The sequence below is a fragment of the Bombus fervidus genome, chromosome 4 (assembly GCF_041682495.2).
Source record: "Bombus fervidus isolate BK054 chromosome 4, iyBomFerv1, whole genome shotgun sequence".
NCBI classification, from domain to species: Eukaryota; Metazoa; Arthropoda; class Insecta; order Hymenoptera; family Apidae; genus Bombus; species Bombus fervidus.
Genome location: NC_091520.1, coordinates 13,378,621 through 13,955,336, shown reverse-complemented (window position 1 = coordinate 13,955,336; position 576,716 = coordinate 13,378,621). Strand labels below are relative to the sequence as shown.

The 576,716-nt window shown below is 37.5% G+C and overlaps 15 protein-coding genes and 1 long non-coding RNA gene across 40 annotated transcripts in view; 8 read left to right on the top strand and 8 right to left on the bottom strand.

Annotated features, from left to right (window-relative positions):
* Window positions 1–35,609: 35,609 nt before the first annotated feature.
* Window positions 35,610–84,453, bottom strand: Cph (BCL11 transcription factor chronophage). Its single transcript, XM_072001313.1, has 3 exons — window positions 82,490–84,453; window positions 56,649–57,101; window positions 35,610–41,925 (listed from the first exon to the last, which is right to left on the bottom strand). The coding sequence occupies exons 1-3, from the start codon at window positions 82,524–82,526 to the stop codon at window positions 39,782–39,784; spliced, it is 2,634 nt and encodes an 877-aa protein (XP_071857414.1). The 5' UTR covers window positions 82,527–84,453; the 3' UTR covers window positions 35,610–39,781.
* Window positions 84,454–240,141: 155,688 nt separating this feature from the next.
* Tip60 (Histone acetyltransferase Tip60) lies at window positions 240,142–243,314 on the top strand. Its single transcript, XM_072002030.1, has 5 exons — window positions 240,142–240,260; window positions 240,365–240,422; window positions 240,834–240,902; window positions 240,984–242,064; window positions 242,209–243,314. The coding sequence occupies exons 1-5, from the start codon at window positions 240,216–240,218 to the stop codon at window positions 242,315–242,317; spliced, it is 1,362 nt and encodes a 453-aa protein (XP_071858131.1). The 5' UTR covers window positions 240,142–240,215; the 3' UTR covers window positions 242,318–243,314.
* A 242-nt stretch (window positions 243,315–243,556) lies between these two features.
* Rsh (Rap GTPase activating protein radish) lies at window positions 243,557–400,447 on the bottom strand. Of its 11 annotated transcripts, none has more exons than XM_072002013.1 (23): window positions 400,376–400,429; window positions 297,094–297,151; window positions 293,852–293,988; window positions 293,068–293,505; window positions 291,379–291,601; window positions 290,223–290,625; window positions 289,347–289,488; window positions 288,220–288,397; window positions 287,575–287,779; window positions 287,331–287,442; window positions 267,992–268,094; window positions 266,081–266,253; window positions 260,971–261,403; window positions 259,151–259,547; window positions 257,851–258,085; window positions 257,286–257,457; window positions 256,912–257,151; window positions 256,522–256,677; window positions 254,498–254,655; window positions 253,721–253,830; window positions 251,617–252,141; window positions 251,313–251,429; window positions 243,557–244,569 (listed from the first exon to the last, which is right to left on the bottom strand). In XM_072002013.1, exons 2-23 carry the CDS (start codon window positions 297,126–297,128, stop codon window positions 244,561–244,563), a joined length of 4,701 nt encoding a protein of 1,566 aa, XP_071858114.1. In that variant the 5' UTR covers window positions 297,129–297,151; window positions 400,376–400,429; the 3' UTR covers window positions 243,557–244,560. The 11 variants fall into 11 exon arrangements, with proteins under 11 accessions (XP_071858114.1, XP_071858113.1, XP_071858117.1 ...); XM_072002012.1 differs by lacking the exon at window positions 243,557–244,569 and adding an exon at window positions 246,633–250,790; XM_072002016.1 differs by lacking the exons at window positions 243,557–244,569; window positions 297,094–297,151 and adding an exon at window positions 350,842–350,926 and having other exon boundaries at window positions 246,633–251,429; window positions 400,376–400,439.
* Window positions 397,071–448,576, top strand: LOC139986586 (uncharacterized). 3 transcript variants are annotated; one of them, XM_072002023.1, is made up of 11 exons: window positions 397,071–397,218; window positions 397,293–397,848; window positions 442,203–442,407; window positions 442,494–442,640; window positions 442,714–443,034; window positions 443,114–443,237; window positions 443,319–443,533; window positions 443,649–443,794; window positions 444,357–444,901; window positions 444,979–445,397; window positions 446,254–448,576. In XM_072002023.1, the coding sequence occupies exons 3-11, from the start codon at window positions 442,282–442,284 to the stop codon at window positions 446,386–446,388; spliced, it is 2,178 nt and encodes a 725-aa protein (XP_071858124.1). In that variant the 5' UTR covers window positions 397,071–397,218; window positions 397,293–397,848; window positions 442,203–442,281; the 3' UTR covers window positions 446,389–448,576. The 3 variants fall into 3 exon arrangements, with proteins under 3 accessions (XP_071858124.1, XP_071858125.1, XP_071858123.1); XM_072002024.1 differs by lacking the exons at window positions 397,071–397,218; window positions 397,293–397,848 and adding an exon at window positions 440,550–440,811 and having other exon boundaries at window positions 446,269–448,576; XM_072002022.1 differs by lacking the exons at window positions 397,071–397,218; window positions 397,293–397,848 and adding an exon at window positions 440,550–440,811.
* A 168-nt stretch (window positions 448,577–448,744) lies between these two features.
* Mrpl41 (mitochondrial ribosomal protein L41) lies at window positions 448,745–450,098 on the bottom strand. The gene is made up of 3 exons (XM_072002031.1): window positions 449,680–450,098; window positions 449,275–449,546; window positions 448,745–449,159 (listed from the first exon to the last, which is right to left on the bottom strand). The coding sequence occupies exons 2-3, from the start codon at window positions 449,432–449,434 to the stop codon at window positions 448,810–448,812; spliced, it is 510 nt and encodes a 169-aa protein (XP_071858132.1). The 5' UTR covers window positions 449,435–449,546; window positions 449,680–450,098; the 3' UTR covers window positions 448,745–448,809.
* Window positions 450,099–451,462: 1,364 nt separating this feature from the next.
* Snx17 (sorting nexin 17) lies at window positions 451,463–454,457 on the top strand. The gene is made up of 9 exons (XM_072002027.1): window positions 451,463–451,841; window positions 452,082–452,444; window positions 452,533–452,898; window positions 452,995–453,085; window positions 453,160–453,410; window positions 453,504–453,710; window positions 453,776–453,964; window positions 454,030–454,125; window positions 454,194–454,457. Exons 2-9 carry the CDS (start codon window positions 452,385–452,387, stop codon window positions 454,383–454,385), a joined length of 1,452 nt encoding a protein of 483 aa, XP_071858128.1. The 5' UTR covers window positions 451,463–451,841; window positions 452,082–452,384; the 3' UTR covers window positions 454,386–454,457.
* A 2,320-nt stretch (window positions 454,458–456,777) lies between these two features.
* On the bottom strand, window positions 456,778–459,851 carry Hpo (serine/threonine-protein kinase hippo). 2 transcript variants are annotated; one of them, XM_072002025.1, is made up of 10 exons: window positions 459,645–459,851; window positions 459,054–459,134; window positions 458,780–458,960; window positions 458,476–458,703; window positions 458,069–458,387; window positions 457,860–457,993; window positions 457,605–457,767; window positions 457,445–457,536; window positions 457,169–457,363; window positions 456,778–457,025 (listed from the first exon to the last, which is right to left on the bottom strand). In XM_072002025.1, exons 1-10 carry the CDS (start codon window positions 459,656–459,658, stop codon window positions 456,846–456,848), a joined length of 1,587 nt encoding a protein of 528 aa, XP_071858126.1. In that variant the 5' UTR covers window positions 459,659–459,851; the 3' UTR covers window positions 456,778–456,845. The 2 variants fall into 2 exon arrangements, with proteins under 2 accessions (XP_071858126.1, XP_071858127.1); XM_072002026.1 differs by having other exon boundaries at window positions 456,778–457,004.
* Window positions 459,852–460,693: 842 nt separating this feature from the next.
* On the top strand, window positions 460,694–475,578 carry Yki (Transcriptional coactivator yki). The gene is made up of 6 exons (XM_072002029.1): window positions 460,694–462,008; window positions 470,488–470,711; window positions 470,876–471,066; window positions 471,140–471,326; window positions 471,668–471,753; window positions 471,839–475,578. The coding sequence occupies exons 1-6, from the start codon at window positions 461,365–461,367 to the stop codon at window positions 471,932–471,934; spliced, it is 1,428 nt and encodes a 475-aa protein (XP_071858130.1). The 5' UTR covers window positions 460,694–461,364; the 3' UTR covers window positions 471,935–475,578.
* Window positions 475,579–486,643: 11,065 nt separating this feature from the next.
* Window positions 486,644–495,509, top strand: Hb (hunchback). 2 transcript variants are annotated; one of them, XM_072001276.1, is made up of 4 exons: window positions 486,644–487,152; window positions 489,798–489,971; window positions 490,535–490,716; window positions 490,796–495,509. In XM_072001276.1, the coding sequence occupies exons 1-4, from the start codon at window positions 487,117–487,119 to the stop codon at window positions 493,716–493,718; spliced, it is 3,315 nt and encodes a 1,104-aa protein (XP_071857377.1). In that variant the 5' UTR covers window positions 486,644–487,116; the 3' UTR covers window positions 493,719–495,509. The 2 variants fall into 2 exon arrangements, with proteins under 2 accessions (XP_071857377.1, XP_071857376.1); XM_072001275.1 differs by having other exon boundaries at window positions 490,349–490,716.
* Window positions 495,510–497,412: 1,903 nt separating this feature from the next.
* Window positions 497,413–503,948, top strand: LOC139986175 (adenylate cyclase type 10). The gene is given in 22 exon segments (XM_072001300.1): window positions 497,413–497,962; window positions 498,049–498,275; window positions 498,343–498,449; window positions 498,522–498,649; window positions 498,721–499,075; window positions 499,156–499,362; window positions 499,438–499,712; window positions 499,779–500,059; window positions 500,152–500,301; window positions 500,304–500,504; window positions 500,593–500,816; window positions 500,899–501,073; window positions 501,156–501,365; window positions 501,446–501,637; window positions 501,722–501,963; window positions 502,044–502,300; window positions 502,377–502,497; window positions 502,563–502,746; window positions 502,800–502,884; window positions 502,948–503,044; window positions 503,115–503,396; window positions 503,454–503,948. Coding segments are annotated over 22 exon segments (4,227 nt in total). The 5' UTR covers window positions 497,413–497,891; the 3' UTR covers window positions 503,610–503,948.
* Cda5 (Chitin deacetylase-like 5) lies at window positions 503,678–544,662 on the bottom strand. 3 transcript variants are annotated; one of them, XM_072001282.1, is made up of 16 exons: window positions 543,841–544,659; window positions 516,292–516,469; window positions 514,728–514,823; window positions 512,947–513,376; window positions 512,413–512,468; window positions 511,974–512,128; window positions 511,656–511,828; window positions 511,500–511,549; window positions 510,692–510,823; window positions 509,804–509,845; window positions 509,060–509,253; window positions 507,970–508,195; window positions 505,804–505,933; window positions 505,417–505,724; window positions 505,144–505,342; window positions 503,678–505,005 (listed from the first exon to the last, which is right to left on the bottom strand). In XM_072001282.1, the coding sequence occupies exons 1-16, from the start codon at window positions 543,911–543,913 to the stop codon at window positions 504,841–504,843; spliced, it is 2,607 nt and encodes an 868-aa protein (XP_071857383.1). In that variant the 5' UTR covers window positions 543,914–544,659; the 3' UTR covers window positions 503,678–504,840. The 3 variants fall into 3 exon arrangements, with proteins under 3 accessions (XP_071857383.1, XP_071857382.1, XP_071857384.1); XM_072001281.1 differs by lacking the exon at window positions 507,970–508,195 and adding an exon at window positions 506,654–506,879 and having other exon boundaries at window positions 543,841–544,657; XM_072001283.1 differs by lacking the exons at window positions 507,970–508,195; window positions 510,692–510,823 and adding an exon at window positions 506,654–506,879 and having other exon boundaries at window positions 543,841–544,662.
* Window positions 533,945–536,026, top strand: LOC139986421 (uncharacterized). Its single transcript, XR_011799641.1, has 2 exons — window positions 533,945–535,187; window positions 535,631–536,026. It is a non-coding gene; the product is annotated as an uncharacterized lncRNA (long non-coding RNA).
* Window positions 544,663–544,971: 309 nt separating the features above from the next.
* On the bottom strand, window positions 544,972–551,723 carry Ttv (exostosin glycosyltransferase 1 ttv). Of its 2 annotated transcripts, none has more exons than XM_072001289.1 (8): window positions 551,472–551,723; window positions 549,239–550,301; window positions 548,958–549,159; window positions 548,763–548,882; window positions 548,448–548,678; window positions 548,103–548,369; window positions 547,781–548,031; window positions 544,972–546,992 (listed from the first exon to the last, which is right to left on the bottom strand). In XM_072001289.1, exons 2-8 carry the CDS (start codon window positions 550,120–550,122, stop codon window positions 546,812–546,814), a joined length of 2,136 nt encoding a protein of 711 aa, XP_071857390.1. In that variant the 5' UTR covers window positions 550,123–550,301; window positions 551,472–551,723; the 3' UTR covers window positions 544,972–546,811. The 2 variants fall into 2 exon arrangements, with proteins under 2 accessions (XP_071857390.1, XP_071857389.1); XM_072001288.1 differs by lacking the exon at window positions 551,472–551,723 and adding an exon at window positions 550,538–551,407.
* A 486-nt stretch (window positions 551,724–552,209) lies between these two features.
* LOC139986173 (uncharacterized) lies at window positions 552,210–553,287 on the bottom strand. Its single transcript, XM_072001299.1, has 3 exons — window positions 552,742–553,287; window positions 552,563–552,670; window positions 552,210–552,484 (listed from the first exon to the last, which is right to left on the bottom strand). The coding sequence occupies exons 1-3, from the start codon at window positions 553,077–553,079 to the stop codon at window positions 552,310–552,312; spliced, it is 621 nt and encodes a 206-aa protein (XP_071857400.1). The 5' UTR covers window positions 553,080–553,287; the 3' UTR covers window positions 552,210–552,309.
* A 228-nt stretch (window positions 553,288–553,515) lies between these two features.
* The window catches only part of LOC139986170 (protein FAM76A), a 45,557-nt gene continuing 22,356 nt past the window's right edge, over window positions 553,516–576,716 (top strand). Inside the window, exons 1-7 of one of the 5 annotated variants that reach the window (XM_072001293.1) lie at window positions 553,516–553,639; window positions 553,717–553,919; window positions 554,407–554,471; window positions 554,555–554,768; window positions 554,840–554,976; window positions 555,134–555,377; window positions 555,457–556,972. In XM_072001293.1, the coding sequence (XP_071857394.1) occupies window positions 553,824–553,919; window positions 554,407–554,471; window positions 554,555–554,768; window positions 554,840–554,976; window positions 555,134–555,377; window positions 555,457–555,690 (990 nt within the window). In that variant the 5' untranslated portion in view covers window positions 553,516–553,639; window positions 553,717–553,823 and the 3' untranslated portion in view covers window positions 555,691–556,972. Of the gene's footprint in view, window positions 553,920–554,406; window positions 554,472–554,554; window positions 554,769–554,839; window positions 554,977–555,133; window positions 555,378–555,434; window positions 556,973–576,716 lie in introns of those variants that run through there. The other 4 variants (XM_072001292.1, XM_072001291.1, XR_011799588.1 and 1 more) reach the window with 4 other exon arrangements.
* The window catches only part of Blimp-1 (PR domain zinc finger protein 1), a 25,546-nt gene continuing 6,010 nt past the window's right edge, over window positions 557,181–576,716 (bottom strand). Inside the window, exons 1-8 of one of the 4 annotated variants that reach the window (XM_072001279.1) lie at window positions 572,769–572,876; window positions 566,144–566,356; window positions 565,316–565,435; window positions 564,728–564,853; window positions 564,499–564,625; window positions 562,570–564,420; window positions 562,125–562,466; window positions 557,181–562,043 (exon numbers count right to left, since the gene is read on the bottom strand). In XM_072001279.1, the coding sequence (XP_071857380.1) occupies window positions 561,883–562,043; window positions 562,125–562,466; window positions 562,570–564,420; window positions 564,499–564,625; window positions 564,728–564,853; window positions 565,316–565,435; window positions 566,144–566,350 (2,934 nt within the window). In that variant the 5' untranslated portion in view covers window positions 566,351–566,356; window positions 572,769–572,876 and the 3' untranslated portion in view covers window positions 557,181–561,882. Of the gene's footprint in view, window positions 562,044–562,124; window positions 562,467–562,569; window positions 564,421–564,498; window positions 564,626–564,727; window positions 564,854–565,315; window positions 565,436–566,143; window positions 566,357–568,006; window positions 569,367–572,768; window positions 572,877–576,716 lie in introns of those variants that run through there. The other 3 variants (XM_072001278.1, XM_072001277.1, XM_072001280.1) reach the window with 3 other exon arrangements.

The following is a 576,716-nucleotide window of genomic DNA, read 5'->3' as shown; positions in this document are numbered from 1 at the left end:
CGATTGACGTGAAATAACCGTGAAGATATCAAGTAAACTGTGAAATGCAGCTGGAATTAGAGAGCGTAAAAGCGTCTCGCCTGGATAGAATGTTTTTCTTGCCTCTTGACTGCCAGGGTCTTATCGTTGGTCTCGTCCATCGAAATTTTATTATCCGTCCGTTTATAAGCATCCGGACAGTTTGGTTTATTTGTAGCAACAGTAATTAATAATTAGCGGCACTGCTTGCTATAGTTTTATGAAATTAGCAGACTATACATTTAAAGACGCAGCAATTATATTTATATTTCTACTGTTTGTTAATATAATTAGTATATCTGTCGATGAAAATCAATATCAAATCAATATCTGCCAGAACTTCTACTACTTTGGGATATCCATTTTAATTTGATTTAGAAATCAAAGAAGGTAAAAACTTGTAGCGGCACATGAGTCCACGGAAGATTCGAATTGGGAAAGACTCATATTGTTGTGCCTTGGAGAGTCAACATTGTTTTAGTTTGCTAGGTTCAAAAGTAAACAAACTCCGGACAAAATATTATCGCCGTTATTTGTAATCGTCAACCGGAGTCACATTCAAGCTTTTTATAATACCACCGGTCGATACAAATAGACGATCGTGCTCTCTAGGATACTCAGCATAACCGATCAGTATAGCAAGCAGTATAGCCAATAAGTATAGCCAATCATTATAGCGAATCATTATAGGGGGTCATACAATCGAATGGCGAGCGTAGAGTTAAACAGTAGTATTGAACGAGAGACGATAACGACCGACATACACTATGTCTGTACTTATACTTAAAGTGATTTTAATATACACTGACTATTACAATTTTATCACTCGTCTCTTTAATAAACCACCACGTATAATAAACCACCTCAAGCTCATCAAAATATAAAGTTTAACGATTACATACGTCAGTTTTATAACTGCATACTGATCTTTGAAAATCAATTTAATCGCTACATAAGGTTCTATCCTAGTTGACGATCATAAAGAATAAAATAATTACAGTATGTCAATTCTTCCGTTATTAGTCTCTATTGATATTCTCCTATCCATCCGCTCAGTACAGAATCAAGGAACGGACAAGATAAAATTCTCACGTTTTCTCCGCGGGTCGATCGTATCGTTTTTCTCCTCATTTAACAGATCCTCGTCGTCGTTGGACGCGCCTAACCCCTCGCGGAACTGAGTGGATCGCGTCTCTTCATTTCCTCCAGCTCCTCGAGTGGATACCTCGTAAATCTCGATGACTGCCTGTAACTCTTCCGCTATGCCACTTGCCTTCTATCCTTTTTCTACTTTTGTATCAGGAATTCCAAAAGGATCAAGCGAAAGAAGCCTTTCCCAAGAATCATTCCCTTTTCTTCTGCAAAAAAAAAAGTGTAACGATCCCTTCGCGAACGAGAAGAGATCGAGCGAAACGACAGGGTGCCACACGGTGGATGAAGAAAAAATCATAGGAGAAGAGAAACGTCACCCCAAATATCGCGACTGACACTAAATCATTAATTTGGCCGGTCACCTTTTTTTTCTGCAGGTAGTCGAACACCCCTTTCGTTCGTGCAGGTATACTTCCACCCTTTTGTGTAACTTTCTACCGAGTTACGAAGTAAGGAAAAAAAAATAACGACTAGTATCACCGTCCCTCTCTTTCTTTTCTTTTTTTCACCCTGTATAGGCCCATTTCGACCCTCCGCTTCGTCCCCGAAAAGGAAAACACTCCGCACTGTCATATCGGGGACTAATATATTTTTGATCGATACGGGAATCACGAGGCCCCGTTTCCCACGAGATGAACGCCAGCCGGAGAGGAAGAATCGTTGTCCAAACAAACACACCCAGACACCTGGTATACGTGACTTACGGATCGCGCTTGAGTTTTGCGTAATCATGGTGAGAATAGGTTGTGCTTTCAAAGAGAATGAAGAGTGTCTGGAATGATGAGGTGGCTGCTCGTTGGTACAAACTGTTTTCGATATTTCGTTTCGTTTTGACGTTTTAGCTTGATGAAAATGCTTGTAATGTACTGGAATTGATAGAAGTCTTCAAATCTTGTTAATATTTAGAAAAGTAACAGGGGAAAACATTCTTTTCGTTTATAAGATAATAACATTTATGTATCGGACAATGTTGTTATACAATATGTGGAACTCTTTTCTATTTGTTTGAATATTTTTATTATCGTTAGATTTTTACCGAATGTTTGTCGGTTTTATTATATCTGTATGTATATTAAAATTGAAAAGGGGCTTAGAATTCTAATTATTACTAAATTCAGGAAAATATTAGAGAGATAACTTAATTTAATATTTATAAAGAAAGAATTTGTAAATTTTTTAATAATTTCAACGTATCAATTCAATAAAAGGTTCACTGCTGATGCAACAAATTTTCTGAAGTACTTGAAAGTGGTCTGTAAAATTTGTTTGTGATACAAATAATTAATTTTTAAATTTCATCGCAAGATGACAATTTTCAACTACTCTATGCGGTTCGTGTACGCGCATAAATCGTATTCTGGCGCATCAGGAACGACTATTCTCTGCGAGTTTCATAGTCGTTTTATCGAATTCCAAAATGACAGCGGCGCAGGTATTATCGAGCATATTAGGAGGAGAATCTTTCATACTCCTGGTCACAGAAGAGACTCCATTAAAGGGTCGAACGCGACTTAATATGCGACGTCACGAAGTCGGGGCGGAGGATGAGTCTCGTCTCGTTTCATCGCTCGTACAATGGACATCTAATTCGAGTGGCGGTTCTTGCTGGCGGAAAGACGGAAAATCGGGAAATCGGCTTTGGTCCAGATGAAACGCGAAAACCAAAATCCCCGATGTAATCCTTCCTTTCAGCCTGCGATTTTTTTTTCTCCTCTCTCTTGTTCGCTCCGCACTTGCGACCTCTCTCCCCTTTCTGCCCCTCTCTCACTCTCTCTCTTTCTATCTTTTCGATCCTCTGCGTCATCGAACCCTCTATACGATCGACTTCTGTGCCCCCGTCTGTCTCCAAAAGCTTCGTGGTACCCTTGCACGAAATTTTAAGGGTTAAAAACTTGCTCTCGACTCGACAATGAGTTACACGCAGAGTAAAAAAGAGAAAGTAAAGTTACACAAGGGGGTAAAAGTGAGAGAGAACAACGAGGAAGGGTAACGTCATGATCCCCAGAAACATCACGATTCTCGTCTGTCTCTTTTGTACGAATTTTCTTTCTTTTTCCAGACAACTTTCCGCTGTCGCGAATGCAACGAAAATAAATAACGAAATAAATGACAGTCGTTCTGGAAACTGTTTTGGGTTTTGTAGCGCGACCGTGCTTTTATGCAGCCACCCTGGCATCCTTTTTTTTTTCTTGTCATTGTTGTCGCTTCTCATCCTTTCGCTCCCTAGCAAAAACGTGATTCCCGCGACCAACCGGTTAGAAATTTATTAGATATTTATTGCGTATCGGTTTTGTAGCGGAATGGAAAGATCATATCTCCGTTCAATGTATCTTTTGCCTTATCTTTTACTCAGTACTGGCCATATTACCCATACTTATTCGATTGCTATAGAATTAGATTGATTGGTATTATTCCAAGAAGATGCATTAGTGATTAGAGAAAAAGATGCGCCCCAAAATGCATTAACATTGAAAATTGACGAGACCTCGTAATTTCCATATGTTTTAATATTTCTCACTATTATTAATAATTATGTCTTTCTTTCTTACTTTAAATTGCTTCCTCGAGGATCTGAAATTTCTTGAGTTTTTCAAGTGGAGTTTATGTTAAGTTGAAGTAGTCTGGTGAATATGAGTGGAGAGAAAAAATGAATCGGCGATATAAAAAAAGGTAGATATTTTTCACGTTAGGGAATGCTTAAGCTGAAGTACAAACAAACTTCAACTAAACCGGAAACGCTTTCAGTTTTTATACCAGACTACCCTGTGTGATACACTTCAGGGCACCCTTATGTTTGGTCAAACAAGATATGATTCTCTAAAAATTATTTGTTCATGATACAATTATACGACAAAAACTTACGATTGAATCGATGTATCATATTTTTAGTACCCATATTTGTTCCTTATTTTTCTTAGGACTTACATAATTCACTACGATAAATTTATATTAATCCAATCTAAAGTATTAAATTATGAAATTCATAAAGAATTCGTTCCACAACTCTGGTAAAATCGAAAGCGAAAAGTAAATAGTAAATGTATCTAAAGGAACATGGAATTAATTTCAATCGATTCACCAAACGAATTCGAACGCATTTTCAACGCAATTGTCTGCTCACGAAATAAAAATTAACATTCGTTCGACTGTTCCCACCCTCCGTGTTTCCGTCTTCATCCGCCTCTATCCCGACCGTTCTCCCTGGCGTTCGACGTTGAGGGCGACGTCGGGGTAAAAAGAAGTCAAAAGGTCGGAAAGAATTTAATATTAAAAAACTGTCATTCTGTGTCGATATGAAAATTCCACGGATATCACCTTTTTTCCGACGTCTGTTTCCCTCTTCACCCCTTCGTTCGTCGGCTTCTTATATCGCGCCACCCCTTACCACCCCACGTGTATCTTCTCTATTGGGTGTCTCGATTGTTTAGCGAGCGTTTCGAGCTCACGTGACGAAACTTTCAACGGAACAAGGTTGTTTTCAAGGCGAATTTACCGCGAGTCAAGCGGCGAATTTATAATTTCCAAGTACACGATGGGGGTTGGTGGTGGGACGGTGTAACCATAGCCATCAGCCACTACTACTAATCGATGAGAGGCCGTCGTTACTTAGTCGCGACTTCCAGGAAACTGAATTTCCTTACCACGTTTCGTGGCGCGCGAAATTCAATAATCCTTCGTTGTGAGGGGGCGGAGGGGTGCGCTTGTGTTTTGTGGAAGCTGAAGACGCAGTCGATAGATTTTTTCAGATATTATTACAGTGAACGCACTGAATAATCAGAAAGGGGGAAATTCGTATGTGACGTCAAAGTAACACTCATCGCCGATGTATGATAATTTTGTAGGTATACATGAATGGACACCATAAATATCAAGAAGCTTCGGTGGATTTACGGCAAAGCATTTGAATTTTATAAAAGTGCGTAAATTGACGATAAATTAATAATTATTAGATGCGTCACTGGTTAGCTTTTTATGGAATTAGTAGGTTACAAGTATAAATTATTTTACTAAACGACATACTAATAGTAGATTTTGTTATCTTCTGTACTACTATATGTTTATAATTAAAGAATCTGCAGATAAGAACTTACCAACTAAACAAGATAATTGTACAGCTACTTACAGTCATTAATTCACCATTAGTTTGAAAATTTGATAAAATTCATGTAGAATTATCAATAATCTACCAAAGTATCTATATAAGTAGCGTAATGGATTACGGAAACACGCTATAAGACATTCGTGCAGTAAAACTTATCTACATCAGGTCTTACAGTACGCGAGTTTTTCTTTAGACCACCGCGAAACGAGACACAGCGATATCGATTTCGGGGCAAGAGGTCGAGCTTGTAACACACGGAGAAAGGGCAACTGGTCTCACCCTTTTTTTTCTGTCGAATTAAGGAATTTTAAAGTCCACAGAGGGGAAATGCCCACTGGACCGAGCTAACGCGACGATTTATTGGCAATTTTTCTAAAAAGCCTTTGGATTTATGCTTGTCGTGCGTCTATCCTCGAAGGGAGTTGTTTTGTTAGTTTTGTGTCTGTATGTGCAAGAAAGTAGGCAGTAACATCCAGCACGCTTGATAATTACATGGGAAAGCATCGTAAGATTTTCCAAAAATTTCGTGCAAGTTGAGCACGGTCGATGAGGGAGATGAGTTACGCCGCCATTGACCTTGCAGTATTTTAAAGTGGTTATAATTGAAAATCGATGGACGTCGATTTTCGACCGCGAATTTCATTTTAAAGCGATAGTGCGATTCAATTTTCTATCGTTAACGGGACTTTATTCCTATAATTATTTTGTTTTCTCTTTTCAATTAAAATATGCTGTTACGTTTCTTATCTTCATGGATGTCGAAGATTCGTCTTTTAATTTTTCATATGTTTCCTGAATTATTTTGAAGTTTCGTTTTAATCACCATAGTGGTACAAGTCACGATAATTATGGAATGAATTCATTATAAAACACATTTTCTTCTAACAATAATGTCATATTTTTCATATTTCATATATTGCAAATAAATCTCAAATCTCTACAAGACATAGTTTGATAAAAGATAATATCATATAGTAATATTCATTCATTGGACTCAAAATTTGTTTACGCATTCGCGTGATATAATTAATCAATCTGATTAAAATAGGCCATATTTTCGCAAATTTTCTCGTATGATTTAATTTAATGAAAACTTTATCACGTATGAAAATCAAAATAACGAGAAAAAATGTCAATAATAGTAAGTCAGTATTCACTGACATGAATATCGTTTGTCGCAAGACAATATCAAACAATGGCGTTGAACGCAAGAACCGGCTGCTTCGTATGATTAAAAATCTGTCGCGAAGTTTCGGTAGAGCGGGAAAATTGAATGAAAAACGGTGTGGCCCGGGCGTGTTGTACGCCGGAAAACAGGGTGTTAGCAGTTACGACAATTTAGAACTCGCCAGGCGCGATACGCGCGAGTGTGACTCGGCCGCGGAAGTACAACGACGATCTCGGAGAAGTTTCAGCGAGCAAGGACGCTGGAACTTAACCTAAGTAGTTGGAGATCGTTCCTTATTGTTAGCCTTTCGTTGGACAACGACTATTGCGACAGTAAACCCGTTAACTCGCGGATATTTCGCGTTCTGGTAAACTCAACCCTTAAACTTCCTCCTATTCTTCTATACTTTATAGCTGCGAATACAAACAGTCGATAAATCTAGTACATACACCATAGTTTACATGTGGATACATTGGCCCATTTATGTCGATTGTTATTAAAATATGTGAATTAGTGACAAAAAATGATGAAAAGCTATATTAGTTTAACACACACACTGCCGATCATGAATGCTATATAAGGATTTTAACAGACAATATATAAATGTTATTAAATATTTGGATTAATAGTAAACCAGTGATCATATAAGCAATAGCTTGTATCTTCTCGTGGAATCAAGTTCTAAAATTGAATTTTTACGTGCAACGTTCTAAAATTGTTACAAGTTTTTGTATTTGCAATCGTCTAACTTATGTCCTGTTAAAAACAACTAATACTAATACAGATCAGTATTCATTAGACTCATATAGGCTTCTCTAAACATCTTCTAGATAACAGACAGTGCGATGCTATGAAAGCCATTCAATTTCCTCGCACAATTCAATAGAAAATTCCAAACCTAAAGTTGCTCTTCCTAAGAATCGACTTAAGTAAACAAATTTCCAGCTCGCTAAATTTCTCTCATAAACTTTCATGAGTCGTTGCAGCCTCGTCTTTAGCCATAGAAAAGCGAAAGTGTGCACACAGACAGCGTGGAAAAGTAAGAGTGGAGGAATAATCGCGTAAGTTGGAAGGATTAAGGGTTGACGCGGGGATCGCCGTGTATTTTTAAACCTGGGGGATCGTTAGCCGGTCGTGTTGCGAATCAGAATATGGGCAAAAGCTTCGTGGAGGATAGCGTGAGGGAGAGTGAGCGCTGTGGATGGGATGCAAGGGGGTTTGGGGTGGGCAAAGGGGATAGATGGGTAGGTGGGTGGGTAGCCCTCTAATCGATCGTGGCTGTCCACCCTTATCAGGGGGTTGGGAGAGCCAGTATATAGCCGAGGTCGGTCGTCGGGGGTTGCTACTGCTGCTGCTCTGTGCTTCTGCTTTGCATGGCCGGCAAAGCTCCCCGGTCGACCCTCCCCTGATGCCTCGACCACCACCACCCCCTAACCCCATCTCTTTCTATCTGTCTCTTTCACTCTCTCGATCCTTCTGTACGCTTTCGCGATTCCCTTTTACCCTCCTCCATCCCGTATCCACCTTCTCGAGCCTCGACCAAAAAACCAACCCTTAAAATAGGGGCCACAGACCACGGCCATTGTTGCCAGATGCCCCGCGCATTTGCATTTTCCCGCAGATTCCTTGAAAAATGAAGCGGCCGTCCCTTGCGAGGCTGTTCGTGGTATTAGGACAAGCTTTTGAACTTTTCCTTCCTTCGCTTCACTTCGCTGTGTCAGCGTTATTTTTCTCCTTTTTAGTCGGGCACCCTCTCTGTGTATCTCAATTTCTTGATCAATATCGAGTTATGTCGTTATGAGCGATCGCTGGAGAATTTGCAACTTGCACGTATTCAGTTTGTTGGATCGGTGTGTTTTCGGTGTGCGGTTGATAGAAACGTTGTGTGGAAATTGGAAGCTGTAAAGCTATGAATACTCTTGTTTTGAACATTTTATGTTGAGTTACAGCGTGTTTTTATAGAAGAGTTACATAAGGAAGATTTAATGTCAGTAATTTATAGAAAATTCACTGGACAATTTGTAATTCAACCGATAATGTTTCTTTGCCATCCGGTCAGATAAAATAATTGGGTTTAACCTTAATTAATGAAATATTTAATGGATTTCTAGAATATCTAATTATATCCACCACAAATAATATCATTATGGTCAGGATACAAAAACGTCTCGTAGTATTTATAGAATTGTGCTTGCATATTTTGCCTTCATATTCCATATTCCTTACAATTTCATTCTTCTTGCGCGTCCTATTTTATTACAATTTACTTCTCGTAATTTTTATATTATTACTTTATTTTACATTATTCACGACTTTCATAGAGAAATCAAAATACTTGGTTCTCTGAAAATTCAATCATCATTGGTGTGTGGTATAAAAACATTGTATACTTGTAGCGACACATGAGTCAACGGAAGATTTGAATCGGAAGAGACTCGTATTATTGTGCCTTGAAATACCAACGTTGTTTTGGTTTGCTAGGTCTAGAAGTAAACGAACTCCGGACAAAATATTATCGTCGTTATTTGAAATCGTCAACCAGAGTTACATTTGAATTTTTTGTAATAACATCAGTCGATATAAACAGACGAACGTGCTCTCTAGGACAGGCATTATAGGCAATCGGTATAGCGAGCAGTATAGCGAATCATTATAGCGAGTCATACAGTCGAATAGCGAACGTATAATTGGACAGTAGCATTAAGCGAGAGACGATTGCGACCGACATACACTATGTCTGTACTTGTACTTAAAATGATTTTAATATAATCGACTATTACAATTTCATCACTCGTCTCTTTAATAAGCCAACACGTATAATAAATCACCTCATACCAAAAGAATTGATGTTCGAATCTTGAGAGGTATCGTTTTTTACAAGAAAATAGAAAGACTACCTCGAGGTCCTTATTGATAAATTAGTCGATCTTATTCTCCGTGCAAATACTCGACGGTGGACTCCATCTGTATTTGAGCGGCCGTTGTTTGAACGAGGCGCGCGAAATCCGTATTTACGCAAAGCCGACGCCACCCTATTGGTCTAGGACTTATATACGAGCCACGATACAAAGGGCTAAGAAGTTGGATACACTGGCGATATCAGGTCAATCTGTTTTACTCTTGTTTAGTATTTATGTTTTCTCGTAAAATTACTCTTTGCACACGCTTTCCCTGTTTAGCCCGTTTCTGCCTATGAACCAGATATGTACTTTGAATTTTCATAAGAAAAAAGACATATGTAAGACACGTTCAGAGATTCGTGTAAAAATCAGTTCGAGAAATACTTTGTTTATGAATGCAAAAATAAATGTGGAACACGTTACGGCTTTAGAAACAAATTTTGTCAGTATTGTACCAATATAATAATACGAGTTATAAAATAAAATTTTTAAACACTGAAGATTTATAATACTTGTAAAATGAAGTACTTAAAATACAAAAATTTCAATATTTGGAAAATATAAATATTTTTCCATATTTTACAAATATTAGAGGAAAAAACGTGAAATATGACGTTCAAAAGAACACGAACAAATATCACGTCGTAGACGAAAGAGTCCACTTTTCATATCAAGTTGATAATAGGTATCTATATACATACAACTTCTACTATCAAAACATTTTTCCAAGCATAACAATATTATCCGTAATATCATAATGTTATTTATCTACCTTAATCTACCAGAAATTTCTACGAGCCAATTCATCCTCCGCCACTTAATTCCACGCTCAATCACCTATGTTCACCGCAAATTTCCTTAATTCAAGGAGCATTCAAAGAAACTTCTTTTGAGGGGAGGGCAGCTCGAATAGAGGGCTCGATACGTTCGCTTGAATCCCGCGGCGCGCGATCGTAATGGGAATCGCGTTACAGAGTCGAAGCAGGTTTTTCCGGAACTGTGACCGGTGATAGATTCCCGCGTCGAGAAAATTTAATGGAAAAATCCGAGGTGTCAGGCACAGACACGCCGACGATACGTCAGACCATTCACGGCTCGCAGACGTCTCTCGTTCCTCCTGCGGAGTAACAGGGAAAGAGAAAAGATTCCAGTTGAAAATACGACGTTCCAAGTATACACATTCGTTCGCGAAGTAGAGTGGGAATAGGGGAACAATCGCTGCCACCGACGGTACGTCGGTAGAAGTTTCATCGGTTTCGCGGGATTTTCGCGGGCCTCCCGTTGATTTTTGCTCGACCGAACAACCGTCGCCTATTCACTCGACTTCTGCTTTTTCGACTCCGGTACATTCGAATCGCGGGCGAATCGTTGAATGGATTCGCCCTGGTTGAATTTCTTCCAATGGCCGTCGACGTCGATGACACCGAATGCAACGCCTATTTACGTAGTCGGTGGTTACATCGTCGACGATGTTTCCGGGCAAATTGTAATTGGGTCAATAGGGAGCGTTTCTGAATTATCTCGCACAGGTCACTAATTATATGCCCAGGCTGTCGCGTAATTAGAGTGCCACTGCTTCTGGTCGATAAGTGTTGTCGTTCCGTGTTTTAGAAACATGCTTTTCGTACCAAAAATAAACTTTATATTTCCTATTGAGTAAAAACTTGGACGATGCGTGTGTACGTTGGAAGAGAAGCACCTCGTCGAGCCGTTTCCTCCGCGAGTCTCGAATTATCGAGTGCAATGTGGCCTGTTAGGAGGGACATCGTGCCACAGGGGTCGGTAAACCGGTAGTACCGACATCTGTGGATGGTTCACAGTCGGATGATCAGTATTTTGCGCTAGGTAGTCGGTAAAGTAGATGAATCTAATTCCTAGCTCTAGTTTCTAGCTCTAAGGCCCCCTCTATTGCTGTCTGCTAGGGTTGTCCAACATGAAATTCCCCACTCCACTAAGAAGGGGATGTTCGGTGAAGGGGTGCAAAAGGGGCGCTATGGGACAGCACCGACTTGATTGGGGGAGGGCAGCAATGGCACGGGAGCCATTGACAGGATGTTGAGTAGAATGAAAGTTTCGAATGAATTTGATCGAACATGGATATTGCTAATTCGTCTCCCGTTTGTGAATTTTCGGTGAATAGGTAAAATATCATATAGCTTCCTGTGTGCAATAACCTAGTAATCGGTAGAAGTAGTGAACTGACAAGTGAACTTTGTTAATAATCGTAACTAACGTAAGTAGGTGTCCTAGTATTTATAACTAACGATGTGCATACCTGTATCCTTAGATTACAACAGATATTAAGAAAAAAAGTTACTGTTTAATCATATCTCATCTATTATTATATCTCTTAATAAGACATTAGATAAAAGTTTTATATGAAACTATATATGTATACTTCAAATTATAAAAATTATACCAAGTATACCTATTAATTATAAAAAATAATAAGAATAAATAAAAACCCTATCTGCAATAGTATCTTAAATAGCGTCTACCCCATTGCCATGTTTTTAAATGAATTACCTACAATCACTGTATATATATTTTTAAAATTCAATATCTAAATATGCTTATTTGAAACCTTAAAACTCTATACCTAATATCGCAATGTATCTTTCACAATTTCCGAGTCCTTTTATCGGACAGTACAACAGAGCATCGTTCACGAAACTCGCGAGATCGTAGACGTTTTGCATCGAAAACTCCGACGGTTGTGGTTTGCCCAGTTGGTTTGCAAGGAGGCACCGAATTAATTTGGCAAATTGAACCGGTTCTTCCATCGAGTCCGATAATTCGGTGACTACCTCTGCTCCAGAGCCTGTACCCTCTGCTGTCGCTCGCCCTCGTTCCACGTGTTCCGCGCGAACGAGGGTCTCGGTACCTACACCCTTCGCTGGTTCAAGGAAATTCCAGGTTTCTACTCCTGGTCTACGTAGCTTAGTTCCCTAATCGAATTAGAGGAGTCAGGATATTGCGTGTCGCTATGCACCCACACTCCCAGCAATTGTTTTAAGTTGACATCTCCGTCGAATCGCTTCGTCGCCGCCATACTCCGGACATCGAATTTGAACTAAACTATCTTCGGTTCTGGAATATCGGATTATCGTTGGACGGCTAGAAAAAGACGCCCAGTCGAAACATTTCCGCTTTGCTATGGGACAATCGGCGCAGGAAATCGAATTCATCGTAAACAAATATTCTTCAAGATACATGTACCTCCAGCTGCTGTGATTTGGTACATGCTGTGTCGTTTCGGTATTCTCGTTACTGGATGGTTTCTTAATATTAGAGTTACCAGAGTATTTATTAGTCAGGAAAGATAATTCATTATTTTTCGTAGAAATTTCGTAGATTTGCGAAGGTGGGTTTTTGGGAATTTAGATGCTTTTAGGCAAAGCATATGGATGAATGTTTGTCTAGAGAGACTTTCGATAGTGCTTTTGACAGGGTTAAACAGTTATCTTATCTATTTATCGTCTACTCGAGTGGAAATAAGCAAGAGAGATCGGATACCCTCTTGATTATTTGAAACCCTTATGGAACCCTTAGGGAGTTACCATTGTAACAGTTTAATTTCTCTGAAGAAAACACTGCTTAAACGAGGGTCCTGACTAATAAAGTTTCTTTTTTTGTTTGACTTGGTCGTACTTTTGATAAATATATTTGATGAAAAAAACAATGCACCATGGCAATGTCAAGATCAGTATCTGGAAGATCTATATAGAAATTCTTTTAAATATTTAATTTCAAAACGTTTCATAGACAATGTAATCGTCAACGATCAGCGATAGTAAAAGATACTCAATCATCGACTTATTTACTTATCTTCGAAAAATCTTATCATCTACGTAAGAAAACATATCCCCCAAATGAAACTCTTCAAAGAAAAAAAATTACATTCCCTATATGTTTAATTGATATCAATATTTCATTAAATTCAACATTAACAAATGAAAGGATCGCCAACTCTTACACCACATCCTTCCATGCTACACATCTAACAAGAAATTACTCCTCTCAAAAGAGTCTCGATCCTCCAACCCTCCAACCTTTTCCAAACATCCCCCTCCTTTCACGATCTTACAATCGTCGTTACCAACAAAAAATCCAATACCCCATCCGAGATCTAACTACATCGTACCGAAAGATGTTCCAAAGGCTCGCAGTTGATCGAAGAGGGCGCGTGTCATTAAGCGCGCGTCCATCACACGCGTGTCCACGTGCTATTACAGAAAATGACTGCGCACGGTCTGGCGCGACCGCTGAGGGTAGGCACTTAACTTTCACTAACGACCGAAGTTTTTCGGTGTCCGAGCCCCAGAGTGGCTGAGTATCATAAATTCAAAATGGCGGACCCTTTGGGGACGAAAACAAAAGCCACTCGGGTCGAGCGCGAGTAAAAGGACCGTGCTCCTTCTATGGTGGTGGTGATGGTGTCGGTGGGCAACCCTTCTGAAGTCCTTTGCAGCGGGGAGGAGAAAACGCTGAGGATTTTCGAGGGGTCGCGCCACCGAAAATGGCGGACCCAATTAAGCAAGTCTAGGCTACCAACCGTTATTCCATGACGTAGGCTCGCGTCATGGAAACCATAGAGACGAAGAGAAGGGAAAGAAGAAGGCCAAGAGGAGAGTCCTCTGTAAAGGACGCGTGCGTTTCTGCGCTTTCAGCATCCTCGTACTCTCTCTTTTTCTCTATGTTTGTTCATGCAGACCCTCGGATTTACGTCTTGTTGACCTTTTTCAAGCTGATGCGTGAACGATGCGAGAATGGAACGGCGGTACACGATCCTTGCCTACATGAGTAGCTAGTTATTCGTCTCCTTTGACAGCAGGATTTTCCTATGTTTTCGCTTGATAGCGTGCCGGTCTTATTCGCGCGAATGGCTTACCGAATGCCTTCGATGGAAATAAAATCTCGTTAGTCTCTTGTTGGTGTTGATTAACTGGAATATTCAATTTAGTTTCGATGAACAGGTGGAAAAAGATTTTATTTTCTTCATATTACAAATTACTAGGTCGATCTGGTCGAATTACAAGATCAGGTCTATCTGGTTTCATCCTTATAAGTAGTTAAGTATGTACGAAAATTAATATGCTATGATGGAATAGCTAAAGTTCTTTTCTAATATACATTTTTAAAGCATTTTGTAAACTTTGACTAGACTTCTGTTTTATTTTATGCATTATTATTGACTTGCAGTATTCTTGTCATAAAAATTATTGAATTTGACGAGAACACCAGTATTTAATTAAAAAACTAATTTATTAAATAGAAACCCCGAGTTTTATTTGGTATAAATTGCAACTTCTTTCTATTTATTCTTTATATACCCTCCGTATTATATATGTAGATATATTTATCCAAGATTACATTTGACCACAGTTTTTAAGAAATATTTAATAATATTTTCTCGTTTATTTAGTCATATACGAATAGTGATCATTAGCATGATGATGATATATTCTACAGTATCAGTTCATATTCAGTGAAGCAAAGAAAAGGGATTTGACATAGTAATTTTAGAAACATGATCTAGCAATATTATTTAGCCGATATCTGTTTTTGTCCAACTCTATTTACTTGAATTAATAATAAAGCACACAAAAAAGCAACCAGTGCATTTTTTACAGCTATCGATTATATCAAAGCCATCGACGGTACAAAAAATAAAAGAAAAAGAGGTACGATAGAGTTCTTTACACAAAAATTCAAGTATTTAATTTCTTCAGATTTAGTACGCTAAAAGATTAATGAGACCTACCTTTTAAAAACACGCAAAAATTCAAATATTCAAATATCAAACAACAAATAACAATACATACAACAAATTGACAAATAATAATTTCGTCCACGTAGTAATAAAATCAGGAAGAAGTATAATACCTTCTAACAAAAAAAAAAAAAAAAAAAAAACGTAGAACTAGTATCCACTTCCTGCTCAGGTTTCAAAGTTAAGTCAGATTATTGAAAACTGGGATTACCAAGAATGGGAAACTTTTCTGAAAAAGTTGCGGATGCGATTTTCCTTGGAAATAATGTAGAAATCGTTGACTATATTCGGCGCACTTTGTCGAGAAACTAGGATGCTTGGAAGCGTAATCTGCGTAGTATGCCTCGGGGTTCAAGCGAGGAATGAATTGTGATTCGAATTACAATCTTGTTTAGGACCTCGACTGGAATATCTGAAGGGAGCATCCCTCTAAACAGGATTCTCATGGTCCAGAACTGGATGGACAGGCTCTGCGCAAAAGACTAATTCGTGATCTCTGATCTCGCTTGACCAGATGCTGGACCTCTGTTGTACCTGTTTCACTGGACAGGTGTACAATATTTATCTCTGCCGGTCGTGTATCTTTTTCATGCACTGACTTTCAATTCATAGTTTCTATTCATAAATCTTACGTATTTTATGATTAGTTTCTCAGTAATTCTAAAATAGCGAGAGTAACTTTGTAGAAGATATTTATATACCTTGTTGTAACTTTTCGCGAACAAATTAACAGTCCTCTTTCCTATTATTAAATTAAGATTTCTTTTTAATGACATCTAAGGCTCAGTTTCGATGTATCGAATCAAGTTGATGGTATAATTATAGTGGCATATGAGTCAATGAAAGATTTGAATCGGGAGAGACCCGTATTATTGTCCTTTGGAATACCAACGTTGTTTTGGTTTGCTAGGTCTAAAGGTAAACGAATTCCGAACAAAATATTATTGCTGTTATTTGTAATCGTCAACCGGAGTTACATTTGAACTTTTTATAACATCTGCCGATACAGATAGACGAACGTGCTCTTTAGGATAGGCATTATAGCCAATCAGTATAGCGAGCAGTGTAGCCAATCAGTATAGCGAGCAGTATGGCCAATCAGTATAGCGAGTCATACAGTCGAATAGCGAGCGTAGAGTTGAACAGTAGCATTGAGCGAGCGACGATTACGACCGGCATACAGTATGTATGTACTTGTACTTACAGTAATTTTAATACACATTGACTATTACAATTTTATCACTCGACTCTTTAATAAAGCAACCAGTACGTTTAATATTAATATCCACTTCGCAATTTTTACTAGAAAACATTAATACGTTCTATATGTACAATATTTATTACTGTATTAATCAAATCATTAGTTACCCCATAACTAATGAAAGTTAGACTAACGAACATTATGTGTCATTTATTAAACACTAGACCACACAATAAGACGAAATTAATAAAAAGAAATAAATCTTGAATTAATGTTTTCGACATGATTATTAGTATCAGAAGATTGTTAATTACTAAGGTTCCCTCTATTCCTGCTATTTTTCTGGCTCAGTAGAATATATTATTATCACATCACAGAACAATTGAGCAATTTTAGACTGGCCTCCTATATTTTAATATTAACAAAGAATCGATCATTCGGTAATTTCGAAATACCTTAATGATTACACATATACGTATCATAGTACACAATATTATAATTACTTGCGAATCTTATAAACGCGAAAGCATCTACCAAAGGGACTAAAACCGAGATGTTGCAATCATTTACTCTACAACTATACCAAAGAATCCCACCTCTATAAATACTACCATAATCACCGAAAAATGACCAGCCATTGCACCTTCTCCTATCGCTACTTACATTCATACACACTCATAATGCATGATTTATCCAACTACCTCAATATCCTCATCCTTATCCACGTCTCTTCCTTCATCTCGCCTCAAGTTCCGAGATTCCGCTAGGAAGGACAATAAGGAGGAGCGTCGCTCCTACGCTCGATTCTTCGCTCGTTTCTCCGCGATCTTTCACATTATTTTCTACTCGAGACACGTAGGTCGAACAAAAGACGAAGAGAGCGTGCGGCGAGGGTGGCGCTCGAGAGAAACACCATATAGAGAAAGACGAAGAGTAAGGAGAGGCGGAGAATCGTAGGCAAGATCTCGCTGCTGTGTGAAAAGAGTGAAAGTCGGCGGGCGCGTTTCTTTGAAGCGGGTATTAACGGGCCGATTCTATCGAATTTACCGCGTGGCGCGGTGCGCTCTCTCTCTCTCTCTCTCTCTCTCTCTCTCTCTTTCTTGCGAGTTCGATCATGGAATGTGATAGCTTGTATATTTGTAGAAGTAATAACGGGCGCAGAGAAGCGGAGAGTGGTCGTAGGAAGAGACCGTGGCTACGAAGCACGCGGGGCTGGGTTGTCGCGAGGAGGTAAAGGAGGTGGAGGGTAGCTTGGCGACACTCAAGACCTCTCTCTGCAAGCCGGTCCCACTTCCTCCTACGCTCATTCCATCTTGCTCGCTTGCTCTCGTGCTTGCCGAGCTGTACAAGGGTCCATCTCATAGCAACGCCCACGGAAACCCGAATCGATACGACGCACTGTTCTGGAAATTCGCCGGATTTTCGTGCTCGTTTTCGAATTTTCCCCGCGAAAAAATCTCGAATCACTTCGATGGCACTCTGCGCGTACAGAAAGACGTGGCTTCGAGGTTGGTTGTGTCGCGCCGACTCGCTACGCCGCACTGTGCGTTAAAATAGTTGTCCGACCCAGAAAAAGTCACCCGTCTCTACTACCTAATTTTCAGTTTTGTTTTCTTGACTTTCTAAATGCGTAAGGAGCCTTTAAACGGAATAGAGTAAGGTACGGTTATTTGAGCCAGAAGGACGTTTGTGATTTGCCCTGTGATTCGTTAAAATTGGTGTTATTCAGTGTACCGACATCGACAGTTCGACAACCAAAGTTCTTCACGAAGATGTAACTTTCATCAGAAGGAAAGGCTAATGGTGTCTCGTGATATACAAGTTTGATTAAATTTAAAAATATTGAAGCTTAGATGATTTAAACGATACTATTTTGGTCGAATTGTCGACGTATGTACGTGCTATGTTTCACTAATAATCCGTTTTCAAATGTAGATTAAAAATTATTCGTAACTGAATTTGTCGAATAGCAAGGCAAATTACTTAACTTGATTCGAATATTTTTCTGACTCAAATAATCCTTGCTCTATTCGCAACAACCTATCGTAGTAGGGCCAGCCGACTATAAATTCGAGAATCACGCTGCTGAAGGGGCAGGACTTGGACCGAAAATTCCAGCCCTGCTTTGACTACCTTGCAGCAAGGAAAACAGCGGTTGGAAGGAAGGGATTTTTGATAAAGGTATCCCTTATCAGCGGCGGACACACGGTACTCTCTCTGGTCTCTCTGGTTCTTGAAAAACTGCACGGAGAGATTGCCTGCCCTCCTAATGCGCGCGAATCCGCCACCACAAGTTTGCATCCCTCTGCGCCTTCGATTACCACCTCTCTTTACGAGAGTAGCTCCTATGGATCGTTTTTCCTTCTTAAAGTTCGTAGGTGGTAGGAGCAAGAGGTTCCAGCGAGTGGAAAACAGAATTGAGATAAGAATCGTGATATGTCACGCGATATTTATTTCCAAAGAAGGAGGTTTTCTTCACGAGAGGAAGTTTTTATTTGGCTTTGGTGATTCTTGAATTGTTGTGGTTATACATATTTAAGGAGAATTGTCTTAATTATTATTAATCGAATATTTTAATATGTATACTAATTGTATAATTAATCTACCAAATATTTGGTACATTGTCTTTATATTGCTAACGAAGCTAATAATAGCAAAATGTACGAATGTGTTAAAAAACTCGATTAAATCAGTTGCTATAATGAGATAAATTTTATCGTCAAGCAAAGTGTAACATTATACAGACAACTTTGTAACAAACGATGTAACTTTGTTTACAAAATTATTTGGTAACTCTTCAAATACTATAGGCAAATATATGAGGCCAGTTGAATGCAAATTAAACTAAAGAAACTGAATGCAAATTCTAATAAGCGAAAAGTATACCATTCATGAAGATGAAGAATCAAGTAACAAGTACTCGAGTAATAATTTGAATATACGTACGAGACCTATTGGTGAAAAATTATCCATAAGAAACATTGAAAATATATTCAGATTGTTTAATACACAAACATTTAAAGGTTCCAAGAGTTATCTATTTCTCTAGCTCTCAAGAATCGAGTCTTTCAAAGTCCTTCGAATTCAGAATTATCTTGACATCGCGTTAAATCTTTTCCGTCTCTTACTCTTCTCCTTTAACTGGAACCTTCTTTCTCTCCCTCCCCCCTAGAAACTTTTCACGCGGCTATCAAGGATATTGCGCTTTTCATAACAATGGCCGACGTAGATTCTTCAACATCCAACCTTTTTCCATAAAAAAAAAAAAAAAGAAACGAAGGAGGAAAAGAAAGAAGATGAAGATCCAAGAGGAAGTCGACGGGGAAGAGAGTCTTGAAATGGCGCGAAAGGAACGAGGCGAGTTTGTATTCTCCGCGTTTTCCTCGTTTTTACTGGCGTGGCCAGTCAGGCGTCTTGTCATGCATGACCGATGTCGATATGTGTACAGCGTGGGATGTACACGCTCAGGAGCAAAGCATCGTTGGAAGAGTCCTCTTGCTTCCCTTCGATCCCCCCTTCCTCCTTCCTATATATCCCTCTTATATCAAGAGGATGGGAGCTAGGCTTCGTTTCACATTCGTTTCCAGATCTGTAGAGGTTCGTGCACGAGAAATCCAGAAAATTGGACAGAGCGATCGGTTCCCGAACCATCGCCAACGAACGTTCTTCAAATGAACGATCAGCTGGAATCCCACACGACATTTTTCTCCGTGAGAAATCCATAGGACAAACGGTATCAAAATTTGAAAACCGAGCCAACCAGCGAGCCACGTTTCCGCTGATCTACAGAATTTTCTTCTCTTAATTCAGATTTAAATCTTGCCACTTCGATCCAACAAATGATGTTCAGCACGTACGGGGTTTAAATTTACGAAGAAAATATCCGGATATGTGATTTCAATTTTGGCTTCGAATGATCGACAAATCTTTTCAATCGCACAGCTATGTACAATAGAGTTGAAATTTTAATCAGTGCTTCGATCGATTCTTTGACAAAATTCCGAATTTCACGACTTCTGATATACTGTATTTAAATGATCCTTCTATACACGGGATGACGCAAAATCGATGTAAAATTAGTTTTATTTAGGGCGGTTTAAAATTATCGTCCAATTGAAATTGCCATTAATCAAATAAACTTCCGCGGATTGCTCATCCGTGCTAAAATAATTTCACATATCTTATATTTTATGAGTTACGCTTTTTCTTTGCTCAAACTGAACTACGATTTCTTTAAGATAACCACGAGAAACTTTCCTCCTAATTGTAACTCGTCGTTCATGCAGTTTTACGAGTTTACGTATTAACTTTTAGATTTAAGCTATCGCGATGATTGGGTGTCGTGTTTTTGATTTTCAGAGAATAATCATGCGATGAGTTATACTTTTTGCACCGACGTTTTGTAAACGTTACAGTTCACTTTTTCACGGCAAGTTTGAATTAATATAACAAATAATTGTATTCAAATTAAATAGCCAAACGTATACAAACGAAAATCGAATTAAATAATTCAGTTAACCATTTGAGAAGTAGATGGGAAAGACTCGTAGAATTTAACGCACGATATTTTGAGTATAAACATATAGAAAATAAATGATACTAAATTAGGTATTGAAAATACTTGTTATATTTTCATTAATATCTAATAAAATCCATAAATTGAATACGTTGTTAAATAAAACTGACAGAACTTTGCATGTGCTTGATATAAACGCGTGAAGAGCATTTTCCACCCTCGAGTCGTTTCCCGATACTCGACAGAGCCGGCTGCTAAATATTAAAGCGACGCTATTGAATTAGGATGTAACGTCGACGAAACACGGGGGGTTGATCACCACTGATACGAATTTGTCTACACGGGCGATTGTGGTCAGTCGATGCAGGATTGACAAGACTCGGTTACTCGTTTAGCCAGTTCCTGGTCCGGTTTCCACGGTGAACTTCGACCCCGAAACGGGGCCAGCCCTGTCAACACAGAGGCGCGCGTACAGAATGACAAATGTCGCTGCGACCGCTAATGTTGCTGCACAACAAATTATATTCGAGGTGATAAAATCTACCAGGAAGCTAGATAAACACGGTGCTCGAAAACGAGAGGCCACTCTCGCGAGTCCAATTCAATTTCTTCTTTGATCTTTATCTCCGTGTTTTTGAAAGCGTCTTGAAAATTTTATACGAAAGAATGATGTTTGGCTTGGAGGATTAAAGCCTGGTTTTAAGAATTTTTGCGTCGCGCTTTCAACATTTTTTAGACGCTTTATTAATGGATGGTATTGTATGAGCTTCTTATTGTTTGTTGCAGGTGCCTCGTGGAAGATGAATCTGTGAATACAGCTACGTGGTGATCTTGGATTTATTTGGAGAATATTCTACAGTGTACTTATTATGGTGTTATGGTGTTTTAAATGAAGAGTGTGTAATGTTGTGAAAATGAGTGAATTTAAACTTCAGACGCATTGATTCTGATACACGTTGATAATTATGTGTGATAAATAGGCTGTGGATGGTTATGCAAATTCATATTCTTGAGAATCAAATTAAACAAAAACAATTTAACTGTTAACAAGTAGTATACTTTAGATGTCTTATATATTTCTTCATATTATGTGCATATTTGCACTTTGAAATTTCCCATAAGTACATACTTAACCATCCACAGTATAGTAGTAAAATTTTATAAAATATATTTCTATATCTGGGGACCACTAATTACTATTACATTAAATTGTTATGTAAAAAAAGAGGAAAATTAAAAATTAGCAAAGGCAGAATCTAAGATATTCTTTATTGGATTTTTATTCTATAAAATAGTGCTCGGTTTGGTTACAAATAAGAAGGCTTTTAATATCGTAAAATTATCTTAGAACAGTATCTTCAAATGACTATAAAACAATGCCCCGTAACTTCATATTTACGGTTCACGGAATTAAAATACACTACGTTCCTCGTACAGCACAAATTTACTTACACCGTTCAAAATTTTAAAACCACCATGCTCCTGTTTATTTTTACGTAAAAAAGTAAGTCGAAAATGTAGACTGATATTTTTTTATACGAAGCTTAACTTATATTTTCATTTAGCGAACTATTGATGCATCAATTATGTCAAAATTAGATAGTAAAGGATGTATAGTAGTAAAATACAAACATTTTTCTTAAAAAACTTTTTCTATTACTGTGAAGGTTGTTAGAAAAACAACTACAATTTTATTCGCTAAAGTATTTTTGTTCTGGGTATTAGACTCTTACTGTTTTATGTCACACTGTATATGAACGTTTTCATGTTCCATATTCCATATGCCATTGCCAAACGATATTCGAATGTGAAGATTTAATTGCAATTTTCAGAGACCCTGAATCTTGTATTTTACATTTTTAACAATTACGAAAAAATATGTTTCTACTTTTTTAAAAATACTTACGTACATTTGGCTGTACTGTTGGCTGCCCAGTTGTTCGTTGGTCAACAATTGTGAAACAGAAATAGTACAAAAATTGTATTCGAAGAGGCTAATAAAATTGAACATTAATGGTCCCAGATAATAACAATCAATGCGTCGAAATCGATATGTGTAATTATCGAAGTGTTTGGAAAGTGTGTGCGAAGAGAAATCGAGAAGACGAAATAAACGCAACATGGAAATGTCCTGACCCACGGTTCATCACGCTCCTGTCCTGCATTCCTGTCGCGCGTCCACCTTTTCCTCGTGTTCGACCATTAATTTTCTTTATCGGAGTCTCGAGGATACGGCGCATTGTAAGTACGTGCTACGTTATTGGCCAATATCGGCAGGCACGAGGTTCGAATGGTTCTCGGCTACGCACGACCCCCATTAACCGCGCCATAAACAGATAATCGCGAATTTCCCGGCGATACCGCTCACCCAATCAGATAAATCCGAAGCAGCCGAGATATAGAATTATTGTCTACGTGTTTCTCAGTTCATTCGCGTACGAGACTACGTAGCTGCGAATTAGCAACAGATTTCACGTCATTGACGGTAGGTTTGAAATTATCCAGGGAAAATCACGGTGCTGTTCGAAATTTCAAATGTTCCTGGTCACTTTAGTTTTACTGGTGTTAAAGAAAAGTATAAAAAAGATAATGTATAAAGTGATAAATCAGGATTAGATTGCAATCTAACAGTTAATTCAATGATATTTTCACTTTACTTTACCTCCTATTTTTACAACATTAAAGTGTCAGGATATACAATATATCATTTCTTAAAACATTCACACTAGTTTCACATTGAACTTTTAGATTCACATTGAAACAAAAATCATTTATCCTGCAAATAGTTACGTACAATACCGTATAAGAATACAGAGCAACCCGATCGCCAAACCAAATCTTTCTTCTTCCTCGTACTATAAATTCAAAGAAAGTATACAAATCCATCTTCTGGTCGCGTCGAAAGTTAACGCGTTACTTTCTCTACAACACGCGTCCTCGTATCAGAAAAAAAAGTTCTTATCAATCGCATCGAAAGACAAAACACATTGTCCGAAACACGCGTTAACTCCTCGTAAGCGAAATCTTTGACCAAGAAACGTCTGTTCCTTCGTAAATCTGAAAAGCAGCTCAGCTCGTTCGGTATAACACGCGTCTGGGCGATATCAAACGACCGGACTTCGCGTGCAGCGGAATAAAATTTCCGCGATGCCTCGCGTACTTATTACCAAGCGGAGTCGGCCGTGATCCGTGCTCTTTGTTTGTGTTGGCGAGGTGCGCGGAGGGCGAAGGAAACGCGGCTAAGGGTGAGAAAGAGGAGCACTCCGTTAATCATTATCCAAGGGTAAGTCGAGAGGCGAAGGAAGCCTCCTTTGAGGCCGGACCACGGTTGCTCTGCCCGGAATTCCAGGGCCTCGGATTACAATTTGGCGAGTCCAGGGTGAAGGGAGAGTAAAATGGCCGCCGGCGGTAGGGTAGTTTTGCCGGTCGTGGGGTGGCTACGAGGGTGGCTAACTGGGTGGTCGACAAGGACCAGTGGAAGGAGTAGGAAGAGAAGCAGCAGCGTGGAGGTCGGTAAAGGGGATAGCGGTGGTTGAGGACTGGGGCAAAGGGGGGCTGATGCTAGCCACAACCCCTTAAGGGTCGAACGAACCCTTGCACTACCACACGGAGTCCAAGAATTCTCTCTCTGCTCCTCGCTTCCCTTCCTCTCGGGTTTCTCTCTCTTTCAGTTTCTCCACATCTGTGTCCTCCTCTCTTTCCGTTTTGCCCGCAGTTCGCGATGCTTCTCTGTTGCTACCAGCGTCCCTCTTCCGCGTATTATCCGTCTCGTTCCTTTTCCACCGTCTCATCCCCCGCTCACCCCCCCTCGTTGAACAACCTTTATATCTACAGCCACTATACCTACCACCACCACAACCACGTACTACCTAGCTACCTATACCTTGGTTACTCGTGTGTTCGAGGGGTAGAGAAGCTGCGGAAGAGCGAGAGAGAACGATCGAGACTAGAGGGTGAGTTCGAGAGTCGAAGAAGGATGGACGAACGTGCTGGTTACCGATAAAGAGAGACAGAATGGGAAAGGGACAAACGGAAACTGGCCATAGAGATGGAGAGAGACGAGGTGAGGGAGGTGGAATAGGGGTGGGAGTACATAGGAGAGAAACACGAAGCAGTATGGACGAGAGACGAGGAGAGTCGGCGCTGAATGAAGGACGGGGCGCAAAGAGGATGGGCGCACACGGGCAAGGGTGGAATTTTAGAGCCGGGGCTAGCCTTAAAATACACGCCACGCGAAATACCAGCCGTGAATTAGAGTCCGCGCGTATACACGCTTGCTGCGGCGAGCGGCCAACGAACGGACGAACCTTTGGAATTTTCGTCAGCCGCAAACCGAGCGAAACCATCTTCCGACGTTTCTCTCGTTCCGCTCGCGTCCCAGCTCGCCTTTCGATGGACCTTGCATTTGCGCGTGACTAACAGAATTCCAACGACACGAGTACCGTTGATTGTGAGACATTCCACGATTCGTCGTTGAGCGACGATTATTATGAGGTGGGTTGAATCGTTGCTGGACCGTGAACGTTTCTTTACCAAAGTAATAAACGTAATTTTTATACGATTTGGTTAGGAATCTATTGAACGAACGAGAAAAAATTGAAACTTGAAGTTCTTTTTAAGAAATAAAAAGTATTAAGAACTGGAGTTTAGTTGGAATTAGTAGAATTAGTAATTGAAGTATAGTTAGGAATAAATGAAATACGATTACAAGGATTCGCTTGTGTCTATTATTTTATTTAGGTATATGTTATTTAAAAGGTTTAATTAGAGTGTTGCTGCTTTGAATGGATCCTTAGATTGCCTTGATTCTCCAGGATAATCTCCAGCATGCTTCGAGCAGTGAATTAAAGATATCACGTTTTCCAGGAAATGAATTCATACACTTTTACCAGCATGCTTGTTACCTTTTTATCGCGATATATAAGGAAGCCATTGTTAAATAGCTATTTTATCACGAGATAGTTTGTGATCTTGATGAGGCTGTAGAAATCGTAGACGCTATTAAGAGGCAATAAACACGGTTCATGGAAATGTATTAAACATCGGAAAATGTCAGGGTAGGTTCAAATAGTTCGAGGAACACGTGTTTAAATTTTTAGCGAAAGGTCCGTCGGACGTTGAATGGTGAACCCGCGCTAACTATAGAAACAGTAAAAATCGAAAATAGACTTAGAAAAATGGAAATATTGTAAAATATTGCAGCAAGGATGCACGTGATTTTTTCTTCGCGTTAATTATAAGAATTGTTAGATTTATTTCGTCGTTAGTCACGTCTAAAATAGCCATGAATAAGTGAGCATAACTGAAAGTGGAAAGTAAAACAACTTCAGAGACAAATGCAAATGCGTGCCTTGAAATGGTCAAACTCTGAGAAAAAGTTAAGAGTAACTGTGCCGCGATGCTAAAAACATTGACTAAACGAGTTTTTAAATGACATTTTTTTTATTCGAATGAAATTCCATTTATTACTGTCCACCTTTATATTAGTTTATATCCAAATTTCATAATAACAAGACAGTCACCATAAATTTCCAAATCGCCTTTCACAATATTTATCCTATTTTCTTTTTTTTTTCACCCATTTCCATTTCACGTTCCATTCTCCAATCAATTTGGGCAGTTACCATTCATCGTTCCAACATAAAGATCTAAAAATCCCCTATCTTCTACATAAAACGTAGTTACTCAAACTTCATGTACTAGTTACGAAACTTCAAAAAATTCTCTACATATATTTGGATATTTTATAAAATTCGAGCGTTATTTAACTTATTTCTCGTCGAGAGAAATTATGTGCATTAAATAAATGAGATACATGCTTCGACGATATTTATATCAATACACTAAAAATAGTCAACTAATGAGCTGCTTTAAACAAATGTAGGTACAACTGTATACAACAATAATACCACCTACATACCACGGTGCCTGAATATTAATGCGCGAGTCACTGGAACTATTTACATAGACCTCTCATTTTCTTTCGTACGGTCAAGTCATGCACGCGGTTGACGCAATTCTAATTACTTAAAATTAAACGCTAAAAGATCCCCCAAAATTTCGTATACTACGTACATATGTAACTATTTCCTCAATTTCCTTATTTTGCTCGACAGAGTCGAGTCGTGCAGGCGATCTCGACGGAAGCGGGGGATTTTTTCCTCGTGGCGCGACACGATATAAGTTGGCGACGATACCGCACGGATTTAACTAATAAGAGCAATTAGCGCCGGGGGTAGTAACTAGAGGTGGTTTGCCCGCCATGGCATGTCTCTCGCCTGGCGGTCGCCTCGGTCAATACCCACCGGACAAGATGGCCGACGCCCACTCCAACACAAACTCAAAGTTACATACATTTATGTACTCAAATGTATAACCCACCCCCTCCGGACTGAGTTGCCTTTCTCCTTCCGCCGACTACAACCCTCCCGGTCTCGCCATCCACTCCGGCTACACGGACACCGAACTTCATCATTATTATCTCGCTAGCCCGGTATCCAGCTTTCCGGCTGGTGCGTGAATTTTGCAAAAGCAAAGCGCCACTCGGACCCTGTCACGAGACGCTGATACACGCTGAGGGCTGAAGGTTTGATTCTGGAAAATTAAGCGATCGATCGATCGAACCAGAGAACCGGAGGCTCGATCGTCGGGGGAGAACAGAGACGAGATTGAAACGTCGTGCTGTGCCGGTCGTAGATAAATGTTTAAACGTTTTATTCTCGCTCTTAGCGAATCTCCTCAATTTGGAAATCTAATCGATCGAATCGAGAGAAAATGGTGTAAGAAGGCGCGTGGTGCGAGAAACTCGTGAAATCGGTCAGTAGTTGAAGAATTCGTAATAATTTGAAGTAGGTAATCGGGAAAATAGTACAAGCATAGTCTTTAATAAGGATTATTATGATAAGTATCAGAATAATAAATACAAGTAAAACAGGTGTAATAAAAGTACAAATATTCATTACGTTTTGACGATTTTAGTTTGAATTTTTTACTGTCTTCCTTTAGATTTTTCTGGGCAAGTATAAAATTTTCAAAAATGAGGCAAATATGAGGTATATATATATATAATATTCGTGTCTATTATATATAGGGGATTTTATTTTGGATTTCCAAGTTCTTTTGAGAAATTATAATAATATGTTTCAATATTTATAAGCAGAAAGGTTTGTTTATTTTCTCAATGTGACACTCGAGCTTTTTTTAAATAATAATTAATAAATATTCTTAATTATATATAAAATATTTTTTATTGTTTGCGACTATAAAAGGGAATGCAATGTACGTCTCTAAGTAAGTTTACATTTTTAAAACGTTAGTCAGAGGGAGAGAGAGAGAGAGAAAGTATCCTCGAGAGTATCTTGGGCTACTTTATGACCTCTATATCTTGGCTTCATAAGATATAGCTTGATATTTAACGTTAGATAGATGGGTTAAGTTTTAGAGAAGGTAATCAATTTTTAATTGTGAATTTCTAATAGCTTATAAATAAATGTTTCGGTCGTGATAGGTAAAAGAAAAATCCTCCTGAGAAGTGAAATATTTTTCATTTTAGAATTTAGATTGATTTATTAATAAAAGATTGAATTGGGAATTTCGGACACAGTGGGGATCGATTTACCTCAAATTAGAAAAAGGTATTGTGACCAAGACACGAAAGTTACGAATTTAAAAACCTCTTTCAAATAGATAGAAATCCATTATTTATATTATATATCGTACATATATTGAGCCAGTTATAAGTAGTTAAATTGGAGAAAAATTATCCAATGAATATTTCATTATAAAATCACCTCCTATTTTAATGATTGCGTAAACTGCGACTTGGTATGCATTTATTGGAAATCTGTAAAACTTATAGAATATCCAAATTATAACACTTGCCATAATATTCAATAAATAAAAGAATTGTCTGTCATAGTTTCTGTAATTATATTCATAAAAATATGAATTTGCATAAATATTCGCGGTTTGCTGATTACAAAATTACAGCCTGTTACATCCAATCTTAACCTTTATATGTACATGTCATATATCTAGAAATTTTGTTTTTAACAACTTCCACCAAGTAGTCGCTAAAATTTTCGTGTCATCGCTAAAAAATTCACGTGTCAAGTGCCAGAAGAAGTATAAATTCGAGCGTATCCCAGGAAATTGCGACAAGTTAGCGGCGTAAAATTTTAACGAACAGCCAGCCGCACTAACCGGGTTCGTTAGGCTTCGACATATCCCTAAAGGGACCAGTTTAGCCAGGACACGTCAAAACGGTCCTCGATTGGTCAGCAGAAAGGGGTGGCAAGCCCACGCATACGATTGGTCAAAGCTACCCTTGTAGTAAGCGAATACTGACCCTTCGGGGGAGGATTTCTCTCCCTTGAAAAATATCGCTGATCTTTCGCGCCCCTGGCAAACGAGCGGAAAGAAAACGTACAGGGAACTCGATGAAACGTATGCGAATAGTTTAGCGGCTTGCGGTGATTCGTTTCATGTCTTACGATTTCTTTTTCCCCTCCTTTTTTTCCTGTATCTTTTTCATATCGTTTTCTGTAGATTTAAGTAGAGATGGAGAAATATTGAAGACTATATTGATTATTATTGACAATCCTTGATAAGGAAGACTGTCAACAAAATATTTTGCAAGTATTTCTAAACAGGCATATTGTTGATCTTGTTAAAAAATATTATAATTATATAATACATTAAATCTGTACAACTTCTTCGCGAGATATAAATGTAAATCCTGTAGATCACATACCTGCAAGCATCATGTTACAACAGCATTATAGGTATTTATCACTTGAATTCAAACGGCTTCAAATACGAGCAAAGCATTGGCAAGGCGCTACTTGAATTTAACCCTGTCGCGATTCTCGAATTTTTATATTACGACCTTGCTCTTATCTCTACAAATAAGAAGATTTTTAATGTCTTAAGAAGCGCATCAACTACGATTCTCTCTCAACGTGCTCAAACTTGAGATAATTTTCAATTTTAACAAAATGCAATGAGCCAAAAATTACTAAAAGAATACAGCAAGGTTACGAAAGTTAAAAGTTGATTTGATTCGGAAGTGGCTTCATCCATCGACAGCTAAGGAAAGAAAAAGCGCGATAAGAGCAGCCGGTCTCGCAGTATCGGCCGCAAATTGGAAAATCGAAAAGCAAAGCGTGACATGGTGGCCCCTGCAAAGAAACGTTCCAGTAATTGATTTAGGAGTATCCATTTAATTAGGCGGACGTTGTAAAGGCCGAGAAGAGATCGAAATCTGACAATACTTTCGCAGTTCTTTATCGGGAAACGGAGAAGGACAGCCGCGAGAACGACGAAGTATCGGCAATAATGAGATTGAAATTAATTCGACGTCGTGCCGATCGACGAGATATTCGATGATAAGATAATTCAACAAATTTGCCCAACTAAGTCTCGGATTTTCGTTCCATACCAATGTTACTATTATTCGAGAGTATTACCCTCTTGGTCGCTATTTCTATTTTTTTCTTCTTCATCCTCTCGTTCCTTTTCTTTCTACTTTTTGTTGGCGATCCTTAACGCTTCTTCACCGTGAAACGATTCTCGAACGAAGGAGAAGCGAGACCTCTTGCCGCGAAGACAAACGAGCACCGTTTAATCTTTTAACCGGGAACGAGACAGTGGCGCGAACGCAGCCGAACTAATCCAGCGCAATTGTTTTCGTCCGTGTTGACTGCTTATCTGGCTTAACAGCCGACTAATTCCGCGATCTAACAAACTTCGAGGCCCCGGTGCCTCCTTCGCTAGTAGTTAACCTCCGGTTCCCGTAGTTTTTCACGGCGCTCCCTGTAACGCTGCAACTGAATACCGGACATTAAGATATACACGGCGAACAACGTAATCGCTTAAACGGCCGCGAGATCATACGTGTCTCTGACGAGATAGCGAAATGGCGGCCATTTAAAGGGAAATAAACGCGTTCTCGGGAGCAATCGCGAGGAATGAGAGAACGATGCTTGAGTGGTGTGATCGTTTGGTTTAGAAAATTAATTGTGCAATTGATCTTATATATACAGAAGGAAGGTCTAAGGTTTTAGGGTTAACTGTTATAAGCTTTAAAGGTTCATAGCGTGTAAAGAGAGGAATAAGAGGATGATTAATAATAAAATGTAATCGTGTATTATGTTGACGAGATTAATTTATTTGTTCGTCGTAGATAATTTAGTTAAATTATAATAATGAAGAATGTATATTGAATAAGATGAACATGTAATACGTTCGAAATTTATATTTGAAGAGAAAAGTTTTACAAAAATTAGACTTTCAATTCTAGTTCTTGTTAGAATTAGTTTTATTGGAATAATAGTTTCTATTAAAATTAGAGTCTTATTAAGATTTTATTTTTTTGTCAAACACGTGCCAAAGAACGACACGGCTCTATTGGCATTCTTTAAACACAGCGATCCCTTCCTATGCAGGGTCTCTAACTTACCCTCGGATCGGTTCTGTGAGGGGTTGAAATTTTGTAGGGAAGTGTACCACCTATTAGTAGGCAACCGTGTATTACGTTGCTGCTGTACTTCAGGTAACTCAGGTGTATGGAACGAAATAGGAAAACACTGCGAATCGATACTCGAATCTTAATTTCGAAAGTATCCTTGATATTATTTGCAAATTATGTGCACAGAAATTTGTGTTAACAATGTAGCTCAAATTTTCGGGAGCGTTGAGATTATTCGTAGGTGAAAATCGATAGTTTAATTTTAACAGAGATTCGGCTGGGCTAAGTTTAGCACGCGCAATTAATGGTTACATTCGTTGGAGAATGCGCGAGTCAATATAATTCACGTAATAATCGCAAGACATTGTTACGTAGAATTTGAGAAAATTTCTATTTTGAATCGTATTTACTATTATTTTATTATTCTTGGATATTATTTCTGTCTTTAAAGAGTAATTTTGAATACAAGTTGTTATTAATTTGACCGAAACCATCGATATATTTTTTGTAATTATAAACAGAGGAAATTTGAAATGTATTATTTTTATGAGCTTCGCATTTCTACTTAGACATAAAAAAAATCCCAATCAGCTGACATGAACCAATTGAATAAGTCATTTACAAATCTTTTCTCCAAATTCGTATAAAATTCCTGAAAGACAGAATAAAAATTGGTTGAAGGTATACGTTGCTATCGACTCTGTTACCTGTCAAATGAATGAACGAAAGTATACAAATATATCTCGATAAATCAGCAAGAATACAACTCGTTAACGACAACGGAGAATTCTAAAATTTAGAAAAAAGGGAAACACAAATGCAAACGAAAAAGACAATTTCTGTTCTTCGTGCTCGGTTGTCGAAACATCGCGATAAAGAAGACCTCGACTCTGTTTCCTAAAACGCATGTGCACCCGAAATCCCTAAAAATTCGGCAAAACTAAACGTCAATTCGGAATAGTTAACGAAACGTCACGATAAAAGGCTAAAATTATATGCGTCCTTCTCCATTAATTTGCCTTCCTCTCCACTCTCCTTTTTTTTTCCTTTTTTTTTTTTTTTATCATAGTGACTGCTGGTGAGCTGTTTTCTACGCTCGCGACGAACGGATGCGGACGAAACGGCGACGCGACGCCGGAAACGCGGATGGGGTGGGAGTTGAGCGTTTGACATATTTTGTCCGGAAAACCGACAGATCAGGGACGATAGCGGCGTACGAGAAAGGGTTGGTGGTTGGGGTGAGCACAGGGGCACCTCTGCTTCTGACGTGGAGATTAGTGTCCGCCATTGTGGTGACGTCACCATAGTTAACACGCATTCAAACGACCGTGCAAACGGCTGGTGAAATTATTGACCAACGCCTCGCGAGTTTCGTCACCTCGTCCTCATTCGTTCTCTTGTCTTCTTCCTCTCTTCTCGTTTTCTTCTTTTCTTTTTTTCAAAAACTCGTCACAAGTCATTTTACGTGAAAATAATCGAATAATAGAGGAGATAGGGTAAAAACTGATTTCATGGTGGACAGTAGGATAGAGGAAGGAGATGATCTATCGTTGAATCGTGTAACGTCGAGTCTGCAGGCAGAAGTCGGTACCGGTTGACAGATGAATTGTGCCCCGAGGAACAATGGGACCGACCAAAAATTAACGGCATTGTCTTAACTTTGAATTCGCATGGCGGCTGGTGTTTGCCTCATGCCGTAGTCGATTACCACGAAACAGGGAGGCGCGGCTGGGCGCGAACGCATTCAGAAGAGAGCTTTCCGGGCTTTCGATTACGCGCCCGACGACGGATTGTCCCTGGCGTTACTGCCGCATTTCGAACTTTATGACGTGTAATTTTGGCTTTGACATCTTCGGGAGATGTACGAGCGAGGAGGAAGGGGAAGTGTGCGTTTATAGCTATCCCCTGTTCTATTGCGTAAAAAATCCGTCGAGTTAGCAAAGTAGATGTAAATATGAAATGTCGATCCACGTTGGATAGGATTTACCGTGATTTCCATTTTGAATCCTTTTATTTTTTCAGAATGTGAATGCGACTATTGAATATAGGAAAAAATTCGGTGATTTCATATATATTATGACGAAAACATAGACGTTGATGGATGTATACGATAATTAAGTAAAAAGTTTAGAAAATATTAACCGTGAAATTGCAATATAAAATTCTCCCTATTTCCATTTCTAACTTGACTTTCTTCGAATATTTAATAATTGGTTGAGACAATCGCGATAAGGAAAAGGAAAAATAGTATATATCAGTTTATATCTTCCCCAAAAATAAACTAAGGACAGTAGAAACGATACATAAAATTCAGATTAATATGTTTATATAGAACGTTTTATTGTAAATGTCTAAACTTTTATGAGTATGCATAATTTCTTTTTACATTTGGTAATATACAAATTTTATGTGAGAATTTATTATTATTCTGTTCATATATTAAATGCCAAAACGTAACGCGATTTCATTAACTTTACTGCTACTTTACTATTTACGAATTTTATTTTGTAATTTAACTAATCAATTTATTAATACTTAATTATCAGAAATCTACAACATAACACAATTTTATCTATTTTTACCTGATATTAAAACTGTGCTCAACCCCCGTGGTACTGCAACCAGATACGCGCTACAGTAGTACCCATGGCTTGACGTGCAGGCGAACTATTCTTACCTGAGCCTCGTCCATCGATACCTCTTTCAAACGTGAGATGGCGTACAGCTCATTTCCAACAAGCGTTCTCCCTCGTACTATGAATTTAACGATCGCTCAAAGAAATCGATTAAAAAGAAAAATAAGAAATAATAGCTCGATTATCTGATTCCGGACAGAGTAGAGGCGATGGGTTCACGCGACGCGGCGGTTTCGCACACGCGAGACACGTTGCGAAATGCATTATGCAATAAACGTAATAAGCGTCCAATAGTAATGGCTCGAGAGGAGTTAAACAATTTATGTAACGAGCTTTCTATAGCCAGCGGAGGTGTATCGAGATCTGGCGTGAGATCGATCAATTATTCTCGCATAAATTCGCTCTTGTAATCGAGGAAGACGATCGTTCGTCAAGATCGTATGAATTGAAATTTATCCTCCACTGATACTTTTGGGTCGTGGATGACCGAAACAGTTTGATTTAACAGATTTAAGATTGATTACTCAATCTTAACTTTTAAGATTTTTTTTCTAAATTCTATTTAAAGTTTTTGTTATATAAAATAATGTTAAATAATTTAATAGATCATTTAACGATTATGAATTGAGAATCTTCAGAAATATTTCTTGAATTGTATTGATATCCATTTATATGAATTATATTTGTGACTGCATTTTTGAGTTAAAGATTCTACTTAATTAAAAAAAATTATTTAAATAAATCTTGTACATTGATATATACTTATCTTCCTCCCTTATCCATTTCAATCGAACATAGGATTAATCTGGTACAATATCTTTTATCTAACGTTCACGTGATGTAAATTTAATCGTGAAAATAATTTACGTGAAATTATTTTATTATTTAAAATAACATTTTTTTGGAATTGCTATAAATCAATTAGTGAGTCAATACCTTTTACTGTTATTGAAATCTTTTTTTTCTCAGGAACAATATGCTCTTTTTATAAGAAATATTATTATACCTAGCTTCGTTAACAATCATTATTTGAGCGAGTTACTGTCAAAAATCAATCGATAAAAATACTAAATAATTGTTATTACCCAATATACATTTCAATGTTGAAAAACAAAAATCTAACCGAAACCAATATGTCATTGTGGTGGACAGTATAGAGGATTATAGTATAGAATAACGAGAACGAGAAATTGCTGTTGCGACCCGTCAAATATATTTGGAATAAATTAAATAAATATAAGTATAAATACTGTCGAGATAAAGATAGAGAGATAGAGAGAGAGAGAGAAAGAGAGAGAGAGAGAGTAAATACTAGTCGGGGGAGAGTCGGAAAATTCACATTCGTTTTTATTCGACGGTTGCGTGTAGCGGCGACATTGTTTTACCCGAAGTTTATTTATCATTACGTTTCATGCGTCAAAGCTGTGTCAATGTCCCGAGGCAAAACAACACGAGTTGTTCTCGATTCGCATCGTCCTTTGACTCCTGTGCCGCTACATCAGTATGTATTATTGAAACAATTGATAAGACGCAACGTGTACGTCAGTAACAGTGGAAGTCTTAGTGAATATAATTACTTCAAAAACCAATCTGAGAAACATTAATTTATAAGAGAATTAATAGAGATAGTGTTTAATACAGAAACCAGAATGGGAGTATATTAACATAACACGAATTATTTAAAAACAATGTGGTTTATTTGAATCGCACAAGACATACACCGTATCTGCTATGTTTATAATTACGGACCTCCCCGTGGAAAATCTGGTCAAAGGATGTGTCGCGAACTTTGGCCAGTCTTTGCCCGAAGACGCCTTGTTTTCTCGTATTGCCTTAATGTCGATCCTCGGTTTTTTCTGATTTTTCGTTTTTCTTTATTTTTGTTTAAAGTGTTCGAAAGTGTTGCCAGGTCTTGAAAACCCAGTCGTACCGTGTCTAGAAACCGAGCTTCGGATTATTTTTACCCTGGATCAAAAGATTTCATGCTAAAAATCCAATTTCCCTGCTACCGACTGTTTTTGTTCGTCTCCGTTTCCGCGCATCCTGCCGCGTTCATCTTGCGTGTGGCTCATTTCCCATCCTGTCGCTTACTATATTATAGGAAATACTTCTTCATATTTTTCTTCTTGTTTATTTATTTTATTTAACTGTCTAGATACTTCAATTCGCTATACTTCTGACGTTTTGCTCTTCGCTTTATTTATTTATTTATTTAATTTTTTTTTTTATTTCGTCTGGGATTATCTTTTACCATTTTACGTGGTTTACCCTGTGTAGAAACGTTAGAAATCGATCGACAGGACACGGCGAGGCGAAATAACACGATTTATTTCACCCACGTGAAAGAAACTTGAGGTTTCGTCGTCTGGAATTCGTTCTGGAAGATTCCACTTTCGCGGCGAATTTACTCATCGTCTCCTGTCGATCGAATCGCCCGCCGCGAGATTTGCGTGTGTGATTGTGTTCTTTTCCTTTTTTTTTTTTTTTTTTTCCTATGTTCGCTTCGTGAGGCAGGGAACTTGGTCCTATGTGGGATGAATTCGAATAAGAAAGACGAGAGAAACTTTTGGAAATGAAGCGCGCGTTTCGTCGCATCGTCTCGCGGATTAAGGTCATTCTGTGAACTCATAATTCTTTTTCTTTCTTTTTACCGTTCCTTTGATTTAATTCTATCTTGTTTTACAGAATTAAACTTTTCGAAAGCACTCAAGAAGGACGAAACATCCATCTTTTAGATAATTGCCCCATTTGTTTCTCTTTTATTATTCGTATTCTTATAATGTTCACGTGCCAATAAAATGGCCAACAAACATCCTCGAAGATAATGATGAACGAAACGACGCGTTCTCGTGTGCACGAAAAAGATTGATGCAATTAATATTATGATGATTTTTATTTATTTCTCACGTTTGAACGCCGACGATCATGTTCGTCTGCCTTATTCTCCGCCCGGTTCTCCACCTCCCTGTATTCGTTTCCCATTTTTGCTACGGGCAGTGCCATATATTTACAATATATCGTATAAACGGAGCCTGGCATGTACGTATTTCAGAATCAATCTAACAAACGCTTTTTTTTTCTTTAACTAGATAACGAGATTTTCATTTTTTTATCATTTTGCCTTTTACCTAGGGCCGTACACGTCTAACACCGAGACAACTATCTTGATATGAGTTTTTTTCTCCTTTTATCCCTTTATTACTCATTCGTTATTGACACTCATACAATACACAACGCACGGAAAAATTGAAGAAACTAACGTTCGATCCTTTTTCCTTTAACGCGCAGGCGCACAGTTTCAACGAACTCATACATACACAAAAATCGAGAAACGCACATACATACTATACTCCAGTTACTCTTTATCTTATTGCCTAGATCATCTTTTTTTTTTATTTAGGAACAGTCCCCTTCGAAAACGTTTACAACGAGGCGTTTTTCGGGAAAACGAAATGAACGAAGGAAAAAAAAAAACAAAAGGGGAAGAAACAGAACTATACGGTACGCAGTATAATGGAACGTAAGAGAAAAGGAAAGATAATTAAACGCTGGATGCATCGATCGTGCGAATACAATATGTAAGTACCTCAGTCTTCGGTTTCTTCCAACGAAAAAAAAAAAAAAAAAACGGAGAAAGTAAAAGGATAATCAGTTAACCAACCGTCGCATCGTTTGGACGCGCCACTTGGTGGACACGACGATTTTCGCAGGATCAACGATCCGCGTTCTCGATCCTGCGAAAGCCGCGCGATATCCGATCAGCCGCGACGGCAATAAATATAACCAACGAACAAACGCGCTATAATAATAGCGCCAGCGTGTTTTGCGACCGCAAAATGACCGTCGAAGATTTCTCGAACGCCCTTCACACGAGCCAACCACAAAACTGTCTTTTCAACGTCTACAGATCGTATTTTTTTCCAAATCATCGCTATTATTTTTCCCGAATTTAGTTTTATTGCCTTTTTGTCATTTTTATATTCTTCGTTATAATTCTTTTATTATCTACATTAATTTCTTTTAATTTTTATTCGATTTTTTTTCTGTGAACGTGAATAGACAAATTTTTATGACTAGCTATTGAACGTTAATTAGACGCGTTTTTTTAAAAATCCGTTTAACATAGCGCCATCGCGAAAACAACAAAGAGAAGTTTCGGTAGAGAGCCTTCGACGAACATCTTCGGCCGACGATCATCGCGCCGATAAACCTAAACAACTTTGGCATCTTCTTAACCATGTAAAACATCATCTTCGATAATAATTTAATAATAGCGGAGATAAAATAATGAAGACAGCGCTTACAGTCGCTTGTAACCGCGTTAATAATAGTGGCAATGAATAATAATAATAATAATAATAATAATCAGTATGACAATAATAATAATATAATAGTAATAATAATAAAGTCAATAATTAATGTTAATAATGACAATAATAATATTAATAATAAGCAATAATAGAAACATATATAATAATATTAGATAATATTAATAGACAATAAAAGTACTATGATATATTTTACATAGGATCGGGGGTGGAGCTTAAAATCTAGAAAAAACGCAGCGCACACTTCCGGTTCACGCTGTATACGATTAATCGTACATCAAATATTCTCTGTATTCCTAATCATCGATAGCTAAACGCTGTTGTGGTATTATTTAAGGGTGGATTTGAGGTTTTTCGAATATCGATGTTTCGCGCTTATATACATACACAAAGGATAACTTCGAAATCGCTCACGCGATTATCCTTCTTCTCGATGGAGAAGAATAATCTGCCACTTTTATTTTCTGGCTTTTTTCGCGTTTTCTTCTTTTTCTTCTTCTTCTTCTTCTTCTTAGAAAACAAAGAGAGACGCTCGATATATCGAAGCGACGTCGTCGGTGCAATGTACAAAAAGATTATTTTTCCCCCTCCTAAACCTCTAAATCACTCCTCTCTCGCCCCATCTTTTCGACCTTTCACCCTAAACGCTATACGTACGAACTGGTTGCAGGTTTTTTCATATTATATAACGTAATGTACATACATATACACGCGAACACGGGCCTCCATTACACATATATACATATATTACGTTATACAGTATTAGTATGCGATAATATTCTCTATCATTATTAAATAAATAATCTTCAAATGCGATAATAAAGTTACTATGTTCATTATCCTATGTATAATATTTATATTTTGTATAATTCATCCTCTCGCGATTTTATATTTATTTATACATTTACATATATTTTTATACTCTTTATGTATATAATATGTATATTTATATATATTCATATTTATAGTTTCTTTATTTATAACTATTTACTCTTTTTTAAATAGTTCTGCTGAGACTCGCAAAGTGGTAACCATTCGTTCGTTTCTCTAGTTCAATGTTTAAAATCCTCTTTATTCATCGAACTAGTTTGAATTGTTCTTTATATTCGATTTCCTCCAATTCGGAAACCTTTCTTTTTCATCTTGAAGTCCTCAAACGTGGCTTTTTAACTTTCGAGGCTGACATTTGTCGTTCTTCTTCGTTTATACAATGATATACATTCCTTGTGTTGCCGGGACCGTTTCCAGGTCATATCGATCGGCTGTTTCCTCGTTCACCGACCTACCGCCTCCCCCAACACTGAGAGGCGATCCTGGACATTTGACCAGAGAAGATCATTCGGAGTATACTGCAACCGTGTCTTCGTCTCAACATTTTAAGGTTCATTGCCTTCGTCCAGGATTCGCCTTTCTGCCCTCTGTTTCACTTCCAAGGAAGAAGATCCCCTCTTCAGTACACCGGGTAAGGTGGTCTGTGTGGCCACAGTGGCGGGATCGGCGGTAGGCTTCCGTTCCAAGATCAAGTGTCCTTGGTACTCAACGAGGAGTCCTCGTCCTGGCTACCAGGATATGGCATGCCTAGTTTTGGACCTTGCTGCACCACAACCACGCATTTCCTCATGTGCTTCTCCAACGTGCTTGGCACTGAGAATGGCATCTCGCAGAAGCGACATTTGTACGTGTCTTTCCCGTGTCTACCGTGTGTCTTCATGTGCCTGGTCAATTTCGAGCTTTGTGCGCATGCGTACGAGCACAACTCGCACTTGTACGGTTTCTCTCCTGTGTGAGATCGCCTGTGTACCGTCAGGTTCGAGCAATTTTTGAATACTTTGCCGCAATACTCGCACGTATCGTTCCTGCCACTTCGTTCCTTTTTCAATAAGGGACTTGGTAAACCTTGAAGGGCTAAACTGGACGTGGTAGCCTTCGTTGCTTTACGAAATTCATTGTTTTCTAGATAATGAGGACTCGGTAGCCAGAGACCACCGAAGTCCGGCCCCGAAGATCTGGGAAAACCCTGACCCGAGAATATATTAGGTGTGGTTGAGGAATTGAAGTTCGTGGGTGATAACGCGCTGTCTTTCTCCTTGTTGTTGTTCAGAGAGTTGGTCATGTTAGACGGCGATTCCGTTTTAATGAAACCGCCCCGATGGTTCTCCTGCAGAGCCTGCCTATAAGCCTCCGAGTACTGTGCGATGTTACTTAATCCAAACTTTTCCATCAAATCACCGACTAAACTGGCTGGTTTCTGTTCTATTCTACCACCGCTTTCTTCTCCGCTTTGACCTTGAGTAGTACTCAGATCCTCCGGTGTATTCTCTTCGGTATCTTCCCTTTCTCCTTTCTGTTCGTTCTCGTCCGCTTCATCGAGATCCATATTCTCATCGCAACTGGAACCATCGTCCGGAACAGTTTCGACGCTCCCTTGAGGACTAGCCGCGTTCAGATTCTCCTGGTGTTCTTTTCTCATGTGTTTCCTCAACTCGGCGAAGCTTGGAATCTCCATTTCGCAAACTTCGCACCTCGTCGGCGTCGTTTGTCCATCCTGCGTTCCATCCTGTCCATACTGTCTCTCCTTGTCCCTGTGACTTCTTCGATGCACGATGAGATTCGACTGGAAACGGAACTTCTTGTCACAGACCTCGCACGAGTAAATCGTTTCTGATACGGAGTCTGCGATGATGGGTGTCGAGGCGACAGGTGGACTGGTCTTCTCGCTATCGGTCGAATTATTATTGTTATGATGACCAACCGGGCTCTGACTGTAGCAGGGCGGCGAATTCTCCTTTTGGTGATTGTTATGTGTCAGTATTGTAGCGTTGTTCGACGCCGGACTGGGAGGTTCGACAGGTTGACTGTGATTTTGTACTGCCGGCTGTTGTTGCTGCTGCTGTTGGACGGTGCTCGGTACAGGTACAGGCGGTACCGGGGCAGGTGGGTTCGAATTCGTCGTCGAATTACCGCTACTAGGTGGAGCCGCGCCTAAGGACGGATTAGCGAGGCTCCTTAGGCGCGCCGAGTAAAAATCCAGATTGGCCTCGAGTGGAGGAGGATGCGCCTGACCGGCGAGGCCACGGCCGTGCGACAGTTCGGCCAGGTTCGCCAGATTCCGGGCATTGTTCAAGGAGTCCAATGAACTACGGACCAAGGGATCTCCCAAATTTAAACCGTCCATACCTCGAAGCGGATCGCCAAGATTTTGGAGGTTTCTCGTGGCAGTCTGTAACTCCTGAAGGCCTCTATACCCGGCCAGGGGATTCAAGGCCAAGAAGTCCGGCCTAAACATGGGTGGGAAGCTTCGTTCGAGGTGCTGAGGTAACCTTAGAAAACTGTGAAGCGGATCGCCAACAAGGGACGCTGAGGATTGAAGTTGTTGTCGTCCACTGCTGTTACCGCTGGAACTCGTGCCGCCGGATGAGTTTCCCGTGGATGAGCTTCCGGTGGATTTACTGCTTAGGTTCAGGTGGTTGGGTGGGCTCAGGTGATGCGTGTGAGTGGGTGTGGGCGTTGGTGGACTTGGCGCGGGTGTGTTCGACGAGGAGTTCGTCGATGACGACGAGGAAGTGTAAAGACGGGCGCCGTGGACGCTTTGTACGTGCTGGAGCATCTCCCACGCTGAGGATAGTCTTCTGGAACACTGTGAGCACTGCAGCCATCGTGGTTCTGAAACAGGATAATGCAGATGGTCTCGATTAAATACTTGAAAGTATAGATTTTTGGAAAAGAACTCATCGAAGGAAGATATATCGTTAATTTATAGTAAATTGTCAAATCGAGTATTTTACGAATATGTGGGACTATGTTGATACGAACAGCTACAAGGTACAAAGGTTTTTTAATTTTAAAGAATTAATTTTCTCGTCACAAATAGTGCAACGGTACACGAATCTCCGAAAATTTCTGGACTTCGAAGCTTGTGGATTGCTCTTCTTTCATAAAACGAGAATATTTAATATTTAATGCGAAGGGTAAAAATTTAGATAAAATTAAAATATAACAAGTCCACAGAATCGTTGATGATCAGTCTGCATGAATTTACTTGCCCATATAAAGATACAGAAATGCATCGGCGATCGTCTATGTACAAGAAAAACACTGATTATTACCGCGACGTAAAAGACATGATATTTACATTCCGAATAACGAAAAATGGTATTAAATAGGAAACTGTTCAAAAAGCCTCGATCACGCCTAAGATAAGAAAGGATCGAAAATCGCATAAAATATTACACCCCGGAGCAACACTCCTATGGGTGATCACGCGTGCGATAAGTTGCAACCGCGTCAAACAGTCCAGGAGATTACCGTGAACCACGATGATATATGGAAACACGGGGAAAAAAACTCTCGTCAAAATTGTAGAGGGGCAAGGCGACACCACCGCGAGAACATGTGTGCCTAACGTGTGTCCGACCCACGTATATAGTAAGTTCAACTGGCTATCAATTTTCGAGGCACCCTTAATTTCGCGGAATCGGGATAGAAATCGGGTCCGCCGATTGAATTCGGAATTCAAACGGCGCGGCTGTGTCAAATTGCGGCCACGCCGGGGCTTAAAAATAATATCCCCGACAACGATGCTCCATAGTCGGGGGGGTTGAAAAGGCAGGCTCGAGGCGAATGGGGATCGGTTCAGACTGAAACTGACCCTTAACGACTTCTCGACCCTGCCTCTCGCTTCGTCGACGACCGCGGGAGGAACTGGTTTTGAATTTCAATGTTTTTAATCCGGAATATCAGATTTTCGGCCATTTTTCACGCTCCGGAGACGACGCTCTACGCGATGCTAGGGTGTCCGTAGGATTTTATTAATTCGTGGCCACCCTCTCGTAAAAGAGGATGAAAGAAGACGAGAAAAAAATGGAAGGAAAGCGGAACAGACGTTGCGATGGTCCCTTGTTTCGTACCGCGGAAATGCCATTGAACGGAGGATCAGGGACATATTCGGAGAACTCGTGATTCCGGACGTTAGGGTGTTTGCGAATTAAATTTGTTTGGAAGAAACGTGGAGAGACGATGTGGAGCTTGTAAGCAGAGGGATTTTTCGTTTGAGGTGTAACGATAGTTGAGATTACGAGCGAGAAAAAAATGCAATTTAAGCTATATGAGTGAGCATTGTAAACAATTCATAATGTGTCTCAAAGTACATGAAATTGAAGTTTATATTTGTGTTCCGTGAATTTGAATATTTGACGATTCTTTTAAACAATGACATGTGTTTTTAGCAAATTGTATTCGTTTCAAAGCATACTTTATCTCTTCAATATGCCACTTGCTTTCGTCTCATATGTTATAGAATCGTGAACTCATACTTATCAGGAGTTAATATATTTATCAATTTTAATAAAATATTGGGAGAAAAGTTCTGTGATTAGTATAAACGAGTTACTGTTAGGATACAATATAAGCAAAAAATTACACAGTTAGATCGAACGTGGGAGAGGAGCGTGTTAGAAAATTAAAAAGTTGGGGATCGCTTCACCTATTATACCGTTTCAGACTGATTTAACATCGGGAAGAAAAGTCAACCGGAGAGACAAAAGATCTGGGAAAAATAAAAGCGGTCCTAATTAAATGGCTGTTCGAGATAGGGGAAGATCTTTGTCGTTGAAGGAAGTCTGGAAGCGAGAGTCTTAAAGCCGAACCTCCTCTAAATAAGACCTTACATTTTACTTAAGTTTCTTATTCCATTCGAATTGAGTCGTTTGTTACACCAAACGGAACGTTCTCGTCGATCGTTTACTCTTCTGAATTCTCTTTAAATCGTATAAAAGCAGTACGGCTTGCGAGTAAAATGATCAGGTTCTATAGTTCATGTAGATTCTTCTATTTCCAGTGCTAGTTATACTTTGCGATGTTTCACATTGCTTTATCGTAAATATCTTTTAAATTAACTGTGAATTAATGAAAAAGAAAGTCATGGATTGTTTATAAAAAGCAATAAGGAAACTAACTACTAGCAAGCATTTAGTGCCAAATACATATGAGCTTTTTCGAACTTACATCGACCAACTCCGCTTTTTATAAAGTTATGAATGTCGCTTATCCAGATACCTAATTAATACTCAACATCTCAACAAAGAAACCACATTTTCATAAATTTATTGATCATAGGAGAATAGCGCAAATAACTGTAAATTTCAAAAATAGTTCTCACCAAGTTATGTTTGTAATTATCCTGTTTGCACGCAGTTTAATTTATAAAGCCAATCCGCATAACTTCTGAACGATTCACATAGCCCGTATTCAATCCATCAAAAAGTGTTGAAACCGCGACGAATGCATAGAATATTCAAAAAAAAAAAAAAAAAAAAAAAAGAAAAAGAGATAAAAATTCCGAATACCAATGGAACAGGAAAACAACGAATTATTAACGATTTTTGGTCACACCTCGGTCTCGTTACTGAAATTATTCAAGAGAAACTGCTTGAGAGCCGCGTGGAACACACAGAAGCGTGTATGAACGATGTCCAATAAATGAATCACGCTGGCGCGGATCCTGGCGACAATGGGACACGTAAACAATGAATCCTAAATTAAATTAGAAACAACTCGAGGGACGTCAGCTTCATAAGCGATAGGATATACCCCGCGACAATACACAATAGAACACATATCGCCGCGTGTAACAAGGTGCTAAGTAGAATAACGAGGCTGCCGGGTGGGCGACAGATTTTTCTTCCCCGCCTCGCTGACCTTTCACCACGATTACGTTTGCATTTACGCGTCGTGGTAAGAAACGCTCGCGGAATGAAAGAGGGAAAATACCGTGATTCCTCGCAGATAACCTCGTTCCAACGTCTACCAACGTTGCGTCGGCTTCGAGGCTGAAGTCTGAAGTCTGAAGTTCAAACGTGATCGTATATGCAGTCTACAGGGGAAGATGACGATAGATAGATTCGAGATTTTTATACAAATTTATATTAAATTTATATTATTATATCTATTACAAATTATTATAGTTACCTGTTATACATTTTTACCTGCAATACATTAAGAAACGCTTAAAAATGCACTTGTTAACAATTACAACAAGTTCGTTACCTTGGACATTTTAAATATTTTTTGCATATTATGTACATGTTCTCATAAGTACATAAACATTAACGTTCCATTTATCGTAGAACGTATTTATCGATCACATTCTCAACGACGAATGAATATTTTTCCAATATTACTTATATTTCGCACAGCTTAGTTTATTTGATGATGCAACTTATATCTTCGATTTGTAGAAATCATCAAACGAACTCGTAATATACGATCCTGACAAATAGAACATCTCGACGAACATAATAAAACTTTTCTAATTTGCGTTGACCGCTTCTACTATTCAACAGAATTTCCAAACAAAACTGAAACGGCTACACGGTTATCTCGACAAGCGGTAAAACAAAGGAGCGCGATACCGTAGAAACAGGAAGAAAAACCACTTAATTTTCACCGCGTCATCGATTCGACGAACCTTTTCGAGTGCGAACTTGGCTGACCCCGGCGAGGAGAAAATTAGAAAGCGAAGAAAGGGACGAGTCACGTCACGAATGAGGGGTCATCGAGTGGCAAACCGTGAAAATTTGGCATATTGTTTCACGCGTCTGGCCCTCGGGCGAGCTTTCGTCGACCGGAAGTCGATGATATTACCGAGTTCCCTCGAACTCGTTGAAGAGGGGACCCGACACCGAGGAAGATAAGCAAGTGCTCGAGCATAATAAAGGTGTATCGATTCACAGGCGGACGCTTTTCATATGCAAACGTCGCGGCCGGTCATCCGTTAGGATTATTTCTTTAGATTTTCCACCATCTTCTCTCTCTATGGATGCTTCTGCCCTTACTGAAGATGCGGCCGATAGAGAAGCGCATCGATCACGATTTATAGAGTTCCACTTTATAACGTGAATGGTGTTGCGAAAAAAGTACTGCGGCAATGGAAATCATTGGAAATTTGAAAGTTCTGTATGGAGCTGGCGTATAAAAATTATTAACAAAAAGAAGATGAGAAAATTATCTATATATTAAAATTATAGTTAGCGCATCTTGGGTATTATTAAGTTTGCAAGAATTACATTTTCACATTATTACATAGAATGGATGATATATAACATACTAGAAAACTTTAAATACGTGTGCGATCACCTATAAGTCGACAACCTCAATCGAAGATTAATTTTAAGAAGAATTTAATACAATTTAATTATTCAATTTACATATCGTATTGTGAGAACGTAAATGACCGAATCATCAAGTTCTAGACTACTCTCTTTCTATTGTTAGTATGTATGTGTATGTGCGTGTATGCCGAGTCAATACACGTGACTTTGTCGAGCCGCCGAGCCGCCGCGGCTTTTCCGAAAGGGCCCGGCTTTTCCTTTTGTCTTTTAACCGTCGATGTCGATCACGAGCCCGATCAGAGTGTGACGAGCAGTTCATAACGAGCCGGTCGGTGAAGATCCGCGCTAATAACGAGCCTCTACATTCTACGCTATTGAGAAACAATTCTCCGTAACTTCAAAATTACAATGAATTAATATAAAAATTTAGTACAATATGTACATTTTAAGCTTTTTATTAAATTTTCTACACGAATAAGCATAAAGAACCGTTTTACAAAAAAAAGCAGATAAACTAATTTATTATTATATTTGTCTGTCTATCATACAATAATCGTATCTTCGAACGAGAGCTTAATCAAGCAATATGCAACTAAATTTCTATTAAGGAATTTTGTTAATATATTAAATACTAAATATACGTGACATACGATTTGATGGCAAAAGCTAAATTCGTCAGGGGTATCGTAGGATCAAATAACGAACAATGTGGTCGCATACGAATACATGGTCTTCCAGTGTTCGCGATAGTGACCGAACGATTTTCCTCAGAAATTGCCCGACAAATTGGCCCACGCGACGTTTACGGGCAAATCGTTCGGAATGCCATTGTTTAACGACCATCCAAACCCTGGTCATCCTACGAATACTTCCTTTCAACCCTTTCACGGAAGATTTCACACGAAACCTAGCTACCCTCAATCGGTGGGTATAGTTCGCGAAATAATTTTCCAAATATTCTTCGTCTCTTCAATACGCTTCTTTTCAAACGCATTTCTCATAGACTTTTAACGTGTTCATTTTACAAACTTTTGGAAAAATTATGAAATTGGAAGTTATTCTTTCGTAATATAATATTTTATATATTTTGCTGTATGCGCTACATACTATATGAAGATAATAAGACGGAAATATAATAAGTTCATTTTTATTGATTTCGTAATTTCAGTAGTTTTAATTAATATCCCATAGCTGAAAAATAGATTCATAAATCCAGAAACTTTTTTAAAGGAAAATATTCACTGCATAACGAATGATATTCAATATTCACAAATGTTACGTTTATCGTAAGTCAGAGTCTATCGTAAATAGAGATTTATCTGTTGAAATGTTTCATATATTTTTACAGATGACACGAATTCTGCATATTCTCGGCTCTTTAAATTTTGCATAAGTGTATAAAAATTCGCAACCTGTTTACGATTAAAGGTCAACTACAACGTCAAAGAGTATGTTCAATTTGGCACTTTGCACAAACCTTGCACGAAAGAAAGAAGCAAGTCAAATTCTAAAAAAATATCTGAATGAGCCTCCAGGAGCCAAATTAGACAATTCTACTTTTTATTAATTTCTTAATTTCATTGCGTAAGTTCACGAGGAATATTGAATTCTCAAGAAACGAATGACTTACTTCTGGAAGATCATTTATCGCAAAAAGATAACGCGAATTTAAAAACCACTGTTTGTAACGTCATTATGTTCTTATGCTTTGTGTATGCGAAAGATTCTCACAAGAAGAATGTTACGAATGAAGAAAGCTGCACGTGGAAAGTGGAAAATACGAAACTATTAAATAAATTCATTTGATGTTCATATGAAACACCGCGAGGCAAAGTTTCAATCGGTCAATCTCTGTCGAACAAGCATAATCTGATCCCTGATTGCGATGCGGCGTGCGTTGTCCCTTTTAAGTGCAACCCTTGTACGTAGGACAAAGTGCATACGCCGCATACGTTGGCTAATCGATATTTTAATATTGTCACACGCCATTCTGGATTAAAGGGCTTTCGGCGTATGCGTGTACACACACGTATCCACGTGTGTGTACCCGTGGTGACGTGACGAACAGCAGATGTGCCTGGTTTGAAAAGCGAGAAGATTTCCTCCGACGAAACTGTATCGTTTTAATAAATTTTCGTGCCGTCCACGGGACGTTCGTCGACCGAAAATTCCGAAAACAATCGCCTCTGGACGATCAATAGCCGTTGCCAGTAATTATCGTTTCATAATTAATAAATCCTGGAAATAGTTATCGCTCGGTGATCACGACTGTTGTTAACGTACCTCTATTTGAGAGTAACTTTGGTAGAATTCGAAACGAACTGCTTTTTGGATCTGTAGAGATCAGACTGAGATGTAAAGAAACCTGATTTTTGGAGACACGTAAAATTGAATGGGTCCTGCCGAGTCTTGCGTCTCGCCTGTCACGGTCAAATTCTGCCAGATTTAATTTACGTGAGCGTAATATTATTTGAAATATAGCGTTTGATCTGCGATTCTTCGTTTAGCATTCTGTTAATTGAGAGACCGATAGTTCTGCCTTTTTTCTTTTTTTGTTTATTTAAAGTTTCAGAAGTGTATTAACATTTTGGTACTTGTACGCGTTTGGTTATTTTATTTGCTGAACTGGATTGTAATTTTATGGAAATATTTGCTGAATTAAACGTTCGATCAAATTTGCATGTCTTATTTTCATATTTCTTGGATTAATCTCTTTTGCGAAATAAATTTCTGTTAGAGGATCTAATATATATAGGTCATAAGAGGAAAAATTGATAATTGAGTCTTTGGATAAAATTCGCTACTGTATCCTACGGCTAAATATAATGCGAAAATGTTGCTCAAATAAAAAACTTTAAAACCTTTATCAAAAAGTTACAACAGAAATATGGAAATAACGATGAACCGATTTTTTCTTTTTTTTTTTTTAATGTAACATATTCCAAGCATAATTTTATTAAAACATTAAATTCAATCTATTGTCAAATGCGCTATATGTTATAAACATTGCTGAAACTTTCGTGAATCGAAGCTCTCTCTTTAAATAAACCCACATACTGTTCGAAGCTTCCCGCGATTGTATTTCTCGTGGTCACTACAATGTTGCAACGCGACTGGCTAGCGTTTTCTCCGAGACTTTATGTCCCTTGTTCCCCTGTCCAACCGCAAACGTCAAGAATGGACCACGATGCCCATTAACTCTCTCGTCTGGCAAACAAACGAAAGAAAAGAATCTCGAAGCGAGAACGTTGTGTTCTTCTGTTTGAAATAACAACATTTCCAAAGAGCGCGCGTGCCAAAAATATTGCTCTTCTTCGAATGTTTGCGCGTTATTGCGTGCAGCTTCATCTGCCAAACATGGTGCAGTTCAAGAAAGAAACGAAAAGAAAAGGCAAAGTGAAGACGCGTTTATCTTGGCAGTCTGAAACGCTGCTGCTGTTACTTTCTCGTCTTCGACTGTGACACTTTAATTGTCTTCGTTGAACCTTCGCCGCCAGGAAGAAGACAAATGAAGTTTGTAGTGAGCTTTTTAACGTGTCTTTGTTCAAAAAGATTGGCAAGGGTATGAGGATAAAGGGTTGAGGAAAAATTGAAAACCGAAAGAAGGTCGTGTAAAATGGAAACTAAACCTTTATACTTTGATAACTCGCGTGACAAGACCAACGATTTAAATAGATTCTTCCAATAAAATTGTTTGCGACCAAGGATTTGTTTCAAAACGAGAAAGACTACAAGTTAGTAGCCTTTTTCATTTTTCTGCTTCATATGGGTTGAAGCAATACGATACAGTATAGTAGATTACCAAACTGCCCTGTTTTCACGACCAGGTTTTCAGGACAGAGATAGGAAGAAAAAATAATATCGTATATAAGCACCGCTCTACAGCGACTTAAATCCAATTTATAAATTGTAACGCTAAAAAAATGTAATTCCGATACACAAAATATTGTATGTCTATGTCGTACCGTTACGTATCGGTACATTTGCCTAAACCACCTCACAACCGAAATTCACTGTTTATTATGAATAACATACACATGTAATACTCATCTTCTTGGACAATAAACGGTATAATTAAAAAAACAGTGTAGTGCGAAGGATTAAACAAGTATGACTTTGTAAAAATTTTCAAGGAGGTTTCTTCGAAAAATTGATGACCTTTTTACTGCAAGGAATAAAGACAATGTCTATAAGATTCACATGGTATATAGAATATTAATTAACAACTTAATAACAACGACTACGATAACTTGATTAGATACGAGATAATTTAATTTCGATCAACCAGTTGAAATTGTCATCTAATTAAAATTCAATCGAAAACCATCGCGCTATATCGATTGTTACCATCAAAAAGATTCGAACACTTCGAAACTAAACGTTTGAGAAAGAAGTCGTCGCGAGTAACGATGACGAAAAGTAGAGGATAGATCCTTAAAAAATCTGGTAGAAAAACACGAAGAGAGGGTAAAAAGTGAAGACTGTCGCGCGTATTGGCACTGCCGCTACAGTGTATCACTTTTATGTCGTCTTCGTTGACTTCCTTCCTTGCGGGGGTGAGAAAGCAGGGAAGAAAGAAGGGAACGGAAGGGCTGCAGGAGCTCGAAACCCTGAGATACAACCAATTCGCAAGCAATTCTCGTCGCGCCTCGGGCGGTCCACGAAGACGAGCTAGCACGTGGATGACAGAGAAAGAGAAACGAGTATAAAACGAAATAGAAAGAGATGGAAGAGGTTCAAAAAGGGGACGAGCGAAGGAAGCATAAAGAACCACCGTTGGAAAAAGCTCGGCCACGAACGAGAATTAATATTCCAGACAAACGTGACAGATAGATCAAATCTGCATCTCACCGGGAACACCAGTGTCAATTTCGACGGATTATCGCTGCTTGTCTCGGTTCCTCCTTTTCATCCCCCATGCCAAACTTTCGTTTTTCCCTGTAACGTCAATTTCGATCTCCTTACGTCTCTGTTCCTCGAGAGACAACCGCGAGAAGATTTTTTTTTCATTCTCTGTATTGGTTTCAGGGTCGCTGATCTTCTTCGTCGGTAGAAAGTTTGTATTTATGAACATAATTTTATAATGTATTTTTGTCAATTTCGTGTAAACGAATGGAAGACCTTTAAAAGAAGTAGCTTTTGGTAGCTTCTATCGTGAAGTTTGAACGATAAACGACGTAAATGCCACAAATGATGACAAATATTATGTGTTTGTTAGATTTTGTTATATTTCTTGTGTATTGCCAGTTATCAGCATGAAATTGACCATTTTTTAATTTTTTTTTTCGTTAGAAGATCAGCGATTAAGCGAAAGGCTACAAGTCTTAAAACTCTCCGAGTTTATAAAACATGTTTCCAAGATCATGCAGAGCTTCGATAAACGTTCCATTTACGAAAAATTCAAAAATTCCTGATCTATATAATATTCTGTAACACTATTATATCATCAAACCTACTTATACCAAGTTAACCAACCTCAACATCTTACTCCTTGGAGAACCAAACTACGTTAAACCCTTTCACCGCAAAGGGTTCAACACATCTTCCACTTATTCCAGCTAAAATATTATGTCAAAAGACACAGTTGCCATTTTCACCCATGAACGAACTTCATCAAAAAACTAAATAAAAGGCAGATGATCCAGAGTCTGAAGTCTAGAGGGCTCCATTTCCGCTTCACTTCGTTTCTGTCAATCGTCTCCGATTCAGGTTACTTTACCTAGAGACAAACTACAAACTAGATACACCGTGATGTCGCAGATCAACCGGTTCGCTCACATTCACGCATATTATCCCACGAATTCACACATACGTATTCGCGTGCGTGCTCGTGCAGCATTGGCTCGTGCGGACCACGTGGCCAAACAATAGGACGATTCTAATTGGGCTTTTGGACGTGGCCGGTCGATGACAAAAAAACTGGGCAAAAAAGGCGACGAAAGGGGCTTATCCAGGAGAACAAGTCCAACGTGGACGCGGTGTTGGGGGATGAGCACCAGGATGGGGTTAACGCTCTTTCTCCGCGTACCTAGCAGAAAAGGGGGACCGGGGATGCTTCAGCGAGTTTCACGGACCGTGATGAAATTTTAAAGAGACACACCGGTGCGCTCGCGCCGGATCAACAAGCTGTTGCGTAATTATTATCGTTTGCATTAATCAAGCGGTGGCCGCGGTTTGCCCGCGATGCAGATCGACCCTTCGAGTGTGAAAAATCTTCGAACACGGAGGGATGACAGGGAAAGGGGGGTAAACACATACTTGGACGGTTGGGTTGAGATCTTCCAATGAAGTTTCATGATGTTCGGACGAGTTTGATGATGTTTCATGATGTTTAATCGCGTATTATTGCCGTTTGTATCAATTGGTTTAACGTGTAGCGAATGTTTAACTTTAGAAGAGCTAGTCGAGTCACTTTGGATTGCTAGCAAATATAATTATTTCTAAATGTTTAATTTTTGAGAAAAGATAAGAGCGCTTCTATGTTTCGTTAGAAATTATAGCAGGTTATTATTATTTGTGATTATAGCGATTAGTTTTGAAGTATAGCGAAATATATTCAAGATAAATATTGGGATAAAGAAACTGGTATTTCTATTTAAATATGTATACAGGTAGGATGAAAGTAATTTAATGTGGAATAGTGTTTGCATGAGTTAATTAGAATTATGTATCACTGGAATCTGAGTCTGAGGTAATAACGTATAATGTATTATACATCTGATTGTGAGTAGCTAATAACTGTTATATATTAATGATAATTAATAACGTTTTGCATTTTAACAAGCATAGATATGAAGGTATATAAAGGATTCCTGAATGCAGTTAGCATTATTTGTTATTAGCTTTTTCGAACAAGTGAACTATTATAGGGTTACATTATTGATAATGGACATTGCTATTCATTTATTCTGTTATTCATATTATGAAAAAATAATCATTCGTTTTTAATTGGTATCGTTGGGTCATAGGTTACGATAATAATTTATGCTAGGTTCGTGTTAAATTACTTAAGTTATCTTACAGTATAAAGATTACTAATGATATTTATCGTGTAAAATATGAAATTATGTAAAGTAACCTATAAAATCTAAACCTACCATAAATTAAATTATTTTAATTATTTGTAATAATTACTAATTTATAATTCAACGATGCTACTTCAAAACTAACGCAGAAGATCTAATTGCGATTCTTTCTATTAAATACAATACAGTCTATTGCACGAAACAGCAATCACACGAAAGCTTATCTCATTTTAAATAACTCGACTTCAGCCGTTTATATTGAATTAATTCCTTGTTTAATGATATCTTAATTGTTATAGAAACATGTCAGACGACAAATTAGTCATTACTAATTAGCAATTCTCAATTTGAAGAATGGAAACATTGTTAGCGTTCGAATTAAATTGCACAATTTATAGCAGAAGTGACATTTGATCTTATTAGATCAGGGGTCAAATATTTCAATAAAGTACTTGGTTCGAAAAAGTGTAATAAGATCAAAGATTATATTATACAGATCTGTTTCTGCAACTTTTCGTAACTTCAATGGAACGCCTAGTGATCTCAAACTTTTAATCAGTAGTGTACATATAAATCAACGTTGTTTCATCGATGGTAATCGTTCCAACGAACGATTATTCCGCCAATATCCTCTCATCCAGGACTTTCCTATAATCGTCGCTTTTCGAACGGGACACAATTAAGATGGAACGATTCTTAAGTCTTAAGGAATGGCCGGATCATTCCGGAGCGAGCGTGATAATATTTGCAAAAGCGAAAACACGCTAATTGTAAGAAAGAGAGCAGAGGAACGACCAGCGATTCTCATTGAATACCATTACCGAGATCCGTCTTTTCTCTCTTTCGTTTCCACCCTCTCTGTCTTTATTTCTGCGATGCAAAACAGCCGGCCGCGGCAATTTGCACAGGTAAGCACCGAGTTAAGAATCTCAAAGGCTGTGCTTTCAATTCATCAGGGGCGTCGGGCCGCATGAATTTCGTTCGAGGTCGTCGCCGTGTCTTTGAAGTTAATCGGAGTAAACCGTCGCGATTCTGGTGTCGATTCGTCCCTACGAGTGGGTGCGAAATTGAAACCCTCCCTTTCATATCGTTGTCATTCAGTCATCGAACGTGCCTAGTTTTGAAACAAATCTCGAAAAAACTAACGAATCAGGATATTATGAATAGAAACTTGAAAATTGGCGAGGTTGACTGATAGCGAGCTAAAAAGTTTATTTTTCGCGTTTTAAGTGTATACCTTAGACTAGTAAAAGATGCGAATCGAACGCACTACTTTTGTGGTTCGATTTTTCAGGTGCAAGAAAATTCTTGAGAATTATTAAATTACATAACATAATGACGATATTGTGGTAATAATAATCCTACGAAATGCTATGTAAGATGACGTTGAACTTTATGAAAATTGAACACAGTGGGGATATTTTTTTTATTCATCTTGTGAATATTTCAACTTTTACTTTCATGATTAATACAAAGTTTCACGAGAAATATTTATGTTCCGTCTTTCAGACAAAATTATAGTTCCTAACTGTCCGTTAATATTTCTATCCTAAATACCAGTAATTCTGAATCGAATAAAAAATGAGATGAATTTACAAAGACTGTATCTATATATGGAAACATGCTAGGAAATTTTATTTCTTTGTGTTTTAACTACAATTTTTACAGCCACGACTGCCATTTGCATCGATTCGATAAAAGTCGCGTGGACTGTCGACCATCGAACGGTCGGATCTGTCATCTGCGCAGTAAAATTCTGGTTTTGGATTCGCTGGTCGAGGGGGCGAGAAAGAAAGAAAGAGAAAAAGGGAGTTTTAAAGTACAGTTACGGGCTGCCATGTGATGTCGATCGTGGTTCAACAAGCATGGACAATACCGCGGTAGATTCGATTTTTGAATTTAAAGAGCCCGCTCGGGGATTGGGGTGAACCTGCCCCCATAGCCTCTCCCCTGCCCCTCATGGCCTTCTTTTTTATCGGTGGCCGCATTGTCGAAAAATTCAACGTGCGAATGTCCACGCTGGTTTTCAATCATGGTTCACGATGAAAAGTCGTAATTAATTTTATTTTCGAAACTTGCCGCTAGTCTGACTTCGGTTTCGAGTGCCGCCGAGGGAATCATAGAACCGTCACGCTACAGGGTAGGGGAAAGTTTGTAGACATCCATCTGGATGATCGAAAAATCTCAATGGTTTATTAGATATTAAAGAATAATGGACAGGAATCCTACGTAGTATCTTAGGATAGTTTCAAAAATTGATGACTATTCATTTTTTTTTTTTTTTTTTAAGGACGAGCAGTTATGGTAATAGGTTTGTAATTGAAAACATGATAGAGAAGAGTCAGTAGCTTATTGTTATCGAGTTAACTATTGAATTGTTTGCAAATTAGATCATTAAAATTGCTAATTCGAGAAATAAAATTTCCAAGAATATCGATATCGTTTTTTAAATCGGAAAATAAGTAATACATCGGTAAAGAAAATAAGTAATTTTATTGTGTTGTTATATTAAACAGATTTCTGAATCGAATTTAACGTAATTTGTTACTTATTCTATCGGAAATGTCGGCTCGGGAACTGTATAGAGTACGGAGAGCATTTGTTGCCGGAACACTCGCGTTTTATTTATAGAGGCTACCTTGACTCGGAAGACCCAACGCAGAACTGAAAGCGGAATATGTGAAAACATCGTGAGGCATCTTTAGCAACGCGTATATCGTTGAGATCTACTTGATACCGCGAGTCCAATGTCAGCTCTACTTTTGTTCGAAGAATATTCCTGATAACTTTTATCAAGATAGCATAAAGGTTTAAGATCGTAAAAACGTCAGTATACCTACTTATGATTAAAGCACTATTTAAAAATAACATGCTTTATGTGCACAAGCTTAAAACTCTTAAAATCGACCAATATATTCTTTCAATCCTACATTGCTCCAGGATACTATCTCGAATAAAATTTTTCATTTTATCTTTTTTCATCCCCATTTCTTGGAACCTGCCTGGAACCTGCTTGAAACCTGGAACCTGTATTTCATTTTTCTGAGCGAAATAATCAATCAAAAACCACTTTCTAATCATAACTTAACAATTTTCCGACGAATACTCCCTTTTTAATCTTCAATACTTTCCAATACGCCTTATTCTTACGTATTTTAAATTAGTATTTCAACTTTCTGTGTTAAAAGCATCCGATTCTCCTCATAATTCGCTTAATACCGAACAAATGAACAAATCCCAGGGACGTACTCACCAGAATTGACCGTATTGGTGTCCGCGTCCACAGATTCCGTCTTCGGTTTCTTCGGTAGATCCTCCTTGTCTTCGTCGGAAGCTTCTGTCCGTCTTTTAGGTGTCGAGCTAGCGCTTGCCTTCAGCTCGATCGGACTTCCAGCGTCCGGACCGGGCCCTTGAAGCGTCGGAGGACTCTCCAACCTTCCTCCGCCTCTTTTGTTGATGGGTGCCGAAATGCTGGGCACCGAGTTCAACTTCGAGTCCTGGTCGACCGTCTTCAAGGCGAGCGCATCCTCCGGATCGGAGTCTTCCGGCGCCGCAGTCGCCGGTGGACTGTGACAACCTTGAAGAGTGCTGCGACAGTGATTTACCTTGTGTTCGATGAACCGCACGATCTCGCCAAGGGGGTAGGACACCCTGCATGCCCCACATTGGACGGTGTCTGGGGATGTGGTGCCTTGCGAGGTTTCCGCTGGAAAATTAAAAAATTAAACTTTCTTAATTTGTTTATCGTCGGTTTCCAAAGCATATAGAACAGTTAAAAATAGCGGTATAAGGTGTTAAGGGTTCGTAGATTTTTACTCTTCTTTATGAATAGTATAGAAGCGTAAAAATTTTAGAAAGTTATTTTTAAACCTGCAATGTTAGAGACAATAAAATGTCGAAGATTAGATATAGAATTTTTGTTGGATTTTGAAAATTTCGTTAAAGTATTTTAACTCGAAGTGTAATGATGAATGTATCGCCAGTTATTTTCATAATAAATGTCTTTGTATGGTATTATTTATATGAATATGTAAAACAAAATTGTGATAAAATTGTCGAATAGAAAGCTTACGTATTACGTAATGCGCGAAATAATTCTTCAAGATCTCAGTATTTTATTATAAGTTGATTTTTCAAAGTTCGTGATCCGTGTTTGACAACATTCTGTCCAGTTTTACGCGTCTTACATAAAGTCGCTCACATGTTCCTATGAAACTAAACAGAAGACCCTCTTAAGAATTCGCCCAAAGCTGCAGACACTTTAGATAAAAGGATGCTTCAAGTCCTTTCTCTTGAACCTGTGTTTTAGACCACCAAAGAAAATTTCACCATCTTGCAATATTTTATCGTGACGCTTTCACCGTCCCCGTTCTGGATGAAAAGTTCATTAAATTTGTTCCGTTACGTTTCCCTTAAAATACGGCTTCTAATCTCTCTCGAACGTATTAAACTGTGCAAAGATATTCTGATTGCGTTTTAGAATTAGAACTACGGAGTGAGGTATCATCGATTACCAATCAAGTTAAAAAATCAATGAAACACTGCTTTCCATATTTTATGACAATAATTGGATTGTAGGAAATATTCTCGTTTTTTCTACTTTATTACCTACAATTAGTTACTTCTTTATCAAATTATATCGCAATGACAAATAGTCTACGATCAAAGTACAAACTTTTCCAACCGTTTTGAAAAATTGCTCTTTTTAGCATAGAATATATTAATTCTGCGACAACGAAAATTAATTTTACGATAATAAAAATAGCCTTATTACAGTGTGCATCAAAATTTTTACGACTCCTGCAAAAATGATAAAGAAGAAAAAAGATTTCCTACACGATAGTTCAACCAATCGTTACCAGAAAATCTCACAAAATTCCCACAATTACCACATGCTTATGCATATAATTGAAGCGCGTTCAATTATAGCGCCAGCGGCGCAGGCATCGCGAGCTCAATTTTCATGTAAGGGGTTGAGGGTTGAAATTTGGTTAGCTGAAGGAAAACGCGCGCCGCTGATATAGAGATCTAATTTCCTTCTGTGCGAGTCTTATAATTCACTGTGGTTCGAGGGGCTAAGGTCCCGGGGTCAGCCGCAGACGTAACAATTCACTTTTAAGTGTCCTCCAGCAGACCTCCTGGCAGCATTCCTCGCGGCTCTTCCCCTTGCCCACTGCTTATGCCGCGCTCCATTAACATAGAGATTGGCAGGAGTTTCATGCATCGATCTCTCCCTCGTCGGAGTCAAGTATCCATATCCATCCGAATGGGGCTGCCAGTGCCGCGTAAAAATAAGAAAACCCTGTATCATTGTCTTTCTGACCATTTGTTCTTCTACTCTTTCTTCAGATTTAATAGGTGTTTTAATACAGAAAACATTATAACATATAGTTTGATTTGGCTGTGTTGTACAAATATTTCGGATGAGCTTCCTAGCGGACTTCTTTTTATGGTAGGGACGAAAGTCCATATTTGGATAGCCTGTGGCTATTCCTTTTCCGTTTTCGTAGGTGCGCGGACACCGTTCGATTCTTTCGGGGCGGAGCTCTGATTGACCACTGGCCAGCGCGCAAACGCAGTTCGGATGACCCTGCGTATGTAACATCACCTTTCGTTTGAGTGGGATTGTTAGGTAGTTGCATGGAAAGGTTTCAGCGATAGATTTGTATCACCTTTGCAATATTTTGATCAAAATTTATCACACGGCGCTCATTAATCATTTAGACATCATGTAACTTAGTAGCATTATTGGTCCTGATGGAAGTACTCGTATATCGATCTGTGTTTTAAAATTGAAATACTTACAGTGGGGGAATTTCTCAAATTGCACTTGTTCAGATCGTTTTTTATAATTTTTATTTCACGATTTCATTACTCTTGCCTGGCTTTAATCAATTCATCCTTGAAAACACTAATTTCTACTTACTTACTGTAAAAGATAAAGGATATAAACAGATGAATTATTACTCACGAAAAGCACAAGGGAAAACAACGTCAGAATTCGAACAAGTATATTTACTTCTAGTTCTTATCATATCTTGTACAGTAACACTATCGAGCCTTTTCTCTGAAGAGAAACGTTTTCAACACCCCTATAACCGGAAGAATCCATATCTGTTGCCAACAACTATATCCAAATCTTAACCAACATAACCGAATCTATACTCACACACTTCCTGCGAGGATACAGTATTTTAACCATTCCTTAAACATCCCCAGCAAAAAGACGCGACCTTAGAACCAACAAAACTGAACCATCCACTCAAAAAGATACACCATATACACTTCGACGCAGCAATTATTATGTTTCGGGATGAAAAAAAAGTTCAACGGTGAACAGGCCGAGGCAGCAAACACGATTCAACGAAGAGAGACAGAGAGAGAATCTTAAAAGAAACTTCGCGAGCAGGACGAGGAGGGCTGAGAGAGGTCTAGGATCGAAGGCAGAGAACACAGAGACAGAAGAAGAGAAACGGGACATAGAGAAAACGGGGCCTTGAATGGACTCGGTTCTGGGTCCGTTATTCGCCTACGATTGAAAAGCGCTCGCTTAGAAACAAGAGACGCGCGACCGGTCGTTAACGACAATGGGCTTTTGTTTTTTCGGGGGCAGATGTTGGACCGAAGCTCGGGAGCTGCGGCCGACGGGTAAACTCATGGTTGAAGAGGAAAAGAGAGGAAGAGACTCGTGGTTATGTTACCTACCCCTCTGTGGCGTTCCGACGAAGGTGATCGCGAAGGAGGACTTGGACGACACGTGTCCGCTCCGTCATTCTCTGGTGAATCTCCCTTCGTGCATACACGCACGCGTCACCCTTCTAACCTGTCCGCTAAACCGGTCCAAGAGATACAGCGTACGATACGTATGACGTACCATACGCTGTCGTTGTGTATTTATTCATTTGATGGTACGACCCAGGGAAATAAAAAGTGAGAAATTACGCGAATGGGTGAAGTACTTGAGATTTTGAAGAGTTTGTGGAGGAGATAAAGAAGAGTCCTGTTGAGGATATATAAACACTAGAGATACCGCAGTTTCCTATTTCTAGAACTTCTTTCTAGTAAACTTTCCTTTTTAAAAGTATCGATGAATAGTAATTATTGTTTTAAACAAAACACGGAGCAGTACTTATTTTTAATTAAAAGCGAGGAGATTGGCGAGTAATTGTTCTTGTTAGTGGAGATGATAATTTTTACCGATTCATTGCTCAATGGCTGAAAATGACCAGGCTGATCTTTCTCTTAAAGAATAATATTAAGTATAAATTAACATGAAATCTTCCAAGTACTGAACTAGTGTGATCATTTAAACAAATTTTGGGAGTAAAGTGTACATATACATACGTATATTATTAACATAAGGGATGTTTGGAGAATATGGTGTGAAAAGATGGAGTCAGAATGGTTGACGCGTCGTCCTTCAATTCATATATATGCAAAGTACAACTCGACGTGTATATGTATATTTTATCGCTAATATAAAGAGATATCATAGTAAGGAACAGGACTCTATTTCATCTCTTGTAAAAATTTCGATTCTTCTTTCAATTTGTATACGTTTCGTATGTATGAATCATTGAACCAACATAGGCATATTTCGTTACATTATTTAATATATATATAGTAAGACGAAATTTACTGTATCGTGGGAGTTATCAAGTATTTCCATAAAAAAGATACAAAATCACATTTAGATTTTTAAAAAATTGTTCAGAGCTTGATAAGCGTAAAATTAGGTTTCGAGATGGTAAGATTGGCGGATGGGAGATGAAAGTTTGGTTAGCGGATGGAAGTAGGTGATTTCTCTTTTCCGTAAGATTGTAAGGGGAGGAAAAGAGTTTAAATTGATTTTGTGGGTAGCTTAATAAAAATATAGTCTGAATGTTTCCTGATCTTCAGCGGAATTTATTAAAACGGATAACGTTTAAAGTTACCGTAAACGATAAAAGCAATGTAAACGTTGAATTAACTTTGTTTGCTACATTTAATAGGAATCTCGGTCGAGTAATCCTCGATGTTATATAGAATTTATTAAAAGATCGTGTTTCCTGTATTTCATTTCTCTTAATTATGACAAAATCTTTATACAATATCTTTCGTATAAATTGTTGGCGTAAAAATATTTCGATCGTCTTGTTAACAAATAACATTTATTTGTCAACTCGGATATACGATTTAATTCATCGTTCAATTTGCCAACTTTTTAAAATTTGATAACTTTCTATTGCAGACATACCAAATTAAATGCGTTTTTAAATAAAACTTTAACTACACACAGGTTTTTCAAAATATAATATGTTTCGTTATGTAAAACTAATTCTCACGTCGATAATTAGCTAGATTGATTATTCCAAATCTATTGCAGTTATCAATTCTAAATTTTAAAAATTCTTGGAACGAAGTTTTTACACTTTCTTTTGAAATATGTATAAATTCTCGAATTAAAAAGATGTCCAGATGGAATAGATTTATTTCAGTTCCTATTGATTCGAAAGTTATTTTGTCTCGAATATAGAGAAGAGCTTTTGTTTAAGTTCTTGATTCTCGATTCGATTCGATTCTTCCCGATGGCTGACATAAATACGCTAAGAGAAAGCAAGCTTACTGGCCACAAGAGTAAAAGTAACATCCACCAATAAAAGGATGCCGCGAATAGCTAGGAAAAGATAACATAAAAATGCAATATTGCCCCGCGAATGTAAGTTGGATTGCTTACAAATTGGTCCATACATCCGTAATGCCTCGATCACTGTACCGCGTGTCTCCCTTATTGCGAAGAGACTTCGTAATTTCCATCGACGAATGGAGGGACAAATGCGTATGGGAATCGCTGCAGGAAACGTCCTGGAGCTTATTAGTCCTTCACATTAATTTTCTTTCGTTTGCTGTTCGAGTTAGATGAAACGCTCAACTAAGGGAATCGACTCTACGCGTCGATTAGTCACGACGATCTCTGATATTAAATTCTGAGTCGTTTCCTTCGAATAATCTTTTTCCTTCTCGAAAAGTTAATCGTTCGATCAAATCTCTACCTTTTACGATCGCTGATAGTTGAATTTTAAGTGAATTTCAGATAAATAATAATGCTATTGTGCAACTATTTTTTGAACTGTTAATTGTTTGGCATTGAAAAATTAACATTAATGTTAGTTTTAATTATCAGGTTGATTCAAACATTTATTTCTCGATTCTTGGAACTGATAATATTATAAGTTCTCTTCATTCGCATTTTTCAAAATCGATCTCGATAAATGAAACAAGATGTGGAAAAAATTTAATAGACATTTTAATTAGAACACTTGATCTCTTTTCCTTCTACAAAAAAAATAAAAAAAAGGGAGAAACGACAGCATTTTCCAATGAGCTTCATAAATAGACGGAGAAAATTTTAGGAACTTTAAGTTCTTTCCAGATGTGGAAGTATTGCTCGTATTAGTAGTCATATAATCAAGTAGATACGAGATCGTTCTTCATAAAACATTAAGAAACTTTTAATTCAAAACTCAATCACAGGTCCCAACGCACTCAAAACTACCCTTAACTATCTTCGAACATATCTATTCGTAACTATCGAGCGACGTTCCTTTATGAGCAATTTCCTGCAGGTTTAATTTCATAAAGAATTACTACACCAGTTCAATTATCTCCGTATTACACTTTCAAGAAACCAAAAACGGACGACGTCCCACGTAAGAACATAAACTATTGATTCAATCTTCAATTAGTAAAACAGATGTTGATATAAGTACGATAATAAGTACATACAAGAGATAACACTCATGGAACTTACAAACCTATTCGCATACAACTAACATTTAATTGAACATCCTCAAAGCTAACACGATAACTATAAAAATGTGATTAAACGCGACCAACTATAAATTTAATAAAAATGTTCAAAATCTTAATATCAACACTACCAAACTTGTCGGCAAAACAAAACGTTCAAAAAATTGTTCTTGCAATTCTTCTGATTCCAATAGTAAAAATCAATTTCTGATGTAGTAGTATTCTAAATGAATCTAATCCAAAATCCTCCAAATCTTCAAAACCACTCGTTTCAACGTCAGTAATACATAAATAATACTTACACCCAAGTTATTCCCAATGTATACACATTAGACATACACTTGACTAAATACTAATCCAAAAATCCACAACTCATTCAAATATCAACAGAACCTTCAAAAAAACACCACGTGCCCAATTAAAAATCAGCAGTCATCGCGACTGACCTCCACTCCACCAATCGCGTATCAGAAATACTACACGACATGTATTCTCATCGAGACTTTCCAAAACTAACTCCGTCGTCACCGAATTTCAAGAACCAGACGGCTGCAGGTTGGAGCATCTCGGAACGACGTCGATTTCATCGGGACGCGGTTCCATTATCAGCTATGCCTCGCGTCGTTCCGTGCGTGGCTCGATATTCCTGGCGACGTGTGCCAGGAATCCATCGGTTTCTTGATCCGTCTGTATATTTCGCGTTTCCCGATGGATCCTAGCTGCACACGTACGCGCGTCCGTTACCTCGGTCGTCGAAGGAAATTGCCGCGACCCAATACTAATGGATAATGGAATTATTGGTTACGGTCGGAGCTCGCCCTGGGGATGATCGTAATTCAATTGCTTCGATGTGTCCTGTGGACGTTTTGACAGGACGGATGTCCTAACAAGGAAACCGCCTCGGGATATCCTCGCGTATATATCTCTATTTCTTCATGTGTTGTGTCGACGTCGTTTGTATCTCGACATAACGTGGTGGAAAACCATGGCTGGGGAAAAAGTCGAACAACCGTGTTTCGAATTGGCCGTGGATAATGAGAAACTACAGTTCACCAGATTAAAAATAGAGAATTTTGAACGAGAGGTTGGGAAAGTATTCGAATTTGTAGATACCTTTTACGAATATATTATGCGTGTTATGTGAAACATTCTGAATTCGATCTACATTTTTAGATTCCTTAGAAATTTTACCGATACAATCATGATTATCTATCAGTCATGTCTTATTACAGAGTCTAATTAACCACTCGAGTTTACGTACAATATCCTACACATCAAAATACCTGTACAATTTATTCAACAAGATCCTCTTTACTTTCATTATCAACGTTGTTACCTAAATCACAAGCCCATAATTTCATGGTTAACAATCTGTATCGAAACACTTGTAAATCAACCAAACGATACTAAGCCTTCGCTCATCAAACATACAACGCGTATTCAATTTTAATGCAAGTTATATTCATCCTTCAATTTTAAACCAACCTTCGCAATAAGGACGCTTGCAAATAAAATTCAATCTCAAATTGCATCCCTCCAAGTAACAAAATTCTCCCTCAGAAAACCAGAACAATTTCTCCTTGCAAGTTAAGGTTTGTTTACCTTTATGCGCCATTACGCGTCGGTCCATGGCGATAGTTTCCATGGTGCATCGTACCAATTCCCGAATCATCGTCCACTTAATCAGTAACTCACTCGTAAACTCGGTAACGATCAATGAACCAACTCATCCTCAATTTTACTGCGACCAATTAAATAATTAAGAAACGAATCGCGTTCGATTAAGGCGGTGAAAGATCTGGTTTCTCACATGCTCGGATGCTGACTGGAGAATTTGGCAGGGCACAGGGCTGGCCAAGGGCCCCGACGACAGGATATCAAAAGAATAGAAAGGACCTACCAGCGCGTTCTACGATGGTGGGGGCAATTTTTATACGGAACCCCCACTTTTTCTCTTTCTCTCTCTCTCTCTATCTCTCTCTCTGTTGTCTCCCTTTTTCCTTTCTCCACACCCGGAAACCCCTTCGTCCTTTCGACTTTCTTCCAGGGGTGAAGAGTTTTTAACCCTGGACCTGGCATCGAAACGAACTTACCCCACAAAGGACTCAAAATGGCGGTGCCATACGTGTTTTTTTCGTTCTTCCATGTGGAAGACCCTTTCCCTTACGTATGTGGACCAGATGATGATGGGAAAAAAACGCTGGCCCATGGAGATAGAAGAAAAAATCGGACCTGGTTTGCGGATCATGCGCGTCGAAGACTATATTCGAAATCTCGTTTTGTGTACCTTCGACCCGCCTATTTTTATGGAAGGAGGCTTTTCTTTTTATATCTTACTCGATGATCGTTTTCCCTTTTAAGGCTCCGGTTTTTCTTTGGGATAATCGAAATCGTTGGAAACGGGAGCGAACCTAACGGCCACTTGTTTTCGAATGGAAACGGGGTCATAGGTGTAGCAGAGGATCTATCGTATCACGGGACACAGGAAGTGGGAGGAATTCAGTGTTATGATGTAGGTTCGTGCTTGCAGCGATTTTCGAGTGTTCGTATGTTTGAATATCATGAAATTGGGATTTAAGGAAAACAGTCTGTTTTTTGTGAAGTAGATCAAGTTGTCTAGTCACATCGTATCATGTTTTCTTCAGCTTTAAAAATATCCAATTTTCATGTTATATATATATTCATGTTAGAAATATTCAAAAATATCGAACTTTCAATATTAACATAACATTTGGAGAATGTACATCTTCTTCAAATATGAAATACATTGATGAGAGGATAAGATGACCTTACATTTCATATGCATAATACCCGCATAATATGATCGCGTAATAGTCGTACCTATGATAGTTTTGTAATACGACTCGCTAAACGATGCATATCTCCTTCCGTGTTTAAATAATCAGTATCCAAAAAATCGGCGTTACCCTCAAACAAGTTTCAATTAATCAACATTCTATTCTATATTCGAAATTTCAAAACGGCATACGCATTATCTCTGAATCAGGAATCCAAAGTGCACAGTATCCTGGCGAAACTTTCCATCTCGGTCCACCCACGCAGGTTCACCGTCTCTTATCGTCAACGTCTGCATTGTCCTCTGCTTGGCACGCTATCTAATCTCAGGGCATCGGCTCGAAAGCTCGAACGAGTCCTCCGGAAACGCGGCGTTTCTCACGTGTCACGGAACCGCTTTTCCTTCTGGCCGACGATCAGATATACGCACAAACGGGAGGTAGGGTTCTTATTCTTCTCACGACTGAGGAATCGCGTTCTAAGCAAGGTGGACCCGACCAAGGACGCGCGCATAAGCGAGAGGAGAAAAGACACGTCGTGTTTCAGAAATTTTAGACGGAACGAAATCCGTGAAAACGGGTTGACCAGTTTGGGAACAACATACGCTAGATTCACAGAAAATATACAGAGAAACAGCTAGAAAACTGCGAGCCACTCTCTGTCCCGCGGTCGGCCAGGCGGTTATGAGAAATATGAAATCTGGTTCTCACGGACTGTGAATGGGTACACCGCGGCGTATCTTTCTCTTTCTCGCCCGGTTTCCCACTCACGCACCGGGTTAGATCCTTCTCTCTGTATCGTCGCTCCACATGCGTATCGTGGGAGGATCTCCAGGTCCCGGGGGTCCTTTGTACGCCTGGCCAGCAGGACATTGTCCATTGAGAAACGGCCAAACAGGTCCTAGAGAGCTGACCTGTACACCCGTCCCCTTTTCAATCGGCCTCCTGCTTTCAAGAAAAACCCCTTTCCTCGTTTTTTCGTCAAAATAAATCATGTGAGTACAGTTATCCATGGTCCAGCTGGTCTTTCGAGTAGGGCGAACTGAAGCCATCGGATTAAGACCATATGCAGAAGTTCCATTTTTGTAACTGTCATGTGTTATATTCACTGACACAGTGTGTCAGATATTTTTCTTTTTCTTAAAGCAAATTGTACTTGGTTTTTTTAGATTATTACGACGTGCGCGGAGAATCATATATTCTTCTTAACTCTTCGCTAGCTCTTCTTTATGAATATTAGGACATTTAGAGAAAAAGAGTGAACCTGGGAAATTATTAGGAAATTATTAAACATCAAACTATAAAGAACGTATGTGTTCAACGTTTCAATCGTCTTAGTCAATTTTAATATTTGTATTACTAAGTTCTGTATGATATTTATATATTAGATATTTTACGATGATATTCATACCAGCTGTATGATTTAATACGCTTACTGTAAATCATTCCATAAGTCAGATTTAAGTTTTTAAATGTTTAAGTCATGCTAAATGTTTGTAATTAATTTTAGATGGAATATTTATGTAAGAATCGACATATAATAGCTCGTTCGTTATTTTGTTGTTGAAAAATGAATAATATTGAGTTTCGAATAACTTTAATTCGACGTATTTTCTATCGTCGTATAGAAATCAGAATACACTGGACATATTTCTAAACATGGAATATATCCCAGCATTCTGTCACGTTTCTTCTCTCCCATGGAATCTCTGAATTCGCCCATGCGTGCCCTTTACCGCCAAGTTTTCACCTTTCGTGTGAGAATCGATGGCTTCTCGTCTCGTTTCGACACGGTGGCTCGAGAGTGCAATTACCAGGCTAGAAACAAGGGAAAAACGTGCTATGCAAGAAACAGCTTTCAGAGGAACGAGCTTTGTGCAACGTTTGCATAAAAAGCGTTTACAGTCGTTACCACCCCTTTGTATCGTATTTTTACAGGCAACCGAAGAACAAAAACGAATCGCGTTATTACAGGTGGAAAAAGGGAAACGATACCGAACAGTCGAAACGTGATGTACGATTGTCAGCTCTTTTTAGTGAATAGAAGTAACGAGCTCAGAAATTTTCTAACATTTTTATTACACCCGAAGTCTTTTACGTAATAATTAATCGACATATATATTGTAGCATTGTTCAGTTGAAATATTACAGATTATAACTTATAAACTTCTCTTTTACAATTTTAGAATTTTAAGTGGTATTGGATACTCAACCTGAAAACAGCATTTCTTTTTTAATATCATTTTCTTTGTTTACTATTTTCTAATAGGTAGATAACAGGACAAAAGTCTTGATTATCTTTTTTATTTTATATTTAATTTATAGTAAAACAATTTAAATTTTTCTTACCTGTCTTATATATTTACATATGTATCCTACATTCTCATTTACAAAACGCGAACACAGACTGTAAATAAAAAGAGTGTCGTTTTTTAACAAACCAAAGATAATTTAAAAATTAGTTTTCAATTAAAATGCTTTATCGCGTCTATTCTGTACACCAAGATATAGCATCACTCGTATTAGTATGGTGTATTAACACCAGAAATCGCTCGAATTAACGAAAAGGCGATTACAAGATTACTCAATGAACAGTAAAACGAAATTTCTGTCCAATCTTTTCTTCGCTTAAGAATCACTATTTAAAATTTATTATTAAAAATTACTATTTCTTCCGTTTAAAATTACTACGTAAACTATATGCTACGTACAGCACATTACATTTGGCTGAAGACTTATTGCCAGGGGTAGTAGCAACTGGTTTGCCCGACGTGACGATCAGTTGGGAACAAACGGTGAGAAACGCGGAACGAGGAGATCGCCAACGCGACGAAATACCACGGATAGGTCTTTTGTATTGTCCGGTATCGTGACTGATTTCGCTGTCCCTTTCTTTCCTGGGCTCTGGTCGGTTCTCTTTCTTCGTTCTCCGGTGTTTCCCCAGGTTTCTCCGGCTCTCTCGACGCTCCGCGGGGCCAGCGTCGGTTAATTAGAAAGTTCTGTGGTAAAGAGAGGAAAGAGGAGGCGGTCCGGGCGCCGCGGAGGTTTCGTTGTTACATTATTCAAAACGTCCCTCCCACGAAACTCGCCGGGCGTGTGCCGCAAAACATCCGAATGCAAACTTTTGACAACGCGCGGACGCGGCAAGTGCCGAAGCATGTCACGCGAAATAATTAACGATCGCGCGAGGCGAATTTTCTCGAGCGAGAATTAACCAACGAAGCTGGATCGTTGGTTTTGGTGAGCGTGCGAAACGTTACGTTTCCGGGCCTCGTTGTCCTGTTGTTCGCCGAATTCGAACTGGTGGCAACCCGAGTTTCCCAAAATGTTGTCAGGTACTACATTTCTAACGTACGTATATGTGCATGTAACGCTTTCTGTTTGTTAACTGTTTACGAATCCCCTGGTGCTTTTGGGCATTGTAAATGAGATTCTTGTAAGGATTTTTCGAAATCAAGTTATACAATGACGTAGAAAAGTACAGATCAAACTTTGAACACGAGATTCTTTAATCAATTTGTAATTTGTAAATTATAACTTTGAATATATACGTATATACAAACAAGGGTGGAGAATTGTTTGTTGTTTTTAGATTTTTACAGGGAGTCAAGTAATTTTCTCTATAAATTTTGTATTTAACCCTTGTGTAGACAGCCAAGATATAGCTCTTCCATAGTATTTCAAATTTTTCCATAAATTTTGTAAGAATAATCGAGGAATGGTTATCCACAATGGTTTTTCTGATATGTTTAAAAAATACAGTAGAAAAGTAAATAAAGGAATTAGTAAAAGAAATGCAAAAGAACACATAGCAAAATATTACAGAAAATATCAGAAATGGTTGCTCGCATAACGATCAAGGTATAACAAAAGTATACTGAAGAGAAACGTTAGGATAGAGAAATTCTGATACTTTAGAATTAGAAATACGCTTGCCAGTCAGAACAGCGCGCAACAGCGAGGCCAGAGTTGAACTCGCCAGTGGTACAAAAAACCTGACCCCAGATTTCTTTTTTTTTCTCTTCATCATCAGATCCAGTCTCTAACCCCCTGCGGATCGACCACGCAATTGGTCCAACCCAGCGGCGGTCGATGAATTATCTCGAACCCGATCCCACTCTACTGGTTCGAACAACGGGTTCGATTTTTTCGCGAGAAAAAAACCATCCCGCTGAGCAATTTTGTCGTGGCCGGCCAATTGGAAAGCAGCACGCGAAAACGGCCACGCCACTGGCGGATACCGACCGACCGTTCCTCGTCTTCTTATTCGACTTCCGGATCGGCCGATGCAATGGCCGGACATGACTTCCAATGTCTGGTTCTTTCGCTCGTGTTGTTCCATTGTAAAGGGACGTTTCGTTTTGTCGTTTTCTAACTCTGCTACGGAACATTGAGTTTTTATGTTTGAGTTTTATTCTTCTTTCGAAATTCTTTAACTTGGAGTCAATTGTTACAATAAGACTTTCAATGTTTTGTAAAAAAAAGTTTGTTGCAAAGTTGAAACGAGAAATTATCTACAGCGACGCAAGGATATTTTTATAATTTTTCTTCAGCTTAAGAATGTTTTTAGCGTAGAGAAATACGGTCATGATCATGATGACGAGAATATGATCTGGACGAAGATAATTCAAAGAACGTAATAGGATTAATGCTCTGTGCTTCGTAATAAAATTGATCGCAGAGATCTTTCAGCGCCTTCCAGGGCGTTCTTGACCTTTAAAATCGAAGTTTTCGTTTCTGGTCTGTGAACTATTTGCAAACAGTTCAATCAGATAAAATACTTTCTTCGTAAATACCACGTATCTACTCCGTTTACTATTCCCGTAGTATTTTTTCTTTCACTTTCTATAAATACCAAAAATATTGAATATTAAAAATCCACTTTATCCTTAAAATATTATAAATTCCAGGAAAATTAACTAATTATGATGCAACTTTTTCCAAAAGTTACGTAAAAATTTGATTTTCTGAAATATTTATGTATCTATATTGTGTTCAAACTATAATTTTTTAAACTCTATTACATGCAAAATGTAACTTTCCAAACCGTATTATATACAAAATATATGCTTTCAAGATATCCGCATCAACATTCTCAATAATATAATGAATTCCAAGAAACAAAAGGCGTATGACTCATTCTACGAATATAAGAACGTCCAGTTCTTATAGAAAATTCCTTTACGGTCAGTCGTGTTTCGTTGAAGCAAATATCCTGCTATCCGGCCGAAAACCGCGTCTCGAATCGCCGTTTCCTCTTCCGGTGGACGCGCGACGAAGGTCGTGAAATCGGGAGGTAAGATTTGCGTAAGCGGATGGACGATCGTTAAGTGTTTCATCAGAATTCAGTTTAGACGTTTTTTTTTGTACGGTTAATGGGTTGAATAGACGAGTTTACGTGTTTCAATACGGTCCATTTTTGGAGAAAAACATAATGAAGAAGAAAAGATTTGTATAGTAAAGCTATAATAGCCAAATTAGAGTATTGTTAAATTTTGAATAATTTTATTTTCTCTAATATTTACTTTGTTCAAGAATATAGAAATGAATATCTTTATTCGATGACTCTTTTATTTTAGCAGACTATTATAGTTCTCTGCATATCACTAACTTATGAAGTATGCAACATGTTAAATTCACGATAAATTGTCAGTGAAGAATATAATTACTATTTTTAACAACTAAATTAGTTTCCAAATTATTTTAAATTGAAAGAAACCGAATTATAATAAATATATTTCGAGGGAAATTTGTGTATTATAAAGATATCAAATAATGATCATAGAGTCGCATAATAGGTATATAATAGCCGGGATGTTTACAGGCATTACATATCAATAGCTAACAATAAACGTTTAAATCGGAAACCGTTAGTTCCCGGAGTAAAATATTTATTAGTCACTCGGTAAGGGTTGAAACGTGTATCAATCTTGATCTTCAACATCCACGTTGAACCTTCGAAATATATTGATATCCTAGAGTAATCTAAAGTCCCCCCGAAATAGGAAAGCTTATTACCTCGACGAGCCTATCTATAACAATAGACTTATTTTGGAAACAAAGCATTAATCGATTTATTTTCAATCCACTTGAAATAACTGCTCTACACCGCGGTGATATTCGCACTCTCATTAGCGTTTCAACAAATGTTTCTATACGTAAAGTATAAAATATAAAATAGAATCAAATATTCGAACATTAAATATCCTAGCTCGAACCGTTCCACTCATTAATAAAACAATAATTTACAAATGAACTTTATCTTATGCTTTATGAAGACTATTAATTATTTCTATCAGTAATATATAGAATTTAAAAATAATATCAATAATTGATCAAAAACTTTTAAAAGAATTCATTTTATCGTCTACCTGTCGAATCAAAATATATATTGCACTGTATGTACATCGTAACGATTTCATATATACCCATTAAATGATACCGTATGATTCAATGACTTTATATCTCTAATGACGCAATGCATCTGATCGTACGATCCAGCTGTTAGAAATATTACATAAACCTACTTTGTAAATTGTCACGTGAGATCGATCCCTCGTCTGCACCAGGCCTAACACAGCTCTCATTGTTGTCTATTTAATCACACGCTGTCAGGCTCTCAGTAAAGTGGCAGTCAGGTTATGTCCAAGTCTCGAAACGAGTAACTGACTCGCGACGTTCCAACCTTCTGACGATTCGAGTCATAACCGGAGGAAAATCTAAAAACGAGACTCCACTCTGTTCCCCTGAACTTGGCGTTCCTATTTATAGAAAGGCCCAGTCAGCGTGTGTACGCGCCACGTGGTTTACATACGCGTACGTTCTTCTGGGATATTGGACTATAACGGGTGACCGACACTGGGGAAAACAGAAAATCGCCGCGGAAATGACTGGACTTTAACGCCGCCTGATTAGGTGATCCAAATCCTGATCAAAAACCTGGCTCTTTATTTCTCTCGCTTCAAAGCATTCGATTCGCATAATGCATGGACATCATCGTGATTGTCGGTTACAAGCTGGTGGACAGTTGATTCACTGACGAGAAAATTCCTGGAGGAAAGCTGATCCCGAGAAACACTTTCTAAACATGAAAGTAATTATCTCGAGGACACGCGTGATTAGTCAATCAAGCCCATCACCGCTCAATCTTCTCTTCCACAAGGTCAAGTATAGGAAAAAACAAAACTACTTGATCTTTGATATCTGTCGACGTTGTACCTTTAAATTGGAAGGTTGCGTTTTGACCGCAAGAGACAGACTGACCTTCGTTGCTCCCTGACAATTAAGATGACACGGTCTAGGATGGTCCACGAGGGGTGAAACGCACCTTGCTAGGAAAGGCGCTTCGAAGTGACCCTTGGTCAGGTAGGCGATCTTTCCCCCTTTTGGACAAGTGAACTAGCCGACAAAGCATGTAATAATACGAGCAGATTATCGCCCTGAAGGGTGTTCGCACCTTGGAAGGAGGGACTCGGACAATGCCGGACAATGGAGCAGGAAACCGACACTGCAAACAACATAAATTTTCTTTGGGCACCTCGCCATTATGCTCCACTCGGACATCTCCGTATTCCATGGGTCAGACTGTCTTATTCTTCCCTGGATTCTCCCTTCTCTTTTTTTACTGATGTGTACCAAGGGGACAAATAACAGGGTGATTTCTTCGAGAAGTAAGCAGGTTTTGAAAAAGCCTATTTCCAAGTGCTTGTAAGTCCATTATTGGTTGAAAGTCGAGCTGGATACCTCGGTATCCGTTATTCCGGTGTATAGGATGTTTAGGTACAGTGTAATGTATTGTGATTTGTTGTTGTGAGACGTACGTTTTCTTTCAAAAGGAAATGAGATTGGCTTAGGAAGTTACTGGTACAAATAAATACACTTAGATAATGATAAATTCCTTAACAAAGAAATGTCAAATTTTACAAGTCAGTTTCGCAAGCAAAATGTTATTTCATTATCCTACTTGACAAAAGTTTATATTACAAAAGGATAACTTATATAACATATAAATTAAGAAATTTGTAAATTAATAAGTTGTTAGTTATATCATTAGCTAGTAACTTATCATGCAAGGGAACCCCGGCTATTTAACTTTACTTTTGTTACTACTAACTCTATAACCGTACTTTACTACTTACTAACTGTACTTTTCACCTCTTTTAAACAACATCTGTATTCTTTATTATTGCATGAAAGCAATTTGACAACACATCAAATATCCATGTACATACAACGCCACCGACTCTCCAAAGTGCCATTCTACTTCGTGTCAAAAGAAAACGAAGACACACGTTGCTCGAAACTCATCAAATAAAAATCATACATCCAATAAACTTTCCAATCTACACGACCGACCCAGTCATCTATCAATATTTCCTCAAACACTTCTTTCTCGAAACTCTACTCTGAAAAATCGATCGATAATTCAGACTCGATCAGAGCGACGAGGACGCGAGGCGATCTGTACACGGCTTCGCGGTCTTAACCCCGTTTTGAGGGATCCAGAGGCGGGGAGGCCAATAACCCAGGTCGTCGAGCTTCGCGAACGAACCCGACGACATCGTATTTCAGCCGAAATTGCCGAACGGCAGATTGGACGGACGATATACAGCCACGTTTCGGGAAAGATAGCGAGAAGCGGTATCGGCGTCGTTCTGTCCTGCTCCAGGAGGACAAGGATTTAAGGAAAGGATGGTTAATTAATTTCTTACTTCTTTTACTGGCCATTTCTTTCTCGTAGTCAATCTGATTAAAAATTACGCGAGAAAAACATAGTAAGTGACATTCTTCAAGTTTAATGAGAGACAATTTCTTCATCGATACGTTATCGATACAATTTCGTACTATCATTTCTGTCTTCTTTGTTCGATTTTACAATTAAATATATGTACATATATATCTCTTTCCCATTTTCCTCAATATGAAAAGTAACATTGTGTTATTGGTTTGTTACGTTCGTGGATTTATCAGATATTTCTAAATGGCTTGTATTTTGGGATTTAACAAGTCTTCGTACCAACTATGTAAATGCATTAAAACACTTCTTTTTAGCCATTAAGCTGGCTATCAAAATATGAAAATCAACATGGATAGACTTGTCACGTCTTTTCGTTGCGTTCTTCAATTACATACTCTTCGAAGTAGTTTCACAGGATTGTCTTCAGGATGTACAAAAACCGTGAGCAGTGGTTAAACAATCGTGCGATCTGCAGTAACTGTTAAATCTATTTAGAAGTAAGAGCAACCGCGAGACGTTAATGTTCTGAGCTGTTATCTTATCAGTTGAACGCTTTCAGAAGACATCAGATACCTACTGGAAGTTTTTGATCGCTTAAATGGCTGTGACGTTGTCCCATTCTTTCACGTTTCTTTCTGTTAGATTATGTGAAATAATTTTATCGTGACAGACTTGTACGACAAAGTTTTCCCTTCACGAACTTTAAATATGCCTCGAATAAATTATTATAGATAAAATTTAGGAAGAATATCGTTGAAGTATTTCTGCAGTCTTCGTGCCTAAAGAGTAAAGAATCCGGTATTCGCAAGTCATAAAGGGTTAATAATTCAGAGATAACAAAGCAAAGATACATAACCATCCCATTCACGTCCTCGATTCCAATTCGAGGATCTTTCCTCGAGGAACCAAGTTAACAGTTAACCAGACCATAGTCCCTCTCGACGATTACCCTAGGATTAAAACTTTCCGTGTAACGACGAGAACTCATTGACAACGAGAACCTTTGCTATCTAGTAGCGGACGTCAATGCGACATCGGACAGCGTCAGGTGGCGCCATCTATTCCACCCGCGTCTCTGATCGATTCCTCCATAAATATTCCACCAATTAGAACATATGAAAAAATCCCTCCACAATTAGCAAAAAGCAACTATACTACGTTTATCCGTAGAAGAATGTAAAAACTTTGATTTACTGTCAACCGCCGCTTTTTGTTATTCGCATTTGTTATGGCATTTATGTACTAATTAATTAAGTTGAAAAATATTAAATTTGTCGATTACTTTCGTACGAAGAGAAAAATTTGACACTGTGGAAACGAAACGTGGAAGCTAAGAGAAGAACTCTTCATTGGAAAAAAGACTATGTGCAAATACTTCTTGTAGCTGGTGTATAATAAAAATTGAAAATTCTTGTGACAAGTTAACTTATCCTCTCCACTTAACAGATTTAAAATTCTCGTCTGAAACTTGCACGAGAAACGAACTCTCCTCTCGCAGCTGGAGCGGGATAGCGCGCGACAACTTTTCCTCACGGTCCATAAAAGATATCGCCATTAGCGAGACTCGTGTTACGGAGACTTTTTGCGTAGCTCGCGTGCTTCTGGGATCAAAAGTCGGGTTCCGCGTGGTCCCTGGCTGCACGACCGCGCGAGAGACTTCTTACCTGGCCACGTGCTGGGGCCCGGTGAGTAGATAGCGGTTCGTAGAACGACAAAGAGGGAACGTGAAGAGGAGAAACGGTAGGAGAGTCTCGATGAGGGAAAGGGTTCGCCACGCGCCCAAAGCACGAAAGGTTAATCTGAGAAATCAAATCAAAGTAGTTTTTTGTCGAGGCTCGAGGAGGTTGTTAGAAGAAGAAAGAAGGAGAAAGCAGGAGATTAGATTGGTTGATTTCTCGTGTTGGAGAAGGATAGGTGGAAGAAGCGATGTTGAAGGAAGAAGATCGAAGAAAGAGAAGGAGAAGGGCTTCCGACGGGCTGCATCAAAGACAATATTTAACGCGCTCCGCATAGAAAACGCCGCATATGCCGTGCACGTGCCGACAGGGGCGCGTAAAACTCACTTTGTTTGCTAAATAACATCCTCGAGAGTGCTTCGGACCCGATATCAAACTGAAACGACGCCCCAGCTTCGCAGGACGCCGCGCACCGAGGAGGTGTCCTGCTATGCGGGCGTAATTGCGTCAATTAGCGAGTCACGCTTTCCAACTACTGATAAAATTGCTTTCGCCGAGCGAAACGTCATTTCCTACCTGCGTCGTGATCAGTTTTTGCTCGCCGTGCCGAACGAATTACTTTCGTATACTCATGACGATAAGATATGAATGTATTTTATGAGCATATACGTGTGTGCCAATGGTCAGAAATTTAGTATCATTTTTGTATCTAACTAATTAGTCTATGCTTTCATATTCTCAATAATGTTAAGAACGTAGCGGTAAAAAGTCATTGAGCATAAAAGTCTGAAAACTAAAAGTGCAAAATGGCGACAAGAAAGTAAGCAAATTGTAAAAGTGACCACATCCATGATCTTAGTTTCAATGCTGATACGGCCTTCGAATTGTTTACAATCTCGTTGCGCCTGCCGTTCGTTAAAACATTTCTCAACTTTGAGAAAAATACGGGAAGACTGTCGCACACTTTTTGCTCCTTTTAATTTCATACGAGAAATATTAATTTTCCTCATAGTCAGGATTTTGTCTAAACTTCAATGTGATTGGATTTAATAGGATTGATGAATTAATGATCGAATACGAGATTGAATTAAAAGAGTTTCAAAAATTGTTGCAAGGTTAAATCATAAATTTGCTTATTAGTCGACTATTCTATTAACTTCTTTTTTTATTTGCAACTTCATTGTTCGTTGATCGGTTTGTGAAGAAAATATAATATTCCTATAATATAATACTAATATCACAGGTTTTAAGATGAGCGAGCTAGAGAGGCATTTAATATTGCCATCTAAGAACGCTAGATTCATTAAGCGTTATGTGTTAGAGCGTAGCTCGTTACTGTTTGTGCAGGTTTGTTAACAAGCAAGTTGCGTTGTAAGTACATACGGGATTATTGAATATATTTGTTGAGATCATAACTTAGAGATGATTAGAAGATTAGTTGGAACAATTTCAACTTCCATTCGTTTAGCTTCTACATAGGAAACTTTATTCAAAAATTTAACTTGCGAATATAATTATTTATTTGACCTGTATCAAGAAACCAAATTCAAGCAAAATAGAACCGAAAGTTTTCCTACTAAATTATGGTATTAATTTTCCTATTAAATGCATTGACCCTACAAAATCTACTTCCAATTCTACGTGTAAAGTTATATTCTCAAAAATGAATTCCTCTTAACATCTCTGCTCTCGCATCGATTATTTTTAAATTTCTGTCTAATATATTCCTTATCAAAGAAACCATTTACCCCGTCATGTACGAACTAAGAAGTTACGTTATCAGAAAATAATAAAACGAATATCTAAAACATTGACATCCTTTTCCTTTCTTTTTTTTTATCGACTACCTGCACACGTAAGGCGATACAGTCCACAGGGAAGTGATAATTTACTGGCAATGCTGGCGATTCGTTTGTTACACGATTTTCCCCTGACTGTCGCCGATATTTCGCTCGATTCGACGTTGTTTTGTATTCAAACAACAGCTGCCTGTGCTCCTGTTCCTCGAACAGAAGCGTCACGGTCCCGTACAACGCTCGATATACGATTCCTATCTTAATTGGGAATTTGCTTATTCCGATAACGGGTCGCGCCATCGCGTTCACTTTAATCGTTGATCGCCGACCTGTGAAGAAATTTGTTCGAGGAAAGAAGAAAGAGAGAAAACGACCAGCGATTTCGAAAAACGATTTCCGTTCTCGTGATCGCAGCTGACAATTCCGTACGGTCGCTCCTGTTCGAAAATTTCCACTCGTCGCGTCGGGTACCGATAGTTGCGCAATTATTCATTTCAAGCATAAATCATACTGCATAAGCATAAATCATGTTGACGCTTGAGAAAGAAACTTTTTAAGGAATCATAGTTTTAATTACCTGCGGCTATAGCTGGGCCGCAAATGAGTAACTGTGAAGATTCTTTTATTTAAAAAAAGGGAAGAGAAAAAAGATCAGTTCGAATTTGAAGTTAGAATGTATTTTCGTAATGTTAACAAGTATCTGAAGATTTAGCAAAGCATAAAAGAATTGTCAGTCGATGAAAGATCACTTTTTCCTTGTTAAAATATTAAGAGGCTTCTTACTTATCGAAATAAAAATAGAACCGAGGCATAAAATTGGAAGAATTACAGCAGAGTTAAGACATAAAATTCTCAACATTTTTCTCTTCTTCGCGTCAAGAAAAATACGCGTACTTTAATCTCGCTACGTTCTTCCTTAATAATATTTTCCTACTAATAAATTTCCTTCAAGGAAAATATGACGGAATCGTTCTTCGGACGTGTGATTTCTTTAATGCTTTCTTAAAGCAAGAAAACATTCGTGAAAACCTGTAGCAGAGTAAAAATAACCGAAAATTTATTTGTCAAGATTCGTAAAATACAAAGCCGCTTATCAAAGCCGCTGTGGTAAATTGTAAAATAATTGTACAAGATGTTTGCTGATCGAGGGCTGGGCGATCGTGTGATCTATTTACTTGATTACTCGTATGTAGGACAAGTTGGAAGGCGGATAATCGCGATGTAAACAGGAGTCGTAGATTCGAGCGTCGACAGGATAATCCGCATTTGCAAACAGAAATTTAAAGGTTGACCTCGCGATCGTCAAATCGAGCCCTCTCGAATCATCAGTTTCTAAGCTCTAAGACCGTTCGATCCTAAATTTCAATAACGCGAATTCACAAAGCCAAGGTAGAAATTAAAAGAAACGTCGAGTGACGCGTTGAGACGATATAGAACGGAAATTATCGCAATGAAAAGCGATCGGAGAAATTTTGACATTTCGACCAAGCAAACTGTCACGAAAGAAAATTATTTCGAGGTCTAATCGATCGGACTCACCTCTTGGAACGCACGCGATGCCGAAATCGTGTCGGCCAATTCGCGAATTTCCTCGGAATCGGCATCACGCGACGCGTGCGTGTCCACGATCGACCACACACGTTATCGTCACCTTCGACAAACTCGTATCTCGCATAAAAGATACAGCGGATTCATTTCTCGAATAAAAACATGGTCGAGAACTGATCGAAAGCTTGTTATCCTCGTGCAGCTATTTCACAATTCCGATTCCATACATTCCAGACATGCGTACGTAGCTGACTTGCGAGCCATCCTCGCTCCACCTCTCACGCGCATATGTATACGTAGCGACCACTTTTCGACACTGACAGAAGCCCAGGTCACCGACGAAGGCACCAATCACGCTGACATTCTTCCTCCCCTCGAGAACTTAACATTTTCAACAGTATCGAACTAAACCACGATTCTACCTATAATACAAATGAATAAAACACACGGCGGCAGGTGTCCATGTCCAGCCATCCGTCGTCCATCGTGACGATCCTGATTGACCGATCGAATTAGATACTCGATCGATCGATACTTTATAAGGTGGAACGAACGATTTCATAAGATGGATCCGCGGGGTTAATCAGTGGAGAAATATTCCGGTATCTTTTCGCGGCGGCGTCATCGCGCGAACTAAAGAATATCGCAGTTGTAATTAAGAAAACGGAGCCGCCGCCGCCGCCACCGCCGCCGCTGCTGCTGCTCTCTCCGTGGGGGCGAGGGGGTGCAGAGAGCCGGTTCGAGGCGACGCGGGGTAGGGTGCGTTACCAACGGGGGTGCCGGCAGTGACGGGGGTGGAAAAGTCTGTGAAAAACGCGCGCATGACAATGCCGCCCCTCCTTATCCATCCCACCCCCTCGACTTGTTCTTTCTCCACCTCCGCCTTGGCCGACTCCTTCTTCTCCTCTCTTTCTCTGCAGCTCTTCTTTTTCCACCCTTGAAACTTACGAAGGTGGGGGTGTCGGGGACTAATTAAAAATTCAACCGGCGACGAGTTCTCCGAAGACGTTGGCCTGCTACCCCGCTTTTCCCGCCACCACCCCCGCCCGCTCTTCTCTCCATTCATTCATTCCTTCCCTTCCCTTTCTCCTTCTTTCGTCACGTTTCTTCGTAACGTCTCTCTCTCTCTCTCTCTCTTACTCTCTCTTACTCTCTTGCGTCTTTCTAGACGTCCACGCCGCGCGTCTTTTATTTTTCTTAACCGTGGCCACGCGACCGCCACCGATTCTTCTTCCTTTTTCATCCCCCCGTTGCTTCTTTTTTCTCTCCTCTTCTCGCAGCTGCTTTTAGTTTGCCCTTGCTACGAGAGGCGACAGGTTGCCCTTCCACCAGAGAAACGAGGAAGCAAATTCGAATAATTTCATGACTTTGAGTTTAGGAAATATTTGTAAAGATCGTTTCTCTGACAGAAAGATGAAATTAGAATTATTTGGTGAATTCAAGATTGGAGAAGTGTGGATCGATTTAAGTGTTTGGGTTAAGGTTATCGCTAAGAATTAGGACAGCGGATTCGAGTTACACGATCGAGAACGATTTATGACCTCTCGGTCGGCAGGATTTCGAACACGTTTGGTTACATTGAGTCCTACAAACCGAGGATTTGTCGGCAAGCGGTTGTGACGGTGACAAGATCGCTTTTAAATTTCTTTTTCAATTTACTGTAAGGTGGAATGAACAGCCGAGCGATCTTTCAATAGTTCTATGAATCAGTTCAGAAATTGTTCGACTGTTTCGTCAATATTATCATTTAAAATTGATAATGAGCTTAATAGGAACCTTAAGATAGATTTCATAATACTTAGCTTTGAATGTAATTCTATAATAAGAGAAAAGACAGAATGTAAAAGCAAACTTAAACGCTACGGTTTATTCTAAATTACTTTACGCTTAAAGATTTGCAAAATCGTATAATAACGAACAATGTTAGAGAACATAAACTTTCATACACTGTATTACCATTTTCTACTTGCCAAATATAAAATACTAAGAATAAAGTAAAATACGTCAAAGACAAAATAACTAAAGTTTTGATTTACTTTTACCGAATAGATACATTTTGCATATTTCGGAGCACGTTTTCGCCAAATTAAAGAAATGTCAATTTCTTGTAATTCACAAAGACAAGTTATATTCACAAATTTTTCAGAAGGGGATCAAATATACCCGTATCGAACGCTAAACAGATGACAAATAGAGCATCTCCGGTTTATAAGATAACGAGATCGACACCAAAAATCGCCAGAAAACTCAAACATTCTGCAATTAGAAATTAGAACGAATCTCACAAATGAAACTATTTAAAACTCTTAATTAGAGGAATCACGAATCATTGGAAAACCAATCATTCTTCTATTATTACAAATTAAAGGAAATTTCATATACGCGACACGGACAAATCGCAAATTATCGGGAACTCCAAATATTCTCCTGCGATCGAAGATTAAAACGAATCTCACGAATCAAACCATATTGAATTCTCCGTTAACAAAACTACAAATCTTTTTTAAACGAAACTTCCAAATAAAACTGGAAACGAAGCTTCGAGGAGCGAAGAAGGTTCGTGGCAACGAGGAAAATTTCAGTCCAGGATTTCAAGTTCAGGCGCGCGTCTTCGTCGCGCCGCGCAAAATCCAAAAATAATAACACGCTCGAAACGGAAACAATTACGGTTTCTGATCAAGCGACGGACGCTGATGAGTCTCGAATTTCTAAATACGAATTGAATTTTGTCATTTTATTTCAAATCTACTCACCTTGCGCGATCCTGACCGCGGGCATTTTGATCCTCATGGTGACGTTCGTCGATTTTCGTGGCGCGTCGCACGATTTATGCCTCCGATCAACGGGTTTCCTTCGAACGTCCAGGACGGAAGGTAGTTCCGCGATCGAAATGCTCGTCCTTCGATCGTCTTGGCCGATATTCTACGCGATTCCAACGAATCTTCGACACACTTCTTATTTTCAAATTTGCTTGGTATTTTTTTTTTTTTTTTTTTGACGGTGAGTTGTTGAAGAAAAGGGGGAGGTGAGGACTACGCTGGAAGGAAGACGGTTCCTTCGAGCAGAATCAAAGTAAATTCGTCAACACCTTCTGTCCTCCTCCCCCTCACCTCCGCCCCGCGGTGTTGCTTCGTTGAAACGAGTCCATCCGACGTTTCACCTGTTTCCACCTTGAACAACTTTTCACTTCCTTCCTCTGTTCCTCGAGTCTTTCGATCCTCGTCGATCGACCCTCGCGATAAACCCCCCTTTTGAATCACTCTCTCTTTTTTTTTCTCTTTTCCTCTCTGTTGAATTTATTCTCGATTATCTCGAATATATTCTCGTTGAAGATTTTCTGTTCTATTTACCGTCCGATCGTCTGGTGCACCTGGCCGCGACGACGACGGAACTGACAGTCGGCCGGGACGCACTTCTTCGTCAACTAATGTTCGTCCTCATCGTGTTCCTCGGCTGGCGTTCAGCGCGGCGCGTTCGCGAGAAACGACACACGTCGCGGCGCACATATATGCGATCACACAGACGTGGAACGAACAGAGCACGAACCAAGGTGTTTAATCGCGATCGACACTTCGGGGAAAACAGAAGCAAAAACCTGCAGACTTTCTGTCGCGCACAGGTGCTTCGCCGGCACCGTCGCGATTCACTGTGGATTCTAGTCAGCCGAATTTTTCCCAGAAAACCGACACCGTCGCAGGAATTTCACCTCGTGGAAATATATATCTCTGGTAAACAGAGTCACCGCAACAGTGTCGCGGCCAGCTGTGGCCCGTCGCGCGTTGTCCAATAGTCACACGCTATCACTAATTATACCAACAATCCCATCCTTCTTCTGTTGTCATTCACCTCCCTTTTCCTCTTCACCTTTCCTCTCACCGAAATATTATAAGAGTATCAGAACAATCAGAAGCAAAACCGATATGAAACAAACAAAACAAGTGCGCCTTAAGATCAACGTAACTGTCGCTCCTTCGACTGACGTAACACGCTTCACACACATTGGTCCTCCTCCTTCTCGGTCTCTTCTTTCTTATTCTTACAATGGGCTCTAAAAAGCGCGCCAGACGACACACGCGTATTTCAACTGAATTTTCATCGGCTTCGGTAACATCTTCCTGTAACTATCACGAAGATCGCAATACAAAACACTCTGCTGTTGCTGGTCTCACGTCCTTCCGGTTTGAAACACGTACAAGACGAACAACAACGTGCTATTCCTTTCTGGACGGTTCGTCAAACGCGTGTCTTTCTGGTCGGCGTACTTTTGGACGTTCTCGACGAGGTTCTTGCCGACGAGATTGTCTCGGCGTGTGGGCTGACGCGCGGATGTCGGATGCCTGATGCCGGCGTGGACCAGAGCGACGATGGTCCAGCATGGGTCGTATCTCTGAGTGGACTGTGCCGGACGGTGCGCCTAGTCGTGCCGTGCGGGACCTGATGTCTCGGGCACTGTGCTCACTTCGGACGCGCTCGGTTCGCCTCGGCGCCGAGACCGGACACCCCACGCGCTCTCGGGGTAGTTTTCACCCCCGTGGTGGGGGTAACACGGCTCCCCCTCTTTGTCGTTCCTCACTGGCCGTGCACGAGGCTCTCGCTCGCCCGATCACTCTCTCTGTCTGGCGACCGGCATCTGTTCTCTCTCCACTCTGTACACTCTCTCTCGTGTGCTCTCCCTTCTCTCGCAAGCGTGCAAGTTACACGCGCGCGGACTAGACTGGTGTGTATACTCGTGCGCGTACCATAGCCTCGTCTCTGTCCGCTACGCGCCGCTCCTTCTTCAAGCTGCCGTTCCCCGTGTCCGCCTCGAAATCGTTCGTCTCTGTCCCGATCGAGACGACTGACTCGCGGGCGACCCGACTCGACAGTCTCGCGACGGAACGCGGGATCGCGCGGATACGCATCGTTTCGCAGGGTTGACTTTCTTTCTTTGTTTTTTTGCCCATTGGAACGTTGATTCTTAAAATACATTATCGACGGAAGATGTGTATCGATGTTTTCAATTTTTTAAACGTTGACGACAGAACACGTGGACCGACGTTCTCCAGTTTATTTGATTTGACATACGTATTTGCCAAAAATGTACGGGAACCGGGTTAACATTTATGTTACGATATACCGTCAACAATATGTTAGCAGCGAAGATTCCTTTGCTTTCATTGGCCCTTTCTATTGGAAGTTTTGGTTTGAGGTGAAAATTGCAAAAGCAAGTTGGAGGGTTTGCAGCAATAAGGACGTGCTTTTAATATGACGAAGATCATGGACAATAAACGTGATTAGCTCGTTTTCCGATTTTCATTATTTTAGTATCGTTTAATTTTAATCGACCTCGAATTGGCTTTTAGTCATTAACACGATTTACTGTCACATGCAGCTGCTTCGTCATTGCAATCTGCCTCTTCAACTGATTTCAGACGTTTCTTCACTAGCCGCTAAACTATGGTTACCGTTGATGTGTGAACACTGTCGTACTGTCATTTTGAGGGATTGAGAACATTTGAACATGCAATGTAACAATCCTCGTAGAAATCTACATGAACACAAAAATAACTTACAGAGAAGCAGTTCGAAGATTCAGTACATTGGCAACAAATCCCATATTAAATTGTCTTTTATTTGGTTTTGAAGCTAAACGCGCGCTTCTTTCATATTCCTCAAAATTCTCAGTATATCTGCCATAATGAAATTTTAAAATTTACAAAATTGTAGTTGATCGATTTGGCCTCTGAGAAACTCGTGTTTCAGAAATTGGTCAACTCCATAAATTAAAAAATACAAAAAAGGTAGAGATGTTGCAAATACTATTTTTTATATTTATCTTAGAATCGTTCACCATCATTATACCATGATTTATGTCGTCCTGTTGCGACAAACGAACTTGTGCAACTAAGTCGTCTTTTCCTTCGGAATTAAATATTAATTATGTATGTACTTCTAATGAAATTAAGTAATTGATAAAAATGTAGTTGATAAGAGTCTGGCTTCTGAAAGACTCGTTTGACTGTTGCGACATATTCATTAGAATTTTAGTTCGTCAGACGCGTGCACAGTGACCAAAGATTTAGTCGGTAAGAAACGATGCGATTAACACTGGCCAGGCGTTTAAATTACCAGAGTAATTTCCACGCGTGTTAATGCCGGCCTGGAGAGGTGCCAGGCTTTTGTTGACGGTTGGTGTCACATTTGTTATGCTCGCGTTACCTGCGCTAAATTTTACGGTCACATTTTCACAGTAGGTATCCTTCTAACAGCAACCTTACCGTTAAGTTGTATCTTTTTATACAAGTTCCTCATTTTTCTTCCTTTCGTCTCTTTTTTTTTTTTAAGATGGATGAAACGACTCGTTGACACGATTCAATCGCCGGCTTTGTGCAACAGTGAGAGTTTGTAAGTTCGATACGACCGGGATACCAAACTGATTTCCACGCATGCATTATAAAGTGGGTAATAAAAGTTTCGAGGCGCGATTGGTTTCGTTGGTTCGTTCGCAACTAGACGTTAAATACGAACGCGGTAACATGATTCTTCATATTTGATCGTTTCGACAAATAAGGTACTAACATCGATGGAAATTATCGAATAACAAATATATGTATGTTGTTCAATTTGTAGAATATGATCTTGTATTCTGGGATATTTACATTTGTTTATTATGTGATCAAATTAGTCGATGTGGTTATGGAAGTCCTAGAAGAGAATTTTAAAAGAAACCTAATGGTTAAAACTGTATATAAAGACAATATGACGAGGAAAAACGCAATAGGTCCATTTTTATTGCATTTCTGATTTCGAGATTATTTGCCACTTGTTATCATCAATGATTTAAAAAATGAATTTCATAAGGAGCAAGTAATAAATATATGATGCTTTATAAAAACGCTAAGACACAAGACGTAACTGACATATAACGGTTATGCCAATTAACATATTTAAGTAGGAGAATGGAATAACTATATACATCATTTCAAACCTAAACAGACAGAGGATATTTATAATATGAATGTAGGAAAATATAACGCTAATAGATTTGGTAACGGTACGATTTGTTTCAATATCGCTCGCGTCAACACAAAATCAAATGCTCCTTCATTTGAGGATGCTCCTTCAGTCTATATGCATACAGTCATCATTCGTCATTCGCTACTCTCGTCATAACGGTATGCTCTTTTTCACGCTGACCACGCTCCTTGACAATGCTGACAATACTCACCCCTCAATCCCTCACTAGCGGCTACCACTCATATCATGGCTCCGGTATACCTGGCACGCCCATGTTCCACAGATCTGGATGACCCATGGTCGCACATATTCCAAACACGTGGATGGTCCATGGTCAAGTAGATCTTCTTAATTACCCAGGGTTAGCCACTTACCTCAGCAAATAAGATGTTTTTACAAATATATTTGAGACATTTCAATGATCTTCCATCGTTGCCAAAATACCAACACTTTTATTTTGGTTATTTGAAATCCATAAAGTTATACCATGTTCCGTTTGAATTGTAAAAATTCTTCCAGAATCCTGGAAGAAATTTAACGATCGGGCAATCGTTTCTACAAGCAATCGCGGGAACAATGTTCGAGTCGTATCCATCAGTCAGCCGCGAACGTTACAGATCCGCGTCGCGATTACCGATGCACGTTGGTCCCCTTCGAACTTCCCGTAAACACGTATACACAGCTTCAAGTCGCAGGGGGGAGCATGAGGCGGGCATGGGTTTTCGGGCCGTAGGACCACGTCCCGGGAAACCCCGATAGATCTGATGCTCTCTTACAGTCGGGTGGCAGCTGGTCGGTGCCTCTGGCGCCCGTCAATTTTGCCGATCCGATGCGGAGAGTTTCGGAGAAGTTGGTGGGCCCATGCCTGTCAAGACCACTCACCTCACCTTCTTGCGGGGCCCCCCGACACCCTGCACCGGCTTTGACCGGGACAGGGTGCGAAAGAGTGAGTGGCACCAGGACGGACTTTGTTGATGACCGCGGCGACAACAATGACAAACATGGACTGCGACCAAAAAGCGAAAATGGTTTACGGTGCAGGGGAGGGATACCCCAGTACCGGCGCAGCGGTGGGTAGTCAAGTGGGCTCACCTGCGTCGTCATCTCACGACCACGGCTGTTCGGGGGTGGACCGCCAGGCCCCCGGATGTGTTTTCACGTCTGGTGAGGCGGGAGGCAATAGTACGGAGATTCATAAGGAACCTCCGAGAAGAATAACAAGAGCATCGCGGAGAACCACGGGCGGGGCGGACGGCGTCTTCCTCGCACCGGCCGCGGTAACGGGCCTCGCGCCGGTAAGGGAGCGAAGAGCGCGGACGAGGTCCGATGACGGGGATTCGGTCGCCTCTTCCGCGTCTCGGTCATCCCTGGGATCGATCGTCTCCGGGGGGAAGAGAAGGCGCATGACGACGCTGACCCCGGAGATTTCTGTGGATTTGGCGCTGGACATACGGATGAGCTCGGCGGCCGACATGAGCGCCGAGTTCACCAGGCAGGTGTCTAAGATCTTGCGGGTGGCGACGACAGCGCCGAACCTGAAGGGAACAAGTGTCAAGGACCTAAAAAACGCGGCGGCCTACGTCGCCGCCGCATGGAGGGAGCTTAACCTACAGAGGGCTGAGGCGGTCCACAGCGGTAGCTCCACGGCCGCCAAGCTCGCGGAAGCAAGGCTGACCGCGTTGGAGGAGGAAAACGCGGCCTTGCGTAAAGAGAAAACGAGGCTGGCCGCTCGCACCCACGAGTGCCCGCGGTGCAACGGTCGGGCTATTGAGCCCGGCCACCCTCCGCGGGAGGGGAAGCAAGAAGGCGCGCGTCTGGACGCCCTAGAGAAAAAGATGGGCGAACTCGGTCCCTCCATCATGAGGGCCATCGAGGAACGGTTCGGGGGCCGAAGACCGCGCAGCCCCGAACCTCGGCGCAAGGCGGACCAACCCGCTGTCCCACGCGTCACCCAAGCCACAATGCTCCCGAGGGAGCAGGAGGGTGGCGAATGGAGGGTGGTGGAAAGACGGCAGCGGAAGAAAAGGGCCGCAAGGAAGGAGGAGGAAAAAGAGAGAATGCCCGCTGCTCCTTCGTCGCGAGTAACGGGCGTACGGAAGACGGGCGACGCACTGGTGGCTAAAAAAGGAACGGCGCAGGCGACAAAAACGGCCGGGCTCCCCCGCGCACCGCGTACGTCCGCGGTGACGTTGACTATCAACGAGGGGGCTAAGACTTCATACGCCGATGTTCTCGCGACGGCGCGACAGAAGGTCCCGCTTGCGGAGATCGGCGTCGAATCCCTCGGAATGAGGAAGTCGATGACCGGGGGTATAATTATCCGGCTCCCAGGCGACAGAGACAGAGGAAAGGCGTCGCGATTGGCGACGCGTCTGGCCGAGGTGCTGGATCCGGCCGCGGTGAGAGTAGCGGCCCCGAACAGGACGGCGGAGCTGAGGGTAGCCGGGATAGACATCTCGATCGCTAAGGAGGAGCTGCGGCAGGCGCTGGCCTCAGCGGCGGGATGCGGCAGTGCGGAAGTGCGGGTCGGAGAGATCCGCACCACCAGATACGGCCTTGGGACTGCATGGGTAAGGTGCCCAGTGGCTGGAGCCCGGAAATTAGCCCGGGACGGGAAAGTAGCTCTGGGATGGTCCACGGCGAAGGTCACGGCTATCCCGAAGAGACCCTTGCAGTGCTTTAAATGCCTGGAGCTGGGGCACATGCGGGCAACCTGCACGTCCAACGTGGATCGCGGGCATCTGTGCTACAGGTGTGGCGGTAGCGGGCATCGTGCCAGGGGGTGTCCCGCCTCCGCGCCCAAGTGCCCGTTATGCGAGTCGCTGGGGGCGCCAGCCAACCACAGGATGTGCGGGGCGGCATGCGCTCCGCCGAAAACTAAGAGGAAGCCACCGATCCGTGAACCGACCGCGGAGGTAACGCAAGAGGGGAGCACCGTCGAACATTCAGCGGCAGATGGCCGGGAGGAGGCCATGGAGGTGATTGAGGGATTTTAACCGTCTCCTCCAATGCAACCTGGGCAGATCGAGAAGGGCGCATGACCTGCTCCTCCAGACTATCCGGGAGGGAGAGGTCGCCCTCGCGACAGTGGCCGAGCCGTATCGCGTCCCTGACGCTCCCAACTGGATCGGGGATTTGGACGGACTGACGGCCATAACTTGGACGCCGACCCTGGGCGCCTTTGGCGCCCTGCTTGACCGTGGCAGCGGCTACGTCGCGGTCGAATGGGCAGGAATAGCGGTGGTGGCGGTCTACGTCTCCCCCAACAGCGGCCTGGCCGCGTTCGGGGATTTTCTGGACGATGTCGGGGAATGCGTCAAAAGGTGCTTTCCCCGTCAGGTGCTGGTCCTCGGGGACTTCAACGCTCACTCGACGCAGTGGGGGAACTCCGCGACGAACGCCAGAGGAAGATGGCTGACAGACTGGGCTGCGGGACTCGGACTCCTGCTGGTAAACAAGGGTACGGCGAGCACCTGCGTGGCGTGGAGGGGGTCCTCCGTGGTCGACATCACGTGGGCCACCTCGAAGCTGTACCCGAGGATCCGTGACTGGAGAGTGGCCGAGGGAGTCGAGACCTTGTCCGATCACCTCTACATACTTATGGAGGTGGTCTCGGAGGACGTGGACGAAAATAACAACCAAGTCGCCCGAGGTGGTGCGAGCCGCTCCGGCCCGCAACCACCCAGATGGCGCCTGAAGGAGCGGGACAGGGAGATGCTGCGGGCGGCAGCCATCGTCTCGGCGTGGAGCTGGGACGCCCAAGGGACGACCAGTCTGGGAAGCGTCGACGAAGAGGCGGAGATCCTCCAAGAATACATGAACGCGGCGTGCGACGCCTCGATGCCGCGCTCCGTCCCGGGCGGTGGACGCAACCGCAGCGTTCACTGGTGGACGCCGGAGATAGCGGAATTGCGGGCGAGCTGCGTACGGGCACGCAGAAGATTCCTGAGGGCCCGTCGCCGTAGAAGGACGCGCGACGAGGAGGAGATCTCCCGCTGCTACGGGGTCTACAGAGAGGCGAGACGAACTCTGCAGCGGGAGATCAAGATCGCGAAGGCTCGGTCTTGGAAGGAGCTGATCGAGGCGGTTGAGTCAGACCCGTGGGGGCGGCCGTACAAGGTGGTAACGAAGAAGTTGCGACCCGCGGCCCCCTCGCTGACCGCCAACATGGATCCGGTACTGCTGGCCAGGGTCATCGGGACGCTGTTTCCGCGGCAGGACAGCGACGCGGGGCGGTCGGGATCGTCCCTCTCCTCCGGCGGGGGCGAGACGTCGTCAACAGCAGCGGTGGCGACGACGTCGACGGAGCGGAGCGAGGAGCTGCAGGTCACTCAGGAGGAGCTTCTCGCGGCGACTAAGAAGATGGCGTCCCGGGATGTGGCACCGGGTCCGGACGGAGTTCCGGGCCGAGTCTGGGCGGAGACGATGGAGGTGGTGGCCCCTCGCGTGCGGCACCTGTTTACCCGATGCCTGAGGGAGGGCATCTACCCGCGGATATGGCGGATGGCGAGATTGGTCCTGCTGCGAAAGGAGGGTCGTCCGCCGGAGTCGCCGTCAGCGTACAGGCCGATATGCCTGCTGGACGAGATCGGGAAGCTCCTCGAGAGGGTGATCGCCGCCCGTCTGGAGGCCCATATCTCGGGGCGGGTTCCCGGATGGCACGACAGTCAGTACGGCTTTCGACGGGGCCGCTCCACGGTGGATGCTGTGAAGCGGGTTAGGAGCATGGCGGAGGACATGGTTTCCCGCTACGGAACGGCGGTAGCGGTCTCCCTGGACGTCAGCAATGCCTTCAACTCTATCCCCTGGGCGAGGATAATGGAGGCTCTGCGACATTTCGAGGTGCCGGCGTACCTGGTTGAGGTCATCGGAGCCTACCTAAACGATAGGTGGATCACCTTCACTGGGAAGAACGGGGAAGAGAGAAGGCGCGTGGAGCGCGGCGTCCCGCAGGGTTCGGTGTTGGGACCAATCTTGTGGATCACGGCCTACGACTCCGTCCTTCGATGCCCGATGCCCCCGGGCACGGGCTTGGTCTGTTACGCCGACGATACCTTGGTACTAGCCGGGGGACGGTGGTGGAGTGAGACCGTGATTCTCGCGGAAGACGCTGTGGCATGCGCGGTGCACGCTATTCAGCGACTGGGATTGAACGTGTCGCCGGCCAAGTCGGAGGCCCTATGGTTCTTCGACCGCCGCCGCAGGGGATCCCCTCCCGATGGTTTGTCCGTGGCCATAAATGGCGAAGCGGTGCCGGTGAAGTGTCGTATGAGGTACCTGGGCCTCACCATCGACAGTCGGTGGACGTTCGGACCACATTTCGAGCTCCTGGTCCCGAGGGTGACGGCTGCAGCCAACGCCTTGTGCGGCCTTCTTCCGAATATAGGCGGAGCAGGGTCGGGAGTCCGCCGACTCTACGAGGGAGTGATCCGGTCCCGGGTCCTCTATGGGGCACCGGTGTGGGCCCAAGACCTGATGGCCAACCGCCGCAGTCGTACCCTGGTGAGGAGACTGCAAAGGACGATCGCTATCCGAATAGCCAGAGGATATCGAACAATATCCTACGAGTCGGCGACAGTGCTGGCGGCGTCCCCCCCGTTCGAGCTGCGGGCCCTCGAGCTCTGTCGGGTGCATGAACACCTGAGGGCACCGCCTTCGACGGTGGCGCTGTCGCTGGGCGGCCTCTCGGCCTCGAACGTCCGGGAAGAGGCAAAGCTGGAGATCTGGGAGCGGTGGCGCTCCCAGCTGATGGAGGAGGACGCCAGGCGGCCACACCGAGCCGTCCGCGCCGTGCTTCCCAATTGGGAGGCTTGGAGAGATCAAGGCGGGGTTCCGCTCACCTTCAGGACGACACAGATGCTCGCCGGACACGGGGTCTTCGGTGAGTACCTGCTGAAGATCGGGCGGGAGGTGACGTCCACCTGTCACCACTGCGGGGAAGAGGAGGACACGGCACAGCACACGCTGGAGTTCTGTCCAGCGTGGGCGGAACCGCGGCGCGTCCTGCAGCTCGACATCGGCGAGAGGTTGGCTCCGGAAGCGGTCGTTGAGGCCATGCTCCGAGGGCCCCGGGAGTTTAACGCTGTCCGCGCCTACTGCGAGGAGGTTATGCAGAGAAAGGAGCGGGCAGAGAGGGACCGGAAGAGAAGAGCCGATCCCAGTAGATCATCGCATCAACGTCGCAGGGGCTCCGTACGACGCAGGGGCGCGGCGCCGCCGTCGCTGCCCCGGGTGCGCCAGATTAGGGGACGTGGCGCTAGGAGGAGTGGTTCCCCCTAGCTTCCCAACTCAAGCCGGGATGCCTCCCTAGACAACTACAACGGCAGGGAGATAGACGACGAGGCTGCACTCGGTAGTGATTCGCAAGAGACCCCGGGTGCTCCTCCGAACGTCGGGATGACCACCGTGGGGTTTTAGTCGGTAGGAGTCCGACACTACACGGTCGTTGCTACGCAGCGCCGAGTGTCCATGAGGATTTCCCCACGATAAAAAAAAAAAAAAAAAAAAAAAAAAAAGCTTCAAGTCGCAGAGAAAGTGGAGTAGACGAGTGTACGCAAGGAGGTACCTGCTCTCTCACATTAATTATTCCGTGACTAAACCCTTCATCCGCGGTGGGATCGATACCAGCGACGCGGATCTTTCGACGGGATTATTCGTCCAAGGATCGAGATCCTTGCGATGGAAAGACAGTCTGGAAAAGGATAGAGTAACGGAACGATATCAAAGATAGAAGCAGATAGAACGAGATTGTCTGGATTTTAATGCTGAATTGATAATTGAAATGGGAAGATGTCCGATGAAATTGCGATTAACGTTATGATTTTATAGTTGCTCGCATATTAATATTAGAGGGGTACGCTGTTATTATGAGTATGAAAGATTTGATCGAATGGGCTTTTTCTTCTTTTTAATTACGTTTAATTACAAAAATCTGAAACATCCATTTGCAAAAGGATACGTTCATCGCTTCGAACCAATACCTGTGGGTTATACTTTGGTCGCGCCCTTTAATTTGAAGCGGACGCTTTTTCTGCTTTCCTTCGGGTTAGAAACGAGGAAAGGGCAAGGAAATGTGCGTCGAAAATATTTCCCAGGCTTAGGGGCTGTCCTGGTCGGCGGAGGATCTGAAGTGACTTTTAACTAACCCGAGAAATTATCTGTTGCGGGCTTCTGCGACACAGACTCCCGGGGTCCTGGACAGTGTCCCGGGACATAGATATCTGTCCGAGATACCTCTAGTGATCTGTATTCGGGTGTACTGTCTGAATCGTGGGCTGTATATTCGTGTTCAGAATGTTTGGAACATTTTATGAATATGATGGATTTTTAGATGTAGTATTTGATTTTCTTAGTGGTGATTAATTTCTTTATTAGTCGTTCGAGCTTAATTTAGTTGACTTGAACTCTGAGGTATTATAAATTCGACGTTTTATGATGATTCGTTCGATTTATAAATTTTCAATAATTCGCAAATTAAAAATCCACCTCCTATCGACCGATACCGATCGCATCTGGCAGCCAATCCACGATCGCTCGATCTTAATACGCAGAAGATCCCGGAGACCGCGATACTATCATAAATTTCCAGCATATTGCACCACTTCCTGCTCCGAGACAGCGTTTTCTCACCCAACAAATCCCAAAAGTCATCCTCCTACATCGTTCAGCCATTAAACGCGAACCTGCTCGAAACATCGACTTTCACAAGAAGAAGAAGAAGATGTAAAACCACGTGCCCAGCTAATTTTTTTGTTTATGCCTTCGCGTAATAATTTCATCGATCATTTACGTTGTCGATAGCGATTGCGTCCGAAGAATTTCGATTCTATATACGAGTTTCTCACCATTTCGAAACCACATTGATCAATTTCATAAACTACAAAATAGAAGAGAAACATGGTGATGTTACAAAGGCCATTTCTGTTTATTTTAAAATTTACTGTTCTTTATATCATCTTTCTGCAATAAATGAACCGTTTATTTCTTAAGAACTAAAAATTAATCGTGCAGGTACCTCTAATATGTAATGAAACTGGGAAATTATGGAAAGTCGATTGGTTTGCACCTTCTAAGAGGCTTTTATTTATCGGTTTGGGTCCTCTTAGTTGGAACTCGGTTAAAATGTCGGCGAATTTACAAGCGCGCGGCTATCCGGCTCGCCTCGTATTTATTGCAGTGCCAGATAGATCGTATCGTCTATTCGGAATGCATAAGTTATCAAGCCTGTTTATTACGGACGTGCACGCTATATAGCGCGGGCCAGGTCTGCGCCAGGAGAAATTCCAAGTGCATCATCCTCGCGTGTGTTATCCCTAGAAAACGCAGCGATCCGTTGACCCGTGTGAAACTCCCACATTCATTACCAGCGAAGGGGCACTGTGTTTCAAACGTCCGCAGGTACAGACAATTTTTCCGCCGCCGTCTAACTCGTGGGTTTCTATGATTCCCCGCCACAGGAAGAGGTCTTATACGGTCACTTTGCCTCTGTCGTTCCTCGCCGCTGCGACACATTACATTGTATGTATGGCAGACAGTATTTTGTGTTAGATCGTCTTTATAGATTCTGTTCTTCTTTCTGTTACCTATATTCAATTAAATATCGTTCCCCGTTCGATAAAATTACATTGTTTCTTATTGAAAAAGAGAGATCCTTTAAATTAAAAGTCTCGAATCTAATAAATAAGAATGTGATATTTAGTTCTATTTTCAAGCGAAGAAAGCGGTTTACTTCGGAAGAGGATTACGGAAATTCTCTGCACTACGTATGATTTTTCATTGATATAATAGAAGATAAAATTATTGGAATAGATTTTGCTTGTGTATTACTTGAGTTTGAAGCGCGTGAGTAGCTAAACAGGTAAGAAATGGATGTACACTGTAATTAAAGCTGGGGAAACCGGGGAATCGTTCGGTCTTTGACCCGTAGAAAGAGTTTAGTTTTCAGAAGGAGTGGAGGTAAAAGTATAATCTTGCTACCGATGGATAAGTAGCTTGGAAATGAATTGAATAAAATACTGTTTTTATATTATAGAATTTCATTATCTACGACTGTTGTATAATTGTTTAAGAGTACCATATTTACTACAGCTGTAGCTTATTATTAGTATTTTACTAATTTGGTTCAATTTAACCAATTATTAAGATATAAAATGCCGTAAGCTGTCGTTATAGAACTATCTATAGCGTGAATGATGGATATTAAATTATGTACAAGTAAAATTGTTGAAATTATTTATTCAACTTTTTCATTCAGTCGTACAAAATATTTAGTATTAATTTACGAATAACATAAGAAAGTTAGAATTGAATTTTAGATCTCTACGTACGATACAGAGGATTAGTCTACTTAAGATATACACGCACAATATTAGATTTTACATAAAGAAATAAGATAACTGATCGTAAATGTGTTAACACTAATTGACATTCCCCTACAAAATAAGAAACGTTCAGCAGTATAGTTTTCTATGTAGAAGCTAATTGAGTTGCCTCCGCTCGATTACCCGGCAAAGCAATTTCAACAATGCACAAAATTCATGACAGTCATGTAAGAACTTATCCGCTCGATTTCTTTATTTCATACGTTATACGAGGCTCGAGAGCAGTGCCGCTTGCGCCATGTGTGGACACGTGTGCCATTTAGCAGCACGGCCGCCTAGTTAAGTCAAACAGCAGGCCGCGATAACGTGGAATCAAGAATACGTCTCATGATCGCCGTACAATTTACAACGTGCAGTAACCCACTTGCAGCGCACTCCGATTCTCTTCTAATAAAAAATATAGTGACCGAACGATTCAAAACGAAACGAGAGGATTTAGCTTGATCGTGATGATATTGATGTTGATATATATACAAATATAAATAAATAAATCTGTGGGAAAATGGTAACAACGAATATTTGTCAAAAGACGATATAAGTATATGAAACGATACGTAAGCGTTCTATTTGATTAGAAGATTTTGTTATCAATTTCCAAATAGCATTTATTCAGAAATAGTATTATACTTCACTTTTATCTTTGTCGACCTGACGTTAGGGTTCACTCATATTTTGTTTTCTCTCGCACGAAGTTCCAAATTTCCATTACGAGTCATTGATTCTGCAAATCATTAATGCACAAGTGATAATTCGCTTCTAGAAGGAGAAACGATGATTTCTATTATTTGTTGAGCACCGTAAGATTCTGTTAATTGTATCTGGAATCACTGGATTCACGATTGGTCATCTACGATTGATCATCAAAGCGCATACACGAGCCTCTCAGAAACTATAGACTATTGAACTCAACGTTATATAAATTTCTCCATTCCATCATTTGAGTATATGTTTGGCATTCAACTTTCCTAAAAATAAATGATTTATTTCCATAATTTCGTTTCAACAGGCTATCAAAAAATAAAATTTGTAATGTCATCAATTTCTTCCATTCTTCAATCGATGCATTTGATCGATGCGTCTTTTAAACAACTCTTATCGTGCTTTATAATATCCTCGCATCATTACCACGGCAAAAGAGTTATGTGTCATTATTCTTTACCCTTCTGGCTGCTGAAAAATACGAAACGTCTCATCGTGAGCGTCAAATCTTCACTTCCGACAGATGCGTTCAAGCATCCGTAGGCAAACTTTTCATAGGCAGGGAGGATTAAAGCAGGAGGGTCCTCTGGTTCTCGCGTTAATTTCGGACACCCGTTACAGGGCGTCGAGCGTCCAAAGGGTGAAAAAACGCCGCGTGGACCATCTTGGTGACGATGCCCGGCACATCTTTCTCCTTCTATCTTTTTTCTCCTTCTCTCTCCTTTCCCCTGGCCTAACAACGCATCCTGTTCGGGGTTTTAAAGATTATTTTTACTTCGGGACAAAAAAGATCTGTCTGGCGACTCGGCGACGTGCACATGTGCCTCGCCACGACGACCAAGACGACGACGAAGGAGGACGAATGTTTCGGTGAAGCTTTTCGTTCGTCCAGCTCTTCGTGGGAGTTTATCGTTTCCTCTCTGTCTTTCTTCGTCGTCGTACGTCCTCCAGCGTCCGTCGTAAAACGTGGACGGGCAAAGAGGGACGCGTGGAGGAGCACGAGATAAAAGCAAACGCGTCCCCAAAGCGTCTGCGCGTCGCGTTGGTATATCGGTGACCAGAGATGGTCAAGAGGTCGCTTGAAACCGCACTGCAGGCTTCCTGTTTGCCGCTTGCCATGTAGAGGAAAACCGTAAATCAAAATGAAATCGTCGCGTATCATGCTTATCTTCGCAACTAATTCAAAATTTCCCGGCCACTTGGTAAGTGATTTTCATTATGTCAAACCGTTTGTCGATAGATTGTACAATATACAACGCTATAGTAAATTGTTAAATTTCTTGTATTGTCAAGCGTCTCAATTTTATTCTCGACGCTTCTCAATTATCTATTATAGCGTTTTAGTAAATACTAGTTAAATTTTACAAAAATTAAATGTTATGGTATAGTGTTACCTTAATCAGTCGTGGTTCCTAGAGCGAAATATATACAATTCGCGTGGCAGTCAATGTGTTAATTTAATAAACTTTTAACAAATTTTAACAAACTTTCGAATTCTATATTTGTTGCTCCGTGTTTATTGCGAAGACATTTAATGAATGCATCTTGATAACGTAATTTGTATCGTAATTCAACAAGTTGCAAACCTACGACCTTACCTATACATATGATTTCGTATGAGTTTCTCATATGTTAGATATCAATGGCCTCTGATTGATAAGAAAATCGTTTGAACCATGTTTTGGTCCGAGTACCTAATCTCACGCAGGTGCAAAGGGAGTTCGTTATACGGTCAAAGAGGTTCGCTTTCCGGCGCGCTTACCTTTGATATCGCAGCGGTAAGTTTACTCGGACATCTTCGTCGACACTGCTCTTATTGTGGTATGTAGTTCCGCTTCTGATAAGGGTTTCTTGAAAGCTACAGGCGCGCCTGTTGGTATTATAGTGAAATTAGTGGAGCGAGTGTTAAGGATTTCTCAGAAGAGAAGTTTTCAGGGATAGAAGTTGGTAGATATTTTACACGATAAAGAATCTATAATAGCAAGAACAGGAAATATTGAATTATTGTCTGTTCTGATTTAATTTCTAATATATCACATTTAGATGTTGCTCGTATAAATAGCTGATATAATTTTCGAAGAGAAATGTGTAAGTTAACACGATTTTAGACGATTTGGCAGAGATATTCGGAGGATTTTATATTTGTAATAATACGAATACGTCTGAAGATATTAATATAGAGTATTTAATAAATTTTTCAAACATTCCAAAACCTCTACCACAAACAGTAGGAGTTTAATTAAATATTTAACGTGAAATAAAGAAACTCGAAGATACTGGCACAGTCTAAAAATTAAAATCGTGCGCAAGCCATTCTGCAGGCTAAAAAGGTTTACACGGCAGAGTAAAGAAATTTTACATACGTTTCAAATCTTCGCAGCTACTAATGTATTAACCGTCTCGTGTTATTAATTAATGATGTAAGAAACGTAAATTAGAGAAGACATTGACCGCTACATTCGACCTTCGGCTACGCCAATGCGGCATATGTGCCCAAGATGAGCGGAGATAGATACCAAATATAACTAGAGAGACGGACCCCTTGCCAAGGGTGTTTGGATCATCCTCCTCACAAGGGTTAACCGTAGTCCTGTGTCCGGGGAAGTAGCGTTCCTCTTCAGAAACTCCGTTTCGGACGACTTTCGTAGGCCAAGGAAAATCGTGGCGTGACTCGAACCAACTGATCGTCTCCCCTCGTGTGTTCGTTCCGAAGATATTTTCGTCGTGATTTTCGTAACCGGCTATTTAAAGTCTTAGTTTCTTTAAAATTTGCAGCAGGACCGATCACTTATTTACAGGAGAATGTTGCAGCTGGCACGATCCTGCTTCAATGTCCTCCATATTCTTACATTGGCTTCCGGTAGGGTCGTTGAACCATTTGAAATCAGAGAAACGTCTGATTCGACCAGGCACAGTTTCCATTTGACCGAGAACAGAAAAAGAGAGAAAAAGAGAGAGAAAGAACGAAAAAAGAAGAAAGGCCGGTTTCCGTGTTTTCCTTGGCACTGGAAGCCGGCGAAAAATTTCGAAGCCGAGGTCCATGCAAATCCTCTTTCGCTTCGATGATTAACGTCCCTGTCTTCCGGGCTTCTCGTTTCGCGAATTACCGACGACGGTCACGCTCTATCGGTGATTCATCGGTTCTTTAAATCACCAGGACGAAGCCAGTTATCGAGCCACAGGTCCTTTTGGCGTTTCCTTCGAACGCGAATATTTACCTTCTTCCATTCTCTTCGTCTATATCTCTGCTCAGACAACATACGACGTCCATGTTGTGTCCATTTTTTAACACCGCGCTCCTCGAATTTGGATTCCTCGATGTCACTTCCGTTTCGGTGAATAGAAAACCTTTCAATAGAAAGAGTGTAGTAGTTTTAGTTAATTGCGATTACTGTCACGATTCATTTGGACATTTTAAAAATATTTGGTAGAAAGTGTTCGAACAACATCATCACTTTTAAAGATGTTTTAGTAGACTATTACTTTTCAATATAATTATTATTAAATATATTACTATGAATGCCTTCTTGTACAATAATTTATTATTTAACGATATAAGTAAGTCGAGAAACTAAATTTGTTTCTTTCTCTATAAAAAGACGTTATTATCTGAAGTGTCTATATCAAAGCTCTCGAGAACATAGTGTCATAAGAATATACTTGCAAGTTTCGAGAACTGTCCCTCAGTTTATTTCAACCCATGGTTACCAGAGAAAATCAAAATGTTCACCAACATATTTAATGCTGAGTATGCACCTTAAGATATCCTTGTACTATCTGTTTATCCAATCTCTCACCCTTCCGGTCCATTCGACGTAATCCATAGTCACCGTCGCGTGTTTTTCCCATGTCCAGCTTTGCATAAAAAAGTTCTCAGCTTGACTGGTTCACAGAGCAGTCACACCTAGAAGGACGCTACATTACGCTCGGTGAAATAGGGTGAGCAGCAGGGGTAAAAAACAGTATTTTGTGGGGTTGGAATCGACTAGCTAGGTGGATTCCTTCGATTGGAATCCGAAGAGCGAACGAACGTGCGACTTCCGATGGGGGGCCCCCTTGTCTGTTCTTTTTTAATTCCTCGTGAAGCTATGAAGCTATGGGGATGAAGGAAGAACGGAATGAAGGGCGACGGAACTTCGACGCGAGGACGGAAACACCTTGTGCAATGTAAAAAAACAAGTTAGGGAGAGGGGGGAGGGTGCAGGTTTCGAGAGTGAAAAAGAGGGGAGTGGTTTACGGTACCCGGAGTGGCACAGATTCTCCGACAACGGAATACGCGAGAGGGCAAGGTAAGGGAGAAAAAAAAAAAAAAAATGAACGTGGTGGTTGGGAGGGGTAGAGAAAAAAATTAAAATACCGACGTGGACCTATAGAGGAAGCCTGGCCGGATGAGGTGTTTTCCCTCTGTTTTTTGGGAAAATCTATACTCGCAACTCCGTGAGAACCTACAAGTTCCACGATACCGTTTGTTTATAGAACGCGCACCTTTTGGGAACCTAACGGTGTCATGATTCCGGATTACCGGTAAATTTTATGGCGATTCACGTGCCTGAAATTGGAATTATTACTAGAATGTTATTTATGATATCTGAAACATATTTTTAACAAAGTTACAGTGAAACATTTTATTTTACCTTCAGTTGTTTATTTTATATGGTTTTAGATAAATTCAAATATTTGACTTACGAAAAGATTATGTATTACATCACGGTATATTGCGGTAGAGACATGAACAAGTGTCATAAAATGTTCGAAATTTCTCAGTAGCCTAAACCGACAAGGAAATTAGGCATTGCCATAGGTATTTTAATTTATCTCTAGAGGGTTAAAACCAATCCACATATACATACTAATTAGTCTATTTTCTAATTCAAATCCATGTATATTTAGTAAATTTTCTAATTTATTTTTTAATTTCAATCACTCTGCATATACTTAACAAAATCTCTTTATTCATCTCCTTTCATTATGAACGACAACTGACAATCTTATAAAGAACCGCTCTTATCATACTACGTTATTGAACGGCGCTATATTACGTGACTTTCCAGCAACGTCCCACGACACATTCTTTCCGTGGAAGCCGCTGGAAGCCACAGATCGGTTCTCTGTGAGGCGAAACTGGGACTTAAGCCATTACCCAAGCTCCTCTCGGACTCGTCTCATCCATTCTATGATAGTACCGTTTGCGTCGCTCCCTTTTCTTGATGCAGCCCGATGCCGCGCATCCTTCTTCCTTTCCCCCCTTAACCTCTCTTTTGCGGATCCTGCATCTTGGCCGCCCCTTCCGTAGCGGCAGATGGCCGGCCAAGGGGTAAGAAAAAAATCCTAGGGCCCCATGAGTGAAAAAAAAAGAAGAAAAAAAACGAACGTAGAGAGAAAGAGAAGGAAAAAGATTTATAAAAAGCGATCTGAAGAGGAAAAAAGGCAGGGGTACGCGGCCGGGGGCGATGGACCACGTGTGTTCTTGAAAATTTCTCGTGAGAGAGAACCGATCCTAGACATAGACCGAACAGATTCGTCCTTTGATCGAATTTCGGCCATTCATTCGTTCGATCAATTTTTACGATCGGCTCACTGTTCTGTCCGACTCGAGCCTTTTCTCTTCTGGGTGCTCGGTGTCGTTGCACTCAGGCCATAGATGCAGCATCTCGTGTGACGATTCTGTTCGATCATTGATCTTAAGGAAATTGACTCCGTTCAGCTGCGACATACATACGCAGTACAATATTTCTCTTCTCATATTTTTGATATTTTCTGTTCTCATAGCTTTTGGGAAATTTTAATATTGTACGAGTTGAATAAAATTTGAAATTATCTAATTTAATGCGAGATCGATGAAATTTGGAATTTTTCAAGCTTGCTATTTTCCTTATCCGGTAGTCTTTTCCCTTTCGTTAAACTGTATTGCAAAAGATTATGTTGCAAATGTTGATTAAATCGAGAAGATTCGAATGAAACTGAAAAGATGGAATATCAGAAGTTCAGTTGGGAATTTTACCAAAAGAGTTAACAACGGTGGAAATATAAATTATCTTCTTCTCATATTGGTATCATCGTGTTGATACAAAATTTATAAAATTCATTTCGATAAAACATGGTGTAATATATTTTAATACAGAACTTGATATAGAGCATAAAAATGTATAAAGATGGTAAAAGTCGCATAATTGTTTAGATGTTCCATAATTTTAAAAGATAATAGCAATGTGAACAATATATTACGTTAAAAATATTCTGTTTGCTCCTCTGTAGAATTTCTCGAAATCAACATTAGTATGCACGCCCATGTGGAACAGTTGGCACGACGATTTGGCTCTTGATATCAATTTCTCAGCAGAGTTTCTTTCAATTACGTACCCTTTTCGATCTCGAAAAATTAGAATTTAGTAGATTTTTCACTCTTCCTCTGTTTACTGTGATATCTACGACTAATACGAAGATGATATCACCTTTGAAAGCTAATTGATATTTGTTTTGCAAGGAGATGTGGTAATAGAGTGTTTCTCGAAAGCTGCTAGGCTTAAGTTATGGGAATTGATGAATTTCAACCAGCCGTAGAACATTATGTTAAGCGTTTTACGATGTGTGCGTGTTTCGAGATCAATATTTGTACGAAAATTTTTTTACTGCTTTTTACCTGCTAATAACGATACCTGTGCGTAGTTCTTTTAAAAGGTTCGTGTTATTTTTCACGAATCTAAATGATTATTTAAAAACCACAACTTTCCACAACATCAGCGTAGTTTCAAAGTTAACATACACGTGCCTCGTGAAGAGAATAATAAAGCTTTCTTCGTTTTATCTGTCTGACAAATCTTTTTGACTGTAAAGGGCCCAGTCTCGAATGATCCGACGAATAGATCTTCAGGTATAAAAATCGAAATTCGTAAAAAAACACAGATGAGGAAAAGGAGAAATGATAAAGGAAGATGAACGAAACGAAGATCGTCGCTTCTGGACGCAGGCCAGCTGACCAACCGTGGGAAGAGCTACCTTTTCTTCGAGGGATTCGAGAAAATTACTTCTAAATTGGCGAGCCACCGATGCTGCGTAGATGCATCCGAACAGGTAGATCGGTCAGTTTTGGTCGATATTTCCGGAAATCGAGGTAGTGGAACAGGTCACTAATCTCTTTAACTTCGACTTTGCCTTGGCCCCTATTAATACGCGAAATGGATTCTACGAAGGGTCATTTCTGATGATATTTTGAAACTTGTTTCTGGGTTCTATTTTGTTAGAAATTTGTGTCCTTGCAGTAGTTAAAGAAGTGGTTAAAAATAATTCATTAGTGTCTTTTGAAAGCAGTATTATTCTTGATTGACACAGTTCACAATCTCGTCCATGAAATTATTGTTACAATGAAAATTTGAAAAAATTACGAAATTATTCGTGTTCTTCCTTGTTCGAATTTCCTAGAAATAATAAGCGGGATGGTCGATTATTGTTACAAGCTGTTTTCTCTAGAAGCAGGAGTGTCAATTAACATAACAAATAAAAAATAATATGAGAAATATTAAATTATTAATTGAAAAGTATACATTAAAATGAAGATAGTAGATCGAAAACTAATTTATTAAATATCTAAAGTTACCTACTGATCCAAAATAACCTACGGTAATCACTAACCTTATATTTATATAATTATATTCATCTAGAAACACATGTAAGTGGAAGTAAAAATGTAATTTCCTCTGCTTTTAATAAATAATTACCCAAAAATTACCTATACATCTTTTGTAATCCAAAAGGATTAACGCGATAAATTATTTGCTTCCAATCATTTGTCCGTCTCCTTTAACAAATTAATTCCATTCGTTCCACGACAAATTCCTCCAGCAAACCAAAAAATTCGTCACTTCGTTTTTCCCCCCATCTCATCGTATCTTCAGATATCCATACACTGAACGTCCTGCAGACGGCGAGGAACGCGGTCGAAAATAGATCGATGCCACCCCGGTGGTGATAATCAGACATCTCCGAGTCGTTTGTTAACACCGGCGAATCGGCTAGAAAATTTGTTCTTTGCCCGGTGAAATCCGCGTCTCCGTCGTCGTCTCGTCGTCGTTGCCTCAAACTGCATGATATATTTCACAGAGAATAAATAAACGTTTTCTGGGTAGTGTTAAAGAAGTTAGGAAAAAAGGAGACGCTTTTCTTGACCGTGACATGTGGCCGCTTCGAAATAAATTTTTCCTCGAGCATCGACGACGCCTCTGGCGACGACGACGTCGACGACGGACGGTCTCCACTCTCCTGTTTCGCTCCGCTGTCCCATCCTTCTCTCCCTCTTCTCACCCCTCCGTCCCAGAGTTTCTTCGTCGCGTTTCTTTCGAAAGGGAGACTATGCATTTTTCGGCGTGCTTAAAAATAGGCGATCGCCGCCGTGCCACCGCGAACTGGCCAGAGGTCAGTCACTCCACGGGCGCAACAACTTGCGCGCAAAAATAGCCGACAAAACGGAAAAAAATAATTTCTTCCTCGGTGAATCCGCCTGAAATCTTGGATACGCCCTGTGCTTCTCGCCGGACCCTGGTGATTCGTTTTAATTCGATTTTCGTGGATTATTTTTAATTAGCAGATTGGAGAAATTGAAGATTTATCCCTTTTGGGAGAAAATTTAAGAAAAGACTCTATGCAAAATGGTGATTTTATTGTACAGTGGAATTTCATCCTCGACTGAATCTTATTTATTGGGGCAATATTTTAGTTAATATTCGATCAGGTACTAAATCAATTAACCAACTGAATGAGATGAGTGAAAATTTATAGATAGTGGGGAGAGTCAGAACTGTCGAAGTTCTACATTTTAATACCAATATGTGTAATTAATATTTAACTTTTGAGTAGTCTAACGATTTATTTTAATACGACACATCGATCGGAAATTACGTTTCTGTTGGTGCATGTATGTACAAGAAATATTCACTGAGAAAAATATTCAGTCTGTAGCAAATATCATATTTGGTGTAAATGTAGTTTTAATACTTATTGACAGCAGTGTATTTATCGAAGTAAAATTGTTCAACATGTCGAAGTTTACGAGGTATCAAGCACTTGAACAAATTACAAAGTCAATTAAGTGAAACGAAGCTAGAATCACGCGATAGCAAACCATCAATCACCTACAAGTATTAGAAATTTCATTTATACGTCCATTAATCTCTTGTCAGTGCAATACGATAAATACCGCATTTCAATAATCAACTAGAAACTATTGGAAACTTTATTTACAAACATCTGAAAACTCAACTCTCTCTTTCATGTACATTTTATTTTTATTTCCACATTTTGTATGCCGCTGCTACTTGTTATTTAATTTAATTTGTTATAATCAATCCATTATATCTAACTATATAATTATAGCAAATATAAATCTAAAAATATGACTTCTACCTATTCATATGCTTGAAGTTAATTTTTACTACAATATCGTACGAATGACATATCAGTAAGATTCCCTACTTCCTGTTTGCTCGATTCATGCGATAGAACCCTCCGTAATAACGATCCCCCAATTATTTCCAGCAGCGTATAACCATTAGAAGTATCAAATTATCAACGTTACGAAATTCTTTATTCGTCAAATACCTCGAAGTATACACGAAAGTATCATACTATCCACAAACCACGTCCAAATCCATGCCAAACTCGCCACAAGCATGAACGATCATCTAGCGATCCAAACAGCAAGAAAATCACACAGATCGAGCGTAACTTCCATCGATTCCCATAGAGATCACATCCGCCACTTCCATAGCATTGCTGACGACCAACATCTTGTCCATTGAGCAACGTTCTCTTCTTTAGCGTTGCATCAAGGTTCAGACGATTGCGAGGTCCGAATCTGCAACGTCAGTTCAGCCAGATTTTTCACGCTGCCGATCTCCTTTGTAGGGGGCGCTGCCCGGTTGTCATATTTGCCTATGATGGACGATTTATCGTAAAAAGAACCTTAGGACACGGATCGGCAAACGGATTCCTAGGATGACGAACGCGTTTCTTATTCAGAGAGAAAGAAAGAGAAAGGTCGCACCACATTTCGGCAATTCGAGTAAGAATCGACGAGTCCAATTTTCCAGGGGTGTCGCGTTGGATTTGGTTTTTTTTTTTCTTTCTATAAGCACGGAACGAAGACCCTCCTGCCCCTGTAGATAGAACGTAGAAGAATAAATCGTGTCGCGTTTAGTCCGTGGCATTTCTCGACCGATCGAGCAAAACGAGGCTCAGCATCTGGACAATTCTATCTTTGAACTGGAATTTTCGTCTGGCGAGTGGGCCGACTCGCGTGTTCGTTATTTTCATGAGGAATCGTTATCAACGGTGTCAGGGGTTGAATTAATCCGGATCCTCAAATTTTTATAATTCAATCTTGTTCTCATTTTTGCGAACAAATAGAATTTGTAATGCTTTAGAAAGATGTTTATTACAAATTTCATACGAGAAATCATGCATACCGATAAGAGTTCTCTTATATTTTATTCAAATTGTATGACGATACTTTTTAACGCTGAAAAAATATAATTGGAAAAATATAGATTGACCGAAAGAACGTAATGATATTATCAAAGTGATCATTTTTTAAATAATTGTTAACTCGTTTTAATACGCTAGAGTTTCACTAGGTGTTGTGTAAATTTAACAGTTTGTCCATCGAAGTAGATACAAGTGTAGATACATAGCTACAAAGCACAGCTTCCATTCCATTTCTATAGAAATAATCTGACCATTGGATATTTTTTCACAGTCTTTCAAACCTGGATAATTCTAGACAATTTGGGAAAATGAAAGGAAGGATGATAAACCATATAATTTTATTTTTTTTAACAGAAACTGAAGGCCTTTGTTGAAGATCCTCAAGTTAAACCATTCTAAGTTTTGAATACATCTGTATTTCAAATGAGTTGTTTCTTCTTCCAATTCTAACATTATTTCATTGACGCGTTATATACAAGTTCAATCATAGCTCTTCGAGTCCAACCAATAAATCTTATTCCAAAAATTTTCTCTAAAACCCAATAAATATTTCAAATTCCCTGAAGCATCCTTGAAAAATTCTATATAAACCTATCTCTCGTAAATCACGATTAATACATCTTTGTCCTCGTATTAAGCTTAGAAATCAGGCTTAGCTAAGAAGAAATAACGTGGACTGGCAAAAAACAGGAAGGAAGGACTCCTGTACGTTGCTTCGATATCCGGCCAGTTAGAATCCTCGTCGCCCTAGGCGCCCTGGCAAATCGTCCGAAATAAATATCCAGATTTCCCGGCGGCGCGGCACGTCGTCTAGCATCAACCCAGACTTGGCTTTCTCTTCGTTCTTCCTTCTTCGTGAATGTGACCACCCTCCTGTGTTATACATACTCGTACACTATCGAACAAAAATATAGAATCACTTTTCACTCAGTTATACTTATAGTAAGGTTGTCAGAGGTTGTCTGGGATTGATTTATTGATAGAAAATTTCCAATTGTGATTTATAATAATTATATTGTTGTTCATAAATATTAGAACACTTATCAATTAACTAACTAGAAAGATAAAACTTCCTAGAAACCCTGGTTTCTTTTATCTTTAGTTATACTGCGAAACAATACTGCACTCGCATCAATCGGAGATATCGAAACCTACCATAAACTCGAGAGCAAAGGCTTGATACTTTTGTCTATTTAAAAAAAAAAAAAATTTTTTTCACAGAAAAGTATTCTAAGGTAATTTTAAAGTAACCTTTTTTGAAAAATTCTGAACTTTTCTACAATATAAACGTGTTGTAGGTTAATCGTTTTACGGGACCAAAGGAACAGTATATGTTTGTGCAATCCAGTTATATTCTGGAAGTCTAAGGAAAGTATCTGAAGCCTGCGAAATTTTCGTTTACACAGCCGTGTCATGGCTGCCCGTATATCAAAAGTTTAATTGAATTTTCGGCCGAGGCCTTGGAGAGGAGATTAGGATCGTAGCCGATCTCTTTCTCGGGCCCAACTTCCTTTTGCCTCTTACCTATTATCCTGACCATCTTGTCTATACCTCTTGTCCTCTTTATCTTTGTTGTGTATTCGCCTTTATTATTCTGGTTGCCCCCTCATCTTTGATTTTCGTCCACCGTAGTAAAAGCGTCGTAAATTTGATCCTTGACGAGATCTCGATGTTCTGTTTTATAGATTAGAATTTGCTAATTACGCGGTTGTTTGGTAAATAGGGATTGGATCAATTTCAATTAAGAATTTTCGATCGACTTTCTGTATCTTTTATATTAATAAATATAAATTATATATAATTATGGTAGTAAATCTTAAAATCTTTTATAATAAGTCTTTAAAGATATAATTATCTTACAATTCATGAACGAATAAATTATCTATTTCTGAACGCCCTTATCGTCAGATACTTGTATCATCGAACAATTTCCGAGAATCAACCAGTTCGTGCCACGCGTCCCGATATCGTACGACCTTCTTCTTGTCAGAACACGCCTGGGAATTTGCATAATTGCACGTTTTAATGTGCCCTCTGGTCATGAGGGTCAGGTCGAATTTATCTCATTGGCCCTCACCTGTCCTGCACGATGCGGGTCACGCTGGGACAACTGACCACCTGTACAGTCTTGTCAGCAAAAAGAGAACGATCCGGAATGCCCGTTGCTGATGAATCTTTGTATAACAGCTACATAACTATTACGCCACTGATCGCAATATACTCAATGTCTTGATAGAATTGATAAATCATGATCAAAGTACGTAAACTTTATTCAAATTCAGATCTTTGATTTAGAAAAGAATTTTATGTTTGATGTTACAAATTTCCAAATTTTTAATCCCCAAATTTTAGTATTTCCGAATTTTCAAACATTCCATCTTTTTCTCCATTTTTTTTTTTTTTTCTCAATTTTCCAGTACTCAAATCCTTAAATTTCCAATTTTGACATTCGAAAGTTACGACACTCTGAATTTCCAATTTCATCTTCTTCAGCAAAAGTTGGAGCTTAAAAGAAACTTTATTTTTGCGAAAATAATGTAAAATCTCGTAATGCTTATTACGCTTCTCGTAACTGAACATTTTGCAACTTGTCACTCAGACCAAACCAATCGAAATTAAATTAAATCTTCGTTCGTCCATCTACAAATTTCACGAAACGTGTTACACTCTGTATCAGTCAACCGATCTAGAGGAATAAGGAATTTAACGGAACTCTGAAAACGGATTTTGGACAGGTTAAACAAAGATCTGAGACATTGTTGAGAGAAAGATCTACAGGTCGTAACATTATTGCGACCAAGTTGTGGCCAGTGCGAGTCGCATCTTGAGGATCGAGGCTGCGTCTCGGCGCGCTGCCCCATTCAAAAACGACGATCCCGCAGGTCGTGGCAGCCGCGCGAAACAATAGAAAAGCCATAACTTTCTCCGCACGGTCGTAGTCGTTACATCCTGTGTCAGAGCGGCCGCGAGGCGCACCCAAAAAATTGCCTGCATCTCTGTCAGTCCTGTTGTCTTCTTCACAAAAACGAGAATTAACCCTGTGCAATTGGAATTTTATTTGATTACGAATATCAAATGAAGAAACAAAATGATCGCCTATTACAATTTTTCATTTTAATATACTATGGAAGATTAATGAAACTTCGATATGAATTAATGAAACTTGTTTGCAATGAATTTATGTTATTGAATTTTGATTTTTTATGTAGTACGTATTTATAGAAAAAAGAATTTAAAGGGTTCGTTCGATGCTTTTTCCATCATTATCTTTCTTCTTTGCTGAAATCTTGTAACTTTACAGAAATAGAAGAATTTATGGCAAATTTATACAATTGATACGAGCTATAGATACGTATGTTTGATTTGTACCACCTCCAACTCAAACCACTTTGTACTGAAATAAAAAATTCAGAAACAAGATCAGAACACAGAATGAAAAATATATGTACAGTCGAAAACACTGTTGAGTCTTGACGTACAGTTTCAAGAGTGAGGAGTTAAATTCGGTGGCAAACCGTTACGTCGTCTAATCAGAAAATTGAATCGTCTTCTGTCGTTTCGGCTCGTTTCTCTTTTTGCTCTCTTTTCCAACCACCACCGATTCTATCGTTTCTCTTCTCGTCTGCTTGTTGTACATATTCTTTTTTTGTGTTCCATTCTTCGATGTTGGACTGTACGACCCGCATATCGTTACCAGAGACGACGAGAGGCCGAATAGGTGGCCCGAACGCGTGTGTCCGTTCCCCTCCTCTCGTGCGTTGGTTGAAGAGGCCGCAATGGGGACACATGTCAAAACAATTGGCACACAGGTGTATCGAATTTACCGAAGAAAACGACGGAGGACGCGGTCGAAAGAATCGTGGAGTTGCGTCATCGGGCCCCTCCTCGTCGACCGGCCGATCGTCGTCGAGCTATCGACACGGACAATTGTTGCAGCCAAGCTTTTTGTTCGTCACGTTGCGTAGAACTTCTGTTGATGGATGGTTTTGTGGTTAATACTAAAGCTGAGAGCTTTGTTATTCCTAAGTGCCCACGCTCCTTTTTATTAAGAAAACGATATTAGACGTTCGATCTCGGTCCATTTTCCTCCAAACAATACAATATTTTTGCTTATTAACAAATTGAAAATGAGAAAAGTGAAATTAAGCAATGCATGAGTATCCTAACTGTACTCTATATTTCAAGGTTTTTTTTCTAAAAAAAAAAATCCTATTACCAAGAGAAAAAGAACGATTTTCAACTTTCATATCGTGACACGCATGAATTTTATTAATTGATAAAAAGAAAAATTTGTTATAAATATATTATAATATTGGTTCAAGAGATTGGGTGTTCATGCTGGATGTCCGTATTTCTATTTTACTATTTTAAGGGGAAAAAGTCAGTGCCCCTAATAATTAGTTCTTGCTTCAGTTGTGATTCATGGTTCTAGATGATCGCTCCATGAAATACAATTTTATCTCAGGCGAAAACCATCTTCTGAAATCTTCTGGAACAACCAAGCAACAAGAACGTTCTTCAACATTTTCAGGTTCACGCGATTCATCGATTCACATTGTACGGAGGCGATTGAATGGCGGTGGATTCGCGTGTCCCTGCTGGTAGCGTACAACGGTTCGGCCGGCTCGTTTCGAGCATCATCGACGTCGAAAGTTACGATTATCGTTTTTGCGCGGTGCCGCGTATCGACGCGTGTACTTGCGCGCACGTAGGAAGACGTTACCATTGCGATCGCCGTGTCGAAGACACGAGTTGGCTTCTCTTGTTGAAAGGCGGCGCGACAAGGACGCGCGATTCGAAGCAGACGTAAAGTGCCATTTGGAGAAACAAGGAAGAGCGCAACCGTCACGGAAAGCGGCAAAGAGCGAAGGAGGAGTAGCAATAGGGACGTAGGAGTGAATGTGGCGGAGAAAACGTAGGGAAGGAGTAAAAATAAGAGGCAGAAGACGAGGAAGAGGGTAAACGGGACAAGAAGGAATTCCCAAGTATTTGACGTGCGTGTATATTAAATGGCAAAGCTAAATTGTAGCTTCTGTTACAGCTTCTGAAACGGCTGCGTATGTTTGAGTGATTGAAAAAGTAGAGGAAATATATGTAGGTTATAATGAAACTGCGGATGCTGATGCAAATTGAAATTTGTTTATGCAAAATCGACTCAAAGGTGAATTTTTGTTTATTAAAAAGAAATAGAAAATTCCTAAATAGAGATTAAATTCAGACGTTAAATCCTACAATAAGTATTCTACTACTATGGTTCAGAGCCTCATTTAGATTAATTAATAACTTGTAGTTCAGGTTCGAGTTTGTCTTCACCAAAGTCAAGTTGTTTGAAATCGTTTAAATTCAAGTAACGCGACTACGGCAGGATAATTAATAGAAATAATTGGCTACCTAATGACGTTGAAGAAGATGGTGCGCACAGTACATTACGTTACTTAACAGCTGCTGTTTCTTTCAAGTCAATGAATGGCTGAAAGATGCACAATTTCGCTTGGACATTTGAAGCCAAATAAATAGCAGATTTAGTATTGTGTATGTATCTATTACAAAATATGCCAGTTATTCAATAATGAACTTGAGTTAATAGTATCTTATTTAATTTCACATTAGATAAATTTTAATACAAATCTACTACAAAATCTTTGATAGAATCTTTCCTAAACTTCTCCTAATTATAAACTCTATTGACTCAAGATTTTTTAAATTTATAAAAAAGAAGAATATTTTGTAATTAAATTAAGTAGAATGTAGCTTCAACGTGTCTCAAACGAAACGGATTTAGGCTTCAAGTTCTTAATTATTTTTCTTGATACAAAATATCCCAACTTCGTAATTAAATTTGTCTAAAATTCCATCTCAATAAGAATACATTTTCGCGATCGAGTATTTGAAACATTTTTTCCTGATTTACGCAAAACTCCTGATCACACTTAACAAACCGATCGATCAATTATTTCACGCGTGTTTTCACGACGTTACGAATGCTTAGCTTATTGAAACACCGACGACATTTTCCATTCCAACAGTTATTTTGACTCCTCGACGGATCCCCGCTAGTCCCCGAAGACATTATCGGTGACATTTGTCCGCGCTGGACAAAACATGTTCCGGTCCGGCGGGATGACCCTAACGCCGCGCCTTTTGTCGAGCGAAAGGTACCCAGCCGACCCGGCGTGTCTTTGTCATTATATAACGCCATTGTGGCCACACTTGCCCGGCGTGGAAGTCGACTATACCTTTGCATATTATTAAAATGACGATGATTGTCATTTTTCTCCCCTTGTCCCTCCGCGACCTCCCATTCCATCACCACCACCTCCTCCACCTTCTCCTTCTCCTCTTCGAGTCTTTTCTTCCACCTTGGTCCCGGTCTTGTCTCGTCCTTTCCCCGCTGACTCGACCACCAACACTCGTACCACGGAACGCCCGTTCGTTCTCCACGTTTTCTAGTCGAAAACAGAGACCAACAGACGCATCCGTACTTTGCTTACTTCCTCTGGTCAATTCTCTTGCAAAGTATAATAAGTATGTAACATGTATAGTAGATAAATTTGACGACAAGTCAGATAAATTTAAGTGGTTTGAATGGATATAAGTTAAGGTCTCTCTCAACTTGAGGATCTCAAAATGACGTCTCAGGGGGGATTTAATTTTGATTTTATAGCAGAGCTATTAATGGAATCTAATTAATCGACGGGAAATTAATTTTTTAAATATTATGTTCAGAGATATTTGTGTTTATATGTTCCATTTGCGATTAGGTATTTTATTTTAGGTATTTGCGATTGCAGAATCATTTGGTACGCAGTTCTGTTCATTCCAGCTATGTTTATCAATTTTTTGTAAAAAGAATAATCGGAAGGTTATTTTATCACGTTTTGTAATTATGATTGTCTCTACTCAAATAATAGGATCATTTTATACAATGTTTATAATCACAGTTATCAATTCAGACGTAGCTTAACGTCCAAAAATCTCTATAATACGAAGTTTCCCAAGAAGCTCTCCATTTGCCCGCACTTAATTCCCTTCAAATTAGAACCACGATCGTAACACCATATCGAAGTGATCCTAGCTACGTGCCACAGATTCACACCCACCAAGCGGAATGCCAGGCAAAAGGCGGTAGAATCGAGCGTCTCGTATGTCAAGTTTATCGCGTTTGGAAAATCGTACTACGATATTTCCCGTACGGAATTTTCCTGCGTGATCCTGCTCACGTGTTACGCATCGATAGTCTCCTAAGAACTCTGTGTCTCCTCTCTACATCCTAGTTTCGTGAAAATCATGCGTCTTGAGGATCGTTTTAAAATTCGCCATCACCCTTTTCCAACGGCGAGCCCAGGATATTATTGGGATCTGGACTGTGGTTCGTGGCACGATCGAAACCGCGAGAAGAGGCTCTACGTTCCGGGTAACGTACGAGGTGATCTTTCACGATCGATCTTCACGAACACACACGTATGTGTAGCGGGGCACACGGTGTGCCCCGGTCGACACGGTGCTCCCTCTTTCTCTCTTTCTTTTTCCATCCCTTTCTCTCTATCTCGCCTTATGTACGCTCTGATATTCAAATCGCAGCAGAGCGCGCTAAGCCTGCTCTCAACCATACGAGATCCGGAGACGTGGCTCTTCCAAAATCGTATAGGGAGATAAAAATTTGTCATCGTCGCGATTCGTTGGCTACTACGTCTGGGAATGGTAAGCAAAGTCTCTGGACAGAAGATAGACTTTTTATTTTATATTTTGAAAGTAATAGCTTAAAGAATCTGTGAAGAATGTGTCTTGCAGGATTTGATTGCTTCACACTCGGACAAAACAATTTTTTATAGTTGATTTGAGTTGAATTTTGCACAAACGTATAAAGATTCTCAGTTTCATAATGGTTCAAAATCTGTAATCTTCCGGAAAATCCTAAAGTAATTCCAAGATTAGCGATTTAAATTATGTACTCGGAAGTACAGAAAACGTTAGTATTGCCTTTAGATAAACGATTGAAATTTCCTGCAAGTATCCATTTGCGACTATCAGCGCTTCAGAGATTGCATTAAAATGAGCCAGGTTTAAAGTACGTGGTTGAAACGTTTCGAACTGACCTATTGCAGAAGCTGGCCATTAAGCTGTGTCTATTGCAAAAGCTATATACTGATCGATATAAAACTATCGAGAAAGCCATATGCCATCATCTTTTTTATAATACGAGATTAAGATTCCCGAGTGAGCCGATCGTCAGCTTTCTAAAGATTGTATTAAAACGAGACAGATTTAAAGATTTCAAGCCGAACCAGCTCCACATTGTCATCCTGTCGCAACGTGTGATTAAAATTTCTGTGACACACTTATTCTGTTAATGATTTGGACATTGTATTAAAATGAGACGAATTTTAAATTCGTCGCACGTTTCTGACTGGTCCAGTCCAAAAGTCGAATATTATTATCTCTTTTATAACGTGTAATTAATGTTCTATTTATATAATTCTCATGGAAGGAAAATCGTAGTTCGCTCTAACCAATTGTTTTTTTTAGTACAAAGCTAATTTAGTAGCTCACTTGATATAAAATCATCTATGTAGTTTCCTTAGTTGAAATTTAACTCTTTCAATATCCTTACGCTTCAAATTAAAATTTTTCCTACATATAGATCTCATCTCATTTTCCTTGTTATCAATTCCTTCTCAATAAAACATTAAATCACTCCGCCTTATTTAAAAGACCATCGTCAAACAGCTGTCGGCATCGATATTAGATTTCTACCTGCCTAACACGTCGAGATTTCCCTTGCTCGGTGAAAACCACGTACAAACACCCTCGTGCACCTCGAGAACTAAATCGTCCTCGAGACGAAGGGGGCGGTTTTCTTCTCGTACGCGCGCATAAATTTGCATCTTTCACGAAACAGGTAAAAACTTCGTGTCTAACCTACGAACAGGCAAGGGTGTTTTGAAATAAGAAAAAAAAAAAAAAAAAAGAAGAGAAAGAAAGGTAGTTAGTCCAGGCGAGAAATGTCGGTCAACCGGGGCGCGACGTTTCGTCGTCGTCGAGAGAAGCTGCTTAAAAATTCGGACAATACTTCCCCGGGCTGTGGGCTCCATTTAAATGTATGTATTCATACGCTCTCGTGTATTGCTTTGACGAGAGGTGTGGTCAAAATTATTCAAACTGACCCGGACTCTTTTTTCCTTTCGGTCTGGGACACTTTCTAGCGGAGCGGTGTGCTCGCTGCACCCACGTATACTCCTCCCCCCTCCGCCCTCTGTTCCCTTCTCTATCGGGTGGTTTCACCGTCCCCGTCTCGATCGTTTCGTTCTTTCGTCGTCGATTCTCTTCCTCTTCTCTTTTACTTTTGTCCCTGCCTTGTCGCTTTTGCTTCGCGTTGCCTCGATTCTCTCTTCTAGCCATTGTCCCATCACGCGGTGTCGAATTTAAGATAGCGATTGCTCTTCGATTATTTTCCCGGCCGATGATCTCATCGCTTTGCGATCCACGTGGTGGAATAGCGATTTTGAGGACACCGTGTGTGGTATTTAGTCGATTATTAGATTAGACAGATAAGCGGAGCAGAGAAGGTAACGCGTTGATTAAGCTTTCGACCAGGTTGCTTTTTCAAGAGCAGTTTTCATAATCACTAGAATATTAGGATTTATATAATATAGCTTTAAACAATTTGGTTATGTATCATTTTTTTCTTACGTATACTCAGAATATACAGACAAAACACGATTCGGATAATTTGAGACACCTTATACATTCTATATATTTTTTCACATTTACATTTCCTGAAGATGCATACACACCCACGGTGTACGCTTTAATATTACAATTATATTACACCCTACCACGAATTAAAGATTGTCTAAATACTACTGAACAGTCTATTGTACAAAGTTTTAGCAAAATTCAATATCTATATAAAATTGTAGCGTACTAAACATAGATTCAAAAGATTCTAGTATATTAAATATAAAAATTGTAATATTACTTTAATTTGCCATAAAAATAACGTTTAATTAAGTATATGTATCTTTCGCTAATTGCCAGCCATCTATAATTATTTATATCAAAATTTCAAACAAAATCCATGTTATTCTCGGTCATAGATGGTCAACTTCGAAACTTTTGTTCCAAGATCCCAAGAGACTTCCACTACGGACTCCCTATCGGTTACCTAAAAAATTCAGTGTCAGAGGTTCCTGGCGGCGTTTAAGAAGGAAACTTCGCGGTAAACATCGGCGTGTTTGTCCTGGCCAACGGAGAAAGGTAGAGAGGGGATCTTGAATACGATGGAAAAAGAGGGAAACGTCGGGGTGGTTGGTTAGCGTGGCCAATCGATCAGCATTGGTGGTTTTTGCGCTACCCATATGTCATAGTCGTCCGGGTCAGGAACATGCCGCAGCATCGTGAGGCCAGCTTGGTTCGTGTCCATTCATGATATGTGGCTGGAAATTTCGTTCAGTGGCCGAAAATCACATTCATCGTGGCTTTCCAGCTTCCACCCTCCGTTGAGACTCGTTTAAGATTCAAATCAGGAGAGGTATCTCTTCCACCGTCATCCAGAGTAATTGAATTCTGAGAAAACGTTGCGATTCTTTGAGAAAGTATCGTTTACGAGGTCTGTTAAAATACGGATCAATAAAAAGTGTTTATTTTTTAATTTATTTTTGATACAATGGTCTATAGATTGATTAATAATCATTAGAATAAAGCTTTTCAATGAACACTATCAAACTTTGTTCCAGTGATAATGTATCTATTACAAGTACAGCAGTCTTTACTTACTTAAAACAAATTCAAAATAAATACATATTAATATCGTGTTGCTATATATTATGCCAGATCAGATAATTAATAATACACCAACTCTTTAACGTTGTCAATGTATAAATATCAATATAAACATCAATAATCTTACTCCTCGTAAATCAAACGCAATGAAATAAAGCAAAAAAGCCGCTCTCACAAAACAATCCCTGTAGAAACTACATAAAATCATCATACAATCGTTTAAAACAATTCCAAAACAAATTTCACAATCATCTCATCAGCATACACCTCCCACCGCCTCCAAACTCGCCTCACCGACTCTCCAACCGTTACGCCGATCCCCGTCGCGTCGTTATATCGTGAGATTGCCAACGCTTAGAAGGCGCGTACCCAGAAATTTACAGCCGATCGTCGGCGTCGTTCCACCGATTAACGCCGATTTCCAGTTACCAAGTGAGAAATTCAGGTAGTATATAATGTAAGTGCCAGAAGAATAGAAACGCAACTATTTTTTTATCAGCATTTTTTTACAGGAACGAAATAGTGTAAGGGATTTTGTCCGTGACATTTCAGATCTTTAGTTATCATATTCGTTACCACTTGTAAAGCTGATTTTAGTTTAATACCATTATTTACATAGCGATTATTTTTAACGGCAAAACCTTTTGTCTGAATTACTTTATTATACGCGAATTTTCATCAAGATTCGTACTTTTGTAGAAATAATTAAGAAAATAGGACCTAGAACAAAGGTGTGTTTCACCTATTAAATATTATAACAGGTATTGTATTTTGGATATTTTGTACATTTTCGAATATCGTGTACAATCTATGAATTTTTGCATCTATAATTCTCCATAAATTCATAAAAATTTAATAAATAAGGAATATTGACGAGCTTCTATTCTGCAAACTGCAATTATATAAACTGCTTGTACCTCGTCAAGTTCAGATCAATCTGATGTACATAACATTACTTAAAATTACAAGGTTATCAAAAGGAATATCAAGATGGAGAACAAAGTCAAATGAAACAGAAGTTCGACTGGTCCAGACCGAAAGTTCCTCGCTTCCCTCGAAAGCAACTCCGTGGCCGATCGATCGGCAATCGTGTCCGATATATCGAGTCCTACAAACGACGTCTATAAAAGGTCCCCCCTTTTCCATCCGTCACGGCCCCTCGTTCCTTCTCTTCTCCTCTGTAACTCTTTCTCTGGATCTGTTCACCGTTCCGCGGGCCTCTTAGGCCGCATTCGCACGATCCTCGATGCCGGGCCACCTTCGGCACGACCTCTCTCTCTCTCGATGCACCTACGGTGAAGGTTTTTCGCTTGTGTCGTAGGTGGTCGGGCACGACGTTGGTGCCGAGCTGCCTTCGTCGGGAATCGTCGGTGCATTAGAGCTATCGTTGGATATGTATACGCGCGAGAGAGACCTAACATATACGCGGCCGATCGCTGGACGACGGTCACTACTCATCGCCGTGCGCCGGGAGCCGAAAGTTCATCGGAACGGTTAACCGGCACAGCACGGTACGGCTATGCACTAGGCACGCTTTAGACCTGCGATTTTCAACCAGTGTGCGACGCAGCGGCACACTAGCGTGTCGTAAGTATTTTTCAGATATACATTACCTGAATATTTACTAAGGAACACCTACCTTTTCTCCCCTAAATTTTCAAATAAAGATGATTGTCCGGTGTAAGTGTCCTGTCTGAGATGAACCAAATACAATAGATTTTCTAGCGTGTGGCAGAATCTTAGTAATTAATTTATGTGTGTTAATTTCGCGCGCCACAGAATTTTTGTAATCAGTTTATGATACAGAAAAGATTAAAAGTCGCTGCTCCGATTCCATCTTACTCTTCTTTGCGATATTCTTGTCCCTCTTCCTCCATCCTTTCGGTTTCTGTACTCATGCTACGTGTCACAGTATCCTGTTTCCTAGTTAGAGGAAGATTAAGACGGAACTAAAATTAGAATAGCTATTCACTGGTCACAACAGTATGTAACACTAATATTTCTGGAAAACACAAATCGCATGAAAAAGATAAGCAATGGGTAGAATCAAGAATAGCCGATTAAAATGATCCTTAACGGGTGTTTAAATGGGATTGAATTCTCAGAGTTTATGGACAAAGTTTGTCATCGATTCAATTAGATACATTCCATTTGGGTATATTGCGTGTGCAATTTCAAACATTGTAATCTCTTCGCTTAATCTTTCGATAAACATTCCTCGACGTAGCCACTTCAGTTACATTTTTATCATACAGGTAGGAACAAGAAATCGTGACAGTAGTTACACCACATCGCGCAAACTGATTCAGATATCCGCATAAATACATGCATTCAATGGCAACAGCTTGCTGTAATTATGGTTCGCCTTGAGAACCTGTTTTAACTAATCTTCTCCAACCTGTTAAATTCTTCAAACGCATAAATTCCAGATCAAATCACCAACGTCTTGTTCAACATCTGAATAATTGGAGTATCCCAAAGTTCAAAGTCTTTGTAATAAAATCTACAGAAGAATTTTATCCAGAATTGTATATTTGGCTAATATAGAGAAACTATTATTAATAAATTATTATTTCTCTGACTGTCAAACAAAGCTTCAATTCTAACACAACCTTACATATAACGCGTAAAACATGCTTGAAGATAACGTTATTCAGAAATTCGAGAATCTGAAGATCTGGAGGAATCAAGAAATCTAGAGATTAGAAAATGTGAAAATCTGAATCTTCTTGCGCAATTAATATCACTAATGAAACTTTGCAAGTCATAAATTACCAGCGCTAATAAATACTCTTCGAAAATGGTAACAAATTCGGCAATAAATAAAAAAAATTTTACAAAGAAACGGAGCTATTTCATTGTCATATGTGACGTTGAATTATAAAATTATACAAAAGAACTCTATCTCTGTATGACTTATAACTTATCCACTCAATAATATTAAAGTAATTGATAAATTACTGTAAAGGAGGATCCTGCAAATCCAAAAATTTGAGAATTTGATAACTTTCACATCTCCAGATCTATAAATGCAAAAATTGAAAAAACGAAGAACTTAGAAGCCGAAGAATCCAAAAATTTGACAACTGGATGTCGCGTAAACGCAACATTGTATCTGATTATGTTAAATTTCGCCACAAATCTAACGATCTACCATTACCACAATATAATCTCAGTCTCCTCGAACTATAACTCTCTCTCGTTCTTCTTCTCGATCTCTTGCGGCACTGCTCTCTTCTTATCCTCGTTCTTAGAGGAACCGACCAGCTCAGCTGGGTGACTCTTTGACTCCTGAACGACCAACTGTATAGGTCGGCCGAGTTCTAGTTTTAAAGGACATGCACGTAAGTACATACATCTATACATACATAATACATGTATATAGATATCTGAGCCCTGTGAACTAAGTGGCACGAGGATATTTGTAGGTGAAAACACGTTTCTGGTTCAGAGACGTTTTAACCCTTCGTCGTGAGCGCGTTCTGCTCGTCCCTCTCGATGTCAGCTCGAGCGAGATCAAGCGTGCGTGGGACGACCATGGAAGCTGATCCGAAATGCTCGTAGTACGCGAGTCTCGGAAATGACTTACGACTGACTGACGTGCCCCTTGTTCCGATGCGTTCGATGGTAGGTGTCAATGGGCGAATTGTAACGCGACTTCGCATCAACGATACATGGCCTTCTATCTTCGCCTTAAGCGCTTTTTCAACTTGCGAGTTATTGCTCCTGTCTTTGATTCTGTGTACTTCTTGGATTTCTTGCGCACTTTTAAGATACGTCGAGATATTTATCTGTTAGGATTGTTCTTGATATTATACGATATGTTCACTTTATTTTAGATTTTTCACTTGGATCGTGTACAGGTTGTATGAGATGCGCGAAATTGTTGAAAATGTTGATTCATACTCTAGTTTTGTGTATTTTCTGTTTGAAATAATGTTACACTTCTGTGATATTGTCTTTATAATTGTCGATATTTATGGAATTAGAATCGTTTAATAAATTTGTTTAAAATATTTGCGGTACGAAAATCATGTTCAGTTAGAATGTTTGAACATTGTGGTAAACAGGATACAATTTGCTAACTTGATTGGAGCAATCTAATTAGATGTGATCGTAATATGTGGTTAATTACTTTTCGTTTGTCTAAACTGTATACTCGTTATGGAGTGCTCAAATTATACAGACGTATAATATATAATTTACCACACATAATATGATATTATAGTATCACGAGAATTAGTTCAAAAACAAAATAAAGATATAAATTTATTAATTGATGGAATCCTATTTGAATATCCGGATAATTATCTAACAAATGATTTATTCTTAAACTACGAAGCCTTAAAATAAATCTCCAAAGAATTTCTGATTATTGAAAACATTTCTAAGTATATAGTAACAAAATTAATCAAGTACTCTAAATAGTATCAAAATAACACGAAAAATATTTTCATTGATGTCTATATAATGTTACAATAATACATGGAAAAACCACATTCTGAAGAAATCACAAATATTCGAAATTCCATTCAAGGAAATAGCGGTTCATATGCTAACCAAATACTACTTCGCCATACAGTATCCATAGCATCGAAGCAGGTCAATTAAACCCGCCGCGATACGGCAACAGGCTCGTCAATTAGTCACGTGTGACCACGAGTCGAATCGAGCAAATTTCCCATTCGACGGATCGCCGTTCGAACAACATTTAATAAGGAAGCATCCCGTGAAAGCAACGGGTGCTAGTTCACGAGGCATTAGTCAATTAAATCTACCGATGGACTGATTAGCCGGCGTGCACGCGGAATAGACCAGAGGGTCATTACAGCCGCACGGTGTCCCGATGCCAGAAGCCAAAAGTTCATGACACGGCGCTTCCATGGACGATCTATGCGACAGTATGTATATACATATACAGGGTGTCCCGTAACTGATAATATAATACGGAAATATATGATTGGCGAAATATGGAAAAATAAATCAGAGACATGAAATAAAATTATTGCGTACGAGTCTCTATTTTTGAGGAAGTCGATTTTGTATATCTGAACTTAACCAACATCTCTGCATACGTGTGTATATTGACGAATTGAAGATAGACAATTAGAAAGAAATTAGCAAGGATAAATTTATACATGATATGCACATAGACGATCGTATTCATTACGCGTTTACATACTAATTAATTAGGTTCAAGTATATCAAATCTCGTATCATTGTAGTATCTTCATACGACTATAAAAAGTTGCTATTATAAAAATGAAATATGGAACCTGACAGAAAAAACGTTGCATAGCAAAAGAATGTGACGTAAGTATGAATACTTTCTGTAGTCGCTTTAGAGTGTCAAAATGCCGGGAAAACGTTCAAATTTAAAACGAATGTACAATCCAGCGCAAAGATGCCAAATTAACTCTACGCCTAACGGAATCACCCTTGCCCTGATTGTGTCACCACTTGCAAGACACCTTGTATAGCGCAAGCGAGTCAACACAGCCACATAGTGTATCTTTCTACCGTTCTCCAGGCCGGATCGTTTCTTCAACGTCCGTGGTCTTTCGCGCGCGCATCCAGGGAGCCGGTGGCTCTTCGCCTCTCGGCGACGTCGTCGTACAGACCGACCGAGTTCGAGTTTTAAAAGACGGGCGACACAACACACGAGAGTCGTGAGTCGAGCACAAACGCTCTGGCACCGCGCGAGTTCTCCACGAGCTCCCCGATATATAGGGCAACCGTAGAGTCTCACGGTTTCTGCGAGCTATTCATCTGCATACTCTCCTCCGCTGCCACCGTTGCCGCTCCCTTCGTCCTCCACCTCCGCGCCCGGCACATGCTTTTTCTTCCTTCTCCGCTCTCCTTCCTATCGCCAAGCGCCTACCCTATCTCCACGCGAAATTTATCGGATTAATTGTTACCGCGACATGCGTCACGTTCCATGGTCCTTCTTTTTCCTTCTCTTACCTCATTCGCGGTTCTAGCGTGCCCTCTTGGCAAGCGTCGAGAGTAACACGGCTGCTGGAAGTGGTGACGAGAGGAATTTCGCTGATTGGTTGATTGGTTGGTTTTCTGTGGTTATTTTTTTGTATATGTCAGGGGTGTGGTATTTGTGGATGGTTCGAGAAAGGATAGAGATTCATAGGTGCTTCATATTGGGGTAGGTGAGCATTTCAATCGAATATCGAATATAAAGATTTTTTCAAGTTATCTATTTGCTTTTTAAGAGTTTGGCGAATTAGAATGTCGAGAGGTTGCTTCGGTTGTTTCGGGGAAGAATTTTTCTTGTACATAGTCTGGAAGAAGAGTCGAGGTTATGGTTTGGTAATGGGAGGAGGTTTTTAAAAGGGTGAATGATTTTTCAAATTGTTCAATAAGTGTGTCATAGTATATGACACGATGAGAAGACTGTTGAAAATTTATCTGTCACCAATATGCATCTCAACCACCATCACTTTCCATCCCCATATAAAACAGCATACTCCTTTAAAAATCAAAATCCAAACCCAAAACCAATCTCGAAGACCACAAACAGAAATCATCAAAATATCAAAAGATTCTCTCTTTCTCATCTTTTCTTCTAATTCGCAATCGTTGGCAATCGGCGTTATCCCAACGAAAGAGAGAGCCGCGAGGCAGAATTCGTTGTCGGCGAGGCGTGCAGAGAGGAAGAGGAGAGGATCGGTGGCGGTGTAGAAGGCTTAACCGACGGAATAATAGAAGTAGGAAGCGAAACGTAAAGGCGGCGGCGGCGGCGGTGACGGCAGTACCGGAAAAAATCGGCAAAGCACATTACACGAAATCACAATGTTTAATGAAAATTGCGGGGGACGCGTTACACGAGGTCGATTCATTGTCCTGGCCGATGGCCGTGCGACGATCGAGAAGAGTCGCCGCCTCGTGTAGCCACGGCTGTCGGTCGAATCGTGACGCGGCGCAGCGGTATTCAGATTGCGCTCTTAGCGGTTTTGCCGATTTTTTTCGCCGCGACAAAAGAGGGATTTCTGTAACCACTGGTCAGACGACCACCGCTTCTGAGACGACAACCAGTGGATCTTTGTAAAAATTCGTGCAATTGTCTTTCTGGACTATATTCAGAGACGACTACTCGTGGTCCTCTGTTCGTGTTCTCATCTTCTCTGCCTCGTTGCTTTGAAATTGTGGCTCTTTACTGTTTGTTTAAAATATATAAAAATTCCAAAACATTTAATCATATAATAATAATCGATATATCGAAAATGAAAACGAAACGAATGATATCTAAATCTAAGATTTCACTTCTTAATTTACTTCACTAACCAATCTATGATTAAATCATAAAACAATTAACATCTTTATCTTCCGGAATCTGTTGAATCCTCCTCAATTTACAATAGGATTGTTCCTCGAACTAAATCATAAAATAATAAACATCTTCATCTTCTTCACATAAAATAATCATAATCTTAAACAATGTTACCCATTCCTAGCTCTTAGGAATACGATACATAACAACGACGTAATAATATCAATGAAAAATAATGCAAGAAAACGAAAAGGAAGAGGAGACAAGGATGGAGGTGACAAGTGCAGGTTAAGATTCAGGAATCGCGAGTGAGTCACGCATTCCGCACGATCGACAATGGCCGTTCGGTTTCGGAATGTCTATCTCGCATTCTCTCCATCAATTCTCGAAGCACATCTCTAACCCAAGCATTCGAGTATCGACAATTGGTGTAATGTCGGTCATTTGTAAACCATCACCCAAACACGCTACCGATACTCTCTATCGTTCTCTCCCCTCTTACAAATATTCACTGAAAAGTTAATAGAAAATCGTCGAACTGTTCTGTTCTTCGTTGAAAGAACCGTTTCATTTCGTCCGGCTTCTGTTCTACTTGGCCATAAAAGATTCTACAGCCAAGTTACTGTGGCTCTCACATGTGAGAAGCCGCGATGCCTATCGAAGACGGTGCACTGTATCCTCGCAGCGAGTTTCGATCGTTACCGAAACGAGATCGTTATCGCGACACGGATGCGCGATACATCAACGCGGAGTCGGTGATTTCTGCGCCACGTTCAAGGATGCGACTCGTAGCAAATTCTACGCCGAATAGACCGGCTGCTGGCCGCTTATCGCCGCTGATATCGTTGCGATTTTTCACGCCTTTATCGCGGCCTGATTAGTCCCTGTGACCGCCCCACAAGCGAGATACATGGTGACTCGAAAACTTGCTTTCGCACGTTGAAAATCATCTTCTTCCCATTTCTTTTAGCATTCAATCACTTTCCACCATTTCTTTAAAAGTATAGTCTTCGATATTTAAAACCTTCTATTGCCAGACAGAATCATAAACTCTTGTATTCTCTATAATAATTCTCAAACATCATCGAACGACGTTTAATCAAAGGTTCGAATCTGTACTTTTTCAAATACTTCCCGTTTGACGAAATACCCATCGTCGCCTGAAACATTTCTTAAGAAATTAGAATAATTCTCCAACATCATCGACCAACACCCAACGTGAGCTTCGTGTCTTTACATCTTCAAAATTCCTTCATCTTAGGAAATTCTTATCGACGCTTAAAAAATTCATCGAATATCATCGACTAACGATCAATCGAAGCTCCCCTGAATCTCGCACCTTCTTCTACCTCGCGAAATTTCTATCGTTGGCAAAAAAGTTCTACGAAAGCGACGTCAGTTCCTTGGTCGGACGTCGGACGAGGCACAGCCGGTTCGGTTACAGCGGTCGGACATATCTCGCGGAATTGCGACGGCGGATCGAGGCAGCGGCGCGCGGACTGGCTGCTGCCCGATCCCTAAGCGAAGTGAAAGTTAGATGTGTGGGCACGGGATGCGCACGAATTCATTTTTTCGGCCTCACCGTGTGCACTTTTTTCCAGCGTCGCGGCATCAGTTCCCATGTATACCGACCTAGCCTATATGGCCGGCGCGCGATATCTTCCCGCACAAACACATACATATTAAGACACACGGACGATCGTGTTGGCCACTCTCTCTTTCTTTCTCTTTCTCTATCCTCCGGTACCGATCCTCTCGCGTCTTCTCTTCCTCTTCTTCTTCGCGCTTATACACGTATATATGTTGAGCGTATCGACGCGTCTCTCCTCTCTCGCATACCGCCTTCCATTTCTAGCCGGCGACGTAGAAGAGCAACTTGTACAGCTAGTACTCCCGTGGCCTGGCTCTAGCCGTGACTTATCGGCTCTGTGCACCTTAGACGTGTCCCTAGGCCGGAGTATCGATTCCGCGTCGTCCGGAATCGACCGGCGCTACCTAGCTCTCGTGGGATCCGCGGATGCGATCTTGGGCGGCACGCGGCTTCTTTGACTTTCTCGATGAGAATTATCGTTTCAATTTGGATCACATCTTTTATTTTCGATACTTTTCTTTGAATACTTTACTTGGAATTAGTAAAGAGAGATCTCGGAAACTTCGAGTATACCAAATTTGCTACAAATCCGACGATTTCTTTAAGTATAGGTCAACTGTATTGGATTCGTCATTCCGTTTTCAGTAGTTTTAATGTTTCTTAAGGAGTTTGAGGTATAATTACTGTGGTATTACGACTGAAACAAATTTAATTTATATATCGTAAGTAAATAAATTAAAATGAATTATGAACAATTTTACGTTTCTAAATGTAAATCTTTCAAATTCTTTTACGAATTATTGTGTACTGACACGTACATTTTATTATCAGAAAAATAAAAAACAATGATCTTCGTTCTGCTTCCATAAATTCATCTCTAAGAACGTTTATTGAAAGATGTTTCCTGTGGTCAGTATATCGCACATCGAGTTTGCATCGAAATGGATCATAGTAGCAGTCGTATTCCATCGAACTATTGTTCGATCGTGTCGTTCCAGTGTATTCTGGGTGACGCGAAATCGTGGCTCGTTATCGAGCGTGCGATCGAGATCGCTCGTTGGAAATCTTTGGGACCGAAATTTCTTGCTCCAGATCGCAGCGTCTAGCGTACGATGTATACCAGCGAATCCTGGTCAGAAGAATGCACGACCTTTCTAATCGATGTAGGCAATCCGTCTTTTCCCCTTTCGTGTATGCCTAGTATATCTTCTCTCAGTGTTTTTTCGGTTGCTTCTCTCCCGGTTCGCACAGAGATCTCAGCCGATTCCTGCGCGATTAAAATCTTCTAATACCATCGTTTCGTTGTTGCCTTGAATCGCGCTTGCTTTCTTTTTCCGTTAATATGATCAAGGAACGGTTAACCGAGATCTATGGGGTCAGCTGGCTTCTTAAGATGGAAAGTTCTGCTTTATATGTAATATATTTCTGTTCGCCGATTATTGGTGACTCTATGAAAAGACTTGATTTCCTAATTTGTCATATTTTGTGATAAATAAGAGCATGTACCCCGTTGTACGTTCCTTATAATTAACTATTTTCGTTATTTCAGATTAATAAGAATTCAGAAGATTGAGAAGAAAATGAAGAATTAAAGAATTCGTCAAATAGAACTGTTATAGAACCTTTTTAACATGCATTTTAAGTTTTTAAAATCGTCTAGACTGAATGAATGATGTTTTCAACCTTTTCTGAATGTTTCATTTGTGTTTCCAGAAACTTTTATAACGCTTTTTCCAAAATTGAACTCATATAAGAAGTCACACGAATATTACAATTATTTACGATGGATATTTTTGTTATTAATCTTCTCGATATTGAATATATATAATTTATAAGAAATTTCTCTTCTTCAATGTGATTGACATTTAACAATTTTGTGTGCACCTAACCAAATACAACAGAGAATACCTACCACTACAAAATGTTAGAAAATAGATGCAAAGTTGACTTAAAGTCAGATTGAGGTCCTGTTGAGTTAGACTCGACACCATTTTCATGGTGAGACAGCATACTTGGTACGATATGGTTATTCAAAAATGTAAGAGGAAACTAGTTTTCAAACACGAATCTGTCGTCCGTAATCAACATTGTGATACAGCCGAGCAAATTACGCGATCACCGTATCCAATACTGCGTTTCTAACTCACAGTTATCAGTTGCTTGCACTTAAAGGCTGTAACAACACGGTCGTTGAAACTGACTGGTGGCGACGCGAAATCGATGAACGTCGACAGCCTCGTGGGATCGAGATCGCGTGAATCGAAATTTTCTACGGTGCCTTCGACGAACGAACTGACTTTTAGTTCACATTTCACACATTCATCGCTAAGATAAATCTAGACATGCTTGCTTAAGTGTACGATATACGTTGAACCTTTTTTAAGGAAATATTACGAAACAGATTGATTACAATGATAATAAGTATACCTGGACACTTGTAAAAGTTTTTATAGATTATAGATTTATATTAATATCGTGAAATTTTATTAACACCTGTTTCTTATAAAACATTGCGTACTTCTATAAACAATTACAATTTTCAAGTTCATGTAACTACGTGAGGAAAAATAGGAAGGAATCGTGTGTAGATATAATAAAGGTCGAAATATAAAAATGGACAAGTGTTAGTTCGTCAAAAATAGTGCCAAAATAGCAATTTTTGTGGATGGAAGCTGACCATGACAATGTTCATCCTTCCTCAGATAAGAAGACGATCATTTGTTACGTTTCAGGCGAGGCCATTGTTTCGGTTCGCGGATCGATAGGTTTCTCATCCCCTTGTACATTATTGTTTTCGTCAATCCCAGCCGTGTGAAAGAACGCCGCGACACATCTCGATTTCTCGGCATATAACCTCTTTTCACGGCGCGTTGTTGCGTCCCAAAACTGCTTATCTATCCTGATACTCCGCGCAGCAACCTCGGGGTGAATGACATGTGTTGGTTAAAGAAGAAAGATGTCGTAAAAAGTGCAATTTCTGGAAGTAGACGTCAAATACATCGAACTGACAACTCGAGATCTCGTAAAGTACATGGAAAATTACCAATGAAGATATGATTACACTAGAATTTCATTTATCTGATTTTATTGAAGGAAATTTTATTTAATGTTTAACGATTAACTTCATTTTTTAGTTGAATTCAGTTATCTGAATATAAGCGTCTGTTACATGAACGAAAAATAATTTGTAGTAAGAAAAATTGGTCAGTTCTTACTATATAAACTATTTGTCTCCCGACAATATATATGTACATACGTATATTTATAGTCTAATGAAATGAAAGGGCATAGTATAAAAGGAAAATACTAGAGATCAGTAACATCTTTATATTTTCACATTATATTTGCTACAGCATTTACATAACAATGAATTAGACTCGAGTACATTAAATTTCGCATCGTTTGATAGTACTTTCATATGGTTTTCTTGGAAAATTTGTCACTTTAAAAATGAAATGCACAGAACCTGACAAAAATACGCTTGGAAATTAACAGTAGTGCAAATATTTTTTGCAGCTACTGTATTTAATAAAAAAGTAATTTTTTAATAATTTTAAAAGTTTTTCTAAACTAAACTAAAAAGTAATTCCAAAAGTTTGTAATAATTACTGTAATTATTAAAAGTAATTATTACTGTGTAAATATTACTGTGCCTCATGCCGCATTGTCCTCGATTTTAACATCCACTTTCGTGTGTTCCTCTACTCAACTCTCCTCCTGATATCAAGACAAACTACATCAAAAAAAGAAAAGAAAAAGAGTCATTGTTCCTAGCCTGTTACCATTCTTCTCTTCTACTCCCTTCTACTCCCTTCTACTATCAGTCTCCACATTTACCTTATTATCCGGCGATCGCGAACCTTTCTGTTGCTCGTTATCACGGGCCTATTAAATTTTTCTACCTGCTCGTCGAGGACGGTTTCGCCGAATAATAAAGTACTTATTCGTTTCGATCCGTGTATCGAGAGGGCTGTAATACGTTATCATAGGACGACGAAGAGGATCCTCTTGGTGAAGGCGCGCGTGCACACGCGTATACGCCGTCGAATAAGCGGCTCGACTCGAAGCCAATCAGTCCGCGTAATGGAGATCGATAGCCGTAAGTCGTTTCCTCGCGATATACGCGGCTGGTCTGTCGAATAATGCTCGACACGAGTACGAACTCACAAGACGTGCCTTCGTCTTCCGTTGCTTTCGCTCTTTTTCTTCTTTTTCCTTTTTTTGTTTCAAGGCTTTTTTCGTATGTTGTTTCTCGTATATAGATGATTGGTGAAATGATATTCCAGAGAAATATCAGGATGTTAGATTGTGGATATGGGTTACGAGGCGAGAATCATGGTGTTCTATTGTGGTAGTTTGGGGTTTGGGAAAGTGTAAGCGATGTTATTTTTTGGTTTGGTATTTTCATGGGCAGTTTAGTTGGTAGAGGGTTGAGAGAAATTTTGTGGTTTGTTGGAGATGGGAAGATTCGCGTATGAGGGGTGTAGGCTTTTTTTTAGTCCTGATTCGATTCGATTGATTGTGTTCCCCTTTTGTTAGGATAAAAATCTTTTGAGATGAGAAAAATATAAGGAATTAAGTGATAGAATTAATTATGTATGAATTACAATTAATATTTCCATATTATATAAACAAATATATTAGAGAATCTTGTTTCGTTTTTCTCTAATTACAAGTTATTTTGTAATGAAATAAAAGTATTAGAAAACAATATTCTAAACAAATAGAGCATAAATAATTCCCAAAATTTTACGAATCAAAGAAGAACTAGTTAATATTTATAATTTCAAATAAAATTTCAAATTTCTGTGGAAAAGTCTCACGGTGCACGTGCAAGGATGTGGTGACGGTATCACAAGGACAGAGATCACGTTCCCCTGGCCGTTGTCCCGTTGACGTCCACGTTATCGTTGGGTAAACTGAAACTAAAAGACGGACGAACGAACGGACGTTGTGGAGATGAAATGCTGGCACTGTCCACTGTGCCCCACCTGTGTCCTTATCTGTACAAACAGCTCGTATCCCGTCGGCTCTAAAGAGACACACGGGTCACTCGACTGTTTCTCTCCTTTTTTCCGGTGTTGTCATGTAACCGGGACACACTCAACTGAAAAATCAAGCAGATATGAAAAAGGCCAAGTCCTTTTTTAACCTCTTTACAAAGCGAGATTAAATTGTTTTAATTGTGTTTGAAAGGACGTTGTAGGTAGATATGAATTTTATTTGTGGTAGTCAAATAGCTAGTGGAGATAAAAAATAGAAATGATTTTTAGAGCAGTGAATGAACGTTTGTAAAAAGGAATTGCGTGAAATTTAGAAAATTATAAAACTTAGAACACGCACACATTCACACACCCATACACATGAGATACAGAAAATTGTATTATTTAAGAATTTTACTATTATTTGTAAATAGATATTATTAGATATATATTTTTTATTTTTTTTATTTTACTACGTTTATATTTGTTATACATATGTATGTTATTGTCTTTTATTGGCTGTATATTTCACCTGTTTCTCTTAATTATTATCTTACACTATTTTATTCTATCATTTAATTTATTTTTTGACAATTATGTTTCGTGCATTCTCTATTGTAATATAACAAAAATTAATTTAAATAAGCAAAATCAAATTTCTATTAAACTATCAGTATCGAATCTGCAAGACTGATGATAGTGATATTTAAATATTGATTTTACGAAGGCTAAGTTGCTGAAAAGAAATGACACTGCGAAGTAAACTAGTGGCTTAATTTAAAAGGCAACGTGTTGGTTTGTTTGAAATATTCTTCAAACATGTCATTCGTGATATTACCAAGCATTACATAGTTGCTTTGAATAGAAAATAGAGTCGGACGGGGATGTACCGAGGTTGTAACATGTTACATGTTTGATTTAAGATAGTTTTGCAATGTCTACATGTATGGTTGGAGCTCGTGTTTGCTTACGATATTCTCTTTGCGTCAGACGGTAAGGTCAGCTCTGTGGAAAATGTTGGGGCAGTTTGTCCATACACGATGTATGTAAACTGTGGAAAAATCGAAATTAATTATGCAGCCTCTCAATAGTTTCCAAGCATCCAAGATTATTTGTTATGTTTGACATGTAGCAATTCACGAAGAAATTATTTGCATAGACCAGCAGATGTAATAGAATTAGACATAGATTTAATTGCTCGTTAGAAAACGATTATTGAAATTACTCTTACGCTTATTTTAATCGACCACCTATTGCAATGCAATATTTTATGCGTCCACTCGATAAAATATAAAATTTCTAACACTATTTTTATTAACACTTTACATAACGTTTCATGACAAATTCAATAGATTTAACAATTTCTAAATATACCACATACGTAGCTAAAATATGCGGTATGCCTCTTTCTATATTTTAAAAAATAGATATACAAAATATATACGTTAGCCGAAAATGCATAATAAAGAACGCATTGTCCTAATCAAACGGAACAAACAAACCACTCGAAGGACAAACTTCCACGTATCTAAGTTTCATTTCGCTACTTGCATTTTGAAAAAACATGCATTTGCATGAACATGCGTGTTACAAGCTATAACATTAAATGTATTCAGAGCTATTAAACTCGCCTAAAAAAAATGCGTCATTTTGAGATTCTTCGTTTGTCTGTGTCGCGAAGGATCGCATGTGCGGATGATTAGAAATCGTTTTCACAGATGCGTTTTCGTGTCGTGACGCTTGAGTTCACGTTACGTGTAAAAGCGAGCCGAGCTGCATAATAGAATGACGGACTCATAATGTGCCTCGTCTACGATTTACAAGGGCTGGCGAGGAGAGTGTTAAGTGAAAGTCAAGTAAAATCGCTGACCACGATGCTCTCCGACCCTCCATTTGTCTCGACGCAACGCTGAAAGCCCCGTGTATCGCGCAACGAAATTTACGAAATGTATTATGCCTGTGCACGCGGGTAACGCCCGACATCAATGTTACGTACCTACATATTTCTCACTGAGTTTTTAGTCGATTTATGAAAATGGCAACAACGAACAGTATCTTTGATACAGCCATGAAATTTTGTTTACGATTTACACGAGTTTGATAAATTAGATAAGGGCGAATGGGTGGAATAAACAAATGTTAGGGATTTCTTGATATTCAGGTTATGCTTTAGAGATGGAAAAATATTTTTTGATTGGTACATCGAATGTTAGTTTGCTTTAATATGAAATTTCACTTGTAATACTTTTGAGCAATTTATAGTATCATTTTTTGTTTTTCAACATTGTTCATGGATTTGGTTGATACTTTCTTTGTCATTGTCCTATCCACGTACATTTTACGATTTTATGGAATTTGAAGAAATTGAAATACTTATAATATTATAATGAAACATTGCGCTTGATCTTTAATAGATTAATTTTATTCTCTTGAGTTATATTTAGTTATACATTAAAAATTTGCATATAACACTAACATTAATACAAACAAAATTTATAACTTAAACTATACTGTATGTACTAAAAAGACAGTAAGAAAGAATTATCAAGAATGAAAGGAGATAATAACGATTTACAGAATAATTATAACAAAATCGAATTCTAAATCCAAATATTTATTTCAAGTTATCTACTATTTATCAAATTAATGTAATAAAAAGAAATGATATGTCAAAATATCGTTTTATCTAACTATCAAACATTTCTTAAATTTTACGAAGTAGGTATCGTAAACTAAATTTTACTTCCTCAAACGTAACACTTCATCCCGAAAGCTTATTCTCTTTCATCCTCTTACTATTACCACTAAAACTCCATATAAAAATAATTAGAAAGTCAAAGAGACAAAATGACCAGGTCCACCAAATCCACAATCTCACGTATCCTCGACGAACATTGTACTGGCTTCAGCCAGTTTCTCACGTGGACGTGCAAGAAATCGTTTTTCTCGTTCATCCCTCTGAGGAAAGAAACTAATCCGCGGGATCGCACGCGCGATTTCCCACTTCCTTCATCGTCTGCCTTGATTTCTTTCTTCCGTTGGGTGGTCCACTCTTTTACGATTCTAATCCCGAAAGGCATTATCCGCGCCACGACTGTCCCCGGGACTTAAAGGTCCGTATTGTCCTGGACCCAATGTAAAAATCCACCCTCGGACGCCTCTTCTTACTATGGCCTAAACCCGAGGTTTTCCGGCGCGTGAGCAGGCACGTTACAACCGTGAAACGATCCGTGATTTGTCATGGATAGCCTTGTCCACGACTGTCTTGTCACGTGTCCTAGGAAATTGTTAAAATGTGTTTCTAGGATCAATGGATCGTTTCGTAGATACGTATGGACACCGTATTACCGCTTCTTTTCGACGTACAATTGGAAATCTCCGCGCGTCTGATGGATTTGTTTGAGTGTCTTTGTTGAAGTTGTATGAGTGCAATTGACAAATACGTTCATCGTCGATTGGGTCCTCTGGATTTATATATGCAGAATTAAAAAATTGTCTAAGGATCATTATCACATAAATATTCTATTAGAAATTACATTATTACTAGAATAATGTTAGAAAATCATATCCATGAAGAATATAGAGGATCAACGATATTATATAGCCAATAGTAATTTTCATAAAACAAACGCACAGAATACTTAATCAATTTCAATTTTATTCGTTAGTAAAAATATGCTAAAATATAATACTTTCAAGAAAAGATACACTTGAAGAATATATTAAACATGGCAATTTTATGAACCATTTTCACTACATCATATCAACTGCTTCACCTAATCATAAATCGATCACGAGGAAATCCATTATCAGAATCGATATCGATTCAGCAATTTCCGGTAGCTTGTTTCATATTCTCTCTGGTTAATCGACTGTGGACACGTTGGCCTATCAAAAAAGAAAAGAAAAAAAAAAAAAAAATCGGCCGAAGCCAGAAGAATCGTGGAGTTCCCATGAACCTAACTGTTCCATAGCCCTAATATTTGAGCAGATCTCTGGTTTCAATCGAAAATCAACAACGCTAGCAGCAACAAGAGAACCGAAGAAAAAAGGAGACAGAGAAGTCTCGTTTCGATCGACGATTTTCAGTTTCACCCTGAAAAGAGACGACAAGAAAAGAAAGGGAGAAAGAAGATGAAGAAAAAAAATCATGCGCCCTAACGGATTCCAGTGTGAAAGACGATCGAACAACGGAGGGGCGAAGGTAAAATGGCCGATCTGGTCCATACAGAGAGAACGAACACCGGTTAATAACGGAATTATTGACGAATGAAAAATAATTAAATTAAAATTAGAAATATACGTATAGAAGAATATAGAGATTCATGAAAACGTTCGGGCACTTACACGTGATAGAAATTCTTAAAAATATTTATGTTGTGTGTATTTTGCAAGACATTTTGAAATTTCAATAGTACTGATGCAACTATCATGATCGTCGGATTGTGGATTTCTATGTATTTATGGAAAATTGGAAGATGCAAAATTGCACAAAATACGTATGTATTAACATTCAAAAAGATATAAAATATTCAAGGCGGATTACTCGTTATAATATTGAATAGAGAACAGGCATCTCTATCTGAATTCTATTTCTTTAGGTGTGTTCCAAATGAGTATAAAAATATAAGTTTACGTAAAATTCCGCAGTTTAATGATAAATATACAATACTTTTACAAACCATTATACACATTATTACAGCAAAGAAAGTCTTTATCTACGTATTTAATAAAAAATTGTTCGAATCCTTGAAAATTCATCATTTTAAATTCGTAAAATCTTCATGTGCAAAATTACGAATTGATTACTTCGACTACTGTTGCAGTCCTAACATTGGAGAAAAAACTCTTTCATTTTTTCTTGTTTCGATACATCTTCTGATGCCCATTCTCTTTCCTCTTGTACTTATTTCCGCTTATCTTTACGATATTTGCGTGCATTATCTGGCGGCGTGTACACACGACCCGGGATTCCAGTCTGCTTAGAGGGCGAAGCCGCGGTTTCGTTTGCCAACGACGAGAGAAGTTCGTTAGGGGCCTCTTTTTCTTTCTGTTTATCCATGTCAGAGGAATTAGTTCGGTCAGCAAAGAAATTGCCTCCTCTGCATAGCGAAGCTCCTCTTCGAACCAGGAACAGTCTTTGACCCCCTTCTTCGTTCTTCTTCCGGTAAAGAGAGAAGAGCAGAGGGTGTCGAGGTGAAAAATAACGTCTTCTTCACCCTCCTGCTTCAACCACCCCTCGACTCGCGCCGATTCCTCGCTGTTACGAGGACGTTACGTCGGTAATTAGCATAGTCATCCACAGGTGGTTGATCGTGAAATATATCGTCGAGGTGTATCTATGTATACAGACAGGAAGAGAAAGAAGCTGGTTACGATGAAACGAAAGTTGAAAGAGAGAGAAAAAGTTCGACGCGCAGGGTGAATCTGCCGTGGAATAATAAGGACTAAGGGGATCCCGTGGTGGATAATCGACGCTAAGGACGCTGGCTTAAAGACGTCTTCGCCGAATAATTCGCTGTCTAGTTCACTTTTATGAATATTCCGCTGGATTTTATTCCGTTTCATCTGTTTCTTTTTTGTCCTTTTAGAAGTAATACGATGAGTTACAGAAAATTTTGCGAATGACTTATTCGTGTTTTCTACTTCATAAAAATTTCATCTTTTTAATTTTATGAACCAGTGAAGCTTCGATAAATTTATTTCTTATGATGATTCTTCTTTTCATTTCGTCGATATGAACGAAAGATCCGTATCAAATATTTTTAAAAGAACTACGTTGTAACAAAATTGTATTAAAGTCAGCAATCGACATATTGATATAATGCCTTACAAATTCTTTCGAATGATACTGCGCCCAGGAGTGCTGGAGTCAAAAAATTCGCGCACGTTGACCTCACGTTGACTCGTCCTGATAAGATAAACGGTGAACCGTCGGTTCGGAAGGAGTACACCGTACGTAATCAGAAAAGGAGAGAGTAACGGGTGTAGGGTACGAGGGAAAAACGCTGTTTTTTTCGGGAATAAAGAACGGGAATAAAGTCTGGACGATGCGCGCACTTCGTTTGAAGTTAATCGGGACGTGGGATCAGTCTGCACTGGACAGCCCTCATGCGTCTCTCTCGCTCTCTTCCTATTGAAAAACCGTTATCTGATAGGATGCTTTGTTTTAAAGTGGACCCGTTCATTGTCGAAGGCACGGACTTGCCTCCGCTTCGACGAACGGAGACGCGTTTCCCTCTATAAAATTTCCTTTATATATATTTTTTTTTTTGCCTTTAATTTCACCGGATATCGGAGTTGAATATGCGGCTGTTACGTCGAGTACTTTCAGAATGGAGCGACAAATGTAATTTATTGAACGAGGCTTAATGATAAGTGGGTTTACTTTGTTTGTGGCGTGAATATTTTCGGCTCGCAATTTTATTCACTTCTGAGATTATGGTTTTTCGTTTGTGGAGGTTGGAGCCAGGTATTTTGAGTTTTTAAGTATATGCTGTAATATTAATATTATATTTTATATTGTTAATTATATGTTGTAGTATGTTGAAAGAGATAAATCAGATGATAGTGATGATCATTATATAGATGAAACAAAATTCACGTAATAATTTGATCTACATCGAGTACTAGATTTTATGTCCATTTTTGGTAGTTTTCGCGTTCATTCGCTATGTAACAAAGAGTACAAAACATTAAACAACATCATCAAATATCGAGAACAAAGTCTCACTTTTTATCAACATCTTCCAAAAAACAACGAAGTCTTCAAACGCAATAAAAGCAATTTTCGCAAGGCAAGAACTTCTTGAGCTCATTCCCATTCGCTACAACCATTCCCCTACATTCCTGTGTACGTCTAAACTTTGTGACCCTAATTTCCCATACTACCAACAAACATCCTACGTAACTATCAATCTACACGACTGAATCTACACAAATAAAGGGAAAAGAGATGAAACTCCTTCACAAAATTCATCGTTTACTAAAAATCCAAATCTAAGTACCCTGGAAACATGACTAACCGTAATTAAAAAAATAATTAACAGTAAAAACACATGCTGCGAAAACACTAACTAATAGTTATAAAACTAGGAAAATATAAATCAGAAGAAAAGGACAAAAGTTTACAAAATTCACTATTCGTTCAACCATCCTCGAGAAGTGACTTAATTAAGCGTTAAACATAAGTAATTAATAGCAAAAACACATTCCGCAATCAAGAACGCAAAAACGTCAACTACGGTAGAAAATGGCTTACGCACAACGAATCGAACAGCGATACGCGGGATCCATGGCGTGTAAATCAACGAAAATCCCTGGTCTGGGCTGTTGGACGGACGTTTTTGCGTGCAACGGTAACGAGGCGGTGTCAGGAGGAGGCACGCGGCGGCCAAGCCGGGCCAGTTTCTCACAGACCCATCGGGGACTTTCTCTGTATAGACGAGAGCTGGATTTTTCTGCCGAGTATTCGTATAGGTCGTGGCACGGGGTCAGGAATGCCCTTAATAAAGTAATCACACCGCGAGTATCCGCGAGACGAGGCGCTCGTTACGCGGAATAATACCACTTTCCACGAAGGTGGGAGCTCGGACCTTTGCTTGCGCGTTTGCTAATCTACGCGCGTCCTTCTTCCGTTTTAATTTTCTTTCTTTGTAACTTTTTGCAGAGAAAGGGCATGCTTACAGGATAATGTTGTTTGGTAATAATATTTTACGAGTTTTGTATTTTTTATCGTAAATCTTTTATTATCTTTTACGAACGTTTAGAAAAGTCGTAATGTATGCAGCGGTCGTAAACGAGGATTATATCGGTATTGTGGGACTCTGGTGTTCGTGGAGCTTGTGTTCCATTGGAATTGCTTTTGATAATGGTACATTACATATTATTGGTTCATTTTTATCTTGAAAAAAGGACTTTCTTGTATTAGGAAAATAATAAGGAACTGAGAAGAAATTACTATTCGTAAATTTCAGATCAAAGTTTTATGTATTTATATATTTACAAAAAAGACGATATTGTATCTTCAGAAGAAAATGGTTCAGTTTCTTATTTAACACTCAAAGATCATTGTATCATCCATCTGCAAAGCTTAATAAAGCCATCGTCTATTGGAAATACGTCGCGTGTGACCACGTGTCACCCGTCTCCATTACGTACAGCAGTAACCAGCATCTTCATAAAATGATCACGAACGTTACGCCCTAAAGAAGAGAAAAGAACAAAATGATACACGTTGTTCACAAGCAGTTGGTTGATCAAGGAAATAAAGAATATAGCGGGTACACCTTGATAGGTGTCATTGAAAGCGCGTGACGTCCAAGTCTGTTGACTATTAACATTAATGAAACGAAGTGTATATAGCCTTATACCTTCTTGGTGGCTGAAGACGGAACGAGCGAAGATCTACGATAAGAGACGCGCTAAAGCGGCACACGTTGTTGCTACCTGTGCGCGCGATGGTAAAGAAGGAGAATCGTGTTCCGGTCACTCACGGCCTTTTCGAAACTGTTAGGTTTCCCAGCTGCTTTCTCGCTTATAATACGCTCGCCGATTGGATAACTCGCGCGCTCCATCAGCCGGCCTCCGTTCTTTTTTCGTCGCGCATCGGGCTAGAAAATGTCAATGTTGTCGCACACAATCAAACAGCTCGACGTTGCGTTGTGAACGCGACGATCACGCGATTCTGATAATAGCGCTTGTTAGCGGGTAATTAAATCGATATCCTATCTGTTCTCTGTCGTGGCTGGCGATTCAACACGTAAATTGGTTTGGGATTCTAAGAAAAATTTCATTGGAAATTAGCCATTTTTGGTATTGCAGTGAATAAGGTGCTTTTATTGTAGTAATTTTTTGTAGTTTTATGATAGTATAGGATTTAATAAACGAGCGAGCTATTTTTTATATTATCTCTTTACTAGTAATTATTCTGCTTGAAGGTATTTAAAATTTGGAAGATACGTGAGTTATTTGGCAGAGGCAGTTTTGAGAAAAAAGAGTAAATTAAGTAGTTTTTGATAGCTCGATACCTGGAGATCGATACCGAGGAAGATAACTATGTGATTAACATTTGTCATTAAGAATTAATTTCTGTTTTTAAATAAAGCGAAGTTTTCATAAAAAATATTTAGAGTAATCCCTTTTATCTGATCTTGATAAAATTTTTTCGTGAAAAAGTAATATTCTTACTGAATGTTTTTCAACATTTGTTATAGATAAAAGCAGTAATAAGAATAAAACGAGAATCGTAATCATAAAGAGATATTTTTAAAAACTGTAAAATATTAGTTTAGAGTTGTTGAAAGTTTATCTTAAAATTTTATTTAGTAGCCTTATTATTTGCCATGTGGGAAAGAATTATTTGGACGTTCAGTATGTTAACAGAAAGACTAGATTTACTACTTAACTAATTTGACATGATTTCCTCCTTTTCACCACTGGTTGATTTCAATACAATTTTTTAACGAAGCATTCCTGATCACCGACATATGGGAACATCTCTGCTTCCATTGATTCAAACAACACGCTCTTCAGACATTGCCCCATTAAAATTCATACGGCCCGAGTAATTACATAATTATATCTTAAGGTTACATTATATTTCCTTCAGACATGTGAATCTTTGAAAGCTGCAATAATCAGGCAAAACATCTCTCTATCTCGAGAACATCAAAACACAAACGCTGTAAGTTATATTTTACAGCAGTATTGTTAAGAAAATGAAAAGAAGAACCATTGAATACAACAAAATACATATTTCTTTTTCAAATCATTTTCTTTTCCTCTATTTCAAATTTGTTGCACAATTTACCGTTAGTATTTAATTGAAACTCATAATTATACTCTAATGCAGTGCTTTATTCAAGTTTGAAAAACTTATACGATACTAGATCGGAGGTAGCGTATAAGATTTAAATTTGATCATTCCCAAAATGTGTGTTCTGCGTTCTATCTTCTCCTATTTTTTTAAATTATTCGTGTCATTACTTCCTTAATTCGAAACACTAGAAATTTTCCAAATCCAAATTCATAAAAAATCTATACCTAAATTACGAAACATTTTGTGCAAGTACATATCTCGCAGAAATCATAGAAGTATTTAAATAGCCAATTATATATTAATAAGCCACAATATTCAGTGGGATCATAGTTAACGCTTATTATATTTTCAAGATATTTATTTATACTGTACAATAGTATTTTTCCAAATATATGTTCGCAGGAAAAATTTTCAACTTCCATATACATTTTTAAATTGATTTCGAACTTTATCAATATAATCGCGACAACCGTGTCACATTACTTAAAAGCAGGTTATATCCCGTATCAGGTCAAAAATACACGTCGTCAATTTTCCTTAGACTCTTGGTGGATTAATTGCGCTCGTTTCATCCTCTCTAGAAACTATGATTAAAATATTCAAATTATCGTATCCCAGCCACCGTACATTGTCTTTTATCCTTTATCATACGAACATAAAGGAGGCCAATGTAGCTTTGTTTCGTAACAAAGTCGCAGGATCTCGCGCGGGCAGCTCGCGACGTCTTCGCTGGTGCCCGGGGCTCTCTCGTCGATCGGAAAGGTTTTCACGGTGGTCCCCGCGCGGTTGTTCGCGTGGAATCGGTCGGTGGCGCGCTCAGAGGTCGCCTGGTGAAATGGCCGCGGACGGTTGGTCTCCTCCGCACTCTTCGGGTCCTCCTCGGTCGCGGAGGCACACAGGAGGCGGCAGGAGGATGTGAGGGCGTGAGACTCCTTGAGTGTGGGAGAGTACAAGGCGCATTGTGGAAGTCGGAACGCCGACACCGCCGTCTAGCTGCCGTATAACGCGAGTCCTCGTTGCAAAGAAGACCCCCCCTCCCCTCCACTCTCTCTCTCTATCACTCTCTCTCTCTTACTCTTTTACTCTAACTAAACTCTACATCAACATGAGAGGCCGTGTGTACCGGGATATACCTGTGTTCGAGGAGCACAGAGTCTTCGTTTCTCGTGTGAACTGACCACCATGGGTCACGTACCTATTATCATTTCCCGCTGCCTAAGCGGAGGAAAGAATGAAATCTAGATCGCCGGAAGCCGCTCATAATTAACGCGCCGCGAACGAGACGAAAGAGGTAACGTGGAACTATGGCGTGCACAGTCCACGCTGGTTGCACGTCCACGAGGAGTACAGGTCGCGGAGATAGGAGGAAATAGAGTAAGAGCTATGGTTGTTTTGATAGAGTAAGAAAGCTAGAGGAGGGAGGAAAGGTTGGGAAGGAGGCAAGAGGAAGAAGATATTCGCACGTGGACCCTGGCTGGCTTCCTCCTCGTCGTTTCAGGCAGCCCGTTAACGCCGCTCTTAATGAACGCTCAATAACCAGAATCTTCTCTTAGGTCGCGTTCGAAGTTCGACTACAAAGCCGTTTAATTATAGCCTGGATAATCAGCAGGATTTTTATTTCCGGCTATGCGGGTAAAATACTTGGGAAAAGGATTTTGGAATTTTTGGTGGGGAAGTGGTAATACGGAAGGGAATTTTTGCTTGAAGAATTTTGACTTGTGTTTCTTCTATGCGACAAACAGGAACTTTCTTTTGCACGATATACATGTTGCGAGAATTGAAAGTTTTAGCGTAGGTTTCAGTCTATTTATGAATACATTTTATGTGTTATTGAGAAGATCGTTGGTATTTCTATTATATTATAGTAACACCAAAAGATGCATGATATGTTGAAATACAATCAACAGTGTGTTGGAACATTTAACATATACTAAAGAAATTTTTTATTCAAAAATATATAATCCTACAAATAAGATACTCTTTCAAATCCTATTCACAATTTCATATCCATACAAGTCTCAATCGTCCTAAAACCGAGTCCAAAGCACCTCAGATCGCAAATCCATTGGCAAATCAAGAATGAATCCCAAAATGTGATCGTTCATTGTATGTAAAGGGTTACGTGGTCATAGATTCGACGGGTATTTTGACGAATTCGGTGTCGTCGAGTCGTGCAGCTGTTGTTTTGTTGCGCAAGTAAGCGAACGGACAGAGCTGCCTGCAGGGGATTGTCATGGGGGTGTCGGACGGCGCGTCGTCGGTCCGTCTGTCCGTCTCCTCCGTTTGCTGAAAGGGTTCCTGTTATGCTTCGGGTTCACGCATGTGGAACTGAAAGCCGTCCATGCTGCATTCCCATTATATCACCTACCACCTTGGTCCACCCCCTCGAATACATATGGCCTTTCGGGCTGCATGGGGCACGTCATCTTGCAGCTTGCGCAATGATTGGGAGGATACTCCCTTCTTTCGCCTGTTTCTCTCTGTTTTGCTCGTTTAGGACACACGTTCACGCGTTTGAAATCCATTAAGTCATGGAACGAGAGTCGTCGCTCTTTCTGGTTATGGAAATTTAAGGGTGGATTAAGAATGACGATACAGTTTTGGAGATTCTGAACTACATACGTGATGAGAATGTTGGTTAGAAGATAGTGAAGATTCGTTTGTTTCTTTGGTTTTTAATACCTTGTGCAAAGGAGAAATGATTGTTGGTGTTGGTTTAGAAGGAAAAGGGGCGGATTGTGTAATTGGATAAGTAGTATAATTGAATTTTGTGCGTGTGTGTTATATGTTTGATTTATAGTTAAGTGTGATTCGAATGTGTAAATGACTGGAAAGAAACTAAAGTTCATACGTATATTGGTTGTGACTTATCAGAATTATTTAAATATCGTAATTTCAGATAAAAATAAAGTCAAAAGTAAAAGACTTTGCTACCAACAAAAAGTTCAAATTGCCAATAAATTCTTAAAAATTGTAACTTCTATATACAGAAAACTATGCTTTCACCCGACAAAGCTGCTCGTACCCGATAAAATAATTCTCGTAAGAAATCAATGTCCGACCATCCCCGAAAATACGATCGCATCACTAATCGATCAGTGTACGGTATTGAGCGCGTGGTTTTTCGCGATTCAGCGGAAAAAATACATTTGTCAGAGCGTTCACAGAAGCCGGAGGATCTTTATCTCCCGTGAGATTAATTACTCCGCGAGTCGTGGGCGAATAATTAATTAATGTCGGGAATAATGAAATGGACCGTCTTTGTTTTTCCGCTGACCCGGCGTCGGACGACGAGTAACCAAAGGGCTTATGTTGACCCTCGAGCTGACCGTCGAGCTGCGAGGATTAAAGCGAATTTACATTTTCACGTTGTAAATATGCATCTCAAATGATTCATCCGTAACGAATGCAAAAGTTTCAACTATTTGAACTTTCTAGATTTCTTTCTTCTGGATTTTAAATCTGTATAAGAATTTTTTAATTTGAACTATCGAAATTTTGAACTTTAAAAGCTTTGTAAATTATTAGAATCTTTGAAGCTTATATTCATAGCTAAATATTATATATTTAGCAGATATATTCAGTATCAATATATATCAATATATTATCAATAATTCTTATTTATTTATTAAATATTAGGTTTGAAATCATTCACAGCGAGTGGGAAAATGAAAGCTGCAATATAATATTTATACCAATTCAGTAGTTGAATTCATTTCCGTTTAGGTTTCAAAACGTCAGTGATTGAGTTAGTAAGTTTTAGGTCTAAACGATTTTATTTTACATGAAAGATGATTTAGTTTCTTTACTTGAATTTCAAATTGTATACCTATCTCTGCTGAACTTACAGACTAGAAAACTTCAAGAAATTTTAACTTGACAAAAGTAATCAAACGATCAGTACAACTTTCACTGTGAATGAACACAAATATTTCTATCGAGTGTCAAGAGTCACTTCCATAAATTTACTTTTACACTTAAAGTACTACGACATCCACCTGTTCTTCTCGACACCCTGCAACATCGTTACTATTTCTTTTTTTCACCATTGTCGTTATTTTTTTTTACTCTCCGCACGAACATCATACGGCACGTTGATTCTATTGTCGCGTTCGTTCGAACGAGGAATTCTCGGTATCGAATTCGACAAAAACGTTGCACCGTGAGAGACACGAGGTCTTTCATCCCGTAGGAGCATCCTGTGCCTATCGTAGTCGGTTACCAAAGTCGGCCGTTTTTTTCTCATGCTGTTTGCAAAGGGTTACGTTACGTTAGTGGGGCATCTCGGGTCCTATGCTAAACAGGGGTGAGAAAAAAATATTAATAGCCATCCAGCCTCCGGGTTTTTTCCCTGCGCCCATCCATGGCACCCATGGTTCTTTCTCCGTACTGCTGGCCTAGAGTTACCCCTATAAGCGGCCCTTGTGCGGTAAGATATAGCCGTGATAGCGAGCCAGAGGCTTTTCGCCCCGAGGGATAACGAATTTCTACTGTCTGTCTGTGGGACTGACTTACAAATGAACAACCACGCGAAATATTGTAATTTTGCGTGGTTACGGATGAAAGAATTTTAATTTGAATGATGGAGGTTGGAAGATTGGGAAAGGGTTTGTCTTGTTAAATTGTTTCACGTTTTTGAAGAAACGTATAGACATATTTATTGATTTGGAATGAAATGGAAATTTGTCTTATTTTTGTCGAGCTGTGGATCCATCGAGAGCTAATCGATGTAGCTTTATTTTATTAAATGGCATTATATTATTTATTTAAATGGATCGAAATTAAATTACGTTATTATAATATAATTTACGTAGAGTATCGTATAATTTGATTTGATCCAGAAAGAGAGAAGCCTTGTTATGGACATTATTATCCATCGTTTATGGTTATTGCTCGTTGTTATAATCTAAACGTAGATTGTTTTATTCTCAAATTACTTATTTTATAAAGAGTTCTATTACTCATACTTCGCATAAAATGTAATTTCTGAACGTTAAATTGAATAACGAACCACTGTGTCCACATCCTGAAATCTGCATGGACCACAGATTTTCCGTTCTTTCATAGACCCGCAGGGTGAGCTTAACGTATCATTACAACGAAGGTCAACGCCATCACCGCGTGGTAATTTGACTAAGCCAAACGAGCCGGGCATTCACGATCGCACACGTTTTCACGAGGGTTTTCCTGTCTCTTTTATTGCGTAAAATCAATCGATCGCCAGGACTAGAATCGTCCTAGCTTTCACATATGGTCAAACGGTCAAAAAAGAGGGTGGCCCGGAAAAATGACCAAATAGACGTGACTGTTCTGCGTGAAAAAGTCACCACTCTCAATGGGATATTTGCGCCCATTGCGTGCACTCTGTTGTCAAAATCGTGAGTTTTTTCTGTGGAAATTGTATATCCTCTGATTAGATAAAAAAAAAAGAGGAGGAATAGAAAGTGGGGAAAAAGCTGAATTAGAAATGGGGTTGGAGATATTGATGAAAATGTTCTTTGACGCTTTGGTATTAATTTATGCTAATAAAAGTGTTTTTTGTGAAATAAATTATTGAAAATAAACGTTACTAATACGATAGATCACAAATTTCAATTTTTATGAATATAATTAAAGCAACGAAACCTAAATACAGATTTTTATCGTAACAAAGATATTTTAAAATTTCTCGAGTATCTATACCGAGTTAGTTTGTGAATTTTTGATTGAAATGAGACAAAAGAACGTACGTAATATGCAAAGATATGCGTGTAAAATATTGAAAGTAGAGTATTCGTCATAATATTTGATAAATTAAACAAATCTTTGCTTATGTTCCATTTATTTCTTCGTAGTTATAAAAATACGAATTTGGACGAATATACACGATCTAATAATCAATTATATGTACATCAGATTATTTTCGATCAGCCCACAAATTTTGATACGAAATCAAGCCCTTAATTTCAACGTAACTGCCACTTTAAAAAAGACGGTGCAAAAATTAAAAATTTGGACTATCGACAATCTTTGTCCATCTAATCCATTTCAACGAATAAAGAAAATTTCAGAAAAGATTTCATGAAAATTTCAGAGTTCAAGAAAATTCCAGTACGGCGAACGATCTGGCACGAGCAACTCGGTCGTAACGAGAACTCTTTGCTTCGATTCTGCAAGCTTCATTCTTCCAGGGCGTCTCTTTGAGAAGGGCGCGTATAAATCTTGCCTGCAAACACAGCTACAGCCACGGTCTCGAATTTCACGTGAGTAATTTTATAACCGTAAATCGACCTTTCAACGATCTTTCGCGAAGCGAGACAACGAGGCAAGAAGCATGAAAGCTGCGAGCTTAGAAAAACGAAAAAAATCCTCCAGGAGAAAAGGAAGAACTAAAACTAAGAAAACACTTCCTCTTTCTGTCTCATCTCTCTTATATCTTCTCCTTTTTACGCATACAAAACTGGTGTAAAAACTCGTGTGTATAAATCGTGCGCAAAAACGAGGTTAGAAGCGGTCGGGCCCTTAATTTAGTTAATTTAGATTTTATCCGTTAGACGATAGAAGAAAAAAGAACACCGTACGATTCTTTATTCCGAAAGAAGAAAAAAAAAAAATAGAAAGGAAAAGAAGAGAATAAGAGAAGAGCTGGTTGCGTCGTATGAAACTCACGAAGGGGTTAAAAACACCCCAATGGACCAGTATTATTATATACTTATTTAAGACTCTGCCTCTACGGTCCCCGAACGGGACGCTTTTTTCCACGATGGCCCGCATTATTTTTTTCTCTCCTCCAGTTGTCTCTATCTTCATCCCTCGTGTACTACCTCTTTGCCCTGTTTCGTATCTCTCCACCCTTCTTCTCTATCGCAGCCAGGTTTTCTAATCTTTTTTATATACCACCGCTTTATTATAATCAGTGTGAAATGATAACCGATCGAGATACATCACGGCTATGGTGTCTTCTGCGTTGTTTTTCTTATTGCAAAAACTAAGTTTTCATTGTATATATGTATGCGTAGATACGTAAGGTTGTATATGTGTATGCATTAGTTTGGTGTAAGAAAAAAAGTCGCAGAGGCTGACGGTGGTTAAAGGGTAAAAAATTTACGGTTTTAAAATCACGCGAGAAATTATTATGCCCGGCACCACTATCCCCCTTTTTCACGCAAGATTCGTTAACTTTTTACCACCACTCACCCTTATCGTTAATCGTACCTTCTTCATTTTTTATTTTCAAACATTACATTCGTCTCCGCTCTTCTTAATCTTCCTTCATTTTTCAAAATTTTCCCTCTTCTGCCAAACCGTTTCAGCTTCCTGAACAGAGAGAATAATCCCTCTCTTTAAGCCGTCCCACAAATTCTCACGTCGAAAAAACTTAACCCAAACTGAAAAGGAGGAGATAGAAAAATAAAAAAAAAAGAAAAAAACAAGAAAGTATGACGCGACAGAATCTGCAGAAAATCCTCTTCCTCGTATCTTTTCTACAAAACCTTGGTATATACGTGACTTAACGCAACAAGAGAGGGATAGCGTGCCAGGGGGTGACTTTCGGTGGACATGTGCAATTTGACCTGTTGACCTCCGTGGCGCGGCGCTAGGGGCGAAATGTATTTGGGGTAAAAATAATACAATTTACACATAATAGGGGAGAAACGGGGCAGCGTATTCAAATGACGCGCGCACGTGGACCAGTGGGAGAAGATGCACCGTTAAGAAGAGCGGGGATCACCAGGGGGTTGATGAACAATGGACATCGTTCGATCGATCGATACCAGTTCGACTTCGATCGCTCATGAATACGAAACAAACGCAATTTCGTCTCGTCCACTGTGTTTTCCCTCTCGTAGTTGTTTTTTCTGTGGTTTCTACGTCGTCGAAGTGCTCCTCTAGTTAAAGGTGAAAAAAAGAAGAAAAAAGAAGAGACGTCGACGGATTTCTCACGATATCCTCTCAGCTGGCCCCGCGTAAAAAATCGCCGACTGAAATCTGTGGATTCTCGGGGAATTTTTCAGCGGGAAAAAATGCCCGAGTCCGCGATTTCCCACGGGCAAGCAGTTTTTTCTCCGCAAAATTCCTTGACACTCTGCTTCGCGATCAACGGAGCAGGATGACGGATGACGTCGATACCTCGATGATCGAGAGGTTCGTTTTTTTCTTTCTCTTGGAGATAATTGGGCAATTGGTATGGTGAATTTTTCTTATTGAAGCAATTGGAATTTCCATACAGATATTATTTTGCGGCACGTCGAACATTATACAATGGAAAACAAATTGCAATTGTAAAACATTTTCATTTTTGTTGATTTCGTGACTCTTATATCGCTTGGTGGCTGAAATGAAGTATTTTAATACGTCAAAAAAGCGTATAACTTGATAAATTACGAAATAGAAGCTTTTTGAAAATAAGTATAGGCAAACCCTCAATGTCTTTCTTAAGAACGAATAATAATATTAAATAATAATAATAAATTGTTTAGATGATTAGTTTTATTTTATTAATAATAGCCCACGTGTTAATAATGTAAACATAACAGTACCATAACGATATCGTAATAATTTAAACATATTTCAATAATGGATTTAATTATATAAAAAACTGAAATTTAAACATAAGAAGCGTTTTATTTTCTAAATACAACGATAACATTTTTAATCAAATCATGACAAATTTTAATCATTGTCAACAGAAAGCTTGAAAGGGACGATTGACCTAACTAACCTAGTAATAAAATAGGTAATTGTAAAAAGAATAGAACGTAATGTTTTGATCCCTGGAGCAGAGAGTTAAGGTTAATTAGCATAATCAGATATTGCGCTAGATCGAAGATAAAAGTGCGTAGCACGAGCTGCGACCTGACATCGTAATTTCTGGCTACAGGGAAAAGGTTGTACGATCGCCACTTGCCATATCGAAAGACCTGTAATTTCCAACGCGAAATATTCGTGCACGTACGTCTGCGTGAGGTTCCATGAAATAATTGGCCGTAAGCAGGGTTAAAAATCATAGTTTTTGATGTACTTGTGAAAACGGGCACACGATGAGTTTGACTGACTGGTGTATATAATTTTAAGTCACTTCGTATCCAAATGATTGTTCTGAAAGAAATTGTTTAGAATATTAATTTATAACGGTTAATCGAACTTTCTAGTGATAATTATTAGTAAAACTTGTGTACAATTTTCTACGAAAATAAACAACATAATTAATAAGATACAGATATTACATGATAACAAAAAGTGATATAAAGTAAAGGGTATAGTCAAATGATCGTTATACTACTTACATACATTTAAAAGATTTTGACATAAGTAAAAGACGTTTGAAATCCTCAAAAAACCACAAACGTTAAAAATTACCAAGGAACGAGATTACGTTACAATTGAAAAACGACAAAAAGTTTTTGGAAACTCCTGCATAGTCTACATCTACTTCATCATAAAATACACGGATATTATACAGAAAATATATTTCCTACAGTACAGATTCATTTATTTGTACCTCGTTTATTTGATTGAACTTCTATTACATAAAGTGATAATTAAGTATAAGCAAAAACCTTATGAATGAACGTAGTTCCACTCTTTATTCGCTACGTAGATAATCGTTGAACAAAGCAAATTTTCGATGAACTTCCTGAAACATCTACACACGTTCAAACTACGTTATGTAACAAGTAAAATTGTACAAAATAACTCTCTATTCGGCACTATTCTTGAAGCGAGGATAAATCGGTTCTCCAAAGGCCAAGAATCTCGAAAAGCAGCCGTTCTTCGCGCCATAGATCCACCGTGTAATGGCTCGTGCTGCCGAGTACGTTGCTATTTCTGTCCCCCTAGGTCCTAGGGCCTAGAGAAAGGGGGGTATCCGCGTCTAACGTTGGAAAATCCTAACATCCCTCAAGACTTACCCCTCTTTCCCCTTTTGCTCGCTCCTTATCGAGTGCTTACCCCCGGCGTCGTGTTGCTCACAAGGCGAATCCGCCCATTCGTTCTGACTCATCTGCTGTGTTCGTGGGCGTGAAAGAGACAGCAAAACACATCCGTGCCGCTAAATCCTAGCGGCGACGAAGATGTTACGTCGAACCGTTAGCCTTCTCCGGTGAAATTGTCGCGCCTACGCTGCCTTCCGTTTCCTTCGACGGCTGCATCGTGTTTGAGGAATCGGCCGGCTCTTCCTATTGTTCCACTCGCGTCAACCACAAGCTACGTAGTTACTGGGTTTTGGATCTTTTAACCCATTATTTACATGCTTCCCATTTGGAAGGTTTACAAGGAGTTTGTATTTTTGGTAACATTGTGTTTGGTAAGGTGAACCGCGATTTGTAAATGGAGATTGTTTTATATGTATATTAAATAAATATATTTATTTATAATAATATATTCGTTTAACTGGAAACGGTGGGGTGTCTCGAGGAGGATTTAAGTTATCAAAACATTGTTCTTATTCGATTGTTTCCTAGAGCATATCTTTATATATCATTGTTTTATTTTATTAGTAAGAAGCAAAAACGACAATCTTAGATCCAGAGTTTTAATGGAATAGAGAAGTTAGGATCAAAGAAAGGTAACCGCTAAAGAAGGAGATTACAAGAAAGGAGGAAAAAAGAAAGAATATTTAATTTTTAAACGAGAAAATCATGATTATGTTAACAGCAACGAGCTAATATAGTTAATTCGATATCGTGAAGAACGAAGAAATAACGGAATATATTAATTAGAAGGAGAAAAATGGCTAATTGAAGAAGAGGAAGTAAAAGTGATCGTGGTAAAATAAAAGGAAGAAAGGAAGAAGAGTTGCTAATTAATTGCAGATCAGAGAAATGGAAAATAAAAGAAACGATGGACTGTGGAGAATAAGCGAAGACAAGAGAGGAGTAATTGTGGTGAAGATAGACTAAAAGGAAAATAATTAACTGACAGCGTGGAAGGAGGACATATCGATTAAAGAAAAACGGAAAAGAAAAAAGTGAGAGTTAAACGTGGAACGAAAGAAACAACGATCGATGAATATTGATAATGTAGATTATTTCATACAACCACTGTGTTATTAAAGTAAACTCATATAAATATTATTTTACTTATATTATATTTACAAATTAATTTAATTCTTCTAAATTTTCATTTCTCTATTGTCTTCGAACAATTTCTATTTTACATCTAATGATAAAACGTTTCTTAAGATATTAATAAAATTAATAAGGATTAATTAATTCAAGATTTGTTTATGTTCAAAGATTCTTAATTTTCTTGATATTGTTGGAAATAACAGACAATCCAAATATTGATTATGACAGATTTTATATAAATGATTCTCAAATCTATCTATAATTTTAGCGATTTAATCAGACAAGTAAGTGATGTAAAAAATTCAAATTACGTTATTAAAACAATTCGTCTGCACAGATTTAACTATCCTTAATGAATAATGGTTACATTAACTATCTAAATAATTAACAAAAATGTGTCAATATTTAAAAGAATTCAATTTCATAGACCGATCGATCAAACCTGTTCCACTTCTACTTTAGATGAAATAAAATGGGATTCATATTTGATATTTAATATTTAAATTAATTTTTAATATTTAACAATTCTAGCAGTCACATATACGTATATCAGTTCTATAATACCTAGACCACTAAGTGAACTACTAACTGAACCAGCTTTATTTCTATCCTAAATGAAATGCCAATCTTCTGCGTTCTCTAGCTATTTAAAGGATATACCATAGCATTATTCGATTACTTTGCTTGCTTAAATAATTCTGTTAGTGATTGGATATCTATTGATCACTAACAAGTAAAACTTTGTTTCATAATTTTATCCGTTATCTGTTATTAGAATAAAATTTTGCTCAAGACTGCCCCCAAGCAACAGACAACTACGTCTAAATAAATCAAGAAATTTACCATGCACTAAACAACCCCCTTTCATCTATAACAATCAACTTGATCGTCTAACATCGGCGGTTGCATCGGGACACCCGTTATCACGGTTACGTGCGCACACGTGCTTAGGTGTATCGCACGCGAATCCGATCTTCGATAATAAGCGAACCGTTTGCCAACGATAGAAAGCTGCATCGTTACGTGTATCGGCCCCCATGCATGCATGACTCTAAATACACACGAGAACCAGGGATGTAGCGCGTACGTAGCATCGTCGTCGCGCACGTAGGAACGATATTTATTGCCTCAGGCCTGGAAACAATTCATTATTCCCCGGTCGATGGTAATTAGTATAGTCGAAAGGGCGCTCGAAAGTCACGTCTGTCTACGTTTTCGACTGTCTTGCGTTCCGGGGGTAATTTCCAAAGAGAGAGAGAGCTACTAAAGGTTGGGGAAAAAGGGATTTCCCTCAAATCTGGCGAAGAAACACAGGCACATAGTTCTGATTTCAAGTATGGTTTAGCACTTTCACATTTGTTTCGAGTGAATTATTATTGAAAGGAACCTCTGTTCGAATGAATTTTTATTCCGATAAGGGATTATTCGAATGAATCTTTGTTACGATAAAATATTGTTCAAACGTATCTTTATTCGAATAAAGCAGCGATTCGTGTTTGCCGAATAATTCCATTTATTTGAAATTTTATTCCAATAATACATTTAATTCTAGTTGCATGACATAGATGATCTAGTAAATAATAATACGTGATGCGATGAAACGATATGGATGGATGATAGACGCTCAATTGAGGTTTTGCGGCCAATATATTATTATTATTACGGTCGTACGTAATTAGAATAAATCCTTGTCGAAAGCTTGCTTGATGGTATATCATCGGTTTAGTGGAGAATGAATACCTTTACACGAGCTTGAGGAGCTGTTGCAGCGATAAAATAGTTGTGCATTTATTATATTAAAATATAATCTACTAAAGAAATAATGTACTAGGGATTAAAGACTAAACCTAAACCGTACTTTAAAAAAAAAAAAAAAAAGAATACCTAATTACAAAAGTTAGGAAATACCGTAAAAAAGCTTTGGTATTTCCACTGTTAAACAAACGTCCCGATCCATTAAATCTCACTCATCCATTTATCCACGAATCTTCGTCGTTGTCAAACGAAGTATCATCGAAGTTCCTCGTGATCCGTGATCGCATGCTATTTAGTCCACGGTTCGGTACCATGCACGAGGCTCGATTTCGACCAAAGACCAAGCTTAGCTGGCATTCTCTGCTTACGTTTTTCGCGTTGTTCCGAAGGTCTGGAGGTATTGACCGGTGGCCCTCTTGGTACAGCTCGGTACCAAGGCCCCTGTAAGGCGTACCAGGTATATGGCCATCCGTGCTGGCTGGCACCAACTATCGAACAAACTGACCAGTAGTCACGATATCCTGACGAAAGTTAAGCCCTTACACCACCTGTTCTCGATTGTCTTTCAGTCGTCGGGATTTTTAATACCCGCTACTGGACAATAATCGTTTGTCAGCATTTAGCTTGTCAAGCCGATTTCGAATAAAATTTTCAATTCTTTCAACTTTGACACTTTCATTGTGAAATGGAATAACTGTGAAATACGCATCGATGTCGATTTAGTTTTGCATTTTAGTATGTTCGTAGTTGTAATTGTTCAACTTTTTAATGCTATAATTATGCGAGATAAATAGATAAAAGAACAAGATAGTAATGTGGTTTGTGATGTTAAGAGAGTTTCTGTACACCCTATAAAATGGCAATTTTTACTGTAAAATTAACGTGATCTGTTTCAAGCAAAGAAAGAAAGGTTTCGTTATTTCTGTACATCTTAAAAAATAAATACGTATGTACGTCATTCTATTTGGTTTATATTTATGGTTGATCGTATTTGCAGTGAACCGATAATTATTGACGACAAGATATAGAATCTTAATGTTTCAAATTTCTTTATTTCTGTCCCTAAAACATTAATCGTTAAACAGATAACGTCTCGCAAAAATATATATATTTCTTTATACTCTTAAAACATTAAAACATACGTTCATCGCAGTAACGAATTGAAACAAAACATTTATCGTAGATTGTATTCTATTTCTCGTTCTTCTGTGTAACATATTTAATAATACTACAATAATATTTCTAATATATAACATAACTGTCTAAGGTTCTAACAAAATCGATTAAAAACCACGAGAAATCCAAAGAGAAACAAACCAACGTCTAAACATCTTCCATCCTCAAAGAACAATTTTTCCATTCTCAAAATCACAGCACAATTCACGCATACGTGTTGCGCGTGATCTGACCCACGAGAGATCTTCCTGACCCATTCATCCTGAACGAACCTTAACAGAGATAGAAACCATTAAAGAAAGGAGAGAGCGTAGAGACAAGAAGGCGACAGTTGCGCGAGAAGGGGCGCAACGTTCCTTCTCCGATGGCATCGTTGGTAAAAGGGTTCGTAAAAAAATGATCGGTCAGGATCTAAGATATAAAAAAAGATTTGTCCCCCCATAGAGAGACGGTATCCTTTCCTGAGGGTAAGAGAACGCACGGTGATCATCGACGACGGGGGACGACGGTTTTTGCAGCTGGGCCCCGTCCTGAATTACCAACGAAAAGGATTCGGGGGTCCATTCTTACGACCTGGACGAATAAACTCGAAAGGACCTGCGTCCATGCAGGAGATGCATCTGACCTGCTTTTGCTTCTTCTTCCTGCGCCACTCTTGCCCTCGATTCACGCGACCCAGACCCTTTTTCGTTCCTCCACTTATCGCTTCTTCCACCCATCGAATCCGCTGCCCTTTACGAACAGATTCTCTTCGTCCTTCTTTCGCTTTCTCGACATGTATCCCTTTGTATATGTGAATCTTTTTTCTTCCGGGGACGTTATTGGGCCTATGATGTACTTCTGATCTGGTATACGCTTCTTCTTTATTGGGACCATAGTTGATGATACTTACGTGATTGATGGATGGTCAGGTTTTGGAATTAATTTCTGGGATTTTTTTTATTGTTGATTTTTAACATGTGGTTAGGGCACAGGTTATACCGTTTATCGTGTAGCGAAATGTTTGATGCTTGCTATAAAAGTGTGTTTCTTAGGGTGTTAGGTTGTAATATATGAAATGAAATAGTTTTAATAGTTGGTTCTTGATTGAAAAGGTGCTGTCAGTTTTCCTCTATTAAAAAATGAAAATACAAAGTCAGATTTTTTTCTTCCTTACATCTGATGCATTGTTTTATGAAGTTTATAATAACAGATACGTAATCGTAAATGACGTAATATATTTTAAAGTATCTTTCTTCAACCGAGGCATAGTTTCCTCTGGCTTGCTTCGAGTATCTAGTTATTCAAGAAGACTTTGAAAATTCTGCAGCTAATTGCAATATTAAATCACAATATTAAAACATTCATCCATTAAATTAAAATATTAAATTGCATAGACGATAAATAATATGACTATTATATATTCATCTACCTAACGCATATGACTACTAAATCAAAACATGTCCATTCGACTAATGCATATATCTATTACACCAAAATTGGCAACAATTGAGATCTCTATCAAAAACAAGTACATAAATCTATATTAACAACGCTTGTGCCTAACAAAACCTAAGCAAAGATATTTCTTGCAAAAAGCCAGCAGCTCGACAATACTATCGTCCCATGCAAAATTTACCTCGTCGAAAATCCTTCATTTCCAAACAATCTCTCAAGCATTATCACACGCTACCCCATTCATTGCCACGGCAAAATCAGCGGCAAACAAGCAGCCTCGCTTTATCACGCACCACTTTACGTTCCTCCGAGCTCTCGTTTCTGCCCGCTTCGAACGACGAATGTTTAACCGCCTTATCAGCTAGGCACCGTGAAGCTCCTGGAACCAGATCAATCCAGTAACCAGAGAAAATCGTAAGTTCCTTTCCAACAAGCTATCGAGAGGCTGACAAGAATCTTTTAATCAAATGCGGATAAAAGGCACGGATACTCGTTCAAATCGACAAGCAAGGGGAATACGAACGTGCCGGATCATAAATATTCGGCTACTTTCGTATATTCATAGTAGCTACGTATATGGGAATTTTTGTCGAATTGTGAACTTTAATGAAATTAATGGCAAATTGATAACTGAAAGTAGTACTTGCTGTGTTCTTGTGAAATTATCGCTATAAATTTACATTACTTGTTATAAAATATAAATGTTTTATTTACATTTGTTTCTTCACGTCGATTCGTCGTATCAAATATTTTTTTAATAATTTTTTATACACGAGAATCATCGTGGTGCTTACGCATAGGCTTCTTGTTAGATTACAATATTAAATTATTACGAAAAATAAATAAATGCTTAGGTACTTCTGAATAGCTTCGTACTTTCTTATTGCATACTTTGTATCATTGTTATATCATATACACATTAAAGATCAATTTTACTGTATCAAATATTTTTTGTTATTTCTTTATAGTACTTTACACATACGCGATGATTTTATATTGATGCATAATAAGAGATATTTGATAGGATAAAATTCTATTTTTTAAGACGGTTCAGATATTTTTTTAACAACAATAATACGTAAATACAAATTTCTAGCACATCCCTAGTTTTTCTTTTCTCGTATAGGTTTACTTTTTGGTATTTATGGGAACGGTTAACGTCCTCCCTCGGGATCCGTGTCCTAACGCGCGCGATCAGCCGGCGGGACAAAGCGTCCGACAGGATTATGTCACACGGTCTGGCACGTTGGTCTATGTCTGGAAACAGGATTCGTTTTTCGTGCCTCGACGAGGATCGTGAATGATCGCAAATTGCTCGGACAATTTTCTACGGAGGATGATCGATCTCCCGTTCGAAGGCATACGCGGCCACATCGGATGGGATTACGCGAAAGGAACACAGATTTCGTGGGTCCCTTTCAGCACGTTGCCACGGAAAACGTGGCTTTTACGTCTCGTCATACTCTTTGAAATATATGATACTCTTTACAAAATTCCGCCAAGTATGAAAAAGGTAGATTAAACGTTGGGCATTTCACGTTACAACGTAATAATTTAAAATAAATAATCAATAATTCAAAATAAGTGGCTTATTAAACAAAGTACAGTTGTTTACAGTAGAATTGCGTTTAGAAGTAGAATTCACATATCTGAACGTGAGCTGCTATTACGCGAACGAATTAATTCTGTGGACAAATTTAAATGGAGATCTACTGTATCGTAGTATCACGTATCATAGTATGGTAGTGTAGTATCACGAGGATTTTAAATTCTATTTAAAATTAGACCATCGTGAAGCATAGAATCTCTCAAAACCGAATGAGAAGTCTGAGTTGGAAGCCAAACCGAAGCAAGCTAATTGCACACCGTCGTTACGATTACGCCGACGAGTCTAATCAGCCGTCTTAGCGTCGAAGATCCTATTCTTATCTTCGTCTCGAGGTTGTCACGGCGATTCGGGTCTCGTCACAGCGACACCGAACTGTCAGCTTGCAAACACCTGGCTCAAACACGTGAATCACACATCTCTTTACGCCTTACATTGTCGTCATCGACTATAATCGACTCGTAACACGAGTATCATACGAAATTCGTTCGAACGATTCGGCGAATTCTAAACCTTGGTCCGGAATTTTTTCGTCCGTGGTCATGCAGAAGGTGGCGTCGCCGCGGCGAGAGGGAGCAAACAATTGTACAAATACCGCCGTATTTCATGATAACACATGTACAAACAGCCTTACGTAAAGCTGGCAATTACGATAAAACTGGACGGACGAGAAAAAACACGGAGCGAGCGCACTTTTCGTGTACACAAGACCGCGGATCGCTGTTCTTAAGTCGGTGGCGGCGGGACAAGGGCGAACTGCGGCGACGCACGTGCGTCTCCGCTTTTGGGTCATCGCTGGCTGGATAACGAGAATTTTGGTCTGTTAACCGGTTTTTATTGAGGAAAAAAGGATTTTATCCCAGTTGCGTTTTCTCGGTCATTTTTGACTCGACTTGTCTGAAATATCTTCAGCTTGGGTGACGTACTAGAAACGGTTATGCATTAGTATGTCATAATTTCTTGTATGAATTTTATGTTGAGTTCATCTTCTGAAAACATTGCAGATACTTTCTGTTTGCTAACTCTGATGCAAGATCAAAATATAAAAATTCAAGAATTTCAGCAGCATTAAATGGGATTAAATAGATTGCGGATGTTTATGCATTTATGGGAAACTAAAAAATTATAGATTTGTCAAATGCGCATGATGTGCAAGAATACATCGAATATCTAGTAAAGGACTCATAATTCTAATATTTAGTGGGTGGAGGAAATTTTTATTTGCGTTTTATTCGTTTAATTACGTTCGTAAATATATGACAAACATCCGCAATCTAATAATGAAAAAATTAGAAGAAAAGGAATAATAAATGAGAAATATATAGATAAAGAGGATCCCTGTTAGACTACCTGTTTCGGTAGTGTAGAAGAGTTCATACACGAGGTTGCCTACGTGCAGGTGCTGACGGAAGCTTCCAAATAAATCGAATAAATTCGATCGACATAAAGTAACTATGAACTCATTCCTTTAGTATCACATTCGAATCTATTAAATCGATCAATTCTGTCATAGCTATTATTCGAATATTTTAATAAAAATTCATTGTTTCGCTAAATTTTGATTCTCCGTTTCTCCAGAAAATCGACATTACATTCTTAAAGATGAAATCATTGGAAAACATACATAATACAGCTACCATTAAATAGTAAAATTCTTCTTCCCAAGATCGGGTAAAGTACTTAGTAATTTCCCGAAAATTCACCTACCTGGCTTAAGTCGCCCATAAAATTAAAAAACTAAAATCATTATTACACCAAATTGCCAGATATAATTGTCGTTGCTCATCTAAAACCTTTTCTAAGACCGTCAGGCAATTATATCATAAAACCAGCCACTACGATCTTCCCTCAACAGAACAAAACGAACAAATCGTTGTTCTCACCCCACTCACTCATCCTTATAAAATTCTTTAGCCCAGCAAGACTCCGGAAACGTAGCCGTGCGCGCTCTGGCGGTGGCCGCGGTAAGCTCGACTACGGTACGGCCGAAGGGCATGCGCCGCAGCCGTACGTCAGGGAACTGCCGTATCGATCGTGGCGAAGGGCGGCGAAGGGCGAAGGAAACTAAAACGGGCGTGCGTGTCCCGGGATTGCACATGTGTGAACGGGCCCCGGGAGCCAAGGATCCTGTGGCTAGGCAACCCAACTTACACGAGATTACGCGGAGCCAATAGCGTCGCAGGAGCGGCCGTCAAAGGCATATCGCAATGCGTGGTATGAGCCGAGTCTCTAAAAGGGGATTAGAGCTCCTCGTATTCCAGGATATGCGCGTATACACACACACACATGTATTAGAGGTTGGTTGCTTCTCTTCCCACACACAGTTATACGTGATCCCCGGTTGCACGCATATGTACGCGGCTGGATATCGTGGCCCAGGTACATATGCGGACGAGGAGTATATATAAAACGTGGGTGTGGAGGTAACATCCGCGTAAGCGGTGCAGGAAGTCTTTGCCGCTACGGGGAATGGATTCTCGAAGACGCGATCGCGGTGCAAGAAGGACGGACGCCCCCGACGAAAGATACGTTTTTCCGAGGACATAAAGCGGGGATCTGTAATGTCGCTCCAGCTACACGATACGACTATTAAGATCCCGGCGTGCTTTCCTTTGGGAGAGGTATTAATGCCATGTCGACGGATCTTTCAACGTATTTGGTGCACCTAAACTAGGGTGCAAGGATGAGCCGCTTTCTTTACGGAGCTGCTATTTAGACGAATCGTAACTCTGATTTTGACGATATCGAAAGATCTTGTTGAGGGAAAAACTGTAGGATCAAGTGAAAGGCGAATTTTATCGGATTTTGTAGCTTTATTAACTTCGCTTTCGATATATAATAAAAATATGTATCGTCTCTTACGATGACCGTCATCATTTATACCTTGACAAGTACTTTATTGAAATATTTTTCATTTCTTTTTTGAAATAATGAACTGTTTCAAATAATTTATTTAGTAGAATATAGTGTAGAATATATGAATTGTTCAAACACTACGAATTTTTTCAACAATAAATCCAACCTAATATTGAACGAGACTAAATAACAACAAGACTAAAAACGGCAACAAATTCTTTTAAAGAAGTCATCCAAAAATTGTCATACTTTTCATCCTTTCAGTAAAACATATTTATATGATATATTCCGAATTACAAAAGTGAATATTCTATATATGATATCAATTCGTTAGCCAAGAATTATACATGCTTCCTTCATAACAAGCTTCCTTCAAACAATCTCCTATCTTACATCCCAAGAACTCATCTCTGTCAGTAAAAACGATAAAACCGATTACTCTGCTACCGATTATCGGAAAACTGGCGGTATGCTGATGAGGTGGGGCGGTACGAACGTCAGCTGGGAATTTATCGTGGGGCTACGGGGGCTGAGTTTCTTTAAATAAGCATCCGGTGTCGGTGGGCGATCGCGGGAAAACTTGGACGGCGAAGTTCGGCCGCGCGAAAGTTCGCTCGTCGAACGAAACTCCGCGGCGTGAAATAGGGGCGGTTTTCAAAGTCGTCGACTTTCACCGTCGCCAATTATCCCGGCACTTTCGATTTTTCCGTCGGTTCGTAAACTCCCCGGGCCGCTTAATTTGAATAAATTTCTAAGCGAACAAGCTGGTGCCCCTACCCTCTCGTCTTCCTCGTCCTACTTCCGCTTGCCGCTACCTCTTACCCCCTCTACACAGTCCGCCTGTACCCCTTTCTCACCCCTTAGCCCTCCTTCTTTCTCTTTCTTCATCCTACGAAGCATTTCTCTCTCGGCGTGCCGCCGTAAATCGCGAGTTCACTTTCCACACTTTTCACCTAGTTGGCGCGACGCCAGCTCGCTGAAAGAGGACGCGAAAAAAAGAGGGAGAAGGAGGAACAGGAAGAAGCTGGCCCGAGGAACTTTGCTTTCGCGAAACTTCCCCTTTAAGACGGTGACGAGATTTCGCTCGCGGAGACTGGCTTACCCTCCAATTATTCCTGATTTCTCCTTTATTCTTAGCCCGGAACCGCGAAGACAAATTCCACAGGAATACGATAAATAAACGTCGCCCGATGGAAAATTAATTTTCGCGGGACACGGAGGTGAGTAGTTTGCTAGTTTTGTTTGAAGCGCAGTTGGAAGAATAAATATGACTGTAGAATGATCGTGAATGATATTGGCGACTGTTATTTAAAACATTCTGAAGCAAGATTGATCAACTTCATTTTTTTTTTTTTTTTTTACTTTGTTTCCTCTTTTATTTTAAATTTCTCAATATTAGCATCAAATTAATTTGATTTCCTTTCTTAATTTTGATATCACAGCACATGATTAATATTTATTATTTTGAATCCTTCGGAAATTAAAGAATTAAGCTGGGTGGAATCGATTTAACAATGTTTGGTTGTTGTATTTCATCGATAGCTAATTTTCAAATGTTTAAAACGATACAAATAGCAATTACCTCGGCAATCCTCGTTCTCATAATTCTATTCCTAATTTCTATAATCGCCCAGTAATTCATCTAGGTATTTGCGTTTAACGACTTGAAGATAATACGAGATATAAGGAAGAATATTCTTCGAAACAGTTTCATCAGAAGTTAGGCCCCTTGCTAAAACTTTCCGAAACAAGATACAGTCGTTAGTTCGTTGAAGAAAGAGAAGTAAGCTACCTACTAGCTACCTGGACATCAGAATTATCGAGGACACGTGCGGACAAGGGCGAAAGGGGGTAGGTCAGCGTGATGTCCAGTTCGTCGAGTGCAGGACCTGCGCGTTTGCTTCGTACTCGGATCATATGGCAGAGAGTGGAAGCCGATTGGAGCAGCCAGTTTCGTCGGGGCGGGTTCTAAGCCGGTTTAGGGGCAGTTTACGCGCGGAACCACCCTCCTTCTTCTGACCATGGAGGTCTGACCCAGGGTCAGGTGTCTTCTTCGAATCCGATTTCGTCGTAACGCGTTTGACGCGTGGCATACGCGTGCTGTCTCAGGTGACGGCGGTTGTCTTCTTCATGAAGATGGTCGTGATTTGGTTTGAATTTTAGGCGAAGTTCCGTGGAGTAGGTTTGGGTTACTATATTAGTAAAAAATAAGAACTCGTTGAAGATCAGATTCTCGTTTAGAAATAGGATCGTTTGTTAGAATTTTACAATTATTTATTGTGACTTAAAAAATTGTCGAGTAGATTTAGGTAGAATAATAAGGTAAGTTGAAACTTGTTGAGGAATACGCTTTGATTTCGAAATAGATTCGTCTGTTCTAATTTTAGTTCCTGTGGGGTAGCTTGAGGGTAAAATAGCAAGATATTAAAATGCGGGAACGTGTGTGTGGCTGCGGAATCGATTTCCATTTAGAAGTAGAATGAAGAAACAGTTGAATCTTGTTAAGCAGATATATTCTTTTCTCTTTCAATTAAGAGCTTAATGTTGCATCGGCTCCTCGATCATTAGTTTCATTACGTACCTTTTTTTCTTTTTTGCTTCTACTTTCAGCAGTTTTATTTTACGAGTTAAGTAGAAAAGTTAATGTAGAAGAAATGAAAGAACTACTTATCAGTTCAACATCGTAGAAGATGATATGTATCGTTACGAGTAATCCTTCTTGCAGTTAGAAGCACGCAATAAACATACTTCGACTTGGGAATCGAGCTAATATGTTTCTCATTTCCGAGCGCGAGAATTAAGAGAATTAGTTTCCTTACCTGAGCAGAACTTTAAACAAAAGTCTAAAGCGTAAGAGTAGACTGATCTATTATGCAGCTTAGTTTCCAGAACACAGCTTTAAAAGACTAACTACCCTTCGTCATAAACTTTCACCCCGTTTCTTCTTTCACTGTGTTTTACTCTGCTAGAAACAGTCTCTATAATTTATTGACCCCTTCACCTAGACGTATTCTTACCTCTTTTATCTCCTTCTATACCCTCGTTCATAAGTATCAGGGTACTTATAAAGAATTAGTTAAACTTCAGTAGATGATCATTTCAGAGAATCATTAAGAAGTTATTAAGATCACATAAGGATTATTATTTCATTTGAAATATTCTTTCTACTATACGAACTCAGACAATCGAGAATTTATTAAAATTTGAAATGAACTAGCCAAATTAAGTACAATTAAATAAAATTTCTTTTTCGTCTACAACGTTCGCCACGTTTGTCCATAACAGGCTAATCCAATCTCAACATTGATGTTATTCAGTTTTCTATTGTACTTGTTTATTGTGCTTTCGAAGTAATTAATAGCTAACAATGCCTGTATATAGGACTATATTAGTAATTATCGATATTTCTTCACTTTTGTAAATTAAACAGTACTTGAAGTTAAACATGGTCACTTCTTTCAATCCAAAATTCAAAATTTGCAAACGAACCGCAAGATACATGAAAAATATCGATGTAGAACGGGGAAATGAGTAGAATTGTTTCGTCGTAGCGTGGAGGCAGATGATGAAGGCTCACGCATCCCGGAAAAACGACAACGATTTTCCCAGGCGGAGAGCAGGGCAGGCCGGGCGAAGAGGGTGGTCGTGTGACACACGAGCCACCCCTGCGAATGGCCGAGCGGAGCCCGGCCGCCAAACAATCGATATATGCGTTCAAAATGGCCGCCAGAAACGCCACCCACCCTACTATATCCCTCTACATCCCAACCCACGTAACCACCACGTCCTCACCCCACCACCTTACCCACACCCTCGTGCTCTTTCTACATCCCTCTCACGTATGCCCCCGAAGCTCTTTAACTTCAGGACCCAGCCACTGACTGCCAACCAGGCAATACCACTCTTGCTCACCCTCTTTGTCTTTCCACCCTCTTTTACCTCCTCCTCGATTTTACCACTTTTCCTCTTCTTCTCCTTCTCCTTTTCTTTATTTCATTGTCCTCTGTCGTTTAGTCTTTGGTCATCGCATTAGGATCGTACAAAATTCCCAGGCTTTCTTTCGTTTTTAGCAAAATTGAGAGGCGTAATGGAATTTTATATACGTATTACCATTCCTCAGTCTCTTTGGCTTTCGCCCTCTTCTATCTCCTTCTCGTTCGACCACTCTTTCCTCTCTGTTTCTTTTCTGTTTTTATGTTTCTTTTGTGTTTAGTCTTTGGACATCGAATTAAAACTTTCAAGCTTTCTTAAGTCTTTAGCAAATTATGCGTATATATATATATAGATACTTAATAGAAAACTGTAGCAACTATCAGGCTATTACTCGCCTATTATTTTGTTAATTTTCTATCTACGTTCCTCTTGTTTAGTTTATATAGTTCGTACTATTTTTGGCATAGATCGTATGATGAGTAGGTTACAGGGATAAAAGGTGATAAGTAGATCGCGAATTTGAATACATTTGTGGAAAATTTGAAAGTATCAAAGTGCATGCACGTACTGTATAAAACTACATAAAATATCTGAATTAAGTTATACAAAATTGTTGAATACTTCAAAAACTTCTGAAACAACGTTTCTATAGAAACTTCAAGGAAACTGTAGATAATACCTTCGTCGAAAAATAACGCCAACTTTCTACCATCTATCCCGTCGAAACCGCGAAATTTATTGGCACGCTGTGTGCACCGTGTTCGCGAGGGATGCAATGCCAAGGGTAAACACGCGCGAGCGATAATTTTCTTTTCGCGCTGAGAGTCGAGAATGGTGGTCGTAGAGTGGCGGCGTGTGCACGCGGGTCTGAAATCGAGGGTGCGTTTCGTATATGGGGGAACGTATGGGGAATCCCCGCGCGCGAAAATTCACCGGAAATCGGGCTAAAGTGCATCCCACCCGAACGTTGCCGGATCGAGAGATTACCGGCGCGAGGTGATCACGAGAACTGCTGCGGAATGCCAATCTGAATGGGTATGTTTTTCGAGTACAAGAAGAGATGCGGCATTTTAAAAAAATCCATGTGTAGGTGGTATTATAAATGACCTTCGCGTTTTATATTGTTGCGATCTTTAAAATAACAAATACGAAGGCTATGAGGCGGAGAATGTGTAGATGAATTACATTTCTCGTGTTTTATAGAATACTAGAATTTTTTAATTAAATACGCTGTTCAGCGATTTAATATGGAATATTAAAATTGTCTTTTTATTAGTTACCCCATTGAACATTTCAAAAATATTGATTGGCATAACGTCACGTATATATCTGACGTATTAGTTGCGTTCTAGAAACACAGTAATTTCTATGAGATCTACCGATTGACACGTAACATGGATAAGAGACACTGAATATGTTAATCACCTATAAATCAATCCCAAACGACCTAAATCTCACTAAAGCACTTCAAACCTTCCACCAAAAGAAACCATCAGAATTTCACCCCCTCCCCTTCTAAATAGAACCTAGTCCAAAAATAACTCGAACCAATCATCCTAATGGATTTTTCGGGGTTCATGACCGCGAGGGGAAGAAATTATAAAAAGCTGAATCCCGTTTCCCGGTTACCAGCGCGAAAAGTGTTCTTTTAGAATCTTACTCATCCACGCTCGCGATTCTCTAGAGCGGAAAAAGAAGAAGAAGAAGAAGAAGACGAAGAAGAAGAAGACGAAACGATGAACCATTACACAGGAGCAAAAGAGAACGAACACCACGACAAACAGACGAGAAACGAGTTGGTATAGGATCGAGGAAGACGGCACGCGACGGGTTTATTAAAATATAATGGCGTTATCAGGCAGGAGAACGAAGGGAGAGGCGTCAGCTTTAAGAGGGAAGTTTTCTTAAGTGTTCTTAATTAGAAGGGACCTGTTGCTTCGGAAAAAACCGGGTCACGGCCGTAGACACGCTGACGACGCCCCTCCACCCCCTTTTCTGTTCCTCCTACGCGACGCCCCCTCAGACGCTCGCAGACTCGGCCGCCGCTCCAGACTCGTAAGAGTCATTATTTTCTTCTTATTCTCCTTCCTGTTCGCGCCTCAACTCACCCCCTTACTCGTTTCCGTAGCCCCGTTTTCTTCGCGGTTTCACTAGGTTCAATCTCTAGTCGGTCGCTTCTACTCTTTCTTTTTCCTCTTTCTCTTCTTCTACCGCTGCTGCTGACTTTATTCCGGTGCTCGTCTACTTGTTATCCCTCAGGTACTACGATACGTCGTGGAATATTTAGCAAGTTACACTTCTTTGTGTCACGGTTCAGCGTCGTTGTTTCAAGGAATGCAATCGGTGGTAAGGACGCTTTTGGTATACGACGAAGATATCGAATTAAATTAATGTCAAGAATTAATGTGGTCTTAAAATTAATGTAACTTCGTAAAAAATAAAACCAGGGCTATGTACAGTCAGCCACAGAAATCTTCTTATGCAGTCAGACGTAACAATAATCACTGAACCATCTCGCGTCTTATTGTATTAATACCTTTCATCATAAATCTTTTATCAAGATACAAAGCGAAACATCGAGACGTTAAATCATTCTAACTCCTCGTCCCTCAATTTTTCACCCGGAGACTATCCGTCGAAGAAGCTTTTCTCAAGATCAAGGGGGACGTATCGCAGTGAATACACAGTAAAATCTATCAGAGGGGGCGAAAACGCGGATCGAAGGTTTCCGTGCATCTGCCAGTGTCGTTTCCGCTCCAGTTTCGCGAGTATCGACGACGAAACGATATCACACATATACACGCACACACAAAATAAAAGGAAGAAAAAAAAAAAGAAAACAGAATGCAAATTCCTTACCATTCTTTCGTTTTCCTCTTGTCGACCCCAATGGCAACGCGGCGACGGTTATTCGTCGCTGAGAGGGCGCGAAACGTGTCCTCGACCGGCTGAGAAGAAGGGTGGGAAGAACGTGAACCTTCCGTCGAATATAAATTTGAATATCGATGCCCATTGAATCCGATCGAAGGGTTCGGCAGAAGTCTCCTTTCACGGTCGAAAGGGTTGCGATTTGAATATTCTTCGTAAGGGGTAACTAGATGGGGTTTATGTCCTTCGAAGGGTTGACAGCAGCTCTCACTCTCCCCTCCTTCCTTCCTCCTCTTTTTTTTCTTTTCTCTTCCATTTTTTTCTATTTGTATACTTCGCGAGCTGCATTGTGCACGCGAGTAAAAACCCAACACCCAGCCACCAGCCCCGGGGCCATTCCGTTCCATTATTAAAGTAATCAGCGGCATTGTGACGGGTGTTCGGTTTTGACTAATACATTAGTGAGGCGGGACACGATCGACACAGGTAACCGTTTCCAAGCAAAATCGAACGTCGAACGAACGGTTTTTACGTTCCATAGGGGATTCAGCTCCTACCTGACCCAATTTTTACTGTTGGATTTTTTCAGCATGCAAAAGCGGATTTGATGCTGTTGGTATCGCTATTTAAACATTGTCTTCGTTGATTTTTCTTCTTTCCAGAGATTCCTCTTCGGTATTTTTACCGTGGAGTATTGCGATTGTTTGAGGATTTTCTGAATAAGGCAGCTTCGAGAGATTGGAAATGGTGAGCATTTGTTTTGAGCATTGGTTGATTGAAGTGGTTGAGAAAAATAAGAATTTTTAGGAAACTATAGGAAGTAAATACAGATACAAGTAGAAAATAAATTTGTATAACATCAGCATTTACAATTTGTCAACGAAATTACATTAAATGAACGTAGAATATTAACAAACATTTCACTCAAACAAACACAAACACACAGATAAATATAAAATAGGAACTGAAGTAAGCCAAAAATTGTAAATATACAATTTTAACATTTACAGTAATACGTACAATCCGTGAACGATAAAAATCCCAAACTCAAAACCACTCCATCACATTCCATTCTAGCGTCAAATCGAGTCAGACTTGCACGCAACCCCAAGCAGCAAAAGCGCAACCACGGAATCCCTCCATCACCATCATCAACTACACTTCACCACTCGAACATAGACTCCGAAAAATTCCAACCATTGAACGAAACTACCCAACTCTCTCTCTCTCTCTCTCTCTCTCGATGAGATCACCACCAGGGTCCGTGACGTGATTCGAATCACTCGATTCCAGGTTCGTCGCGCATGCAAATGAAACGACCTCTACTTGGCTTATCTGTCAATAAGATCGCAGCTCGAGGTACCCCGTTCAAGAGGACTTTAAACCATGGCAATCGTATTAACTCGTTTCGAGGGACACTTCTTTTGATTCTCGCCGTCCATCCTCGCGACAGATGTGGAAAATCGCGACCTCCTGACCGGTGGAACCCGGAACACCTATTGGAAACCAGGTCGACCCTTGTTCCTGTCTTTTTTCATCAAACGTCCATCGTTTTTCTATGCTTTTTTCAGACTATTCTATACATGTGTAGGACTTAGTTAAGACGTCAGAGGAACGAACAATACGGTCAGCCATGCGTGGCTGGGCTTCGCACCTTTGGCTCCGCGCGTACAATTTGATTTTTATCTTGGAGGGCACTCGATGGGTGCCGCGATTTCGAGATAGCCTGCATCGTTTCGAGAGCTCTTCGGGACACTCGTTCCTTTTCAATTTGGGCCCCGACGATGTTCGTCACACTCCACGAATGCGCAGTTCGCTGAAACTTGTAATATCGGGACTGTATCCGCGGGTTTTAGGCGCTCAGGTAGAGCTCGGTTGGGTCACGTTGGGAAACATTTGGTTAGCACGAGCTTGGCGAGACTACGGTTTAATAAAGTTACTCGGTCAAATATTTTTTTGGGCTATCGTTGTCCGTATCTGCTGGTTGAGGAAGATTTTGTTTAATGTTGGAATTATCGAGCTCGAAGAAAGTTTTGTTTAAAATTAGGACTGTCAATCAGACTTGACAAAATGGTGGCTCTTGCAATTTTCTTGTTGAATTAGTCAAGATATACAGGCGCCTTCGGTAAACTTAAAGTTGATTTTTGTTAAGATAAAATTATGATTACTTGCAATCAGCAACCGAAAACATTATACATATTGTAAAAAGAATTATTTTATTATTTATTTATTTTTTAATATAAAATACTAGAAAATTTCCCTGTAAAATTAGCACGTGAGTGTATATATTCTATCGCTAAATTCTAGTGTAAAATGCATAGTAAATAATAAAATACATTATTGCCATGTGTCTTTTAATATATGTTGATGGTCTGTTGATTGCACAAAGCTGTAGCAATTACTGTTTCTAATTACTAATTCATTAATTTCAACACCGTGATCAAATAAATAAATCCATCAAAGTATCCTGATACATACTACTATAATAATTACTAATTGCTAATTTATCGTTAATTTCAACACCGTGATCAAATAAATAAATCCATCAATCCTGATACATACTACTATAATAATCGATGTTAAATAATAGAATATAATAAGTACGATAGAAATACAAGATACTCTCGTTTTTCAACTCCAAACACGAATACAATCGAAATATCAAAAAATCAATTCCCAAACGTTAATTCTAATCACCTATTCCTGATTGTTTCAAGCCTGTCTCAAGCCAATCGACGAGTCAATCTGCCGTCCCGATCTAACGTCGTGAAAAGCCGATTCGATCCGCGCTATTACAAAAACCTATCGAACGCATCAGCTCCAGCCGTGTCCTCGAAACCTTGAAATCCTCCAAACCCAATTCTATTCGTCACCGTGTTCGCAAACCCTGCCCCCTCTCTATAACATTCTCTCGTTAATCCTCGATAATTACCCATCGATCGAACCATCTCGATTCCACCTCCCATTCACGATTTTCTTCAGGGCGGTTTCATTGCATGAAAGCAACGTAAGAGCAGAGAGTCGAATCCGATATTTTGCGCTGGGTAACTAGAGAATTCTCTTTTGGCTTTCGTTCGATCATTAATAATCGTCGAACGATCCGTCAGCTTCGCCGTATGAAAATCACATCACGATAAGCAATAGTTGTCACACGGAGACTGCTTGAAGGTATTTTAACCTTTTGCCCATTCATAATGACGCGATCGTGAAATCGAGGATTCAGGTAGCCACGATGCTTCGTGCGTACACGTTCTCCATGCGTTTATTGGAGGGCCCCACCTGGGCCCTGTACGTGTGCACGCATACAACGATACGCTAGTATCAGGGTAGGAGACGCACATGGGACCCCATAGAATATGCATGTGTTTTGTATTCAGGAATATGTTAACCCTTTCGCTTAGTCTTTCGATTGGCACCACCGAGGCAACACCTCGCTGCCAACCAAGATGCTTCTTATTTCATTTTGAGTTCTGCTTCTTCGTCGGTTTCGTAATTTTCTTCTCGTTTCTTGGAGATTTTTGTGACGATTATTTTTGTGGCGATGGCAGTAGTGCAGGTGGATGGTTGTTCTGCAGCTTCTTCTACGAAGGGTTGTTCGAGGTAGGTGAATTATTGATTGTTTTTAACGTGTTCTATGTTAATTATCGTTTCGTGTGATTTATGTCGTGATTGATCGATCAGTTGATTTTCGGATGATGTGGCAATTCTTGGGAACGAATAGTGTAATAAAGTATTGTGATTTGAGAGTTGCAGAGATTTAGCAACGAATATTATTAAAAATAGATGGTGCATTAATTGGCATAATGATATGTTAATAAGATATAATTTCACAGAATAAATGTGGGATTATTGTTAAAATTACCGAAGATTAAAATTGACTCTGGAAATTAATTAACTGAAGGATTAATTAATTATCATGAGAAATGTATAAACTTTAAGGTGAATGTTAAGAACGATATTTAAATTCAAGAGAAATTGTTGATAAACTTACAATAGCAAGAGTTTGGTACACATTTTAACAAATATTTTACAGAATTAATTTTAAACGATATCACAACTATTTTTATCAGTATATTATAGAAAAATCATCGAATTTTATAGATGTATCCAATCTTGCAAGAAACTTCATTTTGTTATACGAGGTATTTACGTGCTTCAAGTAGAAATCAGGAAAATTACAGTCTCGTTTCTGAACAAAGTAAAAAGGTGAATTTAAAAACATTCTTGAGAAAACTTCAAACTAAACAAAAAGGGAGAGATTAAAGTTTTCTGACAGGATGAACTTTCCTGTTTTCGAAGTAAACTTTAAACCCTACCGCCGAATCTGACGATGCACAAAATAGATCAGTTTTCCAACTACAAAATACAACTGTTCGCAGACATCTGCACAGAACTTGTCGTTAATAATAATTAAGCTCGTATCGTACACAGATAATAATTTGTATCATTTTATCTATTTAATTTATCTATTCGAGTTGTTGAAGGGAGCAATGTATATGATAATTTAAAACAATAGTTCATATCTAAGCTTCTAAATTTAAATTACTGTATCTATAAAAAGTAATATCTACACGCCCTTATTTTACAACGAAGGTTTTCATAGGTTCTATATTTCATTTTCACTGTATCAAATCTTTATAGTCATATGAGAGTATCATTATGTACTTGAACTTAATTAATTAGTACCTACATAAACGTTATAATAAATACAACAATGGGAAAATACTTTTTGTAGACATTGCAAGTTTAACACTAAAAAGAATGGAAAAGAAAACGAACGTTGAATCCAACTCATTAAACATTAACAACATATAAGACCACAAAGGATTAATGAAATATTTTCCCATTTGCTATGTAATCTACTGTTTCATAAAATCCAATCGTTGTGTCCAATTCTGATTTTTATTATAATCACAGTACCATAAAAAAAAAGCTTCTTCCTTTTTTCCTCCTTCTTCTTTGTGGTTTTTTTCTTTCCATTTTAACACGATATATTTCCGACGGGAAACATTTCCACGGCGGACATTCGGATCGCTTTTATACGCGTCGAAGAATCGGAATAATGCAAAAGTAATATCAGGCTCGAAGCATCATGTAATGGCTGCCTTAAAATATGATCGACAGGAAAAATGGAGCGATAAACTTCTCATTGAGTCATCCGTCGTTAAGGAATGCTCGAATGCTCTCGTTTCGCCTGTTTTATCCCGTCATGCAGGCGACAGGAATAAAACTATTTGTCGCCCATTCGCCGTCATGTAAGATCCACCATCGGAAGATGAAGTTTATCGCTGTTCGAATATCGGCTCAGTCTATCTTTTTATCAAATTGTTTATCATACGTGGAAAAATATTTTCGTGGTTCGTCCCATAAATCAAAGCGCATCCCGTAACTTAAATTCTGTTTTTTGACACGTTGTGTAAGGAGATAGGTGTTCGACCGTGTCACGAGGAGACACGTTCGCGGTATAACGCGTTAATATAGTTCATGGTAGAGTCACAGGATGTAACAATAGGATATATAGTCAATTGTTCGTTCTATTACTCGCGAGTAATTTTTATTTTTAATAAAATTAGTAAATTTAGGTATTGATTTAATCTTTACATCGATCTTTTTACCATTGTAGCAATTTGATACCGAAGGATGAATTAAATTGGGAAAATGTGAGACGGATGAAGGTTAATTCGCGGTAATTGAAGTAATGAGATTGTCGAGTATTTAAATAATTGTGAGATAGGTATAAAAATATGAAGAAAGTTTTATGATACATTGAATTTTCGTCTTAAAATTCGTAAAAATTACATTTATATTTATGCCAAAGTAAAAAAAGAAAAAATATAAAACAACCGTTAATAAACGTAAGCTTATTCTAGATTGAGAAAGTTTTTAATTTTACAATGATAAAAGAAATATGATGCAGAATAAACTAGCAAAGGAAATATTTGACAAATAAATCCCAAAATGGAAAACAATGAATGCTAGGTTCATTTTGCTGATCTTTCATCAAAACACATAAAGTGAAAAAATATAATTGGAAACGAACTTTATACGCTATAGTTACAAATAAATATATAAAATACTGGTATAAAAATCTTTTACAAACGTCGTTTCTTCTGAGAGAATAAATTTTTCTCAACAAAAGAGGAACGAAAAAGGGAAACGCCGTTCAAAAAAGAACGGAATATTGTTTCACCCTCGACATTCAGGAATATGTAAGGTTAGTCGTTTTCTGCGATGTGAAAATGGCTCGCAGCCATTTTGTAAAGGTCACCCTTCGATACCACCCCTGCAGCAGGCCAGCCACCAACCCCTGAACTGGAATCGGTTCAATTACCCTGAAATGGCGTGGTTCACTGACTTCTTCGACGACTTCCCGCTGCGAAACGGTTGACCGCTGGTCACTCCTTGCTTGACCGTAAATAATTCGATTCTACACCGGACGTAGTGGCCATTGAAGAGGAATGGAGCGTGTGCGATATTGAATTTGACGTTAAACACGCGCCTCCCTTGAAAACTTACTTTCACCTGTCACATTTTTTTTTTTGGTAAAAGTCAAGAATTTTTATGCAGGACAGTTGTAGATTTTTTTAAAAATCTGTTTCTATACTTTGTTCAATTGCTTCGTTTTGATTAGTTTTATTTGAAAATTGGTAAATTAACAGTTTAATAATTTATTTATATTTTTATATGATAACGAGGAATTGTAATTGTAATTTAATTGTTTGATAGAGAAGTGTACCTTTTTGTAGGCACGAAGATGAAACGAGGATGATCTTAATTATCAAAATATTTTACAAATTCCCAATCATTATAAACGTAATTAGAGAAACAGAATCTAAACAGAAACCCTTTATTTACTTTTTACTCATTAAATATTATAGCAAGTACTGCATTTTTGTATACCTGAATATTTCTATATTTCATGTATCTTTATCGACTGCGTACATTCTGTCCAATTATGCACATACTAAATTTTCAAAAAACCTCTGAACATCGATCTTTGTCGATAAAGATCCAAGAAACTCATAGACACCTCATCGTTAAATAACCTTCGTCATATTGAAATTACGTAATAGTACAAACTCAAACAAGCTTCTAAAAAATTCCAAGCAATTGCAACCCTCCCGAAAAGGGTAGGCCAGTGCACGCAATATTTACTAATACCTGCGGCAATGAAGAGGGTAGGAAAGTGGAAAATAAACGATTAAAAATCGACAGTGAAGCAATCGTGGTCCTGTGCGACCCGTCGATAAATCACCGCCTAATACTCTCTCCAGGGCGCGTGCCGTAGAAAAGGAGTGACCGGACATTATCGTTCAGGTCAATTCGCCGAGAAAGACGGAGGAGAAGTGGAATTTCCGGTTTTGCGTCTGGTGGCCAATCCGGCGGAGGTCAGCGGGTCCCCTGACCCAGGTCGAGGGTCAGCCCAAACAATCTTTCCTCGGGGTCAGCCCACCGCGTTTACGCCACTGATTTATGGCCTGCCTTCACTCTACATATTTTTCTGGCGGTTTTCGCGGTCGAAGAACGACCGTATTCCATCGACTTTCGCGACAGAGACTAATTGTCAGTGACTGATTTGTTAGGAGTGTGTTTCTTCCCGTATATTTTTTGGTTGAAAGAGTTTTCTAGTGATTTTTCTGCACAGGAATTGTAGTGCAGTTTTAATTGGAAACAAAGTGTGGTGAAGCGTAGAAGGAAGTGCTGTAGTTGATAATATTGAAATGTTAGGATTTTTCTTCCCTTGACGTTTCACAAATTGGTGGAGTGTTTTTAGAAGTTTTGTATTTTCACTGATACTATAAGATATTTAAAGGGGCTATTTCTAAAATATGTTTCTCAGAACTTATAAAACAGGAATATTAGTTTGTTGCTGCGATTTCAAAATCAGAAATCAATAATTATTATAAATAAATTACTTATTGAAATAATAATATATTTGTAGCAATATCGATAATAATACAATTACAAAATACAGTAATATTGTGATTCGCGAGTGAAACAAAATTCAAGGGACATCCATATTTAAACAAAAAGATAAAGAACACAAATTTCTAATAACTTTCAAACATCATCTTCTAGAATACATAAGTAATAACGATATGAAAAATCATTGAAATACATACAAAATATATACAAAAATCATCTGAAAGTAGCATAACGAATAAATCACTCTATGATTAATATTCCTTCGCCTTTTCTTGCTACTAAACAACTCGACATCTCCAACACTCTCATCTTAATAAAAACCAAACGAAATCAAACAATCTTCATACACCTGAACCGAAAGGAAACCTAAAAAAAGCAGAAAATCCAGCGTTTCTACGTGTCTCTGAAACTCTTGTCCCGGAAAGCCGCGAGAGTATTCGCCAGTGGCAAAGAAGAGAGCGGAAAACAGCGGCGGGCAGAGAGTGCCAGCGGCGGTGGGAAAGAGAGATAGAGATTTCCAAGGAGCGGCGATGGTAAACGCAAATTGGCGCAAATTGGCGCAGGACGTAAAGCTGCATAAGACGGTAAGCCAGTGGCAAGCAATCGTGAGGACGAGTCAGCCAGGATCCAAGAGAACCGGAAGAAGACCGAGAGAAGAGATACATTCAGAAAGAGAAAGAGAAAGGCAAATAGGTAGAACAGCGTGTTAGAGCAAAGAGAAAGGAGAATAGAGAAGCGAAGGGATGGAGAATTGTGGAGAAAGCGGGCTAGAGAGGCAGGATTCGACAAAAGGGTACGGTGCTGAGGAGGCAAGAGGAAACTGGAGGATAGGAAGAGGTGGTATAGAGGAGAGGGAAGAGATCGTTAGGCATGTTACGTCTTGCATCCTGCCAGGACGATGGAACAGCCGGCAGACTCTATCGTGTACCGTTGCACGTACACCGTGCCCCTTCTGTTCGTTTCGTTGCATGTACGCGCGAGGACGCGCGAGCACGCCGGGACTGCTTTTGGCAAGCCCATCCCACGAACCCGTCTTTCGAAAACCACCCCCTCGTGGATAGCGAGGGCGACGAACTGACGCTACGCCCGTGCAACATGGCTCGCCATCGTCCGTGAAATGGCGCTTCCTACGTAAACGTCAACTTTATTTGGATTAAAACCAGCTGGTTTTAACCTGTTGACTAGCTAATTTGATAATTAAGAAGTTCTATCATCGAAGAATTTGTCCGGAATGAAAAGGTGCAGGCTTCATATTTCATTTTAAAGTTTCGCATCAAGTAACGCAGGTTACGATTGTAAATATTATAGCTGATCACGAATTTATAGCACTTTCGAAAAAATACTTGATTTTTAGTAGGTTTTCGTAATTTATATTTCAGTTATTCGAGGGACAGAGGTGTTTCTTTATCGCGATCCCTGAGATTATAGAATGAAAAGTTGATAGAGGTAAATCAATTCCACCTAGGTCGATTCTAGTCCTTGAGAATATGAATATGCCATAATTCATTTCTAATGGAAATGATACGATTCATTAAAAAATAGGAGATGCGTAGAGGAGGAAATGGTTATATCTGAAATATTAGAAACTTGATCCTACTATGGTTCTTGAATTTTTATCTCTCAGTTTCAAATGTCAAATCAGTATCACTGTCAAAAGTTATACGTATCTTAATTTATTGGAATTTTGAAACTACAAATTCTTCAGGTCGTGAATAACGTAATTTAATTTTCGACCAATTTTCTATCGAATTTTTAATAAAACCACATAGCTTTAATTAATTACTTAACATGGACATATCTCGCAGAAGTCAGCAAAAGTAGAACCGACGTATAGGTCGATCCCTTTGCTAGATATTCTCGGGAAGGTAAGTTCGAAACTGCTTCGTCGGGTAGTCCTTATTGACTGGCAAGGAACAGGAGGAAGGGGATTCTTGGGAGCGCGATGGGGTTGCTTAGGCAACTTCAAATTAATTTCAAACATAGGGAGAAACAATACTTAATGCCGTAGAGGGCGGTCGGGTCTCGAGTAGCGGAGCATCCCATAATAATTATTTTCCAATGAAAACTCAAATTGTCGGTGGGATTGGGGCTCAGTAGCTACCCCCATCGCGTCAGGGGAAAACTTTGCTTTGGGATGTCTGCTAGGGATGTCAAGATGACATCGAGACCATTGGATGCGACTCCGGAATGAATAAACGCTTCTGATACATATAATAAGAGACAAAATGTCTGGAAGTTTGACAACCTGAAGATTCTTCGAAACTATTCTCCATTAATTCAATTTGCTTTTAGTAAGATGACAGGATAAGATTATTCTTCTCGACAGTTTTGCTCTGAGATATTATTTTAGGAGTTTGTTTTTTAACAAAATGATTGTTGTATAGAAGAATTGGTCTAATTTATACAATGTTCTCTCTTTCGTAATAGAAACGACTAAAGAAACGAATTAGAACACTAAAAACTTCCATATCAGCTTTACGCGTAATTTGAAGAAAATTCTATTACATACTTTCAATATAATATTTTTATCTTACCAATCTCTGGAGAAATTTCTCTGTTTGAAGATGAACCTGCCATTCGAAGATACATTTCCACAATAAATCTCATATTACTAAAATTTTCTATAGCAGTTATAGCAAGTAGCTTGAAAAAGATTCCTCCACACATTTCTGATATAATATTCTCATCTTACCAAACCCTGAAGACATCTTTCTTTTTTGACAATAGGAAGAGCTTGACACATATATTCGCTATGCAGTAATTTCATCTTAAATTGTATATCCTACTGAAGAATTAATTTACATAACAAACTTTATCCGAAAATTAATTGACACGATAAATCATTTTTTGTAATAATTCGTTTTCGATAAATAATAAATAATTTTTATGATAAATCTAATTTATAAACTCCAAAAAAGAGAATCTCCACCCTCAAAACTCTGCAACCGATCCATAGCCTCCTCGTTCTGAAAGTGAACAAGAAAGTCCCGAGCACTATCTATAGATGCGCGAATTAAAAGCAACCTTGTCGCAAGATCCACTTAACGCCGAATTGTTCTCTCTTTCCGGTAACTTCCTCTACGAATCAGCGACCAAATCGTACAAACGTGTCCCAAAGAACGCGTCGGTCGTCGCGCGGCAAAATGCGGAAATGTTGTCGACGGTTTTCGAAGGCGGAGACGAGCGATACGTTTCGCTCGCTCGCTCGCTCGCCGGAGCTAGGAGACACGGGCGGCGTTAATGGAATTCGATCCGGACCAGGCGGTTTTCGGGACCTCGTCTTACCACCCTGAATACGGAGAAACGCGAAACGCCTCGCGGAGAGATCGTGTAATTACGAGGAGAAGGCTCAAAGATGCTGCCGTTGCAGTCTGCCGCTCCGCCTCGCTGGTTGAAGCCGTTCTCGCGCCCTGAGGACACGTTACGTGCACGCTTAATCGCGCCGCTTTATTCGACGATGTACTCACGAGAAATAAGAGCGGAGAGATCGCGCTCTCAAGTTCATGAAGACACATTGAAACACTTGCCAGCCGCAGAATTTACGTCACTAAGGCTTGTTGATGCACCATATTTCGTGGCTACCTGAGAATTTAAAATATATTTCGAACTGATTGATTACTCATCTAATTCAATTAATCTCTATCGACTTTTCTCTAACGGGAACGTAATAATCTTTGGTTAAGAACTTCCTTCTGTTTTCACCCCCCTTTGTAGACCAAACCCTATCTGCTCATCAATCTTCAACAATTACAGAAATTTTATCTTCACCTACTAGCGCGTCTTCCATCCATAGCTTCTCTATGGATTCTCTAAAAAAAAAAAAAAAAAAAAAAAACACGTGCTTTTCGAACTTTAGACTCCCCGAACCTTCATCACATAGGCAATGCGTAACGCTACGCAACGAAGCGCAGCAAAAGAAATCTCAGATGTAAAGTTCGTTAACATTTGGTAAAATAGGCGACATCCTATCTATTGTGAAAATATTCTCAAGTATATACATAACCTAAGAATATCCTCTGTACAATTTGAGTAATTATCGTAAAGAACTCTGTGTCAAATGGGCAGACACCTTGCCGCTTATTTGAGAGCAAAGATCTTCGAATCTATGCTGAAGCGGCTACGCGACCTGAAAATATTCTCGAGGATAACTGTCGTACAAAACTCTGAAATGGATATCTACCTGCAGCATTCGGTGCTCGCGAGTTGCAGTGTGGACGCAGCATTACGTATGCGTGAGGAGATCCCGTAGCCGTAGGATATCAGGATCCCTGGTCGTCTGGAGCGGTAACACGCCGCCGATCCCCTCTTGGCAAGCCCAGAAGGTTACCATGACGACGAAATGCGTGACGTAACCACCCACCAGCGGGCCCGCTGAAACAAATGAAGGCACGTCCTCCTTCGTATACCACCCCCTTTCCACCTGACTCCCTCCCTTCCAGAGCCTGTCCCGCTCTTTGCCTTCGCGATTCCCAGCCTCCACTTGCGGCATCACACCGCGAGCAAGTGGTCCAGAACGTGGGACGTAGTAGTATATAGAGGTAAAAGAGAGGAGGTGAAAGAGGAGGAGGTGGAGGAAAGAGGATGCGCGCTAAAGGAGAGGATGCTGGCAGGCAAAATTACAAGGACCCAGCCAGGTTCTCCGGGAAACTTGCCTATGAAGTCCTCGTTGCGGGGAATATGCAGCCAGTACCGGCGTCTGAGCAAGTTTCTATTTTACGAGATCTGTTTCTCCGGGGCACAAAGAGGATCCGTGGAATTTCGTTGTGCCACGAGGATCGAGGCTTTCTCGCAGCTCGATGCTGAGATGAGAGAAACGAGCAAATGTTAGATGCAAAAGATAGATTTGTAATTATATGCATGTATGTTGATTCTTCTATTATCCGAGATTTGGATGTTTTTTTTTTTTTTTGGTAAATTACGATGGTCGTGGTTAATGATTAATGATCCAGGTTGTGCATTTGTTGCATTTAATTGTTCGCTAAGAAACACTTCTTTTTCACGACGATAGAAACGAAATAGAAAGAAAAATACGTACTGCACGAAGAATTGGTGTGTATGAGACAACTATAATCGAAATAACACGTTAAACACGAACCAAAAACATCTTGCAAAGAACACCTGTATTCTTTATTTGTCTTTAGTAATTCCAAATACGAGGAGTTCGATGTTTCTCAATTTTAGATCACGATTTTAGAATTATAAAATGTTTCACAGAATCTGATGATTCTACGTGTAGTACTACGAATTATCATCTCAATGCACTTGTTCGCGTGACAGCTGCGCAGCTACTATAAGGATATTACTCTCATTTGAATCATTCCATAATTAGAAAATTTGTTTGTTATTCTATAATTAAACAAACAAATTCTATATTATTTGTACATATCTTTGACTTATTTGCCATGTAACAAGCACAAAGAATTACAGACAGTGTTTGTAACCATTTAACAAATAAGAATAAAATCGTACTGTTGCACCCATGTTACACAAAACCATTTTACCACCCACGTAACAATCACAATTAAACTCTCATCAGCATCAGCTTCTCATAGCCAAATTCCATCTCGACACATTCCAATGTGCCTACAATCCCAAGCACATTTATATGGAAAAAACGTTAAGAAGAAGAGAGGTTCGTCTTCATGCATGAACAGACCCCCTCGATAAATACGGTACAGTGTCCTATAAAACCAAGAACTTTCCAAAGCTAAGTCGAATCATAGAAGACGAGGGTGGTTCATAGATACAACGTTCGAGTTTCTTTGATAGAAGCCATCCCTTCGATAGCCAGGTTGTTCATCCCCGCGACGAGAAATTCAATTCGATGCTCGCAACACGCCTCGATTCTCACGGCTTCTTTTTATGATTCCCGGCATTCTCTTTGCCGCTCGGCTTTTCCCACTTTCCTTCCGGCGGACTTCCATCCCGGTTCGCCGGGGAATACGTAACGAAAGGGCGCGTGGTCGAAATTCGAATCAGCGAGCCCCGGGCCACGGAAATGGCTGTCGCGATGGAAAGGTTTCTCTGGTTTCCATGGGTCGAAACTCTTGCTTAAATCTTTTTCCCTTTTCGTCGAAGCGTGGTTGCTCTTAGAACCAGCCGCCTCTAATGTTTCTACCCCTCTATTTTTCAAAAGCTTTAAGACACTTTCCTTATAAATTTCCACTCTTCCTTATGAATTTTAAATTGTATGCATTGTTTAACGAAATTATTTTTATACTCGTAGTGTATGTTTTTTCTATACAAGTAAGGTTTTCACGTTAATAAATAAGCTCCAAGACTTTTACGGCAGGAGGGGTGTGGAGGAGGGTGCGAATCTCGTTCTGCAGATGAAGTTTAAGGGGAAAGATATATTTTACGATGAACTTATCTTAGATAAATTATAGACGTTGCTTAAGATGGTTATACAAATTGCTACGAGCAAATTTTAATTATCCGATACATATTGATGTGAACTTTTATTAGAAGTAGAGAATATACACGAGCAGAAGTACTTGTAAAGAAATTGTTAAATTCTTCAACACAAATGGAATCATTTTTGGATAATTTCACCTCATTATCTAAAAGTGAGGTGTAAATTAAGCTAAAAAATTACAGGTTATGGTTCTTACATGATTCCTCTACATGAATTCGTTACATTTTCTAAATGGTTTTTCTTTCTTGTTAAAGATTTAGTATTCCAAATATCTTCCAAATTTGCACGATTTCATTCTACAAATTGTCGATTTTCTTCACATATAAAGGAACATAAAGGAGAATTGAAGTTTTGTGGATGTATGGGGCTCAGTCAAGACTAATCTTAATCCTTCGTCGAGCTTATACTGCTGGGAAGATTGAATAGAAACAGTGGGGGGTGGCACGCTCGTAAAGCATATTGAGAAACTTTTTTATCGTTGCCTGTATCACAAAACACTGGTTTTATTAAATTGTATATGGGAAGGGAAGGAATGTTAGGAAGGAGTGTTACATCACGGTGTCGCGAGTTGCCTTTTGACGTTGTAATTAGCGATGATTAATGAAGGCTAAAGATATTAAGGGTGGTTCGAAACAGATTCTGAGAAACTGGAAATGACATGACACTTCTATTTCTACTATAAAAAATGTTATTTCAGTTTTGTGAATCGAGAAGAATTTGTTTAACAGTAGAGATAATTTTAAGTGTTATCCGGTAATTATTTAAATTATGCTTCAGTTATAATTGTAATTATTATACGAAAGAAAATCGTAATAAATTTTCGAAAATTCTCTGTATCGTATCCTTACTATACGTGCGTGTCACGCTCGAAACTGAGATCCGAAGTCAACGAAGTCGTGGCCACCGTCATCGTCGAGTGTCAAAAAGGGTCGGGGGAAGAACAGGTTCGTGGTCGATAGGTAGAATCGGATTACGTATCGAATCGAACCCTTTCAATTCCAATTAATTGAGAAATAATTAGCAGAGTCGAGCGTGCACGATGTGACACGATGGCAAAGGAAGAGAAAGAGAGAGAGTCGATGCACCGGAGGGTAGGAGCAACGAGAAGGGTGGAACAAAGGGTGACACGGAACGTTTGTCCCGGACGTCACCGGTTCGCCGGTATTATCCTCTCAAATTGGTTATTTTCGGTAAATACCGTTTTGAAAAGCCAATAACGCTGTTTCCCCATTGTGAGATCTCACCCCGCTAGCCTCGATATATTTACGATTTTACCCCCCTCGCGACTCTTCACAGGGGTGTTCCCAAAGGTGAAACCGACAAAAGTAATCCTGAAAACGGCACAGGTGATGCCGTTGCTTTTCACTGGGAAAAAAAATATCGACGACTCCCTGTGGAACGTAAGGTAGCAGGGAAAAATCGCGCCAGGTAGAAAACTACCCTTTTCGTGATTGATGGTGGTTTCGTAGATAAAGTAGATTTTTGCTGATATAGTAAAGTACGGTTATTTGTTTCAAGTCTTAAACTTCAACGTCTCAAAATTCGATCTTGAATTTTGCAGAATAATTAAATTTGTTGCGTATTCTAACGAGATATCAATTAGTTTTTAATATAATAACCAATGAACGAGAAAATATCTCCCATAAAACATTGCTTCTCTAAGAATATACGAAAAATGTTAAACGAATCTTTGGAATTTTCTTTCATAGATACGATGTTAAAAAACAGAATTTGATAATATAAGTTGATTGAAAAGAATTGCAAGTAGAATGTTGTGTTAACGCAACTTTGGATCCTAAACAACCCTCGATTTTTTCGTAGCGATCGAATGAGTTCGCCTTGCCAAATTCGATGTGTATTGAGAAGAGAGAGAGAGAGTGGGAGATGCTGAAGAGCAGGTCGAAAGTGCGGAAGCCAATTTTTCGAGTGGAGGGTGCCGACGAGAACGAGACTGGGTACAGATAAAGGGATGCTCTTGCTGCGTTGACGAGCAGCGAAGTCAGGTTCTGTCGCTGACGGCGACTTTCTCATTGGGTGTTCACAAGTGGTTATAGCGTGTTTCAGGAACTGTTTTTGTATTCAGGGAAATTGGAATTGGGGTTGGAGAGGTGGGAAGTTGAAAATGTTTGCAGTTTCCGAGGGTTGGAGGTTGGAGATATGTGCTTAATTGTGAGATAATGGCTGTTGTCAAATGGGGAGGAATGGTTAATTTTGAAATTAAAAAGTAAAAAGAATTATTTGAAGGAAAGATAGGTTTGTAATTTGATAATTTATTAAAGCTGATTAAAATTATTTTATGAATTGCTAGGGGTGAGTTTTGCTTATCTGACAGAAATTCGTACAAATTTTGTATAAGTATACGAAGTATACAAAATTAAATTTTTAAATTCATTGTGTTTTATTTTACTTTAAAATATCCTATCCAAATAATTTACGAATAAGGAAGATGCATTCTTCGAACAACCCTTTAAATTCTATGAATCACACAATCAGTTAAAGACTTCATCCATATGATCACCCTCTTTCAACAGCCAAACTTGCAAACACTGACAAGATTAAATCCAGTGCAATCTTAATCCGCGTCCCACTAAACTCATTAAAATCTCACGACTCTCCCGCGAGACGTGGTCGGAAAGGAAGTCGACGGCCGTGGAAGAAAATGCAAGAAACGTCTAAAAGCGAGAAAGAGAAAGAAACAGTGAGAACGAAAGAGTGGCACGTGAAATTGTGCACGCCGACGCGGCACGAAACGCGCGACGACGACGACGCCGAGATGGAAGAGGAGGCGACGCGGGGTGATGTGAAAGCAAACAGACGATAGACGTAGAAAGAGAGGAAGCGAGATGGCGCGAGAAAAGTGAGAACGAAGAGAAAGAGGGCTCAAGGTAAACCTCCCCCGGGGCGTCGGCCTTGAACTACATTTTTAATTGCGACTTCCTCGCGCTCTTCGCCCTGCTGTTCCTCCAGACGATAAAAACAAAGGAGAAACAGTTTTCTGTCGGCGGTGCCGCGCCGCCAACCACCGGCCCACCCCCTTATTCCTTTCGCCCCGTTAACCCCCTCCAGAGGCAGCGTTACCAACGGGGGCCAACTTCCAACCACCCCCCCCCCTCTTTTCTCTCTTCCGCATCCGCCAGCACCCGCTCCACCTCTTCTCTAACTCCTACTCCTACAACTTCCTCTCCTCCGACTGCAACCTCCACCCCTTTTCTCCGTGCAACAAGTAGCGCGTTCATTTAAGACGTGTCGGCGTTCTTTTGTTCGTTTTAAAAAGGCAAAGCACCGACGAAGTTCCTCTTTAAGGGGGTTGGAACTGTCTCCAACCACCACGTTCGCGAAATCTGTTCGTGAGATGAAATTGCGAGGCAGAGACACGTTACGAGTTGTTCTGTCGCCTTCGCAAGATGGTTAGTTAGATAGGATGTGAACGAGGGATTGACGGAAGTTTTCTGGATTTCCATTGAATTTTCCATTCGGTGGATTTGGGTAATTGGTGCTCTGCAGCTGGTAAGGATAATTCGTTGTTGATATTGCTAGTTTGGAGTGTGGAGTGTTGCGGTCGTTGAGATTCGAGGGGTGGTTTGTTGGTTTCGTTCGAAACGATAGTATACAACAGTGGAACTAAGAGTGGATGATTGATTGTAAATGTTCGATTGGAGAAACGTCAAATGGGATAGTATGGTGGATAATAGATTGCAGTACGGTTAAGAAGCTGATTCTTGTAAAATAAAAAAATGTAAACAGATTATATAATCTTAAATTACGATGTATACAAGATATGTATGTATAGACGATTGGATACATTTCTTTAACTATTTAATAAAATTTTGTTTGAACGAATTGTTATCCTTTGTTCGTTCATTCGTTCATTAGTCAATTGCAATTCTTTTTTCTTTGATATTACTTACATATGGCATTCGTGAGTCGTTATTTGCATGAAATCCGTAATTCTTCTAATTCCCCAATATCCCCATCCTCTCCCCCTGCCAATACACCAAACCTCTAATATACTATCTCTTCTCAAATTTCATTCACGAATGTATCAAAATTCACGGACTACCCTACCTATCCTAGAACTTTAATTTTACAATATCTAAGCATTCAAGTCTTCCAAAAGGAATCTTTCACGCTCCAAAATAGGAAGCTTGGAAGACAGCAGCAGGCAACCTGACCTTTCTCATCGGATGACATATGGTTGCCTCGCTTGCTATATCCGCCTAGTTAGCGCACACACGGTGTTACGGAGACGCATATACAAACTTCGCGTGGAAAAGGATGCGAGGAAGGTCCCAGCATCCCATTCAACCCCATTCAATGGACCATCTCGCTTCGTTAACCAGTCTGTCGCATTTTTTATCCATCACCTATACGCATATATATGTATACATAGATACGGAGCCAACCCTTTTTCTCGCAATTTGAATACATTGTACCCCCGGCCGACATACATATGTATATCCGACCGATACTTTCGGTTCCTCTTATTCACCCTCTCTCCCCTTTGCAGGGTGCCCCGGTAATCATTGTACAGAATATATGAAACAAGTTGAAAATATAGAATAAAATTTTTTCGTACTACGCATGGTTTTCGAAGAAATCGAGTTTGAACATTTTTTAAGTATATTTAAACTTTTGTCGAATTCCAGAATTCGAGAAGAGTGAATAATTAATTGGACGTTATTCTACGCGCGAAAATGAGTCGACATTGTGGAATAAATTTTTTTCATAGGACATTTTGTTTACGGGAAAATAAAATTTGAAAATTTATCATGCGCGGATTCTTTAGGTTCTTTAGTTCTTAATTAACGCATTCGCTACGAGACGTAATTGGTGAAATGGACAACTATTACAATTAAATATAATTGCAGAGAATGTGTTAGGCACGTTCAAACTCTATTTTCTTAAAAGTCCTCAAGTGGACAAATTTTGCCCTACATTTTTCACTTATTTTCGCATGTAAAATTATAATATTTCTTCAGAAGGAAAGAAAGTAGATTTAGATTTCAAGTATACTTGGACTTTTACCTCGATTTTCTCGGAAACGAAACGTTATATAAAAAAATTATATTTTATGTAAATTTTCAACTTCCTTTTTTACAGAGAAAGTATTACAGAATTGCCTTTTTGCCGATTGCACCATGATTGCTGGGACACCCTGTATATTCCTAGGTACCCCTAGTTTCATCTCAGTCTGTTTCATTCGTTCTTCCACGTCGATTCCCTCGCACGCGTATCGCAGTTTCTACCTGGCTAACCCGACGGGGGGTTTTGTGTCGTAGCTTGACCGAGTTTCTCGTCTCTGCTTCCTCTGCTCCTTTCTTTCTACCTTCCTCCCCTACACACAACCTTCAATAAACGTGGTCCCCACGTACGGGCCGATTCTTCGACAATGCTTCTGATTTTGATTTATATGACACGAACGACAGCTTCGAATCACCGAAGGGTGCATTGCCACGGAAATTATAAATTCATGTCCCCCACCCCTTAAACGCGAGCTGGCGTTTCGCTTCGGGTGATTTGCGTTCCGCGATCCAACGCGTGTCTTCTTCATCCCCCTAACGTGATTCTGTACGTGAACTAGGTTCAACGTTCATTCACTCTGTTTTGCCTTTTACGAGCCTTTGTCCCATCTGTTGATCGATCGTGACGCTACGTGGATTCGCAAAATGCGTGTATATGGCCCTTGAAATACGTGAATGGGAAATGCGAGGGTTCGATGCGCTGCTTTGGTTTGCTGGAAGAACGAACAAAACCGATACGAGAGAACGTACAGTTAGAGGATTTGGATTAGCTCGTTTTTGATTACGGTGACTTGTTGATGATTCGACTGTAGCTTTCATTTTTAAATCAAAAAACTCCCTCATTTTCTCAAGTGTTCTGAAAAAGCTCACATTTGTCGACCTAGTAGATTCTTGATTTTCGACTCTATCGTAATCTATAAATCCTAATCAATACAGGAAACTTCTTTATTAATCCCTATTACAAAGAAAAGAAATTCTTAATCCTCTCGCTCTCAATTCGAAAAATTCAGAAGCGCTTCTCCTTAACGATTCTCCAGCTCCAATTTATATTAATTAATAAATAATTCACCCGAAGGATAAAATTTTCTTCTTAGTTTGCATGTAATAGCTTCATCGTTGATGATTCGATGGTTAGTGGTGCAACATTCTGGGAGCTGGTTTGCGCCAAAGGGAGGCGACCCGACGGGGGCGTAAACGGAGGTGGGTTTCGCATGATCGGGAAACGGAACGCAGAAACGCGCTTCGAAATTAACCGCGTGCATAATTCTACACGTCGACTCGACGTCACCAGATCCGATTTGGCCTGATTTGTCCCTATAGACAGGGAACTTACGTGGATGTAATCCCAACTCGAAAGCCTGTCCTTCGTCTCATCTCGATACTTCGTGGGTCGCTGTCTCTCCGCGCGGATGCTACTCCATCAATAACTGATACTCGTCTCGTAGCTAAGGATCCTGAGTGCTTCATAGTACCCTCCTGACACACATAAGCGGAAACAGCCTCACCTAACCGTTCCAACGCGAGATTCTGCGCCCCGGATGCACTTTGTGCCGTTACTCTACTCTACTACGTGGGCTAATTTTCATGATAGTCGCTCTGGATAAAGAGGATTTGCGACGAGATCGAGATAGAGCGATTTTCGTGTCGCGGTACAGAACTTTGCAATGCTACTGATGTTTTCGTTGCTCAAGTAATTAGTAGGTATTGTGTAATTTGTATTTTTTTTGAGGGGGGAGAGGATTTTAATTTCGGAGTTTTGTATTATGATTTCGTGGTATTTTTTCTTTTTCAGTTGCATCTTTTACTGATATATGTTTTGAAACTTTTTGGGCTGGATCCGTTTAGTTCTTGTAGATTAATGGAATAATTGAGGATTCGAAAGCAAACGTAATTAAAAAAAAAGCAAGGTAAAAGATAGCTTTGATATTACAAAATATAGTACGACTTACGAATAACCAATGATTGTAATATCATATAATGTCATACATATAATGTAAACGTATAATACTATGTATTGTAGTATAATAGTAATTATACGTAGCTATAAAATCATACAATGTATATTAGATAAGACAAGTAAAATGTGCAGTTCGATTTATTCTACACATCCGACTTATTCAACCGCTGGCTCCTTCCAATCGTACGTTTAAAGATTTCACACACAAGACAACACACAATCCTGCCACGTGTCACCACGCATTTCAGTCTCCATGTGCATTCTTAGAATCCCTCCTCTCTTGCAACCGATATTCTGACATAGATATTCCATCTTTTCCACTCTGTGCTCAAGCACTCGTCAGCCTTGCTACATGCACAAGTTACACAATTACATATCACAGTATTTGTTTCTTGCGAAAAGATCTGACATGACGAAATCACGATTATTTGTACTCAAATTGCACATTTGTTATTTATCGATAAGAGTGTAGAAATACAATTTAAATTATAATTTGTAAGCTTTTAATTTCCATCCAAAGGACGCTTCGTGTAAAGAAACTCATCACAGATTACATTTAACCTCACACAGACAATTCAAGAATCATTTCACAATATATATTCTAATACACAGAACTGTAAACCATCTAAAAAGGTTTCAATCTTTTTCAATCCTTCTTCAATTCAATAATTCACGGAATCAATCGTGCCGATCGATCGTATTCTTCCACTCGAAAAGAAATTTACTTCGAATGGTAATAATTAAAGTCTCGTTGAGGAACCGCGGCAGGTTCGATATTATACAAATATTTAATACACTTTCGAAAGCTGTATTAAGGAATTTCAGAAGCTTGTTCTCAAGAAGAACCATCCTGATTTTCAGACTGGTAACGTCACGTAACGAATCTCGAAATGGGAAAAGGGCCAGAGGATTCGTGGTTGAAGGGTGTCGCAGCTCTCACGGCTTTCCGACGGCTGTCGTAGCGAAAGGGTTACATGAAAACTCCTCGTCTCGACGACAAAGGGGGTCTTATCTCGAATTTCTAAAGTCCTACCTTCCTGTCTCTCGCAACGCTCGACGTTCCTTCACCCCTTAGCTACCTCGGCCCTTTTCATCCCCGCGCAAACCTTTCACGGGAGGATTCCTCGCTTGAGATATCGTTCGTTATTAGCGGTGTTTCATACGGTGCAGCGGTGTATCCTGATATTTTTTTCCCTCCTTTCTCACAGAGGTATGTGTCTTTTAAAGGATCGCAACGTGAAGAAGAACGGTACCGACGAGTGCGAAACGCCAAGGGAGTTCGCGATGCAAGAAAAATTCGCTTGGGGTGAAGATGCTGGTTAATGAGTTCGAATGTAAGTAATTTCAACATAATCTGTTCCTTTGTGAAGAAGGATATTAATTTTAAAGATTGAGTTGAGCAGAGCTGAGTGAATTATCTTATAATGATTTGAGTTATTTAATTAATTTATTATGGTCACATCTCGGGTGTAAATAGTTACGTAGAATACACAGTGGCTAGAAAAAGCCACATACTTCTCTTTCGCAATAAAACACTTTTTATCATATTCTACATTTCATTTTCACAGTATCAAAGTTTTATAGTTATCTGAAGCTATATGATTTATAAAAGAATTATTTGATAAAAAAATCACTTGTACTTTGAATTGTATAGATAAATTGAATCTATTAGCTTCTACCATCGTCTAACAAAAGATACAGCATACAATACAGTGCCAAATGTATACCGAGGTACATCAATTTTTATGTAAATTAATATAGTATGCATCTTATAAGGTCTGATATCATTCAGCGTTTCTGAATGCAATCTTGAAATCGTTTAACATACCTATAATTTATACAAGGTTTCTTGGAAACGAAAAAGTATTAAGTTTAGAAATTATTCTCTGTCATGCAAAGTATCTAAAATAATTGAAATCAGGTTTTCTCTTCATTCTCTATTTTACTCAAAGTATTTCATGATCCACCGCTAATACATCGCAGCATTCGATACAATCATTTCTAAACAACATCTACATATACAAACATCTCTATAACAGCGATGCTTACCTATCATTTGCACGAAGTATACGATAAACATTCCCTTTCCACCAAGAATTTAAAGACAGCCGCAAGATGGAAATAGGGGAAAAGGAGAATCACGTCTCGCGTGAAATTCAGTGCACGTAATAAATTCACGGAGAAAGTTGTCGCAGTAAAAGTAAAAGAGTGGAATGGGGTAGGAGGGGTTTGGAAGGAGTAACCACGTGCTAAGAGTCGCTGAACGAACGAACGGGTCCGCTTAAATAACGCGTCGTGGCGCGCTGGATCCTGGTGAATAGCGCGAAGTAGTTAGAAAAATGTCTTACTTAAGAGAGAAAGTTCGTCGACCGGGGATCGTTGCGACGACGACGACGACGACGACCCTGGCCCAGAAACAAAGGCGGGAAGAAGAAGCTTGTGAATAATTCAAGTGCGCGCGAAATGAGGAAAGAGTTCGCCGTTGAAAAGTTTTCTCGAGGAATTTTACGCGGCCTGCTTTTCTTTGATCGCCGTGCGCGCCCTTGAAAACTCTTCGCAGGAAGCCGTCTCTTAATTGAACTGCCGCCCCCTCGAAGGCCTTTAAAGACGTTCCCTCGTTACCTATCTCGAATCGATTCTCATCGACGTCGCACAAGTAATTTGTACCTTTGAAACGCGATAAAAAACGTTTTAATTTTCTTCGCCGTATAATTTGATACGCACAGTGAACCTTGAGATTCGAATACCACTGTTCAAGAGATTATTATTGCTTTATACATTCGTTTATAATAACGTGACTCGATCGATTGTTTTTTAATTCTATTCTAGTTGGTATATGTACTCTAGTTAGTAAAAACATGAACTTTATTCATACGATGTTGCATAAGCGATAAACTACATAATAGCAAAATATGTTTATTAAATTAAAAGGAATTAAAAATAGTAAAAAGATACCACTTCTTTCGTTGTATTCATAAAAACACCAATTTCCATGAATAGTCTCAGTCTGGTAATAAACACTTATAATCTATAAGCCGAAAATTGATACATGTAAACCAAAATACTGGACATTAAATACGAATAATATTTAATACTTACAAACATTTCTGTGTTCCATTTTCTTAGTCATGTGTCGTCTACAAAAATATAAAACTGCGTAAAAATCCGCGATCTACTTATCATCACCAAGCCATTCCACTTCATCTAAATCAACACCCAACTTCTCTCTTTCTTACGCGACACTACATCAAACACGAGAAGCAGAGCGTTCGCCAGGACCTACCTCAAGAACTCGCTCGAAAGGGAGGAAAGGGTTTAGAGCTCGACGACGTCGGCGTAACCGTAAAATTCACGGTTCACAGGGGGGAGGGGATTCGTGTCTGGTTATGTTAGTCGAAGGGAAAGGTAACGGCCGAGAAAAGGCCCGGTGAAGAGGAGAGGGACAGCACGGGGTCCCTAAAAACAAAAGGCAACGCGGGGGCAAATTATGGATTCAAACGGCCGTCTTTTGTCTTTTCATGTTTATTTCTTTGTTTTACCGTCGTCAGTATTGTTTCAGCGGAGCGACAGAAAGCCAAAGGGGTTGCGTTGGGGGGGGGGGGGTGGAAGGTCAGGCTTTGCCTTTGTGGGAACTACGGTAGCTTTGTTATTCCTCGAGCTTTTTTCTCTGTCCGCGAGCCTGTCCTCTCTTTCTTCCTCTTGTTTCACCGGCTGACCCGTGCCGCTGTTTTTCCTTTCCCTTCTTTCTTTTCTCATGTTTCTCCATTTTTCTTCACCCTTTTGTATTCTTGAAACGCGCGTCGTGCGTCGTGGCAACTGACAGCAGCGGCGGAGTTCGATCGCTCGTTCATGGACCTCGGGAGGTCGTACCGGCTGCTCTCCGTGAAACGTTTCGCTATTATTCGCTGCAATTGCGATCGCTTCTCGTTAGTCCAATGAGACCGTTTTTCGGAACCGCTGCAAGCCCGTTCTGTTCGATGTCTTCTTTGCTTTTGTACGAGTCATGATGGGTTGCTACCTATTGGTTTATTACGTTCAATACACATTGAATTTGTGTCACGTATGCTGCATGATGGTTTCACATAATCTCTGTAGAAGATCTTGTTATTTCTATAGTGGAAATATTTCTATATCGGTTCTTGGTATTAATACCGACGGGAATATAAAAGATTTGGTTTTGATTTTATCGAACATGTGCACTTTAGAGACATATAGGCCTTTTATCATATAAAATGATACAATTTTTGTCCCTGTTAGTTTCACGTCAAAGCGCAAGTATAATAATGCGATGAATGATAAATTAGGCAACTATAAAATTATTTAATACAATTATTTAGTCCTATAATGTAGCATCAAGTACGAACGACGGAGTCTTGCAAAACTAGTGGTACCATTTATTGAGCGTGTATATGATATATTATACTAATACATAATTTAAGTACAATGTATCTTTAAGATTGCAAGTTACCGAGATCAATTAGAGATCTCTCATTCTCTTTTACAATTTGCTACACACTTAAAATATACTCTTACTTGAAAGAATACATTTTCACATACGAATTTCTCTACTTCCCTTACAGTTTGCCATACGCTTGAAAACTGATTTAAAACCCATGACTCTTTTCATTTCTGTTATATTCAATCTCTCCGAATCCCGTCATATATTCCAAACTACTACGAGAAATTCCTCAATGTACACACAATATGCTCATCCTCTCGATCAAGTCGCAAGTAGGCCAACTAAAATTCCACGTAAATCGAGACGATCGAAACCGAATGAATTTTGCATGGATTCTCGACTACTTCGAGCATGCTGAACGATCGTCCGCAAAAACGATAGCTGGACGGTTATTTCGAGTCGATTAAATGACTCGATTACTCGGCGGACTGTCGTCCTCTATGCCCTTAGGTTGCAGGCATGAATCTTTTACTGGAACAGAACGTGGAACGTCGAAACGAAAGGGATGGAAAGGAAACACCTTACTGTGGACGAAATTTGCACGCGCAAACGACCCAGGTCATAGTGGTAAACTGACAACGAACGTGACGTCGTTTAAAGATTCACGAGAATCGACGAACCTTTGAACCGGAAGAATCGGGAAAATTCTCGGGATTTTCGACAGGGAAGAAATGTCATTTTTGGCCACCGCCAGGACGAAGACCTTTATCGAGACGAAGATTAATTTTCGATCGTCCAAAGATCCTCAGATAGCCACGTAAAATTTGTTAGACGTTATAAAGGAGTCATTAGTTTGTGAAATTTATGGACAGTTTTAAAAAGGTCACAAATTTGTCAAATTTGTGGGTAGTCATAAGTTATTAAGGAGTCAGCGATTTATGAAATTTCTCAAATTTATTGGAGAGTAATGTGAAATTGACGAAGTGGTTGGGAATTTGTGAAATATATGAGAAGATTACGAAGATATCATAAAACTTATCAACAATTGTTATAAATTTCATGCTCCTTATATCGAAAATAACTGACATAATAAGTCCAGTACGTCATTACAATGCACAAGGGAATCATCAAAGTTTTGAAGCTATTTCTTTTTTTTTAATTTTCGGGTAAAATTACTCTCACCCAAGTCACATAATAATTTAACAAGAACGATCATTAAAACAGCTTTAAAGTTTCGTCCGGAGGAGATTCCCTAATTCACTTTAAACTTCAAAAATATCGACAGCAACTCGTTCCCTGTTCGACAAGAATTCTGAAGAAGAGAAAGCAGCTTTCCAGTGAAATTACATCGATTAATCTCTCAGAAAATCTCACTCCTTATTTACCAAGGCGAGCGCGACATAATAGACAGCAGGAGCGAAGAATGCGGAACGAGCTGGTTACTTGATCCAAGAACCTTTGAATTAATCGAGGGAGGCTCAAATAGAGCAATAATTGAATGTTCATAGCACTATTAAGCCGCCAACTAGAATCTCAATTACCATATATCCCCCCCCTCCCAATCCCACAAAAAAACACATTATACATCAACCAAATAATCATACGCTACTATAAAATAATAACTATACATCATATCTATAAAACTACCCAAAATTGATCGATTTCTATGTGTAATAGTTCATCTGGCATGGCATATTATTAAGGAACAATGTTTTTCTCCAAACAATATATATTCATTGCAGAAAAAAAAAAAACAGTAGGAACTTAGTATACTCTTGTTTTATAAATATAGAGTCAGCATATATAATATGTAAAGAATGTAAAGAATATTTGATCATTAGAAACTTCGCTTCTCTAATTGCAAGTGAAATGTGTCATACGTTGTCAGACAAATAGCAAATTGTCTTTGGTTGTCCAAACCATAGGCGTTCGAGCATGTATAGCAATTGTTTAATTAATTTAATTTATTACTACACCGTATCATAGAATAATCTTGTATTTTCATACACAAGTAATTCACTCGATTAGAATATCATCGAAAACGATATTGAAATGACATCGACGATAATGATTTATGAGCTTGATTACCTATGTATTCATTCTAAATTTTGGAGTACTATATCATCCAATTTGCGGACAAACATTTAAAACGTTTATCGAAATAACGAAGACGCAAAGACAGAATATCGAGGCTTACTAATATAATAAATAATCGATTGTTTGATTACTTTTATGATCGCTGCGGAATATATACTTGCACCAAATATTTTGTAGCTCCTATGTACATTTACGGAATTGTCTTAAACTTTACTTATATAATCACTACGGTGCTAGTGAAATTTGAAAATGTTTCGTGAATAGATTATCTTCATAAAAAATTTCTACTGATATTCGAATACTTTGTTAAGCAACTCTATTTTTCACTGATAGCGTACATCAAACAATTAATCAGCCCCATTCCTCTTCCCTCAACTTCGCCAAACAGCTACCTTGTGTCTCGACCGGAGTCGTTCCATCGCTCGAACAATCTCTATTCCGCGCGACTCAACGCGGTAACGCCGTCGGAAACGAGACGTCTCTGTGTTCCTCGTTCTACCGCCTCTCGCCAACCCACCCCCCGTTGGTGAAACGAGGTCCGTGAAAAACCAGACGCCGCCGCTTACTTTCGAAATTTCCTTGCACGCTGGTCAGGCACACGACCTTCTCTCTCTCGGTCGTCGAGGGATCGTCGACGAGGGTTGAAGGGATACGTTCGGGGGTAGGGACGCGGTATATAGAAAAGGACACTCTCAGTTGAACGAACATTGGATAAAAAGAGATATACTGAGAGGTAGAACAGGAATGGGTGATGCGAAGGGTGGCAGAGCGGGTTGGCGCGGCGCGGCGGTCGGCAAGGACCACGAGATCAATATGTATGTTGGGGGATGTGGACCACGTGGGTCGGGGGTGGCCAGCAACTGGCGGCTGCTGATTGGCCAACGGCCACCCCATGGCCACGCCCACTCCCACACACGCTGTCTTAAAGCCTCGACGAAGCGGCAGCCACCCTATATACCTTGGTGAACAGCCACCGCAAAAGCAGAGGGACGCTGGGGGTGGCTGGATGCACGATGCCAACACTCTCTACCCCGCTAACACTGTTACCGAATTCGGTGGAATCATCGAAAATTGAAAACCGGCTTGGCTTGTCCTTCCCTTTTCTCTTTCTAGTTATCGACGAATTTTCTGGGAAACTACCCTCCCCGCGCGCCACCCCTTTTGAGTTTATAGCGGTGTAATCTGATTAAACGGATACTGGAGTATCGGTAGAATGGTTGGAATTTTGGAGAATAATAGGGAACAGGTTTCTGGAGGATAACAGGTGAACGAGAGACCAATGGATAGTATGGAATACTGGTTTCGCGAGCGGCCAAGCTTGTTTCATCGTGGCAGCTTTCTCGTCTGATTTACATTCGCGCTGACTCGGGCGTCATGATCGAGTCGAGGGGTGCACGGAAGAACAGGTTACGGAATGATGGATAACTTTATATGTGTACGTGATGATGAGGAGAGAGTTTGTAGAGATCTGTGGGTGCGTTTTGAAGTTTTACTTGTCGTGATTTTTTGTGTCTCCTATGTAAAATTCTTTTAAATAATACTGACAGAACAAATGGAAGTTTAAAAGTCAGTTTTATAAAGCACAAGTTATTTAACCGTTCTACTTATTGTCAAATTGTGATAATTATATTTTTCAAATTGTAACCTTTACCTTCATTAATATCATTAGATGGTAAATTATTGCGTAACAAAATGGGCATCTATATTTTATCTATCTTTTTGGATTATATTTATCTTGTCTATACGCCATACGATACATAAAGATTCCTCTTATCACACAGCTCATGAAACCGCTGGGAAACAGTAACTATATATAAGAATGTTAGTCGTGAAATATATATAAGTGATAGCTACAAGTATAATACACACGATACAATACATAATGATAAGTACGATACATGAGTCACAAGTTTTAAAAATTATGGGATGAGACACTCATTGAAACTTAGAATCTCCTATAACAAATTATCAAATACGACAAAAATTTGAAATCGACAACGAAATATTTAAATGAAAGAAAATTAACTCTAAGGTTATATATTCATCTTTCAATCGAATCGAAGTCGTACAATAATGGATAAAATTATTTCATGAAATCGTTTAAACATGAGATAAGTCGTTCTCTCGCTTTGGAGAAGTCGAGAAAATTGAATATCATTTCCCATGGTGTAACCGCGAGCTTAAAGAAGCGAAGTCTCATTACACCAATTAACATTCGATAAAACGATTTCATCGATCGATCGATCGATCGAGGTTCGTCAAGCGTGCACGACTCACCAATGGATTTAATTAGCCGTATAGATCTGGAAACGAAAGCGGGACGAGAATGGCTAACGACGTTATCCGACCCTTCTGACGATCGTCGATAAACGGGAATCACCTCTGACTAATTCTCTCCTCGACCCCTCGTTCGCGTAGATTCGAAAAGAAATCGGAAATTGCGTGTTTGACGGTCACGAAAAATCCCTTTAAAAGTCAGATTCATCGAATGATCATTTTAAGTGAATTTTAATCGATGGAACAATTTTTTAAGACAGACTTTATATTCGTCTTAGCTACATCGACACGTACAGAAATAAAAAATTTAAAACAACATGAAAGTTAAACGCGACGACTTCAAATAATTTGATGTAATAATTCCTTCCTTCAAAAGTACATAGAAAATAATTTAATTCATTGGAAAATCTCGATCTTCCTCAATTTTGAAATGCCAGTAAATGTTCCACATATATTTACACAAGATGTCACAACGTTTTTATTTGATACATAATTATAAATAACTATTTATTATCAAAATTAACACACATCCAGAAAAACTGAAATGAAACTCATTCCTCAACCTTAACATTTTTGAATCTTAAAACTGGGAAAAACATTGTAGATAAAACATTACAATTACACTTTGATTTTATAAACAATTATAAACTACCATTTATCATCAAACTCGCCAATTCCTATACTCTCTACACTTACTGATTCTTCAAATCCGAATAATATGACAAAATCGGAGAAAATTCCCAATTAATTCACCCCAGTGTCGCGTGTTCCTCCATCTGCTACAACCCCTCCGTCAATTAATCCCCAAAATACTTCCATCTCGTCGATCCTCGACGTTCAACCACCTCAAAATACCATTACGAGGACACCAAGAGTTCTGCTACCCTGCTGAAATTTTGAAAATTCTATGTTCCTTCTCGCGACAGGAAACAGAAACGGACCAATTAAATCCGCAGGTACCGAGTTGGTGAGCAACAAGACGGCTGAAAGTTTCATCCGTTGTTTCCGCCCAATTCTGTCTCCGATTCGTTCTCCCTCTTGTTCCAGCGGCCGACGCTCGTAAAATATTCAAGCCCCATGGACGTCGCGCGAGATTTCAGCGCGGTGCGACGCGGTTCACGCCGCAATAACAGCCCAGGGATCACGGTCTGCTGCGAACGGTTGTCCGTGTTCTATTAAAATGGCACCGATAGCTTCGCTAATTAGTCGATGAGGTGCCACTTAAACACGGCGTAGTAATTACAGCGAGTCGCGGGGCGATGTCGACGCGGATGCGGCGGATAAATCGTTCATCCGGCGCGGCGGATAAATTGTTCATCCGTCGCGGCGTCCCGACGCCGATCGCTTCTTTACCCCCTCGAACGCTAGCCGTTTTGTCCAATATTCGTTGTATTCTGATCGAACATTTTGATCAAAGATTCGTTAATTGGATTGTACTATGAAATTGAATTTGTCTTTATCTTCTATTTACGTATTTACATATTGACCTATTCAAACTTTATTCTCTTATTTTTGTTTTCTTCTTTTTTTATTAAGTCCTTCTTCATACATGTAATTTTCTTAAGTGATTGCTCTCTGTATCGTCATTGAACGTTTTGATCGAGGATTGGTTGATATATCGGGCTGTGAAATTAATTTTTTTATTTATGTATCCATCTCGTATGCTCTTCTTTCTTTTCTGTTTCCTATTAATTTCTTCTTTTATCTGTATGATTTCTTCAAATAGTCGTCGAAGCATTTTTATCAGGGATTCGTTGATGGCTTGGTTGTGAAGTTACTCTCTTTTCTTTTTCCTTTGTTTTTATTCACACACAAACACACCAACATATATGTGTATATCGATCCATTTCTTTTCTACTTGTACTATTTCTTCGGACGAATATTTGTTCCACTCTGATTAAACGTCTTGGCCTCGTGTTCCGTAGTTAGCAGGTTAACGGATGAGATGAAAACAAACCCCATAGGTATGCCTCGGCTTATGCCCTTATAATGGGAAATGGGGCCCTGGCGATTCTCGATTATCGTGGGTACTTGCGGCAATGATAGCCGTTTCATAATTAAACGTACTATTCCCATGAATATACAATGCGTGTGTCGTGTCCCATGAAACATATTAATGGATAGAATCACGTTGAAATTGAAGCGATGCGCTTGCTTCTAATAAGCCGCTTACGAGCTTGCGTTTGATTCGTGTCTTGTAACTTGCTTCAGTATTTCTCTGGAAGAATAATCTATTAATTGCAGCCTTTCTCGGACGAAGAATGTGTTTGGAACAAGAAAGAAGATTTAGAATTTGGTAGTTTCTATTTTCTCGTTTGCTTAAAGAAGAAACTTTTATATTACTGCTTGTTCAATTTTTAAAGATTGCGGATGTCGTAATTTAATTGATGTAATAGTTGTCTAACAATGAGATTAGTAGAAGAGAATTATTAGATTGTTGTGATAAAACAGCTGAGAGAAAATATGAATAATATGATAATAAATGTAATGTACTTCATATGTAAATGTGATTGATATCATTGTAAAGTCTCCCGCTCTCTAGTTTACATATAGCTCAAAAAATATTTGATCCGATCCGAAAAAGATATCAAGAGACTGTACCATAATCATACTATTACCAGAATATTAATGCATATCGATTAATACACGCTTCTCATACATATACTAAAACATTTTGAAGTTGTCAATATTTATTATACATGTAAACATATGTATTTAGCAATATATTGTTTGCGATTAACGTTCTTACTAGAATAAAATAAAACAAATGTGTAAAAAAATGAAGGAATGCCAAACTTAAACTTCTTCGAGTCCCAATTTCTTGCAAGAATCATCCTCCCAGAATCGGATGAATAAATTTGCTATGAGACATTTTTCGCGGCGTGTGCGCTTTTGTTTTAAGTCCGTGGGCGCTTTATCCTGCGGAATAAAACGAGTACAAACTGTCAGCGGCAAAACGGCGCGCGACAGGGAACGTCAAACTTTACGATAATGCGGTTTTCCCGTGGAAAGCGAGTTTTCCGGACGTGAGAGTAGGAGAAAGAGGAGAAGGGGCGGGTGGAAAGGTTAGGGAGGAAAACTAAAAGTACCCACTAGCCGAGTCGGCGCGACGAAAGAAGAGTTCGCGTGTTTCCCTCTCCACTTCTTCCACTCACCCCCTCCCACTTTTTTACTCCTCCAACCCCTCTGCGCGACACTTGCCGAAGTTTTCATTCATAATTAGAGGGAAAAAAGGGGTAAAAGTGGGTCAGCTGGCGCGCGACAACGGAACCACCACTTGTAGCGACGATAAGAAAACAAAGCCATCCGCGAAATCGTTCGCTCAACTTCCCCTGTTACGATTAAGCACCCATTTCATTCGTATTTCTTATTATTTTTTCTTTCCTTCCACGATTATTATTCGTAATTTTTACTCATTTCTTTAAATGTTTCGTATTATTTTATTAAGATCTCTTCTATTTTGCGTTCGTTTATTTTATTACGATTTCGTTTTCTGATTATTTCCTTTGGGTTTATCGTCGATTTAATTGCGGGAAAATCAACCTCGTCACATCTACAAGATTAATTAATGTTTATAGTAGTTTCTTTTCTTTCGTAGCTTTTTATCTTCGTTCTTTGCTCTCTTCCTCCCTTTGCCATTTTTACGTTACTCTTCCGCACCCTTTTCCCCTCCCTTATCGTTTCTTTTCTTCCTTCAATGTGTTAAATGTGCACCATCAATGCAAAGTAATCGCTGATTTACTACTCTGTTATTAAGTAGATCGCAGTCTTTAACTTGACACTGACTACAATTACGTTCCAATAGATAATTAATATTATGAATAACTTCGTACAGCGGAAACCATTTGATCCATTTGTAACGCAAGAAAATGATAAAACGCTGCAAACAAATAACACGACATCTCACGAAGAAGAAACTCTGACGCGTCCTTTGCCGCTCGAAAACCGACTGTTTCATCCACTTATCCCTCAAAGCATCCAAAACACACAATTCCAAAGAAGCAATCGCTTCAAAAACATCGCGCGAGCAATCCAAAAACAACAGCAGCTATTAAACAAGGCGCCTAACACAGGAGAACAAGTCAATCCAGTAAAAGGCACTCTGGCAAAAACGTTCCAAGACGACCCAGAAAACAATGCAATTTAGCATCTGGTAACGGGGCCAGCGAGGCTGAAGAGTTGGCCGTGGAGAAGCCGTCCCAAGGATGGTAGGAAAAAGGCGGTCGCGGAGGAAGTCGTTCCGTGAACTTAAAGCATCGTGGAAAGAGCAAGAGCTTGCTCGAAGGAGGGCCAAGATGGTTGAAGAGATGTTCAGCGGAGCGGCGGCGTTTTCATTCATAATTAGAGAAAAAACAGAGGTGGCAGGCGTGCAAAAGGGAAGGCACGCCTCGAAATAAGACGGTGAAACAAGGGAGAGAGACAAAGGTTGAACGAAGAAGGAGAACCAACTCTCGTAGTACGCTCTCTCGTAGTAGAAAGAAAGAGTCAATGAAGAAAGTGGCGAGCCACCGTTACTGGTAGTGGGGGTGCTCAATGAATAAGAGGGTAAGAGAGGAAGAATGGTGGCGAAGACGATGGTGGAACGAGGAAAAACGACAGAAGCTGAAGGAAGTTGGGGATGGAACGGGGTGAGTGGAGGCGCGCGCCGGAAGCTGGAACGGGGAAACCGAGTTGCGGGGAATCTTAAAGACTTTCGCCATTCTGTTAATTTTCTTCTTAAAGTGGGTTAAATTATTTTATGACTTCCGCCGTTCTCCGTCTCCTTTATGCTCCTTTTCTCTCTTCGGATGGGAGGGAAAGGGGTGCTGCGAGTCACCCCTGAATCTAATCCAGCGCGCCTCTCCGGCGCGTTCGCGGCATCGTGAAAAGCGTAATTCTCTCTTTGTCTCGTTTTCTCCTCCAACCATCTACGCCTTTTCCTTCAACTTTGGTCCCGCTCTTTCTTCAGCGAACGACTCCAGCCACCCTTTTCTTTCCAGACTTCCCTATGCAACTGGAAGTATCAGCCACGTCTTTTCTTACGCTTTCCTAGCACCCTTTCTCGCTCGATTCTTCGCCAACTGTACAGAAAGTTTCCACGTCTTCCGTGCCCTGACCCGAACCTCTCGACCTCGACACTCTTACCGTCAGCTGATCATTTCATTTTCCACAACCGCCTTCGATAACGGCCCGCTTGTTAATTTCATTCAACCCAGCATTTTATCTCTGCTCTCAGACAATTGTGTAGTTCTCTTCGTTGGTTCTTTAGGGGAGATTTTGTGGATGCTGGATGATGTTAACCCGAGACGTGTGAGAATGTCTCGGGAATTTTTAAGAGCTACAATTCTCTTAGCAGATTTTATTTTTCGTTTGAGATTATTTGTGACTTGTTCGCTCTGAGAATGAAAAGAGATGAGATCCGCCAGATGTATATTTGACTTTTCTAATTCTTAGATGACTTTATCGAAATTTTAAGAATTTTGTTGTCATCTGACGATAAGTGTTTAAAAATACGACGAATGTAAAAATTCAGGTTCCAAACTATATAAAAAATGACTTTATTTCAAAATGTATAAGGCCAATGTAATAGATCACCTCATAAATTTTAAAAGAAATTTCTATTATGTACAGTAGAAATTCAGAAATCTGTACAAAAATCAAATGTTAGTTACTTTTAATACAACTTTACTAACATCGCATGAATAAAAATAACACAGCGAAACATCAAAATTAATTACTTTCTTAAAATTTCACTAATTATTTACCTATTAATTCTTAGATATATCAATATTGTCATATTGTTGAATACAATTCTACTAATATTGCATCAGCCTATATAATAACATTATAGCACAAATAAATAGCATCAAAATATTTGAATTACTTACTCTCTTTAAAACACCTGAAAAACACATCAATTTTATATGTATTTTAATTGGAAGCGTAACGCGAAGATCCCTCGTTTCCGTTCTAAACGGGACGATCGTCGAAGGAGAGCTTCTGGTATTTCCGCCGCCGAGAAACTTACCCGATGTTGCAAACTTTATAAAGTTTCGCCATTTACTCGAGCAAAAACGAGGAAACTGGTGCGAGCAAACAAAATCATGGTTCGAAAAGTACTCTCCGACCTTCGACATCTTTCCAGAGTTTAACGGACGCGATTATTACTTTACACCGCAGCTCTTACTTTTCACTCTCAACGTTGTTCGTTTCCAAACAATTTTACACGGACGTCTCTACCTTAAATTCAACGTTTCGCACTGGAACAACCTCTTTCTTCTCAATTTTCCTGAATCTCTACGTTTCCAGCACATTTAAGCTTCTTTTATAATTGTTTATTTAGTAAAATATTAGCTCAAACAAAAAATTCTTTTAAATCTGGCTATATTTTATAATTTAACATAGTTTCTTTCCTGTTACACATTATCATCGTATTTAAATTAATAATTTATATTTCTATTTATTGTTCTAGACGTTTAAATTTCTGTCATAGCTGTCTATTTAGTAAAATATGAAGTGAAACACAAACTGAAGTCAAAATAAAAACTTCTGCATAAAATTTTACATAAAATTTCATTACGATTCCTTTCTGATATTTCGCTCATAATTGCGTATTTAATAAAATGTAAAATTTAATAAAAAATTCAAAAAATGTGAACTATTGTGAATTATATGGATCAACAGTCGTATAAAGTTTTCCAATACTGATTCAATTTAACAATCCAGTTATGGTTATGACATTTTCAATGATCATCACACGAATTCAATATTACGAAATAAGCAGAATCTAGAACTTTTTAATCATCGATTTATTTCGACAAAACATAAAAAGACAATGCTTTCCTGCAACCGTTGCCAAAATATATCAAGACATTCTTCCGTAGCTTCGACCGACGACAATCTTGACGGGAATAAAATTTACGGTCAAAGAACAGAGCCATGGAAACCTGCTGGAACCCTGAAATCGCGGTACTCCTACTTCCGGCAAGTAATTATTCTTTCTCGACGCGTCGCCGGTGATAAACAAGCCACCTGTAAGTCGCGTCTCCGGATGCAGACGGGCGAACGCATCGGGGACGAGAATAAAACAAGACATTGGCCAAGAGAAGATTGTCGAGGAAGAATTATCGACCCTATCTCTCCATCTAAAAGTCGAATAGAAATCCAGAAAAACCGAAATCAATCAACAAAGTTTTTATTTCTCTCCTATTTACGTAAATTCGTTCAGTTTAAGCGTTCTTTCGGTCGTTTTAAACCAGATCGTGTTTTTTTTATTATTAGAAGATTCATTAATCCTTTTGAGGTAAAAGTAAATTATAGAAAAACTGTCAGATCGTCGTAATTTTTCTGGTATTATTCATTTTCATATTATATTACAGATATATACCATGTTATACTCTACTTTGAAAATTATGCTTAACCTTCTTTTTCAAATTTACGATAGAATAGTTTTATCCTCGTTGTTTCGACAATGTGAAGAATAACAAAGAATACAGAGTTGCGTCGACGCACGCTGGCTAGAGAAAGTGAACGCTAGTTCACATTTTCCATTAAGAGAACCGTCAAACAGCTATTAACCCCAATCCCTCTTTTCAAAAGTCAAACAAAACACCACAAAAATCGCGAATAATCAACGAACTTCTCAAGCGAATCTGCATTTACGTAAATTCATGCAGCTTAACAATAACCATTAAAGTCTCCGTCAAAGAACAATCTCATCCCCATTGTCTGAATGTGAAGGGCAAACAAGAACAAAAAAAGAAGAAAAAACTAGAAAGCTCCATCGATGGACACTGGCTAGAGAAAGTGAGTGCTGGTTCACCCTTTTCTGTACGAGAAGAGGTCTACACGGCATACGTAGACGCCGATACAAAGACAGACACAGGGGTGGGCCACGATCGGTCGAGACCCTGCGCCGGCCAATGGCGTTTCACCCCCGTGGTGAGGGTGGGTTGCCATGGTAACCCCTCGCCATACACGTACGTGTACGTAAAGGCACACCGTATACGTGTACGCGTGACGCTCAACTCTCGGGCTTCGCCAGGCCGAGGGGGATGACTACAGGGGAGGGAGAGGGTGAGAGGCGAAACCAGGGGAGGCTGGGCCGGTTAGAGGAGGGTGGCGGTGTGGTGTGGTGGCGAAGGTGAGGTTGAGTGAACGGCGCGGGGGAAGCGAAGAAGAGGAAGAGGAGGAGGAGGAGGAGGAGGAGGAGAGACGGGATACCTCTTCCACCCTTGGACAAGCCCAATCGATCGAGGTGTGCTTCGGCCGGACGAAACTCACCCTCTGTCAGCCCGCCCTCCGATCTAGCTTGCCTCGTACCACCGTTACCATCGGCACCACCGCCACCATCGCCACCACACCACCATCTACCTCTCTCCTCTACCCTCGAAAGCAACGGTGCCTGTTATTTGAATGGGGAGAGAGCGAAGAGAGAGGCGAAGAGGGGTGGCGGACTGGCGACGGTGGTCGGGGGTTGAATGTGACAGAGTGCCACCCCCGAGGGCCTCTCCCGTTGAAAGTGCGGCGAGCAGAGTCTTCTCTCTGTCTCTCCGTGTCTCTCTAGTTATCTCTCTTCCACATTCTGTCCTTTGCTCTCTATTCTGCACGGCATTCTGTTCCTTCCCTTCCGTTCCTATCTCTCGCACACTGTCTCTCCTGTGTCCAACCCCCACACCTGCTCCGCTTGGCGCTGCCTCCTGGCTCGACTGCGTAGGGTGGCTCGCAGGGGTTGCGGAGGCACGGCGGGGGTGGCGTGGACAGAAATCAATATAAGACGGGCCTCCACGTATTCCTGCCCTCTCGCTCATACCCTCCCAGTCTCCCTTATGTTTGTCTCCCCAGCTGTACACCCGTCCTTTTCGCACCCTCCTCGAACTTCAACTGCGTTCCTCGTTCGTCGAACCGAGGGGACCCCTCGGTCTCGTCTCTGTCCCGCTCTCTATCTGGGTTTCACCGGCCGCCCTCACCCCTCCCCCTGCCCTCCATCCCTCATCCACTCTGCCACACCACCGTTCCCTCGAGGGTGGACTAACACACACACACACACGAGCAGAAACATACATACGTGCACGTGCAAACACGTAGCTAGGAACGCGAGCGCACGCTCTGGCAAACCAAGCATTTCTGTACAGGGTGTGTTTCGACATGTAACGGGTGACTCTACAATGCAGGAAGAATTCTTGAAAATTCACTTACCATTAAGGAATAAATGCGCGTGAAAAATGAAATCTTCTAGTTGAGAAACAGAAAGACTGTAAGAAGAAATGGATAAACGAATTTGAAAGAGGACGAGAATAAGTTCGTTAGTTGGATACTTTTCAGATTGATCTATAAGACGTAAGAGTTGACCAATTACGTAGCGTGGCGTGCGACTTTCACCGGTTGCCGAGATACGCGGCAAATTGTGGATGAAAAGTTCCCGCGTCGATGAAACTCTCTCCATAAATTCAGGAAAGAAAAAGGAGCAGCGAAGCCTCGGTAGAAAACGAAGAAGCGTAAGAATAAGGACAAGAATAAGACAGAAAGAGAGAGAGAGAGAGAGAGAGAGAGAGAGAGCGAGAGAGAGAGAGAGAGAGAGTTACGTGAAAGTAGGGGCAAAGGAGAAAGCGATCTGAAAAATCTGAATTACAAATCTCCCGTCTCGCTTCCGCTGCTGAATTAACTTTCGCTTTCCTTAACCTCGCAGAAAAGTGCTTAAGGATCTGTAGAATCGTGAGGACACGCGAACTTTCTGGACACCCGTTTCGTCGCGGTATATAGGATCGATAGAAGGACAGCAAACGTGTGGGGAGAGTGGAGTTCGTATCCTGCGGATAAGGGAACGGCATCCATAAATTACGACGCAACTCTGCAGGGTAAAAGTCCTGTACAAGAGACCTCCTATGTACGGCTGAGGTCTCTTCCAGCCTCCCTTTTCGTTTCTTCGTTCTCTTCTCCCTCTCCTCTTCTGATCTCCTTTACGACCAAAGCCCCACGAGGGTAGGCGTGCTGTGGAACTATAAATTTTATCGTTAAGTTGTTTAGAATCGCGGTCCCGTGAACCATTCCACTATCCATGGAATACCATCCCCATTCTCCACGTGGCCACGTCCCTTGACGGCCCTGAACCGGGGGTTCTTGATTTCCAGCATTCACTTTCTACCAATTTCTCGGCACCGGATACGGGGCGCGTGACTGTAACGACAGGGAAATCGTATCTCTGCGAACGCCATTCAAACACCGCAGTGATCTAGCGATCGGAGAATTGGTACGGAGTTTCTTTGATGGAGCAGCGGAGAACGTGTGTGACAGGGTTCAGGTGTGTAGAGGTCTCGGTTAGGTTTATATAGTGGATATTTAGGGTTTGTTGGAGAAGATTGATGTTTGGTGGCTTTACGAGGGAAGAAGATGGAAATGGTAGAGGTTTTTGGATATTATTAGTGAGAAAGGAAAAAGAGGAGTATTTTTTGTATCATGATTAAAGTTAAAATTTAGTAATTTTGAAATAGGGGGAAGATGGAGATGGTTATTATCGGGAAGAAACAGAGTCGGGTGTTATTTATATGATTAAAAGTAAAGTTTGACGATTTTATGGATTTTCAAAATATTCTGTGTACTTCTACGTCTTTAAATTCCGCATAAAAATTCTAATCGCAGGGAATTACAACTTAAAAAAAGTCCTACAAATCATCTGGTTTTCTATACAGCTTTTAAAACGATCGACTCGTCGCATTAAAAATTTTCTGAAAACAACATCAGCAGCAATAACGCACAATCCTATTTTCACCGTCAACTTCCAACGCATGTCCATTTACTTCGGATTTCCAATCACTCACAGTCTCACCTTGAATCAATTTTTATCCTCAAATCTTGGAAACCAATCCATCGAACCAATAAAAAAAAAAGAAGAAAAAAAAAGAAAGAATGTTTCACGTGGCAAAAAGAAACAAAGAAGCTTCCGTCGTCATCGTCCTCGGAGGGTGGCACGTAAACCTAAGTAGGATTGGGAGGGGGGATGGTCTGACAGGGTGGTATCGAGGGGACTGGTGAGGGTTTGGTCGAAAACGTGGGTGGTGGCCGGGCTTCGGCCCGTCAGGGGGGAAAATAGGAGCGGGTGAAAGGGTGACTAAAGGGGGTGGAAGGGGTGGATTCGATTCCTCGAAAAACTGTACGTTTTTCTCGCCGATAGAATGGCCGGGACGTCACCTGAATACATTATGTGTTTTCCACCCCTGGGGCTAGGATATTGAAATTTTTAATATCGAAGGGTGGCGGCCGAGGGGGTTGGTCGGGCGACGGACGAGGGCGGATGGATGGAGAGCAGTCGAACGTCTATGGCTTCACGAAGCATCCCTCATGTAGCCACCCTCCCACGGCGATCCCTTATTTTGCCGTCGATATAGCCGCTGCGTATGCACGTGTGTGTGTGTGTATGTATATTTACACGGCTACTGTACAGCACGCGTATCTGTAGATTCGTGTTTGTGTTTATGTTCGCGTGTGAGTAAACGGCGACCGGGTATATGCACGAGGAACTCCGCGGAAGTTGTTGCATTATCGTTAGCCGTTACTTCTTCCAGAAGACGAGATCGATAGCTGGTTGCTTTTAATTACGGTAGAGTTTTGCTTAGGTTTAGGTGTTTCATGGTTAGTTGATTGGAAATTTGTAAATCTTAGGATAGAGTATTTTCGTGTTTCAGTTAAATCTTTGTATGGAGATCGGAGCTCAAATTGAAGGGATGAAATGAAAATTCTTCCATTTTTCAGGAATTTTATATAGGCTTGTAGAAGGAGAAGATTTACTATTTTTCTGCATTTATGATTAGTTATTAAATATTTGCTATCTTGTCTTATCACATATAATCATAGACACATAAATATTTATATTATCCTGTTGTATTTACAATTATTATACGACAAGCTCTTTAATATCAATCATTTCCTACATAGGTAAATAAGATACGTAGATTATATTGATATTATTATTTCAATAAATTTAGACTTTATAAGTACATGAAAAAATTTGTCTTCCTTAAATAAAGTTTATTGTATCCTATTAAAATTTTGCACGATGTAAGGTATTTATATTTCTCACTCGATAATTAGAAAGGATTAGACTCCTGGACAACGAATACTTCGTCGACGTTCATCGGTAGAATGGTTGACAACAGGAAAATGTGGAGAAAACGAAAACAAAGGATGTCTGTGTCTTTTCCTGTTCAATGGTTTTCGACTCGTTCGATGGTTAAAGAGGGTCTAAAGAATCCTCCGCTTTGAGATCTGTGCCATTCAGTCTTTGATCAGCTTTCTTTGCAACTTGAAAAGCTCATTTCGTACTTGTTGCTGCTTTTGAATTGCATTTCTTAATGGCGACATGGGAATAAGTTCAAAGTAGGAAGGTCCATGTAATTTCAAAGACGAGATAAAGAAAAACCAAGCCAAGTAAACGAAAGGAACAATGCGATGAATAGTTTCTTTGATCATTCTTTATCGTGTCCGCTGTCTTTGCTTTGAGAAAACATTTATATGATACGATAGAAAATAAGAGATCGATTTGATAAATAATTGTTTACTGATTAACTCGTCTAAGCAAATTTATCAATTGAAATATATTTTAAAATGAAAGATATATAATCACCACTTAATGCATAAAATATTTGCAAAATTCTCAAACGTGCCGGTGATAATAATCGAGATATTTAAAGTTTTGCATTTGATACATAAACTGAATTCTGTTTAACGACGCAACGATTCGATCCTAAAGTTCAATTTCTACTATTTTGCAAAAATGGTTTCAGATTATTGTAGTGTAAATGGACGTAATGCAAAATCATTACTCTGGCCACTTTTATAATTACAGGGACGAATATTTATATGATTTCAAAATGTTGAACAGATTCAGAACACATAACTTCAACCACTGCTATAATTTCATTTCTGTCCCAAATAGAGTTGAGATTGAGACATTCGTGAATTAAAATTTCTGCTTTCAGACTCAGAATAGCATGGTATTCGTGGTAACTGACATTTGACTGATATCGCAATTACAAAAATGACGAGTTCAAAACAGTTAGATGGTGAAGAATAGGGACGATAAAACGCTGATCTCAATTCGAAGTTCGATAATACGAGCATAATCAAGGGAATTTTTCGCATAATGGAACGTAATATGATCAATTATCACTGATTGCCACGTAATTAATGTAACCAGCGCAAGAGTTATAACTGGTTTCGAATAGCGGGACCCATACTGAGAGAGAAAGTTCAAAGAGAAAGGTTTTATGCTGTAATTTCAATTAATTGTTTCATTTATATAGCTTATGCCAAAATTTTCTGTATCTAACAGAATATTTCAAACGAAATTTATGAACTCAAAATAAAAATAAGAAATAAGGTATAATAATGTGATTCACTAACACATATGTAATATATCCTACAATTCACTGTAATTGTCTTTTCCAAGAGTTCCAAAGTTTTCTAAATGTCTATTACAATTTGAAAAAATGTTGAAGTTCTTTCTAATCAATAAATAGATATTGTTATCATTCATTAGACATTCAATAGATATTATTATCAAATTTAATTAGAAAAAATGTCCACGTAAAGCACATAGAAATGAGGAATATATACTCGAAAGCTTCCAATAAAAGCAATAGTAGCCATAATTGTGTGACAAACCATTCTTAGTATGGCGCTATACAAAAGAAAGTAAGTACATGCAATTAACGATAAAGTCATGGATGCTCCGGCGTCTCTCTTTCTGCGAGAAGAGCAGTGGCTTTTCACGATGATTTACCAACATGAAAACAAGAATCAAAGGAAAAGAAGAACGATGCCCTCCGCTTCAATAAGGCCATCCACTTTTATTCGTCCGAGAGTTCCATTACAAGCCTGTAAAGTGGCGTGCGTACTTGCCGGTGAGATTACATCGGCCCTTTGTTGAACTGGATCCGTCATTTAATTCAATTTTCCTGTTCCGGCTTTGCACATATATTAAAGCATCTGTTTCCATCAGTGAAGAACGTAACGAAGAAAGTAGCGATTGAGAGGGAAACGACATTTTGACGCTTGCCACTTCAGAATCGGTGCCAGTTGGATCAAACGCCGACTCGCCCTACTCGCTCTAAAATTATTTCCGCAGATGGAATAGTTGAATTATACCATCTATAATCCTCGACGATGGTTAGCGGATTTTATGGTTAATAAAGTCTCTCAGCATTCTCTGCTTTAAAACATTTATTATGCAACAAATATAGAAAAATCAAGTACGAAACGCAGTTTCGGAATACCGATGAAAAGATACGATTGTTATTTTTCAAATATTTGTTTCAAGTACCTCGAAACATTATTCTCTCAAGTTGTTCGCAGAACACTTTCAATTGTTTTTATGTAAAGCGAAGAAAGAAGAAGATTAACGTTACATTCTTAGCTGCATATAAGGAATTTTATTGAAACGTAGTACAAAGTTGAACAAAGATATCGAAGAGCTTGTAGAATTTCTATATTCATACTTTATATATGAGAAATTTTCATTGACGTAAACTGTACAATTTTCTTTTTCGTTTAATCTTTATCGGAATTTTATCTTATATTTATTTCATATTACTATAAGCACATTTTATTATCCCTTAATTTCATCGCTATTATATAGTATACATTTCACTTTCCAAAATAGAACCCTAATAATGTACATAATCCACAAATCACAAGAAAAACCTCGATATCCCCCAAAAGGCCAAAGGATACGTATATATATCGAAAGTAGGTCATGCGGCAGAATCGCTTCGCGGTCAAACGACACCGATCTTCGAAAGCTGTCCGATCCTGAAAATCGTGGATCCAGTTTCGACTAGAAACCGTGGGCAGGTGATGAAGCACGACAATACCGCGGTACAAAATAGCAGGCCTACAAGATCGTTGAAACGTACTTTCGACCACGACCCATATATTTCAGCCTCCATTTCATCCTCATACCTGAGTCGCCATATATAGCAGACACTCTGATAATTTGGACTTTTCTGACCGGTATACAGCGCGACCCTATGGCCTCGAAGGACCCTTTTGCTCCGACCAGGGCAAAGGACTTATGGGCGCGTGCTATGGGTGCCCCTCTCAAGGTCTCTGGGCGCGACCAGCATGGTCTGAAAGGGTCATCCCTTGACCCTGGGCGTGCTGCCCAGCCCTAACCCCCCTCGGCGGTCAAAACAGGCGGAAACATGGCCTGACCCTCGTATATCACCGTTCTGGTTCTGCTGACCACGCGTACTGGACGCGCCACCACGGTCACGCGTCCGCCAATTAAAAGTAAATTCGTTTCGTCTCGTGGACCAGACTCGCTCGCGCGAATTATTGGATGGGGAAGGGTGGTTGGGTTCGACGGCCATCGAGGAAGGGATGAAATATCATGGGACACGATTAAGGCGTGAATTATTTATTGCGGGATGAGTCGCGTCTGTGTTGGACTTGCTTGTCTATTGGTGGACACAGGAGGTAAAAGCAAAGGTGGGGTGATTTTTTCTAATAAATTGGGGGTGGTGTGTTTGAGGATATTAATATTTGAGATACCGCAGGTCAGAATGGTATTATGTGGAATTAGATTTGGGGGTCTGTGGAAAGTGTGGTAAGATGGTTTCTTCTGGATGACAGACTTTTTGGATCGATTTGTGTTTGAGAAGTTGATAATGATAGATAAGAGATTAATTTTATATTTATAGTTACGATGTTATATTTCTTATTTGAAACTTCATCCTCATTTTATGCAATTATTAATAATGTGATTAATAATAGATAATAAATAATATGAAAGTTAATATAAACACGTTATTAAAAATATTATTAATACAGTATAGAAGTAATGTTGAAGGTAATGGTAATATGTATTAAATATAAATAATATGTAATAGATATAAAATACTGTGCGTCTTACGCTACACGAACTAAAAATACGGATAATAATAAAAATGCATTAAAACGCATATACTATTTCAACCATGATCATCCCAACATATTCAAAAGAAACATCGTACCTGTAGAACAAAGACTGTAACAAATATCAATTCCTCTAATACTCTCTCCTCCTTTCTATTATTTCCAATGAAACTAATATCGTGGCAGCGAGTTAGTTCGACGCATTCTTTTTACTATTCGGCGCATTTTCATCCGGAAATCAACAAAAAACATTTCGCGGTGGAGGTTTTATATGCTTCCACGGTATCGTACAAAGTAATCGATGTTATACTCACCGAGTGGAAAGTGCGTTTCGCATTCGGCCGCATTGACGAGGCATAAAACCGCGGTAGAAAATTCCGACCGTGCTCGTATAACGGCGTCGACATACATACACGCGTGCTTCAACGTTGTTCTTTCCTTTCTCTCTTTTTCTCGCCGTTTCCACGTCGTGCAATCCCCGAAAAACCGGAGGAATTTTTATTCGCGAACCGACACGACGTTGACCTAACTTCGGTCGAGCTACTTATCGCGCCAGCTCCACTTTGTCTTGAGTGAAATCCAAGGTAATTCGAGATCAAGCTGCATAATTCATGGCCTCTACGAACGTTCTTTAGAGGTAAGAACCGAAAAAAAATTTGATTCTGGTAAACGGTCCCGTTTGCGGTTATTTTTTGGACGTTGGCGAGAAATGTTTTCATACCGTATTGCTCGTACTGGTGAAATTCAAACGACTATATCTTTCTTATTTTCTCTCTTTTTTTCTATTTGTTTTGTAAATTGATTTTAGTTGTTTGATACTTAATAAAAAAATTCTGTAGTTCAGAATATAGATACTCTTTAATTATTTTGAGTGGTTTTATTGAAATCGGCGATGAAAATGGAATTTTATTTACGATATAAGTGATTATTGTATGCTCATATAATATTGATATGGTTATATATATATTCTTCTATTTTATTCGTAAACATTTTTTGTTGTAATTGTAAATAATCAAGTTATATCCTAAAGAAATGTATCAGAGTATATAACTATTATCACATAGATTAGACAATCTTTGATTCATAAAATATTCTTGCAGAAATGCTGAATAGAATGTTATATTTACGTACAATTTACTAACAAATTAGTCATATACGTATAATCAGAATAACTCTCTCCGTGCTAAATCTGTTTGAATCATAATCACGATTGTACTTGATATTCACCCTCAAACGGGAGGGAAATATTTAATTAGCTTGATGAAAACGACTCAAAGCGTTTATATATTATGTATTTAAGTACATTTAACAATGTTTATACTTTTCATCCTAAGCAACAATGATATTAATTCATGTTATTTCGTATAAGCAACATTTTACAACAACAATGAAATTCACTATAAATCACTTAGAAGTCAAGATATTAAATGTCTTACGATATTAATAATAATATCGAAGCAATCCATGTTCAAAAATATATACTTGCTATAGATCACATTTCGTTCTCAAAGAATATCGCAAGTTCAGGATATACATACCTCGCATGCAATTAACTTATATTTATTCAACCAATATTTACTCGATATACCTACGCGCCATATTTACCTAACTAAAATCACAAAATTAAACTTCCTAACGTGATATATTGAGAATGTATTAATATACGTATTTATATTACTAATATTAATTATACGTCAAAATTCTAATACCAATACTATTCTCTTGTACTATCGCTTTCTCAAAAACTCCAAAACCCATCATATCCATAGAAAAGTACTCTGCTTCCACATCATTCGACAAACTAACTTCCAATCAATTTCCTGTAACCTCAAAACCTCTTTAACAAGAAAAACTGAAAATCCCAACAGCAAAGCCAACCCAACCTAACTCTTGCAGGTCTCACGTTCCCCGTCTTTCACCTGGTGGCTTCGTGCGTCGCGATTATTTGGTTCGCGAACGCGACCTGTCCCGGGGGTTGAGCGTCGTCGTCGTCTTCTTGGGGTACGACGTTCGCCGGCTCTGCTCAGTGTGCTCGTTACAGCGCCTCCACTCTGCAAGATTCAATATTCTAACCAAAATCCCCGGGGCTAAGGGTGGGCGGTGCAGGGCAAAAGTTTCCAGGCGTGGAGCCGCGTGAACCGCACACGGAGCATCCGGACGGGTCTAAAGTTTCCCGCTTCGTCGACGTGTGCCTCCCGTCGTCCTCGTCCTCTCATCGTTTCGCCGACGGTAAACTCGCAGTCCACACACGAGGTACGCGGAGGCAGCAGAAGGGGACGAGGGGAGAGACGAGCGAGCGAGCGAGTTACTTGACGGACTCGACGTTTCTGACGTCGTACAGTTACCGCCAAGAATCCGGAGCCTGGTGAATTTCCCGGCTCGAGAGCAAGGAATTCGAAGGGCTGAGAAACGACGACGACGACGCCGACCACCACCACGCGATCCTACGATATCGAGAATTTTATTTGCCCAAGGAAAGAGATTCCAAGGGGTGGGAAGCGAGGTACGACGCGGTGAAAACGTGCAATTGGATTTGTTTTTGACTAACGACGCGTAACGCTGTGTTTGCGGTAAAAAGGTCGTTTTTAGTATATTTGAGTTATTATTGTTGGATCGAAGGGCTCAGTAATTTTTATTGGGTTGGTTCGGTTTCACATATTTTTGTTTTAAATTATTTTCCGAGGCTTATTATTGGAAATTGAATATTTCTATAAGACGAAATTTTGAATCATAATGAGAAAGTACTTGTGTTGCGCACATCCAAGTAAAATAGTGTATACCAACTAGGTAAAATATTATACGTGAATATTATCAACCCGATAATCATCTTGGATACTCCATTATAATTTACACATCTAATATTATTTCTTCAACTTAACCTTCCGTATTGAACATGACGATTCTACATTAATAAGTCACGACATCGACTTCCAAATACTCCCACGTGAGACTAATAAGTCTACCTAGTACAACAAACACCTGTGTATTTAAATACATCAAATAAACCAACACTGTGTATTTAAATATACAATATATAAACAACTATAATTGAACATTAAGACTATATACATACGTACGTATGTGTATATTCCTAAACGTTCCGTACATCAAAATAGCCATTATTTCTCTTCGAAAATCTACAAATATCCTATACGATTTTCTCAATTTTGAAACTGCTGTCTCTAATTTTTCTGCATATAACATATTTTTTCAGTTATTTTTCAATTGTATCCAAAAAGCTCGTATCTCAACGATCGCAAGAAAATCTCGAGGTACACAGGCATGCAGAGTCGTAATAAAATTTTCTCCTACCATCCTCTCTCTAAAGCGCACATGCTCACATCTATTTTACCCAAGTTGGCCAACCTGCCCCATCCCCAGGACCAATCGAAGTCTGCCGCTTTATCGGGAAAACCGAGGGTGTTCTTCGGGCAGACGGAACTGCCCCTGCGTTCCGGTGGCTTTATCGCCGAAAATAGGGGTGGTTTTTGAAGGGGGTGGCCGTCGATTTTGCGCGGACTGTACCCTCCACAGAGCATACAGAGCGGCCTCCATACAGAAGAAAAGGCCTCCGGCTATGGCCTTCCATCTTATCCCTCTTCCAACCCCCTTCTTCTGCCTTCAACCACCCTCTCCTCGTGTCTACATCGTTTCCATGCTTCGACGATGTTCGTCCGTCTATCTTCGCGTGTTTGCGCGTGCACGCCACGCGATACGGATAATGGAATGTATCGATGATGCAAGTTGTGCATTCTATGGTGGAACGAGGCGAAGTTTCGACGAGGTTGGCTGGAAGGGGAGGTTTACGGAGAATGGGGTGAAACGATTTATAGGCGTGTTAGTTTGATATTTGGATTCCCTTTGATGTAAGTTTGTAGTTCGTTTGATTGTAGGAATGAAATTGGGTGGTTAGAATATGGAAGATTGGGGAAAAGCGAATTGGAGATACTTGGGGCTGAAGAAATTTGTGTCATGACTTGTAATTATGTAATTATAGATTACGGGTTTATGCTTGGGATAAATAAAACATTGATGTTGCAATAAAAAAAAAATGTCGTTAAAAATTATATATTACGAAGAAATATAATATAGAATTGCTATACAAGCGTTAATGATAAAATTCAGTTGAATGGTTGGTGTTAAGTAAAGATAAATCTGGCTAAATCATACGAATTTAACTCTGTCAATTAATAACCAAACTCATTATAAAATATTATAGTAAATAGTTGATGAGTTCTTGGTGCAGAATAGCACGAGAAATTTCATCTTCCACATCGATGATCAAAGGCATATTTCCAACGATATACTGCAGAATATACTGTAGAATTTCATTTTGAAACATGGTACACACCCCACAAAGAACTTCAAATTTTAATAAAACAGAATTTTCAACTTCTACTACGCAATTCTAATCGATAATAATACGTTCTAGAACAATCAGTACTTCCAAATCTCTCTCTCTCTCTATAAACCATAAAAATTACGATTCCTCCCTTACCCTCTACCTCGTTAAACGAAATTCCATCGTTCAACCGTCACACGTAGCGCGATAAGCCTATTCGTAATTCAACATCGACACCATCGCATTATTCTCAGCACGGTGACACCTTTCCTCCATCCTGGGCGCTATAGCCGCGAAGGGTGGCGATAGACAGAGAGAAAACTACCCTCGGCGCATCGGATTTAACGTTGAACGCGGCTCTAATGAGGTGCGCCGCGTTCACGATCCTTTTCTCCCCAAGTTGTTCGTCGTTCCTTTCGCCAGGTAGGCACAGCGGATTTTTAATGGGGCACCGCGGCGTGCTCTCCTTTTTTTCTCCCTCTCCCTCTCCTCGTCCGTGTTCCAGTGGCGTTCGACAGCAACCCCTTCGACCGATGGTTACCTGAGAATCCGTGGTGCAGGCAGAACCAGGCAGATACATACCATAGGTAACGGCCCCCGGGGGTAAAAAGCAACGAGAGGAAAACTGTCCGCGTAGCGAGATTGAAATTCAAATGAGACCGCGAGGATATTCTAATTCCGTGCGGCAACCCCTTTTTTGCATATCGGGACCCACGCAGCTGCCATCCCGGGGACCCAAATTATATACATCTTTTTTCCTCCTTTCTCTTTCCCTTTTTAGGTTCCCTCCCGAAAGAACGTTTCTCTTATATTTTCTTTCTTTTTTTTTTATTTTCATTTCGGTATACTCACCTTTGTCGCTCACGTTGCACGCGGCGGTGTTCAGAGCGTTTTTCCCGCTTGCGCTGCCGCGCGTGATCCGCAACAATTGAGAATCGACAGTATTCAAATCCGAAGGCGACGGTAGCTAGCTACCTAAGCCCCCAGGCTTACCGGCTGCCTTCCGCGGATCCGATCGATTTTATGTTGCGGAAAGACGGAACGGGAAAAGAGGGAACACGCCTGGCCCGATACTCGCCGATTATCGCCAGGATATACACCCACGTTCAGAAGTAACAGGACACTTATGAAAATTTAAGTAAGCCTGAAAGACTGGGAAATTAGCGAAACGCTTAAGAGTGATTATTTCGTCTGGAATTTTAGGCTGTAAATCATAAGTTCAATATCATAATAATAATTCTCTTCTCTATCTATGTATATCGGTTACGTGTTTCGTGATTGTCATTTTCATCAATTCCAATACATGTCTACATTATTACCGTATTTCTTCCTATTTGGTTTTTCTTCGTACACGCTTCGTATATTTTACAATATACATTCAAATCTTGAATAGACTTCATGGAGTATGCTATCAAACTTAGATTTAGATTAGAAAACTTTATTTTTGAAAGTGGATCTTTAAATTTCCGTGCGTTACGAAATGTTTGAAAATCGATTGTAGCGCGAATCTGATATTTGCTTCGTGAAAATCCGTAAAATTTCTAGTACATCGTTCGCAGCGTTTAATGCTTCTATGAGAACGCGTCAAATACGACGCAAGTACGTACATCGATCACAAAATCTATCAGAATAGATCAGTTTCGAATAAAAGAATATCAAATTTTTCATAATTCGTAATTTCACAATTTTGTTTTAATTTTCCACGTACTAAAAATAAAGCGACGTGAATGTTGATCGAAGATCCACGTTTGGTTGCCTTGAAAAGTCGCTCGTTACAGCTAAATGAAATGATGGCGTGGCAACACATTGTTCAGTGGCTCGTTGCAACTCAAGCGGACGAGAAGATTTATACCGCTGAAGAAAATTTGCCCCGATAAAGTGTTTCCGTGTGCTGTGCTCATGGCGAACGCTTATCGTCTCGTTATTCCGGATTTTGCAGCGAAAGTTAGGCAAGTGAAAGGGAACCGTTTTCATTCATAAATATAACGTTCTTTGACAGATTGATTATATCTACTTCTCTCGATTCTTATCGATTCGTAATTCTCTTCCGTTATTTGATCTTGTACTTGAAAATTATACTGTACTCATGTTGGAGAAAAACTTAAATAGCTCAAGTATTCGTATTTAATTCAAAGTACTAAATGCACAGTTTGAAAAAGATATTATTCGCTGGGTTATTAATTGGAAAAAGTAGAAAGAAAATTTAATAATTTTTTGATAAAGCATATAGAGTAAACGATTCTTCAATGTTTGAATAAATCAACGTCTCATGTGGATACAGAGTAAAATATATTATCTGAACATTCATAATTATTCACTAAAGTATCAATAAAATATTCATGTACGTGTTGAACAGGTTTTCAACTGCATAGTAAATTGATAATAATGAAAATAAATTATCTGTTTTTGTGAAATTATCATAACATACACCGAGATGTTATGTCTGCATAGTAAATGATAATAAACACAGTAGAACTGAGTACGAGACATTTTACCGTGTAAAATACTTGAGGTATGATATGATAATATGCATATAATACGCAAACACCATATGATAAAAAATTCTATTTTATATACACAATACGCACAAATAAAATAAATAATACATTTTTATTTCACACTTATGTTATATTACTTATACGATTTAATATTTACTTCATAATGTTACGTAGATCCATCCTAATTATCTACTGCTTAATATATTGTTTATCCACTCTTAAAGTAAATGAAAGAACAAAAACAAACCGCCTTCCTTTCATCTTCATATTATAAACACTGTACTTCCTATATAACTTCCTCAAAAAAGAAAAAAGAAAAAAAGAGAGAACAGAAAGATACAAGAAGATAAATCAAAAAAATTACGAAAAGAGACGTGTAAACACGACGCTACATAATCGCGGCGAGTATCCCGCGGCAGCGAGCGTTTTCAATTTTCATAAACGGCTGGAATAATCCCGATAAAAATCCTGTGCAGGTGAAATTCCACGGGACGGTTCGGAGAAAGTCAGTGTGACTTGATGGGCCGCCTACGTGTCCGGGGAGAGAAAAGAACCTTAGATCCAGGACTCAGCGGTAGGAGGCCAGGAGAACGAAGAAAAAGAGAGAAGAAGGAAAGTGCAAACGGCCTAAGGGGGCCGCCGCTTTGCATAATCAAATCCTGCGATGATGTAGCAGAATGCGAAGTACCCCGTCGTCACGGGTGCGCCGAAAAAGGGGCTGAGAATCCCGCGGGCACGCGAGTACTTCGAAAAATGCAGCCTCGTGTTCCCTTCGCAGCCTTCGTTGCCTTTCGGCTCGGTCATAAGGCCGCAGCACCCCTTACCAGACATCCAACCCTTGCAGAATTCCCGGAGTAACCCGGAAACATCTACTCGTTTTGCGACAGAGACACCACGAATTCTTGTTCCGCAGGGCTGACGTGAAAAGAATGGTGAGTCTTCGTTGGTGGCTGATCGAACGCGAAGAGTCGACTGGTAGACATTTTTTTTTCGAGCGTCTTTTTGGAACATTGTCCATTATATATATATGAAGGTGATTAGATTTCGACGATCGTCTATTGCAAATGGGTATTTTTGGGTAATTGTTTGTTGCAAATGATCTAATCTTGGGGGTTTGATATCTCTAGTGTATTATTAGGGTTCATAAGCACGTAAATACTTGGTTTAATTTGGGGTGGTATTTGATTTGGTTATAGAATTATCGACAGGAAGATTTAGAATGATTTTATATTTTATTAGAACTTGGAAATATCAGGGAATTGTAAGGATACTGTGGTAGAATTTATTTTTGTATTTTTAAAAGTTAGTATGCGATAAGAGAATTGGTGTCTATGGATTAATTTTGCTATTTAACGAGTATATATTTATATACGATACTATAAAATACATACTATATAAAATATAATAGAAATTCCTACAATCTTTAGAGAGAAATTTTTGGAGAGTTTAAAGGCTTGATTTTGTTACAGAAACTGATGGTGGAGGAAGCATGGCGAAGTTGAGGAACTAAGTCTGGGTTTAACGAAGAGTGATGTTAGGTGTCTTGTAAGTTGTGCGATGGGGTATGTCGGTGAATTTTATGCTTTATATTTCCTTTGAAATTGGTGTACCATGCAAAATAGTTGTAGCTACCAAATTTTGAATTTGAGATATATTGTTAAAATATATTGTCATTTTGAAATAATTACGTATTTTATCCAGAAATTTGAAGCGGAATCTTTAATTTAGAATTGTGTAATTTTAATACTTCAGATCTTCATTTCTAAAAAAAAAAGTAATGTTCAATTTGAGGAAAATTAATTTAAGGAAGAATTTTATATTTCATAAAAGCGAATCACAATATACATATATAAAAATATACAATCTAAAATCTTAATTGACACCGTATCTTAGTCGTTAACCTATCCATCCCCAATAAGAAAAAAAAAAAAAAAATCAACTTGCTTCTGAGAAAGTAAAAACTTCTAAGGGCCAGCAGGCACGTCCGCCGGCATTTGGAAAAGCTTCGGTGTATCAAGACGGAAAAAAACCCCGTGGAATTCCGCAAGAGGCGCGAGGAAATAGGGTGGCTGGCTCGCAGAGTTGGCACGTACCCCCTCGTCAAAATGGACGGGCTAAGCCCGTATAAGTCTAACGGGATTTTCGATCGTGGGCGGGCGGGGTGAGTGCAGGCCGCGGTTCGGTGGTGGCTGTATGTAGGGGAGGAAGGTGTGCGGGGGTTGAACGCGATGGTAAGGGCACTGTGGAAGGGGGTGGCTGGGAGTCCTTCAAGATGGCGGCTATAAGGGATGGTTTAGGGCGCGTGAGGGTTGCGGGTGAGGCAATATATCAGAGCTAGGGGGAGCGAGAGGAAGAGAGATCCTTGTGGAGGGTTGCTTCACCCCCGATGATGGCCGTTACCACCCGCTTCGCTGGTCCTTTCCTCTTCTCTCTCTTCTTCATCTTCCGACCTCGTCTTATCCTTCCTTTTTCCTTTCTCTTCCCTCGCTTCACGTCCGCGTATCGCCTTTTCTGCCTTTGCTCACCCTCGATCAAGACTATCCCCCCTCCCCTTCCCTTAACTCGTCCCGGTGGAGCCCTCGGGTCCGTTCACGAAAGTATAAACGTCAGAGGAGAGTGATGGAAATGGACGAGACGAGGGGGAAGAACGGACGATCGGGAAATAGTGGAAAATCGAATGGTTGAAGGGTGGAAAGTACGAGAAGACGGGGATGGGGGACGACGACAATTCGTTGCTTCCAGGGATTGAAGGCTTTTCGTTCAGCCGGGCTTTCTCTCTTTACCTTTGCCGCGCTGATATCAGGGGCCGATGGAAATATGCCAGCCGGAAGTCGTCGAAACCGGTAGCCGCCGATGCTTGTTGATGGATTCGTGTAAACGTTCCGAAAGGGCTCTCCTCTATCTCCTCGATGAAGGGAAATGCGATCGACGATGCGTTTTGTTTCGAAGGTTCGTGGAAATGGCGGTAGTAGGGAATGACGGAACATGGTTGAAAGAAGCTTTATGATTGCTTTAGGAGGAATTAGTTACGTGAACTAGGAAATTGACAATTAACCCTTTTATATATATATATAACATGCAAATGTATGGATGGTTATTGTTAGATTAGGGGTGCTCATGGAATTTCACATTTTTATGAATGTAATTAAGGAAACCTATATAGATATTTATTTCATGCAATATGTACTATAATATATATTTTACTTCGTATGTTGTTGAATTATTAAATGAGTAATCTAAATATTTTCAGAGAACGCAAATTTCTTAGATCCAATTTCTTAAATGTAAAAATCTTACAAATAACGTTGAGAACGAAAATTTCTTATTGAATCGGAAACAGATCTGTTAAGTTATAATATATAAAATGCCCAATTCTGAATGATTCATATTTCACTAGATCCTAAAAGGGATGAAGATATTTATCATCTATAAATATGTGAAAAAGAAAATTCTCACGATACACATATATCAACGAAGGTAAAATTATTTATTAAAAAAGGAGATTTTAAAAATTGATATAACAAAACCTTCGACTTAGCGTATCCACCTCCCTAAATCATTAAAAAAATGGCTACCATCAAATTCGTATAGATGCACGATAAGGACATGATGCTGTAAATGTTAATCAAAGGGACATATCGAAACCCAAACGTTTGGCGTAAACGTTTGAAACCGCGCGATTTCCAGCAAGCAGAATAATCGTCACGTACAAGTGCGTCGTAAATCCAGGCGTACCAAAAGCGGGCTAAGTGTCACGGCCGGTTAAAAGGCATTATGATAAATTCACGAGGAATTTATCGCGCGGTCGGTATCACGAAGGACCAACCTCGAAAACGATAAAGATGAAGGCAAAGAAAGCAGAGGGAGGAGAAATAGGCTAGAGGAACAAGTTAAAACGAAGAGAGGGAAAGAAACGAACACGCTTATAAAGATTTCAGCTCGCATCCAGTCGCCCCTCGCGACGTATCCAGCAAAGAGGAGCGGTAATGAGCTTCAAATTCCTTCCCCTTGGCGTGTACTTTAACCGCGTTTCGCTGCGTTTTTCCGCGGCACGGAACAGAGAGGTGGAATTCCTAAAAGAAATCAAATCCAGAAAGTAAATGAAAAAAAGTAGAAGACAAGATGAAAATAAAGTAAAAGAGAATCAAGAGAATAGCGGTCTGGAAGGGCGTGACAATGGCCGACTCGTTAATCGACGTCGGGATGGAAAACGGGCCGAGGAAATCGCGTATCTCAAAGCGGTGCGAGAACGCGGCAAGAAATTTCCCCGATAAAGGGGAAGAAAAACGAGCGGGAACGAAATCTCGTGGAACGGAATCGCCGGCTTTTTCACCTGCCGATCGTTCCACCCACCTTCCACTGAGGTCCTCGAGAAGCTCGTTTTCATCCCTTCCCTTATAGCTCGAGTGTTTTCGACCACGCCAAATCTCCGGGAAATTCTAAGTGAACGAAGAAGAAAAAAGAAAAAGAGGAGAAAACGTAGAGTGTAGAGAAGGAACCGTAGCAAGAGAAGAATCGTAATCGGTGATCTCTGGTGATCCAGAGAAAGAGAGAAAGAGAGAGAGAGAGGAAGTATGAGAAATTATCGAAGAGGAACGAAGAGGAGCAGAGTCTTCGAAGCATAAAAGAAACGGGAGGACCTCGTTTTTATTTCTTCGTCGTATTCCGAATAAACGGAACGGAGAAGGGTATAAGTACACGAGTGATCGAGAAAGACGAAAGAAGGAAGAGAGTCAGACAGAAACAGAAATGGTTGGAAAAAGATGGGGAAAGGGAACGGGACGAATGAAAAGCTTCAAGCTTGCGGTAAACATCGAGCGTGTAATTCGCTCTTTAAAGAACACTTGGACGATAATTAAGCCGGCATGGGGGCACGCTGCAGCCTGGTGATAAGGGGCGAAAGAAACGCTGGTGCAACGAGGATGGAAACTCAGATCGAAAGAAGACAGAGGAAGAGCGCAGCGGAGGGTGCAGAGGAGGAGCGAAGAGAGGGCGAAACGACGGGTTCCAGGCACCGTTGAAAAGATCTTTTTCCGTTTATTTTTCGTGACCATGGCTCGGAAAGACACGTGGTCTGATTTTAATTAGCACCGGGCTGCACTCACGGCACAGCGCGCGCGCACCCACGGATGTAGAAAGAGAAAGAGAGGGAGAAAGAGAGAGAGAATCCTCCGGCCTTAGAATTTACCTGTCCCCAGAACTCCGTTCGGTTTCCTTTCCTCTTGGCTACCCCCTCGCTAAATCCGCAAAATACTCCCCGCTACGTTTCTTTGGCCATGTTCTCGCGCTCGGTCAAGAGGGTTAATCCGGCAGCGAAATTCTCGGTTCTTTCTAGCCAAGAGAGACGACAGCGGTTTTGATAAACGTTAATTCGCGGCGTTATGTCACGAGGATCGGGAAAACTACATCGAGGATGTATAATTTTTGGCAGTTGCTAGGCTGAGCAGACTTCTGTGTTCGAATTTCAATGAAATACTTTCTATAACATTCGATAAGAAAAATATTTTCTACTAAGTCTGTATCTTTACCTTTTTAATTATATTCATCAAAATATGAATTTTAATTATCCGCGATCTAATTATTAATGATCCAAAATGCATTTTTCAGATGTCTTTCTTCTAGAGAATATATATTACGATTAATTTAAGACGAATTTTGGAAGTAAATAAGCAAATGATCAGATACTTTTGAACAATACTATACCCTTTTACCTGTTCATGTCACTCTCATAAAACTTTCTCTTAATTAGAGAACTGAGAATAGTAGTAGTCAGTTGATTACCATTTTTCATAAAATAGCGTTCTGTGATTATTGTCATAAAAAATTGAATGAATATCGCGTCAGAGAGTGAACATTTCTAAACCATAGTGTACATAAATGAAATATAACGAAAACTACATTATTGTTAGCTAAAATCCATTACCTATTCCATTTAGTGAAATCAGTTTCCATATATTACATCATAAATCATCATAGTAGATCATCACCATCCTTTCAGAATCACCTCCAATCCCCAACTCCTACAACTTCCCTACACAAAACCCATCCTCCCAGCAAAAAAACTCAAATTTCCCCCAGTTAACTTTACGTACCGGTAAATGTGAAACTCCGCCACATTAGCAAAGCCTGGCGAACAGAGATCGACACGTTATTCAGAATCGAATAACGAGTATCAACGAGAGCAAATTGCGTGTCCGTCTCCTCTTTCTTTCTCCCAGCTTCTACCCTCTCTGTCAGACAAAAAAAAAAAAAAAAAAAAAGAAAACAAAAGGGTGACGACTCCCGGTGGCTTTTCTTCCCCCGTTCGGTGAGCAGGGGGTGGGCGCGATGCTAGGGGTTGAATCGTCGCGCTCACCGACGTTTTATACGTCGTCGGGTTTCATGCGACGGCGGTAATTTTTTTATTAGCTTGAAAACCACTCGACTCGTCGTCGTCGTCGTCGTCGTCAACGTCGTCGTTGGCGTCGCCGTGGTCGTCGTTGGTGATCGTTGTGCCGCTGTTAGTCGGTGAGACTCGCCTCCCAAACAGGGTTGGAAAAAAAATCGTCCAACTTCGTCTTTCCGAGTATACACTCGTTTTCCTCTCGTTTTTTATCTTCGTTTCACCCTACCATGAGCGTCCCTTCGCCCTTCACAGTCACTCCCTTCGCCGTGGATCGTCGAACGGTGAAAAGAAGCACGCGTTCATTTGCCTTATTAAGTAGTTTTGCAGGAATTAAAAGCGTGTCGCTTTGTCGTAGTTCGCCCTCCCCATTGTTCCGTTCTCGTGGACTCGTTCCGTTCGTTTGTTTCTGGCAAGAAGTGCCGACGAAAAGCCTTGAAAAAGTTCCCGCCGGGCCAGCCACTTTTCCCGGGACACGGTGAGCCCTGCGTTTTAAGAGTTGCGAATGACCAACCTCATTTACGGCGGCTTCTTTGCCTTCGAACACCCGGTCTCCTGGTAAGGCACGACTCTCTTGTTTTGACGTTATTGATCACTGCTTGAATGGGTTTAGGGTGGCTTTTTGTTAGGTTGTTTTAAGACGCTGGCTTTATAGAAGTGGATATGTAAAATTCTTTGGTAGAACACTTTTTTCTTGATACAGATTTCATAGATTATACATTATATGTTTACAGATGTAGATATAATTCATTTGTGAGGTGTTCTTCTATCATAGCTGTTTTGTTTCATTCTTTGTATGCAGTCAAAGATAATCTGATATTATGAAAATAATTTCAATTGATAATATAATCAATAGTATAAATTCAATATTTAAATTCAATAAATACCACATTCACTAAATGATACAAAATATTCAAGTGTTATTAAATGTTACAGCAACAAATAATGAAATTACTAATAAACTGTTATACCAAATAGAAAAAAGATATATTGAATTTTACATCAAATTTTAATACGTTATGTTAGGTGATGTAAAGAAGTTCTGTTCCTTTCTGGTTTAATATTATACTTTCTTCTTGCATGACGACAGAACTCGTTTTCCATGAAAAATCGGCACCTTTGAACCTGACCCATATAATTTTTAACGCGCGTGCCGACTTCAACTGAGGTGAAATTGAAATACTTTTGCCGACAGGTGACGGTATTAAGAACTTAAGACTTCGTACAACCCCTTTCCGGTTCTACTGGTGCTTAGAAACTCTTACAGCGCAATAAACTTGTTTCGTGTACACGCGCTGTTCATTATAATGAATCGTGGAAACGTGTGCGCGGGAAGTACCATATTCTTTCATCGTCACTAAAATATTTGTCTGAAAACGTGTTTAAAAAAAACTGATAACCATTTGCTCTTAAAGAGACATGAGGTATATTTAATTCTATAATAACTCACGAACAAGGAGAATACTAATATTATTTATATATTATAGTAGTAGTCTTAGTTTTTAATATAGTAATTATCCGTTCCATAATATATATATATAATTTCATAATATATTTATATATTTTGGTTACAATTAAATTCTCTTTATATTATATGAAATTATTATATTGAAGTTATCAATAATTATAATAAGTTTCATATAATATTTTTCATTCAAATTTTACCTTTTCTGACACTACGATTACCATCTTAAAATAGCCAATTCGTAGCTTTGTAAATATACATTATAAATGTATATTTTCAAAGATTTGAATGACTTTCTCCAAAATATATCTGACTCACCCCTTGTACTATATACTTTTTGATATATCTTCTATTTTGATTTCTTTGGTAGAAATGTCATATGCTTTAGTCGTCGGTAATACCAGCGTCAATACTTGTTGCATAAAGAAGTAATTTAGAATCACACGATATGGAAAATGAGAAACTTGTTGCACGTGGAATTTTCATTTTAACTCAATTGGAAGGTAACAAGATGGTCTTTAATTTCGTCTCTCAAGCTTTTTTTAAATTAAAGCAATTTTAATATACCATTTATTTAAGTTTCCTTGATAAAATTAATTTACTCCTCGTAAGAAGAGATCATCAAAGGAAACAAACGCATAGTAATCGAACGTTCCATCTACTTATATGTCACATAATTACGTGGAAACGTAATGTTCGTCAAAGGAAACCCTCGCCCGGTTCGACTTAAGAGAATTTGTACAAAGGACAATTTTTACCGTCGATCACGACATATCGTCCTATCAGGACGACAGGCACAGAAGCCACCCTCCAGTTGGCTCTTAGTATTAATGCAAAGGAAGCCCTTGCCTCCCTGGCTCGCAATCACCGACATAAATAAATCGACCTCCCCGTCTATTTCTCTCCCCCTCGCATCGGCCCAGAATCCCTGTACTCGATCAGACATCGAAATACGTCCGCATAAAAAGGAGAAGAAGAACCGATCGAGGAGAGGACCGATTGTTCCACTCGTGTAGATCGGATCTGTCGTTAAGCCACGCTTACTCTCTGCCAATCCCACGGACGATCTGTAATCAGAACGACGTTCACGATTTATTTCAGACGATTTTATCGCTGATACAACGTCACGCAATATGCTCAACCGTTATTAACCATTGAGGATCAAATCTTGGAACTTTAACGATGATTTTAGGAAAATTATTTCGTTGGGGTATATGAAATTTGATTTATACTTAATAGTTACTTCTTTAAAAGTATCATATTTGTATTTAAATTATTCAGAGACGAATTTATCGAAAGTAGGAAAAGATAATTATTTCTTATTTCACATTGTTAGTTGTATCTACGAAGGATATATTTATAAATATTAAATGAGACACTCGATTCAAGGCATCGTATAATTAACCACTTGAGGCAAGTATTTATCAAAGTCAGAAGAAGAGAATTACATACTTCTCATTTCTAATTCAGCCGCAGAAATTATTTTAAAATGCTCGAAGAAAATGATATTCAGATTTTCTATACATTTATACCTTTTATCATTTTTTAATTATACTTGAAGATAAATATCCTAATTTCTACGTGACTCGATATAACTTTAAATAAATTTAAAACAACAATGTCTATGTTACACTTTCCAATTTATGAAACTAAAAATGATTCCATAATAACATTTCATTTTTAACATTTATATAACTATAAACATCATGTAATTAACATTACCGCGATTATTAAGTAGTTAAATTCTCACATTAATTCTTCTAATTTCACGATGGCCACAAGTTGCTCTTTAAGGCCGAACGGTTCGCAAGAAAAAAAGAGTATAGAGCATCTTAAGTGAAAATGAAAGCGTCTTTAGAATCAACTTCGCGCGCAGCAACGATAATTCATCGAAAGAAACCGGGGCCGAAGTAACTAAGATAAATTTTTGTCCAATAGCGGTTTCACCGTAGGATGAAGAAACTGGCAACTCACAGAGGCGAACGTTCACGGTGAACACTTAAACAGCAGCTTCCATCGTTAGTCTACGAGCCATTAAGTAAATTATGCAAGTCCTGCCTCCGGAGTCCTTGGACCGGTGCAAGCGTAAACTTTGACCGTCGCCGTTGAATCGAGGCCGATCAAATTGTTTTTCATCTCCTTAATCCTCCTCCCACTACTAGGAATACTTTCAAACTTATATTACCGCGCTTTCGACTTTCCGGAGGAAGTGTGTCTAGTGGTACTCGATTCGATCGAACAAGATCGCAACGAATAAGAAGGAGACACGATCGAATTGTTTCTCGTTACGAGAGTTTGTTGCGGAGAGATAGATATGAAATGTTAACTTGTTGCTTGATGATCTTGAGCTATATTTCAGATCTTGATATAGATCTTGATAGGTAGCAGTGTGATTTGGTAGTTTGCGGTTTAGGAGTTGGGAAACATTGGATTTGTTGAAGTGTATAACGATTTAAAAGAATTTTGTTTACATTGTAATATTAACTGTACCGGCTACGAATAAAGTTTTTTGTGTTAATTAATTATGTTATATGTTCACTGTAATTTATTACGCTCGTCATGTTAGATCTGAATTATTATTCGTGTCACGTGAATAAGGCAACAGGTTGTGAAACATATAAAAAACGATGAAAACCGTTACGAAGCTTATGTAGTTCTTAACATCACGTAGATATTATATCCTTTTTTTAACCTTTCACGTTCCCAAAACCTGCCAACATTCAAACACTCTAAAATTATCCTTTCATAAAATTAACAACCTTTCCATCGAATAAAATACGAGCAATCCAGCTCTTACTCATCGCAGAAAGCAATTTTTCCGCTTGATCCTTTGATCCCGATTTCCATACCGTGGTCAATCCACCGGTTCGGATCTACAGCGGATTATCAGCAACCGACCGTCAAGCACGGTCACAAGAGGGTCGTTACCGTGGCAGCCTCGCGACTTAACTCCCGGCAATTAATCTCCCCGCGCTAATTATTTAGCCGGTTAGCAGGAGTTCCGTGCGGCCGAACGTAGTTCCGTTATCAGATGTAGTAGGGGTTCGTTCGAGAGGGATCGCGAATAAGTCGGTGCTGGAGGATGAGGTGGAAACTACAAGGGAGGATGGAAGCTCGACGTGGGACGTCGCGGGGGTGATACGGGAAGAGAGGTAGCGCGCGGTTGAGGTTCAGTCGTGCTCAGGAGGATACACGAGGGGTTGAGGCTCGCGCAAGAGTAAATTGATTAGAATTAAAGGGTTGGCTGGCAGGTGCTGCTGCCGGGTTACTACGGACCATAAGAGAGAGAGGTCGACTCATGCGACGAGAGGGTGAGAGAAGCAGAGCTGAGGAACCATAGAGAACATAGGAACAGAGAGATACGAGGGAGGAAGGGAGCTAGGGTACAACGGTGACCACAGCCTCGACGCTGATTGGTCGAGTCAAGTTTGTGGCAAGATGGCTGGCTGGTACTGGTGGTGCTGCTGCTGCTGCTTCTCTCTGCCGTTCTCTTCTTCTGTCTCGCTCTCTAACCCTCTCCCACCCTCTCTTCCATCGTACTAGGCAGCAGCCCGTACTCCAGTTTCTTCTCCAGTTCACCTCAACCTCCTCCTGTGTGCCTCGTCCTCAGGCTTCTCTCTTCCCATCGTACTAGGTTCCCTTCTACGGCGGTCTCTAAGATGCTTTATCTATGTGCCAAATAGATGTATGTACGTGTACACGCCTGTTCGAAACAATGCCGGGCGTGCAACCACCCCCGAGCTGCTACCAGCCACCCTTTCTGCGAGCACTACACTACCAGCGGGTCTCTCTGCCTCTTACCTCTACCATCGTTCCACACCCGCCTCCTGGCCCCTGTCCTTTTCCTCCTTGCCCTATCATCCCTTGCGTGCTCTCTCGCCTCAACCCTTACCACCCACATCCACCTCTTTTCTCTCGCCCAACCAACCACCCACCCCTGCGTCGACATCGTCACCATTTCTGCCAACGTTCTCCGGGTCCTCCCGATCCTCCCCTCCTATCCACATCGCTTTCGTGTCCCTCGTCATCGTCATCTTCGTTCCTTCCTGCCGTACCCTTGCTCCCTCCCTCTGTGTCTTCCTTTCTCTTCTCGTTTCTCTGTTAGCGTCGCGTCCTATTTCCATCCCGCTGTTTCCACCCCTCGGCCACGATGTTCGGCCCGCGTTCGGCCCCCAGCCATCCGCGAATGCGAGAATACCGAGCCGGCCTCAAAGAGAATGCGATAATACGAAGAACTTCGACTAATGAGTTAATAGTTGGTGCCTCACGTTATACCGTCACACCGCGGGTACTTTATTCGACGTCGCCCCGAGCAACGAGATTATAACGCGGGGGCGGTTGTGGAATACACGTACAGTTTGCTTTCAATGTTTTAAGCGTGTGTACAGTGTACATGTGTATATATGTATATTGAATATGTTAGTGTCCATGAACACATAGGTGAAAGGTATAGATACATTGTTAAGAAATGTAAGTAGAGCCACGGATAATCGGAGAAAATCGTGTCAGCGAGTTTTCACTTTCGTCAACCCGGTGTCGGTCACCTTTTTGCTGCCACGTTAATTGACCCCCGTTCCACCGTCGCTGAATTTTATCTCCGTTGTCGGGAAATTCGTTTCCAGAGAGGCAGGGGTTGATATTAAAATCGTGGTAAGGGAGCTCAGATACCCGGCGAGGATTACCCATTATCGAATCGACGACGAACGTGTTTTATTGGGAAATGGGAATGATTTAACAAAGATCCCGGCGCATGTCGCGATTAAAGTTGTAGGTTGGATTCTGGTCGATTAGTTCCACATGTATGTTGATTGGATGCTGGTTATTCGAGATATTTTTCGTGCTTCATATTTCTTTCTTATTAATATTGTTCGTATTTTCCTTTTATTGGACATTTAAAATCTCAATGGAATTTCTGCATGAATTCGTTTGTATACATATGTTATATATGTATTTGTATACACACATACACACACAAACATGGATGCACATTATCTGTATTCATACATAATTAACAGTTATACTATATTTATTTTAAAAATCATCAAAAATATCTCCAAACTTGTTTTGTCAAAATCATTTGATAAACCAAGATTTACGAACGTTTAACACTTAGAAAATTCAAATTAACATTAAAATCCAAGCTATTTGTTATTACTTTAATACCATTTGATCTTAACGAGACATAATCGTTTTCCCTACGTTATTCCTAAAATGAAAATAATAATGCACCTAATTGCAATAATTCGTTATATCAAACTACTATCTTGTTTCTTTATGTCAAATAAAATTTGCCGCTACCTAATGTAAGATAATTGAATGTAGCCGGCCTACAAACACTAATACATAAACACATCTATCCTGTACTTTGTCCAACGAAGATAAAAAATAGCTAAGCGAAAGAAAGAAGAATAAGGAAAGATGAAATATAAGATATAAACAATAGAAAAATAAGAACAAAGGAAAGTAAAATTTCTCTAGAAAAAACTTCCACGAAGCTAATCGAAAAGTCAGCGACGCGTATAGCGTTCCGTAAACGAGTTAATCATTGGCAGTTCGTGATCGAGGGAATTTAAAAACAAGCGACTCACGGGCAATAGGCCCGGCTGGTCTAAGAGAGAGAGAAAGAGATCGTTCTCGAATTTACATTTCTAACCGCGGCTAAGAAACGGCGCGTTATGGAGATTGCGAAGGTAAACTGCGCGATATCAGCATATCAAACGGCCTCTTTGAACAGGCTCTCGGCGGGCGAGCGTGTCGGCGACAGCCGCGGGGCGCTTTTTAAAACGCGCGGCCCGCAGAAAACTCTCGGGCTGGTTTCGAGTGTGTGCACATCCGTGTCGTGTCGTGTCGTGCCGTGTCGTGTCGATTCGTCGTTGCCGTCAAGCCACGTGTCGAGGATAAAAAGAGCCGAGCCGTCAGCGCGAGAAAAGTGCAACCAATAATTTTATTTTCCGCGATAAAGCACGGGCTCTCATCGCGGCGACGTTCCAGGGTGGCACGACTGTGGAAAGGAGGCGGTGGGTCGCGTATCTTTAGTAAGTAAACAGAGCGCCTTATGAATTTTAAGCAGCGCGACGAGGAAAGTACGTCGACCTTCTTCTTCTTCTTCTTATCTGACCTTCTTCCTCCTATCTCTGCCTCCTCTTTCGACATCGTTTCATGTTCTCATTCAACTTCTTCGTCATCTCCCTCCTCTCCCTTTGTCGTGGTTTTCAATAATTTAATGAGAACGAGTAAAAGTAGATAAGTAGGCTGTAAAGATACGTATATAGAAAACTAGTGATTTCGATAGATGTGAAATATCTAATAAAAGTGCAAAGTTAGAGAATTTCAATGTAAATTTAATATTTGCCATTGTTTCGAAGTATATGGTTAAATAATTTAAATAACAATTTGATGTTTGCGCTTGTGCCAAAGTGCAAAGTTGGATAATTCCAATGCAAGGCTAGATATTTCGAAAACCTTTAAACTTTATCAAAAACGATGTCTGATATTCACGAAACAATAGTTTCATCTATTTTGGGAAAAAAATGGATTTTGCAAAAAAAGAGACGATTCTAGATATTGAAGACATGTGTTCACCGTATAGAAATCTAAAAACAATATGTGTTACAATATTAGATTGATGCAAAACCAATAGAAAATATCTGATCTATAATGAAGTATATAAATTTAAAAGGAAAATCGTCATCTTGACGTTGAGGATACTATGGAATTTCTCTACAGTCATAAAGAAAATCATATTTTCTTCATTTTTAACGAAAACAATCAAAGGTAACTATTAGAAAAACTAGTTTATTAGATTTATTAAAAGCTAATTTATTAGATACGATAAGTACGTGTCGGTTTTTTCTTCGTTTAATCTTCGAGCGGGACAACAGCTAGTCTCTGGCGAACTGCGCGCATACAGACTGCATGCAGACACGATTAACGAAGCTAGAGAAGCAGAGAACTCTGTCCCCTTTGAGGTGAACGCGCCGTTTGCTCTAGGAGGGTGAAACCGTGCGTATGCGAAAAAGTTTCCCGCGAAGAGGTCAGTCGTTACGCGGGTCGCCACCGCGAACCAAGAGTTCGCGTAGACTAAAGATGGTGAATGTCGTTCCTCATTTATGACAGCATTTCGACGTCTTTGAGCGAGACACTGCTTCTCGTTTTAGCAATGCTCGATATAGTTTTCACGGGGTCGACGAACCTTTCCTCAAAAATGTCGAAGAATTTACTTACATGGAGATCAATTCTTTCTTCCTTTTTCTAAAGTTAAAACAAATAAATGTATAAATACTCAGAATTAAATTCCAATAAAATATAGCTTTTCCATAAACATCGCAATCATTCGAACATGCTAAAAATAAATACGGAGTGAACAATCCTCGGACTCCACTCCTACGAAACTATTCTCACCAAAAAACCCAATAATTGAATTTCCTAATCCAATAACTATTCTCGATACAATAAAAATATATAAAAATAAAACAAAGAGAAAAAGTCAGTCTCCCAGGAAATGACGCACCGTATCGCAACACAAAACACAAAATATCGGATATTGTGCGGGAGACGAGTTTCCGAGGAAGCATGTCGACTCTCTCCTCGGTGGATTTTCCGTGAGAGTGGGCGGTCATGCGGCGTTGTTTTGATATTGATCTCCGGATACAACACCGTCTAAGCATTCTAATGGCAAGGGACGAGGATTCTGCGCGCTGCATGGCGCACGTGTTTCTAATGATTTTAGTGGTACCGAGGTCTACCTACAGGCAATGTATAGTTATAGTCGGCTACGAACACGTATTACATCTACTCCGCCGGGGCACCGTGTAATATGTCGGAATTGCGGAAAGGGGTAACGCGGCCTGGAAGGCGGAGAAGGCCCGCGAGGACGGTCTTGCGGGATTCTTAATGGCAAAAGGCCTCCGAGGTAACACTACGGCTATTAAACGCAGACCCTGTTACTCTACCTCTTCTCTCTCTTTCCCTCTTTCTCACTCCCTCTCCCTCCTTTCTTACCTCTAACGATATATCCTTCTTTTTCTTTCAAGTTACCTACGTCGTGTATATCGAGGGTAGTTTTTCAGTTCCGTGGCGTGCATTGGAATGCAATGGAATATGTCATTTATCCGTACAGATGGTAGAGTGTTTTGATGGATGATGAGGTATCGTGTGGCACGTTTGGTTTTTGAGGTCGTGGTAGAAAAATGGAATGGGTTACGAGTATTTGATGAACGAGGAATGACAATAAATTGCAGATGTTACTTCAATAATTTATATTATAGTTTGAACACTCTTACGATTTTGTTAATCATCGAAAAGAAGTTTTGTCACATCATAATTTTGATACATATTTTCTACTTAACATGTTCTTTCCAAATATATCTAAGAATTTCTAGAAATAATTAAGAAACACAGTAACCGTAAAATCATACGTTATAACTATCAGTTACTAGCGATATCGATAATAAAATGTAAATAATACTGACAGTATAATAAACGCTGTTATCAGAAATCATAGCTCTAATAGTTATCATTGCCTATAACTATCGTAATTACTCTATACAGTGCACACCCGTTCATCATCATTAATAATAATTAATACAGATTAGAATAGGCTATGAAACTCGTAAGAAAACGAACCAGGAGGAAAGATACACGGATACTGGAAGATCGCGAACGCAAGGATAAGTAACGAAAATGTAAAGCCCGGATGAACCGCGCTCATCCCCTTTGGCGTCGGCGTTTGACGCGACCGCTGAAATTTTTACTTCGTTCGATTTGGTCTTTCGGGGATTCCCCGCCCTCTGATTGGTGGACTCTGGCCACGCCCTGCATATAAGGGTGGCTTGCTCGCCGGAGCACTATCAACCCTTATGTATGCCCGATGTGAGTACACTTATGTGTACGGGGTACATATATGTAACCGGTGCAGATTTCGCGCGTACATATATGTATCCAGGGTGAAGTACATAGGCGTAGGAACGTGTGTACACCCCTGGGGTGGGGCTCTCGCAGGACTGCTGCGGGAGGCAGCCGACGGTGAACACTCGATACGACACGGTCGATCGAACCAGTCGTAATTTTAGTATGAAACTGTTATCTAAAAATGAACGACTCAACGACACTCGCTATTCTTTTCGCGAAACTCTCACGGGATTCGAGAGACGTGGGAGTGGGATAACTGGAATCGAAGGTTCTAATACTTTTTTCCGATACTTGAGACAAGAGGAGTATATAGATATAAAGGGTGAAGTTAAATTAGAAGTTATATTTTTGATGTATAGAATATTTCACAAAGATTAGATAAAAATTTTGGTATATACGTATCGCTTAGATCCAAAGTCTTAGGACATTTTTTACTTTTAATAAAACATTAGTATTTGATTTTAAATTACACGCACGTTTGAATAAAATTGTTATTATGACGCCGTTATGTATATGTCAATATGCCAGTTTTTTATCAAAAAAATACTATTTCTTGATGTTTTTATTGTGTGCTTAATTTTCTTCAATTTTGAAACTGATCTGTCGAGTATCCTAAAACTTCCGAATAGGAATGTATCTGTGTAGTTTGTACTTTAGATAATGTACCTTAGAATTTCTATTTTAGGTATACGGTATGTTTCAACGAGATTATTTTTGACATATGAAAAAAGAATATAATTACCGACCATTTTCATGTATTAAGAATTTTCCTTTAAAAAAGAAGGCAATAAAATGGTTATAATATAAAAATTGTGTAATTCCTTAACACTACATATTGGAACAACGAGTGAGGGTCTATTTGAAACCCGATTAACCTCACAGACGTCGACTTTATTGCCCGTAATTAGTCGGTATAAATAACGTCATCGAAATAAAGGTGGTGGGTTGGTAAGTAACATCGGAAATTTCAACGATGTTTCAAGTATGACTTCGCATTAGTGGCCGGATACACGGAAAGGGTATTTACGTAATCTCGCGGGCGCTGGATTGTTTTGTGCGCTGAATTGAATAGAATAAGATGTCACTTCACCAGGGAAGAGAATATTTTCATGCTGGGAATATTTTATACGAAATTTATGCCTCAGAGGGATAGACAGAGAACGTAGGAAGGAACTTACCGTGTCTACGTATAGATATTACTATTTTACAGCGGACGAAGTAGAATAAGATGTCACCTCAAATTGTCTCGAGTGACTAAAATAGCTTTACGTTACAAACCTTAAAAGCAACGACGAAGACGCCAGCCGAAGGAGACTCGTATGAAATACACGCGCGAAACGGTGCGGCGTTACTCTAAATTCACCTGTTTCCAAATGATATGCATTTCAGAATTAATTGCGTGCAAGTGCGAGCATCTTTCATGATGTATCGCTGTAACCCCGCTACTCACCTCCGTATCTTCCTTTGAATTATTCTTACTTAATTACGTCGCATATGCACCTCGACGACCCATCATATTATTAAGAGGGATTTTATTTGATGTCACTCACGAGTACGAGTTTCCATTATACTTCCCTTTTACCTCCCTTTCAGATATTAATAAATTATACTTTACACCCCCTTAGTTTTCGTATCTAATTTTGAATTTGTCAAAACTCGAGGTATTTACATCTATTTTGGATATGAATTTAATATGACATCTTTGTTGGGATAGCGAGAGTATAAGACAAATTTTTGTCAAAACAGACTACGCTAATATATTCTACATTGCTGTCTATTACATTACATCTATTACATTATGGTATTATTAGAAGTGTTTTTCTGAAAAATTAATAATTTTATTATACTATATACTTTATTATACTTTATAATATTCACTATAGTTTTACACAGTGATATGTGTATAATAATTATATAATATTTTATTTATTATTATATATACTATTATATCGTGTTACTATTTTAATAAAAAATAATGAAATAAGAAGAGCAACTAATTTTGTAGTGCTTTGGGTTTAGAACGAATTTCGCGGGCATCGTAAATATTTCGATATTCGACGGAGATATTTCGATTGAAATGTTTCGATAGTGCGGGAAATGATTTGAACTTAGTTCTTCTTATGTGCGAAGCCGATGGAGGAGCGCTCGCGCTAGTGTCGTGAGTGCTTCAAAACAAAATCGTGTTCGGTAGAAAGTTTCTTCAATTGTGATTAAAATGATTGAGGAACACGACGAACGCGAAACAATATGCGACTCAGTGGTAAATATTATGATCTACTAAACACGATAACGTTAATATTTTCTTAGTAAGAAGTCGATAATTACGAATATTTGAATGTTATAAGGTCTTAACCTTACTTTCAGAATTCATTGGTGGAAGGTTGTCGTTTACCAGTCAGAATGCATGGGACGGATGATTGGCGTGAGTAAAATATCTATTTGCATTCTTCTTCTTTAATCATATGATGATCTGTTTTTAGAAAATCGTAATCTTTTTCTCTAAATCATGTATGACATTTTATACAATAAAGATCATTTAGAAAGTGTGTCATTGGTTCGCATTATTTAACCATTTCATAGACATATGGATATTTCTGTTGATTAATGTCGTTAAAATCGTATCCTAAATATAGGAAATACATTTAATAAAATATTGGCGTTCATTTATCATACATTATGTTTATTTCAACTTTTAGGTTATGTTTAGCTATCTCGGACAGTAATAGATTGTGTACATTCGGTCTTTCATTGTTTCTTCAGGAGTGCATTATGACTCCATTTATTTAGGTGTAATAATGAGAGTTTATCAAAACTATCCTTTTGTCATCCACAGCTCTTGCTGAAATCATCAGTGTTAAAGACGTACATGGTGTCAAGTGTTATTATGTTCACTATGTAGATTGTAAGTATAACGGGAATTAAGAAGAGAGCTGTTGTATGTATGTACATAGACAACCATTTAACTAAATGTGCAATATTTTAGTCAATAAACGATTAGATGAATGGGTTACGGAAGATTGTTTGGACACTCGGAAAGTCCAATACCCTCGTCGAGATGGAACCACACCAGGAACTGGTGCAGCAACCCCCAAAAAACAAGCACCTAGTAGACCTCCTAGTCCTAGCAGTCTTAGTAATGAACCAGTCAATGGTTCTGCAGTTTTACAAGCTGCATTACAAAAAAAAATGTCTAGAAAGAGAAAGGCAACATTTATAGAAAATGAGGATTCTCAGGATGGCCCGCCACAGACACCTGGTCCAAGGCCAACTGGATCATTGGTTGCGCATCACCACGATGATATAGTTACTAGAATGAAAAATGTAGAACTAATAGAATTAGGTCGTCATAGAATAAGACCGTGGTATTTTAGCCCTTATCCACAAGAAATGGTAAACCTACCATGTATATATATCTGTGAATTCTGTCTGAAGTATAGAAAGAGTCGAAAATGTCTGGAGCGTCACTTAGCAAAGTGCAATTTGAGACATCCACCTGGCAATGAGATATATAGAAAAGGCTCAATATCATTTTTCGAGATTGACGGCCGAAAGAACAAAAATTATGCACAAAACCTTTGTCTACTAGCAAAATTATTTTTGGATCATAAAACACTTTACTATGATACGGATCCTTTCTTGTTTTATGTAATGACAGATTTTGACAGTAGAGGATTCCATATAGTTGGCTATTTCTCGAAAGAGAAAGAATCGACTGAGGATCATAACGTAGCTTGTATTCTTACACTACCACCCTATCAAAGAAGAGGCTATGGAAAATTACTAATAGAATTTTCATACGAACTATCCAAATTTGAAGGTAAAACAGGTTCACCTGAAAAACCTTTGTCAGATCTGGGATTGCTGTCTTATAGAAGTTACTGGGCACACACCATATTGGATATTCTGTTGAATATAAAGCCATTAGTAGAAAATGAGAAGCCTCAGATTACGATAAGTGAAATATGTGAGCTGACCTCGATTAAGAAAGAAGACGTAATATCGACGCTTCAGAACTTGAATCTCATTAATTACTACAAAGGACAATATATTGTTACATTGAATAGGTAATTGGCTAAATAGTCAATGCGTCGTTAGGGAAAAAAAAAAAAAAAACGAGTCGTGCAGACAGTTTGTATAGATATTTCGCTTCTTTCCAAAAACAGAGGATTTCTTCCAATATGTCACTGACAAAACATGTTTATTCACAGGGAGATTATCGAGCAACATGCGGCTGCAATGGAAAAGAGGCAAATCAGGATAGATCCTAAGTGTCTTCATTGGACACCAAAAGACTGGAGTGTTAGGGCAAAATGGTGAAGTGACATTCAAAATTGACAATAAGATTATGTTAATTCGTCTCCAAGTGATTTTCAGGATCCCCTGGAAGCATGACCATTGTACCATTTATTGAATGTAGATACAAAAACTGTATATAATATATGCGACCATACTGGTCTGCGTTTTTTAATAAGACTGTGTAAAGTTTTGCACGCGACTGCAATGATTAAAAATGACAACATGAAAATGAAAAAAAAAAAACACACACACAGAAGTAATAATAATTTTTACGTTTGCATGCGTATCTCGGTTACGCAGTATACCGAATAACCATGTTTACCGAATATTTTACGCGATAAGAAAAAAGTATCTACTAAATAATATACTGGCTTACATCTAGAGTCAGAAACAATGTTTTAATATGGTGACTAGGATTTTTTAAAATATTTGCATACATATTTGCGAATCAACGACTTGTACAGGGATATAAATCGGTCTTGTAGAATTGTAAATAAATCTGTTTTTATAATGTGCACCTCATTCACTGCTAAAATACGAAAGCGATATCTAGTTTTAAAACAAAAGAATATATATATGTAATTATAGTATTTCGAAGCTTCGAGTAAAACGACGAAGCTCGCGTATGTGACCATTTTGAAGTGAAACTGATTGGTACAATGCAGAAGTTGTATGCATACGAATATTCGCACAATTGTGCACACACCTTTAAAACAAGTATTAGGCGATATTCAAATTTGCGTGTGTTCGTATTACAGACGGATGGTAATCGATAATCTGTCGTTAAGAAAACAAATAAATAAATAAACGAAAAATAATCGAAAAAGTGGGGGAAAAATAGAGACCCATTCAAAGAAATCGGATTCATTCATAATCACATAGCATTGAACAAAAACACACGAGTTTTCATTCCTCATTGTATTATAAACGGCTGTGTTTGATCAAGTTCAAAACGCTCGAGCATAAATTATCCGTCTGAATCCGATTCGAGATTATTCTACCAAAACGAAGAGTTACCTATGAACTGCGAAATAAAAAGTATTTTTCTCTGAAAGCGTGTATTTTTGATAGCGCCGATCGATGCAACTAGTTAGAGCAGGTGAAACGAAAGAAAAGTAGAAAAAGGAAGTATGTTCAAATTTGTTCACCTTACGATCTCTTTCATTTCCACCTTCTCAACTTTCTATAATTATTCCACAATTAATACAGATACACAGAATCGTTCTTAGCAAGAAGGTGTAAATAAGAAAACACACTAGGTACAATTTTTAAATACAGCATCTTTTTTATGTATATATATATTTTTTTTTATATTCAACAGTAACATCACAGTAGCTTCATATACAATAAACTTTTTTTATCATAATTTCAGTTGCCTTTGTATTCGTAACACCACGCGACAACGTGACACACAGCGAGTTCCGAACATTCGCCAATTTACAAAAATTTACTAGTAGGTTTTTCGCGCATTGTCAGCAATAGGATAAAAAAAAAAAAAAAAAAAAAAGGAGAGGAATCTTGTGAACGTTAATGTGCACGATATATGTCTACGTATTACAACACGCATATGACTAGCCGAACAGTACGAACTTAGGGCCGCAAATATTATTCGGATCCTCGTGTGTGTGTGTGTGTGTGTGTGTGCGCGCGCGTGTGTGTATTATTCATATATTCTTTAAAAGATATATGATTGATTTTCTTTTTTCTCTTCCACACGAGAATACGAAGTATATCCGCAAATAAACGCGAACACAGCGATACGTCTGGATACGACGAATTGCGGGAATGCAGAGGATAGGAATCCGAATGATATTGCTGACTCGCCCACGAAGCATTGTTATAATATTCGAGCCTAGCGAACAAACGAAAACCGTTCCCGGCGATTGTTAGAAACGAATAAAATGACGAATTTGCGTCGAAGCGATCGGAGCCTCTTACGATATATTAAAATACCGACTCGATTTTCTATAGATATATGTTATATCTTATCTGAACGATAAACGCATAATACCGATCATAAACGCATGACGAAACTCCTTTTTTTTTTTTTTTTTCATTGTTTCTTCTTCACATTCATAAAACACACACATATATAATAATATATATATATATAATTACACGCATACATAAAACACGCATACCGAATCATTATCAGTGTCTGTTGATTGTATTCGTGTTCCGCAGACACAACGAGAGTATCCGGGTACTTGAGAAACACTTGATGAACATTAGGCGAGGACTCGGATACCCCGAGAACGCTATTTTTACTGGACCTGTAAAATTGTGAGTATTACAATTTAAAAAAGAGAGGAAGAAAATATGAGTTTGAATAATACCTACTCGACGAATATGTAACAAGATTGGAATATTGAAATAAAGAAATGAGAAATTATGAGTCGGTTGTTGGTGTTTCTTGGTTTGGTCGATCAGTTGATTAGTGTAATCCTTTCGCTACAAATGCTTTACGTACGTATATCACCAGTTGTTAAATTGTAAATGAAGATAAATTTTTCGTTTGAAAATATTATGATTATATGATTATTATAGATAGAGAAATCTGTAAAGAACATTACTCTATGCACTGATAAATGAAAATTCTTTTAATAGAGTTTCTTTCAAGAATAAGCCATTTTAATTCCTTGACTCTTATACCAAAAGTGATTTCAATTTTGAAATTACAGTAGCGAAAGGATTAAACAGTTACTTCGAGATCGAAGTCGTGTAATTTGAATATTTGTTAGGATGATTATAATTTTCAAATGTTGGGATATTTAATATTTAGTGACTTTTTTTGGAAAATAAAGATCTCTAAACAGACGGATAGGTACTTAAATTATTCTTTTGAGGATATTTTCGTTTACTCGAGCACTCGGTTAATCTTCGTTCGACTCAGCGTTCAGGACCAGTGATCGTATATAGATGTAGAAATTGGCGGATAGATTTATAACAACAATAACAACAACAACAATGACAATGAGAGTCCGATGTCGACGAGAGTCGTCGGTAAAAATGGACAGTGAATATCTTTTAACAGTGATTAGCGTTAGAACGATGACAATGAGAACATTGATAGTGGTCGGGGAATACTTAACCCTTTTGCACTTTCGTGTATTGTAAATATTGAAAATCTTTGTGTATACGTATGTATGGGAAAAGATAGATCGAATCGTTAAACGAAAGCATTAAAATTTAATTAACCCTGTGTAATCCATTATTTAATTATCTAGTGATATATACGTATGTTTTATATGTTTCTTTTTTCTAAATAACATTTAACAAAATTCAAAATTCAACAAAATAGAAACGGAGTATGTAACGTTTCGATATGATTGTATTTTATAGTATCAAATTGTATACTTCTCAACCTTGTTCTTGATACATCTCATTGTCGTAAAAGGCTTTTAAATTTTTTCGCGAATTTCTGGTAGTGATTAAATATAATCCACGAGTAACAAGAATTTCCAAGAGAAGATATCTTCGATATAAAAGTTCTTCTCGCAGAATATGCAATACGATTCAAAATTCGTAGATATAAATTCTACAACAACTTAATGCGGCTTCAAAAATCTATTAAATCAGTTGGCTTTTTTACTTTCTTATATTAAATTATAGTTAATTTGAAAACAAGTTACTCTTAAAGATATTTATCTCGAAACAACATTTTCTATAACTTAGGATAGATAACTTCGACTAGAAGCTGATACAACATTCTCGCCTCCTGCAAAATAAATTCAAACGGGAAACAAAATATATCACTGCTAGTGAAACTAGCGGAACTGTATGCAATCGCAACAGAATTTCCTTTCGAGTCTTAAAAAATGTCATAAAATTGATATGTATAATATAAAAACACAGTCTTACATCTGGAAATCTGTGATTTCCATTCCATCATGATGCGAAGTCTTGTTCAAGTGCAAAAGGGATAAAATATCACCGCGTCGCGGCATGCAGTCCTTGTTACGATATATTCTCGCGTAAGGATACTCGATAAGCGTTGTATCATTACAAACAACAATCATCTTCGTTGTCGATTACGCGCCTCGTAATCGAGAATTCCTCGAGATACTTGAAATTCAAATTCAAAGTGCGACATATTCGATACTCGCCGCGATCTGGCCACGTAGCGGTTCTTGGTATCTTTGTCACACGATAATTCTCGTCTTTCTGTGTTGCATTAGTCGTGCATGTGTGTGTATGTGTTACGTGTGCGCGTGTGTGTACGTCATATATGTATATATATTATATATATTTATATACGAATATATATATATAGTTTTTCCTTCATTCATACTTTGTATCTTTTTTCTTTTTTGTCCAAGATAATCCTCTCTTCCCCTTTGCTTCTCTCTTTTTGTATTTTTTTTTTTTTTTTTTTTTTTTTTTGTACGAATACATCTACAGTTGAACAGTAGTTGGCAATGGCTGGACAGAATCGCTTTCGATGAAAATACTTTTGTTTTTGCTAATCAGTTCCTCTTCGTCTATCGAGCCTGTTACGAGGTATCCTGTTTCGTTCCCATTTTTGTTGCCGTTTCTGGTCTTCCTAATTTTCTGGTCTCGCCTCTCTTTTCTGCCTTTATCTCGCGGTTTGCATCGGAACAACGCAACTGGACTGTCATCGAGCGCGGGAAAACTATTCGCTTTGTACATCAGTGCACGCATATCGGATCGCAGAAATTGTGGCTATACGGAAGCGTAATCTTACCGCTGACTCGCTGTAATTTTTATGAATTCGTAAGTTTCCTTAACTAGATAGACAGCGTCCAATTTTTTAAACAACAAATTACTTGATTTTATAGGTTTATTTGTCGTAAGAATATGATATAAATAATAGTGGATTTCAAGGTAAATTTGTATCTGGCTAAAATGAGGAAATTTATAGTTTTAAAAAGTTTCGCTCTTTGCTTTAAATTCGATAAGAAGAACTGAAAAAGGAATATATTAAATTGTAAGCGTAAACGTGTTCCGTATAAATATCGTGAACGTTTAGACCGCTTTTTCGCGAGTCTGCGTCAATTACGCCCCGAGGTTTCCATCACATCGTGACAAATGAGCTCTCTGATGTTTCTCGAACCACCAGAAGCAATTAATGAATCATTGCTGCGATCAATTACGCTTCGACCACACACTAAAACATCTACGCTTACACACACATATGCCACAGAATCTCCAACAACACGTAGTCCACGGTTCTTTCGCAAACGTTTCTACGAATATTCTCTTCAACAACAATTTCTTATATTTCTTATCTATATAATCCAACTGAATACGTTAAATGAAATTTCTCAAATTTCTATATTTTTCGTGGACGTAACGTGTCGCAGAAAATCCGTCATAGTTCGCACTTACGAAGATGAACGACAACGTGAGAGCACAGTGACGTTTAGAAGTTTAGACGATGATCTTCTCATAATTTACACGAAATCTCGAAATATGTGACACATTACTATACGCTATCATATACATTACTAACACGCTATCTATGGAATGTTTTCATTAACGTTCGTTTCATTAACAATGATCTGTGAATCGCGTTATTCCACGTAATGAACAGAGAACTATGAATCACAAATTGTTGCATTTTTCTTGAACGTCGAGTACGGCTTAACATGCAGCGTTCCAATTATATCGACCAGCGACGCACTGCAAGTCTCGTATTATATACATATATGTATAACGTTTCACGTATATCGACCAGCGATTAATTGTATATCACGTAGTAGTACGTTTATGACTATCAGTGATAAACCACGGATCAAGCGGTATCACACAGCTGCCCGAGATTTATGCTAAATTACGGTACATAGGTATTATTCATTTATAGCGACATTTATAGTAGTATTACATTTATTTGGCAAACAGAGCGCTTACGTGACGCTACGTTATTCCAGATCATCGCTAAACTCACAATTATCCGTATTTTCGACGAATAGCGAATTTTGTCTGATTAATTTGTTATGTTGCCGCGAATTGAAAAATCTATAACTTCGCAAAAGAAGTCTGCGGTTTTAATTGTTATTTAAATTTCGTAGAAAGCGATGATTTGTTTCATTTATAATTGGTAAGAAAATATAAATAACGTGAAATTATCTGAACAGTTCAGTTTGATAAGATCACATATCAGAGCATTTTCGTTTTTCTTACACCTTATGTTACGCAATTAATTTTTTCTACCTGTTTTTCAGTGACCGATTGAAAAGAAAGGATTCATCAGTTTCAAACTTCCTTTGCATTTTTGTATTTCCATATAACATTTTTGTTTTCGTAACTGTCGAGAAGAATTTAATGACGTCCAATAGATAGCACGTTAATTTTTACGACCAAGATCGCGAAATCTAAACGCGCGAATCGCGACAGATCATCGTCCAGGGATCGTCCACGGATCATCCATACGATTTTCTTTAAAAACGTTCACGTTTACGAGACGTGTTTCTTTACGTACATATATGTATCTTTGTTTTTTTTTATCGTTTTTCCATTCTTTTCTTTATTTAGCTTGTTTTACAGCTACACGTACGGTTTGCATATTTAATTAGTTTATCTTAATTATTAACACTCTCTTTCACATATACATACATACATACATACATACATACATACACACACACATACACACGCACATACACACAGTCTGTCTCACGACTCTGCTCGTACACTGCACGTCACATATGGTATTTGTACCTTTTTGTTTTCTCTAGTATTCTGTAAAAATATTACAAAGGACCATCTTTCTACCACGTGTTAGATCGAATAATTCAAATTCATATCGAATCCATATCCAAATTTCATTATGTCATTTTAAATGTACCATATTTTATGCGATTACAGTGTCGAGGGAGCGTCGATTTGTATTCTACAAGCGATAGTCTCGTTTCGCCTGCGAGACGACGCGAAGAAAAGATCTACTTTCGTCCAGCCGCTTGCCTGAACAATAAGACACTTAACAGTTGGACGATCCCCATATCTGGGAATCGATGAATGTTTTTTTTACACCTTTTTGCCTTTTTATGTTTCCCTTTTTCTTTTTTTTTTTTTTTTTTTTTGTTAGTTTTCTTTTATTCTTTTTCTCCGTCTCTTAAACAATTGTGTCTCGACGTTACATTTGCGTATAACAAACAGAATACACACGAGGGAGGGATCGAAAACGGCATTAAATCGTCGACGAGTGTGTAAAAAATATTTCTTCTTCTTGGAACCTACGAGAGAAGTTGCGTCGAGGACAATCGAGAAGCGAGAGCGAAAGCGAAACGGGGACAGAGTCAGGGTGACGAAAATCAGCCTCTTCCGCGTGTACTATAAAACCACGCGTTTGTTTCTTCCTTTCCTTCGTGTTCATGTGTATGTGTACTCTCCTTTTTTCTCTTTTTTTTTTTTCCTCTTTTCGATTTTTCTCGTGAAAATGCAGTCAATGGAACTTGGGAACCAGGCCAGGCTAAATTATCGAACGATTTTTGTTTGCGAAAAAATGACTGACGATGGGATCTTTTATTATCACATACTGTGTGAGAGTTAGAAATTAACGGACACACCAATTTTTATTCCTTGGTTTGTATATACTAAAAGAAATTTTGTTTTTACGTCGATATTTAGGAAAAAAAAAAAAAGAAAATAAAAAAGAGAAGAGAAATCTTTGTCAAGACAATTGTTTATTTTTATATTTCTTTCCTTCCTAGCCTGTTCCTGTGAATTTTAGAATATCTGCCTTAGAGTATTGAAGATACAAAAACTACGATAGAAAACAGAACAGACTTCGAATACTTTTGTTGTTTCAGTTTGCTCCTTATTCTTCATTTCCATTTATATTTCACACTCAACATCAACGTCATATTTATTTATGTATTTATTTTTTTTCTTGTTGTTATAACTATTATTATTCCTCTTATAATTATTTATTAATATTATTGTATCATTAGTGTCACTCTTAATACGTACATATATACACACACATGTTTATGCATGTATACATACAATTAAATTCACTCAAGCTTACCAAATAATTAATCGTTACGTTTATATAATGTATATCGTATTATCAATAGCGTTTCTCTGTCTTCGAGTTTTCTTTTTGGTTTGTATTTTTCTTTTTATGATACAGATTGTCATAATCGGCATGGTATTGCCGTCTTTCTTTCAGCCTCTGGCGCCTTCCCTTCTTTTTGAAGAACCTTCCTTCTTTCTATTTTATTCTGTCTTCTTTTTCATTTGAAACAATGTCGTCACCAAGTTACTTTCAACGTCCTTCACTTTGTCCTATTCTTATACAATATGAAATTTGTGCATTTTTCCTTGCTTCCCGTTGATTGATAATGACTGAAACTAGGAGTCCATCTTCTCGTTTAATCAACGAACTTTCACAATCCATTTTCTCATCCCTTTTTCTCGTATCTTAATCTTCCTTTGCGTAGTATCGAAGTCTATTACTTTCCTGACGATTTTTCCAGGAAAATAATTACTTCCCTTCCTATTGTATAGATCGTGCATTTCAATCTTCTTCCTAGAACAAGATGTTTCTTTCTAAAACAAGATTTTGTAATAGAAAAGCGATCGTAAATCTGTCACAATTTAGATTCACTACTTTTCACATTATTCAATTTTTCCAATTTTTGAAATTATTTCCATCGATTAACATCTACACTTTCTATGCGTGATTTTGATCATGTTAATAGTCGACTATTCGATGAAACAATTTCGAGAATCTCCCAGAAAAATGATTAACTGTCGCAGATAATTTATTGTTGTTTTTAACACATGTTAATCATTGAATTTTTTTCTCGTTTTTAATTAAGGAACAGTTCTACGAGTAACTAGCAAAGTTCATGATCAACACAATTCTTGACTAAAATCTCGGAAAGATCACCCTCATTTATTGGCGAACTACTATTTAGAGTTTACTCTCCTCAGGTACGAGTTGTTATTTCCATTTTTATAAGGGTGAAGGTTAAGGGTTGCTTGGAATTGGTACACAATGTGCAATAGTCTTTTACATGCCACAGTCGAAACTCTCCTGATTTTGCACCTTTTTCTGGTAAGCTTCCAAATAGCTGTCGACGTTCCTGTAGATGCCAGAGTTTGCTTGGTACATCAGAGTTTCCAGGATTCTCTCGTTTCTGATTGCTTTGGATGGCAAGACAATCTGAAAGACCCATTAAACAAATTAGTTTTATCGTTATATTTTATTAATGTGCATTTATTAAATTACTTATAAAGAGAGATTTAAATATAGTTGTTAGTTTGAATTTTTTCTTATTGTTCGATAGCTTGCTCAACATTCTCTCGTATTACATTATGAAAGAGTTAAAAACATTTTCTATCAAGCTTACCCTAATAAGTTCTTGAGGCGTTATTCTATACAATTTCAAGTCTCTACTGAGCCTCTCCATAATACACTTGAACTCAACTTTCGGGTCTACTTTGGTCGATTTTCTGTCTTTAATCCTATTCTTCGCCCACTCGAGCATCGCCTCGAATTTCCTAATTTCGCCAACTTCCAGACCTCTGCACATGATCATTTGAACCATAGACTCACTTAATGTGAGAAAATCAGGATTCTGGAACAGTTGGTACGCTCTGGTTTCGATGAACGCGAGGATCATATTAACTAGCTCCGAGGCAGACGTGTAACGCCAGCAGTAGTTCTCCAACGCGCACAGCATCACGCAGACAATTTCAATTCGTAAAAATTGCTTCGCGTGATGGAAACACGCCTGTAGAAGCTCTGGTAGATCATAGTGCTCCGCTGCACAGATCAGGCCTGGTATGTTGCTGCATGTCAGTGGGCAAGAACCTGTCTGCAGGTAGTTGAGCAGAATCTTGAACGTCTTCGGGTCGAACTCGATGATATTGAACTATATAATAAAAAAAAAAAATTAGTGATATATGGAGATGTTTGCCTTTTATGTGAAGCAACTTTTATCGTTTAGTCTATCATGTGGTTTAAAAAACGTTATTTGTGCAAGCTGTTCCATGCTAATCTCCAGAGACAAATATCTTGAGAGATATGGAATGTATTGTTTACTTCTACCTCTTGTTACTTTACAATAAATGAAAATATAGATTCTAATTTTTTTTGCACTGTTAAGCTAATTTCTCCTCCTCCATCAACTCATCCTATTATTATACCTACTCTTCTCTATTAAGTTTGATGAATTTATCTTCTAAAAAATTCCAATTTCTTCTTCCATTTAATTTTCACAGTATTTCTGCTTCAGAAGCACCAATCACAGCCTTGTTATGTCATTATTAAACATGTACTTGTAATATCAAAGAATACTGATAACATTAATATCAAATTAATACAAGAAAAGTTTCTTCCAAACATCATTATATAATATATCTGCACATACCAGAAGTAGACCGTTATAATTAACACCATTAGAAGCTTAAAATCTTACCCTTTAAAACGATTCTTGTCTCATTTCGATACGATTTCCCGTTTTCAAGATATGCTCGTTCAAAGTAAAGCGCAATTTCCAGTATTTCACTATTGCTATCTTATTCGCGTACTCGGTTCTTTCACTCGCACGCCTTCGCTGACCTACCGCACATGTGGCACGTGCGAATGGTCAGTGACGGACGCTGAGTCACAGCTTTTTTTACGCCACTACTACTACTACTACTACTACTATTACTACTACTCGCGACATACGTAATTCTTGGAAAAAAAGTGGGTCACGACGTTTCTAAGAATTTCAATCGCCATTCAGCTTTCTGCACGTTCTACACGCAATACTTCGAAGCTTTGCATCTCATAAACGGATTGAGATATCGAATTAAAACAAATTGTGGGTTATAGGGCGTATCTTTCTCTGTCTTTAGAATGCATTCGTTTAAAAATCTTGTAGCTTTTTTCTTCTTTCCGTTTTCAATTTTTTAACGTTGTAGTACATTTTAAGTATGTAATTTCTTTTCTATTGGTTTCTCTTGAGTGTTGTGTGGAATGTGTGTTACACGTGTGCTAGGTGTTGAGGGACAGTCTTGTAAATATTAATTGGTGAATGTTGATACTGATATGTAGAGTGTAAGAGGCTGAGCATCTTGTTATTAATATTGAATAAATAAAATATACGGGCAAAGAAGAAATAAATTGAAAATAAATTGAACGATTGGAATATAATGATAACAATTGACATTGGTATAACGTGTGGTTGGTCTCTTCACTTGTTGAAAAAATTCTGTATCAAATATGATGTGTAAATAAATCATTAACTTGAAGAAACAGGAGGTGAAAGGAACAGTAATGTTTGATACAGAAGTTTTATGATAAAATATGAAATATTATTGAAAAAACAATAAATTAACATTTGTCAGGAATAAAAAAAGCATACTGTGTTATAATCGAGAATAGTGTATTTTTCAGTATTTAAATATATCAGTAATAAAACATCGTTAATAGTAATATTGTTACTGCGAATTAATTAAATTTACCTCCGTTTGGGCCAATTTTGCTCTATCAACTTTCTGCGCATCCGCACATACGCTGAGTCTCGGTACCGCCAATTGTTGAGCCGCCTTCTCCTTTTCCTTCGCCTCTTTATCTAAAATTTTAGATTGGAAATTTACAATAAATCACAGAAACAAAAATTCTTACATACTCTTATTCAAATCCAATATTTCTACGCATTCGATATACATATTTAATACTTCTATATCTATTAACAATTAATTTTACCGTGTACTGTTAATGGAAGAAATGTAACGACATAATTAAACAGTTAAGACTCTGCCTGTCTTATAGAAACATGTATTATCTTGTATCTTAGATTACAAAAGTCTTTTGCGATATAATTTCCAATATAATTAATTAATATAAAAGTTACTTAAATTAGGTATTTATAATATTTAATATCTATACAGACGTTCAAATATTAGAATCATAATAAATATTTCTCAAACGCGCTATCCTATACACAAACTTTTTAAATATGCAACAAAAACATATACCAAATTAATTCTTGGTTGACATCATATGATCCTGAATAGACTAAATCCACCTCCGTATCTTCCTTTACCTACGTGTCTGAAATTGTTGTTTAGTCTCTCGAAATATGCATAAAATTTAATACCTGATAATAACTTTTACAACTTCGCTAATTACGTTTTCCGTTAACAGTATCTTTTTTACAACTAGTCATTCTAAACGTATAAAACCATAGACGAAGCACAATATTTAGTCGTATAACAGAGTCAATAATATGTACGTACTGCTGCAATCCTGCGAACTGGCCCAACGTTTCCGATCCTCGCTTTGCAGCGTATTTCCGCTTCCGTGTTTCTTAATGCTCCGTCCCCAGCCTGCCGTGATCGTGCCGAGCCTCGAGAACGCTCGCTTCATCATCGGTGACGAGGGCACGCTTTTAGGTCTAAACAAGTCAGAGCCAGTATCTCACAGAAACCGCAGAGCGGCACCTCGGGGTACGGAGAGGAAATTCTTCTCGAAGAAGAATCTTTGATCAAGGACAGGAGGACAGCAGGGAAAGTAGAAAGGAAGATTGAAATCGATAAGAAGGAAATCGGTGATGACGGATTTTTCAAGTAGACCTTACAGTTCCTGAATGCATCGAATAATAGCAATAAGGAAAAAAACGAATAGTACGAGACAACGACGAAAGCTCGTCTCCTTCGTTCGCAAAATCGGAAAAATTGGAAACGTGAATGCGATTATAGAAATACCGAAGTAAAGGCGAGATAATCAGAGCTTGCTGTTACAGTTACTCGAGAAGAAAAATTGTTCACGAGACACGTCGACTCAAGTTCACTGCATGCCGATAGCCAAATTACCAAATCGAATAAAATTCGAAAACAAAGTGTCAGTGTTTAGATTGAAAAAAAAAAAAAAAGGAACCGAGAATTCGATAGAAGACATACAGAGCAGCCGCAAGAACACAGGAAGATATAAAATAAAGGAAAAATCGATACGTCGATCTCGACCGAAGCTAATAAGATAGATATGATAATAATTAGCGTGACTGGTGTGATACTTCGAGTTACTCTTGCAGTGCTTTTGTTTTTTTTTATTCTTTATTCTTTTATCGATTGCTTTCGAATAGTAAAACATACTACACAGTTAATCATTCAAATACAATAGAAAGATATAGCGAATAAGAAAGTGAATAATACTCATAATCAACATGCGGTGCTGTGTGTATGTTCTGTAGGTGTACGTGTTCATGTGTGTGTGTGTGAGGATAGGAGACATGGAAGTGCCGTAAAAAATACACATAATTACGATTAAATATGTACGATATATAATATATAATATATAGATATGTATATATAGTATACATTCGACAACGACACCAAAGGCAAGTTCAATCTCTCACCGTTAATCTCCCGGCTTTTTTAATCGCTAAATAAATCCAGTTATATCGTTTATGCATCTCGTTTCACTTCATTTGTATTAACCCATTTTACGGACTAATTATGCAATTAATTGGATTGAAAAATAAAATATTTTGAAACTAGGAACGATTAGATCGAGATTGGCACACATTTGTTCTCGTGCAAGTAATAAGTGCTTTTTAACTGAAAAGACAAGTTCTTCAGGTTGATATTCGAAGATTCCAGGAAATAAACTTTATGAATCCACTTTTTTTTTTTTTTTTAAGATTTTTGTGATTCATTCAGAAAGGAATTTAATATAAAGATGGTTGATAAATTCAAAAGATTTGCTTTATTCTAAATGTGCGAGTTCTCCTTTAAAAATTCTCCTTTAAGGAAGATATAAAAATGTGAATCATACTTACATCATGTTCTTCCCCTGCAATCTTCATTTCAGATTTTTAATTACTACAGCTACAAAAGGATTCTAAATAAAGAGATACGGGAGAAGATAATATTTTAAATATTTTTAACACGGAAAGGAAGTTGCGAATAAAATACTTAACGAATAATAAAATAAGCTATTGTTTTGATTCACAAAATACAATATAGACGAGTATAAACGGAGTATTGGATTAATAGCAAAAATAATACAATAAAAAATATTAATAATAAAATGAAAAAAGTTACTATTACAATCACACAAAAAGAAACTATTACAATCGTTTTATCATTAGCGAAGAATGGGTTAATACATCATATATTGCGTGGATTATATCGTAAAATCACTCAAACAAGATGATAGATTTTATTTATGTTTTTTGATTCACGTATTGAATATAAACTGGACTCTTGAAGATAAAAAATGCATAATCCTGGTTAACAGAAATAATTCACAAGATACGAACCTTGGACTTTCGACATCAGGAACTTGAAGGAAGTTAGAACTTCGTGGCTTCTGTGGGCTCAACAAGGTGGGTACTGGTCTGGCAAGTAATTCAGCAACCGGCACTTGTGGACTTCCGAAACCCGCTTGAATACCATACAACATCTCTTGGAATACTCTAAAGAAATCAAATAAGTTAGCAATTTTTACTCCTTACCAATGTCAATTTGTTCAAAGTTCAATTTTTTGTTGCTGATATTTTTAACGAGATTAATAATTATTATAATACTATTTTAAAGATATTTTTAACAAAATTAACGTTCACTTCCATCAAGATTGAAATATGATTGTATTCTTTATTCTTCATTTTCTGAATTACCCGAAAACGTAAATCAATTTTTTGACTAATCACCTGCTCCTAACTGCCAAAATCGCTCTTACGCCAAAGAATCGGACTTTCTGCTTCTGTGGTCCATGTACCAGGAAACAAACATCAAACAGGTTCGTATTTAACGTGGTATTCTCTTCATTGTTCAAAAATACTTTAGTGAAGTCTTTAGCAAGTTGATCGTGATCTTCGAATTGATCTCTGACAGAATCCAAAAGTGGGGAAGATGGTCTCATATGACCAATTGGTCTCCACGAACCGCGTCTAAAGCAATAAATTTCGTTCTCATTGATTCGTTTATTCTTTTAAAATAGCTTTCCTTGTTTTAAATACAATAAAATATTTTAATTAGAATATAATTAATTTCTTTGTGGTCGTTGTCGTTCATGTTCGTTCACCTGTATGGTTTCGGAATCTGCCCTGTTTCTGCATGATTAGCCAAGTTGGCCACGATATCTTCCAACATCTGAGTTCTCGTTCTTTCCTGCATCTTCGCGAATTTTGGTGCAGAATAACTTGCTCGCTCTCCGTTCACAATTTTCGTCAATAACCACTCGCGGAACATGGGACCTGTTGCATCGAGAGATCGTTAAATTTGCTTTTACAGCTCCCCGATAACTTCCTTCAAAGTAGTAAGAGCTAGTTTTATCTCCAAGTTACTACCTTGCGTTTTAGATGGTTCATTTTGAGATCAAACTATTCTTTTTCTAATTTTTTTCCGATTCTCTTCTTCCCTTTTAAAATAATTCTTGCATTTTTCACAACAATACAAATGTTATCTAATAAACTTTGAATATATTTTCAAATTATTAACAGAATTTTAATGAATTTTCTAGTTGAATAATAAAAGGTATTTCATTTGTTAGACTCTAATTACAAATTATATAACAAACAAATGTTGAATTTAAGCTCATAGTATGTCCAATTAGAATATTTAAAGATTCATATATTATGTATCATTACCCTTTTTAAAAACATTTTGTTCCCAAAGATAGGGTTTGTATGCTCCAACCTCGTCCCTAGTGGCAACTGATACTTCATATCTGGTGACTTTCCTTTTTATTCGTGGACTAACTCGAACTAGAATGAACGTGTAGAGGAAATGTGACTTCATACAGGCTGGATTAAACGGAGTCTTGTCTGCTTCCAAGAACACGACACACACTATGTCGTTACCGATGTGTCGTTTTTTTTGTACCTAAACAATACAATCTCTTTTAATATAATTATGATATAAGTAACTATTAGCCTGTAATTATCACTATTCATGCAATCAAAGTTCATTAAAACAGCATTGTTTTCAATTAACTCTTTGAACTAACTCTTTTTAATTAACTTTGAACTAACTCTTTTTTCTAACAATAATATGTTATTTTATTTCTGAGAAATTAAAAATTCCTATTTACTTTTGAAGTTGAATTTTAAATATTTCTGTTGTTTATGATTACTATTCATAGTAATAAGTATTAACTGCATATAGTTTAATATCATGTCAAATAATATAATATTGATATATACGTAATGTTATATACGTAACTCGTATCATATACATCATGAATCACATATTATACATAGTTCTAAATTGATAATTACGTCAATAAGTTAATAATAAATAAATAAATAAATAAATAAATAAATAGGTCAATAATTAAACAATTAATAATTCTCAATTTGAGGACTTGGAACCGAGAATTTCATTCAACCAAAATTCAGAATGCAATCTACCTTTATCGAATTGGAATTATAATCCTTGCTATGCGTATAACGCGATATGTGTTGCAAAGCCGGGTTTAATTAGTCTTCAATGTTCCTAATATCTATTTGTCTATTGTCTATTGTCCTCCATCTATATGGAAAATTAGTTATTACGCCACAGTAATATTTGCGAACTCTATCATCAGAATATTCTTGTAGTTCTCTTACAATCTTATACAATCTTATAATTAAAAAATTGTCTAAAAGTTGAAACAATTGAAAATTGTTCTACTTAACAAATACTATAAAAGTCATTATATTTTGTACAGTTTATACGTTTTCACATATTACTACATTTTATACCATTTTACATTTTCAAATCTTCTGAATGCATAAAAGTTTGCAGTCCAATAATAACTAATAAATAGTAAAATAATGTATAATGAAATTTAGAGCAAAGACATTCCGATTAATGCATTAGACTTCAATTTAGCTATTTAATTTAGGCGAGATATGAAAAGATTGATTAAAACGCTATCGGTGGTAAACGACAAAAAATTTATTTTACCCTTTGCACGTCGTGTTTCTCATTAGGTAGGAACGTGGACACGTGGTACATGATCTCGATGCCTCGCCAATTCGTGTACACAGAGTATAATCCAGTTAGATCGTGAATCGTATCCAAGCCACCCTTGTACTTGTCGAAACCCTTCAGACGAATTTTATCACCGAGAATTTGTAGGAATTCGTCGAAAAGAGGCGAATTCTCGTGGTTGTCCAATATCTCCTCCTCGGTACGCTGGTCCTCTTGAACGTATAGCACGCCGACTTTCAATTCCGATTTTATGAACACCTGATCCAGCTTCAGCAGCTCATCCTGAGTGTCAGGTAATTGACCTAACGTTAATGGCGGATTCACGTTCACCTCTTTGCCTAAGCTGCGGACCACTTCCTCGCGATTGTACCTGTGAGAAATGAGAAACTCGTGGATGTTCGTTTTACAAGAAGAACGGTATTGAAGAAGCATAAAGGAGAATTTTATCAAGCGTACTTTATTTTATCCGGTTATCTAAAAATCTATTTTCATGAAAATTAAACCTTGCATGATCAAATTTTATTTTACACTTTCAATCTATTTTCAGGAATCACCTTTCACCCACATATATAACACTTTCGATCTTACCCTGTACGCATATATTTTATAAATATGCTTCTGAAAATATTTAAATAAATCTGAAATGTTTTCAAAAACACTTCATCGTGACAAAAATATTTTGTATAACTTTATAATTATTTGTTTATATTATTATAATCACGCCAGATATGAAGTGATCAGATAAGAGAAAATAAAAAAAATAAAAAAATGGAAGAAGCGAAGACAATTAAAATTTGTTAATATTGTTTAATTGTTTAGAATTTTAGTGAAAAAATGGAATTATGTTTCTGATCAATCAAATAGCGTAGTTACGATAAATTTTAATAAAAGAAATATTTGTCCAAGTCGAAGCTTGTGTATTCTATTAGTTTGTTATTTCTACGTAGCTCGAAGAGTAGAATTAATTTCACCTTGATTCTACCATGTTGTTTAACCTAATTAGGCGGTATTAAAGGCTCCTGTGAGAGTTAGAATATTACTATTGCTTACTTACACTGTTTAGTCTCTAAACTGTGCCACTGGATACGTCTATATTACGCTTGTAAGCGAAATGTTTGACTTGTACTACTTGTTTGATGTCTAATTTCCGTTATAGAACTTTCCAAACTGTTTCATTTCTACTTCATTTAATATTCCTTCTGCAGTTGGGATTTTCAAGAGGTTCCAATTAATTCTATATTTACATTGACACTTTTTTATAAAATACTTAATCGATATTTATGAAGTTTCAGATTGTCCTATTCATTTACTTTCCACGATATTATTTAAGAAAACTCCTAGATTCTTATAATTTTTCTTACGTCAATGATCTATTCGGATACACTAGTCCACGATAAATTAAATCACTTAATATTCTATTTTAACAATGATGTTCAACATATCTTTCTTTCGAATTTTAATAATTTATAATCCACGTCATTATATTACTGTGGTTACCGTTTCTCTGTATCAATGCAACACTGTATCTGTTAACAATTACAAAATATGACATATTTGTGATGTTTTTCGTATTTGAAATAACACATTGCGCTTTGTTCCAACTTATCGCGGACCTTCTAGCTCATTTCTTCAGGACAAACCTGAAACCAGTGCTTAGAATGAATATTAAAAACAGGAGTTTCGAAATCCGAGAAACCACAAATACGTCATCTAAATATCGTGAAAATTTAAAATCTAAAACTACGCGAAGTACTCGCAAATGCTTCTAAAAAATACAAAAAATCGCCAAATACCTGTCAGCAAATACACAGCTCGCAGGAATTAGCCCGTGTACAGTGTAACTGATGGCTCTGACGAGAATTCTGAATTGATCCCGGCTATTCAATGTTTCCTGCTTGATACTCAGTATCACCGGACCAAGATCTTCGTCGTTGGCAAAGTAATTCCAATGCTCAGTCCCGTAGAAATATTTTTCATAAGTCTCTTGTTCGACAGAGGTCAGCTCGAATCCTTGATTCTTTTCCCATTGTTCTTCGATCGTGGTCTTCTTCCTGGGCACTTCGTCGGTATCCGACTCTTGTTGAACCTCAGCCAATTCAGTGTCAGTCGCTTCTCCGCTCTCGCTCTCGTCCCAGATCGTGTCAGAAGTGATTTGCTGTCTAGAGCACTCGATCCAGTAGCCAGGTGTAGGTACCAGATTGTGAGGGAACTCGTTGCAGAACTCATCTATGGAAATATTTAATACTCTACTTAATGGTGTGATTTAGTTTGAGCCGAAAGGAGTGTAAAGTGGTTGAATCCGTTTGGGGATTTTTAGGATTAAATAGGATTAATGGGGATTTAGGATTAAATAATAACGAGTAAATTAAATACTGTGGGGGGGATAATAATTTTTAGAAACGTATATATTAATTTTATGAATAATATTATATGGATCTAGGTAAATTGTAATGTTAATTTTAGGAATGACAAAATATTGATAATATCTAGAACGATATAATAATATTCATAACAATTTTTAAGATAATTTCTTAGATAAAAGTATCACTTGACGTTGTAAAAAATTAATCCAAAGTAAATTTCTCTTTGACAAACAAAAATTTCAATCAATCTCAACGTCGTCAGCGTAACTTTCCTCGAGATCTCAAGTAAACCGAAAACCATTTCAGCAACACGCAAGTACGATACTCCACACGCTTCGAAATCCATTTTCTCCGCAAATTTCATTTCCCAATATTATTATCAGCTCAACCTGTTGCCCTCCTTTTTTGAGACAACACTCGAAACGCGGCAGAAATTTCAGTGAATCCAACCTCTTTTTACAGTTGATCTACTTAAAGTGATCTATACTATCTATCTATAGTAATGTATAAAATTTCAATGCTCGAAACTTTAAAGCTCAACCTTAAACGAGTTTTTAGCATTGACATCAAACAGGGTTCAAACTTTCGACAGTTTGAAGTGGACGTCTCGAGTCTCAGTGTCGTTTGAGACTTACTTTTCCAGTTACAGTTCATTTCAAGAAAATTCACCTCTATTTCATTCATGCTTCCTGTTTCTCACTCTAACAATGTAGTTAACAGAGCGTTTCTAGCATAAAGGTAAATTTTTTATAACTGAAAAATATGCTTCAAGTATTTTATACACAGCTTATAAATATCGCTAACTTTCCTAACCTGAACACCCTAACTCCCTTCTAAACACCCCATACTTATTCGTAGACTGCTCAAAACAAGTAGACAATCTAGTACAATAATCTAAGAAAAATCTAAAATTAGAAGACCGTATCCCTTTTCATTTCGATGTGTCCGCATATCCCACTGATATATCCATATTCTTTTCAATGATAGTATGCAAATAAATCTTTATTACAGTATCATCACACAAATAAAACGTCGATTCGTATTAAGCCTATAGAAACTCTTCCATCCATCACGAAGCAACAGCTTCATCGATCTAAACGATCTCGCCCTCTTTTAGAACATTTTTCCAAACCACGTGGAAACGCGAGTAGGAAAATGGAGGCCAGGAAATCATTAAAGGAAGCAATCCGATCCGTCCTTCTTACAGTTGAATCCGACCTATATCGAACCTTCGCTACTGAGGCTGACCTGTTTCAGGGATTTCTTCTTCCACGTGCAACGCCAACTATCCGTCCACTTAGGCACGTATCATCGATAACGCGTTTTCCCCTTCGTAACGGCCAGCTTTTCGTTCGTCGATTCGCCCTTTTTCCTTCCCATTCTCTCTCTCTCTCTCTCTCTCTATCTTTCTCTTTTATTTTTTCCTATAGAACGTCGACGATACCGCGGTCGACTCACTGTAAGGTAGAACACCAAACTGTTTATAGACAGGCTTGGTATTCGAACTTAAAGTGAACCGGCCCCGGTGCATCCCCGTCTTCTGGTCGTTTTACCACTCCTTTAATCTCAGCTTTCTCTCAGCAGGAACTAATGGTCTGTAGTGCTTCGTAAATTCGATCGTCGATACTTGAGAGGGGACGGGAGAATAGCACGTTCCAGTTTTTCACTCCTCCTGATGCTGCTCCTCTTGCCGTTTCTTCTTCGTTCGTTTCTTACGGGTACAGGATCGCGAGATCCCCTTCGAAGTGATAAAATAACGATCGAGGGTTGATTCCTGCGAAAACTCTCGGTTTCTTTCGATCGAAGATGAGTTTAAGCGGAACGGTTCGCTGAGCTTCTTTTGCTGGTTTTTTGGAGAATGAAGGTGGTGTTATCACGATGTCGAATGAAATTTTTGATTGATCGAGGCTGTTTGTCTGTGAGGAAGCTTTCCCTGGCGGCAAATATGGATTGAAAATTTTCTCTTGTTCGTAACTTTGTATTTGCTGCGTTCTTCTTTTTAATTTTTTAATGTCCGGTTTTATGTGTATCTTGTATGTTTATCGTATTTGTTTTAACTGTTGCAGAGGACAGAGTGAAATTGAGATATAGAAACATTCCTGATACTTATGAAATTATATAGAATATTTGTACCATAGTCTAGTACATTTGAAAATCTTACTAATTGCATCATAAATAGTAATGTTACGAATAAGACGAAATAGAAATTGGAAACTCTTTGTAGAAATATGTCTCGGTTGAATCTTATTTCATGACATTTCTTATATTTTACTTTGGTATCCTTCAGAATCCTTTTTTTTTTTTTTTTTTTTTTTTATCGAAAACAGCAACGTTGAAAACGAGATGCAACGAAACTTCAAATCTTTTTATATCTCGTGTTAAATTACTCGTAATATTTGCATTTTACTTGGGTGCCCTTTAAAATCTACATCTACCGAAAATAGCAATGTTGAAAATGAGTCGAAGCGAAAACTCCAATGCTTTTGAACCTGCTGTGAATATTATTTTTAATAAAACTAGACAAATTTACCTATACTATCCCATACATGTTTTAATTACATCGTTGATGTTACATCGATTTTCTTGGCTTTTTAGTAAATTCTATGATAGTAGAACTGTCGTTATGTTGTTGTTAATAGAAATTCCGTATAAACATTTATTTGATCTTTTGCATTCGATAGGATTCGTCGAATGATTCGTGCAAAATGAATGTTTGTTACTGCAAGGGAATATTTTTAACGTAGCATCTGCATGGATTTACGTGAACTTTATTAATTTTGTGCATGAACGGTGCTGCGGTTGTCATTTTGTTTCAGTGTATCAAATTAAATAACGATTAAGTTATATATATGAGAATAAATTTACAAAATATTTACTGTGCTGTGTAAACGTAGAGAATATTAAATTATTCATAATTTTGTCAAGTTATAGTAGTGTCCCTTTTATTAAACTTCCCAAAATTGCAGGACAATCGTTGATGAAACAGATTCGCCATTTTCGTTCCATTTTGTTGTACACTTAATTACATTGGGCGATATGTTATGGAATATATCAAACATTACAATGGGTATTTTTATGCATGAAATATATTGAAATTGCAAATTTTTTGAAACGAAATTTCATTCTCGTTCTTTGTAAACGTTAATTGAAATTGCTGAAAAATTGAACATATTCAGGAATTGAGTGAAAATTTCTTTTTTAAATTCCTTACCAATTATTGTGTAAATCTAATAACAAATATAATAATATATATTGGTACCATGTGAAATGTATTGATTGTATATTTATATTGCGATAAATTTTATTTGAAATAAACTTTGGTATTACACGTTACACATTTCAGTAAATGCTGGCAGCTTTGAAATTAAATTTGAAAATTTTCAGATCGTGTATAATTAAATCATACGTAAACAATTACTTTTTAAGCAACTTCAAGTGGAATCATATTTACCATTTTCAAATATTTGCTACTGAACTAAAACTGAACAATTTTTTCAACTTTTATGAATTAGTAAATAACACGATTGTTTCTCTCACGATGACAAACATGTCCCTTGAAATAACAAATAACTTGAATATGTGAAACACGTTCGTTGAATTAAGAGGCTCAATATTGCAAAACATGTTTATTTGCTTGAATGATTCGAGGATGCAAAACATGTGTATTCGTCTCACGTTCCTTCAAATACGTCGAGATATATTCCAGTATCATTAAATGGAAATATGTTTACTACTGTGATAAGGTTTTAATATGATTTTTGTGCCTTTTATAAATTAATCTCTTTGATAGAAAATTTTTCTTTTCGAAATCAACCTCTCTTCGTTAAAAAAAGCTACGAAATATATTAAGTCTATGAAATATCTTTCTCGATGATACCATGATCTATCCATCGTAACAAACTTCAATTTTTAACATATTTTTTAACGCTACAGTCTAAAGTAAACTTTTTATAAATCGAATCCAAACGTTTTCTCAAGCAAAGTTCTATAAAATAACAAGATACTGTAACTGCACCGATATCTAACCATAATTCCTTCTCTTTCTTCAATTCCTGTTACATTAAAGTCGATTCATGAATATTTATTATCTTCCATCTATATCCTACAATGTTATTAAAATTGTATTAAATTTAAAAATCAGTTCAATCAAGGAAACGCGATTTGTGACAAGCCTTTAATTAAAAAGGCTTATAGCAATAAATATTCACGGTCCAAAATATAGTACTCGCCAAAACTGACGTGTTAATTCGTCTTTTCTTGTTAACGTCTTAAGAAAGTCAACGAAAATAAATCGAGAGGAAGGAAAGAGATCGCCAACTTGTAGCAGCGTGCATATGTATGAGTCGATGCTACAGGTGGTTTCCCTTGTCTTGGATTATGCGCTTTTGCATACAAGCTGGTGGCTTCGTTTGCTGTTAGATATCGAAATCGACCGTCTCAAATTAAAACGAGATGCTTAACACCTTATTTTTTTGCTTAACACCTTATATCGTGGAATATTGTACGTAGAAGATATGTAAGATAAATTAATTAATCATACCTGAGCAAGCTTGCGGTGGTAAGGGGAAGATCAAGGTTGTCGATGATTTTCTTCGGGCAACTGCGCAGCCTAAACTTTGTGGTTTGAAGCTGCGCAACTGCTGCATGAAGTCCGAGCACTCCATCAGCGCCACGTCAGCGAAGTGAAGATCGCAAAGTATTTGGTTCTTGAACCTACGGAACAGAAGAAATTGATGATCCTTCGCGTCGTTTGGATAAGTGCACCACACAGAACACAGTTTTTGATTAATGAACGTCGAACATGCTGCATAACGAGCTGATGGAACATCTTTTCCTCATTTCCAATATCATCTTTTGCTTTCTCTGTTTACGCATATAATATTTGTCCAAGCAGATTTTTAACAAAATCTTGTTTCGAGATTGAAAGTTGTTCGTTACTCAATGATTTTCAAATGGACAAATTCTGTTTTTCTTTTGCAATTTTGCTAAAGATCTTTGGGTTTTTATGATTCATGTGTAGACTACGGATATTCACGCTGGCTAACAGTCAGCGAATTTTTATAAATATGATTTAAAAGTCGAAACCTCGACAGAAATATTTTATCCTGGTTTATGTATACGTTTCCTACATTTTTGAAGCTTTAAAAATATCAAATGTAGAAAAGTGTCACTTGCTATTTCGTTCTCATATTATTTGATATTTTTGTCTCTATATGAAGTCGTAACTTTTTATTCCTACGCTAATTAAATAGCGGAAAACTATTGAAACTTAGTCCTGTTATTGTACAATTAAAAAATTTCTCATGGCGTATCAAAAGTATGAAAAAATTATTGTTAATACTTGTCATCTTTCGTCTCGATCTTATACTACATTTTTTATTATTACATGTTGCGTATATTGACGATATATCGGCTGGTAAAATATTTGTTTCAGTATCTCAACTAAATTGTATATATTTATAGGTCGATGAGTAATAAAAATAACTGTTCTTCCCTCGGGACGTATGGTAAAACGAAGACTATACATCTTTTCATTCTATAAATTTAATAGCTTCTGGAGCTATATACTTCGATGTTATTTCACGTTTAACGATATAATATTCACAACATTCACGTTCTCTGTTATCGTATTAAACCATTCCGAATATTTTAATACTGATACATACATTATATTTGTTACAATTAAGCGATAAAAGGATATGATAAAAATTTATTATCATATAGATTTATTTCTTTATATTATTACTACATACATATGTTTATTTCTTATTTCTTTCAGGTGATAGAATATCTTCAATTATTCTATCCTATATGCAATAAAAACGTATACGATATGATTTTCGTTCTATGGATCGATTCCCCGATCCAGTTCACCACAAATGCGGCGATGCATTTCGAGAATCACGATCGTTCCAATTCCGATCGACCGAATCGTATTTCCAACGATATGACGTTTTTCCACGTCATGTGGAAATGCGTTTTACGATGAAAAATCCGCAGTGAAGCGATCCTGAGGTCTTTTAAACCTAGACCAACCGCTAGAAAATAGACAACCTGAATCCAAGTGTTTTTTTATTAGAAAAATTGATATACGAAACACCTGCAAAATAAAAGTTACCTTTCCATATAAACTTAAAATAACAATCGCGATCTATACAACGGTATACTACGTACAATGACGATTTTTACGATTTTACGATTCTCGGACAATTGTTGCAATACGATTTTAATTCTTCAATTTTTAAATTACCAAACAACTTTCATAATTTTATTCGACAATTTTGCAATTGTGCAAAGACCTTAAAAGGAATAACAATGTAAACAAGGAAGAGATGGACAATAAATTCGTAGCTCAGTTTCTGCATTGACGTGATAAGCAAGATGGAATTGTTGATTATACGTTCGTCAACATTTTTATAATTTTCTTCGTGTATTAACATTTTTTACTCACCGCCTAGCCCGTTTCTGATTGGGTCCCGTGAGATTCAGGCCACAGCTATTACATTTTAGGCATTCCTCATGGTAGTGATTGTTGTCGTACAGCGGCGACGGTTCTTGAAACAATAAAAACAATACTTAGTTGATTTAACCCTTCGGCAATCATTCTATAGACAATTTTACACTCTCTTGTATTTAATATATGTGATCTTTTATTTATCATGATATTAGATTGATTTAATAGATATGATAGAAAAATTTATATTTATTAGATCAATTTAGTTTTAGCATGTAGGAAACAATGAGATAACAAAGAGATCAATTGTTTAATAGTTGATACAATTTTATTAATCATAATTATGTGAACTGATTAAATGGAATAGAAGTGTTCTGATTAAATAGAAAAATTAAACAATTTAGTATACCTAGACAGGAAAAGATAGGACTTGCAAGTGAATTTTCTTATAAATACTAAGACTAGAGAAAGAAGTTTCTCGCGGAAGATTCAGGAAGAGACAAAGTTAATAACGTGAATTGAGAGGAAACGAAATTAAGTAGAGCGACCTGCTGTTTAAAATTCACCAAATATCTCCAATCATTTTGATTTAAGTCTTTTCGTCTAAAACTTTCTTCGTCGATAACGTAATTCCCTAAGAAATTATTCCACTGAAAGGAAAAAGTTTATAAAATTAATAAAACCTTCCTCGAAACGAATTTCCAATGATTAGTCCAAAAACCAATAGAACCATCACCGTTTACAACTTTTTAGAGCTGTTAGGGTAGTTAGATTTCGCTCACAACTTTCTGGAATTTGTTAGATTCGCTAGACATTAATTGTGTCTATAATTTATTCAAATTTTCTCAACAAAATCGTCCAATAGTTCACTAATGAGAAAGAAAATTTACAGTTTCGTTTTTCATTTTATTATTATTATAGTACAAAAACAATAATAATTTCATTTTGTAAATGTTTCTTCTATAAAGTATAATATCTTATATACAGTAAAGTGTAATGCTATTTCCATAAAATAATATTCTTATTTTTAAAGTATTACAGGTCATTTATTAAAAATCAAACAGCTTGAAAAATTAATACTTTGTAGATATTTCAAATGCTCGACCGAATTTTTGAAAATTAAATTACGTAGCATTCAAATATAAAAGAGCAACATAAGCAGTATTAAATGCTATGAAAGATGAATATAATATAAATGGTATTGATATAGGATTTTTGTTCTAACTTTTTAAGAAGATGCCTAGGAATTTATGTTCGTGCAATGTTTATATAATATGTTCACATTTTATGTAATATTTTTGTAACAATTTCTTAGTTTTACTCGTGAGACGTTCACGTCCTTTCATGGAAAGGAACTGGAATATTCTGCATAAGTATTGTAGTTTTTATCTCCGTTGTAGTGATAGCAGTAAAGGCCCACATTAGCAAGTAGTAGAGCCCGATATTTCATCCCATGACTTTACCGATTTTACGTATGTATATTCTATCTACATACAATTCTTTTCCAGTTTCTTGCACTTTTTAAACAAACATTACTGTTAGATATTGTTTTGTTCAGTCATATTCAATTGCTTTTTTTGTTTTATTAAATTTATCATGAATTACTTTTCAATAAAGCCATGGTGAAAGCTGAATAATCAATCATTTCAGATAGAATTTTCAAAGGCAGAAATAATTCACGTGTTTTATTCAAATTACTGTACATGGTAAATTAATATTATATTACAAAGAAAAACGGCAATTATTTAGTATTTCACACTTTAAACCTACTGTACACACTGATACTTGATCCTACTTACATATCTCTAAATATGATTGTGAAGATTATATTTTTAAAAAATTGTGATTGTTCAATTTGTTCGCCTCTCATTGGTCTATATACATTTATAATAAAACAATATATTATAATTGTAATTATATCGAATTCATGCTTCTACTTTACTCGATATTGTATAACATACAATCGACTATGAATTAATCTAATCGCTGTACCACGGATGTTTATACGGTATTTTTAACGTTTCCCAACGTATTTAAAGAAACGAAACCTACATAAAAACTTTTTTCTCGCGTACCAAACATCACAAAAAGCATCCTACTTTGTTCATCTCAAATATTTATATTATATATTACGCATTCTGCGGATTATTGCAATTTTAAATTTCCCAAAAGCGCATAAACATCCTCAGTGTAGTTATCACAAAAGTTGAAATTACTTTAACGAAACAAAAATTACATAAATCTGAAGCTTTAGCGTAAAACTTAGTAGTCGCAAGATATCTTGGAAGTTCTTTTTTTTTTTTTTTTTTTCGTGCCCTAAATCGCCTTCTTTCTTCTCTTTTTCCTCGTGTTTTATACTTAACGACCACTCGCCAAGGGTGTGGCCTCTCTTTCTTTCGTGCCGCTGCCGTGGGGACCATAAAGAATTCCAACGCGTGCCGAGCGTGGAATGTTGATATCGCCGGGTAGAAGGAAGGCGCCGCGGCGCCGGCGTCGAGACGCGTTTTTCGTGACCGACTCTCTGAAGTCTAATTGCACGCACGCACGCGTGCAGGTTATCACGCGAATAAATTCAGACGTTTCATACTTCCCAGTGCGAATCTTTGACAGGCCAGTGACCGGAAATTTACATTTTTATTGTGCCACTTTGGTAATTTTGAATGCTGCGCGACTGATAAGTAGGTGGATGTAATTTAGACGACAAAGGGATTCGCTAAGCTTTAGGAAGAGCTTTTCGCCGCCGAGTAACGGAAATGCGAGATACTTAGTGGGATGGATTAGACGCGAGAAGTGGATTAATTGGAATCGGTTTAATACTATTTTATTTTCTCACTTCTGGAAATTCGAATAATTGCGCGAAATGTAAGGAATTTAGACGAAAGGGAAGTTTCGAGAGTTTTACATTCGTGCGAAACAAATTCTTTTCCTTTAAATCGGAGTCTTTGTATACGTGAACGACGCGATAAGGATGATGGATTTCTAATGAGGCAAAGTTTTACATTTTTATTACATTATGCCGTAATTTGAAGCAGCGTAAGAGATAAGAAGCTTGGATGAATTAAGGAAGCTCGTTTTCAGCTTTCTCAGAAATGTGAGTAGTTGGACAGATACGAGAAATTTTCACCGGCTATAGAGTAATGAACTAGCAGATAGAAAGTAATTAGAAATACGAAGATTATAAATATTTGTAATATAAGACATATGAAATTCTACAATTAGAATACACAGCAATTTTTTCGAAACTACTTGTACGTGTATAGATCTATAGGTAAAATGAAAGCAAAATTACTTTATCACGTTATTAAATAATATCATTATTAATTGTCAACTATTAACAATTTAAAGGCACGAATAAAATATTGTAAAACGTAGCATAACAAGCAGAACTCAATTTTAACAGATTATAATAATATGATAAGAGCATTTGCTTCTTATCGTTGAAACAAAAAGATACGTTTCATAAAATATGATATGATCATTTTTAATTGGACGCAGAAGGAGCATAGATTAAATGGAACAGATATATCATTTTAATTGGAAGTACTTACATAACAGCGTATAAAAATATTCACAAATGGTACTTACATGTAATGTAACAAACGTCAAATGAAATGAAAAACGCATCGTACTGTTCGTACGTGCATAAAAACAATTATATCGCACAAAGTATCAGCATACATGTCATAAGAAAACATACACAAATCATGCAAATTAACGGTATCTGTTCAACGTGATATCACGATCAATTTCCCAATAATCCAATTATATCGCCCACGAGAAGAAATCGCGCGAAACGGGAAACGTTTGCCTCGAACTGGAAGAAGCGCGCTAGCTGGGACAGGAAATTGTTGATGCAGAGCTCCCGAGAAGCTCGAGTCTAATCCCCAAGTTTAATCGATACGACTATTAGAACAAAATGAAGTATCCCACGAGTCTGTCTCTCATCTCTTCGTACGCCTACAATCTCGTATCTTCGTAGAAACACGAAATACACGCCACACACCACTACATTATCAACACTGTAGCTAGTTGAAGGGTTAACGCTCTTCTAAACAGGAAGTGAACTTTACGTGCTGATTCGCGACGCGATAAACGAGATAAAGTTCGGAACTTGCAAAAGGCGCGCGATAAAGCCCGATTAATTAAGATTCCCGCCAGGGATAATAGAGCGTAATTCAACCAAAAGATCCGTGGGGAGACGAGCCACGACAATTTTAATATTGCTGTTGCAAAATTGTTCGCGTCGCTTCGTTTATGGATCTCAGGGCAACGCGTTGCGGTATTTAAGTTTGCGTTTATTAGTTTGTCGGAATAGAGGGAAGGAGGTGAAGTAAATGTAAGAGAAAGATTAGTATGAGTGAAACGTTATAGGAACATATACGTTTCATTTCTAGGATTATAGTGAATATACAGTCGCCATAATATTTGAGCTGATTCCGATAGTATTGTGAAAGAATGTTTTGTGTAAAAATGTAATTATAGTAAATGTAAGGAAAATATCAGTACGCGTGGAAAATGATAAAAATATATTTGTTCAATTTTCTTAAACAATACAGTGCAAATATTGTGCAGGCAAATGATATACTTGTTGTTATGTAAGCATTCAAAGCATTCAAATGAGCGTTTCATATGTTATAATGTAATTATAAACAATTTTTATTCATGTTTGTAGACGACAAACCTATGCAATAAATTTCTTTTCAATTACCACGGTACCGAAGCCTCTTGTCCTAGAAAATGTTCTACAAAAATCTGTTAACAGCGAGCTACAATTTACAGAGAAATTGCGACGTGGACAAGGCTTGGTCGCGATTCTTCGTGCAGAATGGCAAACGAGAAAATGGAGAAAAAGAAGTTACGAGGCAAAAGCACGCGCGTCACCGCGGTAAGCCCGGTTTATCGGCGCTTTAACCTCCGCTTCTCTCCTCGTGCAAGCCAACAAGCATCCGGCTTATCTGGCTCGGTCGTCTAAAAGCGGGATCTCTGTCGTGGCTCGTAAAGAAAAGAAAGTAAAAAGGGAAGAAGTATCGAAGGATCGCGATCGGCGTGAAAAGGGAAACGGCTGGATTTTCCCTCGCATTGGTAAAATTCGGGTGAAAGCAAGGGACAATTAGAATATTCGTGGAAGGTGATTACGCACGAATGATTTATATAGCGTACCCTTGATGGGAAAAATATAGCCAGTAATAAAAATCGTACAGTTAGCCAGGCTCGATAGTATACGAGTTTTGAATATCAAAATGAAATAGAAATAGAAATAGAAATAGAATAGAAACAGAAATCTGACAAGATAAATTGCTTACGCTCAAAAGTGCATATAACACGTCAACTGAAAGCTAATTCTTCTTTCCCAGTTGCAGGTTAATTTTTATCTGTTAGGGTTGTCTATCGTCCCTGAATATTGCACGATGGTGACATCTAAACTATAAAAATACCCGTATTTCTGACTCAGTTGATGATATTGATATGATAAAATAAATAATTATTTGAAAGATTGGAAAATATTTATTCGTATATAAAATAACAAATTATTACTTTGATAATTATGTAATTAAATGATTTGTATATTTAAATAAATAGCTCATGGTTATTGCAAAATGAATTTACTGAAATAAAATGATATATTATTTAAATAACCATTCCATAAATATTTCATTTATATAATGCTTAAGTCTTGTTTGGTTACACAACCGAGGCAAGCAAATGATCGTTATAAAACCATTACGTAATCGAAACTTGAAGTTTACAACAATAGTGAATTAATCGTTCGAAATTATGAAAAAAAAAATAATACGTAACGAAATAATTTAAAATGACCAAAGAAACTTATCAAACTCCTATGTATCCATTAAAGAATAAATAACTTATATAACAAGATAATGACAAATTTCTAAAAGTCTGATAAATTAATAATTTCCATAAATAACTTAAACAGCACATAATTGAGATAATGAAATAATTGACATTTTTTAACAGCCTATAAAACTAGTTATCAGTAATCTTTAATTTATCCCCACATTCTTCTCGCCTTCTTTCCTCAATTTTGCCTACGTTCCTCTAGTTTACAGAACTCTTCAAAATCTCACTTTCTACTAAATTTCGTTCACCATCCAAACATTTACTGTGTCGATTTTTAAATTCTCTCTTATTTCCACTACGTCTAGGTTATCATCATGCAGTAGCATTATTTCTATATGCAGATTGCACGTGACAAATTAACCAAGAGAATTTAATCTGTAACATCGAAATGCAATTGTTAATATTTAATACATCCTGTCATATTACGTCTCTACGTCAGCTATATGTATATTACGGTCATTTTCAATAAATCATATCATGTGACTTACAATTGTAAACTAATCAGTTTATCATCACCAGAAACTTTATTAACCCTATTTACCGAACATTTTTAATTTCACCATTAAAACAATTTCGCTTATCTGGTTCAAATAACATTTCGACAGAAGATGCACGCCTCTGATAATTCTGCTAAATTGATCTAAATTTTCTCCGAAACTATAACTACAACTAGCAAAGAAACTGCCGCTATGAAATAAACTTAATTAGATGTTATCAGCTTCATAAATATAGCAAGTTAAGAATTTTTATAGGCCCCTGCTATATATATTCCTTATCGATTGCTTCAAGTATGTAATTCTCGCCGAAACTTCCTCTTTCACTTTTTACTCTCCTTTTTTCACAATTTTCTCTGTAAATTTCGTCCTAACAAATGTCAGGAATTTTTCTTCAAATTCGCCGAAACTCCTTCCATCATTTTCCTTTCTGATCTTCGTTTCTTCTATCTTTCCACATCGCACGACCTTTCGAACTCCCTATTTCCTAAGCTGTTCCTCGAATTTCGTTTGAAACTCTCCACCAAAAAATTCTCCTCGGCTCGATCTCCTTCTTTTTTTTTTTTTTTTTTAAATTCCTCGCCCTAAGACTACTAAATTCCTCTACTTGGAGCGTGTCTCTACGATTCCACTGCTCGACTCTCTTTTCTCAACTCAGCTTCGAAGACCCTCTCTCCTCTATCTTCTAAACCATACCATCCCTCGCTATTTCGTTCCTTAAGTACGGTCACTCCCTCGCACACCGACGTACACATACAGTTTTAAGTAACCCATCTAACTCGTCGAACGAACGCACGCACTTCCTCCAGCTTTATTCTTCAAATATCACGTAGGAACCATACTGAATTATCGATTAATAGATCGTGGAATTTTATGCAAATTCATATTCCATTATAGCAAGTATTACAAAAAGTACTATAATTGGGCTATTTTATGTCTTTTCGTATTACGTGCATTCTGCGCTATAATTTTGCACTTTCAAGTTTCTCGTAGACGCGTAAAAATCTACAGTCTGCTGATTAACGATGCTGATTAAAAATGGAAAAGGACGAAGATTACTACGATAGGTGAGTATAATTGAAATTATAAATCTGATTCACGGTAACAAACGATTCTTTTACATCCATAATATGCGTTTTCCACTTATATACGACATATATACATAGATTAAAATGTAGGTCATCCCTTCATCTGTGTTTTCTTCATCGCCGAAGAAGAATCAAAGATTACAAAATTAAAGAATTAAAAATACGAGTGTCTATAGACGTAATTTAATAATAACAATGAAACGATGAAAGGCTGGAATATCTAGATACATTACGATTTCATTATGGTTTCGAAAGGACGATGGACACTTGTCAAGGCCATGAATCTCGAGAAACAAGCCTTTATAGAGCTCCACCAAGGCGCAAATTGCGTCTCGAAGAATAAGGAAACCCTATTACTTTCTGCTCTAGGGAAAACGTGTTAAGAGCGCAAGCCAGCGGAGAATAGAGTTCTTGGGGTCGTACCGCAACAGGTTTCGAATTTTTCCATCAGAATAGAAAGAAAACTAGAATGGTCAACGTCGTTGAAGTATTTAGGCTTTAGAAGAATTCACGTGGGAAGATCGAAAGTTAACAAAGACTCTAAAAATTAATCTTTGTGATTCTTCGATTATATGGAATTATACACCGTACAATTCGATTCAGTGACTCAAGAAAATTAGAATTGTGTAATCTTAATGTTTTATTAACTGTATTATACACATATTAATTAAAATATATTATACTATATAATAATTATGTAAATACATTATACTGTACTAATTAAGTGAAATAAAACTGTTACATTATATTAATTACATTTTTGCATTGACTACGCAAAGTATTCAGAATGACCTAAAATTAATACTTTTAAGACATAAGCTCTTAATATTTCTTTGTAGTGCAATTCAAAGAGAAGATACAATTTCGCATTTAAAATACACCAACGCACGAATACGCATAAAATTAATATAAACACACAGTCCATTCTGAATTATTTAATTTTGTGGACACTTAACAAATTCGGTATTTCAAGCACAAATCACGTATCGTTACAAAATAATTCATAACGTGAAACTTAACTTTCATTGCAACATAATACAACGGTAGAAATGATCTTCGTTAGAGTTAGTAAATCGTCTTCCATTCTATTTTCTAAATGAAGAAAAAATGCATGAAATTTGTAGCGATATTAAAGAAAAACAAAGAAGGCGAGCAAAGAGTTTGGTAATTAAAACGTTTCTAATGATGATCGAACGATCGATCGATCGTAGGCGAATTGAGTTGGCGTGTTAGATAGGAATTAGTAATGAATGCGGCTGCGTTGTCGGGAATTAATGACGAAAGACAATCGAGGCTAGACGGACTGAATTTATCGAAACTAATGAAATTCCTGGAATCGCGGGACGCTGGCGATTACGGTCACGTCCTGTTAAAATGATAATTATTTCTCAGGCAGTTATTACGGCTAGAATTCCTTGACGATTTTCGCGAACGAAAGAAGAAAAGGGGAAAAAAGAAGAAATCGTAGCACGACGAAGTCACTTATTACAGATTTACCGATCATCGAATCGATGGAAACGATATTCGTCTGTTCATCGAGAGTTTGCTTCAAATTTCATATCTTTTAATTCTTTTTTTCAAAGTTTTACAAATCCTCTTTGGGTTTTGTAATAATTGTTACACTACTCTTATGGCGTAAGTACAAATTTTTAAATGACGAGCAAATAGAATTAAAGTTCAATTGAAGAAATATTTAGAATTTTTTTATAGGCGAAATTAAACTTATCGGTAAAAATAAAAACATGTTAAATATAAAATTTTCGGACGCACGATTCATCGATAATCGGATGAAAATTTAATAAATAGCAGTTTGTAATAACTCAGTATCGATACAGATCAACTTCACTTTAGTTACTCTATTTCGAAAACTTCTTGATCGAGCAAGAAGTTTCATTTTCGTGTTTGATATCGATGCTGTACTTTTATTCAATAAAGCTTAGCTACACTTTTCATCTTGTAATTTCATAAGTTGCAAAAGTTCTCTACAAGCCGATTTTCACACCCCTTTCAATGTTATACAATTACTTCTTTTCGAAAGATACTGTATCAAGATATTGCATGTTCGAAAAATGAAAGGGAAATTCATTTTTGAACATATCGATTTCACAAAGTGATTGGATGTCCCTTTTATTCTGAACGTGGATAACGAGCCTCATTTTATGGGATAACGAATTTCATTTGTCTTCATTCATGGGAGATTTTGCACAACTTTTTGTGCAATTTGTAGGCATATTACGTTTCGCGGGTAAAAAATTATTTTTCTGCTTCAAAATATGTTATTTTGTTCTTGCTTATTTGTAATTTACAATGTTTCAGGATACAGGATATAGGAAATGGGTTTAGCGAAAAAGGAAATAAGGTGTAGGATATGGAATATAGAGTAGGATACACGGGGTGTGGGATATGGTCCAATAAATATTGGGCACAAGATGTGGGAAAGGGCATATGGAAAATGTGCTGTAGGATAAGGATATGGAAATATGAAATATAAAATATGAAATGGACATACACGCTGTTGAAATTAGAATGAAAGACACGGGCTAGAGATACGAAATGTGCAGTATAGAATGTGAAGGAGAGTATATGAAGACGAAGTATTAATTGTAGGATACACGATATAAGATGTGGGATGTAGGATATAGGATATGGAAGATGGGATAGGATTCGCCAAACAAGATTGCGGTTAGTTGCACACCTACTTATCAAGGATTCAAACTCAATTTTCCCGAAAACGCAGCTCTACATGAAAAGCTTTTATTCTATATTTTTGACTTACTTTTATATGAGAAATTTCCTTCTTTCCCGTTGTATCGCGACTTCGGAAACACTCTGTATAAATATTCCCATAATCATGGTATCGATCAATTTATGTGAACAGAGGTAAAACTTCTTGACTTTCAGTAGTAAAACTCGATACATTACGCGATCATTTCATTCTCACCATTCTCTCAAGAAACTTCCGCTTAAATTACAATAAACATCAATATCGTACATGACCACCATACTTTGATCACGTATATTCCCAGTAACCAATATATCATGTATTCGTGATAACTTCCATTCGAAAATTCTATAAAGACGAATCGACACTGAAGTAGCAAAAGTCAACGTCGGCAAGTAGTAGGACTCAATATTTTAGTCGTCGACCTATGCATCCTGCCGTTTATCATTATTCGAAGGATTATGATTAATTCAATCAAAAGGGAAATTTTCTATCATATGCGATCATCCATTAGGAGTATTAGTTTCCAAGAATTCCAGAATTATTCAGATTATATTATAAAAGATAAATACAATAGTTACGAAAAGACTGAAATAGAGTTGTAGTTTGATCTCAAATTTTTTAATTAGATTATTGATCTTTAAAAAAAAAAACGAATATTTAAGAAGAACGATATTGAATCATTTCTAACAAATACACCAGACATTATTTAAAACTAACAATCACACGACATTTAATACTTCGTATTTTATATTTTTCTTCTACTTGTTGAATTTTTACTTTAATCAGAACAAATCGTACAATAGCATTGAACTTTCCAACTCTATAAAATCGTCTAATCGCAAAACATCTTCCAATCTACCTTCGAAATTAATCTAAATCTTAAACAAACGTGTCAAAGTACGCACACGAAGAAACTCGCAAGTCCGTCCACCCTTCGGTCGATTAACATTTTTCGATTAAAAGCCCATCAAGCTGGCGTGACAAGCGGCAGGAGGAAGAGGTTAGATTAGGGAATAATACGATCAGGCCGTTCGATTGAATTTCCATTCGTCGGGCGCAATTTCTCTTCCTCCGTCCATCGCGGTCCATCGTCTTCCATCTAATGCTGCCATTGTACTCCGCCAGTCTACTACAAATGGTCCAGAGAAGGAAACGAACAGACCGATCGACCTGCTAGCTCTGCGACTTTTTCTTTCTTTTTCCCATTTTTTCCTCTAACTTTTTTCCTCGATACCATATTCTTGTTCTTCTACCTCTTTCGATTTGTATCCTTCTCCTGTTTCATCGTTAAATGTTGATAAGTGGCATATCGTAAGATTGTCTGACAATTTAAAACTTATGTTACGAGATGTGGCAATTAGGTTTGAACGTTTATGCAAATTCACGTCTTTATGAAGACATATGAAGAAATGGAATTTAGATATGGATTTCTTTTGCCCTCTAAATGTTACAACGAGCGTTTTCGATATTTCACATATTTTTTCAATTCTACATTTTACAATATAGTGGGATTTCTAGTAATCGGCGATACAACCAAATGGGGAATAATTCTACGCAATAAAAAAAAAAAAAAGAAATTGAAGACGTAAGATGAATTTTATTTATGTGACGCATTGTTTCCGAGAAAATCGAGACTGAAAATTTGCAAAGTATACTTAAACTTTGCCAATTAACTGAACAGAAATAAATAATCGTCAGAAGGTTAAACTGCAGGTGAAAATAAGTCGAAAATGTAGGATAAATATTTTTCGCAAGATGCTTTATTTTCGAGAAAAATAAATTTCAAAATGTATCACGCGTATGCAGTAGACGAGTTCTTAAACTAAACATATTCAAACTTTATCTGCTTGAAAATGAGGCCTTAAATGGGAAAATTTTATTTCACATTTTTCGCATGTAGCGCAACCTCCTGTTGATTGTTCGCTCATAGTCGGTACATAGCCTAGTTTAAATATGCTTGACAAATTCTCAAAATCGATTCTCTCGTAAATGAAGCGTTCTACGAAAAAGATGTTATTCTATGTCTTCGACTTATTCTCTAACGTAGAATCATCCCGTGCCCGATTGTACCATCAGGATACCCTGCGAATTCTTCCATAGATCAACATAGGTCAACAAACTAGGCCCAAGCATATTAAATTTCGTGTCATTTAGCGTTGTTATACGATCGCAAGAATTCGATATTACGAAAATGAAATATAGAAGGTGGTAGAGAAAACGCTTCACTGGAAAACAAGGGCACGTGCAAATACCTTTCGTAGTGGCAATACATACAAAAATAATTTCGTTCAACTTTTCAATACAAATACGTCGCTATGTGACAGCACCTTTATAACTCACACGTGAAAGGTCACAGTTGGAAAATAACAGTGCAATTTTCTGCAAAACATATTTTCATGAATATATGTATATAAAGAAATGATATCTACAATTTTTCGGCCTTATGGCCGTCACTTGTTAAAACACAACACTATCTTTCCCCTATTCTTCCATCGAGAGTCAGAAAAATAAAACTGAGGAGAAGTATAATATAAAAGAAAGAAACCGTCCATCGCATGAAAGGAAGAGGAACGATGAGATTGGCTGAAGAGTGAGAAGGGCGGATGAGAGTATGTTTCACCTTATTATTCTGAGCTTCAACACGAGAATGCGGAAGCAAACCCTGACGCAATTTCGAAATGGAGCCGCGAACTGCCGGAGGATTGCATTAGTCTGCGGTTCGTGAATTAAGGCCAATTCCTTTTTTTTTTTCCTCTTCTTTTCCTTCTTTCTCGTGTTCTTTCTATTTGGTGCGTGGAATGGAATGGAAGATCGACGATGGACCTAGAGGAGAGGTTGGCTTCGAGACAAGAGTGTCACGAGGAATAACGATGAACCGCTGTGATAATGGAAGTGCGCTGGATGCGCCACGTGGAGAGTCAGCCCGTGTTTATTCGATAAGGAACGGTTTGTTAAAAGGCAGCGTGAAATCTTTGTGTGGATCTGACTGATGGATTTTCGGAAATTGACTTTTCGTGGATTAACGAAATAAATCTACACATGTTAAATATATAATGTCTACATAAATCTATATATACCCGTTAAACATAAAATAATCTGGTACAAAAACGTTAGCTCGTAAAATAAACCCTTTTAACGTATATATTAACTCGTATATTATTCAAATGCAACACAATTTATTCACTTTGACCTTAATTAAAGAGAAACAAGAGAAAACTATCATTTGGAAATTTACAATGAATCTTGCAAATTATAATTTAGAAAATTCATATCGTACAATACAAGGTTCAAGGCAAAATGGTTCAAATTGTACGTCAATCTGTGATTTGTATGAAAATAAAATGTACGAACGTGGACAAGCATTTTGATCTACATCGGCAGTTTTATATATAATTTATAATTTCACGATATTGTTAATAAGATAAGATATTATCAGCATTATATTTAATTCAGGATTTTTCCTTTCTTTAGACGAATACTATGAATCTTTGAAATCTTAAACCCTTTATATTCTCATCATATATTCATTGCAAAATATTAATTTTAGACGCCGCTAAAATCTCTAATCGCGTTTGAAGTTATCCTCAAAATTTCTCAAACATGAAAAAGAAATATGATCGACGATCTTCGAAACGAGCCATCAACCAAAGTGGACCGTCCTTGAAGTTAACAAACCAACAGACAAATATTTCCATTTGTTACAAAGTAAGAGATTCTATGTCTCTGACAATTGTCCAACGTTCCCAGCGAGATCCAGCGCGGTAATTAAATTCACGAAGGTAGAAACTCATTGTCAAAGCTCTATAGAAAGGAATACAACGAAGCGGTAGCCGACGAACTTTCGTCGAAAGCGTTTCGTAGCAAGAATTTCTTGTTCGACGATAATCACAGGGGAGTAGTATTCACGGGACGGAATGAAAACTCGAGGTTGGCGCAACAGGGAGCGCCAGAAGAAGCGTTGTAACGACTTCCGGTCCGAAGTTATTCCGACTTCTTCTTCTTCTTTTCACGTAATGAACGGCCTTCTGGCTGGCGACAACGCGAATCGCATGAAACTTACATTTTCGTTGCAAATTTCGCGTGAAACGGTCTTCTCGTTCTCGCTAACGAACAGAAGTTCCTTTTGTCATTGCGATGAATAAAGGGGCGATGATAAATACGAACGGTTATTGTAACAGCGACTCGTCACGATTTAATGAAACGAAAGATCGCTCGAATATTTTACAGATTGGTGGTTAATCGATAAGTAGTTTAGGAATGGTAGAGTGGGCATTTAAAAGAAGAAATTGGGTAAAGGAATTTTCTTTGTGAAAGGATTGAACGATGGAGATGATTGTGCAATGAAAGGAAGACAATTTATGTAGAAGTTAAGATAAAAGTTGGCATTCGTGTAGAGATTTAATAATGTGGAATGGTGACTGTTTCTTTGCGATTCAATGACATGAAAAATCGCACAAATGTTTGAAAGAATCGCGTAAAGGATGGTATAATGAAATTTCTTTAGGTAGGTAATTATAATTTTGTATAGAAATTCTGTTAAAACTGAGAATTCGCATAGAGATTAATCGAAATTTTATATGTAACAGAATCAATTTATTGCCATGATTCTACGTAAAATAGAACTTGTTTACTTCTATAATTTTATAAAATAGAATTATTTATACCTATATGAAATTCCGTTAAAAAATAGAAGTGAAGTGTTTGAATATCTTTTGATACCCATTAAGAAGAATAATGCATGATTTGTAAATTAAATTTATTACAATGCATTTATTTTTGCAGAAAGAAGAATGTAACTGCTGAAACTTCCTTTTTCTGATACGTTTCAAAATGTTGTTAAATCCTAAGATTAATATAAAATTGAAAATTGAAAATTAGAAATCGTGTTTATTTCTCATAAATCCTTAAGCAAGGATATTTCCTTGAATATGCAATTTTACTGGAAGTTTTATCAGAATCTCTGGTTAAATGCATTTCTCGCAGACGAAGATTAAAAACCTGACGAGAAACGAGTCCGGCATCGCAATTAGAAATTCCCTCGAATTTAATCAAAGCTGAGCGTAAACGAAACATCGCGAGATTCATGGAAACGTCCTGTCAACGCTGATCACAAAATTTCCATAAAAGTCGCGTTGCGAAAACTGTTCCACGCCAGTCATAATGCATACGGACGCACGCGTTGTGTTTTCAACACGCGGGAGGAAGCCTCTGACGTGGCTCCAACAATGAAAGCATCCTAACGAGCGGCGTTTCTCCGCTTCGCTAATCACGGGACTCGTAAAACCGTGCTACGAAAATACTCGCCGCTCTTTTAACGGCCGCGCGAAACGCATTTCTCCCGCACGTTTTACCACCGATATAAATATTCGATCGACATTTCTATGTAAACTACTTGACAAAAAGAAAAGAAACGAAAGACTAAGATTGGAAGAAAAATATATGTTATAGTTATCGGTCATTAGTCTATAACACTTCAGGCGATTTACAGTGGCTACGAAAAGCATTTGTACACCGTTGTATTTGTTGAAGCATTTAAGTACTAATTAATTAGGTAATTAATAAGGTCCAAGTAATATATAACGTGTAAAAATACTTCTTGCATTTTGTATTTGTTGTATTTTGTTGTATTTGTTGAAGCATTTAAGTACTAATTAATTAGGTAATTAATAAGGTCCAAGTAATATATAACGTGTAAAAATACTTCTTGCAGCCACTGCACTTTTTTTTAACTGTACGTCAATAATATATGATTGTTATTGAAATGTATGAATATTAATTTCCATTGCAGAAATTAGTGGTCAAAAGCAATATTTACTACATTCTTGTCGAATCGACATATAAACACACACTTATTCAACGTAGGTATGGTTTTGATGGGAGCCACTATTTTATACAGTAATTTAGTTACAGGAACACAATTATGAATTTTGTGTTGACAAATAACGAATACATTTTGTATTATTGTTTATCATTGTAACGTGACAAATCTGATTTTAAAAAGACTAAATATTCAATTAAATATTGGTATTTGAAATAGCGATAGAATTTACAAGAGGTAGAACAAAGATAGAATTAGCAAGTAATGACAGAATGTTTCGAAGATATAGATTAGAGTCTTCCTGCATAGTAAGTTCCCAATATTTAAAGATTTTTATGAAAACGTGTAAATACATTGATGAATTGCTTATATAAGAGCGAGTAATTATTAGTAATTAAAATTTATTATTTGACGATCTTGTAGAAAGATGGTAAGTATTGCTTTTAGCCATTAGTTTCTCTTTAATTTATATAGTTTAGTGACATTCATTTACTGTTAGTACAAATTGACTAAATTAGGAGAATTAGTGCACGAGAAATGGATGTGATTAATTTAACCTTTGCGCTGCAGAATTCGGCTATAGTTAAGGTAACATTGAAATTTATTATTCTTTAACATGGAATTTGATAAAAATCTACATTGCTACTCTAAAAAATGTCCGAAGAAAACGTGTCCATAATAATTTTATTATATATGATCATTACTGTTACACGTAATAGAATATTACATATAGTTTGTCATGATTATTAAACTTTGTCGAATTTTCCTGTTGGTCACGGGCAACTCCCTCATTTTTAAATCCTTTAATTTATAAACAATAAATAAAACTAAAAATAGGTTCTTCTTTAGTTTTTCAACATTAACATAACATTATCATTATTATATATAGTTTTTTTTTTTTTTTTTGTATCGACAGAATATATAATTGAAAGGCCATCGTGATTAGATCAAACAGCGATACCTAAAACAGGTGGGTTCGTCGTCGAGTAGTGCGTTTAATTGTACTACTGTTCGTGGTAGATTTCTTAAAGAGATAGTTAAGACACGTTTTCTTCCAATTTGTCCAAATACTTCTAAGCACTGTATATACACCGATGCAAATAGGGAAAAAGCAAAAATATCTTAAAAATCAACTAATTTTTTTCTATCCTCTAGAATCAATTCTTTTAAAAAATACTTTAACGAATGAACTACGCAGCACAAAAGTTAAAGAACAGCGAAGATATAGTAAATAATATGATATATACATCGTGTCCTATGACACGACGAGTGATCCTACCTCCGACGGAGCGTCAAATCGACGAAAAGCGGCAACCTCATCCCGTCGCTGGCCAAACGGAATCCTCTTTCACTATGACGAGTCCTTTTTCCCATCACACTCGTTGCACACCTTGTTTTCGCGTCACATGTCACACGAGTACACCGCGAACGCAAGCAAACATCGAACGCGCGCACCACTGACCAAAGAATGTGCTTTTAACCATCGAACAGTCCTTCGAAATTATTTCTATCCCCCCCAAAAACGTATTTAAAGGAACCAAATGCCATATGCAAGGACGTTAGCCGGCTTTCAAGTGTTCGCAATACGCGATATCCGCCACACACCGCCACAAGTGGTTGCGTCCTGTCACTAGTCAGGTACTGGGTCAGTTGAAATTAGCTTTGCCAAGGACAACGCTATCCAGGGCAAGTCCTGCGACTGGACACGCTTCTAAGGGATCTGATCAGTCGATCGATCCCTCGAAAGATTCCTCGATCATCGTTTGAAGGGCACCACCCATCCTTCTAATGGAAAATCGAAGCTGTCGTCCGGTCAATAGAACAGCTGGATCCTCCGACAAAATTAGATCTTTTCTAATAAGAATGCAATTTTATTCACGTCGGAATAGACTCGTCGTTAAAGTAAACACAGCGTACAGATGAACAGGTGATCCCTTGAGAGGAGCTTGTCAACACACGATGCTTTTTAGTGAAAACATAGCTTCGTGTCTAGATAATTCAGAAAAACCTCGATCATTCTTGATCCATCCTTTTCCTTGATGTTAGTTCGATGGCACAGGAGATGTTGATCCTTCGAAGGCGTATAAGAATGTTGAATTATTCGATCGTCGATCTGGACAACAAGCCGATCCACGATCACTATGTCCGGTTGGATTGCATGGCTACAAGGATCACAGAGCTTTTTGCATGCCGTTGATACGACGATGGTGTTTGAGCGTCCAGGACACTAGGATGAAACGAGGAAACACGTCTCGACGCGAGAAGTACACGCACACGCTCGACAAGCAGCAGCTCATCGAGGCTGGTTTCCTCTTCGGCTGGTTGTCGACTGTCATGCACCCAGTGTCACTCCATTGGAACTAGAGTAGCTGGCACCACGCTTGCGTCCACGGAGACGCTGCACGGCGTCGCGACGCCGGCTGGACACGGCGAACGCCGCGCCGTTGCCAAGGCGCATGCTGCCGCTCGATTCCGCTTTACAGAGATATATCGAAGGCGCGAAATTCGAGCGGATTTTTTGGCGCTAGTGGATGGTTTCGTGAATCTTCTGCGGGTCTTTCGTGAATCTTCTGCGGGTCTTTCGTGAACCTTATGAGCGTTATGGGTTTCGAACATTGGGATAAAGTTGCGAGGAAAACTGATGGACGTTGAAGCTCCAGATATGGAGATGAGAAGGGAGATTTAGATTTGAATTTTGATATTATCTTTGTGAATTTGTCGATCGATTGAGATTTGAGAGGATTCTTAACGTATGTGTGATTAGTAATTTCACCGAGCAATACTAAAGCAGAAGTTTCAAGATTGTGCAATTAAGATAAGAATAATGGTATTTAAGTCGAAGTGATAAATTATTTTAGAAATCCTTTATCGTTAATATAGATGTATTTTGATATTGCAATGAAATTGACGTAGAAAGTAGGATAATTGATATATTTTTAATTAAATTGATGTCGTACATAGTTAAAGGTTCGGCAAAATCTTCAAATTATTTAATTTAAGTCCTAAATAAATACGCTTGATCCAGAGAAATAAATGTGAAAATAAAGAATTTGTGATATATAAATAAAGTAATGATTTCATTAGAAACAACAAATATCATGATAAAATAATCGTAAATTTTCGTTTGTAATAAGTGATACCTTTTAAAGGACGTTTGCGTCTGACAATGTACAAACGATACTACTTAATGCGGAGCGAGAGATTTGAAATAATATTGGCCAACAGAGACCATTTATTATCACTCTATTATATATGATTTATATAGAGAAATATTTTTCGTATTTCAGGATACAAGTTTCAAGGTTCCTTCTCACGTGTTGCAGTTTACCCAATTATGAAATTTATCACTCACCAGTCTGGGTACTGCTATCGAAAAAGGTGTTCGATGTCTCGACAGACATCGTAGCAAACGTTCCATCAGTGATTTGAGTGGAACTGTCTCTTCGTCCTTGATATCTTTGAACCTAATAAAAATCAAGAATATGTATTAACAGACAAGAATTATTATCCAACAATAATTAAATCAAAACAATTCTTCAATTTCCAAACAAAAAAGAAACTTTAGTATTTTGCTAATTAATTAATAAAAAACCAACCATTTTTTCGCTTTGAGAGCTCTGTCTTCTAAAATTTCGACATCTTATTGTTTCTTCCGTGGTACTCTGTCGTCGAAAGCCACGAGCAATAAATATCTCGTCTGTTGTCGACTGCCTTCTAGCTATTGGAGCATGTGGTATGCCTCCCGGTGCACGAGCACAAGGACTCGGGTCTCTCGAAGAACAAGAGGAGCTATCTGGCGACCTACAATGCAGAATTTTTATTCGTACTAAATTTATATTAAAAACATAGACAAATCATAAAACAATTTGAAGATATAAGATGTCAATTTTCGACTTAATTGCATAAGAAAACCCACAGGAAAAAGTAAGTCATGTAACAATTTCAAAATATAAAAGAAATTTTTTCTATTCAATTGTACTATTCTTAACTTGGAAAAAGAGATAAATTAAGAAGACAAAAATACATTTATATACATTAAATTAAGTATGGTATTCAATGTATCATATCAAATTGAAAATAGAGTGCAAAAGGAAGCTGTGTAGTATTTTATCTTCATAGAAATGTAGCAAAGTTCCTAATGACGCATTTTAAATTCCGTTGCTAATTGTAATTCCTAATCTGTTCTCTATCGATAGAGTCGCATTACTAGCAGCCACCGAGAATCGATAAAATGCAGGTACCTGGGCGGCGACCGACCAGCCATAGACATTGACTGCCTTGTCAGCTGAGATCTCTCTCTGATAGGACTGATATCCCTTTTATCGACAGCCCGGTCTGGACTCAGATGGCTCCTCGAGTCCCGACGCCGAGGATATGAGGCAGAGTCCGGACTTAACGAATCTTTACGAGCTCTCCGACCTTCAAACATCCCCCACAAAATTCTCTCCTATTATTAATCCTCATACAATTTTACACTATATTTTATTTTACACTATGTTAGAAGAAAGAATAAATTGAAGAAATAATGGAAGAAAGAAAGATGAAGATCTAGATTTTCCGAATAATACAATAGAAACAAGATAAACGTGGAAGTTATCGACAGCAGGAAGTGGAGGAAAGACGATATGATTTTTACAACCCTGTTGTGAAGTTTTATGCTTCAATTTTGCTCTTATTTTAACAAACAAACACTCTATTTACAAATATAAAATATAAATACACATAACAGAATTTAATCTTCACAATATTTTCGGCCTTCGTCATTAATATTCGAATATTACATTTTGAGTATTATTTAGCTTATTTTCCTTTTTATTTAGAAGTATGAACGTTCAAGAAGTAAGATATATTTCTCTATCAACTACGATATTTATGTTAATATATTAAAAACTAATCAACTACAGTATCTATATAATATACCAAGAAGTAGTAAACTCGTTACCTGACATAATTTACATAAAGAATTAATTACAAAGAAATGTATAGCACAACACAATGTGGTGGTCGAATATTAATGCGAGTCACCGTACGTGCGATCTTGAAACCTAATTAAACAGATTTGAGAAAGGATTTGTTATACTTTAGGAAAATGTTGAACAGAAAATTGAAACGAGAAATCATGCATATCAAGAAGAGTTTGTACCTATTTGAAACTTGAGATAACTTTGTAAAAATACAGTTAGGTCGAAAATGATTGGAAGAATGCAGCAGGGTTAAATGAAACATCGTGCACAAAGAGAGAGATACAGGTAGTGTTAAAAGACTGTAATTAGGACATAGATACGTGTATTTATATTTAAAGTTACATTGATAGTTTCATTTGCGAAGGATGAAAGTGGTCGATAATGGTTGATGTTAATGATTGTACCTCCTTCGTCAGTATCCGGTGACAGAGTTGGCTGACTTCCGCGACGATGCCGTGCGGGTGGCATCGACTCGTCTATAGCAGCCGATTGTCGTATTAATCTTGACGCCTTGTTTGGGGAAAGCTCCTTCCCCTTCTGATAGCACTGTAACAGAATCGATAATTTAATAATAGAATGTTTCAATATCTAGTTTCTATTTCTACTTTGCGTCTAACTAGACGTGTCTGCTATTATTTCATTTAACGTGACGTATCATTTAATACGGATACGCCTGTCAGAGAAGGAAGATTGAAACATAATTTTGTTTTGAGGTTTCTGACAGCATTGAACATATTTCATACGTTATTATGTTCTGTATGCGACTGGATTAATAAATGCATACTCTATTATTAGGTAGTAACATATGAAATGTTCGACTTTGAACGATCTGTGAATTCTATCGAATTTTATTTTTAGTTTGCAATTTCTAACAGTATTATCCATATTTGACACGTTATTATTTCGTATAGAAGATTGGATTACTAAATAACTAAATAAATAGTAGATGAACCAAGGGTATTAAGTTATAATGTACGTAATATCCAATTTTGAAACGTCCAAAAATTTTACTGAACTATAGAGAAGATATATTTATACATAAAGATGTTAAAAGATACAATTGTATATTATTAAAGACAAAATTATCAGACTTAAAATAATATATAAAGATACATATCCAAAGATAAATATATTTATTAGAAAGGGAAAGAGTTAAAAATATGGCACAACAAAAGCGGATATTTGATTTCTGTATTACGACTTAATAAAAGTATTCTAAATTTTAGAAATTTTTCTTAGACTTCCTTCCTACGTGTTAACAAAACTTTTCTATACCTCACCTGAGTAGTCGAGTCTCTTCTAGTGCTAAGCAAAGGATGCGTTGGCGTGTTAACATTTGGCGAACCGACAGGGCTGGAGCTACCGGAAGTGGAAGTTCCCGGAAGCGGAAGGTTACTACCAACTGTCGGTGAAACGCTTGGTGGTGTCACTGATGACATCACGATAGTGGGGGGTGTGATTGATGAGTCGAGAGTTAGATTCCTGCTCTCTGTGGCGCTCTTTGGATCTAAGGTTGACGTGGTTAACGCAGCCGACGTGGTCGTTATTGTAGCGATCGTTGACGAGACTGTTGTGGTAGTGGTCGACGTTTTCGACTCAGTGCTAGATGTCACGGGTGTCTTGCCTTCGATGCTGCTCGATCGGTCGCTTTTATCCATGGAATTGCGCGCTTCCAAGTGTTCCCTGATTATAAAACGTTACTTTATTAGATTCGTGAAATGTTTGTGTTTAAGTTTCAATTAGATTAGTCAAGTTATTGGAATTGAAATAATTTTGGTTCATCAATTATAATTCTTCAACCCATAAAAATATTCGTGTAAATTACTTCACTCGAAATTTCTTGTAAATAATTTGACTTTTAATGGATACCAAAATGGAAAGTGGATACCCAGAATGATGCAGACTTCTGAAATTATAAGGTTTAAGCGTCGTTCAGACTAATCGCGCTATTTAAATTAAATTGAATTTATTTGAATTTATGAATAAAGACTTCATTCCAAGTTCACTCGATTCATATAAATATACTGCATATTATAAAAAGGCTACAATATATTACAATTACATGTGATAGAATAACAGAATATATCTTTGTATTATAAGATAAAAAAAAAAAATACTCTAAGAATTTGTCTTGCAACTTTCTTGTTAATAATGAACTTTCAGTTCCTCAGGTAAAACTTCTACGTTTTACTACAGTTGTACAATAATTATTTTCAAAGTAATCTGTATGTAAAATCAACCTGACTCACGTGCATAACATGTCAGTAGCATTCAAAGCTAATCGTTTCCTCTACTCTACAGGAGATTATTCGGAATCAGCAACAAAGTAATTAAATTCCTTCCTCCAGAATTGCCCCCATCAGAGACAAGTTCGCGTATACGCGTCACAATCGAAACCAGAGACTCGAATGCGAATGTTGGGTGGACTTTATGTACCTGACAGCATTGCTGGCTGCGCTGTCAGTGCTGGAAGCGCTCGGTCTTTGATCGCTTCTATAATATTTCGTCGGCATCATGCCGCTACTACTGTCCACCGATTGCTGAGATTGCTGCGACTGCCTGCGTCTGTGACGACTGCAAGTATGCTTTCGCTCTCCTTGGCTTTTGGTTCTTCCACTCTCACCAGAACCGCGTCGAGAACCTTTCGGATCACTGGAGCCTGAAAAATGTTTTAATTATTCGACTATTAAAAGAGTTTTCAAAATTAAATAGCTTTATCATGGATTTTATATTGGATAAAATTGTTTGTTTTGAAACAATGTTCTATAAAGATTTTAATATTAAAAGAACTCTATTGTTTTCATTTATTAATAAACTGAAAAACTATTATTTTATTATACATCACACAATTACACACATCTGGTATTCGAATTAATATTATCAGTGAAATGTTGGAAATAACAATTCACAGATTATTAGTACTAATAAATTCTCTTGCATAATAAGATCAGCAAAACGAATAAAGTTTCACGAATAATTTATACAAATTAAAAGTTCGAGATCTCTATTTGATCAGTGGAACCAACAAATTAAACGATAAGTCAATTTAGTGATGTATTATCTTAGCAAATTGTTTGGTAAAGAATCGTACATCAATAATTAATTGCATCCAGCTAATACCTTTTCCCTTTTTGCAGCGATAGAAATTATAATTGATTTCATAATATTAAACTGATATTGTATATCATTATGGAAATAGCGCGCGCGTATCAAATAATCGCGTGATTGAGCAATAACCAATACTTTGGGATCAGTATTTGGTTATTCTATTAATGCACACAACATGATCCGCGAAATTGGGTTATTCATGATATTGATAACGTACGATTTTAGACGCATCAATTTTCAACGTCACATAATCAATTTATATAATGGCAACCTAATCCTATAGAGTGTATAATGTATAACTATCACCTTAATGTCTATTTCTTTATAATAATATTGTCTTTTTAAATTTTCAACATCTCCTCCATCTGTTCAACATCTTTTGTACAATTGATTACGAGTTAGTGAAATTGTACAAGTCGTTAGAACCGATAAATTCTTTTCTATAAAAGTAGAAGACTGACGATAAAACAAACGGAATTTCATAAATCAATTTTACGTTACTTGTATACATTCTTACATTTTAATCAAAGTAAAATTGTAAATTCATATAATACATTCGTTCTGTCGAACCTATATGACGTTATAAAACAGATTGAGATCTCGTTCTTTCGAATTCAATGGAATAAGAAATTCAGAAATATCGCTCGATCTTGGAACATCTACAGAATTAAAGTTACACGATAAAAATGAACAAAAGAACGAAGAAAATTAATTTCACGGAAAACCCGTGGTTTTCCTAGTTACTACATTGCGGACATTCATGAACATTCAAATTTTTCTGAATATAATTACATGGAAAAAACTAGGTAAAAACTTGTTTTATCCGTTAAACGTTATAATAAATATTCCATTTGAAATATTTGATATATTTCTGAGTATTATATGCATCGTATATTTTACATCTTCAAATTTCCTATAAACGTCTAACAATCTATAATCTAATAATTACGAAATATAAGGACTTGAGACTTGGTCAGTATGGTAAAGTGAATATTACGGAACATTCGTTCAACTAACCTCGATAAGTAGGCGAAATAACCGTAGGAGGTGGTTGCGCCTGTGGAGTCTCTTTCTTCCCCCACAGCCTGGCAATATCGTTCTTAAGTTCGCTGATCGTCGAATCTTTCCTCGATTTCGTCGACGCCTGGCTTCTAATCCCGCTATCGACTGAGCTTTCGCGTCTCTTGCGCAGTCTTTCCAAATGGCTCGCATCCGTGGTCGTCTGTCTGGACCACGGCAAAGATTTTGCGATATCCGCCAATGTTTCGCGACGATACAATTTATTTCCGCGTTCGCTCTTTGTGGAAGCGCCACCGCCGCTCCATTCCCGCAAAATGTCCGTCAACTGCGCCAAGCTGGATCTTCGACGACGCTGATTCGTCGTGGAGGATTCCTGTGGCTCATTCGGCGGCGATATGGACGTGATCTGTGTCGCCGAGTCGCGTCTCCCGGTTCCTGAACGATGACAAATAAATATATAAGGTATTTGTATTTTATGTTTCATTTCGTTGGATGCTTTATGTTTTTTTTTTTTTTTTTAGGGAAAGAAAGAATTGCGATGCAAAGTTTGCTATGGAGAATTTTTTGGGTCCAACGACGCAAACGTATGTATCGTAGGCAAATTGCGGGTTTTAATGTTACGGATTCCTCACATCTTTATTTTTAGAAATCAAATTACTTTTTTAAAAAATCCATAAAATCCTCAAGAGGTGTTCAAATATCTTCGAAAATAACAAACATAATACGTTACTTAAGAGAACATTTACTTAATTGGACTTGTGACGGCGAGACAAATACCCACCAAGACGTTGCCTCAAAGTAGATTCCTCCACCTGTTCCCGCACTAGATCGTCCCAGCCGTTTCCTCCTTGCCATACCAGACCAACCTGATGGCTCAGGATCGGTAGGTTACACACGAAACAGATCGCTGTCATGGTCCTGAAATCGAAATGTCACGTATAAGCGCTGATATTTCGTCGGGAATAGGCGGAATTAACTGAATGTGAAAGGGTGCAACGTTTCAACGATAGAGTTTTACGTGAATCCAGGCCATGCCAACAGAGCGTTTGTGAAGTGACACTCGATCGAGATCGTGGTTTTCTTCGCTACCCTCTACGTGGATCTTTCTAGGATCATTTTCATGCTTGAAAAGTCGCGAGACGCTGTCTCCATCGACCAGAAAAGGAGAACGAAACGAAGATGAAGCGTAATCGAGTTCACTTTCCGAGCAAGCTACTGCGTTCACGATACTACTGAAAGTTCTCGCAGAAGGTTGATGGAATTTACATTGCTAAAGGTTCCTTTTGTTTCTTCCTTTATATTGGAATTTTTTCATTGAATTTCGTTTTAAACTAATGATTCGAAAGGTAGAAATTTAGAATGTTGACAACGTATTTAATGTTTCATTTTTATATTTCAATTTCTGCATTTGACGAAACAGTCTGCGTTCTTTACATATTGAACGTAATTAGTTGTTTGGATTGAATACGATCTTAAGATAGAATATTATTCGGATTTTATGTAAATAAAATTTCAAACATTTTAAATAAAATACAAATTGAGGGACCGTTAAATTTTGCCCGAAAAATTATCGATCTTTCAACTGTTGTAGCTTCGTGAAAAAAGCTCTTGAAACAGCACACACACGAGGTTGTTTGAAGGGGCGAAGCTTCTACTTTCACATCCCTGCATCGAAGTTTTTCAAAGAAGTTATATCAGAAAACGGATAGGAAAACTGAAGATGCCTTTTTCTTTTTCAAACTTTGCAGACTCAAATGGACCTACGGAGTTGAGGCAATTTTTCCGTGTTTCATTTTAGAAACATAAAAACATTATTGCAACAAACAAATTAAAATAAACTACAAACATAACCATTCGTTTCGCAGAAAATTTACAATTCTGAAAATTCCTCAAATTAAAATATCCATCTTTAATCTCCATCAACTTCCTGCTCGACCGACTCTTACTTACTGATCAACAAATAATACTTCTACGATACTTGTTACGTGGTAACTCACAACAACGTTATAAACATAAAGCGGAAAATGCGAGTAGGAGCGCGTCTGAAAGCAGATTTAATCAGCAGGACACGCTCCTGCTCGTTTCTTTTGAAAAATACTCCCGGTTTACGGATGTGCCACGAAAACGGTCGCTAAATGGAGCAACGCTCCAACAATATGAAGGTACAGTGACGCAGATGTGTAGCTACAGAGCTGGCGTTCACGCAGCCAGCGTCATACCAAAAGCGTGGATGCAGCGGAAACCAGATATATCGTAGACGTTTTATGCACATGTGTACTCTTGTATCTAGCTCGTGCACAGGTCGTGGAACAAATTTTTAAGCAGATAAAGAACAATTCATGGTGGTACAGTAAGTTGAAAATATGTAATATATTTTTGAAGAAAATCGTGTTGAAAATGGCGAAAATAGACAGTACCTAACGGTTACTGAGTATGGTTCAATTTGCGATGCAGTTCTGACTAAAAAGAAAGATATATTCATTTCAAAAATCGTATTACAATAATCTATTTTATCTTATATTTATATATTGTTAATTTATGAAAGTTTACAGTGATCGTAAGAAGAAGATTTGAAGGCTTCAAAAGTTACCAAAATGATCGAAAATAAAAAGAGGAGTTCATTATTACTGATAGAAAGTATTTTAGTCATTGAAGATATCGCGATCCTTCTAATTTAACGTGACGTTTGTAGTGAAATTCGTAACATGGAAATTCACACCTTCGTAGATTTTTTTTATACTCTAGGTCCTCTTGCAATTGAACTAATATTATTGATGAAATTTTAATAATTACGGATTATAGATGATTAGTATTAATAAATTTCTTCGTGTAACAGCAACAAGATTTGTAATAAAACAAATGTGGCTTTTCAAGTAAGTTATTGTAATTGAAAGTAATTTGATTTTCTAGTAATTTTTATGGAATTACAAAAAGATGTATAATTCATGAATTGTCGCTAATGTCGTTAATCGGACAATTATACAAAAGAACTCTAGTAATTGTGAACGTTTGTTATCGTATGAATACGTCCAAGTGGATATTGAACTATTTCGAGACGGAGATTGAATTTTTCTTTTTACGCTCTTAGTTGTTTGATGGAATTGAAAGAATCTTTGGAAAGCAAAGAAAAAACTGCTTTTACGTCAAAGTTTTCTGTATTATAGAATTCTGGAGTTGAGCACATTTTGCTATTGTTCTCTTTTAACTTGCACCAAAGCTTGCCATAACCATTCTGTGAGCATTCTATAAGCCCGCTAAAGTAAGTACGTTATCGGATTTAGAAAATGTTGCACGATCTCCATGCAAACGGGATATTCTCTCAAGCATTTTATACAATTTCCAAGAATATCTTACCGATATTTTATCGAGTTTTTATTTTGTTGAACAATTATATAAAATAATATTAAACAACTAGTGATACCAGTAATAATATTAATAAATCGACAAGTTACAACTTCTTTCCTACGATTTTACAATTTCTTTGTCAAAGAAAAAAGATCAGACGATCTATAACTTATAAAATTTCGTTTATTTCATTGCCAAAACTGTCATTGATATGGAAGAGAATTTTTCAATGCTAAAAACCTTCGATTTGTAGAATTCCATGCCTCGGACAAAGTGCATTTTACTCGGAACCATTCACGAAAGAATAATCTTTGAAATGAATTTTTTAAGTGAAAATAACAACATAGGTCAGACCGAATCATATTTTTATACGATGCAAGTCTAAGACGTTGGACACAATTTCTTCTAAAATACAGTTTACAGATTTTCCCCTTAATTGTACCTGGAAAAAATCACTCTATCTGTACCGCATCCTGTGCACGATTATTAAAATACTATACAGAAGAAAAGGAAATGAAAGAGAAAGATAGAGAAAGATAGAGAAAGAGCGAAATATATAAAATACAGCCGCGTGTCTGCCCTCGTATCGATCAGCGTATTAATAAAACTGTCAGAAAACGATTCTCAAAAACGAGAACAAATCTGTATTAAATTCTGTATCTGGTCTGACGATTCGACCTGTAATGTCGAAGTCTGGGGTTCTGCAACGACATCGCATGGCAAGGATCTGGCCGACCTGCAAAAGATACATACACACAAAAATAGTTTTTTTTCTCCTCTTTCCACAAAGTCCTTCGAAACCTACAATGGAAATATGGTTGAACAGAAGTAATGAGTCTCCTCGACACCTCGTGTCCCACGTAAACCACGTCACTTGCAACGATAAATAGCCTGTTTATTTGGAAAACCTACTTTCTAAAATAAATAGCCTGTTTGTTTCGAAAACCTGTCCCATTACCATCGATGGAACAGGTACAGATAATGAACGAATAACGTGGTATTTGTATTAGAAAATAAAATGCTAAGAAATTGCGATCTTTGTATAATACAGTTATGGTATTTCAATTGTATAGATTTCTATAAAACTCTCTTTGTAACAGATTTATGTAAAGCTTCTTATTTTCGCAATTGTTAAGAATATTATCTATTTTGCTTGAGAATAATCTAATAGAAATAATCGATGATCCTAATTCTGACATAATAAACGACTCATAATGTGCATTCCCCTTCATCGCTATCATCAAATAATACAACCCCAAAGACAAACTTTCTCCAAAAATTATAAAACGCAATCTACGACATCGACCGAGTTGTCATTAAACTATCGTTATATGCTTATGCTAAGTATCTTGTAACTTCTATACACATTCTCAGATTGGCTTCAAAGACCAATTGTATCACGATGGCCGTGTTCTCGATAATTCCAAGATATTTTACGTAGCGTAGGTACACGATATAGGTAGACATAAAAATTTCCTATGGTAAATGTTCGAGTACTTTAACCACTGTAAGTAAGGTTTCTTTAATATCCTTGAAAACCTAACACTTAGAAGCAGACCAACTTATTACAGATTCTAATATCATATTGTTAAACAAAGACCCTGAAAGGATTAAAGCAAGTGATTCATAACAACTGGCTGACACGGCAGTGTAAATCTCCTTAGGCGAAACCCTCTATTAATCTTTCGAATTTATAATTTACTCAGAACGTTCATAATTCAGCAAGCAGTGACGCAGGGGTGTCGTGTAATATTCTCATGGAATGAAGAGAAAGGACGATTTATGTAACCTTGGGGTTTCGTCGTGGGACTTCTATCCAAGGTCAACAGAACTTTGAAATGAATACGAATTCCACTGCATGCTTGGTCTCGTTTACCCTCGCCACTGCAAACCGAAAAACTTTAAGGATTTATGAAAATATAACGGACACGGCGCCATGTGAATTTCCCAACCGCGTGAAAGTTCCTGACTCGAAGTTCTCCGTTGTTTTGCGTTATCCTTCCATCAATCCTTTTCTCAGTTTTTAACCAGCCACTGGTTTTCCATATTAATGCCACAGCCTGTTCGGTGTGTAAAGTGTTCCATAAAAAATTCATGAGTTTCAAATTTGCGTTAGGATAAAAGCGCTGGAAATATTTTATTAAGAATAATACTTTTTTTAGAGAGATCCTTTTGTTTGAAGGATTTGCGATACGAATTCGCAAATTCCTGTACTATAATCTTTCTCGTGTGTGTATTTGATGAAGAATACGTAGTATAATAATTGAATTATTATTAACAATTTTAATAATACGATAAAATTTTGTCAAAAAGAATCAAGGTATCGTCGATGATAAAAATATTCGATACATAGATTTTGCTTTGGTTTCACGCGACAGAAAGGGTTTTAATATTTTTGAAAAATTTTCCTTTGTCCTTTTTACATTTCCCTGGAACTTGAGAAATTTTCTGGCGATAAAAAATAGGATTCGATGAAAAATAGTCCAAAGAATCAATAATAAAAGTAACATACTTTTATATTTCCTAATTTTATGATTGATATTGCAACGTGCTCTACAATTTACCCAAGGAGTCCATCCTATTTTAAAAAAATATTCTGTATACTGTTTGTGATGATTGTTAATGTCTGCAACGAGCTTTTAATGAATGAAGCTTTCAATTATCATAATTATAAAGCAAGACTCGTTGTTCCTGCGATTGAAACAAGTTACACGATAATTGCTAACATACTTGTTAAACTCAAATAGACTGAAATTAGAATCTGTTTGTCCCGTCTTTACGAAATGTGAATGTTGGTAGAAATCGAAAAAATTGATTTATTCGTTCCATCATAAAAAAAGCATCATCGGAGGCTGTTGTACTGGAAAGGCTTTGGAGCAGAAAGATAAAATAACTTCTAGACAAGATGCACCCTATCAAGCTGGCTATAAATCACTGGCTCTCGAGCCACAGTTAAAAATAGTCCTCGAGACAAGACAAAAGACGATGTTTTGCTTGTAGTATAGGGGTTTGTAGTACTTTGCTTTTCAAAGTGTATCAGGCAGGCAAGACATTAAGTACGTAAAACACAGTATAAAAATAATTTGATGCTATTTTGTTCTTACAAAGAGCAGTTTGTAAAATAAATCAGAAGACAGTTAGGTTTAATTTTCGTACGAATTTTAAACATATTCTTCAAATTGTTAAAAATGTAAATTAATAAAACGTAGAAAACATTCTTTTTAATTATACAAAATTGTACTGCAATTCATTATGTTACATGTATTTATTCTACGTGGCAACATAAAGGTTAAGCATTTTTTAATAATAGCATTTGTCTAATGCTTCATCTTTCATTTTACTTGTCTTATAGTTTGAAATAATATGAACTTCAACAGGAACAATATGAATAAAAACTTATTATAACTATGATTAACTATAAACTTATATAACTATGATTTAAACTTCTATAAACTGTATACAAATTATTATTAATTGGTATCTTTTCTTAAAGATGTACCACAGCTTTATTCTTTCAAAAGTAAAATTAATTAATACGTACGATCATCTTCTCGCTTATAAAGAAGATTATAATTAAAATAATTCACAATCTTCAATAATTCAAACTTGGATTCTTGTCGCTTAATTTTTATTCCTGTGAATATATTTAAGCCACGATTCCATTTACAAGAGATATCAAATTGTACATTGAAACAACGACTTGTTTCAGAAGCTAGTAGTTGTTAAAAATTATCCTAGATACAGGAAATGCAAACTAAATAGTAACAACATATGGAACGAAACACTAATGTAATCCCAAACTTCCAGTTCACATCATAATACAGCCAACAACTTGCAACAATTCCATCCAAGATACCACTAAGAGTATTCAACATGCCTCTTTTGTAAACCGACCGTGTAACACCTTTACAAACTTTCTTATTCAAAACAATGTTTCAGGACAAAGTTTTCCAGTAATGTTTAATTTGCAAAATTTATCTTACAAGTTATCTGAATTTTCTTACATAATAATTTAATAACAGATAATGATAATTTCTTGACAAGTAACAGATTGCAGAATTCCGTACTATATAAATAATTCTCGCAATTTTACAATATTTACTACATTATACCCTGCAGAGTTTGGAAATTTCCAGAAGCGTCAGTCGTTACTGCGAGAAAATTTATTTGGAATTCCCAACGACCAATTATCAAATTATACTCAGGAAACTGCTTTAATCTACCCCTCGGATTCTGTTTCCTCCTCCCACCCCCTTTGTTGATGACCGGTCGAATTAGCATACGACCGGATTTAAAATTGCCCTACTCAAGATTCTCCCTTAAGAAAATCCGCGTGGTCGGCTCCCTTTCATGGATCATGGTTTCATATTCCAACCTACGCCGACCTTGGTAAACGCAATTAACGCGTGAACGTAATTCAGTTAGTCTGAAATCAGTTAAAAATCAATCTCGTCGGAAGAATGCGCTCGAGCGTGCGCACGAACCTCGAAATTTCGCATCGTTCAATATCGTCGTTCATTTTCTATGTTTACGGCGGTGATATTTAAGTCAGACGTGGGATTATAGGACGTGGGCTGATCGGACACAGATTTGAAAGTTTTTTTTAAATAGCTTTTGCGTAGCTTTGTAGGGGCTTTTTAAAAATACAGAATTACGTCAACCTTTCGAGGATTTAATAAAATAAATAAATGTTGGCGAATGAATATTAAGATGTAAATACACATAATATTAAACAAAGGCAATGATGAACAAATTCTGTGCACCTATTTTAAAGAAAGTGTCAAATCCGCGACTTACATAACGAATGTGTTACAACTTTCAAACACTAAAATTCTGCTAAATACAGATAATATAAAGATACAAGGAGATATATGAAAATATGCAAAATAAAGTACTTACTATCATACGATATTTAATACATAAAAGAATTCTTGTATAAATTCCACTTCTTTAATTATATTTCCAAAATTATATAATCGTGTAAAAATTCGTTAGTCTATATACAATAATTCAACTAAAAAATTTTTAATTCGCAACTTGCGAAATTTTACTCGAATTATACGAACTGCTAGACGGAAGCTGTAAACAGCTTTTTAATAAACACGACACGGATTGCAATAATTTGGTCGTGATATGACATCATATAGCGGTTTGCATTAACAACCGGTGGGACATCCACGTGTCATACGATGAATATATTCGACATTTCACGACACGACATTAATTCTGCTGCTGATGCTCGTCCATTCGTTGAACATTACACAAACGCGTTGTTTGGTATCGAACGATCGATCGCTACGGTCGGGCTACAATTTTTTAAACCACGTATCTCTTTTAATTGACAAATAAACGACAAGTGATGAACTCGAGCGATTGCCTAATTTGTCATGACTCTGTCATCCTACACTGATTGTATTATCGTCATCCGACATTGATTATATTGTCTAGTCTGAAAGGTGTCAATTAGTTTTTGATCAGATTTTATATTTTTTATTCAGAATTAATATACTTCTCTTTTACTAAAATTAACGAGACAAAATTTTTCTCTATGTTTTCTTACGTCGAATATCTGTGTGTATTTCTTACAAGAATTATGTGCTTAATTCTTTTTCTGTTAGAATAAGACATACTTCTGAAGCTTTGATTTTTCTTATAATTGTACGATTGGTATGATTAACGATCAAAACATGTTAAACATGGAAGCTTTTAAAAGTGACCTCAAAAAACGAGAATCTATTTCTTCGAGGTAGTGAAAATTTGTTTCGCGACGCGACGGACACTACGGTGATTGCATTTTTGTAGAAATAAACGATATTTCCGCGGGACCGTTACAGCAGGATATTTTCCCTCTGCTAAATTGCAAGACTTGTTTGCATCTCCGCTGACTAGCTCCACAGCTTAATAAAATCCATCCTCGAAAGTAATCTGGAAAGTGTCTCGTCTAACATCGTTCGAAAAAACTCATCTACAGAGATAGATAGATCAAGAGAGAACGAGAACAGCACGCAGTTTCTGGTATTTTCAGACGGATCCTCGCGAGTTTCTTTCGAGGCCAGTCTGACGATCGAACAGATGAAATTAACCCCTTTGCTCGCAAGAAACTGGGTAACGTACGTTAAAACAACATCCGAGCGAGTGAGCTTTATTTTACGGGAAAAAAGTGTATCTTGAACAACTTTGCAACTTTGAAGAAAAGAATTTTGTACAGATTCGTTTGTTCTTAGAAAAGGATTAGATTAAACTTCCTCGAAGCTACCTCAATGGAAAATTATGAATCGTGCTATTTTATTAATCATTTACATTTATTTATTATTAACTATGTTTTGGTATTTTATGTGAATGTTGCAATCTCATTTGAAATTTTTCCTGTCATGATAATTACCTTCGAAATTTAAAAATATTCGTAAATCTCTCGATAAAAGTTTATCAACGGAACATTATGAATCTTTCTATTTTTGGAATTATTTTCATGTATTTCTTCATCTAAGAAATGGAGCTTTAGAGATGCCAAACTTGTCAATTCATCAACGTTATTAGTTAGAAAATTTCTTGTTCAAGTATTTTCGCTTCTTTCGAACACTTTATGAATTTTCGATCATACCTGATCATACTATCGAAACAACAATCGATGTACATAAAGCTGGTGAGCCACAAGTGGCTCTTAAATCCGAAGGACAAAGATAATAAAACGTTTTCGAAATTATTTTACGGCCTACTTTATTTTTACGACCGGCCATCATTTTCGACAGATAAGGACATAAGCAACCGACCATTTTATTCACCGAGTGATTACCATAAAAGGTAGCAAGGTAATTCCAGCAGATTTTTGTCTTCGAGTTATCAAACTTTCTCCCGAATTAATTCTTTGAGGATATCTTTTCTCAATAACCACGCTGTGTTTCATGAAATATTCTTTAATAATAAATTCACCTATTCGATTCATGTAGTCAACGAATTCGAATTTCACACTCTTTTCTCGAAAACATTTTTCCAGAGGACATTCGCATCTATTTTATTGAAATTTCCGCTCGATGTAGAATACCCTTTCATTTGAGTGTATCATCTTACATAAAGTATCTTGTATACTAGTATGTGACAATACTATTCAGAGAAGATTGATTGTATTCTAAGAGGAGATCTAAATGACCGTGAAAATGAATCTGTCCGCGCGGTTACTCTCAATGGAACTCCTTCGAGAATCGTGGAGCATGTTGTATAATTTCATTCTACCGCACATTCCAGCAAAGTACGTTAAATTGTTTACTAGCTAGACGCGTGTGCCGTGAGATTTCAGATAGTTACGAAATAAGACCAGATGAATTTGCCGCAATTGCATAAGCGTTCGCAGGTGTGGGCGAAGAACAATGAAATCCACGGATTCGAAGGAATTCTGATGGACGACGAACGCCAGCTCTGTCGCAAAATCTCTATTAATGTCGGAATTATTTCGTCGACTTGATCATAAGATAATTAAGCCTGACAAGTTGGTGCGAATATAGACAAATAATTTAAAATGAAAGTTAACGAACATACTTGTATAATATCTGCTTATACAATTTGCAAATTTGTTTTATTATTAAATCGTCGCTAATTCATATTTACATGAACATAATTCAAAAATGGAACTTAAGTAGAAAATTATTTTACCTATTAAACACTGTCATCTTCAAATTTCTCTTAAATACATAAAAATCCGCAAAATCTAGTTATTACATGTATATGTTAGATGTAAATAGAAAATAAATTATAATATTCACAGATTGGCATTGTTACAAATTGTTTACTATAAATAATAATAATAATCAATAATAATAAAAAAATTAGCTGTGAATATGTTATAGTAAACACAATGGAAATTAATTTCCATAAAGAATAAAGTGAACTTTTTCCGAATGGATAACTAAATAATAATATTTGTATAGAAGAAAATGTAATTATTTATTAAAAATATTTTACCAAAATTTAACGTTCCAAAACGGTTCAACTCTTTCTCAAAATTCATTGAAAAATTGTTTTCTGTGAGTACGTTCTTATATCAAAAAATTATTGTTTCTTTTGTTAGGATATTAACAGGCTTTCAAAGTAAAATGCTGCGATACGATGTTATTGTCTCTGGTACATTTGTCCAAAAATTTTAGCGGGCGGTGAATATCCAGGTGATTCCATTCGCCGTGACGTCAATTGACACGAAGCGGATTAACCAATCAGCTGGCAATGTTCCACTTCCAGTACACTCAATAAATTTTCATTTACGTTTGTGCACTACTACTCGCTCTATCGAAAATCTACTGAAAATCCACGAAAATCCGCTCGTTTCTCCATAATACGTCACCATATCAACATCCAGCCACGCCATATAGTACTAAAGGATATCCTTGTGTATCAGTATCGTGATGACTTACTTTGAATAGCCTTGTTTCCTAGTCACAGTACCACCAGAAAATTCGAACATGTAAAAAGCATAATAATAAGCGATAAATGCTTTCCAGCCTCTCGTTTCTATGCGTTATTGACGTTTCCATTGTTCGAAACGAGTACAATGAAAAATACGATATACAAAATTCTCTGGTGCGATTTTAATGAAAGAGAAATATGGAATAGTTCATTTTCAATGTAAGTTAATTGGCGTTAATGTTAAGATGTTTTTAGGAAAAAATGTTCCTTATTGACCTCATATTTGAATAGTAAAATAAATTTCTATGTAACAAGATAAGAATTTCTTGTTTAATAAGCTAAAGTGATTGATTTTTTTTTTTTTTTAATTAAGGTTTTGCAAATTTTCTAGCGAAACAGAACAATCTGTCCACCTTTCTGAGGATACCTGCACTTTAAGTAGATTAAGACCGTATCGGATTAGACGCTGGTCTTTGTCACGTTGTTCCCTTTAAGCTTGATTTATCTTTATACTTTTTATCCTTTCATTGTTTGAAATAAATATAAAACGCATTAATTTGTAAATAAGGTAACAGGTGAAAGATGAATATACTGTTTCTTGCAAGCTCGTTATTTCATTATTCAAATTTTCATTAAATGTATTAGCTATTATTACGAGTTATATTGTATTATTCGCGGAATTTGTGAATCAATTTTTGATTATATTTAAATCCTTTGTGAAATAACGGAACGTTGTAAATAAATAAAATTGGACGAAACAAAAATAGATAAAAATGTTAGGTATTGGAATTTTCATTTCAAATAACATACATACGCTGGTCATGACATTTAATTGTACGACGTTTTCTACAATATTGGTAAATTAATTTTTAATTGAATGGACAATAAAATTTATTACAAGATGTTGAATACGTCGATAAATAAAAGTGGAAGCCACGATATCGTGGAAATATTTTAGGTCATGTCCCGTTTAATGATTTTGTAGATGTTGAAATATACTCGTTTCGTAACATTAAATATTTTTTACTACCTCAATGAAAATAATTTTTATTGGTTTTAGTCTCTTAAAAAGCTAATTCCCATTTTTTATTTCCTTCCTTTTTCCCATTTTGACTTAAGAATTTTATAGTTACTATCATAAAATATCCAATACGACCGCATAGCATATAAAATCAATGTATTGTACGTAATCAACCATAATCCGTCTATAAATTTACCTATATGATGAACAAACATATTAAGCGAACTAAATTAATTCGAAATTCGCTCGAATCTATCAATTTCTAATAACTAACTTAAATTGAAATACTTACTACTAACGAGAGTTGAAAAAATATATTACGTAATTTCACATAATATAGACAAATATAATATAACACAGTCAAACTTGTATTGCACGATCCACAAATTTAATGATGTTTAATTATTTTACACAGTTAATAGCAACCAAAAGTCAATAATCATTTATCAATTACATACAAAACCAACCGACCTATAAATCAAGTTAAAACGAAAAATCAATCCCCTCCCTTTAAATAATCCACGAGCAAATAAAAAACAACATATCGGGAAACGTTGATGTAATGTGAAAACTGGAAAGAAACGCCGAAACAAAACGTACAAGAAGAAAATGAAGAATAATGTAAAAAGGGAGAATCACACGCATCGTTAGTCTAAAGCCGAACAATAGCGAAGAACAGGGTATTCCCATAGCAACGAGGGTTGTGCGTTGTGTTATAGGCCGAGGAAACAGAGGGGAGGCTGGAAACTGGCAGTTGAAGACTAGAGTGACGGAAAGAGAAAGGAAGAAAACGAGGGTTTCTCGGAATTCCCTAGAGCGGAAGGAACGCTAATATCGTTTTCCTTCTTCCTACCGGTGAATTTATGTCTATGGATCACAGCAAAAAAAAAGGGGGGGAAAAACAAGAAAGAAAAAGGAAGGTAAAGAAAGAAATGGAGTAGAATGAGCGGGTTAAACGAAAATGCCATGGATAACAGTGGCATCGAGTGTGTTGCAACTCCGTTTGAATTTATCTATCAAATTTTTAATTACTTGTAAATACTTGAAAAACCTTTTGCTATTTTTCACTATAAGAGATATCCATGTAAATATGTATCTTATACATTGTTTTACAAATAGGATCGTTTTTATAAACGAATTCTTTAGAAATCTGTTATTATCCATTTTGTGAATTTGCTAAGCACGAACTTTATATTCCAAGATACACCATGGCCATGAAGTATTAGAACACGTACTGTTTTTTTAGAGATTTACGCTATTTGGAAAACTCCTAACAAAATTTTACTTCATTTAATGTTTCATATCAAAAAGCACATAAAATAAAAGAGAATAAAAGCAGCGAATAGCATTTAATTTATATCAAATATCAGTAGGTATCCTAATACTTATAGTACAGTGTATTTTCATTTTTTTCAAAGATATTCCTGTATGATCGATGCGTATAAATATTTTGAGTTTAATCGCTAAAATATCACGAATTGAAACTATCGTATTGAAATTTAACTGGAATTCAATGGTACCTATATCGAACGTGATCCCATTGTTAGTCGCCGAACGTTCGCGGAATACGTTTCGAGAATAATTTATCGACGAGATCTGCAGCTGACGAAGATCGCCATAGATAGAAAAATGGCACTAATGCCTGTTGGAATCTTGGCTCTATCATTGCGTTTACGGTGCAAATAGGATGTCGAATATCAACGGAATTCGGGCTTTATTATCATCCCGCGAAACGTATAAAGTGCTCGAAGACATTGGTAGCCTGGCGAGGTTCGCGAGTACAGAATGAAGGAATTATTGGATGCGATGTGAGACGAAATGGAGAGGAATTGGTGGAAGGAATGGGAGCAGAGGAAATTGAAAATATACAAGAGGTTCTTATGTAAGGGTTGAACACGTTGTGCTGTGATCAAAGATCGTTCTGTGCAAGTAAATAAACAGGGGAGAAGTTATTTAAGGCAGATTAAGGATTTATTTTTCGCTATTCTTTTCGTCGTCTGACAATTTAAATGCGTATACTTGCATGTAGAATACTTGACCGCAGCGTATGGAATTTCGTTCGTTCGAGTGAAATTGCGTAAACTTGATTTATTATAGAAACACACGAACTGACGATGAAATATTTCACTATATTTATTTTCCCGGTGTTGCCGAAAAAATGCGCATAATTTCTTTACAACGCGTATAGCATCCTCATATAGCATTTGCGAAGAAATATGGTTATGGAAATGTACTCTTCCTTGAACCATTCATTTTCCATCTCTGCCATTTTTCTTTTTTTCTTTTTTTCTAATTGCAATCAGAAAAGAGATACGAGTTGTTCCAGTTACATAAATCATTTTTTGTATGGTGTGGCAAATCGTAAGCAAGAATTTCTGGAAAATCAAATCTCTCCGCGCAGAATTAAACGAACAATATACGATTTTGTTGCCAGACGCACATGAAATTCGTAATTAATATTCAAATGGTAGAACATTTCAACGCTGATATAGATGTATGGCTACTTTTAAGTATGAATTTACGCTTCGCCATTACGATGCTGCAATTCTTGTTGAAATGAAATAAAATTCGGTTGAAAGTTCGTTTTATATGTGCTTTGAGATATTTCAATTAAATTCAGATACCAAAGTGAGTGTGTTTTGAGCAAATTGAAATTAGAATTCTTTTCTTTTTTTATACGAAGAATTGACTAGATATTTACATAATGACGTGAATCCGAATAGATAAATATGTATTATCTTCTTTACATATTTTTACTTATTTTGGTCACAACTAAACTGCCAATTTGTATGAAATTTCATACTTTTATTAACGTAACTAACCAGGAGCGGAACCAACACGAAGATTTATTTCTCCCATTACGTGTTTTAACAGCTGAGCACTTCACTTCGAATAATTTTTATATTTTTGTATATTACGTACATTCTTGCAACTTTAAATTTCCCATACATGCGTAAAAATCCGCAGTCCAGTTGTGACCAACTTTTTGTAATCTTTATTATAAATTACTTTGACAAAAATTCCAACGACCTATGTTTGAATAAAAATGTTTTCTTATTTATACCCATAAAACATGCTGACAAAATTTAACTGAAAAATATCGGAATACTCTGTATTTTCAAACATTATTCGTTTCTCCTCGTTGTTCGGAACAGAGATTTTCGTTTTCATGAACAAGCCATGGCAAGTTTTCGAGGATCGTACGTTACGCGTCAACGAGTACCATAGTAAGACTGTAAAGAGGAATTTCCATCAATCGGATAAAGGACGAACAGCCCGGTGAACGAGGTTTCCGGTTCGAATTTGAAAGTCAAATTCGACAGCAGGTGAGTGTCGATGAAAGCAACCTCTGTTAAATGATAACGTGCGAGGCCGGTCGAGCTTTCACTCGTATAAAGAATCGGCCGAAATCGTTTTCCCTTTGTGACTATTTAATTAAAACCAATGTAATATCCTTTGCCGGATAAACTATGCATGAAATGTTTCTCGTTTGGAAAAGAGAATAGAAAAAGGAGAAAGAGAGACTGATAAGTCAATCTTGAAGGTAAACAATCAAAATTGACTGAATTTCAGAGAAACGTACACGCCTTATCGATTTGGTGGTTTCATGGAATTTGTTTATTGTACTGGGGAAAGATTGGATAATAATGGAATGATGGAATGGATCGATATTCGAAAATAAATAATGATAATATAACATGAGTTGGAATATTCGGTTGGCTATTATGAAAGAGATCAAAGAGAAGTATGGTAATTTTGGTATCTATGGTCTCTAATTAGGTTGGTGAGAATTCTGATAACTAAATTAAAAATGTTTATTTTGTTTAAAAATTTTGTTTACAATTTCATTATGCAAATTTACCTATTCAATAGTGTCTTTCGCTTCTTGAATATTGTAGTGGACATAATTTTTATAATAATGTAATATATTATATTATTATATAAAATTTTTTGTCGTCAGTTATAACAATTTTATTTAAAAATTATTAGTCTCTCTTTAATTCAGATATCCTGGCAAATTATGTTGCACTTTTGCACCTATAATTTTAGTTCAAAGTATATAATTATATAAATTTACCTGGTTAAAGTAAGTGGATTCGTTTGCCAAGAATCAATCGAGACTTGAATCCCAGATGAAGCTAATATTCGACGCGAAACGAAGAGGCAGTTATCAAACGATCTAAGCGTAAATCAAATTTGATCATCAGAACTTTCGTGTATCTAGTTCAGAGGGGGCAAAATGAAAGAAAAGAGGAAAGAGCGGGAAAGCAGTTGAAACTGTCAGGAATGAAAAAGCTTCTCTCGGAATTGTGTCACGTGGAAGAGAATCGCGGAAAAAAGAGAGCAAAAAACGGGAGCAGGGAAAAATAAGTACAAGGATTCGATTCCAAAGGTGACTGACGACGTGACTAACTTCCGCACGTGCTGCGCCAACGGAACTTTGAACAGAGTCACTTAACGCGCTCCCCATCCGGATAGCTTTTTGTCAGTTTGTTTTGACAGGATATCTGAAAATTGGAGACGAGTAAAGACTCCGTAAACGAAACCAAAAAATGTTGGTCATTAAAAGAGTGAGTATATCGATATATATATATATACTTTACTTTATACATGTACAAGCTTTTTCTTCTTACAAAAAAGATGAATTTATCAATAAATATGTCATGATCAGACTGCGGATGTTTATGCAAATGTATAGTTTCATAGGAGATTAATGAAGAAACGGAATTTAGATAGCAATTTCTTCTACGTTAAATTCGCCTGGATATACTAATGAGTATTTGTTATGAACAGTGTCATTATTGTTCCTAACCATAATCAATATAAGTGCAATAATGAGAAAAAAGAGTAAGTGAGGCTAGTGAAAGGAAAAAGTTGCAAACATCTGGACTAAAAAATCTATGTTGGTGATTTTTACATTTTTAAATAAATTCAATTCAAACATAATGATTCTAACATGATCCTAGTACATTATTCCATTAATATATAATATTCATTTAACCCGGTATAATTCTTAACAAGTTTCTTTGGTAATGCTCTAAGTGTTGAGAGATCTTGTCAATAGATAACTTTTAGTAATTTTTACTAATTTTAGAACTTTTTACTAATTAAACAATCCTCTTGATGTCTAGTCCTCATATATGAGAAATATTGGATTTAGGTAAGACAATGCTCGAGTTGATTGCTCGAGATTAAAAATTGACTAGTTATTTATTTGTTGAAAGTTGCATATAATATGTGTTGTTATATTTAAATAGGAGACTTTGCAATTTTATCCATAACATTTACAAGGGATTTAGGTTTTTTTTTTTTACTAAATCAATATCGCGACGGAAGTTTAATGGATTTTTATATCTGATGACCCAGAAGCTTTTCGTGGATTTCGAAGAGAATATGAATGTAGTTTTTCGATACCATTTTCACGTATAAACGTTCTCCACGAGTGTTTTTGAATTATCGGTGATTTATAGGTTCCGCCTATTATTTCTGTTGTGCTCACGAAGAAACTCATTAAGATAAACTACGTATAAAGAGGGAAATGAAGGAATATGGAGGAAAACGATTGGAAATGTTTCACGGAATTCTAATTGACAAAAGGCCAATTATATTCTGTTATAATTTCTAATCTAATTATATTTCACAGATATTTTAAAGTTTATAGAAAATCAAAGCTGTTTATATACACGAAAGCTAACATGTCGCTATCAAAGCTCGGAAACGCTATAATTCGATTCCCAATATACTCCCACGAAAGAATTTTCATTTCACGTTCATCAGATTCCATCCATTTCCACGCTCTCCGAAAAAAGCCCATAAAACACAGTAGCTGGTTTTCGATCGTGAACAATTTTTTCCGTGTTTTACATTGCCATACTCGAGCAAAAAGGCTTGCCAACTGTTCCGATAAATCGATATGTCTCGTATTTTCCGACTCTTTCGTTTCGCTTCACTCTCAAACGATCATCGAACCTGACAAAATTACTAAGACCGTAAAAATTAATAAATTACATTTATTTTTGCACTTTCGAATTTCCAATCGATGCGTAATAATCCACAGATCAATAATACGACGAGAAGTAATACGGAAGAACGATTTGCCGATAAATACTTGAATTGTCGCATCGCGAAACGGATATCCGACGAGAGGACAAGATAAAACCATGATTTAACAAACACTGTCACGATGGTTTTTCATTTTTTTGTTTTTCCATTGGCATCGCGCGTTTCGAGAAACTTTCATCTCGTTTTTTCCTCATCGCAGTCAACGTTGGCAGATGATCGTGTTTGCGGAACAGCTTTCTACAAAATATAGTTATTTTTCGAATCGAAGAATTTGACTTTTACAATCAGCCTGCAGCGTAGGCGGAACATTCTCTGACGGGAAAACGAATTACGATTTAATCGTTAGATTTGTTCGCATCGATCATTCTGTCGTTCCTTTCGAGCGTGAAATATTGTTTCTCTTGTTGGTTCTTAATATGAAATCGATCTAGAATCGTAAATCTATAGACTTCCGAGTGGAAAAATTCTGTGCGATTCGAGGGGGAAAGTATCCTTTGTGAGAATTTAAAGCTCCGAATTAAATTGGGAAAATTGAATTTCATTTGTGTTTGGTTGAACGGAAGAAAATTTATGTTACCTCAATATGTCGCAAATATTGATATGTATGAGTAATAGAAACGTTATTAAAAATCAAGCTTATTCTATTGCTCGAAAGAATCTTTGTAGAGCGAACTTTGTTGAAATTGGCAAAAGGATGATAATCGAAAATCAAGCGTTCAGCATTTCTAACTTAACGATTAGAAAAATGTTGATAAAGTGAGAAAATTGAAAAATACAACATTGAAAATGTATACAAAATGCATACAATTTATAAAAGAAAACGATACAAACTATATTTTTGATACATCTATAAAAATATTATGAATCAATCGTTTTATAATAATCAGTCGGATAATTCTTAGAGTTAATCAACTTTCGGACATTCATTTTCAGTCAACACGCGAATATATTACAAAAATTGAGGACAAATACGGTAAAACACGATGTTCACCGTGGAGTGGAGAAATGCGACGTACAATGATCGAATCATTTTATACCTCGATATCACTTCCATTGACGTTCGTGTTGCGAGTCCCCGACCATTATTTGCGAGAGAAAAGCGCATCGAAAACGAATACAAACAGCGTTGCTACGTTGAAATCTGCTGGCTCGAGGAAAGTACTCGAGTACTTTTCCTGTGCACATTTTCTTTCCGACGGAGAATTTCATGAAAAACAGAAGAAGAAGAACTGGAGCGAAAATTCGTTTGGTTCTATTAAATTTTTAAAAAATGAAGAAAGTAAGAATAAATAATTTTTTATGTTTATCGTGACGTATAAAGTTGACAGAAATAACTAACGAGCGTTACCTAAAACCTACTTTAAACTGTATCACACGCAAATAAAAAAATGATGGATTGTGTAAGTAAAAAGGATAATAATAAAACACGAGGTTATTATTAATAATCTGAGATTGATTGTTCTAAGTAAAATTTTATGCGAATTTTATGAATTCCACCGTAATAAATTTTATAACGAGGCATAGAATATATTAGATTTTATTTTTCTAATTTTACTAAATTTTTTAACGTAGAGTAGAATACTGCATTATCCAAACATTCTACATGTTATCTGACTACCATATTTCGTTTGTTACTTTAGTCTAAAGTTACCTAGAGTTTTCTGTATAATGATACCAAAGGGAAAACTTATGATATTAACTGTTAAAACGAGCCCAGAGATATCCTATGAACTAGAAAATACTAAGTATAATACATTTATCATACAACATAAATGTCGCAAAAATGTAACGACTTTGAATAATAAATCGCAATTTATAAAAAAATTTGAAACAATAAAATTACTAAAAAAAAAAGAAGTTGTTAAATATTTGAAAATTAACAATGGACGATTTTATTTGAAAAATATATACATCTGCGAAATATTAAATTTAAGTAACTTTAAATTTACGGTATGTACGAAACGTTAAAACGTATCGTTAATAAACAATGAGTTATTTGAAAATGAAATTACAATACGTGGTCATAAATATAATATTATTACTGTGTTTCATTATGGTATACATACAAGAGTCAATAACTAATCATTTATTAGAAAATCACTCCAAATTAGAATGGATCGTAATTTATTACGTCGAATTAAAATACCAAAGTTCGATGAAATAACTGAAACGAAATTAATTTGCAGAATTGTTTCACGGTCGTGTACGTGTATACGTATTACAGAAATTATTGATAACCTACGTCCTCAGAGTGTTAAATATAAAAATAAAGAAGGAATAAATATTACAGGGAATATTCAGTTCTCAGGGAAATCTTAATTAACTTAACATGAATTTTTTATTCAGATATTTTACAAATAATCCAAGCCTCTTAAAAAAAAAATGTATTTTATAATAAATCATTTAAATCGCCATGTGAATCTATAAAATTCCCATGAAAAGAAAATCTATAAAATTTCTCTGAAGTTGATTACTTTAGTCATTTTTACGAAGAAAAGAAAAGTATTTCTATTAATTTAAAAAAGCAATTTGTACGCAAGAACAGTTTCACTAACATAATCGTTTCATTAAACAACTTCTCTAAGTATTCAGAATATTCTTTGTCCGAGTCTCGCTGATCTTGTCTGTCCTTTTTTCCACAAAAGCTTCGACCACCTGGAACACCGAGCTACTTTCGGAAAGTGATCATAAAGAAGTACCATCGGAGGAACGCTATAAAAGCTCGAGTAACTATTAAATCCAATTCTGTCGGTTTATCGCGCCATCACGTCGAAAGGACAATTTGTACAAGAGCCACTGTCTTTCGGTTCAACGACAGAATAAACTGACCTATGAAACTGCGCGAAAAAGATAAAGAAAGAATAAAGTTCTTTCAACTAGCTCCATCGAAGATCAGACACGGACCAGATATAAAATTCTATTAACACGCTGCTAAATTGTATCTTTATGAAACGTAATAATGCTGCGTAATAAAGCTCGGATTCTCCGCGGAGTGAAAACCACAGATAAAAGAAGTATAAATACAACAGAGGAAACTGAATGTTTGGAGAATGAGTTTGTTAAAGAAGTTCGTAAGATCAATTTCAACTTTGTGTGGAGGATAGTGCTGCGAGTGAATCGTGAAATAGTAACTGGTTGGAAAGAAAATACTGACTGAAAGTGAAATTGTGAAAGCAATCATGTATTTTTGTGTAAATTTCTGTTTTTGTTATGTGCTTGTTATGGTTATATTAAATATTGTTTTTGTTATGTTTGCAAGACAATTCGGCTAACTTGAATATTTGAAACGTAAAAGCTCGTCCATTAAAAGTTCTTCAATCCTTTAAATAAAATCCTCTAAGTGTTTGAATTTATTAAAAGTGCCTTATTATTTATAAAAGTTAGAATTCGAGGCGTCATTTTTCATCCAAGATTTCTAGTTTATTTACAAATTTTTTTGTGCACGTAGAAAATTTTAAGGTCGTTCGATATTTTTTGTTTAGTATAATTTAAAGAACCCAATTCAAGATTCAAGTAAATTTTAAGAAAATATGCTGATCGTTAAACTTTTAAACAAAAGTTCTACGATACTGAAGAGAAATTACTATTTTAAAGCACCATAAAAATCCTGTATCAATTTCATTTCAAATTTTTGAGAATCGAAGAAGTGATTTTATAAATAAATTCGATTCGTGAACACAACAAAATTCTCCGGAATTTCTTTCCCAGAATTTCAACTAGACTTTAAATTTTTCCTTTATTTCTCCTGCAAAGCATCAAGCAACACTGACACATCGCTAAGAAAACATACGTTCTGCACTCTCGCTGGAGGTAGTAGCTTCCTACATTTCATCTCACTATACAGGGTGTCCAGTAATCGCGGTACAATCGGCAAAATAATAAACTTTTTCATAAAATGCTTCGTTTCCTAGGAATGTTAAATTAGAACCTTCATCAGGCACACGTGTACCAGATTAATTCTCAACTAAACATACTTAAACTCTATTTTCCTAAATCTGAAGCTTCAAATTATATTATTATACATATATTTACTTTATATTTACCATTATTTTAGTCTATCATTTTCACATAATTTTGTACGTAGAATAACCTTGTATTAATTATTTTCTCCTACTCATAGCCCGCTAGATAATCAAATTCACGTACAAGTATTAATCAAATGTTGAAACTCTACTTTCCCGGAAACAGAGCGTCGTATGAAAAAATTTTATTCTGCGTTGTCGATATATTTTTCTACGCTTAGACACCACCCCTATTCTCTCGATTGTACCGCGATTACTGGTACACCGTGTATAATGCAGACATCTTCCAAGCATCCTTCAATTCATACGAAAGCCAGACACACGAGACTTTCGAACGTCCTCGTCTAGGAAAAAGGGAAAAGGAGAGTAAAGAAGGAACACGATTCTCGGTTGGAAACGCGCATCGAATACGTTCGTCCTTAATCAGGCCACGAAATGAAAGTGGTTTCAGTGAATGGCCGATGAAGAAGGAAAAGAGGCGGAGCATGTTGCAAAAGGAATGAACGAATACAATAAGGAAGAAGAGGTCGTGGATGGTAAGTCCTAGTTCCCAGTGGTCACCTTTCAAACCAGGACAAACTGTCATTGCCTCGTGCACCTTAGACTCGCGTTAATTTAAGAAATTACCGTACACGTTCCGCTCAGATCCTGGTTATTTCCATCCATTAAGTTGTTTCTTCTGGGACTAGTGAGAAACGAGATTATGGAAATATTACGTGATACCATGTGGGAGTTCGCGTGACCGAGTTTTGTACTCGTTATGCGTATTGTATTGTTATGCGGGAATTGCGGACGCTTTAAGAAAGATTAAGCTTTTAAATGTAAAAAAATATTTATTATAAAATTTAGTTTTCTTTTTTTTTTTTTTTTTGTCCCAACTGATTGATTTTTCTGTTTAATTTATGAGAGAAATAAATTTCAAATTATCTATCGAGTAATATAAAGTAATTATTACTCGATAGATAATCCTACGTTTATTTTTCCCATTTCACAGCAAGTAAGATTAACGCGCACAAGCATTTCCTGCCGACATTTTTCAAAGGCTATCGGAGCGGAATGAAAAGCTAAAGAGAACCTGAACATATTCATACGACGTCTATACATTTACATACCTATTGAGGAACTTTGAAGTGGCGTTTCTGAAAAGAACGTGGTAGTTCGAATTGCCGATTGACGATACCAGCAGTCAAAGCACTGAGGATTACGTTTTGATATCGAGATTTTTCACGAAAAAGGAATTAGAGTTTCATATTTATACTTGTTGCATGAACATCGTCGAACTTTGTGTCAGAAAGCATCGAGTTCGTGGATCGTTTGTTAACGTAAAATCAAAAACTCGTTTACGTAGAACCTCGTTCCAAATCGTGCAACTAACAAAGTTATAATGACACTCCTCTTCACCAATATTCAAAAAGTTCTAGTTCACGAGATATTTTTAATGGCGCTAAATGTTTTTCAACGAGTGCTACGCGCCAGGTTTTTTTCCAATTTATGTGCAAATTTTCTTCGACCTCACGTTTCAGGCCCCGTTTTCTTCGTGGAAGACGTAAATAAAAATTTACATTCTACGTAAAACACGGCTAAAGAAATACAGGCTGTTCCAGCGATAATGGTACAATTAGCAAGAGGTGATTTTACGTAAAAAGATGAACAGAAAGTATGGAACAAGAACTTTTTATATGGTGCTCCGTTTTAATTTTAATTCGACAAAATCGAATCTGAAATTTTGTTCATTATACGTGAATTGATTATTCATTTTGAGAACAATGGTTTTATCTTTGACTTTTGATTTCTATTTCTCGCGGAATGCATATAAAATAAAACGATATGAAGAAGAATAACTAATTATAATAATATAAATACTTCAGTTTCTTCAAAACTTGTAATATCTGATGGTAAGTGGAAGAAAAAGTAATGAAAAAATGTGTTAAAAAAATTCTTCACGTTCTGTTCCATCAGGATGTTGAAAAACAAAATTCAATAACGCGAATTGACTGAAACGAATTTGTAAATAAAACTGTTGCGTCAACACAACGTTAGCACTTAATGGTCTATTAAGTTTTGCAAAGGATGTAATAAGTAACGAAGTCTATGAACTTCGCGTACAAGCTTTCGACTCTACGATTAAATGAAACTGTATCGAGGAGCACTCGTTAGCAAGTTGTTAGCTATGTTAAACTTGCTGGATCGAGTATTCCGCTACATTAATTCCTATCTCGATTACGAACGTTCCGCTGTCCTGTATCACGACGTTAATTTAATTGAAGAAATTAAGAAAGAACATATTAAAGCAATCGTTTGATTTCTAGAATTTGTCCTGGAATCTTCTTTGAAACTTCGATCTCTTCGTACAATATTTTTCAATTTAGGTATCATAAAATTTAATTTCAGAAATTCGTTGTTAGAGAAGTTGAAGAGTCTACTCGATAAGTGGCAACAAATCGCCATACATTATACAATAAAATGCTAATTCTACGGAAATATCACGTTTATATAAAAATATCATTTACGTTAAGCATAAAATATGTTGAGGTTGACCGATAAAGAAACGAGTGGATGAATTTGTAATAGAAAAATATAGTGTATGCTGATCCAGATCCTCGCTCTTACAGTGTTACAATACAATAGAAGAAGGTATGGTAGAGAGCACGTTCATATATTTATAACAAAAGACATTACCAAAAAGTTAACCTTGGTGTGTAGCACTAGCTAAAGGCTGCAAGAAACAGCAATAGAAATCTACTTATAGTTCTTTTGTGTCTAGATCTTGTAATCCAAAACAAAATTTATATTCAAGGCCACAATAATATGGACCTCTCCTTACTTTGAATTTTTTTACTAAATTCTATCCTCTTCGTAACAGTTTTCTTCAGATCACGGATATACAAAAGAAAAGATGTAGAGTTTTTCTTGAAGTAATTACTTCGACAAAATAAAGAAAACATTTTTTACATTTTTTGCTATGAACTTTCCAAATAATCTGATGTGTATTAATAGCCGTGAGTTTTATTAAAGTTACATAAACTCATAAATTTACCATAAAATTATAGCTAAGACATTGAGAAACATACCGGTGCCTCGATATAAATATTTCGAACTTAAACGACATGATAATCCGATAACTATTTCGTCAGAAATCATCAACTCGCAATGCAATGAACGCAACAAACGAAATACGTTTAATTGAAATCCTCTCATCGATCAAACTGATAACGAGCGTCCTTTTAAAACTTTCCTGCGCGAGTTATTCAAAGGGAAATAAACTATTTATAAAAGTTTTTGAGTAAAAATGGAAAATAAATTGTCGTACGTTCCTTATTTCCGTCCAATAAAACGAGAACTAAGCAATAAAAGGATAAAGTCGACGTTAAGTGAAACAAATATCCATTTAGATTTCATTTCTTTGATCAAATTCGTAGAAATATAAATTTACGTAAACATCTGCAGTCTGCCAATAATTAAACAAAAATTTTCCAGTCGCAAGATATTACAAATATACTTTGATTTCGATATTTCATATGTTATACAACGTATAGCGCGGTTTGTACGTGTTTATATCTTTAGATTTTCCATAATCGTATAAATATTCCAAGTATAATTATAAATATTAACATTCTAACATTCTACGCTTTATACGTAAATAGTATATATTAAAAACATAACAAATACGTCTGTTTCTTTCATTTAAATACTTCAATTAATTCTAATATCGCCTGTCACGGGTGACCCCCATCGCGTCACAAGCAGATTTAAGTGTTAAACTCGAAATCTATCTGGGAATAAAGTTGTGAATAAAGCAGAAATTAATTGAAACTCGAGCTTCCTCGGGAAGAGCGGTTGACGTAAAGCCAGAAGATTGGTTGGATCTTGGATAGAGATTCTCAGATTCCGTGCTAGCACTGTCCTCTTGTGATTAATGCGAGTGCTATTTCATATTAATTTACCGTGGCGTAATGGCGTACCGTTGACCTAGAATGCGTTTAGGAACTCTGCAGTGATCAAAGGAGATTGTTCGCGTAGCGACATCTCGAAATTTCCAAATGCACGTAGAAACTTGGCAAAGACGCGTGGATTAATTTTTCATTCGTACGAAACGGAAGATCTGCAGCATGTGTGCGTGTGTGTGCGTGTGTGTGTGTGTGTGTGCAAAACTCTAAGCATTGGTTCCTCTATGAATCCATGTACATAATTTGACATAGAAATAGAAATACAGATTTGAAATGAATTAGAAAGTAATTTTATATCGGACGAAGGAGAAGTTTGGAAGTGAAATTATTGAGCTGTACTACTTGAAATAAGAGGAAACGATTGATTTTATGAACGTTTGAAACTAATTTAACAAATTTTGCAGATAGTTTTATCGAAACATGAATATTTAGATGGATTGTACGAAACATTAGGATGTTTTGTCTTTTTTATTATTATTGCATTTTTTGTACATGTATTAGACAGTTTCTGTATTATATTTTTCATGCTCAGCTATAATTAATTTTTCTGGCTAATATAACGACAGCTTCATAGGACTATTTCATGATGTGATACGTAATACGTAATACGATAAAAGGACATGACAGCAAGGAAACAAAATACATTGGAGATTTATTTGGTGATCCTCGCGTACCTTTAATGAAATAACCCAATACAGTGAAATCGTAATATCAATTTGTAATATCCTCGATCGCTCGACATTATGACGATCAATATTTAGAATTTTTAAGAAGATAAAGAAATACATGTCTAGCTGGAAAATCAACATGACACGTGATTGATTGGCGTCTATTTTTATTGAACTTTGAAACTGTCTTCCTGTAAGATAATAAGAAACGTGACTCATGGACAGTTTCGTTTGCATCGAAATAATAAATATTCATTGTATCTCAAACAACGCATAATTACATTATAACGTTAAATATTACAATATTAAACAACGTGAAATCACCATAAGCGGAACTATTACCATAACCAACCAACCAAAATTATCCAAAAAGGTAATTCATTTGACAATAAATCAATGGAGAGGAACAACCTCGTGGTCTCTTCCGCAGCATCAGCGTGGCCGTGTAAATTTACCCGGAAGTTCGTTATCGGAGCGATGGTAAAGAGAGCACGACCAACTAATGCGAGTGTCAATGGGGGTAAATACGGTAGCCTTAGCGTACCGCGTACTACTAATACGCAGGTTGCATTATGTACACACTTGTACTGGTATATTGTGTACCAATAATGCAGATCATATTATTATACGCGCTTCGCCCATTGATCAACCGATAGGACATCAATCGAGACAATGAAGATAATACGGCGGCCATGGTATACCTCGTGAACTTCCGGCTACGTACATTGCCGCTAGATCATGAAGATCGATCCAGAGACACGTAGCAGAAATCAACTGAACCACAGTTCCGCGTGTATGCACCTCGTGTTTCCGACGATCCAACGTCAGACGTCGGCTGTTAATTATTTCGTCGCGAACCATCCACGCGGCAACTGCGATAAAGATAATCTGTATCGTGAATGGTCTATTTGGTCTGCTATTACTGGAAATTCGACGTTCTCCGCAAGAATAATTAATGCTAGATAGATGTTCGTGTAATTTTATGTTTAAACAGTTATTTGTTTTATATAGAAATACATTTTGATTGTACTTGTTGATGATCATGCTCTTTAATTAAACATTTACTTAATCGGTTAGAAATTATAAGATTTGTTATTGGAATTGTCTTTTTATCATCCCATCTCCGTAGATCAAGGATAGAAAGGATTAAATTTCCCACGATTTAATTGTTACTATTATTACAATGCCAAACACACCATTTTTTATATCCTGAATATCTACGAACCATTATTATCAAAGATTTAATAATAGTTCTGCAAATAATCTTTGTAGTAGAAAATAAACAATTTGTGTTATTTTCTACTCTACAATTAAGATATCTGATTACTGATAAATGATGAAGTGATATGAGTAGATATAGTACATATACTGCCAACTACCAGACACACGTCATTATCAATGTCACCTCACATGACATATTGATGAGGCCAGGGTTTCAGTGGTCACGAAACGTTATGATACAATTCCCAGTAGACAAAGCTCGAAAGCTTCGGACTATTATAAAACCTACAATTCTTAAATATTCACTTATCTTTTCTTCTTACTAAATAAAATGCTAGATATTTACAAGATTCATTATCTATTATATAACAGATATCATGTTTTGACGACAAGAAATAATTCTTAACAGAGAAATTAACGAAGACTTCGAGCGATCTTAAGAATCGAGGTGAGATAGGAGAAAGATCACGATAAAAGGGATCATTTACCATTTGAAATCGAGATCATAGCTTGAAGTAGCTAGTTCCTTTCTACTGAATAATTAATAATTAGTTAATTAATGATTAATGATGATAGAAGAATTGTAGCTTTAATCAAGGTACTAAATGTCACAGTTTTTTTCCACAAGAGAATATAAAAAAACTAAAGAAAATATTATATGTGTATAAATATAGACTCGGTTGCAATAAAATATTAAATAACAATGAACTGATTTTTCATTCGATAAAAAATAGAAATAGATCGGCAGTATTTATGTCAGATCCTAAAATAGCAATTAACCAATGTTAATCTTTTAGATTTTTACAAGTAAAATAAAATAATAGCAAATGTAATTTTACCAACTTTTCTCGTGTCTATTTTTATTTCTTTATGCTAGAGCATTTTTAGACATTTTAACGTACAAAATATCCCTCTTTGCGGGAAGAAACATAACAATCTTCCACAAGAAGAACTTTGTTTTCGTTAGTCCAGAAGATCCCCTTAGTCCCATTTAAATAGTCTCAACTTGTAATTCTCTGGTCAAAGAAATCATTAACAATGCCGTGAATTCTTTCACGAAACGTAATCCCGTCTGAGAATCGAGATTCTATTCAATGGTAACGCAATTGAAAAAGTTTTTTGTAATTGTTGAATGCAACTGAAAGAAGATCGACTCAAGTTCTCTTATTTTCCACTGACCATACTCAATTTATTTCATTGCTTCCGAACAAATTCCGTTGAAAACATACATTTTTCTACCTCCGCTTTCATTTGTTCTCTAAAATTGATTTTCGTTTTAAACGGGGCGCTCGGAGAAGAAGGTCCTTTAACGAGCTAACAACTTGTCATTTACATGCGTACGATGGAACTATTTTTTAAATTAAAAACAGATAATTATTGAAAATAAATTGCATCAGTTCGATTTGAATTATATCCGATTACAAAAAGCAAATTGATACATTTTATTTCTCGTAAATATGAACATAAAAATATATAGTATAAATATAACCACATACTAAAGATTCTGTGAGATTCTATGAATAAAATAATACGTCTAAAACCCAGATAACTCGAATATCGAGTTAACTTGCCTGACTATCAGTGTTAATTAAAGAATAATCTGGAAAGTAATTTCGAGGTCGAAGTTATACTCTGGAAATTTCATGAATAGCCTAAAGGCATAAACTGAAAGTCGAAGGGCAGTCTTGACACCTGTTTAATAATTCTATCCTTTACGGAAACACGTGTATTCTACATCCAATTTTAATTTAATTCTATATCCTTTACAGAAACACGTGTATTCGATATCGCTTGAATTATACAAAAAAAAAAAAAAAAAAATACTGCTCAGTTGATATACTTTAATGAAACATGTGAATATGTCTGTTTAGACAGCTCTATTTAAACTCGGTGATTTTATGCGTTCCATCAATTTCTATCCCTTAAAATGATACTCGCGTTTGACCCAGCTTCCCCTAATGGTTTTAAGGTATGTCTACACTCAAGACGTTTCCCTAGTGAATAGCATAATATCAGAAACCAACATACGTTTCGTTCAAGGCGAAACATTGACCTCGCTTCGCTTATCTCGTTCTTCCTTCTTCCTTCAAATATAAATAAATGAAGGAAACATTTTTACATTTCTTATCTTGTTTTCGTATTCGATCGGTGTGTATCAAACTCATGAATATAATAATAGAAATTAGGATATTCAAATTTATAACCTAAACAATATTTCAAGGATATTTTTAATCATCCTGATGCCGGAAAATTTCTAAACAACGCACAAATTTACTACGTATTAAACGTTTAAATGTATTTACATATCATTCTCAAGAAGATATTAATTATTAACACATACAGTAGGATAATAAAAGAAAGAAAAGTGACTGAAAATTATCGAGTATTCTCGTGTTCTAAGGATATAAAAGAAGTTACGTAGAGAGCTATAAGACAGATTTATAAGCAACTATGTATACTATACATACGTAGAACAAACAAAAGAACAAAGAACTCTTCCGATAGGCAATTCTATCGATACTCACACTCAATTAGGCTGGACGACCGCTCAAACCGAACGTTCGCATTTTCCAAGCCACTTTCCTTGATTACTGCCAACGACACGAGGCTCGAATAATTCACCAGCTCGATTACACGCCGTGTATACCGTTTGAAGAGCTCGTTGGCCATGACCGTAACGCGTATAAAAGCACAAAGTGTGTTTCCGCTTCGACGATCGTTCGTACCGGATGTTTATTGCAAGCCTCGTTTGCTGTCCGAAGGGATAGGAAACGCACGAGAACTAAGGAGTCGTTTCTGTGTTCCCTTTGATTAACTTTCAACGACATTGCGGTCCTCACCGCAGTTTCCTTTGACTCTTCAAGAATTTTCTGATATGTCACACTCGTTCGTTCCTTTCGTACCGAACGAAAACAAATAACAAAGTATTTAAGTAACAAAGTAAATATGTAACAAAGTATCTGAACGATTAGCATGGAGAATTTTTATGTCCTTATCATGTTCACAAGTTTGTATACTATGCAGGTATAATGCAATATAATGTGATGATGTGTATTGCATAATATTATAATATAAAATGTTATTTGATATAAGATGTATTATTGCAAAGTATTCATTATATTACATTTTATGTTGTATACAATTTTTATATAGGATATACTATGTATATACGATAAAATATTTTGTAACATTGTAATTAATTATATACGTACACTACAATTTTGTATCACGACATTAAAATATAATTTCTATTATTAGGTTATTCGAAAAGTTTCTCTTCTTTCATAAGATGATAATAGATAGACAATAATTTCTGTTTTATATTATTTTATTGAATTAGGTATGATCTGTTTCGTTATATTTCTATTATTATGTTCGTGCATAATTCAATAAACTGATATAAAACAAAAAAACATTGTGCGTCTACTATTTCCTTATAAAAAGAAAGAAACTTTTCGGACAACCTAATATATAATTTCTCGACAAATTTTCAACCAAAAAATGAAAATACCAAGAATGTTGTTATTCTGTTATCGCTATTCGTATTTCCTTTATTCTCTAATATTGCTAAATTTTCAGTCGCTAAATCACGAATCCACAAATCAATGATTAGATCAATTCATTTTTATGATAGTTCGGTTACCGTAAAGTTTCGTCAAAAGCGAAGAGTCCTCTTTCCTAATATATTCCATTTAGTCTGTCAATTGGTGATCGAGACTTGATAAATGGTAATTTCATGCGCTGGTTGAACATGCACGAACTCGCAAATCTCTTTGTCCGGTATGCAAGCAAAGCGCAACACGTGGCCACGGTCGATGACGAGAAGCGTCTCGTTTCGGAAAAAAATACGTGATCAAGCTTGACGATTGCATATTACAGCGTATAGATTCGTTTTATTGAAAACGCCGATGACAAAAATGGACGTCACCGATGACAAAATTGTCGCATCGGAAAGTCAATGTGAAAATATGGGAAAAAGAAGGTAGGACGTGACGAATTGTGTTTTCAGTGTTTTCAGTGTTTTCAGTCGCAAGTTTTCACACATTCGGGCAGTAGGAAATATTGTCCCCCGAATAAAAGTCAATTCAATGTTTATATTGTTTACAAAGTTTTAACATTTGTCCTTTTTCATTTTCGTCCGCACTTTAATAAATGATATTTATTAAGACTATTAATTGTTTGGCATTTAATTGAAATAGAAATCAATTGATTTCTAAAGTAGAGAAATAAATCGTCGTTTTAAACTATTTTAATGATACTGAGATACTTTACAAGGTGATTTTCCATTAAAATTATTTATATATATTATTTATATACAGTTTGTAAGAAAATAAAGAAAAATTCTATCTGAGAAGTCTACGTAAAATTTCATGTAATTTCTTCTTTTACTTCATAAATCAATTCCTTTCAAATATACTCCAATTCTTAGCCCAATCTCAAGTATTCCCTCAAAAACAACGCTATAAAGAATACAACGTACATACAAATATATTATACAATAGAAACAACGCTATCCATGAAACACCTTGCATCGTTCGTTCAAAAAGCACAAAGCGTATGATAACAATTTGTATCCTAATTTTAAAGAATATTTTTAAAACGATACCAGAGACGATACGAGCGTTCGTTCTCAATTAAAAATCAACTATTTTATACGAATTTAATCTGCATATTTTTATCGATAAATTAACTGATTCGTATCCTTCGAACAAGTTTCTTTCAATTTCAACGATACCTTCAAAAGTCACAAAGAATACAGAGAAACACCTTGCACCGTTCGTTCTCCGTTAAATACTAGAGCTTTCCCGTGAAATCGATCATTCTCTGAAACGTTCGTTTCGTTTCCAAAAACAGAACCGCAAAAGCTACAGCTGCAGGCGACATGAGAAAAGATTTCTGCGGGAGAAACACGAGCTGTAAGCGTCAGCTTGCTCTGCTTGCTCGCGACCACGAAGCGGACAGCTTTTACCGACGATCTTTTTCAACGTCCGTTAGCTCGAAGACACGAGCTACTCTCTGCGAACTCGAACGAGATTCAGGAAGCTCGACGAGCGTGTAAACTTTTAGTGGTTACGCGCACGAACGCGCGACCAGCGTTTGGCAGAATGCTCGGGAAATTTATGGAGTGGATACCGAGCAGTGAAGCTTTGCGAGTATTTCTCTACGTGTTAAATGTGTTTGAAAGATTTTGGAAAGTAATTCATGGTAAAATCAGGTAAGATAATGTCGTTTATTATATGGTTATTATCGTCTCTAAGATCATTAAGTATTCTCAATTGCTTCATTCGTCGAATATTTTTTCAGAGATTTCTACTTTTAACAATCTTTCGATTGAAAAAGATGCGGGCTATTTTTTATCAAAGGTTAATAGAAATCAAAGTAATAAACTAACGAAAACAATTAGAATCGGAACTAAAAGTAAAAAAACTACTAGAATATCTATCTTTTTTCCATATCTATCCTAATTCTATCCTTTTAACTAAACTGCGAATTTTCACGAATTTGTGAGAAATTTAAAGATGCAAAAATGTGTATAACGCATATTATACTCGTTATAATATTTAATAAAGAAAGCAAATGTTTGCCAAAGTCTAGTTACTTTAACTATAATTATAAAAATATGAATTTTTGCACAAATATTTAATTAACAATTATCCAGAAGAAAACCTTGTACTGAGCAAGATTCTAACTTCACAATCGTAGCTTATTAAGCCGCTACCACGGCAATGATCAAAGCTACAAAAGTTTCCAACGTTCTATCTTTAAAATGTAATTTCAACTTATATAACCGTGTTTCCTTTGAGTTCGCGTTTCAAACCTGCATAGAAACATACCGCAAATATTCGAAATTCATCCGACGGTTAATCGACGCTGGCATGAATCGATCGTTTGATATCAGATAGCAATATATGACAGAGAGGTGAACAATAATTCGCGTTATGGATGCCAGTTGTATTTGAAATTTTGCTAGACGATGTGCAATTAATAAATAGAAGGGGAGGAAATGATCCGTGGAAACGTGTTGCGTTACATCAGAAATAATATTTGTAATTAGATATGATGCATTAACGAAGCTCGCAATTGATAATCCTACGAACAGGCCGCTATCATAATGCGCGTAAATAATTGTATTTTGACGAAATGTACCTGTCCTGTTATTTGCCGTTTGCTTGCGTTTGCTGACAGAAATGACGCGGTGTATAAGTTACTCATTTATTTACTCGAAAATTGATTGCGGAACTATATATTAAATTTATGAAATTATATGAAAAATTGTGTGAGAGCTATCATAATAATTAATTCGAACGTTCGATAGCTACGTAGTATTAAAAAATTAGAACACGAAAATTTATTGCGAAACTATCTATTACAACTATAAAACTATATTAAAAATTATTTAACTTACGACTAAAACTTCCAATGTAATTTATTTAATTCGTCATTTTGTCTCGAGGTACCTTTTTCCAGACAATTTTAAAATTTCTAAATTTACTAACACTATTATTCGGTAAATTATTATACAAGATTAATCTGACGTTGGCCAAAATTGATACAAGTTACTTACGACTCAACGATAAAGTTAAATATTAAAGAACTACCAATTTCGCCCAATTTTCTCAAGCCACACAAACCTAACTCATTTCTTTATTATTACCAAGCACGTTTATTTATTCATCGAGCACGTTCTACCACTCCGTCGCAAATATAAAGCTAAAACGACGCAATACAATTTTTCATGAAATTTTCGGAATTCTTCTTAATAAAAGAATAAAGCTCCCGTAAAAAAGCGTTATCTATTCTGAGATATGTTGGGCTTTACCAGGTGTTGAAATGTAATACAAAATATCTTATACACTGATAATTAATAGCCTTCACGATCCTCGAATTTTTACGCTTCAATCTTATTGTCATGTTAGCAAAGAAACAAAATTTGTAATGTTTCAAGAAGGTAATTAACCTAAAATTTAAACAAGAGATCATACATACCAATAAAAATTCTTTTAAATTTTATCCAAACTATATGAAGATATTCCATAACGTTAGAAAAATATAATAATTGAATGATGCAGCAGAGTTAAAGACCAGACCACCAAAAGTGATCCAGAATTTAAAATAAAAGAACAGATTCTAAATCCAGGAAAAGATAAAAAAAGAACAAGAAAATCAACACCGTTCAATAAACGCACGGTTGAGTGATTCCAACGATGCAAATCGATTAAGCGTTAATTACACAGTGTCCATCGCGTTCGAGTACGTTGCGTTGGCGTTCACGTCGTTCCCACGCACACATAATCCGATCATGTTGAACGCTAACGCAGCTCTGTACCCAATCTCAATGTTCCATTTCCATTTTCGAAACGGGAATCATCGCATCTTGCCAACCGCTTCACGGCATTTCGAACCGCTGCCAACTTTCCATTGTTTCAACCCGGCCAGTTGTCCCGTACAAAGAACCGATTTTATCGTACACGAATATTATTTATTCACGAAACAAAGATTACTTTCATCCTGGAAACGTGTTTCGTAATTTGTGATGGTGCTTTTCGCGATTTTACCCGCCAGAACGAGTCACGAAGTCACGAGTTAGTGGATCTCGTTTTTCACCGCTTTTGTTCGCGTTACTCCGCACCGTATGCATGACAAATTTTAATTGGAGATGTTGTCGCTGTGAGAAATTATAGTTTCGTGTTTGCTTTGGGTTTCTACGTTGTACGCGAGTTTGCAGCGTGGCAGATGTCGTGCAAGTACATGCGAATTAGATACATTGAGGAATAGGGGTGTTGATAAGAGATGATCAATATTGTGATAAGGGCTGGTTATTGTTCCGTTATCGTATCCGATCGTTGTTTTTACGGAAACGAGAATTTTGAGCGATCGTTCATTACCACCAAGTAAAATCGATCTTCGAGAAGCAGAATTTTACGGATACACTGAGAAACCTAACCCTGGATAAGCTAGTGATTGCTTTGTGAAAAAATGTAACATCATCTCTATTGTACAGTGTCATATTATCCTAGTCAATCATAGTCAAACTGATCTCCTCTAACATTAGATATATACCATTTACATACGCACACGACTTACGAAGTAATTAAATAATTTTCAATTCGTAATATTATAATTTATACATTTTCTTTATATAAGATCCATTAATTGTATTCTAAATTTGTGTATTTATCAGAGGGTATATATAACAAATAGATAATGGTATCGCATTTTTATTACTATGAAAATGAAAGTATTATTTTTAATTATTTGCTGATCGCTACATTATATTAATTCATCGTTTCATAAATACACGTTCACGATTTTATAGAACACGAATGCATATGAATAAACACGAACAAATAACTGTCCCAGATACGAGATGTATAAATCTGAAACGAAATCATTTATGATCTTTCTCTCCATAGAAAAATTCTTATCGCAACTTTCGAAATCGTCGCATCAAAAATAATATCCGGATGCTTTTTAACGGCGAGATACAAGGCACAACGCCATATAATATTACAAAAACGTTTCACACTTTGTCCCCATTGGTTAACACGACCACAAGCGACCAAGCGTGTAATAAATCCGCTTCATGTGGCTTTACGCGTAGCTTTCTGCGGTTAAGACTTTTTAGAGCGATTTTCTAGGATACTCACGGTTTGAGAATATGCTAGTTACGTTGAACGAGAAAACCCAATAAACGCCTGCTAGTGCCAAAGAATACTTAAACGGACCTCGTATCGCTGGTTCGTCCGAGGAAACCATATTTTCCACGTTTCCACGTTCGTTGTCGATTATATCGTCAACCAAAGCGATCGCCACGAGCCAATTAAGTTTATACGACCGGCAACTCGTTTACCGAGGTAACCGTGGACGCGCTAGCAGAGAAACACACGCGTGAAAATTGATTTACTTCCTAGCTTGCGTCGACTCGTGTTGATACGGAACACGAAGTCATAGTCGTGGATTATGGAGCGAGTTACGATGGTCAATTATGTTGATTCACTGAGATTCAGTTCTCGTGGATAGGATTTCGTTTCAGAAATAACGACATGAGGTTAATTTTAGTCAATTATTGATATAGTTCTGTTTCGCTATTAATAATGTCGTTTGATAAATAACTTTGCGATGGTTTAGTATATTTGTGAATAAAATAATTGAAATTTTGTGCAATGTAAAATGAAGAATAGGGTGTGATTAAAGTTCATCGATTTTGTTCCGTTAGATAGTAATGTTTTAATATTATTAGGTGTTAAAGTAAGTTATAGAATTTGTATAAAATTTGTATAAAGTAACTATAGATAATAAAGTTGTTTTCATTCAGTCCCTATGTATATATTATATTACTTTAATAATTAATAAATTCAAATTAATTTGAAAATTTCTACACAAAATTACTACTACTGTTTCGTTCACTCGCGGAGAGACGCGATCGCGAGGAAGCACTTCAACGGGAGTCCTAAATTCCCGTTACGATTAGGATAATAAAGGTAGTTAAATTGAATATGACACCGATATAACAAATTATAAGTTACAGTTTATTCCAACAACTTTGTAATGAAGATAGTTACACTGGTGCGTATGTATAAGTAAAGTATGAGTTGATCTCTATCAATTTGTAATTTCTATGTGCAAGTTGCAATGGTGAAAGGTCGAAAACGGAAGAGCAACTGACTCTCTATGAAAGTGATGCTGCGGAGGAAAACTTGTGATGGGTGGATGCACGGACATCAGATGAGCTGATTCGTTAAAGACACGGTTTCGCTATGATAGTGAGGGAAATAGGCTTCGTTGGTAATTGGTTAATTTTCAAGGTTGGTGGGTGAGGAAGGGGCTAACTGCCCTGAGAGAAAGTGGCGAGTGGGAAGCATCATACATAAGAAAACGAACTTTCCCGAATCTTCCCATAGTAAACAATAAACTGTTAGGAAACGAATCACTAAAGAGGTGTTTGTTCGATCTGAAGGACCTCAGCTGGAATTTGCTAAGATTTACGATGGGTCCTTAAGGCTATTGAGGGTGAGCGGACATCTGGTTGCCAGCCTGCCCGCGGTATGGCCTGGTCTAGGTAGAGAGTCGACCGACGTAGCAACTACCGTTATTATTATTTAATTTTTTATTGTAACAAACTATATCTTCTAATTTTGTATCCTAATAAAGTAGTCAAAAAATATGGAATACAGGTGTTCATAGGTACAGTAACGAAATAATTATAAAATACGTAAAATTCTTTTCTTATTTGATTTTTCTTTATAAAGTACAATCGATAAGCCAAAATGAATTTCAGAAATTAAGCGACTCAATGTTGAAATAAGGGCAATTTAAACTTCATAACGGTATTACATTTAACTTAACTTCCTAAAATGCATGAAAATCCCCCAAAAAGATAGAACTAATTACACGGACGTACTGTCGAACAATTTATACGAACATACATACGAACAGTGTTGCTACAGTGAATAAAAGCATCAGGAAACTATATCGATCGACGGGTATCTATGCAACTCTGTACACTTTATGTACTTCGTCATCAATCCTGTCAATTATCATCATTGATATCCAATATAACACAACGTGGCTCGGTGTAACTACAATAGGAACATGATTAAGCTAAGCAATCGAATCTATGGCTAAAACAAATCAGTGAATATCAAAGAAGAAGTGATTGAAATTGTATTTGTTGATTAAGTTAACTTTGCACTTTTTAAATATCTCCATTGTTTAGTTTGTTGAAACATTTAATGCTGATATGATAGTAAATTTTATAGAAATTCTTGTATTTATATTACATCGTGTAATTCCAATCAATGTTAGAAAGAAATAAGAGCCATAATACGCAACAAGCAACATATAAAAATGAAACCTTCATCCTATACACATTGATCTAAGAATCAAAAATTAAACTAATAACTTGTAGATATTATAGATTTGAAACAAACATCAAATAGAATTCACTGTAAAAGAACATTCTTCTCCTTCTTTGCTTATCTCCAACTTTTTTCTTTTTTAATTTCAACTATAATTCAGAACAAAATAAGAACACTTAACAGTACATGATAGAGTACGTGACCATAAATTACATTAGATCGCTTCGACAATGCACCGTATAACACATTATACGCCCATGAACACGCGTGTACACGCGTATCAGTAAGGTAATTTCATCGAATAGTCTCTTATGTCACGACATAATTAGATCTGCGTTGAAATTGATCGGGTGTTTTTGCGGACATAGTTAAATGCATCGATGGCCGCTATGGAGACCATAAACAATTATATACTCGCTATTCTATTCTTTGAACGCTGTTACCAGCGTCACCGTGAATATCGAGCTTCCAGACGACATTGTTTATCGAATATAATGGATGAATGCTTTTACATTCAAACCAATCCATTTACGAACTCAGTCAATTTCAGTTCCATGCGATTCGATTCCTTACCTATACGGCTCAATGATTTCCATTGATCGCCGGTATAACCAAGTTGTTGCGATAAGTTTGCGATTTCAGAATCGTAATTCAATATATCTTGCCAGAACATTATTATTAGACTGATTATTATTATGCAAATTTATATTTTTATGAACATAATTAAAGAAGTAGGAAATTAAACATACAGATTCGTTTAATGCATTAAAAATTATAATGAGTATCGTAATTACTTGTCGTGTTTTATATATTTTTGTATAGCATTAATCATCATCAATTATGTGTTCACACCAATATCTTTATATTCGATTCTAAATTACGATTCAATGCAATTTGATGTCCTCTAAATATGAAATGTTATGCATGTGACCGTAATTATTATTCAAACACTTTATTTATTTCTCTTACTAATTGAATATTCCATATTGAAAACTTAGTAAGGATGCCTCGAAGCTGAACAATTAACGAGATATTTAATATTGATTCAGCTCGTTAATTAATTGATTAATTATTATTGATTAAAATGTGGATGTAAGGATCCAAGATTTATTTCGGAATGGACGACGTATAAAATACGAGACGTAGAAGATAATTTAGCTGTCGACGAAAGTTTCAACGATATCGAGTAAGTGGAGCACAAAATTTCCGAGGAAAAATATCGTCAGAATATTCACACGAACGAATATAAAAGTTTCTCTCTCATTTCGTTTCCTTGGTATGTATCGACAAAATTTATATTAAATTACTATTTCTTGAAAAGCGCAGGTAAACAAAATCTTTTTAATAACTTGTCAACTCGTGGAAACCAGATCCGATTTGAATCTATTTACACATAAAAATTATACATATACAGGCTCATAAAAATGATAGAAATCTTATTTTGTATAATATATTCATAAAAGATACATATTTACAATTACAAGAATTCTAAGGACAAGGAAGTATGAATTCTAGATGTGAGATTTTAGATTAAAAGAGAATATTTTTCTCTATCTATTACTATTATTATTATTATAAAAAGATAAAAATTAATTCTTTGATTTTAGGTATTTCATTACTAATAACATTATCATATGTATAGTGAAGTATATTGTATCTCTATTTTCATAATAAACATTTTAAAACCGAAGTATCAAAGATAACGAAACATTTGCCGATTTATTCTTTCATTGTCCTCTATTTACAAACGACAAGAAAGAAATTTAAAAACTGTTCCATTGAAATTAAATTCGCCATTCAGCCGTTCAATATTAGCTCCAATGAACTGATGTCTCATCGATTTCATTTCGATGTCCTTTATTGATGATTATATCGATGAACCATTTAAAATGGAATATTACGACTGGTGTACATGTTAACATTTCAATGCACTGGTATATTTTATTCATATTCTGGATTCAACTGCTCTTTAACCATAGATACTGAAAAGTATAACTGAAATTAAACGAGCAATCTGTTCCTCTGTCTATCTTTGTTTGTTTCCATGTTACCCATTATGTGTATTTTATGACAATAAATTGCGATTCTCATTGTGTTCGAACAAATATTAATGCTTCACTTGAAATTTCTGTACAAAGAGGCTCGTGTTTCCGTTCGTGGAATTCTTTCCATCTATATAAAATATTTTCCCGGCAGTTCATTATATTATATTATTGTATATAATGGATATTAAAATTTGTAATTGGTATTTGATTTGTAAAAATATCGTGTATCAACAAATTTCATTATTTTCAAAATATGAGATCATTAACTAGAAATTTCTTAGGAGCTTTCGATTTCCTGGGACTTTTGCACGCAATTGAACTGATATTACTACAATAGCAACAAGTTCGATAATGAAACAGATTTGTCGAATTACAAATCGGCTGATTAAATTGTAAAATTATAAAAAACAAGTCCATAATCCATAACTTGTAATTTTCCGATTCTTTGATACGTATTATTAATTACTAAATTACTTCGAAACTGATATTACATTATACGTATGATTATTCTCAAACTTCTGTAAAGTGTCTTCAAAAATATGAGTCTGCATAAAAATTCGTCGTCTACCCATCGCTTTAATTCGCTTTTCAAGTAACTGAAAACACGTTAAGGATCGACCATTCTAACATTAAATATCCTTATCAAAACCAATCTCATTTGCCTAATTGATATCCTTCATCGTTCCTTGTTTCCATTATAACATAAAGCGATGCGATTAATCAGGTTATACAACCAATTATTATCTGCAGTCAAAGGTCCTCAGGCAGAAATAATACAATCTAATATCCACCTTTCTCTTGCACAGAACACAGTCGCCCATAATTTGACGAACAATTCGACCAAACAATTCGGCCAAACAATCCGCGTAAGCACAAAAGCTAGTCCGTTAATTTCCACCATATCTGAACACCATCAAAGGCATGGCGAGTTGCTTTTGAATTTACAACATAATGTGGGTGAGTCAAGTTATGGCCAAGGCATGTCGACTTGCGGAAAATCCCTCGTACCACGATCAAGCTCAACTTCCGGCCGCTCCTAATTGACTTCCAGCACGTGGAGACGTTCGTGCCACGCGAAGGCCAGTTTCTGGCTGTATTAACTGACCCACTCTTCCCTTTCAATCCGGGTTAACGAGTGCTCTCTAGCGAATGTTCAACAGTTAGCTCGTATATCACGAATCGTGCTGATTTTATTGTAAAAACGAAGCCACGTGAAAAGTGATTTGATCATAAATCGAATCGAGGATTAACTTCATGTGGCAAAGATATCGAAGTAAATTTCTATTACAGTAATTAAAGAGAACGCAAAGAACACGGGGCAGATCTATTCGTGTCGAATTTTTTATCTCGATGTTACTGGGAATTTTTGTGAATAGTCAATCGACATTTTTGAAATCTTTATTAGGCTAGAAGAATTAATGGATACTTAATTTCGTAGTCAAGTGGGAGGACAGTTCTACGAATATCATTAAACTTGAACGTTGTATATCTTGTCCTTCTCCTGTGGTTTTCGAATATTGAAAATATTGTTAGTATAAAAATTGTAAAATTTATGAATAGATTGATGAGCGAGGCTTCTTTGTATCTATGTAAATTAATTTTTTCTTTCTAAACATTAAGCGAATCGTAAGGTAAATACATCCTAATACTACTGTACTGAAAATTCATTACTTTATTCATAAAATTTATTCCTTAGAAGAAGGTAGATGAGAGAAGATTCATCTTTAATATTTTTTTTTTTTTTTATAGTGTGATACGATCTAGGACGTGATAGGCTAAAATTATTATCGACGACAACTCGTTCATTAGTGGTTTCACGTACTCTAAAACCACCAAACCGCTTCCTGAGGATCCCCAAACCGAACGCGGTTATTGGTATTTTACACGCGTTATGCTGCGCTAATATTACATGGTTTATAAATTGCATAAGATAATATAATGGTAAAAAGGTAATGCTACCAGGCCTTTGTTCTATGATCCAAAATGTTTCCATTCTTTCTTTTTTCAATATTTATTGATCACGTTGTTTCATTTAGGTATTATTTTCAAGACACAATTAGGATCTCTAAAACGTTTTATTGACGTTTTATTGGATTTGACGTAAATATACAGTGTTAAAAGTTGTATGAATAATTAATTAAAGCAGTAGAGCAATTTTTCTTACTTTTCTTGTATGAATAAAGAAATAATGGGCTTTTAAAGATAATTGCCTTTTATAGCTCTTAAAAGCAAAGTACAGCTCGAGTGAAAGTCATTTCTCTTGATTGCATATATCTAAAGGAAACATTAAACTCTCCACCATAAAAGTGTTCGATAGAGAATGATAGAACACGAAATCTAAAGTAGCAGTTTTAAATTTGTAACTTAAGATGTCAGATTTCTCATAATAAAGTGAAATTTTATTTAATATAATATTTGAAATGTTTAAAACGAATGAACGTATACTAGGATCGTATGTAGTTGAAAGAATTCCAACGATAATGTATTTATAATACTCCATTTTATGCAAAATCGTTTTTTTTATAGATACAACTAACGTGAATACAAGTGGGGGTCGAGTATTGATTCATTTCACTCTCTAATTACTATATATAATGAGAAATTTACATTGGCAACTTTATATATATATGTATGTATTTTACCATATAGAGTCTAATGATAAATAATAATGATTACTAATATCAATAACGTAATAATAATAAAATGCTTCTTATAAAAAGTTGATATTACCAGAATTATCTTTGACAGTTTAAAAGCTGACGTACACACGCGACGTACATTTATAAATATAATCCTTTTCAGATTTCTGTAACATTTCAAAGTCTATTTTGTCAGAATACTCGAAACTTTCTATAGATCACTCGAGGCAAATTCACAGAAAACACGCGTGGATATCATTGAACTTCATTACAAAGTTCTCGTCACTCTGCTAATCTCTCAAAGAAGTAGATTCCGTCGAATCAGCTTTAGAATTCGAGATGCTTACACTCGTAGAAGCTATTAGGCGCCTGAATCGATCCTGCTAACATCTATATTCAAGAACATCCTTCTACGACCGCGTTTCACCCATGAAAATCCTATAAAAGGATTATTGAAAATCATCTATTCATGATTTCCTGCCTCACGCGCCATTAATCTTTATATTGGGAGTTGCCACTATTATACGCCATTTCGTGAATTATATGTAGAAATGCCAGAGGAAAATACCGTTGGACTAGCGTGGAAATATTTTTTAGAATAATTTTCTTGTCTACGTTTTAACTCCCGCCATTTAGAAATGCCAGGAAATATTATGCTTTTCGAATGACAAAGTTGATATTCCTATCACATCACTGCGATTTTCATTCGAAATAAAAGTACGAAATGAAAGCCTGGAATAAAAAGTATACCATGTTTTATCGAAACTGTTATTCTTCAATGAAATAATAATACCCAAGCATTTTCGTCAGATAGATATGTTTATAATCTACATATCTATTCTCAGAATATGATATATCTCCAAGTAAAATGATAAAATGATATATCATTTTAGCAATAGCTCTCTCCAACATTTCATTGAAACAATTCCGAAGCGTTTGCGCCATCTTATGTACGATTAGCTTATATATATTCTGAAAATTAAATTTATACGGGAAAAAGTCTCGTATGGAAGTTCCGTGCCATATTCGCGATTCAATTTTTGAAACACGTACGTCGCATATTTTAGAACGTTCTTGGTAATCCTTTATGCTAGCGCAGTCGCATATGACATTTTATATTTTATAAACACGAGATTACTTCAATGGACAGACCAAGTGAAATGGCATTTGCGAACGTAATAACAAAACCTGTTTTACCAAGTATCTATTATGATTATTATTCAGCAGAGAATCACGTAAATTTAAATGAAATATACAACGACGAATAATCAGACAACGAAGTATCGGCTGAACTTTTTAAACCACTTTCAAGTAACTGATTTGTTACTTGAAACTTATATTTATAATCTATCGGTTAATCCATCGGAATAATACTGCAGAAACTCGGCCTGTTATTTTAAATAATATAATTTATAAAACCACAACCTAACACCAATATGCAAATCCTTACACACATCCTACGCGTAACGTATCAACGTCTAAATCCAATGAGACTAGAATTCGCCGTTAACACCCAAATAACATTCTCAATTGTTACGTATGAAAAGCTTATCGAATCCTACTCAATAAAGCTATCTCCATTCCTGACTTAACGAGTTACAAGAATCCTCGTTTCATCCCCGGTATCAAATGTCTCCAACCCTGCTGATCCACCGAAGCGAGATAATTGAGATTTCGAGATCAACGAATCTAATCGAGTCAATCGCTTAGATCTCAAGTTGTACACCGTTTCAAGCGTTTCTCTCGTTTCTTCAAATTTAATTCGTGAAAGGAACGAATCAGCGAACGAGAGACACAGGTTCGTTGTTTTAGTTTTAATCAAACCGGATCGTTTAATGAACGACCGCGGGCTCAAAGGATTCAAAGCATCGCCAGAAGCTAAAGCATTATGGAGCAAAAGATAATTCTCATCGAATAAAGGAAGAGGATAAAATCCGAAACGAGCGATGTTTCGTTGTTGAAAATCGCTTGGAATGCGGGTTTTTTTTTCTAAAGCTTCCTCTCTTGTTTCCTAATTTCCTCTCTTTGCTGGCGACGATGAATCGGATAAATGTCAGAGACGGCAGTATTAAGTCGTTTTTACGTTCAGGATAATTAATTTTACTTTGTGCTCCTGTCGTTTTTCGGCATCAGATGTCTTGTTCTTTCGTCCTCCACTTTCCAAAGTGATAAATATGCAATTAATGAGCAGAATGTATGAAAAGGGACTGTAACATTACTGAGACATATGAACTCGTATACATAGACAGATCGTAAGCAAATAGAATGTATATGGGAAGCCATCCTAAGCCGCAAAGCAGGAATTAAGAATAAATAATAATATACGAACTCGTACGTGAAACGAAATTGATCAGTTACGGTTCTGGAAACTTTTTTTGATCTGTATACCAGAATACATATGATTACTGTCCCTTTGACTAATCTTTCAGAAATCAATTTTTTTATTAAATAATAAAGACCGTTCCTTTAAAATTGAAGAAAATTTTATTAACCTCTCGAGAAGACAGAAACTTTGTCTTGATAACTTACAAACTTATTAGTAGATTTATTATTATATATCTTTTATACGCTTTTATAAACTTTTTCATTTGAAAAATGTTTTACGACAGCGAATAACTGTAAATTTCAAATAAAATTCTAATGAAATAATGCTCGTTATCGTCATTTTCCTGTGCATTTTAATTTATCAAGTTGATCAGCGTCGTGGCTTCTGAGCAACTCATATTTCAAGCAAATAGTACGTCGCCGATATGGCGCATGTACAATAAAGGAACGCTGGTCAGATGACGCGACCGCAAAACTTTTAAATTCGATGCGACGCACGTTGAACGTTCGATCAAATATCGGCAAATATTTCAATTAGTTGTACGGACGCCGATATCCGATATCGACTTGGTGGAAACGCTTATTATGGCTTCGTAAATTTTACAACAAATGGGATAGTTCGCCGCGAGTTTTCGCCCACGACCATATTGCAAACTTATCGAAGAGTGGATGCGCGTATAATTCGATTACAATCCGGAAATACGTGAGCTCTGCAACGAAACGTAATATGAATGTTACAGCGTATACATTTTAGAAACCAGAATATTCTAAGCGTTACACACGAGAGATGCGAGAACCTAGGATTTACATTTCAAAACATTTATTGAAAAAGCAACTTTTAGATGAAACTTTCAAAATAAATACTACATATAGTGTACATATATATATATATATATTTTTATATTTTTATATTTTTATATTTTTTTATATATATATAGTACGTATTGAAAAAAGAAATTGTGTATTCAACTATAGATAATTCTGCGTATACTCTATCACACGATGTATGTTCAATCTATAGAATCCTAAGGCTAGAAAATTACTCGGAATTGGAAGTATCAACGCTTGCTCGAAGCGACGACGGTGATACGAGAGTTTGTTTCGTGGAATCTGAATAATTTCCTAGCGGATCGTACAAAGTACATAAACTACGTTTCAATCACCTTTGTGATAATCCAGCACACGTACGCACGCGTTCGTTATCTTTGCTTTTGGTATCGCGAATCGACGAACAGGATCGAGGAAACAGAATTCCTTTTGAGGCTATTCAGATGCGTGTAATTCGTGCTATGAAATTTATGCGTGCATCCGGGGCGTAAGGCACACAAGATGTTAGGAACTAGGTCGACGTGTGTTTCGATGAACCGCGGTTCTGCGTTAATTAGCCACGTCTGCTTCAATTCGTGCAGCGATTTAGCCGCGATCAGAAAACAAAGTTCAACGTGAAAATTTCATTCACCTACGAGTGAATGGTGGATTATCGTTGTTTGATCTTGTAAGATGAGAGTAGTTTGAAGAACGTAAAACAGATTGCTAAAACTTTTCGCTAAATGAAATTGATTTAGAAAGAGTTTTCATATACACGTCGGTTTTTGGATGAAAAAGGATTTCAATTAACATAAAGTGGTAATATCGCGAATAAAATGTTCATTTAATTAAGGAAGTCGCTATTCTTTTTTTTTAAATTCTAATAGGAACACATTTTACATATCTATATTTTTTCTAATACCTTTCGATAAAATTCTGCTAAAATTTATTTTAATATTCTTAATTCTACAAGATCAGTGAAATTTTTACAAAACGCTTTCGTCTTTCTTCAACGCAACATAATTGGCATGTTTTCGAGGCCTTTCCTGTCAGACATTTTTCTTTTCTCCGTCACGGAAGAACAATAGAGATAGCAAGACTTCCAAGCTGAATTGGAAGCTATCAATTAAAAGCTGGCCGCTTACCGAACAGTTGTCGATAACTGAAAAGATTCGATTTCGACAGCCAGAAACAGATCCATGTCTGTGATTTTCGCAATTCGACGGCACGAGGTATCGATTATACATAAAAAAAACGTCACGATGAATATCCGTACGAATATCCGAATATTCGTTTGACAAGAGAAGGTTTTCATCTTTCGAAGATATTTGCATCGTTGTACAAGATATGGTATAGTTGCTAATATTGGGTAAACGATGTGACGATGTAATTATCAATATCACAATTGTTCTAATTCTGTAAACTATTGTAATTATTTCTGTTTTGGTTTATAAAAAATTGTCTATTTATAATAAAATATAAAAGAAACCTGACGCGTACGTTTTATTCTATTTATGAGACAACACATCCCCTTCAGATTCATCTTTGAAGAACTGTCTGTTATTTTCAGCTCGATTTACTCATGATCCTCTCCTGTTAAGTTTATCAAGAGCTTTACGTATCTTTTTCACCACTGTCTGTGTTATTTGGGTTTTCCATTTTCCATGCCATTCGTCCCTTTTTACTTCACATACGTGTCACCTTAGAGAATTTCACCGACACGAACGTCAAAATTCCATGGCTTTCGCGAAAAAGGACTATTACGACTTTGACATAGTAAATTTTATCTTTTGCTATATTCGTTCTCTGCCATGAAACCAATTTTTATGTAAGAAAAATTACGTTTAATTAAAAAATTGGAAATATATGAAGTTTTTTGATACTTAATGCTTCGTAATACTTTTTAATTAATTTTTTGATCAATTAAATAAATTTCTAGGAAGCAACATCTCTTAAATATTTGTCAAATTCATGCATACTTTCTGATAAATTAACTCGAAATTAACCGATATCAACGATCTAGATTTAAATATTAGACTTTCCACAAGACCCAGAACTTTTACAACTTCGTGAACCTTAATCCATCACGCGATTTGGCTATCAAAAAGTGTCCCTGAAATCTGTACATGCGATAAATCGCTTTCAACACACTTCTAGCTAATTTAGAACAGTATAATTTTTAGTTACTTTTTACTAATGTCTATAATATGATATCGATATCAATAAATTGTTTTTTATATAACACGATTAGATTACGCCTAGATTATATTATACCACATGTATATCATAACTTCTTTATACTGTAACATATAATATATGGCCGACTGTAAATCACAAATGTGGATCAAGATTTTCAGGCTTTGAATATAATCACGTATTTTCAATCTTGAAAATATCATCGCTTTTGTTGTTACAATACCTTAATATCTTGCAATTTTATTATATTATATTCTTCCATTACGTTTTAGTATTACAAAATACAATAACTATAATGTTCGAGTCGAGATTCGATTTACTATCATTCCAAATATTATTTTCTATCGCATCCCATCGAATCGATATCCAAATTTCAGAAAGAAACTCGCGAAATAGAATATCGACATCTGAGAATATTCCCAAACAGAACTACAATATCGAGAATTTGAATCCCACGACGACTTCAATTTCCAACCTGAACACGAACATGCACAGCATCAAATCGCGCTTCAATTAAAAGAAGAAAAAAAAAAAAAACGAAACATGTTCCTCGCAACGCTATTCGAACCTTCGCTCGTACGACACTTTTACCTAGTAGCTAAAGCGAACGATAAGGGGACGCAATAAAAACGAGAATGTCGGTCAACAGGCGTTCCAGCTAAAAGGAACACGGATAAGCCATTCGAGGGTTGAAAGAGCGGCATGAAGAGTGTACACTCGCGTGAACACACGCTTCCTAGCAACGGAGCAACAACCGAACAGTCACGTGTGGGTGGCCGACAAAGACCGCCTAGCTTAGCTGGCACAAAGAAAATTTTAACAGTCTGTCGATTACATGTAGGTACGCGTCGATACTGTGCCTTTGTCTCTTCGCCAGTTAGCAACGTAGACGTCGATTCAGCAGCACGTGAAATCTCGTTAATCGTTGACGCGTGTCGCGCCTCGTCGTTGAATAAGCCAACACGTTTCGCGCCAAGCTTTTACAGCCAGCAAGCTTTTAAACAGAAGAAGAGAGTGGAGCGGAGCCTCGACGTTTTTGGAACGCAAGAAGCAAACACGACCCTCTGAAGCGTCTCAGACAATGGATTGATTATATGGCTGAGAAAGACTGACGGTAGAATTGTTAGACGAGATGAAAGACGACAGGAGCGTGGATATCTATAGAGTAGACGAAATCGTGCCGAATTTTATAAATGATAGTACTATAAATGAGAAATGGTAGGGATGTAGATGAGTAATGTGGTAGTAGAAGGAATTGGAGGTAGGAAACGAAGTTGTAACGCGAGTTTCAGGTGGGAACGATCGAAGATTTAACTCCTCTGTTGTTCGAATGCTAAGTAAGTCTTGTTTGGAATAAGCAAGTGAATAAGTGATTGCCAGATTGCAGATTTTTATGTATTCGTGAAAAATTTGTCGGAAATGTAGAAATGCACGAGATGCACATAATATGTAAAAATATATAAAATATAATATTTCCTATAATATTAGGTCGTCCGGAAAGTTTCTTTCGTTCTATAAGGAAATAATAGATACGCAACATTTTCCGTTTTATATTATTTTATCGAATTACATATTATCCATTTTGTTCTATCAAAATAAAGATCACAACGTTCGACAGATTAGGTTTCATGTTTGTATAAAGATGCATCGTTGTAAAAGACGTGTCTGTCTTAAAGAAAGACATTTTTCGGATAACCTAATATTTAGTGGATACGATAAATGCAGAAATTCAATTTTTAATGAGTTGTGCTCGTAACTGCGAATTAGCATTTTTTGACAACGATCTCAAACCTAGGTATTACTGTTAGGTTTAGTCTTTTGCTTAGGGAGTCAGAAATTACAATAGGTCTAGAAATTAGTTTCTGATCGTGGAATCACGCGTTTGCGAATCAGACAAATTACTAGGGCTGTGTATCGTCAATATTTAGTGACATATCGTAAACCCGCAACTCAGAGTACCTACATCGGCAATTAGTGAGCAGAATTCTTTCTTGGTAGATGCTCGACTCCTCGTTGAACCAACTTGGTGGATGCTCGAGAATTAGACGATTTGTACGAGAGGGTAAAACCGCCATTAATTCACCGTAAACGTCTAGATCCGGTTACTTAATGTAATTCACTTTTTCTAAAATGGAAGTTTCATAAGTTTTTTTAACACAATGTTTTTATAATTCGCAAGCATATCTGTACAGTATAATTGTATAATTAATTACTAATTAATTGTACAGTATACTTTGAATTGTTTAAAGTAGAACAAAGTAAGACATTTGTATACCTCATCGAGAGGTTGATCCTTCAAGAAGGATTTTTCATAGCCGACACACCACCGTGCAAAAAACATCAATGTTCGCACGTGATTTTCACTAACACGAGCAGTAACGATACGATTCACATAAGCGCTAGCAACCTAACTTTCCACGCGACTGAAATACGATTCAAGAAGCAAGAAGCTGTGTCGTGTAAAACACACACAATGTTAACAAAGATATATCGTTCTACGGAAAAAAAACCTGTGAGAAGAAAGTAACAAACCGAGAGAGAACTTCTTTATACATCAATCGGGACGGTTCTTGCTGGAGAGTTTAAGACAATTTTTACGTATCGTACGTGCAACAAGTTACGACCGTCATTTGTCTGAAAATAGTTCCGCTAACATAGAAAGAAACAACGAAAGGAATATTTTTACATTGCAGAAGAGGTAAACGACAAATATTCTACGCGTGGTAACGAGCAAAAGAATCATCGTAGAGAGAAAGATAAAATGGATTTAACCGATGGAAGTAACAGTAAGACAATTTCGAAGAATATAGGCGGCGAGAAAACTACATAATGGAATTATTTCGCATAAAAGAATCGTAACGCAAAGGAACAACTATGGAATTACAGGAAACAGTAAATTCTGCATAAACGAAGATGCTATAAAGTTCTTACAATTAGAATGAGCCAGGCGGTAATACGAGAGAGGGTAATAACTGAACTGACAATAAAATCAATCTGACGGTAAAATCCTTTCAAATGGATAATTCTCGACGTTATAATAGGCACTAGGAACGAACAAACGAGCGATGGAACATTCTTATCAATTTATAACATCGTAGGAAGATATAAAACAAGACTATGAAACCGTAATAGAAATCGTTATGAAGAAATGTTATTTTCCATTGAGATCTAATTTTATAGTTTGTACAATTCTAAAAATTTACTTGGAGCTTAAAACTCTTGATTTGTTTGCGTTTAAACGCCATCGAAATTTTAACATGTCGTAGAAATTTATCAGAACATAACCAACATACTTAAAAACATAATAAAAAGACAACGCTTGATCAAAACTCACGATTTTAACCTGTGTTTACAACGTTCAACGAACACCGGAAATAAAATAATTCTTGTTTCTCAGAAGGAAAATTTCAATCAAGATAAATCCAGTTTTTCGCGAGCTGCAGCGAATTCCTTGTTCCGTATCTTCCAGTCAACCTAGTCGCGATGTTTTGCCAGTAAATCCGAGTGGAAGTAAACAGAGAAGAGAAGAGAAGAGAAGAGAAGAGAAGGTAAGAAATTAGAAGAGGGACGGGAATGTTGGAATAAAAGTGAAACGAGAGGCATTTCTTCATCGAAGGTTTTGCTGTTTCGTAGCGACGTGAACAAACGAACCTCTTGCTTTTTGATTAATGTCTCCGAGGAGACGAACAGATGTGAAAAAAGTGTCGTCGTGTTCTATGAAAGCTGCTCGGCAGCAAAAACGTGGAAAATAATGGAGGAACAGGTGAAGATACGGGCTTGCAGATTGATGAGTGTTATGTTGAATAATGTTTCGAACAGACGCGTCGAAATGATACGATTTGTTGGAAAATCTCCTAGCGCTCGCAACTAAGTTGTTATTGTAATAACGTTTATTGTATCAGATAACGGAGAGAACGTGTTAAATTATATTTGAATGAAGCTTTAATTGAAATCTAGAATGAAATATAAATACGTATCGAAGGCTAAACTGTATATAAATAAAACTATATTAACACGTATTCAATTTTTTATTGTTCATTGTTAGATCAGTGGCACGTACACGTACACATACACGCTTGTACATGAAATAAATAGTCAGCAACGAGCTAATATCGTTTGATTAAAAATTCGCGAATGATAAATATAATTCGCCTTTGTAATTAAAATGTCACGAGGACGAATATTTATACGAATCTAACTTGGAAAGTGCAAAGACTGGTTGAATCGTAGATAATAATAGTATATAGAAGAGGGATCTCTCTTAGCGTCACAGCAATTTATTATAGCTGGAAAATAAAAGTATTTATCCATTCTAATCTGAACATTCGACAAAATAAATGAGAAACGAGGTATAATCTGGAAATAATGAATTGAACTCGGAAATGGTAAGATTAATCAACGTTTCGTGTTGGAATAGCTAAAACAGGCAATCACTTTGCTACAACATCGCTTTGTATGGATTCAGCTTCGAAACTGTTATTATAAATTCATCAAAAGATCTCCCAATTTACTCGAATTCATAAATAAATAAGACGGTAATATGAATTCCCATGTACGTCAATTTATTATGAATATATGATAACGCGATATTCGATGAAAGATTTAAATGGCTAAGATGAAATCAAGTCGAAAATGAATATTGTTTGAAGAACATAAGTGTCTGTATAAAAACGCCGATTCGAAATGGAGAGAAGAGGTTTCCACGTCTATAGCTTTCAGATAAAATCGTTGAACAAATGCTTTATCAATTACTACGAACAAATATCGGAAATTATATTATACCAGTTACACATATTTTCGAAGCTTGGATAAATATTATTCGCTGTTATCTTCTACATTATCGGAAACTCTGTCGACTAGACATTCGGAAAAATATTCGTTTCCGCCCAGGATGCAGGTATTACGCGAACCTTCTGCAAATTTCCATGAAAACAAATACTTTGTTACCGCTGCAACAGTTTTTAGTAATATTAATCCAGAAATATTCATGATAATGAAATAATTATAATTGTAGTATTTAGCACGTACAGATTACGCGAATGTTTTATAAAATTGTGGTTCGATTATTTATTAACAGTTTCAATCTTAAGTTATAAAAATTCCAGGGAAATTTTCAGGGAAATTACAGTTATACTGTTTCATACTACGGTACAGAGGAGAATAATATTTGAAAAATAAAAAATATGAAATATAAAAATGGTTGTATAGAAAAATGTTCTATAGAAAAAAGTTTGTGAATTTTTTTAGACTTCGTTAATATCGGTTAAATTAAACTAATTTTTCAGTTAATTAACAGAACTCTCATCTTCTGACTGCTACGCTTAATGAGATTTTATTCCATTATTATGAACCTCGCTCAGTTAGATCTTCGTTAAAAACTAGGTGAACGTAAAAAAGACAAAACCAAGCCCATGCAATTACAGCGATTGTACTGTTTTAATAAATTCTAATAACAACACAGTACAATTACGTAGAAACAGGATAAAATCGAGAGGACATTGATTAAACGATTCAATCGCTACGATGTTAAGAAGTATTTGACTCCGTTTCAATAGTCTTGTAAAATAACTCTTAGATTAATTAATTGCACCTACGATTTACTTTTGCAGTATCTCAAAGCGTAAACAATTCGATATCATATGTTTTATACTGAAAACAGCAATAACGAAATTTTTAATTTATATCAAATTACATTAAAGATAGACCTTGTTCAAATTAATAAAATTATTTTATAGTTACACAATATTGTTTCATAAAAATATTCTTAATCTTTGATTAATACAATTCGCCTTTTCTTTTTCGTCACAATAATAGCCAATCGATTGTTAGGAGTAAATAAACATCGACTTGGCCATACTACGACAAACATATACTACTGATTATTGGAAGAAGAGCAATTTAACGAGATAACTGAAACAAACCTTGTCTTTTTTCTTATACGTATACCCACCATCTTCGTTAACAAAGTAATCTATTTACACAAACATTCTTGTTTACACACACGTACATACGATACAAATAATGCATGGTCGTGTGTGTCAGTGTGCAAATATTGAATATTATCAGATTGATGGAAAAATATCGTTTATTTTAAGAGGAACAAAATTAAAAAGTATCGACGCAGTATCTCTTGTCTGAAATATCTTTACACATTGAATTGGTACATTGATATCAACTACTTACGTCTTTCAATGTCATTATAAATAAAGAAGTAGCGTATATTTTTCAAAATACTCAATAATTCTGTTCAAGGAAATTATGAAAGAAAAATATTCCTTTTTAAATACACTTATTAAACTGTTTCCATATAATGAGATGGTGCATTGAAATTAAGGAAATTGCTAAACTAATTTAATTAGAAAATATGTAATATGAATGTCTATTAAAGTTTGTAATTAATTGCAAGGTTCCATTAAAATGTCATGTTAATTGTAACGTTCGATTGAACCATTACATTTCATTTCCCCAATGATATTATTGAACATTATCAAACTCAACCTAATACACGCTATCTCCAACTTCAATCTATCATTTTTCCCAATTTTCCTATCCTCGTATTCAATTAGCCCTGTAATAATTAACGAAAACACAATAACGTCGCGTATGAATTATTTCACTGGCACTACGGGGCATTTTATCGGAACAATTCAAATTTATTAATTAGGAATGCAAATAGTCACGGTAGAAGTAAATCCTCTAGCGTATCCCCGCAGCTCGTCAATAATTTACACGGATGTTATCTTGTCGATCGTCAAAGCTCGTCGGCAGGAACATCTGCATACCGTGCAATTAATAGTTCCGCCCGATTATGGTAAACTGCGGCCTATACGTGATTCGCGAACCGAATTAGTGGAACATTACTGCTAACGATTACATTCCGTGCATCTTTATTCGGGCAATAAGGGACAAAATAGGAATATTGTTATCGTAAATAATCGAAGCTGATTTTGATATATTACCATGATGAATTGCTGGAGAAATTAAATAATCGAGCGTGATAAAAATAAGAAAAATTTCAAATTATCGTTTTAGAATGTACGAAAAATTCAAACAAGTAGCAATCATTTTTTCTAGACAAACTTCTTTGATATATTCTATGTATATAGGAAATATTCTATGCATAAATTAGGAAAAACGTTATAAATTAAACGGTGTTAAATGTTACAGCTAGTTTGAAGATTAATTAAAAAGTTATAAGAAGAATACGAAATATGAAAAGAATGGTAATTGATTGGAGGCTGTGGTACAAGAGAAGAATAGAATACCCCATTTCGAAATGTCCACCATCCGCCAGTAAATAAATACAAAACTAACGATAGTGTAGAAAATCAAATTCGTTAGTCAACGAAGTTCGTTTCGATTTTATATCGTTTATTTTATTATATTATTTCAATGAATCGATCATCGACACTGTTCCTTTTCCAAAATTTTCCAAAATCCACACGTAAATAGTAACATGAAGTAACATAAAGCATAAAGTGGAACATATATAAAACACCAAAAATTTTGTAACACCTTGGAACATGAAAATTGATAAACAGGACACTTTATTAAGTGTACAAATTAATCGGATGCCTTTATATGTAATCCATTGTAACTCTGTTTTAAATTTAAAAATTTCTCTTATCATTCTAAGGTTTCGGAGTGACGAGTTTCAATTATAGAATTTATTAAATTGTTTCTATTTAATTTATACTTTTATTTAAGTATTTAAATTACACTATCGTTGATTATATTTTGTGTCATTCTGCACCGCTGACTATCTGGAAGATTGAAAGCTATTTTGCTTTTGGTAATATGTTTAATTGCGTAAATAACCGCCTAATTATAAATTACACGTGATAAAGGCACCGAATCAACTTGTACATTTAATAATTAAGCAAAACAGTTATGTTTCCAGTGAATGTTATTACCGTACTTAGTAATTAAAAGAATAAGGTGTACATCAAAAGTTTGATATTTTCATGATCCAGATATACACAGTCATTATACGATTATATCCTAACATAGCTGTTTCAATTAATATTCGAAAGGAGCATAATTACTGTTGAATACAGTTTATACTCAGGGAACTGAAATTGTAACAGCTATTAAGACACGTGTAAGAAAGGTGTTTTGCTTATGGTAATATCGATATAGTGCCATGAAAAGGAAGTACATCAAGATTTCGTAGGGATATAATTAGTAGTCGCGATGTAGTTATCGATGAATTTACTCACAAGGTAAGTTACCCAGATGTTAAATTAGTTTTGAAGAAAAAAGACGATCGAAGAAAAATGGTGTCAAAGTCCGTCATAAGCAGCTCTGAAAAATGAATATAAATAATTTTCTGTTTATTTCCAAAGTTCTTTCGTACACACACAAATAAAACAATTAAAACGAAAACAAGAAACATCAATGTAGCATATAAGATCGATAATGGATGTTTAAAAATTTGATAAATATTGTGGTGGGGACATTAGTAATTTGAATGAAAAGTTTAACGCGCAAGCTCGAAACAAAATTTAGTGTATTAATGTAATTCTTCATAAAATTCTTAATATTATCAATTGCCTGTTAGAATAATTTTAATACACAAAACATTGAAACCATTTAAATTCTTTTATTAATTTTATAAATTTATACTTCGGTACTTTACATTCGTCGATACTTCATGTTAATATTTGAAAAATATTTTTATTAATACTTCAATATTTTACATTTCCCGTTATTAATATTCTATAATTCCTATGTCACTACGCTATCCAGAGAACCTACGATTCGACACAGAGAATAGTGGAAAATGGCTTTTTCAAAAGTTACACGATCCCACAAAGTTACACTATTAAAGGAAACAAGATGAAATCGTGAGTAAAACTACGATCCCTTCAAAGTCGGGCAAAGGTAAAAGGCGCACGTTTGAACGCCGTTCAGAAAAGATTTCCCTCCGATACTACCACTTTACCTTGACACGTGCTTTGCATTCGTCGTCTCCGTGTCTACGATCGATGAACCTCCGATTCGAGACGTACGAAAACGTCGACGAAAACTAAATTCGCCACGGAACGTGACGTGTCCCGGCCATGATTTTTCCCTCGCTTGAAATTTCACTGAAATTTCGGCACGTAACCTAATAATCGAACTTCGCTCCATCGGGACTACGAAAGCGAGTTCGCGACGAAAGCGTGAAACGACGACGTTTAAACGTCGAACAGGGATCGAACTTGGTTCCCAGTCTTTGTAATAGAATTATTATTGCGGAGTTACCCTTTTCTGCAGGGGTAAAAATAATAAGAGAGAAAAGAGGAGAAAGTTCGAAAGGGTCTTGCGCCTTGAAATTCGTGTTTTATTTGATTGATGTGGAAGTTTAGTTTCATGGAAGTATGAAGAATGGGGTGAAAGAAAATGATATGATTGAATTGATCTGTTGGATTTGCAATGTAGAAAAATTCAATCTAAATAATCTCCTTTCCTTCTAATAAGAGTTTGACGCTTTACAGAAAGAATTTGGAAATAAAACTAATTGTATGACTCATTCACGTATCAAACTTTCCTTATAAACGTGTATTTAACTTACTATCTTACAACAAAATATCAAACGACCCCAACAATTTCACGATTTGCCTGAATCTAATATTCCCAACAATTAGACGAGGTATATAGTATCGATATAAGGTAATTCGTCCTTTCTTTCTCACATATCTTTCTTAGATCAAAACGACCCTTAAAATTAAATAAACTTGAATAAGCCAAACTCAGGATAGATAGCTCCGACATTACACATTCTCACATTATAAAAAAAAAACAGAACCTGGTACTCTGGAAAATATTGCAACACCGACAACACCATCGAACAGCTACATTGCTACTGGACTAAAATTCGAAGAGACAAGACGCAACTTAGAGATATCCAATAATATACAATCAGTTCTAACTGATAGAACACAATGTAAAGCAACTCCGAAGTTTCTAGAAGAAATATACCTCTTTCACCGTCTATAGAAGCATACAAACCGTATTAACTTGCTAGCTAACAAATAGCTAAATAATTACTTAATAAATAACTAAGACAGCTAAGCATGTAAATATTATTTAACATTTATATCTATAGAATACACGTAATCACTAATACCTCAGCAGCTAATGTAGCGATAAACACGAAATATAACAGAACTTAAATAACATATTCAAATATAAAACTAAGCAAATGGATTACACACTAGGCTTCCCCTAGATCCATGTATCCACTTCATCATCTTCCAATGAAACCAAACAGCCTGAAACCTTCCACAATTACCCAAACCCCGATGATTAAATTCCAACCTGTCCTTCGCCATCTCCGCAAACATCTCCTTCAATCAACGCAACTGTGAGAACCAAATATATTCAGACAATAGACCCTTAGGTCTTATGCCTAAGAAAATAATCTGTAAGACGTACACAAGCCACGGAAACGAATCGAAACAGGTCACACAAAGAGCCGAAAAAGGGACAGCTAACGATCGAAGGAACGCTCTGTCGGCCCCTCGTTGTCCAGGGACTTAAGCTCCATCGATTTCGCATGGGGGTTAGGTTGGTCCGCGATATTACCCCCATGGCATGAAGTACGCGTAGCTTTTTCAACGGGATTTTACACAGAAAGGAGAAAGTATGGCCAAGAATAAAAGGGAAGCCATGGGCGACGAGATTGAAGGCGAGGAAAGATAAATAGGCGGCCGGAGTGGCGTATTGGTGTTATGAAACGGGAAATCGCGGCGGAAAGGGACGAGCAGCGCACGTCGAAATCATGGTATCACGGGATTTCACTGGAAAATAAGGGGACAGAGTGTGACGTGACTTCGGGTCTCGTTTGACAAGCTGGCTTGTCGGGTCAACTCTGATTTTAGGATAGTTTGGTTGAATTTTAGTTGGAAAAGGTCGACCAGTGTTCTTTTTCACGATAATGTAACAAACCTGAGTATTATGTAAATATTTGATTATTTAGAAAATTCGTGGACCATAATGGTGCAAAAATTCTACAATCGAAATTTGATGTATTTTTTACAAATTGCAATTTTTCCATCTCAGCTATAATGGCCATCGTCATTTCTTCAATGAGAATATCAATACATTGATTACAAAATATGTTTCCAATAATTCTTTGGAGACTACTTCATATGTAGTTTCATAAAAATCAATGATTTATATCTGAAATCTCTGTGTTGATATTAATGCGACTTCTCCGGTGTCTCATCTTGGAAATGGATTTATCGAACCCAATACGTTACGTCTTTCCCTTTCTTCTTTATCTTATGGTACACATTTTTATCAAAATCTTTTATTAACGCGAACCTTACCAACGATTGATTTCAAAATGATACGTTCGTTGCTATTTCTTTTGTTCATTTAACTTTATGTAAATTCTTACGTTATCTGATTAATCGATTTCTCAATTTTTGTTAATATAAGAAATTACATGAAGTTAGACGGACGAAAGAAATAACAAAGAATATACAATTCTAAATTAAATTTAAAAGTCCAAATTTCTTCTTCAAATACAAATCCTAATTCATTTAATTCATAGACATTGTTTTGTAGACGATTCTCATATTGACATTCACATTCTAGATGCTTGTCTCTACTGCGGAGACCACGATAGATGTATAACAGATGCCGTGACGTGGATGGGAAAGCAGTTGCACGAACGACGAACAAGAGACGTTGCTGGAGAACACACGAGCTTTGTCTAATTCCTATGAATCCCTCTGTAATCTATGAACTCTGCTGTAGGTTTACAGCACGCGCGACACGAGCATGTAAAACATTGATTTAGACAAGCTTTGCGTCAGCAACAAGCACTCGTAGCTTCTCTAAAATGTGGAAATAATAGCCGAAAGTTTAAAAAAGGATAGACGGAATTAAGATGATATAATATTTTACTCGTCTGAAAATCACGAAGGATTCACATATTTAAAAATCTAAAGATTAGTTTACTCCTTTACTCGGAATTAAATTACTGTTTAAGCTTAGCTTTTAAGATTTCTTTTACAAATATCTAGAAAGTATGCAGGAAGAAATTAACACCGAGAAGGAAGGAAGAAACGATTAAAAATGATTCAAAGGATACACTACGGATAATTTCAAATAATTATGCTATCGCTTTATATTTAATCCTTTGACAGCGTAATAAAATAACGATGAATTGAAAACGAACGACTTAGAAAATTATTTCCTTCTCGTCGAGATTTCTTACGTGTTTCCATATCATCTATATCGGATGTAACGATATTTTTAATTTTTAGAAATCTGTACTTGTACTTATTTACAATCGTACATGTTCACAATTGTACGTTTATAAGAATGCAAGTATTTGTCAGCAAGGAAAAGATTAAGATAATCGATACAACGAAATCGGGACAAGTTATATATGTCATAACTTAATATCTGGAAAGAAACTTGCAGCCGAACGTCATATTGATCGGCTTGATGCTCGAATTTCAGCGAGCTGACCGAGAACTGATTTCCAAGATCGGCATAGTTCCCGTGGCCCACAAAATCTGGAATCGTGTCTGACGCGTCCGGGTCAGAATCAACAGTTTGCTCTATCGATTAGTCGCCAGTCGCCGTGGCTTACGAAAAAGAGCGGAAGCGTAACCTTACTGACAACAGCAGGGAATCTTGGTGGAATCTAGGTTTCCACGTGTCGAGGGGGGCACGTTCTCGTTTCCAAGACAAACAATACTCGAAGACGCTCGATAAACGAAACGAAGAATAAATAAAAGTATTATATAAGAGCGTGATACTTCATCGTTCGTAAAATATTGAATTTCTGCTAGATTTAATACATTCTTTATATATATATATATATATATATATATATATATATATATATATATATATATATATATATATATATATATATATCGTGGCATAATTAAGAGTACAATCAGATAACAGGTGATATCACATGAAAAAAATAAGTCGAAGATATGATATAAAATGTTATTATTGGAGGCATGGTTTTCGAGAATTTATTGATTTTATAAATTTATGAGTTATTTTTGATTTTATGAACGTTAAAGAGAAAGAGATTTAGTTGACTTTATTAATTATTTTATTGATTTGTAATTTTAAATACAAACAAATGCACTTTGTTTCATTAATTTTTCTTGACTTTGCAATCTTGAACAAAAATATAGATTTCCTTGGTTTTGTTCGTTTCTTGTTTAAGAATCTCAGAGAATCGGAAAAATTAATTTTATGAATGACTTTTTATTTTGAAACCATAAAAAATATAAATTTGATTGAATTTACGAATCAATCATTTTACGTGGAGCCTCAAAGGAGAATAAAGTTAGTTGCTCCACGACGTAATGTAACAGCATTTAATCGTAGCCGAGATCTCCTCAACCAACGACATTACTTTTATATCTGTCGACAATTTTTATTTCTCTCGATATCACGTCGATATTAAATTCATCTTCAACTAGCCTCGTCCTAATTTCATTAATCCGATATTTACCCATGACCGAGACTTTTATTTACATTAATACTTTTACGTCGCTCTCTTCTCGATATTTTGTTGTCATCGATTGTAGTTCACCTACGTATTTAATTAAATAAGATTTCATCGTATCTTTGCTTTGGTTCATCTTCTCAATATGTAAAGGTGATATGAAACATCGATCGTGTTGCATTTGGGAAAAGGAAAACAACTTCTATTTTAAATTCGAAAAACGTTTAAACGAAAGTTTAGTTTAGTTGCAAAAGCTAACACGAACCGATGTACGCAATTCTAGTTTTGTGACCTACTTTTCTATCGGTTATTTGTCAAAACTTGTTCAACCATGTGCATTTTATATTTACTACGTTCTAATAAATCTCGATAGAAACAAATATTACGTGCTAACACAAACATTGTTCGCAAAGTTGCAACAAGGGACTAGCGATCGTATGAATTATTAGGTCATGGAGCCAGCTATTTGACGCGTTCGATATTCGATGATTTTATCTTTTGAATACTTACATATATAAATGCACTTCTCTATAGAAAAAGCTTCATTCTGTAATAAATTTCATATTCGTAGATATTCACAAACAATACATTTTACGTAACATTATACGAAAGAAAGCCAAAGTCTGCTTCTGATAAATATTTCTTTTATTCTAAAATAATGGAGAGAGAAAAGTTATACACGACACACTTACATTTTAAGTAAACGTGAAGTATTCAAATTACTAGATACAGTGCTTACGTTACGTTTTATACTTTTGTCATCAAAATCTTCATAAATTATTTTCAGACATTTCGCAACATAATATTTCAATCTTACCTTTATCTATAAAACTCGGCAGAGTAAAATTTGTATGGGAAGCCCCAAAATACTTTGTATACACAAAAGCACGCGCTTTATTAATTTCACAGTTCAATATCTCTCGATTCTATTGGTTGAAAAAAGAGGCTTTTCATCGATAGGAGAAAAGGGATCATGGATCCTGGTTGCCAGTTTAATTTGAAAATCGGAGATAGTAGTAGGGAAAACAGCAATTTCCGTAGCTGTATTCCCAGCCAAAAAGGAGGGTGCAAATCGGCAAGCCGTGACTGAATCAATTATCCGTCTCTGATCTTCCAATCCCCCCTGGTCCCATTTTTACACGCAGTTGAATTCAACGAATCGGTTCGTTTTCACCTTTCTTTCATCCTACGCTTATACCTCATTTCGTTTCTCCGTTTCCTGTTTACGAGAATTCGGATAAACGAATATTTCGAATTGGGTCATGAAATGGGTGAATTTCGAATCACCTGATACGAGAGGATTTATTTGAACAAGCTACGAGAAGACTGAAATGGTCTTTTGAATAATTATAGTGAAACCTGATGGATATTGGTGATTTATTTTAATTGCCGTAACGACAAATGGAGAGGGAATTTTATTCGTTGGAAAATATCTTGACCAAGTTGAGGATACTTGATGAAGATTCTGGCGAAGTAATAAAAACTATGGAAATAATAGTTTTTGCGCTGCGAATTAATTGTTTTACTATTCCAATTGCTCTTTTAATTACTTTGTTTGTTCTTTAATTCATCAGTGATCTTTGAACTGGTTGAATTATATACATCCTCGTTATCGGATGACGTAATTAGAAAAATTGTCATATTAGGTATAGTTGATATAAGTAACTATAATTATATAATAACTAATGGTAAAAATTAACATAATAATATATAATTAACTTGTGAATCAGTTTTCTCTGAAGATTTTATTCGTAATTTCTCTGTTCAATTTTACGTTAAAGTTTTTCTGAAAATGTAAAGATCTTCGCTTCTTTAAACCACAAATGCGATCGAGACATGAAAGTTCAAGGATCATAACAGAGGTTAATCAAACCAAGGGAGGGATCGTTCTAAATATCGTTCGATCGGCGTTCAGAATTTATGAAAATCATCAGTGTTACCACGTTTCGCGGTTCGTTACCGAGAAGCTCGCCTAAATAGGGTACATCGGAGCAACCGATGCGACGGGTAAATTCACTGGAAACTTCAGAAGTTACGAGGTAGGGAAAGGAGGCCAGCCAGTGGCTTTACGAGAGCACCGCAACCGCTGTGACGCTGCTATCCGCAACAGAGGGACCAGACGTGGACGGTTCGAAAATTTGAGAAGCCCCAACAGGACTCTGTTGAGTACGAAGAAATTGAAACTTCCTCGAGAGAGTTCGACATTGCATGTTCGTCTATCTCGTCCTCTTCTCTCTCCCTCTCTCTCTCTCTCTCTTTCTCTCTATCTTTGCATTTGCTGAAGGATCCTTCTGAAGGAACTTCATTTTGTATAAACTTTCTTTACGATAAGATCATATTTGATAAAGGAAAAAATAGAAAGATTATTCGGCAAAAATGCGAGAATTAAACATATTTGCAACAGTTTGATCATTTAATGCTAGAAATATATTTTTGTCCATAAGTATTACGATATATCCTGGTTTTACACAAGATCTAAATTTTCGAGAAAACGATCAATCGACCAAAATTTTGCGAAGTTCGACTTATGATAATGATTTGAGAATTTATAGCAATTATTTGTAAATGTTAGAAGAGGAACATGATAAATTAAGAATTATCCTATAATTATTAATATCGCTAAGAAGATTCGATTGCTTGGTAGACCTTAACTTTGCAAACCTCAGAGATTTTTTTAGAATACAGATTTTTTTTGTACATTCAGAGATTCAACGTAATTCAATTACAATTTTTTATATTTCTATTTCACAACTGTAATTTCGTTCTTTCTCCATTACCGACGACGTAGAATCAAAGTATCACTTTCAATTAAAAACCAACATCCCCTACGAATATTTCTTTTTACTTTCACATAACAACTAACCAACATTCAAAACAAGCATCGCCACGTTATTCTTCTCTCTTTCGAAAACATTCCAACGTAAGAGTGTCAATCTCTACATAAATAGAAAAAAGGATTTGTTTTTTGCGTGTTAACGTCCTTTGTTTCTTTTTCTCTTTTCTCGACAAACCTTTTCCTTACCTTTGTTTTCTTTCTTTTCTTTTTTTTTTTTTTTTTTTTTGTTGTATTTATAACAGCGCGCAATTTATCGAACTTAGGAAATTGCTTGTAATAAACAAAATAACTGAAATAATTGAATTGGAACGGCATACGATAGATATAAATGCTGAAAAAGAAAATAAAGGACGATTTTTTGTCAATTTATTAGTATATATCAGTATACGTGAACCTTATAAACCAAGAAATCGAATCGAATTGCATCTCATCATGATGAAACGAGAAAGTTCCGAATAAATCCAGCGAACAAAGGATTTCCATGGAAACCGTATGATAATTAACGAACATGCTTCTCATTAGTACACAGGCACCTGATATCGTTAACCGGATACGAATCCAGCGCGATGCTGATTCGGCATTTATTAGATTTCTACTAAATATTCGTTATTGAAACACGAGCAAATTTTATCTGGAATTTCGGTTCATGTAATACGATAAAAAATAGCAACTGTTTTCGAAGAATTTCAATTTAAAAAAAAACGAACACGATTGAATGCTGTACAAAAAATAAACAATACAAAATACATTCATTTAACGTTTTTTTAATAACTTTGTGCGTAGGTGAAATGTTATTAATAATAATATATAATTAATATATACTAATAATAATAATAAATAAAAGTTATTAATTCAGTGAGTTTTTAATCAAATTACAGTCGATGCAAAATTCGTTGTAAAACAATATATCATTTTGAAGCACACCAAATTGTAAAAATGTAGAATTAATAAAGTATATGTCTTATCTATTACTAACTTTTTTAACAGAATTGAAATTTATAATTTATTGACACCATAGAGAGGTAGTAAACATCGCTCTTAGTCGTTAACTAAAAATTCAGGAAATTTCATACAACGTTAACACGACTTTAAGGAAATATTTACATACTTGTAATAGTATAAAATATAGTATATTTCTAAGTAATTAGAGTACATTGAAAACCGTTTAATTAAATCATTTTTACGTCTGTTTCAATGAACTTTAAAGGATCCGAGTGAGATGTTAAGTTAGAATAACACGAGCATACAAATGGCCATTTCAAACAATAAAATATTATTAAGATCGAGTAAGATTTTATTAAGCAAGAAATTTATTATTTCATTATTTAAAAAAGTAGTCATAATGAACGACGGTAAAAAAAAAAGAATAGACGTTCCGAATATTTTTCGAAGCACGTCAAGAAATTATGTAGCATTCTCTTCGTTTTCCAACTGTTATTATCAAATAACTCTCCGAATGTATATTTTACCTGTAATTTATTCAGAACGTTGTGAGTCTTGGCTGAGCGCAATCAAGAATCTGTTTTCGAAACGACGACGTTGTTAAAGTAATATATTTTAAGTGACAATGATATTGTTTAGCATTTAAATTTGTTTTAAGTAAAATCACAGTCATTTCGCTATTTAATTAATGATCAAATTTTTTCTTGAATCTATCCGTTAAAAAAAGAGTAGTCTTGATTTTGTTAAGTTTATAATTAAATTCATAAAATGTAAAATTTTTATACCTTTCATTTTTATTACTTCAATTTTTATTTTCTAAAGGATTCGGTTACAGCTATCTTTGTTATTGGTTAGACTCTGAAGAGAAAATTACATTTTTCCTCCTACAGTTCTTTTTATTAAAACTCAATTTAAATCTCGATTAGATTTCCAAGGTTTCTGATTAAACATCTCTCGAGTCTAGATATCTAGTACTCCAGTCGTTCCCGACTCAACCTGGGAATCAACCAAACCATGGAAATACAGTATTACACAATCATTTTAAAAAATGTTAGTTTGCAATATTCGCTGAATATAATCAAGCGATCAAAGGCAAATTCTTCGGAATCTCAAAAGTAGCGATCTATACATGTAACAGAATTCTATATATCGATCAAATACATGCAAATACGATTTCTACCTATACACGCACTTCCAAATTCTAAAAACTGAATATAAAATTTTAATCCTTTCAGTGTTAAAATCAAAAGGACATAAGTCCATTAAAATCTCAAAGGCTAGCGATAAATATAAATAGAGTTCCACTTATTCGCTGAATATACAACACAGTTCCATTTATCGACAAGCAAACCAATTTCACAGTACTAACAAATGAAATCTAACTATATCTACATCTTTTATGTATAACATAATTCATCGAACTTAAAATTCACGTTATACAAGATTATAACTAAATAAATTAAAAACTATAATAAACTAAATTAAACTAAATAACTAAATAAAATAACTTAGAATACGATGTTATAGTACCTATGAAATATTATTTTATCCCACCGATAATTATTGTTACCTCTGCTTCGTTCAACGATGATCATCATCGTTTTTTCGAAGATCTTAGTCGATAACCCTATAATTTCCGGCGTTATCGACGCCCTGTCACGAACATATATCGAACAACCGATATCTCGTTGGAAACAGGCTTTTGCACAAATAAAAGGTGTACCAAATACACGATGGTAAGCGAAAACGGCGTGGTATTCTTCCAACTTGTTGCTCGATTCTTTCTCTCGTTGATTTAAGCGGTTACTCGAGAACGCAGCCACCGACAAATAGAATGCTTCTCTCCAATAAAATGTCTTTCACAACACGTTTGAAGGATGAAAGAAAAAGTACGATAAGTTACATTAGTTTGTACGAAGCTTTAAAATTCGGAAGCTTTAACTGCGTCAATTAATCCTACGTTGGGTCACAAGAATATTGGTACACTTTCAGTTGTTGTCTTCGAACGACTGATATTCTTCCACGATACTAAAGTTTCAAAATCCAAATTGCCAACGATCAAGCTTTTTTCCTGTGATTTTCATTTGAAAAATATTGTTGAAGAAAGTTGAAATATATTGAACGGACGAAAAGGTATTTGAAGATGCCAGAGCATATTTCTGTTCTCGTGGAAAAAACAAAATACGGATAACAGGTTTCTCGTCGAATTAGAAACAGGGATTTTTGTATCTTTAACTTTCACCATGTACAAACGAAGAAATTTTACTTTCGAAAATTAAATCCCGGCAAAAATGATTTTTGCAACCGTACAATCGAAGGTGTATACTAACGCAAGAACTATAAAATATGCTTCATAAATAACACTATAGAAATGACTTTGAAAGTAAACAACATATGGTCCGTTCATTTTCTTAATTGAACGTTGCTTTGCGCGTTGCATTTGACTTCAAATTACTTCAGCTTTCATGTAACATTTTCTCAATTAATTTGTCTTTGCACCGTGGCGAACGCTTTATTATTACTTTGAAAGTTGATTAATTTGAGAGAACGTTTCATAGCAACATGGAGTTACCAATTCCATTAAAAAATGTTTCTCTGTCGAAGGTTATGTAGCTTCAAAATATCTCTCGCTGTGCTTTATAGAATTTTTAAAAATTCCCACGATTCCAACATATGAAAATAAAATTAATAAATCTTTAAACCGGCGGCATATCAAACTTGAATAACGTAAAAAGTAAACAAATATAGTATAGTCTGTAATCTTTTTTGTGTTGTTAATATATAGAACGTACTGTAATCTCTCCATAGAGATATAAAATGTTTCGATAAAAAAGAAGCAAGAGGAAAAGCACCGAAACCATGGAAAATTTTAACGAACAATGTTTTCATCTCATATTTATTCTTCATAATTATAACTCAACAAAATCCACATGGAACGCCGTGTATGGTAAAAATTATTCAGAAACACAGAACGCAGAATTTCGAATTCAGTCGAGTAAACGCGACATTTTCGACCGAGTCAACGATTCTAAAAAACGACAATACATATCGGTTACAGAGACTGGACGTCAAATATTTAATTGCTGTAATGAAAGTTCGTTCGCGTAGAAATTTTTTCCCCGAAACTGCCCGCATCGACGCTCGAACTTGTTTCTAACTGAAAGCAAACAATGCGACGCGTTGCGATCTAAAACGATGGAAAAAAGTGAAAATAAGCATTTTCATTCGCTTTCTTCTACTATATCCCTTTTTTAAGTTTTGAAAGTAAAATTAGTTAAAATCTTCTTTTCAATTTCCTTGGAGTAAATTGAAGACTGCAGGAAGAAGATATAGTAAAACAATTTTTGTTGATTTTCTAGTTTCAATTCTATTCAAAGGATAGAAGAGAACTTTCTACATTCCTAATATTTATAGTTGGGAAGAAGAATTGTTAAACTTTCATGGGCGGCCCTTGACACACAACAAAATTTCACTCATAAATCTCTGTGAAACGAATTTCTCTCCCAAAAGCTTCTTCCAAACCTTTATATAGAAATTTATAATGTATATCATGACATATATTATATATTAATGTATATGGTAAAAGTTTCAAGAAGTATCCTAGAAATTTTTCGCATCTTTTTGCGAATAACAAAAATTGAACAACGATATAAACGACCTAGTTCATCCATGGAACCTATGAGAATATGTTTATCCACGGAGGGTCTTTTTAAAGTACTTTAAACCTGAAGATACAAACCTTTCAGACACAGCTCATAAATCTATAAAATATCACGATGTTTTTTGAATGTATTTTGAAATGTTCAAGAAAGTGGCAAAAATACATATGTTAGATAATATTAAAGCCAAATAAAAGGGCAAAAACTAACAATAGAAAATTCCTTGGCAATATATTGAATTATAATACTGTTCCTCTGTAAAACGTGAAAAATATGACCTACCACGATCTTCCTCCGCGATCTTCGATTGAAAGCAAAAGATTGCACAATAATATACAGCTTCGTTTTAAACGTTGTCAAATTAACGAATTCCTTTTGAAATCGTTATTCACAAGTTCTTTGAAAATTCCCCGTTTGCATAACTCGCGATATTTCAAGAGAATTTCCTCTTGAAAATGGAAGGGAGAAACCTTCCAAACCTTCCAAAAGGAAACAAAAAGTCCCACTCATTTCTGAAAGGATTTGCCCTAAAGAAAAAAACAGCAGTTTCCATTATGTTAAAAAAAAAATCCGGTTCTATTTTTCTTCCTTGCTTTCGCTCCTTTTTCCTCTTTTTTAACAAAAAAAGGAGAATGTAGGATACACTTAAGGGACACGAAAACCTTGGAGTGCCCATCAGGGAATTTTTTAAAAACTGGAGAAGAGTAGTTACATCATTTGGAAGGGCAATTCCTTGTAACGAAAAAGGGAAGGCTTGAAAACCTTAAGGGAACCTCCTTGCGGGGAGGAGAAAACTGAAATTTTTCAAGGGTAGCTACTTTTGTCTCCGTGGAATTATGTAAACTGCAAAGTCTTAAGTTAAGAAGGATACGTGTACCACGATCGTTAATTTAAAATTTCTTCTCTTAAACTTTTGTATTTTCGCATATATTATTTACATTATAAACATACGTTTTTGATATGTGTTACAAGATGCAGTAGAAAAATATATTCACGTAAGAATTTTATTGCGAGTATTCGAATATCTTTGTCTGTCACTATAAATATATAGGTATTGTAAATATCGAATTTGTGTATCGTATTACAAAAGAAATACCAGCGCGAAACTTTTATATTTAGAATGAATTATTGAAAGGTATCAAAGAAAAGAAACATTACGATTATGCAAACAAACCGGGTCAAAATTTAAAAGTAAAATATCTCCGAACTCGAATGTATAATAATGAAATATTAAACATTTTCCTACTGAAATCTACAATTTAAATTATCTGAAAGCCTAGTCAATTTTCTGATGAGCTTGTCGCCTCCATAATGTTTATCCATTACTCGTTCGACCTGTAGTATGCGATACTCTGTCACAAAAATATTATCTATTACCCGAAGAACTTTTTTTATAAATTTAATACTTTTCTTTATGTTCCTTTAATATATAGAATAAAGAATAGGTAATTAAATAATACTCAATATCTAATGATAATAATATTCATTAATGGTATTAATGATAATTAGACCGTGGATTTTCATGCATTTATGAAAAATTTAAATTCGTAAATATATACAAAATATATGTAGTATGCAAAAGCATAAAGAGTATTCAAAGTGAAGTATTTGTTACAATATTTAATGGGTAAGATAGATCCTTATGTAGGTTACATTTCCCTAGCTACGTTAATAAGAATATGAAATTCTATAAAAATCTATAATATAATGGTAATATTAGAAGCGTTTTTGCTGATGGATATTACTATCAATTATCTACTGTTAGAAATCGTAAACCATCCTTCACCTTTTCCCGAGTTTTAAACACACCTTTTAAACGATTCAATAATATTTAATACTCCTTCAATCCTCAAATAAACAATACCATGCACAATACTATCCAACAAATTTATCAGCCACAAGTTCCATAATGTTCCTGGAAATAAATTCACGCTCACACAACAATTCGCTTGTGTATCTTGCCTCGAGCATAACAGGTGTATCAAAAACTATGCAAACTAATTTCCCTGGTGAGACTGCATGGCCCTCGTTTCTCATCTTATCGTCTCCAAAGTGGAAAACAAACTATACGTGCATGAACACCAACACTCGTAATAATATAATCTTTGATATGATAATTTACCGAGCAGATTTTCATGTTCTGTGTTCGTTCTATTTCGATTAAATTCCACTCGATGAGTAAGACATACGCGAACCATTCGAACGTCTTCTAAGGATCTATCCACGTGGATGAATCGTCCTATTTTTTATGTAGATTAAATGTTGAAATCCCTGCAGGCACGTACACGCAGGAATATCACAATGGAATCGTATGCCTGACGCTTTACAAGGCTCTTTATAAAAAAAAAACCAAGCTCCGTGAGATTTTACCGAACAGAATATCCAACGCTGGTATTTTGTAGAATATAATACGTATGATGTATGATAGAACTTTTTGCAAGCGAGTAAAAACGATTAAATATTGGAAAAGGGAGATTAATTTGAAAAATAGATGTAAAAGATAATTGTTTTAAAGAATAAAATGTATTTTGGTTAAGGCACGAAACAGAAAGAGAGAGAAGAAAAGAATGTAGGATCCAAGGTTATTAGCGAACTTGTAACTGACATTACTTATTAGATGCATATTTTATACGTCAGCATAGTAACGTTGGAAGAATACTTTTTCGATGCAAAATGTAAAATGGAGATACAAAGTGTAACAAAATGAAATAAAAAACATAATAAGAAAATAAAAGAGTCTAAACTATGCTATCTTCAAACGAAACTTCAACCGACTTATTGTAACACTAACAACTAGAACGCGGATTTTTATGCAAATTCGTACTTTTATAAATACAATGTAAAAGCTTTGTTTTACCTATTAAATATTATAACAAACGCTTAATATTCTAAGAATTATTAATTGATTTAAACCTTCCATAAGCTTCCTATAAATCCATCGAAAACCGCAATCTACTAATAGCTATATTTCTAAAAGTAATTAGGATATCAATAACCAACTAATTATTATAAAATGCAAATACCATATTCCTCTATCGATCGATTCTTGTGCTACAAACAATTTACTAGGATACGAACAGGGCAATTAAAAATATCTTGGTAAGCTGCCGAGGGAATTCGAGGAAAGGAAACTCTTTCAAGCGGTGGTTTTCCTTTGAACATGAAGAAACCATCACGATCTTTCTCTCGTCTTCTATCCTTCTCTCGTCAAACGTTCGTTTTCCTCCTTTCGACAGACCTCATTACGTAGGGGTTGAAACGTTCCGGTTTTTAAAAAAAGGGATTAAAAAGTTCAATATGAAAGAAAGGAAAACGCGTAGCCGCTGGTCTACCAGTTGGAAAACAGTTTCTGAGTATGCCACTAAAACTAAGTGTTTCCTCCGCAGACGAATCGTTGAATAATTAAGCGAAGAACGCTTTGTTGTGGATCGCTAGGATCAGACTTGGAAAGCACTTTCAGCGACCGTGTTTCTGTCTCGCACTGAATAATAACGACGAGCAGATTGCGTATATTTATGCAAATTCATATTTCTATGAATATCATTAAATTAAGAAGATGGAACTAGATTGACAACTGTTTCATTTATTAACTATTATAACGAGTATTATATCTTTGATATATTTATATATTTCTTCTTATTATGCGCATTCTGTGTATTTTTGTGCTTTCCCCTTAGATGCATAAAAATCCGCAGTCCAGTGACGAATAAACTAATATTTCTGCCAATCCGTAAATTATTATATATTACAAAGTACCCGAATAAAAACGAAAACAGAGAACAGTAAAATAAAAAGTGAGAAAAACCTTTGGAAAAATTGTCGATAACGCTAGAGAGAAACAAAAACACTTGGCAATGGAAAATGAAAATAATTGGCTGGCGATGAAAATGGAAAAAAAGAAGCTGGCTAAACGAGTGGAATGAAAGCGCTGTGAACGCTTGCTCCTTCACGGAGAAATAGTTTTCTCCTGTAAACTGAAATTATTGAACACGCGTCTGCTCGTTTCGCGGCGTAAATAAATACGAGAAGTTCGAAGAAGGAATATTCCATTCTAAACCGATACAACCTGTTTCTCAAACGTCCTACGTGCAAACAGACCCGATAGTAAGTCAGGTTAACGTATTACACAAAAGAAAATAAACTTCTCCTGTCCCTTTTCATTCTATTCTTAATTTCTCACTTCTTCTTGCCTTGTTTGAGTAGGTAAATATGAAGATGAGAAATACCAGAGAACTTAATAGACCATTTCATGCAGGTATTAACGAAACGAAGCAAAAAGGATGCTTGAAAACTCGTTAGAATATTGTATGTCGTCGTGCGTAAAAAGTCTCTTAAATTTCTGCCATCTTCCACGTGTCTCGTATGCTAATCCTTTTTCCAGCGAGAGATGAAAGTAGAGGTAAGGGTTGAAATAAAAGAATCGCAATAAAAGGCAAAGGATATTCTCTTTATTCATGACAGTGCTTTTTTTCAGAGACCTTATGTATTCCACTTTTTTCAGATATAAGTATTTAAACTCGTTTAGGTAAAGCAACATTAAATGATGTCTTTCAATAAAATTGAGTATCGTCAGGAGTTAAAGAGGATATCCAGGAAGTCAAACGTAGCAGGATAATTTAAATTTTATCCAAAAAAAAAAGATTGTAGTCGTAGGAAAATAACAAACTTTATTGAAAGAAGATTACTATAGAGTTTGTAAAATTAAACATTTTTGAATTATTTATAATGTAATAGAATTTACTACTTTTATTAAAATTATAATTATTAAATTATATCGTGTAAAAATGACTAATGTCGGATTTTTCCTTTCTACAATCACAAAATATTGTACGTCTAACATACTTTTAATAAAATGAATGTTAATTGCTACTCAAATTATATCGAAGCAATTTCAATTTAGAAAGCTAAATCAGAAACGCCGGAACTCTTTAACTACGAATTCTTAATCGTTATAAATTTACAAACTCTTAGCTCCTTCTATTGTCAGTAACCCAAGAAACACGAATCAAACACGATTGGTCAGCATAAAAGAGAAGTCACCAAACGAAGAAATCGTGTCACCAAGTCCATCCAAGTGCTATTACAAACGCAGCTGAAAGCTTTTATTATGCTATCACAAAGCAAAAGCAAACTGGATAATCATCAAAGTGGCTAGTCGGCAAAGAAAACTGATTCGTTACAAAGGGATTGCTTTTCCCACGCAATTCGATGATTATACTGTTTCAAAGGTTTCGACACTGACCAATAAAATTCTTGGCCAGTCACCGAACGAAGCTAAACCACCGATGAATGAAATAACTTTCGCCGCGTCTATAGAGACACGAAATGAACAAACATTTCGCTTCTCGACGACAAAATGTGAAAAGCCAGTGGCCAGGGAAACAAAGTTCAATAAAGAGTACAAAATGGAAACGCTGGAGGAACGAGAGAGGTTGAAAAAGTACGGTGCAGAGGAACAATAGCATTGAGGAACAATTCATCCGTCAAATGAAACGGCGAGAGTGCCAAGGAGAATTTAATCAAGTAAATTTTGTTTAAGATTCCTCGAAACGTGACGTTTGTAACGGCTAAAGGGAGACGTTTATAGAAATTCATCATAATGGAGTTTATTAATCTTTTGCATCCCTTATTCTCTTTTTTTTTTTTCTTTTTTATTAAAGGAATGTTTATCTAAAACACACGTATATTACGCTTGATATGGGGCGTTAGTGAAGAAAATCGATGTAGAATTAACACGTGAGTTCAAAGGATTAAGTATCAATATAGTGTCATACAACGTGATTACATTAAACTAATTGTTACATAATTAATCAATAATCGATATTACTTGTTTCTGACATTAATCCGTAACTCAGAAGCTGTAATTAATCTTCGTCTAAAGGGCAGTACATTTCTATCAAACGGATGTCACACCTAACTACATACGTTCTCATACCACTTACAACTACTCGTTCAATCTTTCTTCGTCAGATCACGAATAGTTCCTAATGGCTTTTTGCCATCCATCGAACGTCAAGTCGACGAAAACTAAAGACTACAGGGCCTTTTAGTACACTTTTAAAAATATTTTTCCCGGAAATGAAGTTAAAAGTTAAAATACACGAGACCTATTTATACGTGTTTGGTATAGTATCGGTATATTACTTTCTCGTGTAATAGAAATTAAAATAACGAAGAGATAAATTCAAATATAAACATTCTGAAGTTTATAAAGTGACATTCAAGTAATAAAAAGTTTTTGAAAAGATTGAAATGTTTATGATAATGTGGTGAATTTTTCTTCTTGAATTATAGAATTTTCTTTATGTCTCTGATTTTTCTTCATCGAGCTTGCGTAAAAACTATTTTATATATTCTGATACATTATCTGTAGATTAATAAAACAACATCTAAAATATTTTATTTACATTTCTCGATAATAATCTATATTCTATATTCTGTGTATTTTATACAATTTTTTATGTACGTTTAGTTTTTAATGGACCAATAAAATAGATGAAAGGCAAAGTATGGGAAGAAAGAAAGAAAGTAAAATAAAGTAAGGTAGCGAATAAGGTAGGATATCGGGTGTTGATATTAATTAGTCTTACTAGTGAGAGTTTGAGGTTTTGAGTCTTTCTCTGCGGGGAGTTTCTATGTTAAAGAAGCGATGTAAATTTCGCATGAAATCCATGGAAGTTCGGTACCGGAGACAGAGTTTAATATTCATGAACACGGCGTATGCAAAAGTTTTAATTCGACAGTTAACTTCTCAGTAAATCCTCCCTCGACTTTTTGAGAGACGTATTGTCTTTGCCGAGTTATATTTAAAACGATCGAAAAGTGCAGATTGTTAAAAAGTTTTGCAACGTTCTTCGTTTCAATGTGTCATACGTTGATGTACTGCTTCAAGTTTTAATTCTTATCGAAGTAACTTCGAGTCGTGTATAGATGTCTAATATTTAATGGCAAGACGTTTACAAAATTGAAACCACTTTCTCATATTTTGATATTTTATTCAAAAGTTATAAAATACATACGATATAAAATTCATAAAATATACACGAAGTTTCGTTGTTACTCGCTATATATTTAGAAATTAGAACTACTAACGATATTGTAAAAGTTTTAGAAACTTCGTATAATTGAGAATGTTCTACAAAATTTCATAACGCACGCGCAGTTCAAAATACACGAGAAATGGCTCGATCTTTCGTTTATGTATCATTATCTGACAGCGAATTAGGTCCTGAGCTTTACAGATAATGCTTTGCCACGTTGTCGTGTCGTAAACAGTTTTCGAGAGAAAACTTTGACAAGGTCATTGGGCTAATCCTCAACCACAGTACCTACCATAAGAAAGAACTCCCCTTAATCTGCACGAACAGTTCTCTGTTTCATTAAATGGCGTGTTCACGCGTTACTCGCATTGACCTAACACCGCAATTTTCCACGTCCTTTCATCAAACCGGGGAAACAATAGTAACCGTGATGAATCGGACGACATATCTTGACGTGCGTGTGATTAATTTCGAAGAACGAAAATGTTGAAGAAAACCAGAGATTTTAGTTATACTGAACTTCGAGTATTTAGGTCGAGATTATTTTCTTTTTGTATTTAACTATGCTTAGATTAATTTGCGCTACTTTAAATAAGTAAATAATTTTGTTCAAACCTTAATTTTTAATATATATCGAAACAAATATCTTTTTATAATTGGTAGAAACATTTTATTTACTCAATGTACATACTTTTCTAAATAACGAACAGTAAGCTGAATAAGCCATCGAGAATTGAAAGTTATATTATTTTTTACATTGACTTTGCAATTCATTGTTATTCGTACCATTTTTTGTGGTAAATGGATTCGTGGAAAGAAATCATCTGTTTCTTAAAAATTGATATCTACGTAATGACATTGAAAAATTTACCAACAATGGAGTTGATCACTTTGGTTTTCAGGATACTCGCATAATGTCTGACCTTACTGTCTGGATAATAATGCAAGTCCCTATACACGTAATTTAGCAGAGATTCGTTTATTGCTCGAGATAAAACGTATCCATGATCGACAAACCATCGATACTCCACAATATGACATGAAACATCACGTCGACAACCATAGCGGTAGCAGGACGACGAGTCAGCGATTTCCATTACGAGCCGGTTAAAGCCATTACTGGGTCGAGGTTCCGGAAGGAAAACACGCACCGGATAAAAATAGAGTAAACGATGGGTAGCGAGGCAAAGGCGGATGGAAAATGAAGGAAGGGATGAAAGAAGGAAACGGGAAGAAACTGGAGTCGATATTCGTTAGGGTGACCTGCAATGAAGCAGCAGCGGAAGAGTCGCTGGTTTTGCTCGCGAACGATGCATCAATCAGTTGAGGAACAACCAAGAGAAATCCATCGAAAAAGATGTGGAAAAAATGAAGGGAAGACACAATGTAGTTGCAACGATACGTAAAAAAGAAAAGAAAAAGGAAAGAATACTCGGAAAAAATCTGATGACAGATCCTTTAGAATGAAAAAAAGTGAGGAATTTTAACATTTATGGAACGAAGTTGAATACAGTGTCGAATTTAAAATATGATTTTAAATGTACATAGTTATTAAAATACGTGAATTAATGATAAATTGATGATAACTAGCACAGAATATTATAACAAGATTAAATTGATTTTTTGAAAATCGATATACATGAACAGATCTGTATGAAAGGCAAGAAGAGAAATGAAACAATAGATTTATGCGTTCTTTGTCTTTCATACATTAAATTTTGCAAAATTATGGATCATATAATTTCATTTATAAAAGTAAAAGAGGACTTTAAATCCTTAAAACCTCTCCAGTGCAAACGTATGTATCACGTAACCATACAACTTCATCTCATTTTGTCTAATGAAATTTCTTCCTGGCTTTTATTCTTAGATTATGGTTTGGCCTAGTTGCCTCTGCGTATATAAATATAATTTTTCTTCTAGACATAAAATGGCTGTTAGCAGTTTTCAGCTACAATTACAGTTACAGCTAGTTGCAGTTAATTTATCATATTTTCGAAATGAGAAGCGTATACATTTGTAAAATACAATATTATTAATCTTTTGCAAGAAAAATTTCATATAGTTTAATTTAATGGTATATAACAGTAAATTTATGTTCAATGTGTAATTTAATATATAATTAACGTTTAATTTAAAATAAAGTACAAACACAGATTAGCCAGAGACATTGACAATCGCTGTATAAATGAAATCTAAAAGAAACTCTTGTTTCCAACGATCAAATCAAATCCATTAATCCATCACAGATAATTGTCAGAACAACATTTATTTAAATACCATTCCATCATTCCATAACACTACAACCATTTAACCGATTACATAGAATTTCAATTTATTTCTAAAGAATCGAAAGTACTTTTATCTCGAACACTGAATCTCTCTACGATCGATAACCGATGTCCTATAAATTTTATGAAAAGATACAAATATCCCTAAAGCAGCCACAAAATAAACTATCAATTGAACAAAAATGAAACGAAGAACAAAAGAACACTGACAAACGTCCACAAGGAAGAAGAAAAGAAAAATCTGCGCTTTCAAATTTTCTATCGATGCATAAAAGTTCGCAATCTATATCAAATAAATATCATAATATTTAATACACGAAACAAATCCCATTTTTTTCGATCCCATTTTTCAGTTATATTCATAAAAGTATGAAACTGCATAAAAATCCGCAATTTATTTATCGTTACCATTGTATAGGGTTCTATCAGAAATATCCAACCGCCATTTCACTACCTTGCCATATTTTCAACAGGTACCAAAGGAAAATCGTTCGAACTAGAAGAAAAAAACAAAGAGAGAAAGCATATATATCTCCCGCAGAGAGACACGAACGAGAAAACCACGGAGAAGAGTAGCATAGAGAGGGTGGAAAGTGGATGGGAGCCGCGTCTGTCCAGGGATGATCCCGGCTGTGTCTATTTATACGGGCCAGGGAACCAGCGCAGCTACCTGTTGGCTGGCTGTGCACAGTGGGTAGCAGGGCGCGTTTCACTTCTCTGTATTGTACGATGCTATACAGTATACTACGGGCGATAGGTAGGCTAGCTGGGCGCAACAGGGAATGCCTGTATAGCTGCGCGCGTATACATTATACACGTATATAGTATACACACGTAGCAGGCGAAAGCGGATCGACGACGGGTAAAGCTAAAACTGGGTCAGCGGCTGGAGGAAAGTAGGTCGACTCAGAACGCCATGATAAAGCTACGTCGCCGGTAGACGCGCGGTGTTCTCTTATGGGGGTGCGTCTCACTCACTGAAAATCCATTGCACTTGCGCACACGTCACTCTCGGTTGATCGACGGCTTATTTTATGTTGAAAAGAGTATTATGAGAAGCTTCGGTGAAATGATGGAATGAAATTTTGAATAAATTATCGGTTATTCGAAACACATTGGAAAATGAATTAGTAATGTGTACTTAGAATTAATGGAGTGCTAGAAATGACAAATTTGTAATTTTCTATAAAAAGACTTTATACTAGGTATGAATTGTTATTAATTTAAATACTTATATAATACAGTCTGAATTATTATTTATTTCAAAAGGTTATATAGTTTAGTCATTTAACATGTTACAGCTTCGCTTTTTCTTTTTTTTCTTTTTTTTTTTTTTTTTTTTTTTTTTTTTGACAAGTTAAGCGTGACATATTAAATGGAATGGATACATCATTTTACAGTTAGAATCTCTACACGCAATTTTCCTGAAACTGCATTTTCAGGAACTATGGCAATTGTTTAAAATTATAGTTACTAATTAATGAATAACGCGAAATAATCAAATGTAATCATTTACATTTCCAGTTAATCCAAGTCAAAGTGAATTTTCCGGTTAATTAAGACTAAAAGCAATCAAGCTCCCAGTTGGTTAAAATTAGAAACAATTTAGATTTCAATTAATCGAAGTCCAGTTTACCAACTTGTACTCAACTTTCCTTAGTAAATCTTCGCGTAACTACCACAGTATTGTACAAAATAATATTCCCTAACTATCCTAACCACTAGTTATTCCTTTTCTAATGATCAAAATGTTCTGAAGCGACCGAAATCGTTTACTTAACGTTGATTTTCTCAGAGACAAATCTTTCCACGGAACACAATTCGCAGGCTTTTTACTAACTGATTTCTGCCCTGGGGTGACATTTTCCCGTATGAGGTTCCATTCTCCTTTACTAAACAAGATCCTTTGGCATGGAAAGTCACAGGAAACAGTTACAGTTTAATATGCTTCTCGTGATTTATTAGTCAAACACTGATCATACGTTTAAAAGTTATACTAAGCTTTAACTACGAGGGCTTTGATCGGTTAAAAGACGTTAAAGTCTTTTGAAATATAAATTATATTTTTAAGTGTGTTTGAAGTACGGCTCGTATAAATCAGAATTTCCATATATTCTAACCTAATTATGCAATTCATGAATTTAACAATTCATTTCAATAATTTGCGGGTCAAAGATTCAGTTCAAAGGAACCTATTAACCCATTTGCTTAAAATCTGGATAAAGGAATTAACTTAAATTGTAAAATCAATTTACAATATACATAATTTAGAACTACCTAATTTACTTGTTTCATTTTATTACAGAACATAGCACAATTCCCTCGTTTCTTCCCCTACGTTCACCCCTGCTGTACCGATAATCGTTTAAAAATCACCCTATATAATCGTGCATATTTAATCAACCGACCAGAGGCTGGTCGATGTTGCAGCACGACGCCTATTTTAAGATTAATTCTCCGCCGATGAAAATACGCGTGAAGGACGCGTCACGGCCTTCCATCGTTCTAATAAAACGCGTCCGGTTCGTTTTTGCCTCGAACGGCTCCTGCACGGATCACCGATGTTTTCTCAACTTCCAACCGCTGTTACGTGAACAGCCGTGAATAATCATCGAAACAATGCACCCTCTCGAGCGAATGACATCCAGGAAAGAGAAAGAAAGAAAAGATGAAAGATGAGGAAAAAAGTTACGATTCTATGGTAGATAACGGGTGGAGAAATCGAATTATTAATTAATTATCGAATTACCGATTTCTATAAATTGAAATTCATCGTTCATACAGAATTTATAAGATGATTAGTAGTTCGCGGATATTAATGAAATTTATATTTTCATGGACAAACTTAAACGAATCGAACCTAACAAAGATTTGTTTCACCTTCTACGTGCTACAACGATTACTTTGCTTTAGACATCGTGTATATATATTTCTGCATATTATGTGCGATAACGATGGCTATATTATCAAGTAATACGCTTCTTGATACGATCCAGATGGAAAATTAAGCGAATATTTTACGTGTTACAGTTTAATGCATTTAAAGTTAATATAATAATGCCGATACTAACTACGCAACTGTATCGATATTAACCTGATGACGTTCGTGCGCTGTTAGGTTGGTGTCAACCTTAAAATTCATCGAGAATGGGCCGAGTAGCTTGGAAGGCGCGTTAGTTGCAAAATCGATACGCATTCACCGGCTGTGTTTCGTTGCGAGTGGGTTTTATGTCTACATACACCCTAACTTTGCGACATTGAATGTAAAAATAGATGTGGGGCGTATATGTAAAATTCTGGCGTGAATATCGTTAGGAGGGAAAAAATCTGAAGATGGATTATTTGGGGGTTGGGAGGTAGAAAAGTTGCGTTGCGGAATAAAGGTCGTAGAAATGAGAAAATACTAGGGTGTCCTTTTGATCTTCAGGGAATAAGTTTATATACAACATGTATAAAGTGTCGGGTATTATTCGAATAAATTCTTTTTTGCATAAAGAATAACAAATCAAAGTTTGTTCTGCTAATAGCAATAATAATTTTATAATACCAAGTAAAATGTTCAATGTAATTTTAATTCCTTATTCATTTATTCGTCGTCTGTTTTACAATTCTATTTATTCTTCTTTTCGAAGCTCGACCCGTTGGAAAAGACCAAGTGGGTGTTAGAAATTAATCAAAATGTTTAACGCAGGATAATTTGGAAAGTGCACATCGAAATGCTCTTTATCGAACTTTCGAATCGCAAAACGAATAATTGAAACTGCTCCGTAAATACGCTCGCACAGAAGTGCAGAATCTTAAATAATTTGATAGGTAAAGTTTTCCGTTCAACGGCGAGGAATTTATTAAGACCGTAAAATGGTTGATGAAAGGGAGCTCATGCGAACAACGAAGCATGGAACTTCAAATTGCGATTTATTATTTATCGTGAAAAGCTTTCGATTTACGATACAATTTCGTATCTTCAATTTATGTTCATCATGATTTCTGCATTTATGTTAAAATAATTCTCTAAGAAGTTGCTAAAGAAAAGGCTCTGATAGAATAAAGCAGAGTTATGAACAAAACAAAGTTTCGAATAATACCAGATTTTTATAGTATTGATATGATATCAGTATTATATATGAATATCAGTAATATTTACATATTTTTGTATCATGTTAATAATAGTCATCTGTCTTTGAATATATTATCAGTCATAAGTATTGCGATACATATATATTCGTTACCTTTATTAGGAAACTATATTAAATTTTATTTTACAAACAAAATAATAAATTCATAATAAAATAAATAGAAAATAAATACAATGGAAGACATTAAAATTTTTCTATCAGCAAATATCCCAATATAATAAGAAAAAGAAAAAACATATATATATATATATATGTTATATTTGCTGATAGAAAAATTATGCATATATATATATGACTGATAATGTATATTAAATTGTTCAGAAAGTTTAGAGCATTTTTTATAACTGTTATGCCCTGTATTAGATCTTGCTAAACTTGAACCAATTTTATTATTATGTAAATGATAAAGACAACTAAAGAGAAGTATTTAAGAATTGGTTAGAAACTTATAATAGGGGCACCAATCTATTTTATTCACTGAATGTAGTATAATCGTACTATATTTATTCTGATCTTCACAAATCTTATTCAATTGCAAAATAGTGTATATTTTAGAGATTCATGAAAGCTATTCGAAGTATAATTCGTTACCAAAAGAGATGAAAACTTTTCAAAGGTGGTTATGTTATAGTCATTCAAAAATACGTACGTGTAAATCATTCATAAATTGTGAATTCTATGAGAACACTTTATTTTGAAATCTTTCACAGATATCGCTATGAACTTTCTGAACAGTGTAATATTACATCTAATTAATTTTGTCAAACAAATCTCTGGTTCGTGAAACTAGAATAATGTTATTTCGTATGACTTACTCTTAGAAGACAACATGGAACAGCAAAGAAATTTCACACAGACACTTGCCGCACTATAATGTGTACTCCACTCATTATTTCCATTGCAAATATACTGAGAAGAAAAGAATATTGCACAAAAGCTTGCTTGAAACGAAGTTCGAATTCAGTCTCGGACGCGTTACTGCGCAGTGCAGTTTCTGGCGTCCCAGTGGTACCAACCTAAAATCGATGGACGAACATGCTAAGGGCGCGTGATTCAAACGTATTAATGTACAAGTTTACCGAAGTATTCAATTACTCGCAGACAATTTTTGCGAACGTATTATTTGTATCATACAAAACGTTTTGAAATTTTATTGACAGTCGACTATTATGATTATATTGATAAAGTTTAAGACAATATATGTAGAAATTACTAAAATATTTAGTACAAGTATATAATAATAATTATACTTCATATATTAAAATATACATAGTAATGTCGCAGAGGTTACAAAAGTATAAAAAAATATAACAATTATATATCATTTTATCTATTATTTATCCATTATATCATCCACTGCAATTGCAAAAAGTATCTTGTAACTTTTACATATATTTTAAGACTCGTTTCAAATTTTTTAAATTTGACAAGTTTCGTTCCAGCTAGTTTCAAGTTCTAAGCTCATATTTCTCTAAATCTTTATATTCTGTATCCACGTCGTAATCTCAGTAGCAATTTCATCTATGTTGATAGGTTTTCAACCAAAAAATTCTAAATTAACATCTACATAAATTTTAACTCGCATAATCCTTTCCAGTAGTGTATATCTTTATTCACTTATATATATACCAATTGTATAACGAAAGATCAACGTTACGAGACCTTCTATCCAACTGAAACAGGCGAAAATCTGCGGTTTAACGAACTTTCGACTCCATGCATCATATAGACATGGTACATTCACGATTCAGCGACTGTCGATTCGCTGAAGTCGTTCGATATTGTATTTAGCCGAGACAACGGACTAGTCTCCAAGTGTTCGAACACGGGGATGAGAGACCGGAAGTAGCGAAGGAGTGGAAGACTCGACAGGTTGGAGAGTTGGCAGAGACTACACAATGCGACTATTGTACGAGCAACTCCATTACAGCAAACATTCTCCTTCGTTGTTACATGGAAACAGAAAATGGAGGCAAGAAAGGAATGAAAAATTCAAGAAAGACTATAAGTGTTACTGTCATGCAAAGAAATTCGCTATAACCCTTGGATGATGCTTAGATACGTGTCGATCTACACGAACTGTTAAATTGTACTATAAGTAAACATTGTATTTCCACGCTAGCTTTAATTCTCGTTTAAAAGTATTTACAAAATAATTTCATCTGAAATGTATCCTTTTTCCTATTAAATATAACTTTCCCCATTTATTTGGCAACTTATCAATTCTTAATGCAAAATAATTAGATATCTTGTTTTGGTAAAAGGACCTTGTTGTAAGGATTTAATTAAATAATAAACTCTAAAAAGTTAGCCAAAGTCCGAATCTTTTATACTCTAATGTTCCAAATGAAATTATAATGCTTAAAAGTTTTGATAATTTCCTAATGATTTCTCAAGTTTGCATAAATTCTGAGATGCGTGTAGAAGCGACAATTTTATAGAAATGAGGAACATGTTCCTCACAAGTAGAAATTATAAAATAGAGAGTGGATCAGGTTTCGAATTATGTAAATCGAATCTATTCGACATTTTTCAACTAACGTATGACGCAAACGATGCCCTCGATACTAAAAGTCGTGCGACACACGCATTTCACGAAACTTGCAAAGTAATCCGATTGTATGGACATCGATGTGAAACGTTGCCGTGGCGTTTCGACGATTACATTCTACGTAGTGGTACTTGACCCTATTGAGAATACTGGAAATTCGGAAATCCTCCCTCGAGATGACTGAAGAACTCCCAAATGAAACTTCTTTTTAATGGTAACGTAGAAATTGTATATTACAGTGTACAATATCGTTAAAATAAAGTTGAAGCTTTGAAATTAAAAGTTGTTAATAAATAATTCAAATAATAATTTCTAAATATTTTTTGAAAATAGTGTAGGAAGGGATAGACAGGGATAACAGAGATTATTTCATTTATTAATGATATAATATTAGCGAATTGATAAATAATAAATGCTAAATTATAAACTATTGTTGTACGAAAGCGACTTCTCTATAATATCACAATTTTAAGTTAAACAGAACAACAAACTTGTAAGTCCACTTGCAGAACTGCTCTTATTTTATTATCAAACTTGTTCCTGTTATACGATTAGAACTTTGTTGATAATATTAGTTCAATTGTCCGAAAGCCGAAAGTTGAGTTGGGAAATTAATCAAGAGTCAGGATTAAAGCTGAGACTCAAAAATTAGGAATAACAACATTGAATAGAAGTACAATAGTTGTATCGTTATTCTTCGATATAGTTTCATTATTTCATTTAACATTTCATGAAGCACATTTCTTTGCAATCCAAGATTTACATATTGTACATTACCTCTAAATATCAAAAGCGAAGTTCAGCATGAAATTTCATTTGAGTTTTCAAATCCAATACACGAAATATTCAACACGACTTTTCTGAAAATAACAAACGCACGTTCAAACAAAAAAGAAACCCTTTAAAGAAGCCAGAAGGGTGCAAATGTAGGAGATTATTAATGTAAACATTTTATATTTAGTAAAGCCTCTGTTTTCGTGATGGCTGTTCAAGCAGTGACCTCCCTTTCTTCAAATTCCTGTAATATACGTATCAAAAAATCGACGTGTCATCCTCACTTATGTTCTTTGGAGGATTTTGAAAAATAAATAGAAGGTATCGTAGCATCGTATGATCGATCGTCACCAAGATCTCACGGGGATAGTATTCCCATAAGTAAGTTCAATTTTTCCAGGCTTATAATAGCCGGCATCGGTCACAATTTACAAGAATCCCAATGCGAAGGAAAAGAATCTCTCTATATGCGATCTACGCTGCGATCGAATTTAGAAATGGAAGAATTCTGTGAAATATTTCGTGGAAATTTCGATAAAAGGCTTGTGGATAAAGAAAGAAGAAACGTTAATGTCTTACTTATGACAGAAATCGTATTCATTGTACTTTGTGTAAAATACACACGCTTATCAGAAAGAATTCGAAACAAGAACTTTTCAATTAAATTTGATAGAATCGAAACTGTGCTAAATTTTTTAATTAATATTTTAGATATAAACGAACAATGGAACATTGCTAATGGCCGTCGATGTTGAAGCAACGTTGAAACCAACTTAAAAAAAAAAGACAGGAGAAAAGAGAAATAGATCCTAACCAATTGTTTTATTTTACATTTTACAAATCAAACTCTACCTGGCCCAAGCTATCTAAGTGATAACACATATATTCAAAAATTTAAAAACGTGTATATATAGAACGAGTTCTATATTTCACGATCTATGTCACAAAATTTCCAATTATAAATTATAGTCTATCAAGCAAATATAGAACGTAACAAATTTCCAAGTAAAGTCCAACCGGTTAATTAGCTCCCACGCGGCCACCATTCGCTCCGCTCTATAACAAACTCGATTGAATCGAATGTGGCTGGCCCCGTGACAAACTGTTTCGTGGCCAGCCACGGAGTCATGCGGAAAATTTTCGCGAGGAAGCCGTCAAAGCGTCCCAGCCAATTCGATACACCGATTAGAACGCAAATTCATTTCCGTGGCGCGTTATCGAAAACCGATATTTCCTTCTCTTTATGCGGCGACGCTGTGGATTCTTTGCCGATGCGATCTACTCTAAGCCAACGACGTCTCTCCACTACGTTACGTGAAGTTTATAGACAACATCTATTTCCATGGAATTTCTTCGTTCCATTTTCGTACAGAGAAAAGGAGAGCAATTATTTGTAGAACGATGTTGTCCCAATTTTAATCAAGTTTCAGTACGAAAATGCGAGAAAGATTTTAACACATTCGATGCTACTAAAGTAGGAGAAGCTGATACAGAACTGTACAGCGGAGTAAAATTATGTACATTATGTTTATCTCCGACCAATTAAAGAAAATCAATCGTCATTTGGCAATCACTTCAGAAGAAAATTATAAAACGTGTACGCTACAGTGAATTATTATGTTCGATGGTTTTCAAAATTATAGTGTATTATAATGTTTTGATGATCAGTAGATAAATTACCGTATTAATACTGTTATGAACAATATAAAGAAATTATTTACAAGATGCTTGCTATGCGAAGGTAAAAGGATTCTAATATCTTTAGTAAACTCGCAACTTATCAAAAATCTGAAATACCTCACGAAATATTGATCCTTTCAATAATGTAATATCCAAACACTGTTTTACGCAGAATACTTGGAAGAATTAATCAACGTGCAAAAGATACGCAATTTCACGTTTAAGAAAAGAGGTATTTTTAATTTGCAGATACACATCGTTGTAATTGCGAAGTTAGGGATGAGATCATTCAATTTTTTTCAATTCGATTTTTAATCAAACACAATTGCAAATTATATTTATTAATTTATACTTATTTGATATTTTGTTCTTCAAAACTTGTTCAGAAATAATAATAGAAAGTGTTGCGAGCGTGAAGTAATTATATAGGAAGCATTCGCGCTACAGGCTATTAATCCTAATTTTCAGAAGACATTAATCGTAAATAAAGGCGAACACCCTTTTCTCGCGTGCACCACTTCATTGCAGATCGAAACAATTCCCTTGTTAACCTGTATCTGATTTGCGTGCATTTCCATATAAGTGCATAATTTTGTTCGGTTGAATTGGAGTCAGTTGGAGAAGAATACTGGCGTGAATATGCATTACTTCTAATCATATAAATTTGTAGAAAGCCCGTTACCAAATTTTACTCGTGTATTTATAATTTTATTTAGAGGTTTCCATAAATCACAGATAATTAAAATGTAGGATAAATGAAAAATTGTAGATAGATGATCATAAATAACAATGTATACTGCATTGAAGACTAATTAATAGAAATTTAGATTAAATCGATTTGGTTTTTTTCTTCCAAAAAAAAAAAAAAAAAAATCAGCACCGCTTGACAGAAATTTTCGGGCAACTTGATACGTTAATATCTGATTCAACGCATTTAATATGAAAGTTTCGGTAAAAATCTGAAATCGAAGCTCAGAAGTTAATTAGAAAAGTAGTCTAGCCTGTTTCAATAATTATTCAGCGAAAGTTTTATCAGTAATGCAATATATAATACATGTAACTCGAAGCGGGTTACGCGAAAGTATATTCAAAAATACATTATGAGCAGCCAAGTTGCAAATATGGGACATCTATCAGATTACATCCTTTAATTTCCTGTCGTGTACATTGTGTTTCGCTCAGTTAGGCATTAACTTGGCGCGCAAACATTTGTGTTACAAATTTAAATAGTAATTAATCGGAGTGGTTTTTATTTGAAGAAAAATAAATCTGGCTGAAATTTATTTAGAATATAAATTTAAACGTACAGATAAAATCGATTCAGTGACTGGATTTCAAATAAACTTCATATAAAAATTCTTAGATTTCGTCATAAAAAAAAAATGTCAAAAAATGACTAAAATTCCGTTTATTACTTATGCGTAGTTCATTTGTTTCGTAATTTAACTTCATTGTTGAAAACCAATATCAAACAAGAAAACGCACTCTTTCTCACTAAAAAAATTATAGATAAATTAAATAAGCGCTCAAAGAAACAAATATCAAACAGTTCACAGTTGCAGTCCTGTGTAAAATTAATTTCAAAAGGTCATAACCATAAAGAACATAGACACAAAAGCACATAAAATGGACAATTTCATTGAGGAAATTTGCAACAACGCGTATATCTTTCGCTATCTCTTCGCAATAGATCGTTACAAAAATAATTTCACAGAAATCAGACTCGTTATATCAACTTCACAGAGGAAACATTTCTCGTTAACTTCTTTGGTACCATAAAATCCGGAGAAATGGCAATGTCATGAAATTTCATCGTAAATATCAAAGGACCGGAGTGAAAAAGCTACAAAGAACGGACGAATTCAGCGAAAATTCATTACTCGGGGCCATAATCTTGTACAGAAGCGTAAGTCTTCCGATATCGGAGCAGAAGTTCCAGTGAATCCTGGTCTTTGTCGAGAAAGAGTGCTCTCGCGTGTTCGTTGATTGGCGTATCGGTAAAAAATCGGTTCCAATCGCCTTTTTCCGTTTCATCGATGAGATTTCCTCTTTCACAGGAAGCTAGTGCGCGATCGAACAACGTCCGCGATCTCGATGGTCCTCGGGGATATTATTAGCAGATTTTATTAGCCACCGATGGCAACAAACTGCTGATTGCCTTTACTGACGACGATCCATTGACGTACAAGGCGGTTTTGATTCTGATAATTTAACAAAGAAAATTTTTCCATTGGTATCAAACGAAGAATTTACCGATATAAAAGAAAATTGATATTAAAAATTTGTATTATCTTCTCGTAGAAGGCAGATATCATTTTGTATCTTTTAAATAGCACGTTGTATTTTTCTTGTCGTATTCTGAATAACGCGCTATTTAAAAAACATATAGAACGACTCTTGTTTCTTACGAAAAAATAATACTTCGCAGAATTAATTCGTTTTTACATCGGAAAATTTTTCATTTGACACGATATTTTCAATGGGCTCGTTGGGAAAATCTTTTATTCAAACTGCCTCGTATAATATTGTGCTCCACGATAAATTTCCAGGACGAAATTAATATCGCAATCGTGGAATCGTAAAATTGACGAATTTAATTATTTGTAGCAATTATTTGCAGAAATGAACATTTTTATTCGTAGAATTATTTGGAAAGCTAATTATTAAAAATGCAGATTATACGGGGAATGGAGATTTTAGAGACGAATAATTTTTACAAGTCGAAAGTCATCTGGATGAATAAATTACATGCCGAGTTGGTAATTCGAATTTTATTCATGAAAAAATTGTGCTACGATGCGCAGATCTGAATTCGTTATAGCAACCTGCAACGTTTGGATGATTCTAATCTAAAAGTAATCTTTAATCATACGCCGTATGAATTTAAGTAATTAAGTTCTACTTTAAATAATTAGAAATATAATATTCCTTCCAATGTCATAATAAATGTAAATCGCGTGTCCAATTACAATGCAATTTATCCCGTACCTTTAATCAACGTCACAGATAATCTTATAAGAGATATGTCTTATTCCATCCTTCTGACAAATCAGTGAAAATACTCGTTTCTTCGATGGATCATTTTACCATCACATCCATAACCTTACGTACCGAGTGCTCGAGCAAAGAACCCCGTGGACATGTTTTCTTTCTCTCAACAGGTGGTAGTCGATTGGAAAGAAACAGAAACAACGTCAGGATTCTCCGGAGATTGAGACAGTAACTGTAGCTTATCGATAGTGCGACGATATATCAACCGATGATAAGTTTGATCACGATGAACGAATCAGATATAGGAATTATAGACTTTTAACGTTCGCGAAACTTTATCTTCATTAATGGAAAAGAAAAGAGAGGACAATTAGGAGAAAACTTCGTTTTGACGAAGAAAGAAAAAATCAGTGGAATTCTTTCTGATTTCAAATTTTTCAAATTGTCAAGGCGTTGGCAAGCGTTAATTTTAAACCGGCTTCGTCACGCGGACGCGATTTCTCTATTTCTGGGTTTTAGTTTTTTATACGCATTTTTAATATATTTCGTTTTAGATTTTTTCGTAGGCAGAAGAACTGATTTTCTAAGATTAACGAAGAATCCGCAGCTTCTCCTACACCTAAAAAGCAACTGATGAGCAGCATTATGAGCTCGTGAAGAGTTCGGGCTTTAGCTGATGCGAGAAAGCGATGGATATTGTTTTGGATTTTCCCTAACTTGGATGGCGTGTACGTCGCTCCGATACCTCGAAATAGACTTTGCCAATATTCAAGAAATCAATTAATTCGTTGTTGTTAATCACCAACCAGAAATAGGGTTTTGTGTATCTTGTGCATCAATTAGTGCCAACGGAATGTTACAATGTTTCGTATAACACGCATAATACAAGTATTCATAAAAGGTATCTACGAGTGTACGAATATTTTCGTGAATCTATTTGTGCGTGACATATAATCGATCGCACGTTTACGATAAAAGAAAAAGAAGTTGGAGGATGAAATTTTCACTTGGCGCACTCCGTGTAGAAATCTATTTACAAACAGTTAAACTACCTTACGTCCACCTACGTCAGGAAAGGACAATCTCAGAGATAAATGTATTTCCGGGCTGTTTAAACAGAAGCTGTTTCCGTTTCTCCTGAAGAAAACAACGGTGAGATGCAAGTAGTTTAATCAATAAATACGGAGGCGGAATGAAGTGGAACAGTTCGAAACGCAGGGAACGAGCCCTGAGGATGTGATTATACATCCGGCCAGACGTGTCGTTGCTACGCGTGATAAGCCCGATGAATAAACGTCTGATCTTAATTATAATGAGCTGGAAATTTTGGCGGCCGATAACGTTCGTCGTATCGCAGCGGCTAATCAGAAATTCAGAGATTGAATCACCTCTGAAACCGGATGAAGAAAACGCTGACGACGCTTATTATATACCGAGTGATACCGTTAGAGAATCGCGAAACGGATTTGCATGGTGACCGCTGCGCTGCGTCGTTATCTTTACATCTACGATCGTAGAATGTCGCGTTCATAACTGAGATCGATTTGGTCTATGGTTAAGTTAGATTAGGTTCAGCTTGCGTTCGATCTAAATTGGAAGTAACGAAATGGAACATCGTTTGTAAATATTTACGTTTAATTAGTTACATTACGTTAGTTTTCGTGGAAGTTGGAGGGGAGAGATGGTAATGGAATGGATTTTGTTTACAGAAATAATAAGTAAATAAGTATAGTAGTAGAAATGGAGAATTAATAGATCAAGCAAAGGATATGCTAATTGTTTGTTGTTATGCTAATTGTTGCCATGTATACGGAGTATTAGAAATATGATTGGCAAGTAACATGTCATTTGATTAAGCGTACATTTTAGTGACGTAGAAATAAGAATCGAAGCATCACTGATACATCTTTAAATTCTCATTCTAACACTAATTAATTTAATAAACGAAAATAGTAAGAATGATTTGTTGCAAAGTTTAAAAAAAAACCCAAAAGTTCTAAAGCTAAATTTCTTACAATTCTCGATTCTTACATGGAAAACGTGCAAAATAAAAAAATAAATCCTCAAAATTTGAAATATTCTATAGATGAACTGATTCCTATTAATCGCAGAAGCGAAGAACTGAAAGCTGAATGAAGATCGCACTCTTTTCTTGAAAGGTGGAAGAACAAAAATTTTGGTTGAACAAATGTGATCAAATCGTGGACAAACGAATGGCATTTTTTTTTTTTTCTTTGTAAAAATTCGCATTAGGGGTGCCATTTTCAGCCGAGTAGAATCGAAACGTGTGAAAGATATGAGACTACATAAAAATAGTAACACATAATCGATGGCTTGTGCCCATAAATATGGTTCTCGTGTAAAACGGTGTTTTCTTAACTTCCAGCAAAGTTTCCCCTGAACTTAAACTCTTCTACGAAATTTTCCTGCATTTTATAAGGCACTCCTTACCAAGTTAAGTGCCCTTAATGGATACAATAGTAAGCACTTTAAAATCCAACAATTTTTTAGCACATCACGTTTCCGTTGCGACCTCTCCATCCAGTAAAAAGAAAATTGAATTTCTCGTGCTACAATTAATTTTCAGATTGAAGAACAACAGTAAAACGCACGTCAAACAACGTGTAAAAATTTAATCGAATAGTAATTAGTACGAAACAGTCGAGACAAAGTAATTTCGATGTTAGTTGGCGTGCAATTAAGTAGGTTGCTTAAAAATTTAATTAAACGAGACACTTCGACTAACTATAAATTAAACACGCTGCCTCATTCACTTTGTTAAAGCCAAGCCTGGATAATTACACAAAATCCTTCCCTTTCGCGCGACTTTCGTTGCAATTAACCCAGGTGAAACAAATCTTGGTTGTGGAGTACAAGTATTTTTCTCACACAGTTTTTAATCGCCTTCGTGCGTGGAATACACCGAACGCTGAAGAAATAAAAGTGGAAAAATCCAAAGGTGAATTTATAGTAATCAAAAACTGAACAAAGGCTAACCCTTAACTATATAACATTTATCGCTGAGGCAAGGCTGAAGTTTCGTTTTATTAATAACAATCAAACGAGGAATTCCAGTGAGCAAAGATATCATAGAGGTGTAGGTCAAGATTCAAATGGTTTATGATTCGTGTTACGTTTTTATGGTTTAAAAAATATTATAAATTTTGTATAATAATTAATTGAGAATGTCGTTTCGTGAAAAATAATATTGGACGACTTTAACATTTTTAAAAATGTTATAATCGATTTTAAAACGCACATTTGTTCGTTATTAGTATTTTATACTTTTCGTGACGAGTACTATGAAACCTTAAATTCTTCTATCTTTTAATTCTGTATATTTTATAAAAAATATGAAAAAGTCTCAAGAAAAACTCATCACAGAATATGAATACCAAAAGTGTAGAAAAGATGTAATTTACATTCGAGACCTAGAAAGAGTTTAATTTTCACAAAGCTCGTGTGCAGATGTTGAGTTACGCAATACAGGTGCAAGATTAAAATGTATGGCATTTCCTCTTTGATTAGAACTAACAAATATGTAGAAGAATAGAAGTAACATGGAAACTTATTTTCAGGGTATTCATTCTTCTCATAAGTTCGAAGTTAAATAGCCTATTACGAAAGTTTCTTTCATTACAAGAGAATTTTTACTATATCCATGAGAAGTAACATAAGAGAAACTAAATTTCAAATTATATCACATTTTCCTGGAATTTTAATAAGAATTTAACTACTGTGAAAATATTTCTGTAACTTAATAAGCTTAAATTAATTAGCTACAATGTATATTTCATTGAACACACTGCAGTTGAAAACAAATAAAATAAATTGTTATATACATTATTCGATGTTTCAATTGTAAAGTTCCGGCCAATGGAAAGTATGAAATTAATAGAATTTAATATACCACGAATTTCACGAAATCTTTAATCGTTATTACATATTCTGTGATAGAATATTAATCGTATAAGAAAACACAACATTCCATTTAATTGCTTTATATTACGTGAAACGCGCATCTGTGAAAATTCATATTCACGTGCAGAATATGAGATTTACAAAATTTTTAAACCTTTCATACAAAATTCAAAACTGAATCTGCACATTCTAACAAAATGTCGCGTTTATATTGAAAGAGAAAAAGAGAAAAAGAGGAAAAGTTCAGGGAAAAAGTTCCTACCTTTCAAAAGTGGGAACCGTTTCAAAACTGTATCGTGTTGATAGTTTCGAATTTAATCGATCGGGTGATATCGCGTTTCCCAACCGCGGTATCAACGTTCTTGCCGGTAAAAGCATCTCGTGTTCTCTCTTACTAATTGAATCTGCCGCGTTTTCCTCGATAAAACACGCGTCTGTCCCATCTCACGAAACATCGCCACGTGTACGCTCCCGAATTCTCAAATTTCGACAGTGAACAAAAGAGAAAAAAAAAATTGGAAGGTTTCGAACATGAAATAGAAGTAAACTGAAAGTGGAATGAAAATTTATCGTAATTTCTTATATCTATCGTACTACAGATACAGTTGCAAAATAAAACGCAACGCAGATTGCTTGAAACTATGCTTGAGAATGTGTGAAAAGAATTTATATGGTTTTTTTTAAATTTACAATTTAAGTTTTTAGATCTTACAAATATATATTTAAGATTTTTATACTTATTTTTGCATATAATTTTGTATATGTAATTTTTTTGTTAAACAACTGATTTGCTACATATATCAGTTGTTAATGTAATATTGAAAGTATCGTCCAAATTCAAGATGAAAAAAGAATTATGAAAATGCATGAAATAAGAAAACATAAGTAAAATTTGTTCGCATTTTAATACCATCTTTTTGCAAACATTAGATAATAGAATATTAAGGGGACAAAAATAGGATAATGGACAAAATTATCACCTAATCACCTATATGCATATATTCTACGAATGAAACAGATGACCCTAAATTATCAGAGTTAATCGACGAACAGATCTAGATATCAATTAACTCCAATTAGTTGAATTAGCATTGAAGACTAATTAAGGACCACTGGAACAAGTTATTCCGCGTCGCGTTATTAATTAAATCACGTCACGTGGAACGAATGTTTTGCTACTAGAAAATGAAATTGCTTGATCGGTTCGCAATCAATTGGATTCGATAAATTGAATAAACAAATAGTTGTATTTGTAGAAGCCTGGAATAGATTTGTTGGTGATATAATTATATTATTTTTCTGATATAAACAAACAGTATTAGCGTAGAGAAAAATAACATTAGAATAAAATTGGAATGAAAAGAGTATGGTATCGTAAAATTGAATTAATTACCTATAGAATCTAAGAATTATAGACAAATATTGATATAATCTTCTTTATAACAAAGAATCGAAAACATTAAATAGAAATTCAAATCTCGACTTCAAAATACGCTCACACGAATCGCCCAAGCTAATTAGCCTTAAAAATATAGCAATACCATCAAACAGATCTACATTCAAAGGAGTTTCCAAGGTCGATCATTCGATCCAGCGATAATAATTAAACGCTTCATCTTGATGCAGATTAAAGCTTTCACGCTTCAACGTTTAGCACGAATTTCCATCGGCTATGTAAATTCGTATCTTCGTACAAATTTCCTGCTCTTATTTGCTTTCATTGCTATCGTAAGCTAGATGAAAAAGAAGAAACAGAGTTAATAAATAATTTCTTTCAATGAGGTCATCCATGATTGAAATGGCTTTCAAGAGGAATTAAGAGAAAAATCGTTATATGCTACTGGGAAGAGCAGCAAGAATTAAAATTTCATTCGATTTTTTAACGAAACAAAACTTCAATATCGTCTGGTAGAAGAGAAGTGCTTATTTAATTTTGTACCGATCACAATATGACAAAGTTATTGAGCAGGCAGATATCGAGAGGAGCGTCTGAAGAGGCAAGATTATGTTAACGTGAAGGAAGAATTATCTGTGCCTCGATCAAAAGGATCCATTCAGATGCTCGATGAACTCATCTTCGCAATTGTTACGCGTTTATTTTGTGTTTGCAACTTTAAAAATAATACAAGTCGTAAGGCAAAGTGTACAAATTACGTGGACCTTACGAATTCTCTTATTCCTGACCTTATTCCAAACAGTAACATTGAATTTTTCGTATTTTAATCGCGAAAGATACTTACATCCATCTATTGGGTTGGCAACTAAGCGATTGCGGATTTTGTCAATACCACCAAATGACAAAATCCGCGATCACTTAGTTACCAACCCAATATATGTTCAACAACCGTAAACATTGGTATAAAAATTGCCACGATCATTTCCTACGAAGTATACAGATTGAAAGAGAAAGCTGAGCAAAAAATAAAACGAATATTCCACATTAAAGGACTAAGTGGAAAAGCAAAGCAATAAAAGGGATTAATAGCTAACAGTTGCGAAGTTACAACACGAGTCGGCTGGAAAGTGAAAAAGACGAGGTGTACAATCTGGCCGGTTATTCGATTTCAACATGGTTGCTCCTTTTTTCGATACTTTGACCATCGTTAATTAACGGTACCATGGGAGATCGTTAAGTGAATTACTAGCAGAAATGCGATTTAACGACGATGGTATCGGGTTCTCAACAGAAATTAACGATCGACCAATGAACGTGGGAGATGATTCTTAACGACGTGTCGACGATGAAATCGACTACGGGAAAGAATCTCGGACGAAGGAAATCTCATTTCGATCGCATTTCATCGCGTTTCTGCTTAATTTCTAGTCGCTTCAGTCGTTTTCAAACGCGATGATGTAGCAATCGGCTGAAAACAGAAAGAATCCAATACTACGAGGATAGAAAATTTAGAGATCCAACACGAAAGGAACAGAATGTAATAATTTTACAAAAGAATTTTAAGGAAAATAATCTTACTTAGATCATTCGCTATTAAATTATTATTGTTACCAAAGATTAAATTTGATGGTAAACAGCAAACATTTTTAAACCTTTAATCTTATATGGAAGATTCAAGATAATGATATAAATCATTAAATCTTTAATTTGATATTGAAAATTGAAAACCGATAAGGATAAAGATAAATGTTGATAAAAAAAGATCTGTATGCTTTCAAATATTAAAATACGTCAGTATACATACTCACGAGAATTTGGAAATTCGTAAGGAGATTTTCGAAACAAATACAAACCTCGAATATCGTTTTCTTGTGAAAATTACGCTTATAGCACCATTTTCCACTGAGTTCCTCGATTAAAACGATCTTAAACGGTAGTACCATCCGATTTTTATTATTAAAGCGAGTAAGAGTATTTCTATGTGTATGTAGAATCGAACAAGGTGTAGCCAGGTGGCGTGTTAATTAGAACGAGCTCTACTTTGAATCTCAAACGACGATGTGTATCATTAACGATACACCGTTTAATGCTTGCGCGATTTGTTTCAATTGTTCGTTGAGGAAGCCAATTAACGACGAGTGTTACAACATCAGGCAACATCTCTTTTCTTTCTATCGAGAAATCGAAATTCAGATAAAATTTTAATAATTAATATCGTTGATGAAGAAATAATTATTTTCTTAACCTTTCATTCTAAATTCTTCGTTATTTTATTATACCATCAAAGAATTAAGAATCGTCTTGGTTTATTCCAGTGAAATAAGTGGAGCAGACAGAATCAGGCAATAATGATCGCAGTATCTTTAAGTGACCGTGACCGCAGTAAATGCTTCGAAAAATTCTTCCGATTTTTCTTAGAAAAACTGTCGTTAAAAACAGATACTCTGAACTACTATGTCCTCAATTCGAATAAACAGATTTTTATAAATATAATTAAAAGAAATTAGTTTCGCCTGTTAAATATTCTAACAAGTGCTATACTTTGAATATTTTATATATTCTCGCATATTATGTAGATGCTATATATTTTTGCACGTTTAAATTTCTACTAAATACACAAAAATCCGCAGTATAGTAATCGTTATATCAGCACGAAGAAGAAGAAATCTATTAATCTACTAATCGCATTCCATGTCGAAATTACTCTAATTATACGGTGGATAAAGTCGTCGACGTGGACTCTCTTAGTTTTCATCTCGCAGAGTTGTTTTTATCGGGGCGGATTTAAAACAGATTTCGTTCGCGGAAAAGAGGCGAAAAGCGATCGATCGACGTACGGAAGGAGCCGCGGCAAAAGGAGATCTGGCAAATTACCATATGCATTCGAGGTCTCCAATCACAGGCTACGTGATTACTCCGGAAGGAAAAAGTTCCATTCCGTGGTTGCCCGCGAAATTGCTCGATCGGAATCCTCTCCACAATTTTTCCGACATGCACAATTTCAACGACTCAGACATATTCTAATTTTCGCGAACATATTCGTTTCAATAATCCTGTTCAGACTAGCCAAGTCGCTTGAAGTCAACCTTAAGTTCATAGTAAGCAATTGTATTTGATATTCTTCGCACGAATTTCTCTATTCTTATTGGTTGTATACGATATCCGATGCAATAATTCGTTTTTCCGTTAATATATTATCAAGATTTAATAAGTCTCGTTTAATAAGAACTGCTTCGTACAACTTTTTATCTGCTAAATTCAAATATTGGCTACATTTTTCAATTTATGAAATAAATGTCGTTTCCTAACAAGAAAACCTAGGCCTTTGATATGATAGTATTGTAATAATGAAATGACCTCAAATGAGACAGTGTATTGCATTCGTGGTGCAAGTCAACTCAATTGAATTAAGCAGCTATTCACTTCCAGACATTAAATTCAAGTAGGGGAATTGTGATAAGAAATCATATGCACGCATATCAGAAAACAATTATAATAGTATTTCGACAAATCAAATTTGGTGTGACGAAACAACATGAGGTGAGGTAATGAGGTGAAGAAATTAAGAAAAATTGGTATCGACCAGATCAACTTCTGAGAGACCCGTGTAATGTATGACACACGAATATGAATATGAAGTAAAAATTCCTAAATGTTCGTCCTTTGTATCTTACATCCGCTGTTACAAGGAATGTCTCGCCAAAGAAACTAAGACAAGTACCTAGCAAATTATTCCTTGAATACTTGAATGAACAAGGAACCAACAGGTTTTCCTCCACCTTTCTTCCTCTCCGCCAACGCGTCGAACTTAACGACTCGACCGATCGATCGAAAAACTTTGACCCAGTTACGTGTTTCACCCTCCGGAACAATGAGTGAAAAAGTCGGCCTGAACGTCGACCCTGCCACCGTCTACTAGGAATCCTGCATTGTTTAACACTGAGGAGGAACGAAACGAAGTCACAGAAACGAAAGCAACGACGAAACAGTGGCGAAATATGTTCAGAATCAAAGCGTGTTCTCGACCGCTTTTCACAACGAACAATAGACCTACTCGTGGAGCACGAGGACCTGTTTACGATACCTGCGTACGACGTAACTTTGCTCTCACAAGTTGAATTTAGCTCGTCTCACCAGATAGAAAGCGCTGCACCCTATATTCGGAGTTTAAGTGGGTTGGCCTGAGAGTAAGAGCAAAACTGGAGGCTATTAGTTTGATTTCTGACTACATTATGGAGGTGGAAAGAAATGGCGAAGCGCATTACTGATAGAATCTGTGATGTGAGCACAAGATTCTTTTTATTTCACCTATTTCTTATTCCTTTTTTATCCGCTTAATGCTCATGTTTATGATATATAGGAACATGAATTATTTCTGATTTAGTTGATTATTTTAACTATTGATCTTTATAGATTTCAGCTACGATATTTTATAAACTAAAATATCTATGTATCTTCTAAAAAATATATTATACTATACCTACTTGCATTGTTGATTCTTTTACTATAAAGGAAATTTATTTTTATCGCTTCTATTAATAAATCGAGGAGAAATTTACGTTTTAAGGAATTAATTCAAATAATTTTAATTGAAGGCTATTAAATATCTGATGGCATTATAAAGGTGGAAGAGGCTGCTGAAACCTATTGCTACTCGCTATATTAATAAAATTTAGGATGTGATTCTACGATCTTTTTCTATTTAACCTACTTTCATTTTGTTTAATTGAAATAATTTTAATTGAAGGCTACATCAGTTCGATTTCTGTCGATGTTACGAAGATGGAAGAGGCTAATGAAGCCTATTGACGATCAAATTTTGCGTATAATTATAGGATCTTATTATTTTACCTATGTTTATTTCCTCTCTATCTTCTTTCTTTCTAAAAACGAATTTGATTGAAATCTATTGCTTCTAACGTGAATTTTTCTACTGAGAACTCTGTTATGTCTGATCGTCGACACGATCCTGAAATCTCCCGAATGAGAAATTCACTCTCTTGATTTCTCTTGAAAAGAATAGAATATATTGGTTATAACTTTGACGGGGCACGTTATTGTCACACATATACACACATAAAGTAGTATTTGTGCACAGTTGTTTGTTGTGGTTTACATTCATAAAAAAAGGGCAGGGGACGGTTAGTGCTGTCAGGACAACACACGATTCACGTGTACGCAACACCTTGGCAAAAAGTAGTTCCCAGGCACAGAAGTGTGTGTGGAAACATTTTTCGAGGCTCGATTCAAAAAATATTTGTATTTCATATCGCTAAAGAATAATTTCCAGTATTAATAGAATTTCATATGATTTTACAAATTCAATATAACTCTGAGATAAAAATTTTCATATTGAAAAATTGGTAATTTATGATAAGATTGTAAGAAGTAACTTTTTATAGTATTAATTCTGTGACGATGTATTTCTTTTTTGAAGCTGATAATTTGTTTATGATTCTTGTGTATAATTTATTTTATTCGGGATTAATTTTAATTGGATAAATTTGAAATTGCAGAATTAAAGTTTAGGCTTAATCAAAGTTAATTTTGTATAATATTAGTAAATAATACTTTTAGATTATAGCTACATTAAAAAGCAATATTTTTGAGTGACATTTGCACTAAAAAGCAACATTTTTGAACGACGATATTTCATGAGACTGACTCGTTTATACTATCATCTCTGAAATTTTTATTCCGAGTACTTGTTAATTCACTAGAAATACGATACAGCTATTTGATGATATAAAAATCAGCTTTTATGCGATCATTTAAATAAAAGTTGTAATGAAACTATACTTAGGTTAACTGAAAGGTTAGGGAAGTAGAAAGTTTTACAACGCATGAATAGACACGAAGTAGGAATGAACGGACAACATGGCAATTTCATTTGCTCATACGCGATGCATGTATAAGCAAACGCTTTGTACCCTAAATTTTCTTTATCGATTTATTATTGCGCTTTGACAATTTTCCTAGGACGTTCATGTTTGCTTATATTTAGTTTTATAATATTTCGAATTACCGTGTGGTCGAGATGTTTCAATAAAGAAAATTTTGAGGATGAAAGTTAAAATAAAATAAAGCAAAAATTAAAAAAATATTTCGATATAAGGAAAATAATTTAAACAAATATAAACTTATTGAAAAACTTACATTTAAATAACATTCTTCTCAGGTCCAATTATGTACTTTGATACAAAAATTCTTGAATCACACTACGATACACTTTCACATTTTTCAACATTGAACGATACCCGCTACAACTTCTCTAACAGCGGAACCCTCTTGAAATATATCGTTAGTAAAAGTCTATAAGTTACAAGTTACGAGTTATTAATATTAATAAAGTCTCCACTATATAAAATGAAGTAACGAAGTAAATCATTCATTCGACTATCCGGTTTGACGTAAATTTGCAAAATTATGAAAGAGAAATATAACCTTCATCTTGTCACTTGCCAATTCACTAACATTGTTAGTTCGTAATCTATCGCGCAAGAGGGCTCAGCGATCACTTATTCTCCTCCGATATGACATCATAACTAGCCCTGTCGTGTCAAGTCCTGTCCTGAAGTGCTCCAGCCATTATAAATATTATCATAATTTCGCTCTCAAATAACACGTGGCATCAAGTGTTTCAATAATCTTCTATTATATAATCTACGAATCCAAGTTTCAGTTGTTCATTAAAATATTTTGCAAGTGTTTCAATAATATTCAATTAATTTAGAACCTATAGTTATAACCTATAAACTCAAATGTTTCCAAGTTGCTTATTGAAATATCCCACAACCTCGTCGTACAAAACACGCATTTCACCGTACGAAATAATATTTAACGCAACAAAATCTCAACGCAAACACACAAAAACGACATGCTACACGTAAATAGTTACATACATAGTAGATATATCATGTTACTTCTCACAATCTTAATCAACACAAAAATAACACGAACGTGATCTTCACCTTTGTAGATTCTACGTTTCAAACAATTTGAAACCTCGAAGACAATTGTATACAAACAGTTCTTGAATCGAACCGCGAATGTCATGGTCGAGAAATCTCGTGGAAGACGAGGGCTGGGCACACGAGGCAGTGTTTGCATTTTGTATTGTGCAAAAGCAAACAAAGGATCAAACGGTGACACTGTCGTTTATAATCTCGTTCTGCTAACCGCGTTTCCTCGGATCGTTTAAAAACAGCTATGGGGATGGTTGGTAAAGCGTCGTTTCCCGATATCGTCGAAAGAACTGTGCCATATTGGAGGACCTTAATTTCGAATAATTGCGGAAATTCTCCTCCGTTCGTTGAAAAATTCGTTTTCGATTAAACGTGCCGCGTTCCACGTTCCGCGTTTCGCACGCGCGAAAACTCTTTGAAAGCACTTCTCTCTGAAAACGTTCTCGGTATGGATTAATTTTGAAAAATTGTGAAAAAGTGGTGAAATACAGAAAAGTTAAATTGAAGAGTTTTTCATATGGATGAATTCGGCTTGGCTGGCAAAGATTTTTTGAATTTACAAGTCTTCAGGTATGACGCACATATTTTTTTTATTTATTTTTGTGTTTGTACGGTATACGCTGTTATTAAAAATTTGGGATAATTTATCTTACAAGAGGCGAATTTAGATTGTTAAATAGAAATTTTAATAATAAAGGGACCCAAATTTTTAGTAGAAAAAACAGTAGTGCTTGTGTTTGAACTTTTAATATTTTAAATTGTCAAGTAATTTATTTGCGATAATATTTAAGATTGACAATGAGAAATACATAAAATTACGTAAATTACGTAAAAATAAATACGTAATTCTACGTGATTAATAACTTGACTATTTAACGATCGAGACATTTACTCTCTCAATTTATTCCTCTCTTTTCCTTGATTAACAATTAATGTCAGTTAATTTGTTGCAAAATTAATAGTAACAGCTTATAAAGTGTATTACATTCTATGTGATTACGTTTAGTTGTTTATATTATATTAAAAGTTCGATTAATTTTATTTCTCGTATAAATCTCAACAAATCATGGATCTTTTCTCATTCCGGGAGATAATAAATGTATTACGATCGATGTAAAGTTATAATCTCGGCTATCGGGTGCTTATAAAAAGAGAAAGTGCTTCCGTATCATTAGCCGATTACTCGAAATGATTTAATAATAGCACGAAGGGAATCGATCAAAACGTGAACCCACAGAAGTTTCACTATGATGCTACTATGTAATGTATAAGAAAAATTACATCGTTTAAATCTCCAACGAAATATATATTTTTTCAGAGATAAAAATATCTTTTATCAAATTATATCGTTGATTTGCCAGAAGAGTGACGGTACTACATAAAGTAAATTCTCCAAGAGATTAATTTAAAATACAAAATAATTAATTATTCAATTATTTAGTAATAAAACAATTTTGTTTTTTTTTACAATCTAGTTGATATTCTTTGAGTTGTATGTTCTTGTAACACTTTCTATTTAGATACATTATAATAAAATATTGTTTATACATATCTCCTCCATATACTTTACGTCATTCTTGTTTAATATTTATAGCATTTTCTCGTATTATTGTCAGTCAGTATAGTTATTACATCATCGAATTGAAATAAATTATATTCTTATAATTTATCTAATTAAATAAATACAGAAACTTTAAAAGGCGTTCACTCTTTTATCAAACCGACGATATAATGGAAATAAAGCTTCGTCTGTTCTTCGAAATAAAGAGAACATGCGTTTAAAATGCAATTTTTGTCTAGTTTCTCAAGATGCACTCGAAAAATCTTATATAAGTTCCGTTCGAGATCTTCAAAATTTTGCACGATGTAGGTTTTAACAATATTAAGAAAAAAAAGACAAAGAATAGACAAATAGCGAAGGAATTAATCTTGATTCCGTGGCCCATGGTTTATCCACGCGGTTTAACGTGATTTCACCCCCGTCGTTCCATGAGATCCTCCGCGGAAACATTTAGAAAAACGTACGACGAAGTGTAAAGAGCCGCGCCGCTGAATCAACTCTTAAACCGATCTACCACTCGGTGAATAATTCGATCTTTAATCGAGGAAATCGAACGATTAACTATCTTAGGAACGTTTCACATGCATCCTTCGAAGAATAAGAGCTTTTGAAATTTATTCATCGTCAAATATTTGCTATGTCTCACGACTGGAATTTTCTTAAAGATTTCTCGAAAAATTCTCGAAGACCTCTGATTATTTTTTGCAAAAACTGTGATAATATGTAATATTAGTGACTTAAAAGAATTTGTAATAGTTATGAATTACAGAAATCTTGCAATTGTTATTATGAATGAAGAGATTTGGAAATTTCTTTAAATAATTATCAAGAAATGTATAAGAAGTCGAAAGTATATTATCAGTAATTTAATAAGAAGTTCAAAGGATATTTATCAATAGTGTGCAATTTAATTGCGATTCAGAAAATTCTTTCTTATCTCTGGTAATCTTTGCAAAAGCAATAACAGGAAGATCGCTGAGCCAAAAGAATTTAATTACGGATCAAAGAAATCTTGCACTTGTTATGACCGAAACAATCTTAAAGAATCCTTTGGTTACCAACAAATATATAATTTCACGTTATTATGTATATTCCAAAGAAGACTTATTTACAGTTCGAAGAACCTTATACTTGAGAAGAATATGCAATTTAAATATGGGTCAAAGAAATCTTACAATTGTTGTGACCCACGATATTTTAATGAACTCTTTAGTTATCGCGTATATAGATAAGTATACATGTAATTCTACATTACTATACACCAAAGAAAATTCATATCTAGTCCAAAGAATCTTCCATTTACCAATAATATATAAATTCACGTATTGTGTAATACATAACTTTATGTTTTATATAATCTGGAACTGTTATTTTACCCGTAATACGAAAGAAAGAAAAAGGTAGACGAAAAAGACCGTGAATGAATCTGTTAATATCACGTACCCAGTGAATCCGGTTTAAGAGTGGACGAAGGACACGGCACAGAAAGACAGAGAGAGAATGTGTGATCAGCCAGGGTGAAGGAGATTTACTCACGATTATGTTGCACGTTTCGTTGATGCGGCAGGACTGTCGTCGAGGGTGGAAAAGCACGTCGGACCGGCCGCGAATGAGGCTCTCTCCTCTCTCGACGCGCATCGCGCAGACGTGCCTCTCCAACCCCCTCTGCATTTACGTGTACACACGATAAACGCGGGGAGCAGAAGGAAGATCGCTCAGCGGTTTTCTCGGGGCTGATACAGCGGGACAGAACAACCGAAGGAACGTCAAGGGATCGTATCGCGAATATACTTGGTCAAACATACACGTGCAACTCCGCGAAATATTCTCAAGCGCAGAAAAAGCGCAAAAGACCTGCCGGCTTGAATACTCAATTTTCTTTTTTAACTCGTTTAGAGCTGAATATTATGATTCGACGGTGGATGGTTTTACTTTAAGTTTTTACTTATGAATACAGCTAAATAAAGTGGAATTTAAGGAGATAGTTGTTTCGTGAAAAGGATAGATCCTAGTTTGAACGATGGTGGAGGATAGGTGAATCTCTTTTTTTGCTGACTAACTAGATTTGAATAGAAATTCAAATTCTTGTAAATATAATTAAAAGGACATATTATATTATAAATTTTGCAAACGTGAAGTTATTTTGAATGCAGAATGAAAAGCAAAAAATGCCCCAATTCACAAGTTTACTTTTCAATTTTGCAAATGAAAATAATTATTCTGAATATTGGAGCGGAACTTGTGTTTTAATACAGAATGTAATAAAGATTATTTGTTGGAATTTATGTACAAACGAGTACTTCAAATTTTCAGACAAAAATTTGAAAGATATTTGCAATGAAAACATCACTCTATACAATGGGATATATAATATCACTACAGATTATTGGATGCAGAATATATATAATATATAGATAGAATAGTTAAATCTAATAATTGAAATAGTAATATAACTTTAAAAGTATATATTGTAGAACATTCTTCGAATTTTTATAAAATAGAGAATTTAGAGTAACACGAGAGTTGAGAAAGTTAATTTTTTAAGAATCTTTAATAAAAGACTGTTCAATTTATATCGCTAACTATTAAAGAAAGGATTAAGACAGTTTTTAAATCATAATATTCTTATTAAATATTACAATCTTATTAGGTAAAATAATGACAGTTTCATTCCAGGAAATAGTTCATTTCTAAAGCCAATTTCCACAGATGTTTCGAGATTGATGATTCTGAAAGCTTGTCACCCTTCTATTTAATTCTGAATAATTATAATATCCAATGAAATGCAAAAAGTTACTCGAAGCTAGAATTTGGTAAATCCTGTTACTGTACCCAGGACATGGTAACATGACATACTACATGTATAAGATGGCGTGTAATATCTTGCGCGGCTACGCGACGTGGAGAAATACGTGCGATGGAAGAACATTTCCGCAGATTTGCTGCTCAATGTTCAAGGGAATCGTAGTGAAATTTGGACGAGTGACCGTGAGGAATCGGAACGCAGGTTTTAAAGGGCGTTTCCGCTTTAAGAATCCTTTCGGCGAACTCCTGAAAAATATAAAGCAGAATTCGAGTTACTTCGTTGCGCACGCGAAGAAAGCAACGTTTATTATCCGGTCGATTTTTGTCGCAAACGGTTTATGCGTTGAAAGTACCATATGTTTTCTATCTATAGTTTCCTGGCTACATTTTTCCTGAAATTTCTTTCGGGACAAAAACAATTGAAAGATCGTAATAAGATTCGTGAAAAATATACGTGTGTTTTGGGAATAAACCGTTTTCTATTGTACAAATACTTTTCTATGAGAATAAAATTGATAATTCTCTTTATGAGAATGAAAATTTCTGAAGAGTTTCAAAACAAAATATCGGAAGATTGTAGTAAGATTCGTGAAAGAGAAGCATATTTCTTGGGAATGTTCTTCTCTTATGTTTCTTTGCTTTGCAGTACTTTCTGATAATTCAGTTGAAAAATGTTTCAACAATAAATAATTCTTTTTACTAAATATACATGGGGTTAAAAGACGTAGTCAATAAAAGATTGATTTGTAATAAAATCGTGATGAAACGTAACAATCTACTTGCTTTATTTCTGTAAACGAAGGGGAAAGTTATAGGAGTTCGAGAACTTTCATGTTGAATGTGTTGATTCGTAAAGGGAAGAAAAATCAATGAACCTGTCAATTATTCAGCCGGTTGCAATAAAAAGAAACATCGTGATCGTGGGATACTACTGGATGTTTTTACTCTTGCTTCTTCTCCGAAATGACATCACTAAGTCTTCCCTTTTACGTGGGTATTCGGCCCGATTTTACCGCTCTACTCAAGACTCCTAACACACTGGCCGTTCCCAAAATTTACTTTTTCACCGGACAAAAACATACAGTTTAATTTAGAAACAGGATAGAATATAAAAAAAGATCTGCATTTTTTAAATCAAGAATTTTCTTTAAAAATGTATATTGTTTATTTCATAAATATCATTGTACTTACTATAATTTTAGAAAATTAATAGCACTCTATGAGCAAAGAAAATTAGTTAAAAGCCTGCTTGATAATCGCAATTGTTGTTATACATTTATTATACAATTATGTAAAATTACATGTAAACGTTTATACGATAAAACTATAGATAAAGGACTTTTACATTAATTTCGCTGATTTTCGTGTATGTTATAAGAAGGGTCCTGAGTAAAATGCACTTTGTCCGAGGCCTGGGATAATCAAAAGTTACGAGAGAAAAAAATTAAATATATTACGTTACATTTGGTCTAATATAAGTTGTTTTTCTTATATGATATTGACCTTATTCTAGGCAATAATTCAGTGTTTACATTTATTATTTCCAACCTTTGTTTCTACGTGTGGCCTCTAATACTGTCAGTGTGATGTTGTTATTCGTTCTTAGTGTATCTTCAGATTTTCGTTCCTTTGTACGAGCTTTGAGCACAATGAGTTCATACAAATTTTATTCTTCTTTATTTCGATTACCCTTACGCAACTTGAAAGCATGATTATAAAAATGTAAGACGTAACGCATAAATTCTACTCCTTCTTAAATCATCATCAGTCTATTATGACCTAATCTAACCGAACCTAATCCATTTTTAGTGTGTAATAGAGCATCGACGAATAAAAGCGAAAAATTTAACCGCGATGCCAATAATTTTATTATTTTGTATAGGAAAAATATCAAAATCTGTGACGGGAACATATCCAAAGATCTACGAATACTCTGCTCCGAATACTGATCTTAATCTTTTTTCCTTCTTGATAATTAAATCAAGAATCCTCAAGACACTGTTCGTCTGTTCAAGACAGAATCTAAATTTTCAATTTTTGGTTTTCGTGTCTTCTTTTAAACTGCAGATTCACTGAAATAACTTTTAAGAAAGTTACAGGTAAAAAGAAAATATAATGCTAGATATAAGAAAAAACAAGAAAGAATTGAAGGGAATGCTCATAAAGCTTAAGAACAGGGAGACAATAGACGTTCAGTCGTGGGTAATAATATTATGCTTATCGATCAATGGGTTGGGAACGATGAAAACTGCATATCATTAGATATTCGGTCGGCTTATTACCTATAAATTCCACCTATAACTTCCTTAATCGAAGAAACTTTCTACCCCTGTACGTGATGGAAATCCGTCAGAAAGATAAGATAAGAGTACAATTTCTAATGAAATGTTTATGGAAAATCTAACTGCATGCTTCTAGAATTTCCCCGAAACTATAATTCCTCGCAAAGGTATCTGATCTACTTGTACGACAGAAATATATCGTATGTTTATAATGATAAGATTTTTTAATTTTTTAATTTGATGATATAATCCCTTTATTTCATTTTGCTCTTGACGTTCTTCAAGATGATTTATGATAAAATAGGAATTGTGAATCGATATTAAATTATTTGAAAATACATATTTTTTATCTTACTTAACGTTAAATTTAAATTACCTTTACAATATGGACTTCAGTTAACTGTAAAATAATAATTGTTTTCTCAACAAAATACACAAGTGCAAAAATATCTACGTTTGTTTAAACATCGAAGTATCCAATGTTCGAAGATAATTTTATCCGAATTTTATTATTTATAACAATAAGTAATAATATATTGTAATAATAAGGGGAGAGAGAGTATCTTCTAATAATAATTAATAATATATCGTAATAATATATCTTCTCTGATTAAATACCTGAGATATTTAAAAACATGAAAACATCACCGATCTCATCGTTTCTCGCTTTCCTTTCTCTTTAGCTTTATTCTACTTAAAAGATACTTTCTCCAATAGAAATCTGAAGCCAGCATTTCCAAGATGGTTACAGAACTAAAAAATTCGATTCAAAAATAAATAGTCCTGCGGAGAGAAAAGACTCTTTTTCGTGGTTTTATCTGTTCCTTTATATTTCCAAGAGCTGTACAACGTGTCAAAGATGAAAAGAACAAGTCTCGAGTACTTCTTCATGCAAGTTTAATTTAACTGCACCTACGGTATTCTTTATCTCGCGAACGTATTTTCGAAGGGTAGTATTTTGTTGAAGTACTCGGTTGAAATATTTCAAGAAACTTTGTCGTGCACAAAACTTCCTATTCTTTTTCTTGCTTCATCATATTTAATGTTAAAGGTAAAATATCTCGCAGCAACAATATCGCTTGGATATGTATTTCGTACGGTCTCAAACGCGAATAAAATGAATTCCTTCTTCTACCCTCCGCGTCGCCACACTGAAAAATCGCGTATCATCGAATAGCAAACGAATATGATACAAAGCATCAAAAATTCATTGAAAAACTACGGCTACGTGTTCGACGTTTCAAAATTCGAAGATAAAAACAGAGTAATAAATGAAAAAAAGATGAAAGTTTTAACGAAGATAAGAAATTGAGGTGGCTCTAAAGTGCCAGGGTGTTTAAAGGGTTTGATGCGTACTGCCAGTGTTGTTAATATTAATCTCTTCTATATATATAATATTCTATATACATAATCTAAATTATAACTTCTCTAGGGAATAACTATAATCTAACTGGAGAAATACTGGCACATATATCGGGATTGAGAGATATAGTAGCGAGAATTTAGTTAATCATGATTTCGACCTCCTGAAAGCATCATCAATTTAATTTCACAGTTCATTAACAAGAAATGGTAATTTCGAATTATATTCAGAGCGCCGGTTTATGAAAAATAATAGTAGTCTAATTTTGTCGTTTAACAACAGAAAAAAGTTTATTCGTCGTTAAATACCGAATCTCTCGATGATAGTGATTATTCTAGTTAGGAATCTTAACTTTTTATACATATTTTTCTTCCTGTTAAGAGTATATTATGTTACATTTGCAAAAATTCAGATCAATCTGTTTGAAATCGATTTATCTCGATTAATTTTTAATCCCTTGGTTCTGAAAACTTTTAATTAAAAAGTGCCTCAGGTAACAGATTAATAATAAATTAATAAAAAATCGATCAACGAACCAATAATTGGCAAAGAAAGACATTTTCCATAGTCCCGAAAAAAAGAACACACTTAGTCCTGAAATGTTTAAAAACATAATTAAACAACGTAAAGATCGACATCCAATATCCTGAAACAGTGTGATAAAGAAACTTCGCCAAATTGCATGCAATGTTTATAACGTATCGTCCTGGAAACGCGTAAGAAAGTGTCCTGACCTGATAAACACACCATTCGGTTCTCTAATTAAAAAGTTGTACAGGACACAGCCGGTGCAACGTCTTCGCGGCGCTCTTGAATCTTTCATGCGTCACAGGATACGCTCCATTACGAGAGCAGATGTTCCACCTGCGCCCCCCCCCCCTCCAAAAAAAAACGAATATCAACGGAAAAACAAGGTTGTTCCCTCGTGAACGGCCACTCCAAGAAGATTGATGGCTGCTTGGAACACAAAACGATTCCTCCTTTCGACAACCCAAACTTTATGATTACTACTGCTTTGCATCTGACGATGTTAACTATGTCATTGTGATTTCTTGGTGGTTGATCCTTTTTCGAGTTTATGATTTATTTCGAAATTTCGCGTAGGTAATAAAAAAGAGCAAATTTTTGGTGACTTTACTTTCCTTTTATTGTATTTCTTAATCGATATATATATATCGTGAATATTTATAGATATTCATATTTTTATGAGCACACCGTGCTTTTATTCGACGTTAACTTTTGTCTTTTTTAAATGGCAACTGACAGAAGAAATACGAGCGGACCATAATACCGATTATAATTCTAATCGATACTCATTACAATAGGAGCAGAACGTACGAAGAAGCAAAAACGCTAACTATGCTTTTCTTGCTATGAAAGAATAAAGGAAGAAAAAGAAAATAAACAGAGACAAAATGGGCGAGCGAAGGGAAAGGATAAATGAACGAGCGTCTGTCATTAGCTAAAGATGAAATCGGCGTGTCAGCTGCCGATAATCATCGAAATATACGCAACGTAACGTAAGAAGAGAAAAATACAGGAAGGAAGATGAGCAAAAATATGTTTTCTTTGCCTTACCATTGTAAAAAAAGGAAAAGGATAAAGAGATTAATCAGGAAAAGAGGAAAGAAGAAAAGAAGATCGTTTCATAATGATCCGTCTGATTCGATATTGCTCGAAATAAAACACATTCTTGTCAAAGATATAATTTTCAAAAGATAATTTTATCCAAGAAACTGCATCATTGGATAAATTACTAAATTATATAAGAAAGTTCGTTTGGCTTCTGGTGATATATTTTGAATACTATTATAAAATCATTACTTGAAGTGGACATACGAATAATACGAATAAATATTAATTATAATTGCATCATTTAATGATAAGAATAAAGGCAAAACGGATATTATGAGTTAATATTTTAATGAAAGAGTTAATCGTCAATATATACATCAGATTATTGACTTCTTTCGTGACACAGCGAAAATTATTGTTAATTTTGCTCGAGTTTACAATATTTCAAATTATTCACCTAATTGAAATAGTTTATTAATATTGAAATATCGTTTGTTTTAATGTCTGGAAATATCTTTCACAAGTAATCATTAAATAATTTCAAGAACGTAAGGATATCGAGAAATTCTGACGAAAAAGCTTCGTTACACATATTCTTTTCTTTTTTTTAATTTTCGTGATGATTAAGCTAAAAAAAATGAGAGACTGAAAAGCAAAATTATTTCATCATACTAATGCAGTGTGCAGAGGAAAGAAAAATACGAGAAGAATGAAACAAAAGTGGCTGGTGATTCGAAATCCTTGGCTGATAGTTGTTAGGAAAAAGAGGAGGAGATAAGTAAGTTAGAATGGAGGATAATAAAAACGGAAGAACTCGAAGTAACGAGTAACCTCGAACTAATTTAACGCAGGTGACGCTAAGCTTTTAATCATTGAAACAGAGACAGGAGAAATAGCGGAGAAAAAGGAGCAATCTCGTAACAAGAATTAAGCCAAAAGACGAACATATGTATTCCATTAATAGTGAACTTTCAGTGAACAGAGATTAACGAAGTTTTTATCAAAATAATAAAGGAAATCAAAACTATTAGGCGAGGCTAAGTTATTGAATATTTACATTAATTCGTCGATGATTTAGTAAAATCAAATTCCTAGTAACTGCACTGAAGATATTTATGCAACTTTATATTTCTACGAACAGAGGTAAAAGTAGAATTTAAACACAGATTTATTTCATCTGTTAAAAATTATAACGAGTACGAGTGCTTTCTGTACTTTATATATTTTTCCATACCATGACCTGTGTATTTTTCTACCTTTAAATTTCACGTAAATATATAAAAATTCATGATCTATGTATGGTATACGTACAAAATATACACGAACGATGAATGATGGGAATTTTCCTATAGCGAGTGTTGAAATACTTTCGTGAGTCGCTTCACGTATGTATATACCACTCTAGTGAAATAAATAAACTTCGTTAAAGGAATTCGCTCACGGTTGCGAATTTTACTTTAGAAAAATGGAAAATGTTGAAAAGGTTGAGCGATTCTCCATAGAATTCGATAGACAAAAACTGTAGAGAAATCTAAAGTAAAAGGGAGAGAGAGTAGAGGCGAGAGATACAAACTCAGGCTTCGGGTAATGATTACTCCAGCAAGCTCATGGGGGATTTTAATAAGGAAACGAGAGCTTATTCATATACCCTCATGGCGCAAGCGCCAGAAAGCCACCTGTAGCCCCAGCTTCCAATCAATACATCACAGACGCATATCGTGCAGCTTTCCAGGTAGCAATGTGCATACATGTATATACGTAAGCAGGCACGGATCCATTCTGCGAAGCCAGAAATCGCCTGTTGCTGTTGTCCATGTTCTGCCAACCATAGTGATTTCGATTGCGATCATTCCCTCAGGCATCTTCGATCTCTCAAAAGCAACTGGAAGGAATTGGATCCATACATTGACAATTTCGCTTTCTACGACCATCCACGCTATGATCCATAGTCATATTCCAGCAAATCAATGTAGGTCACCGTTTAAAATGGGTCGTATCGAATATTACAACTTCGAAAGTAAATACAGTACGTTCTTTCTCTTTCTCTCCCTCTGTATGTCTGTCTGTCTGTTTGTCTGTCTTTTTTTCTCTCGCTTTCTTTTGTTCTTTACGAATGTTGTAATACTATTCAGTACTTGCTAATCCCTTTCCTGCAGAAAAAAGGCAGCTTGTCCTTGCTCAATGGTTAATTGATATTTTCCTGTTACTACAGAAAGGCAATAATGGGAATTGTTGTATTAATCGTCGAATTTGGGAGTATTAAAGTTCATCGTAGAGACAAGTATAAGCTTCTTAACGCCTCTAATATATGTATGTCATTATAGCCTAATATCAGTTGACTTTATACGGTAAAGCCATTGCCTATTCTGCACTTTGAAATTCCTAGCAATTTTTTCAGAAAATAATGAAAGCTATTTAACTGAAAATTCTAAAATTCTAAAAAAGGAGTTTACAACCTTGTAACTTCTCAATTCATCAATATTGCCATGAATTATTGTGCAACAGTGCCCTGATTTTTATATTCTACCATAAGCATAATACATCGTCTGCTAAACGTCTATTCGATCGTGCTACGAATCTCAAGTTTCTATTCTTAGGATTTTATTTTTTTAATTCGTATGCCAAGAGATTAATTTTATTATCAGAATTTTTGGTACTAGCCAACGTTTAGTATCAGAAAATAACACGATTAGTTTAATGTTTCAGGATTCAAACGATCAACTTCGATAGAATTGGTCAATTTGATTTCACTGTGTATCTCTATATCATATAATATTAAAAAAATTAATAAACGTAGCAAATGAAGAAAATTCACACAGCGTAGAACTTCGAAACTTCTGAAATCAACGCGTCAATGAATCATAAATATTGAAGGATTCATAAGAGGATTGCGCTTCATGCATTTATCGTTCGTGAAACAGCTTAATGGAAACATTACTTGGATTCGTGTAGTATCAGTGGAGAATTTATAATATATGGTTATATCCTGTCTGTAATCGGACAAGTGATAATAATATGCGTTGCCCGGTGGAATGAGAGAAACAACGGTTTCACTTGAAAAATTTGTTATACCGATAGGTTCCTATTTACGGAACGAGATTTATCAAAACCTCACCGCGTAAAATCGTTTTAATGATAATATGATTTATGGATCAGCGCAGAATAAATTGAAAAATAAAGCGAAAGGGAAAACAGCGTTACCGCGTATCGAATGTGTTTCACGCGTGTTCTCGTATGAAAAAATAAAAATCGTTTCATCGACGATGAAATAATTAATCGAGTCGTGAAAGCTATGTTTTTATCCGTATAGAAATCAATAACAGCGAAGAAAGTCTCGTTTATACTGTGAATTCGCTCTTAAAAGGATTTTGCAGGATCGAAAGAAGAACTACGACGAATCGGTTTTCTTTTGTACCTATACAGTTAGCCTCTATCTCTGACAAATATTTCACTTCACGTATAATCTAAGTTTACGAAACTCTTTTATTAAATTACTCAAAATTCTTCGAAAGATAGATAATTCCTCATACTATTGGCGATGGTGATAACCATTTTTATTTATATTTCAAATACATTTCTTTAAGAACACTGTGTATTATATGTATAGTATAATAAACGAAGTCCAGTTTCAATCCGTTCATCCGCATACAGATCTTTAAAACGTTCGAAGATATCTTCTTCGTGATATATCTTTGAAATTGTTTGCGTACGTATGGCAAGGTAAATATTTCGTAGAACAGACTATACTCTGAACGACTTTTAAAACGACTCGTGAAGGGGTAGTCAATTCAACCCAGCCCGTAATACAACAACCCCTCGATGTTCGTGAAGAAAATTCTCCACGAGATCGCTTTTTTTTTTTTTCACAGTTCCCTTAAGGTTCTTCCCTAGCCTCTTTGTTGGCCTCATCTTCGCGTAGATCGACATCACTGCCGGTCGGATGTGTTCATAATGGAAATACGACAGAATCAGCGATCAGGATCTCGAATGTCATCTCGACGATGTTCAGAGAAAAGCTCAGAAATAATCTGTGCGCTCTTGGATTTACGTCCTTTCAAGACTTCATGGTTCTCCTTGGTACTTTTAAATCTGAAATTGTCAGAAGTACCTACACACATCATAAGTGTATAAATCTTTCATTTGTTTTAAAATGTAAGCGGATCGATAGTTCGTAAATTTTCATACATTCCAGTGACTAATTTAGTATCTATTCGAATGTTCTGATTTATAATATGGAGATCTTTGGATTTTCAAAATTTCAGTATCTGATTAAATATTATTAATACGAACATCTACGTGTAACAATACGTGTAGAGGAAGAATTTTAAGTTAGTATCTGTGGGACAAGTCAATGTATATTACACGGATAGACTCTCTAAGGAGTTACCACATAGTTCTATAGTTCTATGGTAGACACCTATGAAAGAGTTGTACAATGACGCGCGTAAAATCGACTAGCGATTTATCATGGTCATTTTTCACTTAGGGATGAAAGTTTCTATTGACTGGTTAGCTCGATAAATGAGTGATATATGGGAGCAGATTAATGGAGTTTCCAGATTTTTCTTATTCGTTGTAGAATAAGTTGTTTAAATAAATTATACCTGGCTAGATTTTTCCGCGTGAAAAGTCGTTCTTTTACATCGAATCTTGATTGCCTCAACACGTTCGATGCCGATGACTTTGAACAAAACTCTCCAGAATGAGCAACAACTTGTTTGCATTTATAATAAAAAAAAGATAAGTGAAACTAATCGATATAGGAATAAAAATTTTTATTAAAAAATAAGTCGTGACATACACGTTATGCAATCGGGCAACCGTAATAATTTTGATGTCGTACGTCCATGTAACGTAACGTGTACGTTATCCGAGTAAAATAGCGTTTTATTTAAAACTTCATAAAGATAAACACACAAAAAGTAATTATATTTGTTTCAAGAATGAGACAGTTATATAACGTATGTATGATAAGAATAAACATTATTTATATTTGTAGGCCAAAACCGACAAAATATAACACACACGCAAAATATAAAAATTTTGATAAAATATGAGGATATATTGATATATATATAGTTAAACAAAAAAAATTGTTTAAAGTAATATAATATAAATATAAACCTGCATTATCTCTGCGGTCACTGCTTTGCTGACTGTTGTCTGAAAATTGTCTGAAAATACTGATGATATACATGTGTTGTCATGCGGCAAGATACTGCATGGCATATATGCTATGCCACCGGTTTCGAATGTGTTAAATAAATGCTGTTTATTTTATTTTTTATTGCTATACGATTATATAATAATATATTAATTTAATACAGTCTAATTATTAGGTAGCTTCTACTGTCCTGTTTACAATTTGTAGATCTAATTACATGAGAACATTCGCAGCCTAGTAATCAGTTAATAAATTATTTTACAAAATTGCCCCAATGTTTCGAATGAATATCCGGTAAAACAAAGTCAAAAAATAGTTCGTTCATTGCTTACCCAGTATACGTGATACAATGCAACCTTCTTGGCAGCCCTTACTTTATTAATAAAACCGCGTGTGCGCTGTATAATTAAAGTAAAACGTAAACATTGATAGCGTCGTCGACGAGAATTGTGACGACGGCTCCTGTAAAATTTTCACAGTCGTGTTTGCTATTTGTGCAAACCAAACGCGAGTACAAATCGTTGAAACGACGACGGAGATAGGACTTTTAATGTTTTAAGCTGATGTAATAACAGTGTAGCGAATAACGGAATTCGACGGAAACCGAATTCTTAGAAAAATATTTTCCTTTAATCGAAGCTCCTGCTATGTATATTTAAAAAATTCAGCTTTACTTGGTGATAAAATTCTTTCGCTCTTTTTAGTTAAAAAATGGGATATACGAAGATTGAGAAGGAATTTTATGAGAAAAAAATTGATCGATGGAGGATTGAACATTTTTGTTCGAATTTAATAATTTTACGTTTGACCAAATCATCAAATCCTATTCATTCTAATAACGATATTTGTAAGATTATTTTTCGTAGGCACATATTTCCCTATTAAAAATTTAATTAAATTTATAATTATTTTACCTTCTTTATTAATGTTCAAATTTGTGTACTTTAACGTAAATTACATTGGAAGGAGAAGAATTTTGTGGTAAAAGAATTGGGTCAAGATAGAATTAGTTTATTTAGAATAACAGACGTTGTAATTTATGATTTTAAGATAATTTTTTTCGGTTAAGAAGTATTAGGTTAAAGCTGATAAAAGCTATTATAGGAAAATAGAAACACAAGAAAATTTCTTTGCGTCTATAATTGAACTATGTAATGCAATACAGTAGTCTCGTTAATGACCCAAAAAGATTCGTGCTTCTCCTGACAAATAAATTAAACTAAATTAAAGTAAATTAAGAAAGTATTATCTATAGAATCGTTCGGTATACTATCAGAAGATCATATTAAAATAAGTAGAAAATTACTGTTCTCCCTCGTGAAAAAAATGTAATGGTACTTTATAGAATTCTAATGAACTTCTCGACCTACTTGCGAATATTCAACCTACACAATTTCTCTTCAATTCATCATGTTAGCCGATATGTACCCTTTTATAGATTAAAGAGAAAGCTTCTTTATGCAGGTTTACACATCACACGTTGGTTTCATATTGAAAGAGTATGTAATTTCCGTTTCTGTCCTTTTCCTTTTCCAATGTGACCCCTGAAATAATAAAACATTCATTAAGAATCTTATTACCGAAGCGTAATCATTTAATTATACTTTAACAACTCCTTTAACCATTTCTACAATTTCTATGACAGCTTTGTTACTTTTATGCTGTATCTTTACATGTAGGATATTGAAACAGCAAAGTCTAAGGTTTTAATCGTCTGCATATAGCGTTCAGTGAGAAGATTAAAAATAACAAATTATATTATTATGTTGTATTAAAAAAGCATTGCATAAATTATAAATAAAGGTATAATTAACGGGAGAGACATAGGGGAAACACGAAACATCATTTTCATTTCACAATTTGAATATAACATTCGCGTATATGAATTATGAATTAAATGTTACTGCCTTGTTTCATATTGTATGACATACAAACGTTTCTTACTCAACTGTGTGATAATAAATGCAATTTTCTCTGTACATTTCAAGTTTTCTTTCAAACTTTATCAATACAATCATGATAATCCTGTCTCATTACAGTGATATTAAAATTTTAAACAAATTTCACATAACATAATAATATATTTATAAATTGTTTCTATAGGCGTTCAAATATTGTTGTGAACTATAATTCCATTTTCTAAGATTATGGTATCCTCTCTTAACAATCACTTTTAAAATTCTCTCTCGTCTGCCGCTGTAAATTGCGTGTTTATTCAATTTCGATCCTTGCCTGTACCAAAACCGCATACATATCCCAAGGTGTGCATATAAAAGCAAATATTCACCGTGGCTTGATATACGACACTCAAAGTATCAACGAAGATGGGATATAGAATCGAACATCGCAATATCTGCTTTAGCCACCATTGAGAACCATGCATACGAACTTTTATGCTTTCAGATTCTAATATCGGTCACGGATGATTCTACGGAAAAAGATAAAATTAGAATATGACGTTTGTCCTTCCTAGAGAATTGATACGTTTGAAATATTAGTACTATTTCACGTAAATTTTCACGAAAATCGAACGCTTCCATCGAATTTCCTTTCTCGAATTTCTTTTTTTTTCATACGTTACATCGAAATGCAACCATTTTTCTTTCTTTTTTAAGTTGTCGAAAGGATATTTAACTGTTCAATTTTCATTGAAAATTGTTCGTCGAAAGTTGTCGTTCCAATGAGAGAGAAACAAATGGAGCGACGCGTGAACAGGAAAAAAAGACTACGCAGGATAGTCTTCAAAGCAAACTTAACTAATGCCTTTTATATTTCTCGCGATAGAAAAAAGTAAAAAGGAAGATATACTCCAGTGAACAAAAGGATATGTAAAAAACTTTCAAAAACAAAACGCAAAAATTTCAAAAATCAAACATTTCGAAGAATATTTTTTCATCCAATTAAACTTCCAACGTGTGAAATAGAGTTATTCTTTGCTCGAATAGGAAAGAAACAAAAAAGACGACATGTCACTGAACAAAATGGGATGCGATAGAATTCCAAGAAATAGAGAAAAATATAAAGTGTACAAATACAATAAACAAAAATATGTTTCTTCAACCAATTGAACTTGCAAGATTCGAATCAAATACACACACGAGGACACTACATATTTGTGTTATATTTCTCGTCTCAATAAAAGAGGAACGAAAGGATTGAACAAAAGCGTCTGTATAGGATTTCTGCCAAACAAAACCTAAGAATTTTTAGGGTCGAGAATAGATAAAAATATTTCTTTAGTAAATTAATACTTAAACTATTGATAATCGTATTATGAGACTTGTAGACTTCTTTTACCAAAGAAACTAACATCAAACTTACCTTAACAAATATTATTCAAATATAACGTTAAAATAATGATTTGCATATATGTAGGTTCCTACTCTGCTTATGGTTTACATAGATTCAGTTCGACCAGAGGAATCGAAATAAATTGTCTCTGAGACGAACAAGTTAACCTAACCCAACTAGAAAGACTGACTGCGTCGAATAAAAGCTCATGTCAAAACAATATGCCACCAAAAAAAGGCACACGGACGTTACGATCACTCGACTCTACCGCATAGAGTCAAACTTCGATGGAATGGAAATAAAACAACGAGAAAATCGACTAACCAAAAAAAAGGAGAGAGAAAAAAGAAGAATAGTCATCCTCATAGAATAACGCACAATGCTTCGTTAAGATACAACAGACAATCGTACGAGCCTGTTACACGCGATATCGCGCTATAACATCTCGATATCTATCCAGTTGGAGATTGATACCAATGGGATCAAAGTTTCAAGCGTTCTAAGCTTCGAATCGCGTTATAAGCGACTTTTTCGTTACGTAGACACATTCGAAACTTAGAAATCTTGAAAGTTTTCGTGAATCTTGAAAATGTGGAACGTCTTAGACACCTTGAAAATCTCGAAAGTCTTGGAACTCTTGGGGATATCTTATAAGGATGATTTCTATATTGAGGAAGTATAGAGCGTAGATTTTTTCTTTTTCTTTTTTCTTTTTCTTATTTCCGTTCCTGCTATGTATGGTATATCACGCTATATGAGCGAGTGTGCGTGCGATCGTGATTCTATATAATCCAGTCGAGTTTTTCTATTCGATTCACTTACTACACGCGATACATTAACATATTCGTCGTATAAAGCCACTCTGAATTATTATTTCAACGCTCAGCATGTCTTGGAAGCCTCGATAAGTTTCTCTCAAATTCTTGAGAGTTTCGTTTGCAGTACACGTTACGAGCACGTAAATGGTGGACCACGATGCAGAAACGGGCATCGTTAACCGCGTTAATATCCGTTTCCAGGGGCAGTCGCGCAAGGTCCACCGTTCTACCGTGCTACTTGATGACGAGGGAAGGGTCTATATCTAAATATAACGTTCTGGGAAGGGCTCGTCGGTTTGCGCGGAGCGAACCTGGATAATATCGATTTTTCCTGCCTCTGTACGCCTCTACCAGGCGAGCTTTCGGCTCTCTGCTTATCTACCGTAGATAGCAGTATTTTACCGTGGTCTCTGCTCGAGTTCTGGCAGCGATCCACCCCTAATAACAACATACGGTAATTATAACCAGACGATTTATTACGGGTCCTCGCGTTTTATGTACGCGAGCCACGATTTGATAAGGTGTCCTCCTCCTTTTGATTTAAATTTCTGAGCTACGTGCGTGCACGTTGTCCCGAGCAATTGCGAAAGGGAGAAAGCTATGGAAGTCACAGAAACCTGATATACGTCCTCCACTTCCGGTGATGTTAACAAATGCCTTCCGGGAGAGTAGGCGCTACGGTGTTATGAAAATATTGCCACTGTGCCGGTTCTAATCGATTTCTTCTCTTTTTCTTTCGAAAAATGCTTTCTTATTCAAGGTTTCGGAAAGTTGGAAGTATTTCGTGGATTTCTTGTTGAAAAATTGAAGGTAGGCTAATTTTATTATCTTTATTGATTTTGAGAAATTGTGGAAAGAGAATGGCTAGATCGCTGGATAAATCTTGTAAATTAAAATGTTTATTTTCTCTTTGGTGAGAAAATTGAACTATTAGGCAATTATAGAAAATATATAGAGAGGTTGAGTTTAGTTTAAAATATTATTATACCTTAAAGGATGGAAATATAAAAAGATCGATGAAATGTCTGCTTGATCGCAAAACTTTTTCTAAAATGTATCTGACCTTTGATTTTTGTATACCTTCGAAGGAAACTACGACGTTCAAAGTAAAATGTCTAATAAACTATCTTATTTATCGACCCTGTTTCATCGAGTAATTTGCCTTAACATATTTTCATTGAAACTTTTCTTCTTTTCTTGACACATACTTTTCTACTAAACATTTTACGCTTTGCGATTAACGTATACATTCGGATTATACTTTTCTAAAACTTCACTAAAAAATCAATTCGAAATAAACGAATAATACATGTTACAATTCGTCTATACGCTTAATTTATACGCCTGAAAACTAATTTGAAACAACGTTTCGTTCTTCGTGCTTTAATAAATCCCGCCATTTAATTTGAATTTCGTACGCTTTTGCAAATGCTGCCAACGGGAAATCCGGGAAGCATTTCATCGAACACACGTCGATAAATAAATTTCCATCCTCTAGAATGCTTCTACATCAATTAAACCCAAATTCTCCCTGCGAATATTAATTATAAAAATATTAATCACGGTCTTAGTTCTTTTTTTACCCAACTAAAACTAACAAACTGTTAACGAGCATATTTACATTACGACATTATCAAGCACTCTCTTATCTATTTTTAACAATCAGCATTGTAATTAAACGAAAATATACATTAATACTTGATTGATTTATCCATCATTAATCATTCGGTAAAAAAGTGAAAAATCCAGCTAAATAATTATTAGCAATTATATTTATCGACTTGTTATTTAAGCAATTAAATCAATCAATATGTAGGATATCGAGTTGACAGGTCATTAATATTAAGGCAGTAGAATTATTTTTCATCTTTACGTAAAGAATAAATATACCTAACCGATATGAAATTTCGCTGTAACTTCTCTCTGTGCATACAGGGTGTTGAAAAATTAAAGTGCAGATTTTTATAATTTCCTTACCGAGAACTACTTATTGGGAATATTAAGAAATTAACACAGAATCAAAATCAAATGAAACAAAATTTTTTTTAGGTAGAGCGTAAGTTTATACTATGTACACATAGATTTATTTTGTTATTTGATCTCTGTTTAAAACTTGTTGCAACACCCTTGCCTTCTTGGACCAAACAAAGTTTCTCATACATTCTTCTGAGAAGTAATAGTATTATAATTGCAACTTTCGTTTTTAAATATAATCAATTACAGTTTCAATACTATGAGAAAATAATGCTATGATTAAAATATCTATTTACTTAAGGAAGACATTATTTCATTTGAAATCCTGACACGCTGCAAACTTCAAAAAGCTCAAGTACAACTACTCGTGAGAATAAATCATTTTTTGAATAATCGTAAATAATATATATATATATATATATATATATATATATATATATATATATGTATATTAATATTCGATAAAAGCAAGAATTTTAAATAAAAATATAATAATTTCTTTCAATGCCTATTTTTGTTCAGCAATTTTTCTTATACGGGCCAATTCCCAAATTTTCGATATTCCCACGATCAATCGTACCGTTAATCGAGATTCTGCCATTCAAACCCACCCTTGACATTCCTTCAATTACAATATTACAAAATACATCGAATTGTAGTGATCTTAATCCGTGGAAAAAATTATTTCGCGATAATAATATCGCGATACGAAACGACTTTTCCGGAAACCTATTGATAGATGGCGACGTCGTACTGCTGCATAGACGCGATACGAAGATAATGAATCCTCGGCGTTTTTCGTTGTTTATCGATGCATCTATCGCACGCATGCACCAATGATACAATGGCGTGCCGTTCTTTAGAAATATCTTGCCCTTGTAAATTTCGCGCTACAAAAGCCACCGTACTTTACATTGGCGGCAATAGAGCGGAGCAGCGAAGGGCATGAAAGGTTCTGCAGAGGACCCGGAGTCGTTGAAAATTGTAGTCTGTTGTAGATGAGATCGTTGCTCCCCTTTGTCACGGCCAACCTTTTTTCGCCTTGGTAATACAGATATTGGTCATTATTTCGCCAACTATTCGTTCTTGCGAGACTAATCGCTGATGCTTCGAGACGAGTCAAGATATTTTCTTGAAGATCGTTTTTCAACCCGTTAAGGATCAACCGCTGAAATAGTTCGTCGAAAGTTACGTAAATGCAAATAAAGTAAGTAATAATTTCGTCAAGACAAAAAGTATGTTACATCAACAGACGCTTTTCAGAAGCTCATTACGCGAATAAAAAATGGAAAAAATATTCCCGTAATTTCAAGAAAAATAAATTATCACGTTGCTATAAATATATCAATTTCTTAATATTCTTGAATATTCTCGTATAATTTCATATTTTAGAAGTTCGATGAGAAAAGAAATCTTAATGAGATGCTATAATTTCTTTTCCTTTGTATAGCGATAAAAAATAGATATTATTTGAAAGATTTGTTTCTTATTAAAAACAATATAGTAAAAGAATTCCCCTTCTGTCTCTCTATCCTGTTGAAATGCCAATTAGCGTTTCTACGAACGCTTGCGTAGGTGTTTCCAGACACCCGCCGTGTGAAAAGCGTAACAGTAGACAAAATACTATTTGGAACAACATGCATAATTTTCGTAACTTTCGAAAATTACATAATTGCCTTATCTGCTCTCTATTTACGCAAATACTTCATGCTCGACAGAAGAAAACGCGCGAGGTTACGCGTCATGTGACGTACATTAAATCGAGATTTCCTAAAACGAAAGCTTCGCACGCGCGAATCGAGCCTCCTACGCAATAATTGTTTTTCTCTGAATTCACCAAAATTATCTATCGATCATTACAAAACTAGCATGCAACTAAATTATTACGCGTTAGCGTTAACGTTAACGTCGCTTTCTTAGTGAAATTTTCGAACGGTGTTTCGAGGACGCGTGGTTTCTCTTTTACATTTTTCAGTGTCTCACGCCTAGATAAAGAAAAATATCGAATTTTAATTCGACTTATTGCTGGATAAACCTGTCGTCACGTTAGAAGGATAATATTGGAAAACAATTTTGTTGCAGTTTGCAATTTTTCCAACGATGTTCACACTTTGCAATCTGTGCTTTAGGATGGATTTTGCGAAACTTCGTTAATGGTAAAATATATTATCAACACATTCGATGTAGAACGAAATATTATTTCGAAATCGTTGAAAAAATATTTCGATAGAAGAAAAATTATTCGTACGTGCGACTATTCAAATTCATTGTACGTATTATATTTCACCGATACACCATTATTGATAGTAAATTAATTCAAATTTATTCCTCACGATTATTCCTTCCTAGATATCACGTAATCCTATGAGAATTCTAATCTACATGCAGTGTAACAGAACAGCAAAAGTAAAAGTAACATTTCATATTTATACCGAACTAATATTTATCGAAAAAGAAGTCAGACACCTTTAGACTTCGCGTTTGAATATCGGCTATCCACGAATTTTTAGCACGTTTGAAAAAGTGATTCGACACAGGTACGTATATTCGCGTACGGTTCCTTTGTACCGATCTAACACAATGTAAATATTGAAATTGCCTTATCGCTGCAGGCGTTTCGATTGTAAAAATTTCTAGCTTAAACGGTGGCTCGGTTAACAAAGTGAAACGATTCACATGGATAAAAGAAAAATGGTAGTTTCGATTCGACGAGAAATCATCGAACGATTAGCTTTTCAGAGACGTTGCCCTCGAAATGCGAATTGAATAAATCGCCGTCACGCTCTAGGAAACCTTTTCGTACAAAGTACTCGAGGTACAGAAAGGTTTCGTCTCGGTTTCCCTCGTACAATCCCCTTAACGCCGAGTGGATCGAACTCTGGTGCATGCTCGAGGTGCTCGAGATCGCATCTCTTCACGAATGCTCTCACGTGATACCACTATAATGTCATACGTCGTAACGATCGCGGCATAGTAATAGTCCAAGAACAAACCTGTCACGCTACACGTCTCTACCGGCACACATACATATATGCACTCCTTCCACCCACGTACATATACAAAAACATGTAGTACATACAGAGACGCGTTACGCGACCAATCGATCGAATTAATATTCACGATTGTCGAAGCATGGAATCGACGTCGATCGGAATTCCTCTTGGTATGCCTGATTAGCTTACTTGCTCTTTATCCACGTTCCAAGTCGAAGGAGATATTATCGACTCGAGGATATCGTTGACTACAAGTTGTTGCATCCACGTGGTTTCGACGAAGATTATTCACTAGGATTGTTGTCGAGTCGAGTCGTTCAGAAGCTACATTGAATCGAAAAGCAGAGGAAGACGATGATATTTTAAACAGTATTTTTGAAAATCTTGGCACTCAGTATTGTTATTCTTGCCATCTTCTTGTAACAAATGAATGTAGGTAAGTACTCATGGTAGTAGACAATTTGCTTCCCGAATATTAATTAGCTGCTTACCTAACGAAATTGAGAAATTGTTAAAAAAGTGAAGTTGACCTGTTTGGTCTGTGAGAGGCTCGCTTATTTGCGCATGAATGAAGAGTATGAGGATTATCGTTGGTAGAGTGGATGTTTGTGTAAATGTTCATTTTTATAGAAGATCCACAACGGAGGACAATTTGAACAGAAATGTAGAATTTTGGAATTGTTAGAAATCGGTCATTTTGTACGTTACAGTCTAATATTACACTTTTGCAACGAAGCAACGAAGTACTTCCTCTTTCTTGGTAATTATTTCCTCAAGGCTGGGTGAGCAAGCTGTGTTGTAATCTCCTCGAGCGGATTTTCATTGTACAAGCGTATCAAGCGCGTTTGTAGAAGTACACAAGACCCAAAAGTCAAAGAACGAGCCCATGTTTTTTTTTTTTTTACTGTCTTAATATCGTGAAATTTTTTAATAAAGGAGTTCTACTAACAATGAATTGAATATTTTATGAAAGTACCTATTGGTTTGTTGAACGCGAGATCGCAGCCATTTCATTATCAGTCTTCGGCTCGTTCCTCTAAATCGTTCCTACGTGTAATATCCTAATTGAGATAGTAGATTTTTTGTAGCTGGAGATAAAATTTTATGACAGATAAATTGAGTTTCTTTGTAGTAGCTGTGATATGGATTACGATGATATGGATTCCTTTCTTCTTTAATAACGGTATGTAGATAGAATAATTATTCGCGGTGGATTCTTTGAAAATATTGAAACAATACATAAATTATGCCATTTTTGTTAAAAGCTTTAATACGATAAAGATTTATTCGATAAAAATCATAAGGGAATTTACATATCACTGAAACGCATAATTTTTGTTAACAGGAAAAAAGAAGTAGGTTCAACAAGTTTAACATTTTGTTGGGAACTTTCTACTATTTACAATTTTTATTATACCATCTTTTTACATAAAAATTTATCTTTTAAGTATAATAGAATATCAGATCTATACTTAATGTTTCATGCAATCAAAATCATTGAACGTGAAGATATTAAAATCTAGAATTATTTAAGAAAAATGACAGCGCCCATATGACTCAACCTTCTGAACTTTTCAACGTCATGTTATGTTATTCACGACCATTATGCTACTAATAGGAATGTAACTGACGTATACGTGCACAAATGAGGAGAAAATTCTGTACAATTTCGTAACCTAGATTGCTCAATCTTGAACTTTGACGTCAAGCCTACCTTTGTCACGAGTAATCGTCCACGACTGAAAAAGAGCACGCCAACATACGAGATTAACGTCATACGAAAAATTAAAATTTACAGTCACGGAAGAAGCATTTTGTTTATTTCGAATTCTCGTTCTAACTTCTTTGTCAAACGCGTATAGAATATATTTGCAGTTCAAACACTTTGAAAACTACATATTATGTATTTCCTATCATATTGTACGCAGTAGTCTATGCACAATATTATTCCCGAACAAATCGTATTACTCGTTAACAATTAAAGTACACAGCAAGAAGCGAAGAAATGTGATAATTGAAGTGTAGAAATGTGATACAGAATTTTCAATAGAAATAATTATTATATTATCTATAAACTATTATTATAGTTTTATAATTGTTGAAAATTTTCAAATTTAATTTTATAACATTATTAAGAATCAATCGCATAAAAAGTATATTATTTTATCCTGAATATTCGAAACATAATGCTAATAAAAAATTTGAAATATTTTTGTCTATTTAAAATTTTCTTATATATTTCTTAGAATTTTCGATACAATCTATATTATTTGTTAATGAATTTACAAGTTCGTGATAATAAACACGTATCAAAAGTTAAAGTTAGAGCGTTTCCGATTAGATAGGCAGCGAACTGGAAAACGTGCTTAATGTTCGTAATGAAATTTTCCAACATTCCTGTTCCGCGAAGCACACTACAAATTTGCATACACACGACAATAAGATTTCACCATAATCTCGTTTACGTACTATGGTAACTAACACTAGTTAATAACTCTATACTTGCATCTTCAAACGATAACACGTTCCTTACATTAATCTTCGTGATTTTGTCAACAATAAGGATCATTTTCGCGGAACAAAGTTATCATGCTGGAAATGTATAAAATGTAGAATGTTATTATCGAAACATTTTTGTGAAAACAGATGTTATTATACACATTTTCTTACTCGATGGCACAATAAAAAAAATCAACTAAAATGAAGAACTGTGTTAAAGCAACGTGCTGAGTAAGTTAATGTGGAATTATTATTAAAGAAATCAATATGGAAATGGAATATTTATGCCAAAAAGTTCTACGAAACAATTTTCACACATGATCGGTGCTTGAACAATGAGACACTTGTTTAAAAATATTTTACGAAAAAGGCTGATAATTAATAAAGATGCAAAGTAGAAAAATAATCTGCCTATAATAATAACCTTTAAGGGAGCTGAAATAACAAAAAACTGTAATAATTTCTTTTAATACATTCGACAAGGTTCTTAAATGTCAAGACATATAAAAAGCCATAGGTTGCGAGTTATATAAAACGCCTACACGCCATGTCCGGACGCGGACCTTTGGCTCTAATTATTATGCGCGAGTAATTTGTACCTTTGTGCGTGCTTATTACGCGTTCGCTATTAAATACACAGAATAACAAAGAATAATAGAACCGACAGGAAACATAATTAGTACACATCAAGGTGTATTACGTAGTATCTAACGAATACAATTGAAGATCGCACGGCAATAATATAAGTTCATTTTTATTTATTTACCAACTATTATGTCGTTTCGTAGATGAAAAACAGCATAAGCCTTGAAACAGGAACTGTTTGGTCTTTCACACCGTTCGTTATTCGTTTTCCTCTCTCATTGTATTGTGCGTCAATGGGATGTATCGTGCTTCAGAATTTTTGCTAATTACGCAAACGAAATGACGCAAGTTCGTAGCACCGAGAACTACAGCTCACAATTGGTCCACGGCAACGAGGAATGACTTGAAATTCAAAAAACCGATTTGCGATGCTCGTGTCAAGCCACTGATCGATTGAGAAACAAACTGTTTACGTTGCGTCTAAACAAGTTGCGACAACGCAGCACTTCAGGTAGTGTTTATTGCGTCAGTCTTAAATTTCCACAACGATATTGTTGATACAGTGACTCGTATCCGAAGATAAATATTTTGCAATATCTACGTATTTGTTTTTTTTTCTTGTTTAATAAATTGTTAAAAAGTTACGAAAAATCAGTTGAATTAGTATTATGCCACATTTTATAAATTTCATTTTGGCTAAAGTTTTATTACGGGTGCAAGGATTTTTAGGAGCTTCGAGAATTTAATCTTCGCGTTGAACAGATGTACGCATACGTATTACTCAGCAATTATTTGTAAAAAAGCAACGAAATTAAATCGATGCCAAAAATCTGTCCTGTGGTAATCTTTTATAAGACGTATAAATATTCGTGGCCACGAATTATCGCTGCATGTTTTGTCGCGATGTTGCAAACGAATGAAATATTATTTTATAAAATTATGCGCACCTTTTCTTATTTATCGTCACCACCCGCCTACCAAACGTTTCTCAAAATACACGTATACCTACGTATACCACAATCTCTAAACGTTTTGCCGTTTTTTCAGCGCGGAAAATCCAGTATTTCATTGATCATGAATATTCATTCGAATCCGTGCGATTTCATTTTCCTTTCAAGTGTTCTTTTTTTTTTTCTATGTCGCATACGTTTTATTAAATATTGGAAATTTATTTATTTAATTCGATATTTATATCTTAGTACGCTTTGAAACGGTTAAAATTTCTTCCTAGCAATTAATCACTGAAAATTAGCCAAATCAACATGCAGGTTCTTGATGAAAAATAAGATCAAGAGAACTACTTTTCCATTGACATGACTGTATATGTGAAAGCATTATTATCTCATCGAGGAATTTCCACATTTTCTGATAACATGATGGATAGTAGCCAACATTTCTCGACTATCTTTTTTAACACCGTTTGATATACGTATACATATATCTGTCGTGGATGAATGAGAACGCAGATCATTTCCATTTCACCATCCATTCTCGTTCAAACGATGGACCATTAAAAGCCATCATCGCCAGTTTTTATTTCGCTTTATTTATTCCATTTTTTCTGTTTTTTTTTTTTTTTTTTTTTCTTTAATCATTTTGTAGTCAATATACCGAATTTTAATAACGAATGGATATTTTATCACTTTTTAACGTCATTATAAACATGTCAACGAAAATACAATATACAGAATGAAGCAATACTGAAAATAAAAAAATAAACAGATTTGTAATGTTAATTATAATTCTAATCAACGCAGTAAAAATATGTAGCATTTAAACTGTTGTCATTGCAATTTGCTTCTCATGATTATCTTTTCATCGTTTTGACGTGACAAATCTTGTGAAACATGTGAATCATATGACGAGTTTAAATAACACTGTAACTAACAATAGATATTTTTTTAATATTAAAATGATATTGAGAAGAATATAATGCTCTGTTGATAAAAAAAGAAAATAGAAACATTTTGCCAAGTATAATACACATTTAAATGCATAAGCGTACGTGATAATCTTTAAATCATTATTATCTCTACTTTGTTCTCTTTTTATTAAACATAAGTATTTTTAAATTATGATAAAGCCAAATTGAAATACGCATTTCACCTTGTTGGCCACAGACAGTTTTCTGGCCTTAATCATTTCTCTTTTACCAGGGTCACTCAGGAAGTCGTAAAATATAAATATTTTTTCATTCGTAATTTTCCAAGAATACACCAGCAGTATTCTCGTTAAATTTATTACCATATTTATGTCCTACGATACGAAATGAAATATTATTACTCTTGTTCACTTATCACCGTAGACAGGCTTCTTTTCCTTACGATACAATACACTACTGAAACTAAAAATGAATAAATTGTAATAAATATAACATATAAAATATAAATATAAAATGAAAATCCAACTATCTAATCAAACAACGAAATCGAAATTCCACCGTGTAATAAACAAACAAGGAAATAATTCAATAAAGTTGAAAAATGTTTTACTTCGTGGATTTTTGTCAATTGAAATTGGAAATCTCCCCCCAAAACATTTCACGTATACTTATAGATATGTGGTACAAGATTTAGCATTATCCAAATAAGTTTTTATCCAAACAATAATTCAAATAAAATTTGTATTTTATTTGTTATTTGCTTTGCTACTTTATCTTCATAATAGTAGTGTCTTTGGGAAATAATTTATATTAATATTTGTTATCTCGTTTAATATACAGATATTCGGTTTTTCGTTTTACCAGGAAAATATGAAAATATTTATGGATATAAAGAAATATAAAGAAATTAATAGAATAACTATATACTAATATACTAATTAATATACTATATCAATAAAAGACTGATAATTATAGAATTACAAATTTATGTTCTTCATAGATACATGAATACTCCATTAGTTACATTAAACATCACTAATTCATATAAATAAGTGGGTAGCAGTGGTCATGATTTTAAAATGCATATTAAGTATAATAATCTGTACTAAGTGTGTACATATATAATGAAGTACGTACGTATGTAGCGTAGAAGTACAAAGTGATTGCACGTGTTTCGTGCACACGTGTCTTTTCATTCAGATAGCCGAAACTACATTTTCTAATTAAAATTTGAATATTCAATCTTTTACGTGCCCGTGTCTTAAAACTAAAATATACTCTAAATATTAAATGGTCTTCTATTAGAATGTCGGAATATAGTAGAAAATTCATACCGTCACCACCAAGCTAGATTTTCATTCTAATTTCCTCCCAGGCCTTGGATTTTATCCGAAAGATCCGTCGAAGCGCAATTGTGACATAAGTTTGGATAAAGTGGCGACCGAAATAAATCGCAAGTTCGCGCGCGTTTCTTACAGGAGAACAGATAGAGAGAAGGATAAACTGTTACACGGTACACGTAGTAGGCGTGAGAACTGAGCACGTGCGAATATTTGGAATATCGAATTTGAATGAGGATGCTCAAGACCTCACAGTATCCTGGAAATTTCGCAAGAAACTGCACAAACCATCCGAACTCTCTGAAGCATTCGCCTGATCGGACTACGACCGTTTGTACGATTAAAAAATGTTCATCTTTTTTACTTTGCTATATTGCGAGAAAAATAAAAAGTAGTATGAATAATTTATTCTAATGGAGGAAATTTATTCGATATGACTTTTTTCTTCTTTATCATAATACTTTGCTCAGCGTTGCTACATTTTACATTATTTACTGCTATATTTTACAGTAAGATATTACAGTTGAGGTGTTAAAGTTAAGAAGAATCTTTTAGAAACATTCGTAGTTGGAACAGAATTTAACTTGTATTTTTATATGGAAGTTGGCGACTATATTTCAATGCAATTTTAATTGCATCGTTAATAATTTATTATATAACAAAAAATATATTACGTATATGGAATTAATTGTATCATTGTTGATTTCAACAAAAGAAAAGTCTTTTTTAACAAAACGCTGAATTCAATGAAAGATAACTTTCTGGAGACAGCAAACGTGAAATTAAAATTTATTAAACATTAATGATATATTTAACCATGACGCCACTAAAACAACACCGATAAACTAAAAAATTGTTTTCTACATTATTCACATCGATAAAAAGAAGAAAAACTGTACAAATAAATTTTGCAAAAATTTATAATCTTTTTCTGTTCGAACGTGAAACAAAACTCTTGGTTTCAAAGTTTAAATTTCATTCCACAAATATATTAAAGTTGTTGGTTGATCGTATCATAAAAGAGCAAAAGATTAAAGAATTGTAGGAAATAATAAAGATTAATTCTTACTCTAAAGTATTCGTGTAGTCTCGTTGCAACCGTTTGCATGCACAATGCTGTTCATTTTCGAACTTTGTTCGATATAGTGCAAGAATAAATAAATATAAATAATGCAATAGATCGGATATGCTGTTAGTTTTCATTTTCAATTTTCATCTATATTCTTTCAGTGGTAACATTTAGTTTATGTTAGATGCAACATAGATGTAACGTGTAGCTGCATTTCTCTCTTTATCAGTCGTCTTACTTTACCTCCTGGTTTCGCAAGTACAAATTTACAAAGTAATACAATTATAAAGCGATATAAAAAATGCGATTTTACAGAACAGACGACTCTACGTATAATAAGTGCACGCTGTTTGTTTTTTTGAAGAAACGCTTTTTTCTTTTCATCTCATCGATTTTTGTCATTTTCGCAGATGAACGTATGATAAAAAAAGCAGATATTCCAAAAAAAAAAAAAAAGAGAGAAGAATTTGTAAAATAGGGGATTTCACTACGGTTTGAATCGTTACGGTTATTTCCAGCTCCTTCTGGCTTTAGAGACTTTCATAAATTAAACTATACTACGCATTCAGCGCCGGAAAAAAGATTGTACAATGCGAGAAACAAAAGATACAAGTTGAACGAACTATTTTTTCAAGTGTGTCCTTCCATTAATTAATCATTATATGCTTCTGTAATAAAAGTTATTACTTCGAGCTTTCTGTTGCTTCTCAAAAATTAATTTTCTAATTATTGTAACTTGTACGCGTTAATCAAACGTAATGCGTTATTGAATCTCTGACTTCCATGTATCGATTATTCTCGTATAACGTTTAAACGACCAACCGTTCCTTGAAACGACTTTACGAATCAATTTCTTCGTGATAAAAAATCAATAATCGTATTAACTTTCGTCCGCAATTACATTACTATGCAGTTATACCAGTCGTGATAATCGACTATTTATTTCTAGCTTTAAATATTTCAATATGCCGAAATCACAGAATAAAATACTTCCTTTTATAGAATAAGTAACCAATAATTATTATTCCATTCATTGTATTATTTAGCATAGACTGTATTATCGATTCAATTAAATTGCACTAAACCATATAAATACAAATACGTAATACTTTGTTTCTTAATACATTTAGATACATTTACGCAAGCAGAACTCGATCATGCTAGTTCAATCTACAAACCAGAAGCCTATATTCACCCACAAGAAACAACAACCCTTCATCGTACAACCATTACATTATCTCGAACATATGAAAAGAAGAAAGTTTGTTTTATACGTGGCTTACTATACTATACTAGAAATATTTTTTTTTTTCACAAAATATAATATATATATGATATAAATAAATAAATAAACATATATATATTGGATTAAATCCAACAAAATCCACGAAAGTTGCTCAAAGACGCAAGGAAAGAAAGAAATCTCCACGCTTAATACACCAATCAACATTCAATATTAAAACAAATATTTCGATTAAACGCATCAAAACCAACAAAATTACCTAAAGGCTCAGAAAAAGGGGGAGAAACTCCTTTATAGATCAAGCTCTTAGATTCTATCCTCTATAACACCTAATAGCACACTCTATTTTCTTCGCCATTTACCTATCCCAACAGCGAGTATCAGAATCGACGCGGGTCATGCCAACACACAAAACCAGAGCCCTAAACTTTCGACCATCGAAACATCAATCCCGTATCGTAAAACCACCCCAACAACCTCGCCTATCTTCGACAATATTAAAGACAACGACCTTTCACGCCTCTGACCCAGGATATATCTTTGCCATTTCTTTTTCCATCAAGGTTCAAGCTATGTTTCAGGAATTCGGCATTATTTTCTCGTTGCTCCCACAGGAATCTCTTCTCCGCTGTTATTTCAGGTCGATTCGAGAGTTCTATTTGCAGATGACCGATGAAAGAGAGACGGAGACAGAGACAGAGACAGAGAGTGGTGTAGCATTGGCATTTCGTAAATCTCGCAGGTTTAACCGTATCGGGCGACTTCTGGAGGGCTGAGGCGTCGGAGGCGGCGGTAGTTGCTGCGTCTTCTTACGTTGACGCGGTAAAGCGCGCTTCAAAGGAGGGCCGGGGGATCTGGTGGGGCCCGGGATTGACGTCATTCAATGACGTCAAACCAGGACCGTGCCGAAAGCGACCAGGAACCACGTCCAACTGAATATCCTGACTACGTGACCTACTACGACTATATTTCAATCGTACCACGTTTTGCAATACGGTTGCTCGGTAGCTGCTTGGATTAAGAAACCAAGTTTATACATTGAAGCACAGCGAAATTCAGGGAGAATTTCGAAATATTGTATCTCTGTGGAATTAACAAATTATTAAACAACATACGCATCGTGCGATCGTAACTTTTTCCCGTTTATTGGATATCTTTGTGATTACTTTCGGTGAAAAATTATTTCTCAGTCAATTAAAGTACATACTTTTTACAGATCTATGGAGCATTCAATTACTTGTCATCGTAGAGCGTTTTGCTTTGAAGTATATTTTGCGTTAGAGTATATTTTCATTTCTTAAATCCATCGTCGTTTGAATCACCTCGATATTCGTCACCACGTTCGTTGCAATTTTCAAATTACAATGCTTGATAAAAGTATAGAAATTATAGAATTTCCCAAAAATCACTTTGATGACTAATAGGAACTTTAGCATTTCTTAATCGTTTAATTATTATGCAAGCACGATTAATTATGATGAGTCATAATGGCGGCAAGAAAAGGAAGCCAATATATTTAAGCAACAAAAAAAATACAAAAGAAGTAGATGCGTAAATGAAGATTACTCAGAACTTGTAGTTTTTCCCCAATTTTGTATGCATTTATGTAAACGTATTACACGTATCGATAATATTTAAACAGATGCAATAAAAAGCGACAGATTGCTATTGATAAATTGTGTCTGCATTCCTTATCAATTTTTTACATCTTTGTATTTTAACCTTCGATACATTTAAATCCTAATATTCGATAAATTCAAATCTACCAATAATTTCACAATTTCTACACATTCCTAAAAATTGACATAAATTTACAAAAGTATATTTGAAATTAAAGATCAGAGACAAAGGAGTCTAAAAAACGTTCCAAAAGTTTTTGAATTTTGGACTTCAAACTCAAGACGTCAGAAATCGCCTTGAGTTACATTATGCAACTTCAGTACAATTGTCAACTCATATATATTATGTACATACGTACGTACTGTACGATATGCAGACATTGATAAATCAAACAACCGCTCGTTATCGATAAGATCTCACTTCTACTTCGCGACATGTCAATTGTCTCAAAAGAAGACAGCAAGTGGAAGACAAAAAAAGCCTAAGACTTTTGAAATTTTCAGTGACTTTTAACATCGCTGTTTGATTAGAAGTGTGACACAATTCACAATAAAAAGGATTCTTGTCACATCACTTATGTCTTGTACAACCATACTGGAATTAAAATATTAGATTTTTAAGATCCCATGTAATTAGATAAAATTAAACGTTTAGGTACATATATGGCTGACTAGGAATCATAATTGTATCAGAATCATAAGTCAGTCCATTGTTATTTTTTATAAAATGATATCTTAGTTCTATTGTTACATATTATATATTTATATTATTACAAATGTCAATATATATTTTGAATTTATAAAAACACACTATGACGTAAACTGAATTTAATGAAATTTAATCTTTCAACTGAGTATCACAATCTGTATCGCGACCTACTGCACGAACAAAAGACATCGAAAGATTATCTTCGTTTTAATCTATCTACTGCTATTAGTGTCATTTTTATCACGAATAAAATTTACAACACTATTATCTGTCTAATATAAAACTATTGTAGAAAATCCCAAGACATTCAGAATATTCTTCGCTTCAATCGATCGAAAGGATTTATGTCTACGTGTCCTGACTGAGGCAATCGCCAACTATGACGGACAAACCAAGTAGAAATCGTAAATCGGTTCATCGATGCTATTGCGTGGCTGTTCCTGTGAAATCCCTAACCATTCGACGTTTATTATGACACAAATGGTTAAAGTGCGAAGATTGTTTGCACAAGAATAGAAAGTGAGATCGTAACAAGACATCGAAGGCAAGAAGCTGTAAAAAAGATGGAAAGTTGAGCAGTTAAGGCTGAAGGGAAAGCGAAACGTCTTGTACGGACGACATGTGTTACACTGATAGATGCGCATTAGGAGTGATAAATATTAATTAATTGATAGTTACTATAAATCACTATGTTCTTGCTTTAGATTTTTGAAACATTGAAAATTATGGTTTTTAACTAATTTATCGAAAATTAACAGAACTCTGTTAGAACAATAATCTAACGAATCTGTCCTTAATTAAAAGTTCGATCTTCTACACTTTATATTTATATCTAAATTTATTGTATAATTTTCTTTGTACCATTTTTGTCTATTTTTATTTTCATTCAATCTGTAATATTTACCTCTGTGGTAAATATTCCAAATATTTCAATGCATACGAAAACAGGGCAATATGTCATTATTTGATCATCGTATTAGATTAGAACATATTGATATCTCGATGGCAATTTTCCATTCCACAATGTCTTACCAATCCTTTCGCCATACAACTTTATCAGTCGCCACCCACTGTTCAAATAAGATTTATCTTGTCGTTTTATTTATTTTTCTTTAAATAAATCCAAAATTCAAACAACGAATTAAATTTTATTCGTGGGATAACTCGAAGGAAAATTTCTATTAATTTTGTTATTGTATTAAAAATATAAAAAGGATGTTAATCATATGAATCTTTATATATGCGTAATTTAAAACACTGATGCAGCCAATTTCACTGATGCAATCATGTGATAAGTCGAAATAGTAAATAGACTGCGAATAATCATGCATTTGTGGAAAATTTAAATATACAATATTATATAAAATATTCAAACTACAAAAAACAAATCTTTGTTTACATTTCATCTCTTCAGCATGTTTGTAAACATGAATTTACATAAATATCCGTAGCCAAAAGAAAAAGCGATTTGCAGACGTTCGTCATTCGACTCAATTGTGATCCACAACGTTCTTCGATCTGGAATCGTTCACGTCTCACGAACGTGCGTACGATCTTCGCCTTGTTCGACGAAATAAACGAACTGATGAGAAAAAGCAAAACTACACGATTACTTATTTTAAGAAATCATTTATGAACCGCTATTTTAAGCTCACGACGTGCAAAACTTTGGTGGCACGCAGATTGACCCCAGGTCCGGGTTGTTTTCCTACTTTTGTTAATTGCCACACAACATTTTTTTTATTACCGTTATATAATTAAGAAAATTATTAGAAATTATTGTACAATAATTCGATAGTCTTTAATTGATCTTTTCGTTACATTTTATTTTTCCTATTTTATTCACATTACTGATACAGATTAAATTTATAGGATATATATTTGTGTTTGTTATTATTACTTGTACGCATACATCTAAAGAAATGAAATCTAAATAGAGACTAGTTTAGGATTGTTCACTTGCAGTATTTAGTTTTTCATTTTCACGATACATGCTAGAAAATTTATATAAGCATCCATTTCTTATGTTTTCCTAGTGGAAGCCGCGGCAACTAATGGATTAAAATTATCAACGAAGGGAATAAATGTCCTGGAATCCAAAGTGTGTTCCAACCATAAGTTTCTTCCCAACGAAACATTACGCTGTTTCGCGTGAGTGTCAGTTTAAGACCAATCTTCGCAATCCTATTATCCTGATCCTATTACTAGATTTTCTAATAATGCTAACAGCTTATGTGGTAGCTTAACGTTTCCTACGGTTCAATATAATATCGTTCTACCGATTATCTCGATATTTAAACGTAAAAAAATATATTATTCCAAATAAAAATAATTAAAAATGCAGAACGACACGGATAAAACGTTTATCAGCTACATTGTTCTCTTCTATGATGTTCCTGTATCGTACAAAATTGTGGTTCGCATGTCTGAATATCGCAGGAAAATAAAAAAAAAAAAAAACGTAGATCGTGAAATAGATTCTGCTATATTAAGAGAAAGCTTTTTACTGAATATCCAATGTGCGTAAGTACTTATATATAGGTATGTATACCATATGGAGTTCTCGCGCAATATGATGGATGAGATAATTTACATACTCAATTCTTCAATTTTCATTCAATTCTAATTTCTTTAAATTAAAATTAATACTTTAAATTAAAATTAATAGCCAATAAATTAAGCGATTACTAAACTGCTTGTTTCGATTTTATCTTTTTTTTTTTTTTTAATTTGCTTTATACCTACATTCAAAAATTGTATTCTTCAGTTCTTAATTATGAGCATAACGATTCTTATTAATATATATACATTTATTTTCACGTATACTTATATTATCTTATACTTACATTGTTTCACGTACTATTCGTGCTACCACGATTACTTGCTCAATTTACCATTATTAAATGTTCATTATATTCGAGTTCTAAATCAAATTGAACTAGCATGGTACCGAAAGGAACGGACAATGAGTCATAGCTTTCACGTGACGAACAAAATATACCGTTAATACTCGTTCTTTGGAAAACGAGTTAACTAGAAACTTCAATAAGTTTGAATCATACCGTGAAACACGACTGACGCACGACGACTTTGCTATCAATACAAAAAGTGAGTTAAAGAAAAGCGGTGGTATCCGAAGAAAAGAAAAAATAATAAAGGCGATAGAATGAGAAAAAAAATGGGAAAAGGAACAAAAATACTTCAGAGAGAAAGAGGAACATAAAGGTAATATAAATATCTAAAAAAGAAAGGAAAAACATAAAAAGAAACAACAAAGGCGAAAGAATAGAGAAGGCAAGGTGTAGCCTACAAGAGAAAAGAATGGATCAGAGGAGAGGGCAAGAGAAACTTAAAAATAAGTACAAGAAAGTGTGCAAAAGAATGAAACAATTTCTGCTGTTAAATCGTACTTTATAATATCAATTCCCCTTGTATAAAAGATGACTAAAAAAATGTTAATCAAAAATTACACTTTAATTGTGCTTCGACAATATACCAAAATAAATTAATCTTTCTCAGATATTATAAGACTCAATTTACGATATATAGAAAAAAGAAAAGAAATTTGTAAAAATACAGAAAACCCTAAAGAGAAAGAAATAAGTTAGTAAAAACAGAGACACCCTATAAAAGACCCCAATAAAAGAGAACAAAAACATTAACAACGTACAAAGAAATAAGAAGAAAACGCGAAACATTCCAGAAGAAAGAAAAAGAAATGGAAGATGTAAAAAAATAAACAGAAAGAGAGGCGTCTCGGCGGAAAGAAAGAGATAGAAAGATATGTAACAAAAACACGTAAGAAAAGAAATGAAAGAAAAGGGCGACAGATGCGTACGAAAAGGGTGAAAAGAACGGAAGTTTCCACGAGATGATTCGTGCGAAATGAAAATACCTGGGCATCGGAGTTCCTTCCGCGATCGTCATAAGCTTTCGACGAATGCATCGTGGCGTTCGGCTGTTTTAATTATGACGCACTTGGAACATATTACACCAGCTTGTCCGTGGCATGATGCCGAAAATACGTCGATGAAAGACACGCGATGACGCTCGAAAGCCAGGTCGGTCTGAACGGGATTACGTCTCGTATAACCCGAATAAATCGCGCGGACGTTCGCGTTGTACGATTCGTGAATTGTTTTACGGTGATTCAAGTCGTTAATTGCAAACGTGTTTATCGCAGGTAAAAAGAAAAAGGAGGAAAATTAGGGAAAAGAGAAAGGAAACACGTCGCGTACTTTATAAACTTTTTAATATGTTATCAATATATATAGATACACAGCGATGTGATCGCGTTCGAATGAATTGAATTTCTACGACGAAAAAGCAATATCGTCGAGCTGCACGTGAATATGATTCGTTCTTCGTTTTCTTGTTTTTAGGAATTTTCGTTTTATTTTGTCTTTACTGCCGTTCATAAAAATACGAATTTTGAAGAAATATATTTACATGAATTTATCCACGATTTAATTATAAAGTTCTATTAAACACGTAAATAATATTCGTGCCGATTGAATTCGTACGCAATTTAAAAGGTAGTTTACTTCGGCAATAATTGTCTCTTCTAAGAAAACCATTGGTACTTCGACTTCTTCTCGAGTTAGACGATCACCTCTCGAGACCGTGAAACGGAATGGAATTTATTCAGATTTATTTTTACCGGTAGAAGAAAATAGATAACACGAATATCTATCCTTGACTAGAACGATTACATAGATTAAAAAAGAACGAAACGAACGACGTCTCTATTGAATAAAAACACGTTCATCAATGACACCGTGAATCGTTGTTCGTCATTTCCGTCCTATTATCTGTCATTATCTATCGTTATCCGTCATTCGAGCAAGATTTTTACTGCAACCACGATCGTAGGCGTAACCGGCTGGAATTATGCACAACCGATGCGTTTAAATTATTACAAACGTTTCGTAAATGTACATGGAACGTTTCGATATGAACGAACACCGCCACGGATGTAACTTTACATCTATGTATAACGTTACTACGTCCTAATGCGAAAAGTCTATCGTGTAACCTTTGCCTAACATGCAATAAATACGTTATATCGTTCATTTATGAATATTTCATTTTCCAAGCGCGGAACTACCAATTACCACGTACATATACGTGGAAAATGAATGGTTATAGATATTGGTAGCATTGGTAAAAAGAATGGATGAATTTAAAAAAAAAATACACCAATCGCATACGAGTAAGATAAGCAAACGATCGTGTATAACAGTATACATAGAGTTATTGGCGAATGTATCCGCTTGGTTTATGTATGCACGTAAAAAGGTGTTTGCTGGTTTTAATATCGAAGATGAAATGATAAGTTAAAATAATTGTACAAATCTTTATTGTTACTAGATTGTAGGCTTTTACGTAAATTTATGTTTCTGTGAACATATATAAGGAAATAAAATCTGAACAGAAATTTGTTCCGACCTTTAAATATTGTAACGAATATTTTATTTTCGATTTTTGGTATACTCTTACGCGCGCAAATCTTCGATCTTCGATGTTGCTTTATGATTAAAAGCGATATTCTGATACGATATAGTTAAGAATGTAAAGAACTTGTTAGGCTTAATGATGTGAGAATGTAAGTTTTTGAAAAGTAGCTGTTAGATCGATGAAACTTTATAAAAAAAAAAAAGTCAAAAATATAATTATTAAGAAGTAATATTTGAATATTATGGCGGATTGATTTTGATAATAAATATAAATATCCAAAACTTCTTCCACTGTATCTAATATCTTTCTAGTTTTAGCTATTTTGTATTAAAATATTCCTTGATAGTCATAAGGTGACGTTAAAATCGAGAAATTAATAAAAATGTATTTATCATGTTTGCATTTCATTCGTTAAGACTTAAGAATAAACAGAAAGAATTAGTAAAATTTAATCTGTAGGTTTCAGATTAACATATTCACGTAATTTGAATTTATGACGTACCTATTCAAGGTTAAAAATAGTTCACTGTTAGATATTGCGACTTGACATTGCACCTAGACATAAATCTAATATTGATGAATAACATCGTTATATATATATATATATATAAGTATAGTAAGAAATTATTCATTTATATCACAAATTAATGCGCAACAAGTTATTTACAACTTCTTTTTATACCTTTATCTTCTGTAATATAGACATAGATGACTTTTTTATGCATGTATGTCTAGAATCGAGCTAATTCCGTGAATAATTTTTCCGATAAAACGTTTAAACACATATATTTACATATTAATCATTATATCATTATTAGTAAATACATATGTATACTTTTGTAATAAAAGTGTTTAAGCACAAGAAGAATAACATTTTTCATTTACAGATCTTGACTTTGATATTTAAAAAAATTATGACATTCTGTGTCGCTAACTCAAACATGTTATTTTAATTAACAAATACAACAAACTTTCTTATTATTATTTGAAACAAACTTTAATATAATTTAATTTACGATATTATTAAATTTATATTATTAATATTATGGTATTATGGTAAAATTAATTTTCTCAAATCTATTGTACTCTCAAAAATTTCTTATTATTTTTTTTAGCACTTTTATTTATTAAAAGAAACCTTTCGGATATAAATGATCCACGTTTATGATTCGATGCTATCAGAAATACGTTTACGGAATAAAAATTCAATATGTATAGATAGGATTATGGTAAACATGACGCTCATGAAATAATCAAGGTCGAAATAATGTTTCGTAAGAAAAATATCAATTAATCAGTAACGTAATATCTAATCAACGGGATTGGCGGCATAATTCTTGTTATTCTTTGATATTTCACAAATTTTGATAACGAACGGGAAAAGAGCAATCACCCTGTGTGTCCCTTGACCTACCGTAACAAACGATACGCGTGCCGACCGAAAGTACACAATTGCGTTCGTTTACTTTTTTTTCGTTTCACTCTTTCTGACGCGCAAAAAAGTCTCTAATCTCGACATAATTTACGAAATACGTAGCTCGCCGCCTGTTTTTAAAAATGCTTACGATAGGAAACTCAGGTTTGACGTCAATTCGTTAAAAAAAGTTACCAGTATTTACTGGTATTAATTATCTGCAATCGTCGATGACGACTGATCGCAAAATTGCTGACAACTATCGGGAAATAAGTAACCTGTACAGATAACGTAAAATTGAAAATATGTAGTAAAGCAATTTAAATCGTAAATACCAAACGATGAACTATGTACATATATTGTATGGCGACGAACGTGAAATTGGATCACGTTAATGAAATAGGTACAGCGAGTCGTGAAAGTATCTAAACATTTGCCATAGAAATCTTTTATGTGTATATTGTACTTATTATGTAAAACGTTTAGAAATTTCATTAACAATATAAGGAGAATCAACTATCATTGGTAAAGTCCATAATAAATCTAAAAATGTATAGAGAAGTTAGTTACAAAATTCGTAATAGTAATAGTATAGTTTCTTTCATCGTCAGTTTTATTTTTATCTTAATGTATTTATTTCTTTTATACCAGACTTTATATTCTTTTTTGAAAGATATAAAAATAGTATCTAGTAAGGGCATAAAACAACGAATTTGTATGAGAGATTTGTAAATTCGTAAAGTATAATATATTACATACATTTAAATAACTTCTTGTCTTCTACTTTTAAAAAATTATTTCCCAAAGTCAAGACTACAACATGTTTTGTTAGTGATGTTACTAACAAAATTAATTATCTAATTTTTATGATAAATGTTCAAATATTTAAATGTTCCGTATAACATAAATGATAAGTGCATAAGAAATTTCTACAAGAACATATCCAAATACATTAACGATGTATCTTTGAAATACCCTTGATAATATCAAAAACCCTTTATAGGAATTAACGATGCATCAGCTCCTACGTCAAGTAATCATATTCCACTTTCTCCCGCAAGCGAACTACCGTGAATTTCGTTAGAACGACGGATCGAATTGTGTTGGCGGTGTGCACGTAATCGCTTGGTTGGCATTTATCAACGAAAAAGGAATCATTCGAGGAAAAACCAGAAAGAAAGATAAAGAGAGAAGTCAGCAACTAGCCGACCACGTGGTGGTACACGAACTATTTGGCTTGTAATTACACCCAGAAACAATTAACGATGAGCCGATAGTAGCACGTACGTTGACGTCAATTGTCGAAGATAACGTGTATGCGCGCGTGCACGTCTCCTGTAACGGTGCTAGTGTAGGAGACATAGTGGGGGAAAAACGACGATACGCAAAAATAGTAGTAGGGGAACGGTAGATAGTGTTAGTATTCGCTAAGAACGGAATGGTGGGGGTAAACGACGATACGCAAGAGTAGTGGTGGGGTGACAGTACGTAGTGGTAGTGTTCGCTAAGAATGGTGTGATGAAGGAAAGGGTATACGGAGGGGTGGGAAGCGAGCAATGACGAAGAGTAAAGAGTGGGAGAAAGAGAGAGAGAGAGAGTCGAGGCCGGCGACTCTAGCATAGCAGGGGGGTAGCAACATGGCCGTCGGTCAGTCGGTATCGAACCGCCGCATTACGCGAAGCTCCTACGACCCTCGTCGTAGGACCGCCGCCGCTTTAAAACGAGATTTCGGAATCTCGTGAACGTGAAGAACGATTTTTGTACCGATGGCATCGGGTTTCCGGCCTTACGCACCCATCGAGGTCGACAACGCCAGCGCGACATTTTCGCTTCAAAAACGGTTCTACCGGTTCGAAACGTGTACCCGGTAATTCGGGCCAGGATCGAATTGTAAGTAACGAGCACTTGTCCAACCAGTAAATGTTATCTGGGTTCTCTTTGTTGTCGTGCTCGTAATAAAATCAACGTATACATCGATGGAATGAGTTGTAGATTTTTTAATGTTCTTTGCATGGCTTTTTCTTTCATCTATGTGCTCATTTCTTTTCTTTTATCGTCTTATCGAGGACTATCGACGGGTATCGATCCTGGACCAGTCGATAGGCAAGAGGTCGTTGTCGATCCATGACGTCAGTTCAGAATACCTATTGTACTTGTTGCAGGAAGCTTTTACACTTTTGTGAGGATGCTTCTTTTGTAAAGGCCTTCCTCGGCTTTTTTAGTAGTTTTTCACAGAATAACGATGTCGTTCTTGCTTATACGTTGCGGGTACGAGCGCAACGCTCTCCGTTGAAAATGTTCGTTTTCGATCAACACGAATTGTAATGAAATTTCTTATCTCGTTTAACTTTCCGTTTCCTATATACACTACATGTATAACGGAATTCTACATACTATCTATTGTTAGAAAGGAACGTTGCTGTTTTGAATAAATTGTTCGAGAAAATATAAAACGACTATTTGGAAAGATTTTTAAGTTGCGATTAATGAATATCACACAGAAAAAATGTTTTTCTCAGATTTTATAGGGAAACAGTTTTAGTACACTGTCTATTAATCTTATATTGGCAACAATGTGTATTTTGTTTTTTGAATTAAATATGAAAACCATACGGGAAATGATAAATTCATATTTGTTAATTTACTGAATTTTATATCCTTTGGTAGCTAAATAAAAATATCTTAATACAGATTGGTTAACAAAATGTATAAAGTGATAAATTCAATGATACGTGTCTTTTAAAAATAGATGATCTTGAAAGTAAAAGTAGGTGTTTTCCAAAAACAATGTTTTTTAAGAAATATATAATATTTATTAATATATTTTATTAATTAATAATAGTCCATGATAACTAATGCTATTAACATTTCTTAAATGTGCAAAAAGCTGACAAAAACATATTTAATCCCAAAATCAAATATAGTTGATGTGAAATTGGTTGACAACATATTGAATTTAAAATTTACTCTTCTATAAAATCTTGTAATGTATATCATCTGTGATCATGTTCATATATACCTTTGCTATCCCCTTGAACATTTCAAAAACATTATTATCTGTAACATTAATTGTGTCAGTGATTTGTATAATACATTGTGCAGGTATTACTTATTTTTGCAACTTATATGTCTAGACTTAACAAATCATTTCAATTCATTGTATTATATTAATCCATTTGTTTTTAACTATCAAATAATGTAAAAATTAGAAAATGGATTTATCATGTTTGCTCTCGTGTAATCTTCAAATACTTAAATGCATCTTTTCTTTTTGTTTTCAGTGATTTCAAACGTGTACAATAGGATTAAAAGAATACAATCATTTGAAATTGTTTGTTGCTAATAAATTTTTTAATAAAAATGGATTCTGGAGTGAGTCAGGGAAAGAAACAAATTCGTGTTGGATTTTATGATATTGAAGGCACCATTGGCAAAGGAAATTTTGCAGTGGTAAAACTAGCTAGACATCGTATTACCAAGACAGAGGTAAATATGATTTATCATAACATATGCTTGTTGATATTTCCTATGCTATCTTTCTTATTTAAAAGTTCAACATTCTTTCTTCTTAGGTGGCTATTAAAATAATTGACAAAACACAATTGGATCCTACCAATCTTGAAAAAGTTTATAGAGAAGTAGAAATAATGAAGCAATTAGAACATCCACACATTGTCAAATTATATCAAGTAATGGAAACAAAAAATATGATATATATGGTAAGTTTCAGTGATTTTTTGTATCAAGTTTGAAAAATTTAGAAGATAATAGAAAGTTTTATATTTCTGTTAGGTGTGTGAATATGCAAGCAAGGGTGAAATATTTGACTATATTGCAAGATATGGAAGAATGGGAGAACCCAGAGCTCGGGCAACATTTGCTCAAATACTTTCTGCGGTTGAATACTGCCATGCAACGGGTGTAGCACATCGTGATCTCAAAGCTGAAAATTTACTCTTAGATGCTCAGATGAACGTTAAAATTGCTGATTTTGGCTTTAGTAATAGATTTTCACCTGGAGAGAGACTAAGTACATGGTGTGGTAGTCCTCCTTATGCAGCACCAGAAGTTTTTCGAGGAAAACATTATGCTGGTCCTGAAATTGATGTGTGGGTAAGCAGGTTATATACATTTACATAATATACAATTTGTAGTGCAAATAGTTTATGACATTATGTTTTTATTGTTGCAGAGTTTAGGTGTTGTATTATATGTATTAGTATGTGGAGCACTGCCCTTTGATGGATCTACCCTCCAATCTTTAAGAGATCGTGTTTTGAGTGGAAGATTTAGAATTCCATATTTTATGAGTACAGGTATTTTCTGCAACTTAGAACAAAATTTTGAATATTTAATTTAATGCCGCCTATGATAAAGCTTTAATTCTTTTATTATAGATTGTGAAAGCTTAATACGTAAAATGTTAGTTCTGGAACCTGCAAAACGATATACCATTCCACAAATAAAGAGACATCGCTGGATGGCTGGATCAGCAGACACTATTTGTTCAATGATTATAACAAGATCATCATCTTCATCCATCCAAGAACCAAATGAACAAATACTTCGACTTATGCATAGTTTAGGCATAGACATCACGCGAACCAGAGAGGTATTTTTAATATATATATTTTTTTATTTATAAAATAATTCAATATATAATATTATAGGAAAAATCTTTCAGTAATAATTTATATTTTCTAAAGCAAAATATTTACTTCTTTCAGTCATTGAGGAATAGTAGCTATGATCATCATGCTGCTATTTATTTCTTATTATTGGAAAGGCTGAAGCAACACCGTGTCACCAGCACAGCAAACAATACTTGCTGGCCAAGCGTTGCAAGAACAAAAGATGACAAATTCAAATCAAGGTATATTTATTTAATTATTAATATTGTTTTAGACTATTAGCTTTTATAATAATTTTTATTATAAGATTTTCCTTAGATAACGATTTTCTTGTCTTCCAATCCTGCCCGTCGAAAAAATTGGTAAAGAATCGAATTTTAATCATATAATTTTTATTTACAGCGATAGCTTAGTGGGACGTTGATCTTTATTGACGGTGATGCATGTATTGAAGATTTTGTCAGGACAGGTTGGATTGGAAGTGCTTTGCTGTCACTTTATTTTTGGTAATTCTTTCATTTTATTTCATTGCTTTTCTTTTATTTTGAGTTATACGTAAATTCCTATCAGTGAATATACATATGTTTGCTTTGTTTTTATATAAACATATTATATAATTTTCGTTATATATATTTTTATGTCCTTATATATGTTGATAAAAATAAGAATGATGCAGCACATAGAAGAAACAAAAGTCCAGTACAAAAATCTTCACGATTGATACTTGTCCATTCATCACTACAAAAGCTTTTACCGAATAATTAGAGTATTGTAGGCGAATTTGCATTATATATTTGTTTCTAGAACAAGGGAAGACGCAACTCGCGGTGGAAAAAGATTTAGTTCAACTAGTTCTTCGACTGATGAAGGATGCTGTAGTGCGGAAGGTGAATTAGAGGAAGGTCCAAGTGGTGATGAATTGAGAGAAGCTCAAATTAAACTCGAGGAACATAGACTAGGCCTAGATCATGATATCAGTCAACGAATTGACAGTCAAATAGTTAATCGAAGATTAAGTGATTACCAACAGCATTTTGATACCCCACTTATGGATTCTATTGATCCTCCTAGTCGAACGACATTGTTTATTGCGGGTGGTAGTGGTAGTTCATCATCCGAGCTTTTTGAATCTAGTTTTGATTCTGGTTGCCCGCCAGATTACTCAGGGGCAAATTCATTTACAAGTAGCTTGCCCTCTTGCACGCCTCCACCACCTATGAGCCCATCGCCAATTAGCGGTAGAATATCTAGAGTTTCTCAAGGTCGTAGAGCTTCAGATGGTGGACCTAGATTATTATTTTGTCAACAAGGTGGAGGGGACAGACCGACCAAGCAGCGAAGTATTCAAGGTACTGAATTATAAAGATATTTCATTTGTAAAGGCTTTTCGTCATATGGTCGTGACAAATATGTTTTGTTTTCATAGACTCTGGTAAGGCTAGAGGCCATTTAGATCTTGTTCATTTGAGACCACCATCTACGCCACCAGAAAATCAAACACAGTTTAAAATTCGTGGCGACTCCAGTACACAGCTGCAGCTGTTAGTGCAACAGCGTATGTTGCAACAAAAACGAAACTTATATCACAGACATAGAGGTGGAGGCAGTCCTACTCCAATACCAGTATCAACAAGTACCACGAGTAGACGCGCTGACCACGTACCGAGACAAGACAGTTATAAACTAGCTCAAAGAACACAGATCTTACCACCTTTATCTCAGGGACATGTTGATAGAGACTTTGATAGAGAAAGAAAACGAGATGAAGAAAGATGGAAAAGTCTACCATCTCGACTTGCAGCAGATTGTCAGTTAGCAGAAAGGACACTGCTGTGGAGCCAACAGGTAATTCTATAAATAGAAATTTAAAAAATCGTTTGGGTTGAACCGTCCAATAAAAAAAGTTATCGAGTCGGAATAAAAGAACGCAAAATAACTTGTTGGTATCTGTCCAACGATCCATGACGTCATTGTTCTTTTGGAATAAATTTAAATCGTGCCAAAATTGCGTACCTATATTCGAACTCAAACAGAGTATTATGTTACCTGTTCCTTTCATAATGTTAACATTGTTGTGAGCGTGCATCATGTTCACAACGATGAATTGATGTAAATATTATTAGTATTGTTTATATTAGCGATTAGACGTTATTTGTGATACGAAAGCACAATTATTTGTGTTAGATGCAAATAAACAATTATTTTTATTTAATTTGGCAATTTATTGTTCACTCTAATTTGCCTTACTTCGTGCATGTACGAACCCTTAATTAAACATCAGTGTACAGTTAACAAAAAAGTTCATATTTGTTTAAGAAACGTTTGGACTACTGTTATTATATGAATTACCATATATGCATTATTAATTGTTGTTATGCAAAAATGAAATTTTATTTTGATAACTGTGCAATACAATTTTAAATAGTTACTTACTTGCCTGTGTTAAATACACAAACAATAACACGACATATGCACTAGTACATAATTTAACAACAATGCAACGTAAAGAACATATATTAGCACAAATGCGATTGAAAAACCCATAAACAATGCAGTGTTAAACACTTAAACATTAAGCTTTGAAGATGCATATATCATTTGTAGCACCTTTCCCTTATTTGGCTTCCTAGATTTTATTTCTTAACATTCTGTAATGAAGATATTGAACACAAAAATGACACAAAATGTAAATAATTTAAAGAAGCAAATATATCAGGTGGGCCTCAGTGGAGGAGCATCATATTTGCCACCTGGCAGTGTAGGTGGCTTCTTGTGGCCCACTGGAAGCAACCCTCATTCAACCATCTTCGAAAACGTTGGAGATCCAATGGAATAAACATCTAATCCTGTTGTATTTTTAGTATTGGAGATTTTGAGTCTGAAAGACTAGATTAGATACAAGAAATACAATAAGCAGTATTGCCTTCCTAGTCTTTCCATATCAGTATTTTCATTTATATAATTATGTATTTTATTATATATATTTTAAGTATTCAAGGAGAATATTGTATAAATTTCATTGTAGAACTGTTTCCTCCGTGATATTCTAGCTTTCATACACAAAATCTTTAATTAAATGGAAGGTACATGTTACTAAATGTCAAAGATTTCTTCTTAATTAAATTCGGTTTTGCAATCAATATGCTTTGAGCAGCATAATTTATTACATATCTTTATACATTCATACACTTCATTCATTAAAAAATTATACATATATCACACACACACATACATACACACACACACAATAAAAAATGTAAACATTGTTAAAAATCTTTGTCATGTAGTAGCATGTGCGCCTGCCTTATTAACTGGCTGATTTTATCAGTCAAATATATCCAATTATGTCATAGACTGATAATTAACAAGAGAAAACACCAATCGAGTTTATATTCATGAGCAAGTGGCATATGTCTTGCTTTACAACGACTATGTTTAATTGGAAGTACAACATATATACGCGTGCATATTTTAATGATAATTAATGAAGAGTGCTTTTGATGTGCTTCCTGAATGCATTTCGGTAAATTATCATATAATGGTGACAATGTATAATCTGTACGCGTCTGTTATTTTCATCGTATTATATCGCAATAGAATCAGAAGATAGTATACAAAACAAACTTAAAATTAATTTATGCATTTTATAACTTCCATACGAAAATTTTAGACAACTGAGAGTTAGTTAAGATATTTAGTCCAGATTAAAATTTGGAAAACGAAGTAAGAAAAATCAATGTTCAAATACGAAAACAAACTATAAATATGTTATAACATGAAATAGTGACACAATAATCTTCACTTCACAGAAACACTTGAGATAAACTTTATTTAGAACTGTGAGTGCAAGAACTATGCCACTTATGCTTTTCTATGCAATTTATTGAAGAGTGGAGTTAATAAAATGAGAGAGCAAGAGGAAAAGAAAAAAAGAAACCTGTTAAAGTTTTTTGTTACACATTTTTATTGATAACTATTCTAATAATATTGTACAAAACTACGTGTTTCATTATTCCACTCTTCATTATGATCGTTATAGAAAATTAAGAAATAATAAAAAGAATAAATAGTGATAAATAGTAGCTGCTGTTTAAAGAGGTAAAAAAAGTGCTGCATTCTGTAAAGATGTTTAAATAAAATTGTTGTATATATAATATTTAACAAAATGACTGTTTACATTTTGAATTATACGTTTTTTATGCATTTTCATTTTCTACATAAAATACAAATTGTATCAATAGTTATCGATACAACATTTTGCATAAATGTAAGTACAAAGTTATCATTTTACTCAGAATGAAAACCAAATAGTTTTGCTTTACGAGCTTTTTGCACGGTTACTATTAAGTGGAAAGGAAAGGAATCGATAATAACTTCAACATGTTTGTACATTTTGATACGAATACAGCACTTTTTAAAAGCAAATATATATTAGGTTCTAGTAGTCTAGTCAGTAGGAAGCAATACCGGCCGCGCACAACTGACAACGACTTTAATATTCAAATTTTCCGCCATTTTTTACCCAACAAAAACAATCAAACTTCGCTCAAAAAAATCTTTTGATAAGTAAAAAGATAGCTGTTAAGTTAGCATAATCATGCGAGATCTTGTTCTGGCATATTGTTCCCGAAATAACATTCCGAAAACTGTTTTAGAGGAACTCAGGAATTGAAAATTAGTTTTGGCACTGTTGCATTTTTCCATCCATGTCTTTTTTGTAATTATAGAAATTTGAGATTGCATGAAACAGACATCATCTATAAACGTGTATCGTTGATTTACTAGTTAATAAATTTGTTTTATTGAAGTATCATTGAATTTTGCAAAATCATTTTTGTTAGCAGTAAAAGAATTTACAGAAGGTTACATGATATGAAATTATTATTTGGCAATGTACTGTCCAGCTAACACATACAAATAAAGTAATTGTTTACCATTAATTAATATGGCGTTAAAAAATATTAGAACATGATCTAATTACACAAATCTAATGGAAATGTGCAATACATTCCTCTCATAATTGAGACAGATCGTTTTTGTACTTGCAATAAATTAATATTTTGTACCAAATTAATATCTGATTTCCTTAAAGTTATGTATGATGGTAAATAATTACTGTTTATAAATTACAAAACTGTCAACAAATGTATACATTGTGCGTATGAGCATATTGAATAAAATATTACGCAAACTATAAAACTAAAGTTCTTTTATTTATATTTATTCTAGTTTGCTTAATTTACATTTGTTATAATGTTTAAGACTTTTCTGGACGTGCTACATCCATTTGGAAAATATCTGTACCAGTCTTTTCAGCCCGAATTCTAGCTTCTTCAGGTGTCAATGCTTCATATTCATTGGGATTTAATGGTTCACCATCTGGGCTTAATTGACCCTCTTTAAAATCTTTCTTAATTTTATCAGCATACACTAAATTAAATAAATCTTTAGCAGTATATTCACGTTTTTTAACATCTGTAACTCTATATGAGACATATGGCTTTAAATGAAAATTTTCCAGGGAAGGAACAATAAGCTCCGGTATCATTTCTGGTATGTTAACCCAATGATTGTTTACCCATTTCCCCGTTATCTTTACACCTCTCCCTGAAAATATTTGTTAATTATCATATGTTTACCAATGTGATTATTAAAGAATGCGCATAGAAGATATTTTTATACTTGTTATTGTATATCATATTCAAAAACCAAAATTACATACTATCAATAGGGAGAGCGCAGTTTGGATCCTTGGCTCGTGCTTCTTTATATATACGACTACCTCGCTTATTGAATAGCTGTATCATACGAAAATTTCGTTTACCACAACATGATGCTGATGTTGAAATTTGTCGAGTTATAACCATAAACGTGGATGCCATTTTATTTTTTACAAGAAAAAAAATTATTTGATTCGTATACAAAATTCTAAAACAATGATTAACTTTTTTTACACATTCCTTATCCCTTATATGGAGAAACAGAAATTATGACCTAAAATTATAGGTTATATTTTGTTTTAATTATTTGATACTTATTTAAAGATATGAAATATTTATTATTCGATTAATATTATAATTTTACTATGTTAGTGTATCATAAATGTACGAAACAATTCTAAACTCACTTTTTTTGATAATATTTGAAACGAAAGTTTAAACAGGATGGTCCAGCTAACTGGAACCACCTAAATATCTGCCATACTTATTGTTGAATGAAATATCTTCTCAGGATAAAGTTATACTATTTCAAGAACTACATGTAACATAGAAATAGTTTCTTCTCGTGATAATTTTTTTACAGCATTTCATTGTCATCGGCATTTTGTTAAATAAGATAAAATATATTTATTATTGTTGGCAAAGATGGCAAAATTAAAAAATCGACATTTTTCGGCTCGTAGACAGATTGTTTTAACGTATGAGGGCTCGAATGAAAGTTTAGAACCCAAAAAAATAGTTAAAATTAGTTTTGTCCAAATATTCTTCCTAGTTTCTTAATTATAAGTAAGTTTTAAAAATCGCTCAATCTACCACCAATCTATCACCATGCGGCCAAGTGCTGAGTTTCACTAAAATTAGCAAGTACAAGAACCTATAAAATTAGGGATCTACCCTGTTCGGTTGTAGTTACTAGCATAGACAAGAACCTATTAAGTTCCACGCTACAAGAACGTTGTACGGTTCTACGGTAAAGTGCGTACCTACTTTTCCATCCGAGATAATTAGTAATAAAACTCTTTAGCCAATTATCATCTGTTTCATTACCTTCTATTAAGGCATCATACCCACTCCCTATGTGCCCTAGAATATTAGAGTTCTGCACAAGAACTGCAATAATATACGTGTGATGTATAACCCAATGTAGTCGCTAATGACCTCGCAATTAATACGATTATAAATAAGCAACATAAACGAACAATTCCCAGGATTTGAACTATAATTTTAAATTATTTATTACGGTAGTATAAACTAGCTGTCTGATCTTGACTCAGAGAAAAAGGGACAGGAGTTGAAAATCGGAAACAAAAAAACAAATCAATGTTTAGTGCCAATCAAGCTGAAAAAAACAGATTTCCGGAATTTGACATTAAAAAACCAAGTTGGTAACTCTGTATTATGGAGCACTACCAGATTAAAGAAAAATGGCGGATCAAACTACACCCACTGCCAGTCTAATCTCCTCATCGCATCTACATATCAATGTAACCAAATAACATTGGCTTTACTGGCCGTATGCGGAGAGACGTAAAACGAGTGACATAACTGACGTAGGGGTAAAATGACAATAGGGGAATGTGGAGAATTTTTCCTGGTAACCCTGAATCGCTTCCATTTTTTAAAAGGACCTTTACCGAACTTTACTGCATCAGTGTATGATAGCAGAGAGAAAATAACCATTAAGAGAATAAAATAACATAAGAAATATTCGAAACCTCTCGAAATTCCTAGAAATGACGTTATTTTCTAAAAAAAATCCGAGAGTGAAACACTTGTCGGCTAAAATAGCGATTTTATATTAGGAAAATGTAATAGCATAGAAGGTGACATAATTTCGGCGAGTCTTGGAAATTACGTCATATTCCAAGAATTTTTCAAAACCGGAATTAAAACTGAATTAATTAACCATTTCCCGATCTCATTTTTCGATTTTTTGTGTTTTTGTGGGATTAGGTAATCGAAAACTGTAAAATGCTGTTCAACTATTCTGACTTATTGAAACTCTTTCTAAATATATTCTATATAATCTTTTTCCAATAAATAATCTCACTTTTTATTGCATTATATCATCATTTCTAAAAAGATCCTTGCTACTGGTTACTGCTGACTGCTTATGGTATTCTGCTTGGTTCTCAAAGTAGCTTTTTCTGTAATCAATACGGAAATGGAGCAATATTTATTTGATTAAACTTAAAGCAATTTTTATGTTTTATCGTTCTTAGCCTTCGTTAGTCGTAAGTACGAATGCAAATTTCTGTTCTCGTCGTACATGTGCACGTTTTTCCCACCAAGAGCACCAGAGAAAAAATGTGTCTATAGTTCGGCCGTTGCCAGCTAGAGGCTCGTATTCTTAGTGCGCATTTTTTAACATTGCATCTGTGATTTCGCTATTCATCTCTGATCATTCTAATACATATATATATATATACATATCAATGGATTGTATTATTAATCATCGTAATATTTATATTAACGTAATCATTAAAAAATGCATCAGTGTTAATCGTTAGAAATATTGTTGTTGAGTGGGTGTAAAGCGAATACGCCTATCATAAATAATGATAGAAAAGTAAGTAGACAATACGAAAATATTTCATATAATTAATAATTGAGTAATTATTGCCAATTGAAATAATATAAAAGTGAAATCATATTATGTATGTATAATGTAAGCTATTTTATATATATGAATTTGGGTTTAAATTATTGCAATATCTGTTAATTAATTATATGATAACATATATTGAAATATATTTGAATCCTTACTTAATCTATTTTCCTTGTATTTTATTATTATTTTATTTTCCAGATGGAGTAATATTTGGGAATATATATATGCATTTCTAAACTCAACTACATTTTGATTGTGTATATAATGTGGAATTTTTTATGTAGATATTTTTGTACATTTTGGATTATCTATTTACATATGTTGATTTTATTAAAAGTTTTTCTTAAGTAACATCTGTGTATATCTATAGACAAAGACATAGAATATAAATTTCTCATATAAATTATAATTTATTATAAATTTATTATATCATATTGTTCAATATACAATGTATCTTAATTATAAAAAAAATACAAAGCATTGATACTATATTTTATAAAAATGCATTTTTCTATACCAGATACACAAGAATTTATTGATGCAACTGATAATACATATGTGGTAAATATATTTGTTATATTATGTAATGTATCTGTATATATATGTATGTACCTGTATATTAATATATTTACTTTATTTTCAATCCCAGGGTTACAACATTCATATAAATGGATTATTTCATTGTACTGTGAGATATAAACAACTACACAGTCTCCATGAACAATTGGCTAGAAATTTAGATATATCTCTCCCAGCATTTCCCCCTAAAAAATTTTTTCCTTTAACAACAAATCAGCAAGAAGAACGTCGTCTTTCTTTGGAAAAATATATTCAAACAATTGGACAAAATCCACTTGTTAATAATTCGGGAATGTTAAATGGATTTTTATTAAATGCTCAGCAAGAAACTGTTGGAGGCCCATCTAATAATGAATTTATGGACATTTTTCTTATGAATGGTTGTAAAATAACAATAAATGTTTCTACAGGGGATCATTCTGGTATTGTTTTAGAGGTAACTTTTGTTGTATGAATATTTATATATATATATATTAAACTATATATAAAATATATTAACTAGAAATGTGAATTAACATTTTTTATTCAACAGAAAGTATGCAAGAGCCTTAGACTACCTGAAGAATATTATTCATATTTTGTATTATTTATTGTTGCTCACGATGAAGCAAATAGTGTTCATTGTAGGTATATCCTTATCATAATATTTCATACATGATTAATGAATAAATTATTTTTTACACATTATTTTTTTTAGTACTACGAAAATTGCAAAACTTTGAGTCTCCATTTATAACTATTAAACATCTACACGTTATAGGAAGTAAAGTTGTACTTGGAAAAAATTATTGGGATGTGGGCTATGATTTGAAAATAATGGATAATGAGGTGGCAATGAATTTATTATATATTCAAACAGTCGCGGAAATTAATTGGGGATGGATTCCTATTACAGATGAACTAAGAAACAAGCTAACAGTCTTAAAAAAGCATGGAAAGAAAAAAGAAGTATATTTATCTATATATCCATACAAGTAATGTAATAAACTATATGAAAAAATTGTCAATAACTAATATCAAATTTAAATGTTATTATTTTAGTATCTGGACATAGTACGTACTTCAAAGTATTATGGATATATTCAGTTTGCTCCATGTTTTTGTGATTATCCTCAACCAGATTCAAAAGTACTAGTAGCCATAGGTAGAAATGAATTAAATTTGCGTATATTAAATGATGGAGAACAATGCGAAGAAGTATTTAAAGTCTCACGAATGCGTTGTTGGCGTATAACTACTTTGCAAAATGTAAATTGTAAAAGAAAAACGTATTTTAACATCGCGGCGCGTGTCTTAATTTGTTTTAATTTCAGGGATCTGAAAGGGGAGGAGAAGAAAGTGATGAGTTTAGTTTAGAATTATCGTTTGAATATTTAATAGCTAAAAATCAATTACAATGGGTTACAGTTACTTCAGAACAAGCTATCTTAATGTCTGTATGCTTGCAAGCTATGATTGATGAATTATTATCAAAGACTGTTGATAGTAATAATAAGGCTCAGGTTAATTAAAAATGCTATTTATTGCTAAGTAAAGTTATTTGTATTAAATACTAATTTGTTTATAGGAGGTGTCTCAAAAATCCTGGACTTATGTTATGAGAAATGGCCAGAGTATTACAGTGGGATCAAGCTCTAATGAAGAATCTGAAGAAAGTAAAAAGGTATGATAGGTTAATAATATCTATATTTTATTTATTAATATTTTTTATATCGTTGGGTTCTATTTTAGAATCGTTGTATTAAACAACCTTCTAAATCAGAACCAATTATGAAGAAACTTGCTGACAGATTATCAGTAGTAAAAATAAAAAAATCTAGTGATGTTAGAAGTAACATAGGTAGCAAGGTTCAAGGAAAACAAACATTGGAATATGATATGGAAAATAATGCATTTCGCATGATTGATGATGACGACTTATGAATATATAAACTGGAACTGTGAAATGAAAAATACATTAGAAATATCTCGAAAAGTATCAAATTTTTAAAATCATATTAATTCATATTTTTGCTACTTTTATTTTTAACCCTTAAATGATGTAAAATATAAAACTTAGATAATAGATTTGTAACAATTTTTTTGTATGATATATAAATATATTGTTGATAATAAACAAATTTTTTAAATTAATGCAAATATTTAAAGAAATAAATAAACAGAACTAAAATAAATTATAGTATATATAATACTTTATTATTGTTCAAATCATATACGTAAAAGGCAGTGTCTTATATTAACATTTGTATTTCATTTTACTTTATTTTAAATGAAAATTAATATCTGTTATTTTAATACTAAATGGGAGTAATTCATAGGTTACGCTGCATAATGAGATTATAATTCTAACTAGATAGGTAATTATTTGTTTGAAAGACAATTTTCTGCCTTCAGTCTGTATATTTTGCCCAAACATATAGAGAATGGTACAATTCATAAGAAAGGTGTAAAATTAGAATGACTTCCTAAACAAATAATTATAAACTGTAATATAAAATGATAGTATTTTTCTAGTACGAAAAGTAAACAGATTCACTATTGTCCTATGAAATAGACTTCTACACGTGTACATTATATTCATAAATATTATAGATCTCTATTTCATGGACTATTTAAGTTTTCATAGAAAAAATTTTTATCGCATTTTTTTAGTGTTGGATAATAGATAAATATATGGAAATGCATAACTATTTTTTACAATATTACTTCCACATGTTTTTTTTGCATTTTAATAATACAAGTGGAAGATGAACATAGAAAATTTGTCACTACAAACATATTTATGTTCTATCAAATGTGTAATTCTGTACGAGTAAAATTTATTTGTTTCTGTTAGAATATTGCAACACGCTATATATTGTATGTCGCAGTGAATGGTGCGCACTATTTTTTTCTCGAACAGTAAAGACATTTTTTTTAAAGAACATAACTTAGTTAGTTATCTGCTTTTCTTATTAATGGTGAAACTCAATACTATTGTTTTAATAATCTTGCGTGTCATGGTAGGGCCATATAAAGACTAGATATAATAATTAATATTCGTATCTTTTTCGACCATAATGTGCATATCTTCTATATCAAAAATATGTTGTTATTCTGTATTGTTACTTCCTAAATAAACAGAAAAGTCAGTTCTGGCTATAGCATTTAAGTATTATAAATCTATTTCCGCTACTTGTAAAATAGCCCAACGTCAGCAAAGAATTACTCCACTATATCATAGTATTCTCAACGATACGTACACGCGTTATTGTTATTGTAGTATGACTTATGAAATGTGTATTGAAAGCTTTATCAGTACAAGAAATAATCATATGCCGTTTGAAAATTCTAAATATAGTAATAATTTAAAAGATATGTTTTAATAGAATAAAATTTTTATATAAAGCTAAAAAGTATAAGTCTTGCCATTGCGACTATCTCAACAATTTAAATTACTGACTTAACAAATTATTGAAATATCAGGATACGTTCTAGTACGGAAGACTAATTTTGGTAAGTTAATTCGTCAAGTATTTCTTCACATTGAAATATTATCACTCTCATCGTAATCTTGCATGGTACAATGATACTACTACAAAATTTCCAATTTATATTCACAAAACTTTAAAATTATTCCGCAACTTAATTATATCAATAGATAAACGCGTAATATACCTATGGCAGTTAAGAAGGAATAAATTCTTCAATATGTTCTAAGTTGTTCACTTATCTGAAACTGCTTCAAGTAAACAATACATTAGCATATAAGACTACATATATAAATATATTTTCGGGATAGCTTCCATGCATATATTTCGTATGAGTGATGATACTGATAATGTAATATTATCGATAAAATAAATGGCATAATACGTGACTAGCGTAAGATGAAAACCGAATACCAATTTCACATGGACGCTCATCTAATTTCTTTTTACATCAAAAACAAAGTTGCAAACATGGCATAATTATCTTCATTTGTTTTTTTAATCTTTTAGTTTTAATTCCTAAAAAAAGATGTTGAAAAGATTTTATAATATTTCTATAAGATATCCATAATAACAGTATATATGTAAACATAATGATAAAAAATTAAGTATGATTACTTGTTCACCTAAATCATGTATAATAATTTACATTGGTGACGTGAGGCTATTGGCTAGTATTAGTTACTCGTACTTGATTCCCAAGGAGATAAACATTGTTTTGAACATTATCAAGAAGAAAATATTTTTAATCGTTATTAATCATCGTTTGTCAGGTAGATATTTAGTTAGTAAACAATGTTGTTCTCTTTGATGAAACTAAGAACGAGATGAATAAAATCTATTCATTTATACAACTGTACACCCTTTATCTATCATCATCACACTTATTTGCATAAAAAAAGTAACCAAACTGTTAGAAGTTCTGCTGACGTTTTCGCTTGGTATCCATAGCGTCAAGAATCGGTTGTCTCTTCGTTTGGTACCTTCTTCTTAGCTCATCAATTTCTCTTTCCATTTCCGCATCCAGATTAGCCATTCGTTGCTGTAGTTCCTCGTATGAGAGAAACTTCAGCTGCAGGATATGGTTGTTTATCTATATTCAAGTTCTTTTTAATGATGCCTAAAGTGGCACTATATCGATCGACTTTAAGTTAAAAAAATACTAAAAATACTGGGAAAGTAATTCTTAATCTACTTTCAACCTTCTGTGAGAATTTTCAAGTTTCTATTACTTACGAAGTCGAAATCACGTTCTGTGAAGACATTTTGGAACTTGGATATGTTATTATGAGGTTGTTCTTGTACAGGGTGAGAAATTTGGTTAAGTTGTAATTGTAGATGACTTTGAAACCTCTGAGACTCTGTAGGGCTACGTAATTCTAATTTATTTTCATTATCTTGATTGTGTACCCCAAGTATTTGTCCATTTCCCTAAAGATTAAGAAATTAATTTCGTGCATGTATATTTTACATAATATAATTATAAACTATAACACATTTATTATTTTATACCTTTCCTATTTCAGGTGCTTCTTTCTTATCAAAATGATCTAAAAATAGTGGCCGGTATTTTTTTCCGGATTCCACTGACCCTGTATTGTGTCCTACGAATAAACGATATTTGTTACTTTCCTTTTTAGTGTTTCATTGCTTCATTACATTATGTGCTTACGTTTCATAGTAGCTTCGGTATCGGTGTCACTATTAATAACCATTGTTCCCAAATCTAACATTGCTGAAACAAGTGTACCCGTATCTGGAAGATCATGACTCGGTACTAAAGTTCCCGTGTCTTCTGGCAGAGGTTTCATTGTTCCACTACAGTCTTCTTCATCCTTACAATAGACATCAAATGTTTATTACTAACATTAGTACACACACACACACACACACACATAGCATTCATAATAAATCTCAATATAAGTACCGAATCTTCTGCCTGATTTTGATTTTTAATTGCCACATTATTTATAACATGAGCACGATGTACACTTTGTTTTTCTCGTATTTCATGAGCTTCTGCAATCATCTGACTCAGAATACTTGGTTGCTTGGCATTGCCTGTAATAAAATATCTTATTGAATAATACATGCAAGAAAACTAGAGCAAATTTGTTTCATTATCATAGATTTTACCTATAAATTCATGATTTAGCAACTCAGTTGCAGTAGCTCTTTCTTCTGGATTTTTAACAAGGCACCCACTGACAAAATCTATAAATTCAGGACTCCATTGATCAGGTTCTCTAAAGCTAGGTGGTGGTTTAGTTGGAATCATAAATATTGCTCTCATTGGATGTATATCACCATATGGCGGCTTGCCTTCTGCCATTTCTAAAGCAGTTATACCAAGAGACCATATGTCTGCGACACAATCATATCCAATTTCCTGTATTACTTCTGGAGCCATCCAAAATGGAGTTCCTATAACTGTATTACGTTTTGCCATTGTATCCTAAAAGAAATTTTCAATATTAATTCCTGCTTTGCTCAATAAAAAGATTTATTACATATAGCGATAAAGATTATGTTTTATAGCTTACAGTTAATTGTCCTGCTACTCCAAAATCAGCTAATTTTGCATGCCCTTCATTATTGAGTAAAATATTTCCTGCTTTAATGTCTCTATGTATTTTTCTTCTCAAATGGAGATATTCTAAACCTTTTAAGGTATCACTGAGAATCGTTGCTATTTCATCTTCTTGAAGGGTCTTCTTCCTTAACCTCATAATATCACTAACAGATCCAGCTCCGCAATATTCCATTACAATCTATGAAACCATATCTTGATTATATACAAGCAAGGAATGAATAAAAAAATATTTTTTATTGTATTATCAATGTTACCCATAAATCAGTGTTTTTAAAGTAACTTCCATAATATTTAACAACATATGGAGAATCACACTGTTGCATGATAGAAATTTCTTTTATGATTTCTTGTAAATCTGTATCAACAGGGACTTGTTTAATAGCAAGTACCTGTCCACTTTCCTTATGTAATGCTTTGTAAACTGATCCATAGGATCTATATGAACAAAACATAAAACAAACACTATAAAAACAATTACATAAAAAAAGATTTCATTAAAGATTAAATTTTATATCTTTAGCCACTTACCCTTCTCCCAACTTGCATATTATATCAAATACTTCTTCAGGTTGTCTGGTTAAACTTTCTTCAGACAGCTTTTTTAATTCACTAAAAACAGAAATTGTAATACCTGATCAAAGATAAATATGATACTTGCACATAATATGTGAAAATATACAAAGAAATAATACTTGGATTTTTTTTTTAGTTTCATTATATGCAATTTGCATTTTTTTTTAAACAAGGTATTTATAAGATAAGTGACATGCTACATATAAATTCGTTATTTCTATTTGTTATTTCTATTAAAATTGAACTATAAGTGCATTAGATAAGCAGGTTTGTCGGTTATAAAACAAATTAAAAGACGCGCAGAACAAATATTTTCCAGATTTATTAAAAAAAGCTGAAATAACTTTAAATATAATAAATAATACGAATAAATTGATAATGCAGGTTAACAAAGAAACAAAGAATCGATACTGTACAATTGTTTCACATAACAAGTGAAACGCGCTAAAAATCGAAAGACGATTCCTTCTAGCTACAAATAACTTCCATCCATAAATTTGTAAAGTTCTGCAAGTTTAAAAACACGAAGTAAAAACAATTAAATACCTCTTCGAAGACATTTTTGCTTTTCGTGTCAACGAGTTCTTACTTGAATAAAAACACCTTCAATATTTACACAAATAACTTAACGTGGATAAAACAGATATCATTCCGGTTGTAAAAACATAGTCAATTTAAAATAGAAGTGTTACATTTTTGTCAATAAATTAAAGTAACCACACAACCGAAATATCGAAACCATCGACCATATAATATTCTAGATAGCAGAACTGAAATGTCTCAATCTAGAAGGATTGATTAAGCTTACTACTATTTCTTATTATTTTAAGCATGATAAAGGAACAAATAGAAATAGAAATAGAAGGTCTGGAGCAAAATTTTTACTTTGAACCAACTAAATGTTACATTTTTAATAAAAGAAGCTGTTAAAGTAAATTATATCTCTTAAAAGTTCCAAATAAGCGGTGACCAATCATCGTGTAGCTGCATGTATACATTCGTAAATGGACTGAATCTTGTAATTATATCTTCAGTATGAGATTACCGATGAGGAAATATGATTTTGGAAGGTTACTTGAAAATGTGTTTCTCATACTCTACTTTACTCAATTGTTCTTGATATTCTTTATGTAATAAAGTTAAATTTAGTGTTTAAATAAAAGAGAGCAAAAAGAAGGTTAGATCTCACAAGCATCAAGAAAATTCAAATGGTATCGACGTATGGTTTTCTTATTTTATCGAAATTTAAACATTTAACGAGGGAGGATCGTTTAATGAAGGCTTAAAATTTATGGTCATTTTAAAAAGTTATCAAAAGTAGCGTATGTACAAATTTATTAATCGCATAATAACATCGTTAAAGTCTTTTGATTCTTTTGTAATTGCTTTCTTCGAATTTATTAAAAAGTGATGAAGTAATACTGTCTCCACACGAAGGTAGTTTTATTTTCGTATTTGGATGTTTAGCGGTAAACAACATTATTGTATCAAACTGGCGATGAACTTTCGAAAAGAGCGCTGTTACAATTTGGTAACAGTATCAGCCAGTAGGTAGCGTGGAAAGATGAGAATCAGTCGGATACACGGGAATTTCTAGGCCCTGTACGTAATCGCGTGTCCACGCACGGTGAACGCTAGCACTCGTTTGCTAGACGGCCGGCTAGCAAAACGAGTCGATTTCTCCTGGTGCGCGATATCGTGGTAAGAGGTGGAGGAGACGTTACTCGTCGAAAAATTCGAGGGTATTGTCGAAGGTTAGAGGTACAAGGGGACCTTGTGGTAGTTAGAACGACGGCGGCAGCGACGGCGGCGGCGGCGGCGGCGGCGGCATTGTCCTGCTTGTTTTGTTGTCTCTCGCGACACGCACAGGTGGAAAAGAGAAGAAGCTATCGCGTTGTCGAGGAATCGAGGAGTGACGGAGGAGAGCGAGACTGTGTGTACAGGTCAAATAGAGAAGAGACTGGTGGTGTGCTATGCACGAATGCCCATAGGTGTACCGTAAAAGACAAGAGCAAACGTAGCGTAAAGGGGAGAGGGAGAGGTGGAAAGAAGGTTCAGAACGACGGTGACGAAAGAAAAAGACAGGAAGGAGATAGGATAGGCGAGAAGACGGAAAGAAGGGAAGAAAGAAGAGTGTAAGAGAGAAAGAGAGGGGAGAACTAAAGAAGAACGAAAGGTAGCAGCAGAGTGTACAGGATACGAGGAGAGAGAGACGACAGGGCGAAAGAAAGACACGGACGAAGCGCGTTAGAGTGCGTGATCCAAAATGGCGCTGAACCAGGACGTGGACCAGTTGTCGAAAAGTAATCTGGTAGTAAATATCGATCAAAACTCGGAATCGGATCTACAGGCACTGTTCGACAGCGTCCTGAAGCCAGACTCGAAGCGTCCGTTGCAAGTACCACTGCGCATGCGCAATTTACCAGATTCCTTCTTTAATCCACCGTCGACGGGTAGCAAGAGTCCCTCGATTTCGCATTCACGGGAGAATTCGGCGGATTCCGCGTTTGGTACAGCGGCCGCGGTCGCCGGTGCCGGCCCAGCACCCGGTGGAAACGCCACCGGTGCATCAGCTACCGGAGCAGCAGGTGCGGCTACTGGTGGAAGTGGAAATACTGCCGCTGGTACCGGATCAAACGCCGCAGGTGCGGCTGCGGCTGCAGTCGCGGCAGCGGCCGCGGCTGGCCTCACCGTTGCTCATCCTCGCGCTCACAGCAGCCCGGCCTCTCTTCAGCAAACCTACGCCTCAGCTCAGCAGGCGCCTCAGCACGCGCCCCAGCCGCACGCGCGTCACCATCATCACCAGAAGCAACGCAGCTACGACGTCATCAGTACGGTCGACGACCTAGGTCCCCTGCCACATGGATGGGAACAGGCGCGCACCCCCGAGGGACAAATCTACTTCCTCAAGTAAGTCTACTTTCCTCTTTTTGCTTTCCAAAGCCTGTTGTTCTATTTTTTTTTCTTTCCTTTCCCTATTTCCTGCTTATCTCCCTTCCCGCCCATTTCTATCTTCTTTTCCAATCGATCGAATCATACAGATTTTTCAACATTTTTCTAACATGTCCACAGAATCTGACTAGTTACCTATCAACGGAACCCTTGTTCATGAACGTTCTTAAGGTTTCCTCGATAAACGCTAGTTTCACGTTTGCCGATCCTCTTACGGCATTATACGAAGCAGAAGATACGGGAAGGGAATGCCGAGAACAGACGACATCGATCTGACATTTTCTTAGTCATTTCACAACCTTATTGATTCATCTCCAAGTGGATTCTATCTATGACCATTGAATAAACGATCCTACTCCGGATCGGAGCAGTTCACCGTTGTACGCGACTGCTGGCTGGTTCACATTTTCGTCGTGTTGGGGTCTCACATACCTCAAGGCCGTTACTGTCTTTATCACCACCTCGACTTACTCATCGTTGTTTCTCCGTTCCTCCGTTTCTCGGCCGCGTCTCCCCACTGCCAATTGCTCGCATATCCTCCTTGTCCCCGCTATGGATCCCGTTTTCTCGTCTTTCTCTTGGCTCGGCTCTCCTTGTCAATCTCGAGCCGCCTACTCGATACCTCCACAGTCCCTTCCCCGTTTCTCTTCCATCTCGCTCGTTTAACCTGATCCACCTGCGCCGTCACTAGGATTCCCACGTGTCACCTGTCGTGGGAAACGCTCCTCGTCTGCTTTGTCGCCTCATTCGCTTCCTTCCACCCACCTGTCTTTCGCCGGTGGCTCGGACGTTTCTCTCTTTTTTCGATCGCCGCGTCTAATTTCCAATATTTCACGATTTTCGTGACGAAGCTGCTTCAAACAGCAGTTTTCAAAGAATTAGAGATCGTCCAAATCATCTTTCGCTTCGTTCCACTTATGGAACAACGTTTTCTTTCAGAGAAATCTCCCTTTTATTTTGTTTATTTTTTTCTTTTTTTTTTTTTTTTAATTTCGAGGATAATAGCTAATGTCGGCATACATTACCACGTTCAATTTCTTCGAGTTCACGTGTTTTCCTCGGAGTCGATCGATCGACCGCGTTACGTTTTCCTCCTTGTTTGCTTTGATGTCTGATTACGATTTCGTTGGTCGAGTGGCTGATGTCACGTACAGATATCCCGGCGATAATCGATACGTTTTGCCTCCGTATCGATAACGAGTACACCTGCGAACGAAGGGATTCTCGTTCATTCAGTTATACCTGTACTTTTGTAAATATTCATCGTGTCTTCTTTTCAACGTTCGCCTCCCACAAAACCGATTGAAAAGGGCTTTCATTCGTTTAGCCGTTATTGTTCTTCGCCTCGTTTCCAAGTATTTTCATCGTCATTCTCACCTCTTTTTCTTCTTCTTTTTCTTTCTCCTTTTTTATTTGCAAACAAGAAGAACGAGATTTACAGAGAAGCTGGGGAAAAAAAAATTCGAGAAGTTTTCGTTCTCGCGTATGCGTCTTCCTCCAGAAAGTTTTACCTGGGTTTTACCATTCGAACCCTGCCTATTAATGCTTTACTGCGAATTCTACCTGCTGCTGACATTTTTGTAAGAACGAAGGCTAGGCAGGTTAGTTTTTGAGAATACCAGCTATTGGATCTCACTGCTCGTGAGAATTATCCCTTTATATCCTGTCCATTCCTTTCAACCCTCCACGGTTAAATATTTCCTGTTTGAACATGAATTTCCTTCTTCTTTTATTTTGGAATTGTTATTTTATCGAAAGAACAACCAAGAGAATCTACTCTATCAACTTAAAATTTTCAAGCTCGGAAGCTGTACAGCCAAGACGGTGGTCGCGTTTCGTTCCGTTTAAGGAGAATTTCTTTCAGGGAAATCATTTCCGTTTACGTTCCATGATTTCAGCGTGAGCTGGAAACTCGAATGAACGTCGCGCAACGAGCCTTCGCTTCGAGATAGCATCGTGAAAGTTGTAAAACTCGTCGATAGGTATCGTCGTCGAATCATCGAGCAATTTTCAGATACGCTGTCGTTGACGTATATTTTACCGTCTTTCGTTGATCGTTATTTAATCACTCCCTCGTCCTTAATTTCTCGAGCCACTAAGTCCTACCGAAATGTTACGTAAAAACGTAATTAGACAATCTTTCCCGTCGATCTTTCGCCGTAACTTTTATGTTCTTAATGCTCGTAACACAGCTCGTTCTCTAATTTTCTAAAAGGTTCTCTTTCTAGTTTTCTAAAAGGTTTTATCGCAATCGTACTTTCTACTAGTAATCGCGTCTTTTCGTTTGCTCGTTCGTATCGAAACGTATATCTGAAATTCTCTTCGTATAGGATCTGAAATTTAGTCGTTTCTATGAAACGGAGCCGTTTTCCCTCGGTACTTTGTAATGTATCGGTAACGTGCCCATTTGCAATGCAGGAAGCGGAATGAAATGGTAAAGGAAAGAAAGGAGTGGCTCGACGAATAATTACGTTTACCCGAGTAGCCTTGTATCGACGAGAATTAATCACGTCTCAGGTTCGCGCTTCTCCTCTGACCGATTTATGGCTATTCCGACCGCGATCGATCCGACGTAAATATCGTTTAATTGTTTATAGTAAGATATAGTAGTTGCTGCCGTGCTCCGGTGCTACTATGGATTATCGTTCATGAAACGAGAAAAAGCATGGCATTCCCTCGATAGACGTAACACAGCGGCCGCGAGGAGAGTTGCTCGGTAATGGCCGATGGTAAAAGAAGTGCAGCCAACCGAGAGCCGCACGGTTGTTGTATTATGCAGTAATGACTACCGTGACGGCACCCGTGTCTTCTCTCTTATTTCTCTTCTCTCGCGCCGTTCGTCCAATTACCTCTGGCCCGTCTCTCCGAGCTTTTGGATCTTATCCAGAAGCGGGACTTATTAGAATCTAATTTGCGTAATTGAAACGTGATTCGAGCCGCGAACAAACTGACTCTTTGAAACCTTCTAGGAAGTGTCGCCTCGCCTCTCTTTCCTTTCCTCTCTCTTTCTCTCTGTTACGTCGCTTCTACTCCGTGCATTCTCTTCGTGTATTCTATATTCTGCCAGAGAAAATAACGAGAGAGCCTAAACAGAGAAACGTTGACGACGACGCGCCGTTTAAACGTCCGGTATCGTTGGAAGCGACCAGATCGCGTCATCGTCTTTCAACCAACTTGGTTGTTTCGCGCGAAATTTCACGCGATCGACGGAGAGTTCTTAGTAGAGACTCATCGTTGGGATTTTTTCTTGGATTTTTCGTTTGCCGCGCGGTTGGCGCGCAACTCGCGCGTTACTACCTCGCCGTATAATGTTATACGTTGGTCCCGTTAGCTAGGTTCGCGTATTACATACCAGCGAGAAGGAGCAACTGTATACCGTCGAAACGAAACGACTTTGCCACGTACCAGTGGAGGGATCTTTTTTTTTTCTTCGTGTTTCATCGACCGGACGTAAACAGCGGCGCCGTCTCTTCTCTCTCGGAGAGACAGGCAAAGACATCGCTCTCTTATCGCGATATACGTTCGCTCGCTCCAACGCAACGATCTTGCCAGTTCGAGAAACACGTTCCACCGCCAGGTGAACACACGAGACATGACGAGCAAGCAACCAAGGTTTTCCGTCAACTGTATCGTTTGACGAAACATTAGTCACGAGCAGAGTCACACTATCCGTGGAATTCAACCGACTCTACATTTATTCGCTTCAACGGATCTCGTTTATCGAGCTCGTTTCACGAACGTGTGTCATTCCTTCTTGTACCGACTCTCGTTCGTTCGTATGTTTTCTTTGGTTTTTGACGAACAAATATCTAATTTTTTATTCTTGCTACGATATTCTTGGGAAAGTTGAAAAATCGAACGACAATTCTCTTTGGCTGTCATTGGTATTAAGGTCGAGATAGGTCCGGATTATTCGGAATTGTTTGCGACTGGTAGAAATCACGCGTCAAAAAATCACGCGTTCCTATGTGACGCGATAAAACGTTCGAAATCGTACGAGCAACGAACCACGCCCGCGCTCTAAAGTATCCGAGAAACGAATACTGTTATATACGGAGCATAATCGCGAGGCTGAGATGCTAATGGCAATTGATTCGCGGCTACTTCCTCGTTCGAGCGACGGAGTAACGCGAATCTCTCGCGAACTGGTCGATAACGACCGCAAGAGAAACGATCCACGAGTGGAATCGACCGTGCCGATATATTCCAGCCGTTTTCCTCGTAAATTCATTTCGAGGACGTTTAGTATCTATGCATTTTCGAATGCAGTGAAAGTTGACCGCGTGTGCGCGACATCGGCATCCTGTTGTGTTCAGGGTCAGTTCGACAACGCGGACACGCATTTTCCTTCTGTTTTTTTTCCATCGTGTCCGATATTTTATCTTTTTCGTCGGTTGTTCGTGTCTTTTAAGTTTTTATCTGAGAAAAAAGGAAAGGAAAAAAGGAGAAGGGAAAAAAAAAGAAATAACGCTATTTGAGAAATTCAAGAGGAAACTATGCGCTGATTGCTCGTGGAACGACCACATTTCCGCGGCGCGGCGTGTCGAATGGGTATAATCTGTTTCTCGTTTGGTGTGCCGCGTCTCGAAAGACGTTCCTCTCGATAAGCGAAAGGTACAGAACGATAAATAACATTCGTGACGCGAGGAGAGCTAAAAACGCGAGATAAACGACACACGGCAGACTTTATTTTACGCGCGCGTCACGTTCGATCTATTTGTATTACAATGTACGGTGTGCTCGTGTGCGTCTGTGCGCGCGTGTGTACACGCGCGCGTAACAGTTGCATCGGTAATATTATGCGCGTTATATAGTAATCGGTGTTTTCCACGGAACGAGGAGTAGGTCGTGCTCTTTTCCGCAAAGGAGTTACAACGTTAAGACGTTCGCATAAGGATCGAAGTTTTTACTCGGCCACTCGACAGGCTAAAGACCCCGACACACCTGTAGACGAGAGAGAGTCTTGCGCTGCAAACACGAATGCCAGATAGGAGGACAAATCTCCGGGAATACCTCGAATGTATCGAAAGTTCAAGGCGGACCGAGCGTCCTCGGCGCGACTCGCTCTCGCCGCTTTCCGACTAACGATCACCGTTCTGTCCTTTTTCTGTTTTCTTCGTCGTTGATTTTCAAGCGACTTGCCAGGCGTTTCATTTTGTCAGCCATTCGAATAATAACTTATCGCTCCGGCTAATCGAAGTCGGAGGGGACTACGATACGTCGATTAGAAAACTATTTTCGATTGGACAATCTTTTCGAGCTTGTACAAAGATTTATAGGTTTTTAGTAAGCCATGCGATATTCGTAGATTTTCTTCAATGATTTTGACGCGTAGTTAAATAGAAATTTCGTGTATCGTTAGAGGTTTCGAGTCGACTCGTAAATATCATCTATGACGTCATAATCGGTGCGTGAATATTGTTTCATATATGTTCCATGCGACGTGACGGCGATGTTCCGTTCGCTACGTACTTTGGCTACAATTTATGTACTCTCGAAGCGAAGATTCTCAATTGATACGCTGCGTGTCGTGTCTGAACGCGTAGCCCCGTTCATTCAAAGAGGCCTTTGCTTTCTCGCACTGTCTCGTATCGAGCGCTCGGTGTTCGTTATCGATGTTTCGCGCGCTTGACTTTGAAAACAAGGGATCGCCTCGATTTCCGAAACGAGCAGCCGACGCGACGCCTAGTCTAGAGAGAAGATGAAACAGTGTGGAAAGCGAGGAGGATGCCTCGATGTCTAGGATTATCGAGCATTGTTCGTTAAGCGGTTCTGCTGGCAGTTGTTCGTTCTCGTAGGTCGTTAAAAGCGTGTATTAACTCGGTACTTGGATGTCATTTTTGGAAGGGGATCGGTCGTAGCTTTTTCGAGGGGGAGGGTGCTGGAGGGATGTAACGAGTATCGTGCATCGACGACCACGAGCACAACCACGACGACCAAGACGACGAAGACGACGAAGACGACGAAGACGACGACGACGACGACGACGACGACGACGACGACGACGACGGGAGAGAAGAGCAGGCAAGCGAAAGAGAGCGTCGGTGCGAGAGTGTCTATTTACGAGTTGTCCGGCGCCGTGATGTCCGGAGTAAAAATACATCGTAGTCCGTATGCTGTGCGCCACACAGAAACCCTCTTGTAATTCTCCAATGCTCTCGAGCTGCCTGCCTGGCTGCCTGGTTGCCTGTTCGCCTGCTAGCCTGCCTGCTAGCTTGCTTACTTGCTTGCTTACTTGCCTGCCTGCTTGCTTACCTCTCCCTCTTTTCTTCTTCTCGCTTCTTTCCTTTCTCTACCCTTGCCTCTCGGCCACCTAGCCCTCTCTCCCTCTTTCTCTCTCTACCTCGGACTCTCTTGGAACGCATCCAACCGCTCCCGGAGAGACCCGCGACATGTAGCTTTTGGAACACACCGCCGTTCTGTATTCTGCTATGCCACCGCCGATCACGCATCCTGGAGATAGATTTTCAGTTTCTTTTCCTTTGCCCCGTTGTTCTTCCTTTCTTCCTTCCCTTCCTTTTTATCACTTTAATCGTAACTATACGATTCTTCTGTTATTTTTTTGATCAACGAGGAAACGCGTGTTTCTCTCGAAGCTGAATCGGTCAGTACGATCGAATCGCAGGTGGGGAAGGATGGGAGAAGGCAAAGGAAAGCATCATTTTTTAGAGTCGTCTGAGAAAAGTTTATCGGGATGATCGTTCTGTCGGATTTCCTTTCGTCTAATTCGACGGAGGAAAGCGTCGTTCAGCGAGAGTTTGGAGGGAAATTTGAAATTTCCTTGACCGATCGACGCGTCTCTGTTGTTATCCAGAGATCGCGTCAGAGGAATCGACGAGCCGTGTTTTGTTCGTGTCCTTCTCGATCCGTGGCTGCCCGGTGACGGATCTCGGGAAACGACGCAGCTTAACACGCTCGATCAGATATATCTCGATTGGATAATGCTCTTAATGTTAAAACTACGTCAAACGCGTTCTGTTCCGCGGGTATTATTAACCGTGTAAGAAGATTTGTTTCTCGCTCGGAAATACTGAGAACCGGTGCACGATATCCCGATGCGGATTTAGACAACTTGTTTATGTCGTCGCCGATGACTTAAGCGAAACGCATTAAGTCATCGTCCATGGAATGCAAACGAGTGACACTTTTGGCAAAATATAAAGCGGCTGAACTCTTCTGCGTTCGTGGTGATTCGAGAATCGGTGGCGGCCGCTGTTCGAGGAACTCGTGACAAGCGATTTGAACGTATTCGTTTAAATGGTTACGAGAATTATCATTGGAAAAGGAATTTTCTTCCTACGCGTTCACGAAATTTGCCACGCCGATGAATCTGTTGGTTGATGGTTCTGGCGATATACATCGCCCGATTGGGAAATTTCGGTGTTCGAACTACGGTATCGTATTAAGCGTGCCGCATGTTCGATCGTTGTCTAAAATTTCTATGGAGTCAGGCAAGGTAATCGGTTCGCAAAGGTATTCGTTTCACGAAAGTAAATAAGAACGGCGGTTGTGCACGGTGTAGTGTTTTCTACTTCCTCCCGGCTGAAAAGTGACACGTGAGTAAGGTAAATACGTTAGGTAGAGGGAAGACGACGAGATCGGCAATCACAGCCATTAGCTGTTATTTTTGTCGACCGAGAGACGACGTAGTGTTTTCGTGCCGAGTAAAGCCGTTTCGGATAAAACGACCACGACTCCATCCACATCCTCGTGTGCTAAGCTGCTGCCGTTGCCGAACGATGCTTTGCTATTTAATTAACCACGATGCTCGTCCCGCACAGTAGGAGGAATTAGTTGGACGATCGAAGAGACGCTCCGGGCCGTGCGTGGCTACGATTTCAAGGACCCATGCTACACCGTTTCGTCCCGTATCGGAGCCAGATCGCGGTGTGTGCGGTAACTTCTGAAAACGGAGTTCGGGCTCATTCGTACGCAGAAACACACGGTACAGCTTTTGCTGCCGTCTGTTTCCGCGAAATGCTTTAAAATACGATCATGATGTGTTGGAACGTGTATTTCGGCGCTTCTTGTTTCTTGATTTTTCGATTCTTCGACCTGCCACCGATCACGCGACGAATAAATAAAGGAGACGAATCCGAGCGTTTCCGCGAATAACAGAGCATAACGTTTCGATCGCTGTTTCATATTGACGACGAGATCGTGACGTGGAAGAACGCTACAAAGTGGTTTGATCCTTGGGGAAATTTCGTGAAATACGTTTTATTCTCTCTCTCGAGACGTTAAAACTCGTATGCTAACTACCGCTAGGCGCCTGCTGTTACTCCTTCGCGTCGTCTTTTGAATGGAACTATTTTTAGAATGCGCCTACTATATGTGGATAACTGTACGTGCCGTGGCGTATTCAGTTTCTGCACGGGGCCACGCTATACGTACAAAATAGCACGACGTCTGAACGTGTTATAATTTTATTTTCCAGCCACCTGACGCGAACCACGACATGGGAAGATCCACGAAAAACAGCGGCAGCAGCGAACGTGGCAGCTGTGGCTGCCGCCGTCGACAATGGGAAATCCTCGACCGGCGCTACCAATTCTCTAGGTCCATTGCCCGACGGATGGGAGCAAGCGCGTACTCCTGAAGGAGAAATCTACTTCATTAATCATCAAACACGTACCACTTCGTGGTTCGATCCAAGAATCCGTAAGTTTCATTGCGATCGACCCACTCTAAATCGCGTAGGTTGCTTCCAAAGGTCGATCATAGACGAGTGTCTTTATTTTCATGCGAGAATTCGTACTTCTCTTTATACGAATTGTTAAACTTTTACCGGATATTGTATCGAGCTCCGTTATTTCTTGTTTTAGCTACACATCTACAAAGGGCTCCGACTTCAGGTGCGATGTTACCACAAAACTGGCTTCAACAACAACAACCCACAGGTGGTGGCATTCAGAGTAATCAAACATTGCAAGCGTGTCAACAGAAACTCCGTCTTCAGTCGCTACAGATGGAACGCGAGCGTCTTAAGCAACGGCAACAGGAAATTATACGTCAGGTGAGTACTTATTCGTGTGTTTGATCGCTCGCTTTTGTATTTCATAATATCGTGCGATCTTTTCCATCTGTAGCAAGAGCTTATGCTCCGACAAAGCACTACCGACGCCGCTATGGACCCATTTTTATCGGGAATCAACGAACAACATGCACGTCAGGAAAGCGCAGACAGTGGTCTGGGTCTTGGTTCTGCTTATTCTCTTCCTCATACACCGGAAGATTTTCTTGCAAATATCGACGATAACATGGATGGCACCAGTGGTAAGACGTTCTTTTATATACGATATCGTCGCCCTAATGCTTAATTGTTCTATCTGCATTCTTCAAACAAATTTAATTAGCCAACTCACATATATCTCATTGGTATAAAGAATACAAATTTATAATAGTTATTTCATAAACTTTGAACATAATTTTTTCAGTTTATATATCAGCGAAGATAGAATAATCAAGAAGTAGAGCGATAATATTTCACGGGAAGAGACAACGGTCTGTTTTTCATAGACTTGAGCTTAAAGTCTTCCTTGAACGTTATCACACCTGAACTCGCTTCGACACTATTACGGTAATATTAAAAGCTTTCTTTCTTTTCTCTTCTACAGATGGTGGTGCACCCATGGAGACCCCAGATCTCTCTACACTGAGCGATAATATCGATTCGACGGACGATCTTGTTCCATCGTTACAGGTATTTATTAAATCTTTATATATAAAAGTAGTTGCAAAGACTGTTTCAAATATTACTCTCCTGTTTCTTGTAATTTTGTTTCCAGCTGAGTGAAGATTTCAGTAGCGATATTTTGGACGATGTGCAATCGCTGATAAACCCTAATACGACAAAACCTGAAAACGTGCTGACGTGGCTGTAGTATGGAGGAAAGAATTGTCTATGACAGGCAAGCAATTTATGAAATCGATTCGTTAAAAAAAAAATTGCAATTTCAATACGTCTAAACTAAATGGAACGATTCTAGAGGATCTTACCAGTAAAGTAACGACTATTCCATAAAAAAAACGCACGTGAACGAGAAAAATTTTAAAGTTTAAGTAGAATGGAGCCTTAATTACAAAATGCGCTATGCTCAACGTATATACAGAAATGTGTATACAGAAACATTCACAGGGTGTCCTAGAAATGTTGACGATAATTCGGAAGATTATAGTTCTTATTGAATTCCATACTACGAATTTCTTGTTATATACCGTGCTTGTTGAATGATGAGAGGTGGTAAAAAATAGTGAAATTCGAAGCCTTAAAATCTAGTGTTCATGGCAAGCTTGTTGAGTCTTCCTGAGGAAATTTTTGAGAATGTTGAGCAGGCCGTAATTATCGTTGAGGCTTCTCTAGTTTAGAAACTAGTTTTCTCTTCCACCTTTTTTTACCACCTGCTGCGTGGAATAATCGAAATTGTTGGAATTGAATAAAGAATACGATCTTTGACGTTGTATTTTAAGATTTTTAGGACATCTTGTATGTAAAAAATGTATTCGGGTCTTTCTCTTTCTCTCTTATTATTAGGGTATTTGAGTGTTCGTATGCTTGTATGCGTGTATGAGTGCATTTGTCCCCACAACATTTTGTATATAAGTTTGTATTTCTATACTAAAGCATTGTACGAGAGGGAGCGAGAGAGAGGACTGAATATTATTCATTTTATTATGAGTAATAATATTTAATGTGCGTACCGTTCGGGTCAATGGAGGAGAGCGCAATGAATGGAGAAAGCTCGATATACTTCCCGATAGTATGGAGTAGACAAGTAAATTGTTGTTTAATTATATTTATATCACGTTGGTTTACAAAAGGAATCTGATATCATGACATATCAGATTTTTTTACAATCATAGATCTCGCATGTGATTTAAATTTAAAAAGAACAGCATCATACCTGATGTGTTCACGGAGTTTGTGAACGTACATTGAAAACTAATGGAACAAAATAAGGACGAAGTGCAATTATTATGAAAACACTATGTACAGAGAGAATGAAAAAACAAGAGGAAAGAGGGTATGATGTTCGATAAATGATATTTTATTCGATATTCGTCGATTCATATAGCGGTGATCTTTATATGATGTTTACGGAAGCAACGGCAACGTCTAAAAGTATCGAAGCATTTTTAACACACGGACACTTGTCTATACTTCGAAGTTGGCATACGGAACAAGTCGTGTTACATGTATGATTCAGATTCGAAACAGATTTCTCCGAATCGCATGTGTGTGTGTGTATATATATATATATACATGCGTGTGTATATATATATATATGCACACACATGTACACCGCAATCGAGTGTCGATAATGCTCAGACTATTTTACAAGCGATATGCTTAAACGAAGTGCCTTTTCTTTGCAATCGATTAGAACGACAATATTGATCGTCATGTTTTAAAGCAATAACCGTCCGTCTATACGAGATGTTTATATGAACATGTGGTAATTGTTAAAATAGACAAACACGTTTTTAGACCCTTTTAAATACTTTGAAAAGGGGAACACAAAATGAATATATATATTTTTTTTATATGTAAAGTCTATACCTGTTACAAATTGCAGTTATTGGTATTTTGAAATCACTGTTAGATTATAAAATTCTCTTACGTTTTATACTACATACAGTTATATTATGGACATTAAAAAAGGAGAGTATATGATGTTTATAGATTACCTTTAAATATCTTTAGCCTTAAGGATTTTTCGCGTATTTCTTTCCCTTAGTTCATGGGGATAAGAAAATTGAAAGAAAAAAAGAGGCCGTTAATCTTGTACTTTGTATGTTCCTCGCGAAACAACCAGTAGTAATGGTTATTATCGAATAATCAAAGCGACATGGTAAAGAGGAGACAATACGCGTATATTTAGTTACATGGCAGCTTAAGTGTATACATACGTTATAAAAAGAAGGGAAAGAAAAAGAAAAAAGAGGAAAAAAAGTGAATAAAAGAAATATCGGAGGTTGACGTAACTTTCTTTTATTAATCCGAAATAATGCGGCGATAACGTTGATAAGTACTGTACCCCAGTGATAACAATCACGCGATCACCAATTTTATCCGACTGATCTATTCCATGTTTTACGTTTTTTCTTTCTATAGTTCGAAGTACACGAAGAAAGAGCTGTTATCTTTCTCAAATAATCAAAACATTATCTTGTTAACGTTTCCTTGTTAATCATCGAATTTTCATTGTTATCGAATCGTCACAGTTACGTCTGCCAACCACGGTCGTTCATCGAAGATCATAGAATTTCATTGATAAATTAAAAGAAAGAAAAGAAATGAAAACACAAAAAAGGTGGAAGGAAAAATCCGTGAGCTCTCCTGCCTTTTCCCTCAGTAAGGAAAAGTTCCGGAGACGCAAGTTAAATTTTTGTTTTGTAGTTATTCGCACGCTTGGTTTTATCTTTTATACTGCTACAACGGTAGCTGTGCGAGTAGCACGAGTATTCGACCTCTTTTTATTTTTTAATGAAGTAATAAAATGATCATGTAATATTCGTTCGATATTTGTGTTACTATCTGTATTATTCGACTGAAACTTGGAAAGCGATCGCTGTATAGTAATTACGTGTAGCAACACAAAACACGGTAGACTTAACGCTCCTCTTAACTGCATTACAAATCATTGTAAGAAGAAAATTTTTATAATCGTTTCAAATATTAGGCATGATATATATATATATATCGTTTCTCGAATTACGAGTGTCTCTTGTTTCCTTATTATCGGTATATTAAATGTTTCTGTATAGTTATATCGTAATGATTTTAATGCGAATGGCTATATAAAGAATAAAGCTGTTGTACAAACGTATAAAAGAAGGCATTCATAGTTTGAGAAGTCTATATCGATAACGATTTTAATCATGTCGGGAGGCACAAAATCTTTCTTTCTATTATCGTTGTCTACTATGTTTTCTGTTCATGATTATTATGTTCGATCGTAACGCGAAGCTTGTATTAAACGCGAAGATCTATTTTCGAGTGCGATCCAAAAAAGTTACCATCGTTAACAAGGATCACGAAATCGTTGCGTTACGTTACTCTCGTTGCGACAGCTTCCAGGCGTGCAGGTCAGATACATTTAATGTATTATTTTTATTGCTAGTTAACGATAATATTAATATTACCATACCGTATCTTGCTTTTAGTCTAAACTCAATTTAGTTGTTATGTGTAGGGGCGGGGGGAGCATCGCGTGGAGGCGGAGACCTCTTACAAAGTGCCTTCAATTTAACGTGAAGAAAAATAAGTGTTATTTCACGAAACGGAAAGCGTTTGTTAATAACAGTCGAATAACAGTAACAGAAAACGAAAACAAGTCAAGAAACTCCCCTTGGGTGACATCCATAATATCTGAGATTATACTACGAGAAGCAATTAGTTGTTTAATATCAGTATTTATATATGCTCATTGGCAATAATTTGTGACGTACACATTTTTATATCGGTAAAAAGTGCCTTAGTAATAACGATAATGATAAATATATTGTTTACTTACGTACTGACAAACAGTGTTATTTTTCTGTACTCCTAAACATCGCTTTTATTTAACACGTTCATTATACGCCCCACGCTGAACGTTCCGTTCAAGCTATTTGGAATTTTCATTGTAAAAGGAATAATTTAAAAAAACTTAATTTTCACATCATTATAAAATATTATGTAGAATCATCCGACTCGTCTGATAGAGTAAATGTTTGTTAAAATAATTGCTTAAAAATTAAATTTATTCGTTTGATGTCTAATACATCTAAAACAATACACCCTTTTATTGTTAATTATGTTCTCTGCAATATTAAACAAATTGTAAGGCATAGGCAAAATTATCAAAAGCAAAACTATCAATCGTAATAACGTGGAGCGTATACGCCCCACGCGGTCTGAACGGAAAGTGACCAAAAATTGGTCCGGCACAGAACGTGTTAAGCCATACGTGTATTTCTACATCGTAACATATACATATAGAATTACCTATATGCATATGTACGTAGATGTAATCAATCTCGATAGGTATGTCCCATTTACCATCGTCCCACGCAAATTGCGAGACATCCAAGTCTCTTATTTTTCTCTATGTACGTCCTTGCGTTCCCGATTTGCCATTGTTGTTAGTCACCGCGACCGCTTCGTTTCGTAGTGGAATGATCGATCGACAAAACGAGAGGAAAGCGTAATGCTTGTTCGACGTGTTCTTTTTTCACGATACCTCGGATCCGAGCATCAGCCATCGCTGTCGAGACGGGATGGAAGCGGCAGATTTCTGATTTGGCAAGGGGTGGGATTGAACGGCGATAGGGAACTAACGGTGGCAGTTTGCGAGGGTGGCTAGGAACCCCATGACGTCCTGCGCGCTTCACGAGTATTTTTATGGATTCTTCCAAATGCGTTCGATCATTCTAAACGCAACTTTCTATTTAGGTATGTCTCCCTCGTTTCTGCGCATACTTAACAAAACTAATTCTTTTCGAACGATGTCTATAGAGTCGTTGCGTCGCAACTAAAAAATTTACATTTTTATTGCTCCCTTGATGAAAACGAAGCTACACGATGAGGAAGTTTATTGAAGAAACTGATCACTGAAAAAGGTATTGACACTTTTGGGTTCAATTTTTTGAGAAAACGCTCATGAGATTATACATAGGAGAACATTTAGTTTTAGATAAGTTTTTTCTAACTCCTGCTGGGATCTTTTATTGTTTAATATTCATTGCCGATTGTATACTCTACTCGCAAGCGATTCTAGGAAGGTGTGCTGTGAAGCTTTATTTTTTATATATTTATGATTACAGATAAATTAAGAAGATCAGGAACAGGCAATGGAAACAAACGTGTAAATAGAAAAAGTCATTTCATATACCTGTATTCATTTGGTAATAAAATAATACTTCAAAGTTCATTTGAATAAAAAGGTATTTCAAGATAGAGATGAAATTTTCTTCTTTTGCAAAATCTACGTGAAAAAGGGTTTGGTGTACTAATCAATAACAATAAATCACACTGTAAATATTACTTCACCTGTACCTTAAAATTTGCTTATTTTCCGGTAAAAGATATTTATAAGTCCCAAAAATATATCACGTTAATGAAGTTCCAATGCTTTTTAATTAGAAAAAAAATTGTTTAGATGAATTCTTATCGATCAGCTGTCTTTTGAAATACATTTCAAATAAATTTATTTTAAAATTATAAAAATATTTAAAATAATAGGAAGTTATTAAGAAGAAAATTAAAGAAGAATTAGGAGTTCATTTAGTTAAACGAATGACGTTGCAAGTACTTGTACTTTTTCTTTCACGCTTCCTATCGAAACAACGAGGGTTAGCACGCGCGAGGACTTCGGTTACAAACGTTTCTCTCACTAACACATTTACGGTCTAAAATCACGTAAATCAAGTCGAGTCGAAGAAATGGTGTACTGTCAACCGATAATAAAGCATCCGCGAAGACTGGACGAACATTAGTGACAGGATACCTGGGTTTTACCACACCTTTCTTCACGTACCCTTTCAGTAACAGAAAACCTTCAGGTTCTTGAATTATCTTCATTTGTAGTTTTTTAACTATACTTAGAAAATTGTACATGCTACTCAAAAGCTGATAATCTTTTGTGTGGCTTTGTCATTGGACATAAGTGAAAGCGCTACACCAGGAAAAAATAATTCTCTGAATGTTTTTTATTGAATGACAAAGACGTTAAGCATCGAGGGAGAGGATCCGCGACCAATGGTGGGCTGTCGTGATGTAGTTAGGACTACCGCTTTTTGTCTTAAAGAAAAAAAAGGAGTTAGATGCCGAGGAAAATGATTCTTTGGGTTAAAAATATATCCAAAATGGAGAAAACGATAAGACAAAATATATCCGCTAATAATGTAATAAAATCTACATATTTTCAGCGGTACCAAATAACTGCACCTGCTTTTAAACGTAGAAGATTCCGATACAACATGGTTTTTTGTCGATCGCAAAAACTCGATAGAAAAAAAACGACTCCACACGTTTACCATGCTTTTCCCCTATGATATACCGCGTCTAATAGAAGCAAAAAAGCTCCCCTTCTCTCAACAGGTTGATATCTATTGTGTAAGCGGTTTGTAATGCGAGATCAACGCTGTACGTAAAAAAAAAATTAAAACTTCCCTCCCTGTAACAGGTGATCTTTTCACGGAAGGGGCGTTTTATAGCCGGCATCGTTGAAATCTCCGTTACCCTTCCACGTCTCCCTTCATCGAAACACTCGGTTACAAACTACACAGGTTTATAAGTATTATATCTCTATTTAAAAGTAACCTACTCGATTCGATTCTACGTAGTTCATTATTTTATAATAGTTTTTACGTCGAGTGCAGCTGCGAACGATGGATCAATGTTTCGGCAGCAGTTCCAATAGTAAGATTTTCTGGAAAAACGCGTGGCTCGTTAAGGATCGTCCATATGTCGGCATCCACGAACAGTCAACAATCGTACGATGACGTTGCAGATCGATCGATCGTCCCAAACGATGCGGATTTCATTTACACCGGGGGATTCCTCTTTTTTATGCGTATTTTTCTGTCGCTTCACGCTACTTTTCACGACCGTCCGGATACAGTGCATCAAAACGCGTTCTTAATGGCCACGATTTGGGTCTTTTGTAGAAACTTTCCATTTAAACGTCGTTTCATCAACGTGTTGCTCCTTCGTCTTCGTGATTTGCAAAAACTCGCAAGCTACAGGAGGAAATGGAGAAAAAATAGAGAAAAAGTTTTCCAATGGGTCTTGAAGCCCGTGTCATTCGATTTTTACCATTTTTACGAACAACCCGTTTGAACTCGTTCGAGGCGCATTTCCTACTTTAACGAATTAATTCTTTTTTTAAATGCAGTAATGACGGGACAGAAGAGCTTCTGGTGATTAGTTAACAGCGTTAGAGAAACCGCTAATCCTCGCTGACATCCAAGGAGCTTAGACTAGTGATTAAGCGCAATAAGTGGTAAAGGAAGGTGATTCCCGCGCGGTTTCTCAAGCCGACGCGTGTCTTCAGGAATCCAGAGGAAATTTACTGGCACCTACGCGTGCGCGCTCGTCGAGTTCCGTGTTCCTTTCAAGATCGTCGGATATATACGTAAAATGGCTCTATAAATAGGATAAGAGAGACGCAGCTGAGGCGGAAAGCGGAAATCACGGGGAAAGCACGCGCTTGGGGTCGTATCGTATGTCGAGGCAGCGTAACAAAAAGACGAGAGAAAAAAAGGGAGGAAAACTAGTAAGGGAGGAGGACAAGCGAAAGCCGCGTCGGCACCAATGGGTATTCGATGTTCCTTTTTGCGGATTTTCGGAGAATTTGCTCGGACAGACATTCCGACTACTTTCGACGCCCTTCAAAAATGTCAAAGCGCAAAACATAGATGGAAAAAAAAAAGAATTTTTTATTCTTAAAATTATTCGTTTTTACCTTGAGGGATTTTAGAGTTTCAGCACTTTCGAAGAAGGCGCGTGCTATCAGACACGCAGGACTTAAATTGCGGACGGTTCGAGGTACATACTCGAGTGATACGCGAGTGTGAAGAGGCTAAAGAATGAAAAAGAGAATAGGAGGTGGAAGGGGAAGGGAAAAAATCCAGCAGGGTAAGGACGTTTGAAAAGTGGCCAGAATTAACGCGTGCGCCTTGGCCACCCTGCGATCTCTCTTTTCTCCCGCCTGTCCACCCTTCATACTTGCGGTGCCAGGAGGGTGCAGTGGCCCCACGCTCCGCCCTTTGAGGGCTGACTTGCCCCTCGCCAGTCGATACAAAAAAAAACCCTATAAATGAAAATGATCAGAGCTCCACGTGAACGCCACCGTTTCCTCGTTTCGTAAAAACGGAATCCGATTACGCGTTTCCATCATAAATGATGCTCGACCGTTATCCGGTAGCGTAAATCCGTTGTAAAGCGCTACGGATTACGTTGTTGTTTATTGTACGCCTATCTACCACGATGATTAAAGACAAATCGCTACATTTTGCGATGTAGAAGAAGCAAGTACTAAACAACAACAGTACGTGATTCATATCGTAGCTCGCTGGTGCAAGTGCTGGACGGTCTAACCTTTTGTTTGTTTCAGTGGACAGTCGCAATTTTTGCGATCCGTAAATACGTTGAAACGTTTTGTTATTAGGGCCGGCCGGTCATTAAGGCCGCACGCACGCTCGGGGTGTCCGATTTTCTGTAATATGGGGTGAAAATACGATTCCAGACTTTCTCACCCGACAATCGTCGCGAATTCGGCAGAACGGACGGCTGCAGCAGCCGTTTTCGAAAATCTTTTGGCTAGCTAGGGCTGGAATCTGGCTGGACAATGGTCACGTATGCTTCCATCTATAAATCTTGCATTGTCCGGTGCTGATGTTTAGTCGCCCGCATATTAACCTAGGGGTGAAAAGGCCGCGCACCCGACATTGTTCAATAGTTGACCCCTCTCATGGTTCCGTGACCCCCGGCTTTCTTATTTATCAGGTTACGAGTCGCTCGTAACCGATCTACAATTCCGTCCTGTCGAATCCGGATCCGTCATTGGTTTCGTTCTCTCCCTTCTTTTTTCTCGCGTGTCCGCGCGGCGACCACGCGCCCTTCGCGAAAACCAGAAAGTCACCGTTTCGCTTCGCCTCATCGCCGTATCTGCGATTTCCGAAAGGCATCATACGATCAAAGCCATCGAACATTAGCCATTATTAGCATTTCTTAGCAGATCAGCCCTTTAAGGTAATAAAAGTCCGATGGATGGTCATTACGAAGATATGGTAGGCTCTCAAAGGGAATCGGAGAAAGAAACGAAGATGAAAAGACCGAGATCGGGATCTGTAAAGCGATCGTCGATCTCGTGAACGAGGCACGAGCCACATGCCACAAAGAACATCTCGTATTATTAGTAATCCGAGAGGAACGTCTTCAAAGGTGACTTCTAAAAAAAAAAAAGTCTGTATGCAAGCTAATATTCTCGTTCGATGACACCTTGCGCTCTCAAAAGAAGAGGAGACTGGAAAAAAATATTTTTTCATCGCATGCTCAGATCGATCCCCTTGTTACATTCCATGGGTGAGACGAATTTTTTGTAAACCTGTTCCTTCCGTCTAATAATCTGTTTCTCCTTTTTTTTCTCCACTCCCCGTGCTCTCGATTCACGTTGGCTACACGGGACCGTTTTATTCCGAAGCTGACAGCGGACTAACGATCCCTCGAATGTGTGTTTATTATACGCGATGTGAGTCGCGCCACGCGCTCGGAAAAACCAGTCGAAACGAGGAGGGGAGAGAAAAAAAGAAAGCAAAGAAAAGAGTGAAAAAGAGAGAAAAAATGGAGGGATGTCCGTTCTTCCGATTTACGGGGAATATAAAAAGCTGGGGAGAAAGGAAAAGACGAGGGCTGGGAAAGGCAAGGGGAACACAGAAGGACGAACACGCGGACTTGTGGGTAGAACTGGCACGGAGTGGATTGGGCCACTGAATATCGAGAGCCCTTCAATCCGCAGACAGCGTCCGCGTGGACCGCTTTACGCACGGGGGGTGAGGCGCGGAGGGATGCATCAGGGGAGAAAAAAAAATCTATTTCGAAAAGCGACTGCCATCGGTCGTCGCTGACCGCCAAGTCGTCACTTAGGGGTCTCTTATAAACGCCACCATTTTTTCCTCTTTTTTTCTTTTTTTCCTAACAAAACGCTTCGATGTCCGGTAAAGTGAGATTAATGTCCAAGCTAGAAATCTTGAAGCTTTCTACCATTGGGTTCGGTAGCGTACGAAAAAGCATCTGTTATTTTTTTGTATTGAAGATTTTTTTACATGTAAGATACACGTAAAAATCATATACATGTGCATATACACGTGTGTATCTCGTACAAGGAAACCGAAATACATTAGACAATAAGGCTCATGTAAGAGAAAAATATAAAGAAGCAGAAGATAGTGTCATCCGATAGAACAATCTCATGGCGAAAAAATGTTTGATATCACAACGTGAGATAAGCAAAAAGGGGACAAAAATGCTGTCAGCAGATGAACCATAAGTGTGGGTCAAGCTAGCACGAGCGTGGGTCAGCTGTCAGTTGTTTGTCCTTATAGAAGGGCGCCATTTGTGCGTTGCAGGCTGTGCTGCAGCCGCGAACGGCCGGTCACCGATGCCTCCACGACATTCTCGGCCACCGTTCTGCTTTTTTCTATTCATCTCACCGAGTTTTTGGACCCCTGGACCGTTGCCCGGAACAAGGATTCGGGGCACGAGACTTCGCCTCATTCACCGTTCCGCTCGTTTTCTTGGAAATTTGAATCTTTCGTTAAAAAATCTGGGCGAACGGTTTCTTTTTTAACCGAGAGGGATTCTCATCCATTAATCTTTTTCCAACGAATACCGTTCCGCCTTTAAAGAGTTACTTGCACTAACAAATTTGAATTTACACTGATTTCGAATCGTCGTGTGTGATAGGAATTCGACGTCGAACATCGGACGAAGCAAGTTTATTTAGAACACACGTCATCGAGCCAATTTTTCATTGAATTTTTCTCAAAAAAACAATGACTCCGTCCTATTTTTCCTCGTAAGTTAGCGAAGTAAATAGGCATTGCTCAAACGAGATAACAACCGACTGTTGTCTCTCGGGTTTCCAAGATTATTGCCTCGTGGTTGCGGTTAATGCCAAAAGGAAGATTATAGCGTGCAAAGGCACAAGGGCTGTGTTATGCCTGAAAAAAATGACTTCAGCCTTCAAAAATAACGGATCTATTGAATTATTGTCTATGTTCACTAACAGATGAAACGGTGTGGGTTCGAAGATATTGTCCTCGTTAACAGTTTAAACACGATGAAACAAATCGTAAATAAATGCATCTATCGAGACGAGAGGAAAACATCTTATTTTCTATCATCTAGCTGTAAACAACGAATGGATAAACTTGTTGTTTGCGGAAAAGGGTCGAAATCGATGCTATCAGTTGGCAGCGACAATGAAGAATCCAGGGGTCAGTGATTAAAAAGTAAATCGCATTAGTCGAGACGATGAGTCAAAAGTGGTTTAAAAAGGATGAAAATCCGAGTTAAATCGCGATAACGTACTCGTTATGCATTTTTGACCTCATTTATCGATGAGTGCTCGTTAAACTTGTTCGCGTTGACATTCTCCGAGTTCCTCGATTATCGCCTCTGTTGGAAAATTACAGCATGTCCGCGCAAATTTTTAGTCGTTCGATTGTTCATCGAAAAAGAAACGACAAAAGGATGAAAACACGATGCACATAACGCGTGATACGACGACGTCATTTTTATTTGGATACACACAATGCGAGAATACCTTTCTGGCAGAACAGGGAGGAGATTGCAACGTATTTGTCGTACGGCTGCTGCGAGGCGGAACGGGAAAATATTTTTCTGGCAAAATTTCGAGAAGCTCGAAAGGGGTGCGAAAGGGGTCACGGAGCAGCTGTTTAAACGAACTTCGACACACCCACGCTCAGGTAAGATAATGCGCGTTTGCCAGTGTTTCCGCTGATCCATCTTTTTTGCATGAATTTTAATATATATTCACGGTCAGAAAATATATATTTTCGTACAAGTACTAATTCCACAATCTCTCTCGTGTCAACAATAATGGACGAGTAAATAAGAGCGGTCAGGTATTGTGTGAAATATTCGTTAAGTCAATTAACGCAAGAGCGATACGGCATAATGTCCTTTCATTCTTGTCTTGTTGTTCCAATTTTATTGGTGATCATGTTTAATTGCTTTATTATTGTATAATATTGTCTATGTTTGACTCCGTTCATGATGTTTGGAATATACAAACATTTATGACCGCTTCACAAATCAATACATATAATAAGAAGTACAAGAGTAAATAGGATTTAAAAAAAATGAAGGACTATACGAAAATGTAAGTTGAAAATATTATCCAAGGCTCCGGTGCAAAAATAATCTCACAGATTTTTCTAAAAAGAAAATGATACGATAAATTCTATTTACAATTATATAATAACTGATCGATCATCGAATGCATAGAGTTCCTAATTGGGCTGAATCCTTGCGTGAAAATTTTACATAAGTTGCTTTAAAATCCGAAGATGCTGCAGACGGGTATAACGAGATAGATCTATGCTAGGTGCGAGAGAGAGAGAGAGAGAGAGAGAGAGAGAGAGAGAGAGAGAGAGAGAGAGAGAGAGAGAGGGAGGGAGAGAGAGAGAGAGAGTGAGAGAGCGAGAGCAGGAAGAAAATAAGAAGGTCATTGAACAGGAGGAAATTCTTTTTCCTAGTCTGAGACAATAATCTGACCTACTCTTTTTAATTTCTGGCAAAAAATTTCTCTTTCTTTTTCTCGTGTGAGAAATTTGTTGTTCAATTTCTCGTATTCCTAGATTTTTCGTAAACGATTACTGCAAAATATTAATGCGTCATATTCTTAGATAATTTTAGAAAGTAACAATCCCAGGAGAATTACGAAAAAGGCACAGGTTAACAAAACTAGGTAGGCTACCAGGCAAAATCGACAGAAGGAGAACCGAAATGGAATAGAAATAAATCAAAAACAGCAAAGGATATTCCCTAAAGTTTAACCCTGTTAACAAAGTAATAGTATATTTTCGACGCAAGGGCGTAAAGAAAACAATAAAAATTAGATATTCGGCTGTAAACCTTGAAAAACGAACACCTGGTTGTCCGTAAATCAAAAAGAAAAATATGCAGATCCTTTTCTTTTCCCAAGTAACGGGTTTTCTTAAGGCGCTTTCGAGCACCCAATTACCGAAAAGTTAACGAGTTTTCTTCGTCGAGTACTTGTTCGCCACGTTCTTTTGTTAATGACCTTTACGTCTTTTAAGTGCCGTTAAGTATTTAATATTGTCATTGTATCGCACATTTAAAAGACTTTAAACCCTTTTCGATTATAGTTTATTTAAGACTTATACACAATATATTTGACAAAAATGAATATATTTTCCTGATAATTTTCTATAACAAAATGCAAATGAAATTGCTGACTAGATAAAAGGATTAAAGGACGATTGTTAAACCAAATTCTCCCCCATAGTACGGTATATCCTTGTTTTGTATTATTTTGGGTACGAGAGGTAATTGTCCAAAAATCTTGACACCGATCCCTTGTTAGTAACCCAGAATATAGAAAAGTAATAGTGTTATTTATTACCATGGCGGTTATTAGCTTTTGCATATAACTGTCGTCAAACTCTTTCATGTATATTTATGGCAGAAAATACTATACAGAAAAGCAGGCTAGCAAAGAGAAGCAAGGCTAAAGTATGAATACACAAAGAGTTAGAAAGATGTAAAAATATTTCATTCTTTCACGAGAGGCGGAAACACTTCCTCACCTTATTTCTAGACCTCTGTAAAGGGCAATGAATTTGAAAGCTTTTGTAAAAGTGCAAAGTTAAATTACAAGAAAATGAAAGTTGCAGGACTCGGAACCTCGTTCGCAAAATTTCTTGAATTTGTCTTGTCAATATATTGTCACGCTATTAGGAGTAAAGGGTTAAAAGGTTATTGGCTAAACATAACAATTTTTGAGCATCGATGGGCAAGAGTTTACGATAAAAAATTGCTCTTTTTCTAGATTGGAAAAACAAGGTCGATGAAGGGTTACCGTACAACAACTGTACGGCAGACAAGAAACGTAGGAACTGTTAGAAATGCATGCGACCCTCTTTTTTCTTTTGACAGAGATTTTAACAGTAAAAGTACAGTCATAAACGTACGGTGAAAATAGTTCCGGTTGTTGAAAAAGCAGATTACGGGAAAGGATTGAAGGAAATTTTTTCCCCTTCTTCTCCCTCCTAGCTTCGAAAGGGTTAAAAGACGATTTACGGTATCGAAGCTGCTGTACCTGTTGGTCAAATCCCTTGACAATTACTCAAGGTTACGTTTCTGATGTCATTTTCTACAAGATATGGGAAACACTGAATTCTACAGTTTTATTAAAATTTACTAAGATTTTCATGCTACTAGCTTTTTTCGCATCTGTCCGCATCTCCTTCTCGGGTTTGATAAAATAGCGGAGAAAAACTTTGGAAATTTTATTCGCCGTTATCAGTGTTTTCTGAACCGGCAGCAACGAGTTTGGCCAATGGTTTAGCTTGCTGCTTTCCCGAAACGCGGGAAAGGGTGCGATCTGTCTAACAGGAGAGAAAGCAGACTGCCTCCGACGGAAAAAGAATAGGGCGCGCACGCGTATCCACGCATTTTTCGTCCCTTTTCTCCACTTGGAAATCGCCGATGTTAATTAAAAGACGCTCTTTACTTTTAGATCTTCTGTGTGTTTTTTTTTCTCTAGCTAAAAGTACAATTAAAAAAGTAGCATAATTCGATTAAACTCAGTAAACTGATAAAAGTACAGTAAAAAGGTTAAGAAGATGTTATAAAACAAAATTATATATTTAAAAAATCTTTAGACAAGTTTTACGAAACAGTTACAGAGTAAAGAATTATCGATATCCACGATGAGAGGAAATGTTCAGGCTAGTAGAAAAAGAAGAAGAAGGATCCTTAAAAAACATTGAGAACAAGCAAGAAGCTGTGTCTAGGAGGAGCGAAGAAATGTTACATAGGTACGGAGTGGTGGTAATAAGTGCTGATAGTTTTCAATATGCAGGAAGCATGACAGGGTTAAGGGTGGGAACTGAAAAAACGAATCCAGGCGATACGAGGCCTCCGATTGGGCAGTCGGTCTCGAAAGGGAGAGGGTAGCTGCCCTCTATACACGATCCACAAATATAGCTAGTACTTCATTTTGGGACTTAGGTCATGTTCGCCAGTCGCTCGGCAGTTTCTTGCGAGTCATAAGACAGATCGCTCTCGACGAGGTTTAGTTATCTATTTGCGTACTTATTTAGTACTTGACGTATCTGTCGGCTTACTTATGTATTTGATTACCGGCAGAGTTAATGTTTTTAATTTTCTTAGCTTTTTTCTTAGATTAAAATGTTTATATCGTACAAGTTTGTGTGATTAAGTTTGTGTAATTAGTATGTTAAACTTATGTAATTAAGTTCGCATATTAAATCAGTGCTAACAGTGTATGATTACAATTCAGAGTTCATGACAATGAAGAAAGCGAAGAATTCAAATTCCGAGGTTAGCAATCTTTTTATTTTTCTAATCTGACACTATGTGATAATCTGCGAATGAAGGTAAGTGTGGTACAAACAAGATTTTAAACCACGTGATCCATAATTGATCCGACGGAAAAGTAAGAAAAATCGAAATTCGAACAGCAGAATCGTTTTTGGAGGGACGATCGCCGATCGTTCCCTCTCTTTCGCGCATTTGTTCGATCGTTTTGCATTCGATCATGCACTTTTTTACGCTGCTCGTTTGTTTTATACGGGTAAATTAAAATGTTCAATCGCTGGTGTATACGCGTGTCGTGTCCAATTTACAGATTCGCCAGCAACGATACGCCGGTTTCGAGTTTCTTTCTAAGCCGAATCCGAAAATCATTGACTTTTCTATCGAGGTATACGCGCGCATCGAAATTAGCCGTTGTTTAGTTTGCACGTTTCGAAAAGTATCGATATAATATAGCAATGACATCGTGTACGGGATCGAAACAAACACAGAGAAAATTCAACATGTCGGGAGCAACAAGGATATCGGAAAAACAAACGTTATATGTTTTCTCGTGAATATGGTCGCAAATCTTTTCGTCTTCTTGTTTATTACTTCTTTCTCCTTTGTTCTCTTCATTTTTTCTTTTTAATTTTAATTAAAAAAGACAGGGCAGCTGTGAAGTCAGCAACGATACTCGCCGATTGTTTTCCGAATCGCCATAACGTCGGTGTATACTGTACGGTGTCCGATGGAAATTCACGTTTGCCCTAGTGTCGCCTCATTAAATAGTCTTTCAAATTTACATTCATTGTCCTGATACATCCGTATTATTGTCTCCTAGTCTAGCATGGATACAGGCTTCAACTTTATACAAATAAACATTACATCGTGATTTAATAGATAGATAGTTTTATTTCAGCCTGGCGACCTTCAAACAAGACGCGCTTCACAAATTTTATAAACTTCTCAATATTGCACACATCTGAAAACTACAAATTCGTGACTTAATATAGATATTATAATTTCTTAAAGATCGTTCTCGAATATCATCGTGTTAACAGTTTTTATTCCTCTAATAATTATTATCGATTTCACAAAGATTTTAGTTGTAATCCCGCAAAAATGACTACGATTCGTTTTGTTAGACTCTATTAAGTTTTTTTTTAGCACGCATTAATTCGATACTTATTGTAATTCTAATTGTCCATCTCGAACGAGTTCGTTTTCTCTCGGATCTGTAAGTCATCTATATTCGCGAGTCTGTATCCGTTTCGTCCCTTTGTTGTAAGTTTTCTATTTACCTACTGTTGTGATTGTACTAAGAATTTCGAAAGGTTCTCTTTCTTCGACCTTTACCAAAGTCTTTTAGTTCTTGTTCAAACGAGCACGATGGAGTTCGCTTTAATCGACTTGTAAGCGTTCTTACTTACTGGAACGCGAATGTTTGTGCGTCGTCGAAAGAATTCCGCAATGGATGATCGACGCGAAATTCTCCGAACTTACAGTTCGAAAAGATTCGAATCTTTGGGAATAGCACGTCGCATAAATTCATATCGCGTTTAAAATTACGTTATACATTTTTTGTAACTGCAACTTAAAAATTGTAAAAATTCGTAAACTTGGCGCTTCATGCATTGCTAATTCAAGTTAAACCGAGACGATCTTATTAATACAAGGGTTGTTTTGTTATTAACCGATTTCTGGATACACTTGGACGTGGAACAGTCAAGCAAAAGGGAAAGGCTATTTTTTAATTTATGACCGTAGTCACACGGAGGCAGGCGGACAATGACATTTCCAGTAGAAGTCAAGAGTAGGATTTTCCAACCCTGTCAGTCTTTGAACCTTTGAAGTATGCTCTACTTGAATAAATGAGTTAGACCTTATCCCTAGTGCCGTTTATCTTTCGTCTGACACATCGCACAAGGTACAATATATTTTTTCGCTTTTACTAGTTGATTTTTGTTTTTAAATTTCACTGGGATATTTACATTTTCAAAATACGCATTTTGCCGTAAATATAGCAACGCAGTGGACGACGGTGGAGAAATAAGTTTGCTAAATATTTGAAATTAATTAGATAGATAGATCGAATAAATTGGTTCGTTAAGATGTACCGATATAGATTTCGAATAATTTTATAGATCGATGTTTCGTTTCTCGGAATCTTTGAACGATAAAGATACGTCTTTTGTATTGGAACGATTTCACCACTCGTTATCTTGCTTCGAGTAAAATAGCCTGACTGATTCCATACATCAAAAGTAATTTGTTCTCTTAGTGCGTATAAGGCAAAAGGACGACGGGAACAACAGGCAAACATTGTGAAATGATTTTACTTGGAATTTGGTTTAGAATAGGCGCAGACTAGCTACCGCGACCGTCTGTTCCCTTCTTCATAGAAATTCATACAATCATTGTAAATATTAACCCTTTTCAAATGTATTGTATCGAAGATCGATTCAAGCTGAACTGTTTTACTTGTTTCATTATTCCATCTTGCTTAAATCTTTTACTTCGATCGTCGTATTTTCATATCTGTTGTTGTCCGTGATACGAATTCTTAATTTTCACGATTATCATATATTCGCTAATTATCGCATCAACTTCGAAGCAGCATGTTTCAAATTAAATACGATTAAACATTTGTTATTTATTCTGATAAATAGAGAGACGATAGGGAGGCGAACAAGGACGATAGTGGAGGGAGTGAAGACGAAGGACCGGGTAGCAGTTTTGAAACAGATCAAAAACGAAAACGAGCCATGCCTCAAGAGAGAGGTCCCCCACCTCAAGTTCAACCGTCAACCACGCCCGCCTGGGGTAGCGCCGATAGAAGAGTGGTGAGTAATCGTTTCAACCCCTCTCGGATCAAATCCTTTTTTTCTCTTTAACACATTCATCCCTCTCGTTTTCTCTACACTCGCGTCTTCCCTTTCTCCACCCTCTCGTTTTTTTATCCCCCAACCGCAACCCCCTTTTCGTTTCTCTTCGGCGATCGACAAAATGTCGTTTCACTTAACTCGATGGACTCGGTTAACTCTTCGTAGCTTTACTTTCAGAACTTGGCTTAATTTTGCTATCGTTTGACCGACCACTCGCCAACTTTTATCCACCACCTGTTTATCCTCCTACCTCACATTTTTTTGTTTTTCTTTGAGAGACAGCGTATCAGGATCGGAAACCTTAACTAATAGAGTGTACGACACTTTCTTTATAGAAAGAAGAACCACACGAAGACAAAAACAACGATTCAGGTGTATCACCTGATCATTCCACGAGCAATTCTGGTTCACCTAGTACATCAACGTCATTTTCGACAGCAATCTCTAGCATGTCACCGGAAAGTGGCAGTTCTCAGGATCCGCATAATGTAGAACGCAATACATACAATTATAATCCACAGGTACTGCTTAGTAACAATCCTCCAACTCCCGAATCTTCGGGAACTACTTCAAAGAGGGAAAGTAAGCCGAAACAAAAAGGTGGCGGTACTAAAGTGACGAAATCAGCAAAAACGAAACAAAAACGTGCACCCAAGAAGAATATCATGCAATGTCCTATTTGCGAGTTCACAACGTACGACAGGTAACTAATCTATCTTTTATCTTAGAGATTAATATGAAACCGAACAAAGACAAAACAAAAGGGGGATTTTCTTTTACAGAGCACAGTTCTCGATTCATTTAACGGCGCATTCTACGTTAAGAAAAGACAGTTCAGAAGCGTTAAGATCTATGGCTAACCAGCTGGCACCAGGATCAGCATCTAATGAAGTTGAAAACATATCGGTCTCACCTCAAGGCGAATGTTCCAAACAGCAAGCGGACGAGGAGCCGGGACTCCGAGTTCCACGATTGAATTCGCAAGGCAAAGTGAAAACTTTTAAATGCAAACAGTGTAGTTTTATAGCCATAACCAAACTCGAATTCTGGGAGCATAGTCGGTGTCATATTAAGGCTGAGAAGCTCTTATCCTGCCCAAAGTGTCCTTTCGTCACCGAATATAAACATCATTTGGAATATCACCTGCGGAATCATCTTGGCTCAAAACCGTTCAAATGCAGCAAGTGTCCATATTCATGTGTGAACAAATCGATGCTTAATAGCCATCTTAAATCTCACTCGAATATCTATCAATATAGATGCGCCAACTGTTCATATGCCACCAAGTACTGTCACTCGTTGAAACTTCATTTGAGAAAGTATGACCACGATCCAGCGATGGTGTTGAACGCGGATGGTTCGCCGAATCCACTTCCTATTATAGATGTATATGGAACACGTCGTGGTCCGAAACCGAAGGCGACCAAGTCTCCTGATGACGAAGACCCGAGCACCGCTGTTGACAGTAACGCTCAAGTTCCAGCATCTTCACCTCAATTAGAATTTCCGCCGGAAGTGCCTCCGATCAACCATCAGTTATCGATATATACAATAAATGACTTGAACATTATAAATACAGCGAACGCTGCAAATACTTTGAACAGTACAAACAACTTAAACATCGCAAGTAACTTGAATGCTGCGAATATTATTAATGTTGCAAATACTTCAAACAACGCAAGCCCCTTGAACATCGCAAATAACTTGAATGCAGCGAATATTATTAACGCTGCAAGTATTTCGAATAGCGCAAGCCCATTGAACATCGTAAATAACTTCAATGGACCGGATAATTTTAACGTTGCAAATAATTCAAACAATGCAAGTCCCTTGAACATCGCAAATAACTTCAATGGAGGTAATGCTTTTAACATGGCAAGCGCTATGAACAGTGCAGGACCCTTGGACACCGCAAATATCTTCAATGGAGTAAATGCTTTCACTGGCGGAAACCCACTGAACATCGCGAACAGTATCAATGCAGCAACTGCTTTCAACATTGCAAATACTTTGAACAACGGAAACCCTTTGAACACTGCAAATAATTTCAATGCAGCGAATATTTTAAATCTTGTAAATACTTTGAATGGCGGAAATACCTTGACCATTGCAAATAACATCACTGCAGCGAATATTTTGAATGCCGTAAACACTTCGCATGGCGCAAACACTTCGTATGGTGCAAGCACTTCGTATGACGCAAGCACTTCGCATGGCGCAATCACTTCGCATGGCGCAAGCACTTCGCATGGCGCAAGCACTTCCCATGGCGCAAGTACTTCGCGTGGCGCAAGTACTTCGCGTGGCGCAAGTACTTCGCGTGGCGCAAGCACTTCGCATGGCGCAAGCACTTCACATGGCGCAAGCACTTCGCATGAAGCAAGTACTTCGCATGGCGCAAGCACTTCGTATGGCGCAAGTACTTCGCACGGAGCAAGCACTTCGTATGGCGCAAGTACTTCGCATGGCGCAAGCACTTCGTATGGCGCAAGTACTTCGCATGGGGCAAGCACTTCGCATGTCGCAAGCACTTCGTATGACGCAAGCACTTCGCATGTCGCAAGCACTTCGTATGACGCATGCACTTCGTATGATTCAAGCACTTCGTACGGCCCAAGCACTTCGTACGGCCCAAGCACTTCGCACGGCCCAAGCACTTCGTACGGCCCAAGCACTTCGTACGGCCCAAGCACTTCTTACGGCCCAAGCACTTCTTACGGTCCAAGCACTTCGAATGGTCCAAGCACTTCGTATGGTCCAAGCACTTCGTATGGCATGAATAACTTCAACGCTGCAAATATCTTGAACGGCGCGTTTAATTTGAACGGAGCAAATACTTTAAGTAATGCGAATATCCTCAACTTTCCGAATATATTGAACTGTGCGAATATATTGAACGATACTAATATGTTGAACAATGTTATCATGTTAAACGCTGCTATCTTGAATGGTGTCAACATGTTGAACGCAAATATTGCGAGCGGTGCCACCTCCGCAAAGGGACTCAATGGAGTCATACAGAATCAACCATTCATGAATTTTTCATACAATCAGATATTCGCTCGCTTCCCTTTAATGCCCTTCCTCGCTGCCAAGGGCAACAATATCATAAAAGAGTTCGACCGAATACAATCTAAAGTGATTATGGACTACTTGAGGATGTTAAACGGAGAAAGGGTGATGGACGATTCACCTGAAAATTTTGTCGCCGATGAGGACGATGTTTCAGATGATGACGAGACATTTCGCAATATGATTTCCATTCAGCCTGATTTGATGAACATTATAGATGAAACAGAGGAGGCACCTTTAGACCTTAGTAAACCCAGTACTTCTAATAATGTTCAAAAATCAAGAGCTAAAGGTACTAGCAGGCGCAAGGGGAAAGCTGTGAAATTGGATCATCAAGTGGTCGAGGAATCCGATGAAGAAGAATCATATGAGCAACAGGCACGATCGTCCGAGCTTTCAATTCCCAATGACATTTGTTTCTTTGGGCAAACAGGTTACGACTGGAGCAAGTTTACTTTGGACCAGAAAATCATTTGTCAACATTGTAACATTGTGTTTGGTAACCTAGTGATGTATACTATCCATATGGGGTATCACAGTGAAAACGATCCTTACACTTGCAACGTATGCGGCGTTCAGTGTGGCAACAGAGTATTCTTCTTCTTGCACGTCGCTAGATCGAAACATTGGTAGATCTCCTGGCCAGTAAATCTGCGATAAACTCTGATCGAGTTTTGTATAACTCTCGGGAAGAGGATCGAACGATTTTTCTTCGAACTTGTCTGGTGATCATATTGTTCGGGTGTAGAGTCCAAGGTACCGGATGCGACTGAATCCGAGGGAACACCCGAGTCTAGTTCTTTTTCTAATGCTTCAAGCTACACGCAATGGCGAGCACGCTAACTTAAAAGAATAAACGTGGAAGAATAGTGTGCTGTGATTAGTCAGAAATTCCGTCTTCCGTGTTATTCGCTTAAGCAACTGAACTTAACTTAAGCTGATTGTTATAGATATTAAAAAGAACTATAGATAGGATATCTAATAGAAGCATATGGTCATATATATATATATATATGTAAATGTATATATATATATATATATTTGTATTTTCATACAAATTTTCTAATAAAAATTCCCTATTTTTGAAAACGACCGATGCTCAAGACAGCTTTACTGGAACAGGATATAACCTTCTAATAATTTAAGATCAAGAGCTAAGTATAATAACTGGGAATGTTTAGAATATTTCACGTATTTTGTTCACGCAATTTTCTACATAGAAACGATAAGAGGGAAATTTAATAAGTTCCATCACATTAAGGGATCTTATTCCAGGAAGAGACTGTCACTGTACATATATTATTGAAAGATTAAGAAGACTAAAGCAATCGATACTAGTTATGTAATAATACATTGATAAGATGTACTTGCTCAATAATGAAGTTATTAAAATGTTAATTTAGATTTTCCTGAAAGCATTAGCGCATTGTTTACGATCACATTCTTAACATGCTACTCACAGACGTCGACTGTGAATGGCCAGACTATCGCTAGTTTCAGGTTAAATTGTGCAATCCAACTAATTATAACAGGACCACCGTGTGTACAATTGTGCAACAGCAAAAACATTTTTGGTGGTTGACGTTTGATATTCTAAAATTTATTTGCTTCGTTTATCATTCAAAATAGTTGGAAGATACAAATGGAATCGAATTTTTCATGAAAATAAGCGATGTTTCAATGTTTTCGTTGAGCGTTCTTCGTCTTGACAAAGTTCTTCTTTCGTTTGATTTTTATTTTTTTTACTTCTTTTTTTACTTCCAATTATATTTTACGTTTTTGCTCTTTTTGTATCAACGAAGATACGGGGCGTATAGTGGTTACGTTAAGATCGATTGCAACTTTATTCTTTTACGAAGTTTACGTTCTTTCCTTTACGATTTTAACCAGGATTTATTTTTTTTCTTTTCCTTTCTTATACTTGATGACGTTAGGTTCCTTAATCGAATACTCTAACATACTTAATCACAGATCTCGTAGTATTTATCGTTTCAAGTTTTCGATATCTTTTACCATCTTTTACCATCTTTTACCATGGCGAAATTAGAGAAAAGACTTATCAGAGTTAATCGGTTAAAAAACACTTTGTCAAGGGACGAACGAGAACATCGTAAGTAAACCACCAAGATTTGTACCAATATGTTATCCAATTTGTACAACAAATATGTATAAACGTCTTATTTGTGTACTAAATTGTGTACTAAATTTCTTAACGTGTATCAAATTCCAATATATGATAATGTACACAAACAACATAACATGAAAGGAGATCTATTTTTGGTTTCCTTATGTTCATGTTGGAACAAGACCGAATGTTTTATCACGGTGGTCATTGTAAATAGTAGAAAATAGTTATTTCTAGGGAAAAAAAGTAAATATAAAAACAGTACATGAAAAAGTATTTGAAAACAAAATTAGAAAGAAACTTGGAAAAAATAATTTATGTTCATATTTGTAAATATTCTATATTAAATTTTTACATTTTCTTTTATATTTATAGGTTAGTTTATAGGCTTGACCCATTTGCATCATGACTGTGTTACTGTGTCCAGACATTAGCGTCGTTCAACTGATGATTGACCCGTATCACCACGCGCGGCCATATATCGGTAATTTTATTATTTTTGTTAACTTCTATAGTAAATGACTTCTGAATAGTTCTTAGAGTTTATTTGACATGGTATTTTTTAACAGCTCAAACGCTCACAGATTGAGAGCAAAACGCGAACTGTGTCATATGTTGAATATTCCGCGGCTGATAATATAAGAAAGTCGCGATTTGCGGAATAGTCCGCGCTCGATGATAGAAGACGATTGTCATATGTCGAATATTCTATTTACGGATGCAAATGGGTAAATATATAAGTTCACTTGGTTCTTTTCTGACTAAGCATTATGCTGTTTTTTGTTTATTTTTTAAAGCGAAAGTTATGGCGAAATGTAACCATATAATTATTTTGTTTTTAAGTATTCTCATTTAAGTATTATTACATATATCTTGCTTTTTTGTATTTGTGATATTATATTTTAAATAATATAATATTCTGACATTCCCTCCTATATTAATTGATAACATAATACATAGACAATCTATGTAAGAATTACATTTGTTAATGTACTTAATGTTGGACAGTTACAGTGCACGTGAGCAGTGCAAGCTTAGAGAAATCTTTCATTTTTAGAACTCTTCACGCGCAGATGTAACTTACCAATCCTTTCGATCGATATCGTATCGAAACAAATGATAATCGAATTATAATTCTTTACGAAGTGTAATTGAATTATTACGAGCGAATTAAAAATATATTTCGATTGCCCTATCGTTTGTACTTGGATTTAATTAAAGAGTATAGTAATGTCATATTCCGATTACGTGGAAACTGCGTGGACGCCAGACATCATCGGACCGATATACAAAAGAGAGAGTACTAATTTGCGGGAGGTTAGTTTTTTTCTCTTTTTACATTTAATTTTGTATCCACTTATAACATTCGAACAAACTAATTAGGTATTAAACGCTCACCGAGACGACAATTGCACTCGAATAATGGCAACATTTGTTCCTGATGAATTAATATACGAGAGCGACTTATCCAAGAAGAGTTTCCGTAAATTTACCGCGGTCATGGCGATGATCAGCATGACGCAATTTGTCAACCTCTACAAAAAATACACGAGTGGTGAAAATGGCGGTAGCTATGCTCTGTTCTCTCTTTTGAACCGTTACATAGAGATTATAATCGAAGAAGTGTACCTCACTCACGGAGACGTGTTGAAATTCTTTCGTACGTCTATCGATTTCCATTGGTATTAAGAAAACAAATCTTTTCAAAAATCGTCGTTGCACGTAGACGATGCTCTGCTAGTCATGTGGAAGGTAAACAGAGATGAATTCGTTTCAAAAATGGTGCATCACGCGATTTTATCCGCGCAACGAATCCAGGATGCCGTTGCTCACGTTAAGAATGAAGATTTTGTCTCGAAAGGTAAGATAATCCTGTTTAGGTGTGCATAGTTAAGTGAGACGCGAGTTGTAGTAATGTATCGATCTTGACGTTGATAGTGAATATCGTAATCTCCACGGGAAGCTTGACGTTTTCGATAATCGGCGACGACAGAGCCAGACACTTTGTAATTGTTGGCAAACCAATCGAGGATCTGAAGCACGCGAAAAGAATCAGTTTACCAGGCGATCTTGTATTGTCCTCCAGTGCTTGGGAACATTGCTCACCCAGCCAGTACGAGTACGTTATTAAAGACGCCAGGAACATTAAGGTGCGAATAACTTAATTTCGAATAATTTCGAAGATCGAAAACTATCTTTTTAAGTATCGATATATCATCGATCGTCGGTATGTGATAGATTATTAAAATGGTTGGACCACTGTCGGAACCATCGAAAAAAAACAGCGCACCGGTGGATAACTTATCGTTGAATGGTCATCCCAATTCGACTCAGACGTTATCGGAAATGTCACTCGTCTCCGAAGTATCCATCGATCCCGAAATTAATGTTATACACTTTCAGAGTAAATTGCCCCGATTTAATAGCAAATTAATACAGAAATGAAAGAATTAACGATAATGATAACTTTTCACAGCGAGAGTTTCCGTAGTCGACGCGTTGCGAAGACGTATCGGCACATACTTGAAAAGTTACATATTCAGAGAGGTCCTAGCGATCGTAAGTTTCGTAATTTTCCGTGAAAAACGGATTGCGTAAAAAAATTCTGTTCTCAGATCAAAGACGAAGAATCGTTGAAATATTTAACGAAATTGAGACAAGTTACCGTGGTCTGTATCAATATGGTTCCCAGTGAGTGTACTGTGTACGAGTTGATTTCTCTGACGGACCAACTGTTCGAAATTATTCAAAAGTATCTCCGTCGGAATAGATTCATTGGAATTGAAATTGTTGTGTGCAATTGCTAGAAGTGACGAATGTTTTGATCTTTTATTGCAGTGTAATCGAAGGACATTTTGGATGCCCGTACATGGTGAATCTATGCGAAAAGGATATATCGTTTTATATCATATACGGAATGAAAGGATATTATAATAGCGAGGAAGAGAAAGAAAGAGAAAGCGAGAAGAATGATGCAAAGAACGCGTTATTGACCTCGCTTCAAATAATGAAAGAAGTAAAACGCGTTTCTAGCATCAAAACGATTCTGATTGGCATCTCGACTGGTAAACTTTTCAATTTTAAATATCGAATTTTTCATTTTCATATTTTATATTATTGCGTGTTCAACAGGTATAGCATTCTGCGGAGTAATAGGTCATGCCGTTAGAAGACAGTACATGATTTTTGGTTCGCCTGTCCACAAAGCGATCTCTTTGGCGATTGTTTCGTTCAATACAGTTTGTCTTCTAAGTTTTTAACAATTCGTTCTAAGAATTCCTTTGTAAAATCTACAAAAATATTTATCGTAGATATGTTGCGACTACGACACCGTTCTAAACAGTACTCTGCCGAAGGAAAAATTTCTTTCGCTAGGTATAAAGATATTGAAACACTTTGGGAAATGTCACGTTTACGAATTCTCGGCTAAAGATCCGTAGTAATTATGCCCTTGATCGTTAATTACATGTTCCATAACGTTGTTTTGGTGTCTACTTAAATCCATTCTAGTTCCAGGAAAACCGAATTACTGTCGAACTTGGAGTATGTTTATCCCATTCTTGGCCGATATAATGAAATAGAATACTTCAAGGATATCCTAGATGACATCGGAGTGGCAGAACGTGTTTATTCCGGATTGCTTATCGAAGTTCTGGTCGAAACATACAAATTTCGGTGTATGCAATTAGAATCAGAAATTTCATTTTGATTAATCGTATAGGGCTGTGAAAGGTCTGGCAAATCGAGGATTCTCGACGCTTTTGTCACAATTGTTCGAAACAGACAAATAAGGCTCGTTCAACTTTCTTTGCATCCATCGTATTCGGAGAAAGCTTACGCTGTACTGTACTATGTGCTTCTCCAAGTAAATTGAAGAATTTCAGAATTTGCTTTCATCCGTGTTTGAAAGTATAACAAGTTTTTCCTTTTTTCTCGCTCATCTAGCTTTTCGAAGCTGAAGATTGCACGACCATCGAGGATCGTGAAAAAGTTCTATCGTACACGCTGTCCAAAGTACTGAACCCAGAGGATTTCTGTTACCTGAATCCCATCATGAGAGTACAGTTCCCTCTATCAAAGAAATATTGCGAGGATACCGATTGGCAGCGTCACAAAAAAGCCGTCGAGATCTTCGAAGATATATTAAACGAGGTTGTAACGTTGCAAATGATTATTTTCATAAAGCGGTCTATAAGTATTATTACATGGAGTTAAATTTCAATTCAGATCATTGGTTGCTTGTGCATCCTCCTGGACGACGTGCAATACATGGATATTCTTTCCTGGCAATTCTTATCCTCTACTTTGAATAATAACCGCGTGGTTATAGGTATGACGATGATGGAACCTACTTCTTCGGGTAATTTATCTCAAGTCGAATCTAGCATTTATCAAGATAAAAGACTGATGAACAGAATGCTGGACGGATTAGAGCCGAAATATTTGACAGCGTTTGCTTGCCAATTTTTGAACGTTATTGCGATTCCTGACGCTCTCGACAAGTAAATTCACCTTAGTCTTTCTCCATCGAAACATCGTACGGTGTATCAATCGCTTGACTCGTTTAGAATCCTTCAGCAACGTAGTAAAAATATGATTTGCTGGTGCGAAGCGTTCTTGATGTCAGCTATACAAGTTAATTCATTGGAAGTTGTCACGATATCGCCTATGGAAGCGGCTCGCTATAATCTCGTTTTCCCGGAGCAATCGCTATTGTCAAAGATCCCAGCATATTTGACGCCTGAAGAGTTGGCGCCACCACTACACTGGACGCAGATGAGCGCGTTGAACGTATGCATATCGTCCAAACAGACGAGAGGTTTCGTCGAATCCAACCGAGACGTTATAGGTGACTTGACGTTTTATCTTTTATTCGAATTGCGTTTTCATATGCTCCAACTTAATGTAAGATATTTTAAACGAACATCGTAACGTCGTCAGGCTTGAGAATCGATATCTATAACAGAATGAACTTCTACGAGCAAAGTTTCGTCAAGTGTGCGGCAACTTTGGGTGACATTTTTCTACGCAGTATGTTGGACCACGTGATGGTTGACGCTACACCGTTATACATACAAAAAGGAAGTATTAATTATTGAAAGCGAATTTCGCAATTACCATATTCTTCCTGATTTCTTTAGCCGTAGCAGAGATGATCAAATTAAGGATTTTGGAGTGTGCTATGATCCAGAGGAAATTCTATCACTCGGAAGAGTCACTGTTTCACATATTCAAAAAGCAGAAAACGTTCAGCAACATGCATCATTTGGTGACTTGCGAATGTCAAGCGACCCGTTGGTTGATTCGACGCATACCGTCGTCTTTGATCATTCCGAATCATTCTGGATAATTCTGGATCGTGATAATGACATTCTGTTCCAGCTATATTTGCCAAGAAAACGTTGCCTTCATACGCTTACTGTAAACTGTTGAAGTTCACAATAGCCTCGTTTCGCAAATTTTTTTACGATGTGCTCGCGCCACAGGAAAAGCAAGACTACCACTCGAAGGTTGTAGGCGAACTTGAAAAGGAAACTTCAAAGTGTAATACCTGTGGCGAAGGCAAATTTTTAATAACGACCTCGAAGGATGAGTTCGACGCAATGGTAAGCATCTAATAGATAAAAGCCTGTATCTCGTGACCTAAAATGACTCTTGAATTCTTCGTTGATCGTTTCCAAACGTAAGGAAGACGAACTAGATCTAGCGGAACATAAAAGAAGAACGTTCCAGTCTCTATACGATAAATTAGAAACTAGACGAAGTACAATTTTTATTGCCGATACCAGCAACGATAGGAGGCGTGAGAATGCGGGTATTCGCAGGATTTCCATTTTGCCAACACTTACTGACGAAACCGATGGTGAATACATGTATATACTGAAATTGTATCAAACTTTAAACACATGTATGTACTTGCATCTGACTCTACTTATTTTCCATAGATCCTACAGAAAGCCGAGACACGATCAAGAACGACGATGTATCTAATTTAATAAGAAAAGCGAGTTTATCTACTATTTTGGATACCGTATTGGAGGATTCATGGGACAGCCGTTTGAAGCAATTTAGCTACGTTGATTATCGTAATTGCAGATGTATTGAAGTGATTGATTACGTCTTCTGGATGTTACATCATCACATTTTACGGTCTGGTAACGTTTCACATTTCTCCTAACGGTGTAGTTGTTATAATACCGGATCGTATAATTATTGCAGAAATATATTTTTTCAGACGATAGTAAGAAATTGGTCACGTTTATGTTGAACTATAGCGCAGGTTTAATCCAAACCGGGCAGCCTCTCTCTGCAATCAAATTTCTCGCGGCCATGATCACTAATTTCGATATCGCAGAGATCAAGGAAAAGTCGCAAGTCCAAGCTATAGATCAAGCTATTGACAAAAACAGATACTTAACTTTAATGGGTAAATTCTCCTACCTAGTTATTGTATGACATTACAAGACGATATTCAGTAGAGATCAAGTTCTTGAACGCGGTTGTTGCTCAGGGGATGCCTACGTTGCCTGTGGAAATTATTCTCAAGCGAAGAAATTTTATACCGACGCTGTGATGTTGAATGGCGAACTACCGCAGAGCGCCAAAGCAATCTGTTACAATATTGTGTTAGAAAAAGTGCGGTATAAGATGCTAGGTATTCCCAGTCCTACCGAAAATAAAAACTCCGAGAAGGAGGTTGCTGAGAAGATAGAGCACGCTATCGCTCTGCAACGGTTGTCCATGGCTTCGATGGTTCGAGACATTTGCGATCCGCAAAACAATTTGAAATCTTTAATCGCAATATACGTATGACGTGATTGATGAAATTTCAGCTGCAGAAGGAAACGAAAATGGCGGAACTTACCATTCTGCAGAGTCTTCGAATCGCGTTCGAAAACCCAGACGGCTTCTTGGAGAAAGGAGAGATTTATTTAACCGCTGTGCAAACTTTTCGACAGCTCAAAGAACCATGCATGATAAAGTCCCTGGAGATACCGATATTATCAATGATTAAACAGAAGCTTGTTTGGAACAAACCCGAAGAATTGATATTGGTGGCTCGGGTCTATCAGGCAATATTCGAAACCAAGTAATTCAATAGGTTTAAAATATTTTAATTCTTCGTAATAAAGAACAAATGTTAATAATTTATTTGTCGATGAAAGAATACTACAGGGCAAGCTGGTGGAAGGTATCAAGGTTGGAATAAATATCTGTAAAATATGTAATTATTTGCATTTGAACAAGATGAAGCTGGCTATACTACCGTCGCTGATAGAAGCTATGGTAAAGCTTTTTTAACGTAGCATCGTGAATCTTTTGTACTTTTAATCGCGAGAACATTATATCAGGTTTGGACGAAGAAGATATACGAAGCTGTCGATTTGCTGTACGAATTGTATTATCTCTCTAACACGGACGTAGATTATTCTGCTATCATATGGTACTATGCTCTGTGCATGGAATTTTTATTAGACGCTGCCATGATCTTGGAAACATACGAAACTTGTTATAATTTCTATAGGAACATTGTAGGTAAGAATTTCTCGATAAGAATCTTCGCTGAGGTTTTCTTTGATGTTTCCCAGCTTTCAGATCGAACACTTGTGCCCTGCGGGATCCAGAGTGTGTGTTGCGTCTGACAAATTGTCTAGCTATCTGGCAATTGAGAATGTGAGTACTCGTGAGACTCGATCACAACGTTTACCCTACCAAATAATTTTTTTTTTTTTTTAGGAACGTAATAGTGACTGCTACGTTCGTGGAAGACGTCGTTGACTTACAAGCTCAGGTCACGCGTAATAACTTTCAGAAAATATGCAACTGCTTCAAGGTTGGGACGAATTAAGTAGAAAAATATAGGATTGTACGTAAAATAATAACTTCTCGGCCATTCATCGCAGGCACTCGAGTGTTATTTGTTAATACTGAAACATCAAATTCACATCCGACGATCGAGCGATCTTTTTGATAGACTGGAGAACGCCAAAACGATTATCAAGTTCCTTCGTAACCAGTCTCTAACCGCACCATTTGTCAAGCCATTCTTGTACTTATTACAATCTTACATGGAACTGCTGTGTGCTCGAAAACTACGGTCTCAATCAATCCTCGTAAAGGCGTGCAAATTCGCTTTCTCTCAGGAGAACAAATTGGTTCAGGCTTGGATCGAACAGAACAAAAGGGTAATTAATAATTGTTGGATCATTTCCATGGTATGGTAGATCGAATGCATGTCGTAGACTTGGGAGGAGAGTAATTATAACAGTATGGCGCAGTATTGGGTGGAACACATAGGTGGTACTGACGGAATCCGGTGGGAGGAGATTCACTCGTTCAGTGTGAGCGCTTGGTCGACCATACTGTACCCGTTCCCACCTCCATATTCTAGTATTTAATAGTCAATTCCTAATGTATTTTGGTACGCGCGTACGAAGACGACGCAGCAAGGAAACAGAGGTAGGAATTGTAGCGAAATGTTTATTGATTAAAGGCGTATTACAGTTTCAGGTTCTAAAAGGTATACACGACGATCCCCTCGTATACACGATACTTCGTTTAAGGTGAACACTCGGTTCTCTCGGTTCGTTTCTCTCGTCCGCAAGGCGATCTCCGCGCGTGCTGAACCTCCAGGTCGATTTTAGGAAACCTCTCGCGACCGACGACGATTCCAGTTTTTGTTTACGTTTGCACATCCACGACAATATACTTTGTAATTAATTAATTCATCTATCGGATTTAGGCCGAGTACGCCAAGGATACAAGCTTCGAGCTAAACGAGAAAAAAGAATCAGCGAGCGAAGAAGAGGACGAAGAGTGGAAGAGAGAAGATGATAGAGCAAGAAAATGGAAGGAACGACAACGCGGTAAGAAGATAACCGCGAATCGGTCGATGCCACGATTTCAGCATAAAGTATCGACCGATTTTTCGATTTCCACGATTCCATTTTCTGGCACAACGCTATAAAGAAACTTTATTTGACTTACGATCACGGCTAATTAATCGAATGAATTACAAATGTTGACGCGATACGTTAGTTAATTATTTAATTAAAGAGCCTTGATTGCAATGATATGCAAAAAGACACTGTATCGATCTTACTATTCGCCAAACAATACTAGGATCAATTAATACGGCCTAATCGAGTTATCTCAAATCGCTTAAATACAACCGACGTACATTAATATAATATACGACAGGCACACGTTGTATGGCGTGGAGAGAATTTTTGTACGTTTGCCGATCGGAATATAGAGATTCGAAACGTTCGGCCATCGTGCGTTCGTTCGCCGCGTCGAACAGAATAACTCGTTTCGGAAACGAATGCCTCAATATGAGTCGAACGACACGTTTCTTCGTGTATGTTATCGAAGACCCACCGCGTGACGCTAGTTCCTTCGCGATTTGTCCATTTTCGATGAAAAGAGGGAGAGAAAGTGGCATGATTTCGAGTCGATTTCGTTGGCGTACTCGACCTGGGATATGTTTCGTAGGACGTGGCTAGTGGAGAAACAAGGACGGGATATTAATCGAATCGGTGTAAAAACGTCTCATCTCCTCCGTTGGCGCTGCTACTCTTCTTCGGCTGGGTGGGCCTCGATCGCACGGAACACCGATTCTCTTTTCGTTCATTCGTGCGCTTCGACGTCGTTGTCGATACGACTGCTTCGTATTCCGGTCTTGCCCGTCCATGGATAGATGTCCGGACACGTCTGGCAAGTCTTCATGTACCTCACTCCGCTCTTATGCCACAGATTGCAGACCTTTGGATTGTTACACTTCTTCGGCCGGTCCTGCGGTGTACATGAAATAAATTAAGCCGAAGATTTATGCGTAGATTATTCTTTCGAAGCTTCTTCGAGCCATCTTTCAGAGTCGAGCGAACGAAGCAGCTTTCGCCTATTAAATAATGGAAGAAGATTTATGTATACCGGGTAGTTACATCCGAAGGGTTCGAAGGTGTGTAACAGCGGCAACGGTGTAGGATTTCTGACCCATTGAATTGCCTGCCAGTTCGTCACGATCCACACGTCGTCCATGGCGACTATGGTATCTAGGAAAGAAATGAAGCCCTCCTTGTGATGGGGCTGCGTGAACCAGGCGGCGTGATAGAATAGTCCAAATGGCGCTCTGAAAAGTAATTTCTTCTTACAATTGGAGTAACTGTATATTCGGTCGATAACCGAGTAATTCGCGTGACCGACCTGTTGGTCGTGTAATGTCTCTCGAAGTTCTTGATGAGCATCTTGTAAACACCGTCAGCAGTCGGTGGGTTGCTGCACGCGTCTCCCATCGAGCATCTACCTCCGTTTAGATCCTGCCACATTACCATAGGAACTTCCCATAAGCCTGGATAAGACCTGGTGGGGCAAGGAGGAATCATGCAATCGTGGAACAGCTTGTAGTCCAAAGTGTACGGCCAACTTGGGGGTCGATTCTCGTATATCGGCATGGAGGAATCGTACGTGAAGTTCGTGTCCCACAGCATTTTAAACATGTTGTTTCCGCCGACCTGTTTCGTTAGGATTAAAAACGTTGTTATCGAGTACGTTATATTCTTCGTTCTTATCTTTTTAAGAACGGAGGGTTACCGATAGGAACGGCGCCCTCATTCCCCTGACATCTTCCAGTTTGACACCTCCATAGGCAGAGAGAATTTCTCGCTGTCCAGCAACTTCTCGCGCCCATTTTCGCTGAGAGAACTGCTCACCGAAACTGTGCCTATTTTTAGAATTAATCAGCCTGTTGATCATCCGATGGTAAAGAAGACATGCGTTCGCAGAGCCACGATCCAAGAAAATCGATCGACCGGTAATCGTTTGTTCGCTTCCAAGTTACGAACGCGATCATGCAAAAATGATTCGAGAACCCTTTGCGAGTGGCGCTTTCCATCGATATCCGCGCAATGTTTTACGAAGCGTTCGAAACCGGTTCTTGATCCGTTCTTGCATCCTGACCCATAGCGAGGTGCGAAAGCGGCGTCTTCTATCCGAATAAGCGATTGTGTCTCGCTCGAACGGACTAATCAAGCTGGCATTGATTACTAATTGATCGGCGGTACATACAGGCTGAGCGTGAACGACTGCGATGCCCGACAATTGCTAGAATCGCCAAAGCGCCCCGATTGCTCGATGGTAATGAACGCGTGATTAATGATCAACAACAGACGACGATGTAACACACGGTATTTCGTTAACTCGATCGATCGAGCAGCGATTCGCGGTGTTATCTTATGAAATAGAGTCAATTACGTAGTTGCTTCAGATATCGTGTAACGTGTCGATCTTCTTCATATCGATAGACGAATACAACGATCAAAATCGTATAAAAGATTTTCAATTCGAAGGGAACTCTACCGATAAGAAAAAAGGTAGAAAACGGCAAAAGATTGCTTGGAACGTTTTTGTTCATTGATTCTTCTTCTCTATCGAGAATACTTACGAAACCGTGTGGGAAGCGATCTCATGACCACCGGCATAGAGATTTTGGACTTGGCTGTAGTCGGTCCACTCGTGGGAGACGTAGAACGTGGCCGAGATGGGACAGCCGTTTGGATTTTTTCGTCCTTTCTCGAACAGGTCGCTGTAGAGACCCTTATTCAAATCGTTCACAGAATCGTCAAACGTCAGCAGAACGATTTGCGGTATTTCCTCCGGAAGGTAGTCACCTATTTCGGGGATCGTTGTTCCGGATCGGAGGGGAAAGGGCAAGGTGAAGGGGAAGGACGATCGGAAACGTGGACGTGTTTTATCGTGTGGGAACGTGTACGCCGATTGTTTGTATTTCCGTAATTTGTCGAAGAAACGGCAATGTCGTGTGTGTGAATGTACGTCGACGAGTGTTGCGATCGGTTCGGGTGTCGTTGCGTGATGGGAATGCGAGGGATGATTGAGTGATGCGAATAGAAAGAGTGAGAAAGAAAGAAGAGAGCGAAGAGAGAAAAGAAAGAAAAGTTGCGGTTAGTGTGCGTCATTAGTACACGGCACAGGTGCGGTGCACAGCTGGTGAAACTGCTTCGCGACCCGTGTCACCGTTCATCTCCGATCACGCTCATTTCACCAGCCGTGCGTCGCAATTTACGTTTTATCGCGATCCCCGACAATCCTCTAATTGCCTGGCCCGAGCGTAACGCGGCATTCGCAATGGGAACGGAGCAATTTGTTCCGGAAACACGGCATCGTATCTGTGCCTGTGCACGGAGAGAAGCTATCGTTTCTTTCTACGAAACGCTCCGATGCGCGTCAATGAAATAAGTCGTCTACTTCTTTCCAAACAACGCGTTGGAGGACATCGCGCGACGATAGCATCGACTCGACTTTCTTTCCTATCTATCCTATTCTCAAGCCTGAAATAACACGTCGGCCGAGAATACGAAATCTTACTTTCAGATTAGCTGCTTGTTTCTTCCGTGCAGTCAGGATGTTGCTTTTCTTTTCCGCGCATCGTCTACTCCGATACAAATTATCCCGGTTTCGTTTGAACGAAATTAGAGGATCGTCGGAGAAACGAAGCGTTCCAGAGTTTTTTTCTTTTTTGAACCAGCGCAGGTATATAGGCGACTAGTAGACTCCGAAGTCTGTAGAGTCTAGCGAGAGAACGTTAGTGGAAGAGTGACGCAGGCAATGACGTTCGATGAACCATGTATTACGCGAGCAACGAATTAGCGTAGAAGCGCGACATTCGTAACCTCGCCCGTCTCGTGTACGGAGCCAGAGCGAAAAAAAGCTGCGGCTACTCTTTCTTTCCGTTTAACTTACGAGATTGTGTGCGATGCCATTTCGTGGCCATCCGCGTAAAGATTTTGCACCTGGCTATAATCGGTCCACTCGTGCGAAACATAGAAGGTGGCCGTGATCGGACAGCCGTTCGGATTCTTACGTTCATTTTCGAATAGATCGCTGTACAACGGTTTGTTCAGATCGTTCACGGCATCGTCGAACGTCAGCAGAACGATTTGCGGCGTCTGTTCGACTGGGATTCCACCTAAGTACACGACATTACACACATGTATCCTACGTTGCGCGATTTTCATTCGTTGTCCACTTGTAAGAAAGATCGCGAGATATCCTCGTGTATCGGTGGAATTTACCACACCGAATCCATGTGATACGCAACGCTTATCAGAAAAAAGAAATCTCGTTGGATAAAGAAGCGCGGTTGATCCATTGCTTAATTAGAAACGAAACATAAGCAGAGACACCCGACTCTGGCAGATTCTTCCGGATGATTTATGCGAGGTATGCGGTTGCACAATCCACTCTAGACGCATGTACAGCTAGCTAGGCTGTTTTAATCGCTTACGTATCGCTCGCCTGCGGCCAAATATTATTACTGCGACTCGACGCGTTTCGTTCATGCCACACGCTTTAATTTAATATACATGGATAGTTTTCTTTTAACATAACGCCTACAAGATGATACCTCGACGCTTTCAGCGTCGATATAGATACTTTTGAAACACGAATGCCTAATTCGGATTCAAATCACGCGGGAGCTTTCGATTTCGAACAGTCTTACGCGCACGTGCGAAATTGCAAGCGGCTAGGCGGATCTGTTTCACTTTCCAGCGGCCCATGGAACGGTTATGTGTAACGTTAGAACCGGAGAAAGTCACGGTGGCTGCTAAACCGATCGGCTAAACTTAACATTCATGGCGTACGGACGCTTGCGTCATTGGCTACTGGCTACCCACGTTGTATCGTTTCAACTTCGATGATATCGATTCGACTTTTCCGCGTGTTTAGCTGTGTATGCGAGTCTGCCCGACGCGAACCGCACCGATCGTTTTCCCCTGCTTCGTATCGAGCGTCCAACGGATCAGGAAATAATTTGCGTGTGCTCGCATACCTGGAATGTCCGCGCCGCCGCAGCTGCAATCAGGAAGCAAGCAGACGTCCTTGCGACACTTGGCCGCCGGTTTGTCGACCTGAGGAGTCGGATAAATCGGCGCTGGTCTCGTCGGCGGATACCTGTAAATGTCGATGAACTCCTGCGCTTTCGACACGATCTCAGTGGACGGTTTCAAGGTTGGTCGCGATCGCCTGAAACCCCGAATTATCGATTTCAGAGAATCGATCGCGAAAAAAAGGTCGCGTTCCGCAGTTCGCTGAAACTAGCTATTGTTTCCTTCCGTGCAACGTGATTTCACCATTCTGTCCACGACAACGTTCGTGATCCATCGATCAAAAATTGATTTATCTCTCTTGCCGTTTCTATTCTTTCCTTTTTACTTTTCCCGGTGGCCGATGGTATCCGTTAGAGGCGGATAATCGTTTAGTAACTTTATTAGCGACAGCTGTGCAGCTTACACGCAATTAACTTTCTAACTGCATTAATTCGATGCAGTCACGTTCGTTCACCTCGTCGGGAACGAGAAAAGACACCGAGAAGCGACGCGACGCTAGTGGATCTCGTGATTTTCGGCACCCTGGCTCGGATGTTCGTTTTCGCTGCAACGATCATTCTCGTAATCAACCTTTACGATGTTAACGTTGCACGAAAGAACCTGATAATTTGTCAACTAATTGGAACTAGAGCTAGTTTCTCGAATATGCAGAAGAGCGAAACATTATGCGAAGAATCTCGACTTACGGTGGTGCCGTGCCACGGTGGACCTGCTGTGGGCGACCTCGGCTGGAAGAAAAACACAGAAAAGGATTGAAGAAAACGGAGGCGTGATAGAAATCGAGATAAAACGTGAGGAGGAGTCGCACACGTCCGCGTGCGAAAGAGAGAGAGAGAGGGGAAAAGAAAATGGAAAAATCGGTGATGTTTCCGGTGGTGCACAAAAGGAAAATGTTCGACTGCCGGGAGAGAAAGCGAATGCTTCGTTTAGCGGAATACAGAGACCGGCGAAATCGGGTCTTGGTCGATGGAGACGCTGCAAGGCCGTTCTTTCGTTCGCCGTGCAGAAATCCAAAGAATCGGTTCAAGTATAAACGGAACGAACATCGAAGATGTTGATCGAAACGCGTCGTAATTCGTCGTTACATTATCGAAAAATTTGGACGTGACTGGACGTGTTACTCTCACGAGAAATAATTCTAAGTATATTACGGTATTCAACGTCTTCGATCTCGCTTACGATAGTTTTACCACCACTTTCACGAACTCTTGGGCACGAGTATATAATGAAAGTGAACATGTACGAGCGTACTTACGCATTGCACTCAATCAGCGTTCACGTTTTATATTTTCACGCTGAGTAATATCGCGTAATGATCTTCGATCATGGAACGAGTCTCCGCTGAATAAACACCGTTGGATTTTTATTTGTGCGAACACGAAAGGACGGGGGAATCCTGTATGCCTCTCGACGTTCGAGGAAAGCGAGAAATAATGTCGCATTCGTCACTATCGATTTGTCGGAATACTATCAAGCTGTGCGCGGTGATTCTTGCGATCTCGGTTCTCTCTGGTTGCATAATTCGGGAAAAAACTAGTCGACGATGACCGATAATGAGTATGTGGATACTCTACCTGGGTGCATTGACTGTGTACGGCCTGCTGGTGGTAGTCGGAGGCTGCGTGGTTGTTGTTAACGGGATAAACGTGTCTACGATGGCATTTGGAGTCGTCACGTGAACGACAGGGTGGCTGAGCACGTTCGGTCTGTGCACACGCGACGATTAATTAATAAATTGACGAGAAACCGAGCAACGATTCTCCTCGTGATCCCATCGACGCTTTCTGCGGTGAAGGACCGCAGACGGCATTCCTGAGACGGATCGTTTATCCAATTTTTCTATGTTATTAACTATAACTAATTGTGTAAAGTTTCCCTTTGTTCTTCTGCCTGTCGTTCGAATTAAGAGAGATTTATATAGATGAAATAGAAAAATATAGCGATTAAAGCATCTAATAGGACAGGCGAGAAAAAGGAAATTCAGCTTGAAATGGACTTTTAGAAGCAGCAAGTCATCCAGACCAGCTGGACGGGTGTCTAGCAGGTTGCGCGCGTTTGTCTGCACCGACTACTATTTTTAACGCTCCTTAAACCGATAACTTGGCGCGTTTACGTAAGCACGATTTTCGCTTGATTTCACGGAATATCAGTCAGCGGTAAGAGTCAGCGAGCGTTGCACGGATGCGCCGATATCATCTTCAATTTCTAAGAAACATAATTTGAAAGAATAGCAAAGAGACATCGATGAAAGCTCAAGGCGACGGTAGTTTCTTTCTCGCTTCACGCTCAAGGAGAGAGTTCGAAGGTTTAGTAAACAGTATTGATGAGTATTTCACATAAAACTATCAAAGGTTCCGTCTTAATTAATAAAAGATTTCTCACCTGAACGACTGGTTTTCGGTGATGCGGAACTTGTTCTTGTTAAGCTGAGCCTAAACGTACATCCGGCACATGGCAAACAGAAAAACGACACAATAATGATTCGCGATTTGCACCCAATTCGTTTCTAAACGCGCAATTAGACGCTTTCTATCCTACCTGATTCTCGTAAATATCGTAGTCCTGCGCCGTAACGTCCTGGTTCAGGTTGTATTTGTCCGCTTCATTCACCGCGACCTTCTTTGGCTTTTGGTATTGTTTCGTGTTTACCTCGCTGATCTTGACACTCGGTTGAACGGGCACTGATTGGTTCACGGTATATTGGTTGTAATCTAACCGGAAAATACCATCGATTACTTTTATCGAATTCATATTATTCGCGATGGTTTCATCGACGCGTTCGCGATCACGGACGGCCACTAGCATTTCGATTGGATAAACGTGTTACGAGTCGGTTTACGTAAACAATTATCATACCGTCATCTTTGTAAATGGACACGTCGTCATCGTAAATGGTATAATAAGGATAACTCTGGTCCGGATCGTTGTAGTACGATTTGGAGATGACCGGGGCGACGGTGGACGCCAAGATCTTGGCGACTCTCGGTGACTCGGAGGATGGTACTTGCGTCCTGTGCCACGTTAAACAGGATTAATATCCTGGAACGTTCTCTCTAGAGGGATACTTATCAACGGAGAGAGTTATCTTAAACGATCACTGGCAGCTAGAGCCGTTTCATGAGATAATCGGTGTTGGAAGTTGGAAAAAAGGAACGTCGAATCGACGTTACGTAAAGGCGAAGCAGCCACCGGTAGAATTAAAGGAGCCCACGGCGAAAGAGAAATCGAGTAAAAAGGTCGTAGCGCGCGCCGCAGCAGGGCTGCTCGGTCCGATTTCAAAGCAGATTTTACGTACCTGTAATGGGCTTCCGTTTGGGCACGCGTGCTCACCAGACTCTCCTTTTCCCTTTCCTGCGGGACATTAATTGAGAAATTAATTCCCGCCTCGTTCGTTTTTTATTTCTCGTCGAATTTATCTTGCTTTCAACCACGCTAATTGATTTGGCGTCCGAGTGGCAACGATTGCGCGAAGAATTCATTTCTTACGAAAGTTAAATCCTACGTAATGCGTACGAATAGATTTAGAGCCCGAAAATAACAGAGAAACTTATATTGTACGAACACGAGTCTTCTGTGTCCCCGTTTTTGCGTTATGTAGATTTTCCTGTTTGGCCGATCGAGTCGGGCAGTTCCAATCGACCGGCCTACCTTCATCTCTGATTGATTTACAGTTATGTTGTCAAACCTTCTAGACAAATGGCAAACTGATACATAATCATGCTATTTCTGAAGTAGATAAAGCAAGGGATTGCTGAATTTATTGTAGCTTCGTTAAAAAACTTAAAACAAATATATATATATATATACTATAGCGACTAAACGAACTCACCGAAATCACGTTTCTTCGGAGACCATCTCTATCCCGTTGAACTTGGCCAATCGTCGAGGGTTGCCCTCTGTAGACTCGTTGCTGCCTATCGCTTTCTACTTCTGACGCTGGTTCGTACTCGTCCTCGTGATAGTTCCTAGCCTGTTGCCTCTGTCGAATCTGCTTTTCGGTGATTTGGGGTACGGGAGACGGCGTTGTCGTGATAGGAATCGGTTGTCTCTGAACGGGACGCTGTTGCTGTTCACGTCTGTGTTGTTGCTGCTGTTCTCGGATCTGTTGCTGTTCTCGGATTTGCTGCTGTTCTCGGATCTGTTGCTGTTCTCGGATCTGCTGCTGTTCTCGGATCTGTTGCTGTTCTCGGATTTGCTGTTGTTCTCGGATTTGCTGCTGCGGCCGTTGTTGCTCCTGAAGGGTCTCGATCTTTGCCGATCTGCACGATTCAAGAGAAACGATTGCGTCATGGTTAATCGACGGTCTTTAACGATCGTTGAGTGGGTTTTTCTCGACTTCTGAGATTTCGCAAAGTTCCGTGTCGAACACGGTACGCCGGAGAAAATATAACCAAGTTGTCCATGTTAGCTTAAACGAAAATTCATCGCGATAAAAGAACGGTGCGTTGCGCTCGTAACCGGACCAATGCGAGCGGATCGATTCGTCGATCGAAACGGATCGATTGTAGCGTCTCATCGGCCGGGCGTGCCGATCGAACCAGTTTTGATACCAAAACACGTTGCCAGGAATGGCAAGGACGTTGATCAGACATGGCGAGACGAAAAGAAGTGGGGCACAGGTTGGGAAATCGCTTCTTTCCCCGATTACTCGTGCACAATACGTTAATGAGCGACCGGCGACCGCTTGTTGCCTAACTTTTGCTCGCACAAGGGAAGTCGTACCCGGTTCCGAGGTGTAGTGCTCTCCGCGAGAAACAGCTGGAGAGAGTGGGAGTTCATTGTAGGCTAGCGCTCGGTTATACAACAAATTCACTGAGTTTCCGCTTAATCCTTTCGGCAACGAGTTTCAATGGACGGGAGAATTAACGCGTAGCCGTTTTGACGGTTCTTTTGATCGAGATCCAAAGAATTCGAGAAGAATAAAGTAGCGTAGTATTGTAAAAGTGGAGGGAAAGCAAAGATAATAGGAAGTCTCGTATGTGGCAACCGGTCTGACAAAGCATGGCAGACCTGAATTGTAATTTTAGCGGTAAATAAGGAGGCAGAGGAAATCGTAATCGGATTAATCGCAATCGATCGACGTTTATTGTTCGATTCTTGACGTCATTGCTACTATTTTCTCAAGGTACTGTTTTCTCGCATGCAGTCAGATCGTTGATCAACTCGTAATTCCGCAACAGTTTCGACAACTAGAAAAATACAACCGGATCGTTTCGACGATACGTTTCTGTCTCGATCGCTACGCCCTTCCCATTTCGTTTCCTCGTCCTTCCAACTCTCACTCCGTGCGGCTTTTCCTCTTTCCACATCAACAGCGAACACGAGTAAAGTTCTTTGGCAATCAGCGTCAAAGCTGAATCGCTACGCAATCGACGGACATCCGGTATTATAGATTGATCGATCGAGAGAGGATTTTGTTCTCCAAAGACCGTTCAAACAGATCGGCCTGGCTGCGGCCTGTTCTTGACTATCGTTCGCATCGAGTAGCAAAGGGAATAGCGAAGACAACCAAACAGTCAAAAACTGATAAATAAATTGGTACAACGAACGGTTATGGTAACCCACGTGTGTAATAGTTACAAGCGACACGTAATAGCATTGAAAGCTCACCTTTCCAATAGTGGATCTTCTTCGGCTTCCTTACTGGGAGATCCGCCTTCGGGGCAACCTACGTTACGTGGCCAATCGCATGTCTGCAACTCGTGACTGTAGAAAAGAAAGCAACACAAGTTTCTTCAATATCGATCGTTGTGATTAACCGTTGTATGAACTTCGTTTTGGCAAACAATAGCACGGTTAGTACACTTATGATAACTTGATTGGAATAGCATGAAACCTTTTTTACGAAATTTTCAGCGTCGTTTTGCGCTTTAGGTTTTAAATATCCTTAATAAAACCTGGCATTCATATCGAGCTCGGTTTACTTTAGGTTAAACATGTTTTATGACAGATTTACTACTTCTGACAATATACACGCAGGTTGTACCTTTTTAGGGTTCAAGTAAATTACGTTCTATTCTTCATTTTTAGTCACATACTGAGTATTATTCTTAATGATACAGTCAGGAGTTCGGTGATCGTTAAAATTTGGTATTCTAGTAATTTGTGTTAATATTTTCAAATAAAATCTAAATATGAAAATAACGGTTACGTGAAAGATCGTATAGTCGATTAAAGACAGGTCGTTCATCCGATGATTCACACGCAATTTCTACGGTAATTTATCAACTTTTATACTATTCGCCCACTATAAAGCACCATTTTGACGTACGATGTGATTTTTTCGATCAAACATGATGATTCGACCGGGAAACAAGTTTCTTCGATTACCGACTCTATATCGCGCGAGCCATCTCGCGTAAACGGAATTTTTTTATTCGATATCAAGATGTTTGTTGAAACTATATGAAACGTACCCGCCAACAGGAGATTTTAGGTGATTGAAATCTTAGTTTGAACAACAGAGTATAGCGCGTTTGGTGTTATCGAAAATGTTTAATTCCACGAATAGTACAGCTTGTCGGTGGGCGTTCCGAGACTTGAGAAGCATTCTGCTCAGGTCTGGAAATGGACAAGAAATAGAAATCTCCACGGAATCTCGTAATACGCGAGTCCTGGGAATACGGGAGAGTATATCCATTAGACTTGTCTATATCTGGACGACAATGCCGCATTTCGCTTTTGATCCGACTCCTCGTATTATTCGCTCGAGTTTCAATTTACCGCGCTACCAATTTCTACCCGTATTAGTTGATCGTGTACGAGAATCGTTTCCACGTTTTTGCTCGCAATCCGTCTGTTCACCCGTTTGCACGTGTCCTCTCGATCAATTATCAGCTGATTCGAAGAAACGTTCCGCGACTGTATTTTACAATGAGAAAAAATGTTGGCTCGACAGTAGGATAAAAATTATATATTATAACCCTTCTAATCATTTAATTAAATTGAGTCATAGTTAAGTTTAATTAATTAAGGTAAAAACTAGGATTATATATCCTATTGTAAAAACAAAATAATTAATTTAATTAATAATAATAATTAAACGTAAAATCATTATAGTAATAGCTCCCGTTAGAACAACTAAAGATAAAATTAATAAAATTGCCGTAATTAAATAAGTTTCTTTTTTTGTGAAGTTCGATGCATTAGGAAAATTTTCGAGGATTATACTTGCCTGTACATTAATCCTCCTGTGCAGGATTCGAGCAAAGCACCGCCAAACACGCAGACATAGTATTGCGTACAGTCACGCGGATGAGGGTAATATCCAAATTCCTCGGGACACTCGAATTCCAATACCGCTTCGTTTCTACTCGCTCTGGCGCTTCTAGGAATGGGGTTTCGTTGACATTCTGAAAACAGAATAGGATACGATTAAGTTGAGACACGTTCGATATCCGCCTCCGCAGCAGAAGTGGTTTAACGAAAAAATTCAGAACGATAAAAGATACTGTCCACGGGGATCCGATACAGTTTGAATTATAGTAGTGTATGTTCTCGTATCTCGATGTGAATCGGTTGGGGTATTGGAACGTGAGCGGTAGACGAGATGGTGGATTGCGTAACGTGGATTGTAAGTAACCGGATTTTTGGTCGACCTTGCGCGTACGCACATTCGAGAAATTCGAGCAACCAATGTTTGCAGATTCGGATGCACCATAACAACGACTCGGGAAGGGAAAGGGGCAACTGAAATCGAAGACTTGGCGCCAAATTTTTCGTAATCGGTACGATGTAGTCGCTATGGTGCGAACTTGCGAACGATATTTCATCAGGAGTACAAGGGAGACACGAAGCGAGCGAGATGCGTTGCGTTTGGCAGCGGTTGCGGTGCCACTTTGTTACCAGCTAAATAACATGCTATCGTTGAAAATAGTTTCTACGTTCTACCATTGTTTCGCCTGCTGGCGGATTCGATTATCCCACTAAAGCTTTCTGGCACAACTTCATCGTGAGACCGCGCCACCGCTGGAAAGACGAATTGATTTGTTAGAAACGTGACTTACGCCATTCCTTGTTGTACTTTCGTCGTGAGAATACGTGCCTGTACAGTAACGCCTAGGCCGGCTGGTTGTATGTAAATCCTTTTTCACGTCGTTACCACTTCTATAACGGTGTTACCGGAGTTGCGATTAAACTGTCAAAATCTATGAGCCAATGCTTCCGTTAGATTTTCTCGTTCACCACTTAAGACAGGATAGCACGAGTGTGTCAAGTTTGACAAAAGTTAGGAAAAACGAGAAAATGGTAAATGCATACGTACGAAGCGAACTATACGAGTCGAAAGTCGACGTTCGCTCCTATTTTCCGACTTTTCCCCAATTGCCGGTCGAAAGCGATAGCAACCACGTGCATCGAAAGCATTTCTGGGTCAACGTTTTTGCGCTCAACGGAGCTGCTAGACGCGGTGAAACCGTGGAACGCCGAACTCCCGGTGTGTTTCTTTGCCTTCCCATGTGCGGCGAAGGAATAACAGAGCGATTACATAATTGTCATTAGGCTGCGCGCATCTGACGCGCGGGATACCGGTAATGAATTTTTGTTGATGCGAAGGACGAGAAGAGACACCCGTTACCGGTAGAATTAAGCAACTGTAATTGGAGACGCGGGTTGTATCGGAGCCGCTGCGAAGGTAAGCCTCGTGTAATAACTCGTAGACGCGATCGATCACCGAGAACGCGTTTAATTAGATCAAGACCGGTTTATCGAGGCAGCGGTCGGAAATTCAATTCTTTCGCAAGTTTAACACGCCCTTATTGTTCAACGAGACGGAGAACATTTTTCTATACGATAACACCGAGGAACAAAAAGTACAAAAAACGAGAATCGTTTGGCCAACCTTCGCCTTCCAGTTTCGCGGCGTTCCATCCAAATGCTTTCAGTTTTGCAAGTAAAATATGAAGTCATGCGGCAAGGGTTCGACGTACGTTAGAAATTTTCTTCGTCCGACAGTGTAAAAACGAACGGCCTGGTTTGTAACCGCGAAGGTACTTTCTATTAGCGACCTAACGTGGTTCGTAACGGTTGCTGTTCGTAACATGCGTGGACACATCACGAATACCAGTCGTTAATTGAAATTACACGGAATTGTGGAAACTGGTGCGCCGCGAAGCGCGATTAACGTGGCAGCCCTTGGCAAACAAACAAGAAAATATAATTATAGATGCAATCGTTCCCACCCAAGTGACTTTTACTTTTATACCTTGTTAATAGACCGACCTCGCTAAATCGCGGCACACATGAATCACACTTTCGTTTCGTAATACGAAAAGCTGCGTAAATCCTATTAAACCACTCTACCATCTATGATCATCGTGGTCAATTACCATCGCGTGGTCATCGCGAACAAACTATCTGCTGGAATTGTTTATCGAACGTGGCGACTATTACGAGGGCAACGCGCGTCCTCGTGGATGTACTTCGAGCAAGGAGACGTAGCTTGGCGCTCTTCCCGGTGTCATTGAAAGTATCAACTAGCCGCGACGAAGGTCACCAGGAAAAATCGAAATGGAGGAAAGTGAGCTCTCTGGACTACGTGACGGGATCGACCTTGAAGATAATATAGTTCAGAAGGTACAACAAAACGAGTATTCGGACGAATATCCTGGTACCGTTCTTTGTGACCTTCCGGTAGACCGATGTCGGCCTTGCCGTAATGGTAAGGTAGCTAATCCTTAAATATTTGTCGACCCTTTCGATCACAAATGAATTCCTGCGATTTTCCTTTTGGGACATGATCGGTTTACGACTTTCCTTTTCGGAGGAATGATATACGATACCGATAACCCATCTCGTTGTTGTTGAAAGGAATGCGACGTTGCAGTACTTACTGCGATACCGCATCGAGTCGCAATTCAATTTCCTCCGCAGCGGTGCGATCTTTTCTCCTGGCGTGAAATCGATTTCGCGTGAGGAATCCTCTTTCCTTAAGAGGGATAATAAGATTTCTTACGGATCTCGTACGATTCTGACATTTGCTCGGCGTTCGTATAAAATGTAATGCGATCGAGCGTCAGGGCCGATGACGAGAGGTGTTTCAGACGTTCTAGAAAGGCGAATAATATACCGATCCCGTGAATGTTCGCGCACTTTGGCCGCGATGGAGTAAATGTCAAATGAAACGCGGTCCCACCTTCGACGCGCGTTCCAATTTTTCGTCACTCGTGTACGCGTACATTCTCTGACCGTGCTCCTTGGCATTCTTTTAGTCGTTTGACCTTCGGTGTTAATATGTCCCCGTGTATTTTATTTTTCCACTCAATGCGAGCTACTTGTTATCACTCGATCGACGTGTTAAGGAGCCTTTGCGGATTCGTAGGAGGGCGCGTGCTCGGCCAGACATTCCTCTCGTTAAAATCTTGATAATGGAGAATAAACGGGGGAGTGGCGGTCGTGCGCGGCTCATTGTGACGGAAAAATTACAAAACTCGTTGAACGGCCGAGCCGGGTTTCGCAAGAGCTGCGGTTTTCGGCGGGTTCTTTTTGTGAGAGAGATACTCGCTGAATTTTCACATGACATCAACCGGGGGTGGGTGGCAAAGAGAGGCGGGAGATCGTGGATGTAAAGTTACACCATTCAGCCTTATTGAATGTTGCAGAAATGTGAGAACTGTATTACCAGACAGACAACGTGGTCTCATTATCGCTCACAATAAAGCCATCCTGGAGGAACGCCTTCTTCGATGTATAGCTGAGAAATGATTACGTTACGCTGATTATCGTAACGCGCGTTTTAACGAGCGCACTTTATACCGACAGCTACCCGATTTTTTATTTTAAATCGTTAACGATTTCGGAATAATTGGAAAAACTGTGAAGCTATAATTTAACTACCTCGTGTTCGCGTTTGGAATTCTCATACTTCGAAGCGTATGAAGCAGAATCAATCGCATCGGAGACACCAATTTGTTCGGCACGAATGTAAGAATGGGATATGTCGATCGGTAAAGGTATCATCAATACCACGGAATCTCGAACACATAATTAACAAATTATCGTTGGTAACTTGGTACGCGTGGATTTCCGTGCAATTAGTACCAGCGGTTGGTAATTTACCTAATCACAGTCTTGCCGGTCGTTCAAACATAATTTGGAAACGATAAAATCATTGTCCGTACAAAACCAATAGGAGCACCGAGTTAAGTGACTCCTAAACGTGTCGTAAAACTAGCAATTTCAGGGATTTCGTGGAACGTGTCTAGCCTTTGGCAGCAGAGGCGATAATAGTCGAAATTTAAGAAACAGATTGCTTCTCGGTACCGATATTACCGCAAACTCGTCCCTCTAATGATCTACGGCCATGTAAGGTGCCTATTTATCACCTATAACGAACTCGTCAGTCCATAAATTACGTAATTACGACCTGTTAGAACGGCTAATTAGAATTTTTACACGCTGAGAATAAAGCTGGCTAAGTATGTAACGAAAGACTAGGATCGCTTTGCAAGACGCGGGAATTGTCGAAGGAACGGCGTTTTCAATCAGCCGTTGACGCATTACAGACCTCTCTAATCGACTACGAGGTAAATATCGTAGCAACAACCTAATAACATCTTCCACATTGCGAGGAGTTCGGTACCTGAACACCGTACGTTTCTGGGATCGCAGGATCACGTAACAGTTGGTCCGTGCAAAGCGAAACGAACAACTCCTTCGAAATATGAAAACCGGGAGGACGATTTTCATCGCCACAACGCCATCGTAAACTTTCCGTTGCCTCGTAAATTACGCGGTTTATGATTGTGTTTCTAACGAGATACGGATCTTTCGAGATAAACGTGCATGTAAAAAGGGCTTCGTTCGGAAAGGCTAACGTCGAAGTTCACGATAGCCGAGAACCGCGAAACGGGAAGCGATTTTCAGTATCGATCGGTGGAGCGATTCGCGTCCATAGTTGCAAAGCAACGAGAGTCGCCGGGGCACTCTGTAAATCATAGGACTATGGTTTTCTAAGGCGTTACAAGTGGAAGTTTGCAGCGAAAGACGCGGGGCAAGGAAGGAACGACTTACGAAGCTAAGAGAAGTGAAAGTCATACGAATGGCAACGAGAGGGAGAAAAAGAACGCGGGAAGGAGGCAGGCCGAGAAAGAAGAGCGAGCGAGAGAAGTCATGATAAAAGAGTTAGCGAGTGAATGAGTGAAAGTGAGTTGGAATACCGAAGCGGGGCTTTAAAACTGGAACACGGCTTGCATAATATCGGACAGTTTAAACAGTTTAAGGCGCGTGCATGTCCGCGGTTACCGCGTGTCCACCTTGCCACTTTGCTAAACATATTGCACGGAAATTTGCTTAGAATTTCAAGCCGGACGTCTATTTTCAACGTTCATTCCCATTAATTCTGAGAAGAGATCAAGATACTTCCGTGGTACCCATGGTCCGCCACTTGCAATTTCAATACGATTGCGCAATCGAATACCATATAGCACATCGATAGTCTGTCCTTTCTTCGTTGCAGCTAATTCCATATGTAAGACTCGCTTGTTAATGCATTGTACTCTCGAGTTTTCCCATGATTAATAAAGGTCCATACAGTTGCGGCAAATTAAATACCTTCGTTCGCGATTGCATACAACGTGAAGCAGCAATTACACCGTTCTAGACTGTACAAACCCGAATCACGTTTGCGCGAGTCCGGGAATGTAGCAACGTAATATCATAAGCATACTCCAGTTGTATTGAGTTCCCGCTAAATAAACTCGCAGTCGCAGAATTACGGAATTGTATCTCGTTGGTACGATATACTCAGATCTTAAACTTTTCGATTTTCAATTTTATAAATTGTGCAACGGCAACGAATTATCGAGACGGTTTCTGTATTGAATAAGACGGTCGATAGGTGACTCGGAACTTTTCCTCGTGACTTAGGCTTTCCTGTGTTCCTCTCCAGCGATCCGGCACACAATCTCGGAATAATTTGATTACTCCCTAGCGATCGGAAAGGATTGCTTGATGATCGAATCAGCTGCGCGCACAATTACTGTCGAGTCACGCGTCCAATTACGCAAAGGAAAAGTGTATAATTATTATAGATCCAGAATGCGCAATCTCTAGTTTTTTGTAAGAATACACCAAAGGCAACGAATCTTGTCTTTGCTTCCCATTTATGGAATTCCCTTGTTTTGGGAGGGTGAACGGTAGACTTTGAAACTGATTCCATCAGTCTCTTGGGTAGAGTCTATGATGAAATTTATAGAAATTGAAATATTTTGTGATCGTGTTGAAATTGAAAGACTCTGACAGAAGCGAAAGAAGCGACCTATCAGTTGCGATTGGGAAACTATAATTCCCGCATTAAGCTCGATCGTAAATCAAGGTAGAAAGAAATGTTGTCGTTAACAAATGACATCGCTTATAAATTGGACGTAATTAACAAAATCGAGCACACGTTACTACCGATTTCTACGCGGAAGCGCAGCAGTTTGCATCAATTTCATGATACAATTCCGAAGCCTGCTTACTGTATCTAACCGCTGTTAGTGGTCCCACCGATCAACGCCAAACTGAGCGGATTTCTCTTTCCGATATAGTTTCCTCGCGGCACGAACAGCCAGATTGTCCGTGTACCGGAGCGGAGTTTCGCAATCTCGATCGTTGTGTGCGCCAGCAAAAAGAGGAATTTGTGAATCGAGCAAACGGCGTGGAAAACACGGGCCTATCGCGTCGGCGAGTCATTCCAAGTCAGAGAACACGAGTAAGTACGATTCACGTCGTGATTTGCTTTGAGTTTCATTGTCAGTCGCGACTGCCGCATAACGGATAGGCGCACTGTTAATTTCGATGTTTTTCGCATTTGGCATGGAATCAGAACGTTGGATTTCATGCAATCGAACGTTTTGCCGAGTATATCACGAAAAACGAGGAATTTCAAGCATCGCCTTCCTGTCGTTCTTGTAAATCTCGAGAATTTATATGACTCGTTGCATAGACTTCCGACTTTAGCAGAGAGAGAGAGAGAAAGAGAGAGAGAGAGAGTGAGTGAGAGAGAGAAAGATACAAGAGTCTGTAAATCAAAGCATTTCTCTCGATCGACGCACCGCGTACTTCGTTCGAACGGTAAAACGAACATTGCGTTTGATTCGCAATAAATTAAAAGCAGAATCGTTTCCGCGTCGATTTCACGAATACCTGTGACGCCTACGGGCTGGGAAATCTAACGAATATATCTGCACCGGGTAACGGTTTTTAGGTTTCTTTGCGTGACTTCGGGAACCGATTCCCACTTTAAGTGGAGCATCGAATCGTAACCGCACCGGTTACCGTCACCCGCTACACCCTGCGGCTTTATTCAATCCGATAGAGCCTTGGAACACGATATGATTGGCGACCATAACGAAACGGCTCATACAGCGCGTCTAAAAAAACGCGCATGCCATTTGTCTCGCGTTTCTCGTTAGGATTGAAGTCTTCTTCTCCTTTACGAATTACGTAGCCGTCCTTCGAGGACAGGCAGATCCGTTTATCTAGGAAGGATGAAAGATAAAAGGATTGAGCAATACATAGTAACGAAGTGGAAACAGTGGATTCGGTGAAACATCCGTCGACCTTTCTCGTTATTAAACGACGGAGAACGACCTCGAAAGGAAGGGACAAGTGGAAAACTAGCAATCACAAAGATGTGCATCGTGCTGTGTCTCCGCGCATGGGCATCGTATATGGTAATAATCAGAAGATGCATAATACTTTGCGCAATCGTCTATCTATCCAGCCACATGTACGGATTAGGTGAGAATTAATCCTTTCGACATTGGGAGGACGAGTGAAAGGTGGAAATGTTCCCTGACGATTAACGTCGACAAGTGTCGTGCAAGCAGGCGCGTACGAACCAGCAGAACGAAGACGCGCGCCAATAATTAGCAGTAATTGCGAGAGTATTGTATTAGCGGTTTGCAATTAAATTCGTAATTCCAGCAGTACAATTGCAAGATGAAACGTGACGACCGAGAATAACTTGCGACCCAGTTTCTACATCACGTGGACCAATTACGTTCGCCGAGGAAAACTTTCTTGGGGAATTTCTCTCTCGAAAGCGATACAGTTTCATGGCATTGTGCGACCGCCCGCTTTCGTAACACTTACGTTTTCATTTACGGACTGTGAATATTCGTTACAGCGACAATTCATCGCCGACAAATAGCTTTGTCGAGCTAACTATGTCGAGCTAGCACGCGCTAAACTTTTCCTCCTTGATACGTTTCGTCTTTTGTCTTTTTCTTTTTCATATTCACAAAGGAAACTTTTAAAGGATAAATCTATTAGGCAACTGATTTGTAAAAAAGCAAGAATCACGTGCCATTTGAGCGGCGACCGAACAGGTGTTAACAGATTCCGATACGCAAGTCGTATCGTGCAACGACAAAGACACGACCTCGATAGTTGTGCCATCGCGTCCATGGAAACTGTTTTCTAGTCAGATCGACGAGATTCCCTCTACTCCAGCCGTAAACCGAGTATCCTCGGGTGAAAGAGAATTTACAAGGCCGCAGGCTTCTTGGTCAAGTGAATCGGTGTTTCTAGACGCGCGTCTTAGTACGTGGATGCAATCGGGTAACGGTGTCTCGTCCAGTGGCCTTAAAAGTGAAAAGACGCATCTGCCAAAAGAGGTGGCGATGAATACGAGGTCGTACTCGTATTCATGCATTTCCGCCTGTTTTCCTTCGATATTTCCAGCAGTAATTCCGTTTTACCTGGCGTACAGAATACGTAGTGTAAATAGCGTAATATAAATTTGATAGAACGGGACAAGCGCGCTTTCGTAACCACTGGACGACTCGATAAAAGTGCAGCCTCGACCATAAATTAGCGAGATCAGCCAAACGAAGTTAAAAGACTTCCGCCGTTCTTCCAAGCAACGATATCGAACTCTCCATTGAACGACCGTTTAATCGTATATCTTTCAAAAGTCTTTTTTCAATCAGCCTGCATCGAAGCAACGCAATTAAATCATTCTTTTAACGTTAACGTTAGTATCAACTGCTAACTTCGAGTAGTTTATTTAACAAATATCGGTAGGAAAGAGCAGTGCGCGAAAGTAACGCTCGCATATAATGGCTAGTTGCTTTTAACGATCGATTTCCACCGGAATATACCTATGTATTAACGTTTGAGAAGAAATTGGCAAGCAATCGAGTCGAATTCCCACGTGCGAAGCGGCTAATTAGAACGTCGCGTTATCGAACGGTTGTTCGGATTAAAAGTTATTGACCGACGACGCAACAGCGCGAACGTGACTCACAGTGACGTACGCGACGCGATCGAAAGCATATTTTACGAAATAAAACTTTACAATCACGGGATGCCGTGGGATAGGCTGCGCGTCATTCCCCTTACCCTTTTACCTGTGATTAATCGTCTGTTTAAGAGAAAGACCGCTGAGAGATCGCGTTTGTTCGCAGGGCTGCTTGCAACTTCACCGATATATACGAATACATAATGGTAACCAGTGAACGCCCCTCGCTCCAGTCTTCAATCCTGCGGATCACTTGGGAACACCTACTCACGATTCGCTGGATCCCTCGGCGTTATTAAAGATACTCCGACCTCATCGGCATTCGTGCCTCGATCCCACGATCTTCTCTCCCCTTACGAATCTCTTTCTACTTAAGTAGCGACCAAGTGCCGGAAGACGAGGCCGTTGATGTTGCGTGGGCGGCGAATTCACCGAATATTCGAACAGGACCTTAACCTTCCGCTTAGACCGTTAGGTAGATGAACGCGCGGATCGTCGTGAAAGTAAATTCGTGAAGTCATAGCACGAGGAAGAGGAAAGTAGGCGTGAAAGGAGATACGTGAGTGAGTTTTTTTAAAACATTCGCAAATTAAGTTGCTGGATAACAACTTGCATAAAGGTACTCGTTGCGTTAGATGCGGAAGAAACCGCTATCGATCTGCGATCGGTGCAAGACGTCAGATAGGCAGCGGCAATTCGCGCATAATCAAAGAGTCCGTATGAAAGAAGCGTATAAGGCGCTGCCGTTTCTCGAGATGATAGCATTGTCGAAGCGGTAAATAATCAGTAGGTGGTCGAAGGCACGAATCACCGATTGTTTAACCTTGCAATTCAGGTTATGCAAAAATCGTGCGAGACGGAGAACGTAGAAAGCGGTTACCTCGTTAAGCACGATTATTGCGTTCCGAACGAACACGTGATTAATTACTATGCCACGAGATTGACATCGAATGTTCGTTGCATCGACGAAGATAATTCGGAGAGATTACCTTGTAACGCGAGAAGAGAGTACAAAGAAAGTACGAAGACGAAAGGTTACGCAAGTTAACTTCTGCCAAATATTAACATTCGAAGGTAGAAACAAACCACCGGATTAATCCTCATGAATCGCGCTCTGAAAATTTATCGCGGTTATCGTTAAATAACAGACAAAACGTTTGTTCAAAAAAATTATTCCGTTACGATTTCGCGGATCCAATTCATAATTCCGATGCCATAGATTTGATCGCGTGAAATGCACACAGGCGTGGAAACGTACCGATCGGCCATGAAAGTTACGCAGTTGCAGGGGCGTGTGCGAACAACGTGTTTAACCTTTGCTATTTCGATTCGCGTACAGCCACGAGTTAGAAAGGTGCAACACGCGGGACACGGTGTTCGTTTCAAAATTTCCTGAAACTTATTCCCACCGTCTCCGTTCTAATTTTCATCTCGTGTCGTAAACAAAGCGAAACGCGCGCAGCCGCTTGGAATTTCCTTAGAAATTTGCATGAATTCGCGATTCCCTTTATCTCGCCGTTAACTTTCGACCGATTCGTGGCGTCGTGAATCACGACACTAATATTGAAATCTGGGGCACGTAACGTCCATCGGAAAAGATCCTGAACGATGAATATCTCGCGCAAATCTTTGAGATAAATTACTCGTAAATTTGAAACGCTTGTTTCCATTGAAAATGACAAGCGAGGGGACGAGAGGGATAGATGTCAAAATGTAGTTAATCTTGCCTTTCTACGCGTGACTCGAAACGATCACTTTGCGAAATTCTATGCTCTCAGTGGAACAAGAGAGCATAAGACTCGCGTGATGAAGCAAGTGGAAAAGGAAGGTAGTGATCAGGCGCGATCTCCTGTGCCCGTAAGTACTTGCAGCCGTGATTTCAAGAAATCCGACGTTCGGTATATTCGAAGTATAAACTACTATTGTACGCAAAGTTTCAACATCGGTGTCGTGTTACCAAGTCTGTAAGTACACCGAAATACTTGATAACGACAAAGTAACGTTTGACCCCGAATTAATTTACGAGTGTTCGTGGAACCGTACCCACTTTCGGATATCTTACGTCATCGTTCTTTAGGCACGTCTTTTTACTATTCACGCTCATTTTTCTTAACTTGTATCGGCAATATTTTAAACATGGAAGTTTCTCTTCGTTCCACAGGTCAACGGCTATAACCCAAATCGAAATACGAGTTTGCGATCGCGGACTACGAAACGTGAGGAACCCAAGACGCTCTTTGAGTCTTCAAGACAGAACTACCGATAGAATGACATTATAGATTCTCAGTGTGGCGCGTTAGTTGTCGAAACGGTACAGGGCATTTTCCATGAGAATATTCCCGTGTATTAACTAGCCACGAACGTCCGCGAGGTTTCGAAAGCATCTGATCTCACTCTCGCTATCGCGGGCCGGGCATACCGTTATCTTTTTCGCGCTCGATATCCGATACGGTACGCTGCACACCCACGTAAACGCTCGACGAAGTGAAACACACGTCCGCGCGCTGTGTGTGCGGGAACGGGGTACGTAATGAGGTGAACGGTTCCAAGGGACAGACAGATACACATCGAGTGTGCCCTCGTCTCCTTTTTACTCGATCGATGCTCCACGCTGTGGCCTCCAGAAAGAGAAGGAGAGGCGACGGAGTGTCGCAGAGGTCGGGTTAACATTTAGTAATCGATGAACGGTCAGGGGGCTGTGGCTCGTTTCGCGGAAATCGGACTCGTCGTGGTTAAATACGGTGATAAACGTAGTAGATTCCTAGGGGCGACACGTTCCTGACCCGGATATAACTGAACGTACGAGTATCGTTACGTGGCTCTCCGTTTCGTCATTCGTAATACCAGGACGATCTTGAATGCTTTCGATGTCTCGTCGCGAGACAACCGCGACCGAGGAAAACAAAGGACGCGAAACTTTCTATGGAAAGCGGTGGTTCTACACGAGAACCCGTGCATCGGTTCTGCCGTTCTACGTACGAATGGAAATTAACCGTTGTACCGTCGGTTATTATAGTCACTGAATCCTAAACATTACCTCTTTCTCGCGATTAATACCGTCTCGAAGTAACATTCAGACTATCTATTCAACGTTACCGCGAATTCTAGCTCGTAATCGGTAGAAATCAGCAACGAAGTTATCGGCGACAGCGATCTAACTGGTAATATCCTAATATCTTTTGCTTCTATTCGCGTTTCCTAACAAATACCCCCTCGATTCGATCTATCTCTCGTCCCAATTAATTTTCGGCACGCGCAACGTTCATTGTGTTCAAAGGCTGTGAAGGCTAGGAAAGCTAGCGCTGTTGGCCAACCATTAGCCAGCCATCCTCGATTTAAGGTGAGGCAACCGATGGCCTGTAGATCGTTAGAATAGACGTAGTAACGCGTCGAGAGAAAAGATAGATATAGCTTATCCGAGACGCGAGCGAGTTTCATTCTCGACGCTCCTGTTAAAACATGCATCTCTCTCGTGCTCGCGTCGACGTGGAAGTCACTGCACCCACGTAATCGACGTGCACACACCTATGTCTCGTTGTACGAGTTTCTGACCAGCGGATTGACTAGCCGCTGCCATGTAACGAGGTGAACGTTTGTACGCGGCCGCCTTCGATCTTGGTTTCAATCGAATCAGCTGACCACCGGGAATGGCTTGAACTGACTCGACGTTTCGCCGCGTACTGTCGAGCTATAGCTCGAATATCCTCGGAACAACTTCTTTAACAAGCATGATACCGAGCAAAGGAATTCGACCAAGTACAATTTGCTAGACGAATGGTACGCGGATCATAAGGGATGCAGTGTCTTTCTACGAGCAGATATTAATTAGTGCGCGACATAAATGTCGTATGTGTGAAATTTTCTTTCTAAACTAATGGACGGGAGATGTTAGCAGTAATATTTTTACGTAACTCGAATCTTGCCGGCTCCAGCAGGTTAAGAAAGGTGTTCACTCATCAAATGGTACGTACTCGGTTATGTATCTTCGCGCGTAATCCGAGATTAACCGAGGCAGAAAGCGTCTGGCTCGTCGTATTATCTCGTGCACCGTGTAACGTAAAATGACATTTTTCCTCTTCACGACTTTTCGACTCCTCTTGACAAGGCTATGCGCACGGCAGACGCACGGTTATGCAAGGAGAACGGACAACTGGTTCGTTAAAACAATTGTCTTCGCAACAACCTTCTACCTGTTATCGACCCATCTGAATGACCGATCGTTGATCTCGCGAAACAATTAGGACCGTGTCTCCATCGGTGAGACGGAACAGAGATGGTCCCACCCTTGATGAATTTCTAGAGTCATCGCGATTTCGTAACCAAATCATCGTCGACGCGCGTATCTTCTTTCTGCGCGATTTCTTTTTTTTTTTTTCCTGTTGCGTGGCTTTCTCCCGCGTGCAAGCTCCTCAGAAACGTGCTATAAATCAGACGTGAACCAAGTTTTGCGTTTGTAGACGCAATTTAAGACATCGTTTCCACGGGAAAGGAAAGCGCGCATCATCATTACTAAACATCATCGTTGGACGAAAATTGCGCAAATCTTACGTAAATTTTCAATGACGTTCCATCTAGCTGACCCAATGCTATCCCTCTACTCGATTTATACGTTTTCTTTGTGCAAGCCGACATTTTTCAAATGAACAGATCAGATCCTGCGAATTCTATGGCGTTCACTCTTCTACGTAAAATATTTAGAACGATGCAACGATTAACGTAAGCACGTTCTTTTTTGTTCTCTCTATCTCATAGACTTGGTTCTCCGTGAAACGGTGCTCGCGAACCTTCATGTATTTACCCGTATCTTGGTATTTGTATTAATAATGAAAAGTAACGCAGCGTTAGGCGGTGGTACGAGACTTGGACTCCTGGTTGAGCAATCGAACGCTGAATCGTTTCCAGGAGCCTGTTCGTCGAGCGATTAAAAAGCGCAGGCGAGGACGACACAAAAGGCTTCGCCGTGATGCAACCGGATCGTGATGGAGAGCGTGATCGTGCGTTGAAAAATAGATCAAAGTCACGCGAGCGTGGATCGTGCAGGCTTCCACTCGTTGCCAAATCGGTGACGACCTTCGAACCATTTACAGCGAGAAACAAAAGCTTCGGAACGATAACCGCGCGTAACCGGTCGATCGACGTGCATCCACTTTCGTTTGCGCGTTACGATTCTGTCAACACCACACCTGAAGTTCATTATCATATTGTTATCGACGCGCGTCACTGGCGCCCCTTAATGCAGGTGCTCCTTAATTGGATCGGCGAGAACTATTACGTCGCGTTACGAAATCGCGACAATGTGACTGGAAATAAAATCGCCGAGTCGTTCTCGGGAATTAGAGCGTCTCCGATATTCGACGAGGAACTTATCGAATTGTCAATTTCCGCTTTCTCGAGATGTCGCCAATGAGAAAGCGTCACGAACGTGACACGCGTTTTTTTGAATTTCGAGAAAACGTGGCATGATGCGATCGTGATCCGTCGACCAAAGGAGAAAAGAATAAGATACTCTCGATATCCAAACTGCGAGGTGTCGGCTTTGAAAAGAGGGTTGTCCGAACGCAGAACGCGCGAAGTCAGGCGATACGTTCGTGCCGAAGGTCCGGTGCAGCGATTTCACTTTCACGAGAGCGGGACGTCGTGTCCGGGGTCAGAAGAAACAGAATTCGGCGACAATCGCCAATTGGAATCGCGTTTGCGATCCAGAGAAAGGCTGGATACGCGTCCCAAGGCTGCTGGAATACCTACACAGGCGTTACCCGTTTCTTCTTGTCCGACTCGAACGCCTCGTGTACGTTCACTCACGGAACTGAAGACATTGCCGCGGTCGATCGTTGCGATACGCGTACGTTGGCGAAATCATCGTTTCATTTGCCATTGTTTTGAACTTGTTCGACGTTGGACCATCTCTGTTGCCACGGGATTGCGCGAATATCCCGTGACTTAAAATTTGTCCTGCGCGAGACATCCTCACGTCCAATTCTCGCAACCATATGGTAATGAGCAGCGATGTCTACGCGGGGTTCTTCATTAAGATAACGATATGATTGTTCTTGATTTTAATAAGCGTGTCAAGATCTGCATCGATGCCTAAAAATTTCCTAACCGACGGAGTAAGTTGATGAAATTTTCGCGATGCAACGTTCCCAGAAGCGAAGGCGAACGACTGACCTTTCGTTCTCGATACTCCTTTCCTCTTGACTTACCAACTAAACGCGAACCAAGAGTTAGCAGTGGAAAAATCACTCGCAGAGGGTGTTGCGATAGATCGCTGTCAAGATACGATATGCCTACGAGATAATGTGGATAATTAGATGACAATTAGGATCGATAGCTCGGTGTGTTGATTAAATCCTGGGTTCGTGGGTCGATCTCGTGGTGTAATACACCGAGGTTATTTCTGCTCTTAATAGACTCCTGCTTCGTGCAATTCGCCTCTTACGTCCCGGCTATATATCCGTTTGTAACGTTGGTGCGCAAGAAATAGCGGCCCCCGGCCGAACGAAAAGGGATCGCTAATGCACTTCACGGTAAATGACCGCAAATTCAGATGGAATTGCCCGACTCGTCGATTTTTCGCGCGACTAGTTCCCTTGGCTAATAGTCTCGCTAACGATCAGCAAATTATGATTTATAGCCTGCCCATCGGCATACGTTCGATCGACTTTTCGATAGAATATTAGCTACGCGTTCGAACGTCGTTTCGCGCGATTCTTCAGCGGATCTACTCTTTGTGCCTGTAGCAGCGTAAATCCTTGCTGGTAGGGGTTTCATCGACCTGAAAACGAGTTCCAAGGTTGTACAGATGCAAGAGGCGTTGTTACCTAGACGTGAACTCTGAGACGTGAACGCCGCGCACACGCGTTCACCCATGAATCCAGGAGAGATATCGCGCTTAAATACATAAGCGTCCGGTATACAATCGTCTGCGATCGCAAGGTATACGTACGCTTATGTACGTAAATATGCGTATGTCTGTGTTAAATTATCACGCCGACTCTTGTTACGTGTTCATACAGCATGATCTAGCTAGGATCAGCTCGAGAGACGGTAAAGCAACCACCGATCACGTACGAAAGATTACACCGCTTGTTAAGTTAAGAACAAAACCCAAAAAATTGATGACGCGAATTATATATGTTCCTATATGTAACGACGATACAAAAAGCGAGCTTCTCGTTGGCGGGCGATTTCTCAGGTGTTAACAGCGGCAGGTAATGGATCAGGAAAGAAACACGATATTCTCGCTTTCCATCGATCGTTCGGGGACAAAAAGGAATATCGTAATTGTGGTTTACGAGTTCGCATCGTAGGGTCTTGGGTTCCGTTGAGCAGAACTAAAAAAGAACAGCCGGACTTTCCTGGGGAGAACTGGTAACTCGTTTGTGCGTGCTATACACATATTTCTCGATCGCGTACGCGTCATGATTTTTATCGTTTTTACGCGTTTCCACGGTCGTATATCTCGACAGGGGTCGATTTGCGAGGTGGCATCGACGTGAAACGAGTTGTACGATGCACAAAAGCAACAGGTCGAACGTCGAGACGATAGGCGGTCAGCGTGCGTCAGTATGTTCGTATTTGCTTCGATATGCAGGCTCTCGACACCGAGATACGTCCCTTCGATAGCGTTCTACGTCGAACGAGAGAGGGTCAGCCGAAGGCTTTCCAGACGCGAGAAATCCACCCGTAGATATATCGTTGACATGCTCCACGTTTTGCCTTATACGTTCGCGAGTGATCTGCACGAGTTTTGCTGCGTTGCGACACATTTCTCGCGAAACCCGTCCTTCCACCGCTGACTCCCGATATGCAAAGGTAAATCGTGACCTGCCCCGTTGGTTTCTTTTCAGACCAAAATATTTCCAGACGTCCGTCCGTCTTTAGTAACGTCGGTGTCCGAACGTGACGCCTGCGTTTCGCCTGAATTTCAATAAGAGAGTCAACCAGCCAGCGATCGAACTCCCTTTCGATCTCATTAGCGCACCGGATAAGCGCAGCAATGCCGAGAAACGTACAGTTCACCAACAAAAAATACCGCGTACTCGCGGCGCGGCACTCTAACGCGAATATTCTGCAATATAACTTTCTCCGTGAACGAGCTACTTGCTTGCTGCCAATTCGGCACACCGATTACGTTCTGTTCCGCTATGCCGTCCATACAGTTCGCGCGGAAACATTTTCCTTGCGATCTCGTTAGATCATGAAAGTTATGTCACACGAAGCGTCCGATACAGACGCGGAGTCATGGGAGATTCCGCTTACCATCGAAGAAAAAGATTTATACTGGAAAGATACGTGCGATAACGCGTGCACATAATCGTAATTACTTTCTCCGTTGGCCAGGTAAATCTCAACCGGAAGGATCCCGATCGCGTTATAAAGGTCGATGCTATTCATCGTAAAATGGAAATCGCTAACTCGCCGTCTCTTTTGCGATTTCCTAGTTTCGATCTTATTATTCCGTTACACTATGATCGAACGTCACCGCTCGTGACAGGAAATTTAACCGAGAATATGGCAAACGTTCATCATGATAGGCAATCGCGTTATGCGAACATTCGAATATTAAAAGTGGCGGTGTCACGGCGAGCACAAAGGAATTCGATCTTTTATTGGGAATGAAAAAAATTGGAAAAGAACACCAATGCGGGTGCGTGCAACGTCGAGAAGCCGAGTTAATCCGCCTTTCTACGAGTGGAAGGTCTGTCGTGCGTTCTAACACGCGCGCCGGTTACGTGCCACGCGTGTTTCTTAATACTGTATACGGTTACCGTCAGATTTCCGTGGGAGTGTGCAGAATCAGTCCCACGGATCGATCAAGGTTTTACGTTACCGATCGCGGCCACTCGAGAAAGGAGCAACCGTCCTTCTCTTTCTCTAGTTTCGTGCCTTTTTGCTGTCACCTTTATCGTGCCTATTGTCCACCGATAGCTTCTGATAAGATCGCCCCGCTCGCCGAGGTCTTTCAAACCTCATGGTTCTTTTGCTTTTCGTAAGTAATTTGCGCAACTTTCGTGGGTAGCTGTCAAAGGGGTTATACGTTCCATGGCGCGCAGACTTTTATAAAATTTCTAAAAAATGGAAATTCTGTTCATACAGAAATCACTGTAGCGATTTTAAATGAAGATAGACAAAGACAGAGAAGTCGATGGGTAGAGACGGCGAATCTATTTAAAATAATCGATAATAGCTCGCAACTAACATAGAATGTGAATATAAAGTGGCGCTTGGATGTTTCTGTTACTTTAAATTCCACGATGAAATCTCGGCGACTCTCGAAGGCGGATCTTCGTGGCTCGAACCTTTCGCAAAAACGTCTCAGAAAATGTATGCCACTTACATCTGTTACGTCCGATCTTGTTTTTGTCGAATTACAGCCAGTGTAGGAAAAAAAAAGGACAATCGAGGGAGAAAAGGACAAGGTTACGTTCGTTGTAAGGCGATCTAGAAGCGAAAGAATCGAGATCTTATCTGCACGTTGCTCAATCTAAAAATTGTTGCCCGAGGGTGGCCGGAAACCAGAGCAGGTTTCGTAAACGAAGGTCAAATATTCGAGCAGCTATTCTTTTTCTGCCGTTCGTTTAAATATTTGATTTATCGAGGCCGTCAACGTCGACAAAAATTTGCATAGGCAGCGAAAGGTAGGAGGTCTGCTTTTGAAGGTCCTACGTTCATTTTTTTACGTCTCGTCGAGCGACTGCATTTTAAACAAGATAAACAGAGGTTCTTTGAACTAAAAAGTTTCTATTCCACCAAAAATCCCGGTATTCTCAGCGGATCCTGTCGCCGAAAAAAAGAGCAATAAGTTAGTCCAAAGTAGCACAACAATACCATCATAATGCCCGGTTTGTAAATTTGAAAGGCATTTTTTTGCATACTGGACACATAAATCGTCTCGCGACATAATTTCTTTCGATCGCTATCGGATTATTCAAATCGCTTTTGTCGTCGAATTGATATGTATTTGCATCGTAAATTAATGAGACGCAAAAAGTGAAATATTTATCATTGACAGACTGCGAGATACGGTACGATCGAAAGATTTGCCAGCGATAACGCGTGCGACTCTTGCTAAGAACGAACGAACAATTATAAGATTCGAAGGTGTACGCGTAACGGAATCGATTAATGAGATGCAGCAGAATGCACGAGCGCGTTATCAGGCCGGAACATTCTCAAGAACCACGAAGGAAATCGGCAAGGACGTTTCGAACTCCGGGTTCAAGATATTTTTAGGTGGTTCGGAAATCTCAGAATGCGGACACGTATGCCGCCCTTTCTCTTTCAGCTGGTTACGAGGACTTTGAGGGAAAGGACAAGACGTCGACCTTGAAGTGCAGACTACATTACCTTTTTTCTCATCGTCATAACGAAAATAGTGCGAAAGAAAGATGGTGCATGGTATTAAAACTTGGAAAGAAACGCGCGACGTCTCAACGAACGGGTGACGGCATTCACGGTGGACCAGCCTCTTCGATTCCAAGTTCTACGTCAGTTTTGCGTGGATTCCAAAATAGTAGGTATGCGTGGAAAGTGAAACGTGCCGCGCGGCGATACACATACCTTGGATTCCGTCGAACTCAGCGAAAGGGTGACGCAGAAGCTGTTTTTAAAAATTTATAGCGGCGCCAACCGAACGATCGGAATGTAAATCGTCCCACATCGGAATGAACAAAAAATTTAACGAGTTGTCGTTGTTTTCTACGATGCCAGAAAAACAAGTTACCACGATCGGGCGACGATCTTTAATTTCCGCTAAAAAGAAAAATCTGACACGAAGAAACGAAGAAGGAAAAGAACGCGGCTGTGTACACGGTTAAAACGCAATCACTCGACTACACGGTCGAATATCTTGGTTGAGAATCGCGCTGAATTCTTTTTCATGAATTCCTTAATTAATTAGACCATGCAAGCGAGCGCTAGCCCGATGATCACACGCTGTCTACGCTGCGCCGCAATGAAACTTTGTCTACACGATGAAAGTAATCCCACAAACGAACTGCCGTCTATGCGGAACGATTGCATTCCGTTTTTTACCAACTCGTCCGTTAGGCTGCTCGTGCCTGTTTGGTTTTACTTGTAAATCTTTACTCCGTAACACTTGTGCGACAGGAATACTTGAACGAATGGCGTATCGTCACTGGGTGAACAAGAAATTCTCAACGACTGTGTTCCTTCCTGGATTTTCAGTTCAATTTACGATCTTTCTGCTATCTGTGCTTTCCACCGATCTTCTTCTCTTTAATGCTACCTCGCACAAACGATAATTTAAAATAAACAATTCGTTCTCGAGCAAGAATAATACTAAAAGTTTGCCTGATTATTTTGGGAATTCTCTTCAATTTTACTTGTAAATTACCGCTTATGTAATAGGACATCGAATGGCTGTGGGTGATTATTGGTTCTTTACGTGTAACGTGAATCGATTACACGGTGTGCTAATAATTGCAGAGGCCAGCGAGGAAGAGTTAAACCACAAGATCGCGACTGCGTTTCCTATGTGTTCGCGTCGAGTGATTACTCGATTGCATAACTTTATTAATACGAAGTAACTAATCGCAATCTTCCGTTATTAGCGAATTTGTTAACCACAGAAATTCTATCTCGAACAAACTAGAGAGTAAGACGTCTCGAAGATATGAGAACAGCTACCATTACTACTATTATTGTATTTATCGACGTAAGATTATAAATTATTTTTAGAAAGAAGAAAACGTAATAAACAAGTAGTTATGAAATATCGAAGACAGCGAAACGGTACGCAGCCGCTTTCTTTCTCTCTCTAAAGTGTCAGTGAAAAACTGATACCGGATATTGACGACCTACATAGAGAAGTAGCTTCTTGGTTTTGCGAACAAGCCTTGAAAAAAACTTGACCGAATTGTTACAACACTCTACCATTAGCATTGTTATTAGAAACAAGTAAAAACAAAAAAAAACAGGTAATCACAATTTTGCTTGGAAAAGTTGCTCGTGTGAAGCGTCTGCTGCGTAATCAAGCATCTATCACGCTGTTTTCGCTATCGTTGACGACGCAAGCGCACGCTCGCGCGAATGCACGTGCGAAAGTCCCGTGAGTAGTAGGATTTCGCTGACTCCCCAAGCCTTTGGAATCGGTGTTGTTCCTCGCTTCGGACACCAACGACAGAGTGAAACTTCCTTTCTCGGCTATTTTCTGTACACGTGTCGCGCACTTCGTTTGCATTAATCGAAGTTTCCAACACACCAGACGACTATTGTTTCACCTAATTTGACAACTATACCGCGACTCGATTTCGTCAAAAATTATTCATAGAAGTTGCGGAAGAAGGAAGATTGACGCAACACTGGGTCTTGTGACAAGCAATTAATTTTCATGAGCAAGTCGGTCGGTGTAATTGCGCTAATGGTGCGGCCTCGGTAATTGCATAAGAATTTCAACCACGAAACGTGGAATATTTAATTGTTAGCAAGCTATCTGTCTAGATTTGGTCGCCTCGGGTCGCGGACATTCGCACCAGTGAAAAGGCAAAGAGATACGGAGCGAGGATACCGTTCGAGTTGTCGAAGGAGAAGGTGAAACCTCGTTTCTCGATGTACCGTGGCTTTTCGAGGGCACGGGACGTAAGTGCGAGCGTACGCGAGCGCATCTGTCCTTAATACCCGTTTCATTTTGTTTCTTCCCGCGTAACTCGTAAGAAATAGGACACGACGAAGGAGATGCGCGCGTACATAGATTCAATGTAAATTGGGTGACCGTGCAAGCGACAGAATTCGTTACGTATGTACGTACAACTTAAATGCGTTCGGTAAAAGATACGAGAATGTTGGATAAAAACAAACGTGCTCGAAACTGGATAAATATTTCAAACACAGAGCATAGAGCATCTTCGATAAGCGTAAGATCACGATAAATGCTCGCTCTTTTAGAACAACGATTTTACCAAGACGTATACGTTCGCCGTTTGCAACTGAAAGGTTAAACAACGCCCGATTGAAAAACAATAGCAAAATAACGGTGCATGAAATCGCACGTCAATATCTCGTAAGACTAATAGAGCAGACACATTACGCCACTCTGGTCGATTTCGAGATAACATCGAGAGTATGTCGTTCCATCGAACAGGATCTCATTTACGACGTAGGTAGACGATTGTCCGGTATTAAATCATATTGGACAAGCTTCGACATCCCTGACGACGTACAAACGCATGGGCGTTTCTTTGCGACGTGAAAAATGCTTGACCTACGACATCAACCATCCTCGACAATTCTCTTACTCATTCAACTTCGACTTCGAGCAGTAAATCGGTGCAAGTTGCGTTTAACGAGCTACGCACAAATCCTAACTGTCTTATTTATTGCGAGTCTTTGTCGAATCTCTTACTGCGGATGATAGACGACGTAAGCGAAAGTTTCGTCTCCTAGATTGGGAACGACTTTCAGAAGTTTCACAGATAGACTATACAGAAGGCGAATATTTAATCAATCGATCGTTAATGCGATCAAACACGCGATTCTTGAAGCTCGATCGAGGCTAGCCTTATTCGGAGGAATCGACGAGTAGGGGAAATAGCACGATGACGCGATGACGAAGGATCTTGGATGTTTGACATTTGATAATCGGTGATGCCGTCACGATAGGTATGGACGAGCAAAGACTCTACGAAGGTGAGTACTTTGATTTCGGTCGTCGGATAATTTAAACTCAAGTTCAAGCTAAATTAACGTCTTCGTTATACACACGAATGAACGATAAAAGTGGTTATTTCGAGTATCATAAAGTGTAATGATCCTGGTTATTTGCGAATCCAAATATGGATCCTGGTTCATCGATCGATCGTTCGGAGCTCTTAAAAGCGATAGCTGGCTCTACACGTATTATTATGGTTCTCGGCTAACCATTTCCCCTACGTATTGTTGCGAATGTTTTACGACGCGAACACAGACGTTACCGCTGCGTTCGTAATAGGTAACAAGGTGTGTTAATACCATCTGGTGCTCTTAAATTCAAGAACTTAAGAACGTGCTTTGTACTTATGTTCGTTTACATAATTCGGCGAGATTTACGGTAAAAAGTGTCGGTAAATAGAAGTCAAGAGGAATTGACACAAGCGAGGGTCGCTTATAGCAGTCTGTCATGAACGTTGAAACTCGTTGTTGTTGTTGCAGAGATGGCTACGAAACCAGTCGGCGGTCCAAGGATAATGGCGGCTGAGGAGTCGAGGAACTGATATCGGTGCATTGGCCACGGTAAATTCTCTTGGTAATTGGCGAGCAGCGAGAGCTACAGCGAAGACATCGATGGATAATGCGGCGCGGAGAACGTAATAGGCAACACGGCGCGGTTCATGGCATAACCTATGTACGCCGTGGTAAATTCTCTCGGTAATTGCGAACAAGAGGCAGAGGGTGTGGGTGCTGATGGAATCCCGAGGGAAGGATAATGGCCGGCGAACGTTTCGCCGCGACACAAAGCGGCGAGTTTGCTGGTACTCGACCGGACAGATCCGTTCTCCACGTATGCTAACAAACGGAATTACAAGCCTGCGATATTACGATATCGAATACCCTCGAGGAATACTTTGTCCGATGTGGAATTCTATCCTCGCTAAACTTCGCCCTCCCTGGTGTAATACCGTGAAAAACATCGAAACGTATGAGCATAATAACCGCGACACGGCGGTCGTCGATGAGAGTGAGAAGCAATTTCATGTGAAATCGATGGATAAGTCGCGAGCCGCCGTTCATGCCAGCACCGATACGCGATTTATATTATATTCCTAAACTTACCATAAACACAGGACGCTATGATTGGCCGTATAACGAACGACAAGCATCACAAGCGAATTCCTGTAATAATTGCGAGGCAGAAGTGCAGTGCGGGTGCACTTGGAATCCCGGAGAAAGGATAATAGCCGTGGAACATGTCCAGTCACGGTTTGTATCGTATTCCTTGAATATTGGACAAGCACGTACTACTCGAGCTATCGGTTTTAATACGCCGCGTGAACATAATTTAACCATCCGACTGTCGACGGATAAAATATCGTCGACTGGCTTACACGAACGCTTGTAATCCGGCCTTTTAAAGGAACAGTACCGGCGAATTAAAGTCGCGAATACCTCTGCGATCCGGTTAAAAGGGGGATTCTGTTGGCGAAACGATTTGTTCCCCGCGACATTCGTTGTATCAGCAAAATTGTCTCCTTCCTCGGAAAATATTGTAATAATTCGAACAATCGTTCGGTAAAAAAACGCGATGGCTGATCTGGTTAGTGTCAGAGAGAAACAACTGCAATTTCCGATAATTGGAACGATCACCGAGCAGGTTTCTCTTTTACTCGGTATGCTACAACCCGAAAGTCATAGGAATTTTAGCGAAATAATTTGCATTGCAGAAAAAGATCATTGTTTTCGATTGGCAAAAATTACTTATGAAAATTTGAATCAAAATTTTCAAATGTTTAAACCTTCGAGGAGATCGACTGCAGATCTAGCACAAGGCGCATAAATAACTCGAAGCTGTAATCGTGAACAAAGAAACGATCACGACCTCCTATCCCAAACGATAATGGAAAAGCTAGGGAACCGTGAGGCAATTCATACTCTTTTTTACAAGAGTACCGACTCGAGAGGTTTCCTCAAGCCGCACCCTGCGCCACCCAAACGTAATCTCGGTAATATTTCTAACCGAGCCCTTGACGCCGAGGTTGAGATTGGGGGCGGATAAATTACGGGGCGTAAACTGCATCCTGACAGTAAATTACTCGATAGCGGTAGACGATACTGTGGAACGTGGCGCCTACGCGTGAAACTACATCTACTTCCATAATCCTAGGACCCTTGATCCGCAGGATTCCTGCGAGAATGTTACGAGGATACCATCGCGATTCCTATCTTTTGTCCGATAAATTTCCTTTTTTCTCGCGGTTCTGAGAAATCTAGACTTCGATCGACCGAGAAACACGATAATTTAATTGCCTGAATAATATTATTTTCTTAATTTCTACGCATAGGACGAAATCTATTTCAATTTGTCCGTGACTGAAAGAGCGAGAACAAATCGAAGAGAGATTGAATAAATTTGAATACTCGTAGCGGCAGGCACGTGGCTGCGCTCAGCTGTTTTCATGGATAACATCTTCGTCATCACGTGTAGCGGTGTATTTCTAGCGAGAAAAAAATATTGAAACCACCGTCGAAGGTCGGATTCCAGTGAATCTCTGCATTCTATTAACGTGTTATCGCCGCTGTATCTTCGGGAAGTTACGATAAAGGTCCACTGGCGAATGGCGCCATTCAGCGACGTACAATCGTTATACTCTTTCGCGTTGTTGCAACAAGATGATTCAATTGTACGTTAAATGTCTCCGATGCTAACATATTTTTTCAACTTTTCGACAGCTTTTTAAGTAGCTCGTAAGAAATGCGTTAAGTCGTAAGCTAAGGCTTCATAGAGTTCCCTAGAGTGAACGTAGCTGAATCGAACGTCACCGCTATAATTTTTACAAAAGCATCGATTTCCCAACCGGTATAATTATATATCGCTCGCGGTATCAAAGTTCACAGGCGGCTAGAACCAACGGCGGATGTACGTTAGAGCGTGCGCGTTCCTTGTTAACCGATGGGAATAGATTTCTGATTCTATCCACAGTCGCGGCGGGCGTCTCTTGTGCTAAGAGAGCACCGCCAGCAAACGATTTCGCAAATGGATCGTTTCCACGGCGAGCCCATCAACCGTGTTACCGAAATCTACCACGGTATTGTTAATATTCTCTTTTGTCTAAGTCATCTTTGAATCGAGTCGTTTCGTTCATTTAATAATTGAGATTAATAAATCGAATCTCTTCTGATACGATCATCACGGTTCACTGAGGCACGATCGATCGTCGATTTTGCAATAAATTTGTTAGAGATCGTTTGTTGTCGATCGATTCGCGTTTACTCGAGAATCGACAGGATTCACGTTCCACCGAAGCTTTCGTTTCCCTTGCGAGAACGTAAGAAAACGATTTCATTGTGAACAGAAAATTTGTTACGGCAAGTAATTTTTGGCAATCGGTAAACAGCGTTGTTACTTGTTACTCGATTACAAGCGGTTTCTGTTGATTGTCCGTTTCAGCGATCGACGGGGAGAAACTCTTGCAATCGAGGTGCTGGTAGGTGGATTTCGCATGCGAAACAACCGTTTTGCGAAATCCTGTTACGGTGGCCGCAGACTTCAACGGAGGCGCCTAGGTGAATCGACGAAAATTAACAACCGCGAAATTGGATTGAATTTGTTAGTACCGGATTACGACGAAATATTTCAAACAATCAAAATGGAAATCCACGAGTTGCCCTAAATAATTCTTAGTCAACTTGATATGCAAGATCAAAAAATTGGATAAAAGAAGAAAGTATAAAGAAATCCCATTTGGAAACTAAAATGATATTTCCTTAAGAAAATGTTAAGAATATTTAAAAAGGTATCGAGTATTCTCGGCATCTCTCGATAAGAACCGCTAACGAGTAGCAGATTTTTCCCAAAGCAGTCCAAGCGAATTAAATCAAACTGGCTATTCAAGGAAGCGTTTTAGAACGTGTCACCGTATTTGGGGTTCGATCGAAAAGGGAACCGCCGTGAACGTCGGGAGAGAAAAAAGGATCATGCGCACCCTTGGGGCACGCCCTCAGGGATCAAAAGCATTTTGCTTGATTTCCGCGTGTACCAGTTATTCAACGATCTAAACATTACATAAACTGACATTTTCGTGGCTAACTTAAACCAGTCAAAGAGTGTGCCAATCGGTATGTCACCAACTCGGACAGAGTTACTAGCAGAATTAATCTTTTTGGAAACTTTCTACACAGCGTTGTCATTAAATAACGAATATTCTATTTCGTAGTGGAAATATTAAATAAACAAACAAGTATACTTTAAAAATAAAGTTTGAATATCATAATTCTATAAAAAAAAATTGAGAATTCATATTTTTGTATTTGTTTTCAAGTTCTCTAGTAAATCTTTTCTAATATTTTTATTCTAAATTTTTTTCGAAACCCATTCCGAAACTAGTAAAATATCACTTGTGCATTATGTAACGTAAGCCGTAAGCTATTCAAGATATTTAAATACAAGTTTGTGTCGCGTCGCCGTTCACCACTTCGTCTACGATCGGTTTTCCTCTTCGACCTTCGAGAGTGATTTAAAGACGCCGGCGCGAAATACGTTTCGCGCGAATCGAATTTCTGTATGAACGATAGTGTGAGCATTACTTAAAGCCGCGCGAAAAAATTGAGCACCACAGTTCAAAACAAACAAAAAGAAATGGTAAAAACAGCGCACTTGTACAAACAGTGATGTAATAAACCAACAAATACCAATTAAGCATTCAATACAAAGCAAAAATTAAAATCCAGAGAACGATAATCAAGTCAAAGAACGATATCTGAAATTCACTATATCGACGCACAAAAATAAAGAAAAAATAAAATTTAAAGATAAAAAATATTAAAAAATTGTACAATACTCACCCACTCTTGATACGACCACCAGTAGGAGCAACACGCTGCTCACGATGATCATTTTCGTGTTCTTCTGTCTCATCCTAACCGCTCGACGAATTCACGCAGGAAACAAATTTCCAAATCGATAACGACAATGTTGTTGCTTGCTATTCGAACGACGAAGGATTCGCGCACATATGCGTAAAAATGGTCGCAAGGCGTATACGAAAATGAAAACTAAGTTAACCGGTGAAACGGTGATATCGCGCGAAACGGCCGACTCCGCGCCGACGTTGTTGCCGCGGTGGTTTCCTTTCGTTTTTCGTTGTTTACGTTTTTACCGAGCTTGATCCCGATCGAACGAACACTGGCTGTCTCCAGGTGCGTTCTTCTTGCTCAAGAAGTCGGTAAAAATTCAACGGGAAAAAGGGAAGGAAGGAGGCAACGAGGAGCCGGAGCAGCAGCTTCAATAGTAGCGCCGTTCAAAGCCGTGAGAGCTCCATCGACGTCGCAAAACATATGCTACGGTCACGAAGAGAGAAAGGTGACTGGGTATACGCAAGGCGTGCTCAATACCTCCTGTCTTCTTGGCATAGTCACCTTTCTAGCAAAGCAGCAACAAAGAAGGGAGTGTTGGTACTATATCGCGTGGCCACCACCATTCTCGCGCTCGCGATCACCAAACGACCGATGGTGGTGGTTACGGCGGTGGTGGTACCGATACACCGATCAGCCGCCTTCCACCACCAAATCCGCCTTCCTTCGATCAGATTTTTCTGTTCTTCGTATCGGTAACCCTGAAACCATTCTCGGCTTACGTGACCGGCCAACGAGAGAAAAGTTTGACGTTGATCTCGGCGCTCTTTCTCCTGCAAGCGAAATGCCGAGGGTTAATTTCGGTTCTTTGCGAAGACACGGCTATACAGTCGCGTGAAATATTCCTACCTTTCCTCGTGTCTTCCAGGATTCTTTAATGGTGTATTATATTTCGGAAGAAATGTTGCGCAGTCGAGTCGGGGGATTCATGGGGAAGAAATATGGTTCTTTCGTGGACGTAAATCTCTAATAAAGAAACAAGCAATGCTATAGAATGAATTACAAATAAAAACGTGAGAAAATAAAATTAATTACAGATATATCCTCCCTACGAACCAACGATTGTAGGTTTGTATAAAAACTTTATTTTCTCGGCCATATAAAATCACCAATATTTGTTCAAACACACGTTATTTTGACGCAACAAGGTTACATTGATAATAAGCTTCGAATTACAACGAAAACTACGTTAATTTTAAAATATTCTCTTGTTAGAATTAAAAGTTAAAGTTTGATATTTGCAATAAACGGTAAAGCTATCGCGGATAACTTTGTCTGGAATAAAAGCGACCATTTTGCACAGTCCCGTACGTAATTAAATTTATAGGGTGGAGAATATGCAGGAAAAAAGAATCAAACTTATTCGTGTCGATAAATAGCAACAATGATAAGACTTTAATTTCTTGCAACCTTAATCTTTCGAATAAAAAGATACAATGAATCAGAAAATATTTATCGAAAAGTATTCTTTGTTCCTGCTGACCTTTTTGGTATCGAAATCAGCGATACGATAAAAAATATAACACTTCCTATAACATATATTATAACGTATACCGCGACAAAGAAATGCCATTGGTGGAATTACACAGTCCTTTTTAATCCTGCATCCGATAATTACGAATATATCACATGATAATTATAAACGTATCACATATATATGTACATTATTTTCATTTTTTATATTGTGGAAACACAAATACGGCATCGAGTTTACCTACGTGAATCGTGTACTTTTCCCTTGGGTGAACCAATATAAATGAACATAAACGACTAGACATACTTGTGATGTTTTGTCACAAGTAATTTCTTACTTCCTTCCAAAGGTCTCCTGAGAGCGATCGAACTGTACACGTATTCGTAAAGAACAAAAAAAATACGCAACATCTGTATGTATACATATACAACAATACGTAAAACCTTGAAATACTTTCTACGTACTTGATTACAACTTACGAATAATCTGTGCCTTGGATATAGAGAAACTTTTTATAGAGAAACTACGAACGTACGGAGTTGTGTTCACATTGAGAAATGAATTTAAACGTTTTACGTAAATTTACATTTACTACAACGATGAACCCTGAATAGAGCCAAACATTCACTTCTCTGAAACTTGCAAGGATAACAGCGTTAATTACTATCGGCGGATTATCAAAATTTATATGTAGAAATAACAAAATTATTATCAATTGCTCTCAGTCCACGAAATCGTAAGCTGCATTTCAGTTCTCGCGTTACATAGATCCATCCCTGAGGCTACTATTATATTTTCAACACTCAATCCGACACAGCTACGTTTTTTGTCTGGTTTATATAAAATATTATCTGCGCGATAATTATTGTTTCAACGATTAGAGAAAAGTAAGCGTTTAGTAAATTTGGTTTCGAGCGATTTCAATTGACTATGATTAGAATACTTTGTGTAGCTTCCAAAGGCCGGTTTTAAAAGTCGAAGAATTTGTCAAATAATGTTAGCTTTTTTTTTTTATTTTTTCGTTTTATTAGTAACTGTGAAACGATTCGTATGTACATCAATTGAACACGGCAATATATACAACAACGGTTGCACGCCGTGGCTCGAGTTAGATTCGAACAATATTACAAGATACCCCATACTTTGTACAAAATTCATTTTGCGAATACATAAAAGCGCAGAGTATCGCCATTCCTTGAGAATGAAAGACCTTCTTAATTTGCTGCCCGATAACCACCGAAACACAGTGGTTTCTTACTTACAACAATGTAAGTGTTCTCTATACATTTGGAATAGCCTCTAGCGCGCACACGCGGCTGCAGTTAGCAATATGCGCCACTATTTAATAGAAATATTTGAGGCTATATATATATGATGCCCGTTTCGAGGGTAGATAACTGCATAACTGATAAAATATCCTGTATAATTCTAGTTACTAACTAATTCAATTTGCCTATACTTTTTGCGCAAGTTGCTTACAGAGTCTTTGAACAAAACAGGGTCAAGCCTCATATTGGATCGTAACAACGGCATGTACCCGAAAACAGCTACAAACGTATTCATGCACGTTTGCCGTTGTATAAAATGATCTGGATCGTTCCATGGGGACCTGAAAATTTCACGTGTCAAATAAGAGAATAAACTGAAGATGCTATTCAAAAATACGACACTTTGCTACGCAGGTATAACGATACATTGTAAGCATCAAGCGAACCTTATGGATAATATATAACTATTTTACACATCGACGAATAATATTTTTAAATCACAAAAATAAAAAATTTAAGCTTACCAAAACTGCAACGAAAAACAATGAAAACTCAATTACCAATGGCTATAGAATAGAGACAATATATACGTAATACATTTACGATAAAAAGCATGACACTTTTAAAACTTATAATAAATCTATGATTCAATTGTTTCCAATATTTGTTGCACAAATGAAAAACAAAATGAATACTTTATAAATTTAACTACCGATTAAACGGATTTACACATCATGGCGTCGCTTTTATTAATGGCGGAAACTTTGAAATAACGATCCGCCAATCAGAGCACGACTGCTGCAGATCTAATCGATATTGTGAAAAATCGATTATGCAATATAATGTCATTAACCGATTTTAAATATTGAAATATCATTGATCAATTTTAAATATTAAAATATCATGATAAATTTTTAATTATTGAAATATCAACGTTCCTTAATTTAAAAGATTGGGTATAAAGGAATACTTACAGTTACCAGTGTCAGAAATATTGTGTTCATTTAAAAAAAAGTGAAAAAGTGGATCATTTTTATGGAACCAAAGAAAAAATCGCGATAGGTGCAAAAATCATTCGGAAAGCCATATTTACCTGCGTAGCAGCTTGACAAAAGTACATAATACATACCTGATTCCACCCACTGTAGTATCTTTATACAATTTCCTTTGAGTTACTTTAATAGGTGGTCTTCGCGTAACATGACTTACTAAAAAATTCATAAGTATGTCCTCGCAGTTTTGTGATTGCTCGACAGTCTTGTGTAACGTCGAACTCAGTAATTCGGTATATAACGTGTTATAATAACGATGATAAAAGGCGGCACCAGTAAGAATTATACTATAATCATTTGTCCATTTGCTTGTATAACCCCATGAGCGCTTTAAATGATAAAAAGATTTGTATAAAAAGTACCGTATATATTAGATGAAAAATGTTGTTTAACACTTACTTTAGAGTCATCCCAGTAATGTGACCTTGCTGGGTAACCAACTATCCGGTCAGGAAATGATCGCCATACCGTAAAGGCGAAATCAATTTCATCTGTGTTGAGTGTGGCATCTTCGTCTAGAGATAATATGGCACTAGTTTTGATTAATGGGTGAGGATAGAAACGTTGAGATATACCATCGACCGTAACAACATGTATTGATGCTTTGATCCCTTGCCATCGTGGTCTTCTTGGTAACGGAATGTCCGAGTTCCACATGAGAATAATCTAAAGCGAATTGTATGTTAGTACAAAATATAAAAAGGAATAGAGAAAAAAAGGAGTTGATTCATACGATAAGCTCACCTTATCTAGGTATTTACTTTTCGCGAGACTTTTAAGCAGGCGATATAGCACAGCAGTGGATCCCAACTGCGAGTATATGATGGCAGTGAAGGTATTACCTGGATTACTTTTCGAAAATGGAAGTTCTTGCTGACTATCGGCAAATTGCGGTAATATTGCTAACGCTCCAGGACTAGTATTCCAAACAAATTTTTCTCTTGTACCTTCCCAAGGCAAACGCTCACGGATATTCTACGAGTTCGACAGAATATTACGAAGTTTAAAAAGGAATTATCCTCTTATCGCTAAGATATTAGGGTTACTTCATAATATTACCTCAAATACTGTAAATACAATTTTTTCTATCGAGGAAAAGTATCGTTCCCAAAGAAACTGCGTTTGCTGCCGCAATTTAAGAATATGTACATTGGACACAGATCGCACTATATCTGGAATCTGAGAAAACAACATTTATCTGTAGTTCAACTTGACCACTCTTTTGATAATAGCCTTTATTTTAATCTTATTTACTTGAAGTAGCAGTCTTTCATCGGAAAATATAACAGCTTGTGTCCAATCAATTCGTTCGTGAAAAGGAAGCGCCCAGCCATTACTTAAAATAACTGGAATGCACCCAGCTCTTAAAGCTTCTAAAAATCGGAAACTGCCAAGTCTTCTTCCTCTTGGTACAAGACAAAAGGTAGCATTCATTAATAAAATTTCATAATCATACCTGAAAAAAATGAATTAAATATCAGTTTTGATTTTTTATTTAGAACAGTTGTTTGTTAGATTATCTTCTTGATGCTCACGTATCATATTCTTGATTATCTTGTTGACAATGTTCATCTTGTAACTCTCTCCATGCTTTACCATGACGGCAAGTTGTAACGAATACCAAATCCTTGCCATTATGTAAATGATAGAGAGCATTTCTAGTTTCAGAACCTATACCATGGACGTATCTTTTACCCTTGAAAGCTGCAACGTATTTTTTATTATTAGGAAAATTATTTTCTAGAGCTTGACCTGGCTCTCCACCGCGTTCTGGATGTTGTTTTCCAAACAATGGTATAGATATGTCAAAATCCGGTCTATGTCTAAAGATAGACATACTGGCCTTAGCAAGCATAGCATATCCCAAATCAAAGGCCAATGATTCTTCTGCATAATCAGGCCATGTTCCAGAATATAAATTAAATATCAAATGATTTCTACCATTATTCCAATATGGTAAACGTATTAATTTTGAAGGAAGATTATGCACAAATTCCGTTGATAATGGATCTCTGTCTAATGTATCAAGAGCTAATACAAATATACATGCCCGAGTTGGATCTGATGTATAATATCTTGATTCTGTAATAACATTCAATATTTTTTGGTATAATGGACTTATCACATCTTCAACCGGATACACATATACTGTAAAACCTTGTTTGCATCTGGTAAAGTCAAAACAAGTCTCCATACGACATTGCCTTGTACGATGAGACATAAGTGGGATTCCATTTGATGTTCTCAAATCCTTGTCATACAATTCTTCATTTAGACTTAAATATGAAGGCAATCGCTCATAAGGCAACTGAGATCTGCCTGTCCATTTTTCACTTTTTAACCGATAACCACCAAAATAACAATATCCAAGAAACGCGCATGTTACAAATAATAATAAATAGCGCTTCTTGGCTTGCATTTTTAATGCAATCAGGTTATGCTCCAATATACATTGACTTTAAACATTATTTTTCACATATAGAATGCATGGCATTTGATCATAAATGCATTGTAATGGAGCTATTACTATTTCAATTTTATAAATACACAAATTCAAAACTTACTCCAAAATGAAATTAATTTCATTCTTAAAGATTGCTGGAACAAAAGAAAAAAGAAACAGCTATTGAAGAAAATGAAAACATTTTCACACATATATATATAATATATGTATATATATATATATAAGAGAGAATAATGTAATAGACTATCATGTATCATTATCATACAATATCTAAACGCATTGCATTAGCACTTATAAAAAAAAAGTCCTATATATATTGCAACATTTTTTTTATATTAATTTTAAATATATGAAATATATATTTAGTTACCTCCGAATTTGCATGATCCAATATTGGTTAACAGGAACGTTTTAAAGGTTGCAATTATTACAAAATACATGGCAAAAAACGCGCTGTACCCAATAAAACATCAGCTCTATATTTATATTTATGCATTACAATATGATTTACAAAATGTCGAATCTAAATGACAGATTGTAAATGTCTATGGACGCTGCGGTGAGTTAACCTATACTATCCTATATTATTACGGACATTGCACACGAGAGCGACAACGTCAAACTTATCGAAGTCGACATTCGATAAGACGGGGACAAATAGAGGTTCATACTTTTTTACAATAATCTATTTTCTTGTTAAAACAACACAGTGAATTTTTTCTTTAGTTAGGTTAGTTCTGACGTACATTCAATTCGCAGAACGTGCCGGCGTTATTACGCCCATTCGCATTTTCGGTCGGCGTCACTACACACGCGTGACATCGATCGGAAAACGCCTCCAAGTGCAAAATCATTGCACGTAGCGCATTAAATAATTGGTTTAAAAAGCAACGCGAGTTATGCAATGACGTTGGAACGATTAGACTGGCAAATCGCTTATTGGTTACTTCATGCCGAGCTTTGCAGAATGTTTGATTGTGTGAGAAACACTGCAAACTACACTCTTACAAATCTAAACAAAACTGTCGATCAAGGTTATGCCGCTACCTAGTGGTCAACCGATAAACCTCGCGAACCGTTTCACCCGCTTCGATTAAATTTATTAAAAGCACATATTTTTTTTATTGTAAATCAATACTCTTTAAGAGAGACATAGTTTAGCGTAAAGGTTGTATGGTATCAATTAGAGTGAGGGTTATTGTGTTACGCGAAGAGTTTACTCAAGTAAAGATGAGAAAATAATAATAGAATGAAAATAATAAATGAAAAAACATTGAAGTAACTTTTTTATCACAAAAACTCACCTTATATTACGTTTTTAGTATCGGATCAAAATTTTCGTTTTACTGTAGAAATTACAGAATTAACCGTTATACAATTGTAACATACGTTTCGATACAAATAAAATATTTTTGCCTTTTGAATTATTTCACACGATCATGCTTTACTCACTCTCTTAACTTGTAAACTATTTCTAAGTTAAGTACTATCCAGCAACTATGCTGCACTAATAATGATTTTACTTTGATCGTCGATTCTTACGATTGATTTGCCGAACACTTATACTATTAAAGCATGCCTTGTATATATACATATATATATATATATTGTGTATATATATATATATATATTTTTTCCAATATGGAATTTGAACTTATCTGTAACGTGACGTAAATGTGTATACTTAATAAGGCGTGTATGTATATGAATATGTCATTTGTTGCCCTCACATTATTAAATGACATATTTATGCAAATGAATTCTTTTATCCTGTTTCTTATAGACCTTGATAATTCTTTTTAGTTTCAATTTAGTAAGTAAATGACGTAATTATGAAATGAATCATTACAAATCTAGTGATATATTTTTAATGATATATTTAACAAAACTAAATTAATAACAAATAACTGTAATAAATAATATTTTATGATAGAGAATTTTAAATAATTATATTCTTGCATTCTTCAGATTAATAATGTGAAATAGTATAAGATAGTATACTAATAATATGGAATAATGATATAGTAATAGAATTCAATATATTTAAAAGCAAATAAAAATTTAATAGCATAATAAATTTTATACATCTTATTTTTAAGTACAATATAACCTAAAGCTTTATTTCACTTCTGTGACTTCTTGTCATATTTCTGATTCACCATCATAAATTTTAAGAGGTTTCGATTTGTGTCTTCTGTGTCTGTCTCTAGTGTCTGGATTTAACCTTAATTTTCTTCCTGCTACAATTGGTTTATCCCTTAGATTCATTAAATATTCTGCTGCTAACTGAGTACTTTCCATCTTAACTATTGCAGCCCTAAACATACAATTTTGAGATTTGTGTTTTTTGCATATGATACTATTGATACATCTACGCAAAGGATAATAAACTTACTTAGATGTCTGCGAATATGGTTTTAACATTTTAACAGATACACAGCCTGGGATAACTGCCTTCAATTCATCAGGTTTTGTTCCATGTTTGATATTTGATACAAAAAGGCTATTAAAGATATAAGCATATTTTATTATTGGTATTTAATTGTAATTATAAAAGATATGAAATGTACTTACTGTTTTGTTAATTTTTTATCTTCTTTCACCTTAGGTATAACAATCTTTTTTCTTACTACTGGAATTTTTCTTTCAATTTTTGTATTTGCAGGTGCAACCACTATACGTTTCCCATTTATCATTGTATTCTTTACTGCTGTCAAATTTCTCATCTTCTCCTTTACATCGGGAAATACTACATAACAATACCTACTAGATTGTCGAAGTAAATTTACTTTAAAATTACCAGTAAATAATTTTGCAACATCGTCTTTATCTTGAATTGTATGTGGCAAACGAACGTATAGAGCTTGTTCTTTTTCTTGTTTTCGTTGTTTAATTTTCTTTGTAACTTTCATTTTTGTACTTTCGCGAATTCAATTTTCGATAGATATTTGCATATTTAATAATTATCAATGCACATACAAACTAAACATATTCACGATAGAAGTGATCAGGCGTTCATTAAATTTTAGGTTATATTTGTATTTGTGGTTAGGTTTAAAAAAGTATGTAAACGTAAGATGCGTGCATTGATGCACGTGCGTAAACGGAACTGATCAACTGTTCAAATGAATAAGTCCTACTGATTCGTTAGCTCCAACAGGTTCCAACAAAGAAAGGTCAAAGAGGACAAATTCTACAGAAAACGTCCGTAATACTGGTTAGCAATATACTAACCAATTGTCAGTCAGATCTTTTAGGTAGAAAAGTAATGATTGGTTATAGCATAGTTTATATTCCGTTGGATGTGCATAAGGAAACCGAAAGCGACATCTAGTCACTATTGTAAACTAGTAAAAACGTAAGAAGTCACAGATGGCCGTCTCAAATCAACAACCGGTACAGTGAACGAGTTAAGTGACGCGGTTATGTACGCAAAACAATCGCGTCAGACGCGCAAAACGTCATAAAACATGTAAGGAGTTTTTATTGTAAGTGCCATCGCGTTGAATTTTACGTTTCTTTTTGTTTTGCAATACCACCGATCAGCAGTGAAAGCAAAACTTGGCTCGATCCACCGTTGCTTTCACGAATTGGTTTTATCGTCAGTGACGTACGGTTCTCCAACACCGAGGCCAAACACAATTTGCTGTTCGAGGATGAGCGCGAATAATGTGCAAGCACTTTTCGCCTGTTCAAGATGTTTCTCGAGGCATCCTTTCGAGGAGCTTTCGCCGGGGCAACAATTGTGCAAGGTATTGCTTTGGATTTTCGTATTTTTCCTCGAATTCCACCACGCGACTACCGATTCTTTTGGAGCGTCATTTTTCGTGTTTGCAAGATACGATGCTAATAATAGAACTTTTAATTCAAATGCACGTTTCGGATACAATTGTTACTGTTTTCATACGATCAAACCTTAAAATATGAGTTAGATAAAAATTTGGTTGCATATAGACTCGCTTTTAAACTAAAATTTAAGAACAATTGTGCATATGCACCTAAGAATCAAATAATTACTATTTTAACTGAACATTTTTATTTGAAAATTGTCTCAATTCAATGAGACATTTTGATTTGGATTTTAATAAACATTTTTTTCTTCCAGTATTATGTGTTTTGTGCAAAAGCTTGAGTAATGTGTGAACATTAAAACAGACTAAATGTAAATACATACATTGTAAATTATTATATTTCTACATTCTTTTAATCAATTTTTACTATATTATTTTGCTTATTTAGGAATGCAGAGGTGCATTTCCTGTGGTGAAATGTACATATTGTAGGTCAGAGTTCCAACAAACAATGTAAGGACCATATGAGTTATTTCCCATTCTGGTTAATTTATCTAATATCTTATCTCTAAACAATTTTATTCTTTAACTTGCAGAAAGGGTAATACAAGCACTATTTGTAAGAAATGTGAACAGAACGTGAAATCTTATGGTAAGCCATCGGCCTGTGAATATTGCAATACCATAGCTGCATTTATTGGTAGTAAATGTCAAAGATGTACAAATTCTGAAAAACGTTATGGGCCACCAGTTACTTGTGAACAATGCAAACAGAAGTGTGCCTTTGACAGACAAGATGAAGATAAAAAAGTAATTCATTTTGATAAGATAATGATATGCTTGTAAATAGTGAACGATAATTACTAATATCTTGATTAAAGGTTGATGGAAAGTTATTATGTTGGCTGTGTACACTGTCATATAAACGAGCATTGGCTAAAACGAAACAATCGGATGCTGAGAGGAGGGCACATTTGAAACTTGCACAACAACGAGCAGCAAAGCACAAAGAACAAAAGTAATTATCCAAATACGTAATGTCACAAGGTAACTTTGTGCTTAGTAGTCTTAATTGTGTTCATCACAATTTCTCTTTTGTTGTAACATAACCCGGTAATGTTTAGTATCTAGGCATTTTGTATGAATTCCTGGTTAATTTGTTTATTTTGCTTCAGATTAAAAAGTCACAATAAGAGACCACACAGAGTCGATGTAACGAAACTACCGCCTCAGTCCGAAGGTGCAGACACAAACGGTCCGACACCGGTGAAAGCTGCGCGGATGGGTGGCGTTCACGATCCGCATGATCCCAATAGTTCGGATCACGTAGTTGCGGTTACACAACTTAAAGAAAAGATAGCCCATCTCCAGAAACAAATCTCTATTAAAGATGGGCAATTACTTGCTAAGGATAGACAAGTACGTATATTCCGAAAGCGAAAATCTCTGAAATGTTATCGACCAGCTTTGATTCAGTTAGAATTACTCTTGTTTACAGATTACAGAACTGAAGGCGAAAAACTTCACGTCGGAAACGGAACTGCGTAACAAGATGAAAGCGACGGAGAAAGAATATGAAGCCAAAATATCAACAATGCAGCTCAAGATCTCCAGTTTGTTAAAAGAAGTTGCTTCTCTATCGAAGAGTTCTAAGCGGGGCGACAGAGTTGCTGCCACGAAAACAGAAGCTGGGACCAACAGTGGAAGCGGAACAGACAGTCCTGTACCTTGATAAGGTAGGACATTTCACATCCTCATTATTCTTTGTCAATTAATGTTCGAATGATCATATTCTATATTTACATTTTAATTCGCCGACGCGACATATTTATAATAATAAAATGTTGTAATTGAGTATATATTTAGTGTTTGGAATGATATTTTATTTGTGATTTAACGTTCATGGCTTCCTAATCTTTTACTTCTGATAAGAGCCAAACGTTATCAGGATTCCATTTCTTGTGCTTTTAGTTGTGTTCTATTATTTCCAAATATGTGTATAAGAATGTATAACTTTTGCTACCTCGCTCCTATAGTTCCGTATGATGTATTGCTTTGGAGTGATTTTACGATACAAGGCTCATAGTTTCCTTTTATGTTCCGAACGTTATAAAATGCTTTGTTTTGCGTTAAAAATTACGCGTTTTAAAAAAATTATTTTGATATTGTGATTGCAATAATTACTGTTACTACGAGTCTCCTTTACCATTCTTTTTTCTTTATGCGTTATCGTTTCTTAAATATTTTAGATATGAAATTTATAGCACCGTCAATGATTTGTGCTTATGCTCTTTGCGGTTATGTAAGATAGTACGAAGTAAATCTATTTTTTTTTTTTTTTGGCGCGTATTTTAAAGAATATTTGTTCTAGACAAAGAACGTGTAATTTTTCTGCGAGATGAAAGAAATCTTAAAATTGTTTTCAGGGACTTGGTTAGCCGTGACAACATACTCAAATGTCCATACCCGCATAAATCATGTAGTATATTACATATAGCTAATTGTTTCCATTAACAAGGCAAAATCTGTATTATTTTTCTAATTAATATAGGAGTATATATATTATCTTCGACGTGTATACGGAAAGTTTTACACGTTCTTCTAATGGGGGATGATGACGATGATGTAAGTGTAAATTAAAGGTGTTATTCGTAAGTTAGGTAGCTTTCCCCCTTTTGTTCCACTTCGACCATTTCGCGGACGCAAATTTTTGCAATTTCCATTTCGCGACAAATTTGTTTATGTGACAATGAAATTGCACTTTATCGAATTGTACATTAATAAATCGGAAAGGTATCCGGTCCGAGAGAAGTGATTTTTAAACTTTACGATGGAAGTTGATACTTGCGCAAAACGAACAGAGTTATATGCAGACACATACACACATACACACACTATAATTGAGCAATAGTGCTGCTGTAACATTTTCCTATCTATAACGATGACGATGTAACGACGATGAACCAGGATATGGTGATTGTAGATCAATTTACAATAAAAGGTTAAAAACGATATACCTCGCCTTATAAGTTGAAACATATCCTTGGACTTCCTTCCTGTTAGAAGGATCCGTCTTTCTATTCGATCGTCGTTTTACACGATAGCTTATATCGACGGAAAACAACGAACGATTTTTAATTTTATGGAGAGGTAAAGTGAATGATTGAAATTAAACCTTACAACTAGAGAGAGAGAGAGGTGTGAATGATAGGTAGTGATATGTGCATATAAATATCCAACAGCCATATATTTATTCTTTATTTTAAGAAACAAATGCTAATTGAGCATTACCTATTCAATAATTGTAATGATAATAAATGCGTAACAATTTACTATATACGAAGTGTAAGGATAATTAACATTTAATTTATAGTCGTTTAAATACGTACGAGCGTGTACACGTGTGTACAGTACAGTTGGAGTTATCGTTTAATTATTACGAGATGGTAAGAACTAAATATTGCTTGTCTGTTGTCGAGGCGGTTAGTCGCTTGATTCCTTCGTTTATCTACTTTCAGCGTATTTACACGATCTTCTTAATTTTCCATTCTCTACACCGTTTTTTCGTTTCCTGTTTTTCTTTTTTCGCAATTTAAATCTTATACTTTAGGTTTATTTCTCTTCCACTTTCGCTATTTCATTCTCTCCCTTACTTTCGTCCTCCCGTTCGTTCGTTCGTTCGTTCGTTCATTCATCTGTTTTCTTTCATTCCAGCATTCTTTCTTTCTCTTTCATTTCTTCATCTCGTTATTTATAGTAGTGCGTTTAATGCAGGCAAGGTAGGACATCGAGGCAATATACGGAATGACAATCGTCAAAACGCCACTGGAAACTATCTCCCGAACTTTCATATTATACTTGTACAATATGAAATACATATGAGTATGTAAAAAAATATACCTGATGTGGTTAAATTCGGTAATCAACACTTTTGCGATCGATGGATTCGAATTCTGTCAGATGTCTTTTAGGATTCATTAGATGTCGTATAATCGTAACCAGTGTGTTCACTGAGCAGCGCTATATATATATATATACCTGTCATGTTAGCAGTCCCGAATTTTCAAGATACTATACTTAACTAGTTTATAGTAGCACGGTCGCAAAAGTATTAAAATTAATGATTGCAATGTACATCTGTTATGTTTGATGAGTGCGAAATGAATGGTGTCGTATCGAACGAACGTAGAATGTTCTACGTTTCTAGAATATCCTATAAATTGTCGTTTCCAATGTCGTTTTCACGGCATAGAATACATGCAGGCCTAAATTTACTACCGAAAGTCAACATCGTAGAATCGTTCAGTCTGTATTTCTCCTACGATTTTGATGCGATCAAGGTAGTCCTCAGCGTCCTGCGCGTGTCTCGATTAGCCAATAAATCGCTAGTATAGCGTACACATCGTGTAAGAAAATTTTCATTTGGCCTAGGCATTCAGTAGAATGCCCGAGTCTTCTACATTGCCTGTTAACCTGTTTGCAAAAAATCAGCATAAAGGCCTTGCGAATCGTACCGTCTTTTCTATCGTTCTCCTTCTGTTTTTTTTTCTTTTTTTTTTTTTTTCTCGTTTACCTTCTCTTCTGGGATACGTATGAACGGAGATTCGCCGAAATAAAGTAAACTTTAAAGCTGCCTTAAATTTATGACGCATCGAAATATCGTTTCCCGATAAAGATTCTATGATAAAGGAGCCTTTACACAAAAGGGGTCAGCGAAACGGAAGAAACGAACTAAACGATCAGTTCCAAAAATCTTACGACGAGCACCATGATATTTGCAGGAACCATAGAACTTGTCACGTTCCAAGCTAAAACGGATAGATGATGGATAGATTGCGATTATTGGACGCGGAACCTTTGGATTTCTGTAGGTTAATTGTTTACGCGAGTTGCGCGACGACCTTTTTCTCTCGAAACTGAGACATTAAGAAAGGAAGTTTGGAATATTAATTGTCCTTGAACGCGGTCTGTGCTTCATGCCATTTGTTTCTTCGTTCTTTTCCTATCTTCCTGTTTAATCTGATTTCTCGCCCTTGGAGTCGTATCGCGATGCACGTACCTTTAGAATGTTTTTATAAACGATTGATAACCGTGCGTATATCAGTCTGCGATACATTGTAATATGCTATCGTTATCGATTAGCGATTCCAGCGTCACCTCGTTTTTACTCGCCTCTCAAAACTCAGGGATTCAGGAGGCGCATGAATCATTAACCGATCGCGACTTTTATCGTTTCGTATCTAATGGTAGGCTGCGCTTTCTCACTGATTTCGACTGTCGACGATTCGGCACTTAAAAATTAGTGGAAGTACGAGTGACGAAATTTTGTATATAACCGAATGGAAAATACGAAAAAAAGAAAGAAAGGGAAAAAGAATCAATGGTGCGTGGCCATTGATGCGAGCCTGATTAATACGTTCGAGTTTCTTCGGCAAATTTTTTTTTTTTTTGATCGATCGTCCGATAACGAATTCTTCGAACGATCGACTGGTGATCAGTATTGTTATTACTATTATTATTAATATTAATATTATTATTATTACTATTATTATTATTATTATGGATTATTGATTATTATTAATATTATTTGCTTTCTTGTTCTTGATAAAAAAAGACTTATCGTATTTTTGCCAATTACGAGTAGCGTTCTAAAACGATCTTACAAATTTCATCGTAATCCGAATAACTTTACGTACATCTAGAAAGATACAATTCTTTATGTGCTAAACGTTTACGTTAAATCGAAGCGCGAACCGAAAGTTGGAGGAAAGGCTCAGGCGGATCTTATAATTATACACGAAAAGTTACCCACGAGACGCAGCCGTGTGTTAGTTTTTTTTGACTAGATTTTCCTTTTTCGCGTGATTATAATTTCTGCGAATTTCTCTACCCGATGTTCCCGTGTTGATGTGCGCTTTCGACTTGTTCCCAATGAAAATCACGCCCGAGTCTTCGCCCCGACGACGAATAGGTTATTTTGTACACCGGACATCGCGAGTCAACGGCTTTCCTCGAAGATTAACGAATTAATGCCTTTTCTTCTGAATACTGCGTTTCCAGCGCGCATATTTCTTCAATTCTTCGTATTCTTTTAACGACACGAAAATTAATCAGCTTTCTTAATCGCGTTACGTCGCGACGAGTAAACGAGTTTTGTGCGCGATCGCGATAAAACGGCAAAGATAAGACGTTTTTCCGTCGAACGATCAACCGCGTGATGATGAAAATCGTTCTCGATTTCTTTATTATCGTCTTACCGCATCGGCGTTTACAATCGACGACAGGAAAAAAAAACCGTACGTTCGAAAATCGATCGATCGAAACGAGAAGAATAGTGTCGCGAGAGGAGAAAATTGAAAACGGGAAGAGAACGAAAAGAAGGGTGGAGAAGGGAAATAAAAAGATTCGTTCGCGTGGACCGAGAGACTATGCTTTCCGTTTCGAAAATTCCACGACAAAAGGACGCCTAAAAAATATATATATATATTTTTATATATATGTATATGTTATTTATATGAACGTGTATAAATATAGATATAGATACTCGATCACCGAAAGCTTTTTTCTCGTGTTTTAACGTTACTACAGTACGCGGTGTAATAAATTACCTAATTTCTGAAAAGGTTTATTCCTATCAAAAGGATTATCGTAGAGCGCAGCCTACCGTGCTTCTCGCCAATCGACGACGATTTTAAATATACATATATAAAGGTATTCATAAATTAGAGCTCCTTATATTATTACCTTTTTAAATTATCGAATAATTAATAGTAATGTTAGTATATACAGGTACAGGTCTCGTATAGTTGCAGTCGTGTCGTCACTGGTTGTTCGATTATCGCGTTCTCTCGCCTTTGTTTCTCGCGCGTTTATACGCGAATATGCTGACGGATGCCGACAAAATCCGTCATCTTTCACTTTCAACCGCCTAAGCTCGAACGCATAGAAAATGGTACCGTGATATCGCGAGAAAGAAGGAAATATAATAATTATTCGACGATGCGTATGTTTCATAATAAAAATAGTATAAACTATGTACGTAGCGTGCAAATACGCGTTACGTTTCAGGAGTGAAAATTATGTACGGTCGATAGAGTTTGTCGTTCAGACGAACGTTGGAAGTATTTGCGGAAGTATTTTTTATGGACTTTGTATGTAGATAGAAAAAGCAACGGCTCGGTGTACCGCGTTAGTACGGTACCTTTTCTAAGCATCGCTTTAGGATAGACCGTGGAAGGATAATCGAGAAGCTCGGACGACTTTGGTACTCGCTTTCTCTCGGTTTCTATCCGATTCTATCCGGAAATGGCAGCGTGTGACGACTCGAGACATATTAACCCTATCGTTCAATTCGTCCCTCTTGTTCATTTGTTTGACGTTTTAGATTTGTTTTCGTTGGTGGCGCTACCATAGAAAAAATATAGAAACGAGTATTTACAAGGAAGGAACTTTGTATGCTCGTAGCTGGAATCTCGTCGATTCGTCCACCCTCGTCAGAGAAATCGAACTAGTTCGCGTTACGATTAACGTACGTAAAGTAACCAGCTTCCAAGAAGTGTATCTACTAAAAGCTTTGAATTCCTTCGCGTTAACAATAACCAAGCAACAATATTTAACAATCTCAAATTACTTGTTCACGTAATCTCACTCACGTTTTCGATCGCGTTCGACGATTTTCCTGTCTCCGATCGTCTCTGCCTCTTTATACGTTCTTCTTACACGCTGTTTACGACGAACGAAATGAAGAAAAGTACAATTCGAAAATTTCTCCGTTCTTGCGACCCACTGCGAAGGGAAGCACGAACGAGTATCGTTGTCACTACCATCTCACGAGGGCAACGTCTTTTTCGTCTGTCGTGAGCAACTCGTTTACTATTCCACGGCTGGATTTTGCGTTTGAGCGAAAGGGCTCATACCCCCATTTTTAGGTGCACTCGATTATGTGAGGCTGGGAGGTCTCTATGACGCTTGGCCGGCCTACGGAATTCTCCAGGTTGTGAAGAGACGTCGAGTGTGGGCCATGCGTGGATCCGTGCCTCTCGTAATTATCGATGTGCTCCAGTTCGCATTCCTTCGGCATATTTCCTGCGATCGAAACAACATTCTCCTTCAGAATTTCTTCCTAGTTGTCTAATAGTCGATTAATTTCTTCTCAATTGTACTTACCGACGTTCATGTCCGGGCCGTATTCGTAATACGTCGGCGAACCCACGGCCGCGGCTAGGGCAAGTTCATCCTCGATATTATTTGGTCTGCAACTGGTTGTCTTCCAATGGGTCCTAAGACCGCTCGCGCTAATGTACTTCTTGTCGCAACCTTGACAGGTGTAGGGCCTTTCGTTCGTGTGTAACCTCTTATGTAACTTGAGGTGAACGAACTGAGTAAACTTCGCGGGGCACAGGTCACAAGCATAGGGCTTTTGGCCGGAGTGCAGTCTCAGGTGAGTCTTCAGATTTGAGGTCGAGCTGAACCTCTTCTTGCAGATTTCGCATTGATGTGGTTTTTCACCTATATCGTTGATACAGTCTTAGTGTTCTCTCTCTCTCTCCCTCTCTCTCTCTCTTAAGTTTCATATCCTTTCAAATTATATGGAAAAATATAGTTAACTTACCTGTATGCACGAGATGATGTTTCTGTAGATGAGCTAGCTGAGTGAAACTCTTGGTGCAAACGTTACACTTGAATGGTCTCTCACCGGAATGAGTCCTCAGGTGCACCTTGAGATTCGACAGTTGGCCGAACGTCTTGCAGCAGACGTTGCATTCGTAGTGCATTTTTCCGTCCTTCTTCTTTAATGGGTATGGTAACGACCTGTAGCCCCTGGATCCTTGCGAGTTCGGACTCAACGAACCACTCTGCGAACAACCGTGGTCGTCCGGGGATAAAGAACTCGCGGGCGAGTATCGGTTTAATGACGAAGAGTTGGCATGAATGGTGAGGCCAGGGTGATGACCCAGGTGAAGATTGTGCGTGCCAGCTATTAACGTTTGGTTACTGTCGATTTGCATGGTCGACGAGGTCGGCAATTGGTGACTGCTCGTGGCAGCCTCCAGCCTTCTTCCATCGGCTCTCTCGTAAACCACGTTTCCGCTAGGGGTTGGCGAATAGGCGGTGCAATTGATAGACAATGGCGCCACGTTGTGATGCAGCGAGCCATTCTGATGATAAATGCCGTAGGGATAGGACGAAGGCGATTGAATAGGTGAAATGGGCGAAACACTCTGATTGCTGTTCGCCGCGGAGGTCGGATACACCGGGCTGGATTCTATTTGACATCCGCCGGAACTGGAGTACAAGATCGTCGGGGTGGACGCACCCGTGGGATTGGCAGACGGTGACGGACTCTTGGTCTTTCTCTTAGGCGGGCAGCTACTGGATGTCGTCGAAGAGTGAAGGTTACTCGTGGATGTCAGTACCGTGCTAGACGACAGAACGTTCGCGCTGGAATGGTGATTGTTGGAATTGCTGGACGAATGGATGTTCCCTGGATGAGACTGTAGAACGTTGCTAGGTCCGGTACTGGAGTGTAGATTGCCTGTACTCGAGTGAAGGTTTCCCGTGCTCGAATGCAAGTTACTCGTCGGACTTTGCATCGGCAGCGTGCTGTTACCATTGGTAGTGGAATTGACGCACGTGTCCGCTTGCATAGGCAGATTTGAACTGGAATCGGGACTGCAAGGTAGAATGTTTCCGTAGCGATGAGACTTTTTGTAAGAGTACGCCATTTCCGTTGGACTGGATGGCGGTGGCGTGACCGAATCGGCATGCGTTTGATGATGAATCTGATGGTGTTGCTGCGTTCCATTGTGATGATGGTTGTGGCTGTTGTTATTGTTATCGGTACTGCTACGAAGAAGGATATTTTCGAGGATAGAGTTACTCGGGCTGGTCAGATAGCCTGGTCTCCCGGAAACGGGCAAAGCACCCTTGACCTCGGACTCGTAAAAGGGCTTTGGGTTTTTCTCTGGAATTTCATCTTCGGTTACCGTCGTCAGGACGGCGTTCTTCTGAAGAATTATGGGTGACACCGGTTTCTGTAGTTCCGGGGTCACAGCTCTGCTCGGCAATTCTTGATCTTTGTCCTTTCCGTTAGCGTCTAGGTTCTTCGACGCCTGGAAGTTCCCGTAGGTCTTGGTGATCTTGATCTTAACCTTCCTGTACTCGTTCTTCGCAACTGCATTGTCCTGTTTGAGCACCTCGTTGTTGCATACCGACGTTTTCGCGTTCTTGCTGAAATCTAGCACGTAATTGTTCTCCGAGTCCGACTCGCTGCTCTCTTCCGGGGGCGTGAGGATCTCGTCGTGATAACCATTGGAATGATAGCCTTCGTCCGATCTAACGGAACCGTCCGTTGGGGTCATTTGCGAGCGTCTCTCGTAAATCGATGAATCTTTTAACGGTGACACCACGTCCACCGTAGGTGGAATTTCCGTTGGTAACGTAGATTGTTGTACTTGTTGTCCTGTAACAACGAAACTTCCGTGTGAAACGTCATCGGCCACGATGCACTGCCGAAGCGACAAACGAAACATGTGCTTACGTATTCTTTGAAGCATTAATTCACCCGTTAGTGGGTAATTGAGCCTTTCTGCGAACTCTCGACAATACCACACCAGAAGCTCTTGGTTCGGTAGTATTGGTTTGATTGTGTAAAAATAAATGTTCATCTGCAAAACAACCACGATCGAGATGAGTTACTGTACCAGAATGACTCTGTTAGAGTGCCTCGAGCTGATACGAATGCGTGGCGTTCCATCAATTCTGCTCACCTTATACTGGCATGCTATTAAATTCTGCGATTCGGACGAATAAGCCGGGTTTACGTAACGCATCCAATTTGATTTCTGGACGTCATAACCATCGATGTAGTAGAACAGCTCGTTGTTTTTGTACACCTATCGAGAAAAATGTATGATTTAATCGTGACAATGAACACGGTCGATATATGCTATTGCGTAGAATGGTAGCTGCAAGAAATGTAAGATATCGCGAGAACCCTAGCTCGTGTTCGAGGTAGAGACTAAATCTTCGATGTTCGACGCAGTTAAGGCGTCGACCAACGAGGAAATATTGGCGATTTAATAGTAAGAATCGAGAGAGAACCAAGTTCTCTATCGTAACTCATCAATTCGTTACGAGGCATCAATGGCTTCGCGGGTTTCGCTTTAAGGCTCGCTAGATCGGCTGAAACCAGTTTCTGGTCTTTGCAGGCTTCCCTCTCTATCTTCTTCTTTCCCTTTTCGCCTCCTTCTTGTTTTTTTTTTTCTCATCATCCGAGAGACTAGCCGATGATGATAGTCGAAGCTCGCGAAATAACTGCTACGAGGATTTTGAATAGGCACTTAAATGATTCTTACCCTCCAGAAGTACTTCCGGTTCGCGTCGGCCGGCACCGAGTCCTTGGTGTACACTTGTCCCACGAGAGGACCGAACCGTGTTCCCTTGGGAATGTAACTTGTGCTCCACACTCCCAAAACCTGCGAATACGTACCATATTTTTTTATCGTCTGTCGACTCCCACTTATGCATCGTTTCGCTAGAATTCGTTTGTTTGCTTTGTCATATCCACGCGAGGAAAATTAATACGGCATTCGATACTTGAAATCTTTAATGTTCAACGTTGAGACGAGGTTCGTAGAACGAGAATACCGAAGAACATGCACGTCAATTCGACGGGGAACGTACGTCACGTTAAACTGTTTTATCCGCGTGATATTTACGAACGTTTCGGTAGGCTGCTCTATTTTCGTGTGGAGAAATGTTATCCATACTTAGATCAGGTATATCTGGATATTCTTCGTCTCTCCGATGATTTTAAACTTTGATTTCATGGCTTATAATTTTTCGTACGTCGATTCTAATCAACCGAATAATACTTTGTACTGTTCGAACTTGAAACGCGTCGTGCAATGACCGAGACTACTGGTCTCGATTCCTGTCACCGAGGAAAGTGTAACGATTTACTTGAGCTCTAGGTCATACTCGGTAAGTTAATTAGCTTCGTTACTCGGTCAAGTTTGATTCACCGCTGGTATCCCTTAAATCGCAACAATCGCCCGGTCCGATCGAATTGAACGAAATCAAGTTCCCATAGGTTTTCGTAAGTCTGATTTGGTGGAACGGTATAATTAGCGAGTCTAGGGAAATAACTAACGAGAAATTGCGATTATTCTCGCGACTCTCACCGAGGAGGTCTCGAGAAAGGATTCTTTGGCGGAGGAACGTACATCGTTGAGGGCCTGAGAAGGTTTGAGGACCAAATTTCTTGGCAGGGATGCCTCCGCACGATTGGTATCGCCTGGCGATGCCGCCACATCCGGTACCAAATATACGGCATGCTGCTCGAATTCCTCTTCCCTCAAGGTCGCGTGATCCCACTCGCTGGCCTCCATCCTTCACTGTACAGAAATTGAAAAAAGTAACGTTAAATTTCGATGTTCAATTCAGATGTTAGATAACGGGCAAGGAAAAAAAGAAGAAAAATCGTAATATTCGAGTAGTTTCGATCATAGTTCTTAATTTGATTTCGTTACACGCGTGTAACTTTGGCGCGCAGAAACGCAAAGACTCGATACGTATTTCGATACCGTTATAGCCGAATCGTTTATTTAAAAACTTAGCACATAGCGATGCGCCGTTATCTACGAGCTTCTATAGCCAGGTTCGATCAGGTTTCGTGTTTGATTCAATGAATTATTTAATCGCTCGATTCGTAACATTTAGTCATCGAATAACTCCGACTATACTTTTCAACTTTGATATTTCGATCTAAACCTCTCCCCGAGCATTGACCGGCAATGTGTGCGGAAGCGATTTTATCCTCGTAGTTCGAACGTAGATCATCGCGGGTGAAAACGAAACGTGAAAATCGCGATATTATTAGAATTGACTTAGAAGTGTCCATGTATAATGACGACCGACAACGCAGAGGATTATAAATAGTTGAGATTCCGGTAAATCGATACGATCAATAACTCCAGCCATTAACTTCGAAACGCTTGTAAAAGAAAAGCAACGCGTTCGTCCGCGTGTCGACGCTTGCAACCAACGAGAAATTTATTTTCACTCATCATCCGTTTCTCGATAAGAATCGGTGAATTTAATGATCGATCATTTTTGCTTTACGAACGAAAGAAAAAAAAAAAAAAAATTAGCCACGTGATAGACAAAAATCGTGCTTTTCCTTGTCCCTCAATCGGCGATGGTGCAACACTTTAACACCGCGAAAGTGAAACCCGTCCACGCATTGATCGACTGCAGGGGTGAGTGGGAGGGGGACGGGGCATAAACTCTGAAGTCCGCCCCTCCGACCTCTCACCCCCGCCCACCTCGCCATCGGGGGTTTTCGCTACTCGTTGAATTTCCATTTCCGTGGAAATAGCACGCTACCAACCCGTTCACTATTCGTTAACTTTCTGCGTAACTTTTTGATTTTCGTTTCTCGTCTCTCGATCCCCTTTGACGAAGAGGATTTGTCTTTGCTCTCAATTTTCGATGCTTTTTCGAATCGTATTTTCGTTAATCGACTGCTAAACGATATTTGTTATTATATTAAAGTCGCCTTCCTTTTCCACCGTTTATCGCATGGCATTTTTGTAAGGATGAAACCTGTTCTTCGGATATACTTTAACACATTTGTTGGATCTTTTTTATAAGTAACGACTGAACATTGAAAATTTTCCGTAGATTGAAATTCGATCCCGCTTTTCGAACGATGAATCGTTCAGACATGGTTTAAAGCATTTGCGACAAACGTTGCAATTTCCGGTGAACGATCACGTTCATAATGCATCATGTTAACACGTACTTCTATGAAACTGACGTAAAAAAGGAAACATAAAACAACGGTATACGTGCATCGACTCTGTAGAATTTTGAGGCATTTAAATATCTTATAACTTCCGATGGGGTACACCACTCGCCATACGTGTTGTTTAAACGTTTCAAGTTTTTGTTCGTCGTACCATTGATTTATTGTTTTCGGTTGTTGGTTCTAAATAAAATCATGTCAGTTGATATCGTGCAGCGTTAACGTGCAGTACTCACGCCTTTTGGTGCATCGGTCGCGAGCTGCGAGTCGACGAAACGAATTTAATACCGCCTCGCGATGATTTCCTTCGCCGCTCTTTCGTCTATATTGTGCTGATGCGACTGATTAAATCCCTCCGAGAGGGATGATTTTCGAAAAGAATTGGCGGGGCCGGTTTTACGTGATCCTGTGATTTCTCAGGGAGATCGGCATCCCGACGACTCTTGGGACACTCGGGAGCCTAGGCTGGCCTCGCGTTGAGGGATGAAACACGTTGGCTTTTCTCAACATTTATTTGAGAATATCCCTCGGCAAGGCGAAATTTCGACGTCGATAAGGCCGATCGCTGCCGGCCTAGGCGGTTCTCTACCACCTATACGACGCTTATCGATTATCAGGACATCGAGAAAAGGAAATTTGGATCGGCGCTGTCGTTGCACCCGATTAATCAATCACTGACACTCTCTCTTCTGCTTGTTTATCAACAACAACTATCCTTTGGAGGATCTCGACGCGACACCACTGCCCTTCCGTTTCCTCCTTGATCTCTCCTTGCGTGTTTATTCGCGCGATCGTCGACGCTGTTTCCCGTCGATTACGAAGGAAAAATTAAACCGGGAAGCACCGTTTTCTTTTTCTCTTCTCGAACGCACACACGAACCACTTCCACGCACTTCACCTCTTTCTGTCTCACACCCTCTCCACCCCTCGTTACTTTTCTAGGTTGAACAACTACGAAGTCGGGTCGACGGCTCGAGAACTCGAAACCAACGAACGATTTTATCACGAGGGAAAAAATGACGCACTAACGATGATCGGGAATCTTTTTACCCTCTCTGTCAATGACAGAGTGGTCTCGCGGTTAAACGGCGAACGCGAGCGAGCACGCCGCGTTATGATGCCGATCGTTTGACAAACAAACCGGTGGTGTTGGAACGCGATCGATTGGTTTGGTTTTATATTTAACAAAAAAAAAATGTCGTCGGAAAAGGCAACACTCTTCCGCGATGACGAACGCGTTTCGCGTAATTTCGCGTTTCAACCCTTTTTCGAGGGTGGTTGGTCTCCGCCTTCGGGTCTCTTTGGATGGCACACGCAGAGCAGTGTGTGGAACTCGGGTAGACCTGACCTAGCCCAACGCGAGTCGGCTTGGCTCGTCCTCCCCCTGCGTCGGTATTGGTCGCTCGCTATCCCTCTCTCTCCATCCTTCTCCCTTTCTCTCTCTTTCTGGCGAACACGGACGCGGTGGTGTGTGCCAGCAAAGCTGCCAGACCAGAGCAGAGGTGGTGCATTTCTCTGCGCTGCGCTTTCGATCGACCCGTTGCCAGAGGTTCTCTCCCTCCCCCTCTTGCCCCGTTCTCTCTCTACTTCACCCTTCGCCGTTTCGTCCTCTTTCCCATCCTTCTCTCTCCGCTTCCCTTCCTCCCTCTCCTCTGCCCCGGTACCTCTCGTGCATTTCCCCCTTTCATCCTTGTCGCTCCGATTCGCGTTTCTTCTTCTCTTCGTCGAGCGCGCTCTCGTTACCCCTTTCAACCCCTCCAGCTATTCCAGCGCGTGCAACCGTGTCCCCTTCTCTTTCTTCTTTCCTCTCACCGATGCCTCCCCTTTCCCTCTTTCTCTCCTCTACCTCCTATTTCTCTTTCTTCCGTCCTCGGATTTTCCATGCCGTCGGCTCTGTCTCTGTTCGTCGATGTCGACAGGGTGCATGCGCTGATCGCTTCTAAGTTTAATTCTTCGGTAACTTCTCGCGATCGTAAGACGTTTTACCATACCACGTAATGGAAAAAAATAAGGCGCGAGCCGCGCGTGCATCGCGCTAACCGAGACCTATTCCGCGTTCATCGCGGCTCATATTCTCGATACGAACGAGAGCACCGCTATCCAGATTTCGATTCGGTTGAAAATTCGAATGGATTTCGTAAGGGAGTTTAGTTTTGGCGGAGGTGGTTTATGTAACGCGTAAAATCGATAAGGCGAGAGAGTTGGCGAATGATCTAAGAATACAGAAGCGTTCAACTTCTCTTGTGCGCAATTCTACGCGGAAAATATTGGAGGGAACTCGTTCGAATACGAGTCGATGTAACTTAAGGACACGCGAAGGAAAAATAGTTTGATGGAGTGGCGAAAATTTGAATTTAAACGAAGTCTATACACAAGACGATGAAATTGACCTCGTTCCGACAGGTTTCCAACTAAAATGCGACGACCTAACAACATTCGCGATTTAAATTTTCATATTATCGTCCATGATGCGGTGTATAAGCTGGAAACGATTATCGTCGTTATTATCGAAGGACAATTTTTTCTGGTCTGGTAAATTTACAAGCCAGACAGCCGTCTACAAAAATCCTGCGGTGTTTTTCTCCCGTCCTTGTTTACACCTCCTTTGAGTATGTGCTTTTTCTACGGTGCGTCCCTCTCACACGGTTTCTCCTCGTCCGTTGTCCTCAGGCAACCCCTTTACGGGGACGTGCATTTAACCCCAGCGCCACCCTTTACCTACACTCCCACCCTCCTTTTCCATTCACGGTTCGCTGCATAGACCGATCACGTTCGAGCCAGATGAATGTAAATCGGCCCAAATCGATCCAGACCAGTCTGGAATCTAAAGGGCTAACGATCCTCTCCCTTCGATCGCTTATTTTCACCTTGTTTCCTTCTTTTTGTAACGATGTCGATCTCTTCCTTTCGCAACACCAAGTACGTGGAATCCAACTGGCCCAGACCCTGGCCCAGAGTCACGGCCACTCGAGATCGGTAACCTCGTTCACTTTGGTTAAACGAGCGTCGCTCGTATATGGCTTGTTTTTTCGTCTGCGCCTCATCGTGAGTATCTAGCTTGGAACTATCGGCACCTCGTAATAGAGTAACATACACACGGGTCGTCGAACTTTCTCGGATTCTAATCCCAAAGACCGGTCTCGATTCCATCTACCAGGTTACGTGTACGAAATCTGCCACGCGCACAAAAGCCCGATTTTCACCGTGAGATAATACCGTCGTTGTTTCAGCCACGGTCGCTGCCGTTCGTCATGAATATCTTTGCATATTCTCAACGAAAACATACGTACGAGAAATAAATAAAAGACGGTGTTAGCTAAATGCGCAGCTAGGATTGTAACCATACAGACGGAAGACCGAATACGGTGTAATAAAGAGTATAGGGAGGAAAAAATAGTCTGTCCTCGGACAGACCACGAGTGGGTGTATGGAAATTTTCTACAACGTACTCAATGACCTGGGAAAAATATTTACTGCGCCGACGATGAGGCATTGCAGTGTATCGACTAGTAATAATTCACTTGGCACTGTTCCTGAAATTAATAGAATATCGTGCCAGCTGTGATTTATTCGTAATTCCGTGGAAATGCCTCTACCGGTGGAATTAAATTTATGGCAGTAATAGCGCTTTATCGGCCCTCGTGTGCATTGTCTCTGTTGCACCTGAATCCGTCTCGTCGCGATTTCATCTTCCTTTTCTTTTACAGGAATAAAATAATTCCGCTTTAATCCTACCATGCGTGCGAAATTTAACGGCAGGCTGCTTTTAACCCGGTCGCGCGTGCACTGCACCGACTACTTTCGGCGGAAATTTGAAAATAATTAAATTTGTTCGCTCCGTAAACACGCGGTGTCCCCGGGCCAGACAGACAAATGTTTCGATTATTCCCAGCGAAAGTTCAAAACGATATTCACGATTGCACTTTTATCAGAGAAAAACGTGACAATAGGTTGCTATTTCGGTATCGGATCTTGAACGCGTATCCGATCTGGCTGACTTCTTTGTCATCGAGACTCGATCTCGGTGCAGTTTCGCGACACGAGTCTGAGAGTGACTCGTGCCGGTATGTGGGCGAGGTCGTTGATCTCTCGGTGAATTCGTGCGACGAAATTTTGTCAGCGGAGCACGGCTTATTCGAAATTTCACTTTTCGAGGAGAATCGACGAGCTCGAGATCTACCTTGCGAATTTCCACGCGGCGCCCTCCTAGCGAAAGAAGTTTCCGCGTGAATCGCCGACGACTACTAACCCAGATACGTTCCCGGGTCGTCGATCTTTTCCCTCCTCGGAGGAACGGCTGTACCAGATATATTAATTTCCTTCGGTTCGACCGCTTCTTGCGAGAATCACCGTCAGATAGGATCGCACGATTTCGGAATAGCTCACCTTTTTTAGACGCTATGGCGACACCGAGAAACAGTGTCATTCGCTTCGTTACATCGTCGGTTTAAACGTCGCTCATCCTGTTCATCCTTAGATGTCTTCTGATTAATCAACTTTTCATCGGTGTCGATCGAATCACAGAATTTCGTAGAAACAATTTTCATTCGATACTTTGATCTCGAATATCGATGTTTTCTGAACGTTAAATCAATATTGATATTCCGTGGATACCTTTATTATCGTTTAACGACATTAGATACCTTCGAGTTACGATTGAAAGGGAAATCAAAGGTTCTCGATCCTTTGTCCTCGTAAAATGAATGACGGAAGCGCAACGTGTTGTCTCGTGGCTGGCAAGTTTCTAATCAGACGCGTAATAGCGGCCGCGAATAGAAAACCGAATGTGAACCGGAAATGCCGTTTCCATGGAACCCATTCGAACTATTCCGTGGTGTAGCAGGATACTTTAACTCTCGTACAACACTCGTAACTGTTACTTTAGAGAATAACGGGCCATACGGGCGTATGCGTGTTTATCGTGGCGATTGCGTATACACACACGGCTTTCCGAGAATAACGGACAGAAATTCGCCTAGAATGAAATATTGTTGACTCACCGAAATGTTTCCGGGCTCTTTACGAATTTTATTTCTCTTTCGAGTAGCGTATACGAATCGTGCGAGAGAATTCCTGGAAGATTCGTCAATTTTTTCCGGAGAGTCTCTCGAAATTCTTTTACCGGGTAAAGTTGAACATTGAAAGTTTTACCGATGGACGCCTGGACGACGATTATGGCGAAAATATCGCGTAACGAAGTAGCTTCGATCGACTGACCAATTAGCGAATAAGTTGAGGATTCCGAAGGTGTTTAGAAGCTTACAGGATCGTCGCATCAAATATTCATTCGGTGTTCTTGATGGTTAAGAAAGGTCTGGACATCTGTAAGAAGGTCGATGCTTTGCCGAGTCACCGCGGTGTCAATGACCCTTAAGGCTTTGAACCGGGACATGTTGCGTTTAAGCTTTTTGTAGAAAGTGCTGTTATTCCACTGATCTTGCAGAGAACTTTACTTCTTTACGCGCGATAAAAAGCATCTACTATTTTCCGCGTGTAACTGTTGGCGTCTTTAAAGAACTTCGCCTACGTTCCGTTAGTCGATTTGAATTTCCACGACTATCCTGTGCCACCATGTTTACAAATAATTCATCGTCCAGATATTTCGCTAATTTCAAAAATCAATTTCGATCGAACAGCTGCAGAATTTCTCGTTCGATTAGTTTCAAATTGTGAGACGAGAAACGATTTTAACGAGAAATAATTCTCATTATTTCTCGATAAAACCGAAGAACGTTTCTTCCTTTGGATCGGCGTTATCGACGGTCGATTCTTAGCGAAAATCAAAGTCCCGTTTCCGGCGCGTTTCTCGAACTAGTCGGCGGCTCGTCTTTAAAGGCCGACGTACTCTCGGCTGGTAGCAAAATGTAAACCGGAAAAGCAACGAGCAAGTGAATTAGCGAAGTGAGTTCGCGATTGCCTCCCCTTCTACGCCTGCTCGCTTCGTCCTTCTTTCTCCTCGTTCACCTGGCACCTTCCATTCTCTCTCGCCACGGATCTGAAAGAAGGTCTTTGCCGGTCATTGTCCCACTTGCAAGTCTACTTGGACTTGGACTTGGACCACGCTATAAGCATGGTGCGCTGAGTAACGAGGTTCCGATACCCCCATAGGGGACCCCCTTTTGCGCCTATATTCTATACGCAACACGTACGTGTACGTTCACAGACAGGGACGGACGGAGACAGTGTTCAAGCGGTGAACGAACTTTAACGCATCGTGTTCCTAGCCATGCGCGAAAATCTTCCTAAACGAGCGCGCTGCGTTTCCTCCTGTTTCTCGAGAATCGTAGTTTTCTTTGCACATACAACTACTACGATCCTTTCTCGTATGCGATTCTAAAACTGGTTGTAACGTCCAACCGTGATTACATTTCGTATCGTAATATCGCTGATATTCGAGACGATGAGTCGCAATTTTTCTGTATCTACATCGAGATGAATTAATTACACGCTATCGATGACGCCTGTCGTTCACAGTCTTGTCTCGTGTTCCATCTAATTAACCGGCACGGGCAGAAACATATCGAATGATTGGTGATAAGTCGACGTGGCAAAATTAGTTCGAGACACACGAGTTACAATACTACGAGGCTTATGATCCGCCCCTGCATATCGCCACGTACTGGCATCGAAACCAAACCGCGTCACTCGCCTAACTGTACATAGGCTTGTGTATACCAAGGTACCGTACAGGTACGACTACCAAACGGTCGTAAAACCATGAATACGTGAAGACGTTTACACGTGGGCCACTATGCACGCGTCTATGCGTGTACAGGTGCGTAAAAGCACCGTTGTACAGCCGATGAAGGCGCGGTCAAAAGTAAAACCGAATTCGTTTTCGGTAGGACTTCGGTCAGTCGTGTTTCTCCTTATCTTCCGCGCTTTATCTCTCCTTCTTCACTTTTCCTCCCATCAACATTATCATCTCCTTGATGTTTCTATTTATCGTACGACGTACTATTTCGTATCTTCTCGCCGACTTTTCCTTCGTTTTCAATAAAACGAATGAGATTTTCTTCAAGAGTTGCGCGAAAGTCGGGAAATTACCGAAGACGAGTGAACTTTGCGCGATAATAAGATGAACGATCGATGATTTGGTTAATCGCATGCGTTAATGTCGCAAGTTCCGCGCACACGCGCCGTAAAAGGTAACGCCGGCATCCTCTTCTTCTTATGTAACCCAAAGGCGAGAGATGAATCGAGCTGTGCCAGGTCAGAGACATCGTTTCCTGGCTCTGTTCTCGAGTTCAGGACCTCGAACCGAAGAGAATTCGTTGAACCTTGTGAGTTCATCGTATCGAGTAGAGCCGAGCGTCACGTTGTGCCGATCTTCGTGATTAGTCGTGATCGAACTGGACGGCCCTGAATTCCAAGTATCTTTTCATCGATCTCGACAGGACAATGATAGTCGAAGCGGCGCGGCGACTGGACTCGTTCTTCATCCTCGATGAAGTCACGAACGAACCGTGACCAATTTTGTCTTCGTCTGTCAGTCGAGGCATTACTATTATCTTTCGGATACTTCTATGCTCAAACTCTCCAATTACGAGTAATGAAAAATTGATCTCGTTTGGTGGAATCGCGAAGAGAAGTTCTTCCGCTAATCGAACCGTCCGATATGGTCGAATAGCGTCGAAGCGTATTGCGTTGGAAGAGTATATCGTATCGTTCCGCAAAAGTACAAGTGGAAACGTACAATGTCTGGTCGGCCGTGATAGAAGGAACGTGGCGCGCGAAGGTAGAACGCCGCTCTCGAGTAGTTGTGATCGACGTCAGGCCGTACGTGGCCAGCCGCTTTCAATGGGGACACGTGATCGGCAGACTACGGCAGTGGTGGAGGTCGACCGGCTGGTTCGCCGGTGTGTCCTCTCTTTCTGTTCTTTCTGTTCTCGGCCGAGGACCTCCTCTACGTACGCCGGTACGCCGTGGAGTCACGGACGACCGCTATATCATTTTCGCTACCGGCCTGCGCGCCTCGGTTCACCGTTCTCGTCGGTTGTTGAACTCGACTCTCTTTGCGCGCTGCATAACCCATTTTGTAATAGCACACTTCGAACAGGCACACCGGTATCCTTCTCGAAAATCGACGATCGACACCTCGATTCTTCGCATTCCTAGCCATTCGCTTCAATATGTTTTCGATACGTAGACGAGGGTCTTCTCTCGAGAAAAATGTCGAAAATTTGACGCGAGAAAGGAGAAAACTCGTCAGGAAAATTGAACAGAACTTTGATATTATTTTCTTTTCTTAACGAAACTGTTCGATAGTTTGTCATAGTCAGCGAATCCTTGGAGAATTGTTAGAGCGGAGAATGAAATCGTCGAGATTTTTACGAGCACGAGTGAAATGAATTTGTACTAGGTCGCAGGTTTCTATTCTCGTCGGTTATTGAACTTGACTCTCTTCACGCGCTGCATAACCCATTTTGTAATAGCACACTTCGAGCTGTCGGCTCGACCGTCTCAAAGACAATTTACGCTTGGTTTCCATTCTTTCGCATCGAAAGAACTCGATGAACCGCCGGATACCTGTCGAAACGAATATTTGTCTCTAAACGAAACAGAACATTCGCTCGAAATCATGGCGTCTCCGCGTGTTCGATTCCCTTTTGCCGTGTGCCCGATTTTCACCGAATGAAAGGCGGATTTTCATTTTCCTGCACGGTCGATGAACTTGGCACTCGCCGCGCGGCATAACCCATTTTGTAACACCGCAAATCGCGCCGGGACCCGCACATCCTATTACAAAATCTACTACGTAACGGTGTCCTTGTTGGAAACTATCGTTCTTTGCCCGCATTCTAATTTCTAGATGATTCGCTCAGGCTAAAAATTGAATTCATAAAACGAACGTATATAAAAGGGGGCTAGAGGAGAAAAGTGAGCGCTCGAAGAAACGTTCGTTCTCATCCATGATCCGTGTTGCTACGGCAAAAAGCAAACGAATG

Bases quoted from the DNA above. Each gene is read 5' to 3' on its own strand.
- Cph (XM_072001313.1), bottom strand. From the start codon at position 82,526: ATGAGGATCAAAATGCCCGCGGTCAGGATCGCGCAAG. The intron at 57,102-82,489 runs GTGAGTAGATTT...TTAATTTTCCAG, and splicing joins CGCGGTCAGGATCGCGCAAG to CGGAAACCTCGCAAGGCACC. The intron at 41,926-56,648 runs GTGAGTACGTCC...ATCCTGTTTCAG, and splicing joins CACCAATACGGTCAATTCTG to AACCACGATGGCTGCAGTGC.
- Tip60 (XM_072002030.1), top strand. From the start codon at position 240,216: ATGATTGAGGAACACGACGAACGCGAAACAATATGCGACTCAGTG. The intron at 240,261-240,364 runs GTAAATATTATG...CCTTACTTTCAG, and splicing joins AAACAATATGCGACTCAGTG to AATTCATTGGTGGAAGGTTG. The intron at 240,903-240,983 runs GTAAGTATAACG...GCAATATTTTAG, and splicing joins TTATGTTCACTATGTAGATT to TCAATAAACGATTAGATGAA.
- Rsh (XM_072002010.1), bottom strand. From the start codon at position 297,128: ATGTCGTTGCAGAACCCCAGACTTCGACATTACAG. The intron at 289,489-290,222 runs GTGAGGTATAGA...ATTCTGTTACAG, and splicing joins GAAGAGACTCGACTACTCAG to TGCTATCAGAAGGGGAAGGA. The intron at 266,254-267,991 runs GTGAGTAAAAAA...TCTGTTCCGTAG, and splicing joins AATCAGAAACGGGCTAGGCG to GTTCAAGAACCAAATACTTT.
- LOC139986586 (XM_072002023.1), top strand. From the start codon at position 442,282: ATGGATTCTGGAGTGAGTCAGGGAAAGAAACAAATTCGTGTTGGATTT. The intron at 443,534-443,648 runs GTATTTTTAATA...TACTTCTTTCAG, and splicing joins ACATCACGCGAACCAGAGAG to TCATTGAGGAATAGTAGCTA. The intron at 444,902-444,978 runs GTACTGAATTAT...TTGTTTTCATAG, and splicing joins CAAGCAGCGAAGTATTCAAG to ACTCTGGTAAGGCTAGAGGC.
- Mrpl41 (XM_072002031.1), bottom strand. From the start codon at position 449,434: ATGGCATCCACGTTTATGGTTATAACTCGACAAATTTCAACATCAGCA. The intron at 449,160-449,274 runs GTATGTAATTTT...AAATATTTTCAG, and splicing joins CTGCGCTCTCCCTATTGATA to GGAGAGGTGTAAAGATAACG.
- Snx17 (XM_072002027.1), top strand. From the start codon at position 452,385: ATGCATTTTTCTATACCAGATACACAAGAATTTATTGATGCAACTGAT. The intron at 453,411-453,503 runs GTATATTTATCT...TTATTATTTTAG, and splicing joins AGCATGGAAAGAAAAAAGAA to TATCTGGACATAGTACGTAC. The intron at 453,965-454,029 runs GTTAATTAAAAA...ATTTGTTTATAG, and splicing joins ATAGTAATAATAAGGCTCAG to GAGGTGTCTCAAAAATCCTG.
- Hpo (XM_072002025.1), bottom strand. The intron at 457,994-458,068 runs GTAAAATCTATG...ATTTTATTACAG, and splicing joins GCTAAATCATGAATTTATAG to GCAATGCCAAGCAACCAAGT. The intron at 457,364-457,444 runs GTATAAAATAAT...CTTAATCTTTAG, and splicing joins AAGCACCTGAAATAGGAAAG to GGAAATGGACAAATACTTGG.
- Yki (XM_072002029.1), top strand. From the start codon at position 461,365: ATGGCGCTGAACCAGGACGTGGACCAGTTGTCGAAAAGTAATCTGGTA. The intron at 471,067-471,139 runs GTGAGTACTTAT...TTCCATCTGTAG, and splicing joins AACAGGAAATTATACGTCAG to CAAGAGCTTATGCTCCGACA. The intron at 471,327-471,667 runs GTAAGACGTTCT...TCTCTTCTACAG, and splicing joins TAACATGGATGGCACCAGTG to ATGGTGGTGCACCCATGGAG.
- Hb (XM_072001275.1), top strand. From the start codon at position 487,117: ATGACAATGAAGAAAGCGAAGAATTCAAATTCCGAG. The intron at 489,972-490,348 runs GTGAGTAATCGT...CTTTCTTTATAG, and splicing joins GTAGCGCCGATAGAAGAGTG to AAAGAAGAACCACACGAAGA. The intron at 490,717-490,795 runs GTAACTAATCTA...TTTCTTTTACAG, and splicing joins GAGTTCACAACGTACGACAG to AGCACAGTTCTCGATTCATT.
- Cda5 (XM_072001282.1), bottom strand. From the start codon at position 543,913: ATGAGACAGAAGAACACGAAAATGATCATCGTGAGCAGCGTGTTGCTC. The intron at 511,829-511,973 runs GTATGATAATTG...TTTTCCGGTTAG, and splicing joins GTCCATTTACAAAGATGACG to ATTACAACCAATATACCGTG. The intron at 509,846-510,691 runs GTAGAGTATCCA...TTTTTCTTCCAG, and splicing joins TACACAGTCAATGCACCCAG to CCGAGGTCGCCCACAGCAGG.
- Ttv (XM_072001289.1), bottom strand. From the start codon at position 550,122: ATGCAAGCCAAGAAGCGCTATTTATTATTATTTGTAACATGCGCGTTT. The intron at 549,160-549,238 runs GTGAGCATCAAG...CATTTTTTTCAG, and splicing joins GATAATCAAGAATATGATAC to GTATGATTATGAAATTTTAT. The intron at 548,032-548,102 runs GTAAGTGTTAAA...TATCATTTAAAG, and splicing joins ATTACTGGGATGACTCTAAA to CGCTCATGGGGTTATACAAG.
- LOC139986173 (XM_072001299.1), bottom strand. From the start codon at position 553,079: ATGAAAGTTACAAAGAAAATTAAACAACGAAAACAAGAAAAAGAACAA. The intron at 552,671-552,741 runs GTAAGTACATTT...TATCTTTAATAG, and splicing joins GATAAAAAATTAACAAAACA to CCTTTTTGTATCAAATATCA. The intron at 552,485-552,562 runs GTAAGTTTATTA...TTGTATGTTTAG, and splicing joins CCATATTCGCAGACATCTAA to GGCTGCAATAGTTAAGATGG.